The 467,888-nt window shown below is 38.2% G+C and overlaps 5 protein-coding genes across 12 annotated transcripts; 2 read left to right on the plus strand and 3 right to left on the minus strand.

Moving 5' to 3' along the window:
* The first annotated feature begins 62,301 nt into the window (after positions 1-62,301).
* Positions 62,302-107,482, plus strand: SLC39A10 (solute carrier family 39 member 10). 3 transcript variants are annotated; one of them, XM_076342255.1, is made up of 10 exons: positions 62,302-62,387; positions 80,686-81,756; positions 82,821-83,022; positions 88,688-88,740; positions 89,793-90,011; positions 91,407-91,527; positions 93,470-93,838; positions 95,679-95,759; positions 97,596-97,786; positions 102,947-107,482. In XM_076342255.1, the coding sequence occupies exons 2-10, from the start codon at positions 80,695-80,697 to the stop codon at positions 103,103-103,105; spliced, it is 2,457 nt and encodes an 818-aa protein (XP_076198370.1). In that variant the 5' UTR covers positions 62,302-62,387; positions 80,686-80,694; the 3' UTR covers positions 103,106-107,482. The 3 variants fall into 3 exon arrangements, with proteins under 3 accessions (XP_076198370.1, XP_076198371.1, XP_076198369.1); XM_076342256.1 differs by having other exon boundaries at positions 62,303-62,387; positions 88,571-88,740; XM_076342254.1 differs by lacking the exon at positions 62,302-62,387 and adding an exon at positions 78,686-78,716 and having other exon boundaries at positions 88,571-88,740.
* DNAH7 (dynein axonemal heavy chain 7) lies at positions 106,373-241,726 on the minus strand. Its single transcript, XM_076342253.1, has 64 exons — positions 241,712-241,726; positions 237,495-237,560; positions 236,918-237,026; positions 236,656-236,809; positions 236,213-236,306; positions 234,783-234,963; positions 233,832-233,907; positions 231,379-231,504; positions 229,713-229,832; positions 227,939-228,122; positions 225,934-226,113; positions 224,331-224,606; positions 223,223-223,350; positions 222,963-223,041; positions 217,948-218,172; positions 216,467-216,613; positions 215,172-215,857; positions 212,596-212,782; positions 207,075-207,268; positions 205,667-205,865; positions 204,034-204,174; positions 200,676-200,888; positions 199,638-199,747; positions 199,028-199,196; positions 197,622-197,724; positions 197,393-197,520; positions 196,001-196,213; positions 194,812-194,910; positions 191,137-191,385; positions 188,174-188,323; positions 186,921-187,103; positions 185,988-186,164; positions 185,547-185,678; positions 184,664-184,888; positions 183,022-183,219; positions 178,022-178,177; positions 174,726-174,894; positions 171,999-172,125; positions 170,900-171,119; positions 168,809-169,681; positions 167,714-167,943; positions 166,300-166,630; positions 161,316-161,662; positions 158,952-159,132; positions 157,473-157,658; positions 155,154-155,317; positions 148,188-148,342; positions 147,075-147,265; positions 143,644-143,777; positions 142,604-142,939; positions 129,794-129,920; positions 126,277-126,471; positions 123,136-123,228; positions 117,612-117,788; positions 116,408-116,569; positions 115,830-116,030; positions 115,168-115,329; positions 113,559-113,744; positions 112,715-112,852; positions 111,741-111,971; positions 110,560-110,712; positions 108,465-108,642; positions 106,977-107,080; positions 106,373-106,579 (listed from the first exon to the last, which is right to left on the minus strand). Exons 1-64 carry the CDS (start codon positions 241,724-241,726, stop codon positions 106,373-106,375), a joined length of 12,030 nt encoding a protein of 4,009 aa, XP_076198368.1.
* On the plus strand, positions 118,840-122,292 carry LOC143162228 (baculoviral IAP repeat-containing protein 5.1-like). The gene is made up of 4 exons (XM_076342257.1): positions 118,840-118,977; positions 120,070-120,179; positions 120,510-120,624; positions 122,104-122,292. Exons 1-4 carry the CDS (start codon positions 118,840-118,842, stop codon positions 122,290-122,292), a joined length of 552 nt encoding a protein of 183 aa, XP_076198372.1.
* Positions 241,727-250,476: 8,750 nt separating the features above from the next.
* STK17B (serine/threonine kinase 17b) lies at positions 250,477-268,193 on the minus strand. 3 transcript variants are annotated; one of them, XM_076342262.1, is made up of 8 exons: positions 268,078-268,193; positions 265,116-265,266; positions 261,137-261,349; positions 257,828-257,972; positions 257,463-257,589; positions 256,525-256,573; positions 254,950-255,129; positions 250,477-251,604 (listed from the first exon to the last, which is right to left on the minus strand). In XM_076342262.1, the coding sequence occupies exons 2-8, from the start codon at positions 265,235-265,237 to the stop codon at positions 251,322-251,324; spliced, it is 1,119 nt and encodes a 372-aa protein (XP_076198377.1). In that variant the 5' UTR covers positions 265,238-265,266; positions 268,078-268,193; the 3' UTR covers positions 250,477-251,321. The 3 variants fall into 3 exon arrangements, with proteins under 3 accessions (XP_076198377.1, XP_076198378.1, XP_076198379.1); XM_076342263.1 differs by lacking the exon at positions 268,078-268,193 and adding an exon at positions 267,578-267,776; XM_076342264.1 differs by lacking the exon at positions 268,078-268,193 and adding an exon at positions 267,067-267,106.
* A 3,776-nt stretch (positions 268,194-271,969) lies between these two features.
* Positions 271,970-447,644, minus strand: HECW2 (HECT, C2 and WW domain containing E3 ubiquitin protein ligase 2). 4 transcript variants are annotated; one of them, XM_076342260.1, is made up of 29 exons: positions 447,573-447,644; positions 395,838-396,178; positions 363,280-363,387; positions 348,456-348,550; positions 344,389-344,464; positions 342,371-342,540; positions 339,641-339,783; positions 336,016-336,116; positions 333,140-334,477; positions 331,679-331,774; positions 327,439-327,589; positions 326,967-327,070; positions 323,229-323,353; positions 321,594-321,779; positions 316,679-316,750; positions 313,757-313,859; positions 312,632-312,728; positions 308,384-308,467; positions 305,186-305,295; positions 301,095-301,215; positions 298,935-299,048; positions 295,107-295,259; positions 292,934-293,032; positions 291,003-291,132; positions 290,254-290,400; positions 289,449-289,563; positions 288,600-288,685; positions 287,059-287,171; positions 271,970-281,584 (listed from the first exon to the last, which is right to left on the minus strand). In XM_076342260.1, the coding sequence occupies exons 2-29, from the start codon at positions 396,127-396,129 to the stop codon at positions 281,473-281,475; spliced, it is 4,641 nt and encodes a 1,546-aa protein (XP_076198375.1). In that variant the 5' UTR covers positions 396,130-396,178; positions 447,573-447,644; the 3' UTR covers positions 271,970-281,472. The 4 variants fall into 4 exon arrangements, with proteins under 4 accessions (XP_076198375.1, XP_076198373.1, XP_076198374.1 ...); XM_076342258.1 differs by having other exon boundaries at positions 316,679-316,813; XM_076342259.1 differs by lacking the exon at positions 447,573-447,644 and adding an exon at positions 442,779-442,825 and having other exon boundaries at positions 316,679-316,813.
* Positions 447,645-467,888: the final 20,244 nt, after the last annotated feature.

Below are 467,888 nucleotides of genomic sequence, written 5' to 3' on the forward strand. Positions count from 1 at the left end.
TCGGATATGAGAATGAATGCAAGTCCCAACACAGGTTTCAGGCACTAGAGAGTGCAGATTATAAAGATTCATCTAATGGTTGAAAAATTTCACAAACAAAAGAGTCATTTTTACACAGGAATATGCTCTGAATGTTAAACACTTAATGCATGCCCCTTGGAAGTCAGTGGAGCACTTGGATCCCCTCTTACCTTGTAAGATTTTATTAATAAAAATCTAGTCAGTTTGCATGATTTGTAGCCTCCTATTTGATCTTTCTAGTTCAGAATGTTCTTCAGCATCCTCAGTGGAACATAAGCAGAAGAGTTATATATGTGTACTTCTAGATGCCTACGAGGATTTTTCCCTTTTGTTATGATCCACCAAACTGGAGTGGGATTCAATTAATAAAATATACTCTTAATTCCAACTGGCCTATAATATGATAAGTCAGAATATCAGAGCCACTGGTGTAAATGCAAACATCTCAAAACTTGAATGTATGGTTACAAGTAATTCATTGGTTTGTATAATTTTAACCAAAATAAATTAAATTTGTGGGGGCAATTTCATAAGATTTTTCCAAGCAGACTGTAAGAAAAAAACTAACCTGGTTTCTGCTGCTGAAGTAGCAAAAGGAGTAAAAGCAACATTTACCAAACAGGAAGCAAACCTGAGGGAAGAAGGCTCATTTTCAAACCTTGAAACTTGGATCTATGTACCAAAGTAAACTGAGGACACAGTACTGTTAGCCGCTGGTGAATTCTCTTCACTTTAAGAAGTCTGGAGATCAAATAACAATAAAAATCCATGGGTGATGGGACAGCCTTTGTTTCAGATGGTTTTGCAGGAGAACAAACACAAGTCCTATGGTACTGAGTTCAATCTCAACTCACACTGTAATCAACACTCCTGTACTTAGTGCCCAGGCAGACCCTCACTGACAAGGAGAGGTTCCTACATGCACAGGCACCGACATGTCAGCAGATCACAGGTATAATCACTGCGTCTTCGGCAGGGGGAGGAAAGAACTGTGAGAAAAAAACTTGAGGCCAAAAACTGCCTAGAGCCTAAACACTGGCAATGACTTCACTTTTCTATTTAGGACAGAAAGGAAGGTAGGAAGTCCTATTATGTGCAGGGAAGGAAAAAAGTCCTTGAGGCTCATTGGTGAAGTCTATGAATTGAAAAGTACTAATTTAACACATGGGTAGTAAGTGGAATGATGGCATATCTTCAAATGATTTCATAAATTAAAAGGTATTTCACATTCTTAAGGGAACATTTTTGTTGGTTATAAAGAAATTAAGAAAACTGAAAACCTCTGAGTAATACATTGTAATTGGATTCACAGGTTATCACTGAACGCTTGTGTTAAATGAGGAAAATAACATCTACAAAGGTTTTGAGCTTAAAATGAAAACTGTAGCAAGGCATTCTCAAAGACAGTTTAGTTCTTGGCAGCTCTTCTAAGAACACATTGACTGATCTCTGCCCACATAAAAGAAGAGCCTATACTTAGTGCCTTCAATAAATTGAAGGTTTGGATATTCCAAGAGGGTGTGGAGAATATGGGGAAAATGTAGATTTTTAAAATAGATTTTTAAAAAATGCCAGGTATTTCCTTCTGTACAGCTACTGTGCTCAATACAGTGAAAGTTGGGTGAAATGCACTGCATGTGGAATAGAAGTCAGACTAGGTGAGCCCTTCTGACCTTAAAACAGAGATACAACTTAACTGAGTTTTATGGGACTCACTAACATAAGCATCTAGCCAAAACAAGTTTTGTGAGAGTATTCTTTGCATTATAGTTATGTATTTAATGAGACTTCATACTTTTACTGTAAATTAGTATCTGTATCAAATTACTTTCTTTACGAGGTTGTTTCCCATCTGCTTCTTGTTCCTTTTTGCTTCATATTTCTCTTCCTTCATCTCCTTTTCTCCAATTGCTTGTCCTTTTCCACTTTACTGTCCCCAGCTACTTACTTACTATCAGTTTTTACTTGCATATCACAATTCATTTCTCTTCCTGTTTCTTTCCATCATCATCATGAGAAAATAGATACTGATCATGTGGCATTTTGCTGCTTTTCCTGCATTACTAAACATATTTTACAGCTGGGAGATTGGCACAGCTAATAAATAATTTGCTGGTTTGCTAGTGTACCTTTAAAATATGTGTCTGCTAAAAACAGAACAGAGATCTTCTGTGTTACTGGACAAAGCCCTAACTTAAAGAATATTTTTCTTATTTTTTACAAAACTGAAAGAACCTTTATTACAATTATAAACATAGCATACTCTTTCAGAGATATACGTACCATTTCACCAGCGAGAAATCTGATAGAACAGTTTTGGCAGGCCTTTCTCTCATTCCCCACCTCTGCTTTCGAGAGGCAGCCATGTTAGATACTCTGCCAGTGTTCAAGTATGTTATGTTAGGGAGTGTTTCGATTGTATAGAGCTCAATGATTGTGATGATGGTATGGTTGAGTGTCTATGGGTAAGGATGAGGGGGAAGGCCAACGAGGCAGATATCCTGCTGGGAGTCTGTTATAGACCACCCAACCAGGATGAAGGGGCGGATGAAGCGTTCTATAAGCGGCTGGCAGAAGTCTCTCAATCGCTAGCCCTTGTTCTCGTGGGGGACTTCAACTTCCCGGATGTCTGCTGGAAATACAACACGGCAGAGAGGAAGCAGTCTAGGAGGTTCCTGGAGTGTGTGGAAGACAACTTCCTGACACAGCTGGTAAGTGAGCCTACCAGGGGAGGTGCCTCGCTCGACCTGCTGTTTACTAACAGAGAAGGACTGGTGGGAGATGTGGTGGTCGGAGGCCGTCTTGGGCTTAGCGACCATGAAATGATAGAATTCTCGCTTCTTGGTGAAGTAAGGAGGGGGGGCAGCAAAACCACAACCATGGACTTCCGGAGGGCGGACTTTGGCCTGTTCAGGACATTGGTTGAGAGAGTCTCTTGGGAGACGGTCCTGAAGGGCAAAGGGGTCCAGGAAGGCTGGACGATCTTCAAGAAGGAAGTTTTAAAGGCGCAGGAGCAGGCTGTCCCTGTACGCCGTAAGAAGAACGGGTGGGGAAGACGACCGGCCTGGCTCAACGGGGAGCTCTTGCTGGGACTCAGGAAAAAAAGGAGAGTTTACCGCTTGTGGAAGAAGGGGCAGGCGACTCAAGAAGAGTACAGGGATCTCGTTAGGTCGTGCAGAGAGGAAATGAGAAAGGCAAAAGCCCAGCTAGAACGCAATCTGGCCACTGTCGCTAAAGACAACAAAAAAAGTTTTTACAAATATATTAATGACAAGAAGAGAGCCAAGGAAAATCTCCATCCTTTATTGGATGCAGGGGGGAACATTGTCACCAAGGATGAGGAAAAGGCTGAGGTACTCAATGCCTTCTTTGCCTCAGTCTTTAACAGGCAGACCAGTTATCCTCAGGGTACTCAGCCCCCTGAGCTGGAAGACAGGGACAGCGAGCAGGATGAACCCCCCGTAATCCAAGAGGAAGCAGTCAATGACCTGCTACGCCACCTGGATGCTCACAAGTCTATGGGGCCGGATGGGATCCACCCGAGAGTGCTGAGGGAGCTGGCGGAGGTGCTCACCAAGCCACTATCCATCATTTATCAGCGGTCCTGTTTAACGGGGGAAGTCCCGGACGACTGGAGGCTTGCCAATGTGACGCCCATCTACAAGAAGGGCCGGAAGGAGGATCCGGGGAACTACAGGCCTGTCAGCCTGACCTCGGTGCCGGGGAAGATTATGGAGCGGTTCATCTTGAGGGCGCTCACAAGGCATGAGCGGGACAACCAGGGGATCTGGACTAGCCAGCACGGATTCATGAAAGGCAGGTCCTGCCTGACCAACCTGATCTCCTTCTATGACCAGGTGACCCGCCTAGTGGATGAGGGAAAGGCTGTGGATGTGGTCTACCTGGACTTCAGTAAGGCCTTTGACACTGTCTCCCACAGCATTCTCTTAGAGAAGCTGGCGGCTCACGGCTTAGACAGGTGGACTCTGCGCTGGGTCAAAAACTGGCTGGACGGCCGGGCCCAGAGAGTTGTGGTGAATGGAGTCAAATCCAGTTGGCGGCCGGTCACGAGCGGTGTTCCCCAGGGCTCAGTACTGGGGCCGGTCTTGTTTAATATCTTTATTGATGATCTGGATGAGGGGATCGAGTGCACCTTCAGTAAGTTTGCAGACAACACCAAGTTGGGCGGGAGCGTTGATCTGCTCGAGGGTAGGAAGGCTCTGCAGAGGGACCTGGACAGGCTGGATCGATGGGCCCAGACCAATTGTATGAGATTCAACAAGGCCAAGTGCCGGGTCCTGCACTTGGGTCACAACAACCCCATGCAGCGGTACAGGCTTGGGGAAGTGTGGCTGGAAAGCTGCCCAGCAGAGAAGGACCTGGGGGTGTTGGTCGACAGCCAGCTGAATATGAGCCGGCAGTGTGCCCAGGCGGCCAAGAAGGCCAATGGCATCCTGGCCTGTATCAGAAATAGTGTGGCCAGCAGGAGTAGGGAAGTGATCGTGCCCCTGTACTTGGCACTGGTGAGGCCGCACCTTGAATACTGTGTTCAGTTTTGGGCCCCTCACTACAAGAAGGACGTTGAGGTGCTGGAGCGTGTCCAGAGAAGGGCAACGAGGCTGGTGAGGGGTCTGGAGAACAAGTCTTATGAGGAGCGGCTGAGGGAACTGGGGTTGTTTAGCCTGGAGAAAAGGAGGCTGAGGGGAGACCTCATCGCTCTCTACAACTACCTGAAAGGAGGTTGTAGCGAGGTGGGTGTTGGTCTCTTCTCCCAAGTAACAAGCGATAGGACGAGAGGAAACAGCCTCAAGTTGCGCCAGGGGAGGTTTAGATTGGATGTAAGGAAAAATTTCTTTACTGAAAGAGTGGTTAAACATTGGAACAGGCTGCCTAGGGAAGTGGTGGAGTCCCCATCCCTGGAGGTATTTAAAAGACGAGTAGATGAGGCACTTAGGGACATGGTTTAGTGGACATGGTGGTGTTGGGTTGACGGTTGGACTCGATGATCTTAGAGGTCTTTTCCAACCTCAATGATTCTATGATTCTATGATTCTAAGTTAGTCAGTAAGCACGTTGGCACCACTGCCATTAAATGGAAGTTCTTTTACAAAACTACACTTCTAAATCCACTCCCACCTTTTTTCATACATCAGTTAAGTTTCATTTCTGTGGTTTTGTCCTCTGCGTTAACTTGTCATGCCATGCCCCAAATTATATGTTGAACTGGCTTCCAGTGCACTCTCTACAGAGGTTGCGGAAGACACAGAAGTGTCTCACAGAACTCACTGATCACGCTGTGATTTATTATGAAATAATGAAGAAACTGATTGGCATTAGTTTCAAAGCTTTTAATCGGGCCCTTGGAGAATGGATGAAATTGGATTGTATGATATTATAAGCTAGCAGGTTTAAAGAATTCTTTAACTTTGGGTGGTATTACAAAAGACCCTGAAGATATTTAGTTTAAAAAAAAAAAAATCAAACAGCCATTCCCCTATTTGGGAAGTCAAGAAGAGCAAGGCAACCGTTTTACAAAGCTGAACTATTACGCTTCTAGCCAGCTTCCTCATCTATTTTGTAGTGAATTAAATAATTGTTTATACGTGTGACATTTTCACTACAGGATTAAATTCATAATTATTCATTGTACAGCAATTCAAAGTAGAAACACTCATTGAAAATATGAAGGCTCTAATCAAAACTATTTATAAATAATGGGTACTAAAGTAATTTTTCTGTATCAAGAATTTACCACTGGGAAAAAGGAAACTCTTTAAGTTTTTTATAACAACACAATTAACTAGTTAATCAAATAATAATTAATTTGCTTCTTCTGTAACTTTTATTGCTGAGAATTAAAGTGCATGGATATTAAGCAGGGTCTTGTTTCATGGCAGTCACATTTTATAGTGCATGAGAAACTGTCTTGTCTTTAATTTAAACTTTCATGGCATCTAACTTTTCACTTGAGCCTGCACAGGATCAGCACTATTTTTTTGTATGCCTCTATGAAATTACAAAAAGAAAGCCATTTTAAGTTGTAAATGAGCATTTATTTGTCTTAAAGCAAATGGTTGAGGGTACACCTTGTTCATTAGCACAATTACTGACCTAGCCAGAATTAAATGAAGTCTGCATTTAAACTAATATGCTGTAAACAGCAATGAAAAACGGCACCTAAACAGCAATTTAAATGCATCCATTTTGGTGGAATGAGTATTTTAAAAGAGAGATTTAGTTCATATTAGAAATAATTTCCTGCCCAGCTCAGCATCTTTATATTATCTCCTGTGCTTATTTACTTTTCATATCATTACCACTGTTGCTTTGCCAGATCTTTTTTTTTAATGATAACATCAGTTTCTCTCAGCCAAGAATCTTATTTTCCATAATTGCTTCTCATATTAGAGCTTTTTGGAAATTAATGGCCATTTGGCACTAGTTGTTGAGGTGATGCTGAGGACTTTCTAGACATCCAGAACTATCACTTCCAGAAGAGAGAGTGGGAAGCAGTCCCACTGCCAAATGTAGGTTCCTAATTCAGCTGGTGATGCTGACCAACACTAAGCCAGCAAGTCCATTCAGGGTACCTCTGAATTCAGTGGAGGTAGAAAGGTTCTGTTCGCTATTGTCCTCTGTGTGTAATTTAGGCATTCTTTCTCTCTGGTGAGACACTTTTGTGCTGCTCATTAGGGTTGATTCTCAATTTTATTTTTTTTATATCCAGATGATGACTCTCTGAAAAATTAGATTTCTTGTAAAAAGTAAAGGATAGTGTTAGAATTATATAATGCAGAGAGTAAATCAGGATTTCCCAGAATGGTATTCATAACGTTTTTGCACTAACTGACTCTTCAGAAAAGGGATCAGTTTAAGGCCAAATAAGGTAAGAAATAGTGATTTTACATTTGTATAACTGTTGTACTCAATACTGCCTTTTCTCATACTCTGAACAGGCAGAATTCAGTGATGAATGCAATCACTTTTTTTAGAAGTTTAGCTTAACTTGTCATTTACTTTGTGTAAGATGGAAAAATGGTCTCTTCATAGTCGGGATGGGACTGATGAGAGTTATACAACTGCCACAAGAGTAATTGCAGATTCAGAAATGAAAAGACATTGTAGATGTGGAAAGTAATCCTACCATCTTCTCAGAGCTGTGCAAGGCTCAGAGTAGCCCTGAAGGTGGACTGGAACACTATATTCATTGTACCTATTTATCCATCTCCTCTCCTGACCCTCCCCAGATCTCCTCCACCTAGAAATTTCCATGAAGGCTGTAGTAGGTATCTGTGCTAGTTTTGGCTGGGATAGAGTTAATTTTCTTCATAGTAGCTAGTATGGGGCTATGTTTTGGATTTGTGCTGGAAACACTGTTGATAATACAGGGATGTTTTCGTTACTGCTGAGCAGTGCTGACACAGAGTCAAGGCCTTTTCTGCTTCTCACACCACCCCACCAGCGAGTAGGCTGGGGGTGCACAAGAAGCTGGGAGGGGACACGGCCGGGACAGCTGACCCCAACTGATCAAAGGGATATTCCATACCATATGACATCATGCTCAGCATATAAAGCTGGGGGAAGCAGAAGGAAGGGGGGGACATTTGGAGTGATGGCGTTTGTCTTCCCAAGTAACTGTTACGCATGATGGAGCCCTGCTTTCCTGGAGATGGCTGAACACCTGCCTGCCGAGGGGAAGCAGTGAATTAATTCCTTATTTTGCTTTGCTCGCGTGCGTGGCTTTACCTATTAAACTGTCTTTATCTCTACTCGCGAGTTTTCTCACTTTTACCCTTCCGATTCTCTCCCCCATCCCACCGGGGGGGAGTGAGCAAGCGGCTGTGTGGTGCTTAGCTGCTGGCTGGGGTTAAACCACAACAGTATCTTATCTGTTCTCCTCTGAATGAGATGCCAACAGGCAAGTTGAAGCAACTGAACTAATATGACCAAATATCATTTAATTTTGTTCAAGCAATGGCTTGAACTCAATTCTGTGCTCAGTTACATCTGTATAAAGCCAGAAAAGTTCCACTTACAAGAATCTGACTGAATGCAGAATTTTATTTATTATTTTTTATATCAAGTTAGGAGAAAATGGCACAAATGTGAAGTTTGAAATCAGTGTCTCCCAACAATCCTTTTCCCACAGTGTTTCCTTACAAACTTACAAAATCAGTATTTATACCCTATTGGGTATAAACTGGAGTCTGGGAACACTGAAGACTTCTGGAATAAAAGATGGTGAGGAAGGTTCAGCAACTATTTAGAAGCCCTCAGAAACAACACCTACTGAATCAAAATATTATTTTGTTATAGTACTGATATGTATGGGACACCAACTGGGATATGCACCAGTTCATCCTCAGATTCAAACCTCCCTTGAACCCACATTGTGACTGTATACTCATGGTCAAATGCATCCTGTAGGCAAGCTTGAGTACCTGCTGCTAAAAATCCACCTGTTGCAGCATAGTTTGATGGACACGCTGCTCATCATATATTCTTTCTTACAACATCCACTGGCCAGTATCAGAAAGAGAAAATATCCCTTCCTGGAGAAGAACTTGGCATCATGTGCTGCAGGGCAGATGAGGGTTCTGGGCAGCTTCAGTTCAGGCTGCTGTTATAGCAATGTAGAGTTGAGGTCCTGAAAAACAGCTGCTGTACATCTAGTATCAAGGATGTGCAGACTCGTGTTTGGTCCCTGTAATCAATGAAAATGTAGTCTGGATAGTTCTAAAAATAGCCAAGTATGTGTGGGAATACTGAGACATTAAAACTACCTTTCTTAAATTAATATGAAAACAAACTTATATTAGCATAAGATCAATCAGATCAAAATCTAACCCAGAGATTCTTTCTAGGAATTGCACTTCATGTTTAGGTCTGCTGATCTATGCTACAGAAATTGCGTAACTGTATTTTGGGACTTTATCAGGTGATCCAAATTTCCTCACAGCTCAGGTGTTGATTCTGTAAAGTTATTCACATACTTTAGACATCTTGATGAGAAGCCCAAATGCAGAGGCTAGTGTTCTTAGGCTGTCTATAAATGTTGGAGGAGAGTGGGGGCTATAACAGGACATTGTTCAAAATAATATCTAAATTAGGTTCCAATGGAGCAGCATGAATATTCCCTCTTCCTTTGTGCCTCCGAAAATTGTAATTTAGATGGCACAGTCCAATACTTAGGGAGGGCAAAGGCAGACTTATGTTATCCCTCAACTTTCAGGGGTGCTCTAGGTACTAAAATGGCACTCCAAATATAGTAGCATAGGCCTAGAGCCATTTATACCAACCTTACGCTTTTGCACAGGTGGAATCCTGTCCTGGCCCATTCAGTCCTGAAATCTTTCTGAAGTTTATGTTCTGGAGTTAGTGATCTGAAACAGCGCAACAGCTTCAGAGTGGTTCAAGGCAGGAACCTCCAGGAGCACAGTCTCACTGCAGAGAACCTGGTAGGGAACTCCCACAGGCTATAAATGATCCTTGTTCCTTTGGCAAACAAAAGTGAAGGTCCAACCAGCTCAGCCACAGAACAGCTCTGCTGTTCATAGTTTGGGGAACAGGAAAATGCTCCACTGACAGCATTTTATAACCTTTGACAAGACAAATCTCTACAGTCTCGGTCCTGCTAGTTGCTTCATGTGGTAGACTCCTTGCTAGACTGCACTGCAAAGTTGGTGCTTGGAAAGACAGGGCACTTGCCCTGAAGAACCCTTTGGAGTGTCAGTGACAATGCTTTTGTAAGCCTGTCTCATTTTATCCAGCATTAAGAAAGGGTCTAATATATTTCATGGCACTGTGTGGCTTAATTGCTTGTGTCTTTTTTTCCTCTGACTCTTTCAGAACGAAGAATGCTATTTCCATACATCCTCACAGGCTATACGCCGTTAATGATCATCCAGGCCACAGCTGTATATTTATTTCTGTGCATGATTTCACACTGTCTCTCTGAAGTCTTTATTTTTAAAGTCATTCAGTCTTCTCTTGAAAATGTGAGTAAGAGGCCAGCTAATTTGTTCCCAAAGATAATCAAATTCTGCAAGAAGTGTCTGTGCTGTTTTTTTATACACTAGTCTTGCCTCTAAGGATAGAAGTACTTTTTAAATCCAAGTGTTAAAGCAAGTCAAAGGCAGGAGGGTGAATCAACTAGGCATTTACATTAGGATGAGGTAACTCAATGCTTTCGTACTGCAGGATAGCTATTTCATGATCTTTTGCTTGCAAAGGGAAACAGCAGTTCTGATTAAACACTATTTTATCCGTGTTCTTTGTAAGCATAACTCAGTGAAGATGACGGTATGATATGGCTGAGTTTTGAAGGTTTGTGCTTAAAAGACATATATCTTTAAGGCTAGTGCCTTACGTGGATTCTCTCCTAATTAAGAACACCTGTAGAGGCCTGACCAGACCCTGTGGTTCGGCAGCAAAACTGCCGAAGGGCTCTGAAAAGGCAGAAACTTTGTGTTGTCTTTTAGCCTAAATTATAACAGGGTTCAAGCCTGTGCCAAGCAGAGTAAAGCTATATAATTTATGAGCTACGAGGGCAGCTTGGGGCCTCTTTGAGGTGATTTTTATCAGTGCAGTAGCATAAACAGTTCTTCTTTATTTGAACATTAGGAACAAGGAGCACTGGAAGGCCTGCCGTATAAAGGGGATCTAGCCTGTGCTAGTATCTATGTAGCCCACGGATATTCAGGTAAGTGTGTTTGCATTCCTCTTCTTTTTTGAGCAATGGCTGAGGAAGAGGTTATGCTGAGCTCTTCTGCAGCGTGTTAAGAGACTGAGCATGGGCTGTATGCTGCATGGCTATATGAGGTGCAGTTTGAAGGCAACGATTTCTTTTTTGCTGTTAAAGTTTTAAGCCTGTTAGAGAGGATCTCTTCTACTTTGTTTGATTCATTGTCTGCCTTTGTTTTGGAAGGCTCAGTTGTGCCAAACCTCACCAGTGGTGTAATGGGACTACCCACGGTAATACAAACTGTACTCAGCTGTAATGATGGGTTTCAGCCCTTGCTTTGTGTTTTGAAGAAGTCTTATTCCTATGCACAAGCAGGTGTTATTTAAGGACTGGTCCCTGAGTAAGTGGAAAACTATTAGATATAAGCAGAACATATAAAGAATTCTTTTATTTGTTTGCTCTATATTATTAATATAGTTGTATATAAACCATAAAAGATGGTTTGTAATAAACTCAAAATGACTGTATAGAACAGAACTCAACATATTGTATTTTTTTCTGTCAGGGTTTGAGGGGCTTTGGGAGACTTAAATAATAAGCTATTACTGCAGCTGCATGTTCTTTTCAGCAAATACTAGGCAAGAGGTGAGAATAGCCTAAAAATATCGGCTAACTGGAAACAGAACTAAGGCAACGTCCAGGTGATCCACCTCCAGAAACAACAGATAGGCTCCAAGAGCATCTGGCCTCTGTTTCTGTCTCAGTTTTTTGTGGTGCAGGGGGTTTGGGGGGTTTCTTGTTCTTTTTTAAACTGTCATTTTGACTCTAATTGTTATAGGAAAAGGGACGCCTTGAAAATCTTAGTGCTTGTTGTTCTTGCATTTATTTCTAGTAGCTTTTGCTCTTTCATTTGCATTTCCTGCAAATGAAGTTTACAGTACAGTGAAAACGTCAAAGTCTTGTGTTGTTCAAAAGTGCATCTTCAAGTACATATAGTTAAAAGGCATGTACTTTTATCTGAACAACAGGGTAATCTTGAGAAATCTTTCTTGATACTAGCTGTTACTGGGATATTGATTTTCCTTGAGCATCCTGTTCTAAAAATTTACTTCTGGCCTAGCTTCTTCATGTAGTCACATAAAATGTGTGGCACATCCACCACTATGAGGCATGAGTTCAATGTTTTTTCCCCAATGCTTGCTTTGGGAGGAGAAGGGAAAATCTATTCTGAAGTAATAGATCCTGGGCTTTACTCAGTGCTTTCCTTGTTCGAGGTTTTCCAATTTGTTGTGCATCTGATGAAGCAAAGCAATGGAACCAGTTCTCAGACAGTGTAAGCACAGTGTCGCAGTGTATCGATGGGCTGTTAAGACACATAGATGCATAGCCGCGTTTACAGGCTGTGTTTCTTGAAAAGAGGCTACCTTGATGTATTATTCCTCCCTCTGTAATGAGTCTCTGTTGCTGTCCGTTTCCCCCATCACTTCCATCCTCTCCTTCTTGACACTAGAAAGTCAAGAACTTACTTTGCTGTCTCTTTGCAGATGGGTAAGAACAGTACCACTGACAGGTAGGTCTAGACCTGTAAGTGGGGTTACATGCTTTACTTGAGTCCCCATACTCAATACTTGAATTCTAAAATGTATGTTGAATTCGAGACTTCCTAAAGGTGTACTTATAGTCCATAACATCTTTATCTAGCAAATGTAAGAATGATCTGTTCTGTGTTGTTTGCAAGATCAATACATGCAGATATACTGGAGCCCCAGAAAAGTCGGAGGAAACCCACCTTATTGAAGTAGGAAGTGGCTCCTTATTCTTGCTACAATAAATAAAGGCTGCATGTTAATTTTGACAGAGCTTGGTTTAGGTGATTTTATAAAAGGCCACTTTGCCAGCTGCTGCTGTTCTGTATTGTAGTAGTCAACTTGTATCAGTCAGAGCTTTCCGGTCATGTCAATACTGCCCCAGAAAAGTCTGACTATGCCATTTCGGTTAGGAATAGAATTCAGGGAAATTACTAGACCTTGAAACAGCCCTGAAGATCTCCTAACAAGTTTTGGCTAAGACTCTATGGGAGGTCTGTTTAACCAGGGTATAGATCAAATATTCTTTATGACAACACTTTGGGATATCAACATTGCTAATGTATATAGATGTGAAAACCTACTGAAACTTCTGAAAGTCCACCAAAAAACACATTATTTCAGTGTAAGAAACCAGTTTTCAAGCAATGTAAATAAGCACAATTCCACTAATTGCAGTCTAGTGCTGGGGATCTACATTCTAGCTTCAGTGGTGCACAAGCAAGGGTCAGCTAGAGCAGGTTGCCCAGGACCATGTCTTGGATGGCTTTTGAGTATCTCCACAGATGGAAACTCCACAACCTCTCTGGACAACCTGCTCCGCTGTTTGACCACACTCACATTTTTAAAAATAAATAAATAAATAAAGTGTTCCCTTGTGTTCAGATTTAATTTCCTATTTTTTTAATTTGTGCCCATTGTCCTGTCACTGGGCACCACTGTAATGAAGCTGGTTCTGTTCTCTTTACAGCCTGTTAGCAGTAACTTCACTGAGAAAGACAGTTGTAAGGGAGATGATTAAGGCAAGGTGTTCTGTGTGCTGTTCTGTTTTGTCTGGCAGTTTCCCCAAGGTCCAAAGCAGCATCTGATTCAGTAAAGAAGACCCACTGAGTCCCTCTGCTGTAGTCCCCACCAAAGACAGAGGTTTGAAATACCCACATATTAAAGATGGTCTTCCATACTTCAGTAACTTGAAAGCTGTAAAACTTCGTTTCCTGAACTGACTTAGAGTCACCACGTTCCAAGCATGAGCTGTCTTTCAATTTCATGTTGATTCTCTCAGTGTTTGTCAGTTTAAATCCTTAGAAAGTTTGCAGTTCTGCCTGAATTCATTAGATAAGGGAAATGGGTCATCTAAATCTCTGCAAACTTTGGCTGCCACAGAGATTCCCTATTGCATATCTCCAGCAAGAATAAAATGTAAAATGACCTTAAAAGCCTTTGTTGGTTTTGGTTCCTGATGGTTACTGCTGGTAAACAGCTGCAATAGTTGGTGTCTTAATTTAAATTGAAAAAAAAAAGAAACCTCTTTGAAGTTGCTCTATTTTTTATTTTCTCTGTAATGTTACGTGCTGACTGCTGCAGAGGAAGGGGTGGGGAGACAGATTTCAGGCTCAGCTTGCCAGTTGCAGCAGAAGGGGACTTGTTATTTAAAAGCTTTTTCTTGATGAAAAGCTGGAGCCCTGCCCTCATTAAGCATTGTCAGTTGGCATAACTTAGTTATGTGCTGCCCAGTTATGCCCCATAAGTCTGGGATAAGAAGCACTCCTTGACAAATGATTAAGAGGGAGACTCTTAGAAATGTTTTACAACATTATGTAAGCATTGAGTCAGTCTGTAGGTTGTCCTTGGACTTGAAACAACCAGGGCCACAGTTCCAGCCCAAACATGAGCTTAGTGCTCTCATCTTGGAGTTCTTCAAAATTTTAAGCCATTATGGTCTATGACTAACTCTGCAGCTTAGATTGGCACAGTCTCAAAGGAAGGTATTTCCCTGCATCTGGAAAAAAGTGGACACAGTCAATGGCCTTTTAAAGCATACTGCAAGAAAACTATACAACAGCTAGAGGCATCATGTTTAGGTCGTTTAATTTCTTCAGCATCATTATCCTTTTAATAGGTGTGTGCAAGTACCATAATTGTCCTTTCAGAAATCCAGTAGAAGCCTAAATGCTTGACTAGTTCAGGCCAATGACTTCTATGGGATCTGTACTGTTCTCTGTTGTATATTTAATGCAATGGGTTTGTTCTGTAAACAGAAGATCAAGGTCAGATTTCTCTTGTAGGATCTGAGCATCAGGAAAGTTAAAGTAGTTTTTGATTAAAAACTTTTAATATGTGAAGTATCCTGCCTAATGCTGATAGGGTTGTTCATAGTGTTTGTATAAAGTTATGCTATTATTCAACCACAACACCCTCAAAATGAGAGTCTATAAAAAACATATGGGGCTAGTTTCACTGAGTGGTTATGCAGGTTGTAACATCCACTATGGCTCACACTTCACTTTTGTTGTACCTTTCTGCTCATTGTGAGTCTGTTTAGCTTTGATCCAGAAAGCAAAATGAGCATTTGAAAATTTTTTTCTCTTCTGTTTGTTATTTATCAAAAGCAGTTTGGAAGCTTCCTTCTCCCCTGTTCCCCAAGACTAGATCTGAGATGGATATTCTGCTTTGTTTGAAAGGAGGAACAGAAAGTTTTGCCTTAGAACAATTTAACACTATATCAGACATGCTTTGTCCCTAAAATAAGGTGTGCAAGTTAGAATAGTTGAGGTGGTCACCTTGTTTATCACTGTGAACAAGCACAGAATGCTGGCCAGATGAACCAGGCAGTATTCTCCTTAGATATTTGAAGGTATGTTGCTAGCTGTGGTGGATTTTTCTGTAATACCTCACAGGATGCCTCCTAGAAATAGAAGAATATGGAATCTGATTCTTCTATTTTTTTCCTATGCTGTCCATGTTTTGCCACGTGACAGATAACAGCAGTTTGTATATAGATTCTGTTGCTTTGTATAGGTTTTCATTAACCAGGCAAATCTGCTGGTCAGATTCCAGGCTATGTATGGGTCAGGAATATTTCATACTCATCATGTTGTCTAATGTCTGTCTAGACATTGTCTGTTTCGGGATTTTTTTTTCATATCATTGCTTACCTGACAATTGTGGTGGTCCTAGTACCTGACTGAGAAGCACGTAGCTATTGCTTCTTCTCAGCTTATTTTCTGTATTATTTGCATTTAAGACTCAGTGCTGCTGAGAATTGAGTTGATCATAACTAAGATAGCTATCTACTGATATCTACCAAAATGTTGTGAGGATTTTGCACTCCAACAAAGCCTCTTTAAAAGGCTATTTGTGCTTAAAGTCAGGTTACTGTGTGAAACAGTTCTTGTCATAGGAATGGACAGTGGAAGCCTGCCAAAATCCTTCACTTCATTCAAAAGCTTCTGTTGGAGATCCTCTGTCTTGATTTGGTGCTGGGGGCACTGTGTGTATCCTGTTGGGATCGCTGTGACTCTTCTCCAGATCAGACAGAATAAGTAGCTCACCAAACTGAACAAGCAAGCTCAGAAACACTATAGGAGACCTCCCACCAGAATATGTACTATAGGGAATATGCATTCTGTAATGTGAATGGCCAGCACTTAAATGAGAAGGTGATATCTGTCTTAAGGTAAGTGCAGTGTGTTGGTGAGTACAGAGGTAAGCCCACCCTGGAACAAAGCAGTGCATGGTGGGGTAGCTGCTGAAAGACTGCTGATAGCAGACATCAGGAATGTGTCTTCACGCAGACAAAATCCCTGCAAGTTAAAATAGTGCCGTGACCTAAAAGGCCAAGAAGTCATGCTGAAAAAATACGAATCTGGAAATCATCAACTTGAATCAGTCTACGCTTTGAGGCAGGAAGGGCAGCAGGCTTGGGAAATCTGAGCGTTGTGCGCTTTGCGCTCCTTGTGCTGTAAGGCCTTCAGGGAAGGGAATAACTTTCTGTGATGGTGAAAGATGATCTGGAGCCTTCCTATAATGACGTTGTTCTTGGCTAGTTGAGCAGCTGGCCACAATCACAGCAATACTGCACTAGTAGGAGTCTTGAAGATCAGGAAGTGGCAGCGCAGTTACCAGACAGGCACAGTGTGTCTTCTGTTGAACTTCTGTACCCTGTTTAATACTTAAGAAAATGAGAGGAAATATAGCAGTGCTTTTTAACTAAGAGAATTTTAGATGGCTAAAGGAAAAAATCCTGCTGCTAAAACAGGTTTTACAGTAGTGAAGCATCATCAGGAAGGTGCACAAAATCAGGGCAGGCTGCCAGAACAGAGCAATGCCTGGTGTTGACGCTGCTGCTGACTGGGCAGCTGCCTCTGTAAGGCAAAGGGAAATCTGTAAGAAATCAGTGGATGGCTGGGATTATACATATTCCTAGCATCAAAACCTGAGGAAAGAGGGCAGGAAATATTTGGAGAGAGGCAAACCCATTTTGCATGGAAACAGCATGTTTGAAGAGCAAGCCTAAAATGGGTGTTGTCAGGCATGGACTACACAACATGAGGAGGCATAGTTTCATATAGCACTGTATAGTTTTGGGTTTTCTTCAAAAGAAAACAATAGACAGCTGTCTCCTGGGTAACTGTTAAGGGGAGAGGAAAATGGTGCCACAGGGACTAAAAAGAAGCAAATCCAAAGTGTGGATTCTGGCTGGGCACATTAAACTCACAGTAAGCCAGAAATAAAATACAGCTTAGGTTGGCAACCTCATTTAGGGGACAGGGATTACTGTACTGTTATAACTGACTTCAAGTGCAGCTTGGTTGATTGTAATGAAAGGACTAGGAAAACTGGGGAAAACTAATTGTATTCTCTGTAAGACTTCTGTCATACTCCAGACAAATATTTCAATTTTGTTTAAAAATCTATGGATTCCTTCCCTCCTTTACTTAGGCATTTCTTGTATAAAGCTGCTACAACCCTTTCTCGTTATCAGTGTAAAAGTCTAACCCTGCGAACTTGCTAGAAAATTGCTTTACCCACTTCCCCTTTCAGCTAAACCATAAAATTCCATGTGCATGAAGTAGCTTGTGTGTTTTACAGGATCAGAGCCACACCATGCTAGTAACTTTTAATCTCACAAACTCTTTGGTACTGCCATGGTCTGTCTTCCTTGGACATTTCCATTGATGAGCATTGCTTATTCACAGTAAGCATCAGCACAGTTCAGCTGGAGCTGCTCTAGTTTTGATCCATTATGCAAACAGAAATGTCAGCGTACTTCCCTAAATGTTAGCTTTTTATTTATGATTTCTTTTTAATCTGTGCTAATTTGGGGGCTACTTGGCAATAATACATAGCTTGAAAAAGAGCATTAGTGACTCAAATGTTGTTGCCAGGTTTCTGTGGTTTACTTTTGCCCATACCAAGCATTAAGCAATTAATCTCAAGGTCTTAGGCATGGCAAAACAAAACAACCTCTCAGATGTGGCTTACTGTCAGTTTGAGAAAACTTTCATTGGCAATGAGGAATTTGAAAGAAAGAAGAACAGAATATTTATAAACAATAACTGTATGACAAAATGCTTCTGTAAGCAGAGACTAAACTTGGCACTTGCAAGATTTTTACCTGTTTTCCGAGTATTCTGAAGCACAGGCAAACTGTTTGATAGGTCAAAATAAAGATCTTGTATGAGTTGTTTACACTTCTTATGCATACGTTTTTATAACATCTTCCTGAAAACTACATGATTTTTTTTTCCTTTAAAATATTTTTCTCCATTTGAGAAGGCTTGATAGACATGCCTCAGGTGAAAAGTTTGTCTTTGAAATTGGTGCCGGGTATTGTACAAATGAATTAAATTGCCTACAGCAAATGTTGAGTGAACAGTGGGTATACAGCATATGGCTATCCACACTTAATCAAAGTGACTTTTCCTTTAGTGGGTAGAGGTAGCCATACAGCACCTACAATGCTGGGAACGTTGGATGAGCCATATCACGATGCATAACTAAAACCGTGTATTGACTGGGGTTTTTTTGTGCTGCTAAATGGGAGAAACTCACTGGAAAACAATAGCGAAAGACCACAAGAATTTTTTTGGTTTTTGTTGCTCTGCACCATCTTAATGTGTTGCATATTTTTAATTATGTAAGCCAGAATAACACAGCTACAGAACCGTGTTCAAAGTGATGGATGACACAGGACAGTAACTACTTGCATATCTGGAGCAGGCATGAACTTTCCAGCACTGCTGCATGACTTGCCTAGCTTGTTTAAAACCAGGCTAAACTGTGGGACTCAATAGTTCCCAGGTCCACTAGCAAACTGTGCGCTGTGCTGAGCTCTGATACTGAGGATGCAAATGTGCATGCGTGCTGAGGAATGAGTAAAAAGCTTTTTAAAATACTCGTTCTGACAAGCCTCTGAACTGCTTACTGCTGGCTAAAGTGAGCGGTTGGACTGGAGCCTGGCTGCACATGAATGCCTGGCACACGGGATGCATCACCTCTCATCTGAGACACATAAAGCAAGGGTTGAGGATCACTCCCATGCAGTCAGGTTCCAGCCTCAGCTATGAATCGCTGCCCCACAGCTGCAGTGTGTGCCAGCTGCCTGTGCCCTGGTCTGGCAGCACAGCAAACAGCTCAGCTGTGACCACAGGTAAACTGGATTGGAGCACATCAGACTGTCCCCATGGCAAGCAGCAGACGCTGCAGCCTCTGCCTTTCAGCTGAAAGTTGTGCTTCTTCAGCAGTGGTTAAAGACAAGGGCAGGCACTCAGGAAACAACTTCATCTCTTCCATGTTTGCTGCTGAAATAAGTCTTTTCAGCCTTCATTTTGGGTGCTCTTAGGCTTCCTCCCCTTCTTCAGTGAAATCCCAGAACTCTGCCTGAGACGGTGCTGAAGCATGAAGTGTGAATGCTACAAATCTTCATGAGCCAAATTGCATCAGCCTCAAGTGGGTTTTTCTAATGGGTCAAGATGACCAAGAGCATGTAGAAGCCCACAGATAGACTGGCCAATGAGCAGTGCAAAATACCAAGGCTGGGTGGCCAGACAACAGCTCTGGAAAAGCACTTCTCTCTGCTTGATGTCATGCTTTGCTGAAACCCAGGATGAACTCTGTGTGTGTGTAGGTGACAACAAATAAAACAAAGGTTATTTAAACCACCAAATTACTTGAAGCAAAGATTTTTATGATACAGGTTGCTTAGAAAATATAGCTGTGCCTTCAACATAAGTACAAACCAGCCCTAACATTTCTCCATCCCATCTGTCTAGGCATATATTCTGACTTCATGAGGGATTGGAAGGGTTACTTGCTTTTGGGTTGGGTTTTTCTTCTGAGAAATGAGTGGGAGTTAAGGAAAATGTTTGAACAATACACTGTTGTTACTGGAAAGCTTCTTAATAATGATAGTGCAGAGAAAGCTTAACAGAGTGTTAGCAGAAGTGTAAAAGGAAGCCAGGTAAAAATGGCTTTTGCAGAGAAGGTAGTGAACGTTTTTGGATTGCCTGTCATGAGACATGCTTTCAAGTTCTTGTATGGGGAAATCTAAGAGACTGAGAGGAAACAACCATTTGCCAAATACTTTCAGTATTTCTAAGAGGTGTGCAGAAGGAACATAATCTCTGCTACAGCTTTTGCAAGCTTCATTACAATGCAAAGTTAAGGACCTAAAATAACCAAGGTTTGTAGGATTATATTGTCTCATTTTCCCCTGGCAGCTTTGGAGATGTTGGCCACTTTCAACCAAATTTGAGAGGAAAGTTTTTAAAGATAGTGAAGTTCACCCAAGTTTTATGAGAGCCATTGTATGAGCAGGGAAGAGAGTTCCTATAGCTAGTGCTAGAGAAGTTGCCCATGGATATGTTAAGTGTTGCCCATGTTGATCCTGGTAAGATTTGAGACAAGCTGCAGGGTCTTCTCCCAATAAGCATGGTGTGGCACAAGAAACATGGGGAAGTAGAGTAGGAGAAGCTAAGGGTGTGGGTTTGAGGGCAAGAGTATGGCTTCTGTTTTTCTAACAGAATTGTTCTGTGCTGCTAATGAAGTAATTTTAAACCAGCTTCTCATAACAGCTCACTAATGTACCCTGCCAATGCTGTAAATGCTCCAATTAACACTCTGGAAGTTGTGAGGATTCAGGATGTCACGAAGGGGAATTCCTGGCTGGAGACAAGCCTTCTCTCCAAAAAGCAAGGAACATACTTGGTCTGCTGGGGAAAGAGCTGTTCTCTCTTCCTAACTGCTCTGCTACTATTTAACAAAGCAGAAATCCCACTTTCTTCCTCCTGTATGAAGCAATGGACCCTGCTTTCTTACAGTCTGTCTGCGCCACCACTTTCCTACTTAATACACACAACCCAAACAAAGCTTAGCTATGTTGTTCCCCAAAACCCCTTCCCCAATCTTTGTTACCTATTATCATCATCCCATTCATTTTAAATAGTTGGTCTCTATAGTTACCTCTTCTCTTTATCCCCTTAGCGATCCTATCTATCCTACACTTGTAAGCCCATTTCCAGTTCTCATGAGCCCTTGGAGTCCTTTATTCCTCTCCATGTACCTGTTTACAAGCTTTTGAGAGCCTAGCTGTCACTCTAAGACTAAAGACTGAATCCAAAATTAACTAAATATAGCTGTTCCACAGGGAAGCACCTTTACTGATAAGGCCATCAAATTACAGGAAAAAATAGAGGTGTAGAACACAAGTCCTGTACAGCCAAAAGCAATTAGTAGTATTCAAACAATGGCTAAACCAGCTGGGTAACAAAACAAGGTTCAATATAGCCAGGAAAAAAAACAATGCAGCAAACTAACTAAGTAGTGCTGTTCAGGCAGCCTTGTCTTGCCTCCTACCTAGGTCACTGAGATGTAGTCTGGGCTTTTGCCTGCTGCCCAAAAGGCATGATTATCATGGGGGCTCCCTCAAGGAAGAAGGCCAGCACTGTGGATGTTGTACTAGCAAACCTATGATGATGGTGGGTATCTGCTACAGGTGGGACAGGAAGGATAGCTACTTCAGGAGTGAGCAGAAACTCAGACATTTTCCAAAAGACTAGGCTGTTCCTTTCTCTCAACTCTGACTCTCTGTGTACCCTCAAGATGAGACACCACAGGGTCATGGGCTGGAAGGAGGGCTTGAGGTAGTCAACAAATGGCAGTTTCCATATGAGGAATCTGGCTGTATAGGTAACAAGTATATCAACCCTTGAGAGGAGTGCAGTCACAGTAATGTAGATTGGCAGGGACCTCTGGAGATCACCTTGTCATCAACACTGGGTCCAATCAGCCATGGCTTTGTCTATGCAAGTCCTTAAAATCAACTCAGGCATGGAGATTCTGCAGCCTCTTCGGATAACTTCTTCTAGTGCTGCACAACTACCTTCTTTGTGAATCTTGTCCTAATATCCAGTTTTAATCTCCCAATCTGCAATTTGTGACCATTGCCATTTGTCATATCATCTGCCACTACTGTGAGTAGGTATTTCGGGGGGGGGGGGGGGGGGGGGGGGAGCTATTATTTTCCACATGGAAGGCAAAGAATGAACTTGTATGTGTACACTGTGGACCACTAGGAAGTAAGAACTAGAGTGAATAACATGCCACATCAAATTCACCACTAGTTGTGCCCATAATGTGCATATACCTAGGAATCCCACCACTCTCCTCCACCTGAATTCTTGATTTAAAACTGGGATCCTGTGATGAAGTAAACTCCACAGATTCACCCTGTTTAATGGCGTTTGCCAGGGAGCAGGAGGAGGACAGTAAATGAAGAGCCAGCTTTATTTCTATAGCTGCCATTTTAAAGCAATATGGAAATGATAGCTGAAGTGACAGCCCTACAATGACGTTGGTGAGTTGTAGTGGAGAAGCTGTGGAAGGCCAATCATCAGAAAATAGACTGTAATAGAGATGCTAGGTAAGGACAATAAGCTGCAAGATGCTATGAAGTCCATGGTTAAAATACTGGCTTGGGATAGGAGGGATTAAATTAGCTAACGTGTGTTTAATTTTAAATGTAGGCACTCATTTGCATATTGCTGAGGTTAGGATAAGATTTAGAAAACAAAAATCTGTACAACCCATTGTGCTGTTCTCTCTTTGTTAGCCTGCAGAGCTAGAAGGAGGGCTAGGGTTGGAAGGTATATACAGTTTGCATTCATCTTGCTGAGTGTAGAGGTCACTCATATATTTATAAGTCATTAACATCAGGGAAATAAGATTTTCCATACAAAAAAAAAAAAGGAGCAGGGGAGCTTGCAGACTCGTTTCCTACACAATTTTGCATGGGACCTAGCTAGTACAAGGGCTAGCTTGTTCACAATCAAATAGCTTATCTATTCTTGCAGACCCTTCCTTGACTTTCATTTCATTTGATTCCTCTTCAAAATACTTTCTGGCCTTCTGCCTTAAAACTGAAAATCTCTTTCCTCCTCTTCCTGAATGACCATAGAAAGACAATCTTCGAGAGTTTAGGAAAAACTGTCAGGCTGCTTCTGCTTTCAGTGCCTGCCCTGGTCCAACATTAACTTCACTAGGAATGTCCGTCTTTTCCTCTTGAGTTAGGGATACACCTTCTAGTCTGAAGAATTATGAATAGACCCAATCAGTGCTAGGAATTATAAGAAACCTGGGCATAATCAGCAAGTGTAAACTTATACCACTGTCTATCAAAAGCTTATAACTTGGCCAAACTTGGATGGATTTTTTTTTTCTTGGAAAAGCACAGGAGCCCTCCCTGACATGTGTTCCTCTCATTCTCTCATTCCATTTTCATACGTATAATCTGCTGCATGAGGCATAGGGAAAAAAAATTGTTACCATAATTCTTGGTAAATTGTTAGAATTGACAGAGCTTTCCACACACACTTTAAAAAAAAAAAAAAAAAAAAAAAAAAAAACCACAAAAAACACCAACCCACCCAAACTCATCCATGCACTGGGCATGGAATATTTAAGCCCAAACGGCTGAAATCTTGCAAAATTATAAGCAATTGTAAATACATCTTGTGAGAAAGACGTCATGAACAGCATATTAATACGTATTTATGTTACAAGCTTTGCCATTAACCAGTTCAGATTATGCTTTATCTGTTGTGTTCACTTACCTGTTATGAGACTGGTTAAGTGAGAAAGACAAATGAGACTTGATTCTTGGAGGGTTTAAATCTTAACATCTGAAGTGCAGGATGCTTTTGAAAAGTGATTAGTACATATTGGAAAACATTCTAAAACACTATCTGTTTTTTTCTGTAAGTTCACATCAAATGTGATCAATCTTATGAAATAGTAATAATGTTTTCTTTTAAGTGTTAAGCTTGAACTCAGTCTCAGAGTTGAAAGCCAAGATAGATTCCTTCATTCTGGTTCATCTTCAATAATAAAATATATGTAGGTCAAACAAGATTTTCATTGACAATTGCATAACCTTATAGAGTTTCTGCTGGCTGAAAATAAGCAATTATCCTCCCAGCCTCCATGTTTTCGGTGTTTCTTAGTCAAGAACAAGTAAAAAGCAAGTCTTCAGCATATTCTTGGCTGGACCTGTAGAGCTGACAAGATAAAAATAGCAAAATCCTTGCATTAGTAAAGGAAGCTATTAGTCTACCAGGATACAGAATTCATCAAATGCATGAGCTGAATATAAAGGTGAAAGAAAGTAAGATGGTGTACCGGATACTCCGAAATATGGTATTGCTATTGGTCAGCATTGGAAATGCCTACCCCAAATGGTGCAAAGGTAGTGGAGATGGTGAACAACTAGGCATTAGTAAGGTATAATCTCTTCATGTTTTCGAAGTGATAACATAGAGGCAAAGACCAGGAACTCAACTGGAGGTAACGTACTGGCTATATTTTTCTCTGTAGGTAAATCAATAAACAACTGGATTTTTCCTAATAAACTCTCCAAAGGTAATCCCACTGGCCTGCATAACTACACTGTGCATAGTAACAGTAAGACTCAAGAGGGTCAATGTGCCTTGTCTAGATTTCAAGCCTCCAGTTATGATTTGTGTTGCTCAAAGAACATGGCTTCTTATACAGTCTGTCCGATCAAGAGATTACAAAAACTCTAACCATTATTGTTTAGGAAGTAAACTTTCATCTGCAGAAATGAAAACAGGATGTAGACTAGCACACATTCTGCAGCACAAAATGTGCTTACAGTAAAGGTCCCCTGTGGGACTGTACACGGCTTTGGGCTAGAGGAAGCTTGATAGATGGAGCAGTTAGTTTCCCTTTCTCTTGCCAGTTTCTCTGTAGGGGGGCAAAGCTTTGAGCAGTTATATGCCATATCAGATGCAGTGGGGAGGAAAGGAGATGTGGAAGAGATGTTTATTGTAAGAACTGAGTGTAGCTATGTTTGTTCATCTCTAGCAGTACGCTATCTCCATGTGCTGTATTCAAATATTTATTAACATTACCACTGAGCCACAGATGTTCGGTTTAAAATTGATGTAAGGAAATTAGGGGCTGGAGTCAAAAAGCTTCCAATTCACAAGTTTTAGGAAAATAAATAAGGGATAGTGGAGAATGAAGACAGAACTAGGCCAGTACAAAATAGAGTACAGAAATCTCAGCACACAAGCAACACTCCAGGAATCTCATGCAGAGCAGGAAATTACCTTAAAGCTCTTAGGGCTCTCTCTGCTCCAGTGAAGTAATGGAAATGGACATGGGAGAAGTATTTGGCCTCTTTGACCTACAGGTGGTTTGAGCCTTGCTATTATTTCAGCTAGTGATGATCTAGTGACATGAAGCTTGCAGAAGATGTAGTAACATAATTATGGTTCAGGGAGAAAACAGACTTCTGTAACAGAAAGATAATTAAATTCTTAAGGGGTCGCAGTTGATGGTCAAATAAAGGACAGAGAGCAAAACACAAGACAGGTAAAGGAGAGAGCAGACTTAGAAGTGTCCTGATGAAGGGAAAGGCAGTGCTTTAGGTTGTCATTGGAGAATCTAAGTGAGTAAACACACCAGTGAAAGAAATCTCATCAGTGCCCCACTGAAGAAGCAAAAGCTTTAATCAGAGCCTGAAACAACTACAAGAATTGGAGCAGTCAGACGGGAAGGGTTGGCATATGTGAAATCTTGAATTGTTCCCTCATTTTCCACCCTCCTTAGTCAGATTGCTTTTCTTCTGGTTTTGCTTGCCCTCTCTCCCCTTCCCAGTGAAATTCCTCTGTGGTCACAAACGATTAGTCAAGTTTACTTAGTATCAGTTTTCTCATGATCTGATCTTCTTTTAATCTTGCAGCTGAGAAATATTAACATGGTGCGATCTCAAACATGTTTAAAAAAAAAAAAACAAACAAAAAAACAACAACGCACATGCAGACTATCCTATCTCACGTTAGTTCTGCTTGGTCCAAACCAAAATATTCAGCACTGGATAGTGGCCTGATCTGAACACTGGTGTGTTCAATTTGCTTTTGATTCATTCTCAATGTAACTGACAGTAGAACCAGCTTCTCTCTATTGATGCATTTTTATATCATTAGCATCTAGACAGGCTAGCTCAGACCCCTGCTTTTCTAAATACTATGCCCTACACAAAGCAAGACTGTAAAACCTTTGCAATACTAAGATTAAGGATAATCAACCCTTAAATAACAGTCTGTTGGGGAGGAGGCTGCTAGTTGAAAATCTGAAATAAGTGAAAGCAAGTCTTTGTTCACAGACTGGCTGAACTGTGGTTTCAGCACACAGTAAAATTACAATATTTTACAAATAGCTGCCTGCCAAATGAATCACGGTAATAGTCTACATGGACACTCTTTATCTGTCCCCGTAGTGAGGTAATGCAGCTTAGACAGAGTTTGCATGAAAAAATGTACTGTGTCTTTGGCAGTAATCCGCTTCAATGTAGAAACACTGATAGTATCAAGGAAGCTGAACAGACAATGAATCATTTTATTGCCTCTTCAATATAAAACTCAAAAGAGAGCAGAGAGTCTTAGAGCATCAGGGAAATAAATTCTGGTGGTCTTTTTGACTAAAACACAAGACAAATATTGTGGCAGCACCCCCAAGAGCAAGGTCTGAAGCTTCCGGAGATATGGTATGAATTTTAGGATCAGAAGATGTGTACAGTGAAAACTGAAAGTCATCTTTTAAGTTGAAAACTCTTAACTAGGTGAAGTTCATTTCACTGCTTCTCTCTCTGGTGAACAAGGAACATACTGTTTTACACTCCGTGTGACAAATTTGGGGCCTTTAAAGGAATGGAGTATGCAAGGGACTGGGTAGTGAAAATCCAGCATGCTTAGTTGGGGAACAGATGGGTAAAAACTTGAGTCCATAGCCTTTGAAGACTTCCATGTATGCTTATTTTATGCACATAAATCGTCTTTTTTATTTCACTGGAGTACCTCATACGTAAAGCTAAATAAGTCTGTGTGTGCAAGTAAAATGCCTTCTGCTGATCCTGCAGGGACTGACTGTCTCTGTTGTAGAGCAGAACTTCTTGCAAGCCTGTATTACTGCATTTAAACCTCTGTGTGTATGTGCATTTTTATGTGACAGTGTTGCGTCCCCGTAAGCATTCCAAAGCATTAACCCATTTCTGAGAACGCTTTATTACTGACCCAATGGTAAGCACACAGAAACGTGGAGAAATGAGCTGCTGATCTACAGGTTAAAAGCTTTAATAAACAGGAATTTTCACAGTCAAGTTGCAATAAATATTGTGGGTCTTCACTAACAGCCGATTGATCTTACTCTGGTGTGAAGCCTAACTCTAGCGTATTTTATCAGTATCATGAGCTATTATCAACAGTAATTCTTGTTAGAGTTGCACTGAAAAAGGTGAATAAACTCTAGTAATTGGGTCTTTACTTGAAATGTAAACATATGATGTAACAGATTGCTGGAACAGATTATATATTAAAATGAAACTGAATTGTGTTACTTCTTTAGAACATTAACTGAGGTTAATAAATGCTGTATGAAGAAAAAGAAATTCCCCAGAATTCCACTGTCAGCAATTTAAAATGCATCCATCACTAATCGTTTGTGACAAGCGTACAAACAACTAACCCCAGTTGGAACAGATCTAGAAGATGGGTTCTTGATTGTGTTGGCAGGTATCTAACATTGGTTTTAAACTGAATTCTGAGCCCATCTCCCTGGTGTTGCCATGCTATTATAAAAGTAAGGACAATTATTATATCAAACTTACAGAGCATTTGTCATCCTCTAGATGTTAAAGAATTTTAGCAAGTGATGTGTTAGTTTATGACTTCAGGATGAACAAGGTATGAACTTGAAAAGAAAAAAATTTAAAAGTACCTTCTAGCCTTTTGATTCCGAAGGACTTAAAGCAAGGAAACAATAACAACAAAAACAATCACATTCTGTTTTGTCATTTAGTCATGTCTAGTGCCAATAGCCATTACCATTCCTTCAGCCTTTCTGTTCATATTCCCAGGTGTGCTAATCATTAATTAAGCCAAACATGCTGGCTGTATTTAGAACCTCTGTAGGAATAATTCAACCCTTAATAGAGATACTTAATCATATCTTCGTTCTTGAAACCAGTCTGTCTGCTGGAAATGGCATTGGTAACCAGACCTTGCTCTTCCTTTTTGTTCTTTATCTATTTATATATAAATAGTTTTGGCTTGCTTTTTGAGTATTGATACTTTATGGACATCGGTTGAAAAGTAAAAGTAATTTTAAATGTCAGGCAGAAAAATTTAATTCAAGGAACTGAATTTGCAAACTTAAATAGTGCTGGACTGGAGGGGTTGTTTGGGTTTTGTCTGCTTTTTTGTTGTTGTAAGTATTAAAATGCCGCATAATGTTTGGGGTTTTTTTCTATTTCACAGGTAATGTTTTACTGAGAAAACTTAAGAGATCCAGTAGCTTACAAAAGCATAATGCCCAACTGTATTTAGAATTGCTTGTATCTGTACAACAAAGTGGGAAACTCAAAGGGGCTAGTTTTTAAATTAACTACCTGAGCCATGTGATCTAGCAAAGCTTCCAAAGAATGAAAAGTATGTTTAATCTGGTAATGACTTGTTTGATCTCTTACTACCAAAGCAACATAATCGGCGTTGATTTCTCAAGAGTTTCTCTCTCAAATCCACTTAACTTTATTCTCAGTAACCTGGAAAAATTCTCCCTTACACATCTAAAGCAAAAATTTAAGGCTGAGATTTTTCAAGTCCAGTGAAGCCCAGGTGACTGATGCCTACTGAATTCTAGTGGAAACAAAATGGACTTTCACAAGATACTCAGCCCAATGTGTTGTTTTCCAGCTGTTTCATTTAAAGACGCATCTGACTTTACTGTGGCTGTAACTGCCATGACAGAAAGCTCTGATGTTTAAAATAGATCTCAACAATCTAGTTATTCTCAGTGTTGCATCTTCCTGCCACCTTGATGTTCCTTTCTCCCCTGTCTCCCCATCTGCTGCAACCTCTGGAAAAGAGCCAGAAGGACATATGCAAAGGACTGGCACCTCTAGCCTATGGCCTATCTCCATGCAAGTCAGCATAATTCGGCTCTTCTCAAGCTATAGTGAACTTGGCAGGGAGCAATTGTACAGGCACACACTTCTTCTCATGCTGTACCATACTTCTATCTAGGCCTGCTGAGGTTTGGGGTTTTTTGGTTTGGGTTGGGGGTTTTTTTGCCATATGAGAAACTTGCAGCCAGCACTCAGCTTGGCAGTCAGGGATGAGTTATCATTGGTACTGCAGTGTGTCCTGCAGAGAATGGATAACCATGGTTAGTCAGTGTTTGAACACCTCATTCATGTCATTAATTCACTAAAGAACTGTGGGGGGAGGAGGTTTCCTTTGTACTCTTTATGCAGCCTCTGTTTCCAAAGCTACTGTGTATTATAACTGCTAGTGGCTGTGGTGGTGCCTTCTGCATCATAACTTATTCTACCAGTGAGGGGAACTCATTCTTAGTTATTCTATGGTGGAGTTTTTGGGGGTTTGGTTTTCTTTTTTTTTTTTTTTTCCCTTAGTGCTGCTGGCTTGCTCTCAGTTTCATTTATGGCCTGTAATTAGCTGTATATTTTCAACAGCTTTATATGGGCCTATAGTTAGCTTGGACTCTTTTAGCATCATAATTCAAAGTATTCCGTCCTTTGCTCTCCTACTAGTTTCTTCCAAATGAGTTCATATATATGTCATTTGATAATTATATTGTGTAAAGCGGGCAATATAGCTACTCACAGCTGCTTCTAGATTCTTCATTGAAAAATTATTTATTCTTTGTAGTTTTGGGGTTGTGGTTTGGAGGTTTTGAGTTGGTTTTTTGTTTGGGTTTTTCTGGTTTTTGTTTTAATGATCCTGCTAATCTGCTGTTGTTAAATCCAGATGATGCTGGCACGTGTTACAACCTTTGAATGTTAGTGAAGCTATTTCTGTGTTCTTATTTTACTTCCTTTCAGTTCAACATCACTAAAAGCTTGTAGTTTTCCCACTTATGATCAAAAGAATGTAAAAACTCTTAAACTCTTTCCTGCTATAAGTCCTGCTCAGGTTTGAAATATGATATGCTGCCCTCATAATAGTAGGGGTTTTTATTTGGGGAAATGAAAGTGCGGTATTCCACTTCAACCCTCGCGCGCGCGCACACACACACTCACTCTTAGTTTCCATTTCATATGCTAGTAAAGGCTAATATGAATCTGAAACATGATTTGTTGTCAAACAATGATAAAAAAGACTCTAAGTTCCTATTCTTTCCCATCTACACTAGCATACAGCCCCATTTTAGTTCCTTGTACACCTTCTTTACATGCAGCTATTAAAACGTTTGTCACGAAGATTTTGCTGTCTTTATTCTGGAGAAATAGTAGCTTAAACTCCAGGTCTCTGTAGAAATACTGGTAATGCCACAGGTTTTTCTTCATAAAAATAATACAGCAAGAGATCCCTTAGAATAGCACATTACTGGTGGAAATAAGGTGATAGAGCAATCATTTTTTTTCACATAGCTCTTTTGTGAATAGTAATAACAACTACAGCTAGACTGCAGCAACCAACATTAGGATGTGGCCCTAGACAGAGTTGGCTTCTCTTCTACAACAGAGCCTTCAGTGGCTCAGAAAATGTAGCAAGGCATGGTGGGAGCAAAAATTTTCCTACCTTTTTGACTGCATGAGATCTTGCATTTCACTCCTTTCCAGCGCACAGTGACCTCATCTGCAAAATGATGAGAGAGGATGAGAATTGTCTTCATTATCCACGTCCTTCATCAGTACTGCCTTACCATGCTGTAACCTCTGTCCTCCCTTGCATCTGTTCTCAATTGATAGAATCATTACCATTTGTAATAAAGTTCAATAATCACTGATGTAGACAGTGAACATGATACCTCTGTATATTCAGATATGTAGCTTGATCCACCTCACAGGTGACTTCCCACATGGTAAATGGTGCCCAGTTCTATGTAGAGCACTTGTCTTCAACTCATCATTTGGGGCAACTGTTTTGAATGGTAAAGCTTCCTGTATTGAAAGAAATCAAATGAATATGTGTGCATGTTTTTGTGTGTGGCTATCACTTGCTTGTTTGCTGTCTTGCCAACACATACATATGCTATATTACATGAGTTTTTATGTTTAAACATATTACATAAAATTCTCAGTTAACAATGGTCATGAGCTACAGAACTCCAGTCCATAGCTAAGATTAATACACGTCATAGCTGAAGAGTTGCTTAGATTTTGTTTGGGCCCATCTTAAATAAGTCCATGCTAATAGCAATTTTCTGCCTTTTTTCTGCTGCCACTCCCCCAAAGCATTTACAATACTTGCTTACCTTGGGGCTTGGGAGGGAAGCAGTCTTTCCAGCCAAACTGCTGTGTTAGCCTTTAATCAGTTGTCAGGAGGAGCCAAAGTTAAAACTTTTACTTTTTTCCTAGATTGATGACTTCCTGGCTTTCCTTCATTCTTTGTTTCTTGCTTATAATCCCAAACCTGTGCTTTTGGATATACTGAGCACCAAAGGTACATGGGGCTTTGGAGGCCCATGCAGCAAAGACGGTTTATCTTTTCAACTTAGGAGCTAAAGAGAACAGCAAAGGCGAATCAGGAGCCCAGCTGTTGGACTAGACTGCTTTTATCAAAATGTTTCTAGTCTATTTGTAGTGGAGAAAGTCTAAAACATATAACTTGATTAATAGATTTAAAAGCCTTGATGGATTCTCTTTCTTTGAAGCTTTTTCCAAAACTGCCTTTCCCAAAAGCACAGGATAACTTTGGAAACTGCAGACATGCTCCCTTCAAGCTTGCCAGAGCTCCATCCAGTCTGCAGCAGAGCTAGTACTTGTGCTGTTTCTATCTTTTTTTCTATTTTGGACATGCTAGAAAGAGATTGAAAGCCTAAAGAAGTGGTATCTCAGTAGAACTGTCAGCAAAAATTCCTGTGTTCCAACAGGGCTCTTCTACTACCCCTGAAACTGCCTGTGAGCATGACACTGTTTTAGCTCCAGTTGTCTCTTAGCAGCATGACAGGCATGACCTTCCTATTGACAGGCACTCAGGCTTAATATAAGAAAGGACATATTCCATAAAATAAAGATTATAGTCATAGACTTGGGGAAACAGCTTGGGGGGGGGGGGGGGGGGGGGAAGGGTTTCTAAGTGAAGGGAAGAAAATGTCTTCTCCACTAGAAGATATTTTCAATTTTACCAGGAATCACCTCTCTCTTCCTAATCATTAACCAGAGTATCTACAACTAAAATCCATTGCCTGCACCATCCTCCCTGTCCCCTACATCCAGTCACAACCAAAAGTAATGAGTAGCAGCTACTAATTCCAGTCCTACACAGCCATGTTTGCCCAGCTATGCTGCCTTCAGTTCTGGTACTGGCCTCAGGATCACTGCACTACGTTCCAGTATATAATGTAGACAAGTCCTCAAATCATCACACTGCCTTATCTTAAACAGGAGGCTTTTTCTGATTTAGGATCATTGATCGCTTTTGTTCTGAATCTCTCTTTCACAGACTGGTCCCTTTTCCTAACTTAAAAGTTGGAAATGTTGTCAAGAGTATATTCCTGCAGAGAAGGACAAGATAAGGTAACATACAATGCTACTAAATCTAGTGGCCTCCGTAAACTTCTTATGAACATATGCAGTTTGCAGTGACTGCTTTTTAATTCAGCTGATTAAAGAGCCTGCAAACAAATATGTAATGTTTAAACTGTGTATACATATGGGCGTCGATTTTAAGGACAGAAGAGAGCCTAGAAAATTCTTAAACTATACAAGCTTTTTAACTAGGCTTCACAAACTACTTTCCCTTTGGCCTCTGGCCCAGTGTAACCATATTTTGATCTCTTGGCATGAAACTGTCTCTCTGATGGTTTAATTCTTCTGTGAATAACTAACACTTCACTAGAAACTTTATTTAAGCACAGAAGAATGGATGACCTTCAAACAAATCATTTTCTAATACCTGAGAACCTGGCCAGGAATTGTACCGGAAGCGTGCGGAGCTGGGCATTGTACCACGAGCACTGTCGCTTTCTTTTATCTTGCGCCATATGTCGTCCTTAGGCCCTCTCTGATCAGTGTCACTGCAGCAAAGTATCTCTAGCTTATTCTTTGTGAGAACAAAGGGCTTCACAACCTGGTTGCAAACCAGATTGCTTCTTGCAGCCTTACAAAGTGGTTTGCCAGGTGGTAGTTTTCTTGCCAGAAAGGAGGCTAAGCTCGGCTGCTGGGTTCCTGTTGACTTCCAGACTCACCGGGAACTGGATGATGTTGAATGCCCTCAGAGTTCTGAGTAAAGCATAAAGATGCATCCTTGAATACCAAAAGTTTATTACCTACCATTACCCTTTAGCTGCTCATTGGTAAAATAGGTAAATGTCTGTAATGCTTGGGGGGAATGCCGAACAGGAAAACAAACATTTCCACGTTCATGTGAGCTGTTTCCTTGCTCACAAAAGCCTAAGTTCTAAATATGCTGTTAGCATGATCTTTTGATGCTAATGTTGCTGCTTTCCGCATAGGAGTGAATGAGGCTTTGCATTACCGTGGGGAAATATGTGTCTGGTCGGGAAAGGGAGGCAAAAGATATCAGCAGTAACGTACACAATTCAGAAGCCCCATTTCCTCCAAATCATCAATAACCTTGCAAGCTAGCAGCTTTCTCTGTCAAAAAATTAACTTTTACAGGGACAGCTACTGACTGTCAGTCAGCTCAAACCAGAGAGCTGCTGGATGAGAGGAGGTGGATATGGCATCCTCCTCTCCTTGAGAATCTGCTGAAGCCCCAGATTTCAGTGTGGTGCTGTTGCTGCTGCTGGGCATCACAATTCTGCTTTGACTCCACTCTATGCAATGAATTACTCTGGCTAATTCGCATCAAAGGAAGGGAACAAACTCAGATGCAATGCTGGTGAGTAAAGCAGCTCCAGGTATAGGCTCTGTGGAGATGACTTTGTCCTCAGAAAAGAGTCCAGATTTTAATCACACTGTGTAGGTGAGTTAAGGCCACTGTGTTCCTAATTTAGGTGATTAATATGGGCCACCGTTAGTCACCTTGGTAAGAGACTGTTCGAACAGCTTGGGATCTTACTGAACCTCAGCACTTCTGTTGGTGGGTGTCCCAGTGAAAAAACAGGGAACGCTTACAATTTTGGGATCCTTCAACACTGAGCTTCCTGGTTGTGAAATGCTGAGGTATTGCAAAAGGTGCGCTTGATAGTAAGTGTATTAATTATCAAATGCATACCCTGCAGCATGATGTTCTTTCCAATAAAACAGGTGGTAACAAAACCAGATTGCGCTGGATAGGGAGTGTTCAACAGCCCAAACTGTGGTGGTCTTCCTGCCAAAATCCAAAGGGTAACACGCCCCCTCTTGCAAAAAAAAAAAAAAAGTCAGAAAAAGGCATTAAAATGTTAATGACCATATATAATCAGAACTTTGATCTTGATTCCAAGAAAAGGTACCTCAAGCCATTAGTTGACATCTCAAAAGCAGGCACAGGCATTGGTTTAATAATGGCACAGACTAAGCTTAATGATGCTGTTGTCTGCTGGTTCTCCCATTTTGCTTAGCCTATGCCTACGTACTTAATCTACAAAATCTAAGAGACTATTTGGTTTGTACTGATAACCAAAAACCCTTATGGTTTTTAAATGCATTCTACAAAACAGATGATAACCCCCTGTTCTTCAAGAAAGGATGTTCCATGGTAGTAAGAGGCAGTATGGTTAAATTAGAGTGAATTCTTGTTCTCAGCCCAGTTTGATACTTCATTAAATAATGCCTGTCAAACTTGGGTCCCTGAATTCCTATTGTGAGTATAAAATCAGCAAATGATAAACAGGAGGCCATTGTTTTTAGTGAATATTTAGCATTCTATAAATAAGCTTGGAAGTACTTGAGTGTACCTTGCAGAAGTCATATCTGAAAACTGAGACCATATGTAAGAAGCTGCAGAATATGAAACCAAATAAATCTAAATACTTACTGCTGTATTGTATAGAACTGCTGTCTGCTACCAGAAGCGAGGAGAGGGGAGGTGGGAACAAGGATCCCTTGAAAAAATTTGCTCAAGCTCCTTGGGGGGGGGGGGGGGAGGTTTTGTGCACAAGCTAGGATTTTGCTGAGGAGTACAATTCTGGTGAAGAACACAGAATGGCAGAGCAGAGGGATGGAGGGAAAGGGCAGAGAGGTCCATGGCCTTCTGAACAACAGAGATCATGATCTAGAAGGAAGCATGGGCAGACAGCCCCTCCCATGTGAGCTACTAACAATAAAAGAGCTGAGAGGGTGGCTTTGTGTGTGTGTGTACAGCGTTTGTGACGCTCCGGTCCTTTTAGCTCTACTGCCTTTGAGCACTGACCTACTGGATGCCCAGCAGTGCAGACCACTGGATCTCCACGTATCCAGAGAAAGGAGTTTAGTACTAGAGCAACTTTATACTGACCAGCACAGTAAGACAGATCGGTTGTGCAGCAATGTGCTATAAATGTGCTGTGCAGCATGTGTGTAGTAAATCCAATACATGGTCTAACAGATTTTCAGCAGGCAGATGACTTGCATGTGCACAGTACACCCATCAGGCTTACTGCAACCTGTACCTGAGAGGCTCAGTCATGGAGGACTCAGTTCAGCCAGACTGAATCAAGTACACAACCTAGTTCAAGTACCTCTAGCCAGAAGTGTTGGTGAAGGCCAAAAAGGGAATGAATGCAAAGTGAGACCCGCTTCTTTTCAAAGAAAGCTCAGAAGAGAAGAGGGAAGAATGGTGGAAGTAGAAGGAACACTTTGGTTTTATAAATATGAATAGCTGTCACCAGCTAAGCCATCCCTGTAGCAAGCATAGAGCTCATGGGAATTGGTGGAAAAAAAAAAAAAAGGCAGGTATTACCATATTCAAAGATCATGATCCCGCTCAAGTTAATGAAAGCTGAATGGCTCAAACTGCATCTGAAGAGTGAAAGTTTAAATGCCATCATAGCTATATTTAAGATCTTGTCCCAGATCATATAATCACATGATTAACCAACTAATTCTGGCAATCCAAAACAGTAACTTGCATAGAAGAGCCATTCAACTTTTTTATTCCATGCATGCCAAATACATTCCATCTTCTACAGTCAAATATGCTGTGGGGTTTTTGTATGTGTATTTTGGTGTTTAGGAGGGGGTTTTTTAAGTCTTTCCTAAGAAAATGTAAGATCAAGCTCTAGGCGCTCCAATCTCCTGTAGTTTTCACCATTCTAAAACTAAGGCAAATTGCTAGTGCTTTTATGAGTTAATTTTCTTCATCCTTCTTTGTTTTGGTCATAGGGCCTGTCCTACTGATTTTTACAAGGTACATGCTGTGTTCCTGCTGATTCATTCCCTTTGGAAAAAAAAATGTAGCACGTGTCCACCTGCTCCTTACCTATGGGATGCATCTTGAGTGATTAATTGGAGGTGTCTTTCAGCCATCTCTCCCCTTGCTTTCTAAGAAAATCTGAAATGAGCATGCCAAAGTTTGCTTTCAAATAAGGAAGTTAATGGATAGCTCTGTTTGGGGGTGTGGGGTTTTTATCATTTTGGTGACATGTTACGTGTCAAATTCTAAATGTTCCAAAACTGGCCTCCATGAGAACAAATTAATTCTCTTGTTATTTCATACGGGGGGGGGGAATAGTGAAACTGGAGATTCTCTGGCCATCCTTCAGACAGCTAAAAAATGGCTTTCAGGGCTGTAGTTTTAGGGTATGTGGGTTTTTTGTTAAACAACTTCTCCAGAACTCCTCTCAGCTGGCAAATGCAAGGTGAATTATCAGGGCAACTGAATGACAACAAGGAAGGGAAAGATTCAACAGGAGCAAATTGAGGCATTGAAATGATTCGCATTACAGTAAAAGTCAAGTAGAATTCAGGCCTTAAGTAACAGTTCTGATGTTGATGTAAAGGGTTCTTTGTGCAGCTGCTGTTTTTCTTCCTAAGTATTTTGAAATATATCTACATCTTAAGTCTGTTTTGTGTTGTATTTCAGAAAAAGGGTTCTATTCAAGGGAGATCTAAAAAAGTATAAAATCAGGCCACTACTGCTGTTTCTTATGTAAGAGGCAACTCAGGCATTCCTTTGCTATAATCTACCCTCATTACATAGTGATGTTCTCCCTAATCACTCTGGCCATTTTAGGTGTAGCATGAACAGATGTGTCTATTTTTATTTCCCCTGCACTCACATCTCTCTGTTTCTTTCTTATCAGCAAATTATCTATTCATTGATCCTATCTCATTGTTTTATATTTATCTGCATTAAAATGTGTGTCACTCATTACCTCAGGGGTTAATAAATTAAAGTCTCCTGCATCTAGCAGTTTTATTCTTTCTGGTTATTGCGTCACCTAGAAATAAAATTCTTTCGTTTATAGCTGATACTTGAATTTCTATCCCTTAACTATTTCTTAGTTTAATCAGTCAATTTTTGCAATTAGATTGTGCTGAAGTCCCATGAGTTTGATAGAATAATTGCAATTAGAATATTCTTCTCCTTCCAAACTTGAGGGACCTAGAAATTGGAAAACCCGCTTTTTTTTTTTTGTGCAAGAACGAAAAAGTTTCTGACCCTCTTCTAAAAAGAGCTTTGAACATTATTTAGATAGAAAACTCACAGGTTTATAAGCCTGAGCTGTATCAGCCTTACCCTGTAATAAAAGTCCAGCACCTAGAAGGAAGTTCATATTTAAATGTGAATTTCTAGTGAGCTACTTGTTATTGTTTTCTGTCCTAGGAGTCTACTTGAGAGAAAATCCTTGAGCAGTCCTGCTAACTGCTCTGCAGTCATAATGTTTTTTTTACTTCTCAGAGTACTAAAATATACTGTATGTAGGTATGTTTACATTAATTTTTCACATAATTTTAAAAATCTTAGCATACATAATAAACTTCTTGTAATAACATAATTTAATGTTTTGCTGTGAACATCTTATACAGAGAATGCTTTAGTGCAAAAATGAAAGGTAAATTTGATTATCTAAATTAGGTGTTGATAATTAATGCTGATCTGTCATCTTTGCCTAATAGGTATGTAATAAGCCTTCCGAAAACAGTTGCATCAGATTTCTGGCACTTTATCCAGCTAGGGGAACCAAATGCTACTATTATCTGACTCTGTAATCATACGATTAAACTCCAAAGCCCACTGATGCTTCTAGAAGGACTTGGATAGGCAAGTCTCTCACACATAGTACTGAGACCTTCCTGGATGGAGGAACATCCTTTCCTATGTGCCTCTCTTCTGCAAACAGGATATGTCCCCTTTTGCCAGCTGCAGCTACTGTTCCTCCAGACTGACATGCTGCCCAGTGGGTGCACCACTTTCCACCGGCTGCAGCTACTTTGACAGGTGTAGAGGTGGAGGGGGGATTGTTTATTCCTGGTGTGAAGAAAGTGCTTCTTGGTGCTTGACTGGTGAGGCTTCTGGGGATAATGCGAATTTGATGGTGAAAACAACTTGAAACTAGATTAGGAACATCTGAAAACAGACTTTAAAATGTGGCACAGAATAGCCTGACTTTAGTTCCCAACCATGTCGCTTTTCAAGTTAGTATATAACTCTATCCCAGTTGAACAATTAATATTTAGCACTCAAATATGGTTTTGTAATGGGAAGAGTTTAATTTGTTTCAGTTACCTGTACAAATAACTCTAATCTACAGATCAGTTGCTCTGGTTTGAATAATGGGCATGTTTAACACAGCAAAACATATGTGTCTAAACTTAGCTTGCAATGTTGAAGCAACTTATTAAGACAGACAGATATTTGACATATCTTAGATATGTACAGCTGATTACTAAAGTTTATCATACTAATTCTATTTAGTTAAATGTGCAGTTTTTCCAGCAGAAACACAGAGAATATTAGTATCGTGTCTGAACAAACTACCTGTAATTACTTCCTGTCAAAACTGACGTAAAAGCAACGGGAAACAAGTTAACTCTCTTAATTCTTTGATATTTGATGTTCTATTGTCTGATGCAAGGGGGAAAAAAAAGGAAATCATTTACTACTACCATAATCTTACTTCTGTAGCGCAGAAATTACTTCACAATTACGTAACCATGTCCTTTGCATGCTTTGGTGTCTTTTGTTTGTAAATCATCTCAAGGGAATCCACAAAGCTACTACCGGCAGTCACAGAGGCAGGAATTTTACATGGTTTTCATGACAAGCACTTTCCCAAAAGTGCCCTGTTTCATGGTCAGTTCCTGGTAGCAGTCTCATTTGATAAACATCCTCCACGTGTTTTGGACCTCCTTGTCTATAAAATGTTACCCCAGTAGTCTTCTGTGGCACTCCTGTGGATAAAAGGCTTAGGGAATGCTTTACATATATTAGAGTAAAATCTCTAGTCTCTTTTCTCCCCCTGTGAAGATAGTCCACTCATCTCCAGGATAGCCAGTAAGTATAATAGGATATTTCATTTATTTCTGTTATCCTAGCTGAGCAGGCAGTATGTTACCAGACAATGAAACAGTGAAATATAATAAACTTCTACAGAATTATTAAGAAAGTTGCAGTTGCAGAGCAAGATTTCGAGTCTGCTCTCATCTCCCTAACTCTAAGTCTGTAGGTGTAAACCTGAGGGTAGAATTTGGTTACTTTATTAAACCAGGAGTTACAGGAAGTCAATTAGCTTTTCCTGTCCTGCAGACTGTTTATGAAACGTCAGGAGAAGCAAAGAGAGCGAAGTATTCCTTCAGCTTGTGAACAGAAGCAATAACCCTGGAAATTTAGGATTATATTTTTAGATTAAAATTTCTTGTGGGCATGAAACACACTCCCAGGGAGTTGGTTCACAAATGGGAACCATGATATCAGATGTAATAATGACATATTGGACCATATCTTTTATTAATTCAGAAGTGTTGCAAATCTTGCAACTTCTTCACATAGGAGGGTTGGGTATTAAAGCTCTAAACATGAAGAAGTGAAGGCAGTATGAAAGCCTGTTGCACACTAAATGCACTCAGCAGCTTGATAAATGCCTTGTAGCTGGGCTAGCAGTGTGTATCACTTACTTTGGAAGATAGGCAGTTTGATCAGTAAAGACCTGCTGGATGATCAGAAAAAAAGAGTAGACACACGGAATAAGTGAAGGATATAGCTGAATCGGGTGTGTTAAGCAGTAATGAATGGGTGAAACGTGCTGTTAATGTGATCATCAGTCTTTTAATGACACATCATAACTGTTTTCCCACCATTCGTGTATAGAGTGTTAATAGCATATGCTCAGAAGCAGCTTGAAAAGAAACAAGTAAATCACATCATTTCCTCTTGAACTGTTCTTTAGAGCTGTTTTAGACATTAAACAGACAAATAGTAATGTGAAAGTGGTAGAGCAGAAGATAACTTAGCTTTCCAAAAGGATTCACCAAATGCCTGCATTTAAAAAGGGTTATGGTAAATTTATTACGCTCTTATCACGCAATGAATGTTATATAGTGTGCTTAAAAGTGTTTTGTTTGGGGTTTTTTTAATTAAGAAATGTGTTATATAATTGAGAATTTAATACACCAGTGATGGATCATCAGTAACTAAAGCTAAGCAAGGGTTAGGGGTGCCACCTCAAGTTAGATATCAAACCTAGGGGTGGCAAAATCATGGTGTCCCCCAAAAACAATTTTTGGAGGGAAATGGTTCGGGGCACAGAAGGCGTAGCCTTCCCAAACCCATTTTTACAAAATGCTGCAGTGTTTGATTTCAGATAAGATCTGATCTTGGATAAAGTGCAAGTAAACTGAGCTATGCAGTTATATCAAATAAGACTGGCAGGTTATGTATGCATGGAAAATATCAGGTTGCATGATAAGCTGTGTGGAAAAAAGCATCAGCCTGGGTTTTGAATCGCTTGACAAGAAAGGATGTTTGGCATCACAGCAGGTTAAAAGTAGGGTTCTGGAACACCATTAGCATAATCTGTTTACTGTCTAGGCAGGTGATAATTGCTTCCGGATAGGCCTAAGGGAAATGAACATTCTGAAAACATAAAGAGGTGCTCAGTGACAAGGAGGGAGGAATTCTGGAGTTACCTGGGACCAAATGAATAGTAAGAAATCCTTCTCAGCAGGGTGGAGTGAGAAGGAAGCCTTACATCTTAATAACTCCCCAAGAAGGGTGTTGGTAGTACAAAAAAAGAAGGATTCCCAAAGCTAGGTTCCCTGTATCCCTCAGGATATAAGCTATGCAAAAGGACTGAATCTCTGAACACCTGTGTTAAGAATCGAACAGCTTATTGGCTGGATAGAAGGGAAGTAGAAGAAACTTCTGGTCTTGCGATAAGTAGATTCTGTATGGTTCCCTCTCATTTCTGTCCTGTCTGCAAATGCTTTGTATGTAATTCAGTTATCTATTTTGGATTTTGTACAAACAATCTTGCTACTTGTTCTTAAATAACCTGGATTTTAATGACTTCAAGACACCTAACTAATATCAAGGTATCCCACCCTTTACAGGCACGATAAACTTTAAACTGGGATGCTGGACCACTTTCATAATGTGCCCTCCCCACTCCCCTCCAATATCACCCTAAGGGATCCAAAGGATAACCAAGTGTACCTCCATTAATGTGCATGGACTACTGTAGAGATGACAATTCAGAGCTGTGGGTCAAAGAAACATCTTTGGATTGGCAGCATCAGCCAAGAAGCTCCTTGATACACATTAAGGTAGTGGGGCCTGTGCAACCAGTAATAATTAATGTTTCCTATCACTGAATTTTGGCAGCTTTCTGCTCAGTGTGTCAGCTGCTATGAATGGTATTCCACGACATATAGGAACATGGGTTGTATTTTAGGGAGAGGATACATTGACTTAGGCATTGAAACATTCACCACATATATTCTTTTTGAGAGTATAGTCCTAGGTGATATAGAGGCTTTCAGAAGTGTTATCAACTTGCTTAGATTGTGCCCGCGTAAATCTTTTTACACGTTTACATCTATATGATGAATATACAGGCTCCTAACCAAAACTGGTAACTAATATTGTAGCAATTCTACCTAGAATACCAAAGGTACAAATTAATCAACAATAACCTCTTTGAAAGTTATGTCTTTTGGCAACTTTCAGGGGATTCAGGAACAAAGTCATAATCAAAGAGGGGTTTAGTTTTGGGTTGGGTTTTTTTCTTTTCCTGAACTGCAACTGTACAAACTCAAATCCTAATCAAAATTGATCTTGATAAATTTTGAAGTGTCTCGCCTGTTAAAATGTCTACCTAAGGTCCCAAGTACTACTTAGTCTTTCACTTTGTCAAACTTGTTCTTTTAAGGTCACTGCACTTGTTCCGTCAACAAAACTTCCCTGTGACTTTTTCCCTAATCACTTTTGTTGTCTCTTTCTCAGTTCCCTTTTTCTTTTCATCTCATATTTGCATTTTTAAAATCTATTCATATTCATCCAATTTACACCCTCATCTTTATTCCAGAATATCCATTACCTTTAAGATTTCTTACTTGATCCAACAGACATCTTTTATTTATTTTTAGTATTTCTGATTATCATCTTCCTCCCCCATCATTTGGTCTATTCTCTTCATTATTCTCTCTAACTCATTCTATTAAGCTTCCATTTAGACGCTAATATATCATTCCAGGTGCAGCTGTGTTAAAGAAGTACTGGCCATTAAATTATTTTAAAGAAATAGGCATGAGTTGTTCTCCTTTCTTCTAAAGAAAGTTGGGCTTTGGCAAGGAGACAGAGTGGAACTGACTGTCAGAAACTCTATATTGTGTTTCCACTTGTGTATCTGTCCTGGTATGTAACTTACCGGGATTTTCTTGTGCTTCTGATTTCAACCTCCAAGCCTAGGTATTACAATGCTTGTCTTAATTCTTGCTAGCATACTTTTAATTATTTGCATTCATTTACAAGTCTTGTTCCTCAGACCAGTAGAAATTATAATGCTAATTCAGTGTGTCTAACTTCAAAGCACTAAGTGTACTTTTAGGTCCATACAGGAAATCTACTAAAAATCAAAAATAGTAAATTTCTTGAAATTTGAAGGTAGATATATTAAATAGCTTCTAGTTTTTTGCCTCTCCTTTCTCATCACTGGTTTTAAGTCACTTTTACTGCCTCTGCATAGGGCTGCAGTACCATCAGAAATGACGATGTGCTGCTTTTTTTTTTATGTCATCATTTATAATGCAGTTAATATTAAATTGAAACATCAAGTTAATGTTCATTGTCCAAAACAAGATCATCTAGATACCATTGGAAGAGAGCTCTAGAAAGTATTTTTCCTTTATGTTCCTGTTAGTTAAGGCTCAGTTTTCCATTCCAATTAGGGTAAAAAGACAGTATCTTTGAGGTTTTATGCAGGTTCAAGGGCTTGTCTACCCAGAGCTGACTTTAAGAGGAAGGCTTGAATCACTGTTTCTTCCTCTTCTTGTCTGGGGAGAAGTGGCCTATATGGAAACTCTGTCATACTTCAGGGTTACTGTCTGCCAGTATAGTATGTCTGTGAGGACAGTATTGCAAGGTCACCTTTTGCTATGTCACAAAATAAATGTGACACATGTAAGGAACATCAGACTTTCTGCATGTAAGCTGCAATAGGATGCTGGCTCAATGGATGCCACAGATTTCCAGATTTCCAATCATGGGTGAAAGAGCTTGTGCTATTGCACATAACTGCAATAACCACAGATGAGAAGGAGCTCTGAATTCTTTCACTGAGAATGGGACCAATATACCAAAGTTGTTTGTTCTCTCAAACAAGGTTCTATCTAGGAGCAGAAGACTCTCCTGGAAAGCATAAAAGTATCATTGGCCTGATGGTCTCACACTGGTAGACCTTCCATGGGATCTCCATGAATGTAATGCATGGATATTAAGAGTGTTAGAAAGTTTGCCATTGCTGAGGTAATTCTCTCTATTGCTAAAGCAACTTCTTAAACTTTTTCCCAGAGATACAACAGTGAGAGAGATCAAGGAGCAGGAATCTTAATCTAGTCAGAGCCTGAATATTGGGAAGAGGGACGTATGAATGACAAATAGCTAGAACTACTTTCCAGCAGCTTCAGGGACATTATTGTACAGTATGAAAATTGCCAAAGCTGAAGATAAGAAGAATTTCTCATAACCTGTGTCACTTCAAATTGGTTAAATGTGTCAAATGAGCTACTTTAATGTTCTCGGACACTTCTTTTCAGGCATTCTTCCAGCTTAGTAATACCTTCTGAATTTTCCCTAAAATACTGCTTCAACATATCTGCCATCCACCTTTGCAAAGGGGGAGGTGGGAGCAGAAAGCTTTTTGACGATGCCAATTCCTTCAGTGCCACTCGTCTGTTCCAGATTAGTTTCCATTTTGCCTCTCTTCAGGTTAAACCTTCTATTTTCTTCTATTAAAGCAATGAACATATCATGTGCATTTTCCACCTCTTTAACTTTGTCTGAAACTGATTTTGACCCCTTGGTTTTAATTACCCTGAGACAGTCTTGAACTACGTTTAAAAACCTTCTGTGAAGCCAACCCATGCTGTACATCTTAATTGTATTTTTCAAATTGAGGATTCTTGCCTCCAGTCTTCAGATATATTTGAATTGCATCCCAAAATAGAGGTTTGTAGTTAACACCCACGCCCTCACCCCCCAAAAAAAGTTTTTCTATAGAGCAGTATCTCCAGTTAATAAGAACCTAATTCCAGTTTAGATGTGGAGTAGCTAGTAGACCGTTACCCCTTCGATTCTCTCAGGAAAGAAGTGAGGGCAAGGCAGTGCATCTGGTTAAGAGCATTAGTTGTTCACTTTGTGCCTTTCTTCTATTACGATTTTCAAATGTGTACCCACTGTTATAACCAAATTGGGTTCACAAGAGCAATTGAATTAGCAGAATTTCAAAACTTGTGGCTTTTTATGACTGTATCTGTCTTGTCTTGGCCAAGAAGACTCATTATTATAATTCCATCTGGATAGAGGATGCTTACCACCTCCTCAACAATTTGTTCATTATTATCTCTATCAGTATGCATTCCCATACCCTTCTCCAATTTCTTATCACTGGTTGCTAGCTCTGGAGGAAAACAGCAAGAGGCAGGACTAATGGGAGAGTTAAATTTGCCCACTTTCACATACCTCCTTCAGTAAATCTGCACCCGAATAAAAGTTTTCAGTAGCCAGAAGGAAGAACAGAAGGTAAAACTTGTAGCTCAAGAGAGGCAAATCTGTGACCGACTCCTCAGATGAAGGACATCACAGGTATTCCCTGCAATGATGCTCTAAGTCCATTTCCTCTCTTACTGTAGCGGAATGTCAGACTTAATGCTACTCGATCCATACCTCTTTGGTGTAGTTATTGGCTTAACCTTAGACCTTCCTCTCTCATACAAAAGAATAAAGCACCTTGGCTTTGCATAGATGGGGTGTCGATCCTCTACAGTGAAGCACTACTCCTGTTACTGCAAGAAGCCACCTCATGCAGATAGTGGAATTAAGCTAGTCTAAAAATACAACATCAGCATCTTCTCTTTAACAGAGAAAGACAGATCACTGCTGGAATTAGAAACCTAGCTTTACTGCTCAAAAAGTTTTTTCCTTTTCCTGTATCTCATTCTGTGTCCAAAAATTCGTCCTGAAAAACTCAGACCTTTAACAGCCTGTTGTGATGACCATAATAAAAGCAAATTTTGTGCTTCTTTTTCAATGCTAAATAAATAAAATTACTATTTCTTCTATTTATTCTTGAAGTATTAGGTAAGCTATTATTAAACCAAATCACTACATTTGAAAACATTAAATCATTGTCCCCCATAAGTAAATGGAAACCATCCTGAAGAATTCACAGGACACTGAAACAGGAAAAAAAGCAGCAATTATTGTTATAGTGTGCATTTGTATATTTTGGGGAATACTGTAGGCAGTGTTCTTGTGTTTCTTAAAGTAATTATAAATACTTAAAGGGTATTTTGAAGGGGTTTTTTTTAACATTGCAATTTTAAATTTGTAAAGTCTCTTTGGTGCGTAGCTTAGAGTTGAATGTACAAATAAATGTTCTAAGTAAGGAAGTAGAAGAAAATACCACTATTAATTCTAGTTAACGTGCAACCGTTGAGAAGAATCCTAAACCAAACCAGTTACTCCCACAACAGATATCGCACTCAGGAAAGAGCGTGGTAATTTATGCTTGACAATACAAAGTTAAATGCATGTATTTTTCAGATTTATACCAGATCAATTGAGAGGCTATCACTCATTTTCACGTTATTGATCTTTAATCTATCTGGTAAAACCCCAACCTTCTAATAAAAAAAACCTGATCATATGAGAAGTGTCAATCAGTGGAGACAGAGTCTATTAACAAGCTGAATGCTGTGTACCTAACTAGGTTTGGCTGAGCTAACTGCTCTCTGAACATGTCTTCCTGTGCTTCAGCTAGAAAGCCAACCTCAGGGCACAGCTAGTTTTCTATTCCTGCTGTGCTGCCTTAATCTAGTAAACTTCCACCTCTGACCTCATTAAAATGTTTTATTTTCTTAATTACAAGATGCTTGCTCCACTCTTCTGCAAGACCATTTACCCTGATTCCATCTCTGCATTAAATGTTTTTTAGATTTGGGCATATCTAAGCATTAGTGAAACAGAATCAGAATCCATTTTGATTGTGACTAAGTGGAGAGATCTGATCCCTGGAAAAGGAGCTGTGCTAGTTTGAGCTAAAGCTAATAAGACATTCTTCTAAGTCTTCAGACATTGCTGGAATAGTGATGGCTTAGACATGGAAAAGGTGTTTGTCCAGATTAATAGTTTTTCCTATGGGAATTATTATAAACTGCCTTGAAGACATTAAGCACAGAATTACAATAGTTAGACCCAGTTCTTTTTTCACCCAAATTCAAGGGAGCGTCAGGTTTTGGTTTTTAGCTAACGTCATAACATCATGCACTGTAACTAGAAAAGTGGTACTGGGCTTTGATTCTTGGTGTCAGCAGAGTCTTTGGGTATCCAAAGTCCAAATGTTTTGGTCTTCTGTAAATGGTCATGACTTCACTTTCTATGCTGCGTAACTTGATTTAAAATACATTTTAAAGATGCCCATAAAAACTTGCAAAGGTCAGACTAAAATGGCATAGTCAGTCAAATGTGAGGCAGCTTCAAATATTCTGCAATCCAACTTTAAGTCTACTGTCATGGCTCAGGAATTCTATGAAACCAGTATCAATGGTTTCTGTTTAGTGTGCTGCACTGCTAGTTCAAGCAAGAAAACTGAGCAGCTGAAAACTAAGTAGTTATCTAACATTTTTAATCTTTAAAATTAGGAGGGAAAGGCAACCAAAAGAACTGGCTAAACAACATTGTATTTAGTCTTGCGAAGATGAATGAACAGAGCGCTACTATTCCTTTCGGCACATTCTCATGAAATCTCGGAGAACTCATTGCTGGTTCAGGCTTTGTGTATCTTGGGGGGAAAAAAAGAGGTAAAAAAAAAGGTATTACATTTGAGTTTCTAAGTAGCGTTTTGTATGTAAAAACAAAGTGACTTTTCTGGTAATAGGTACTACTCCAATTCCAGGACTACAGTGCTGGAGCTGAAATTACATGTGTTACAAATACAATTTGTCATAAATTTATATGGTGCCAGTCAGCAGCTCTAAATGTAGGTTTTGCTTCCTATAAATCTAGAACCAAGAGATTTTGGTGGGTTTGAAACTTAGCAAATTGTTAACATAAACAAAAAGTAATGATAAGAAAATTAGCTAAACTTCTACAAAAATACCCATGCTTTTGGACATATCACAATCTCCCTCTGTATTTAGTTCATATTATTATATATTATATAAAAGGCATATTATATTATACCTTTTACTTATAGTGGTATCTTGTTTGTTTATTTTACTTTGAACTTTTCGGGGAAGGGGCCTGTGCTTAATTTATTTGTAAAGAATAGGCTAGTATATGTGGCTCAATGTGTCTGGAGCCTCAGCTCCTGCCTTCTTGACAATATGTATGGTAGCAGCTTCATTCACCTTCTATCCTTGCCGATTCCAGTTAGACTTTTCCTTCAGCGGATCTACAGGAGTGGGCCCCAAAACAGCAAAGGAAAAATTTCTATGAAGTGGCAAAACAAGAAGAACTTGCTCTTAGATTTAATGTTTTAGTTAAAAATTAGATTAGATTTAGTTAAACAATGCTTTAACTAAATAGCACAGAAATAGAAAGGTTTTTCTTGACACAGAATTGTCATTATGGGTAAACTGGACTTAATAATTATAGACTAATAATATGAACACGAGCAAATGAAGGCAAAGCAAAGAGGCAATGTATTAAGGCAGACAGTACATAACTTCTGGAATATCTATGCTGCATACTTTTCTGCAACAACTTTTGACAGTTGAAAGCAATGAAACATCTTGCTGCTTACAATCAAATACACTCAGAAATTTTCTGTGATGGCTCAAAGAAACTAAAAGCTAAAACAACTTTCTTGAAGTGGTGAGAGGGAAGGGAGCCCTTCTTCATGTGCAAAGATCTCTGTGGGAAAGAAACCAAGCCATGCCATTTAATGATAGCTGTGCATTACTGCTTAATTGTAGATGCTGGTTTTATCTTTTATATTTTTTTTCTCTTCCATTGTCACTAAAAAAAAATCTCTATTGAAACTGAAACTTGAGAAACAAAACTAACTTTGAAGTTTAATCCAGAGTTTATTGAAGTGAGCATATTCATTTTAGTAGATTTTGCATCAGTCATTTGGTATACCGCTTTTCTCGTAGAGCCGCGTAATATTTGGGAGGAGTATACATATACCTCTCTGCATACTAGAAAGGCATAAATGTTACTATCAAATAGAGAAAGAAACAATGTCATTTTGGTTCATACTGAATTCAGTGTGTATGAAGCATTTAATAAAAAAGATGATTTGTTATGTTGTTATTGTGTCACATACCTGGCAGAAATCAAGAATTTTTTTTCTTTTTTTTAATGTGTATGCAATGTACCTAAAGAAATAACGTGGCTTTCAAAATGCCTGGCTTCTAGCATCTAGGACTTCTCCAGAAATGGCAGAATCTGGAAAAGATCTAAATGCTTGGTAGTCTCACAGCAGGAAACACACACACACGCACACACCCCCATTCAAACGCACACCAGCTTCATGTCCTGCCACGCTCTACCTTCCATAACAAATGCTCTTGTCCTAATTTGGTGTATGGTCACGACCACATTTTTCAGTAATGATTGGGACATGCAAAGGACATGATTCGGCAAGACCCTAAAGCATGTGCCTCACTCGTAGCACATTTATATTCCCATTGATTTGAAAAGAGCTACTAAGCAGCTCAGTCAAGGTAAATACTTGCCTGTGTAAAGCCAGCAATATGTTTTAAACTCTTGAATTGGAGCCTGATAAAGGGTAAGTACCATGTTCCTTTATAAACTTGTTTTATCATCATTTTCAGGGAAAAAATTAAACCAAGCAGACTTCCTTTAAGTTCACTAGGTGGCTACTGGAAATTATTGCTCCAGGGTAAAAGAAACCAAATAATCTTTTTTCCACGTTCTCTTGGAACTCCACCAGCCACAAGCACAATGGGGGGCGGAGGGAGGAAAATCTTACATCCCATTGTCTCCACAGGACTCACTGTTCCCTACTGAACATGAGTGTCAATTTTTCCGATGGCTTACAGATTTGTCAGATGGAAAGCATCTTTCTGCCAAAGATAATGTATATGTTTTGAGTGTATGGGTAAAGAAGAAAATTGTGTCACTCGCATGTGGCTTGCTTGGTTTTTAAGCACTTCAGTAATCATTCCTAACTTGGAGTTTGTGGCAGACTAAATTGTATTAAATCCTTTCTTCAAACATCTTGACAAAGTATTATTGCTATAGGTATCTCAAAATTATGTACAACGTTTTATACCTTTTTTTAAAGGTCAATGTTGAAAGTTCCCTAAAAAAGCTCTAGCGGTCAGCTTTTTTTTTGTGGGAGGTTTCTGGTGTCTGGTTTTGCTCCTCCTAGAACGTGACAAAGTGAAACTAAAGGACAACACTTTTTGCCTCCTCTCTGAACTTATATTAACAACGTGCTTTTTTCCGAAAACAGAAGAGAGTTTCAAGACCATACAAATATTATTGCTAAGCTTTAATCCCTTGAAAATAAAGTCAGGCTAAAGCAAACAAAGTCCATTGAGGACAAGCTGTTTTTATTAGGGCATTAACTTCAGCAGCACTGTGAAAGGCCATTCCCGTGTGTGTCACTAAGCATCAAATAGAAAAGCGTTCTCAAGCTGCTTCTTCCTGTATGATATTGAACGAAAACTGCTTTAAAACTTAAAGAATAATCTTCACAGAATTATCAGTATCTCAGGAACAGCATACGTGTATGTTCTATGTCCTCTACATCACCAGGGCATGGCTGTCTGAGAGAGATGCTATGTAATAACAGTCAGTGGTTAGAGACTTCAAAGGCCTGCAGTGAGAAGAGTGACCGGGCAGTGAAGAGAGGTAGATAGCTTAAGTTTTACAGTTGAGCTCTTATCAGCAACAGATTTGTTTCTCTTATTGATTCCTCTGTACTTGTCACTATTCAGTTACAATTCCACCTTGTCAAATGCTGTCACAAAGGAACCATCAGCACTAGTTTAAGTACTGTGTTTCCTGACCTTCAAAAAAACACCAAACCTCAAATGACAATTTGGTAAGGTCCTAATACCAACATGACTTTTCTGGAGCTGCATTGGTAATAGCAGTAGGAGGAATTGGAGGAAAGAAGAAAGAGTCAAAGAGGGAAGACTAGTTCAGAGGAGGAAATCTATTGTACAGCATCTCCTAGATTGAATATGTTTTGGATTTGTAGGATTCCAAGGCAGTGGTCTGTTGTGAACATGACTGTCCCTATCTTGCACACACCTTACCACCAGCACAGACAACCACTGCATATTTTTTTCTGGCATCACTAAAGAGAGAGACCGTTTTGGGGTGGGTTTGGGTTTTTTTTTTTTTGGGGGGGGGGGAGGGCGGGGAATGCACACACACAACTAGGAGCCTGCTGTCAAGCATTTCTCCTACTCTTCTATTACACCAAGATATTTTGGTGTCATAGACCGTACAAAAAAAAAAAAATAGTTCTGTTTCACTCACCCATGAGCCCCACCCCAGCACAGGTTATTGAAAACAGAAGTAGTATGCTGCTCTTCTCTGCTCTACCTAAAGAGTAGATGAGTTATTTACATTGGCAAATGTTTTTCACCTGCCTCACAGATTAGCTTCTGATGAAGTATACACTGTCAGAAAAGGTCATGGCAATGCTGTCCCTAGAAGGAACAGAATTGCTGGGCTGGTTTCCTGCAACTGGAAACCAGAATGTCTGTATCTTTGGGGCCTCTGCACAGATGAGACCATAAATTTGAGTCATGTTGGGAAAAAGAAGGTGGGCTCCTTTGGCTGAGATTCTTGAAAATATGAACTACTGCTTTATGAAGACTGAGTCAACTCTGAAAAGGTTTCTGTGGCCAAGTTATTTTCACTATTATCTGTCAGACTTTAGGAAAGCAGGACAAGAGAGAGCAGAGTTGTGTGTTGTCTTCATTTAGATGGCATTATAAGCCAAAATGGCTGGTGACCTTGCTGGTGGCTCCAGCCAAAGGGCTGAACATGAGCCATAGCAAGACAGAAAGCTGTGGGATACAAGGGGAAGGTAGAACTGCTCTGGGTGCAATGAATAGATAGACATGTTCTGGGGCAATTCCATCGGCCTCTGCCAAATTCTTGAAGTCTTGTTATTTCCTCGCCACTCAGCTTTCTGAACAATTGCTGATCAGGTTAGGTTAGCATGAAGACTGGCTCTGTCTTTTGCCTCCAGATCATTGACTTTTGAGATGAATGTTGTTTCTGTACTGTTTTGCAGTGCAACAGAAGTGGCATTTAAAAAAAAAAAAAAATAATGGAAAAAGTTGCAGTAATTTTGATCCACCCCATCCTCCCCTGCAAAAATCACTTTTCTCTGCATTAAGGTTCTAGATTACAATTAAAAATCTCAGCAATAACCTCCGAAAAATAGCCTTCTGCTGCTTTGCTGTTTGCAGTAACTGGGGCTTGTACACTGCACACATCTCTCTGCTCAACAGTTAACAGTTTTGTGCAGCAATTTGGAGTGTCCTCCTGTGAAAACAGCAACTCTGGTTTTAGAACTAGAGCACTACCATAATATTGTTTTTACTAGCTCAAGGTTCAATTTCAATATAATAACAAATAAAAAAACCCCTGTTCAAACAGCTCCTTAAAACTACAGTAGTTTAAAAAAGAAACTGCAGAGATAGCAACTATTCCTGTTGAGGGAAGTGACTATAGGCCATGCAGTCTCTCCCTCCTGTAAATGAGGAAGAAGAGAAAGAGCAAAATTACAAGAATCAGACACTGCTGTCCTGCATGATGAAGTTGGCACTCAACGTTGTGTAAGTGGACTGATCTGTTCTGTAATGTGTGCATGCTGCTCTCAGGAAGGGGAGGGGGTGCATGCAGTAGTTTCAGGTGCGTCATGGCTGGCAGTTCATTTTCTGATTCACTGCTGTTCAGAAGCTGCATAATCAAGTCTGGTTTTGTCTAATTAGTGATATCTGTGATACTGTTAGTATCTTCTGAGATAATGGGGCCAAAATGTGTATACCTTTATTTTAGGGTAAGAAGTGTAGATTACATTAAAACCAAAGCCCCCTTGGAAAAAAAAGCAATGAATTCCTGTCATTCTTACGCTATGAATTTGACACAGCCTGTAATATAAATAATGTTATCCCAGAATCACACTGTCCAAACTAAGTACTTTACGGCCATTTGACATAAACTTCCGTAAAACTCCATGAGCTGGTTTTGGGATGAGAATTTCCCAGAATCTGGACTCTGCTTCACATGGGAATTTGGCAATGAGCCAGTCCAGCCCAGGAACATGTGAGCCAGGGAGCCCCAAGCAGTCTCTTTTCAAGTAACCGGCTTGCCTAAAATATTCTTATTCCAAGCTTCCTTGCAAATTATTAGTAAGTATTGACTTTAGGTTTAGCTTCTATTTAGTTTAAGAAACAATGTCTTGAAGCTCCTGTGTACAGTTTCCTTCTTTTCATTCTATATATTGATTTGCCAAAGGATATTATGTTGTGCTTCAGAAACTTAGTCTCAGAATTTTAGTGAACTGGAAATTTGATAGATTACAGGCTTTCAAACTTCAGATTTCACTTGCAATTAATCCAGTGGATTTCTCTCTATTAAATTTAACATTTAATTAATAGAAAAGTAATTCTGAAAATGTGAATGAAATTACAGTGTTTACCCAGTTACAAAGACTTATACTAAACTATCTGCAAAAAATAAAGAAAGATGATTTCCTGAAGTAAGTACTGTTCAAAGTAAGGCTATGATTCAAACAGTTGTGTTAAGGTACTAGGTTTAGGTAACCACCTAAGTGGTCTGATAGCCAAAAGCTACTCGCTTCAATATATGAACAGGGTGAAGCGCCTTCATACGTGATTTTTTTTCTTCTAAGAAACAGCTAAGAAGCCTCAGCAGTAACTTATACTGAAAAACTATTCAGAAGTTATACAGATACACTCTTCACATGTTTAGAGAAGGCCACCTGTTGGAAGCAGTTCCACAAGCAGATGCATTTACTGAGAGATGGCACCATGATTAAATGAAAAAATAAATATCAGTTCACTCCCAAGACCTTGAATTTTACCCCCACCTGTCCAAAAGGCAGTAGTATTTGCTTTCTTTTTCAATTAATTTTCAGCCTTGAATTACATCACTGTATGCTTGTGGAGCATTTTGGTATGGATTCAATAATGTTAACCTGTTTTAAAGAACAGCTTTCACTGTTCAACATTTTAAATATCCTTGGAATGCACTGCTTTACCAACAAAAGGCATGAACTCAAACTCATATGTTTTTCCTGGAGAAGTCCACAAGAATTTCGCTAGAGCTATCGTGGAGGCTCAGCTGAATTTACCCTTTGTGAATAGGGGAATGAATTTTTAGTTATATTTATAAAGTGAGAGGTAAGGGATAAGAGAAGGGAAGGTTATCTGAGAGGGGTGGAAAGATGTAAATAGTGTGAGTGGAATCAAGCATTTTCAAGCATAACTTTTTTTTCTTCCCAATTTCAGCGTTCACTAAACTGGCATTAAGTTTGTCTCAGACTGGTTTGCTTCCCCTGAGTTTGACAGTCCACTAGTTATCTCAGCAATGTTAGTCCAACCCAACCATTACAGAAATGGCTTTATTTTCTCTCTGCTTGTTTACTGGCATTCCCACCCTTGAGTCTTCTCAGAGAGCTCTCAATGCTCTAATACATGCCAAATACATCACCTGACACGTCAGCAAAGACGTGTGATCATATCCCCTCTTCCACAAGCAGTCTCACTAGTCCCGTGTCGACTTGAAGAAATGCTTCAAAACTTCTCTTCAAAGGATAATGGGATTTATTCATCACTGTCTATCTGCTGCTATAGCTTGCTCTCAGTGGAGTTACTACTGCTTTGCAGTAACAGGCATCAACTGAGGTTGCTAAGTTTTGCAGCTGAAAAATAGCAATGAAAGAGGCCTCCCAGTTTCTTTGCCTCTCTTCCCAGCTTCTAGCCATGCAACATCCACATGGCCTGTCTCTCCCTGTAATTTCACTGGTATTCATCTCTGATTGTCACATTTCTTGTCATTTAGACCATATTCTATGTGTCCCTATGCTTCATCTTTTTGTGTATCAGCTGAAGTTTACTCTCTTCTTTGTAGCTGTTTATGCTTAAATTCACACTCTTGCTTGTGTCATTAAAACTGTAATTACCATCCAACTGTGCAAAGCATTTTGGGGCAGCAACATGGAAAATAAAGCTGCAGCACCTAGCAGTAATGTCAAATGGTTGTAAAGATTTGAAAACCGGGGTGTTTCCTAATGTCATTCATACTCCTCCTGGTGCCTCCTTACTTATTTTCTATAGAAATGGGGGGGGGTAACATGCTTTTACACTGTGGAATACAGGTGGAACAAATACAAAAATGTAAATTATGGGAAAAAACCCCAACAACTTCAGTACCTGCCAACATTTCAAAGCCAAGATCATGTACTTTTAACATTGATGGCACCCTGAAGGCCAGCGTCCTACTGCTCCCTCTAATTCCCAATTATCAGGCATGGAAGCATATACACAGCTAAGCTTAAGCTAACTCTTTCCCTAAGCTGTGGGCCACTCGTCAATAATTTTGAGAGCCTTTCTGTTGATTGTAGATTTTGCTACTGGTACAGTTGATTTAAAGAAAAACAAACAAAACAACAAAACACCCGTTTCATAATTTGCTTTATTTCTGCAAACGATATCTTTGTTTGTTTTCCCTGCCAGTGCATGTTCTTGTCTCCTGTCTTCTCTGTAGGTGTCGCTTTGAGGCTTCGGATCTGTGATAAAGAAGGGATGAGGCTATACAACATTCTTGCCCATTCATTCAAGCTTACGTTACTGAAGCATGTCCACAATAGCTCGTATTGGCTCCCCTTTCCACTGCTGAAATTTCATAGATGATCAGTTCCTCCTGAAGTATTCAAAACAGGTAGCCAGTAACTCAAGGATGTCTTGGCTTCTTGATTCTGCTTGCCAATAATGGAGGAATTGCAGGAGTTTAAAATTTGTCATTTCCACTTCCATGTGCAACAGAGGTGAAAGAAATGGGGAACTTCACCCCAGCTGCCTACTAAAATCCAGCTTTAGAAGAGCTACGCTTGTATTACTCAGCTAAGTCTAGGTCATATATAAAGACTGCCAGTCACCAAACTAGTGGTTAAAAATTGGCAGGGACTGACATAAGAGATACTGACCTTCATTTTCTTAGTTTAATCTGCTCATTGATTCTTTCAAATAATGTCAGGGATGGTATCATTAAATTTTTCCATTCTCTTTGAGAAGAGGGCATAAAACAAATTCCTCAGCATGTAAAAAGATTGCATTAAAGTCAATATTTCCTCTCTAGTGGGGTGGGTCAGTTTTGGAATCGATCCAGTTTGCTTTTATAAGTGTAAGCCTTTTGAGGAATTTTCAGTTTACCCCACCCAGCCAGTTAACACAGTTTTGTTTAATGTTTTGAACCCTGCCTGTCTCCAGCAAAGAATATCCCATATTTATTGATACAGAGCTCTTCTATGGATATGACCGTAAGTTCTTTGTGCTCAGCAGTCTCACCCCAGTCATGTGATGAAGGAAGCAGCTGACTGGCCATTCCCCATCATGACATTTTTACTGTGTTGTCCTAAAAAAAAAAAAAATCTCATAACCCTGTGAGATATGTCAATTAATCCAAAACCTCTGTTCTGCTTGCTTGTTATAAGAAGTGAAAGGCTGAGGAGGAAGAGGCATGACAGAGCAGTATAAACTATGCACGTGACAAATTGTACAATACAGCATACAGTCTGGGTCATATCCTTTGGTATGAAGATGAGATCTTTCTGCAACCAGTGCATACAAGTGTTTCCAACAGGCAGGAAGGAAGGGAGAAAAATAAATAAACCCGAGTCTGCAAGAGAGGAAGGAGGCTGTGACATGCTGTCCTTGCTTTCTAATACCTTCCATTTTGAATCTTATCCCAGCCCTGCTACCAGCAAATCTCATGTGTCTCAGATCCAATGAAAGGGCTTTTGGCTGCTTTAGACAGTAGGACTGGCAAGTTGTGTTTAAAACAAATAATAACAAAACAAAGGGAGACTCATTTAATAAAGTAACGTTTGCCCAGCAAGAGTTTTCCTGTGGATAAGCTATACTAGTGTTTGCTAGCTTTGCAAAATTAACCAAAGGTCTACAAGTCATATTGGCTTTTTTCCATATTGCAGAAAAAAGCTTTGTGTGAAACAAATACTTCAGTTTTTGCTGCAGCATCATGCCCTTTTGCTTATGTCCTTTGATGTTTATGTAACCTTAAGTGCAGAGCCAATGAAAAAGGTTATAATTTTTTTTTTCACTAAAAATGTCAGCTTGTGTTTAAAAACAAAACCAAAAAGCCTAGCCCTTTCGCACAAAGAGACCAACTCAAAAACTTCTGAAACAAAGATCTTTAAAACATGTATCTTGTTTTGGCAAGTTTAAAAAAAAATCTTGAGCTTCTGTTTACACTAATTTCCTGTCAATATTTACATTAGTACCATATTTAAAATTATGCAGACTGTGTCATTGACATCAATACTTTTGCTTCAAAACCTACACGTATGCCCATGGAAACATTCAAGGTCAGGTTGGACGGGGCTCTGAGCAACCTGATCTAGTTGAAGATATCCCTGCCCACGGCAGGGGGGTTGGACTAGATGGCCTTTAGAGGTTCCTTCCAACCCAAACTATTCTATGATTCTGTGATATATACTGTCCGAACAGGGGAGTATGTACATATTGTTGTAAGAGAAGGGCAAGAATTGTTCTAAAAAAAAAAAAAACCAAACAAAAACCTAAAAGCTCAGATGGATTTCCCTTTTTGTCCCATCTTATGCGTAAAGAAACTTTCAAATTATACTTTCTAGTTGGTGCAAAACTAGCCGGATCTACTTTGAATTATCATTGGAATTTATACAGTTAAAACCAATTAGAACTAACTAAGCAAATCTGCCAAACAAAGGCTTAAACAAGATCACCCAGTTTAGCACGAATGTGAAAAAAGCATGTATAGTCTCTACTAAAAGTACCGGGTTTATATACGGCCTTGCAGTTAAATAAACTTGGGCTTTAAATTCATTGTAAACAAGCCAAGTAGTCCTGAGGCAGCAAAATCCCCCAGAGGACATCACTGCCTATTTCCAAGCATGAGCTTTAATCACAGAATCACTACTCGTTTGTAGTGATACTTAAGTTCACACTAATGCTTAAACACCTTCATTTATGTCCTTGCCATAAGCAAAGTTTTTGCTGCTTCAGCACCCGATCTCAGTGCCCTCTTATATAGCCTGGGAATGAGTACATATCAAACCGCTATACCAGATAGTGAAGGTATAAGTAAATCTGTACGATACAACTAACTACATATGGTTATATAGTAAGTATGTCAGTAAATTCAAAGCAGAAGAGACAACTGTCAACAGGTCATATTTTGAGATCCTGATTAGGAAATTATGTAATGAAGAAAGAAAATGTCTTCTAGATGATTTCCTGGTATTTCACTTCAGCAGCTCTTGTTAGTGCATTTCTGAGCAAAGCCTCCTGTAGTAAAGCTCTTTCACTCCTAAGGAATTTGGTAAAATCGCTCTGCTTGGCAAGTTGGCATCGACAATAGCTGTGCCCTGTTAGCCATTCTCTACCTCCTCGAGGTTAATTCTGCCATTTGCAGTCTCCATAAAGCTCTTTAGCGACCTGAGTAATACTTGTTGGCCATTGTCAAATAAGAAATGGCATTTCTGACTTTGATTCAGGCTCTTAGAATGAATGAAAGGCAAGGACAGAAGCTAGAAAAATGTTTTAAAGAACAGGAAAGAAAATATACATGTAACACACACACCACAAACCCAGCTATGTTGGCATTCAAACTGCACTAAATTCTGATTAAATCTTTGGACAAGATGATTTCAAATAAAGGAGGAAGTTGATTTTTCAAGCTATCATCTTGGCTTTTTCTTGAGACATCAATATTTCAAAAGTAAGGAAATTAAGTTGGTTCTTCAACCAAAAAAATTTAATTTGTCAGAGACTTTGCTCTAGGGGGTAAATTATTAGTGAGGAAAAACTTGCTTCTAAACAAACTACTTTTGTGTATACGTACATATGTCAACGTTCTATCCCTCACATGCAATTGGGTTGTTACAAGGGAGGACAGGAAGAGAAATCAGCGTATAGATCTGTTAAACTCTGTCCAATCTCACACGTCTTCTCTTCAGGCCTGCATCTCACAACTGAAGCATGACACTATATCCTGTCTCTTCCTTTATCATCTTCTGTGCCAACACAGCTAGCTGACCTAAACGGGGGTCTGCTGACCAGATGCATCAGGTCCACAGGGTACTAGAAAGAGGTCATAGCACTGTACTAAAACTGGAGCTGTGCCTCTAGACAGGGCCCCATCTTGAGACCGAGCCCTGCTAGAAGCCACAATCTGCTTTTGCAGCATTATACCCCAAGCCCTTCTGTATTACTTGATAGGATATATTCCCTTCCTGCAGCCCAATGTACGAGTGTGTAGCGTGCAGTGTTACTCAAAAAGTAAGTGCCGGGGGGGGGGGGGGAGGGGGGGAGAAGATAGTTCTGTTCTAAAAGTATAGTTACATATCATTCTGTCTGAAGCTTGAAAAGTCAATCTGGATTTGTTGTGTACATTTGTGTTATCTCAAGCTATCAGCACTCTTGCAGTGCTGGCTACCCTGCTCTGTTGTACCAGTTTCCCTGCAGCATAGAAAGTTGTTCCATATGCTTTACAGAGAAGCATACGTCTCAGCTGCATGCTTTCCATAGTAATGCCTGATTTAATAGTTTTTGTTCTGGGTTTCTGAAGCTGAGGTATAGAAACTCGTACTTTCTTAAGTATTGATGTGCAGGCAGTTCTTGTACTAAAATACGTGGTTAAAAGTACGGAGAAGTAGCATAACTGCAAGATACAATGTACAACTATAGGGAAAATACTCTAGATGCAAACAAGCTTTTCAATGTATCAAGAGAAAGCCATCAGCAGACTAACTGGGAAGGTTATAGCCTCACTCAAAATAAAAATGAGACTCTTAACAGGAAAGGATACTCTATCTCATAGTGCTGGCAGGCCTGCTAATGGTCCCTTCTGGCTTTAAAAGACACAGATATATGTTAGAGCATGTAACAGCTGGAGAGGAGGACTTCTGCATAGAGAAGCAACTAATCCAGAGATTTTTTTAATTGGTATACCTTGTTTGGGTGAATCTCTGGAAAGCAGCTATGTAGTGTCAGTACCTCCACGATAAGGCAAAGTTGCCTTCAGAAAAGCTTCCTTACCCACCTAAATTTTCTGTTTTCTAAATACAGTAAAACTAGTACAAAATCAATCAATCCTGAAATTTTAAAGGACCTTTCTGTATTAAACATCTTAATTTCAATGCATCTATTGTAGTGCTCTTACTGGAGTTCTTGATTTTTTTTTTAATAAGATCTTTACATTATTTGAATTTTACGCAGGAAAGCTAACAAACCCCATATGCTCTATTTTATTACTGTGTACAATTCACTCAGAATAAACTCTGAAGGAAGATGATACAAAACTTTACATTTTTTACATTCTTTGCACTCAGTAGTTTTCTTTCGAGACCAAACAGCAACACAAATCAGTCACGCCTAGTGATCAACGGTGGGTATTGTGGTAGGTGTCTCAGGACCAATGTCAAAATCAGATCTGTATTTTATTTGCTGTACAAAAATTCTGAGAGATAAAGGACCTGCTTTGAGGCAGAAATCATTCAAATTGTACAAATGATCTGGTGCACCAGTTCGGTATAGGACCTCATAACCACTTTAACAGTCTCTAAACTTGACCTGAGCAGAGGTTGTCAAATTTTTGGACTAATATGGTTTGTATTCTAGTTATTGATTCGGTAAGATATTTGGAAAAAATGAGGGAGGGAATACAGATGTTATTTTTTCCCCTCAAAATAAATACTAAAGAGAGAAAAAGGTGTTGGAGGAGATTTGAAATTAGAAAGTCTGTCACCGGGACATGAAAATGATGGAGGGAAAAAAAAAAAAAGAGTAATTGGAAAAGTTCAGTAATGATTCAGCATCACATACCAAAAGATTAGTGTAGCATAACACACAAAGCTGATGCAGTCTTAGGTCCAGAACTGTTTGATAGGTCTACATGTCTTTTTCTTTATCAGTTTGTTACATTATCTGCATTATAATGAATATTCATCTTACCTAGAAAAGTTTACTCTGGTTTTCTTTTGCACTGTGACTTTAGTTTTATGCTTACGTGTTTTTTGGAGTCTTACAGATATCAACTTTCTTTTGTTTCTAAACAAACACATTTTTAGTATTTTCAACTGGTTTTGTTTTCTAGGGATATGTCACCAAGCAAAAATTCACATAATGACTTTGGGAGGCTATCGGGGTCAATAACCATGGCTTGGATTGAGATAGACTATGGATAGGATTGGATTCTGGCTCTGCCAGGCCAGTCTTAGGGTAGTGCTGGTGTGAATCATCTAGTTTAACAAAGGGACAAGTTTAGAAAGGATTAGGTGAATTAGTTCAATTCAGTAATATGAAAGTCTAAAAGAAAAATGCATGCCTCCATAACAAATAGGGGGGAGGTTGGTTTGCTTGTAGATTGAAGCCTGCTGTGGAAACATCGGTTATTTTTGGAGGAAATTGTGGTGAAAATTGTATGCAAATTTCTCAGAAAAATGAAACGAACTAAAACTTATTTGAAATGTTCCTACAACTGCAATTCAGTTAGAACATACTTTCTAGAAATAACCATTACAAAATAAGTTGGTTTATTTTAAAATAGTATTTGATGTGAAGGGGTCCTATATATTGTAGATCATATGTTATAAACCAAGATGTCTACTGATCCTCTGTTGTTCTAGTAAAGACTTTAATTTACATAAGGTATTACCTTCTTCCTGGTTTTTTGTTTGTTTTTTTTTTTTTGTAGTTCTATAGCTGTTGTGTAGGAATCAAATGTATCGTGATGAGCAGCCTGACCTCGAAGAGCGACCATGTTTATCATCGAGATAAACAGGTTTTGCTTTTATTTCATGAGTAAGCCTGACAGGATTTTCTAGAGTTAAACGGGCGGTAATATGCATCTCGTTCTCGGAAAGGTATCCCCGTACGAAAGCCAAGCTCTATCCATGAAATACCCCTTTATTCTTGAGACCCTTTCTCCCCATGCCATCGGGAGCCTAGACAGCACCGCGCCTGCGGCCGCGAAGGCCCGGCCCCGACTCCAGCGGCAGGCCCGGCTCTGCGCCGAGCGGCCGGCTTTGCGCCGAGCGGCCGACTATGCGCCGCCAGGGCAGTGGCCAAGGCCGCTCTCCGCCCGCGAGGCCAACGGCGCCGCCGCCCGCCCTCCCGCCGGGACGGCGGGCGGCGGCTCCGCTTCCCCTCCCCGCGCCTCCCGCCCGGGGATCGCAAGGCTCTTGGCCGGGGGCTCGCCCGGGCCCCGCGGCCGTTGTGCGACAGCCGACATCGCGGCAGCGTTTGACGCGAGCCCTCGCCAGAGCGAATGGCGCAGGCGGCACAGCTACCACCGGCGCTGCCCAAAGCCGGGGATCCGCCGCCCTCCTGCCCCGGGGCTGCGTCCCACTTCCCGCCCAGCCCCAATCGGCTTGAGTGATGAGCGCAAGCCGCCGCAGGGAGGGGGCGGGGGGGGGCGGCATACACTCGCTACGCCATTTTCGTAGTCTGTGGTGGAGCAAGGGAGGAGGGAGAGAAGCGGCGGGGGGGGTGGGGGGGAGAGGGGAGGAAATGGCTCCGCATTGGGTAAAGCGGGCTGCGGGGACGCGTGTGTAGTCCGATCCGCATGGTGCGTAGGGGTGAGTGTGGAGAGCGCGCCGGGGCTTGGCGTAGCCGTGGTTGGTGAATAGCGTATCGGCGGCGGCGGCAGGAGCTGCAGGAGGAGGAGGAGGAGGCGCCGCGGCGGTTTGGTACCGAGCGGAGAGGGAGATGCACACGGCACTCGAGTGAGGTAGCTATAAAACCCCATTTGTTTACATTCCCTCCCCCACAACCGGCCGGCGCTGCGGTGAGGGTGGCGGCCGGCCCCGGGCTGGCGGGGGGGGGTGGGGTGGGTGGGGGACCGACAGGGGTTGCGGACGAGGAGAAGGAGCCGGTGACGATCGGCAGTAACGGACACCACCTTCCCCGGGATGTGGAGCGGCATGCGGGGAACACGGCGGCGCGGCTGCCGCCGGGCCTGGGGCTGCGCGGGTGTGGGCGAGGGGGGTCGGGGGGGTGGCGGTTTGGGGGGCCGTGTGCGGCCCCCCCCCCGCCCCCGAGGCAGCGGAGCACGAGGCGCCGCCGCGGCCCTGGCGCATCCCCCCCACCTCCTTTCTTCCTCCTGCTCTTGAGTCGACCATGCGGCAGGTAAATCCTCCCCGCCCCCCCTCTCCTTTAACGAGGGGACTGGGACGTGGCGGCGGCTACGGGGCTGTAACTGCCCTGGCCGTTTTGGGCGGAGAGAGAAAAGAGGGGGGGGCGGCAGGATGCGGCGGTTGGTTGGGGGGCGGGGGGCGCCGCGGGCTCCCGCTGCGACCTGCGAGCGCGCGTGGCCAGCGCGGCGGGCGGCCCGGCCCGCTGCAGGGTGGGCTCTGTCCGGGGCGGCTTCTGTCGCCTCCCGGGTCCGGTTCGCACGTAGCGCTCCTTCGTGTCTGCTCTTCCATTTTCTTCTCGCACCCTTCCTGTTCCGAGTGCGGTTTGGGAGTGCCCCATCCCCGCGGAGCCGTCTCTGCGCGGCCACGTGGAGGCCCCGAGTGTCGGTAGAAGGTGCTGTCCCTTCCCGTTTCGCGCAGGGTGCTGCAAAGAAAGAATCGCGTACAGGGGGTGTGCGGGAGGGGGTGAGCTTCGGTGGTGTGTCTGTGAAGGACTCTCCTAGTATTTTGCCATTTTTCTTCGGGGGCAATATGGTGATGGCGGATGATGAACAAGACACACGATTGAATCTTGCTTTGGCTTGAAGTCCCTAGTTAGCGTTAACAGCTGCAGAAATAGCACTCGGGCTGTAACCGGCACATAACCTTAAACACAGGTAAGAGAGGGTCAGGAGATTTTGTCGCTGCTGTAGGATACCTTACACAGAAATAATGAGTGAAAGGAATTGATTTACTGTTCTCAACTATTTCTACTGCTTATGCTGCATCCTTTGGAAACATATACTTAACCTTGAAACTTTGGAATAAAATTGCTCTTTAAAATCTTTAGTTATCTTTGTCTTTTTTGGGGGGCTTCTGTGGAAGTGTTCATACCTGCTAGCTCTTAAATTCTTGCCTCTGAGCAAGAGTTGCCCGAGTTAGAAATAATTCTGGTTTCTAGCACTCTAAACTCTATATGTTTTTAAATAACAATCACAATTTTTTTTTATTAAGATGTCATGTCGTAATACTGAGGGAACCTGTGATATGTGAAGCCTGATACAGCATTGAGAAATGCACACTGGAAGGCCTGGTTGGTTTTCAGAAATGTGGAAGCAATTGCCATCTAGTTAGCAAAAGTAATTCCTGGGGTGTTCCAACTGGTATGTTCTAGTGTCCCTTTGGATAGTAGTAACTGATACAATGACAGAAAACTATTTCTGTACAAAACAGGTGTCCTATTAGGTTTTAAAAATTCTATTTGAACAGAGAATGCACTCCGGTTTTCCTTCACTTAAGAATGTGCTTTCCATTAGATGTGTAGGGTATTCTGTGTGGGCTGGTGAGGCATGCTAATCAACTCCAAGAATTAGACTTACTAATGGTTACTTCTGAGGCTATTATTCTGGTATGATAATGTAAAAAAAAAAAAAGGTGAAAAAGTTCTGTGGTTCCCAAGAACATTGAGTCCAGTGTGGTTCTAGACCTTCCTAACTAGATTCTTGTTCTAAAACAACTGTTAAAGTAGAATTGGTGGTATTGTCCTGCAGCGCTTCTTTTTAAACTGCTTTCAACACTTACATACTTTTGAGGAAAAAAGTATGCAGCCATGCAATCTGTTTCTAAAAGCAAATAGGGTGTGTATATAGACTGTGAATTAATTGTGTATGTTTTATGAGATTAATGGTGGGAGTTCCATATGGGAATGTGCCTTAGTGTCCACAGAAGGTGGACATAGGAAGATTGTACACAACTGCCTATCTGGAATAGGCAACATGAAAGGAGATTCTGCCTACGTAAATTTCTCCAAAACAATGAGGTTTGTTTTAATTAATATCCCTTGCTTTCATGTAGGTCTTTGTACTTTCCAGGTTGGCTTAAATAAAAACCAGGTACTAAGTTTGGAGTATGTATCCAAACAGTCATAAAATGTGCAATTATAGAAAAGCTGTGGTTTAAAATGGCACAAATACACTCACAGGCTTAGCTGTCTTGACATTTGTTTCTCCCATTACAAAAAAAAATAATCCAGTGAAATTGGATCATCAGGGTAATTCAGGCGTGTTCCAGACATCTTACCTTATGTGAAAAAGCACGGATCCTGGTGCTGACCTTCGTCCACTAGAGTGCTTGGAAAATACTCCCTTTTAATTAGTGACCTCAGACTAAGATTTATGTGACATTGTAACAATATCCATCTTGTAGAGTTGTATTGTGAAAAGTCAGCAGGAGAGTATTGAGTGCATATGGTACTTAGGCCTTAAATGTTAATAAACCATTCCTTTTGAATATTCAGCAGGAAACCTTAGTAAGATACATACTTTTTGTGTAGTTTGACTTACACAAGTAAGATAAATGTATACACATGGGAAAATGAATATATCCAACCTGGCATAGATTTTCTTTGAGTTCTTCACTAAGTAAGTCAAGCAACTGTAATTTAGATACTACATTCATAATAAATTTTCCGCAAAGCAGTGGCTGATTCAAGTAGGAAGAAACTTTAAGTAGTACCCAGATCACATGGACTTCAAGCTTGGGTGTATATAGACCCAAAGGAAGTATGTTTGGACTTGTTTGCTTTGGCTGTCCAGTTTTAATGTCGTTTGATCATGATTGTGCCTATTGTACTGGCTTTGTTATGCCTCTTTCTGTCACAGTTTTTACAGAAGTGGAAGTTTATTTGAACATATGATGGGCACTTGATAAATCAGTGATAAGATAAAACAGTCTGGATTTGGAAAGTTAAGTGTTTTCATAAGGTGGAATTACTGAATTAAAATTACACAAGCTACTTAAAAGCTAAGCTCCATGAAAGTTTTCCTGTAAGTTAAGATTCAGTCCTTAACTGTGGTGAAACTTAGTGGAAAGATTGTGGCATCTTTACAAACCGTTCTACAGAATCAGGGATGGACAGGCGTAACTGCGTGTGTCAACAATGAAAATGATACCAGAACAAGAAAACCTCATTCCATTTTCTTCACAGTTTGACTATCAACTGTCAGAACGTTTGCTATTTTATAGCATGTTATTTTATAGCGTGTTTTCAGAATTGTCAAATGAACGTATCCTGACTTTTTTCTTAACACATTTAAAAATGTCAGTAGAAGTTTCAAAGAAGGAAAGCGTAATCGCAGTCTTCTGTTCCTTGTGTAGGTATGCTTTTCACAGAATTGAGCTTTAGGTGCCCAGAGAGTTCTGTGAATACTAAGAATTCATGCCTTTCGGGAAGCAATTTCTGTTTTCCTAATGTGAAGAAAATCAGTTTAAGTTCCTGTTTTTCTATGAGAGTCCAACTTAATTTCAAGAGCAATTATTTAAAACAATTTTATCATATGAAAAGTATTCATCTTTGGGGGTGGGCTACTGAAGTTATCTTAAATGAGAACTAGTAATTTTAGCTTGCTGATAAAGGCCTGAAGTAACACCTAATGCAGAAAGAATTTAGATTGGGTTTAGGTCATTCTTAAATTGCAACTGAGATATTATTTGAAATATACCTAATAAAGCCTGGTAAGGAAATGTGTACCAATTGGGCAAAGCTAATAAAAACAAATGCTTTTTTTTAAGTTTCAAAAACTGAAATGCTGGAAACCATGTCCTGCCTACATTGTAATCTCCTAAAGGAAAGAAAGGTATGCACTGCATCAGTCCAGCTATTCATATTTTATGTACTATTGCATCAGTGCCATTTCTCCGTTTTTTTTGATGTAATAGAAAGTAAAGAGGAGTAAAGAAGTTAAAAAATAATTGTTTGAAGTCACTTGTGTTTTGTTACCTCTTGTGATAATCCAAATCCTGTACAGGTTTTAATACTCAAAAAGCTGGAAGCCAGCATGAACAACTGGGAAGATGATGGTTTCCTGATGTCGGTCTCAAAAGCTTATGAGAAGAAGGGATGCTGAAATTATATGTGGAGTGTGGTACCGATGCGGGGGGACACGGTTCATTACACTGGAAATGTTTTCATCTTCTGGGTATCAGGAGAGTATTGTGCTGCCTCATCTTCTCCCTTCCCGTTTTCCAACTTCTTTGTTGCTGCAGAGGAGGAATGACTCAGCTGTTGTCTTTTCTCTCTCAGCTGCTGATGACCTAGGAGCTTCATTCTCATCTGGCTATCACCTTTTCTATAGCTTGCTGCTTTCCAAAGCAGTAGGATGAGAGTGAAGAAAATCTGGTTTTACTAACGCAGAATTAGACTGCTACTAAAACAGATGGACCTATTACAGAATTTACACTGCATTGTCCATTGGGGAGCCTGAATGTAGGTATATTTATTTGTCTGTTACTGCTGCTCTATGAACAACGTGAACAGAGTAAGAAATATTCCTGAACAGATCTTGGAACATCAGCAAAATGAACCTAGCAAGCTGTGGATCAGTTTGCTTGTGTTTGTTAGAAATTTTTGGCAGCAAAAATTAATAAAATTAATCTCCACGTTTGTTTTTTGGGGGTTTTGTTTTTTGTTTTGCGTGTTTGGTTCTTGTTGGTTTTTTTTTTTTTTTGAAGAGCAGTCCTAAGAGAAATCGCGTTTTCACTTGTGAGGAGTATATCTAGTCTTACGATGAAGTTTGCTGTAGAAACCTCCCCCTCTTTTTCTTCTGTGTTGACAGTCACATCATCTCAGTATTAAATAAAGTATCAAGTATGTACAAAATGTGGAATATTAACTAGGGAGGAGTTAGAGCTCTATAGCTTCTGAACTGTTAAGAGGTACAGAAGATTGTATTCTGTAAGCATTCAGTTTGGTGCTTAAGTGACAAAGAGGCTTTTGTAGTCATTGATATTAGGTAGCTAAATCGATCTAGAATAGATAAAATCTGCATCATACTGGAAGTTAATGAATAACTATGATCATGTCTGAAACTCATTAATCAAGTGAAGTCTTGTAAAAGTTCCTGTGGTTAGTCTTTTTGTTAGATAAAATGCGTATGTGAGAGAAAAATTAAATTTAATTCAGATTAAAAATGTAGAAAGGAAGTTTTATGCAAGATTGCAGGATTTGCATAAAATTAGAAATGTACTCCTCAACAAAGACTTTGTGCAGTGTTTCTGCATGTAGGTTATAAAAGCTTTAGAAATAGTTTCCAGTCACAGTTCCTAGTAAAGACCACTATAATAAAACGTGAATTCCAGATAGGTGCTGTCGTACAGTTTATATATAAAGATAGATATCTCAAGATTACCTGACTTGTACCACATTCATAAAATGATCTTTGTACATTTTTATTACAGCTGCATTTTTATTACTGCAGTGTGATGATTATTAATAGACAAAAATAATACCTTGAATTTTGAAGGATAACTGTAAATGGTAATTGATTTACAGCTGGTGATTGGATATCTATAAATAGTTCCTCTTTTAACCAAGCTAATTGCTGATGATAGCATGCAGCCATACTTTGGTTGGTGTATCAAAGCAAAACAAAGGAAAAATATATGTAATCTCCAAGGTAGACTCCTCGAATAGGTGTTACTCAATGTGATTCTTGATGTGGATTTTTTTTGAGTGTATTTGTATCTTTGTTAATATTGATTTGCATTTGAAGTGGGACTGAGTAGCACTGTACCCCAGGATGACTGGTTCTAAGGTCGTTCACGATAGTAACCATATGTCATTTGTACAACTGAAAGCTGAATTTAACTCACCTTGCAAAGTAACTTATAATACCACAACTGAGTGTTTCCTATAAGGGGGAATAGCGGGCAGGTATGCATCTAAGTCTGACTAAGTCTTATTTTGCCACTGTAGGCACTACTTCATTCAGTCCAGAAGAGCTTCTTTACCGTCAAGTGGAATATCATACTGTTATGTTTTAACTGATGATTATATTACTTCTCAAGGCTCTATGCAATTTCTGTAATCCATTCCTGTAAAGAAAGACCTCTTTCCATCAGGGCTCCGCTACCTTGATAAGTACTCTCACTCCATGAAATGCAAACATCATCATTTAGGCCGTATTTATTGGCTACTTCTTTCTGCAGAACATAAAAGCATTTTATTTATTGCTGACCTAAATGTCTGCTTATAGAAGACAATATCTCAGCCTAAAAGTACAATTCTAAATTGTACTAGCTTACATTAAAACTTAAGAAATAAGCTACTTGGCTGTAGTCCAAATAATGTGGTAGTCTTGCATGGCTACGTTTTTATGCTAAATAAAATATTTCCATTTATTTGATGTCTGATAAGATACGTAAACAGAACAGACTTTCTGTCATTCCTGTTCTGAACTGCATATTGAGGCAACTGTCTAGCAGAGGTATTGTATTATATTAACAGTGCTTGAATTGTCCAGTTGCTCTGAAGACTTATACCATATATTCAGTAAATATACAGTAGTTGCAGCAGGATGTATGTACAAAATTTACCTTTTTATTGTAATATTCCCATAGCTAATTTCTTAATGCTTGTAATATATTCTAGACTTTTATTTTGTTTGCATGTTATTGAAGAAAAACAGCCTGAATTGCCTTCCATGCTAAAACTTATTTTTTTACACAGTTACTGTCTTTGTACTACAGGTAAGAGATTTAGTTTTGCAAAGTGTGTAGTCTCAATTTATGCATCTGCATCTTGCAGAGTAAGGTACAGAGTCCCAGCAGAAGTTCATTTTTAGTGGCTCTGGGCAAAAATTCTCATGCTGGCTTTTGATAATTATGTACGTTCAATAGTAGGGAGAGGAATGTGAGGGTTTTATGCTGACTCTTAAAAAAGAATGGATTAGGATGAGATGCTTTAATAAGAATGCAGCAACTATAGCAAATGATTATTACTTCTGTTTTCTACATATCAAACATTGTGGTTCAGATTAATTTCAGTAAACAGTTATGCTAGGCGATGTAAAAATACTTTCACTGTCTTTGAAGACCATACTTTGTATTCCCCATAGAAACTGCTGTTTTGTCAGTGCTAAGTGGGTGCATTTGTCTAATGAAAGAGTGTATTATTACGGTACTGTTTAGCCTTTGATGCATAGGAACACCTCTCATAGTTTAATTGTGGTATAGTTTAAGCCAAAAACCCCTTAAAATATGTGGATTTAATATTTTAATGTTCTTTTTGTTAATTGGACTATGGACAAATCAAAGTGGTGTTTTGGAATAAGACAAGGTACTGTTGAGTTCTTAAAATAGTAATAAAATTGAAAAAGGCAAATTGTCATTTTAGGGAAAATTCTGAGTTTCTACAAGTAAATTCATTTACTGGAATTTTCTCTCTTACTGTAGCTTAATTGTTAACAATAAATTCAGAATGTGGACATGAAAGGCGAAGGTTTAATTACATTTTATAAACAAAATATTCTCAAGATTGAAACACTGAGAGGAGTACATTGTTCTTCAAATAAAAGGAATGTATTATAACTACGAAAAAATACTTTTTTTCCTGAATTTTTGCCCATATCTTATCAAATATGTCATGCAGTAGTTCCAAGCAGTGATTGAATAATAGTGAAATACTGAAATGATACCTCATGTGCTCTGCTGTTTTCTGTTCTGTACATGCAGTTATGGTTTGCTTTGGTTTTACTTTTCTTGACAATAAGCAAGGTGTGATCCTTAACATTTCTACCTCACAGTCCTATTACCAGTAATATACTTTTTAAATATTACACTTAACATTATAACAGTTAAAGCTGAATACTAGAAAGTACATGTAGTTTAATCAGAAATTTATAAATAGCGAACTTAGCTTATGAGACAGGAAAATATTTTTTTGTATTTTTGCTTATTTGTTGTGCTTTGCTTTGAGGATACAGTTATGTTGGCCAAAGATAAGATACATTGTTAGCCTTGTCCAATTTCTAAAAAAAGGTATTTCAACCTTTCTTATTCAGGCATCAGGTTATGAGATTTCCCCCTATATTGAAAACTTCTCTGATCAGGGACTGTGGTATAGCATGAGCCTAGATATGGATGCCAAATACAGGTTTGAGTGTCAAATAGCCAACCTATTTATTGAAGTATTTCAACTTCTTAACCTGGCAATGAGGTGGCCTGCTAGGAGATGGCATGTTATTCTAGTGACTAGATATCATAAAAACTTCAATGACTATGAAGAGGATCAGAGGATTCACAAGAAACTGTTGTGCATCTAGAAATAAAAGTAAAGCCTCAGACTCTTTTAACAGCATACAAATGTTTAGGTATCTTCAGCTGTGGTCCACGGGAATCAAAAGTTTGTCTGTTCTCAGGATTAAACTCTCATACTGTTTTATGTTTAATGATATTTTAAACTGAGCTATTTTAGATGTTAAAATACATTTGGAGGTGTAGATGGACTGTAACTGTCTTGATTCTTAACCGGTTCTTCCAGTAGATTTTTATTTTGCTGATGTGTATCAGTTTGATAGATTTCTGTCAGTTTACCCTGGTGGTTTAAGCCATCTTCTACCACAAGTCTGTTTTGTAGTCTGTTAATTAGTTAAACATGTAATTTGAAACACAGTAGTTTTAATTGGCTTGATTTTGTAGAAAAGATGTGCAACCCTGATCACATAATGCATTTACTTTGGATAGCTTTAATATGATCACAGTCAAGTATTTTGTAATATGACTATGATGTGCTCAGCAGACTCTGGAAGGGGGTGATGTACTGTCAATTACAGTAGCAAAAGAGGAGGGAAGGAGGGAGGATATTTTTAACAGAAAATGTTCACTCCACTATCCATGGAATAATAAAGCTTTTGTTACAGAAACTCATGTTTACATTCTGTGAATCTTAAATAGTTTTGAAGTTGAACCTGTGAAATAATGGTCACAACCAACTATTGACCTTTTGATTTTAGAGGTAGAGTCCAGTTTTCATTTGGTTTCAGCTAGCACTGGCAAAGAGCATAAAACATCTTTCACAGGGAAATTTGATAACCCATAATTTCTTTCTTTTTTTTTTTTTTAAACTCTTTCTTGGACCATAGTATGACAGTAGAAACAATTTTAAATTTTAATACTGGAAGAAATCACAAGAAGTTGGTTCACTTGCTTATTAACTAAAATTGACAGGTTTCAGGTAATTGGGAGGATGTATCAAAGTAGTAGGTTCCTGATAAAAAGTGTTCTTTCTTTACAGAAATGGGTTATAGAAATTACATAGAGCCTTGAGAAGTAATAGAATCATGTAAAATGAATAAAGCCCCAATAGCAAGGGAAAACAATGAAGATGAAAGATGTCAGTGATCCAAGGAGTGATATAGGAAACATTAATGTCCTAGTGATCCCACTGAGAAGGATTGTGACCACAATAGTACTGAATCAAATCAGCAGTTAGTCCAGAAAATCCTTATAATTACAAGTATAATGAAAGGCAGAAGACATGGTGACGCTCAAGGAAAATTATAGGGGAGCATCCATATTTCAGGAGAGGTACTAGAAGAAGAATGTCACAAATTGTAGTTACTGTAAAAGCCAGGAACTGATATTAGATCAAATTATAATGCTACACAACATAGTCTAGGTTAGATACATCTAACTGTAATGTAGTTTTAGAAAAACTGGTAGCGCAGTCTCACTTTCCATAGTGTCTGTCCTTGCTTGTCTGTGTTGCTATTAGAATGTACCTGCACTTGCAAGGTGGTGGACACAGGGAAGTACATATACATAATGGTATTTTTAAGATTTCAGTTTTAGCCCATCAGTATTTTTAATTTGATTGGCTAAGGAGACATCTCTGCTTACATTTTAGATTAAGGCTCTAAGGATTCTGCTTCCTTTCCCCTTTTCTGTCTCTTAATCTTGCAGTAAGAGTAATATTGGGTATTAAATACTGTATTTTTATTCATTTGCCTCAAAGTTGTGTCCCTTCAAAGTTGCTTTAACACCTTGTTAAGAAAGGTTAGTGAGTGATTTTTGAAGCCAGTCAGTATTTGTATCAGTTTGAATGGTTGCCTCGATGATCACACAGACCTGTAATGGGTAGCCATGTAGATCTTTTAACAATAATCTTGGCTAAAATAAATGAGAGCTAGGCAAAGTCATGACTTCTGTTGAGGTCTTACTTGGAATGTGATGGACGTTACGCATTTTGGTTTAGCTGGGCATTTTCTTGGTGGATCTGCCCGTTGAAATGTGTATGACTATTTTATGTCACACGTCAGACTGGTTAAGTGTTACTTCTGAATCTGCCAAGATGTCTTTAGAACACTTTTGTCTCCCACAATTATTGAACAAAGACAGCTTTGGGAGCCCACTAACTGAAGATGTGAGTGGTTCCAGCAGTTGCCTATTTCCCAAATTTCCTTTACGCCCATAGGAAAAGAAGGCTGTGTTCTTGCCTAAGAAGAGTAGTAGTTCTCTTTGTTTGTACTCTGACAGAATGAATTTGCTAAGAAGAATTTGAATGGCATGTTGACAGAGGGCCTTACAAAAGTCTGTGATGGTCGTTCATTAATTAAATCTCCTATTTAAAAATACAGATTTGAATCAATGGTATATGTTGTCAAGTAAAAGACTTGCAACCTCTAAATTCTAGAAATGGCCTTTAATAATCATAATCCGCCAGGCGCTAATTTGGCATAGCACATGTAAAAGAAACATGCCTTAGTCCCATTTTTTAATGGGCGTTTATACTGGATCGCTTTTGTAAAAATTTTTTTTTTTTTTTTAAAGTGAGAGAAGTCATTGGCTTAATAGTAGACATGCATAATTCCTTTTTGGATTGTAGCTGTGATAGAGGGGTTTATATTGTAATAGTGTAGGAATTAAACACATATCAAAGACATGCCTTTAATGCCTTTTAACATACTGCAAGTATTTTAACATAGCGCAAGGATGAAATAGGTATAGTGATTTAAGTTATAGGAAGAATAAAAATGCTGCAACTGGTTTTAACACTTTATTGCAAACATTATTATATTCTGTGTTGAAGGGAAAGTGGGAGAAATTATTCTGAAATGGCTTTCAATAGGAAATTTGTCTACTGCTGTTTTTTCAATGTTATTTGAGTACATTTTGAGGTGGCCAGTTGTTCTATTTGTGCTATAGCCAAAATACTCTGTTAGGCTGCAGATCAACCAAATCTGTAAGCTGGTGTTGCTATCAAAAGCAAGGTTGCTCTTTTTCGTGTGGAAAAGAGTGGTGTTTGTGCAGCTGCACAGTAAACCAGATAGGAAAAGTAATCTGTCTTGAAAATAATCTTTTTTTCTTTTTCTAGGCTATTTTTCAGCAGAATCTAGTTGTACAGCTGCACAGTGAACAGATCAGCAAACAAATGTGCTGGTCTACAAAAATGGTTTTGTGGGAATGGGAATGAATGAATGAAGCAGTGGGGGAGGGCAGGAGCGCTGCTTTAAGTGCAACACCATCTTAAAATATTTGTTGAACTTCAGCCTTAGTTCTAACAAAAACATTTGCTTACTTTAAGTAGAAAAAAAAAAATAAAATGCAGGTGTAATTGGTTCATCTTTTCAAGTATTTCATTCTTACAAGCACTGGTATCTTAATAGGACCTAATTGAACAGTAGAATATTGGCACAAAATCATAACAGCTCCCTTATAAATTTTGTGCATTAATACATGTTTTATGGACTACATACAGTTTATATATGAAAGACTGAAAATTAATTCTTGGTAAGCAGGACTAATACTTACAGAACTTCCAACTGTTTTGATGTTTTTATATTTTGAGCTCCGACAAAGATCCTATACTCAACAATTTCTTAGAAAGAACTGTCCTTTTGAAGAAGGCTGCCCATTTTTTTCCCCGTTCAAAATAAAATAAATGCCCCTTTCTGGATAACTGAGCAAGTAGATTGCTACCGTATTAGTTTAGGATAATTTTCTAGTATGCTTGGGATTTGGCATTTCAAATACTTCACATTTCAGATTTTTAAAAAGTTTTCATGGTGTGTTCAGTTATGCATAAATGCTTTCTGTACTATTTAAGTCTTATCTGGTATTAACTTAGCAAATATGGCTTGGATCAATTAGTTAATGGTCTGTTCTTACAAAGTGCCCCTCCTACTGGGCTGTAGATCTTCAAATGAATGAGTTTTACTTAAATCCACAAACCTGTTTCACTGAAATTGAAGAGGGAAGAAAATACAGGAGATGGGTGAGAACTAAAGTTAGAAATTGTTAATTGTAACTTTTTAGATCTGTAGCGTGTTTTGCTACTTGTATATCCAGGAGCTAATGTCAGCTTAAGACTGATAAAACAAAATGAGATTATTATTTAATTAAATGCTTTTATGGCTTTCTTAAAGTGTCTTTCAGTAACAGCAATATATTAATTTCACATTAATAATTTTTTAAAAATAATTTAGCTTAAAAATGTGTGCTAGATTACTAAGACTTCATATATTCTGGCATTTGTTAAAAACTTGAAATTTAAGAAATAAAGAGTAGGTTCATTTGGATTTTCAGATTCCAGCCTTGTTTTTGAACTAAATATTAGTATGAAATATTGCACAGTGGCTGGAGTGGAAGTGGTGGGGGGCTGCAGGCATCTCTCCTGCATGTACTTTGGCGTAAATACCTGCAATATAAGAAAGAATTTTAATTTTCAGGAATTGTAAGAAAAACTGTCTTTATATAGTCGGTAGCTTTATTTCAAGAAATATTTCTCTCTTTTTAAAAAAATTGCCATTTCTCATAGAGCTATTACTCTGAGCAGTTCTGAATGACATGAATGACGTAAGTGCTTAACTTTTCAGTGCTGAACAGAGAGACTACCTTAGTTTGGTAAGAATATTGCTTTGTCTTTTAACACCTTTTGGCTTTCTCAGTTCTCTCTTAGCTGAAGCATGTGTTTGGTATTTTTGTTTGGTGTGAAAATTCTGGTTGCCCATGAAGTCTTGCTAAGGCACTTTAGTCATTGTGGCATTCAAGCTGAGTAATGACTTAGAGGAGTCAAAGATATTTTTTGAAGATCTCTTCTGCAGATAGAAAAAAAAGGGCAGAACATTCTTCAGAGAAAGCAAGGAAAGAAAGTTGAACAAAAAGGGAGAGAAACTAAAGTAACTTGGGAAAGGGAGAAATCCAGTGCATTTATGTTACAAGTATTTCAGGTTATTAAAATTGTTGGGAGCAGACAGGAAAAAGGATGGGGGAAGAAAGTTGGGCACTTAAAATATTCTAGTCAGCATTGTACACTGAGAAAAAATGCTGTAGTATGTGGGTTGCAAAAACTAAAATGATAGATGTGACTTTCAATTGAGTTTGAATTTTGTATGACTACATTATTTGAATCAAAGTTTCTTGTTTTAAGTAAAGCCTAACTATTGAACTAGTTTTCTAGTTTCAGTGAAGCAGTTGGTGATAAACAAACAAAAATGTCCCCCAAAATCATGCTCATATTCCAGTCTTCTCGAAAATAAAGTGCTATAAAAGAAGAACAGTTGAAATAGTAGGCATTGTGGAGAAGTTTCAGGAATCCATGGGAAATTGAATGAAAAATGCTGTTAAAAAAACTCAAAAAACAAAAAAACCCCCCACAACTTTCATCAAAGGTGCATTTAGTTTAATAGATGAAACACCATAGGCAGATGATGGTTTAGCATAGATACTGTGAGTTTTCCATGCAGAAAAGATAACTCTCTTTACTTTGACCTCAAGCCTCTGAATTAAAAACCTTGTCTATGGATATGCAATGAGTACTGCATTTAGTATGAATGATTTGCTTGCGTTGATGAATGAAGAGGGGAGTGGATGCACTTGGCAGCACTGTGTGCATTTTCTGAAATGTCAGTTGGTGTGGCAGAACTATTTACCTTATCCACTGTAAATTTACACGTTTGTTCTAACTTTGCAGCTTGCCTTAGGGTGGGGTTGTCCCACTGCCTGAGCGCGTCCTGAAAGACTTGTCTTGTTCTCGTTTGCAGTTCAAGGAAACATAGTAGGTGCTGTTATTTCCAGCTCCAGCCTGTGGGTGTTGTAGTTTCTTCCCCAACACATAGCTAGGAGATACTTTCCCTCGTGTCTCTCCCCCTTTTGGGTGCCAGACCATCACTGAGCTATGGAGGGAAGGAGGGGAGGCAGCAGGGAATCAAATGAGTGAATAAAATAAGGCAAAGGCTGACAGCAGTAATAGCCGGAATCTTTTTCAGCTTTGGTGTAGCCTTGTCCTCAGGCTTCCCTTCCATATTCTTTTGAAGGGATTTGAGAGTATTGATGTTCTTATATTGAGATCAGATATATAAAATCCTGTGCCACTGAAATGTATAGAATTTGGCCTTCAGCTTTCTGGTATTTTACACGTACGAATACTGCCTGACAGGTTAAAGATGACAGCTATTTATAATTGCCTAGAGAATAATGAAGCTTGTTTAAAAAAGAAACAAATTAATAATCAACTCTTAATAGTTGTTCTCTTTGAGACTTTCTATGATGGGTACGTTTGTTTTTTGTAAGCATCTTTGTTCTGTAACAAGAATTGCAATAGAAGATACAGAAGATGATAGAAGATTAAAAATACTGTGCTAGGGTTATTTCTATTTTAATTGAAAATAGTGAGACATCTAATTGATTTTGAAATTGGTTTGATAATGCTCAGCTCTTGTATTTCAGCAAGGAATCATGATCATAGGTTACAAATTATTTTAACCATTAGGGCGTGGAGAAGAGGTACCATTCAAAGCTAAACACCACAATTAGGGATGCATGACTGAAGTTTCAAAGTAATGTATTAGTAGTATTGTATGAGGCAGTCACATGAAAAAGATCATGAGGTTGTGAAAAGGATTATGAACATGCTTTAGTCATGAATTTCCCGGTAGAGATATTTTAGTCTGGATCGTGCTTGTTTAAATTAGGATAATTTGACTTTGCTTGTTCTGGTTTTATTACAATTATGTGGCAAAGGGGGAGAAAAGGTGTCTTACCTACAAAAGTAGTATCCTTTGAGTAACTGAATTTTACTTAAACTTGAGATGCTGTTTTCAGTACTGAGAAACTGAAGTTAAAAAGATACTGAACAACTTGCTATAGCATTACAGTATACTGCCTGTACATACCTGCTGCTGCCGTCTTCTCTGCAAACATATATATAAAGTTTGTCTTTCTCCCAGGGCTTTCATTTGTCTTCCATGTACCTTAACTGCTTATTCCAGATCCTGAACCTGCTCTTCACATTAAGTAACATTCAACATTGTAAATCCTCAGTTGATGAAAATCAGCATATTCCTATAGAAGTGTGGAGCTCTGTTGATCTGTCACCAGCCATACTCCTGATCCAGTACCTTTACTTACTGCCAGAATGTTTCTGCTTTCTGGGATGATGTAAATCTCAGAGCCCAGGTTCTCAGCCCGTGTGAGAAGGAGCATATGTTCTGTATTTAAAGGTTATGGAATGAGTTTCCAGGCAATCATACAGTCCAGTGGCTCTTAGATAAAGATTTGCAACCTGTTTCTTTCTACTCCACCAGTAATGACTCTGTACTTACCTGTTTCCTCAAAGGAGAATGGAAGAAGCTTCTGGAAGGTGCTTTGAGATGCTTTTAATGTGTCTGTACTAATCCCAGTGGTGTATTTATAAGAACATTAAGGATGCCTTAAATAGAGTCCGTGAGTGAAAAAGGCTATATGAAAATAATATCTCAGTAAATTTTGGGGATGAACTCATCATACTAAATTACTTGAAAAGGTTTGTCACAGCCCTTAAATCAGTAACTGGAATGTAGGTGATTGAACTGGAAACAAACTGCGGTCATTCCAGACTGATGATTGAACAGTTGTTTATAAAAATAAAACAGTAGTATACAATGATTACCCATTGACCTATCTGATGTCCCTGGAATCAATTTTGATGCAGATGCCTCCATTTGACAGATACTCTTCTGACCTTACATCTGTAACTGGGTCGGTATTACAGAAGAGACTTCTGCTTTTTTTTAATCTTGCAAGCGTTTGAAGCTCCAGTGAAAAGTGAATTTTCATTTTTTGTATTTCTACAGGTTAACAGGAAAAACTTTTTCCCCAGTCTTCTCTGTTAACTCATTTATTTGATATATAAAGTAAGTAAAAGGTAGCCCTTTCCTTTTTTTCCTCTGATTCCTTTTCTCTGTCAACCTGTTGCAATTATAGGAGCTTCCAAGAGGATTTTTTTTTTTTTTTTTTTGGTGCAATAATGTGGTTGCAAGTGCTTAAGCACAGAACATCAAGCTAATATTTTAGGAAATTAAAATGGGCTTTAAATGTTTGTGGTTTGCTGCAAAGCACTTTCTTGACTGATTTCAGGAAGCACATTTTAGTTAGCAGCTGGGGTGGGCCTGAGAAGGACAACTAAATTTACCATTTCTTGTCTGAAAGTAGAGTTTTAGGATGCGTTGACCATGTCGCTTGCATCTTTGTGAATGTAGGGTCAGTCGCAGCTCTAGTCAAGGTGCGCGTAAGGAGCTAAAACTGCTTTCAGTGTAAAAAGAGATGAAAGCATACTTGACCTGTTTTCCTATTACTTTACATCCTTGCATTTGCTGCAGTGTTTTGGTAGCATCTGAGCATACAGAAAGCAGGGTGGATGGAGCTCTGTCCTTATCCTTTCCCTCAGCCCTCATTTCCTTCTCGGTCATATTCTAAATTTAAGTAGTTATGTGTAAAAGCCCTATTTCTGTACTTGGTTCCTTTTTCTATTTTAATCAACTCTGTTAAACTTCAAAATAGTCGTTCAACTGTTCAGATTGATTGGGAAGCTCCATGCTCCTTTCTTCTTCTTGTCTGCTCCTTTGCTGATAGGAAGACTTGATTATCTATCTACTACATGTATCTAGCAGAACTGTAGTAAATGTTACACTTTTTATTTGGCTTGGTACCGAACAGAAAAAAATAAGTGTTGCTAGAAAACCCTGGCAGTGTTTAAATGATTATTTTTTTAAAAAAAATGTGTTTTAAAGGTTATTGTCTACCCAAACTAAGTCTCTAGAAAATAGAAGTCATAAAGTACAGTTCTTGGCTTATCTTTAGCTTTCTAGTTTGATAACATTTTTACATAAACTTGGATTTTTTTTTTCTTAAAAGTTTATAAGAATTATTCCAGTTTTATATATGCTTTTGCTAGCAGATGTAAACAAAATAAAGCTGTCATATTTTGTAAAATAGTGAATTTATTTCAACTCTGAACACAAGATAGGCTTCTGCAGTGTCTTCTTCATTACCTGATATTGAATAGTAAGTTTCTTACATTTAATACTAAATTGAAAACCACATTGTCTAGATGATATAATTTCTAAAAATCAGTACTAACTACTTTGAGCTAGTATGTCAGCATTAACAGTATTCTTTGAGTTGCATAAACTGACATTTTCCATATAACCTTATTTTTAAATTAACGTCCACATAGATCTTTGAAATCAGTAAACTCATGTAAATAAAAAGTACTAAAAATATGAACATTTAAGCGATATATTGAAGTTGGTTAATGACAACTTATTTTTAAATCACTAATTACCAATCGAAATAGGGAATTGTGCAGTGTGTGTGTTTAGTGGAGGTACTTTAGCAGCACATAAGAGAACAAATGATGTGTGGGTTTTCAACTGTATTATCTGCCTGTCATCCCCATGAGTAAGAAAATACAGTATTATTGTTTTAAAATAATTTTTATTCTATTGTAACTTGTGTTTTAACAAGATTTTTCAATGTTATAGGTTATCATAAGCATAGATGCCTCTGAAAATATACACAAAAAATGTTCTGTTATGACTGACACTAAATGCTGATCTTTTTCTTGTAACTGCCTCCTGTAAGTATGGTATGTAAGACTGCATCTCTAAAATACACAGAGCCTATCTTACTGTTGGATAAGAGAAGTACATTAATACAATTTCTGCAGTAAAAATACTGCAATTGTTATTCTGTTAATGCCAGTGTCTAAAAAAGATTTGTGAGTCATTCAAGTGGTACAAATAAGTACCAGACTGATACTCGTGTAGTACATATGTTGAGGTTGCTTTTACACCTAAGTGCTTCCCCTTGTGTTTCTTGTAGGAAACAGAGATGAAGGTACACATGCACACAAAATTTTGCATCATTTGTTTGCTGACATTTATCTTTCATCAGTGCAATCATTGCCATGAAGATGGACATGACCATGATCCTGAAAAGGAACGTGTACACTACCATAATGACTATCAGATCTCAAATGCATCCTACTTCCAGAATGCAGGAACAGAATCTATGCCGAGTAAATTTTCAACGTTGGAAGCTGAAAATGAACAAAAATACTACATTGAAAAGATTTTTGATCGTTACGGTGAAAATGGAAGATTATCTTTTTTTGGCCTGGAAAAACTGTTAATAAGCCTTGGTTTAGGAGAGGTAAAAGTAGTGATGATAAATCACGATGATATTGGCCATGATCATGTTTCTCACTTATATGCTTTAGAAGTACAGGAAGGAAAGCATTCTCATTCTCATAATCATCCTCATAGCCACTCAGATTCAGAAAACCAAACCACGATTGGTATGGCTGCAAAGAGAAATCATAAATGTGACCCTGAGAGAGACACAGTAGTGCCATCAGTAAAAGATGATGGCAAACACATTCATGACCAGAGTCGCCATCACCATCACCACCACCCTCGTCTACATCATCATGACCATAATGGTACACATCATTCTCGTAATGATTCAGTTAGTCACAGTGAACATGGAGAACAGAACCATGAACCTTCAACAGAGACAAACACAACTCAGGATCAGCCAGAAAGAAAACAGCGGAAACAGAAGAAGAAGCAAAAGAAGATCAGTGAGACTTCAGGAGATGCTACACGGGATTATGCCCCAGATCGTGATCCAGGTGATCAGTATGAGCACAATCGTGTTCATAAACATGATCACGTACATGATGCATCTCACTTGCATGTACACCATCATGAACACAGTAGTGATCGTTCTACTAGTCCTGGACATCAAGATTCCAGTTTAGGTAATGAGGATGGACACCACCATACCAGCAAGCGAGAGGCACCTCATAAGCAGATTAGTGTAAGAAAGCATGCTATTTTTTCAACACGTAGTCATAAGGATCATAATGAAGATGAACGTGATCGTGAAGAGGTGAGTATGAAATGGAGAACCGGTAAGTTCACTTTCGCTGTTGTTACATAATAATTGAAGGTGCGTACCCACAAATAACACAGAAGCACGTTTGCGACCATTGCATAATACAGGTAGCAGAGTGAAAGCGCTGAAGATCACTGACACAGTTTTGAGTTTACTTTATGGGTTTTCATTTCTGTCTGCCCATCACCCATCTCTGAGAGATCTATCTTCTTGCCTATATATCTGTATAAAGACATACTTAAAGCTTTCTGAGATACCCTGCTTACAGATGGTTTTTTTTTCCTTTCCAATATTCATGAATACTTCACACACACACCCCTTTTTTGGACTTCTTTCTAAATCTAAGATCGTTAACGTTTTTGGAAACTGCACTGAGACTCTTTCCTAAAAGAAACAGCTGCATCTTTTCAACACGCTTCTAATTTCTTTGTCCTGAGAGATTGTGAAGCAATGTATATGTAGCTTCTGTAGCACCACGCTCAGTGTAAGCTCTTCCATTTCTCCCTTCAGCATCCGTTATTTCTGCCAGGACCATAAATATACTTTCCCTTCCCCCCTACAGTTAACTAAAGAAGCAGGACATTTTGACATCATGGTTTTAAACTAGAAGTCAGGATAGGAAAGGATGGAGTGAGTGCAGAGTTTGAACTTTTAAACTGAATTAAAAAGTGAAACTCCAAACAGAAGGTTGGTGGTAAAGAGCAGTGTTAGAAAACCTATTTTGGATTTATGTTCTTCCACTCCTTTCCTGTTGCTCTTTCTTCATTGCTTGTACTGTGTAATGGTAAAGAATATGGAAACTCATTTTCATTGACGTTTATCAAAAATTATACAGGTGTTTGGAGACTGAGTTTGTAGTGCAGATATTTTTACTGTTTCTTTCCCCTCATAAACCACTTAGGTCAGCTTAGACGTGTTTTAGCACTGGTGGAATGTTGTGGCCAGAGTCTCTACTTTCTGTTTGTGTTCTCAAATTATATGCTAAATTTTCCATAATTGTAGTTTTTTAATGAAATAGTTGCTTTCATATTTAATTTGTTTGTATAATTTGCTTGCAGTGCTTAAATGTTACCCAGCTGCTACGGTACTATGGTCTGGAAACCAGCTCTCCAATATCTCCTGAATTGTTTGTATACATGTGTCCTGCTTTGCTATACCAGATTGAGAGAAGGCTTTGTATTGTACATTATGATGAGCTTGAAGATTTTATGAAAAGTAAAAATGCATCAATTGAGAATAAAGATAAAACAGGTGCATCAGGTAGGTGTGTAACATCTAAAGCCTTCAAAACTATTTTGCATTGCAAATATTAACTCCAGAGTTTGAAACATTATACAACTTAGCATTGACTGTAGAGTAAAGGAATGTTTGAAATTTAACATATTTACTAGAAGAAATTTGAAACAGCATGCTCCTTTAAGTCAGGAGACATAGCATCCTGTTTGGTGGTATAATAGCTTCTCCTAAGTAACAGCGGCTCAGGGAGGCATACCTTTCCTTCTTGTACCTTTTTATGCTTTTTCATTATTTTCACATTTTATTTTATGTTTGCTTATTTTTATTTCTTTTTTTGCCTTCTATCATTGAGGCCTAACATTCTATCATTGGGCCTATGGCCCAGGCTTTTTGGCCTGGATTCTTCCCACATATCTTTAGACGTTGAACTCTTCTTGTAGTAGGAATATAGGCAAGGTACAGAATCTTTGGAGACAGAAGGACCTCTAGGGATGAGCAAGTCCACCCACAGTTTGGATTATTTCCATCATTTAAAATGTTATTTCTTTTTCTCTTAGTGTGACTGAGGTGGTCCGTATGTTTATCTCAAAGTCGGAAAGTTGCAGTGTTACTTTGGCACAAATTTTCTTAATAAATTTGACTTGGATGTATTCACTCAGGAATAGAGAACAGCACCTTCATCACAGTTCGTTCACTGGAAAATATGATTTCAGGTGTTACCGTTTTTATATTCTAGCAGTGATGCAAATTTGTAGAATAGACATCCAGAATTTTTTGTGAACTTAAGCATGATACAAGAGCATTTAAAGTGCCATTTCTGACAGCAGTTCCCTTTTTGGACTTCCAACGTCAGTTATTCTATACTATTCCTCTCTTAAGCATATGAGAAGTACTCAATCAAAATCCTCTGTTGCAGGTTTTTTTTGTGTGTGTGCCTTGAGTAAAAATCAGTAGACTTTTTTTTTCTTTTTACCATAGTTCTAGGCTAAAAATATTTTTGCTATTGTTACAGCAGTTACTTTAAGGGCAGCATCCATTGTTGTGATTTCATAACTGAGTATACTTTTAAAATACATGTTTACTACTGCTGTCTTTCATAAATTATAATGGAACTGTTGACAGATGTTTAGCTGTGGTGAAATATTAAAAGTGTAAAAAATCTTGGCTACGATGTCCATGTTTTGAAAATAAAAATATTGGTAATTGCGAATATTGATTAGTATGTCGATGCTTATTAGCATCGTTAGAAATAAAGCCTGAAGTAACTACATTCTCATATATATTAATAACTGTTGGTAGGAATGCATTGCTGGTAATCTTAACAATGCTGGAGTCATTAAAATAATTAACTTGTTATACATAAATCTCCTATAGTGACACAGCTACTATCTTGTTAACTCTTCAAAGATTGCTGTAAACCAAATATACTGTGTGTTTTATATGGCAGCAAATTGTGGGGTAGTCTCATTGTAGTAAGAGTTGACCCCTGCCTTATTACCAGGAGGATTTGTGGAGTAGCTGTAAGCATTTTCTGCCAATTAAAATGTTGAAACCACGTACAAAACTGTCATGTTTCACGTGCTTTGAACCAGTTTAATTAGAAAGTTTCTACAGATGAGTGCTTCTTTTTAAAAGAATGCATTTCTTTCTCTGTAATGAGTAAGGGAGTTGATGAATAACTCAGCTTGAAGACCTTTAAGATTTTAAGAGACTTAATTTGCAAAATTAGTGAAGCTTATCATGAACATTTAACATGTTTTACGGCATCTGATATCACATTTGCCAGTTAATTGTAAAAAAATTGGGTTTTAACTTACTGATTTGGCTCTGAAAACAAACAGTAGCCTCTAAAACAGGTCGACTTGATGAGATAATGATAAATCATTCTTCGTAACAATTTCCTGTATATTCTTGTGTTAACTACAGTGAGACTTCAGTTGATGTAATAATCATTTTCCCTTCTTAAGTAAGGAAGTGAATCACAAAATAACAAATCTTAACTGGTATATGGGGATTGTGGGAGGTGTAGGACGAATGTTAGTCATAGAGTAACTTAACCTGCAAGTTGTAGGATTCTACTAAAATGAAAATGTGTGCTTACCCGAGCTAATGTAAACGTTTTTAGATAGAAATATTTGCTAAAGTTAGGAGGATACAGACATTTTTAAACACTAGCTTTCTGTGGTTTTCTTTAGTTTTAATTAAAGCTTTCAAAAAAACTTAATAGACCAGTGCTGCTTCTGTTCATTGATACTGACCTGTAAGGTTTCCATTAGTTATGATAATGCCATTTTCTAAAGCAAAGTAATTTAATTAACTGATGACCAAAAACGTATGAAGCCATGTTGGGTTTTCTTCCTGTAATTTACAGATAGTTCTGTAACATCTTCTAGTTGAGAATTTGCAAGGGCTTATACATACAACTGAGCTTTCGCAGTGTACCTATTGGAAGAGGTGGCATTGGTATCGTTGAGGTCTCCTAAACAACTTAACTTAAAAGGAAAGGTGCACCCTGCTATGAATCAAGCTAATAGAAGTGATACAAGTAAACAGTGAGCGATTTTTTTTAAAGATGGAGATCAGTTAGAGCTGTCGATTAAAAGTATTTCAGATCAGATGTATCTTGTAAATCTGCCTGTGCAGATGCCAGTGTTCCCTGGAGCTTACGTTCCCTGAACCCAGGAAGGCTTTGCTTCAGTGGAGTCTTTCTGTTAGCTTGCTTTCTTGTTCAAGCTTGCAGATAGCTAACTATTCGCAGCCTTCCAAGGAGTCTACCTTACTACCCTTTTAGTCTGTTTTAATTTACAGATAGCTGTCCAAATCCGGTGCAAGCAGCTGTCTTTTGTTTGCTACCCACTGTTTGAACAGAGGTCCCTTACTGAAGAAATCGTTCAGTCACCTCCCTCTTGTTTTTCTCCACAGAAATATTTTATAAGCCAGTGCATAACAACTTCACCTCACTGACCAAGCTTTATACAGTATTCCTAGGAGTGTTATACACTGAGATCTTTTATAACTTAAGAGCTCTTGCAGTGTTCATAATATTGCGTATTAGTTCCACTTCCATAATATTTTAGTGTTTTGAACACTACAGTTGAATGAAATCCTTCAACAAAATTTTGTGTCAGAATTTTGTCATAAGTCTTCCTTAGTAGTCCTTTTTATATGAGGAGTGTTTGTACATATATGTAACTGTGGGGTCATGCACAGCTTTTGTATATATTTTTTATCTTTGACTTGACAGCAACATTTTGCTGATAATTTTGGTTCCGTAGCATTTTTTAAGGGTTTAAACAGAAACAGAAGCTGATGACCAAGATCTGAGAGATGCACAGATTCCATATTCTAATTCTCATGTGCCTCACTGTAATCATGGTCCCATGTTTAGATACTGTATCATTCATAAGAGTACGTAAGCCCTTCAGAGATACGTTTGCCAAATCTATGCTATGATACGTGAAACTTAAACCAGTTTGCGTAATCTCCTTTCCATTTTTCCCCATGTAAGGCTGTTGGTCATTTAACCTGGCACTTAACGTCATAATGTCTGTGTCCAGATTGGAGATCCAATGTCCTGCCAAACGGCTGTGTAATTCTTATTTGGGCTACTTGTGCATGCACGCGTGATTCGTATTGAATTACAAGTCCATGTATGCTGTTTCTTTCAGCAGAGCCTGTTAATCCTGAGTACATGATTGAAGTGCTCTGGGGATGAATCAAGGCTATGTAGTGGCAGTATTTTGGTCAGCAGGGTCTTGCTTCCACTCTAGACCTATTTTTGTATTTCCATTTTCCAATTTCTGTTTTTTAGTTCCTCATCTGATGGCAGTCTGCCTTTTCACCGACTCTCTGTTTTCCTCTCGGTATCAATGTGCATTTCGGTGTACGCTGCATACTTTCTAAAGCTTTTTCCAATCAGTTTCTCCTGGTGGGTGTGCTCTGGAACCCTTTGCATTTGAATTGGATTGCTTCCTTTTCTGCACTGTTGTGGAATGACAGCTACAGACATCGTAAGAATGACTATCCCAAAATAAAATGTAAAACAGCAGATGATGTAAGTTTTGGTGTTGAACCAGACCAGGCCTGCATTAGCCGCAGTTCTAGTGGCAAAGTCTTGTCAAATCTGACCTGTAGCATTTTTGGTACAGATAGAATTCTTGGGACATTTGACTGCTAAATGATAAAATCCATTGAGCAGCTACAACATATTCATTCCTCCTCTCTTTTCTTCTCCCCCCATCCCCCCCGTTTCCCAGGATGGTTTCCCCCACTTGATAAAAAAATGAGTGGACCTTCACAGATGTAAGGAAAGTCAGATCATGCACCAAAGTATGGAGATGCTAATGATTTTAAATCAGGAGTTGTTAACTTTCATTAAAGTTGGCAAACTGTGTAGACATTTTTGATTAAGAATGAAGCTAGGAAAAAACCTGGAAAAACCTGAAGCATTTAGGCTAAAACTTAAAATAAATAAAAGTTCAGATTGAGGAAATCATGTTCATAAAAGATCTCAGCCCAAACAGTTAATGTTTGTAAAATAGGAGCACCGACTATTCCTGTCTTTGGGACCGTGAACCTTTTGAACTGTATTGTTGGAATTAAACAGTTTTTACTTACTGTTCTTTGAAGTTTCTGTGATGCGAAGAAACAAGAGAAGTGATAGAGAAGCAGAGAGAGAGGAAAAAAAACCCAACAGTTTTTAATTCTTAGCCTGACTGATGACTTAACAAAGTAGAAGAAAAAAAATATTTTATTAGGGCGAGATGCTGACTGCAAGAGCCATGCTTCTTTCCTTATAGGATCTGTTTCTTGTGTAATTCCTCTTTTCCCATGTCATGTAGAAATTTGCACGTTTTCCCTAATTAACAGGATTATGTTGAGTGTACCATATCCCATTATCACCTTTTCTTCTAATGACAGCAACAGAGGTTCTCAGAAAAAAATATATGCTGCTTTTTGTTGGTAACAAGTTGCTTTCAGCTCTTCAAGTTCTTATTACAGCATTTGATTTTAAAGTTCCTCTGTCAAAGGTTGAGTCTTACTTACTTCTCATAAATAAAAATGCATGTTTCAAAGCACCAGGTGAAGAGCATGGTGCCTAACTGAACATGTTCCTCCTAACAGAGGAGGAGAGAGATTGATTCCAGTTAAATTTTGCATCAGAATCATGTTAAAAACAAATGTTAAATATGAATTAGTGCTCGTAGAGCCCTAGTAAGTTAAGTAGCGGAGATGTTTTTGTTCCAACAGGAAATCTTTTGCTTTTTGTGTTTCATTAAGGGCTATGGAGCTAAGCCTGGAACTTACAATCAGGAAGAACGCTGGGCTTTTTTTAGCTGATTCTTCTGATGTCTTTCACTATATTGTACTGTACTGTCAATAAGCCTGTGTATTTTTTGCTGTGGAATTCAGTACTGCCTTCATATTTTTCAGCACCTTTTGAATGAACAATCACACAATTTAGGTTAAAGGAAAGTCACCTTCTTAAGAGATAGTTGAAAGTCATTAATCAGTCTTAAAAGTTTTACAAGTATTGTTCTGATAACCTTTCTGTATTCGTTTCTTCCCACAGCCTGGTTTTGTGGTATCATCTCTATCACCGTCATTAGCCTGCTTTCCTTGCTAGGTGTGATCTTGATTCCCATCATTAACCAATGGTGCTTCAAATTTCTTCTAACTTTCTTGGTAGCTCTGGCTGTAGGAACAATGAGTGGAGATGCACTACTCCATCTGTTGCCACATGTAAGCATTGTTTCCTTACCTTTTATTCTTAATTGTAACTGTATATAGAATTTTCAAAGAATTGCTTGACAAGTATCAACAAATAAATGTTCACTGATGCAGAGGTAGATTGACTTGACTATGAGGGACATCCTGAAACAATGTTTGAGACTTTCTGTTAACAAAAAGAAAGGAAATGTGTGTTTCTTGAAAGGGGGGGAGGGGGGAGAAAAAAAGTAGTTGTGTATTCATAGTTTAACTTCTGTCACAGTATTTTAAAATACCTAATGAGACCAACAAGAGTATTTTAAATTTAGCAGTATTACTGTCTCTTGTCTGCCGATACTTGTGTATCAGTACCACCTAAAAGTATTTTGGGGGATTAACCTTCCTGGTTACTAGTTTTTGGGGAGAAAGTAACCTCTGACTTACTGAATCAAGAAATTGTCCGAGTTCCTGGGAAGGTAAGCAGTTTTTAATTTGTGACGGTATACTGTAATTCTTAGAAGGGGAAATGTTTTCTAAAATTTTGTTACCGTAATTCTTTTAGCAAAAAGAGTAATGTTTACATGTTTTCTTTGTGTAAATTTTAACACAAATTTTTGGTCATGTATTTTTTTTGCAAGTTTATATTTCAGATCAGAATTAAGTCTGTAATTGACTGTCATAGTTAAAAAAAAATCATGAGGTTTGGTCGCTAATGGGAGTGTAGGAATGGTAATTCCTTGTGACATTTCTGAGTGTTAGTCTCATTATCTTTAGCATTGTGACAGAAAAAAGGTGAAGCTAGATTATATCCCCCTCTCCCCTAAAAATTTCCCAGAGAGATATTTTTTTATTGATTAGGGCAATGAATAGTCTAATGAAAAATTTCAATGGTAAAATGTGTTTGTATTAAAAAAAAAAAAAAAACCAAACCAAAAAAAACAACCAAACAACGCACAACCCAACTTTTAAAGTCTTTTTATGCTGCTTTTCTGGCAAGGTTACATGTTTTGTCATCTGAGCTCGGAGCTGTTTCAGTCTCCTGATTGCACCAGTTCATGCTGTGTTACTGTTTTCTCTCCTAATAGTCACATGGAGGCCACAACCACAGTCACCACCATGGCCAGGGTCATGTTCATGAACACAAGCGGTCTCATCGACATGCCCACGGACATGGAGTACGGACTGAAGGCTTTCTAGAAGAAAATGATCCAGTGCTGAAAGGTCTTGTGGCACTTGGAGGCATTTATGTTTTGTTCATCATTGAACATTGTATAAGAATGTACAAGCATTACAATAAACAAAAGGTACGCACTAAAATTGCATGCTATTTTAAAATGTTACCTGAACTTATCTTCCGAGTGTTGAGGAATTGTCTGTGTGATGATGCATTATTCTGTGAACATGAACAAGTGCTGCTAATCTGCATTCTGTTTGATTTTATGTGAGGAAACCCTTTTCTAAAAGAGGTTGCTTTTCTTAACAAGGTAGTTTGGGAAGACAAAGTAGAAATTTGATGGGGGAGGTTGCAGCTTTTTGGCCAGGTATATTTGGAGGTAGATCTAGGTAGAAGAGATTACAGCTCTTTCTCTAAAGCGCCATGATCTTTTTGCAAAAATATGAAAGGCAGTATGTGAGAAAGAATTGGAAATAGAGCCAGACAATTGTCAATTTACAAGAAATTTAACTGTATACTATTAGCTAACGATGCTAGTGTAACAGAGGTATTCAGTTTTCCACATGAGAAAATGCCAAAATTTGCAGACCTCCTGCTTTCTAGAAATTGCCAATCAAATTTTAACTTGTTTCCCTGAAAATGATTGGATTTTTAGGGCTGGGAGCATGCTGTATTCATGATGGTGGTATGAAAAGAGAGCGAGTACCTCGGGGGGAGTATGACAGTGGGTAGAAATTCAAGCCACCAAAGAGCCATATTCTTTCAACAGTCATTATAAATACACTTTTTACTTCTGTCTCCATCATTCAACTTCGAGGAGAAAATGATTTTGGTGAAACTATTAATTGCTTCTCCCAAAATGAGTGGGAAAAATAAGAAGTTCTCCGTTTCATGTCAGACTTGCTGCCTCAGCTGGACAGGCAGCACAAGATTTTCCGTGTTGGAGGAGGCATTTCTTAGATCTCCTGATAAAGAGAGAGAAGCTGTCACATTGAGCATCTCTTCTTTGAGATTAATTAAATAATTTAAATCCCCTAGGCTGCTTTGGCCAATCTATGATCTCTGTTGTATGGGCTGCAGACGGGAAAGTAGCAAGCTTTTCTCTGAAGGAACATACAAGGAAGTTATAGGAGTATAAAACTTCAAAGTTGAACAAAACAGAGGAGCTGTTCTTGCTGCATGCTTGCTTTCTTGAGCCAATATAACTCTTCTACATACATGCGTTTCTGGGCTGTTAGAGCAATCCTTGTCATAATGTGCTCTGTTACTGAAGTGAAGTATTGTCTGTGTGTGTGTGTTTGTGAGTGAGTGATATTCTGTGGTAGGTAGCTAAGAATTTCCACTGGGATAGATATCGTTGCTGAGCCTTACAAAGATTAATATTCTGTAGTCACATACTTCCGTTAGGCATATTAAGAGAGAGTAACTTAGTCTATTTTGAAGAGATTTTTTGACAACATTTCAGTTTCTTTTATTTCCATCAATGTCCTTTTACAAACCAGATGTTACCTGTTTCCTGTTGCAGAGTAAGCAGAAATGGTGCAAGAAAAAACAGACTGAAGAATCACCAATTGGAAGGAAACTTTCTGATCACAAATTAAATAATAGACCAGATGCTGACTGGCTTCAGCTCAAACCCCTTGCAGGTAGTTTCAGAATTTTCTGATTACGAGATTCAAAGTATTGGCATGTAACCTATGGCATGTAGCATGTAACCTCTTGTACAGTTTTGCTGCTATTATGCAAATCATGGTTAATAAGACTTAATAGGCTTTCCCTATTAAATCTTTTTTTATTTTCTTTTCCTTAGATCTGAGAGCACTCTGAACACTTCCTAATGTGCCATACAAATGGTTCTCAGACTTCTGAAGCAGTCAGGTTTTGGGTGGCTGTGGTTCTTTGGGGTTTTTTTTATTTGTTTGGTTTGGGGGTGTTTTTTTTGGTTAAGTTGTGCCTGACTAGCTCAGCCCTGGCAAGAATTAGATCAAAAATGAACACACACAACCTGAAAGGGGATATCTGTTACACTTTGAAGATTCCAGCCTCTGACCCATTATAGTTTGGCTGAAAAGGCTAAACAAAATTAATTTCTTTTCATGAATACCACCAAGTATCCTGAATGTTCCTCAGGTATCCAAAACAACTTTCACGTACTGTTCCTTCATGACAGTCTGAATGCTCATGCACTATGTACCCAGAAGGAATGCCATAGCACCCTTCTTGAAGGGGTGAGGGAAGGGCTTTGCTTTATAAACTTCCCTTTTTGTTGGCTGCATGGCTGCTGAATTCATTTGTTGATGAAGAATCCATAGCCTATATTTAGACAAAGGCAATTCTGTTAATTTGAATGGTTTGTAGAAGGGAGAGTTAGGACTGTAGCCTTCTCCACTCAAACAACTTAAAATGGGATGTGGGACACTGACATGTAACATAGAAAGACTTTCAGTTGTGAGGATGGTGGTACATATATTTGAAATGTCTTCATTTCCTTTTAATGGGCGATCAGAGGAATTTTGCTTGTGATAACATGGAGTACGCACTGGTTTTGTAACACTGTTCCTCTGAAAGCGCACTCTTCTGATCAGTAACTCATTCATGCTACAGGCACTGGAAGCTTATGCTGAATTTGAATTTTGAACTGGAGTGCCACTATCACTGACCTGAATGGCCATTCCATTTCTTTTTAAACAGCCTCCAAATGATGTTTAAGAGCCTGTTTATCTAGAACTCATTGTCTGCTGCTTAGGTACTCTGTGCCTGTTTTTTTAATTCTGCTTACTGTTTGCTTATTTTTGACTCTGAAATATTTTTGTTGAATTATTGTGAGTTAGTAACTTCATTGTCCAGAACTGCTTTTTTTCCACAACTGGTTTTGTTTCCTGGAGCATAGATTGCCAGTTTCATTTATTTATTAATACTTAGAAATATTAGTAGACTTACAATTCATGCACGTATGCCTTCTGCATTGTTTTCACTTTGTATTTCTTTGTAGAAATGGCTTTGATTGCTAGCAGGCTAATGAGCTACGTTGAAGGAGCTCACTGTATGACACAAGTGTCTGACACAAAAATGCATGCAATACAGAAACTATTTAAAGATCTGTTGTATCAGTGGCAGATCCTGGTATGCTTCAGTGAAGGCTAAGTTGTGACCTGTGTGGGCATGCATAGAGGGTGGCCAGTTAAGGTTTCCTGAACCATTCAGGTTCCATCTACAGCATATAAGACATTATTATCATTCTGGCAACTTTCCTTTTCCAATGTTGAACCATAAACTTCGTCAGTAGCAAAATTACAGATACAAGCCTAGGATGGGCTAAAACTGACTTTGTGTGCTATGGATACAGTGCTGTTGCCTTGTAGTGGAGACTTCTATATGCTGTACATGCAAATTCGCAAAAAAACGGGGCAGTGAGAAATACGGTTTTTTGGCTGAATGTTGACAACAAAGTTACTAGATTGGGATGCATTAAAATACTTTTTTTGCTTTTGCAAAGCAGTTAAATTCTTAGCTCAGTGATGCAGTAGTTGCTGGTAGTATTTTAAATAAAAACTAATGCAGTGTCTCTCCCAACTGGCTTCAATGTAGGAGCAGACGACTCAGTTTTATCCGAAGACCGACTCAATGAAACTGAACTAACTGATTTAGATGGCCAGCTGGAGTCCCCTCCCAAAAACTTCTTGTCCGTAGAAGAGGACAATAACATGCACCATCCTCACAATGATGTCTCACATGCAGCTCAAGAGCATGATCTTCATGATTCGGAGTATGACGGCCATGGCGAAGATAAAATGATAGCTAGAAAACACAGTCACCACTGGCATCACAAACATTCCCATCATTCCCATGGCCACTGTCATTCTGGAAAAGACCTGAAAGATACTGGGATAGCTAATATTGCTTGGATGGTAATTATGGGAGATGGCATTCACAACTTTAGTGATGGCTTAGCAATCGGTAAGCAAAAGCACTGAGTATTTCTCAACAGTTTCTTCTTACCTTTGGTAACTTTGGTAATATTTTACTTATCAGTGATCACAGGTAAGGCTTCCAGTTAGCTCCTGTGGTTACTGGCATTGTTTGATCTCCTTCAGAGCAGAAATTAAAAGGCCATCAATTGTAATAGTCTTCCCTTTGTTAATATTCTGTGACTATTTCCACCAAGATTACTGTATCGATATTAGCGACAGTAGCAATCTCTGCCAAATAAGGATAGGTGCGGACAAATCTCTGTATGAAAAGTGGAGCACATGTAATGCACATTTGTTGTTTGGGTCTTAGTATTTGCCTTCGAATAATAAATAAGTTCCTTTCAGTCTTATTTATAATGATATTTATGTATAATAATAATACTATTTCTACTATTAATACATAGAATTATACAGTACTTGTAAATAATAAATGTACTATGAGTCAGGTTACTGAAATAATAATTTTAAAAAAGTACTACTAAGGATAACTTAATTTGTTTGAGCAAAGTATTGTTTTGGCTTATGGTCAGTATAGATTTATTTCTAGCCAAATGTAGAAGAAATTGAAGTACCAAACAGATTTTATTAGATTTAATAAATCAACTTTGATTCACATAAACCTCTAAATGTGATTTGAACTGTAAAACACATTAATTTGAATATATGTCATACAAGTCAAAATGATGGTGAGAGTACTGAAGTTGCGTACTTTTAATTTTTTACTAAGGTAGCTACTAAGAGTACACAGGGTTCTGATCTACTAGCAGAAGGAACGTACCCATTTTGAAGGATGGGGGAGGAGCTACTTATTAGGGTCTGGAGTTAACAATGGAATCTACTACAGTTTCTCCACTTTCTCCAAACAATTTCTAAAGAAACTAAACTCCATAAAAATTAACTTTTTGCTTCATTTTCACGTTAAACAGGTAAGGCATTTAGACAGTGGCTTCTAAGGCCAAAAAGGACCACTGCGCCATCTGTTGAGAGCTTCACTGTACTGAAACTCCATTTCTAAATATTCCTGTGTCAAGCCCAAACAGCTGATTCCTTGGTAAAATGTCGATTTTAGAAAAGCATGTTCATCTCTTTAATATACCAAGTTATGAGGCATCCAGAGGAAAGTTAAATTTCCTCTGTCTTCAGATTGTGTCTTCTCCTTCTACTTTATTTTGCCTGTTTTGACTGCTCACCACAGGCTCTTCTTTTACCTTTCTCTGCTACAGTACAGAAATCTAATAGCAGTTTTCTCATCTCAGAATTATTTAAGGTATGAACTTAAAGTTGATTGAATCAAATTAGCTTACACAAAAGTTGCTGAAAGAGGTTCATGCCAATGTTTTTCTCATTATTATTTTCCAGATCTGGCTTATTAATGTTGCTGATATGCACTCTACAAATAAGCATAAAGGAAATAATAGAGAGGTTATGGGTTAAATACTAGTTTGGATTTCCAACCTGGAAAGGAGAGAGCTAGACTGTTGCTCATGTGCATTCTTAACTGTCCTGATGTACTTAAAAGTTCCTAAAAATGTAAAAGTGGTGCTATTTTTTAGCTTGTTGCCTTTATGTGTCTGTTTTGCTCAGTTGTGTTCTCCTCTCCTAGGATTTGTCTTTCAGATAAACAGAGTAATAAAGTATGCAGTGGTAACGCACATCCAGGATACTTCCAGTATTTTCAGTTTATATACAGACAGGGGACAGACACAATTTAAAAATACGAGAGCGTGCATTCTAACAGAAGGGTGTCATCTCTGGAAAGTCTGTTGATAAAATTTTCTGACTTGAAAACAGTAAAATATCATTTGAACCTTTTTTTTTTCCCCTAGGAGCAGCTTTTAGTGCTGGACTGACAGGAGGAATTAGTACATCTATAGCAGTATTTTGTCATGAGCTACCCCATGAATTAGGTAACTAATTATATGAACTCAATGTGTTCAGTCTCTTCATCTGTACAAAATACCTATCTGAAAGCTGTTGTGATACTCATCCTGATAAGCATAATGCAATGGAGATGCTGCAAGGGTGACCAGAACTTCAGAGAGTAATGGAGCAATATTGTTTCAGAGTACATAATGAGAATATTAATACAGGATTATTTTGGCGGGTATCTAGTTACAGCAGTTCTGTAAGCTTTTTTTAACATGTTTTAAAAATGTTCTTAGGAGCATACGGTTTACGTTTTGGTGTTATACCTCTGCATTTTATAGAGTGTTTCACACTACCTGTGTGATGTTGTTGCACACAAAGTTAAGTAAAGTTACGTAAGTAAACATAAGTTTACGTAAGTAGAATTCTTTGTGGAGATCTTCAGAAGATGCTTTGTACCGATTGTTGCTGAGTCCAGTAGGTGTGGATGACTATTTAGGGTAAAGCCTGTAGGCATTGTTGCCAGTGCCATTGATTCTTTTCCCCAGTTGAAGCATTTCTTCTTGGGGTTAGCTAACCATGATGAAACCTGTTGTTTTCCTGTGAGCCGTAAGGCACATTGCATGAAATTTTAGTGCACCCTAAGACTTAGAGAAGAGCAGCTAGAGAGAGGAGGAGTCATCTTTTTTGCCAGTAATGTGAAATTGTGCTAGATTAAACTGTGTATGTACTCACAGCTTGCTTACTTGATGAGCTGCTAGCTCTGAATGATCAAAAGTAAGGTAAAACAAGTACTTCAAAAACCCTTAGAGGTGATGAGTGAAAGCATTTTATATAGGCAGATACTAAGTATAAGGTAAGTAATGGGCACAGATGGGAAATAATAGAGCAGATGTTCATGGTTTGACAATGGTGCTATACGATCGTTAGTTAAGTGAAGCTGCTGCAGTAAATAAAGGATTGCAATATATATTGGTGTGCTTATAACTTGCTAGGTTAATGTGATTAAATTAATCTTGTTTAAGAAGTGAGTAGTTCACTGTACATATTTTTTGTTTTGATTCTAGGTTTTGATTCTAGATCGAGCGATTAATTTCTAGCATATCTGACATGAGTATATTAATTACCCTCATGACTGCATATCATCTTTCACTCCTCATGTTCACAAGAGTTCAGTTTGAAGGGAATAAAACTATATCAGAGCTGATCACAAGACGAAAATTTAGATCTTTATAGAACATGTACCTCTATCGGCAATTTTAGCAGAGCTGTCCTGAATTCAAACTAAAACAGGTTAACCTGGCATGTCTTAAACTAGCAAACTGATTTAGCATGGATGTGAAGTCATTCTTTCTGAATGTAACTCTTCCTTTTCCTAGTGCTATATTTCTCAAATTCATTGTCACCTTCTGTGGGGACTAATGCCTCATTATCCTCCTCTTGAATTTGCAGAATGAGGTGTATATAGCTAGGAGGAATTTTCACAGGTACTGATCAAAACTAAGCCTCTGTTTTTATGTGCCGTGAAGAACTTCAGTGAAGCAAAGGCAAGTCTGTATGCACAGACTCCTCTGTGGGAGGACCAGATCTAGACTCCTCCATTTACCTTTAACCATTAATCACTATTACCTTTGTGATAATCAGCGTGATGAATAGGCACCTTTAAATCATATTTTAATCAAGGGATTGCTGCACATAAATACAGTTCTTATAAGAGTTGTCATATCCTGTTGCCCAGTCTTCCTTTGAGCCTCTGTAGCAGCATTTTTACTTTGGGAATGCCTTGGATCGGTGAGATAGTAAATGTAGGCTAATTTATCTACGTACTCTCCTGAGAAGCATTGATACTAAACCCCTCTGTTCTGTCTCCATTTTAGGTGACTTTGCTGTGCTTCTTAAAGCAGGTATGACAGTAAAGCAAGCTATTGTGTACAACCTCCTGTCTGCCATGATGGCTTACATAGGGATGCTGATAGGCACAGCGGTGGGACAGTATGCTAATAACATCACCTTGTGGATCTTTGCAATCACTGCAGGCATGTTCCTCTATGTGGCATTGGTTGACATGGTAAGATTGTTATGATTCTGTGTCATTTTTGCATTCCATGCATAAAACCTAGGACTTGAAATGGCACCTACGACAGAACTTTTTTGTTACAACACATAAAATATCTGTAGATATTATTATATTATATCACTATTATATATAATAGTATAATAATATTGTAATATTATATTATTGATATTATATAATATTAATATTATAATACTGTCTGTAGACAGTAGATGGCTGTTTCTGTTCTATGATTTTTTTTAAAATGTTGCAGATACTTTGAGAGTTGTAGTGAAGTTTTACAGTTGCTTGCCTGTTTGGGTTTCTGCTACCAAAGTCTGCCAGCGACTCCTGTTAAAATACAAAAACTACAGGGGGGCTGGGAAAGACACTCACACTTCCCACTAATGAAAATAGGATGATTCTCTGTTTTGTGGATGGGGCATTAGATGCTGGAGTTCGATCCAGTATTTAGAATTGTTCTTCACTAAAATTTAATCTTCATATATTTGATTCTGGAAAGCTTAGTCTGAACCCTTAGCATGAACAGCTGGTAATACATACCTCTTGTCGTGATTAGCTTTTTAAAAAATCATCTGGTGGAAGAATGCTGCTGCTTCAAGGACTTAGCTATAGGTACATTATATTTAGTGTGGGTACACCATAGATCCAGATCCTTCAGGCAGTAATGCACTTGTGCACATGGTATCAGTCCATATTCAATCCTGGTTTCTCTCCTAAGCAGCTTCGGAGCTGCATTTAAATATGCCAATTTTCCCACTTCTTGTCTTTCCCAAGGCCAGTGATGATGAAATCAGTTTTCACGTCTGGGGTATTTTGTAATGCTCTTTCTGCTTTAATATACGGAGAAAAAGATGCGTCACTTCCCTGGATTTTAAGGACAGATCTCGTATTGTATTAAATTATTAACCAATTAAACTAGAAACTCCAACCTAGTTAAAGCTTTAATTCACAAGGGTTCAGACAGCTTTTAGTGGAGTGGCTCCCTGGATTTCCATTGCTTCATTCACAAACTACTCTTTCCTAGCACAGGCATCTAAAGCAGAGGCAAGTTTCTTCACAGCTCTTATTTTTCTCCTCAAATAGACTAAGTAGCCATCTACCTATTCTCAGTAGATTGCTACTTGGATCGCCTGGTGTGGCTACATACTGCTTATAGAAAAATACTTAAATGTAACTGGAGTTCTGGCTTTGAGTGATGTTCCAGTAGAGATTTTGTTTAACCTCATGGCATCTCTGTAGAGGGTTGGGTTTACTGGAATGAGGACCAGCCTCTTTCAGTTTTCAGTTGTGGGTAAAATGGAACATTTTACTGTTCTGAAGTATTTTAAACCATGCATTTTCTTCAACTTTCCAAATTTCTTCAAAGATTTTGTTACCATATCTGGTAGCCCTGTTAGCCTACACTGCTAGTTCTGCTCTCCTGCATACATTTGTGCTGACTATCCTGTTTTCAAACCGCATTTTTTAGCAGCTTCCTCAAAAGTTAACTGGTGCAGGAATGAAACGTGGTATTTGACTCTCACTGGCTGACTTGTCAAAGCAGGCAGGCATCTGTCAGTTACTTTAAGCCACAGACACAGACTTCAGGTTTCAGCAATTCTCATTGAAACGGTATCACATCTTTGTCAGATCACTGTCTATGAGGCTGTCGGATGTCTGCTCTGGTGTGGGCTGACTATTATTTCCCTGGTGCTAACTAAAGCAGCTGACATTATAAAGATCCCTCTCCCCTTTGCTGCTGTGGCCAGTAGTTGCCAGTTCCTAGCTGTGGCTGCTGAGTCTGGTTTCTCAGCCTCCGTGGTATCATTGAAGCACTAGTGAAGACCGCTGAAAGCAAGGGTTCAGTTTCTGCTGAATTTCCTGATTATCAGCAGAAGCTGTCTTGGCCATTCTGCCCTCTAGCAAATTTACCTCTGCAGTTACTTCTGTGTTCAACACTACTGCCACATTGGTGCTTAAGAAACTTAGTGTCAGTGGGGCTTCCAGCTTGCTTCTGGGTGGCATCCTCCACATCTGAGAACTTTCTCTTAAACTCAGCTTTGGTTCTGAAGATCCCATGTTAGTCGCATTGGTAGTCATCAAATGGGGGCTTGAGCATGGGTCAAGGCAGGACACAGTGGCGGAGGCTGCTCCTGTGACCTTCAGTCCTGCTTGCCATTAGGTCTCTTATGACTAGGACTCATGGAAGCCAAGTGTTGGCCATCGCACCATGGGATATTTCACTTTGTTACGGAGGACTTTAATTTGTAAATATACTCCATTATATCTATTAGGTTAAGTAAGTTCTTTTCAGGACTTGCGAAATAGAGTGTCTGTCGTTGAGAGTGATCCTTCATGCAACTTCAGATGTTCTACAGTAGCCTATAAATACTGAAATATCACTTGCTTATAAGTCCTGTGGCTGATATTTATTTCATGTACTTCTTTTGACTGAAGACATCATGTATAAAGGAAAGCAGTATTTTCATTCTTTCATTCCTTGTCCTTTTCCTCAGTCATCGTAGTCACAACCAAAGTCAAAGCCCAATGGTCTGACTAAACAGCAGCAGGAACGGTTCTGCAAGATACGCTTGAAACGGCATCAGTTTTTTGTCTTGATGTTTCCATAATCTGCCTCCCTATTAAAGGCCTTATTTTCTTCTTATCTGACGCTTAATAAGAACAGATTTTGATCCCTCCCTAGCTTGACAGAGGTTCACATAAAGGCAGTTTTCTATCCATTCCTTACACCAGCCCATTGAGAACCAACCTTTTGGTATTTTTGCATCCAATTGTCCTGAAGTTTGTCTAATTACATGTTTTCTAATGGTAAAGATACTTTTCTCCAGTAGAACCTAAACTCAGGCCTTTCTAAATCCTTCAGGCTTTCCATGATTCTCATGACATTTCATTTGTTGATAACTATCAGAAGAATAATCGTAATCTCCTCCTTCCTGACACTGCTGTTTTGGTTTGAATGGGTACACTGAATTTTCCTATATTCCTTCCCAGTCCGACTTGAATTATATCTTACTGGAAAATAAATTTATCTGTTGTATTTTTCATTCCTTATATCTCTAGGGCTGAAACTGTAAGCTTTCAACTTCAAGAGGGTGTTGAGTTTTTTTTCTATTGACAGGACCAGATTCTTTACATGGTCCCTGAAATTGGTCACATCAATAGCAAATAAAGCAAACAGTTTAGTAATCTTCAGACATGCTGTCAAAGTAGATGATAACCGGCAGTGTTAAAGCCCATTATAGTAATGCTAAGGTGAAGCCTTTTTTTCATCCAGAGCATGTTCCACCAGATCTCAAAAACCATCTGTGGCTTCCCTGAAAAATTTCTTCATGCCTGCCAAGCTGCTATCTGAAGTTTTCTTTATACCTCCTTTAGCTACTGCACCATTGCAGAGACATCAGAGTTGAAGCAGTACTGTGTAGAGCAGCTGGGCAGTACCTATTCAAATGAGGTACTTCAAGGAGATTTGCCTCCAGGTAAATGTGAATATGCAAGAGGTTCCTACAGTACTAATATATGTGTGGACTGTATCTCAAAGATGGAAGGAGGGGTTTTAGCCAGTAACAAATTCTTGCAGTGCACAGCCTCCTTCCACCTTCCTCCTTCCCTCTTGGAGTCTTTCCAGGACCCTTTCTACAGTGGGATTCTGCAGCTGAGGGAGAGCAAAGTGGCACTGGCCTCCTCTGCCTGCATACTCAGGCTCTGAGTACAAGAAAGAGGAGCATGAGCATGCCTCTTCAGATATGGCGACAGTAAAAAAATAAATAAGTATTTTGAAGACGGTGGGGAGTGTGCCCATCGTACTGGTTACCATTAAATAACCTTTTTTTTTTTTCTCTATCTTAAAGGGGTCTTTTACTTGCTGTTCAGTTCCACAGTTTTGGTGATACATGACAGCTGTCACTATCCATAGCTAAGACTTCTACTCATGATACTCATCCTTTTCATGTCCGTGAGCAGAAACCTTGGAATTTATGGAGACAGAGCACTGTGCTCTTCCTAGTTTTGAAACAGATGCCATTTATTCTTAATGACTTAACAGTACTTTGTAATTTGGTGTAGTGCTTGTGGTTAAGCTGCCTGGTCTATTGCATAGGTGATGAACATTTTTCACACCAGTATATTTTTTATATTTAAATACTCAGTGGGTCAAATTAATTGTTATCTTTATGTATCTTTTGGAAATACAGTAATACAAGACCAGATGGGTAATATATTTGGGTTTTTTAGCAGATTTGATGCTGATAATTTGTCATTGTCTGTAATGCGATATTCAGGTACTTGAAATAACCAGAACTATTCTAGCCTATCTAATGAAAAGCAATAAATAGAGATTTGTGCTGTGTACTACCTGAAGTTTCCATTTTGTTCTGTTTTTTTCTGTACTAAGTGTGTCTTGAAGGAATTCCTTCATTTACCTCATGCTTTCTTGAATTAATTTCTTTGTAAAACATTTTAAGTTATTTCTCTTCTGTATGGGTGGCTTTGTAAGACACTTCATAAGATTTATTTTTACATCTTCCAAGTCCACTGTTATTTGTTGCTTTTGTCAGTACTATTTGACTTTCCTTCACAGGTGAGGAATATAAGGCATATCCAGAGCTTTCAGAATTTTTTATAGCTTCACATAGAATTTCTCTGAATTACTTGTAGCTATTATTCCCATATTTAAAAGGGAAATGTATGTGAATATGTGTAAGCATATAACATGATGAATGACTAAGTTAATCAGCAAAGTCATTATAAAGGGTATATTTATAGCAATGTAATTACTGTAGCAATAGTCAAAGCTTTTCATTATGTTTATCTGAGCATGATTTAATTTTAATTGAGTAAAAACTCGAAAGAGCAGAACTCGAAGAATGCTGGGCTGGTCCTTATCTTGAGGAACTTCAAGTAGATGTACGATCTAGTAAAAGCTGAAGGAAAAAAAAAGTCGAAAGGAAAGGCATTTTTAGTTTGTTTTGTAAATATGTGATGTGATCATGTTTTTATCAAATGTAGTGGTTAGGTAGAGTTTTAGTTGTCCTAGTATATTGTTTTTATAACTGAATCCTGGAGTGTTTATTCTTGACAATATCGTCTTGTAAGCTTGCCCGTGTATAAATAGAATAGAGGTGAAATAACTTTCTAAATTGTTTTTCCTTTTAGCTTCCAGAAATGCTTCATGGAGATGGAGATAATGAAGAGCATGGTTATTGTCCCGTGGGGCAGTTCATTCTTCAGAATCTAGGCCTGCTTCTTGGATTTGCCATCATGCTGGTGATTGCCCTCTATGAAGATAAAATTGTGCTTGACATCCAGTTTTGACCTAATTCTGGTAATCACTGTGGTTACAATAATGTTACTGTATGGCTTTGAGTCTGCACTGTTTCACTGTATGCACATTGCTCAGAGAAAAAGCAGTGGCTTGCACTACTTACACACATACAGTATATTCATTTCTGTGTAGATTAACTTCTGCTTTTTTTCTAATTCAAGTCAGATGAGATTACTCAATGCATCTTCTAAATTCAAGTGATCGACAATTAGGAAATACTAAATATGAGAAATAAATGCCAAGTTCAGTGTACTATGTAGGAAGCACTGCTTGCTTAAGAAAGAACAAGTACAGTGAATGATCTACGCATTCGGGAAAATACCATTTCATTAGTACATTTGAACAGAACCCAGAAAATGTTACAGCTGAAATTCATACCTCTGCAAGGAACCTGAGTAAGCTTTTAGTGCCACGTAAGTCTTAAGTAGCGCGTATATATATATATCTATATATATGTATAGATATATATAGATAGATGGATGTGCATGCATATATATATATGTGCGCGTGTGTATATATATATATTCATTCTGTGCTGATTCTTCTGCATAGTGGTGACTTGAAGTATTAAATCTTAAAACAGCACATGACTGGAAACCACTGTGCTGGTTTAAATTTTAAAAAAGAAACTCGAAACCTAAACACTGTTTAAATTCTTAGAGTATGTGTTAAGCTGCACTCCATCGTTATAAACTTCATGTGTAAGAAGGCAGGCTGTTGCAATATACGCTGCAAAGTGCTATGTTCTGTCGAGGATCAGTTTGACGATGTTTTCCTGACTAAGATTTATTTGATGTTTGTTCCTTGATATTAGTAGGAAAATGCAAAATGCAGTAGAATTAGTGTTAGCTTGGGGAAATCCCTGGTGTTGGAGTTATTGAGCTATTTCTGGTTCTTTTTTACAGATGCTAAACATGTATTGTGTGCCACTTGCAGCATAAACTACTGAAGAATTGTGGCTGTGAATTTGTGCAAACTCTTTTAACAGAGAATCTATATGGGAATTTCTCCATTTTTTTAACAATTATTTTGGAATGTTTTCTCCTCTTCATGTTAAAACAATCCAAAGTGCAAGATGCTAGTTATGAACCTGGGCACAAAGGTTAAATTATGCTCTGTGTATGTAGTACTGGTAGGTTATTTACAATACTGTAATATCAGATCAAAATCTGTTTCTACAATGCCTTGATACCAGACATTGTAGCACCAGCCATTTCTGGCAGTAGAGAATATGTAAGAAGATTTCTACTTCCAGCATAAAGGAGTTCATTTCTATGATATTTTTTTACAATTTTGGTATTTAAATTAGATTATTAAAAAGCAGATGTGATAGATGCGTGGTATGTGTAATTGGGAAGGATAGACGGAAAATTTGGGCCTTAACTTGCTGGGATCAGCTGTCCTAGATCGCATTGTGCCGATATGCTTATATTGCCAGACATGAGTTAGTTCTTCTTGTACCCATCTCCTTAAAAAAATTGTGAGTTTGCGAGGAGTGCAAGTTGATTCTGTAGTACTAGTCCTAAGCATGGTAGTAGCCTTTTTTAAAACATACAGTTTGTCTTCTTTTATGTGTATGGCAGGTAAAAGCTGTATTTTGACTATGTGCCGTAAGTTTTGTTTCGGTCTGCTTGGTGCCAGTGTAGCTGCTAAAAACACTGATCCTAACGCCTTTAATGAGAGCCAGTTGGTATCATCTTCATTCCATTTCAAATTAATGTGTTTCCTGTGGCCCTTTACTTTTTGAGGCTTCATTGGTCAATTCAGTTTTTACTGAGAGCAGCTCATGTATTTTAAAGATACCGGTTGGTTCTTGCCAGTATTTCTTCCTAATGCAGTATCAAGAAACAGTATTAAGGGTCCATTTCAAAGGGCGCAGTTTCTTCAGTGAAGAAGCCAAAAGCCCAGAGTTCGGGCATGCAGCCATTTGATGCTCTGAACTCAGGTTTTCTTTTTTCTTCTTTAAACGTGTTTACTGTTGGACCCTAATTAGCACACTGTTGTTAGCTTCAGATTACTGAATTTCTGCAGTGTAAAGACCCTGACATTTTTTCATAGTGCCCATGTTAGGTCACTGAGTACCATTTTCAAAGAGACTTAACTCGCTGGATACCTTCTGAGGATCTAAGCTTAAACAACCTATGTTTCTTATGTATTAAACTGACCTTTAATTTTCCTTTTCTGTTGTACTCGATAGAATTAAGGGGGTCATTATGTGATTGAACTGATACTTTGTCAAATCATTTTTTTAAAGTTTATTTCTTTTAATTCTTTTCAAATGAAGATTTCTATATTTCAGGTAGTATATTTACTTTTGTATTAGTTGGAATATGGTTATAGCTTAATACACTGCCTCTATAGGAAAATAGTTAACTTCCTTCCAAGACCATCTTCAGACAAGGGAAAAACATGGTCCTTGAAGGTAGGTACTGTATTTTTCATTAAATATGGGTTGTTTCCTTTTATTTTCTAGTATTTATTACAAGTTATGAAGAACAGTGTAACAGCTGTGACTTCTTCTGTATGTTTCCACCAGTATTGAATTCCAAATGATTCTAATGTACGCTTTTGAGTCATGTTACAGACAATCTGAATTCCACTACATTTCTCCTTGGCTTCAACATTCCATTCTGCTTGAATCCAGAGTCTCATTTAACTTGTATTTGTTGGAGGGCGTAAATGTTACTTGTATATTACAATGCTGTCACTGTGTGACATCCCATATGAATTTTGATGTAGATCACATTGCACTCAATTCGCTGTGATTATGCTTAGAAAATATTGTAGTTGCTAGATGCAGTGTGATTTTTTTTTTTAAATTTTTTTTTTCTTTCCCCTCCCATTAACAATTGAGTCTGTTTTAAAATGTGATTATGGTCCTATAAGATAACTTGCTGAGCTATCAGTCTTTTTGTTATAACTAAATCATTTTTTAAAATTTTATAAAGCTGGAAATGATCAAATGCTGTTTTGTTCATTGTCAACAGTGTTGTGTTCATTTTATGTATGTTCCTTATAAATAAGGAGCCTTCAGAAAATAAAATTATTCAAGGAGCAGATATTTTTGTTGGCTTTTATAAGGTTTTATTGTGCACCTTTGTATTTTAGTACTTTGTTTCAAATCTCATGAAAGGCACAAACACAACATTGTAAACAAACTCATTTTGATTTCTCTTTTTATGTGGCACTTCAGGACTGGCGCACGTCTCTTATAAGTGATCTGGAAAATGCACCTACCTCTGTAAATTGTGATAGGTTTATGAGTTAAGCTGACATAATAATGCCACACCCCGTCTGATCCAATGTTCTTGCGGTTTGTCTGAAGGGAGAGTCATTGCGATGACAAAGTTGGTGGAATGGCCTGTAGTTGACAGGATCCCTCTTCTCTCGCTGGTCTTGTACACTGGGGCCAGGTAACTTGGTCGCTGTGGAATGTCTGCTCTCTTACACGGCTTTAGCCATATCTGCAGTAAAGAATAAAATAATCCTTTTCATCTCAGTTAAAATAAGAAGTAGGGAAACAGTCTTGGCTTGGCCAAAGTATTTTGACGTTGTTGGGGTTTTGTTTGCTTTTTCACAGGTAGCCCTGAAAACCTGTTTCTTGTTTCCTCTTTCTTATCAGATTGCTTCCTGGCCCAAAATATGCAACACCAAACTTTTCCTGTCACTGTCATTATTAGCAAAGGATTCTTAGCTCCTCTCAGGCACTTAATTTCTATTTCAACACAAGCATTTCAATTCAATTTTTTTTTTTTTTAAAGCATTACCCTGTTTCTTCAAGACTAGAACTTAAGAATATTAATTCTACAGTATTTGTTGGTATACAATACTATAAAATGTCACCAAACGAAAGATACTGACCACAGGTACTGTATCATAGAGGATTTTTGGATGAGATTCTCCTAGCTTCTTAGTTTGCCTGTTCCAGCGTGCTCCATCCAAGAACAATCCCTGAATGTAGACCCCTGAATTAGTTGGAAAAGATACCATATTAAGCAAAACCTGAAAATGTCTTCTAGCTGAGAGCAGCAGCTAGTGCAACGCACTTCGCTGTCAGTTGATTGTGTGGGACTTTTTGTCAGTGTTACGTGTTCCAAGTGATGATGAAATAACTTTCAGTATAACAATCTTATACTGTATTACAATTTATTATGATTACAATTCCATAAAGATTTATAAAGTTACAATGTCTAGTGATATCATAATGTATCCTGCCTTTTTGAGTGACAGCGGTTAAAAATTATTCCAAAGTACAGGATGCTATTTTTACAGTTGTCATTATTATAGAGTTTTCTGTATGTACTACATATTGTCAGTTTTAATGTTTCCAGACTTGGAGATTTGATCATATAAAGAGTCTTTCACTACTTAGTCTTCACGTTGTTTCATTGCTTATGTTTCAAATTGCCACTTGCTTATACCTTTCTGAAGCGGTTCATTAAAGGAGTAAAGTAGGAAAAAAAAAAATCTTTACATGTTTAAAAAACATAAATATCGTTATTTTGACATCATAATGACATGACAGAATGACAGCTGTCATTCCATCAGCTCTCCAGAAGAAAACAGTAAATTACAGCAACATCTGTTTTTCACCAAACTTGCACCTTCTTGCTCTGTAGACTGAACCTGCCCCAACAGAAAATGACTTGAAACTGACTGGATGTGGCTCTCCCAGGCAACCTGCCGAGCCCTTCTTTTACACAACTTCCAGTCAAACTGATCCTCAGAAAAGTATTAAAAAGAGCATTAAGAACAGTTCAGTTTAATCTGTCCTTTTTTCTGAGGAAGGGCAAGCTAACAAATGTATCTGCAGCTGGAACCTAAGGTAAGTAATACATTATTAACGTGGTTTGATAAAAAATAGGGCTTTTCACCCCTTAGAGCAGTCCCCTATTGGACATTGTGATCACATCCATAAGATATTTTTCTAGGGATAGTTAACGTAGCATACCCAAATTCTCTACTAAATGTTTGGTTCTCCTTGGCTTAGGAAAATACGCGTCTTCAGACATATATGCTAATGGAGTGAAATAAAGGGGGGGAAAAAAAAGGCAAGCTAGATACCACTTGAAAGTTTGATCTGTTGTGGGAAGTTTGGGGTAAGGAGTGTCCTCTGGTGGTGGTGTTTTATATCTGCATGCTAATCCAGGAGGTGAACTAATCTCAGCAGTTCTTAAGGACTTAAATAGTATTTTGCCTCTTCACTTCTTGTGCATCTCATGGGGAGCAGTGCAGTTGTGTATGTTTTCCAGCTGAATTCATTAACTTAATTGCATAACTGAGTCTTCAAATTAACGTTAACTTCTGAATACATCAGCAAAGACAGATAATTGTCATGCATTTACTTACCATCTTCAGGAGCAATTTCATATTCCTTATCTTCCAGCACTTCATAGTCAAATTCTAGGAGGTCTATTGGAATGGTGTATTTTCTGGCATAGTTCTGCTGGGCACCTGTTAAGAATGCTTGAGTGAAGAAGAATCCTGAAATCCAGAAGACTGGTGGAGTTCCATTTTCATACCACAGCTGCAGCAGCAAAAGAGAGAGGAGGAGAAAAGAAAAAAACTGCTTCTTTTTTTTTTTTTTTTTTTTTTTTTTTTTTTTGTATTTAGGAAAGCAATTATCTTCTAGAATAATAGCAGAAGTAATTTCTCCCTTTGTGAATCCAGGATTGTCTTTTTCTTTTCTGAAAGCAGTGGAACTTTGGATGGCTGCCATGTCTTTTTAAACAACTTGTTTAAAATGTCACTAGCTTCTGTTTTAAAACAAACAAACAAAAACCCTCAAACAAACAAAAAACACACACAAAAAAACCCAAAAGCTGCTGCCTGGAAATACTCAGCTTTTGTGAATGACTTAGTCTGAATAAGTCTGTTAAACATGCATCATCCTTGTAAGTTCATCAAAGGAGCGTTCAGTTCTCCTCCTCTCCCTCATTATTGAAGGCTGTTCAGCATTCACCTTTGTTTCTCTGTGCAACTGACAGGTTTTTGCAGGCTGTTTTCTCTTTGAAGGGGTTGTATTTCTCTTCCAGGGCCAAAGTCACATGTTGTAAGTGTGTAGAGCAAGCTGAATATGACAATGGATGATTTCCTCATGAGGAGGATATGTGGCCTAATTAAACTTCTTTTTTGATTAGGGGGAGGTGGGGAGGGTGCTTTTTTGTTATGGGTTTTTTGTTTGGTTGGTGGTTTTTTGGTGGTTTGTTTTTTTTTTTAATAGCTTACACTGTGGAGACCTCTGTATAAAAATCATTTTTAAAAAGGCAAAAATTCATTGGATTTGGTTGTAATATACGTGGGGTCTGTTGCAATGGTGAATATTTACTGCATGCAAGAAAACCTTTTTCTCATTGTTGCAAACATCAGTTCTGAATAATGTCTGGAAAAAATTTGCTACAATTAGCTGCTGCAGAGAATTACAATGAAGACAAGTAAGCTAGTTGTCTCTACTAGTAAGTAGTTTTCCTCCCAAGAAATAAAAAGTCATCCTCATAGCTATTGGCAGTTTTCTGTTTGTACAAGTTTAATTTCTGTCCTGGATTCTGTTCAAGAAATGACACTTTTGTTCTTCACACATACTGCTGTCAGGCTTGCTACCAACGAAAGTGGAAGTTACTGAGGTGCGTTGGCTGGGTGATGTGTGTCCAAAAACATAAAATAGAGGTTCTCTGGAAATGCAGATTTTGTGAATATCCTTCTAGACCTGAAACTGGATGCTTCTTTTGGTTTTTTAAATTTTTTTTTTATTTACTTACGATTTTTGTTCCTAGATCTTTTGTCTGTCTTGGGACCTGTTCTTACAACAGGTATGGATGGAGTAGGCAACCTGCTGTGAGATGGGTTTTCTTCAGTTGATTGAGATAACTAAGCCACAGAATAGTGCTGAGACTCTAGATAGTACTCATTTAAAGTCAGTTTTGGGAATCTGCACTCTTACAGGTGAAGGAACCTCACTGATTGTCCCTAACTCGCCCAGCTTTCTTCTCCAGCACTCTACTGAAAGCTTGGTATTTGACTTTAACATAAGATTTTGCGTTAAAATGTTTTACTAATTAAGTTTGCTCGCTGGAAAAGAAACTCAACAGTATTTTCCTAAGTTCTATTTTAATTAACTTTATTACCACGACTAGATCTGTATGCAGTTTAAGAGGCCCTTAGTAAATTCACTTCAGAAGGCCAATTCTGTCATACAGTGTTACTGATGTACTGCAGCTCTCTTTGTGAGGTGTAGGGTATGTGGCAAAATGTAGTGCTTCATTAGATGCTGTGATGAGCAAATTGCTATACGAAACAGATGCACAAATGAACTGAACTTTACCTGTCAGTTATTCAGCGCAAGCAATTCGTGTGTGTATGTTCGCTTGTGGAGATGTCACCTGACATCAACAGACAAAAATAATAAGCGGCATTGAACAAATCTGCGTAAATGGGGTGTGCTCACCTGTAAGAACTTCAGTCTATTAAGGAAGTCAGTCACATAGCTGCCCAGAGGCTTGAGGCTTGGGTAAGACTTCCTCATCCATAGTCCTGGAATTTTGCCTTTCAGAATGCTGTTTACCACTTCTTCCAGTTCAGCAGACATCACTACTAGTCCCTAAAAGAAATTTTGGAAAGGAAGATGTCAAAATACTTTGCCTAACAGGCTTGCTTTAACAACTAAAAATCAACATAGCGCTCTGTCCAACAGATGTTATGAACTTCCAGCTAAGTCAGACAGGAGTAACAGTGAAAACAACAATAATGGACATAATGGATTTCATGAAAAGTTACTGTGGTCTTCTGTCTGATCCGGTAGAGTCACTAGATTGGTCAGGGAAAAGGTCCATAGCCTCTTTTGGACAACACTGGCCAGACTGGAAAATTCTCCCTTCCTCAGAAGCATGGTCTTCCCAGAGCACTTCTGAGTTTTACTAACTGTAAATGCTCTTTTTTATTATTATTTAAATTTTCATCAAAACTCTGCGACATTGTTGCAAGTGCCTTATTCTAAAGTGGCAGACTTTTCAGCTTGTAATTTGGCTTCAGTGGGGAGAGGAGTGGTGTTTGTGGGGGGTTTGTTTGTTTGTTTGTGTTTTAAATGCCTTGTCAGCCTTAGGCTATAGTAGGATAAATAAAGATTACCCAAACTGACGTTTTCCTGCTTTTTTCTGTATTTTGCTCAGCTGTAGCTTTTGATGCCTACTGAGAACAAACATTGACTTTAGACTGTGATAGCTCAACTGGAATCCTCACTGGCAGTAATTTGCTACGTGAGGTGTTGAGGAGATCTGCTTTCATCTGTAAGAAATTGTGTGAGGTGCTTCAGTCTTTCATGCCAGTGAGGCAGAAAAACAGATATGAACCTAGTTACTGCTTGTCTTATTTGCTAGCAAATCTGTAGTTAAAAGCTCTCTGTTTTGGTTTCTCTACAGTAGGCACAATAGTACTTTTATATTCCATTGTACCCCTATCAGAGTACAGATTTAAGATACAGATCAATAAATCGGTTTGGAATCCAGATTCTTTAAAGCGTTTGACTGACTGTCCTGAATCAGGCTTCAGGGTCAGTTCTCTAAGGTACTTGCATTAATGGCTCACAGATTGAGTCTAGGTATATGCTTTTAAAGGTTATCTTCAGCTCACCTTTATTGCTTTCTGGATGTTTACACAGGAGTCCCGTATTGTCTGCAATAACTTGTTAAAGCGTCCCATCTCTTGGACAAGCACAGTATTCATGCTTTGAGTATAAGTGGTTGGATATCTTCTCATTGCTGCTTCAATGTCAAAATTTGGAGGAAGTTTGCTCAGGATGTCACCTGTGACTTCATGAACAACTTCATCAGTGGATTTTGCACCACCACCAGATGCCCGAGACTAGAGAGAGCCAAAAATTTGGATTTATTTTGAGAAAAAGAAAGAGGACTTAGGAGAGTGAGTAGTTAAAATGCAGGAAAATAGAGCTGTTAGAAAGGCATTGTTTAAAAGATCATTACAGTTCCACCCTCTTCCCCTGTGACTGAAATTAATTTGTTTCAGAATTTCCTATATTATTGTGCAATAAGTTAATAGCTTAGAACTAAAAAAATCTGGTTTCCTACAGATTTGTGTCCTCATTTTTTTTTGCTGAAATCCTGCTTCCACTGTAAACCAATCTTCCTCCCCCCATCTCTGATGTACCTGTCAGTGCCATTAGCTGGCCAGGTGCTGCCAAATGGCACAGAGCAGTGCCAAGTTCTGTCTCGCTGTCCCTCCATGTCCCTCTTGCTCCCTATATTCAGCTCTTCCATTTTCCTCATGAAGCTTACAGAAACTATAGTATCCCTAGATTGTACCTGGCTTACAAACTAGACTAAAACTGGCCAAGAAGTTGAAAATTGTTAAAAGCTGGGGAGAGTAGAAGATAGCAAACTGATTGTACGATCACAGAAGCTATGTTTCCTTAGGAAGACAGTCAGGAAAATACAAAACCAAAAAAGCCTTAAAAGATTCTTAAGTGGAACAGTGATTTCACCAGAATGGAGATACAACGCAATAAGGTACAGTAAAAACTGGAAAAAAAATCTGAACATAGTCATATGTAGAAAGTTATGGTAAGACGGTGTGTGACTTTCACATACCTGTGTGAGAAGAATGTTATCAAATAACAGTTGCGTTTCTGACTGATCCTTGGTAATATCAGCATTTGCATTCATTCCAAATATCTCTGGGGAAGGATTCAGTGGAAGTGTCTTTGTATATTCAATATAGCTTTGGTACTGAAAAAAGGAAAAAAAAAATAGGCTTAAAAGGAGATGCAGAAACAGCCAAACAGCCCATGACAGGCTGCAAGCTGTGTCTCAAAACTACTACAAACTTTCCTAGTGTAATGAATACAGTGTGTAAACTAAGATACAAAAGGAAATACAGGGGCTGACTGTGCCTCACAAATTCCTGTGGTCCATCCTCCTACCCTGAAATCAGGATTGGCTTTCCTTAAATAATTTCTGATAAAATTTCTGACAGCTGTTGGAAATTCTCTTACAAAGTAAGAGCATTTCTGGGCCCACTGCTTGCCAAGTGTCTGAAGGCATTTTGCTGATGTGTAACATTACTCTCCTGTGTGATAAATTAAGCTGATTACTATGTCCTTTCTACCTCCAGCAGATACGATCATCTAATTCTCTTATGCCTATTTTATAATGCTTTTAACTTTATCAGGCTGGGTTTCTCCCTTATTGTCCCCTACGTGTGCTGACGCACACAGAGCAAAGTCAATTTAGTTGGTAGTAATTGGGGTGGGGTTTTTTACATAATTTCTGTTCTTAGAAGTCACTGAAACAAATCCTAATAGAATGTGAGATTAAGCCACAAAAGTGAGCAGTGACAGCAGTAAGCACTGAGGCACATATCAATGTGAATAAAGATAGATGTATTTTTTTAAAAAATAAGCTGTTGGTAATGCCATTGTTCTGGGATACTTACATCTCCTTCAGGAGGAACAAAATAGAGGCCACTTGCATCAAATTTATAATCTACGTTTGTAATGATTTCTGAGGAAAAGAACATGTTTAGAACACTACGGAGCGTACGCCGATCCCAGTCATCAGTGACTCTGCCACCATAATTACATTCTCCAGTCATATAGCGAAGAGCATCATATGGTACCTCCTGAAAAAAAGCAAGATGATGATCTGAACTGCAGCCTAGCACTTCTCTGGACAGCCATATTGGTATCACTGTAATTTATTTGGAAGTCATCCAGAATTCTCACTGGAAAGTTTAAAAGTTGTTATTTACTTCTGCTAGTTCATGCTTGTACCATTGATCTCCTGATCTTCAAATACTTCAGTAATCATCCATCAAGTCACCCAGCATTGCTTCTTTTGAAGAACAATAGCACCAAAAATTTCCATAGTAATGCAGCTAGAACTCCGCAAGTACAAGTTTATGGAAAACTTCTCCAAAATTATCTCTACTTGTTTGGCTATACATACTTCTAAAATAAATGTATGCTTTCACAGGGCTATAGCTGTGCTCATAGATTTTATTTATTTTTTTTTTAGAAAATAAATGTGCTTAAAGTCTTGAGGTTGGGAGAAGCTGGACTCCTTTTAGGTGCATAAAAGGAACAAATTATGAGTGATAAGAGATAAATTATTTACAGGAAGTCAGGGCAAGAGTGGGTGATACACTGAAACTGGAGTAAAGCAAACTACTCGAAAGAAGTACCAAGAAATCAGTTTACTACGTACAAGTTGTTATCTTTCAGGAAAAAAAAACGCTTCCCTCCCTGCTAGGCACTACATTTGCTCATAAGCTTTGGTCATATAATGGGAAGACATCCCCCTCAGCCCCTGGCCCTTCACTCTCCCACAGGAAAAGAACACGCCTTCATGAAGTTGCTTTCTCATGCTGTATCACCTATTAACCACATTGCTAGCCAAAAAGACCCCAGGCTGACAGTGGTTTGAAAGTAACACCCCTTCCTGCTCCCAGCCATACAGATTCTGGCTATAGCGGGTTGCTTTTAGGAAGCTGCAACATAAAGAAGTGTCATGTATTGCTAGCAAATTCCAGAGAGGCTTCTATGAAACACTACCTAGCTCTGCAAACAGGGAAGGAAACGTCATCTGCCAAATTTACACAAATAGATCAAGGTTGTTATTAATCTGCAACAGTCCAGGGTCTAGTATTATCCCTATCATTGAGTAAATCACAGTTAGCAATTAAGCGTTTTAGTATGATATTTTACAGCTTGCAGTAACATCGCCAAGAGCTGAATCCACAGCTCCTGCCTAGAGACAGGATAAGAGTAAGGCAACTGTATGGAACAAACACCGCTCTGTTTTGCATGGCAGAACTTCTAAATTGTAATTTGAAAGTTTCCCACATTAGTTACGTACTGATCATGGTACACTAACCACTTCTTAAAATGAATGTGGTTAGCACTACCGCAAGTAGACTTTGGTTTCTAATTCACTGCCCCCACTAAACTGTTGCCATGGCAGCACTCAGCCTGCATTGGTAAATGCACTAACAGTCCTAGAAAGTGCAAGCAAGGACCAGTGACCACTGTGAGAGGTTGCTGTACCTCGTACTGGTTGAGGAAGATGTGCAGCTGCTGCACACTGATGCGCAGGTCGGTCTCATTGAACTCGTATGGAATGTTCCAACCCAACGGCCCAAAATTCCGCCTTTCTTGCACCAGCGCATGGAAGAAGCAGAGGCCATACAGCAATGTCTTGAACTCGGCCTTAAAACCAAATGCAACACCATTAATAATTTATGGCTGGTTTAAATAATTTCATTTTTTCTCACGTCCTGCACAGCAGTGCTGTCGTTGAGTCACTCAAAACCCAGCATCTCCTGCTCTGGTAACACACTGTTTATGAGTCAGGGGGTAGCTTTTTCTTGACATACAAAGGCCTTCAGCAGGAAGTCATCAAATTGTCATAAGCATGAGTTCTAAATATTCTCTTAAACCAGTGTGAACCCTCAAAGCAATTTCCTTTTTAAAGCTATATATCTATGTATATGTAATTAATATACATGACACGTACAACTATGTGTATGAGACCATGTACCTATGAATTTTTTTTTTTACACTTTTGTATTATAAAACATTGTTCACACAATATTTCTGCCTTTTTTTTTTTTCTCATTATCAAGATAGATTTCCCCCCCGAGCATACATACACAGTCATCAGGGTCTGCTTTAACTGATTTACAAAGTTACAATACAATGTTACTAACAGGTTTTCTGCAGCTGTTGAAAAAGTCAGAATCAGATATTGGATCCATCAGGTACGAACGAATTATATTGGCCCGTAAACCTTTTGGTGCTTCATTAGTCATCTTCACTCCATTCTGAAGTACAGACACGGGGAACGTGGCAGATGGGTAACTGGTGAGCCAAATTCGGAAATCTGGATGTGTTGTATCAGGGTTTAGCTCCTACAATAAACACATATAAAAACAGGCAATTGAAAGCAATACACACTAGTACCTCTTTGGAAACCTATAGCTGGTTCAAGAGTAAAATTCCTTAGCATACTGCTTTTCTGCAGCAATAGACACATGATGAAAGCCCTTGGCCAGAAGAGACTGTTGTAGTGGCTGGGATTTACCATTCCAGGAATGGCTCAGACGCACCAAGTTTGTGAGCAGTTTATTCCAGCAGGCAGAAGGAAAAAGACAGAATCAATATGTGATTATTACCCTTATATAATGGGAATCATCAAGAAGTATGCTACGCTGGCTTTTCAGTTGCCTGTATGGATCAGACATGCCTTCAAAAGTATTTCTAAGAAGAAGGTAATACTTATTTTTACCTCACAGACTTTTTCCAGTATTGGCATCCATGAACTTGCTAGATGGCAATTTTGCAGAACTATCCATGTTCCTTCCTTTACTGCCTTCTCTATCATTTTCATGGCTATTGGGCCTTGGCCTTGACCAAGTGACAGAGAACTAAGCTTTGTACCACCATATCCCTGCATATAGAAAGCATATTATAAGTAAGAATAATATTGCATAAATACACTAAACCTGCTGGTATGAGAGTTCACATCTATATGTATTCTTGAAATATTGAATGTACAGTATATTTTAAAATACAGTTTAAATCTTTTTCATGTCATTCCAGTTGACTAAAATGTCTTATCTATCTTCCAGTGAAAAGCTCCAACTACACATCTATTTTATCCGGAACTGTAAAATTCTGACACTTTCAAAATACTCCTGAAAACAGTATGCTCTTTAAGGATGTAAACAACCTAACTATAAAATGCAGGATACATTTGCAGTTTGGTCGTTGGAGACTTGAAGTATGTATGTCTGTCATTCTCAACAGCACAGAATTCTGACAGAATAATAGTCAGGAAATGCAAGAAATACATCTTACCAGAAAACAGCAACTTTCTAGTATTACAACAATACTCTTCTACATGAGAACTGATTTAGACTGTTGGGAATTTTTTGTTTTAAATGCCATAATAATGACAGTCAAAGCCAACAAAAATCCATATTAGAATTCTGAGGTGTAAATGCCACCCAAGATCCTAAGGTCCTATATTACTACAGTGGTTTTTAATTAAGATATTACACATAATGCTTATTAGAAAAAAAATACCATTTTCAGGTAAGATTCCTTACAATGAACGTTTAAACCATTATGGTTTTGTTCCATTTTTCCATTTTCCATTTGAGATTACATGAACTAATTAGTTAAATAGATCATGACATCACAACATTACAAAATATGCCAAAACTATTTAACATACAATTTCTTATAAACAATAGACAAATTATTCATTCCTAAAAACAATCCACTTGCATTAATTAGTGCTTTGTGTTAAAGAGAACCATGAGATCAATTTTAACGTGTTTTTGGGCAGTTAAAAACAGGTTTTTGAGCTTACTTCGGCATTTCAACTTTTACTTAAAGTTCCTTGCTTCATACAAATGTACACACGTGCGCGCGTGCACACACACAAGCATCAACTATATTAAAAAAGTCTGGAGGTATTAAAATACCTGATCATCAGCAAACTTAAGAAGGGCTGCCATGGGGTCGGCACCAGGAGAAAGTATAAATATCAGTGGTGCACAAGAATGACTATCAGAAAATGCTTTTGACAAATCAAATGGAGGTGGCTCAATAAATGGACGGCCCAGGTTGCGAATGATAAACTCCTGCACCATTGGTATTATCTGGAAAAAAAAAGGAAAAATAGAATCAAAATGTCCTATTTTTGTGTAAGCATTAACACATATTACTCTAAACTACTTAATATAAATTTCAAGGACAGTATTCCTGCATATAAAATTAGATACAAGTACAGTCCCAGAGAAATCAATGATTTAGCATGTGTAAATCTAGGCAAAAAAGATGCTCTAAGAGGGTTGAAACTGGAAGTCCTATGCAAATGATCCTTAATCTCATTTTTGTCACCACATCTGGACAGACTAATGTGCTGGTATAGGAAGCAGGATTTTTGTCTGGACTTACTCCATCTGTATTATGGAGAGGATTTCAATTTTCAAGTCTCATAATGCAACACCTTTCAAAGGTGTTAAGATCTTGGCTTAGAAAACTGCTGTGTACAGCAGTCTTGTACACACTGGTGTTTATGAAGTTAACCGGTCTCTACCAAAATGAGAGACAATTTATAAAATGACAGCTTAATGCTTTGATCCTGTAAACCCTAACAGATATAATTAGTTCATACGCCACCATTCATTCTATCTCTGGACACACTCTAGAATATTTTATAATAACCACCTCCCCTTTAAAGAAATGCAACAGTATTTGCAAACATGATACTAAGAGTTAATCTCTGAACACGAAATTCAAGAAACACTAAAGGTTTCAAATAGCAATGTTAATTCAACCACTTTGGTCACAATCAGTATATTTTTAAAAAATTTGTTTGTAAAATTGCTGTATTCGTAACTAGAGTTTTTAACTTGCATTCTTGACATTTCAATTATAAAATCTGTAATTTTCATACTGCATTAGCATAGGTGCTTTCAGTTAATACATATATAGTGTGACCAAGTACGCAGAATGTAACATGGGAAAAAAAGTTCCAGTAGCTTCATTTCTCTTGATTGTCCTGCTCATAAACTCACCTGTGTTTTTACTTACTTTAAAACTTACCCTTTGCACCTTTACAGGTGCAATGTGTCACCAATTAGTATAATGCTTTAAATTTGAGAGCAGGAGAGAGGCTCTGGGCTATACTAATTGCAGGCTTTATAGATGGAGATACTCTTGAAAGAGCTTGGTTTGGCTTCCAAGCTCTTGAGTGATTTTAAGGATATGTATGAATACGAGAACCGTTTAAAAACCTTCACAAACTGGCCTTTTATAGAGAACTGCAAGTGCACTCCAGAGAATGTAAGTCTGAAAACAGATATTTTGACTGCGCCTTATTTTTTATATACCATGCCTGAATGTGAAGCCATTGTTAAGTATATTCATGTTCAAGAAGAGTTGTAAGCTTCCACTAAGCCTGAAGAAGATGAAAAGTTGAATACTCCAACTTTCCTCTGTTCCCTGCTCAGAAATACTGTAGTAGGATGACTGGCTTCTGCATGTTCGGTTCACTAGTCTAGCTACGGAATTGAATATAGTTACTTTTCTTGTTTTCGTTTTTTTTGTTCTTATCACTTGAAAGTTAATTTCTTGTATTATGTAGTCTTTTTGATTGCAAATTTTCACTCATAAAAAGGAAGCCTACATTAGAAGAAACAAGTACACATCCAGCAGGAAGGATGAAGTAGCAGAATGATCACTACTTAAAATTCAGAAATTGAAATTAATTAAATTTTAGAAAACTTAATGTTTATGTCCCTGCAGGCTTTGACTTGAGCATTAAAAAAAATCCACCTGACTTCTACTTTGGCACACACATGAAACTTCCAGGCTGGATCTCAGATGAGTCATATTGCAAGAGTTATCTGAGAAGGTGTGAAGTTTGATAACTGAAACAAACTTACTTAATTTTTAGTGTTCTGACCAGATATGATTCTAAAGTGACAGGAAAACATAGAAGTTAAAGATGTAGCATTTTACTCACATAATTTATATTTAAAGGTTCTCTGTGTCCATGGTCTTATGCTATGTTTTTTCTCTGAAAGTATTCTTTAAAGTCCTGGCTATGGCAGATCTCATGCACTGCTACTGAAATGCCTGTGTAGCATGGCATCTACTAGATGTTACCTGGTAGAACAAAGCTACTCCAGTAGCCTGCAGATACCACAGCTATGCAGAAATCGTTCACTACTTGTAGCCTATTCCTTGTTCCTTTACTAGTTGCTTATTTACCTGCTTGCAGTCCTCACACTTAAAACCTATTTTTCAGCCTGATCTGTGCTGATAGACATTGTGGGAAAAGGCATTATTTGCAAGCTCTTGGAAACAGTTTGCTGATGTGAACACGAGCAGTGTGTTGGATGAGGCTCTAAACTTCTAAACTGTCACCTGCAGATGGCAAAGGCGGGCTTTGTCCACTGTCCAAATGCAAATGAACCAGATGTGGCAAAATGTTTCTTTTGCTTGATAGAACTGGAGGGCTGGGAACCAAATGATGACCCATGGTAAGCACAGATGTAACAACATTCTTGAAGTATTCCTCCAAACTTCTTTGACAACATCCCCTTACCCATTATAAAATTACCAATTTCTCTGTAACAGTCCACAAAACCGAAGCCTACTGAAAGTTTATCTTACCCAGTAACCTTGAAATAGTTCAACTAGCTTTTATCTCAGATCCACTAAAATCTATTTCATATGTTTTCTGTATGATACTTTTTCTACTGATAGACAGTAGAAGTACTGAAGAGACCTGTCTGTTCAGATTTCTTCATCTCTCAAAATCTAACTTTCATGGTTTTAATATCTGTTCTTATTCTGGGTTTATGCTGCAGGGAGGAACACACCAAACGTCACAGCTGTGGCTTTTTATCCCTTACTAAGCACTTTGATGACCTGACAATGGAGGAGTACTACATGCTGGAGATGGCACGGCTGAGAAACTTCCTTGTAAGTGTTAACCAAATAATCTTAATATAAGATTCAAAGCTAGAATGAAAACAAGAACTTCCATCTCCAAGATTTCCAAGCATCGGCAAGGAGTGATGGCGTAAGGATAGAATGTGACTTATTCTGAAGTAATGATTTACATGCATTATTGGCTAAGAAATCTGCACCTAAACACTTCTCAATGTAGTCTATTGTCTAGCTTTTGAAGGAAAACCTGTTTCCTTTAGAAATGTTTTTTCAACAACTCATTACAGCAGAAAAAATATATCGGGTACAATAATCAATCAATCCAGGAAGCTCTACAATGAGCAGCTCCATCTTTCTCAGGAGGGATGAACAAAGCATGTGAAAAGACAAAATTTGACCAGATCATTGCTTTACAGTATGTCCAGTTTTACACGTAAATCAGTCTAATTAAGCTTTCAAACTTTAAAGCCCATTTCAAATGTTTTACAGTCATCCAGTTTTACTCCTCCCCACTACTGGCATTTCATGCATGCCACTGCATTGACATATACAGAAGCACACAAAACTGAGCTGCTTCAACTAATCGATCAAGATCAGCGGATCTTTGATATATGACCCCTAATCCTATGGATAGTAAAAATCAAGTGAATCAAGTTCCCCGATGAGGGCACAGTAAAGGTTCTGCATCTTACTTCCTGGCAGGTTTGCACAAATGAGATCTTTGCCTTGCTGATAATGTTCCGTATTGAAAATATACCTGGTGACTGTCAAGGTTAAGTATTTAAGTTCCCTATACAACAGACTCAAATACATGAAAATAGGATCACATGCCGCAGTGGGAGCAATCTGATATCTTAAAAGGTGGACTAAGAGTGAGAAGATGATGTTGTTATCTAACCTGAACAGTGAATGATTTAGAGCAGTGTTCCAAGGTACAAAAGGGGTCTCAGCCATAATATTACTTTATTTCTAAGTACAGCATACAGAAAACTTGAAACAGCAGCTTCAAGTGGGGACACTTTGCCCTCAAGATTACTGTCTCCAATAGCTTGGAGGGCTATGCACTAGGGCTGATCCAGAGCATGCTGCCATCCTGAAGCACCAATATCCTAATGCATCCTGAGAAGCAATATCATGCCTCTTCACACAGAAGAAAATCAAACTGATGTCTCCCTCCCTGATGTGATTTAAAATGCAGCTAAACAGTAGGTTCACAATTTCATTTAAAAGAAAAAGTATACTAGACATAACCAAAAGCGGTCATTGAACTGAGCCTTACTGGCAAGGCTGGTGGAGGAGTTTCTGAATCAAATGGGGGTATGCATATGAAATATCTGCCAAACTGCTCTGCACCATTCAGACAGCAGTATTGCTGACCATAGCCAAAAGTAGACTTCCAAGCTAGAATTAGTGGCAGATCAGTGGGGTTTTGAGGATCTAAGTTTTGAATGTAGTTGAACTAGACAGTTAAATTGCTCAATTGAAAGTCTCAATCCTTTGCTTTGTTTTAAGTGCAAAACTGGCAGAAGCATAATAAACTCTTTTGAAGAAGAAGTCACCGCAACTAGGCAGCGTCTTGTGGATAACTTTGTCTCCAAGCATCAGTATACACTACCGCCGCCAGTGCCTCTCCATGCTGATCCATCTGCCCAACACTCTGAAAGCTCATACTGCCAGTCAGAAAAAATCCAGGAGAAGTGAAGTGTAAAGTCTGACTCTAAAAGTTTCTCTTCTTTATATGGTACAAACTTTCATATTTTTATGTGAGTACTAATATAAAGCTAAACAGTTGCGTGAGGAAGTGTAGACAATTCCTTTCATAGGCTCTCTGGAACAGAGGTCATAACTGTTTATACTAACTCCCATCTTTCACAATGTGCTCTGTCATTATGGCTAGGTGTGGACTAATAGTAGTCCCACTAACCTGTGAATATATGAAAAATGTCTAAGCAAATATTTATTCTGGTTTTTAGTAGGTTGACTTTTTTGGAATAAAGATTCACAACTGCGACCACCTATTGTGATCTGTGCCACATTCAAGCCTTACAGCTAGACAGACTCAAATCAGAACAGTTCTGCTTCAAAACACTTTCCATAGAACAAAATGGATCTGTGTGTCTACAATAATTGCTACCTTTAAGCACCTACACTATCTACACTCCTGCTTACCAATCAATTATCTTCCTAGGTCAGACAAAATTTACCATAGATAGCGACGTCCATCAAAAAAGTTACATAAGCAAAAATAGCAGGTGTACTGAAAAAGGAAAGTCACAAGGTTTGTAAGACAGTCTCAAGGAGGAAGAGCTCTGGGGATTTTGGTGTGTGCACTGAAACTTAACAAAAGCTAAAGGCCTACCCTTCTGGTGTAAAAAGGTTTTTCATTACAATTTCAAACTTGCTGGTTTTTTGAAATCTCATTCAGTCCTATTTTCCTTTATGATAGACTGTTGTAGACAACACAGTTGAAATGCATACTTGCAAATAATTTTGGTTTCTAAGATGGACAGGCCTTTTTGAATAAGGTGAAAGTTTTGTACATACTTTGTCAGGTCTCAGGCAGCGAATGATAAGCATCCTTTGGAACTCCCCCAATTTCTCTTGCCACTCTGCAGGAAAATCCTCATGCTGGGGATCCTAAAAACATATGTATTTCAACATTCTTTAAAGCATTTGTGAATTACCTATAGTGAGAGTAAATTATCTTTTTACTTGACACATCAATCCATGATGTATTTTCTTTAATCTACAGAAATGGGGTTGACATGCTTAAAGCTTTTTTAAAAAAATAATGTTAAATATATGTTTATCAAAGAAGCTTCTCTTATGGCAGAGAAGTTAGAGTAATTTTTAAGTGCTTAAAAGATGATAACCCAAAGTTCTTCTCTAGAAAGTGGGGAAGGAATGAGGTGGAGGAAACCTGAAAATGCACTTTACCTCCCTCTTTCTGTTAGAACTGAATTATGGTGTCAGTCTTCAATATTACAATGTTATTACAGTGATAGCCATATAATCAATGACAATCACATTACAGTATTACATGATAACTATGAGTTAGGTTGCATCTGAATGCAGGAAATGAGTGCAGGAAAACAAGAATCAGAAAATTCACCAGAGAACTTCGTTTGTAAATGGCCTATGAATAATCCAGCTATTATGTTGTTATTGCAGTTATCAGGTTGGGAACAGCAGTTGTCGTGTGGCATGTTAACTTCTTATTAGACTGAAGTACAGTGCCAGCTAGGTATGCCTTTCTGGAAACTGGTATTACAGCTCTGCTGGTGAGCCTCTTAGGCTTGCCTGTAGAGGGTTGGGCACAGAGGTATGCAGACAGACCTGAACAGACTGCATTCTGAGCAACTTTAATTTAGTAAATCAAATCACAGTGGAGATCATGTTCTGCTAAGAATCTGGAGCCTGGCTCCCTCCTTCCCCAACTTCTAGGCACTTAGTTTCAGATCAGAATCCAGAATGCTGCATTATTTTTATATTAATATATGGGAAAAATAGGTACCTCAGAATGACATATATAACGGCTGTTGAAGAGTTTAGCTAAAAATTTGTAGAAAACAGTGAATTGGGAAACACTGAGGAATGAAGGTTGCACTGAAGACTCCATTGAGTTGTGCCACTGTGCTGAAAACTCTTCACTTCTCCATGAGAAGAGATGCATCAGTAGCTTTGAGATTAAGTCAGCCAGCTAGAGGAGAACTGAGTTTCAGTCCCTACTCCAAAGTATGCAATACAACTTAAGATAAAATACATGGAATCCTTGAACGGGGGACTTGAAGTCAGGTCTCCCCTACTTTTGGAAGCAACCTGATCTACAACTGTAGGAGGAGAAAAGTGTATCTCAAACTCCTTTGAAAAACATTCATATTCAGTGTATGGTTGCTGATGACAAAGTGGCTCAAGCAACACTGATTTGGTGCCCTCTCTTTAACACACGTATACATGCATGAAAATGCCCTTTATTTAAATTTGTGTATCACTAACAAGACGAGAAAAAGCTGGTTGCATATTACTGGGGATAAACTATACTGGTGATAAAATACAGCTATCAAAAAGGACTCTTCCCTAAGACCCATTAACTAGCACTTTTGAAAATTCCAGTGCACTCACATGAAAGTACTAGTATTAAAGCTAGGTAGGTAATGAAAATGTTTTCACATAACAAGTAAGAGGCATAGCAACTCTTCTATATCAGGGCAGTGATAGATAATGCCATTCCTTTTGATCTAGCACTCGAGGTTCTGTAACTGAATGTTCCTGGCTTCAGTGTTACTGTTTATTAGATTCTTTATCAGTTAACTGATGACCTGATTGTATAGATCTCATTTTATTGAAAGCCACTTAAATGAAGGAATTTCTATTTATTTCAGTCTGGCTGCGTGAATGCACATATAGCTATCCCAGACATCTTGAACCTTTACTTCTGAAAGTCAGCACCTTTCATTTATATTAGGTGTTGCTTTAAAAAGCTATGATCCCAAAGTGCGTAACAAAGTAGTCCCCTCCCTCAGTCTCTTTTTCAAATGCCATCATTTCTCTGTTCATTTTCCAAGTGACTATTTCCCAAAGAAGAACTAAAACCCTGAACTTGCTGTATCTTTTTGTAAATGCCCAAGGAAAGCTTTATCTCTACTATTTGCCTGTTTCCTGCAATCTGGACAACTGAAGGAGCTGCAGCTGCTTAGTTTCTTTAACGTCTCTCATCATACACTTATGAGCATTTACAGCCCAAAATCAATTCTTTTCCTCTCTACATACTTCAAGTCCATTTTTTAAATAGAAGGAATTTCTAAATCCTTGACATTTACAATGAATAAAACACACAATTAATCTTTTTGAAACGAGTGTAAGAAGTCCCGGGTCATTTGACTGAACATGGGTGATAAATTTTCATCATTTAAGTTAACAGTGAGAAAAGTGGTTCAATGGACTAGCACAAATGGACAGTATTATATGAACATGGAAGTGGTTATGGTCAGATATGGTGCAAGTAGGAAAAAAGGATAACTTTTTTAATCATTTGTTCAGGAGGTATGTGTATGATGACCACTTTGCGTATCAAAAAGCAGAAGTGGGGAGTATGATAAAATAAAAAAAGGAGTTAATAGTAAGATTAAAGATGAAGCAAGTGCCCAAATGTGGAGTAAAATTCATCTAAAGAGCTTAGATTTTAAGGAAACTGTGATGAAGTTAGATAAAGACAAAGTAAGTCATTAATGCATATATCAGGTCACTGTGAGAATAAGGAATCACAGGTCTCCCGAATCACATTCTAGTTTCTCTACATGGCAATAATTGCTTTTTTACACTTATCCAGGAAAGCAGCATGCTACATAATAGCATGAAAAGGCATCCTCAAAGCATGGTAAACAAACATATAAACTGACAAGGGACAGTGGTTGCCTTAAGTTCAGCAAATTTCACTATCACCTTACCACTCCGGGTTTTGTTGCCTTTTTTCCCATCCAAATTCAATTCAAAGCATGACTTGCTATTCAGAAGCCACCTGACAAATTGGCAATAATCTACTACTATACACCATTTGCTTAAATATTTACATTCATATATGTAAGAACATACCATGTAAAATGACAGCACTTTCTTTTCCCTGAATAAATATTTTCAATGTGTTAATTAGCTTATGAATGCAAGCAATCAGGAATCTTAACATACCAAGCTGTCATATATCAATTTCCATCCATCCTTCAGTCGCGTAAAATCCTTACGAATGTTCGTGAAGCACGGCAAATCTTCTAGTCGGCAAATTTCGTCCCATGATTTTGGAGGAAGCCAGGTACATGGATTAGAAAAGGGATTGTCCAAACCTATGCCTCCAGTCAACAGAAATTTCCACTCATTCTCATTAATCTACAATGAAAAACAGTATTCTTAGGACTAAATAAATAAAATCTAATGGCTTTAGTACATTATGTAGGAAATCGATACATTTATCTGCTTGGTAGCGTGCCATGGGACAAAGCCCTGGAGGGAAGAGGGGCCCAAGAAAGCTGGCTAATAGTCAAGGATCACCTCCTCCAAGCTCAGGAGCGATGCATCCCAAGAGGAAGTCAGGCAAAAACGCCAGGAGGCCTGCATGGATGAACAAGGAGCTCCTGGACAAACTCAAAGACAAAAAGGAAGCCTACAGAGGGTGGAAGCAAGGACAGGTAGCCTGGGAGGAATACAGAGAAATTGTCTGAGCAGCCAGGGATCAGGTTAGGAAAGCTAAAGCCCTGATAGAATTAAATCTGGCCAGGAACGTCAAGGGCAACAAGAAAAGATTCTATAGGTACGTCGGGGATAAAAGGAAGACGAGGGAAAATGTGAGCCCTCTCTGGAATGAAACGGGAGACCTGGTTACCCGGGACACGGAGAAGGCAGAGGTACTCAATGACTTTTTTGCCTCGGTCTTCACCGGCAAGTGCTCGAGCCTCACCGCCCAAGCTGCAGAAGGCAAAGGCGGGGACTGGGAGAATGAAGAGCCGCCCATGGGAGAAGATCAGGTTCAAGACCATCTAAGGCACCTGAAGGTGCACAAGTCCATGGGACCTGATGAGATCCATCCATGGGTCCTGAAGGAACTGGCGGATGAAGTTGCTAAGCCACTATCCATCGTATTTGAGAAGTTGTGGCAGTCCGGTGAAGTTCCCACTGACTGAAAAAGGGGAAACGTAACCCCCATTTTTAAAAAGGGAAAAAAGGAAGACCACCCGGGGAACTCCAGGCCAGTCAGTCTCACCTCTGTGCCTGGGAAGATCACGGAACAGATCCTCCTGGAAGCTATGCTAAGGCACATGGAGGACAGGGAGGTGATTTGAGACAGCCAGCATGGCTTCACCAAGGGCAAGTCCTGCCTGACTAACCTCGTGGCCTTCTATGATGGAGTGACTACATCAGTGGACATAGGAAGGGCTACAGATGTCGTCTATCTGGACCTCTGTAAGGCCTTTGACACGGTCCCCCACAACATCCTTCTCTCTACACTGGAGAGGTATGGATTTGATGGGTGGACTGTCCGGTGGGTGAGGAATTGGTTAGATGGTCGCATCCAGAGGGTAGTGGTCAACGGCTCAATGTCCAGATGGAAATTGGTGATGAGTGGTGTCCCGCAGGGGTCCGTATTGGGACCGGTACTGTTTAATATCTTCATCCATGACCCAGACAGTGGGATCGAGTGCACCCTCAGCAAGTTTGCAGATGACACCAAGCTGAGTGGTGCGGTCGACACGCCAGAGGGACAGGATGCCATCCAGAGGGACCTGGACAAGCTGGAGAAGTGGGCCCGTGTGAACCTCATGAGGTTTAACAAGGCCAAGTGCAAGGTCCTGCACCTGGGTCAGGGCAACCCCCGGTATCAATACAGGCTGGGGGATGAAGGGATTGGGAGCAGCCCTGCCGAGAAGGACTTAGGGGTACTGGTGGATGAAAAGCTGGACATGAGCCAGCAACGTGCACTCGCAGCCCAGAAAGCCAATCGTATCCTGGGCTGCATCCAAAGAAGCGTGGCCAGCAGGTCGAGGGAGGTGATTCTGCCCCTCTACTCTGCTCTGGTGAGACCCCACCTGGAGTACTGCGTCCAGCTCTGGAGCCCTCAGCATAAGAAAGACACAGACCTGTTGGAGGGGGTCCAGAAGAGGGCCACAAAAATGATCAGGGGGATGGAACACCTCTCCTATGAAGAAAGGCTGAGAGTGTTGGGGTTGTTCAGCCTAGACAAGAGAAGGCTTTGGGGAGACCTTATTGCAGCCTACCAGTACTTAAAGGGGGCTTATAAAAAAGATGGTGGCAAACTTTTTATCAGGGCCTGTTGTGGCAGGACAAGGGGGAATAGCTTTAAACTATTAAAAGGGGGGGGAGATTGAGACTAGATATAAGGAAGAAATTTTTTACGCTGAGGGTGGTGAAACACTGGCACAGGTTGCCCAGAGAGGTGGTGGATGCCCCATCCCTGGAAACATTCAAGGCCAGGTTGGACGGGGCTCTGAGCAACCTGATCTAGTTGAAGATGTCCCTGCTCACAGCAGGGGGGTTGGACTAGATGGCCTTTAGAGGTCCCTTCCAACCCAAACTATTCTATGATTCTATGATCTGAATTCTTGCATTAGTTGAAAAAGCTTCTATACAACTACTAAAAGCTTATTTCCAAAGTATTCAGTGTCTGGTTTTCAGTTAAACATGAATTTAAGGAATCAAAAAAACTAAGGTATGAGCCAATTTAAAGGTTCATCTGCACCCCTAACTTGGGGAATTAACAAAGTTAACTGATTAGATTTTTAGACCCGTTCTTCAAATCCCAAAATGTTGAAGGAAAAAAGTACTGGACATATTTCAGGGAACCATGCATTTTGCAACTTTTCCCTATAATGCAAGTCTAAATATGAAAAAGAAATATCAGCCTATTACATGTATCATTCTTTTCTCAATACTCCTTTATCTTAAAATTTCTTTGATCGCTTGAATTTGTAAATTGAAGTCCCTATGAATGGGAGAACACTGTCCCATGATTATTACCATCAGCTCTTGAAAGAATTCACTTCTATGTATCCCCCAATATAAAAATTTCAAAAGTTTCTAAAATTTTAAATGTTTCCATATTACACTGAAAGAAACAACTCCAAACAACCCTAAGTACTGTTTTGCAGATGATATGGTTAAAATGCGTGTATTTCATTATGAATTTAAAAATTACTGTAAATAAATATTTTGTAAAGAATTACTAGAAATTACTAGAATTCAGTTGGTACAAGTGTTTGATTTTCAGGAATTCTATGCAAAAATAAACACATTTAGCACCTTAAGTGAAAAAGATGAGTGGTTTCTTAAATCAATGGTTACAATTCATTTTGATACGCTCTTAGAATTTGGAATACATTACAGTAAAATTTTGCAAAGTGTAAGAATAACATAGGCTGGGCTTTGGTTTCAGTAATGTTTAGAAAAACTGTTATCATCTAGCTCAGTTTTGCCATACCTGTTTGTTATATATTTATTTTATTCTAGAGAGTCTTTTCTAATGCTTACAATTGCTTATTAAAATGAAAATAAACAACAAAATTGAGGCTTAAATAATATAATTATATATAAACTTATTTTTCTATTCTTATCCTTTATGTTCCTATTACTGATAGTTTGTATATGCAGTTTAATATATATCATATCAAAGTGCAAATTATTTTTAATTATTACTGACCAATTTTTCATACTTCAGGAGATTTGCAGTCAGACAAAAAGAGAAGAGCAGCTTGTCCTTTTCAAAGAGGGAGCGACAGACATTGACGTAAAGTGAGTAAGTAAAATGATCCTTGAGAATCTTCAACCTACAGGTGTTGGAAAAAGAACAACCTTCCATTAATAGCACTCTAAAGAGTGTGCACTCTGGAAACTCATTGCAAACCATTTAGATCTCCTATGTGCTAATAAACTCTCTGGTCAATTACGCCAAAGCAATCATTAAATACATGTACCGTTTTGTGAGCAAAATAACATAAAAAACATTTAAGTGCAATTACATCTTAGTAACATATGATTTTCAGAGGAAGTGAGAGGTCCCTTTTGGGAGGGGCAGAAAAGAGCAGCAATTTCAAAATTCATTACGAATATAAATACCAGGGTCAAAATCAAAACAGTCCATCTTTAAAGGTTATCTGAAATATGTTTCCCATTCTACAGAGTATTTTCCTTAATACACTATAATACAAATATATTTAAAACTTTGTGATTTATTATCAATAATTTCCTTTAAATACAATGCAAGGAGGCTATCTATTGTTTTATAAAGGTTTAAGTTTGAATACCTTGAATATCTAGTCAAAATAAGGAAAAGTCCATTCGGATAGTTAGAAATGCAGTGTCTGAATTTGCACAACTACTTCAAATATTTCTTTCAAGGTAGTAACAAAGATGTGGAGAGGTGCTATGGCTTTTTTTCAGCTACCTAAGTAAGTCACCAATCCCTTGGCAGGGAGCTACTTGGAGGGTATTCCTGCAGTCCAGACATGGTGATCATTCAGAAACCTAACTGTGATCTATTATAAATGAAAAGTGGAAAGCTTTTGAAAGAAGATGAAGATGGAGAGCAAACTATGTTGTTTGATCTGTGTCTCCTTTTCAGTCTTGTGTTTCAATCTATTTTTGTTTTCTTCCATTCAGCTAAGAAGAAATAGACTATTTTTAATAATATTAATGTAATAGACTGTTCTGGTTTCGGCTGGGATAGAGTTAATTTTCTTCCTAGTAGCTGGCATAGTGCTGTGTTTTGGATTTAGCATGAGAATAATGTTGATAACACACTGATTGTTTTAGTTGTTGCTAAGTAGTGCTTACACTAGTCAAGAACTTTTCAGCTTCTCATGCCCTGCCAGCGAGAAGCTGGGAGGGGGCACAGCCAGGACAGCTGACCCAAACTGGCCAAAGGGATATTCCATACCATGTGACGTCATGCTCAGTGTATAAACTGGGGGGAGTTAGCCAGGGGGCGGTGACCGCTGCTCAGGGACTGGCTGGGCATCAGTCAGTGGGTGGTGAGCAATTGCATTGTGCATCACTTATTTTGTATATTCTTTTATCATTACTATTATTATTAATTTTCCCTTCCTTTTCTGTCCTATTAAACTGTCTTTATCTCAACCCACTAATTTTACTTTTTTTTTTCCCCAATTCTCTCCCCCATCCCAATGGGGGGGGCGAGTGAGCGAACGGCTGCGTGGTGTTTAGCTGCCTGCCGGGTTAAACCACAACAGTCCTTTTGGTGTCCAACATGGGGCACAAAGGGTGGAGATAACAACAGACCTGACCAAAGCATGTTAAGGCAAATTTGTTATACGCATCCATCACATTGGTTTAACAGTTGCTGGTCACAATGGTGATTAATTTACCCTCACAGTTGTCGTGTCTGCTCTCGAAGTTGTGTTATATAACACCTTACTTGCTGTACATGTTCCTTGTTGTGCTGTCTATCACCTCTGGGAGCTGGATCAAGGATATCATTTTGCTGCACTGTGTACCACTACTGGTTTATGATGTGATAAAATTATTGGTCATGAGACTAATTTTTGTATTTGTGCTTTTGTATTGTACTCAGCATTGCTGTCATCTCCGTACCTCGGGAGCCACTTTTTGCAAACTATTAATAATTACACCTTTTACTTTTCTCCTCGGGGAACCAATCTATGAGGGAGACAGGGAGGCACACTTTCCCCTGTTCCTTCACCTTCCCTTTCTCCTTCAGGCTAGTTACAACAGCTCTTGAGAATCTTCAATATCCTTGGGATGTTCAAACCAGCATGTTTCTATTGCTATGTCTCCTGAATGGTGTTCAGGTCTTGTTTAAGGTTAAACAATTATTTAAGAATACCATCCAGAGATCAACCCCGGCGACAGGCACTGTGGCTACTCCAACCTCCAGGACAGGCACTGCAGCTACTCCAACCCTGGCAACAGGCACAACAACTACTCCAGCCCCCATGGACAGGCACTGCAGCTACTCAAATCCCGGTGACAGGCACTGCGGCTGAACCAGAGAATCAACCTGTGCTGGTATCAGTCGCCCCTATACACAAGAAGAAATACAGAAGAAAATCAAGTCATTTAGTAAGGGATGAAGATGAACCAGGGCCATCACAAGAACAGGAGGAGGAGGAAGAGGCAGAACCCATAAATGAGATGGCAACCACCCAATCCCTATCCCTGAGTGAGCTGCGAGATATGCAAAAAGATTTCAGTTGTCGTCCAGGTGAGCATGTTGTCACCTGGCTGCTCCAATGCTGGGACAATGGGGCCAGTAGCCTGGAATTAGAGGGTAGGGAAGCCAAGCAGCTGGGATCCCTTTCCAGGGAAGGAGGCATTGACAAAGCGATTGGAAAAGGGGAACAAGCCCTCAGCCTCTGGAGACAACTCCTTTCAAGTATGAAGGAAAGGTATCCCTTCAAGGAAGATGTTATATGTCACCCAGGCAAATGGACCACCATGGAAAGAAGTATCCAGTACCTGAGGGAATTAGCCATGCTGGAGGTGATTTATGGTGACCTAAACAATGAGCAGTTATCCAAAGATCCAGATGAAGTCAAGTGCACACGACCCATGTGGCAGAAGTTTGTACGGAGCGCACCATCACCATATGCCAACTCATTGGCAGTAATGACTTGGAAAGACGGAGAGGAACAAACGGTGGATGAATTGGCTGGCCAACTCCAGCAATACAAAGAAAGTCTCTCTTCCTCCCTACAGGCCTGCATCTCGGCTGTGGAGAAACTGCCAGACATGTTAGTCGAGAAACTGTCCCAGGAGTTCCAGTGATTCAAAGAGGGTATGTCCTACACTGCACCTGTACAGACCAGTATCTCAGCCATTAGGAGTAAGCGTCCCTCTGCTCAAGAGAGAAGATATAGTGGATACACACCACGGGCCACCCTGTGGTTTTACCTACATGACCACGGAGAGGACACGAGGAAGTGGGATGGAAAATCTACCTCAGCCCTAGAGGCACAGGTACGTGAGTTCCAAGGAAAAACAATCACAAAAGGGGGTTCTTCCAGGAAAATTGCTGCTCCAGTTTCCAGCAGGCAGTTCCCCAGACAAAGTAGAAGGGCCGATCTTACTTCTGATCTTAATGAAGAGACTTCTGACTCGTATTTACAGGAAATGAGTAATGGATGCTATGATCAGGACTAGAGGGGCCCTGCCCCCAGCCAGGTGGAGGAAAGGGACAACCGGGTTTACTGGACTGTGTGGATTCGGTGGCCTGGCACATAGGACCCACAGGAGTATAAGGCTCTAGTGGACACCGGTGCACAGTGTACCCTAATGCCATCAAGCTATACAGGGGCAGAACCCATCTGTATTTCTGGAGTGACGGGGGATCCCAACAGCTAACTGTATTGGAAGCTGAAGTGAGTCTAACTGGGAATGGGTGGCAGAAGCACCCCATTGTGACTGGCCAGGAGGCTCCGTGCATCCTTGGCATAGACTACCTCAGGAGAGGGTATTTCAAGGACCCAAAAGGGTACTGGTGGGCTTTTGGTATAGCTGCCTTGGAGATGGAGGAAATTAAACAGCTGTCTACCTTGCCTGGTCTCTCGGAGGACCCTTCTGTTGTGGGCTTGCTGAGGGTCGAAGACCAACAGGTGCCAATTGCCACCACAACGGTGCACCGGCAGCAATATCACACCAACCAAGACTCCCTGATGCCCATCCATGAGCTGATTTGTCGACTGGAGAGCCAAGGAGTGATCAGCAAGACTCGCTCACCCTTTAACAGTCCCATATGGCCAGTGCGGAAGTCTAATGGAGAGTGGAGACTAACAGTAGACTATCGTAGCCTGAATGAAGTCATGTCACTGCTGAGTGCTGCCGTGCCAGACATGCTAGAACTTCAATATGAACTGGAGTCAAAGGCAGCCAAGTGGTATGCCACAGTTGATATTGCTAATGCGTTTTTCTCAATCCCTTTGGCAGCGGAGTGCAGGCCACAGTTTGCTTTCACTTGGAGGGGCGTCCAGTACACCTGGAATCAACTGCCCCAGGGGTGGAAACACAGCCCCACCATTTGCCATGGACTGATCCAGACTGCACTGTAACAGGGTGAAGCTCCAGAACACCTGCAATGACCTTGATGACATCATCATGTGGGGCAACACAGCAGAAGCAGCTTTTGAGAAAGGGAAGAAAATAGGCCAAATCCTTCTGAAGGCCGGTTTTGCCATAAAACAAAGTAAGGTCAAGGGACCTGCACAGGAGATCCAGTTTTTAGGAATAAAATGGCAAGATGGACGTCGTCAGATCCCAATGGATGTGGTCAACAAAATAACAGCCATGTCTCCACCAACTAGCAAAAAGGAAACACAAGCTTTCTTAGGTGTTGTGGGTTTTTGGAGAATGCATATTCCAAATTACAGTCTGATCGTAAACCCTCTCTATCAAGTGACCCGAAAGAAGAACGATTTCAAATGGGGCCCTGAACAACAACAAGCCTTTGAACAAATTAAAGAGGAGATAGTTCATGCAGTAGCCCCTGGGCCAGTCCGGGCAGGACAAGATGTAAAAAATGTGCTCTACACCGCAGCCGGCGAGAACGGCCCTACCTGGAGCCTCTGGCAGAAAGCACCAGGGGAGACTTGAGGTCGACCCCTAGGGTTTTGGAGTCGGGGATACAGAGGATCCGAGGCCCACTATACTCTAACTGAGAAAGAGATATTGGCATCATATGAAGGGGTTCAAGCTGCTTCAGAAGTCATTGGTACTGAAGCACAGCTCCTCCTGGCACCCCGACTGCCGGTGCTGGGCTGGATGTTCAAAGGGAGGATCCACTGTACACATCATGCAACTGATGCTACGTGGAGTAAGTGGGTTGCACTGATCACATAACGGGCTCGAAGAGGAAACCCCAGTCACCCAGTAATCTTGGAAGTGATCATGGACTGGCCAGAAGGCAAAGATTTTGGAATATTGCCAGAGGAGGAGGTGATGCGTGCTGAAGAGGCCCCACTGTATAATAAACTACCAGAAAATGAGAAACAATATGCCCTGTCCACTGAGGGGTCCTGTCGTCTTGTGGGAAAGCATCAGAGATGGAAAGCTGCTGTATAGAGTCCTATACGACAAGTTGCAGAAACTGCTGAAGGAGAAGGTGAATCGAGTCAGTTTGCAGAGGTGAAAGCTAGCTTTAGATATTATTGCTGAATGAGAAACGTCGCCAGTGCTCTATCTCTGTACTGACTCATGGATGGTTGCAAATGCCCTGTGGGGGTGGTTGCAGCAATGGAAGCAGAACAACTGGCAGCGCAGAGGCAAACCCATCTGGGCTGCCACATTGTGGCAAGATATTGCTGCCCAGGTAGAGAACCTGGTTGTAAAAGTCCGTCACGTAGATGCTCACGTACCCAAGAGTCGGGCCACTGAAGAACATCAAAACAACCAGCAGGTAGATCAGGGTGCTAAGATTGAAGTGGCTCAGGTGGATCTGGACTGGCAACATAGGGGTGAATTATTTATAGCTCAGTGGGCCCATGACACCTCAGGCCATCAAGGAAGAGATGCAACATATAGATGGGCTTGTGATCGAGGGGTGGACTTGGCCATGGACACTATTGCACAGGTTATCCATGAATGTGAAACATGCGCTGCAATCAAGCAAGCCAAGCAGTTAAAGCCTCTCTGGTATGGAGGACGATGGCTGAAATATAAATATGGGGAAGCCTGGCAGATCGATTATATCACACTCCCACAAACCCACCAAGGCAAGCGCTATGTACTCACCTTGGTAGAAGCAACCACCAGATGGCTGGAAACATATCCTGTGCCCCTTGCCACCGCCCAGAACACTATCCTGGGCCTTGAAAAACAAGTCTTATGGTGATATGGCACCCCAGAAAGAACTGAGTCAGTCAATGGGACTCATTTCTGAAACAACCTCATAGACACCTGGGCCAAAGAGCACGGCATTGAGTGGGTGTATCACATCCCCTATCATGCACCAGCCTCTGGGAAAATCGAACAATGCAATGGACTGTTAGAAAACTGAGAGCAATGGGTGGTGGGACATTCAAACACTGGGACACACATTTAGCAAAAGCCACCTGGTTAGTCAACACTAGAGGATCTGCCAATTGAGGTGACCCTGCCCAATCAAAACTTTTACATACTTTTACGTAGGAGGGGATAAAGTCCCTGTAGTGCACATAAAAATGTGCTGGGGAAGACAGTCTGGGTTATTCCTGCCTCGGGCAATGGCAAACCCATCCATGGGATTGCTTTTCCTCAAAGACCTGGGTGCACTCAGTGGGTGATGCGGGAGGATGGGGAAGACCGATGTGTACCTCAAGGGGATTTGATTTTGGGTGAGAATAGTCAATGAATTAAATTGTATTATGTTAATTGCTATATAACACTATATATCATCACTTCTGTGGTGGCTATATATATGCCATATCAACAGTATTAGAGTAAGAATCACCTAGATTAATGAAGAATGAACTTTGATGAAACCGAGCAAAGCACAGCGACGATGGGACCAAAACTGGCTTCAGCGTGCAACAATACAACACCACACACCACCTCTCCTGCCCTGAAGGACTGTTATGACAGATGGAGCCCAAAGTCATGGACTAACTGAACTCAACGAACATTTTAGAGGGATGGCCCATAGACTAAGGGAATGATATCTGTGTGTATATATCAAAAGATAGGAAAAATGGTGGTGATTAATTGGAATGTATTGGAAAGTGTGAGGACCTGGGCATGATGTAGATGGTCTAGAATAAGGGATGGATACTATCCTGGTTTTGGCTGGGATAGAATTAATTTTCTTCCTAGTAGCTGGCATAGTGCTGTGTTTTAGATTTAGTATGAGAAAAATGTTGATAACACACCGATGTTTTAGTTGTTGCTAAGTAGTGCTTACACTAATCAAGGACTTTTCAGCTTCTCATGCCCTGCCAGCGAGAAGCTGGGAGGGGGCACAGCCAGGACAGCTGACCCAAACTGGCCAAAGGGATATTCCATACCATGTGACGTCATGCTCAGTGTATAAACTGGGGGGAGTTGGCCGGGGGGCAGTGACCGCTGCTCAGGGACTGGCTGAGCATTGGTCAGCAAGTGGTGAGCAATCGCATTGTGCATCACTTATTTTGTATATTCTTTTATCATTATTATTATTTTCCCTTCCTTTTCTATCCTATTAAACTGTCTTTATCTCAACCCACAAATTTTACTTTTTTTTTTTCTCCACGATTCTCTCCCCCATCCCAATTGGGTGGGGAGGAGTGAGCGAAGGGCTGTGTGGTGTTTAGCTGCCTGCCAAGTTAAACCACAACATATATAAATGCTCCTGGTTTTTTATTAGCATTTTAAGTCTTTTCAAAATTACTGATTCCTCATCAGTTAAATGGATATACATACAATTTATACACAAAATACTGACACAAAGATGGCCATGGGACAAAATGTAAACTTTTTTCACGTTACAGAAGTAACATGGTTTGCATGAGAAAAGAATGGTTAAAAAAAAACTCTCAGCACAGAGCCTGTAGTAAAAAACATCTGACTAGTGAAGACAGCCCAAGACAAACAGTCTTATGTGAATTATTAATTCACAGAGAATTTTCTGTGAGTCTGTCTTCCTCTGCCTTCACTGGGCAAAATTATCAAAATGGGCTTACACCAATCATTCCCTGGGAATGCATACCATCAGCTGGGATTCAGGTCCTGTCTCTTTATATTTCTGCTGACAGAAAGGTTCTGAATCAAAATGAGATTATTTTATTCATTGCTTACTTTAATTTAGGTACAGGCATACAGAGTTTTTTTGAGATATGAGAGAGTAAGATTTAAAGTCAAAGAGCTAAGTTTATAGAACACAGATTGCCTTACTGGTAAAAAGGCTACCTTGACTGTAGTTTCAAATATGATACCAAAATACTAAGCTCTGATTTAAATGATTAGTAGCAATATCTTTGATAAAGCAGTTATGCCAGACTTAGATTGCCCAGACCTTGACTAAATTCTAATGAAAAAATAACCTTCATAACCAGTATGCCACTAAACTGAACACTACACATTAAACTACGCACTAAGTACTACGTTACCAGGTACTACAACTTACTTGTACTTAAATAAAATATGGACAGTAATGGATAATTCAGAAATTGCCATTTGCAATATTAACTAGAAAAATCTTCTATACACACATTGGGAGAGTAGTTTCCCTCTCCCACCTGTTGTTCATGTGATGAACAGGCAAGTAGCTAAGTAACAGAAACAATGCTCCGTGATTTGAAGATCAAATAAAGCCACTGAAGTAGAATTTAGTAACTGGTGTGATAGAACACTGAAAAACTTTCTTTAAACAGTCTCTGTGTAGATAATTCACTTCAAGGGTGAATATCCATTGAATAATCCTAATATGATCATAACAATCCAGAAGCAATCAAAAGGGACTTCAGGGCACTGGGGCGACTGGTTGAAGGATCAGGAGCACAAGTAGTGTTTTCCTCAATCCCTACAGTGGCAGGGAAGAATACTGAAAGGAACAGGAAAACACACCTGATCAACACGTGGCTCAGGGGCTGGTGCCATCAGTGGAATTTTGGCTTTTTTGATCATGGGGAGGTTTACACAGCACCGGGCCTGCTGGCAACAGATTGAGTTCAGCTGTCTCACAGGGGGAAAAGGATCATTGCTCATTAATTGGTGGGGCTCATTGAGAGGGCTTTAAACTAGGTTCAAAGGGGGAAGGGGATAAAACCAGGCTCACTAGAGATGAGCCTAGGGGTGGCATGCTAATGCCGGGGGCGAAATCGATAGCCCAACTGAAGTGCATCTACACCAATGCACGCAGCATAGGCAGCAAACAGGAGGAGCTAGAAGCCATTGTGCAGCGGAAGAGATATGACTTGGTCGCCATCACAGAAACATGGTGGGGTGACTCTCACGATTGGAGTGCTACAATGGATGGCTATAGACTCTTCAGAAGGGACAGGCGAGGAAGGAAAGGCAGTGGGGTGGCTCTGTATGTTAAGGAGTGTTTCAATCATCTAGAGCTCAACGATTGCGATGTAGCGATAGGATGAGAGGAAATGGCCTCAAGTTGCGCCAGGGAAGGTTTAGATTGGATGTAAGGAAAAATTTCTTACTGAAAGAGTGGTTAAACATTGGAACAGGCTGCCCAGGGAAGTGGTTGAGTCCCCATCCCTGGAGGTATTTAAAAGACGAGTAGATGAGGCACTTAGGGACATGGTTTAGCGGACATGGTGGTGTTGGGTTGACGGTTGGACTCGATGATCTTAGAGGTCTTTTCCAACCTCAATGATTCTATGATTCTATGATACGGTTGAGTGTTTATGGGTAAGGATGAGGCGGGGAAGGCCAACAAGGCAGATATCCTGCTGGGAGTCTGTTATAGACCACCCAACCAGGATGAAGGGGCAGATGAAGCGTTCTACAAGTGGCTGGCAGAAGTCTCACAATCACTAGTCCTCCACTTGTTCTTGTGGGGGACTTCAACTTCCCAGACGTCTGCTGGAAATACAACACGGCAGAGAGGAAACAGTCTAGGAGGTTCCTGGAGTGTGTGGAAGACAGCTTCCTGACAGAGCTGGTAAGTGAGCCTACCAGGGGAGGTGCCTCGCTCAACCTGCTGTTCACAAACAGAGAAGGACTGGTGGGAGATGTGGTGGTTGGAGGCCGTCTTGGGCTTAGTGACCATGAAATGGTAGAATTCTCGATTCTCGGTGAAGTAAGGAGGGGGGGCAGCAAAACCGCAACCATGGACTTCCGGAGGGCGGACTTTGGCCTGTTCAGGACGTTGGTTGAGAGAGTCCCTTGGGAGACGGTCCTGAAGGGCAAAAGCGGTCCAGGAAGGCTGGACATTCTTCAAGAAGGAAGTTTTAAAGGCGCAGGAGCAGGCTGTCCCCATACGCCATAAGAAGAACGGGCGGGGAAGACAACTGGCCTGGCTGAACGGGAAGCTCTTGCTGGGACTCAGGAAAAAAAGGAGAGTTTACCGCTTGTGGAAGAAGGGGCAGGCGACTCAAGAAGAGTACAGGGATCTCGTTAGGTCATGCAGAGAGGAAATGAGAAAGGCAAAAGCCCAGCTAGAACGCAATCTGGCCGCTGTCGTTAGAGACAACAAAAAATGTTTTTACAAATATATTAATGACAAAGAGAGCCAAGGAGAATCTCCATCCTTTATTGGATGCAGGGGGGAACATTGTCACCAAGGATGAGGAAAAGGCTGAGGTACTTAATGCCTTCTTTGCCTCAGTCTTTAACAGGCAGACCAGTTATCCTCAGGGTAGTCAGCCCCCTGAGCTGGAAGACAGGGACGGGGAGCAGGGTAAATCCCCCATAATCCAAGAGGAAGCAGTTAACAACCTGCTACGCCACCTGGACACTCACAAGTCTATGGGCCCAGATGGGATCCACTCAAGAGTGCTGAGGGAGCTGGCGGAGGAGCTTGCCAAGCCACTCTCCATCATTTATCAGCAGTCCTGGTTAATGGGGGAGGTCCTGGACAACTGGAGGCTTGCCAATGTGACACCCATCTACAAGAAGGGCCGGAAGGAGGATCCGGGGAACTACAGGCCCGTCAGCCTGACCTCAGTGCCGGGGAAGATTATGGAGCGGTTCATCTTGAGGGCGCTCACAAGGCATGTGCGGGACAACCAGGGGTTCAGGCCCAGCCAGCACAGGTTCATGAGAGGCAGGTCCTGCTTGACCAACCTGATCTCCTTCTATGACCAGGTGACCCGCCTAGTGGATGAGGGAAAGGCTGTGGATGTGGTCTACCTGGACTTCAGTAAGGCCTTTGAAGACAGCCTTCAGAAGGCTGTCTCCCACAGCATTCTCCTAGAGAAGCTGGCGGCTCATGGCTTAGACAGGTGTACTCTTTGCTGGGTAAAAAACTGGCTGGATGGCCGGGCCCAGAGAGTTGTGGTGAATGGAGTTCAATCCAGTTGGCGGCCGGTCACAAGCGGTGCTCCCCAGGGCTCAGTTTTGGGGCCAGTCTTGTTCAGTATCTTTATCAATGATCTGGATGAGGGGATCGAGTGCACCCTCAGTAAGTTTGCAGATGACACCAAGTTGGGCGGGAGCATTGATCTGCTCGAGGGTAGGAAGGCTCTGCAGAGGGACCTGGACAGGCTGGATCGATGGGCCCAGGCCAACTGTATGAGGTTCAACAAGGCCAAGGGCCAGGTCCTGCACTTTGGCCACAACAACCCCATGCAACGCTACAGGCTTGGGGAAGAGGGGCTGGAAAGCTGCCTGGGGGTGCTGGTTGACAGCTAGCTGAACATGAGCCGGCAGTGTGCCCAGGCGGCCAAGAAGGCCAATGGCATCCTGGCCTGTATCAGAAATAGTGTGGCCAGCAGGAGGAGGGAAGGGATCGTGCCCCTGTACTCGGCACTGGTGAGGCCGCACCTCGAATACTGTGTTCAGTTTTGTGCCCCTCACTACAAGAAGGACGTTGAGGTGTTAAGAGCATGTCCAGAGAAGGGCAACGAAGCTGGTGAGGGGTCTGGAGAACAAGTCTTATGAGGAGCGGCTGAGGGAACTCGGGTCATTTAGCCTGGAGAAAAGGAGGCTGAGGGGAGACCTCATCACGCTCTACAACTACCTGAAAGGAGGTTGTAGCGAGGTGGGGGTCGGTCTCTTCTCCCAAGTAACAAGCAATAGGACGAGAGGAAATGGCCTCAAGTTGCGCCAGGGGAGGTTTAGATTGGACGTGAGGAAAAATGTCTTTACTGAAAGAGTGGTTAAACATTGGAACAGGCTGCCCAGGGAAGTGGTTGAGTCACCATCCTTGGAAGTATTTAAAAGACGTGTAGATGAGGCACTTAGGGACATGGTTTAGTGGGCATGGTGGTGTTCGGTTGACAGTTGGACTTGATGATCTTAGAGGTCTTTTCCAACCTTAAAGATTCTATGATTCTATGATAATAGTGAGGTCCATAACATGTAAAATAAATTCAGATCATTAAAGATTGCACAGTTTCTCCTGTTCTTATGAACAAACTGGAAGAAGGAGGGACACCATAAGTATAAAACAATAATCAAACTGAATTTAAAAAATGGTTGGGTTAATAATTACTGCGTTGCACACTCTACAGCCAAGAGCCCCAGCCACAAGACTTCACTCTGTCTCACCAGTTGTGTGAAAAAGTTTCTTGTCTGTTTCTTGAAGACCTACGAAGTCACTACATGAAATGAAATATAAAATCAAAGCAAGTGGGCCATTTTTATCTAAGTGACACTTTGTAATTTCACACACAACTTGAGGTAGCAATTACTGAATAGAAATAGTGGAATATGTTGCACTTGTAATATATTGTACCATTTTGTTTCTATGAATAAATTATTTTCCAGAAAAGTATCTGACATATAGACGTACAAAAAAATATTTCAAAATGCAATGCCTGAGACAACACACTTTGGAGAAATGATAGTAACATTTCTGGAGTAACTATGAATACATCACCAATTAGAAATGGTGAATTATCACTCTTACCTTGTTTGTAAAACTTCTGATTGCTCCGAATTATCTACAGACATGATGAAAAGGTTAATAAACCACATGAGAGAATACTGGTACATTGGATCAATGTTGGCTAGATCAGCAATAGAAAAAAACAAGATTGACGAATGGATAGCTATAGGACGATAGCCCATACGAGTAGCATCAATCTTCTTTTCTGTCTCTTCAGCTACAGCTTGCTTTTCAGAAATCTCATTAGCCAGAACTTTGGAAGAAGACAATATCTTGATAGCAGTTTCATCCTCCAAAATATTTCCTTCTGAGGCTGAAAGAACTTCTAAAATCTTGTCTTCTATTTCTTTTAGCTGCCTAAAATAATATACAAGGTTTTTCACATATGAAAATTACAGCTGTTTTCTGTTAGTTTCTATAAAATAAGACAATGTGTAGATTCTACTCTTGGTATGCAACTTACGTAACAACATCTTTTTTTCTTATTAAACATTCCCTTAAATTTCTGAAAAATTTATCTACTTTCAGGCTAAAAAATGGATAGCAAAGGGAGGAAGTGACAAACCACTTTGAATACTGCACATTTCATGCTTTGACCCATGGGGGAAGGTGCCCTTTGCCACGTATCATCAGTGCAAATCTAGCACACAATGAAAACATTTCTAAAACACAACCATTAATATCTAATAAAAATTTGTGAGGACAGCAAATCATATACCAACATCACGGACGGGATGCATAAAAACACAGGACAGGATCAAGAGTTACATTGTGCAATTACACAACCTGCAATTCAGATCTCTAACATTTTCTAATAATCCCAGAAATAGGAAACCATATCAAAAGAAGAAAGGCACAACCAGTAAGAACATGAGTAAAAGCATACATCCAAATCAGCCTAAAAAACAAATAGAAGCCTAAGTTTGAGATCTCAAAAATAGTAGTCTTGAATTTCCTGTTAAATCAAACCAAAAAAAGGTCTCTGAAATGTATTTTCCATGATTCTATTTCCTTAAACTGCAGTCTGCTTCTATCCCTGGCAAGGGAAGTTATCTTGATACCTTTTATTCTCAGCCCCTTGAAGGATGAGGGCTTGTTTTTCTTCTTCAAGATCTGGCCTTTCTCTTGCAACTACAATTCCAAGAAGCTGATCCTGCATTCCTTCTGAAGTTATCATGAAGTTCAATAATGTTACCTGTTAGAAGAAATATTTTTTTTGAAAGATAGTACAGTTATGGCCAGATGCAATTAAAGTGCTTCTTCATTTACAAGATGAGGTTTGTATAATATCATGTAATACGCTCAACCAAACTTTGAGAGTAAATGAATTGCAGCTGAGGGTTTATGTGTTGGAAAGCTAACTCCAGGGTTAACCCAAAAAGTTAACCATAAAAGGGATGTGACAAGAATGTATAGAATTTCATTCTTTTCCTCAAAATTACACTGAAACTTTGAATATCAGTGCTTTAAGTGATTGGTCCATATAACATGAACGAACACTTTTACACACGAGAGGGATCTACCCATTGATACCTGTATGCATCAAGCAAGCAGCCTTCACAGAGAAAGGAGCAAAACATTTCTACGAATGCAAGATTCAACTTAATGTACAGATTTTGTAAATAAATTTGGTATTGTTTGTTTTCCAGAATTGTTCCACCTGAACATCAGGTGGAACAAATGGGATGCTGGCACAGTATTTTGTGAAAATATAGATAAAGACCAGGTAGATTACATTTTATGGTGTTTAGAAATTTTTCATCCATAAAATTTTTGCTGTTTTCATAAAGTAAGTGGTAACATACACACAGGAGTTGTACTTCAAACTATTATTGCCTCTGCCACATATGTTTTCTCTCTTTAATGGATTTGTTCACATGCAATTTGCGATGTTAGTATTACAGGGATATTTGTATCCTAGAATTAGGATAGCATCATGTTCTCTTTTTCATGAGAAAATAAATGACTGGAAAAAAAAAAAAATATTGTTTAAAAGAATTCCCATCCCATGACATATTTATAATGGATCCAGAAAAACTCACATGCTCTTGTGAAGAAGTGGCAAAAAGGTACAATATTTTACATGAGAAAGGGAAGGAATACACTACCAGCAGAAGGCTAGAAAATAGTTTGATGCATGTAGTTTAAAACCAAGAAAATAATCTACTTAGCAATCATCAAGACCGATGAAAGTATTGGTTTTAATTAATTAACTATGTAATAGTGACTACAGATTGTCTTTGGGCTTTTTTGGTGGGTACAGATACCATTGATTTCTGTTTCAAAAGAACATTCGCCTTGAACATAGTGATCAGTTAGAATATGCAATACCTGTGAAGTTAATTTGTCTTGATCTGTTTCTGCCACTAATAATATCTGAAAGTTGTCCAAATATCTGAGGCTTTTTTTCATGAGTTTTGCTTGTAAAGTTAAGAGGGGTAGTATTTTAACTTTCTTAAAATACATCACTAATAGTTTTTTGTTATAGTAAGCCTCAACTGAAAAAAATTTAGGAGCACAGATAGCATATCGCACTGTTTTTGGAATTTTGAGAGGAGGTTCAGTTCTATATGACACTAAGAATAAATAAGATCTTCACAAGCATCATGGCCTATTTCTTCCTCACCTTATGTAACAATTTTAGTAACAGGAAATATAAGAGGGACCTAATGTTTCAAAACTTCAAGAGTCTTCTATAGGCTCCATTTCCCTTCTTCAAAGTAAAAGACTAGCTACAAACAGCATTGAGAGTTAGCTTTCAATCAGAGCTGCCATGCTCTGAAAGGTTGGCTGGTTCAGACATAGGAACCTCTGAGGTCTAAGCGCAAACTGCCGTCTACATCCTACATTTCTCCTTGGTCCCTGAGGGACAGAATGATATTTTTTATAGACATGAATAAGTCACTTTTCCCTCAACAGTGCTGAAAATGATCTGATTTTTTAGTGGGTTTTACTACATTTAATTAATAATGTTAGAAACAGAAAAAAGCTACTCCAAATGGCTAATAACTGCAAATACATATCTATGCAGTGTAAATACATGTAAATCCATGACCTATGTCTCTTTGCAGACTTCACTATGTACGTCACATGAGAATTCAGTACAATCTTTTTCTGTGAAATATGGTAACTATTTCAGTAACCATTTTCCCTGGACTCATTTCATTAGCTAGCTCCTGAATAATCCTCAGGACAAATTCACCAATAGATGTTGCAATTAGCGTCAGACCAAGATATTTAGAGATCACTTTTCTGCATCCTGCTCCCTGTATGTGAGCCACCTTAGTCAGCTAGCTCAGCAGTGTGTGGTGTAGCTTGGAGTATACCCAAGCATGTCATGAAGCAACTGCTCCTCATTAGAACAATTAACAACTTATGTCTGACTGCATGGAACCCAACTAGAGAAGATTAATCTTTAGAAACTTTATATTCTAAGGCGGGGGGGGGGAGAGGCAGGCACGGAAAGAAGACTGTATTGACTGTTGATTGGCAACTAGGAGATTTTAATTGTTAAGTAAACTTTTCCTAGGAAATAACCTTCATATAGCTTTTAAATGTATATGTACTCTAAGAGTAAATCTTTTGGATGTTCTCTTCCTTTCATACTTCATCTTTTTTTCTGAACATGCAGCTAATTACCTTCTTTGATAAAAGATCAATGCCTAGGTGATTTGATGTGCATTGAAGTGAACAGAAGTTTTTCCCTTTCATTAATTTTTGTCCATTTTTCCTGCATCAGAACTCCTTCATTGTTAAAACAACTTACTGTTCCATTTTACTGAATACCATAATAGTTTAAAAACTTTTGATTTCAAGGTTTTGTGTTTCAGTATAGTCTATGTTTAACCAAAGTGTAAATTTGCAATACTTTTCTATAAACAGTTCTTCAAAAGTAATAATAAATAAAAGGGGGAATATATCTCCCAAGCAACTTCAAAAAGACTAAAACACCAATTTTATTCTTTAAAGAAGGAAACCACCTTTTTTTGTCCTAACATAGAAAAATAAGAACAGCTATAGTTATCAAATATATGAATCTGTAAATACATTTTCTATCTGTTATAAAAAAGGCACAATGCCAGGAATTGCTCAGACTCCTGTCCCTAACTATACTACAGATAAAAATCGTGAATATGAAAGCCTAAAGTAGAGTTTGCATGTGAGGTGACTTTTATATTAAGTCCTTGTAAATACTTTTATAATAAAAGGTGACTAAATAGCATCAGGAGATACAGACTGGGAAAGGTGATAAAATTAATTAATTAAGTAAATTCCTGACAGTATAAAAGAATGACAATATTGCAAGGTGAAGTATTAGATATGAGAAATGTCAACACTTCTAAGATGATACCAGTCTTCCAGCGGTGTAAAAAAATCCCAATGTTGGCAGGGGAGGAGGAATAAACGAATGCCAGAAATTCTTCCCCGGTTTTAGCCAAGGAATCATTTTAAAATTAAAACAGAGTTGCACGTTCACTTTCAAAATTCTCACCTTAACAGATGTTTCAGGAAGATAATGTGGATTTCTCAGCTTAGTTGTTATATAAAAGCGGAATTCAGGAGCATACTCGATAGTGGAGTCTCCAAGGCAAATGCAAATACTCCCTGACTGCTTAAATGTCTGTTTGAGCAAAAGCGGCTCTAGGATAGGATCAAGTTCTTCTCCAACATTCTCCAGTAGCACTTCAAAATAACATAAGAATTAGTAGGACTTCCTTGGTATTTATATTACTGATTGACTGTTGTTTACAAAACTTATGTATAATGTGTATTTACAGTGTGCAAACAATAACAATACTAATCGAGCAATATCTAGAGATAAGGTTAATGTTTCTTAGAGTATTCAGCTGATTGAAAAATGAATCAAAGAAATGTACCTTTAATTTCTTTTTCTAATATTATATCAATTTGCAAAAAAAGCAACTAAAATGCTATCACTATTACTGCTGCCAATAGCTTAGAACAGCAGTTTAAGGCTACCATTTTTAAAAAGGGAAATAACAAATTAAATGCCACATGCCACAGAAATAATTTTGGGTAACTAAGACTGCTTCAATTTTCACTGTTAAGCATATGAGATTGTCAAAATCAAGAAAGAAGTAATGGAGAATAAACAATCCATTTCTTTACTTGTAGTTCAGTTAGCCATTGAAAAATAGCTGGAGTTGTAACTATATGTTTCATTAATTTATTTCTATTTGAGGGTAATAAGACTACTTGCAATAAAGACACTACAGAGAATACAAGAATCATTAATGATCACAGCCTAGCAATCTGGTATTTATACTCTTGAAAAGCCAAATAAAAACAATGTTACTTTTTAGAAATAAAATTATTGTAACATGAAAACAAAGAAATGGCAAATCTCAAAGCAATTAGAAGATACAAATTAAACTAAGTATTATAATTATATTGTGCTAAGAAGTATCTTATAACCTGGGGTGAGGACTTACTATAGTACTAATTTGATTCAAAACGAGAAAAAAATTTCTCCACTTTCCTTAACTATGAGAACATTCGATACTCACTGGAGTTTCATTTTTTAGCTAATTGTGCCCCCTCCAGGTTCTTCTGTAATTTACATTTCCATTAGTCATTAACCTACCAGGACTGCCAAACTGAATGCAATTTTCCAGTGTTGTAACAAATTGAGGGTCGCTGAGTTTGATTATATGCAAACTATTGGCTTTTTCCATGTTCTTTATCCATTTATTTGCTTGACCCTGAGGATCTATCATCAGCGGCCATCTTCTTGCATTACTGAAGGGAAAAATACAAACTTTCAAAATTGAAATATAAGCTCTTCAAAGGTTTACCTCAAAGTACTTCTTAAGGCAATTTATTCCCTTTTGTCATTAAAACAAAAATGCATCAGTATGAAATTGTAGTAGGCACATACTCAGGTATAATCCTTGATTAATTTAACAGGAGATAGATGAATCTTGAAGTTCTTTCTTTACAAAAAATAATTTTCCTCTTTCAAATAAAGTACTTAGAATAAGACTTCTTACTTCCTAGAAAGTTCAAGCGCATTTAATTTTAGAACACTTTCAAAATAAAAAGATTACTCTAAGTTTTGAAATTTTGAACAGTTTTAGTACAGTCATATGCATAAGTGAGCATTTTCAAGTGAAAACGGATGGAATTTTCCACTAAAGAGACACTTTAGAGTTAATATAAAGGGAAATATATAAGCAGATTCAAGGTTATCTACCTTTTAATCCCTAATCCTTAATAGACACAAAGAACTTCCGGATTTTATTTTTGGCAGACTTAGTAACTACTTCAAAGATTTTTTACAGTATTCTCTAGTACATGTAGTTACATTACCAAGATATCTAAGACTAGTGACACCTTTTAATGGTCAATTACAATTACAGCAATAATCACCTAAATTAGAAACCATCTAAGCAGGCAGAAGTGAGAATTTCAAAATAAACGTAGTCCTAAAAATTTGGATCAAGGGGCCCAGTCAGATCCCAGTTGGTTAGGAGATATAATATAGTTTACTACTGGAAGGAAAAAAGCAGCAATACCTTTTTTTCCAGATTCAGCATAAAAAGAAATCTTTCAGACTACTTCTATGGCCTCTATCATTATTACAAGTTAGCTTACGCACAATTACACTGGCACATTATTTATCATTAATAATTTTTTTAAAATTGAACCTGTCTCTCTTCAAAAATTCTGATTCACAGATAAAACTTGCAATGTAAATGTGTCTGCATTGTATTCTTCTTTTCCTTAAAAATACTAAGATGAAATGTATGCAATTAAGTAAAAAATCTCATTTTTGTGTGATCTTCAATTATATCTTTTCTTAGAAAGAGTCGTGTTTTATGAAAGGTTTCCATAAATTGTCAACAGAAAGTGATAAGCCTTGAATTAGAAAAAGGTACAGAGCAAGTGGTTGTAGGTAAGAGTATAAGTTGTAAAAGACAATGCTCAGACAAACTTAGTTCAATGTAATCCAAGTTATTGCAGGCTTATTAGTTTCAAAACTGCTGGCAGGCAAAACTGTGTAACACATTATAAACCTTGATCTTCTTTCAAGAGAGTAATTTTAAAACAGTTTCTCAGTTTAAGAGAGAAAAAGCTTTTATATTCTCTGTTAAAATCTCTATTCCACAAACTTCTTATTAAGGACTAAGCGTAGTTGTAAGGCCTATTTATACATGTGTAAATATAACAACACACAATAACACACATGTAACCCTTAATTCAAGGGTTCAGCTATCTGTGACTCAGATGCAGTTCTGTGAAGCGCAGCTGTGCGACTCTGGATTATCGTTACTGAATTTTTTTTTTTTTTTAAGCTGTGAAAGACTAGATAAGCAAAACTATGTAAGATATAAAAAGTGAAAACAAAGCAGAAAGGGAAGTTGGTTGCTTGGGAATAGTAACTCACAAGTAGTTATGGAACTTTGGAAAGAAGAAAAAAGCAGAGACTGGTTTTTATTTTTTTGGCAACTGATGTCGGATCTGGCAGCTCAGCAAGATCAAGAACCAGTCCTTTCCAAGACACAACAGAGGCCAACATTTCCCCACCTCAGTGCTAGCCTTCTGGCTAGCACAAACTTATAAACTGTTCTTGATGCAGTTATGAGCGAACTGATCATTAGCTTAGTAGTGTTAGTCCTAACTATCATGTACGTGTATTAGTGAAAAAATAAGTCTGTATTCAGAACTCATGACTGATCCTCTTGCAGAATCTCTGCACAGTAAAAAGTGCCCAAATAAATGTGATCCTTTAGAAGAAGGAATAAATATGGAGGTAAAGGAGCACAAGCACCTTAGGTTCTTTGGACTGAAAATTGAGACTGTGGAAGCAAGATAGCAGAAGTTTAGGAGTGAAAGTTTTGAAAGAGAAATGTACCATGTGTGGCAGTAGCTTGAGATTGTACAAGGGATGCTACAGAGGTTCCTTCTGTGTTATGGATCACAAATTGGACTTGGGAGTGACCATTCACCAGCTGAAGGAGGATGGCTTTTTTCCCCTTGTAGAATGATTTAGGAAAATGGGTCATCTGGAGGGGACCCTGTCCAGCCTGCCCATAAAGTAAGAAAGCTTTCACGGGTAAAATGCATTGAGATTCAGGAAATGCATTTGTAATCCACCAGGACAGTGTGATACCTAAGCAGACATTAAGAAAGTTAAAATGCGGGCTTTGTAAAGTTACAAGTATTTCTGAATAATTTGATAAACACAGATAAGGACAAATTTGGTAACACAGTAGGTCTAGAGAAGCAAACAGGATTTGAAATCTGAACATCTGTCAGATGAGGCAGTAGCATCAGCAGTATTAGAAGACAATCTCACTGTAGGTAACAGTGTTCACCAATGGATCCAAAGTGTACTGAAAGAATTGCTGAGCTCCCAAATTGCTAGGTGGTTCAGTTGCTTGTGAGAACCCAAAGGGAAACCCAAGGGATATATGGCCAGGTGATTTTAAGAGTAAGATGATACAAGGTGATACAGCAGTTGCAAACTGTAAACTGAACACAGTAAACTTACATGTTAAGCACATTCTAAAACAGACAATATTTGTGTAATTTGCTCATAATAATTTTGCTTGTTCTTATTTTAAAACAGGAATTTAAGATTTGAGAAAACCCCAGCCAAAACCTACAGTATATATTTCTTTCCCTAATTACTTCAAAGTTTCATTCACATATTATTTTCAGCATATCCCATTTCAGATTTACTGTGTAAGAGACATGAAATACTTAAGACTGAATAACTAAAGAGTGGTTCTTTAATAACAACCAAACACACATAGCTTTCATCAACGATAAAATCCTTCTTCATTGACGGGAATGCATAAGCAGTCACTGTGTATGTTTGCAAATTATCCTTGAATAGCTCTCTAATTCTGCTTTTTAAAAAAACTGTCGTTATAAAAAGCTTGAGTTGCATTTTATATGGTTCCTGGGGTCCTAATATAAAATTCATCTAGCCATAAACTCTTAACTACAGGCATAATATGTATCATCAATTTGAGGTAGATTCTATCTCACATTTCAAAATTAAAAGCTATCATTATTTAGTTTTAAAATGCTAATCATCTTTCCATTAGTACAAAGAGAATTTTGATCAAAGCTTTATAAAAGTGAAGTGTTAGGATGTACTGTAGAAGTGCTGAATTCATTAACATTTGTCAACTGTTTAGCCTGAGGGATTGGATTATTAACACAGTAATTGCTTAAAAAAAAAGTTACATATACAATCATAATCCCAGCATATACCCTCTGACTTCAATAAGTAGGTTTGCTTCCAGAAGTACAATCAATGCCAATTTTTAAAGTCAAATGAAAGTACATTGAGGTTCTTCAGCTAGTGCATTATTTTTGCCTTATCTGTTTAATTTTGGACTTTGTCACCTATTCAGTTTCCAAAGCTGAAGTATTATCCACACATCTATGCTTCCAAAGGTTAACCCTATAATATACAATTTCAGTTATGTGTGAAAACCTAACATTCACTCTACAGTAAAAGTAGTATTCATTCACCAGTGCTATACAACATTAGACTCCTCAAACAGTAAGAAGAATTTTCACGTAAACAGTAGCAAAAATTAAAGATTTATATTAGTAAGTTTCTGCAGTAGCATACTGTAAAAAAGATGCATAAATGTCAGGTACGTGTTAATAGACTTGACAACCATTAACCTGGCTATGGAAAAGAATTGTAAGAATTATTTATTCATTATACAGAAAAGAGATGTGCTGGTTTTGGCTGGGGTAGAGTTCATTTTCTTCATAGTAGCTAGTATGGGGCTATGTTTTGGATTTGTGCTGGAAACAGTGTTGATAACACAGGGATGTTTTCATTACTGCTGAGCAGTGCTGACACAGAGTCAAGGCCTTTTCTGCTTCTCACACCACCCCACCAGCGAGTAGGTTGGGGGTGCACAAGAAGCTGGGAGGGGACACAGCCAGGACAGCTGACCCCAACTGACCAAAGGGATTTTCTATTCCATACCATATGACGTCATGCTCAGCATATAAAGCCGGGGGAAGAAGGAGGAAGGGGGGGACGTTCGGAATGATGGCATTTGTCTTCCCCAAGTAACCGTTACGCGTGATGGAGGCCTGCTTTCCTGGAGATGGCTGAACACCTGCCTGCCAATGGGAAGTCATGAATGAAATCTTTGTTTCGCTTTGCTTGCATGCGCGGCTTTTGCTTTACCTATTAAACTGTCTTTATCTCAACCCACGAGTTTTCTCACTTTACTCTTCTGATTCTCTCCCCCATCCCACCGGAGGGGAGTGAGCGAGCGGCTGTGTGGTACTTAGTTGTTGACTGGGGTTAAACCACCACAAGAGAACCAACAGACATGAAGTAAATGGGTAGCAATCACAAACAGAAAAGCAGTTAAAGCAAGATTGTTCCACAGTCAATTCAGCTTCAGCTGTGCTAAGAACAAAACCTAAAAGCTAAGTCAGTAGCAACGCATTAGCAAGCATACTGGACAGAACCGAGAGGTTCTTTATTTACAGTCATAACAAACACCAGTCCAAATGAAAATCATAACTGTTTATGCAAGGTCACAAAGCTTAGCCTATTGTAAGCACCCAGCTCTGTATTTAACAAAACTGTCAGTGCCGTACGTATCTCAGTCATCAGCAGGCACATTAATCTAAAGCTAATCACTAGTGAGCTGTAGATATTTCTAGATATTAAAACATTAACATGGTTAGTTCCCATGCTACACATTGTCATACAAAGCACTGATGTTTGCACTGATTGTGACATTGATATATATCAGATGAACTCTGCCCAGACAAGCGTAATTCTAGTGACTGATGCGAGACACAGATGTGCATGTATTACAATACTTCATAAGAATGTAGAATCATCTTAAAAGTGAAAGGCAATAATATTAGATTTAGAGTTCATGGGATCCATATTTTCTTTCTATGAGGAATTTTGAGATTTCAGAATTTGTTTCCCTTTTCAAATAAGAAGGAGTATATCTTTAAATATGCAGAATTTAAAAAATGTTTTAGATCAAACAATGTATCATTAGATAAAGTCAAAGTATTTTATTTGGATGTAGCTTAAGATAATTACAAAAGGGAAAATTTTTTTTTAAAAAAAGGTATTTCAAAATGAAAAATAAATCCTTCTTCCCTTATCAGAACTTTCTTCAACTTGTGATAGTATTGTCATACTAACCACATTACAACAGGAAGCTACAATTGCAGCTTCCAAGCTTTTAACTATAAATAGTATTTAGTAAATTCCAGCATTTCAAAGATGTAATAAAGTCTCCGCTGTGAATTAATATTTTAATAGTTTTTTTTTTTAAAGTTCTTGGAGGACTGGACTGGGTGCAAAGAAGACTTTGTGGGACTCTATTCATAATGCCTACTAAAGAAGTCCCTACGCTAGCCCAAAAAACAAAGCTCTCTCAGCTTTTGTCTAGGAATATGCCAGGTTGTTCTGCTCCAGGAGGGATCCTAGGAATGACTAGTCTGTATGAAGTATTGACAGTTAGGGGAATGAGGCCCTGAAGAAAACAGACTCCAAATTGTCAGTACAGATACACCTTTTCACCTTTCATCCAATATCTAAAACTATTCACATGGATAAGGAAGACCCATATCTAACTCCCAACCACCTGACGTGATGTGAAAGCACACCTTTCTGAAATCAGAGGTTACTGCAGGAAAGGCCTATCTCACCTTTTCTTGTTGAAGCGGTTTAGCAGTACAGAGAATAAAAGGCAAGAAACAGAGGAAGAAACTGGCAAGAGCTGGTTAGGATCATCCTCTGTAAGAAAGGAGACTAGAAATTCTCTCCATTCTAACTTTTTTCACCTCCCTCACTGCCTTCAGTAGAAGATATACATGGGCCTTTTTTTGTTGTTTTGTTACTGTGCCCTAGCAAAATAAAGATTCAGCTCATCAGTGTACAAACCAACACTTCCAAAATGTCACTAAATACGTTACAAGCCTGGATGTTAAAATCTTCTACCAGTTGGCAACATAAACTGGGAAATTGTTTATAGACAAGTAATCAAGATATTAGCTATAGTATTTCCAGTGCCATCTTAGGGAAAAAGTGTGTGACCCTCATAGAAAGATTAGCAAAATAATCTTCAGTAGCTCTGCAGAAACACCTGATGCCAGCATGTTTCTTTAAACATTTCTTTAAAGAGCTTTAGCTTTTTAAAGGAGAATTACTTCCATATCTACTGATTATACTGCTACAAGAATAGTATTCAACATTCTGTTCCTGCAGCATTTGAAGATGTCTTAAACTGAGTCCAGTGTGCAGCATGTTTGTAAAAAAAAAAAAAAAAAAAAGGAGGGGGAGGAAGGTATCATTATAGCAATCCATAGGAGTTAAAAAGGCGGGGAGTGAATTTACAAATTTAAAAACTTTACATTATAAAAAGTATTATTAGTATTTCTTATAAACATCAACATTACAGTCATTTTATAACTCTGGTTGTTAAACTGGATATACAGTAGAAAACTGTCTATAAAAATAATAACTGAAAAGCATGTTGAAAGAAGCTATTTAATGAAAGTTATTCATTGTAATTTTTATTTTTTTACTTACGAGATAATGATGCCATTATCAATAGAAAACATGTCAGTAGGTAGTCCAGCAATATTCCAAGCTCTGATTTCCACTGGTTCTCCCAGGGTATTTGTTAAGGAAAAATCATCAGAACAAGGAATGTCTTTTGTTTTACATAGCAATGCCCACTCTTTAGTTTGCATCTAGATAAGAAGAAAACAAATATTAACTAAAGTTCTGTCTATTCACAAAATTTTCAAACTATTAAAAAATGCATTTTTCAACCCATTTCCCATAAGTTGCTACATACAAGATCACTATATCTTCAAATGGAAAGAAACTCATGCTTCTGTATAAAATGTCTAAAAATGTCTCTAAAAATGCCTTTGTATATGATTTCTATATATGAAATATAAGTTTATTTGGTCAGAGCCTTGGTACGATTTTATTTACCATTTCAGCAGTAGTCTTCTATACTATAAAATGAGCGTAGAACAAACACACATATTCTAACTAAAAAAATGATTAAAATCTTCATTATTTAACTCTCAGGACAAGCATAATGAGCACTTGTCAGGACTTAACCAACCTTAACAACCTTACAATCATTTAGAGTTGCTTTTCACTATTCTTTGTATTTAACGCACTACAGTTGTGCAAACTATACATGTTTGTATAGTGCATAATAATAATAAAGACACACAACTTTAAATATGTAAGCCAAAAAGCGTATTCCACTAGGAAGAATGCTTCCAAAGAAGGAAAATATATGGAAGTAGCATGTTCATGTGAAAGGCACAATCTTGTATGAAAGCTATGTATAAGGTCAAAGTAGCATGCTGTAGTATTCTAAACTAAAAATTAGCTGGCAAAACCTCAAGCAACAAAACTCAGAAATGCAGTGTTAAAGGAAATGGTCTAAGTGCTAGAGACATTCACAGAGGTGGAGAATGAAGGATTCATCAATTTGTGTAAAACAAGGTTGATATTCCAAAAGATACTGTAACTTTTTCTCTTATGAAAACCGCAGGGGAACAAAAAAAAAAAAAACACCACACATAGCAGCAAATGAAGAACTGCACAAAAGTGATTATGCTATCCAACAATTTCTGAAAGAGACACCTAACTAATACGTGTCTGCACAATCATGAGAGTAAGAATAAGCAACCAGGGGATCCATACCTACTGTTGCACAGAGAAAGAAACTATACAGTCAGAGAGAATGAAATCACACTAAACTTTCCAGATGAAACCACTACGTATTCACTTTTAGTGAATAATCACGCAGATGTCTCTGCCTTTTATGAATATCATCTGCACCTATATCTACACTTGCCTGGAATAAGGTTCAGCACCCCTTAAGATGTTTCACCAAAAGTACTCCTACCTACTCAGACACAATATTATAGACAATGCAGGTTTTAAGCATAAAAGAGAACACTCTCTCAAATTTATGTAATTTGGAATTGTAAAAACTGCTGACTATTTATTTACACTATAAATACACCATAAACTCTCACTCTATAAAGTTTTAAAATAGTAACATCACAACATGGACATTATGAAGAAAACAATAGTTTGAAACAACAGTACAAAATTTTCTAAAGAAAAATGGACAAAGTAAGTATATTGAAGGAAAGGAGGAAATAAGGATTATATCCAAATTCTATGTTCAAATGAGGTACATGGATTTTTTTTTCTCTCAATTTTTAGCAATTTTTGATACCCTGGACCTGATTTTTGAAAGAAATGGACATTAATTTCTTCAGCTGAATTCAGTGGCAGGTTTTGGTGTTCGAAAACTTTCAAAGTCAGGCTAATTTTAACATCCAAAAATTGTTGTATCTAAAATCAGCTGCCACGTCAAAATCTTTTTGTATTCAGAATTTCAGTTTATTTCACTAAGAGTTACAGGCACAAATCTGCTATGTTATTGAGCTACTGTATCTTTTGTCTCTTTTTGTACAGAATCACTCCACTTTCAGAACTTGCTTAACTGTGCTGCTGCTGAAATAGAAGCTAATTCTGTTTTCTTTGAAGTTAAGGAGAATTTAGCCATTGAATGGAATAGGAGTAACCAGAGCCATGAGGTATAAAGTTACTGGCAATTGCTTTAGAGAAGAAAAGCAACCAAAAGATTCCATGCTTTACACAGCAGTAAGTACTTTACAGTAGAATGAAGGAAGAATTTCCCCCAAGAGTCTTACAAACAAAACTCAAAATCCTATAATACAGTTTCAGTTCCACTTATGAATTCTATTAAAACATAATTTACAAATATAAACTTTATATTACAAGAAAAATTAATAAAATTTAGATTATTACAAAACTTGGGGACAAAATCACTGTACATATTACTTGTCTGTAGCTGGATGTAAAGGCTCCTAGATAAGCTACAATTCCCGATGAAATAAGTATATCTCCAGTCAAATTGATGTACTGCCTTCCCAGCTCCAAAGCAGTCTCATGCCAGCGAGTTTTCTCACCCCCAAGGCCACCAATCAATTGTTCTGCTCGCTGTAATTTTTTGCTGCATAAGTCAACCTCAGAATAAAAAAAAAAAAATTGCTGATTATGTTATATGATCACTTTAAAAACATTTTACAAATATTAAAAAGCATTCAATAATTATTTTCCTGTGCAGATGTTTTCTTAAGTAACTTATAACTCTAAACAAATAGAAAGAAAACACCTTCTTATTATAATGGAAATGTTTAAAGAACAAAAACAATCTCAGTACCAGCACAGTAAAGTCTATTCAGTTACATTTTCATCCAAATAAAGGAAGACCACCAGTATAAAACATGGAATTCAAAATAGCTCTGCATGTGATATGGAAAATATTAATAGTCAAGGAAATGATCTACATGTCATAGGAGAAACAAAAACACCTTAAAAAGAGCAGTCTCATAAAAGTAGATACATTTTTTTTCTGCAAAAAAAAATCCTTATGAATACATAATCTGCATTTCTGTGTCAGTTTTTAACTAAGCCATCTTTTCAGGCACGTTTATAATCTAACAAAAAATAAGATTTAACAGGAATTTAATCCAGCTCTGTTAGAATTCTTTACTGTCTAGTAGAGACACATTTCAGCCACAGGATAGGAGGAAAATTATGCCAACTCTTGCTACTGTTACAATCCTTTCTCTCTTCTGGTAACCATAGCAGCCAATTTACACCACAGTAACAAACTGCTTGTGTAGTTTATCCCTCCCTTCTACTTCCAAACCGTATCAGGATGCAGAAGAAACACACAAAGAGCTGAGTTTAACTACAGACAGGAATTAAGACTCCATTTCAAATTCCGATACTATTCTTGTAAAAAAAAAAAGCTCAAGATGATGTACTGCAAATTAAAAAAAAAAAAAAAATACCATCTTCTAATGTTGCCTATTTCTGCACACATAACAGCTATTTAGCAGTCAGGAACAGAGTTTACCAAAACCATTCTCAAAATTGCATTAGCACAGAAGGCATAAATAAACTTTCAAAACTTCAAATGTACTGACTTGCAAGTTAGTGGATGAATCAAACTCTTGGTACAATCACTGAAAATTTATCTCCTCACAAGAAAGCAGATATGAGTGAGGACATAGGGGAGGGATATCAGTTCATAAATTCATAACATCTACATTTTCTATTACTTTAAAGCATTTATTCCCCATGCTTTGCCCATTTATAACTTCAAGACCATTACACCAAAATAAAAAGATGGTTATCTAAAAGTACGACTTGTTTGGCATATTGGCAGTTAAAAGGAAAAATACCATTTGACAAAGAAGCAAATTTTAAATAACTTCGGTAGAACAATAGTTCAACTTTTGCATCATATACCTGATTTTCTAAGTCAGCCTTCTCCTGTTTCTTGGATTCCAGTGTCTGTTGGAGTACAGCCAATTTATCTTGAACATCCCTCAGGTCTGCTTGTTTCTTTCTGAGACCATCCATAGCAATTTTTAATTTTCCTTCAGCTTGATTCAACTTTAGCTTTTTGGGTGCAACATTTTTTGTCACTCTAAATAAAGTCAAAGAATAAATTAAACATCCGAAAGATACACCCTCACTGCAGTGTTACTATTAAAAAAAATGAACATAGGAAAGAAGGGAAACCTCAGCAACTCAGTAGCTCATGCAATATTCCATTTCATAATTTGATATCTGAAGACAATTGGGTTTTACTTCATCACTTATTTCTGTGCTGATACTGACCGATTTATGCAGTTTCTGCAAATTTTTCTGTAATAACAGGTAACAATTAAAAGCAAAAAGAGTTATGCTTCCAAACTGTATGCCCCATTTGATCACAATTTAGAATCCATTATGGATTTGTGCCATTAGAAACACACAGATCATAGAATCATTGAGGTTGGAAAAGACCTCTAAGATCATCGAGTCCAACCGTCGACCCAACACCACCATGTCCACTAAACCATGTCCCTAAGTGCCTCATCTACTCGTCTTTTGAATACCTCCAGGGATGGGGACTCAACCACTTCCCTGGGCAGCCTGTTCCAATGTTTAACCACTCTTTCAGTAAAGACATTTTTCCTCACGTCCAATCTAAACCTCCCCTGGCGCAACTTGAGGCCATTTCCTCTCGTCCTATCGCTTGTTACTTGGGAGAAGAGACCGACCCCCACCTCGCTACAACCTCCTTTCAGGTAGTTGTAGAGCGTGATGAGGTCTCCCCTCAGCCTCCTTTCCTCCAGGCTAAACAACCCCAGTTCCCTCAGCCGCTCCTCATAAGACTTGTTCTCCAGACCCCTCACCAGCCTCGTTGCCCTTCTCTGGACACGCTCTTAATACCTCAACATCCTTCTTGTAGTGAGGGGCCCAAAACTGAACACAGTATTCGAGGTGCGGCCTCACCAGGGCCGAGTACAGGGGCACGATCACTTCCCTACTCCTGCTGGCCACACTAGTTCTGATACAGGCCAGGATGCCATTGGCCTTCTTGGCCGCCTGGGCACACTGCCGGCTCATGTTCAGCCAGCTGTCAACCAGCACCCCCAGGTCCTTTTCCGCCAGGCAGCTTTCCAGCCCCTCTTCCCCAAGCCTGTAGCGTTGCATGGGGTTGTTGTGGCCAAAGTGCAGGGCCTGGCCCTTGGCCTTGTTGAATCTCATACAGTTGGCCTCATTGTTGCACAAAATAGAGGCATTATTGAAATGTCTTTGAAGTTTCTGACAGTCATATCAAGCCCGAAGGATATTTTTTGTTACACATTGTATCTGATACACTGAAAAAGTATGCTTGTTTTTTATATATATATAATCATATATATTAAGTAACAGTCACTGATACTGTACGCACACATACAGCCAACTGTGTACACAAAATAAAAGAGAAAATTAACACCTTTTCACATCCAAGGATCCATTTTCTAGTTTTGAGTATTTCAATCTTTTGCACAGATATTTTTGTGAGGAGAATATTGGAAGTAACATATAACTGAAAACATATTGTTTATCTTTCCAAAAACAACAAGCAAGAAAATATGCTGGAATGCTCCTATGCTCAACTGAAACAGTATTTCACAAGTATTAGCTTCATAATTAATGAACCCCCTCTCCTACTGGTGTAAGTTGCAATCTCCTTTAAAGTTCACCTTTTTAGTTAATTTTCTCTCTAACAAATTGGCATTTGTAATATTAACAGTTGTTCTCAAATTGACAACTCTATGAAGTATGCATTTACTAATCTTTTAGTCAAGTAACAAAATACCCTCTCAAATGAAGGCATGCACTACTTACCATGACTCAACTTTCAAAGTGCAAATTGACCTTAGTCACCCCGTGCTGATTTACTGTTAAATGTGACTTCCAGATGTTTCAAATCAGGAAATATCATAAAAAACAAGCATACTTTTTCAGTGTATCAGATACAATGTGTAACAAAAAATATCCTTTGGGCTTGATATGACTGTCAGAAACTTCAAAGACATTTCAATAATGCCTCTATTTTGTGCAACAATCTAAAAGGAAGTTAGCTTTATTTGCTAACTGAACATATTGTTGCTCCCATGCCTTCTTAGAAAAATTCAGAACTGAAAATCAGGCTCTACACCTTAACATCAGGTATCTTACATGAATGAATCTTTATGACTGCTTGTTTGCACAAGTTTCCCACTAGGAAGAAGTAATTTCACATCTCTAATCAAATTTATTTTAACCTTTTTTTTTATTTTTATACATACTTACGTATCATAAAACTCCATAGCTATGACCCATTTGCACAGACCCTCTGCTGCTGTGGAAGCATTTCGAATCTTGTCTGGTACAAACTCAGGATTTGTAAGATACTGTTTTCTTATGATAGCCATGTAAGCTGGGGGAATGTTATCTTTGTCATATTCATGAAGAGACTGAAGAAATCTTATGTCACCCAGAAGTCTCTTAGCAGGACCCCAGAAATCCTCAATTTTTTTTCCAGAACCTGTTGGGTCTGGAATCCGATCTGCTTTGATGCCTTTAAGGATGCATACAGCTTCCATTACAAGCTTGACACCAGCAGGAGGACTCTTCATGGACTTAACCACTGTAATATCCTTAAAATAATAATTAAAAAAAAAAAACAAACCACAACTTCAGAGCTCTGAACATAGGTGGATTAATTCTTCTATTACAATAGAAATAATAACCCTTTTTATGTCAAGATAGTATTTTTCCATATACGTTTGCTATTCTCACACTTGATAATTTTAAATACACTATGATCTGAAGTTCATAGCACAAGCCTGCATAGTCCATACATATATATCTCGTTTTCTTTTTGCAAAATTTTTATTTCTTTTTTTTTTTTCCATTCTTTCTAGTCCTTTCTTTAAGGTGCTATGCAGGTTAAACTAACACTGACATCTATACAAAAATACCTGAAATTTAGTTAACAATCAGTTTAGAGAAGACAAATTCTTATCTGTAATTCATTTTTAGTTGTACTTTTTCTGCTCCTAATTCAGTAGTGGGCATTGCACCTCAGTTATGGAGTTCAGATGTTCCAGCTCCACCCTTCAGTTCAGGCTCTAATACAATAATTCCAAGCTTACAAGATCATATCAGCAGTGGATTAGTATATTTAAGATACCATAAGGTAAAAGCGGCCTTCAACCCAGAACTAAAGATCTATGTTCTCCTAGTACAGAAAATAAATCAATTAGTATTCTGGTCAGTTATTAAATTCCCAGAGTGAGCTGAATGAGGGAAGAGGCAGCTAAAAAGAAGAAAACTGTTGGGTAAAAAGTACTGACATTATAAGAAATAGCAGGAAATGAATAAGCAAAGTTTTAACCGCAAATACAGAATAATAATATAAAAGAATGAAACATTTCTACACATATATGTACAACTAATTAAGCAAGAGGTTTGTAAACTAAAGATTTATGGAAAATAATCTCTCTCACTCTTCCCAAAGAATAACTCTGCATGGTAATTCAAACGTTCTTTCCAAGACCTTTTCTCAGAGAATACATACTCCAATAAATTAAAGGATTTCTAGATTCTCATGCTTATTTTCCCAATTATTGTTAGATTTTGAGAGCTTGCCCATGGTTTCTTTGAGGTCTAAAACCTTGGTAATTTGGATAGAAAGGGGTATCTTTTGAGTTCTGGGAATGTTCATTTGTGCCACAAAAAACAGAGAAACATTAAGACTGGATGGGGGGGGGGGGGGGGGGGGGAATATATAATTATTTCCTTGAAACTGTGAACTACGGTTCCTGGAGCTACAAGCTTTTAAAAAAGAAAAAAACAACAAAACAAAAAAACTCAACCAAAAACTGCAACTACGCAAGTGTTCAGGAGAGGGAAACAAGAGCAGGTAAATAAAGCCAGGGAATTTCAATGAGGCAGCCCGAAAACTGGCTGATGGGATCTCCAGAGAAGGAAGTTCTTGGGGAGGAAGAACAATCAAAGTTAGCCAGCCATTCCAGGGAACAAAATTAAGGACAAATACAAATTAAATTAATACAACCAAGGGTTGTAAGCAGAGTAGGAGACTATTTTAAAGGCTAAACTCAAATGCAGCTGCAATTAAAAGCAATATGAAGTGTAACAAGAAAAATTCTATAACTACAGTAAGAAAAGTACTGGCTAGGAACTTAGTGAAAAGGGTGAGATACAAGTAAATGACGTAGACAGTCAAAATGTTAATGCTCTTTGCATCTGATGTCTCTAAAAGGTTAACTGTGAGTACGTGACTAGCACAATTGATAACGGTCAAAACACAGCAAGGATTTGACCAAGGTCACACAGGTCCAGACCTATGCAATGTTTTCATTACTGAAATGAATGATGGAAAAGAGAGTGAGTTTATTAAATTTCCAACTGATAGAAAGTTGAGAGTAAATGCAAATACATTGGAGTAGAGAACAGGAAAAATTATTTTGATAAATTGCAGAAATGGAAAAGTATAGTAGAACTACTACAAAAAGAAAAAAAAAGAAAGGGAAAGCAATGATTATGTAATAGTGATTTTCAGGAAATGATACAGCTGTTAGCATGAAAGACAAACTACACATGTCAATAATCCTCCACTACTCTACACAACATTCAGCAAAACTACAGCTGAAATACTGTATTGAACTTTGGGCAATGCACATGAAGTGAATGTACGGAGAAGGTCCAGAAAGAATAACCAGAAAAGCTGATTTGATTTATGAGAAAAGACCAAAAGAATAGTGATTACTTAGCTTACAGAAAAGAAAACTGGAAGTGGTGAGGATCAATGAGTACAGTCTTTAACTGCATAAGAGATAAAGAACCATGTCTACAGGGAGCAGGACGGAAAACAATGTTAAGTTGTAATGAGTAAGATTAACGGTAAACACCAGGAAAATCTTCTTAATGATAAATGTGTAAAGTGGAACAGATTACAAGTGGAAGATGACGACTTCCAGAGGTCCCTTCCTAGTTCTAAATTTCAGTGTCTTCCTATGTATATTGCTACAAAACTTTGATGTCAACAGCAAAATAATACTTAAAATTGTTATACTTTTTCTAATCCTTGCTGAACAATGAGCCACATGAGGTACACAGTTCCTTTTGACTGTAGATACTCATTTCAGCAGTATTGGATTATGTATAGGTCTGTTTCTCAAAACAAAGCACTTAATCTGCACATTTATGTACATGGATTTATGGACACAATTTGCAACGTGTGTCCTGCTCTGCTTTCCATCAGTGGTGACCAGGGTGAAGAGTGAATCAAAACCAAGAGTCCTGTACAAGTACTCTAAACTCTCCTACACACAGATTTTTCTTGTGTTGATCATGCTATTTAACTATGTTTTGAGAAAAAAAAACTCTTTTCCTTTGGAAGTTCCTACTCTTTTTTTTTTCCTCTTGTATTATAATGCTCCCTGCTACTAAGCATTGACAGCAGCTGAATCATAGAATCATTGAGGTTGGAAGAGACCTCTAAGATCATCGAGTCCAACCGTCAACCCAACACCATCATGCCCACTAAACCATGTCCCTAAGCGCCGCATCTACACGTCTTTTAAATACCTCCAGGGATGGGGACTCAACCACTTCCCTGGGCAGCCTGTTCCAATGTTTAACCACTCTTTCAGTAAAGACATTTTTCCTCACGTCCAATCTAAACCTCCCCTGGCGCAACTTGAGGCCATTTCCTCTCGTCCTATCACTTGTTACTTCGGAGAAAAGACCAACACCCACCTCACTACAACCTCCTTTCAGGTAGTTGTAGAGCGTGATGAGGTCTCCCCTCAGCCTCCTTTCCTCCAGGCTAAACGACCCGAGTTCCCCTCAGCCGCTCCTCATAAGACTTGTTCTCCAGACCCCTCACCAGCCTCGTTGCCCTTCTCTGGACACGCTCTTAATACCTCAACATCCTTCTTGTAGTGAGGGGCCCAAAACTGAACACAGTATTCGAGGTGCGGCCTCACCAGGGCCGAGTACAGGGGCACGATCACTTCCCTACTCCTGCTGGCCACACTAGTTCTGATACAGGCCAGGATGCCATTGGCCTTCTTGGCCACCTGGGCACACTGCCGGCTCATGTTCAGCTAGCTGTCGACCAACACCCCCAGGTCCTTTTCCGCCAGGCAGCTTTCCAGCCACTCTTCCCCAAGCCTGTAGCGCTGCATGGGGTTGTTGTGGCCGAAGTGCAGGACCCAGCACTTGGCCTTGTTGAATCTCATACAGTTGGCCTCGGCCCATCAATCCAGTTCCTTGTCCTCAGTCCAGTTTTGCTTATTTCTGAACTTCTGTGTTTGACCTGGAGCCTCTAAGCCTGATCAGTCCAATTCCAGGGGGTTTTGTGTTCTGGTTTTTAAACTATAGGACACAAGACACATTCACAAAATTGTCTAAGCAGGGAAAGGTCCTTACAAATCACAGAACTGACCATACATCCATCAGTCGTGTTATCACCTGCTGAAGTATTACTTCATTAGCTTTCAAAGCCTGATTCTTGCCTTGTTATTCACAAGTATAATGCAATTGCCTTGACGTGACTAAGTAGCCATCTACCGTTTTCACAAAGCATGCCAATGATCTGATAATACCAGAATCTAAAACTTTTGATACCAAGCAATAGCTTTAAAAAACAAACCATCTGCTTTTCATCTAAGAAGGTTTCCTTGAAAGTTTTTTAAAATCTTGTTTTCAGCAACAATAGCTGGAGCACATAGCCCATCCTCACTCTTACAATCTTGGAGACTTCCTTTCATCCCACCGTGAGCAAAACATTATCCAGACAAAGAAAACCTGAATATCCATAAAACCAAGGGCGGCTGCCTCCACTGTCATACTCTTGCGAAGAGTGGTCCCTTAACATGGGGAGACATAGAATTTCAACCTCAATTTCTAGACTCTGAAAGACTGGATATAAAAAGATTAGATGACAGGATGGCAGGTTCTGAACAAGAAAGTAAAAAGCATACGTTTTCTAACTTCTCAATTGTTGAGTCAAAATATTTTTATAACTATGAATTTTGAAACGCCCAGAATATTTGATCTTGTAGTCCATAAAAATTCAGCATTACAGCTTTTTCACTAGAAAATAAAGAGAGTACCATTTTGCTTTTTAAAACTGAAAGATTTCAAGAAGTTTCTAAATTATAAAACTGTGTAAGTATAATGTAAAATCTGAAAAGGCAGATATTCCATGCTTTTGTATATCTGAATAACTTTCCAGTGCGTAAATATGCATTGTTAGCCATACCTGCGCAGTGAGAGTGTCAAGGGCAGCCAGAGCACTTTCTAAACAAGGCATGGCTTGTGCTAAGTCAGCATCACATTCATCTTTGATGGCTTTTGCAGCCATAGTCTGCTCATTTGCCACTGCTTCATCAGCTTTCACGACTTTTTCTGTTTTGGCTACTTCCAAAGATTCTTTTTGAATAACAACCATCATCTCATCAACCTGCTTGCTAGCTTCCCGTAACTGAGGTTGCAGAGCCTCCAGCTCAGACTGCATCAACGCTACTTGAGATGCAGCAGAGTTCAGTTTCTCCAAGCCAACTTCGTATCTTCTTTTCATTTTCATCACCTTACTGAAAATAAATAGTATTTTATTATAAAGATATTTTATCAGCACTTGATCACTTCATTCATTGGGATCCATTCCCCAAATTTCTCACTACTCTGAATAATCAAATGCTCTGCCAATCTTGTTTTATTTGCTCAACAAATAGTAAATAGCAGGGATTACTTGAGCCATAGTCTTTAACTATTCTATCATGTATACTCAGAGACTGGGATGTAGATAAATAAGTGATTACTTATAGGTAAATAAGTGATTGTTAAGCTTCTGCCTCTTTGTTGGCAGGAGCTACAAAATCAAGATGGCACAGTATTAGCAGACAAGAAAAGGAGAGGGCAGAGATGGGGATACGCTCATGCAAATCATTAGTTGAGGTCAGGTTGAAATAGGATTAATATAATTGGGATAATAATTTTAGCAGCAGAATGTGAATGGCTCTAGGGAGAGTCAACAGTGTCAGAATCAAGAAATTCCAAAGGCATTGGATCACTACATTCAAAACTGTATTCCTTTATTCCTGGAATTTCTTGCTGCATGCATTGTTTCACACAGCCTGTTGATTAAATTAAGCACTTATCTTAGTGCTTAATGATAGTGTCTTATCAATGAGACAGAAAGAAAAAGGAACTTTCCCTCACCAGCCATGAGAATAGAACAGATGTGCACATGCATACAGAGGTCCTTTCTGCACAGGCACAGCACAGCTGAACCCTGCTAGCAAGCCAATGGCACCTAGCAACTTGGAAGCTGGTTTCCCAGATGTCATCTTCCCTACATCCTCCAGAGAACCACAGAGTAAGCAGCCTGCATTAATTACTCTGGTAGCATAATATACATAATCAACATATAGCAACATCACCAGGGATGTTAGAAGTGGTCTAATGCAAGGATATTTTGAGAGCATCAAGTCAGACCTTTTGTCCAATAAGCAAGTACGTGTCCTAAGAGTACATTTTATCCATCTACCATTCTGTCAATTTAAATTAACTAAAAACAATTCACTTGCTTTATTCAGATTAGCTATGAGAGATAGAAAATAATATTTTTGGTGAACTTGGGTTCCTCTAGAAAAGGTCACATTATAAATCCTTACATGCGTTTCTTTTCAAGTAGACTTTTAAAAGTGGAGATCAATTCCAAGTATGAAGTAGGTGTAACATAGTTGTGTCTTTGAAGCTCTGCATGGTATAAGTCAGATAAAACAATGGTAGACGTATGAAAGCTTTTACACATATCAATACACCCACTTCGAGTTTCTTTCGACATTTCAACATCTTCCAAGAAGCGAGAGGCAACAGCTTCTAATGCATCTTCAGGCCATGTCTAAAACAAATTAATAAACACTTTTCTCTTATTCAGTAGTTCACACTCATAAATCTCAAAACATTTTTCAAAAAAGTATCTTTACCCCATTTCATAGATAAAGAGACTGAGGCACAGAGAAATTACTTCATGACAAAAAGATCATCAAATAGGACAATAACAGAACTGGAAAGAATCAAACTACTTAGGGATTCAGCTCAAGCCCACCATCTTTTTTCATCCAGTAGAAATACTATTACTAAAAGGACAATTTTGCATTTTCACAGTATGTCCATATATGTGTAACTGTGTCTGCTCTTTCTCTTCAAAATAACCTTTAAAGATACAGTACTACATATTAAAACAATGAAATTTAAATTCCTCAGATTCTTTATATGATTACATTCTACACCTTAAATATTCTGTCTAAGGTCTTTTTCACATAACAGTCAGATAGAATATAGTTTTATTGCAGAGCAGTGGGGAAAAAATCTGGTGTTCTGCATCAAAAGATGTCTGTATTTTTGACAGGTATTTCAGTTTCAAACTTTTTGGGCACCCTTGATTCTGGTAGTCCTGGTAATAGAAGAAAACACTACATATTTAAATCTATAATGTCTACAGTACTATGTTCATTCAGTTATACTTTTCTATCACAATCAGACAGTTTTTTCCTGATGATTTTGCATTCAGCCTATACTGGCCTTTATTACAGTCATAGCGGTTCTAATGGTCTAAACAATTTAAAACATGACGCTAGGAAAATTCAAGATATTTTTCACTGCTAACTTGACCAAAGAAAATTACTTGCTACAAAAAGGGTTGAAGTCATGTTTCTATTGCATTTCCATTAGAATAACAAGCCCAACAAAAGTTTTGGTTTTACCTGAAACCAGTCTAGTGTGCAGCAGCTGACAAGAGCTGGAAACTTACGAAGGCGATTACGGAAAGCATCTCCAATGGGACTCATTGCCAGTACTATATGAAGCTGATCTCGACAGCGATCAACAAACTTGTTAAAAAGAGCTATAGGACTGCCATCTGTCTGTTTTGTCCTGTCCCATTGGCGATCTACTTGACGCATTTTTTCACAAATTTCTTGTTTCTCATCTACTGCAAAGAGGTTTGGCACTTCACCTGCATTTAGTAAGTTGTTAACGTCTTCTAAGAATGACTCCTTTTTAATCTGCGTATCTGTGAACAAGAAAACTCCCTGCATTTCCCCTTCAGTAGATTGTCTTAGTATGGCTTTTAAGTCTTTATGCCACTCATTGATACCATAACTTTTAGTTATTTCAACCTGAAAAAGGTTGTATTCAGCCATATGGGCTGCTAATCGAGTAAGAGACTGTCGACCACTACCTCCAACACCAACAAGGAGGGCATGGCTGCGAGGCTGTTTCAGAATACGGGAAATTCTACAAATATGTTCTATAGCAAATCGGAACAAGACAAGCTGCATTGGCTTTTTGCTCATGTTATTAAACTCTTCAAGGTGACTCTCTACAACTAATCTCAATTGATCGACATCACTAATCTCCCTGTATTTAGTGTCCTCTCTTTTAGGGTCATGAAAATCACAAAACATTAAGCTATGTAAGTCATCTTCTTCCACTCTGCCATCATTGTTGAAGTCCAGATTCTGGAAAAGTTCATCAAAGTCTTCATGTAAGTAATTTTTCACTACTTCTTGGATAAATCCAACAAGCCAAGCCCGGTCAGGATTATCCACCAAGCGATCATAATACACTCTAAGAACCTGTATAATAAAAATTTAATTCTTTTAATAGTTGCTTCTGCTCTTGAATTTATACTTCTTTTAAACAAGATAAAACAAATACAATTCTGAAAAAGGCTTCAAAATATAAACTCTTAAACTTCACTACACGGAAAAAAACAAAATAGATATTTAGAATTAATTTGAACAATTGAGCCCAGTAATATTACTTCTGAATTAAAGTGAAAATTCATACAGAAATACATACACACACACATATATATATTTATAAACATTATTACATAAATGCATAAAAGGCTGCTGCAAAGAGGAAGGGAACAAGTTGGTCTTTCCAGTACAGCTAGATAGGACAAGTTATGGGTTTGTATTTCAAGAAAGACTACAGATGGCTATTAGAAAATGTTTTTAATGAAAAAGATAGTGAAGAACATTAATAGATTGCCTGGAAGTCTGAACATCCTTCATCCTTAGAGACTTGTAAGAATTTTTTAGAAAAAACACTTCAAAAGTTACTGTTGTTCCTTTCTTTATGTGATCCTGCTTTGGGGAAGGATGACGGACTAGATGATCACTGAAGATCTCTTCCATGGTCACTTTATGCTGATGTAATTCTATGAACTATAGCCAAATATTTAAAAAGCAACAATTATCAATGACCTTGCTTTCTCTTAATCCAGGAAAAAAAACAAAGAGCAGATATCACCTATATGGGGCTTTTTCCTCTTGTTTTTAAAAGGGATGTTTCACCTGAGCTCTTTCAGTGTGTCTGTCCTACTATGACTGAAAGAGAGGAAGCATTTGCTGAAGACAGTAAGCTTAAGAATTTCTTCTAAAGGAAGCCCAGAAACAAAAAAAAAAGTAAGGACCAAACTTTAAATCACTTAAAATTTCCAGTGACCCAGGACTATCTGCTGTTCTTCTCACTGTTGATTTGGTTTTTTTGGAGGAAGGAGAGAAGAAATGGAAAGGACTGTGCAGGCATTCAAAGCAGCAAACAGAGACTACACAATCACGTGAAAGTGAAGGTATCAACAATCAACTTGTCTACTAAGATATGATTCATACTTTGAAAAAGTCTGATTTCCTCTGCCCATACAGTATACAAAATCCTTTCTCATGAGTTGATACCAGTTTACAGCTATTAGCCAATGGAGATGGCATTACAAAAAGATAAATACACAAATCCACATCTTTTTCTTATTTATAATAAATATAATTTCTTAGTATTAGGCAATTTACCTCATGAACCCAGAGACGTTTTATCATTCCTGCAGATTCTGTTGTTTCAGGCCTTGACAGGCAAACACCTTGAATAACACGTGAAAAGTCACGGAGATTGAACAAATAGTGAGATTTGGCTGGGGTAGGAAGCAGATTCTTCCTAGCTTCTTTAAACATACGCATGGTTCCATTAATAATTTGCGGAGTCAGTTCTACATATTGTGATGGAAAGCTGTAACTGACAAGTTATAAAAGGTGGTAAGAATAGAATGAATCTCATAATTCCATCATACTAGCATGTGAATTAATAAATAATATTGTATATGTACACTGATTTACTTATAAGTTTGTGCCAATTTTTAAGTTCTGTGATTATACTTCCTCACAGGCAGTTTTACAAATCTTAGTTCTCTCACTGGATTAACAGATTAACTCCACAAATCAAATCTAGTAACTGTGGAACATGCTGACAAATTTGGCTATGCTAGACAGATAATTATACACTTTTCCCCCCTCATTTTTATGACTAACAGCAACAATAGGGAAGTCAGGTCAAATAGCCCTTGCTGTCTTCTGGGACCTCTCTCCCTCAAAGGGTCAGAAGCTGTCAAATCACAAACTTGGTCTGGAAACAGGATGTGAGCATCTTTTGGGGCTTAGCTGTCAGAATGGATAGACAATGGAAGTTGAAGTCCATTCCTAATAATGGCATTAAAAATTATGCAGTGATGAAAGGCCAAAGAAAGAGTAAGCCTTCTCAAACCACAGGAAATGTAAGAGCAATTTCCAGTTCTATTCTATGAATAATGACTAACCAAATTCTATTCTTATTTATTACACATCAAAAAATACTGTATTACAGAAATATCTCAAATAACTGAATTAGTCTCAGCTAATCTAAACCTCTGGTAGAGACTTCAGAACAAGAATTTTACCACTGGAGTATTTTAAGATGAGCCCTACTTCTGTGGAGTAATGAATAACTCAAAAGGCACAGGATATAAAAGATGATGATTTCTTTTCAAGAGCAGTGTCCTACAAACGTATCTTGAAGACTTCCTAGTACCATAATGTAAACACTGACTTTGATTTTTCCCAATATATAGAGGTCACTTACCATACTGTTAGATGCCAGTCTAATATTCTAGAAAAAATTGTGTACATGGATTCATCATCAAACTCATTAATAGTAACTGTATTGAAGTGTCGCAAGAATCGTGATGTTACTGGATTTCGACCACCACCTAAATATTAGAAAGCATTAATACTACAACTAACAGAAAAATTAAAACAAAACAGTAAAAGCCTAGCAATTTTTTTTTCTCATATTCATCTTTGATTCACCTAGCAGGCTCACAGTGAAAAGTACCACATCTTGTCATAAACCTAATGAAAGCAACACGCAGTTCAGTGTCAATCTGTTCTCCTGTAACCAATAGTCTGTAAAATACAGATTGAAATCATCAAGTTATAGATAGATTTGACACTATTTTAACTATGCTTCTGTTATAAAAGAAAACTTTTATAATAAAACTCCAAACCCATGTTTTTGATTTTCAAAGCATCCCAACGAAAGAAGCCTCTACAAGTAATGCTGTATATTTTATTCAATTTAGATTTTTATCCCAGTTCTAGAGTTAGTAGTTTTTATGACTAGACTGTGATTTGGACAATGAAGCTATGTATGGAAATAAGGGAACGTAAACCAGAAATTTATTGGATACTTGCTCCTTCCTTTGGAATTCAGGGTTAAGCTGCTGCACAGTGTGTTCAACCTTCTTATAGCAGCAAATCAGAAAAAAGTAGCTGAAAAGCAGGCAATCTACCATCCCTAATATCAGGAGCATAGCTAAGGGCAACCAAATTAGCATGGTAAGTTCTTTTAAAACACATGACTTTGTAGCTCAGGCATCACCCTGCACTAATGAAACTAAAAGACTCCTGGCCTGGAGCTGTCTCACATTCAGCCACCTAAGACTGCAAGCAGAACTAATGATTCTCTGTATTTAACTCTGTATGCATTACTAGTACCTGCTGAGGAATCTCAGTATTTTATGCTAAATAGGTCAGTCATTCATCCTACTTCCTTCTACCCCAACCAAGGTCATCTCTCGGACACAGCAGTTCACAAAGCTTCTTGAAGTTTACATGTGCACTGATGGCAAAATTACACAAGCTATTGGGATACCAATATGAGTTTTACCCAAAAGATAATCCTTTCCTAATATAAATTTTAAACCGAACTTTAACAAAATAGCTTTAAATGTTCTTTAAATAGCTTTATATTGCTTCAATAGCACTACATACACATACAGATTTCAGATTTTCATTTCTTCTCAGGAGGAGAAAAAAAAAAAAAAAACAGGCTGGAAAGGAGAATATAATTTTGTGAGTTCTGGAAGTAGCTCCCTGTACAAAGCTACTAAAATAAATTCTTCAGCCTGAAGCTGAATTGTGATATTTGACACAAATAGTTAGGACCGTAACTTGTATATTTGATCAGTCCATTTTTCACCATTCAACCAGAAGAGTACTGGAACAAAATTAGCTACAAACTTCTCCTGGGAAAGGAAAATTTGACCCAATTTCAGAGCAGTTGAAAGTAATTTCTACACTGTCACCCTGGAACAGGAACATAGCATGAAGGGATGCTTTAGCATCTCCAAGCACCTCCAAGATTTGGCTATTTCTGATGTAAAAAAAAAACAAAACACCACCACCACCACACCACCCCCCCAAAAAAAAGACCTGTACAATTCAGTTATGCCAGAACACAGTACAAGTCATGACTTCACCTAAGCTTTAGGAAAAATGAAGATATCAAATTTTAAAATTCTTTCACAGTTTGCTTCTGCTCAGTTATTCCACAGACTGATACTTAGATCAAGTGCTTTGAACTGTGGATGAACACTGCCTCTAATTTAAAATGACCGCCAGAAGCAGTTTTGCTTCTTTAGGAAACCAGATAGGTGTAACAGCAGTGGACCCCTATCCCATGGGCATGCATCACCGTCCCAAACACAAAAGTAGTATCAGTGGAGAAGGTTCACTGGCACGTTCCTGTGTGTGTTTGTGTGTGTAAACAACTCTACAAAAGAAAGGAGGAAAGTGCAGGGAGGCTGAAGCAGAAAAAAGAAAGAAAGCACCAATCATAGCGTGATTAAACACTGTAAATGTGCTCAGCTATGACAAACTTTTTAGGTGGTAAAAACCTAAATTTTAGAGACAGGGCCGTGAATAATTCTGTGAAAAGAAATTCTGTTACGTGATTCCTGCTGTAGTGAAGGAAATAGGTTGTATAGCTTCTTTAAAAGCAAACACAACAGCATCAAAGAAACATTAATTCTTCATTTTAACTGATAAAATACGCCAGGGTCATTTTTTTTTTAACTAAATAGCTCATGTAGTCAACGTGTACACAGGCGATCAGAAATATAATGACCTCTTTACATCATATACTTTACTTTTTTTTTTTGGCCAAATAAAGTAAGGTTTATCTGCTTAAGAACATCACTTAGTGCTATTTAGAAAAGTTTTGAAGAAGAATAAAATTGACTGAAGGCCAATGGAGGGTCTCATTAGACCAAAGGGATTTCATAAATACTTTGTAGACACATTCTTGGCTTCCTGAAAAGCAGTATTTCCTCCTGGCAAGCTTGTGTAGTCTCTCTGCTGCTCCTCAACCACTCTACTATGATTGCTGTTCATCTTTCCTGCAAGGAAAGGGTTCCTTGAGTTCTATCTCTAGCCATAAAGACCTAAATTGTAAAAACTATGCATCAATAAGCATTCAGCCTTTGGAAACCAAAGAAACAGGAAAAAGCATGTAAGACACATCTCTTACCTGGTGGTCCCATTGCACACACAATCTGAACATCTACAAGTTTAATCACTGAGCAGTCTTTAAGGTCATACCAATTCCAGTGATCTAACCACTGCCGTAGTAATTCAACAGGCGGTTGAGCACCATAGACCTCTCGTGCTGGCATATTAACATCATCTACAAATACAACCTGAAAAGAAAAACAAAGGATTTTGCATTTATTTATTTTACTGAATATATGCCACCATTGCGCTTGATTCTGGAAACACTGCACATCAATTCACCTCCATTAAAATCAGTGGGAGTAATACACATAAATACACGTTTTTGAAAAGCAGCCCTAAGCTCTTAATGGCTGAGTTAAATAAAAATCAGACTTACTGTGCCACTCTAAAGCCATTACAAAACATACCTATAGAGGAGAGAAAAACTGTGTTTCTCCTCTTATTTCTGAGTGTATTTAATGAAAGATGGTAAACTAATACTTGCTATTTAAACCTTACTGTACTACTTACATTACTTTTCCTGGAAAAAAGATGGAGTCAAGAAGACCCACAAAAACCCCAAACTTCAGCGAGGCTACGGTTCTGTTTTTAAATCTATTAAACATTACACCTTTCTTTGCCCTGCTGTTCCTAAAGTATAGGTCACTGCTGATCAGGAAACATCTTCACACAACTAAACTAATGCAACTGATGCAAGTTCTAGAAACACATTTATGTGTTTTATCCCCCTTCTCATTCTCTAACTGATACAGAGTAGGAATTTGGTCAAAAGAGAGAGGTTAAATCATGGGCCTTGTATCTTATTTAGCACTGCGATTTGGGCAAGATACTGAAATGGTTTGAAGTGTTCTTGGCTAATATAGATCAAGACAAAATTTATCCCTTCTAAGTATCTTTACATTTTTAAGACTGGGCTAAAATACATCTTAAAATAATAGCTTGGAGGGGGAGGCAGGGGAAGACCTTAAAACACATTAACTTTAAATGGTACTTCCTTAAGGAACTTCTAACATTAACATATTTTGCTCTTGATAACAAGCATTTATTAAATAATAGCTAGGAAAAACTGAAAATAGAAAAAAAACAAGGCTGCAAATACAAAAAGTCTATAGGCACCCTAAAAGTACTAGTATTAAATCATACACATCTATCACTACATTTTAAATATAATAATTTTTAAAATTTCCTTAAAAGCTAAGTTTTTCCTTAATTTTTCAGTCTCATTGCAACTCCTTGCAAAAGGATTTGCTCAGTGCAGAAAAAAAAAAAAAAGAGGTCTACTCCAATATTCTTCTCAAGCTTCTGAGTACTCAGAGTTCCATTGATCTTGAAGGGTTTGGCAGGCATCAGTGATAACAACATAAAAGATTCAAATCTCCTTTAATGCTTCCAAAACAAGTGAATTATCCAGGTTAGAAGGAACCTTGGAGTTCATCTAGTCCAACCTCATGCTCAAAGCTGATTTCTGAACACTGATTTCATACCAGCTTCCTCAGGACTTTACCTAGTCAGGTCTTGAAAACCTTCACAGAGATGCCATTAGCCTCTCTGGGCTGGGTTCCTTTGCCCAGAGGAAATTTGCCTCTGCAAATTGCTTTTTCCTTATATCCAGTCAGAACCTCTCTTGTTTCTATTTACAAGCATTTGCTCTCATTCTTCTGTTGTGCACCCTGATGAAGAGCATGGCTTCGTCTTCTTAACAACTTTTTCATAGGTACTGGGAAGCTGCTTTTGGTCCTCCTAAAGCCTTCTCTTCTCTGGGTTGAAAAAGCCGAGTTCCCTCTGTTTATCCTCAACAGGGCTTGTGCCCCAGTCCCCTGGCGATGTTGGTGGCCCTCTGCTCAATCTCACAGACTCACATAATTGTTTAGGTTGGAAGAGACCTCTTGAGATCATCTAGTCCAACCCTCCTACCTAAGCAAGGTCAGCTACAGCAGGCTGACCAACACCATGTTCAATCAGGTTTTGATTATCTCCACAGATGGAGACTCTACAACCTCTGTGGGCAACTTGTTCCATTGTTTGAACAACTTCACAATAAAAAAGTCTTTTCTTGTGTTCAGATGGAATCTTACGTATTTCAATTTGTGCCCATTGCCTCTTGACCTGTCAGTGGGCACTACAGAGAACAGTCTGCTCCCTCTTATTCATCCTCTCTCATCAGGTATTTATACGCATTGATAAGATCCCTGCTGAGCCACTTTATCTTCTCCAGGTTGAACAGTCTGAGCTCTCTCAGCCTCTCCTCATATGAAAGATGCTCCAGTCCTTTAATTATCTTTGTGGCCCTGCACTGGACTCACTCCAGTAAATCCACGTCTTTCTTGTACTGGGGAGCCCAGAACTGTCCAAAGCACTTGAGATGTGGCTTCACCAGTGCTGAGTAGAGCAGAAGTATTGCCTCCAGCACAACCATCTGGTGTATCAGCCACTCTTTCCAGTTTTCTATCATCTGCGAACTTGCTAAGGGTGCACTCTGTCCCAGCATACATGTTCTTAATGAAGAGGTTAAACAGTATTGGCCCAAGTATCAACCCCTGGGGTACACCACTAGTGACTTAATCTGCTTGAATTATCAAAATTCTTCCTGTACTGGAGGGTCCAAAACTTAATACAGGATTCCATTTTAATAAGCACTGAGTAAAAAGGAATAATCACTTCCCTTGGACTGGCAGTCTGCATCCACTCCTACCTTATCTTTTCCCTTTATCCAAAGGATCAAGGAGAATACCACCTTGGTTCCTATATACTTTTCCTTTGCCCCCAGAGGTCTGTAACCCCTTTTGATATATTCCACGTCTCTCTTCACAGTTCACTGATGCCCATGTAGATGAGCAACAAGAGGTAATAATCTGAGGGCTGAACAAGCTTCTGTAATTTCTCCACAACATACGAGATCCAGGCCTTGAACAAGTGACAAACCCTACATGATCTCACTTTGAGATTTCTATAAAACTGAAACCACAATACTGTCAAGAGCTATACTGTCAGCAACAAGCTTACCCATACAGAACTCTTATCTCAAGGATAGTATCACAAAATATAGAGGGGGAAGTATGACAATGCTGTTCACAGTTATTCATATCATATATCACATTTTCTTCTCTTAATTAAAACAGGATGCATATTATTGGGAGAAGGGACAAAGAGGAGAAACATGAGGATCGAAATTAGAAGAATTAGAACTCTGACAGTTTATTTCAAATTGAGCATCCTTTTATTGGTATCAGCTGTGATCAGTTGAGAAAATAATGCATTTACATATCGGTTTGCATTTAAACACTTATTTACATACAGAAATATATCAGTTACCATTCTTTTCCCAAGAGGAGGTCCAAAAATTCCTCTTCTCCTTTTGTCCAGCTTAGACATTATAATATTCTGAGTCTGAGCTGCTGTAGTTTGTGCTGAAAAGTTGATGCGCAGTGGCTTGTAAACGTCTTTATTCAAATTATTTAAAAGAAAATTCTGGAAGGATTATGAAGAGGAGAAAGTTAAACTACATACACAGATAAACAAATTGTAAAGCACTTTAGCAAATAGCAATCAGATAGACATTTTTGTACCATTTTTATTTCATTTAAAATTATAAAGTAGTAATTTCTAATAATCATATTTCATCAGATAAACTGATATTCTTGAACAATTCAAAACATAATAAACTGAATTTGTCAGAGAAAAATTTCTACCTCCAATATAGACATTTTCACATTTTCTCAAAAAAAAAATCTACCTATTGCATTATATAAATTCAGCATGTTAATATTTTGCACACAAAATACTTCATAGTACTAATTAGAGTTGATATATATTGCCTGTACTAATCCACACCCAAATTTGCAAAAGTATCCACAGGTCCAAGTATTTATGCCTGGTTTTGAAGAGTTTCCAGGAATATTTCCTTTGAAGGGCATAGCAAGAATATCTAAAGATAAGCTTTACCATCAACATTGGTAGTATTTTATAATGCTAACTACCTTCCAAAGTCCCTTACATTAGCTGCAATTTAACCTCTGGGGGAAATCTGGATCAAAGTCAGCATTTCAAGTAAGACTGAATGGGACTTATTTCCTACCCACATGTAAGTAAAACCACAGCGGGAAGATACCCTTCCATCCTTCCAGCAGTTGCTACAGAGCATTATCGCATATAAAGTAATGTCTCTAATGACTAGTCTAATCTCTGCCAACAGCTGTTGGGACTTTCCAGATCATACAGTCTTTTCAGCAGAAAGAATGTTTAATCTCTATCCTTGAAGGAAAAACCTGAGCTGCTGCACAAAAACGTAACAATGACAACTCATGGAAACTACAGAGCGATGTGACTCAATGGCCATATTTCTTTTATTCTTTTGATCAGTTCTGAACTCCCAAGAAATACCACATTCTTAACTATCACCCCAGAAATGAACTGGGCAGTAGAAATTAGTCATATTCTTCATTATAAACAAATGTTTTATTTATGCTTTATTATATTTCTGACATCAATATTTCAGGAAGAGTCTTTTATTAACAGATCTCCTTCCAGTCTTAATATTTATTTTCTTAATATTTATTTTCTTCAAAATTATTTCAGAAAAGTAACTTAAAAACAAAACTAAGTTAAATAATCCTTAGTCAGTAACTTCACAGTTAATTTTTACCACACTACACGAAGAAAAGATAACAGATTCAAGACCATGAAGCCAAATTTATTTTACCTGCTTACATAACTTTCACGTTTTGCTCCCGCTGCAAAACAATTGAGTGTACACAGGCTTCATGCTGATTGCACTGGAACAATCAACAGAAGCAAAATCCTCTACAAAAAGACATACTTGAGGAAGAAAGAACAAATAAAATCAATTTTGTGCTGCTCAGAGGAACGGCTTCTTCCTTCTCTCTTATAATTTACTTAGAAAACCTCATTAGCTAAAAATGCAATAATGGCTTTGCCATATCTCCACTCACATATCCCCCTTTTTGCCTCAAAAGTATACTTTCCCACAGATCTAGATAGAACCCAGTGAAAAATGCTGAATTTGGAGATTTCTGTAAGTGAACCTCAACAGCATGAACATTCTATTGGCACAATTCCATTGCCTGTCAGGCTTTAATAGTCTCCCAGAAAGATTGATGGTATCAGGATTTAACCCATAGTACCCATCAGATCTGTCTGAAGAATTAAAATTTATCTAAAATTTTTAATCTAGACCATTAGAATAGTTTTCTATATTACCCATATTGTTATTTTAATAACCACATGACAAAATCAAAATGAACAAACCATCACTTGGTGATTGAAGATGAAAAAAAGGAAATACTCTATGCCAAAATAACGATGACTCAATTGTTTCAAAAAGGTAATAAAGTCTGCTTTCAATTATAAAGTCTGACTTATCCCTTTAGACAGAAAACATAATATTTGTAGACATAGAAAAAATAAAAAAACAGTAATCTTGATCTCTTATTCTAATACTTGAAGTTACAATGCTTTTTACAAGATTGTTATTTCCTTTGATTAGAATTTCACAAGCTCTGAGAAATATTGTATTTGGCTGTACTAAGTCATTGCTTACACTATATGTTTTTATTACTTACTATCAGGTGTTTTGATTATCATTAGGCACACTCAGAACTAAGTATATCTTGCCTCTTTCATTATAAAAATGCACACTGGTAACTTAAAACAGCTGTCGATTTGTTTTCTCTTCAGTGCTCAGTGCTCATCTTATTTATTGAACAGAATTCAAATCATATTCAAAGACAAAATTAATAATTTTCTAACAAGCTTTTCTATGGTACACACCAATACAAACATATGAAAAGGTAATGGGCAAAATATTATCCAGTTAGATATCTAACTTAAAATATCAAGTTGTTGTTATCTGAAGAACAGCACTTCTGCAAATCAGAATCCATGGATTCAAATCAGCCCTCCAGAAAATCATAGAATCATTAAGGTTGGAAGAGACCTCTAAGATCATCGAGTCCAACCGTCAACCCAACACCACCATGCCCACTAAACCATGTCCCTAAGTGCCTCATCTACACGTCTTTTAAATACGTCCAGGGATGGTGACTCAACCACTTCCCTGGGCAGCCTGTTCCAATGTTTAACCACTCTTTCAGTGAAAAAATTTTTCCTCATGTCCAATCTAAACCTCCCCTGGCGCATGAGGAACACAAAATAATTGAGGAACACAATAATTGCCTGTGAAAAGTTTGACTTACATGACTTGTCTACTGTTACAGAGGGCTTCTGTCACTGACAGGGACAGAATCCATCCCCCAGAGCTGCTGTTTTCCTGAATTTACTGCAAGTTTTTGAAGCTCTGCAAGTGGAGCAGAGGTTCTATATAAAAGTCTTTTCTTTTTTTAAAAAAAATTTAAATAGACTAATACCTATAGTGTTAAGACTGGAATCCTACAGGGCGGGAAAAAGTGTATGATCATGCAATTCAAGAGTTTATCATAATGAATGCACAAGAGATGTCAAATTATTGCATAAGGTAGAACTTGTTAGCTTCTGAACTCTCTATTTTACTACCTTAGAATCACAGAATCATAGAAACATTGAGGTTGGAAAAGACCTCTAAGATCATCGAGTCCAACCGTCGACCCAACACCACCATGCCCACTAAACCATGTCCCTAAGCGCCTCATCTACATGTCTTTTAAATACGTCCAGGGATGGGGACTCAACCACTTCCCTGGGCAGCCTGTTCCAATGTTTCACCACTCTTTCAGTAAAGAAATTTTTCCTCACATCCAATCTAAACCTCCCCTGGTGCAACTTGAAGCCATTTCCTCTCATCCTATCACTAGTTACTTGGGAAGAGAGACTGACACCCACCTCGCTACAACCTCCTTTCAGGTAGTTGTAGAGCGTGATAAGGTCTCCTCTGAGCCTCCTTTTCTCCAGGCTAAATGACCCCATTTCCCTCAGCCGCTCCTCGTAAGACTTGTTCTCCAGACCCCTCACCAGCCTCGTTGCCCTTCTCTGGACACGCTCTTAACACCTCAACGTCCTTCTTGTAGTGAGGGGCCCAAAACTGAACACAGTATTTGAGGCGCGGCCTTACCAGTGCTGAGTACAGGGGCACGATCACTTCCCTACTCCTGCTGGCCACACTATTTCTGATACAGTCAGAAATAATTAATAGTCTTTTTAATGTATTGTGTGTGTCAAATATAGAAATATGCAATACAATATTAGTCTAGATAAGAGAGCTGATTTGAGATACCAATGTATAACATAACTTCTTTAAATATTAAACAATTGTTGACATTGCTACTTCCTAGAAAATGAAAGACTCACGTTGAAACTACTGTTTATATACTAAAAATATCCTTTTTTTTTTTCTTCCTACAGGAAGATTATATGAAGCTTAAAAATCCTAAAACTAGATCAAGTATTAGTATTTTACCAAGATTTTGTTTCAGAAATAACAGAAATTGTGTACTGCCAAAAGCTAAAGCCAAATTAGATTATCGTTATTATTTGTGCTGTGTTTTCATTGTCTCTCAAAGACAAGGATAAGATGGGCAAAGAATATTTGGCATTCTATAAAACAGGGCACACAATTGTTTTAAAATGTATTTGTCCTGAAAAGGGCAGCTGCTTTTCATTGTAATGACCAGATATAGCTAACTGATTATCTGAAGAAAACTGCCTGGGAAGATCTTGACTAGCCAATTCCCCTTCCCACAGTACTCTTTTTCTATAAATAATTCTTTGGTAATACTGCTATTAATTTTTTGCCTTCATATTTCTTTCAGTGACAAAATTCTTGTTCTTCCCTGTTTTCCAATGCATGGAATTGCCATAGTAGCATCTGACTAGAAAAGGCTATCTACTAAACTTTTCCACAATAACAGCAGCACACATTTTTGCTGCTTCTAACTAGGACATATAAATTTCTTTTCTTGTTGTTTTGAGCAATCCTGACTGGATATCTTATTAAATGGTTTAGTCTTTTGTGCATCAGTGTCTGTGTGGACTATCCCAAGTATATCTATAATCACAATGCAAAGTAAATCAATTCAGGAACCAAACTGAATAGTCCTGTTTGGGTTCTATTAGCAGCTTATTCCAGTGGATATCTGGGTGCTTCTTAAGAATTTAGTCTGGAAGTGCAGAGAAGAAAAAGAAAACAAAACCCCAAAACCACCACCTTTTGCTAGGCAACTGTATTTTTAGTTGCCCATAATTTCATTTCATAATATCCAACAATTCATGTCTCATTTTCCTTTTTAAAAAAGAGTTATCAAATTATTCCTCATCTTACCCCTTTTATAACTATGTCTAATGTCAGTATTAAAAGTACTTACAGTAATATAGGTACTTTTTCCAGTTCCTGTTGGCCCCACAAATATAGAAGGTTTTTGATGTACCGTCAACAATTCCATCAATGCCACGTATCGAACAGTATCCAGAGTCGGTACAATTATTTCATTAAACATCATATCTTGAGGTATAGGAGGAGCTGATTTGAGTGTTTCCACCCAGGGTTCCCAAATTCCTGCTCCCTATTTTAATTTATATGAAAGTCATATATTTATAATAAACAGGAAAAAACAGCATAGAACCAATGGAAATAGAAAAATCAAAGTTCTGTGACTTAACAGATGGGGTGATCAACCAATTTTTAAAAGGATTAAAAAAATAATTTCATAGGTTTGTTTCAGAATGCAGTGCTTTCAATTGAGAGTACTTAAAAAGAAACATAACACCTGTGCCTGAAGCATGCAACTACTGAAAGACAAGGCCTTTATCTTACCTTTTATATCTGTACACATATTTTATATATATATGCAATGGAAAAATACATGTATTTACATAGACCTCATATACAGTATATAAATACATAATGAAATAGGAAATTACTGTATAAATTTAATCACTAAAACTAAAAAAAAGCATAGTCAGACTTTCTTTTTTCACAGACTCTCATTCATCATAAATACTTCCAAACTATGGAATTTGAAGGCAGATTAATTTTAGTGCTGAAGCTCCACAGCAAAGCTTTCTCTTGTAGATCACCATACTAGAGGAGTCTTAAAAGATGTCAAAACTCTCCAGCAGTAAATTAATATAAGGAGATTTTTAAAAATTCTAAATAGCCCTGAAGCGACTGTATGTTCCATCCTATCCCAAAAAATTTGTCTTCAGATAAAAATCATATGGAATTCCTAGAGATTGCTGTCTCCTGAAGTCTTTCTTAGAGGAGGCATATTTCCACCTCTGAGCACAAAACCCCGTTTACTAGAAGAACATGTTTTTATGGATTATGATCAGAAGACATAAAGCCTTTACTGCTGATTGAAATCTCAGCTACTTTCCTTGGAAAGATGCAAGAATCATGCATGAGCCAAAATCTAGACAAAAGTAATTCTCATTGTACTGCAACAGGACTTCACAGGAATGACAAACTCAAAAAAAAAAAAGGTACATTTATTTTATCTTGGAGTCTCTGGAACATACTAGATCCAGTGTGTGAAGTTTTCTTCTCCACCGGGAAAGATGCATCATAGGTTCACATGTTAATCCCAGGAAAAGGGGCAGAGAAGAAGAGGCACAGAAGTAGCCTACTGCAGTAATGAAAGAATTATGGCCTAAAGTATATCAAGTGCTTCCTCAATCTAAGAAAAGGGCTGAAACCCAAAATAAAATAATCTTGCAAGAAATCAAGAATAAAAAAATAACAGAAAAAAATAACTGGTTGAGATTTTCTGCAAACTTGTTCTACCATACCAGGCAATTATTCTGGTAGTCAAAAAGAGAGGCTTTGGTACTGCAAGTCCCAGTCAGAACACTAGACCATCACTAGCTTGCAAGGATGGATGTCTGGCCTATTCAGGGATAAAAGAAGCAGGCAGTAGAAGCAAATTCACAATAACAATACACACTTTGTAGCATTCATAAAAGATTACTTCAAAATGGAAGTCCACATCTTCATTTTACAATCCTCACCTTTTTGACAAACCGATAATCATAAATTGTTCCTTCTCTTGGAAACGGGACTGTGAAAGCTTTTGAAGGCTGTTGATCAATACTGCTCAACAATTTATATTGTTCTTTTGTCTCCTCACTAATTGGTCCATTAAGCATTTCTCGCACAACTTTGTCAAATTTCAGTCGATCATCTTCCTTACAGCTAGCTCCTACAGACCATATCAGTGAAAACAAAAAAATACCCTAGAGTTGGAAAAAACCAAAATGGAACTTCAGTACCTGCATATTACAAAGTTCTTATTCACTGAAGTCAAAGAAATCTTTGCCACAAATCACAATAGAACTACACTGGACCAACTTGATTTTATGTATATAGTATGGAACCATGCTGCTGGTAAAATAGAATACCATTTATGTTGACTATCAGCATCCAATGCACCTTTGCTGTGCAGCAAAATGCCTGACCTGCTCAGTGCAGAGCCGTTATTTTGAGAGAGTTCAAGCGTAGACTGCTTTTTATTCCAGAACAATTTAAATTATCTTTCTGTTATGCAAAGGCCTATCTCATACAAGCGATGGCTATGTCTGTTAACAGGACTTTCCTTGAATTGTAATCCTTAGATAGCATTGATCTAACTAGTAATAAACTGAGATACCAGAAACTAAAGAATCATATAAAATTTTGGCTAGTTAGTATAATATTCATTAAATTTATATCAAGAGATCAAACACATCAGACTTAACTACGTATGAATTATAAAAAAGGTAACAGTATTTTCCTCAATGGACATTACAAAATATGTATTCTAATGACGAAATACAGGTTTTATTGCTTGTGAAGTCTGTTTCACTGAAGCCTGGTTTGGAATTCCCTATTCTGTATGTTAAACAAACTGCCTACCTCAAGCCAAGACAAAATGTCATGGTCATTCATAGCTTTAACTTTGGCTTCATCAGCAAATTCATCCATCATGCAGTCCATCAGATTCATTAGTGATTGAATTAAGTTGGTATCTGAAGTGGGAGAAAGTTCCTGAAAAGAAAGAAGAAATACTCTCAGTTGCAGGTGTGTTTTACTCACTGTAAAAAGACTGCTAGATAGTGGGGTCTTTTTTCTCACTGTGAAGATAAAAAAATACTGCAGGATAAACGTGTCTAAAATACATTCAGAAGCAAGTTGAACAATACACACAGAAACCTTGCTCACAGCCTTCATCGTAGCAGCTGTTTTTAAAAATTAATAAATATAATGTGGTCCAAGTAAAACAACTTGTTCCTTTGGCACTTGGAAGTGAAAATAATTCATACACTCTTAGTTTCTCAGAAAAGTTCTTTATCCTACCTTTGTGTATTTCCTAATAAACTCAAGACAGAGCGGAACCATTCTGTCAAACAGGTCTATTATAAATTCTTTATGCATAGAGCCGATTCCTGAATGCATTGTATTTAGCCAAGACATCATTAATGGTCTCCAGCCTAACATATGGGGCTCCATATAGACCATACCACACCTTGAAACCTAAAAATAAACAGGTGCATGTTATCTTATGTGATCTCCAAAGTTTTTTTCCTATCTACAAGAACTTAAAATAACAGTCACTGTTATAACACACAGGTTCTGGGATTATTAGAAACTGGTACAAAGTGTGCAGTGGGATTCTGCGAGCCCTGGGACAGAAGAGTTTCAAACCTTACTTTATTATCACAAAAGATAATAAACTGACTACTAGAGTGCCTAACACTTAATTTTTAATGAAGTTTTCTACTATTTGTAATTAAAAATTCCTTCCCAGTATGACTATGCAGATATTTTGTTCTGTTTATATTATTATCTGAACCTCTATTCATATTCAAGAGAAAATTTTTGCATTCCACAAAGTGCCATTAGAAAAAAATAGGTGTGATAGATATAGACAGGTACCAGAAACGCAGTGATTGTTGGTTTTACCAGAATTTGTCTGGGAAATTAAAGATTTGCACATGAATTATTTCATTTTTCTTGTCAGGCACTTGCAAGGGCCAGACTCTAAACAGTTACAGGGTCTTCTGTATATGCAATTTACATTACATATGTAAACATGTCATTTTTCACATCATATTGTAAGACTATGAAAAATTTAAACAAGAAAAACAATGTTCTCTACTTTAAACATATATCAATGAAATAACAAACTCATAATTACTACTCTCAGTTAAGTATATTTTTTAAAAATTAGAATATATATCACAATAATGAAAAACATTTGTAATCAGTCTTTCAAAGACAGGTACTTACAGTAGCAGGAGAAGCAACTTCTAAATCCATTGGTTCAAAAATAAGGTTCATTTGCTGTGACATTTTGATGATCTCTCCACTCATAAGGCATAACTTTTTATTATCGTCAAGCACAGTATTCATATTCTCAATCCATACTGCATCCACTGGTCCATCAAAAACCAGCCATTTCCTATCTGGAGTCTGGTTTGCAGAAAATATTTTTAATCAAATATTTGCAATTTGTTTTATTATGTTTACTGTAAAATAAATATTTTAGATCTAAAGTTATTTTCCACAAAAAATAACTGAAAATACTTGGAGTACAGAGTTGTGTTCACAAGCAGTTTCTGAAATCACAATCTACATTCACAATTTAGTTTTATAACTTTAAAGCATATACTGTAGTTAACTATAGAAGGTTAATATCTTTGACTGGTTTCTTTCAGTTATACTTGCAATGCAGTACGTTGCTTCTGTCAAACTGCAACAAATTCAAATACTTTGACATATGACAGAGTGAGACCGTTAATACAAGTTACTACTCATCAGTAATACCTACTGCACACTTACCATGGAAGTCAATACGACTAATTTAAGGAATATGGTAATATCTAAATGTAATATGTCTGGCTTTTTACAATATAAGCAAATAGTCATAGGTATTAATCATATTTCTTATAGGAAAATACAAAGCAGTGGTGCAGTTCTGCAAATGTTATTAGAGATGGTGAATTTTGCACTGATCAACTTCAATATACTATTAGTTTATTTAAGCTTATAGGGGCAAAGAGTCTAATACTGCAATCACTAGCAAAAAGTAAAGTGTCTGTCAGGTAGATACACCTTTTATTATACTCAGTGAAAATATTTCAATGGACTTCAATGGAAGGTCAGCCATAAGCCACACTAAGATAGCAGTTTCTTCCAAAATAAACATCAAAATGCCTGTATACATAAACAGCACAGATCTGGGCCATAATTAGACAAGATATGGTAGAAAGATAAATAAATGAATATTTAATAACATACGCAAACAAACAAACCCTTTTATCTTCACATAAGGACTTCTGAAACACAAATCTTAATTCACCAGCATCCAAAAAGTACTTTGCACGGAGCATGCTACAACCAAGCCAAACTGCAGTCTCTGCATTCAAATGATTAAGCATACGAATCCTACAATGGTTGTGCAAACAATATGGAATTAAAAACTAAAACGTATAAATGGAAAAGTCATTTCCCAAAATGCTCTAAGCCTTTTAAGCACTTACTGGGGAAGAAGCAAATGCTCTGAAACTCACTGCTAGGATGCCATCTGACCATTCATGTGACACTGGATCAAATTGTCCATAGAGCTGACCCATTGTTATGGATTTGGGATTTAAAACAGTGATCTGAACTTTGTTTTCTTCCATCAGCCCCTGAACACACAAAAGTAATAAAATCTGTTAACACCAAACATGCAATTTATTATGCTATTTGTTTTATTTTGAATTTTACAGTTATGTATTATTAAATCGTCATAAAAATTTCATCAGTTTACAGCAGGAAAGACATTACACATATTACATTTTAAAGATGGTTTACAAGTGTCTAAAGACAATTATCCCAACTTTATCATATGTAGTTGGAAGTCTAATTTTAATACTGAACAGTGGCTTGATAAATGAAAACGGAATTCTTTGTTTTTAGTTTTTAATGTTAGTGAACTGGAAATTAGGCAGTCAATCAAGAGACGCAAGTTCTATTCTTACACTTACAGGAATTACAACAGGCCAAGCCCTTTCGTCTCTCTATCCCATTTTTCCCATGTTGAAGGAATAAATATGACTGCCTTGGTAAATTTCTGAGATTGATGTCAAAATGACATTACAAAGTTGGTTTGGATTTTGGGGTTGTTTTTTTTTTTTTTTTTACATAAACCATGTAAAGATACCTAATTTTACTTTTTGATTAAAATTCAGTTGATTCTTTCTTCTTTCCTTGTGACAAAATATGACATTTAATACTGCACACAACAGAGATCAGGTGGCTGAAAACCACTGTTCTATAGGAATGAGCTACAAGCAAAAGTGACAAACTGCAAACACTCATTTGAACACCTACTTACTACAGCCTTAAAATATAAGAAACCTGTATCCCTGATTCAAGAAAAGAACCTCTTTCCTTCCAAAAGCAGGCCTATTGTTTATGAACTTGAACTGAGAAATCAGGAGTTTGGCATCATTTCATGCCTGTTCTGACTTCCTCCCACAGATACACATAATCTTTCTTTGATTCCCTTCATGAATATTCAGAGGGAAATGCAATATTTAAAGAAAGGGGAAAATGGATAACATCTTCTTGGAAAGAGTTATAAGCTATGTGAACAGCAAACACACAAGCATGACAAAAATACAATTTAAAAAAAAAAAAAACAAAAAACTGAGTACAGCAACGTTGTCACAGTTGCCCAGCTAAAAAATTAAAATAGTTGCAATGACAAAAATTTAGATTTACAATCTTCAAGATTTGCAAGTACATTACAATTTTCTTTTATATTATTTCTGTTAGCAGCTTCTTACCTCATTCATCACAAATCTCTCCTTCTCCTCTTACTCATCACAATGCCCCCCAGTTACAAAATTCTGATATAGTCCCAATACAGCTGCTAGAGTTCCCAGAACTAAACACGAATCGGTTCAGATCACGGAGAAGATTTTCTTCAAGATAGTAAAAATCCTCCAAAAAAGCAATTGTTATCATAATCAAAATGAAGTTGTGTTGATTAGTTTGATACCAGGGTTTTTTTTTTTGGGGGGGAGCTCCAGTAGGTCTGATGGCCATTAAATTAATGATTAGAGTTGACTGAGAAACTGAGGTAACAGGAAGAAAATCATTAGATAAAAATTTCTTACTCTACCACATAACTTTTTTCCTTAACAAAAAAGGGAAGGAGTGGACAATGATTCACTGAATTAAAAGGAAAAGCAGAAAGTTAAATATTGTTTTACCAGAGCCACAGGCAGGAACAGAATTTCTCCTACATACCTAAAGCAAAAGCTTCACAATTTAATCTATAATATAGGAAGCAAATAAGTAACAGTTTTTAATAAAAGATCGTAAGAGTAGAGTTCTGTCTGATAGCAATACCAATGTAAAAGTCTAGCCAGTCTAGTCTTGCTGATATCTGCACAAAAATACAAGGTGCCTGCCTGAAGATCACCATTAAGGAAATGAAACAATTTTGCTAAGGTGGTTGGTTGCATGTTTCCAGTCAGCCAGCCTGAAGAAATTCAGTGTCCTGAAGATCACTTATGCTTCATGGTTATTACTATTTTTCTCTGGAGGTGCCTGGAGTTCACTGAGTGGGCCAGTCACCTCTCAAGTCTCAAATCCTAAACACTTCATTTCAGAAACAGCTAAAAAAGTGCCTTGTACTGGGTTTACATTCCATCCTAGCAGATCAGACTAGACTGAATCTAGAGGTCCTCAGAGCACAGAATATGAAAGACAGTAACTATGATTAGATTACTCTGCAAAAGCCTCCACAGCCCAAGTGGCAGGATTCCAGCGATCCCATATGAAACATAAATATTTTGATGGCTTGAATTTGAGCAAGATTTGGTATGGCTATACTACTGGACCACTTCAACGTTCCACAGGTAACAATTATTACCCACTTCTCCTATATCAGGTAAGAAGTTATTTAGCAGAACAGATCTTGGATTTGTTTCAGATCCAAAATTTGTCTGAAAAATTGAAATACCCTGGTTTCAAAAATAATCAAAATTTGAGACTATTTAGTTTCTGGGTTTACATGGGTTTATTATATTCTTATCAGAAAATCTTCAAAACTTTGTATAAGTTTATGAAGCAGATCCATTGTTTGGTGTAGTTCTAAACTGAATAATCTCTGTTAAAAGAGAGTTCAGTAGCTCTCGTGAATAAGTTGGAAATCTGGTATAAAGCTTTTACAAGGAACAGTTTATCATAAAATTTCAAGTAGCTAACTCATTCCTTGTCCAATCCAATGAAAGAATTTAGAGAAAATGCCATGTATAGAAATGCATGAAATGTGTATATCCTATCTCATGTAAGTTTGGAAGTACAGCTTCTCAATCAAATTCTTTAGCTTTTCCTTATACTTTTAAGTTCCTTGAAGTGAATTCTGTATTCAGTATAAATACTAAAATACGTGTATAAAATTTGTTTGAAAATAGTTTTCACCAGATTTATAAAAATGTTTAGATACCTTCTCACATATGTCTCCCAATGCTCCTGCCAGAACTCGATATGCACATGTTTTTCCCCCAAAAGGCTCTCCAACTATCATAAAGCCATGACGCACAATCATCATCTCGTATATCTGCAGGATCTTCATAGTAAATACATCAGTCATTTGCAAATTCATAGCATCACAGTTTGTTTTGATGGCTTCCAATAGGTCACTGTAGTCTGGTTTTGGTAGCTTCATACCAGGAAACAAATCAGAAGTAATACCCTATCCAAACAATTGGAAAGTACACTTATTTTCACAGTAATTTGGTTTGAAACTCATGCAATCAACCCTTTGTTAACACTAGGTAGACTAATATCTATTTTGACTAAAATAAAATAATTATGAATTTCACATGTCACCCTTGTCTGAGCCAAAATTCTGACTTTGTAATTTTTATTGATATTTATTTCATGTAACTTTTTCATGTTTACCTGGGCACATGGAGAAGGGATTAACTTTTTAAGCATATTCTTTCCTGATAAACATTAGCTTTTATTAAACTAGTTTATAAAACTTGCGGTTAGGAAATGGAGAAAGCTTTTAACTTTTTTCCTCAATAACTGAAAAATAATTAACTGAAATCTAAATTTAAAAGCAAAGATACTGCGGTTCTGCTTACAACAAAACAAGAAAGATACAGAATAAACTGAAGACATAACAAATGAGAAAAAGAATATCTCGGCTATCATTTCAATTAGAACTGCAGTATCAACTCGGAAAGCAAAGATTACTGAAAAAAACATTCAAAATAAAACATATCCTTTAGAAATGACAGTGACAGCAATTATTGGTGAACTTAGAATTGCATTATTTTAACATTTTTCCTGTTACTATGTATGTTGGTTTCCTTCTACTGTGTGCCTTGGTTTTCATTTAGCACTGTTAGATTCCACTGTTAACATGTTAATGAGCATATCACATCCTGACTTTAAAGTGTTTGTTTTATTAAAGTGAATTAAAATACATGTTTAATGTTCTGTGCTACCAGGGACAAGTTTTACAATGACTATGACAAAACCAGGGCTTTTCCAATTAAAATAATCATATTTCCCAAGAAGAAATATCAAGCTGTGTACAAGGTGAGCAGCTTTTCTTATCTGAAACACAACTGATGTGAAATTTCCATTGGTCATTCATCTCCTGCACTTTTTCTCCACACTCTCTGTTAAAGAATTAAAGATTCATACACTTGTGCTAGAGTGTGGTCTTTCTCTGCTTGCTACTATTTTATAACTAAGATGAGTGAGAAAAAAAAAAAATCTATTAATCATTTCCTTCTTACAAAATAGATGACATAAATACGGGGAAATGGAGGAATACCATATTAAAAGAAATCATTTAGTATCACAGAATAAGTTGTACTGCTGGGCAAAAGTGTCTTCTCCACAACAGAGCAGGATCAATTTTATAAACAAACCCATTAATAGGGCACAGAGACTTTATGATAGGCAATATACTACAGGATAGTATTAAAGGAAAATCTTTTTTTAAGTGTTAAAAATCAAGATTCAAAAATCTGGACAGACTATAATTTAAAACAGTCAAGCAGAGTTTTGAGCGAAACAAGATAGAGAAAGCATGTATCATTTGCATGTTCCTACATAAACACAGAAGAGTTACTGTGTATCTGACTACACTGGAGACCTGAACAATGAAGGCAAAACCAGCAAAATGTAAATTAATGAGGGAGGACGTGGGTGTTTCCCCATTTCTCTCAAGAGTGATATAAAAAATGGGAGAAGACATTAATATTTCTCATAATAAAAATGGAAATAATTCTTAAATTTTAAAATCACATTTAAAATTTTAAATTACATTACTACTGCTGAACTTAAATCTTTTTATAATTCTTTCTGTATCTGATAAGAATGTCAAACAAAGCTACTTTATTCCAGAACTAACAGAATTAAACTATTACAGTTCCCACATACTCTAGGCCTAACTTACTGTTGACTCTTAAATCTGTCCCACAATGGATAATTAATTACTAATGACATTGTGGCATCATGCTCATTTGTCAGTGTTTTTCCTTGTAACATGCACCTGTTCTGTACTGACATAATCATCTACTTTAATTGTGTTTCTTAGCCTTCTTTTGCTGTTTACAAGTCGATAATGTGATACTTCCTAGCTTCCACTTATAAATTTTTTCCTGTTTCTGGGATATGTCAACAAGCAAAGTATTAGTATGTGCAAGGCTATTTCATCTCTAAAGCAACATACATTTGTTATTCTATGAAAGAGAAAAAGTATAGTATTACTTCATAAATATACTTAATTAATTTTAATTTAGTTAATTAATTAGTTAATTTCTGTATACTAAATTCTTAACATTGCTATTCTTATTCTTAAAGACTGAAACTTAGAGAAACAAATAGAGAAGTTGCTTCAATTTTCCCAGACAACTTCTCTAAATTTATCTCCACTACTTCAAAACGTATGAAAACATGAAATCCCCCTTCATACTCATTACTTGTTTTCAGGAACAAGTGTGTAATTTAGGCAGAATTTTAATTAGATTAGAGTAACAGTGTCCAGAGACATATGTTCAGTTTCTAATTCATTATGTTTTCATTTAACTTTGGTCAAGGCCATTACCTTTTCTGTGCATCGGATTTCTAAGGCTTTTTCTTAAAATTCCTAAAGGAAAGAGCTTCCATATTACCTTCATGCCTTCATGGATGTTTTCTTACAGAAACTACCTCATTTTATTGCATTATAAAATTACACAAAAATAAGTATTATGTACTGAAAATACAATTGCAACTAATATGACTGCTAAAACATACCTATTACTATCCAAAACAACTCGTAAGAGTTTTTGATGTTGTGAGTGTATAATTGCACACAAATTCCCATGGCTGTATATGAAGAAACATTTTTTTTTCCACATAAGATCTTTCAACTAAAGTTTAAAAGGTACACACGGAGGACAATGTTTTCACAGTTTCCAAACATCTACATACACCAGCCCAGATCCTTTCTTTTTCTAACAGGACACAAAGCTCACAGCTACCAAAGAAGATTGCAAACTTTTCCTAATGAAGTTGACAGCTCACGTTTGTGTTGGGCATGTCTGGTTCAATCAGAGGTATATTAAACACACATATTCTGCAGTAACAGGTTAGAAGTCTGTCCTGGTTTGGCACAAATTAGAACACAGACTGACTGTGTTAGTGCATCCTGTAAATCAGGGGAGCAAGTAACAGAGCATGTTCTCCAGCTCAGTTCCATACTGATCAACTCAGGACTAGAACGAACGTGGGCCATTTAGTCTATCTACTGTTTTGCACATTTTAAATGAAGATCCAAATTTTCTCTTATAAAAAGGAGAGTATTAATACCTACCTATTTCATAAGAATACTTACAAGGTACTCTGAAATCTTGAATACACTATATAAAAAAAGTATGTTACCATTTCAAGTGGTAGACTTGGCAGAAACTTTCATTGGTCTAAACTATCAAAACCCCAATGCTCGCTATATTTGCTAGGAAGGAACAGTTAAGCCTAAGTTTTAAAATAATTACAGGCTAGATTAAAAAAGTCTTTGGTCCACCTCTCTGATAAACCTGTTATATATAATATTTTTATCCATTAGTATTTTTAGCGAGCTCTTCACATTACTAAAAATCTTTATGTTTTCTACCTCAAAAAGTGGTAAATCATGAGACAAGAATTTAGGCAGGTTGACATCAGTAATGGATCTAAGGAGCAAAATTTCTTCATCTTCCAATGGATATTTCAGCTAAAAAATATAAAAAATAATGTTAATTTTTATAGTTTCAAAAAAACAGATGTTTAACTTGTCTGTTTTACTGAACAGTTCCTGTTGTGCATCTATGTAATTATTTTGGCAGGTTCAGGTCCACCGATAACAACGTATGTTCTGGATGTATGTTTATACATTCATATCAAGGTGTTTGCACCTTGGTAAGTTTCTGTAGTCAGGCCAATTTCACTTTAGTTTATGTCCAGTGATGGGTGTTACTATAAATTTGGTATGACATTTTTTCCTAAACCATTGATTTTTTGCTTTCTAAGATGTATTCCTTTTTCTTCCCGAGAAGGATAATTTTCCCTACTTTGACATAACACTTCTGCCTTCAGCAAAGTGGAAATTTTAAAAGCTTGCATATAGATCTCTCTCCCAGGTTATAAAAAAAAAAAAAAAATTAAAAAAATGTGCCTTTTAGCCACAATACATAGCTCAGTTACTGATTTCAGGTTTTGTAGGGTTTTTTTGTAATAGTAGGACTATAGGTTGAAAAAAAATTGGAATAGAAGAGAATTATAAGTTATACTAGTCTACCTAAATAAAAATAACTGAATTAATAAAACAGCTTAGTTTCTTAGTAAAATGTATTTGTTCATCCACAATGCAAGCCAAAACAAAATACTACATCCTACACCTTTTTTCTTAAAGATAAAAGAGTGATCAAAGTCACACGTGGCAGGTATTAGCTAGCGTGTTACTGGAAAGTATTCACATACTATGGCAAAAGCATCTGAACCTGGTGAGAAAAGCAGAGCAAAGCAGTGGCCAATATGCCAAACAACTCAGTAAATTTGCATTTAACTAGAATTCTTGAAAGATAATCAGCACACTTAATAGGCCTGTCATTCAGTGACAAGTGGTGTGGTGAATGGCCCGGTAGCTTTCTCTCTTGACTTTCCTCAGCTTATGCCCTAATACAAACCCTTTTCATTTTCACAGGTATCACAGGATGAAATTGTAAACAGCTACTTGCCATTATGTAGAATAGTGTACCTTCTGTTACAAAACGGACACATTACTAAGTTATCCAATAACAAAGAAAATTCAAAAAATCATTTACCTTCAGGTTGCCAGCAGCAGTGAGTACTGACTTCACAGCTCTCATTCCATAATCATAATGGTGCTGAGAAGACAACTGCTCTGAACACAGACGATACGTAGCTACAATCTTTACAGATAAAGGTCGAGCAGTAACAAAACCACAAGAATACAGAACAATCTCTGCAATCATGGCATAATCAGGAACCATCATAGCTACTGTTCTAAAGAGAGCCTATTAAACATATATATAAAAAATCACATCAGAAAAAAATTATACCACGTTATTATATACAACTTTTTTCTACAATTACATAAAATACTATTTTTCTTCATTATTTCATTAATACAGTGACAGCCAATTAAATTTAACTATCATGATTATGACTACAATATATTTAATAGTTTTCCATAAACACTTAGAAATATTTTCCATTGTGACAATTCATGGTTGTAGGTCGTCTTTGTCCAAGATTAACAACAAAAACACATAAAACACCACAAGCTCTAGAAGGAATAGGGGAGTGCAATACAACTACCACAAATAAGTTGATGCTGTCAGACTCGTACTAGCATTGTCTAGCTGCAGCCTATGCTTCAATTTTACCATTGTTCTACCAAACAAGCATCAGAATACTTTCAAACAGACAAAACTTTCACTACTTTTCATGTTCTACCAGAAAGTTTTTTAAACTATCCTCTTTCATCTATACAAGTAGTATTTTTGAATTTTTTATTCATACTATGTGTTAGTGAGTAAACTTCCCAGACAGTTCTGGGAAATATTTACAAAGACTGTACTTTTCTATGTTTTTATTAATTTGTCAATATATTTGCTCAGATTTCCTTTTCTTTCTATGGACACAGGACAAATGTATTTAAAGGGTAAGAAACGATGTAGCACTCTGATAACAATCACTCAATAATAAACTTAAACAGAATAGAAATCTCTTACATTAAAAACACCACAAGTCCCTTCAGATCAAACCAGATCAATTTGTCAGAAAAAACAGAAATTAATAAAAAACCCACATTTTTATTCAATATTAAGATATTATTCACTGCTTGTACACTATAAAGTGTTCCTTTTAATTTTTGAACTTTCAGGTGCTTAGCCAAGAAACACAAAGTTGTGGGGTTTTTGTTAAACTTTCATTTTTTTTATCCTGTCAGTCAGACCTTGAACCACTTCCTGACATTTTAAAATTTAGTTTATTCCCATTCTTCAGTCTCATTATCCTTTTTAATTTCTTCTTCTTCTGAGAGAAAATGATTTTTACACTAGTGTAATAAAAACCAGAAGGTAACCAATATTAAATATTCATAATAAATTCTATATTTGACAAAAAGTGATTTCTTTTTTTACTTTCTCTATTAGCTATTAAAAGTAATAAAATGACAAGTGTTATAATACCTTAAGATTATCAGGAAGCTCTGAACGCCCAGCATAACCAGGATTCATGGTAATGAAGACAGCACATGTAGGGTTCAGTTTTAGTTCAGTTCCTTCAAATACTATTAAATCAGATCCTGAATTAATGCCTATGGAGAAATAAAAACTAATGTCATTGCTGGGCAGGTTTTGTTGCATCTTTATTCTTTGTCATATGTAAGTGAAAGGTATGATTAAAATAACAGGTTACCTCTTTGGATAGTAAAAATCTGCTGAGCAACCACAGAGAGTACTTCCAAATCAATCCTGTTGAATTCATCAAAGCAAGCCCATGCCCCACAAGACAACAAACCCTGGAAGAGACAGAAATATGACTAATTAATAGGTCACTACTTATTTTGGACATGCTGATCAAAATAATTCTGCAATAAGAGAAACTTTTAATGTGCAAAGAAAGGACTTCTATCCATGATCCAGAGCACTAACTTCTAAACAAAATCACTCCAGACAGAATTTGTTTCAAAAAGAATTACAGAAATTTAAAACCTAAGTTTGTTTGTAAAAAAAAAAAAAAAAAAAAAAATCAAAAAACTTGTACAAACTAATCCAAAATCCTAATTCTTCTGTCATATGCAAAGTGCCTATCAAATACACACATTTTGCATGTTTTACATTTATAGTCAGTATTTTCCAACTGAACAAGAGGGAAGATTTCAGCACTAAACAAGCCTCCAAAAAACCTACTCTTCTTTTGCATCTATGCTAACAGGATTCACAGTGAAAAAAGGCAATATAAGGACTTCTGCAAGGCTAAAATTAACCATTTGCTTACGGCATCTTACGGCATATCACGTTACCTAAGGTGCAATTAAAGAATGATTCTTTTTTCCTATAGTTCTGGTTAATTCATAGGTCTTTTCTGAGCTATGCTCCCCAAATGCTACTGTACCATCTCTGCAGCACTTGTAGTCTTTTGATGACACCTCATGCTTTGTTAACAGTAATTCTAAAATTCCCATTTAAGACACAGAATTTTGCTTTCATCATTCTAAATAAAAGCTCTTAATTTAGCTTATTTTGGTGAACTACCATCATGTTGAAATTTGAAGACAAATTGCATTGCTACCTCTGACTCAGAAGGTAAGAATAATGCCAGGGAGGAAAGCATACTTGCTCTATTTTTGTACCATTCCAGCCCAAACCAGGACACTGGGCTATAAGACACACGTGTCCATTCAGGATAGATTTTCATAATACAGAGCTGTCTACTCAGGCTAATATCGAAATGAATATATGCTTGATATGTATAATATAATGACTCTTACCAGCTTATTTAGAGTTTAGATTAAACCTCAAGTCCCCTAAAATTTGCAATCAGCTATTAAAAATGTACTCATTGAAATGGCATCTATGTTGCCTATTTAAAGCAAATAAAATCATTATGGAATATCTCATTTTCAAAGCACAGAAAAAACATTTTGATATCTCGGTTGGATTCTTACTTATGGTAAGACCTATCTGCACAATACTAGCATTATATAGCAGCCTGGAAGTGGAGAAGGATACATTTACAATACCTTAAGACCACTTCAAGTGCCAAAATAATTGAAGGGCTTTAATGTAATTGAGAATACGATCCTCAAGATTTATCCAAACCTTAAAAAATTTTCCTAATGCAAGGTAGTCCAATCCATCAGAACAATTGAAAACCACACACTGTTTAGCTACAGCCTTTGCTAAATCTTTTGTAGTTTCTGTTTTTCCAGTTCCAGCAGGACCTTCAGGGGCACCTCCAAGATGTAGGTGTAACGCACCAAATAGGGTTCTGAAAATAAAATGATAGAACAAAAAATAAATTGTACAAAGTTTTATGCTATTTTTCCAGCTGGTCTAACTTTCACCAGAAACTTTTAAAAATTTGTTTCATGTCTGCATTTTCCTACGAAGGTACAGTTTACTTGCTTCTGGTCATGTAGGAAGTTTACTAGAAGTTCACAGCAGAGAATAGTTTACTTTCCACTTTCTAAATCTAAATCCTCTTGTAATTTATCACTAATTATAGTGTCACAAATTTATCACAAATTTAAATTAAAATATTCATACAGCACCAATTCTATTCCACCAAAAGAAATGTATCCTGTTCTAATTATGCCTATTAGAACATGAAAAATACAATTCTGGAGTCATCTATTCTCAGGACTAATTAAAATATCTCAACTAAATAAATTCTTGCTAATACAGTACATTTAGTAACTTGCAGTTTTACCTGTAGCATCTGTCTGTAAGTGGAGTAATAACCAGCCTAGGGGTATTGCCAAGATATTCATATCCATACCTCAGTCCAGCATTGATCATCTTTGTTTGTAGATGCCCTTCCTAAGAAACAAGGCATTAATTTTATAGATTAAATAAATAATTTTTAAAAACCCCACACCCACAACTCAACACTATTTCTCTAGTTCCTAAACAGGCCTGATGCTGTTAGAGACAACTACATGGCAAACTACTGATTGCTCTAAGACACTACTTTCAACGTGACTCAAACAAAAAAAAAAAAAATTGCCAATTAATAGATACTAAAGTATCGACACAAAAAGACCATTTTTTACATTAACTGTTATATAGAAAAAGATCCTACTAACCATATTGCAGAATAAAATTGTCTTGTGTGGCTACTTAGAAAGTTAACGGAATTTCTAAAAGGTAAACAGAAGTAATCATGAACGATAGCCGTAGTTGTGGTCAATCTGATGACTCTGATACGGCAATGTATGATCCCTACATATACATTTTTTTTAATTTCACATGCAATGTCTTCTGTATTACAAGAACTCTTGTCCTGATGAATGTAAAATATTGTATCCTACCACTATCCAGTATAAACATTATTTTGCCAACAAATGTAATGCACAAATAAAATAATATTGGCAAGTCAGATTAAAACCTCTAACTGGAAATTGTCATCCCTATAGCATTCTCTATCCTGCAGAACCAGAAAATCAAAATACAGTCTCTGGGTGAACAAATTTTGTCTGTAACATGCAAACCCCCCTCCCCCCACATACAAATTCAGCAAATATACTGAGACTCAGCAGTGATGAAAAAAGTAATTTTAATTAAAAACTGTTGTGTCTGGCTACTGGCCATTCTAGTTAGCAATCCATAAAATGATTGGTTATAGGTATTCTCTTATCAGCAGAAATTCTCATAGTAGTGTAACCATTCTCTGTGTCAGCAAGCAAGCAGAAATTGAAAAGCTGTGAACAGAAATTAGCTTCTAATAGGATTGAGAGGTATCACTTACCTCCCAGTAGTACCTAAGCTGACTTAACCATTCAAAGTCACTCTCATCTTTGACTTTCTTGCTTACTAGAGATGCAAGAACATCCCTAGCATGAACATCAAGTACAACAAGTGCTCCTAGAGTCACTCGATTCTGCTTAGACAGCTTTCCTCGCACCAAGGTGACAATGTCCTCAATCTGTCTATTATTCTGTTCCAGAAAATCCTCTAGCGCCTGCAAAAATTTTTAAAAGTTAAGAAGTTGCATGTCTAGTCTAAGGCACGATTATTTTTTCTTATATTACTTTTATTTCTCTGCATTAAAAAGTTCCTTCTCACTATAATAGTAGTACAATGTCCTTCATTCACTGGTAGTTCAATAGAGGGTTGGGTTTTTTTTCCCCCCTACTTTTATAGAACCATATGTGAAACATCAGTGATACATACTGGGAAACAAAACAGCATACACTATTTTCTTCCTGGAACACAGGAAATAATCCTTATTTTTTTATATATTTCACATTAAGAAAAGGAAAATGCCACACGTGTTTTAAAGATCTACTTACATGTATATAATACACTTTCTGTGGTTAAGGGACACTATCACACTAGAAAAACACCTTTATGTCCTACAATAGTTAGAAACAGTAACACATCTATAATTCAAAAAAGTTAACAAGAAAATGTATTTTTCTGCAATCTTTCAGTTTACTGACTTTTGGTTATAGTCTGTGTTCAGTTAGCTTAATCATTTCTTTTACACAGTAATTGATAGTTTCTTTCATGCTAATAAGTTGCTGGTAAACAGGAAAGGTCTGATTAAGGAAAGCATTTGTATCATGACAGTACTTAGATGTGATGAAGTGCCTTACTGAATTGAAATACAAAAGTGGGAATTAACCTTAGTAATACATTCACCACAAAGCATGTTTCTATAGAGGAATGGCTTCTATTTGTCTGGAGAAAAAAAACTTATCTAGGCCTGGTTTAGATTTTTCTCCCTCCTAGCCTGCTGTTCATCTCCAAACACACTGGCACTGGTAACCCTCAATAGATTATGATGATTTTGAGATCTCTCATCTCAGCTAGTTATTTTCCAGACATTAAGTTTGGATAATCATCTGCTTAGTATGACTTATTTTTATTTATGAGAATAAAGCAGTAAACACAGAGTTCAAAAGCAGTTCAATTTCTACAGTGTTGTATTAGAAGTTCTGACCAGGACAAAATCTGAAATATTTCATTCAAGTCAGAGATAATAACCCACTTGCTTACCACCAAGATTTCTTCAGCAAATGTGAGATATCAGTTGAGGCACAGAATATGTCCTCAACTCCCATATCAGTAACATTCCTTGGTGCTATCCTTCTGACCATATGACTGTAATTCACTGAGAATGCACATGGTCCACAAGACGATGCTCTCAAAATTTATGAAACACCTTTGTTTTTATACAGCATCTTAGTTCATTATTTGGTTTTAATAAGAAATTTGCACCTTTGATTTATGTACACAGTTATTTGTTGGAAACAATTAACTCAAGAATGTTTGAAAAGGAGCATGTGTGTGTATGCATGTGCATGTATGTGTGAACACATATTTAATATTAATGAGTGACTTAAATGATATTGGCATCCTGTCCCAGAAAACACTGAGGTGTTTCAGGCAGAATGCAGTACTTGGCCCTCTCACGTGGTCACTGATTGTCTGTCATGTTTCTTATGCTTTAGTATACAACATAGGAATGACAAAGGGAAAGAATATTGAAGGCTGTAAGACAGAGTTCTTCTCCCTGCCACAGATTTGTGACAGATTGTCAGGAGATACAAATGCCTCTGCACCACTTCACTACATACAAACCCTTTTCCACAGCAGAACAAAGATTCTTGGGCTGAAGCCAGATGAGCAGAATTCCCACTACAACAGAATTTGAGTGAAAGCTACAGAAAGGACAGGTTTCCCTACCTGCCCACCTACAGAAAAGGCTTGATACAGACCAGAACAAGAGCTTTTGTCTACTCTCAGAATTCTGTAACAAACATTCCCAAAAGCAAATTAATTTCTCTCTTGCTTAACTTCCTTTTTTATTCACTAACAACATTAACCACAGACTCATTAAGGTGAGGTTGGCTGGCTTTTTTTTTTTTTTTTTTTAATCTAAAATCTCTAAGATTAGAATTCCTGTCTCTCTTTCCTGAAAGTCTTTCACCAATTGAGGATAAATGGTGTAGAGTATGTAGAAGCATTATTTCTTTCCCCAGGAAACTGAGGATCTCCTTTATTACTGGGAAAAGAAAATATTTTCAAATCTTTTTCAAATCTTCTGATCTTTTGCAAGATTTACTCCTTGTATTAGTCCTCTTCTTCCTTTAATTCCCTCTTCCAAGACACTCAGAAGCTTCTTTTTCTTGCATGTCGGAAGTGCAGCTGCTCAAAAAAGCCACTATTACCAGGAGCCATTGCTTCAACTTGTGAATAAGCAGAAAGTGTTACACAGCCTTAAAATACTGCTCCATATTTGGATTAAAGATTAGATTTAGCTTTGTGTTTGTGGTACAGCTCAGCTATATATGGATGGGGAGAATCTAAAAATACAATACTGTAGAAGTTCTTTCAATTGATACCATGTCATTGGAAAAAAATAGGAATGAAAAGAAGAGAGTATCATGAAGTATCACGAAGTTATAACTTTATGTGTAAGTGAAAAACTTGATGTTTCTTTCTGTCCAAACACCAGAGAATGAAAATCCAGTTGCCTTATCTGATGGTGGCAATTCTGGAACACTTCCAAATACAACAGGTGAGAGCATTAAGCCTTAGTGATAAACAGAAGAAAGGTTCTACAGAACACATATCCTGAATCTTAATTCAATGCCTTAAGGACCTTTATTCCCACTAGCATTAGCTAATAGATTATAAATTCTGTATCAGTCAGGCATATATATTCAATATTTGACAAGGGTGAGGATGGTATATATCTTCTAATGCTAGTCCTAGCCCATCTTCAAAAAAAGCACTAAACGTTAATGAAATTAAGTTAGACTTCTGAACCAGAGACAAACTGGTCTATGGACCAGTTATGCTGGTCCATACCACCTGAATACACCACTGGGCTGCTTTCACAGAAACGCGTAATCTACATGTTGAGCTAAATAGACTGCACTCTGACATAGTGCAGAAGCATTGGTGCTTATATCCAAAAGGAAATATTAACTTCAAAGTCTTCAAGGATCACATTTCAGGTAGATCTTTAAAGTAGATACTCAAAAGATTAAGTATTATATTGAACACCTATTCATCCAAAAACATTATTACGAAAGGTCTGAGTTACTACTGAATTATATCAATTTGACATAAATTTAAATTTAAAATATTCTTACCATTTGGCCATTTCTAATAGACATCTGTACTTGCATTGTCCAGAAAGTTTGGGATACACAAAGAACTGTTTGTCCAGGCCACTCTCTTACCCAATTAACACGTGGAGTTTTCGGATAAGCTTCAAGTGCATCCCCAATGACCTAGAGAGGAAAAAGCACACTCTAACTACATGTGAAAACAGGTAATGTTCAGCTTTAGAATTAATTTAGGCTAGGTTGTATTACTGAGAATAAAAAATAAATCAGGGTCTAGATTGAGCCTCAAATTCAACTCTATAATACTGACATCCTGCAAGCAGATCTCTCAAAGCTCAAAAAAACCCAAAATGTCATAATATGAACGAAATGATCACACAAAATTTCTGAGAACTGATTTCACAACACATTCTAAAATGATTCTTGCCATCAGATACTTAAAATTTTCTAGCTCCATCTACAATGAAACTAGAAAATAAGTACAAATATAATTTAGTTAGAAGTAACATCCCAAACTGAAAGTTTTTTCATCTATTCATTCTAGTAAAAACCCAGAGCTTTTAATTTTGCAGATCATAATATTTAAACTTATACCTAAACTTATACCTAACTTCAAGTGTATTTTCTAATAATAGAATGACTAACCCGGTTCTAGCGCCACTCAACGATAATCTCAATGAAATCAAAACTTGCACTGGAAAAAAAACTTCCAGTCTATACCAACAGGTTGTTTTCCTGCCATTAACAAAACCCAAGCAAGAATAAAGTCTTATTATCAAAAACTCCTCAATAAATTTAGATGGCCTCTCAGACAAGCAGGGTAAACTACCTGAGTGAAAATCTGCCATTTGTTTTGCAGTTCCAAGCCTCTTTGCTTTTAACAATTTATACACACAACAGCATCAATTAAAAAAAAAATACATCTATGAGGGAAAAATGTGTCTGTATTGACATTAAAACTATGTAAATGCTATCTGGTTTAGATCATTATAAAAGTAGTCAAGGCTAAATGCAGACAAATGGTGCTTAACCATTTCTTATTCACGCAGCTCAGTTTGTCCATGTCTGATATGCACCAAATGCATTGGGTTATTCAGTTTCTTCTGTACTGATATGCCACTACAATAATTAAACTGTTGTACTGTAAGACAGTGTCAGGGAAAGCATGTGTGCATTTAGTTACCTCACTTGACATTGAAAAGGGCCACGAAAAAGAAGATGACAGAGATGGTTAATAAATATACGACACACTGATGAGACGCTGTAAAGGCTAGAATGATACAATGTGAAAAGAAGAGTGAAGGGTCTTGATTAAGGTAGTCATAAATTAAGAGGAACATTAAAAAAACCCATGGGCAATCTTTCAGTTTAAACTTGTCCCTTAATACGACATCAAGCATAGAACAATCTCTGGCAAAAGAATCCTTGGCGCAAACGTTTTTGACTACACTATTTAAAGAATTTTAGAGAATTTTACAACCAGAAATTGACACCAGAACTAAAAAAAAGACATAACCTTTACAGACTAAATTCATTGTTTTAATGTTCATGCTAGGTGCAAAGAATAAAAAGTGATTCCAGTATATGTCAGTGTTTACTGAAGAAATCAATGCTGAATGACATTAGCCTAGAAAATTAAGAGGTTAGGACTTGTTACCTTGTGGACAGACTTCAGCATAGCCGTCTCAAGTTCAACCAGCCATTTTTCAACTTGACCTCTAGCTTCTGATGTCGAGATTGTCTCTATGAGTTCCACAGTCTCTCCTTCACTACTTTTAATGTGTGTAATATCTAATACATCAGTAAATTCCACTCTTGCAATTCCTTCAAAACACTTTTTCAAGTGAGGTTGCACTCTAGAAAACAAAACTAGTATTAAACAGCTTCCGACTATGTTTTTCTTGCCAATACTACCAAAGATGATCTATTTTTTTTTTAAAAAAATATGAATAATTTACTTAAAAGATCATTTTAAGTTTGTTAAAAAAAGTTTATCCTCAACAATAATTCTTGTGTACTACCCCCCTGCAAGATGCCTACCACAGTATTTTTTGAAGATCAGTTTAAATATGTAAAATATTACTTATAGTCTGTAATACATAAACTAGTAAGGATAAACAAGTATTCTTTCTTTAACTGTTAATCCACCTACAGTACATAAAATTCCATTATTTATGCCTTCCCACCAAACTATAGTAAACATTAAGAAATACTTGGTTGCTTTACTCAAATAACCTTAACACAATAGCTTGTAAAAAATAAAAAAAAAAACCCTTTAAGATTTTTTTTCCTCACAAGATCTCTTGCCCTCTTCGTTGCACTGTATGAATATTTCTCTGTGACTGAGCTGGCATTTTATTATTTATTTTCATTCTTATTTTTGCATGACCTTGCACTGCATTCACTGCATGCTATCAAGTCTGCATATTGGGAATCAAACCCCAGTTCCGCTGCTTATAGCAAAGGCTATATTGCTTAACAAGATCGCTTCTGCACAAATCTTTGTAGAGTTAATTCCACTCAACATAAGAAGGACTTATAATTCCTTCAGTATAAGAAGGACTTATACTGAGTTATAATTTTTGCAGTTTAACCCTGAATGAGGTTGGGGAGTAGAAATCCCAGAGAGAGTTGAAACATGGCAAAAAACTTCTCAAATACTTTAATTAGGACTGCCCCTAAAAATGTAAAACTCAAATCAGCGGTATGCAGGTTCCATCTGATAATTCAGTTTTCTACTGGGAAAGATCAGGTATGTTAACTTCACCATGAATTACTATATGGACTTCTGATTCTTCTGAAAACCAGTGTATGGACTTCTGATTCTTCTGAAAACCAGCGTATGGAAGGGTTACTAGTTTAGAAAACGCAACTGAGTTTAATTACCCATATTAAAAATTACTCTGTGTTCACCTATCAGAAAATCTAACCAAGTAGATACTTATACCATAACTGTCAGTGAGAAGAGAAAAAAAACCCCACAGTTCTGGGCTCAGAGAAACAATGTGACAAGACTATCTGCATGCACTGCGAGTCAAAAGTACATCTATTAAATATTACCATACCGGGTAGGATCTTTGGTCTCTGAAAGAATCTCAAGGAGTTCATCATTAGATAAAAAAAAGAATCTGGGGAAAAACAAGCGCTTCTTCTCTAGGTATTCATTAAGTCCCTTGAGAATTAGCTCCAGAAATTCATTGCACTTCCTCAGTTTTTCCAACATCTTGTCTATTATTACTACTGTCAGCACATGTTTGTCCTGGAAAAGAAATTATTCCAGATAAAAATGTTAATGCCTTCTCAAGTAAATCACCACACAGCACTGCAGGAAGTCTTAAGCAAATGAATCTTTATTTCAAATTCTGCTTTACTCAAACCACTGTCAGGGTTACAATTTACTAACCTTCTTCATTGCCAGGGTTCACTGGAAAAGTAGTTAGGCAGTTGCTATTAAAATAAATTTTTCAAAACATGAACTATTATTTTTGAAAATAATTTTCAAAACAGGATCAATTCATCAAACAGCACAACACCCATCATTCTGTTGGAGCAACATCAATTTACACTGGCTATTCAATTGGATTATGTAATTAAGCAGCATGAACAACTGAAACATCTTGATGGATTTTTAAAAGTGTACATTTATGACAACAATGCAGTCACACATTTTAAGTGGTAATCATCTATCAGTGTTCAATGCAAAAAAAATTATCTTTTCTTCCATATAAAATATATAAATATATACATGAGATTATAAGTATTAAGATGGCAAAGTTGTATGTAGGAAACACTGACACTTCAGTACCAACACTAACTAGTAATGTGATCTGAAAAAAGGTATTCTCTGATCCTTATACGTTTAACTAACTAAATACATGTTTAAAGATTTTTGCTAGCAAAACATGAAAAGTTATATTTGCTTTAAGAATATAAAAAAAAATTATATTTTTACTTCTTTTTATAATGGTACCTGAATAACACCTGTCAAGATACACTACTGGATAAACACTGGGTTTCTTATATTTATACACTGTGTAGATGAAAAATATATATTAAGACATACAGTGCTTTCCAAATTCTTTCTAGTGCTTTCTAGTGCTTTCCAAATTAACCTCTCAAATTAAATGCATATAAATGCTTAGAAAAGCTACTGCATAAGATGAAAGTTATCTCAATTAATAAAAATACCAAAAGATTTTGCAAACCTAAAGGTTGCCAAGCTAAGAAGCTTTAAAGAAATATAGTTGTCTGAACATCAGGTTCTAGCATTTAATATGCCTTATGACCAATTTATAGCCTAATCATCATTACATTTTTTTAATCTTGCTCACCAAGTATGGGGTTTGGGGAGCAAAACAAGAGAGACATTGAAAAGTAGGAAATTATGCAGATTTATGACTGAGGAAGTCAAACCAAGCAAATGCTTCTACTGAGTTCCAGTATGGTCTTGGGTTCATCTGTGACTGAATTTATTCTAGTTCAGTTCTAGTTCTGGCTTGTGCCAGTACATTAACTGACTTGTTAACTGTGAACTGATTCAAACCCGTTCATGTTGCAATACATAATGTTCTATAATGACAAAATCCTGGCCAGGAAATGGAGAGTGATAAATCCCAATCCCCTGTTCCACCTCCCAAAATCTGGGAACACAGCTTCTGCCATAGCTTCTCCTTTACCACCTAAATCAGACTGCATTTCCCTGGAATTTGAATGGGGCCAGAATGACCACAGGTGAGATGGAAACAGAGCTAACTAGAAATGTTATTCAACCCTTAGGTCCCCTCTGCTCTGCCCAGTGAGTCTGCACTTGTAATCACACGGCACTGAACACATTTCCAGGATTAAAATTAAAAAAGACACAGATATATCCAACCATAAGAAACACCAAAGAGATTGGCAGGGAGAATTTCAGACTAGTCCATCTGCTGAGGGCTTGTAAGAACTGCTGACAATAACAACAAAGAATACTCCCAACAATGGACAGCAGAAATCAAAGATGTACCCAGACTATTTCCACTAGGAACAATTTTGTCAGAGCCCATTACAAATACAGAATGTCCCACTCAGAAAAGTCCCTGATAGGGTTTGCAGAACAACAGAGTCTCACAGAGCAGAAGCATGGTTGACTCATGTTGCAAGGGACAGATGAGGAGAGACAGGCTAGACTGCTGTGCAAAGCCCAGAAGGTGCAAAAGATATCTGTAAGAAACAAACCCCTCACAGGATGACAACGCAGATTTGACCCAGTAACCTGACTGTTCAGCTTCAGTTTGGAGAATTTAATAATAAATTCCAAGTTAGTTTCAGTTCAAAAATTTGTAACATTTTGAAATTATTTGCAATGTGCATTCAGCTTTCATTCAATTCCCTGCTCATGTTACACATATACTTCCAATCTACTGAAAAAAAAACCCAGAATTGTATGTTTATCTAATTGATCTTCATGGGGATGCACCTCCCTAGTACAATAATCATAGTGTTCCTTTGTACATGAAATACATTTACCCTCTGTTACTTGCCTCTTGCATCATACCAAACCAGAACAAACTCAGTAACTACATATACTTTCAATCTATACATAGACAATTAAGCTGTCAGCATACAAACATAGTTCATAATTGGTTTTATAAAACAGTTTTTAATGCACAAACAACCATATAACTATATGTTGTCAACAGAAAGAGGTTTTGTTCCCTTTCTTAGCATATTTATCATCAGCAAATAGAGTAAGTGCAACTGGTAAAGCAAATCAGAGCTGTGTTGCCAGTTTTATAAATGGGATTGCTTCCTGCTTGTTTTTGGGGGTTTTTTTTGAGAAAAAGTCAGGAAAAAGAATAATTTATGCTTCAACATAGATTTCCTATTTACAGTTCTGCTAAGGCATGAAGGAAAAAAAGGGAATGCCATCATTCTCAGTCATTCAAAACACCAGTGTAACTTATTTTGTCAGTGACACTGTCAGTGTCAACTAGGGGAAAAAACTGTATCAAGAAAATAGTATAAATCAAATGTATAAAAATACTTTGAATACCTTGTTAAAACACCATCACTAACTTTAGTTTCTAAATATAATTTTTAACATATCACAGGTTGTAGCCTGGGATTTTTTTTTTCTTGCCTTTATTTTTTTGCTTTCCTCCCCACAAAGACAGAAAAGCTTCCATATCCTAGATTTTTTTTTCTAAATTTATGGGAAGTGGAAATTAAACCACTAAGTAATTTAACCCTCATTAATGTGCATTGCTTAAATTAGATATTTAAAATGAAGGAATAATATATGATTATTCAAGTTTGTGATGAAAAGCTAAGCAAATAAAGGAATTTTATAATGCAATGGCATATAAATGCAAAAAAGCACGAACAGACTCAAGTTAGCTTTATGCTTTAAGAAAGACCATTCTTATAGACTGGGGAAGAGCATTCTTTTAAGCCATGAAACTCAAACATTGCATTTGCAGAAACAGAGTGCCATCTTCTGGAAAATAATGCCTACTTGTTTAGCCAAAATCAACTTTAGATTGTTAAACTTCTATTCTGCCGTTTACACTCTCCTGTACAAACAAAAGATGATTCTTTTTTCTGCCAGTGATAACACATATCACATTCAAAAAATACTTTGTATTTGATTAGCACTGAATATCTGAATTAGAAGATTTTATCAAAACAGATCATTCAGCACACAACGTTCAGAAATACAATACTCAACAAAATTCTGAAATTCATGCCCTTTTTTATTTTTACCCAATTTCTTCCCCAAAATGAATACTATTGATTTTATAGCTCTATGGGATAAATTCCTGATTTTCTTCTAAATCAGAAGAAAAACAGAGAAAGAAGGCAGGAGGAGTGTAAGACAGAAGGAGAGAGAGAGAGAGAGAGGGAGAAAGGGAGGGAGAGAAAGGGAAGGAGAAAGAATAAAAAGATAATAAAAAATTAAAATTAACTTTACTTTTAAGTGATCAAGCTGAATTGCCAGGAAATGAAGCAAATGCTTCTTTTTGTACATTACACATTTTGTGTATTCCTACATTAAGACCATCTCTGCAATGTGAAAAGAGCTTAGACCAAAAGCTTTTAGACTGAGTGAAGATTTTAGCATTTGTCCTGATGACATAATGGATCTCTGAAAGTTCTGCAAAGGCATGAGACAGATGAAAACAAAGCTTCTAATTTTTTCCTTCAAATGACAACCTTATATCCCTACCCTGGAAAACTGTAGACCTCATAAATCTTCTCAAGTCTGTTGAATAGTTTAGTAAATCCAGTTTAAAAAATATTGAAAATGCTACATCCTACTAGAAATGTCCTTGATATTAGGGAACTTTTTCAGAATGAATGCAGTTTTCTCCAACCATTATGAGAATCATTAGAATTACATAACAGGATTAGCAGAATTACTAGGTTATTCCCTGAGGAACAGAATTTGTGTAGAGCATGCATTCAGACCATTGATCATGTAACTGCTGAAGAATCAGCTGTGCCGGTTTCAGATGTTACCTCTTCCCTTACTAGTACCACCTCTTTGCTAGAACCTATTGCCCTCTCAGCAGAGTCAGCAGAAGAGATTGTAGGAGTGTTCTTCATCCAGTTAGGCTGGCAAATATAGCCAATCTAACCCAATCCAAGGCTGAGAACATCTAACTACTGAAGCAGAGAGCATTCATATAATCTCATCAATTGATCCTAATAATAGTGCTAACTTCTGGAAAGGGTCAAAGACAAAGCAGATTGGCAAGACTGTAACACTTTGAACTGCCAGACGTGTGCAGTGATGGTGTCTGACAACTGCCTTAGGTACTGATGTATAGTAGATCAGAACAGTACTTTTGAAGCAAGTTAAATATCTAAACAGTTTGAAGTTATAGAGGTGTCTCTACCATTCAATATGCAAATAAACAGCATTTTTCAAAAGGAACAATCAGTGTCAAATTTCACTGATTCATGTCAATTGACGTACGGTGCCAGGATCATCATTGCTATGTTACTTTGTTTTGTATGCTGCTTAATTTTACTCACCAGAATGGCACGTGGCCTATGAGAAGAGGTTGGGAGAGCTGGACCTGTTCAGCTTCGTGAAGTGGAAATTAAGGTAGAATTTAACTGTAGCCAGGAACTACGTGAAGGGCAATTGAAAAAAAAAAAAACAAAGCCAACTTCTCAGCAGTGACAGTTGAGCAACAAGGGGCAACAACTACAAATCTTTGCTTGGGAGGTTCAGCTTGGACATCGGGAAAAAATTATTCACTAGGAAGGTACTACAACACTGAAGTCTCTGGAGGTAACCTGCAAGAAATCTCTGTCCTTGGAGATTTTTGAAATTTGTCTAAACAAAGCTGTGGCTGACCTGATGTAGTCTTGGCAAAAGTTCTACTTTTAGAAAGAAGTTAGACTAACTGAACTCCAGTGGCCCCTCCCAATCAATGCTTCTATGAATCTATGTGAAACAGTTCTGCAAAATAATTTTTAAAAGAATCTAAGAAAGGGGGCTAAGATGAAACAGAACAGATTACTGTGTTATCAGAAGCAATTTTTGGTTTTGGTACATACTACAAATTCACTCTGTATTCTTAAGACAGCAGTACTTACCTGAAAAACTGATTTCATTACGTCTTTCCATGTCTTAACCACAGTACTGAACTGTCTACTTTCCTCAGGCATCTGAGCCATGATGTCAGGAGAACTGAAAATTGGCTCCAAATAAAGCCAAGTAGCCTGAACCTTCAGCCATTCATCCAGGATCTCCTGTACCAACAATAGCTTTCCTTCCCATTCCCTATAAAATAGCATTAGTTCAAATGCTTAATTGACGCTTCCAGTAAAACATTTCCAGCAGACTGCTAAGATTTTTTTGGCGATTTGCATGTTCAGCAGCAAGTGCAATAGGTATAAGTTTTAAGATTTCAGCAGAATATTATATCCACCTAGCCTGATTTCCTGCATAACAAAGTCCACATTAATTTCTGCATCTGGATCATCTGTAAGGTTGATTGTAGGATTTCATGAAGTAGGTTAATCCAATAAACAGACTAACAGTATCAGGGAATAAACATAGCACACACTTTAGCATGTGATAGTATCTGTGGACAAATTCACTTCAATTGAGTATGTAATCTGGTTTCTGGCATACACCAAAACCCAGACTATTACTTCTAGCTGTTTGCTAGGCTGAGATGGCAAAAGACAGACATTAAAGTAACCTAAACTACTAAACCAAAAATATGTAGACATTGTCTTAAAAAGACATGTGGTCTTAATTAAAAGATTTCAAGTACTAGAGTAAATAATCCAATGGTTAAGTCACATTTTATTTCTGACTTCAAATTCCAAATGTGGATGTTGAACACATTTGTCCGATAGATTAAAGAGTCTTTCAATACTACTGCAACACCACTATGGATACACAATATTATAATTCAATAGATATTCAGTCTTTCCTTTTGATAGCCAAAAATTCAAGATCCTTTAGTCTATCATTTTTTTTAAGTCTCCTCAATTTTTCTGCATAATTTTAAAATTAACAACACCATCTGACACTTCTTACTATCTCACCAATATCAGACAGATATTATCAGTTCTCTAATGTCATTGTTATTTCTAGTTCACTGACATAAGCAATTTGCAAAAAAATATATAAAAATAAAATGCTAGTTATAATCCTATAACAAGTGCATATATTCTTCTTTCCTGTATAAAACCAGTGAGTATCATTTTTAACAACTCTCATACCACTGGACAGTATAGATAGAATTATTATAAAAAGTGCATGCTGTTAAAATATATATTGTATAAATGAACAATAGCAATAATTTTCTCAATGAGACACTCATACATGGGCTGCACTGAGTTCTGTAAAATAATGCGTGTGAAACCATACTTAACTTCTTTCTTCCTTCATTTACCTGCCACAGATTCTAAACAACAGACCGCTTCGCTTGCATGTACCTTCTCCTCTACCCAAAGTCCCTCTTTTATCTTTCAGGTATTCGTATTTCATCTCCAGTGATTTTGCTTCTACCAAGAGGTAGAGAAAAATGCAGCTTTCCAAGAGGAAAGTTAGGCAGGTCAGTTAATTTGCTTACACCAAAAATACACAAAAATTAAGATGAGGAATTTGGAATAATCCCTGGCAGCAATCCAGAATTCTACATGCTTTGTTGGGTTATTGAGAAAGCAACCATTGTGTGATCACAACACCTTGTATTATTACAAATGCTGTCAGTCACCAAAAAACTCTGATGAAATTACCATGGTGTGCTTACTCTTTTTAAATAAGCAAAACCTACCATTTTACATTAATAAGGAAGGAACTCTTATACTACAGTACAGTAGTAATTACAGAATTAATACTTATTGGAATGTACATGTATGTATATGTACTTATGTATTCATATTTATTGAATATGTGCTGAAATCTGAAATAGCATTTTTGCAGGTTCATGGGAATTTGGAGGTACCTATATAGCTAGATAATTATAGCCAAACTTTAGATGGAAGATTTTTGTTTTTCCACAATACGGCTATGTTTGGGGGATTTAAGAAGTAAGTAAAGTATTTATTGAGGAAAAAGACAAAATCAGATTAAAATCTATGCTCAAAGATAGAAGTACAGAATTTTTAACATGCAATGCTAAGTTTTGGAATTTAATTTTCTGCATTAGGAAAAAAAAATCTTTCATCACTTCCCTGAAATTTGTCTTGTTTTCATTTTCTTAATCTCCCTTATAGAAGCCCTAACATTTTTAATTGTTGAAGAGCTAAAAGATTCAGTAGCTTTATAATTTAGGTAGAAAGTTTAGACTATATTCTCTTAGTCTACAACGTTTCCATCTATACCTCAGATATGTTTTATCTGGTAAAACAAACGCAATGTTATGATGCATCTGGTGCTTTAAGTACCAGAGCACATTAAAAATGTTTAACAACCTCTCCAATGCATTAGCACTTCCCATTTCCTTAATTAAAAGTAAAAGTCAGCTTTATGGGATTAAATAGTGTGTAGCTGACATGGGACAAAAGCTTTAGCCCTTTAAAATGTGATTAATTCACTGCTTAAGCAGAATAAACAAAAGCATTTGAAGTCCCTATGCTTTAGATTAAGCAGGAAAGATTTCTTATTTGGTAACATTACTTGGTGACTTTCTATTAGAAAAAAAAAATATTACCTTATTCTCTTTTCATAATGCTTAATGAATGGAGATCCTCTCATAGTCTGAGTTTTGACAATGTGGTCATCCAATAACATCTGAATATCATCTACAGATGACAAAATATGGGTTCCTGTTTCTCTATAGGCAAGAAGAGTGAATTCCATTTGATCCCATTCAGAAATCATTTTCGTTAAAGCTTTCTCAAGTGAATGTTCTTTGCTGGCTGTTTCACTGATGGTCTCAAACTTTTCTAGGAATGGTTCTAGATGCAAGTTAATATATGACAAGACATTTGAGTCTTCAGAAGGAGACAGTGGTAAACCAGCAATTTTTGACATCTCTTCCCAGTGCCTTTCTTGCAAACCAGGATTGCAAATCACCTGGATTAGAGGAATGTGGCATCTGAATCCCTCTACTTTTGATTTAACCTGTCTTGTTATTGCTAATGCATTTGGAGAATTGTGGAAGGCTTTTTCTAGTTTATACAGTCCATGCCAGTAGTTTCCTACATCTACCTCTACTTTGTCTGGATTGACTTCTGTAAATGATCCCTCTGTCCAGTCTTTGTGTTTTCTGTTGAATTCAACAGTCATATCATAGAGACAAAGATATGGAGCAAGAGTATTCCGGATGTTTTTATGCTGAGGGTACTGAGATACTGGCCATCCAAAGGACTCTTCTTCTGAATTAAACTGATCAATCTGTTGAGACATAAATGAGGTCTGAAATACAAAGAAAGTTGTCCATGATACCGCATCCTTACCACAGGGATTAGGGAGGTTTTCTGGTGTCTTCAACAAGCTTCAAATTAAGTTTTGAGTTACTAAACCAGTCTATTATGTAATTGCTGCCATTGACTGCAGTTAAAGCAATCTTTAACAGTAACAGCTCAGCATTCATGCTAGTCAATAGAGGAATATAGTTAAAGGTTTAAAATGGTACCTGGGCATTCCTCTATAACTTGCAGCACCATGGAGGCTTTAACAGACAGGAAGTAATAATGAGCATCAGGAATTGCACTTCCAAGAACATAATAGTATAATTTCTATGCAAACCTACATAAACTTAATCCACTCTTTCACTATGCAAAGTGCTGCTGTATTAACTCAAGACTACATAGTAACAAATCACTGTGCCCAGTAAATCTGCAGTTTAAATTGCAAATCACGTAAAAATATTTCATAGCTGAATTAAGAATTATTTTGCCACACCTCAGTAACTGCATTACTAAGCAAACTGTTGATTCTCATAACACAAATAATAAGATTTACAATTTATACTATTGGACTAGTTTAGACTATAATCTGTACCTTATCAGCAGCAAGATCCAATTTTATATTTAATGCTTGAGCTTTCTTCAAATACCTGTTGACTTCCTGAATATCTCCAAATGTGCTAAGTTCTTCAACCTGCTTAGAATAGCTTTTCAGTTCCTCAACAAATTGTTCACAGCGTATCTAATTAAACATCAAGCAAGCATACAATCATTTTAAAAAATCACAATAAATTTCTGTAAAAAGAAGGAATAACTATTCTGATTTGCTATAGTAGAACACTTTATACTTGCAGAAAATCCAAGACATCCAACATATTTGCACATGAGTATCTATTCCAACCAAATTACAGAATTCGCCCTGAATTTTACTTTACCTGCAGCGACTTATTGGGTTAACTGACAGACGCGACTTTGGGTTCTATGTCATAGGATATAGTTGGACACAGAAATTTCTGCTTTCTGTGATGGACATAGTCAGTGGGCTAATAATAGAAAGCTAAATTCAAATTCCTAGTGTATCTCAAATTAAAATAGAATAACAGGATTAATCAAATGACAAAGCTAAACAGTTTCACAAGACAGAGGTGTCTCTTGTCTTAAAGCCACACAGTTCAAGGATAGCTTTTTCCTCATATATACAACTCCACAACACATATTTCACATTGAGTATCAATAGTGGTCAATGTCTGAAACCAAGCATCAAATTATACAAAGCAATAACATGTTCCAAGATAACAGAGTTTATGCTGCACGTTTATTTATAACACAGTAACACTTACCAGCTACTTCTTTAAACGTACTGCATAAACATAGAAGCTCACTATCTCAAAATATGTATGATCTAAGACAAAATTATGATGAGACTAAGGAGCACCAGAAAACCAAAACAGACAGCTATAGAGGCAGTAACTGTAACAGATCAGCAGCCTAGTAATTAGCAATCTTTGTGGAGAGACCCCATCGCTTAGATAATATAACAAACTGTACTATAAAAGCCTAGTAAATATATTGAAAAATTCTATCAGAGATAAAATACATGTAAAGTATAAAACTACCTTATTTGACATTATCCTGACAGCAAGATCACACTTACAAATTAATGGGGGTTTATTTTTGAGCTATCATAGAAATTTCATATACTGCCATTGACTCCAAAGGGACTGCTCATGTGCATAAATCAAGCCACGTACATGTCTTTAAAGGATCTATCTGAATTTTACTATCTCACATACAGACAACTTTCATCAACATCACTGGAAGTTCTGTAACCAAAGAGCTTTCAGACTGCAAAATGTGAGATGTGGCTTGTCTTGCAGTACTCGCGGATATGTGAAAAGCAAGTGAGTGGAAAGCAGGTAAAAATTAGTTAATATCAAGAATAATATAAAAACATAGTTCAAACTTCTTTTTAAATGCACAGGAAAATAAAAGAGGTTATTCCATCCATTATTTCATATCCTATATGCCATTCAAAATTAGTAGCTCAAAGATTTTTAAAATAGTGTCATTACAAACCTTAAGACCATCTTGAAATTGATCTGTTTTTTCTTTAATTATCTTTCTGTGCTCTTCAAAGATATCTGGCATTCGTGCATACCACTGAAAAACATTACTGTTCAGTCGAATGTCTGCTGGTGAAAAGTTGACACATTCTATCAGGAAAGCAACACAATTTAGAGCATCCACTAATTTCTGCCTCAATTCAAGCATGTCACGTGTTTCCACTTTCTGCATACAGGCCTGGGGAATAGAAATTAAAAGGGAAGACACTTTTTATATAATTTAATGCCAAAATAATGACTGAAGTAGTTAATATTTAACTTTAAAAGCTTATTTTTTACAAGGAAAATTAAATAAAATTAGAAATACGTGATCTGAAAAGGTGTTTATTTGGAATGGCATGGTATTAGCCATTTTTACAGCATATAATTTGTTAATACGACTATCTTACTAGCTATTTTATTGACTAAAACTCAAAAGAATAGGTGAAGCTGTATGTACACAGGTTTGGACTAACGGAAGCCAATCCAGACAGCCTGTTGCAGGTTTGGGAAAGAAAGCATGGTGCTACCGAGGAAAAATTAGTAAGAGAACTACAAGAGAAAAGAAGGACGGTTCAGAAAGGGAAGCACTGGATGGCCCAATGTAAGATTAGGTCTTCCCTAGCCGTAAGAATATAAGGAATATAGACAGCCACTGTACTGCTCATTGTGATTAAAATAAAAATTACGTTGCTCTTTCAGATCTCAAGAGTTGGCAGTAAACTGCGTTGATACATGTAGCATTCTGTATGGTACTCTTAACAGAACAGCAACACAGCCCAGTTTAAACAATAATCCATAATGAAGCACTGTGAAAGCCTCTTAACAAGAAAAGAGCTGTATTAGTAAAAACGTTGGCCAATTAGACAGATAAATAGTATACCAGTATATGTAAATATTACTTGATATCCATCAATTGAAGATACAGAAAAATTTAATATGATGATACAACGTGATATCACTGGAAACATTTTTAGGTAGGGATAAATTGTCCAGTAAATCTACACTTCTGCTCTTTTAAGAGCAGCTTCTATGCTTCATAATATACCCATTGCTATGGATCTAGAGAACATTTGGCTATTAAAAGAATACCCCAAACAAACACTGATACATCTTTTCAGCAATGAGACAGAAGAACTATTAGAAGGGGTTTGATGCTGGTATAATACTACATGCTACACATGATAACATGCAATTTGTTTGTTCTCCAACACAAAATTATAGCATAACATGTATGCATTTTAAAGGCACCATGTTCTCAGATAGCACATAGTTCAACTTCTATATATTTTCCTTTTTACTTGGAAAAAAATACTCCAGTTATATCCTACATTAAACTTCACTGTAGCAAAAGTACAAATCACTCAGATCCAAATTCAGCCAACCACTCAGGCACCCAATTTATTTTAAGCACACACCTATATTCCACACATTTAATATTGGGCACATACATCAGAACTTTGCTGAACAGCAAGACACTAAGACACGTTACATTTCAAGTGTGAATGTAAGTGCTTTGCTGAACTGGAGCCTGAATACATCAAAGAAACAGCAGGGTTTTGATTACAGAAGTGGTATTTGTAAGTGAGGAGATGGGATTTTACAGTTACCGAATGCAAACCCTACATCTGCTAAATTTTAAATGATCATTCAACAAAGGATATAAAGGCAAAATTACTTCATACAACTTGCCAATGAGTGCTTTTTAAAGTTTTCTTGTGAAGAATTAAATACATATTAAAGTTCCCTACATCTCAGGTTTCAACTCTTTGATTAGTTGAGGATATTAGGAATGGATATTGAGTCTTCCACATCTTGATTGCTTGAATTTAATTCAGGAGAACCAAGAGGTATTCGCTGTTTGACTACACTATCTGTTCAGAAGCCTGAAGAACATGCAGTCTAAATTTAATTCTACTGGCATGTTGCCCACACTACAGAAATTACTTGTTATCTGCTTACATTAGGCTAGATGGGGATAGAAATAAAACCATGCACTTATTCCAAGGCATTATATACAAATGCTTTGCTTCGTGAAAATTGGTGACAAAACTTCCAGGTAATATCTATATTACTAACTAAATACCTATATTACCAAAAGGCTCAATCAGCATCCCAGCCAGCCACAGTGCTTGCTAGCATGCTCTTCTACAGCAGTGGTCTCCAAACTTTATCACACATCCTTATCAGTAAGAAATTTTTGAGCACACGCCCCCAATATATGTATATTTATTTATAGATTATACACACATACTACTGTACTAACATGTTATGTACAACACAATAAAACATGCACAAAAATAGAAATTAAAAAAGGATTAAATGAAGATGAAATAAACAATATTTTAAATTTTATTTATTAATTTTACAGAAACCTTTTTGCTTCCACTAATAATATTATTATAATTATTTTTAGTGAGAGCAATGTGATTGAATATGCTTCATTAATCTTGATTTAATACTTTGAGATTCAGAGATTCAAAGATCTGGTTCTAAGTTCATTTTATTTCAATACTTCATTTTAATGGCTGTCATAGCTTAAAAAAAAAAAAACTCAAAGATACATAGATCCAAATGGAAGAATTGCATCATTGGCTGCGCTTAATAAATCATGATCCCATCCACCAATTATGCAAAGGTGTTTGTTGAAATTCATCTAGTAAATTTCCATCTTCCCTGATGTCACTCAGTTGTTCTTGCAAACTAACTGGAAGGTCTTGCATTTTTGCATTTTTTAACAAGTGAGTTCAAAACCCACTGAAATATTTTGTAAGATTTTTAAACAGGTTAGAAAACCCTGTTTCCAAGTTTTTAAAGTGTACAAATATGAGAGTTTTTATAGGGGGGGATATACAGTTTTCAGCAACAAAATCACATAACAATGGAAACGTTTCCAAACATCCATTTTCAAAATGCTCTCTCCATAGCACGATTTTCTTCTGAAAAGCAGTTAATTTCTCACTCATTCTTAAAGATGTCACCTTTACCTTGAAGGACAGATTAAGTGTCGTTATTTTACCAAAAATATCTGCTAGGTAGCATACTACTGACAGCCACTTGTCATCACGGAAAAGGTCAGCAAAATTAGGAACGCTTGTCCTTTTGCAAAAGAAAAACGCATAACTCATTTTTAAGCTTGACAACTCTTTTAAAGGAATTTGCCACAAGATAACTAGCAAACCTCTGCATGGTACAAAAGATTTTCATGGTCACATCCCATCTCAATACAAACTATTATGAAGATTCTACTATTCAAAGATCCTGTTTTACAAAATTAACCACATTGATAACATCCTGTAGAACTTTATTTTGCTGCCATAGCATGTTCATGAATGATGCAGTGAATGAATTTCATGTGTGGTGCTATCTCCGTAACCTTATCCTGGAATCCTTTTTTTATTCTGGTCAAAGAAGCCAATCCCATCAGTGGTTACACTTGAACAGTTTTTCCATAAAGCACTGCTTTTATTGAAGAAATCATTTACTGTTGAGAATATATTTTCTCCAATACATCTTTTCTTTAGTGGCTCAGAAAAAGGTAGTTCTTCATGTATTTCATTATTGAAACAGAATCTGGCAAATACCATCAGCCAGCTGTGTAACAAATCTCCCACACTGTATGATTTGTTCTAATACTTGTTTCTACAAATCTTCAGCAATGTTTTCCATGCACCTTCCAACAGTATTTGCTGACAAAGAAATGCATTTTAGTTTGTCACCATACTGTTTTTCATTTATTATTTCAGCCATTTTTACCATAGCAGGAAGAACAAGTGTTTCCCCAACGGTATGTGGCTTTTTCTCTTTCAATATTAAATAAGAGGCGGCTTCTGAGTCTTCTAAGCATGGATCATCACATTTTGTAGAGTACTGGACTGAGTATCACATGACCTGAAACTTCACTGAAAAAACTGTAGAGGTTTCTCTTCGTGATCTGGATGCTTAGTTTTTAAATGTCTTGCTAAGTGTGATGGTTTCATACCATGATTAACTAATCTCAAGGCACAATAGACATTTCAGGCAAGGTTCATCATTAACGATAGTGGATGTAAATTCATATTTCTAATAGTCTTTCTGATAATTTTGAATCTTTTTGGCCAACTTGTCAAATCTGATTAGACCATCATTATTTTTACCTCGTAACGTAGACAACGAAGAGCTTGTACTACAAGTGTCAGCTCTGCCATTTTCTTGTCGATCACTTGTGCTTGCATTATTAGTATTATCTTCAATCTGCAGTTTCTTTGAGGGAATCTTTTTAAGCCACTTGCCCATTTTGTGAGGGTTAGGTTAGTTAAAATTAGGTAACATAATCCGTAAATCTACTTAACTGGGCACACAAACTGCAATACATAGTAATACACCGAAAGCAAGTGAACAAGTGAGTGTCACTGTGAATCCCTCCGCATTGTGGAACACCCACTCTTTCCTCAGGACACCTCACATGTATAGGTGACACAGGACCCTCTGACATACAGACTGAGGGCACCAGTGTCTATCTGTACATTAAATATTGGTAAAGCTTAATTTCCTTCTCACTTTTTTTAGATAAAAAATAAATACTATTTCCTTCACGTACTCCAATGGATCGTCTTGTGCATCCTCTGGGCTGCACAGCCCCCACTTTGGAGGCAGCTACCCTACAGGGTTTTGGTCCATGCCAACTGGCATTCTCACCAGTAGTACCACTGTACAGGGAGTGACAGCAGAAAAAAAGGACTGTTCCAAATAGGCAGTCTGGTTGCAGCCATAACTTTTTGGTGGGGAAGAGTTTAGCTGTATGTGTAAGAGCCAGGCTATGACATTTAGCCTCGCGGCCAAAGACAACCTGTCCTTTTCTATTTTGTAATACAGATACAGCACCAGTGACTTTAACAAGGCCAGAATCACACCCGTAAAGGGGGCAACTTGCATATACTACTGCTTAAGGCCAAAGCAATAGTGCTGGTAGCTACTTCTTGCTTGGACTCATAAAAAAGAAGAGAGTACCTTAAGTTCCATTAGTTCCTGTGTATTAGACGGAGTAGTAAGGGCTTTTTCTGATATTCTCTCAAACTCATCACATAGTCTGAAAAATACATAAAATAAGCAGTTTGGCATATGTGTTTTGTTTTGATCATCCTTGGACAAAATCACATACATTTATAACTACAAAAATGAGATCAACATATCCTTTAAGGCTTAAAAAAATTCAACAGTGGAAACAAAATTAAGTACATTTCAATACACATTTTCAGTTTGAGAGTTACCTTGCATTTATGTCTTGATGATCTTTGAACATTTTGGAAATAACTTTTTCACAAATATTATCTGCTCGTTTTACCAAAGCACTTATTAATTCATCACAGTGCAATTCAAACATTCCTAGACGGAGATACTGCAATACAAATATAACAGTTGTCAGAACATTGAATAGCTTTTACCTATTTTCTCTCACTGTCCTAAGCAGAATGTCAGGGATCTCACCTGGGAATTTAGTTAAATCATAAAATGCTTTTAAAACTTCCAAGTGAAGAAGGGAAAGAAAAAGCTATAGTTGCAAGTAACTGTTCTTCTGTATCTGCATGTCGAACTTCATATAAATCTTATTTCTAGTCCTTTTTACCTTGACAAATAAGCTACTTCCTCAAAAAGGAAGGGCATCTACTGTCTGTAACAGTGAATGTTGTCTGGTGAAATTACAGAGTTTGAGAAACATCTAAAATGTAGTAATCTTGCTTTACTGTTGGAGACAGGTGACATTCCTTAGGATTAAAAAAGGACTCTGCCTCCCCGTGAGTCTTCGAATCCAATGCTTTCTTTGACTAATGGGCAAGTGAGCTTGACTTCCACACACAGAAGCCCTCATGACAGGCCTGTAAGTATTAGTTTCTTCAGAACTGAGGTTTGAACTGAATGCTAGGAGAGAAACAATTTAAGGAAACCCGCTTTAGCCTTCTGAGTTCTTTTTCAGAATGGACGGACAAAGAATTCTTACCACAGAATATCCTTACAGGGACTAAAAAAGCGGTTCATGTTAAGGATTCTCTCTCTGCCTTAGATGCTTGGAAGGAATTTGGAGTTAGCTGGACCCACACTTTCTCTTGCGCCTTCACATCTAAGAGAAGCATACTCTGAATGCCTTCAGAAGTCCCAAAACAATTTCTAGCAAAAATAACTAAGTTTCACTTAAGTACGGCAGCTACACCCCAGAAATGCTAACTCCTGAAAAGCTCTCCCTTTTTCTGAAAAAAAAAAAATTTTATTTCACTTTAATTATCTCACAGCTAATTATCAACTTTGACTGATAAAATTCTTAGTACAAAATCAACATTAAAATCATATCCATATCTCTTTATGAATATTATTATAATTTACCTTCCTAGAAGTATATTTTACTTCCTTAGAAACTTTCTGGTACTTTATAATTTCCCTTTTCATTTCTTCAAAAGTATGTTCCTCTGTCAGGAATTGATCAATATCTTGTTCAGCTTGTTTGTTTATCAGGAAGCTGTATTTATCATACAGCTTGAGATGTTCCACAGGTGCAGCACTCTGTTTGATGATTTCTTCTCTGACCCTTTTCTTATGTTCATCCAAGATCTCATCTAGGATAACAGGCTTCAAGACAGCTGATGAGGACTCACCTTTTGGCTTTGAAAAAAACCACACAAAAAACCAAACGCATTTTCAAATTACAGTTATGTCTGTAGCTCAGTTATGCCATGGAAGATAAACAGCATAGAAAAATCAAGTAAATATTACTTTAAAATCTTTCTAATTAAAGTCTGATTACAAACCTAATTTTGTATATACAGCTATTTGCATTGTACTCCCAATTATTTTTTAATCCTGGCTTATGGATGTTTGCCTCTAACATGTAAGAAATCAGAGCTGCTTCATTCAGAAACTCAGAAGTCCACATACTTATCCACCCAAAACAATCCTATCAACAATTTTAAATTTAATCTACATGGATTTTCTTTCCTGAACCACAGGCACAACTTCAATTTTGCTATCAACTGATGAATCTGTAACATTAGAAACATGGAAAACACTTTCCTGCAACCCCCCAAATGATCTAAAGCCTTGCTCTTGTGCATTTAGACATGCTTGAGATGCTTCTTTTAATTTGCCTTTTCACAGGTTATTGATTAGTGCTTTTATAAAGCATAGCATACTACTCAGGTTTCTGCTTGGTCACGTGTTCAAGCATATTAACAAAAATATTGAGGGTTGGCATCTTTATTTAAAATTCAAGTTGGTGCTAAACAGAAAGGGCAACAGAATGTCCAAATTACATTCCTTCAGGAAAAAAGAAATGTTTGCCTCCCACAGCTCTCTGGGAAATGATCAAGAAGCACCACAGGGCATTACTTTCACTCTCTCCATATTAAAAACTAAGACTGCTACACTGAAAGTTACATGCAAATCTAAACCAAGTAGGTACTTTTTTTTTTTTTTAATTATTTCACAAAATGTTTTTTACTTAACCTGGATTGTTTCCTGTTTGACCTAATGTTTTAATATGGTTGAATGCATAAAACAACTAAAATATAGACTGCTTAAAAATGATGGTTTAGATTTTTTTTTAAAGGATAGTCTACTCAAAAGACTCTATATTTAAAAAAACAGTACCCTTTCCAGTATCAAAATAGAAGGTGTTTTCCAGAAACTGCAGAAATGTGTTTAAAATTTAAATGCATCAATTTTGTTTGTAGTACATTTGTAGTTGCTGCTGCAGAAAATAACTCATACAGGAAACTAGGCGATTCTTGACTTTTTATTTGCTTAGAGAACAGTGATTGGGCCTTTTATTAATAAAACTAAGATGATTTCAAAGTGTTCCAAATATTCTCAAAGAGTGTTATACTATTACTATGTGAGTTCTGACAATAAGGCTATTCATTAAAATACTAGGAACTAAACGTAGCAACAATATAATGATAAAACAAAACCCATGAGGATTGTAATTTCTTACCCACTTAGAAAATAATTTGGTCTCAACTCTTGGTATATCACTGACAGCTTGAATCATAACAGTATAAACATTCAGTAATATATCCTCGTAGTCATTAAAGTCAGGGTCAAATTTAATACCGTCATTCTCAAGGATTAGCCTCAGGATGAAACCTGGGTGTTTGTAGGCTCGGACTGATTTCTAATTAAAAAAAAAAAAAAAAAAAAAAGGAAAGTAAAATATTAGTTAACCTAACTCGGCAGGAAAAGTCAAAGGATCATTAAGAATTACTCCAGTATATGCATTTTAAATTGTCAGGACTTTAATTGCAAATGACATGCCATAACCCTAACAAAAATACTTGTGCAAGTAGGACGTACGTCTCTGATAAAATTCACATAAACTGATGTTCATTAAGATGAAATATAATGTTATTTTTAGTAGGCGCAAGAGGCATCCTCTATACATCAGCCAACAACTTTCATAAAGCTGTTTGCATAGACTGAGGCAGAGCAGCTTTACAGTAGTAGCCCTCACAAGTGTAGCAATATATGAATTATTATGTGTAACAACAGTACATGTATTCATCATCTGGAGCAGTCACTATGAATCTACTAACCTTAAAAAAAAGAAAAAAGTGTTACATCAATTTTATTTGCTAAACAAGAATCTGATCCACAAAAACTAATGAGTATCATGAGGGTTATATTTGCAGTATGGATTCCCATGTATTCCAGTATGAAAATTTGTATATGCTTTTGTCCTTGGTGGCATAATTTGATTTTTCATCATATCTTTAATCTGGATCAGACATCTCTTAACTTTCCCACATCTGCTAACATATTCTAACTACACTAAAATTTAATTAGGAAACATGAGGAAGCATTTTATCACTACTACGTAGCATAGGATCACCATTAGGAAGGTTAAGATTAGAAAATACGTACCTATTACTAATAATAACTGAAAATAGTACTGTAGACATCAAAGCTCACTTAGCTCAGAATTATACAAAGCAATTACAGAGAATCATAGAATCATAGAATCATTGAGGTTGGAAAAGACCTCTAAGATCATCGAGTCCAACCGTCAACCCAACACCACCATGCCCACTAAACCATGTCCCTAAGCGCCTCATCTACACGTCTTTTAAATACCTCCAGGGATGGGGACTCCACCACTTCCCTGGGCAGCCTGTTCCAATGTTTCACCACTCTTTCAGTAAAGAAATTTTTCCTTACATCCAATCTAAACCTCCCCTGCCGCAACTTGAGGCCATTTCCTCTCGTCCTATCGCTTGTTACTTCGGAGAAAAGACCAACACCCACCTCGCTACAACCTCCTTTCAGGTAGTTGTAGAGGAGTAGGAATGAAAAATATATACTCTGCTTCCACAACATGATTCCTTACTTCCTTACATGCTCTGCATGTTTTTTCATCAATATTAGCTGGAGCCAGAGTTCTGTGGATATTTGATGGTAAGGCTGTATTAACAATAAGCTGAACAAAGATCCAGTTGCACTCCAAGACATCAAATATCAACAAGAAATATTTACCTCTACAACAAACATTATGTGAGTGCAAAAGAGAAACTCCTTCCTTCTTACTTTATTTCTTTCCCCAAGAACTATTCTGCCAAAGCATGTAGTAGACACCTACTAATAGCAGAGGGAAGATAAGACTTCTTCACAGATGGGTATTATGGAGAGAGCGCACTAGTGCAAGATGCAAACGGCCTTTATATTTATGAATTTCTACTGTATGTCTAACTGACTGCAGTGTGTTCTTGAGGATACCAGATTTAAAATACGCTGATATTTCCCTTCTTAGATGACAAAAAAAAATTCTTAACTCTACTTAATAAATAATGCATTCCTAAAATATTATTCCTTTTTCTCCAGAAATCACCTGCCACCAGAGTTCATACTTTTTTTCTTTTTTTCGAAAGAAGCAAAATAAACAGGAAACAAATTGTATGTACATGGATAAACAAATGCTGCTAGTGTGCATATGAAAGACTACTTACTGCAGGTTGAACAATTAGATCTGTAAAGTCTTGAATTGAACGTAAAAGTAAATGTTGAAGTTCACGAGTCATTAAAGTGGCAGCACAACCGAAGAAAGACTCTAATTTAGTGATGCTGGCATTTCTGGGTACGTGTTTTTGTTTACTACCTTGGTAAAAGATTTTCTGCACTTCTGGAAACCACCTTAAAAGAATACAATATTTTTAAGTTTTTCAAATGACTAGCATTAATAAATCTGTGGTTTTAAGTTAATTGCTATAAATGGTTATATTACATGCAGTCAAAAGATGTTGCAGTATACTTGGAAAACTATAGTTTAACTTAAGTAGTTAAGGTCATATGGTAGTATCTTTGAATTCCAAGGAATTGTGTCTCTGAAAATGTTACCTGTTATTATGGAACCATATTTAAAATATAAGATATTATGATACACAAATTTGCTATCTTGCTTTGGTCTCCTATTTCTCAGGCCAGAAAGGCTTCACAGGCAGCACACTTAAGTCCCAGAGGTTGTACAGTTTGTTATGCATCCTTGTAACCTCAGTAGATGTTAAGATGTGAAAGCAATACAAAGGGAATTCTGCCCAGTTACCCTTAACCAAAATGAAATTGGCTCTGGCATTGCTGGGAAATAGGAAGGAAGAAAGTACAGAAGCATGCAGCCTTCAGTTAAGAGCAGAAAGGTATCTTCAGGGTCAGGAAGAAATACATCTGGAAATGGTAAAGGTAATACATAACAGAATCATAAACAAGTACAGAAATAAAAACCTTCAAGGTTAATGGCATAAAAAAACAAGTATTTGAGACTATAGTAGTCTCGACAGTTGTTTTATTTAATTAAAACCTGAAATAGTATATATTTAAAAATTAAAACCTTAAATAGTAAAATATTTTACTAAAATAGTAAAAATGCAGAAATACGTAACTGCAGCAATCAAGCATTATTGGTTAAAGAAAGATCAGATGCATACAAACAATACCGTTTGGCCACAAATATCTAAAAAAGACCTAGCAATTTTGATGCTTTATTTGAAAACTTAACTGCAGCATACTGAGGGTGCTACCAAGAAAATTGCCTTTCTTCTTTTAAAATATCTCGGGCTGAATATACAAAAATCATGACATCCAAACACTTTACTTTTGAAAATCTTAGTCATAATCTCTAAAGTCAACGGGTATCATTAATATAACATTTTTCAGATGACTCTGCTCTCAGAAACAGCTACAAAACTGAGAATATACAAACTGAAATTCCAAAATCATCAACAGATATTCTACAGAGATACTATTACTGATGTGATACTAGGTTAATCTTCCTATCAATGAGACACTTCCTTTGTGTGAAGTAGGGATGGGGCAAGTCTTATTAAGTAAGTTATATCACAGCTTATATTCTAAAATGTCATAAACTATTGATAGTAGTAACATTGTATTTTCTCATTTATCCAGCACAAATAAGTCCACAAAATAAAAGCTTTTGTCATAACAGACTAAAACACGTATTATTAATGTCCCTCTAAGTGAGCAAAATACATCACACCAAAATTCAGAATAAGAAAACTGCACAAATCATGGTAACATGCTCAATATTTACACAGCAGTTTTCGTTCATAGGCCTCAAAGCACTCCATAAAACAGCATCTCTTTCTTTAGTATGTATTATTAAAATGGATCATTCCTTCTCTCTCCAGAAATTCAGAGTTTCAAAAACAGCTGAAGAAAAAGTTAAATATTTCCCTGTAACTTAAAAAATATGGATACACTGGATCATACTTCTTAGATAGAATCACTTTGGATTTTCCAATTTCCTTCATGACTTTATTCTGGAAAAATGAGAGTTCCTCAGCTTTTTGTTTACTGTGAAATATTTCTGTATCAAGAAGGCGTAAATTTCTGAAACAGAATAGAACATAATAATAATTTAGGAGCATATTCACTGTATCTTGTTTTTTATCCTTTTGTTTCCATAAAACTTTTTTCATATTTTACATTTCAAACATAAAGGGGTTTTAAACATATTTTAAACACTTAAAAATAATGTTATTTTCAGAAATTAGCTTCTATTGCTTCAGAACAACCAAATATAAGCACTGCAGTACTGTCTGTATGCATGGTCTTAAACTGAAGTAGTAATTACTACATTTGAGCATATTAATAACTATTTTCAGAATCAGAGTTTGTGTGTATGTTATTCATTATATATAGGAACAAACATTAAAAATTCTGAATACATTAAATAGCATTCCTTTCTAGGACTGGATGGATTTTTACAAATCAATGTAAAAATAAATAAATAAATAACCATCTAAACCTAGCTTCAAAATCATTTTCAGTTTTTATATTTTTAAAAGACATTGTCTGAATTTTGTCTCCTACTTAGCAAATACAACAAAAATTTAAAAAAAAAAAAACCAAACACAGAACAAACAAACAAAAAACCCACACCAAACCAAACCACTCCTTGCAACTTGTTACAGCACTTGGCCTGGACAGGCCAGTTCATTCTCTTTTGTATCACCAGTCAAGAAACAAGTGAGCAGCTTGGTCTACTCTGGGAAGCAGAAAATAATAGCCCATCTAATGCCTTTTTCCCCTGTTAATCAGATAAGAGGAAAAAACATAAGTGCCCTGCCAGGCAAGACAGCACTTCTCTTCATGGGAGACAAGACTGTTTTGAATATTCCTGACCTGAGAAAGACCGAAAAAAGAGTGTCAAATTTAAATAGAGATTAAGGGACTATACTAAAAGAAAGAAAGACTATTTAAAAAATGGAAGTCATATCCAAAAATAAATTATTTTTCAAACATGTCAGAAGCAGGAAGCTTGCCAAAGCCTGTAAGATAACAAAGAGAAAATAAAATTTTTTTTAAAAAAAAGAGGGCTTAGAGAAGATAAAATCATAGCAGCTCCATTCTGGAGCCTTTCTGTATAAGGAACATGGTGTCTCAAAACAAAGTGTCAGTGGAACAGGCTGTAGAAAAAAAACCAAACCAAATAACAAAATCACAAATTTCCAGGTCCAGATGGCATTTCACCCAAGCTCTAAAGAAAATCAAGTACAAAACAGCTAAACTATTCAACTTTCACGTGTAGCTTCTTGCTTAAAACTGCCTAGATACCAAAGGAAATGAAGAAGGCAAAGCATTCCATGTGATTTCTGGGGAAGTACAGATAAGAAAGATTGACCTCTACAGAAGAAAAGTTGGCAGAAACTCTTCAAAGCATAAAGTTAGAGGGAACACAGACAAATATATTTGGGATAATGGTTTTTGAACAAAGCCATCATATCCATGATCAGTGTTCAGATGTATATATTGTAGCAGTCCCAAATTCAATAGGGCAACTTGGAAATCTTAAGATGTTACTATCCATTATTTCCCTATATAGATTCTGAAATCATTGAGCAGCTGAAACCTAAGAGATACAGATAACACTTACTTAAATGAGGTCTCCCATAAGTTCAGAACAGCAAGCATCGAAGGATTTATTGCATGCAAATTTTCTTTCAGGTAACTGCACGCTGACAAGAAAGACTTGTTCCAAGGTTTTGGCACTACTTCTATTCTAAAAAAAAAAACCAAAACAACAAAACCACAAACACAAGAAACAGTAAGATGAATGTAGCTGCGCTAAGAACCGAAATATTTATACATTTTCTTTAAGATAATTGTTTGCATCCGAGAAAGCACAGAATTCAGGAGGTAAATCTATCTTTCTGCTCATTATTCAGATATTAAAAAAAAGTCTTCAAATATTGACCACTGTCTAAAAAAAAAGAAATAATGAGAGAAATATTGGCCAAATCCTAAGATATCTGTAACCTGTTCATGGACCCTTATATTTAGCATGTACTAAAATCATTATATGTATATATTTAGTCAATTAATATGCAATTTTCTATGATATGTAATATCTATGTTTATGCTCATCACATCAAATCTGTAAAAACTCACAAATTGAGAGCCTTTTCGTAAACTCGGTTGGTCTGCTTTCAAATTTTTAAAAACATTAAGCTATTCTGGTGGGGGTTTTTTATATACTCATAACCTTTTTTGCTTTAAAAACTGTTGTCATTTTCTACAGGCAGTCTGGTTTTACTATTAAAATATTAAGCATTGCAACTTAAGAAGTATATACTGCAACTTTTAGGTTACAAGGGAAAAGCAAAAATACTCCTGACAAATTTGTCACGTATTTGCAATACTTTTGTTCCCATTTTCATAATGAACTCCTATCAAAAAAAGTAATTTCTGATATAAAATAAAACTTATATCCATTTCTCAGTGAATCTGTACTCTGTAGGAGACAAAAAAAGTAGCTACAGGAAGTTAAGTTAAAAAACTTCAAGTTTTTCCACATCTATCTTACATATTTCTTTATAAGACAGTTTCATATTTCAAATACTGTTAATGGAATAAAACTGTTTTACCAACGATTATTCTACTAGGAGAATTTTGTACTTTTGGGTTTGCATGTAAGCGTGTGACATAAGTTCATATACAAACTACTGTGATGTCCTACACAGTTCCTAGGAGATATGGAAGATCAATAAAGAATCAGATGTAGGATGGCCTCTTACCCAGGGGATACAATAACAACAATAAATTCATAGAATCATTAAGGTTGGAAGAGACCTCTAAGATCATCGAGTCCAACCGTCAACCCAACACCACCATGTCCACTAAACCATGTCCCTAAGCGCCTCATCTACATGTCTTTTAAATACTTCCAGGGATGGGGACTCAACCACTTCCCTGGGCAGCCTGTTCCAATGTTTAACCACTCTTTCAGTAAAGAAATTTTTCCTCATGTCCAATCTAAACCTCCCCTGGCACAACCTGAAGCCATTTCCTCTCGTCCTAATTCATCACATATTATTTGTCTTTTTAAGATGCAAATTGCTTAAGTAACATCTGTCACAGCCACCCCTTCTATTATATTCTGACGCCTACCGTTTGATATTTAAAAGCATCTACCTCAAACCACAGACCAGAAATTATTCACAACAAAACCTTTTCTGTTTTTAAAATTACTCAGTAATGCTACCCCCAGTACAGAGCCTGGTTGATATCAGTGGAAATGTTCTGTTTCTGCAGCATTTGTAAGATTTCATTCCTCTACAAGACAAATTTATTTTACCAGTTTTTGCCTATAAGTATGAAAAAGGTACCTCTTCAGTTTCACATCTCAGGAAGAATTAAAGTATGTTCTAGGACAGTTGATACTAGGTAGGCTGATCCACACTGGACAGATGTATGATCCTGGGAGCAGCACTATACTTGCTTTCAGTAGACTGCAGTCTTTTCAAGGCAAGTGTGAATGGAACGGAGATAGGCCATTACTCTAAACAAAGGCCACATCTATCCCCTCCAGTATGGAGGTTGCTACATACTGAAAAACCCAGCCAGAAAAGCTAGGCATCTATCACTGTTTATACTACATATTGCTGAATTGTTCTGAGGAACAAAACAGTCTCTATTTATTACATTCTTAAACCTGTATGTATTGAGCCAAACTGTCACAATCTGTAAATAAGACAGAGCTTCAGTGAAATCTGTCCAGATCATGACGTGGTCCCATTGATTACAATGCAGTTTATACAAAAGCATTTGGCCTGCTATATCCCATTTTCAAATGCTGTGGGATTAATTGTGAGACTTCTTACCAGTTAAGCACTGCTAAACAAAAGTAATTCCAAACAACCTTTCAAGGTAGACACATATTTTCCAGGGTTTTTCCAAAGAAGCTCTATAATCATTATTTGAATTTACATAACTAATAACTATGTCTTAGTTACAGCTCACACTACCACTATTAAGACTGTTCCTGATACATGCTATTCTACCCTACCATTCTCTAGTCAGTGTTTTTAAATAAATATATTTTCTTACTCTGCACGATGAGGTAGAAGAAAATCTTTCTTCTTGTCTTCATCTTTTTCCCTGGTGTCTCTTAAAACAAAGTCAACTGAAAAAGTATAACAAAAAAAAGAAAAGAAAAGCCAAAATAAGCTTAGCAAAGGAATAGCATCATAGAATCATTTAGGTTGGAAAAGACCTTTAAGATCATCAAGTCCAACCGTTAACCTAACACTGCCAAGTCCCACTAAACCATGTCCCTAAGTGCCTCATCTACATGTCTTTTAAATACTTCCAGGGATGGGGACTCAACCACTCCCCTGGGCAGCCTCTTCCAACGCTTGACAACCCTTTCAGTGAAGACATTTTTCCTCATGTCCAATCTAAACCTTCCCTGGTGCAACTTGAGGCCATTTCCTCTTGTCCTATTGCTTGTTACTTGGGAGAAGAGACCGACACCCACCTCGCTACAACCTCCTTTCAGGTAGTTGTAGAGAGTGATGAGGTCTCCCCTGAGCCTCCTTTTCTCCAGGCTAAACAACCCCAGTTCCCTCAGCCGCTCCTCATAGAACTTGCGCTCTAGAACCTTCACCAGCTTCGTTGCTCTTCTTTGGACACACTCCAGCACCTCAGTGTCTCAACCAAAATGTCCAAATGCGCAACTTATTGAGATGAACAGTTTTATCTAGCTATACATGAAAAGGGATTTAGGAGAAAGCTATACTATTAAATAGGGATTTATAAAATAATGGTTTTAAAACGTGTTGAAAGATCAAAAATACTGAATAATATTAGCTTTGATCATTACAAGGACAAGAAAACCTGAGTATTCTCTGTATTAAAATGTGTTTCTAACATTCAGGAGAGCACTTTTATATAACTCTTCCACAACAGTAGCTCTCAGCAGTGAACAGCACTCAACAATGAATGCTTCTGAATATTAGCAACTTAGGAGAAAATGCAAGTAAACTCCTAGAAATCTACCTATAGCCTTTTTTACACTCAGAAGATAGTCTTCTTTCATTTCATCAGTCAGCGAACGTATACTTTGATCAAGTACTTTCAGATGTTGTGGAATTAAAGCTAAGATGTGGTCTAGCCATGATTCATCCATTGGGGCCACATTTGCTGTATCAATTCCATGGTGAATGTAATAGTAGTATTTCTGCAGGACAAAAGAACAAGATGCATCAGTTAAGTCCAGCACTAGAAAGGCATTGCTACTACTAATTTAGCTAGAGATATGGACTTATTTCGTAAAAATAAATGTAATTAGTACTAAGTACTGATTTATGTTGTAAATTACATATACATCACCAAATCTGATGTAAATATCTTCATTAGCCTGCCAAACACTAGTCAGTAGAATAACGATAAAAAGCTATTGAGATAGAAAAACAGGGTATAGTGGCATAAGCTTCATTCCATTTCTCTGGTAAGAGCTAAATAACAAAAATTTCATTGAACAATGGACATAACTCATAGAAATCTGGCTTTTGTTTTGATTTTGCTGTTACAATTCTACAGTTCTGGGGAGATGCCTCTCCTTTGCACTGTCCCAGTACCAATCTTTTCCTTAAATAGATTTTCAATATATATTCATCTATCTCATCATTCCAGTGCTGCCATTATTATCCATTAGCTCTGGGGCTGGACCATATATTCAAGAAGAAAGCCATGCATTCTGCAGAGTTTTGTGTGGATATGCAACATACAGCTAATGCATTGCGCAGAATATGAATGTATAACCACAATTAAGTACCTCTGCTTGTATGCCAGCATTTAAACAGGCCTGTGAAATCTGATTAACAAAACCTCAGAGCATTAAAGGAAACATAGATGAAGAAATGTATCAGCCCAAATTCAAAGAAATGCAGAATGGAATATCAGCTGGAAGATTACCAATGTCAGGAAGTAACACATAAATTTATTTCAATCAATTTATTCCAAAATGAACTGAATCTATTTTAAATATAAATAAATCACAAAATTGCGTATACAATTGTGTCAAACAAGGTATCTTAAACCAGAATGAGAATGAAGAACATCCTAGCCCTTAGATGAGGGTAACCCAAAGAGAATTGTCTTGTGGATACTACCTGCTCAGACAAAGCAGTGCACCCTCCCTTACAAGTTATTCTCACCTTCAGCAAGTGTAGAAAAGATTCATTTATTACTTCCTGACATTGGTTACCCTGCAGTTACTATTCCATTCTGCAATTCTTTGAATCATCCATACATTCCTAATGCTCCATTCTCAACAGTAACACTATACATAACATATTGTATGAAACTAATAGTGGAAGAATACGTCACTGTCAGTCATCTCTCATTGTGTCCACCATCTTGTCAATATTTACAATAAATGACTGGCACTTTTTAATTTAATACTCTAGAAAACAGTCTTTAGCTACCAAAATATCTTTCTCTATTGGTGTAGAAGAATCTGCTCGTGGAGGCTGGGTTCCATCAAGGGATGGAAGCTGTTCTTCAGTAAGGTCTTGCTGTCTGAGACAAAAACACAAAGAGTATGCATCACATTCTTCAGATACATTTTACTGGCATAAGTAATATATAGCCATCCTACATGTCAGTTGTGAACAAACAAAACAAGAAAAGGTAACTGCCAAAACTTTACAGTGAGCACAAGACATTCTGATTCAAAAAGAACACTGAAGCGTGTGACCAAGTTTGTATTTTATCTGCTAAGGTTCAGCTTTTAAAACTGGTGGTATAGTTCATGCTCATATACATACTTGCAATTTGCAAAAGTCAAAATTTTAAAATAATTTAATTTAAAAATTTGGTTCATCTATCAAAAAGGAAAAATACATTATTCAAAGATAAGGAAACTCACAATATAATGTTAACAAGAGCACTTCTGAAACTTTCATGGTTTTTTTTCAGATGACTGCTGCTCTGCAATGTAGAGGTTGATGGTCCAGCACCTGCTTCATTATCTCTAGAATCCTGTATCTTGTGTCTCTTGCATCTCACCTTCAAATAACCTCCTTGCAGAAAATACATTTTGAAATTATTTTTTTTTAAAAGTTCAAATGTGTCACACGTTTATGTTTATGAGAGGTTTGCTTTAGTAGTACTAAAAATGTTAACTTTACCAGGTGAATACTCATTTTTTACAGTAAACTCATCTGACTCGTCATCTTTCTGTTCTTTGCTTAGATGGAATGAAGGACAAGTCTGCTGCCACAGTGGTTTAGACCTTGCCTGGAATAAATATTTTATATTTTAATTTTACACTTGTTGTAGGTGCCACTAACACACACTTCAAGACTTCTTAAATATAGTAAATCAAAGAAACTGCAGCCTAATATACAGCAGGAATAAGGCAGCATACAAATCATACAATAAACTACTACTTATATGTTGCCCTCAAATTCTAAATATCCAGACCATTAGAGATAAGCATGTTAAACGTATATGTAATATTTGTAAACTCTCTAGTTTTATACTATTACTTAAATATTTTCAAACTTGTTCAAATACTCCGCTTTCAATGTTTTCCAAATATTGAAATATAAACAATGCTCCACATACAGATATAATATACATACATAGTGCAGAGAAAGAATATACACCTCAGCATATATTTGAATGAGAACCATGGTCTTTACATAACCATGCTGTGACACATACTTGAAAATGAAAGCTTATAAAAAAAGCCAACAAAACTACCTGAGACAACTGTGGTAGTAAGTTCACTGCTCTCTTTGCCAACTTCCCTTTGCCACTTGGACTGGGCTTGAAAAAAAAAAGGAAAATCACAACTAGACATTTAAATTAGTAGTAATATTAGACTTCCAGGAATACTTAAACTTATAATCTAGCTATCATTCCATTTTTCTCTCTTATATAATGTTTTTTACACATACAATTTCATATCACTTCCCCTTTTCTTCCTAGAGTGTTTCCATGTAGAATTCAACTTTCTCAAATGCCTTTGAAAAATCACAGCTGTGAAAAATTATTTTTAAGCTGGGAAGCATTTATGTTACCTTTTTGCCATACACTAAAGCATTACAAGATACCATGAAATAATACAAATAAAAAATTAATTTTTTGATTCCTGTTCTTCAGTTAACATTTTTTAAAACACAAAATAGTCCTTTTTTTCTAATCCATAAACTTGCATTTAAGAGTGTCCAGTATTCTCTGCTTTTCCACAACATCGATCCCTCAGCATCAGACATCAAAGCTGCCTGTCCAAAAGCACCCTCTGACTGTGCCCAGGACTCTGGCTAGCACATTTTAGCAAGGTACAGCACCTTCCTATAAACAAACAAGACAATCTAGTTGTAAAATTATTTAAAATTGGCTCTAACACAACTGCCTTTGGCTATTCTTCTATTTCTCCTCTGTTTCACACCACCAGCATACCCCTGGCACTGCCCACACAGCCTGTTTCCGTGCAGCTGCACTTGCAGTAATATTGCATGTCTATGCTACAGCTGTCCTCTTTCTGCTTTGTGTCTTACGCAAAGGCTGTAAGGGAGGAAAGACACAAAGCACAGAAAGTTTGTGTAGACATACCCGAGCTACCCTTAAACAAGTCAGGTTGGCTATCATTTGCAATACAGTTGCTGTGGTGTAGAACTCACACAAGTTTTAGGCACTATTTACATGAATTTTGCAGTCAAGGATAAACTCTGGCAATTCCCAAGTGAGCCAAAAATCAAATCAGGCTCCAAAGAAAACCTCCTATGAAATACAGGAATTTGACAGTGATAAAATATGTATAGACATACATTATCAGTTGTTAGCAATCTCTTCACAAACTAATCTGTGGTCCAACTTGTGAAAGGGGAGCAAACTCATTCCAGCTCTAGGGAGTTCTTCCCCTGAACACGATGGGGAGAAACTCCTTGACTGCCACTAGCTGCAAGAGGGAGTCATACAACAAAATATTTTAAGTATCTTGTTTCAAAATCAGCAGCACTATTCTTTTAAGGAACAAAAGATCCATCCTCCCCCTTCCTCTCCCCAAATGAGATTAAACACATCTGGCTTCCCCTTGAATAGAGATCAAAATGCCTGGTGAATTAAAGTATTCTAAACACCAAGCAGGCCAATGCTGGTATTTTTAATCTAGCTTTTTGGCAATCACAGAAAAGGTGACTGAAGACTTCACCACAATAACCACATATCTCTTTCAGTTCCTCATTTAATGCTCTCTCCAGTCTATCTTCCAGTTAGGCATGGTCCATGTGCAAGATTTTTCACACCTCGAAATTCTAACACCCGTAACGGTCTCATAGTCTGCAGTGACAAGATGATGAACTTCTTTCAGCATAAATGAGGGAAAAGCAGTATTATAACCAATACAGAAATATTTACATGACAAGCCTGCTTTTTGTCTGGTAATTGGAGTGGTGCAACTCTACTGAGAAAATATGAAGCCATTTATTTCCCTGTAGACTAACACATTCAATTGCAAAAAGATTCTTACCACAGACCGTGTAACAACTACCAGTCTTTTCTAATACTAGCATGAATACATCTCCTAACAGTGTATCCGTACTGCATTATGAAACTACTGCTTACCAAGCCAATAAGCCTATAGGATGCTGTGTAGCCTATGGACAGAGTTTGGACTGGTTTGCACACAGCTCTATACGAACATGCTATGATAGAATCATAGAAAAAATTAGGCTGAAAAGGGCCTCTGATTATCTACTATCCTTCTCAAAGCAGTACTAACTACAAAAAGTTAGGTCAGATTGCACAGGCCCTTGTCCAGTTGAGATTTGAAGTTCTCTAAAGCCTGTGCCTCTCTGGGCAACCTTCTTCCCTGCTTTATCACCTCACTGTGAAAAATATCATCCTTATGCCTAGTCAGAATTTCCCTCCCTGCAACTGGAGAGCATTGCCTCTCCTCCTGCTGCTGTACAGCACCAAGAGGAATCTGGCACCGTTTTCTGTCTAGTTCAGGCACTGGAAAATAGTAACTACATGCCTCCGCCACCTTCTCTTCTCCAAGCTGAACACACACGGTTCCCTCAGACTCTCCTCATACAGCAAGTGCTCCAGCCCCCTAACCATCTCACTGGTGATCTGATGGACTCTGGTTTGTCAACAGCTTTACAGCTGCTGGACCGGAGCTGGCTCAGGCAAAGTTACCTTAGGTGGTTCTGAACTTTGAGTATAGACACGCTCTTTGTTCTCCGTGTCTTGTGTAATGAGACTGAAATATAAAGCTCATTGTTTCTCTAGCCCAGATTCTAAAGCAGATGGTGAATGCTATCTACTACCCTCTGAAGGGAATAGATGGGAAAAAAATCCTTTAATATAAGAGAAAATGGTTTTGAATTCCTGGAAGAGTATTATCTATTTCTCTCAGTGACAAGGTCCACAGTCTTAATTCCTAGATTCCTGGTTAGGAACAAATAACAGAAACCTGGGTATTTTTACAAATAATAGGGCTACAAAAATTACTATACCTTATCTTCATATACAACGTTACACAGTTTTGTTTAGATTTTCTTTTGTTGAAAAACATAGAATTCAGCACCACAACTTATACCACTGAGCTGCTGGTACCGATAAACTCAGTGTTGAAATTAGTTCCACTGAAGACAGTGCCAATAGTTTAAAATATTATACTGCAAACTTACTACTGGCAATAAGACGTACTAAAAAGAGAGTCCTGGACAGTGAGGACTATCTCAGATAGTTATGAGCAGCCAACTCACACCCTCTAATAGGCACCTCAAGAAGAAACACACCCGAAGAAAAATTGGTGAACTTTTAATTCACTGAAGGAAGTTACTGAATTATTTCACTTAAAATATCTCACACGTTTCATTAGAGGAAAACAAATCTGAATGAGGACATCAAAACCAAAACAGACTGAAAGAACAGGATTGACTTACTAACAGGAGAACAACATGATTGAAGTCTGAAGTCAGACTCTTCCTTATAATTACATTAACCAACTACAACCCAATCAGGCCACTAGAGAAATAATACAAATTAGTATCTGTTAATGCCCAGTGATTTAAAACCACATTCATAGCTAAAAGCTTCTATTGGCATTTGTCTTTAGCATTTAAGCTTCCTGCAATTCTGGAAATAAACTGAATTAATTAAAATCTCTTCATGCTTCATGTTTAAAAAACAAAACAAAGAACCCAAACAAACAAACAAATGGGGAGGGGGCTTATGACATAACATTTTGTACCAAGCTAAAGACTGAAATTCGTTTCTGTGGTTTACAATGGGATACCTTTAGGAGAGAGTTACTCCCTCTGAAAACACTACAGGAACAGCAGCCCAAGCCAAAAACGTCTGTTTAAATTTGCACTGCTAAAGTAATTAAAGGAAATCTGGGCAGCTGCAAGGACTACGTTGCTTCCAAAAACCTGATTTAGGGAGTTGATGGCACAGACACCACAGTTTAATTTTTCTGGAGGGTGTCAGTCACAACCAGCCTGCAGCTAATGGGACAGTGTACTGAAGTCTTTCTCTACGAACACGGCTGCCCCACCAGGCCTCCGCTTACAGAGTGCAAGGATTGAATTAAGTGTCGGGGATAAAAAACGTAATTTCAGAAGCTTAATTCAAGCTTGTTATTTAAGGTTTAAAAGAAAAACACCACTTTTCAGATCAGAACAAGCTCCCCTCCGGTAGCCAGGTACACCCGAGCGTTCTGCTCTCTGCCCCGTGAACGGCAAGCGCTGCCCAGACACTTCTCCTCAGCCAGCCCGCTGCTCCCCGGCACCCAGTCCTGCCCCACAGCCCCCCACCAAGGCGAGGGCCGCCGCGAGACCCTCGGCCCCCACCTGCCAGAGCCGGGGCAGATGCTGTCCGCTCCAGGCTGAAGGAGGTGGAGCGGCCGGGCAGAGCTCGGCCCCGGGGCCGTCCGGCTCCCGCTGTGCCCCCTCAGTCCCCAGTACCTGCTCGGTGCCCATGTCTGTGCGGGCGAGGCAGCGCCGCTGTGTTGGGGCGACGCCGTTACCTAGCAGCGCCGAGCGCGAGCGCCGCCGTTGGCCGCCGCCGCCCCGGCCGCGCGGACAGCGAATCCCAACGGCCAGGCGCGGGGGCCAGAGCTGGCAGCGCCCGCCGCACGCTACCGTCACTCTTGGCCTTCGACAGCAAAAGACGGTATAGCTAATTACAGCTGCTTCGTTATTCTTCCAACCGGTAACGCGTTATCTAAGCAGCAGAAAACCTACAGTCTTGGCGGAAGCCTAACCCGGAATCTGCTGCAGGGAAGAACGAGAGAGAAACGTCCAGTACTTGAAGCCAAGTAACAGCTTGCTTTCTGCCGTCACGGTAGCAAACAAAGCCACAGCTGCACTTGGTGAAGTACCCTGAAGTTTCAGCACGGCTACCTGCTCGGCTGTTACCGATTGAAGACATGCAATTTACTAGCTGATAAACAACAGAGAGTGGACTACACCTGTGGTGGTTGTTTTTAAGCTACTGCAATGTATTTGCAGCTACGGCAAGCTGAATTTCAGCTTTACTGTTATTTCACTGAGATTGTCTTCCAGTAGAAAATGCTTGATACCCTTCTGAGGCCTGCCAAGTTCAGGAAAATAAGGATAGTTAAAATTGCTTTGAGTAGCACGTACCATGCACTGCTGTTTAGGCAGGCATTCCTTCTTACCTTGTAAACTAACTGACACGTATCTGTAAGTGAATGCAGCTGCTTGTCTTTAGGCAAAGCACTGAGACGTGTGCTCCCAGTAAACGTGCAAAAGAACTCAGCTGTGCTTGCAAAATCATTCTTAAGCTCTAATGGCTGGACTGGGGTGACTAAACCACAACAGCAACCAAAGATTTTTCAGGTGCCATGTCATGCATCAGCCCATCTTGTGCGCAATAAAGTATTTAAACAACCTGCCACCACCCCTCCTAAGTCAGTAAATTAAAGAATACAAGAAAATATAAATAAAAATCTCTTTCCGTTTCATTGGCAGTCAATGGGTGTTCCCTGCATTATGAATCTGATGCTTTGACCAATCTAAATAAAATATGGGTATGGTCGGTATGACTTCCAACACTTTGCTGTGACCAGGTTTGGATTTCAATGGGATCTGAAACAGCTGTTGCCACGTTAGGTAGTTTGTGAATTTTAAATGAGAGGGTTTTTTATGTTTTCACAGTAGCAACACATAAAAGGTAGTGCTACAGTTTACAGAGAAGTTAGCCTGCTGGAAAATCCCTATAAATGAGCTCTGATTCAGGCCTGTAACCAACCTTGTGAACTGTACACAGGGCATTGTAATAGTCTATATATCGAGTTTTAAACATAACAGCCCCTTTGTTAAAATACCACAGGCAAAGAACCAGTGGGGTATTTTTGCTTTGTCCAGCTGTAGAAAGTTCAACACCACTTGGAATTCCCAGTGCATTTTCTAAAACAGTACCAAAGCCTGGTTTTGATTTTGAAATGAGAAATACCTTCATACGCAACGTATCTTAGGGAGATTCAAACAAGCTGTACGCTGTACTGGCTATAAATATGTAACAGTCTAGCTGGACAACATGCAAAGGGAAATCCTTGCTATTTCTCTTTAATACTGAGTCATTCAACTATTAGAAACTATATCTACACAAGGCAGTAGCACGTTCAGTGCACATCGCCATACACTGTTGGGCATTGCAATTCCTTTTGCTAGAAAGTGACATTTTGTTTTTTCATTATCTGATTAGGAAACTGGAAATAGCATACCTGCTTGTACTCTTCAAAGGAGGAAAGACACAGTTAGGTTGCTAATACTAGGAACATCATAGAGAAAATCAGTTCTTGTGCCTATAGTATTTTTCATTATCAGAAGAACTTTCTTCTTACGGAGAACTAAGAACTTCTATGTTGCTGTTTATTTTTTTCCCTTTTTCCCCACATTTCATTCTTCTCCTGCAGTGACCAGTTAAACACAATTTATTTACATAAATGCAATACCAGCTGATTTTAATCAGCTTTTCCAAGGCCATAGAAGGACACAGCAGAAAAAATGGTTTACAACTCAGTTTCTTGCCTTCCTGTGTTTGGTTAATGTCTCACTTTCATCTGAAATCCCATAGTCATACCTAACAAAACAATCTAAATCTAACTTCAGAGATAAAAATAAGATCAAAAGAATAAGATGGTGAAAGGATGAAAAGAAGGGAGTACACACAAATATAAAGTGAATACTCCTCAGCATCTGTTTAGAACTGTACTAAAAGCAATTTAAAAAATGGAGCAGACTATTAAAAAAAAAAATCCATCATTACCAGCCAAAGTCAACAGAACGTAGGCATTCAGCATCATACAATTCCTATATTATGTAATAAAAGGTTTAGCAAAGATTGGAGCGTCAGTGCAACAAAAAAGGATCAGTGTCACAGTAAAATTAAATACAGGAAGGAAAAAAGGCCATAGGTAACATTTTTATCACTAAGTTTTAATTTTCTGAAAGATTCAATGACACGGGGTTTTTATTCCACCTTGATGCCTCAGTTAAATTCTGGAGTGCCAGTAATGAAGAATACATTTTTTTCACCCTTCAAACAGAGGCAAAAGTATTAAATGGTAGGTAACAATGTGGTTTACTCCATGGAATTAACAAATCTTAAGCCAAAATACTATGTACAGTGAAGTATTTTACTGACCAGATGTTTTGTTTTTAATGTGAAAAAAGTGTTCCTTTAATTTTTAACCAAAGTACTTACTGGCATGCTTTATATGTTTTGATTAGAGCAAATAAACAATGGTTGAAAGTATAACAAATGTAATAACTCCTGTGTGTACAAAAATTCTCACATTTGGGTATTGCTTTAAAAATAATTTCAGGAAGGGGTTTTTTCTTCCCCAGAGGTTTCAGATGACAAACTGAAAAACATTAACTAGCATGAAAATGGAACAAGATGTTTGAACGCAATGGAATCACAGTTTCTTAAATGCCTACAACTCATCTCTCAAAGTTGTATTCCTAAATCATTCCAGAGGTTAACGGCAATCTGAACTGCACAATAAGAGTACATACTGGAACTTATTCCCACATAATACCTTTTCTTGTACTCCACTTCGTAAAAAATCCCTTTTGTCTCTATTTTTTTTTCTTAAATATACATGTGTATATATATTTTCAAGTTCTCTCACATTTACCTTTCATGGACTCACTATAGTTGTATATAAAACAAGTAATCAATCTCACATTGTAAAGACCTTTAATGAAGCAAGCAAAGCTTTCTCATAGAGGCTTCTAATAGTGGGGAAATTGATAATGAATGATAATTGATAATGATTTCTGTAAAGGAAAAGTTTTAGTCATCAAAATTCAAGTTTAAGGGTTTTAAATCGAGTTGATACTTGAACTCTGTTACGTTCATAGGCAGGACTTGAATTTTGGACAGCACTTAAAATGCAATTAGACCTGATAATTATTTTAAAAAGAAAATGAATTTAACACACCAACTCACCATGAATGGTGAGACTTTAGGGAAGTTTTAAGTGGGGGGGGAAAAAAAGCATACATTTTTCAGTCAAAAAATTTTTAAAGACAAAAAGATGTCTATATGTTTTCCTTGTATACCTTATTTTTGCCATACAACAACAACTAACATACAACTAACAACATGGAAGCACAAATATAAGTAGTGGTTTTGTAAGTGAGAAGTAATTCCTATTAAATACTAGAAAATTTCCCCCATTTGAAAAAGATTTTTTTTTTTTAAACTTTACGATCCTTACTAAGTCAGGTCTTGCTATGCATATGTCTTGAGTATGGAATAATTAATGCACAAAAATCAAATTGAAGACAGGACTAAAATAGTATTTTCTTCCCTAAAAGAAGAGCGATAATTATTTACATACAGTTTGTAAAAATAATTCTCAGAAATACGCTGTGCTATAAGAAGCATGTGTTTAGTCAGATGAGTCTTCTGCTCATACCACAATGGAACTACTGGCTATCAAGGAAAGATCACTTTGCAAATTGTTTTAGAACAGCCACCATAGTAACAGTGCAGGTGTACAACACAATCCTACAGTTACTGGAACACAGAGAAGATTTTTTAAAGACAGCAAAGAGATCTGGGGTCAACTGTGTCAACAGAAACAAAGCAAGTTACAGGCCAGAACTTGTATGCCTATTTCATCTTCACAGCCACTCTGAAAGAACACTAGAATGAGCTTGAGCACCTATCAGTGCCAGTTTAAAAAAGAAAAAGGAGTCTTTATTTACTATCAAGAATATCATAACAAAGGAAATACAAATGCTTTGTGGTCAATGTAGGTATGCTGACTTACTGACTCTGGATGCAAATGTGTTTGTCACAGGAACTCTCTGTTCACACTCTTCTCAAAGGTGAAGCCTTCATTTCGCTGGAAGGCAACAGTTCTGTCACAGGTGTTACTGGGTCAAAAATCATCCTTTATCTTCCTGTTGCGTTGTGAAAGCAGCAAAAACTAGCACTGTCGCATGAAATGATTGAGTCTTTGAATACTTTATGTAGTAGTCTAGCTCTTATTTATTAGAGCTAACACTACACAGGCTAACCAGATAAGAATTTTTATGTCATAATTCATGTACCTGCTTTTAATTAAGAAATTTCCTTATACTCTCATGCACTGGTAGGTGACTCGGCAGTTCAGCTTTGTAATGTTACCATTGATTTGGTAGACTTTCTACACACTGACTCATTCTGTATCTTGTTCACTTCTCCCAGCGCTGAGTGGGCCAAGCAGTATTTTCAAGTCTGTCAGCCACCAGGTTCTTAAGGCACTGGATGATTGGTTTCTGAAACAAACACACATTAATTGCATGCTTTTATCTTGCCCCAGTTTTACAGTATATTTTTCCAAGCGTAGCTTCCCTTACTTGGCAAGAATACAAGCACAACTGTCCTGGTAAGAAGATGGTCAGCTATTATCTAGACGATGCATTTTTCTAATATGTTTCCTTCCTTAGAAGGCCTTTTGAAAAGACACAAATTTCAAGCTGTCTCAAATCACTACTAGTGTTAAACAGAATAGTTTGTTTTCTAGATGCCTTAAAAAAAATAAAAAAGAAAAAAAGGCAGCATTCCTAAGAACCTTCGATGCAGGAAGTGTAAATATTCAGGTAACGTCTGAACTTAATGCTGCAAGCAACAACAAACTAAGCACATGAATACACTATTTCTTTCACTAAAAAGAAAGCTCATTTGTGCATTTCTAACAATGAGAAAGCTTTCATTTCCTCAATGAAATGCGCCTTTGTAGGAAGCGTTGTCCAGGCCACAACGGGTTACCACCTCTCTTGAGTGTAATTCCTTTTCTAAAGGAAAATTGTAACTTTTTTAAAATTCAGCCATCTATTTGTAAATGAAACAAATGTACAATTAGTGCCCTAGGAGACTAATACGTGTAACAAACATTCCATTTAAGTTTCCTTACATGGTCATTCACCAAAAGCTATTAGAACTTAACATAACAAAGAACTTAACTATAGAACTTAACAAAAGGTATCACCTCAGTAAATACTGCAAGACATAACTAGACCATTACTAGACCATAGAAACATAAACTTTTTATGTATAAAAAACAGGCATACATAAAAGAGTTCCAGGAAGTTAGCTGGTAAGTTCATGATTCATCAGGAGTAGTCAGCATGGATTCACCATGGGGAAGTCATGCTTGAGCAACTTGATAAACTTCTGTGGTGAAATGACTGGCCAGTAGACGAGAGGAGACAGTGGACATTGCCTACCTAGACTTCAGCAAGGCTTTTGACACTGTCTCCTGTAAGATCCTCATAGACAAGCTCTTGATGTATGGGCTGGATGAGCAGACAGTGAGATGGACTGAAAACTGGCTGAACGGCCAGTCCCAGGGGGTGGTGATCAGTGGAACAAAGTCTAGTTAGAGGTCAGTAACAAGCAGTGTACCACAGGGGTCAATACTGGGTCCACTCCTGTTTAACATCTTCATTACTGATCTGGATGACAGGGCAGAGCATAACCTCAGCAAGGATGCAGATGACACAAAACTGGGAGGAATGGCTGATGTACCAGAGGGTCATGCTGCCATCCATAGGGACCTCTGCAAGCTGGAGAATTGGGCTGACAGGAACCTCATGAAGTTCAACAGGGGGAAGTGCAAAGCTCTGCACCTGTGGAGGAACAATCCCATACACTGGTATGTGCTGGAGCCACATAGCTGGAAAACACCTTTGCAGAAAAGGACCTGGGGTCCTGATGAACACCAAGTTCAACATGAGCCAGCACTGTGCCCTTGCCACAAAGAAGGCTAATGGTATCATGGGCTGCATTAGGCAAAGTATCAATAGCAGGTTGATGGAGGTGATCCTTCCCTTCTACTAAGCACGGGAGTAGTGTGTCCAGTTCTGGGCTTCTCAGTATGTGAGACACATAGACATACCTGAGAGTCCAACAAAGGGCCACAAATATGATTAAGGGACTGGAACATCTCTCCTATGAGGAAAGGCTGAGGCAGCTGGGACTGTTCAGCCTAGAGAAGAAAAGGCTCAGGGGCAATCTTATCAACATATAAATATCTGAAGGAAGATGGAGCCAGGCTCTTGTCAGTGGTGCCCAGCGACAGGACAAGAGGGAATGGGCATAGACTGAAACACAGGAGGTTCCGTCTGAACGTAAGAACATACTTTTTTTACTGTGAGGATGACTGAGCACTAGAACAGGTTGCCAGAGGTGGAGTCTCCTTCCTTGGAGATACTCAAAAGCCATCTGGACATAGTCCTGGCCAACCAGGTCTAGGTGGCCCTGCTTGAGCAGGGGGGTTGGGCGACATGACGTCCAGAGGTCCCTTCCAACCTCAACCATTCTCTGATTCTGTGAAGAAATGAAAACACAGAAGTTTTGAAAAAAAGGCAAAGTTTATTTAATTTTTTTTTTATATAAAAAGGTAATGAACTGCATAGAAATATGACTTCAGTCATCTTAAAATGTCACTCATCACTCATTTACACTTGGTAATTCCCAGTAATATGGCAGGAGGCAAGATGGGCTAACAATTGTCTACAATGTATGTATTTACATTCAATTGAAGTTATGCATGCACAATAATATTTTTAAATAAATCAGATGCACTGATCCAAACAAAATCTGATTCAAGGTATATTTTAACTTTACATAAAGTACAAATAAAGTCTTTAAAACTTAAAAGTTCCTTGGATAAAACCAATTTTCAAATTTAAAGATAAGTTAGCTCCAAAAGTAATAAGAAATGTAAACATCAGATACCATGATAAAAATCTTAAGGAATAACAACTTTGTCATAAAGTGCTGGCATACGCCTTCAGCTTTATTTTCCAGATGTTAAAAATAGAATACTAACATACAAAGACTTTCACAAGCTTCCCAGTTGCAATTTCAGTTCAGTAATATTTTTGCAGAATTCTAAAATTTAACAACTTTATAAACATTCTTTTCTATCTTTATCCATTACAGCTTTTTGACATTTTCTTCTTTATCTTAAGTGAACTTTAACTTCTGAGTATGTATAGTTAGTATTTTTAATTTACCCAGTTCAAATTAGACTCCATGCTGGCAGAAAAAACAAAAGGCTAGATAAGACTCCAACTGGGAAAAGCCGATGACTTTGAAAAGTAAGGGTATAAGGTACCTGAACACAATCCAACAACTGCCTCCAGCAAAGTCATTTTATAATTATATGTATTATCAGTATCACTGAAAAAAGTTAATTGAGAATTAACACATAGAGGAGACTCAGTGTGGTTCATTTATACCTAGGCATCTGAGCTTCATCCATGCTGAATACATCCCTTACTTCATTTCACATGAGATTAAGTCTTGGAAAACTTTTACTTCTTCTGACAAAGATAAGACTATCTTTCAGCTTACATGCCTTACACCTCAGTCGACTTCTCACTTGTCGACATGAGTGTCACCCAAAATAAAGACAACCGTCCTGAATTTCCCCATGCATTATGGTGATACCTTATATTGAAATCTATTTGTTAAAAAAAAAAAAAAAACTGTTCGTTCCTTGTGCCAAGAAAGATAAAATACAACCTTTTACCACTCATTATGTTCACCTCTCAATCACATGTTGTTCCAAAACCTCAATCTGCCTAACTATTGACAAGTCCACAGGCACACTTGAAAAAGATTATCAGATTGTAATATTTTATTATACAAAACAAACCAAATCCAAATCAAAGACGATTAAGTCTAAGCTCTGAGGAGTGGAAAATCCCAAAAGTAATTTAAAGTGCCATTTACTTTCAAAATATTACACAAAGAGACTTCCAGCCTCAGTGTTAAGATTAGGGTTTTATCTTGTCAGTATTCGTTTCAGGCTGTTAAGGCATGACTGATATTTGCTCTAAGTCAAAACCTGACATAGGCATTATTTCCTCAGAGCCTAGAAACAGGAAGTGGAAGGAGTGTAACTTAAAAAAATAACAAACCCACTAAACAAACCAAATTTAAAGGCTTAGAACAATTATTAGGTAGTTTGCCTTTAAATACTAACACACTGCAGTCCATTTCTCAGAGCGGGCATGAAGCTAAGTTATTATGGATAACAATAATTGACAGAAAGATGCACTGCACTTCTACATTAGAGGGGCATAATGAAAAGCTTTTAATTGCAGCTTCACCGGCAAACATGGTTATTTTCAATTTACTCAGTTATTACTTTTAACTCAAAAAGGCTTTCTGTTTGGGGGGGTGGTTGGTGTGTTTTGGGTTTGTTTTTTGGTTTTTTGTTTTTTTTTTTTTTTAAGATGAGGAATAGGTCAATCCAGGTAGACGATACTATTTCAGAGGTTTTATGATGGCAAACTAACAAGTGTATCAAATACTTACATCAGCATGGGACCCTCATCTTCTTCAAATATAACTTACTGATAAGAAGCAAAGGACCACTAGCACAAGGACTGACAATCTACCCGTTTTCTATTCAAGCATTCCAGAGATCCAACACAGGAAAAACACACAGAGTATGCATTATAATCCCTAAGTGGACCAGATGTATAAGGCAGAAACATTTCCTTAACTACTAATGATCCTACAGAGAAGGCAGTTTTCCAGATGGCCCCAACAGATGTATCATATTCCCAAAACATGCCAACTTTAGCTTCCATTTAAAGTAGTGAGAATGGCCACAAACAAGCCCAGTAAGACAGCTAGATTCAGTTTCCCTACTTAGACCAATTTCTTATTAGGGCTAGTCATAAAAGTGTGTATGTATTCAGCCACTGTTTGGCAAAGCTTGAGTTTAAACAAACTCATTTTCAGCTTTTCGTTTGTTCACTCTGGCATCATTTTTGGACTAAAACTTGAAAAGTGCAAAAATATTTAATTATATCTTCTTAGAAAAAATAATTCATTTTATTGGTGCAACAACCCCAATTTCTCAGGAGTTAAATCCATTGCCAGCAATGGATAGAAAACGAAGCACCAGCATAAAAGAATCAAAGTGCATTTCCAGTATGCCAATGCTGCACGAATTGGCAAGCCATACTCTTATATTCGCCACTGGAATAGATTATGCTAAATTCATTTCATAAAAGTCTATATTACACATTAACATATGAAGTCTGTCATGAAGTCTTGGGGATACTGCAATGAATCATCAAAACGGAAACGTTTGGAGACTGTACTGATGTCCTCTGGAATGTTTTCTTTGTCTTCCTTGTTGCTACAGGTACCATTACAAGTGGATTTTATATTCCGCTCTTCTGAGCATTTTGTTGTGTGTCCTGGCATCAGAGAAGAGCAACAAGTTTCTTCAGGGCTACACAAAAGTACGAACTCCCCTTGCTGCAACCACAAATGAGAAAGACAGGCCTCTGCTGTGGGTCTTTCCCTTTGAAAGAGAAAAGGGTAAAGTTGCTTAAGTTAATTTCAGAAATAATAAAAATGTAATTAAAACAGCTCTGACACATGCTAAGAAATCTTAAGCAGAACTGACACTAAAGAGTTCATCTTGCTAGTTTTCCACCACTACCACTGCTGCTAAAAAACACATTAGACCCTATTATAATTAAGGGTTAAGTGTTGGCAACATGCATCTAAATTTTAGTTGACAGTTTCCCCTACTGCTGAGTGTCAGAACTGGTAAGCTTTTCATCAGAACAAGGAACAGCTATTTCTCAGCCGATATTCATAGTGCTACTATGGAAATCCAGCCAGCACGGATTCATGAGAGGCAGGTCCTGCTTGACCAACCTGATCTCCTTCTATGACCAGGTGACCCGCCTAGTGGATGAGGGAAAGGCTGTGGAAGTGGTCTACCTGGACTTCAGCAAGGCCTTTGATACTGTCTCCCACAGCATTCTCCTAGAGAAGCTGGCAGCTCATGGCTTACCCAGTGAAGAGTACACCTGTCTAAAAAACTGGCTGGACGGCCGGGCCCAGAGAGTTGTGGTGAATGGAGTTACATCCAGTTGGCAGCCGGTCACGAGCGGTGCTCCCCAGGGCTCAGTTTTGGGGCCGGTCTTGTCCAATATCTTTATCAATGATCTGGATGAGGGGATCGAGTGCACCCTCAGTAAGTTTGCAGATGACACCAAGTTGGGCGGGAGTGTTGATCTGCTCGAGGGTAGGAAGGCTCTGCAGAGGGACCTGGACAGGCTGGATCGATGGGCCGAGGCCAACTGTATGAGATTCAACAAGGCCAAGGGCCAGGCCCTGCACTTTGGCCACAACAACCCATGCAACGCTACAGGCTTGGGGAAGAGTGGCTGGAAAGCTGCCTGGCGGAAAAGGACCTGGGGGTGCTGGTCGACAGCTGGCTGAACATGAGCCGGCAGTGTGCCCAGGTGGCCAAGGCGGCCAATGGCATCCTGGCCTGTATCAGAAATAGTGTGGCCAGCAGGAGGAGGGAAGTGATCGTGCCCCTGTACTCGGCACTGGTGAGGCCGCACCTCGAATACTGTGTTCAGTTTTGGGCCCCTCACTACAAGAAGGACGTTGAGGTGCTGGAGCGTGTCCAGAGAAGGGCAACGAGGCTGGTGAGGGGTCTGGAGAACAAGTCTTATGAGGAGCGGCTGAGGGAACTGGGGTTGTTTAGCCTGGAGGAAAGGAGGCTGAGGGGAGACCTCATCACACTCTACAACTACCTGAAAGGAGGTTGTAGCGAGGTGGGGGTCGGTCTCTTCTCCCAAGTAACAAGCGATAAGACGAGAGGAAATGGCCTTAAGTTGCGCCAGGGGAGGTTTAGATTGCACATGAGGAAAAATGTCTTTACTGAAAGAGTGGTTAAACATTGGAACAGGCTGCCCAGGGAAGTGGTGGAGTCCTCATCCCTGGACGTATTTAAAAGACATGTAGATGAGGCGCTTAGGGACATGGTTTAGTGGGCATGGTGGTGCTGGGTTGATGGTTGGACTCGATGATCTTAGAGGTCTTTTCCCACCTAAATGATTCTATGATTCCTTTGGAACGTTTTCAACACTGTGCGCATATATATATGTGTGTGCGTGTGCACATGCTTATACTTTTGAAGTCCTATGTTTTATACAGACAACTGTAAATAGGGAGGCTAATGAATATTCAGTCATCAGGTTTTCAAGGATGGCCAAATAACATGATGCCGTCAACTCTATCTGACATTTTGCAGTGTTTTACTCTTGCAATTCATCATAAAACTGGTGTAAACCCTTCCAAAATGTAGTTACTACCAAATAAAATACAGACTTACAAAATTGTTCCTTTGGATAACCTAGTATAGTGCTACTACAGTTTTCATCATGTTCTGCATTGTTAAGTTCCACAGAACTTGCTGGAAATGCAATAGAGCCCACTACTTGTCCTTAACTCTACCAGAACATGTGAATATTTTTGGTCAGAGAACTGTAACTTTACAGAGTTGACTATCTGAAGACAGATTTTTCCTCTTAAGATTCAAGAATATATAGTCATCAAGAATTGGAATGGGGAAAAAAAAAAAGGTTATTGAGAATATAATGAAGACTCCGAGATGCCCAGAAGCAAGAAAGCGAGTAGTAACTGTGACAGAATGTCAAACATCTTGCAGGTCCACACTAACATTTATCAAAGCAGGCTCTTCATAATTGCTTCCCTCATGATACTATGGGTTTTGTGAGTTATTCCAGATATTGACAAACCCTCTATGTAAGATGCCAAAATAGAAAGGACTGGTCATCCTTGATCCTGTCCAGACATGAGTTTATATGGAGTCCTTATTTCATTGAAGTAGGCACTCCATGGATATGATCTCCCATCATCCCCTCCTATCAAAGATTCTCTTTTGCAACCAAACAACAGGGTCACTCCTGCTTGCTGCAGGCTCTCTGAAGAAGACAGAGACTACTGTCTCACCACAAGTGACAATGTGTAGCACTGTAATTGATAATACCTGACCATGCCTAGTAGAACATGACTAACTGACTTTACTAAATATTATTCCCCCTTACATACCTTTTAGGGTGTTTTTCTTTTTTTTTTTCCCCTGCATTTGCTGGTGCAACAGTTAAAAAATATCCAGATTTAACACTATACAGCAAGCACGGACACAGTTTACGTCTATAATTCTCCCACTCTCAAAAATTATCTTCTCAAAGTTCAGCTACTTTGAAAGGCCTTGATTAGAGTCTGAACTCCCAAAGAATGCAAAGTTATGGAAATGTGCCTTACAAACAAAAGGAAGTTTGTACTTTTGATTGAGAACATTTTTTTAAAAGACTAAACATGGCAAAGCACTATATATTTCTGAATAATATACTCAGTCACAAGATGCCCAAGTTTTTATGTAAAATTAAAGTAGAAAGATACATTAAAGATAAGTCAGGAAACAAGAAAGCACTGCATCAAAAGATTGCATTTTGTCTCTCCAAATTGTGCAATAAAAGGTTAAATTATAGACAAGAACGTGACCTTTTAGAATATATTTCATCCATTTGTTAATAATCTGTCCTCTGAATGAAAATATAAAGAAACTCAAAATACAAAACTCAAAGCACAAGCCTGACTACAATAATAGCCAGACAGTGAACCAAAGACCCTTTTCATACATTATGGAAAAGCATAAATCTGCACTTTTAAATATCCAGCTGATAATACCAATGCATTGTGAAATGTCTGACTGATCATATCAGTGCTATTAAGCTCCCAAATTAACATTCACTTTTTCTAGGTGCTCCACAAACATAAAATATAAGATTCTTGCCTGGAGGAGTTTGTTACTTACTCTGGATTTTTTATGAGAAGTTTTTGAATGAAGTCTTTGGCAGGCTGTGAAACTGATGAAAATGTTTCTTCTGAATAATCCACGTTAACTTGAGATATATTAAGGTAAGTTTCTTGATTATCAGCTCCCACAAATGGAGATTCTTGTGTCAGCAGCATGTATGAAATTACACCTATGTTCCTGAGATAAGAACACAATGTATAATCCTACTAGGATACCCAAACAATATATCCCCCATATTTATAGTGCTGCAGATCAAACCTCCTGATGTATGCCACACTCAAAGAATTAGAAACATCATGCGACATCTCACTTTTATGCGATTCAAGCATGTATGCACATGCATACACAAGGAAAGCTATGTATATATCTCAATGAAGGGGTTTTTGAAAATTGCTTACTTTCAACATACCCTTTTCTTCCCACTGAGATTGTTAGGAAAAGGAAATATCACTTTTACACAGCCCATTCTTGGACATATGGCAATTCTGGATGATAGAACTGCAAAAAGACAGACTTTCTAATTTGCATGTAAATAAAAACCATCTTTCACTACAATTCTGGATGAAGTATCAAAGACAGATTTAGTCAACCTTTCTGTACAATTGACATGTGTTACAATATCCTCTTGCTGAGATGTTTTTCCCTAAGAACGTGAACGTGAGTACCACACATCATGTGATTTATTATAAGTCTTAGATGGTTTCTTGATGCGTAATAAAAATGGTTTTGTGATCTGATAGATCAAACCTTAGTACTTATTAGTGTGGAAACATGCAGATGCTCTGTTTGTCATTCTGAGTAGAGCGCCAATAGTTTGGTTTTATGTCTTCCCACAAAAGCAAGCAAATAATAAGTGGTTAAAACACATTTACAAACAGATTTAATCACTATTACAAGTTGACAATTTCAAAGGAGTAATTAGATCATAGCAACTTTAAAAACTGAATTTTAATTATTTAGATCCTTAAGAAGAGCATATGAATATTTTATGTTTTTAAAGAAACATCCCAAAGCTAGCCTTTACACTAACACAGCTCATGAAATTAATAGGGTACAAAGGTATACTTAATAAAGTTTTGGATTAGTTTAAGGTACTTGTCTCATTTTTTTTATGACTCATTCTGCAGATACTGCTCTAAAGATAAGAAGTAGAAAGTTAAAATACTTATCATTTGTGTAATAAAATTATTTAATGATACAAAAGTAAGGAGGGAGGAGTATCCAAGAGTAGTTAATACCTGAAGCATGTCATCCAAGAGTAACTAATACCTAAAGTATGCTATCCAATCATTGTTATTGTTCCCTTAGAACAAATACCTATACTCTGCATGCTCAGAAGCCACCTGCATTCCCTACTAGGTGTGCAACAGAGCCATATACAGTAATTGCTGTAAGCCCCAAATTATATCCTGAGGGCTCCTTCCCGTCCCAACTCTCCCTCCTTTGGTCAGCACACCAACAGAAAGGTATTCTTGGAAGCCAGATAAAACTGCATCAGAGCCTGGATTTGGCCCCTAGATTGTTAAGTGGTCACGCCTACCTCAATGAAATGAATTAACATATAGAACCTACCACATATCTGTAGCTGTGGTAATAGGATCATAGTTTAAGATTTCTGGAGCTAGAGAAAGAGATGGGGAGAAGAAAAACACTTTAATAGATAGACTATTCAAGTGGCCTTGAATCATACACTAAATTTCTGGCAGTTTTTTGTCAACCATTATTATGAGACTAAACATGCAGTTTTAATAATCAAGTTTATTATTTTCAAGCCACAAGGGTGGAAAAAAAGCTATTTCCACTTGATTAAGACACACCTATGCTTAACTGGTTCACACTAAAATGGCACTGAAGTCTATTCTATCCAAGTCCCAAGATATTTTCTGATCAGATGCATTCACATAAAAGATTCTTCTAAGAGGTTTTTAAGTATATAGCTTTTTAAGGGGAATGCATAAAGCCTTTGGCATGTTAACACTGCAAAGCCAGATGACCAAGCCAATTTTAGGATCAGTGGCTGTTAGCATACACTAGATAGCAAGTTATTCACTACAGATTGAAGTGCTCTTAAAATTGAGTCGTCGGATCCTTAAGGAAACCTGCCCCCTCAGAGAGGGCCAAGTGCTAATGGCAATCATTCCCTTTCTGAGGAATATTTTAATCTTATTAAATCATCGTAGTAAACAGCATTCCTAATTCAAAGAACATTTCTTTAATGTTGTATTTCAACTCTAATCAAAAGAATTTAACAGCCAAAATTTCTTGTTGATTTAACAGTCTGCATCACAGCAAATGCTATGGCATGAAATTAGAGGTGCACTTATTGATATAATTTGGGATTTTTTTGGTGCAAATATTTGCTGACTACTCTAAAAAAAGAACACCTCAAAACATGTTGCCTTTTCCTGTTGTTTTCTCCAGTAATGATGGACAAGTTGATAAGCACATTACATGAACTGTTTGTTTTCTCAAAACCACACATCAGAAATTGTGAAGCAACTCTTCCATACCTAGATACTCTGTTGTTCCCATGATCTGCCGCAGTTCACTAGAATTCTCAAGTTTCCGAGACATACCAAAATCTACAATTTTTACATCACCAAGAGGATTGATGCTGCTCAGCAAAATATTTTGAGGCTAGAATACAAAAGATTTAATTCTCAATTAATAAAATACAAGCTGCAAAAAACCCCAATGTACGAAATGACATTTCAGTTTCTATTATGCAATACTTATTGCTAAACTTTATTTTTAAAAATTATTTAATCTAATACACTGCTTTTTCTCCTCATCTTTGTTATGTATTTAACAAATGACTATCATAATATTAAATTGAACATAAAGTACTAAATTAAAAAGTCTGCTGCAGCCTCACCTTTAAATCAAGATGAACAATATTGTTTTCATGCAAGCAGCAAAGTCCTTCAAGTATTTGTCTTATAAGTCTTATAATATCCCTTTCACCAATTCTGTCATCCAGATCTGGGACACACAAGTCAAATATTTCTCCTCCAGCAGCACTGAAACACATTCAAGAACACTTACATATTAAGTTTGAATTTTCAAACCTAAGTGAGGAAAAATTTTATATTTAGTGCCTATTTATATAGTATATATTCATTTATCATATTCATATTCTCAGGCTAGAAATTTTTTTTTTTTTTTAAACACACACACACTTGTGCCAAGACACATCATATAAGTGCTTAGAAAAGGAAAAAAAAAATCTGATGATGCTTTTTCTTTCCCCATAGCTGGCAACAGCAGCTGAGACAGCAAAACAGAACTTTGTGGCTGAAAACCTCATAATGCTTTGGTACCCTCAAGCATGCTTTCCTGTAAGCGAGTGTGAAGATGCCTTCAGGAAGATGAATTCTGTCATCATTCCCCAACAGAAGCAGCTCTTCTCTTCAAGTCAAATTTAAATTGTTTTCCATTAGACCAGTTCCATAAATAATTCAAAGCAAGAAAGCCCAGCAATATTCCTATTCTCTGAATTCGGGAGTAAAAATCATCATTTTTTACATGATGTGGCTGTGGTGTACATGTAGGAACTCCAATGCAATGAACTGCTAGAGTTGCTGAAGACTATTTCTGGAGTGGGAGGAAACTGCATGCTTGCCACCCTAGGTCCTGCCATTCTGATGGAAGACTGAAAATCAGGTATTTTTATCAGAGAGGTACCAGGAAGAAAATCTAGCACGCTGCTGCTGCTTAAATATACAGTTGCCTAGTCAGTTAATGAGCAGTATCTTCCAGAACTCTAGTAGACACAGAATATTCAGAAATACAAGGACTCAGCTCTGTCACTTTGAAATCTACCATTTCCACACTAACAACAAAGATGAGATTGACAAGCTCCATGTTTTCACACAGCACCTCAAGTATGTTTTCCTCAGAAAAAAGCTGTTGTTTACTTATAGAAAACCCTACTATTAGTACAGCATAAAGGAAGCATGGAAATAACAGTGTTCCATGTGGTTTATTAGTTATATTTCTACACTTTGCCACAGTGTCAGCTGTTTCCTTTCATGCTGGGTTTGAAATCATTATTCAGCCTGCTCTGCCTGCCTGAAGTTTCTCTCTCCTAAGGATAAAGGGCTACCTCAAAACTACAGAACAGTAAACCTGAATTTCATCATTAGCAAAATGGTAGAGTCTATAAAAAAACCTTAGATAATGGACAACATAGATAAACACAGTCACTAACCTGCTGCAGCTATGTGGGGTATCAGTAATGCCTCCCCTAGTTGCCTTTATGACAAAATGTAGACGAGGGGAAGAGCAGCGGATGTCATTTACTTCAACTTTAGCAAGATTTTCAACACTATCTCCCATAGTATTCTTGTATCCAAGTTACTACATTATGGTCTGGATGGGTGGACAACCAGATGAGTAAAGAGCTAAACAGCTCCGCTGAAAAGTATTTGGAAGTCCTCATAGACAGTGAGCATCCATTTCTCTCCTTTATTTAGAAAAATGTGTGCTTACACAAACTGGTTCCTACTACTACATCTTCCAAAGAACCCCACCAATACAATCCGACAGCAGCAAGGACCACATGTAGGAGGGAAAATACAGCTAAATGGGAAATGCTTATAACTATTTTATGAGTAAAAGACTCATTTCTTGCAATTCTTTTAAAGTACTGCTTCAGAGTTCTGATAATGAGAAACAAACAAAAAAAAAATCTGTGTATTCTGCTACAGAAGGACATAATTTGGAAGCGTAATCAGCCCTCTACTTATCCCAATAGAACTAGGAACACTTACTGCAAGACTTCTGAACACTACTACAAAGTACACTGTTAACACCAATGTAGCATAAGGAAGTTGTTCTTGATAAGAAGTTCAAAACTTGTCATCTGGACTTTGTCTTTACTTCTACATTATTTATTATTTTAGTCTTCTCAGAAGAACAAATAATATGTTAGGTATCATGTAGTTCCAGGGGAAAAAAAAAGCATTTTTTATACATACATAGCTACATTCTTTGGAAAATTGAAGGACTTTATCATGGTGTGTGCAGACCACCATTAACAGCTCTTCAAATACTTTGTACATGAAACTTAAATCCTACCTAGAGAGAGACTTTCTGAATTAATTTCACAAACTGCATTTTTGTTCCTTACATTCCAAACATTTACACATATAGCAAATATGACAGATAATTCAAATTAGATTCCCAAATCAGACTCGTTTTCAGAGCTTATGAGAAGCCACAAGGGCATCTAAAAAGATATGGGAATTTTGGAGGAAACAGCTCCAAAAGCCAAACAGCTTTAAAACAACAAAAACACTAAATTTCTAGCTCAGAACCCGCAAATGAATTGCAAGTTTTCAGTCACCAAAAAGTGTCAAGCAGTGACTGAAGTTCATAGAACACGGACATGCTCAGCTTCTCTGAAATCTGTGTACTTGGTATCAGTGGCTACTTTTTTTTTTTATTATTTAAGATGCATCAAAGCACTACGCACTTTCTATGGGATTCAAGGACATTCTCTCCAGCCAGCTTGCATGAAAGATTCTTTAAAGGAAAAAAAAATTACACCCTAGAATTTGTATTCAGGTTTTATATTAGATTAGCCTGACCTGAAAATTGATCAGAGCTTTTTTTTACAAAAATCCAACTAGCAGAAGAAATAATCTGTTCAAATTAAACAGGCAAGTTTTAATCAAAATTATCCTCCTGAGATATTTAAAGGCACAAAAAATATTTCAATTTGAAATTGAGTGAAATTGTCTACAAAACTGAGTTATGCAGTGAGAAGAAAGAAGAATCTCTTTTTATTATTTGATAGCTTTTTGTAAAAAAAAAAAAAATATGTATTTCAGTCCATTTTTAAAAAATTTTGAGTACAGAACTACTACAGGTTTCGGTGTATCTTGTTTTATGCCTTATTCCATATTGTTTGACATAACTCATTAGCTGCGGATATAACAAAACACGTACAAAACCAAAGATTCAAATTAACAGCAAGTGATTCAGGTCTTGCATTTACATGAAAATAAATCATACCAAAACAGTCCCTAAGAGCTTATAAAGTATATCATAATGATATACTAGCATAATGTACATAGTGTACTGTCATAATTCTTCTGGGTGTTCAGGCAACTCATGCAAAAAATGAGTATATTAACAGATTTGTAACTACAAATGTGGAACGCGATGAAGGCATACTTACTATTCCAACACTAAGATGATTTCATTTGCTGTTTCATAGACTTCATGGAGATTAACTATGCGAGGATTAGATTTCATTAATTCAAGCACGGCAATTTCATGAAGAATCTCTGCTTTGCAGTCTTGACCTCTTCTTCTTTTCTTTAAAAATTTAGCCGCGTACTCTTGGCCTGTGGATTTAGCTATACATTTTCTAACTACAGCACATCTTCCTCTAAAAAATAAAAGGGAAAACATTAAGACCTAAGACATAAAAAGTATGTAAATTGCCATTAGAAATAAAAAGGCATGGCAAATAATTGGAAACTAAAAAAATAAATAAATTATACGGGGAATGCCATGTTTGGCCTGTTCTTACGCTATTCCCTGAACATTCACTTTCAGCCACTGTAGGAGAGAGGATACTAAGCTAGATGAAGCTTTGGCGAGACCCAATACAATTCCCTTTACACAGACTAGCTAAGCATTAAGAGTATCAGATTATATGGATGTTCTCACTGTAGGATCACAGGATCGTAGAATAACTCAGGTTGGAAGGGGCTTCTGGAGGTCTCCAGCAAAACCTCCTGCTTAAGGCACAGCCAGCTACGAGATCCTACCAGGCTGCTCAGGGCTTTGTTCAGGTTGGCAATATTATATTAAAAAAAAACCTCAACCACATTATAGCACCTACAGGATACAGTAATAAACAAAGCAAAACTCTGAAATGTAGAGAACGAATACAAAAAATAAAGCATATTTGTATGCTGGGGTAGGGAGGAAGATCTTCAGTGCAGAAAATTTTAGAGTCATAAAGAGAATTCCCCTCCACAAATCATGTAGTACTGCTAAAAAAGAAAAAACAGGTATATGCAAAATGTTTAAAAACATCTTAACAGAAAGACACCCACTACTTAGCATTCTCTTTCTCAATTACATTTAGACAAAGTGTGCTGATTTATTTCCTAGCCAACTGTTTAGGTATGGAAACAGAAATGTATTTTGGCAAAGAAATGTTTTTAAAAGAAAACCACATACCGTAGTTAAAACACCAAGCTGACCTTTTAAAAAATTAGGGGGAAAAAAAAAATGCATTTTTTAAGCCAAGTTATAAACTCCTGAAAAAACAAAGTTTTATAATCACAAGTTTTGCATTCCCAGAAATGCCTAGTTGCATACTTGCAAAGTGTTTTCAAATAATACAAGAAACATTATTTAAAACAAACAACTTGAAGGGCTAAGACAGATTGTGTAAAGTTCTAAAAACAGTTATAGAACTGTGTACAAAGAACAATATCTACACTTATGTCTGAAAAAACGCCTTTCCACACATGCTTTTTGTTACCACAGCATACTAAGAACAAACTTGATGAAGAAGCTCAGTACGAGATATCTGACCTGCGCTTTTTCAACTAAATTAGCTTCTTTAGTAGAAAAGACTATGTTGCCCTGCAGGCTTTGCCTGTCTTCTGATGCAAAAAGCCCAATGCCTAAAAGGAACATCTCTTTTTTGAAAAAAATCTAGACTTCAGTATTTAATCAAAAAGGTCTGAGCATCTCATAAAAAAATTCAGATTTCCATTTGCAAATAACCATATTAAATACAGTTTGTACAAATCTGACTAAATTATTAAACATGTAAAGTTGACCTTTAATCATACTGTTATCGCTTATTTAGAAATAAATTCAACAAAATAGCTTGTCATCATTTATTTCAACATCAATTAGTTGTAGGATTTTTTTTGTCCTTTTCTTAAAGCACTAAATTTAGAAAGGTAAGAGTGCAAAACTCAAGAGAAAAATTAATTTAAGAGGTGAAAGTTATTTACAGTCTGAAAGATGCACACTCTTCATTTTAGCAACTATTTGTAAGTCTGAAATGACCAAGTCATTTCCCAATTGTTAAACCAGCTTATTATTGCAGAGCATTTGAAGTTATTGAGCTGAATTTTGTAATACACCAAAGTTTAAGATACTCCCCCACAGCTTACATTCTCGTTTTAACATCACATCACCCTGTCAACCACAAAAGTTTCTCTAAAATTAAAAAAGGGGAACTGTTTGAGTTTAATGAGAACAGCAAGATCTTCCCTGGTAGTTTTTGCACATCTTCCTCCTAGTCTCTGCGGGTATAACAGGCTTTGAGGGTCAGCAGTATCTCCAGAGAGATGATGTAAAAATTTCCACTTGTTTATACTGTATTTGTAGTGTGCCAGTTATTAAGACAAAATTATTAAGACACAAAATTGTTTTCGAGCAGTGGAATTTCCCCAGAAATGCAAAAAAAGTCAGATCTGAAGTGTTGCACTGAAGCAAGCAAAGTGGTTCCCACTCCTTGTTGCCTGCAAAGCAACTGCTTAACCATCAATCACGCTTTACAGCTCAGTTTCACGAGATAAAAACCAATTTCAAGTTGTTTTCATATCCCAAGTTATAAACCACAGAAATTCAACTACTTCAAAAGAAGCCAAGCCATCCACACACTGGGGACAAAACTACTTAACCCACTAAACAGAATCTGCCTGCTTCGTGAGTCAGTGTCTTAAATACCAAAGGACCTAAAAGATAAGGGTGTGGGAGGAAGAAATGGGACTTGGGAAGCTTAAGCAGAGAAGAACAAAAGAACCATTTACTAAGTAACCTGAAGAGGAAGAAGAAAATTGCAAGTGAAAAGAAAAGCATATTAAATCTTTTAGAGAAGCTACAAAGAAAGGTGGATTTTACATCACTTAAAGTGTTCTAAACACTTAAAACATTAAAAACAATGCATACACACACTATTAGGCCAGGAAAACTCAAAAATATGTTTGGAAAACATTACTCTGCTTCTGTTTCTTTGCATTTTGGCACTTATTTTGTTATGCCTGGTTTTGCATGTACAGAAAGTATTAAAGACTCTGTTTTGGAATCCACACAAAATCTATACTTCTGTTTGCTTTGGACATCATTTCACAGCTATGTGTAATCTGAAAATCCAGCATTTTAAGAATAGTGGCATTCTAGAGGATGGTGCATATAAAACTGCTTCTGTAGAGCCTAGAATTCAAAACTAGAGCTGACAAAGAAGTAAGAAAAGAGGAAAGTTATGGGCTGCAAGGTGCACTTTTTATAAAAGTGTACCAGATAAAGCACATGCTAGGGGAAAAAAAAAAAAGAGAACAATGAAGGCTAAAGAGCTTACAAAATCACATGTAGAAGAGCATCTTTGCTGACAAAACAATTTACAGGTGCAAAGGATCACTATGTAGCACAGCAAGGCACAACAACTGTAAAACTGACCCATGCCACTTCTGTTCAAGGAGCTTGGAAACATGACCATGGCAGCAGGTTTGCATGGCTTTACACCCAATTCCCTGAAAATATTCAGGGTATGAATTAACCCAATGATTTCAAACAAGCATTAACTCAGATATCTGAAACAGTATCATAAATACCAAGGGTTTTTTTTTTTCTTCTTTTATTTCCTATGTTACTGTTGCAAACATGAGCAAGGGAAGCAGGCTGCAAAACTACTCTGAAACAGCAGGTTGTTAAAAACTTAGACTAACTGCTTGAGGGTGGGAGGGGGAGAGAAAAAGGTCTTTGTTTTCTGGACTTCAAAAAACTCAACCAAACAACCGGAACAACCAACTCAAAATCCCCATTCTTTGTGTTGCAGCATTACCCTATGTCATCTCTTCTTTAGTTTATGTACCTGGAATGTGATGTGTGACTAGACAGGGGAAATGGAAGAAAAGGAACATAATCCCAGATCTACATGCCTATGAAAACAGGCTAAATCTCTCTGACATGGAAAAGGCTAGCAACTTATGTCTCACTGTACCTTTTCCTGGTCCCTAGAGAATCTGTTGGATACTGCAAAGAAGGGAGTGGGGAAGGGGAGAGGCATACTTCATTCCCCATCTACTACCATAAAAGTTTGCCAGAAAAGGTCTATCATTGTACAGAAAATTCCCTCACAGCAGAAATTCCTCTTCCTAAAATAAACAGAATAATCTTACCTTCCTAGCTCTTTTGATTCAAGCATATAAAAATTGTGGAAATTGTCTGTCTTGATTTGTGTCTGCAGAGATGTGGCTAACAAGCCAGAAAGGCTTTTATTCTCCAACTTTCTCCTCGACATAGTCAGGAACAGGTCTCTCTACCAGTCACCTGTTAAAGCAAAATAATTAAGAGTTTTGGAAATCCCATAATTACAGTGCAGGAAAGTATACAAATATTAGAATTTAGATCTATCAGACTAGAATAGCCTTAAGTTTGTTCAATAGTGTCCTGAAAACAACACATTTAATCGGTGTAAAAATAAAACCTGAAAGGAATACTAATCAAGACATGCTAAGAAAATTAATTTAAAGACTTTTTTTTTTTTAAATAATTTTAACATTTGAGATAAAGTTTTTTTTTTTCCCCTGGAGCATATCCATAAAATATTAGGGATAAACTTCATTCTAGTAAAAATGCTAATAACTACTTATCTATTAATGATATGTACTTTTTTTTTTTTTTTAAGCTTTCTGAAAATAAGCTTTAACTCTTCTTTGGATTCTGGGCAAGTTCCAGCAATTCCCTTAAGTTTACACTTTTAACTGGTATTCCTGGAGGACTTAACTGAAACTCCTTCCTGTTTGTTGTCTGCAACACAGCAGTAATAGCTAACCACAGGAGAAAAAAAAAAAAAAAAAAGTTTTTTTTCCAGTGGGAAGATTCACATTTCTTATTAAACTCACTCATAGCTCATCTAAGTTTAATGCTAGATTGTCAGAAAGCAGCATGAATGGACAGCATCCTCTTTGCAAGTTCAGATCATTTACAACCAAATGATGTAGTAATCCTGATTAAATTACCTTAATAAACCAGTAGAACGGCACATTATGAAGATACACCCACCCACATTATCTCTACTACTATTAAAAAAAAAAAAAACCCAAACAGTAAAAATACTGGGTTTTGGCATTCACATTTATAGGCCTGAAGCATCTCTTCAGGTGAAATGCAAAAGCAAAGCAGAAAAAGGTTACTGAAGGATAACAGAAGTCTTAATTGATGGTTTATTTTGAGTTAAAGCATAGATTTACCTTTATTAGTGAAAGGAAAAAAAAAATCACAAGGCAAATTACAGTTCAGATACAGTTAAACTTAGAAAAATACACTTTCAGTTTTCAAATGACAGAAGTATACTATCAGAAACTTCTGGGGGAGCACTTGAACTAGTTATGATTCAAGCATAATCCAGTACCTATCAAACATTGTTCAGATTACCAGTTCTTGGAACATGGATATTCATATTGGAACTATTTTGGATTTAAATCATGATTCATGCTTTAGCAGGAAAAAAAATACTACATAGTTTAAGAATATCTTCAAAGTAGCGTTTGATAAGCATGAAATAACTTCTTAAAAAATTATCAAGGGGTCACAATACAATCTAACATACAAGTCTTTGAATCACCTTGTTTGTAACACACACGCATTCCTTTTTCCGCAATTATATGACAGCTTATCATTTAAGAGACTGATTCAGATGTCTGAAATTTCACATGACTCTCCTTAGAGCTGTACTCACTAAATATAGTGTAACAGTTAAAGTTATCTTGTTACTGCAGTACTTCAGCACAAAAAGATTTATTTATATTAGACAATTGACCTAATTGATTAAGAGCTTACTATTACCAAATTTATTCTGTAAGCTTTCATTTTATAACATTCTTAAAGAGTTATTATTAAGGAGAACTTTTGTCTTATGTTGAATTAACTTTCTCTGGTAAGAAACCACATCCCTTCTTTTTAGCTTGGCATCATCAAGAACAGAGAAAAACGTATTCATAGCAGGCAGAACTCACAAACAGGCACATAATTTACTCAGGAGAATGAGATCCAATTTCAAATCCAATTAGCTATGAAAACAGGAACAAGTTCTAATACATTAACTATTTCCAAAATTAAAAGCAATACCTGTGTTGTTACACATTGCACCAAAATCCCTGCGTAACAGACATTAGAAGTATGCATCTCTCAGAAATTTGCAAGCTTCCCATTAAAGAGAAAACTTCCCACTAAACTATCTTTAACTAGGCGAAAAGTCACTTCATTTAACTGTTTCCAAGAAAAGTCAAGTCCCTGCTCCGGGCTGGGAAGACGTTCAGCCTCAGCAGAGAAGGACCACGGACGAGCAGCACCAGGACACTACGCGACACTGCAGGGCCCGCATGTCCCTCGGTAGCGACGGGTGGCAAGCACCCAGCGCCCTGCCGGGGCCGGCGGCAACCTGCGCGGCCGGCAGCGTCCCCCTCCGCTCACCGCCAAGCCCCGGGAGACGTCCCCGCGGAAGAGCCGGCTGCCCCCGCACGCCTCCTCACCTCAGCCGCGCTTTAGCCTTTCGGCGATGACCTGCCCCACTCTGCAGCCAACGCGAAGGCAACGTTAGGTGCACACGAGCGACAGCGAGGCGGAGAAAAGTACTCACGGTCAGCCCAGGCTCCCCTTTCCGAGCGAACGAGGAGGGGCAGCGGCGGATCCGCATCCCGCACTCTCGTCCCCTCGCTCCACACCCGGGCCGGCCTTCCCCCCGTGACCGAGCCCCCGTCCAGAGAGGACTGAAGGGTACGAAACACTCCCTTCGCCTCCGCCCTCCCTTGCTCCCTGTGCCACCGCAACGAGACCCCGCGGGGGCTGCCCGCTCCCGAGTGCGCTGAAACCCGGTCGGGGCGGGCCGCTGGCGTCAGGGCGGGACCCGGCCCAGGATGTTCGCGGTACGCCCCAACTCTCCTCACAGGCACCCCCGCGCCCCGGGGTGCTACCGCCAGCGCTCCCCGGGTCGGGGAGACGCGCGCCGGCGAGCTCCGACACCGGGCGGGGGAGGCAGTACGACGCTCTCACCGCCCACCTAGCGCCCCACCGGATCCGCCCGCCCTCATCCGCGGCAACTGAGGCCAGGAGCTGCAACCCCAACTCGGACACGCTCACCTCTCTCCGCCAGAGTCCCAGAAAGCTCCTCACGGGCCAGTGGTCGCCGCAACGGCCCGCACGCGCTGCAGGCCAGCCCGCGCACCACCAACCGCCGCGCCCGCACAGTCGGCGTTTGAAAAGCGCAGCCCGGTAGATGTGGCTGCCCCGGCAGCGCCCGCCCGGCCCGCCCACTTCGGCCGCGGGAAGCCAATCCGCGCCCGGCGGGGCGAGCCGTCTGCCCGGCGATTGGTGGGGCGCCCTCCGACCGGGGAGCGCCCCCGCCCGGCTGCCCTCGCCCCTCGAAGGCAGCTGGGCTGGGGCGGGGGTGGCGCGGGGCCGCTGCCGGCGGCGACTGGGGCGGCCGGTGCCGCCTGCCCGAGCCGCCGCCTCGCCCAGCTCCTTCGTGAGAACCGAGGGGGCGCCGCCGGCGCGGCCGGGACGCGCTCCTGCTCTTCCTTCTCCTCCCGCGGTGGTGGGAGCCGCGGCCTTGCCTGGCCCCGCTGAGGCGGACCGGCCGCCTCCCCCCCGCCCGGGGTGCTGGGCCCGGCGGGGCAGGGCCGGCCGGTTGTTTGGGAGCCGGTGAGGGACGGGAGCGGGGCCGTGCGCCGCCAGCTGACGGCCCGCCCGAGTCCGGGGCAACTGCAGGAGAGCCATTTTGTTTCGCCGCCTCACGGAGCCCAGGGCAAGGAGAGCCGCCGGTTCGGGCGAGAGGCACCCATAGTATCTCCTAGTCAAAGGGCTGTACTAAACACTTTAATAAGGCTTATCGGTGTGTGTGCTGCATCCAGGAGTACTCGAACGAAGGAGAAAGGTGCACTAGGTGCGATGGCGTAAAGGTCAGCCGCACAAAGCCATCCACGCATGCCGCTGGTGCCAGAGAGGCCACGGGGAGATGTGCGAAGTCTGCAGCGTTTTCTTTCTTTCCTGGTCTAGCATAGCTGGGGATCTGACAAAGAAACCCACAACCACAATAACAAAACTTGCGTGCACTTACCGGCAGTGACTGCACACGGTTATGCTTCTTACATTGCATTTATGACGCAGTTTGCGAAGTCTTGGGGGACCATGTTACTGGCTAGGTCCAGTGAAAAACACAAATGGGTATACCAGTTCTCACTGACATTTGCATATGCATGTTTAAACAGGAACAGAACCTACTTTTTATTACTTTTCTACAAGTACACATCTCACACAGAGCCTGTTTGACAATCTCTTTCATGCACGTAAGCGGCAACTGGGTCTTCAGACCCTCTTGCTTTAAGGAGTCCAAAGGAAAAAAAAAGTTAAAAGACTAACTTGTGGTTTCAAAGACCCTTTTTGAGGCTATCAAATAGCCTAAAGCATGCTTTAGGAAATCAGTTGAAATTAGAAAGTTCTAAAATAGCTGCAATTCGTTTGCCAAATTGATTTCCTCTGTGAAGCAATCCAACCAGCTGCCCTAGAAATTTGCAAACACCCATTTTATAATAGATTTGCCATAAAGGCAGTAATGGTAATGTAGCATACGAGTTTAAGAGTTACAAGTTTAAATTTCAGCAGTGCACCATTAGTTACTGGGTTAATTTTGTTTATGCCATGGCATTGCCAGTGAAATGGGTAATTGCTATGTGCATGGTGAGTACAGTACCTAAGTCATGCTGTCACAGCAATGCTTACATTAAGATTAGCTAAAGTAGTATAAATGAAGATGAGAGACGCAGTTTGAGAAAACTGAAAGCATTCTTGAAGACTTCGGAATATGTTATACCATGCAGCTGGCACAATAAGATATAACAACTAAGAACAAGAGCTGCTTTTCAAGTGTTAACTCCTGCTCGCTTGACCCTCCGTCTAGATTTTTAGCATTTTGAGCTGTGGATATTTTTGACAAAAAGTTCAAAATCTTTACTCTCTCCCACAGAGTTCCACCATCTCTGCAGAGTTCCAGACCGTACCCTTTCTTCATTATAACATGATTTCAAATACATCTGCCAAATAAAAATACAACGTGTAGAAAACATTGGTTTTGTTGAGAAGCGTTCTTTGTGCAGTATGAAAAGCAAGCAGCATTCCGAACATACCGAATGATCCACAGGAGTAAAATTAAATGCTGACTACAATTAAGATGTTTTAGGTTATTATAGCACGTGGTGCCAAAAAGTAAATGACAGTGCTTATGTTTGTCTCCTTAGCTGCTTGTGTGTCTCTACCGATCCTTTTCAAGGCCAGGATTTGCTCTACTCTCCCTTTAAGTTCTGAAAACCAAACACGTACTAAAAATGCTTCATGACATGCGTGTTATTGTAGTCTTGGTTATCTGTTTATATAATGCCATAGAAACATGTATGGCACTTGGAGAAGGGTATAATTGGCAGGACTCCACCCTGAGGACTTTGGAATTTACTTAGATACATCACCGCAGAGAATGACAAACAAAGGGTGGAGAAGGGGGAATGGTAGGCTGAAGGTCACAACAGTACAGGATCATAAACTGTGCTTATTACTAATGCATGCACCTGGTCATTAATTGCTATTTTTTAATTGTCCCAAAGGTGTTAGCTTCATAATTCCCATTCTTAACAATAATTTCTTCTCTTGCTTTCCTTAATTATCTATCCGTTACAAAGCTGGCTTTTTACAGTCTTTAGAGGCTTTCATGAAAAGAACTATTTCTTCTTGATCAGTTATCCATTTGGCAAGGCTGCGATGTACAGCTCACCTATGTAGAGCCATAGGTGTTTTATGAAGCTAACCTTGTCGAAAAAGCTCAGTTCATTCAAGAAGTGCCGATTTCAACTCAAACCTGTCACGGGGTTGATGTAGTTTGGACTGAATAGACAGCAACCTACCCTTCTCAGCAGATAACTCTGTTGCTAGAGTGGGGGACAAGGGGACAACATTAAGAGCCGCGTAGATGGAAGCTGAGAATGTCTGAGCCGCCTTCTCCAACTCATTTGTGGTGACTTCTCTGACAAGAAATTGACAAAGCAAGAGCCTGATCTGTAGCACCAAAAAAGCCTCAAAAAACATAAGGCAAATGAGTCTCTTTGTGGCATCACCATTCCACAGGGCAGTACATCCTTAAGTAACATGACAACGCATGTAAAACAAAGCCTTACCTGAGCATCTTCAGTGTCAGTTCAAAAGTCTGAACCCTCAGAATCCCTCAGAATCAGCGTGTCATCTCCTGCCATACCTGCAAAGGTCAGTTCTGGAAATGACCTAATCATTGAATACAGATACCCGCCTCATCCAAAAAGAATTGCCATGTTTTTTATTTAATACAGGTAATTTAAAAAAAATCTGACTTTTTTTGCCCATGCCAAAATCTCTGCAAGAATCTCACCACATTTGAGCATAGGAAGCAAGTAACAAAAGGCAATCCTCACTGCAATGGGCAAATAGTCTCTGTATTTCTCTCAGTCCCTGCTTACCAGAATTGCCGCAGTGTCACCCAGCACGAGCTTTATACAAACTCCAGTCTTTATACTGAGGGAAAAATGAGCAATTGCTCAATACACGGCGTCAGTTATCAGTGATCTGGATGAAACTGGCTTTTGAGTCTAACATCGAGAACTACGACAGAGAACTGAGTCTGAAAGGGCTCGAGTCTCAAAGCCCCTTCTCTTCCCACAGCAGCTCCCCTTCAATGCTTTAGGTTAGCTTGCATTGCATTTCTGCTAGCAGCAAGATAACACAGAATTACTTTCTAGAAGAAGATTTATAGTAATAGAAATATCACTTCAATATTAAATTCTACAAAGAGTTTACGTAACACACAGGAGAAGTGACAACCTGCCATTTAAACATTCTAGAGCAAAGGTCTCCTTGGACTGTGTCTTGGTGGGCAGAACCCTCGCCTAAGTGCTGAATAAAGACCAGTATCTCTTACTGGAACTAGTATAATCTGTTACAAAAGTAGGAGGAAATCTTTTGTGGGGGCCACCGACTTTTATTAAAGACAGAAAAATACATTTTTCCCTGAAGATATTTCCCTGTGAAAATACAGTGCTTTTCTGAGTTACAGCCACTGTCGCTGCCAGTTCTGATGCTCCATTCAAAAGCAGAGACTCTTTCACGAAGCCTGGGCCTCTCCAACATGTTGACTGTAGTATCTGGTGCTTTGTTCGCTTAATTTGTGATAGTCTTTGTTTCATATGTAGTTCTCGTTCACATTATGTTGCATATGGCTGCAGAATCCTTACTTTCTCTGCTTCCAAAATTACGATTTGTAACACACGAGACTCCATAGCCCACCAGAAGTCACTTCGAAAAGGTGATGTAAGAAAGAGTATCTTGTGGTTTCTCTAAAGGTTTTAAAATGCTGCAAAGGACATAGAATGATCTAGAGATAAGAGGTGCTCATTTAAAAAATGATGTTACGATATATTCAGAGGCACAATAAAAGAGTTGATTTCCAAAGTGGATTTTGTAAGAAGATTTATTTTAATTAAGTGATGTAATGATGAAACATGGTCTTAAACAAAATAGAGATCAGTATGAAAATAAAATTATACACTGAAAAATCATTTCCCCAAATGTTTTTGAATAACAGGAAATATAACACAACAGTCCTGTATTCAACTGAGTAGATAATTATGCAAATCTGTGAGCAGTCAAACATTAATAGTACATTCCTTGAAGCCAGGCACAACAAAACACATTGTGTGCCCCTGTAATACACTCAATGCATTTTGTATCTGCGCTCTCTGCCTCAAAGAAAAAAAGTGAAATGTAATGCAATGTAAATGGAGAAAAGGACATACACCATCTTAATGCTTGAAGCACATATTCCCCATTTAGTGTTTTGTGAAAGACATATACCAAATTGAGATGAAACTTAAATTGGCTTGTAGAAAGATAGAAAAACTTGGTATTGTATTTGATATACAGTCTTGTGAACACTTAACTAAAAAGTATGTCAAGGATTAAAAAATACACCACGTGTTCTACTTAAAGCTTAGAAATAAATACGCACTCTGTATTCTCGGTGCCTGAAATTCTTTAAAAACAAAGAACTTGGTATAAAATTATATCAAGTAATTGTCAAAAATGAGGGAGATGCACTTATGTATCTGTTAGATTCTGGATGCCTGCATCCCCACTACAAAAACTTGTAAAACTATATGTGCTTTCAAACATGCTGAATAACCCGAACTGTAGCCTAGGAAGGGCAAGAATATTGACTGACTTGAGGGTACCAGTATTCCACACCACATCCCTCAGTACCTTCTTTCTCTAAAGTTTTCCCCTTCCATACTGTACTAGCCCTTACAAGTACAAATGTTCAGCCACTTACACAAAAAGCAGCCTTGCTGATCAGGATTCATGGATGCCCTCAAGACTATGTCATGCCAAGGAAAAACAGAGTACAAAGAAAAAGCATCCTCCCAAGATGATTTATGTACTTAGTAGTATTACAATTCTTCCTCCCTGCAATGCTGATAATAAACAGCCGCCTCCTGAGTGTTGCAGACTCATTGCAGAAAAATGTCCTGCTGTATGGAACTATTGAACCATTATGGTCCAAAGTACTAGTTATCTTCTAGTTTAGGACTTAAAGTTTATATAAAACTCTTACCACCTCAGTTACCATGTTGAAGAAGAAAACTTGCAAGGAATTATTCTTTTGACTCTTACACTAACTTATCCAATAGTCTTGGCTTTCAGGTAAAGAACCAGGTCAGCTTTTAGGTAGAGAACCAGATGCTGAAATCTTCCTACCCTCTTACACAGTATTTTTTCTGCTAATGTCATTAGAGAGCGTGAATGGCAGCAAGACTCACATCAGCTTGGCCAAAGCTAACTAGATCATCGAGAATATTTTTATTACCTTAAATAAGCTTTAGAAATGTCCTGTCAATCCCAGAATGGCAAAACACTCTTTATGGAAAGGCATGGTTCTTATGCAACCATAACACAAATCCCAACCATCTAAAATAAATATCTACATTTTCACATATTTAAATGTTAGGGCATTGGCCCATCACATTTAAAATGAACGTGACCTTTGGTAGTGGTGATTTAACTTCTTATCAGATACTATTTCTCTTGCCAAATGCAGCTAGTAATAAACACAATAATTATTTGTACAAATAATAAGTGTAAAGAGGACTTCCAAACACCACCCTTATTTTATTTAGAAGCCTTCATTTTCCTGAGAGTAGTCCAAATAAAAAAAAAACAAAACCCAAACCAATAAAACAAGAAAAACCAACACAGAAGTAAGTTTTTTGATTGTGTACTTTAGATTTTCAAAACTTAATCATTAGGCAAAATATGTCTTGCAGTGGCAGTAACACTAATGTATTTCAGGATGAATAGACATTTTCCTGGGTATATTATCATAGTCTAATTTTCAAGCAAAAAGTATCCCCTTTTGTATACCCAGGGGCCAGCACGGCTCACTGTCCTGCTCCCTATTTGCAAAGAGTAGTCCTTTTTCTGTCTCCACCCTTTCAGTCTTGTCTTCTCTCTAGCACTATTCCATGGTTGCATTTTGTATGCTTTATCTGCTGTGTGGAACTGCCATATCTTATCATTACAGCACCTACAATTACATTCCTTCCTTAGCATTATTTATGAAGCTTCTGAGATTTACTTGCTTATTCATACAGTAATCTATTTTAAAATTACTCAGCCCCCATGTCTGACTGCAGTCAGCAGGGCAATCAAATATGATGTCTCAGCAAAATCTTCTTTTATTGTCCTGATTTATACTGCTAGATGAGTATTTCTAACTAAAAATTGTAATTCTCATTTAAAATGAGAGGTGCCAAATAGTCAATGGAGTATGTCAGGAGCTGCTTGTATTGCAATTAACAGGCAGTGCAGATATGAACGAGCTTTTGGAAGAAACCAGTTCAACCGTGACAAAGCCACCATCTGTGGAAGGCACAGTCCTCACTAAGGTAATAAATCAACTGCTGCCGTGATTTCTGGGTCAGCGCTCACCTGCCTCACCGCAAGAGCTACTCACCCTTCCAGCCAACGGCCTGAAGCAGCCCATGGGGGCTGAAAAATTCTGGTGATAGGAAACATTGCAAGAAAAATCCCCTGCCTCGTTACTAATTTTGCAAAACCAAAATCAAAGAACATTTTACCCTTGGATACCTAATCAACTGTTTTCCAAAAAACTTTTATGACTATTTTTCTTAAACTGCTCACAATCTAGATGTCAGAGTAACTATGATCCTGTCGACCCTCTGGACTGAAGGGAGCTGCTTTTGTTGCAAGGGAGAGCAGTTTAATTCTTGATGAAAAAATAAACAAACCCACAATCTTACTCTGATACTATAGCTACAGTCAGCATAGGTGGTCAGCAATTGTCTCTGGGTGATTGTAGGATTATGTGCAATTAAAAGGGAGAGGACGGCTGGCCTTTGGAAAGCAGCCCAGAATAAGGGAGACCAGAGTCCTGTGAACTTTTGTAGGTCTATACATTTAAAAGCTGGTTACATTGATGTCAGCACAAAACGGTGCTAAATTAGTGGAACGATACACATCCTGAGTGCTTAGCAAAAGCCCTCTAAGTAGACAAGGCTTTTTCTAGTAGGGGCTGAGTGAGAAATTTCTGAAAGCTCTCAAAAAGAAACAACTGAAAAACAAAACAATTTTCATTATTCAGAAGTTTTTTAAAGGGAGGAAGGATTCAAAGAAGCCTAGCTCTGCTCCCTTTTGCATTCACCAAAACTTTAAGAGATCTGTCAGAATACATCTGTAGTTAAATTATTATTATTATTATTCTGCAATGCAATCTGACTGCATTTGGTACATAAAGGAAACAAGTTCAAAATTCCAATTATTGATTTAGAAGGGGGCTAATCAATGAGTGTAGTGATTATTTCACATAGTCCTCAGGAGATATTTTAATTGCATTTTGAATACATACAGATACTACAATGGATTATAACCATTCCAGAGGAGTCCTTGACTGTCATCCTTTTACCTGCAGTCAGGAGGAGCCTTTCTAAAGTGCGACCAGAAGATCATTATAGCGTCATTGATATTAAATAGAACTCTCAAATTAATCTTGAGTTTACCTTAAAATACCTACGGCATAACACGGCTCTGAGCAAAAGCCTATGAAATAGAGCCCTAAATGAAGTTTCAACCTGAACAATGCCTTTCTTTACAGTAAAATTATTTTAGAAAATACTAGAAATGTTTGAATAAAAAACTTTTCATAGCAATGAACATTCTAAATAGTAGTAGTCTAGTGCTGAAACTAGTCAGTCTGAAACTGAACAGAAGCACTATGAAGCTCGTGGTCTGTTTGAAAGAGATGCAAAACATAAACCAACACACATGGTGAAAACTGTGTGTTTATATGGTCAGCTTTATAATTTTGCATACTGCTAACAAAAATGGGTTGTAAAAAGGTTTTTAGCCTTACTGGCTTTACAGTAAAGTTCTTCTTTTCCCCTACTATTTACCCAATGTATATTTATTTTTCCAGCAAACAAGCAATTTCAAGTTCAACCCCCTAAACTCTTTTTTATTGTAAAATATTTAGGCAAAAAGTTAGACTAGTCCAACAGCAGCCACTGTGGTTGCGCTAATAAAATTGTAAAGGATTTTTTACTTGCAATTGGTGAGCTAGTCAGCCCGTAACATTTCCGCAGTTCTGTTTCGTACTGCATAACTGAGCCAAAATGCAAACAGTTTAAGAAGCCAGGTTTGAGTAATTATTCTGAAATTTTGCTTGGAGTTCAGTTTGCTTGCCCAGGGAGGAAAGGATAAGAAGGGGAAACAGCAGTGGTTGAGTATTAATACTGTAAGGTTAATGTTGAAGCTAAGTCTGTAATCTTACAACTGGAGACCAAACTTATTGCTCAATTCCCATTAGTGCTAACAGGAATAAATTACCCCTCCACGTAAAAACAATGGCAAGAAAAACATAACTACTAGTATAATTTAATACAACTAATTTTCATTTGCTGAAAAGAATTAACTTGCTTCAAGCTATGGGAAATGAACTTATACAGACTATTCAAACACAGCTGCTGCAAATTCCCCTTTTGTGAATAGGAGTTCCCTCAGACCAGAGACAGCGTGCTTGCAAGTATCTCCATAAACCTCTGCAGCTACAACTGCAGTAATCCAGTAAACTTCTGCAATTAATACTGCTGAGATTACATTCAGCAACCAGATGATACCATTCCGAATGCTTCAGAAGGAAGCTTTTTTTGGTTTTATACTTTTAAAAGGATTAAAAATACATAAGAAACCACAAAACTCTTTTCTTTCCTATAATTTTAAACTGAGCAAACTACCAGTCTGGTGCTCTGCCAGTTTAACTCATGCCAGAAACTTTGTCTGATGTCCTGCCAGCATGCTGCTGCCCACATTTTCAGTTTCCCCAAAGATTACATATATTCACCATACACTGTATGACCCGAGGTTAACCGCTTCAATGTGGAGTTTGCGTGGTGCCCAGCAGGCCTGTGTACGCAGATGGGTTCCACCTTAGATACTCTCTAAGCCATATTAACACCTTTTTATGGTAGGTTCACTACAAGGATAATGAAAATTATGTTTAAAAGCAAAAAGGGCAATTATTTGATTAATACTAAGGAAAACCAGCAGGCGGGGTGGGGGGAAGGGTTTGCTTCTGTTCAGCAGGATTGTGTGTTAAATTGGATTTTATTTTGGATTGAAAGGAGGCTCTCCTGTGTTACCCTGCAAGGTGCTGCTGACGGTGTGACAGAGGTAGCAGATGGCTGTCTCCTGCCTGCTGTGGGTGTAAACACTGCTACCCTAACTGCTGCTGGTTTGCAGATTTTGAACAGGTAACTGCTTGCTACAGTAGGTGCCGCATTGCATAATTCCATTGATGGCAAGCTTTTCCGGGGTATTTAGGAGTGTTATGGTTAAACTGACTGCTGGCAGTGCCAGGTGAGCAAAGCACACCTCTGCTTGGCTGGGATGCTGGGAGCTGGGAAGAGGTGGGCTTGGCCCTGGGGTGCCGGGGACAGAGGCCACTGGCACGCGCTGTGCTGCCAGGGGACCTGCTAGCTGCTTTTTGGCTAGCAACGTGTGGCTCCGCTTCCCGGCAGAGCAGGGAACATGGGCATCTCACTGTAACTCTTGTGGGCACCTCCCCAGCCAGACTCTGTCTGATAGAGATGCTGCACGTTAAGTTAGTACAAGCTGTCATCACACTGTAGCTGAAGGGAATCTTTTGTCTGCTTCAGGTTGGCTGGCTTTTTTTCCCTCCCTAAATGCAAAGCTCCTTAGCACCGTCTGGAAAAGGTCTGAGGAGATACAGAGCTTTCAGAAAGGCTTCTCAGTCTTTCTCTATCTGGACCCTCACGCTTGCCACAGCATGTCATAAGCAAAAGCTCCATGGTCGCCTGTTGCAGTCATCTGCAGGACATGAAAGTTAGCTTTCACTTGGGACACGTTTAACGGGAATGGCTTCCCACACCAAAGGGAGAATATTCCAAGCAGTAGCCAGGAGACCAGGGTATCTGAGAAAGCTCAGGCTTCCTTTCCTATACTCCCCTCCCTGCTAATCTCTTCAGAGCAGCACCATCGCTTATATCATCACAAACAGCCAGCCAAGTGCTCGAGGCACCATAGGTAGCCATATCTCAGTAGCTAACTCCTCATCACTTTCAAATAGCGTTTTCCTTGAGTCCCCCAGGTGATACTGGCAGCAAAGCAGGAAGCAGCAGCTTCTCCTCAGTCTCTCTTGGTCTTAATGCTACAGGGATTCTGGATTTTTTAAGTTTTTTTTTTAACTGACAACTGCCCCACTGGTTACCCTGTCACATCGTTACAGAATGCCAGATCATCATGACTGATTTCAATTATTTATATATGCATAAATACAGAACAAATGTGTGCAGTAGATATATTTAAATAAAAAAAATGACAAGATGCCTTTATTGTTTTTGATTTGTACAAAAGCATAACTTAAAAGGCAGACTAGTATAAACTTACTTTGTGCCAAATATTTAAACTGTTCATTCCAAAGAGTTTCTGGTTCAAAACTTGTAGATACAGTTTCCACCTGGGAAATCTCCTTTTTAGACCACAGATAACACAGTATTGTAAAATCAGAATTCTGCAGTCCTTCAACCAATCAAAAGCTGCATTCTGCTTCGAGTGCCAGAGTTTTAGCTACTCAGTGAATGGATCATATGAAACGTGAGCCATGCTGGAGTGACCTGATCAAAAGTCAGTTTGCCTACTGCTCATTCATGTACTGAAAAAAAAGATGTGCATTAGGATCTGTGACATGCAATCTTGGCAAAGACTGATAAATATACGTGTAAAAATAGGGTGACATGTTTGGATTTTTCTTTGCTACTTCATACCAGCCAGAAGTAGTGTAAGAAAACCTATGTTACTTAAGCGAGTCCCAGATGTCATGCAGAAAGCTCAGTTATTCCTGAAATAAATGCTTTCACTCTGATTTTGCAAGTGGGTTTTCCTTTGCGCAGGTAACATTTTCTCAGTAAGCCTGAAGGGTTTTCTCAGTCTTTGCTGCCATGACCACGGCTGCACTTGCCTTCCAACTTGGAGGGTGGAGTGGCAGTCTTTGCTGACAACATCTCCACAGACATTCACCTCCATTGGAAAAAAAATCCCACAAGAAGAAGCAGGATACCTCCCTGGGATGCCTTTTCAAGAGACTCCGAAGTGAGAATGTTACTTCAAAAGCTACTTTTCCCACAGAACAGGGCTTGCTGTGCTTCGGCGCTATCAAGAGGGCTCGTGCAAAGCTGGATTCACGTTCTTGTCATCCAGTATCCAAGTGCAACTTCCTGGAATTTTAAAGTGTGGTGGATGCACTGCGTGACAGCAGCTGTACAAGAAACGGCACGCAGCTGCCCAAGTGTTCCACAAGACCATCTGGAGGAAAGTACCAAAAATAGATGCGAGCAAGCCTCGTGTATTTCAGCAAAATTAAGCATAAAGAAATTGGTGTCCATGCAGTGCTTAATATGCCATAAAAACCTCTTTCAAATAACATTTGATAAGCAAACTATTTATCAGTGAAAATGCAAGCTTAGACACTATGAACAGTTTACATCTTGTAGGTGTTCACTGATACGGGACAGTGGCATTATGACCAGTGGCTCACCTTGAAGTAGGTTACTCATGGGTTTCCAAATGAGCTAGTGTTTTATGGTGCTGTACAAATAAAAGGTTGTGGGGAGTATATGAAATACCAGTATTAAACTCCACTGCATTAAGTTATCCAATGCATGAAAAATGACTCGGATGCATTTAAAATAAATGCATATTACAGTATCACGTATAGTATTATAAAATTATTACTTATGTGCACAGTCCTGATATCTATAGACATGGCACCGTGAAGAAAGCCTGGTTCCTAAGCATTTTTACAGATACTTTATAGTGATGTAGTTTGCTGTCAGTCAGATCACAATGTCCCTTCAACTTTGGTACATTCAGTGCAAAGTATTTTTGGGAGTTTTTTTACTCTTATAAAAATAAAAGGCATTTTTTTCCCTTGAGAGTGCTTAAAGAATAAACACTAGCAGAATGTCTGTTCAAGCATGGAAAGTGACAAAAACAGAAATAGCGTTTTAGTTTGCTTGTTTCCTGTTCATACTCTAAGAAACATAATATAATGAACCTATAAAAATAAACGGAAGTCACTGTGTTAGGGTTTTTTTCCTGATATGCTGTGATAAATTGCTAGTTTCTTCTTAAAATAGTTTCCATGCAGTATAAAGCATAAAATCAGTCTTATTAAGTTCCTTCTAACAGCTCATCTTTTGTCATACACACCACTGGCAAACACATTTCCACAAACCTCCTTAATGCAAGCCATTGTTGTTAGATCCTTTGTTGCTGACTTTCCTTCCAATTCACTTCTGCCCCAGGAACTTGAGCTCTATGGTGCACACCATGCAGGCACTCATAATCTTAGGTAAAGAAAGTACTGGATATGCTATTATAACATATGGCATAAAGTAATGTACCTTCATGAATTTAAAAAAAAAAAAAATCTATTGTATGATGTTTTGATAATTTACTGGGTAGGTAAAGGGCTGAATGATTTCACATTTTGACTTGAATTTTCTGTTCAACAACTTTGACGAAATCCAGTTTTCGGGTGCATGTCAGTTTTGCAGTAGCCAGGTTGATCACAACATGGAATCACGTTTCTTGTTTCCTCAGAACAGAAACTTAAGAAGTTTGGCCGTCCTGAAAAACCATGGATTGCAAGACTCGGTTTTCCCTGCACATCAGGCACACTCTAGTTTCACTGTAGAGAATTCTGCCACTACCACAATGCTTTTTAATTGCTTCATAAGCTCTTTCATGGAACCTCATTACTTGAATTGCATCGTGAAACAATTTTCCTCTAGGAAATCCAATACAAACGTTCATTCACTCCTTGAGAAGACAGATCCACAAAAGTCCAATGAGCTGGGCACTGTGGTTTGTGTATCACTCAAGTCCAAAAGTACTTGTCTCTTCAACTGCTGTCAACAGTTTTTCATATAACATAGAGAATGATGGATACGGGGGAAGGTCCAGACGATTGAAACAAGTGTGAGCCCTGAGGGGGAAAAAAAAGAGGGGATGAAGAAGTACATTATTTTAAAAGTTCAAAAGAACACACAGACTGGTATGTGCTTGCGTAGAGATGGGCAGATAGTATTCTTTCAGAAGACTTTGTTCTGTCAAATGATGTTTGCCAATTGAACAGGTAGTGACGTTTAATCTACTTTTTTCTAATTAAAATAAGCCAGTCAGAAGCATTTATGAAGGTCTTTAGAAACACACTGACAGCCCAAAAGGCGTGGGATAAATTTTATCCATTAATGTGCATGAGAAAAGAATAATATAACATGGTACAATTCAAATAGCCTGTTCTGAAACCTTGGCTTTAAATGTATCTTCTGAGAAGTAGTATTTTTCCTGTACTGATGATACTTGAATACTGTATTTGTAATCATAAACAAGATATTTCAGTACATTGAATATGCATAAGATATTAGATTTGATCACATATTAAAAAATACTCAAGATATACAGGAAACAATCCCACAGTAATAAAGGACAGACAAATTAGATGCTCTTCCTTCTACATTTCCTTGGCATATGGATCATGTTCTTGGGAAGTTACTGCTTGTGCTGATTTACACTATGTACATATCTGGCCCTGCAAGCCAACAACCTTTAGAATAATACTTTTTGTAATTACAGAAAACTATGCATGTACCTCTAGCATACCATCCTGCTTTCTTAAGAGGACAACCAGGTGGTTTATTTCTCAGTTTCCAAAGTCCATCTACTTCAGTTTTTTGACACACTTGGAACTGTCTCTCAAAACCTCTTTCAGGGAATGAAAAGGGAGATAATAGAAGTTTCTCCTCTTAGCAGAATAACGGATATCATTGCCTGACCTCAGGGCAGGCTAAGGATAATACTTTCTAAAACACTATTGTGCATGAGCCTGCTCTAGTGAATAGCATAACGATTAATGTGATGGGTTCTTGAGGAAGAAATGACATGAAGAAAAGCTGGAAGAGACATCTTTTCTGCTCCGAAGCTTTGTACTAAAGCCTCACTTTAGACTGATTTTAGAGGATTAAAACCTTTTTGTATTTTGGCAGGTCTCTGTTTACAAAGACTTTATTCTTTTGTAATAAAACACATCACCAAGTTATTTAAATACAATCCAGCTGAGAAACAAACTTTTCCAGCAGTGACCTGCCCTTCATCAGTATGACCCATATTAGGCGTAAGTGTATAATGTCAATGGAAGGACTGAAAAAGCTCCCTGCTCGCAGCAAATGCAACTCATTTAACCTAATCACTCCCAGAAATCTGAGTGTCTACCACAGACCTGTACTGAGCTTTCTCTGAGCCAGAAAGTGCTGCCTTCCATGGGAGCAAATTTATTAATTGCCGTTTTAAGTGGCTCTCAGCTCCCGACTATGGGGATGGAACATGAAGCGAAGTGGGTTAATCTTGTTTGTTAAAAACATGAGTCCATTACAAGCCCTTACTGAAGGTGAAACACTCAGTTACAAGCCTTATAGTGTCATAAAAATATCAGGCTGAAGAAATGTATACACAGTACAGAAGGTCACACTATTATTATAAACACAGTCCAAACATCAAATATGCAGTCACTTAAAAAAGCATTGAATTTTGCATCCTCCCCAAATACAGTACGCTTAGAAGCATATTGCTAGTACATGCGGTATAGCAAAGAGGGCATTTCCCCACCCTGTATTCCAGGGGCCTGGTTAAATTGCTCCACCCTTCCAGCCCTCTAAGGCTCCTGGAGGAAAGCTTGCTTTGTACTCCTCGTTTGCCTTTCCAAAAACCTTACAAAGTAATATCTGTGATATAGATTAAATTATTATTGCATTCCCTGCACTTTTTTTTTTTTTTTAAAAAGAAGAAAGAAAAAGACATTTCCCTTTTGAAAAAAGACAGATTTAGACCCAGCAGCAAATGGGCAACTGGAACTCAGTGATCCCTTGAGTTCAGTGTGGAGTGTGTCTTAGGCAATTAGCAGTCTAACCACATGCTTCTGCTGCACGGGGCTGACAGCCGCTCATTAGAACTATGGATCATGCTGTGTGGGCCATAAAACCACAAATTATAAAAGACATAGTATATAATTAGCAAGGGATTCATTACAAACTGGTTTAATAGTACACCAGCATGTTGTTTACATTTATTAAGAGCACTGAGTTCTATCTTAATTTTGAGGGCAATTTTGAAAATGCAGTCACCTACTTTGGAAAACCAAGTCATTAAAAAAGACAAAAACTTAAGATCTTTGTCTTCTGAGGGAATGCATGACTTTCTCACCCTAGCAAGCAACTTCGTAAGTCTTCGAGAAGAAAGGTTTGTTGGTTTTTTTTTTTCCTCTGGACAGTATTTTCCCATTCCAACATTTCAAACCACATGGGTACTAACTGTTCATCTTCCTGGACTCACATTTTATGACAACATGAAAAACCATCTTGGTTCCTGAAGTCTAGATTCCCAATTAATCTCCCCTTCATTTTGATTACAGTAGTAAAATAGAGTGACTTAGGGTTAAAATCCAGCAGTCGGACATAAATACTGTTTGCATGTGAATCATCACATGCACATATATATAACGTACAGCAATGAGCCTGGAACCAATTTCTCAGCATGTAAGTGAATTGAAAGAGTAACAGTCCCTCCACCGATTTAGCGTAATCTACAACACAGTGCGAAAGAAGGAAGTAGAAGTGGCATCGGGGATAGCAATAGTTAAAGTAATGATGATCTTTTCAGGGCCCTTTATGTGCTAATGACTTACTAGTGTAAAAGACAGTGATACAAGCTAGGCAACCTAACATGCACCTCACAGAAATATCACTATTTTGATTAGTGATATTTTGATCAGCAGAAGTGATTACACAGCAGTCAGAACAGTGGGAACTAGGTAGACATCTAGTAAATACTTTTATGTTTATATTCACAGCTGCTTAGACCACAATCTCATCCCTAAGTATATTAGTTGCCTTCTGTGTCTCAAAATCAGGAAGAAGAGATGGGAATGGGTATTTCTGTGTGTTTTCAGCAGTGCAATATTTTTTTTTAGAAACAGAGGAAGAAACATAAAATCCACTGACTTGTTGAGTCCTAGCTTTTGCCACCCTCACACCAAGTATTATCAAATTTCACAAGCACTCCCACTGAAATCAAAAGGGCAATTTGCAAAGTATAACACTGCTATGAGTGAGTGACAGTGCCTTAACACAAATGCTTTAGTTATCTGGGAATCAGTAAGAGTCACAGAGTCCTAGGGCAGCATTCTCAGCAGATGCAGCAATGTGTTTACACATGTAGGTCTTGTTTGGAAATCTCTTGAAAGTTTGCTACTCGGGGTCGTTGTTAACGATGTCTTACCTTCAAGCCAGTACTACTTGGTGTTTGCACAGTAAGTCTTTGAAGCTGGTGAGACACAGGCTGAAGCTACACTGCATGCAGGAACTAGATATGTAAAAATGCAAATACTCCTCTCTGCTTAGGGCTTAGCCTATTTAAGCATAAACATGGAAGATCATTTATTTTTTTATGAGATCAAGGTTCCACGTATGAATGCCAGGAATTGCCAGCTCATGACAACTGTAGGTGTTTGTCATATGCAGTTGTTTATTTTAACAAAACAAGCATGTTAGTTTATTTAAATTCTCACACTTGTATGTTAAAAACTATCCACAGAGACAAAAATCAAATGTTTCCTAAGCAAGGGAATCATAAATGAAACTTCAAGGGCATGATACATTCTCCTAAATGTGAAGAGTTGGCATTTCCCCTACACTTGCTGAACACCTTATGGTAGCTAAGATTCTCAACATGTTTCTCCATATTGCACTAGATGAAGAAGTTTTATTCTGCAGTTTATTACAACCAGGGCTCTATAACATTTTCAGAGGAAATTCTGAGCATCCTGTTCAGGCATGTCCTGACCTTTTCCACACTGCAAGCTGTGCTTGTTAGCACCAGGAATTCCAGTATTAGAGACTGTATGGAAAAACTCCCACAATCTCTTTTAACTTGAACTCACAAAGAAATCTTACATTTTGAAGTTGGAAATAATTTAAAAAAAATCAAAGCTTTTGCTTTTTAAACAGAATCAAAGCTAGTCCGTAGGTCAATCATAATCAAACTGTAAAGTGGACTTATCGGGCAACAAGGTATTACTAGGCCCCCAAAAGATATTAGAGTATTTGATCTGAAATAGCAATTTCCAGGATTTGCTTATCTTTAATCCTCAGTTGCCTGGCTCTTGTTTGTACTGTAAACTGGGAAGATGGCTTTGTTTAAAGATCACCTGCGGTGTCTGTGGATTTTACAGTGCCACTTCTGCGTCTTTGACTTTCTCAGGGCGGTTCAAATGGCAGCCTGCAGGCAGGAGCCGACCCAAGAGACATCTCTGCATCTGACTTTATGCTGGAGGAAAAAGCTAAGTGTTGTTGGTCAAAGAAACTGTGTGTCTGACAGCCGCCCTGTGTCTAAAAAGAGACTTTGAATGCAACTTATTCCTGAGGAATCTTGTTTAAGAGGAATGGGCTAGAATTAGGGTTGAATTTCCTCCATGATGACCCTAGCCGAAGACTACTACCACAGGCTATAAGCAGCATACTAAACCTGAGATCTGATTAAGTGGAGTTAGTCCACCCACACTCCGCACACTAATCTGTATTTCTAACCACTGTTAACCCATTCTAGAGGCTACAGAATTATAGAACTGGATGAAAGGAAATCTCCTAGAAACGTATCAGCCCGATCACAATATAGAAAAGGCTAGATCCTGCCTTGTACAACTCAACTCCTGCTTTCGTATCTTGGACTCTCATGCTCTTTCTTTACCCTTTTCACATATTTCAGTTGACCCTACTTGTACTCTTTGAACTCTTCACCTTCTCTTGTCCCTGTGCTGCCTCTTAAGTCAAATGAGAGGTACCTCAAACCCCTCCTCAAAATACACCTCTTTTGCAGTTCGTAACTTGCCTCCTCCATATTTTTTAACACTCTTGACATCAGACAAAGCATAAAAATTACATGACTAAACTATACTGTAAAGGCTGTGTGTGTCTAATCCAAAAAGTCTGGTATTAGCTTTCACTCAGAGTCACAAGTGCTATTTAATTTTAATTCATATTAATCTTTGCTTCTAAGTGATGAACTGCATTGTTCAGGAAGTAAATACTGCACATGTAATCAAAATATAACAAAATCAAATTCAGAAGTAGTTATCATTCTAATATAAGTTTCTATGAAAAAAGCATTACAATACGGATGTCAGCCACAGTTACACTGCCTTGTCCATCTTACGAGAAAAAAAAATTGCATTCAAAGAAAAACGGATGCATCAGACACTGGAACAACGGTGAAGTAAATTTTCATGTAAGGCATAGTATATTTGCATATTCAGTTAAAACTTGTTTATGTTTCTCAAACAGCTTATCTATAATCCCAGTAACTGATAATTCTAAAGTATCTCTAGCATTAATACACACACAGTTGTACCTTGGAAGAGCAGTGATCTTCCCCCACTTCTCTACACAAAATCTTCTCGGACCATTGCTGCCCCGTAGAGAGGCAAATCCTTCATAAGGTATGCTGGATGTGCCTGTAACAAACTGCCAGTGCAAACAAAACATCACGGATATTGGAAACACAGATGATGCGGGTTAGAAATTTATTTATATCAGCATACCCACTGAAGTCCAAATGCTTATGTAAAAGCATTTGCAAAGTACAGAAACTTGTGAGGTGCAAGTAATAAATGCTACTTTAAATGGAGGCTAAGGGAAAAGAGACCATTTCCTGATAGGGCTCTAGAAAAGTCAACTTGCCAGATTAATTTCTTTCAAAGGTTTCTCTTTGAAAGAGTAATTATGCTACATAAATACTGGAGAATAAAACACTACTAATATCAAGTTACTTAAACTTAGGCCTAAGTGAGTTTTTCCCTACTGTTTTTATTCTGTGTTAAGAGGAACTAATAGAAAAGTAATCATATATGATAATGGCTTCGTGTTAAGCCTTTTCGGCCATGTGGATTTCAATATCTTTATAAACCATTATTAAATACTATAAGGAAAGGACTAAATTCTGAAGGTTAGGTAGAATCCCACTGCCATTTGCTGAAATGCTGTCTATTGAGCAGATTTAGTTAGAACCTGTCATGTCAAACATGGTTTTTGACAGATCAGAGGCTACTTAATTTTTAATGCTCTGGATATGATAAAAACTTTTGCCTAACAGATGTGACAGGAACATATAAGCAGACATCTCTGCCTCTCCATCAAATGAGATGTCCTGCACTGCTTTTTACAGACCTTTTTTTAAGTACTTAAACATATAAAAAAAAGAAAATCCTTGATCGATACTCATACAAGGTAACTCAATGATCAGATGCAAATTCTGAATTGTTAAAAACAGTGGATTTCATAACAGATCAAGAACATGGTATGGTTTGAGGTGGGGGTTTGTCTGGTTTTTTACAGCTATGATAGAGATAATCTGAATTTTAAAAAAATTAACTCAATAGTAAACCCACATGTATAAATATTCCTCTGTTGAGAGGTTTTCATCCTTCATCAGCAGGATGACTGGATTCTGCAGGCTGACTTAGTGAAAATGGAATTGGACTGATTTTCGGGTTTTCATCATTATTTTCTAATTTGAGGCACTTTAACTTCCATCTAAGCTTTCTCCTTCCTAAGCTGTACAAATATTATTAAAATTTCTACCTAATGATATAACCAATTACACAGTTTTCCTTTTCTAGCTTTAATAGTCTTAATGTACTTTTAATCAAACAATAGTAAAGCATTATTGGCATCAGATACTGTATCTTAAATGTATTTTTAACTTAGAAATCTATAAAAATAGCTGTGAGCTTCAGTCACTTAAAACTATTACAGTTAGTCTCTGAGGATTGCCAGGTTATTTGCACTAGTCAGCATCACCATCATTTTTGGATGTCATAAACCTGGATGGGACTAGTTTGGCATCTAATTTTAACGATGCACTATTTCTACACAGATCAGCTGATTTCTTACCTGTAAAAGTCTTAGTCGTTGTTCATTGTTGAACCTTTCCACAGCAGCCCAGAACCACCGAATGACAATGTGATTGTCATGATAACCTGTTAAAACAAGAAGAGCCTTTATACCTTTAAGTGCTACAAAAGTGGTTGAGAGAACAGTTAATAAGTTTTTCCTAGTTTGGCCCTCGTCACAATAATGCCATATTTCTTTATCCAATTGCAGCAAAGGACAGGAGGTGAGAGAAAAATACTCCTAAAATGCTTAAAAATCTTAAAGGCAGAGAATCGCTTTACTATGACAAAAAGGAGTGAAATCTCTTTTGCAAGCATTTCTTCCATTAATCAATCACTAACAGGAATGCCAGTTCTTGAAATATTCCAATGCTGTGCTTTTTATGTATCTAAAGCTACAAATGATGCTGCAAGGATCTCTCAAAGTAGTTCCCAAATCTTCCATTGTTTTCAAATTATCTCAACTGCCAGCCTGCAGTCACTGGGATTACTTCTAATTTCCTGTCGTCTCTGAGAGTGGAAAAGAGGCAGATCCTACTAAGAACGGTGACCATTTCCGTTTGTCTCCAGTGTCTGGGTGGTACTCTACTAGTGTGCAGGTGAACACAGTACTTTCGGTGGAGAAGACTGCTCTGTAAGCTATCCAGCCAAAAACAGCAAGGGAAGAGCTGCATGGGGAAGCAATGAAGCAAACTCAAATGGACAAATTACCTTCTCCTAACGAAACTTAACCACAGAAGTTCAGAAGATACTAAAGATCTATCTCATGGGATGGTTCTTTAGTGTCTCAGAAACTGGGTAATTCCAGGCCCCCCAACACTGTCAGTGAACAATTCAAAATTAAGATTACCTCCTCTATACTCTGTATTATTTCTCCAATCACTCAAGTCAATTTCTGCTGTTCCAGCTATAACCAGTTCCAGTTCTCTGGCATCAAATACAGACACGAGCCTCGCGTCAACCACCTGTGAAAGGAAATAAAATGCATAGCAACATTTCTTCATTTATTGATTTTTGCCTCCCCATAAAAGGCTTGTCTGCTGCTAAGACATTTATCGTGTAACATGTCTCTCACAAATTGAAAGAATTAAGGTTTTTTTTCTTTTTAAAGGCAAATAAATGGACTTCTTTTTCTTACACTGCGGTTCCATTCAGTTTCATTAGAGGATCACAGTGATTGGGAGAGAATTTTATTGGCAAATAATATTGAATTATTTCAGGACAAATTAAGTTCAATACATTCAATTTAATTGTCCATGTTAAAACAGGTAAGAGAGAAATACCTTGAAATACATTCAGTCTACTGTGTTACACTGAGTACGGCATGCGCACAAAAACCCTCAAAGGCCCAGTGAAGAAACAGATGGGTCACTTCAGCAAGCATTCACTGCTAATCATACAAATAGTGATCAATAGTATTTTCCAGTTTAAAGAAGATATATAACCACAGTGTTTAAGTCAATGACTAACAATAATTTCTTTTTAACCACCCCACTCCCCCCACCCCCCCCCCACCCCCCCGAATATCTGTAAGGGCACTTCTGATTATATATGTATCTGCTTTTTGGGACTCTGTATTTGGGAAATGTATATGAGGAGAAAAATATTTTGGGAGGATAAAGGAAGAAAGTAAATTTCAATTTGGAGTTTTTCACCTCATAGAAACCACGAACTAGACTTTCTGTTTGTTGTACAACTCCTCTCTCAATTCTCCATTTGACCATTCTTTCTATATATTCTTTCTTGTTCTTTTCAGTGACTGGGATATTGGCACCTCCTGGCTTTAATTCCCGTTCTGTGATCTTAGGAAAAAAATGACCGAGTGACAACACAGTATTATAAAGGCAAAAGAAAGAATTGTAATAATTTAAACTTTTAAGTTGAATTAATTCCTCAAAAGCACTAGCCAAGACTGACTTTAGCAAACTGGAATATGTGAAATAAGAGACCATACAACAAATCTTTTTTTGGATAAAATCGTATTTTAAATCCCATTTAGTCTGAAGAATCTTCGTATTTAGTATGAAGAATAAGCTGAGAAGAAGAAACAATCTTTACAGCGACTAAAGTAGTGAAGTCTTCTAAATAATACCATAACAAAGGTGTTATGATATGTTTGAATGCTAACTCTGCGACAATTAAATTCAGGTAAACTACCTCCAGCAGAGCAATCCAAAATTTTGATATTTCAGATAGTCTCCAGAAAATCTCCTTAACCAGAAGACATGTTTGACTGGTTACAAATAATAATTCCTCCTTAGATTTCAACATTGTTTTCATCAACTGGAATTTTATAAAAAGTTGTTCAAATCAGCAGGGAATGATAATCATTCTTCTGTCCAAATAAATGTTTATCTAGCATAGCAGAATACACAAAGGAAAGTAAATTAAGAATCTTGCACACCTGCCCAAAAACTTCTTCATTTACAGTAAATGTGAGATCTAGGATATCATGTATATCGTTGTCTTTCATCCACTGCAAACTCTGGTGAAACTCCTCATCGAGATATTCCAGGTCACTCAGGTCACAGAGTCTAACATAAACAAGAAGAAAACACAGAAATACAGGTGATGGCAGTAGTGTGTGCTCAGTAACTAAACTCAGACAGGACAGTCCTGAAAAACAGACTGAGAATGGGAGCCAAGAGAAAAATCAGTAGAATAAAGAAGACGCTACTTCAAATCTCTGTTTATTTGCCTAGTAATAGCAGTTACTGTATAACACAAAATAGTTTTGTTAATATACAAAACTCAAGAATTTATTAATTTGAAGACACATTGCTTTTTAAGCTTATGGTGAGTCTGCCCCATGTTTCCTGTGACGAATATTTTGGAATTATGAAAATACATACATTGAAGAGACAAAAAATTCAAATCATAAAAGAAACGGTACGTTTTTATAACAAGCAACTACTATCCTTTTTGCTTATGTGACTACACTGCCACCTCTCTCGTCTCTTCGTTGTGCAAAGAAGTCTGTTCAGATACCCCGCTTACCACAGAAATATCTTTTTACCTTTTGCCATATCTCCCCTTACCTGGTCCTTCTTTTACAAATCCAACCTGTAAGCCAATGGCCCCTTGCTGTCTTTAACAGTTACTACTCCAAGCTTTGAACATGTCAGCTGTTAATAATATTTAATGCCGTGGTGGCAATTTCTGCCATTCTTCTTAACTCCTTAAATCCTGCTCTGTGAAATAGGACACTGGGGCTATTCATTAAGTAAGGTGCTTTTCAGCTGCAGGGTTCCCTGCCTGCTTCTATTCTTGGGTCCGTATAAAGTCAGAAGAAAGCCCTGTACTTTTAGTTGGACGCTCAAGTGTAGTTTAAGTGACATCCTGCAGTAAAAGCCCATACATCAAAGTTGATGAATTGGGCACAATGTCCCATCTGCAGAGGTAGTCTGGATGGCACATCAGTTCTGAGGAAAAGGAAGGTCCAGGGCTTAGATGGGCAAGTTGCATGAATTAGGCTGTGTACAAAGGTGGCCGCCCCATCATTTTTCATTTTAATGTTCAGAGAACCACCAAGTTAAATAATTAATTTAATTTGGCAGTTACACAGTATTAGTATTAAAGTCCATCTGGGGTAAGTCCTCACTCTTATTAAAATGATGCTGTTAGCATTTAGGTACTTTTAAAATATATGTGCAATAGGAATGGACGCATTACTCCACACTACTAGAATGTATGATGTTTTATACAAAAAATATCCTTCCAGACTTCTCAAAATCAGCTTTCAAATGGAGGACAAAAAGTGAAGCACCTTAAGTTCATCAGGTGTTAAATTCCAGACATGCTGCGCAAGTGCAGCTCTCATTGTTTCAGCCAGAACAGGAGGAGTAGTTCTAAAAATGAAGTATAAAGTATATCAAAGCAAAGCTCCTCAGAATGGAGATTGCCATCCATCAGTCTACCTCTGAGAACGGGTCTTGCGGTCTAAGTTACAAAGTGATTCATATCCTATCCTATGAGTCATTACAAGACAAATGAAGAACTCTATTAATATCTGGAATAAGACCACAGCATTTCATTGTACAACTTCAAATGTAAGATTTTTTTGTAGAAGAAAGCTGATAACGTGGCTAAAACAAAACATGGGGTTTTCATACTGATCAGAAACAACATTCTGAGTTATTAGGTAAATGGCTAATAACCATGAGTGAAAACAAGTGAACTTTTTTTAAAAAGTCCTGGATTGAAATTAAATGATTAAATTATAAACAATGGCCTGTCTTCTTTGACAATAAAACATCGTAATTTATCCATACACAAATTGGCATCAGCCGTGGGGAAGCAACCAAACAAAAAAGCATACAGAACAATTCTACTCACATTCGGAGGAGGGCTTTATAAAAGGGTCGTGTAAAAAAGGCATCTAGCAAATATTGATGTATCAGAGCAAGACCAAGAATTCGACCACTAAACCTGAACCTGGAAGAGAAAGAGTTACAATTGTTACACTGAAACTTTGTGGTTTGTACACTGCTCTGTCATCAAAACTTACGTATATTTCCATATATATCAATCAGATAGCTATGTCTAAATTGTGGTATTTTTGGTTTTTTCTTGTGTTTCTTTTACATTCTCAGCAAGGCACAGAAAAAATGCAAGCCTGCAGGGTGTGGAAAATCCCTCAGATACCTAAGTTGCAACTTCTCAAAAATGTCAAATCTGTATTAACCCAATCAATCCCTGCCAGACTAGCCTTTTTACAAAAGCATATCTTCCAAAATGATAGCCACTCTTTATTTTCTTTACACACCCTATATAGGATTAACTCGTTTTCATGTTACTGGGAGGCCAAGGGTTCTTCTACTCTTTCCCAGCCTGACAGTTCTTGCTGTCTGTCTTTTCTGCTTACAGTGGCTCCTTGCTCCCTCTTCTGACTGGTGATTACAGAGTTCTCCATATATTTTCACAAACAGTAGCTGGAAGCTTTTTTATGTATCGCAGTGCTCACCAGCCCTATGTCAATGGGATCTAAAGGATCTCCTTCTCTCCCCTCTCTCTTTCTTCCCCTATTATGTTCATTTTGTCAGGCGTGTAAGGAGGGTTTGGGGGGAGGGAGGGAATTTGAGAGATTTGAGATCAGATGGCAGCAACTCTGAAATAGTAGGGTTTTGCAAATAGTAGGGAATATTTGCAAATATTCCCATGTGAATAAAGATCCATTGTGAAAAATCCTCCACATTTCTGGAACTAGATTTAAGTCTAGTGTTCTTTTTCAAAGAAAATAACGTTTCTTAAACTTTCTGCTTATGCATCCTCAGCAACATTTTTATTGGAAAGATTAGGGCTTTATTATACCTGCCTGTACACAGGGTTTGCAAGATGAGGATTTGACAGTCAGAGCCTTCTCCTTCCATGCATAACTGCTTGTCACAGCTGCATTTTCTGAATTCCCCCTGAGGCTGTACAAAAGCAGTGCTGTCACTGGCACCAGCACTCCCAGAAAGAGAGGGGGTCATGCCTCCCTCACCCCCAAGGTCTCTGGTTCGGCACTGCAGAAGCCAGGGATGAATACAAAATGTTGGCAGAAGCTGCACAGCATGTAAGGTTTTTTTCTCCCGTTTTTGCTAGACTGTTCTGCTTTTCCAGTACAGCATATGCCATTTATTGTTGCAGTAGTTGAACAGGTAGGTTGCTTCAACTAACTGAACTGGATGCAGCCACCCATTTAATTTTCTATTAATTTTTAAAACTAGTAATGAGATTCCTTTCTGATATTCATTCTTCATAACTGGCTTCCAATAAATAAGAACTCAGTACATTATCTGTCCTACACAGATGAGTAGTTGTCATTCCACTATTACTGTAATCTAACTACCTACACAACAGAATTCTCTGTTAATAGTCACAGCACAGCTTTACAGACTTACGGTGATGCCATGGCTTAAATCAACTGATGGGGATTTAAACTGGCTTATAAACGCGAAAATGGGATTATGTAAAAATCCTTGATAACTATTTTAGAAGTATGTGTGTATGCACAGACTTTGCTTAAGAGCTATGTAATCAGCAGTCTTCCTCCCGCCCCAATTAAGATACCTCCATACATTTCCTTCCAATAGATATGTTGGGTTTTTTCCCACTCAGGAGACCTTGGTACTCTTTAGGAAGACTCAAACAAATTACATACAGTAACACCTGTTTGAAATCTCCCTTAATTTCCTTAGCTGACAAAAAGCCAACGTTTCATTCTTTTTTTTTCCATGCACAAGAGGCTAATATTGCTTTAATGAAATGACTGCTAATGTACAAGAAACGCAGAGAGTTGTGTTGTGAGACAATCCCACGGTACACATTCCAAGTTGCAGTTTTGCTGACCTTGTGAGAAATAAGATCATTTAAAACCACAAGAGAAAACAAAATCAGGAAAGTCTACAGAAATGCAATTCTTTTGCTGCTGGTTAAAAAGATCAGATTCTGTGTTATATGTCTGATAAATATAAGTGGGAACAACAGAAAACATATCTGAAAAACAAAAAGAAAAAAAGTATCTTACCACTCATGGTGATTGTCTACAAAAGCAGACATGGGACTTATTTGTACTGTATAGGTATCGTTGGCTGAATATTCAAACAAACCATAATACGGATTGAAGAGCTCTCTAGACACCAGGAAAAAAAACTCTCTTGAAGGCCCACTGTAGTCCAACCTTTAAAGAGAAACTTGACATTACTATAAAGTGTTCATCGCGTGCAAAGAAACACTTTCTTGAATCTACATTCCTTACACCGTATTTTAATTAAAATTTCGTAAGATTTTAACCAGAGCCCTTATCCTGCAGATTGCTTAATGCCAAGGTATGTGAAGTCCTTGCGGGGCTATTCTGAAATGGCTTGGAGGACTGGAATGAAGTGCTGTATGCGGGCTGCTCTCATCAAAAATTTTGTCTCCAGCTGTAATGGCCTCTTTGCCACAGGAATATAACCAAATAATTGGGGGCGGGGGGGAGGAGGAAACATGAAAAGAGCCAACATGAGACCTATCTGCATCTGACAAATTAAGAATGAAAATGAGCGACGCTCATATTTTGTCCTTGCAGACTTGCAACAATAGGACAATTTGAAGGACAATATTTCTGTTTTCCCTAGCAATATACTCTGAGATTACTTCAGTGATTTATCTTTCTTGGTCTAAATTTTCTTGTCTGTCTTCCAAACTTGAGTGTATTTAAATGTCTTTTGGAGAGTGCATTTCCTTTGGGGTTTTTTTGCTATTTTAAGATTCCAGTACTAATGAACAAGGAATCTAAATAACCTCTTCTTCCTGAATCATAAACAAACTCATTGCTGACAAAGCACTGAGACTGAATTTTGACATTATGCTGCAGGTCACCAGTGAAATGAGTTAAGTATGAAGTTAGTGCTCTGGTAGAGTTGGAAAACAGAAAACTAGGGATTTTCCTGTGGGGAACAGAGATTATTATAATTCCAACAAATAGATATAAAGATACATCTTCTATAGATTGAAGATTTCATACTTGACTCTTAAGAAGGTCTTGCTTTAGTACTAAGACAACGCACAGACAGAAGTATTGCAGAGAAGGTCAGCTTTCACAGAGGACTTCTGCTACTTATGTTTTGGCTCATGAACTTTTACAGAAGATAAACGTAGACGAGAGTTGTTTTTGAGGATGAAGTTGTCAGGAAAGTAAAGGGTAGGTACCATTATCAAGCTGAGGACAAAGCCTCTTTCCTCTGTTCAATGAAAAACATTTTCCCTTCAGTCATTTGGAAACACTTAGCTTCTGTTAAGCTTCAGAAGTGAAGTACTGAAACAGATCCTTACCCTGGCAAGAAGGGCAGATTCCATCTTCAAATTGCAGAAAAAAAACCAAAATGGTTTGATATCATGGACAACTGTTGGATCTTAATCTTGGCACAAATACCAGGATCAAGTAAAGGGTCATCTGGAAGACTCTTGCAAACTTCTGGGATAATCAGACTCGCTATGAAATCTTAAGATAGAATAGAAACTTTGTGCTTGACTACCAGCCATTTCATACAGCTCCTTTTGTACGCAGAGTTACTGTGAGTCATGTTAAATAAATCAATCATGAGAGTCCTGCACTGCCAGTCAGATTTATCCCACAATTAAAGGCTTGGCACAAGGGTGAGAAAACTTCATACAAGAGGTATGCAACCACACAACAGCTGCAACTGTGGGGCATTTGGGTATTCAGGAGTAGAGTAATATGTTGTTGGCAACATGACTCATGTCTCCTAGGAAGCACCATTAATACTTCAGATTTACCACTCTTAAATGCAAAGCAGCTTCTGCTAATAGTTAATATATCTTAGGGAAAATAACTTTAAGGAATCATACTCTTTGTATCAAAATTTTCTTCATTTATCACCACATGAAGCATGAATGTAAAAACATTAAACTAGCATCACAGTTGCATGACTGTAGAAATTGAAAGTTCAAGGAAGATACCAAACATCATGAGACATGATAAAAATCATATGAACAGCAGTAACTATGTCTGAGTTGCCCCACTTACTAATTTATACACCAATAAATCAATAGTTAATAAAATGTTTTAATTTGTGAGGATTTCATTACCCATTATTTTAAGACTTACACCTCTTTACTGAGAGGAAAAGAAATGCAACAGCCAACTCTCACTTAAAAACTTCATAAAGGAAAAGGAGGAGCAAATAGGAAACAATTAACTTTCAGTATTCCTCCTCTCCATCGTCCTCCTCTCCTCCACCCTGACCTGTCTTTCTACACCTAGCCAAATGAATAGTTTGATGTGATACATATCCTTGCACCATCTCTGATGAAACAATACTGTTTGCACACATCCTTTCTTCATTCAAAACACAGATTTGTAAATAGAGAATTGACGTCATTTTAATTTGACTTTGCTCTTAATTAACTCGTTCTTTTCCATTAAGAAAACAGTCTTGTGTAAAGCTGGATATAATAGGAACAGGATGTGTCACCCCCATTTCCAGGTCACTCTTCAACTTGCTGTACTGAGTGATGAAATGCGAAAGCCTGATGTCTGATGAAAGGAGACAGTCTATCTGGATCAATCTCTCTCTCACGTATGATTTTCAAATTTTCCTTTTCATTTTTAAATCTGAGTTGAGGTTGTAGCTGCGAAAGTAAAGGCTGGTAGGGCTGTGTAAGACAGGCCTTGTTCCTGCATCCCCACCCTGCTCTGTCAATATAGTGTAATCTCATCCTGCACCAGCCTTGTCATTCCAGTTCTGAGTTTTTCCTCAGACAGCATGGTGATATTATTTATATGAACAAGTCCGCACTTGGCTCTCAGGTGTCAACATTTTTTATTTTAAGACTTCAGTGAGTCCTTATTAACACTAAGCACTTCAGGGTGAACTTTAAACAAACAACAGGATTTAGGGGTTTTCAAAGACAGATCAATTTTATCTAATCTTGTATGAGATGTTTCTATTGCAACTTAGCTGTTTTAAAGACTCACACATCGCATGGCAATAATGCACACTACAGCATCCCAAGAGCTGGGTGCTGCAGTTTCCTAAGTATCCAGGAATAAAATTTTGAATGTATTTACAAATACATTCATGAAATATATCCATAAAAATATTTGTGCCTAAGGCAGTAGGCTTTAAGATCTGACAAAGGGGGCACAAATCAAGAGACGAAAGAGGCAAATAGTACATTAAATAGTACATTGTTCCAGTTTCACTTGCAAAGAAAATCTAACCACATCTTGCTTTGCAATGCACATCTCGCAACCCGTAACATGTTAGACTTTCATCAGACACAGACCGAGCACTCTCTGAAGTGACTTTGAAATGTCAGGAATATTTGCATTTATTTGACAACTAGCAGCAGCCTAGTTGCTTTTATTTGTGACACAGGCCCTGGCCTGGAGAGGCAATGAGGCTTTCAGCTCCCATTGCCTCAGACAGGAGTTGAATTAAGGATTAAACCTCTAGGCTATTCTTGAAGCACCCTCCCTCCAACAAATGGCAGCTGTCTTTTAACAAGCGCTGGAGATACAGTGTCGGCACGGACAGAAAAGAAATATGAACAACACGAGAAAATTGTTTGTTTTTTCTTTGCTTTCCCAGCAACATTCTGGGAAAGCAACCAACCAACTATTGTGAAAATTCACATAAACACACGCATTACTTCTGCAAAGGCAGGATATTACATTTCACAAGGCCTAAAAAGTCATCTTGAACAGCTGTATGTTCTAGGCTTATGTATGTGGCATTTCCTGACTGCTAGCCTTCCTCTTTTCACTCTAGACCACAAGAAGTTTGGTGAAACAGCAGCTGCAAGACACACAGTTTTGAGATCACATTTACTTCCCTGTTCTACTCACCCTTCTTCCCCAACAAACGTGACATAGAGTTTATTTCTCTGCAGGTCTTTTCTCGAGTAGCCCATGATCTGGTTAAAGGCATCTTCTAGCAAGTGATCTCTCCTGATGATTAACCTGAAGAGCAAAATAATTTTGAAACAGCAATTTGTGAACATGAACCACAGTTGGAACCATCTATTTACACTGCAAGGTAACAAGGTGACATCATAGAAATACACATTTCTGCTGGGTAATTTGATCCAGATCAGGCAGCTTCTGTCTGTTAGTCTGTCTCCCTCAAGGACCTACTTTAGATTTCAAGAAAATGTCTCTCGTACAAAGAAGTGTAGTTTTATTTTTTCTACCCTGTTTCTTCCTTAAATTTAAGGCTTCGATGGGAAAGGTCCTGAAGTGGGCATTTTCATTACGTTTAAAATCCTTTTTTAAGGCTGAGCCTCTAAATCAGTCTTACTGTAAGCAAGAATCTAACATTTTATGTAAACATCAATCTCTTAACAAGGAAAAAGATAAAACCATGGGAAAGTCACTGAATGGTAACTCCAGAATCACACATCCCTACGTTATCTCCAGCGTAAGTATGACAGGACAAAAAGTCTAGAAGGAATGGCAACTGTCTGCCCAAAACCAGACTGAAGCATCACATGTGAAAGCATAATGTACCTTTTAAGAGAAAAATTATGAAAGCGAGGAAGTGTCATAAAGATCTAAAATAAGAGGTGAAAGAATCCTCCTTACTTAAACATTTTATCTTCTGCCAAAAAACTGTGTTTAATTAGTTTCCTGAAACTTAGCTTGCTTTATATTCAAATACTGCCTTATGTGTGCGTTTGATCAGTCAGTCAGACCGAAGCTGGAAGCTGCTGCCCATGGAGAGGCAGCTTACCCTGCCACACAGCCTCTTGCAAAGCCCTTTCTGGCCTTACTGCTCGTGCAGAGATCAGTCAGTGATTGCGCTGTGCTATCCTGCAGAGGACACGGAAGTGGAGAGGCCAGGAACCGGCAAGGCACCTGGGCAACAAGAGGACCCAGGCAGTATGCAAGTTGTGCTGGGGCCCTGGTTTGAAAAAAAAGCAGGTCAGTGTGTGCCTGGGAAGGGAACCCAGAGAAAACTTCTGTTCAAAAATCAGGCTGTTGTTCTGTTTCAAACTCCATGGTGTGATGGCAAATAGGTCAGGAAAAAAAGGTGCAAGAAATGTAATGGATCTTACATGTAGCACGTGCCACCCTCTTCTACCAGCTATTTGCCCAAGCATTCATGACAAAACTTGCGTAGATTAATCTTAAGTGTTTATGATTTCATTACATTATAGGCAGACAATGTCCAACCCCTGCCTCTTAAGACTGTCTAAACAATACCATTTTAATCCCATTTCAGTTGTGGAAAACTTTTAACATGCTCGCAGAAATGAAGTCTTAGCTCTGCACAAATTCCTGCAAAACGTGAGAAGTGACTGGCTATGGGAAATTAAAAAAAACCAAACAACCAAAAACAACAAACAAAAAGCCTACCCCCCTATTCTAACATAAGAAATGGTTAAAAAAAAGCTCTGGTGCCTCATGGCTACTATGAGAGTATCAAACTATGAGAGTTTGATAGCTGGCACAAGAATTGGTAATTTACAAAATTATGAAAGTAATCATGATGATCCTTAACATAACAGTATGTAATCACACGATTACCAAATAAATGAAGGAGGGAAGACCTCACTCCAAGCACTCTAGCATTCAGAGTGCTGAAGGAAAAATATTAGCAGTTTTTTAAGGTGATCCTTGGAATTTAATAACATTTAATTATATGAGTCCTCTTTACTGAAGAGGACTGTGATATCAATACAGGCAATGATGTACGAAAGATAAGCATATCTAATTTTTTCAGTGGAAGACGACATGAGAAAATATAACTGTTTATATCATAGCAATTGCTATAATGGAAGAATTCAGATGCCTCCTGTTCTGCATGCCTCTTCCCAAAGAGCTTTTTGTCATTGCTATGAATCACATGCTGGCACTAAGTCTTTTACGACAGGCTTTGTATTTCCAGAAGTGCAAGGGTAACCATAAACATCTGCATTCCTTCTAATGGGAAGAAGCTTGTAGACGTGCAAGGCAAGACCATCTGCCTGAGAAACAAATCCAGTTTCATGAAATTCTTCAACATACTTCAATTTCCCTGGGCCTTGTCCATATCCTTTTGTCTCCAGCTTCCTGTAAAAGTTCCTCAGCTTGGCTTCAAAGTCTCTTTTGTAAGGAGCTGGAGCTCGGGCATTGGCACGCTGAGTACCTGCAGGAAGCAATAAGCAAAGAATGAGCTGTAGTGACATGAACTGATTAATGTCTCATCCTCTACTGAAAAGACTCCTTAATAGCAAAAGGCATGGTATGTGTTTGGTTTAGTCACCTTTATAAAGAGTAAGAGCTGCATATCTTCAAATCTGCTCTGCATCCAAGACTTTTTGGTTGCTCATTTCCAATAGTATCATCTTTCTAAAGTAAGTCTTAGAACAAATCCAGGTCAATGCAAAAGATGGATTAAAAAAATAGCACAATCAACTGGAAAGACTTAACTTTTGTTTGTCAAGTACACTTTATGTCTAACCTCTAAAATAGCTCATGCAATAAATGTTCTCCTCTGTTCTGGTTTTAATATTATCAGGAAAAACAAGAATTCAGAAATGAAGCATAAACAGACTGTACTCTGCTGTGCCCCTGTTGAATACATCAAACTGAAGAAGGAAGACTTTTGGAAATTCCCTAGTAGAAGTTTTTCCTTGGGGAAGTATAAGGAAGAAAAATATTGGAAGAATGGAAAGACTACCAAATTTAAGTTTGTGGAACTTTTCACATGTGACTACAGGAACATACACGGTAGTCATCTAAGTGAATTTATTTTTGAAAAATTGTTTTTGAGGGTCAATTTCTTAAAAGCAGGAGAGGCGAGACCTGTGTGCCAAAAAAAAGGCATACCCCCACATCTGCATGTACCAGTCTAGTATATACAAATTAGCTGTTTAGTTTGATCTATTCTGAATATTACAACCATTAGAACTTCCATTGCCTCCCTGGATAAATTACTTCAGTTGATTTGATTGCAAGAAAGTGTGTCAAAGAGACAGTTAACCCCAGCCCTTTTACTTTCATCTTCTCACCCCTACTTTTTATAACGTTAAATTCCTCCCCTACGTGGGTGTATAGACATCCCCCCAAAAAAACCCAGAGTGTTTAAAATGTCTCATTCCCTACAGTATACATAGGTTGCCAACTACTTATCTGCAACTGGTGGTCATCTAAAAGGCCCATAATGCACTGGAAGTACAAATGAACAGTTTAGAAGCATGTATATGTAGATGTCTTCTAAGTGACAATCAGTTCCTTACGTGAGTTTTCTTTTGGCTGCCTGGATGAAACTAAGCCAATACAGAAACATTTTTTGCTACTATGGGTGAAGGCATGAGAAGGTAATGTTTCAGGCGATGAAAGAGAGAACGTGTATCCGTTCAGCCTGTGGGCAGAGACCAGGGGAAAAGGGAGCAGCTTGCTTAGCCACAAAGCATACGCGTCTGACGGAAAAGGCGACGAGCACGTCCTGCGGAAGTGGCTGCTAGAAAAAGCTGCAGAGTCGATCTCTCTGCAGAGATCAGAGAGACAACGAGCGAGATCAGTATTAACCCTGAATGCCATTTACAGGTCATTAAAAGACCTGTCTGACCAGAAAGACACTTGCCACTTGTTCTAGGCTTAGAGTGATGTGTGGGAGGAATAGAGAGTGTCAGAGCTCCAACGGGAACATGCAGGACCCCTCTGGAAAAACAAATCATGGTCATTGATTAATCTATAGTGGTTATCCTCTTTTACTGAGAGCACCAAGGGCTTCTAATGATACACTCAGCTGAATTCTCTAGGAAACTTACAGAAACTTGAAACTGTAAACAGCCTTTTAATTATTGGCCTTTTCTCCCTACTTTGTTTATTTCGCTGTGGGTCAAAGTAGGTACAAAAACATAGTCACTAAAAAAACGCAACAAAAGCATACTTTAATCTTAACCCCTGAAGGAAGTTTTTGCTAAGAGATACCGCAGAGTATAAATCTGGTAACACATTACTTCGGGGTTCAGAAATCAGCAGTATATTATTCTGTCAGCCCATGACAAGTCCTCATTGCAAGTCAGATGCATATGCCAAGAAATTCCTGGGCAATTATAGTGATTACTTCCGCTTTGAGAACAAAAGATGTTAATGGAAGAGCTAAAAAACGCCAGTGATGTGATAATCATATTTGATTTTCAGAGAGGTTATATTCTAAAACAGATATAAAGAGTAGCTTCGTGACTATTCATCTTTCCCAAAAGAGAAAGTGCAACTGATTGTGACTGATCTGAACAATGGATCCTTAACACGCAACCTCGTGCAGTGCAGCACAGCCAGTTTAGCTGATGAAAAAACACAGAGCCTCCATAGAAATGATGGGCTATTTACAATTTCTCATCAAAAAAGTCATTTGTACACCAACACAAACGTGCATACTCGCAGACTGACAGGGACATTCAATGGTCTCTCTATCTTTTTCTATGACACAGAATAGAGATTACAATTTTAAAGAGAATGGGACTAAAACCATCACTGTTCATCCTTTACTGTGTGCTACTTCTTTGAGGAATAGATGAGAATATCACGTGTTAGAGACTGAATGCATTTTGAAATTACTTTGTTGGAGTGAAGTCCTGCCCAGCATGCTTTGGTGCATGTAGTAATAATGAAGAAATTGTAACTCTGAAAGTCAAAACTGTTTTTCCTCATAAAAGACTGCCAGGTTTGCAGTTGGAAATAAGATGCATACATGCAGATTTCATTCTTCCTTTCTTTTCAACAAGGGGCAACAGTTATATCTAAACCATGTATGTCTCCAAAATAGCAATACATGTGAATGTTACATTTTGCTGCTTTGCAGAATGCCATAAGGACATCTTTGGACAGTTTCTTTGAATAGGTCCTACAGAGGTCCTATGTCCAGTAGAAGGAAAAGCTACCGCTCTAGGACATGTTTATGAATGGTTTTAATCTGGTTTCTTGAAAAGGCAAAGCTTTTTGTGATTATGTACTGGGAAATGCCCATAAAAATCCCAGTACTTTTTCTGATAAAATTTTCTTATTGTGTGGAACTACCTAGAGTTGCTTACATCCCAAAGGTTCTCTATTTATCTGTATTTTTGTTCTCAAGTTTGTTAAAATCCCCTTAAGTCATTTCTGATTTACTGCAGTAATTTCATTTTACTTACCTATTAACTTCTTGAGAAAACTAATAGTGACATCTATAAACTTCAAATTGCTGTACTTAGCCTTCAGAGGTCAAATGGAACTTGTCATATTTGAAATAATTTAGTTCTGATCTACAACTTAGTTAATATGTAAAATAGCAATTTCATTCCATTCTGATGTGTATTTCCAGACAGCTGCAATATGCTATCTTTTGAACTCATGTTAAGGGACAACAATCTGGCTTTACATAAAATTGTCACTCATTGCCCCACAGCCCCATTAACACTGGCATTTTAATGTACAGTTATTAGATCTCATATTTTTCATTTTCTAGGCATCAGGATCCCAGCACGAACAGTCACTTAGTTGTTTCACATCAGTGAAAAACAAGTTTGCACGTTTTACAAGTCAGAACAAAATCACAACCTCTGAAGTTGTAATACACCAATCTTTTCTACCAGCAAAACATCTTGTAAGCCCAAGGCAAAGGTGCAAGTTTGACAGTCAAATGCAATCACACTTGTTGACTTTGCTCAAAAATAGGACTAAATCTTTGTTGTTGCTTGAGCAAGAGAACTTGGATCTTCAGAAAGGTGGAAAGTCATTACATGCAGCCTGATGTAAACTAAATTATGGGACTGGCTCTACTGCAGTATCTTACAGATACCATTATAATGAAAGTACTGCAGCGGCAAGCTCACTGACCACTCAGAAGATGCTTCAGCTCATGTAACTTTACCTATCTGAAAGCTGGGAACTGCAAAGTGGAATAGGTTATAGTTTCCAAATAGTAGGTTCTTGGCTTTAGGCTGCCATGAATTTCAATTTGGAAAACCAACAAAACTACAGTTGAACAATTTTTCTATTGTTTTTGTTCTCCGACTTCTAGGAAGGCAGCAGGAGCATGCTACTGACTTTACTGATCTGGAACTGGTCCTTATCAAGTATGAGAAATGGTTTCGTACAGCCCCTGCAGAGGCTGTGCCTGAGCAGCTTACCTGGAGAATTCTGAGGCGAAGACACCGGCGAGCCTCTTGGGGATTGGCAATAACTAGGATGAAGTAAGGCATGTGGCGGCACATATGACATTATCTCCTCCTCAAACAAGCTGATAAAAAGGAGCAAATAAGAAATAACATGTTTATTTGAATGAATGCCATTTTCACTTTCTAGGAATAAATCTCTAGTTACCATCTCTAGTTACTAGCCTGCTTTCCTTCCACTATGCACACTTTAGAGTGCTACAAAATATTTTATTGCCATTCCCTCAATCAGACCTTGAAAGTTACTAGAAAACAGTAATCACTACGTTTGTGGGACATCCCTATACATAATGTGGTATTTGTTTGCAAGGTTAAAATATAGTTAATCAGCCTTTAAAATTTGCTTTTTAAAACAAACAAAGAAACAAACAAAAAAACCAAACTTGTGTTCCCAGTACAAAGGGGTCAACAACCTTAGTCACACTTTCCTGGAAAAAGATCTGCAATACTGCACAAAGACCAGGAATACAGACAAACATTCTAGGCCCTCGGGATTAAAAATCACATCTGAACTTGTTGAGTGTATTGAATAGTAAGCTTGTTGGCAGAACAAGTTACTTCCTTATTTTATCTTTAATACTAACACTGTTGCTGAAACACTTCTAGTCTGTTCAGGTTGAGTTATTTCATGCCTCATCTGTTCTTGCTACATAACTCTTAAGAGAAAAACAATAAACATTTGGCAGCCTAATGACTGCATCTGTGTACAGAGAGTCTGTATATATATTAAAATTTCAGTCTTTTCCCAAAATTGACATAAGCAAATCCAAAAAGAGATGCAATATCTAGTATCAGAATGGATCTGATATCAAAGCCTATGTTGGATGTTAAACACAACACAGATAAGAATAAACTGTTGAGATCCTATGTAAAATTTATTTTCAAAAATTGAGCTACAGAAAGAATCACAAGCCAATCTTTTACTGTAGAGCTCAACCAATGAAAGCAATATTCAAATAAAAGATGTTTCTTACTAAGTTTTTTCACCAAACAAATACTTAGAAAATTTTTTTGCATGAGGTCTTTTTCTGGGACAGGTATTTTCTGGCAGTTCTTTTTACATTCATGACCAAGCGTTGTTTTCCTCCCAAGTTACATTTTGATGCTGAAAATGTGACAAAATATAAACCACTGCATCAACCTTGGATTAAATTAAGAGTTAAGATGATGATTTGTGTTGTATTCCAAACAACATGTTTGGAAGAAGAAACTGAAAAATATTTTCTGCTTAACACCTGAAGCATAATATAATGCCATTCTTAAGAGTATTTTTAAAAATGTGATGCGCTGTACCTCCTTCAGTCCCTAAACACATAGGGGTTGGTTTGTTGGTTTTCAGTTAGCTGCAACTTCATATTTACTGTAGCATATGAAAAAGTGTGCAGTGTTACCAAGCAGTAAAAATATCAGAAATAGTGGTTCCACCCAGTTATTCCTAGATCTCAAGAGTGCTTTACAGAACAACTGTATCATTCCCTCCCAGCTGAAGAAACAGAGGCATGGAAATGGGCAGTCTTCCCCAAGGTCATCCAACCAGCCAAGCTAGATACAGAACCCAGGTGTCCTGAGCCCCAGGAAGATTGAGTCATCATGATTAGAGTGCAGTGTTTTCAGGGTTTCACAGACAAGGGTCATGATGACACCCTGCTAGAAGATACTGTTAAAAGTAAAAATCCACCAAGACTAAATTATGGTAAAAAAAGAAATTTCATCATCTCAGTACACCACTGTTTTAACTTAGCCCACCTTCGATTTTACACCAGTATTTACTCACAATACCTCAGTCTAGTCTTGAGGTATAACATCCAACGTTTTAAGAAACTAATGGATGCATAGATAATATTTTATCAATAATATGTTCTCAGGGCAACGTTACTATTAGATTATTAATAAAATGGGAAGAAAATCCTCAAGCAATGCTTTTCAGTTAGATTTTTTTTTTTGGCGGGGAGGAAGTAGATTAAGAGAAATCTGAAGAATATGATAAAGTTATTCTATGGAGATACTGGCTACTACTTTTCTCTTAAAAATTAGTTATACTGATTATTGCTTTTCTACAAATGAAAGATTGCAATCAAAATTTTGAATTTGCTTTACTTCCACTGTAAGAATTATTTGCAGTCTTTGCTGTTAACAGAACACTAGAGGAAATCAAACCCAGTCAAAGAGCAATGATAAAACCATTCATGCAATCTTTATTTAAAAACAAATAGCTGAAGCCGGATTTTTTTGTGTAAACCTGTGTCATTTTCATGTGTTATATATCAAAACAAAAATCTTAAAAGGTTTTTTAAGAAACAATATTCTTATTTTAAAAAAGCTTCAGCATGGCTTTAAAATGAGATTTTTCTTACAGCTGTAATTAATTCAGAGATTTAGGGACCAGAAAGGATTATCATTATGCAACCTGACCTCAAAATACTACTACTAATGCCAATCCTATTTCACTAGATTCAATTTTAAATGTACTCGTTAATTTCTTGATGTGCTTTTACAATGGATGAGAATACAACATGAAGATACAAGGGTTTAATTCTAGCGAAAAATCTGCCTGATTTTTTGAGTTAATTGCTTAAATGAAAAATATTAAAGAAGCAGCTTCCCATTTCTTGAACTCTGTAACAGTATTTCCTTTATTAACGAGGACAATGCTTGACAGCATAGTGAAGAGGCAGCAAGACATTAAGGAATAAAAACACATCTCAAGTATGAACGTTCACAAATACGGACTTCCCAAACCACAGAACTAAACAGATGCATTCTTAAAGCAGTAGAAGGCACATTCTTGCAGAGAGATCTAAACTGTACCACCTATCTAAACGTCAGAGCTGGATGCAACACGACAACAAAAGGTGGTCTGGGCAAACCCATATAAATCACAAGCCCAGTGCTCTTGCACTCGCCCTTCTTCAGACAGAATATCACATTCCATCACTCCTATGAGAAAATGTGACTTCCAACTACCATCTAGAAACCAAACATGATGAAAATAAAAAAATCTGACCCTTGAGTTGTAGCTCTCCCAGCTGCAAGTCCAAGTACTGAAGGGGAAATGATTAGGTCACTAAATCAGCACACACTACACTCACGGAAAGGCTCCTCAGCAGCTGCCACAGCATATTCCATATGCGCATCGAAAGCAGCAGTGCCTACCTGAGTAACATGACAAGGTCTGCATCACTGGATAAACGCACCAACCCAGGTGTTCCCTCTGTCCGGATGAACTGGATCTTCTCCCTGCGTAAGCAAAAAAAGACTTCCAAAATATCTTTTGCAAGTAAGGCACTAATGTACACCACAGCAACAAGAAAAAGTACAGGGTATATCATAAAAACCTCCAGGTTATGCTTCTGTGTTTCAGAAACCATTTTCTTCCCTGCCACACCACGTCCATGTGAGCAGCAAACTATTACAACCAAAAAGCTAATTTGTTCTGAGGAGTGATTCTCCTGTTGCCCTCATCTCTTCAATGCTCAGGCTGCTTCAGGTAGTACAGCCATTCAATCAGTAAAAATAATATCAATCCTTCAAGTTCGCACTAGCTGTGTCCCTGAATTCAAAGTAGGAGGCTGAGCCCTGCAGGAGGACACTACTATTCTGAAAGTGAACTGTTTAAAGAGGCACTGTCTTTTTGAACCTTTGTACAAATGCATGCCATACATTACAATGCACACTTGTGATTTTAAAAGTGGGGTTTTTGTAGCACACTGCATTTAAGAGATATCCCAGAAAAACCCTTGTGCTATTTCTCCCCCTCTGTCTCACCCAAGCACACACCCTTCCTCCCAGACCCGGTTTGGTCACTATTGTGGAATCTATGCATCCTAAACTCTAAGCATAGTAACACAGAGATTTTTAGGATCTATATTGAATATAATTCCTTGGTTGATTCCTGTTCTTTTTCTCTGTAGAGTTTTTTCCTGCATTCTGAAATGAAAGTACATCCCTTTTATTTTCTCTCTGTCAGTACAAGGTATATGATGGTACAGTAGAGATAAATTCTAATTTGGCTTTACTCTTCAGGAGGAAAAGAAAACAAAAACCAAACCCGTGTAGTAAAACCTGTCCCAATTCCAAAGGAGAAAAACCCCAAACAAACAGAAAAGTAAAGAACTCCACATAAGAACAGCAGCATTGGCTCAGCTCAGAGGTCCATCTACCCCACTGTCCTATTACCAACAGCGACAAGAAGGTCAAAAACAATCCGTGCAATTGACAGTGTAACAAGGCTGCTGGCAGCTGCACACGGTTTAAGCCGCAATAGGAATTTCTGGAACACATCATTTCATGCACAGCACTTTCAACAAAAGGATCAAACCAAATTTCTTGCTATCTGTCTCTAAAATCACGGTGCATAAAGACCTTCTCAAGCAGTGGACCTAACATACGTTCCCTGGTAACTTGCACTACATTTACAGCATATTCAAGGGTGAAAAAGGGGCACAGCCAGGCTGTGCCACGAGCCCCCCAGTCCCTGCTTGCCAGGGGGGAAGTTGTGGCTGTAGCAGGAGTGTGTAATTCAGTGTTTCTCTATGAAGAGAGATACTGAAAGTCAAGCACCTGCTTCGTCAACACTGTGGTTGCAGCCAGTCAAGACTCGAGTTCAGCCTGGAAGCCCCATAGTTCCACTAGCACAGCACCGAGACAAAGCCAACATGCACTGCCCACCTGCATGGCCCTAGAGTGCCCAGGGCAGGGACGTCTGGACACTTCCAGAGCCTAGTCCAATTTACATCAGTGCCGAAATGGCAAGATTTGAGGAAATAAATGGTGGATTACAAAATACATCTTAGCATTTAGTTGGCAGCAACACCAGGAGCCAGAAGGATGTTTTCTGGGTTAACTACCATACGCAGCCCTCCAAATGAATGCAATCCATGACTTCTTGGGGTTGCCAATGACAGTTGTGATTTCAATGATAGTTTTTAAAATATATGCCTTTTACCTTCTGTTAAGATGTAAATTACGTTTAATGTATAATAGGTGCCTTTGCCTGAAGCCTTTTACATTATTTAACAGCCTCTCAGTTTTATCTGTGGTGGCTTGCAATGAGATTTGATCCTGGCTACATGCTTAATAATAGTACGATAAATACAATGTCCTCACTCCACCATAAAACCTCTGAACAACAATTTTCTACCTGTATACAATTTCACTGTATATTTTAATAGACCCTCAACTTCTTATCACATCTCTTCGTTCTTTTTAGGAATGAGAAATTATTTTAGACAGAAAATGTGAGAGATCTTTTCAAATTATCTGTCCTCTTCCACTGGCCAAACACTGATTTTCCTCCTCACCAATGTAATAATTATAATAGTAATCATCATCATCATTCTACTTCAATTGCACTGAGGTCCTCAAAGAAACAGATTACAGACAGCTGTACTGATCACTAAAAAAAGTGACACAAAGAATTCATAGTGTGGGATTTCACTTAGATCTTAATTCATCAAGTGTTACAACAATGTCATTGGAGTTGCGTAGTCTCACTATGTGTCAAATAGACATGGATTCCAATAACTTGCTAAATCAGGGTCTTAAAAGACTAACTAGGAAAAATGAAACTGGGATCTTTATAAAAATGTAAGAAATGTTAAAGCATCAGCTCTAGAAGAATATAGGAGAGGTATAATGGAAGATACTTTACCTTAATCAAATATACTAACTTCAAAGACTAAGACTAGAATGAAACCATTTGGCTTAACAGAACAGCTTCTCTGACCCATCCTACTTAATGTAAAATAAAACTATATTCATTAAAATTCTCAATCATTCTGCTAAAGCAGCTAAGGTAGACATAGATCTTCAGTCTATTTACAAAGTAAGCATACAGAAGGATATACAGTCTCAAGTAAATGAGGAGTTACAGAAACCAGTATCTTTTGTCCTTTGATCTTCCATTTTTAATCTGAAAACCATTTTTTCTTGAGAAGGGCTCAGCTTGTGGAAAATTATGTTTCTGTAATCAGGAAGCAAGGTTCAGCAAGAAGCAGAATCTGATAATACCAAGAAGTCTTTTGAACAGTCTGAACTCTAAATTATCAAAAAAACCACAAAACATGAAGAAAATGACACTCTGATTGCTATCAGAGTAAAGGAAGCCAAGCACCCTGGGGAAAGGAAAAAGGAATAATAGAACTACTAATAATTAGAAATTGTTTGTATACTCTTTCCCAACAGATTAGTTTGCTCCCATTTCAAACCAAGCCCGGTGCAACAAACTTGCCTATAGTGATACAGGTGCAACATAGGAACTATTTTGACAGGCTGAGAAGTGTACATTTTTTTTTTCCGTCCTTTTCTCTGTATTTTCTAGAGAATGTGTATTCTGCTACTAGGTCATTTCAGGTTTGTCAGCCAGGACTTATTTAGAGGGTAAAACAAATCTTTAACATAGAACTCATCACAAAACTTGTTAGAACACGATGCTTTGGGAAACTGCAAAACAGGGCAGCTTGTTGGATTTTGAGAACTTGCAGGACATGGAGGAAAAGGGATCAATAATAACGCTATGAGAACGGGAAAAAAAAAAAGAAAAGAAAATCAGTGCTGGCTGCGGCGCCAGCCAGTGTAGATAGGCATCTGGAACACAGAGTGCTGCACTGGCAGCTCTCTGCACAGGACAGACCGCAACCATCAAACCAGCGTTTTTTAAATTTAGTGTCCAAGGAAGAATAGATAGTCATGTGAACCTTAGTCACTAATATCCAAGTTGTTAGTTATTCCCTCTTTTACACTCAAGTACATGAACTAAAGTGTCTTTGTGCGGGATACACTTTAAGAGGGATCTTGCCACTTTCTGAATTTCACTTTTTATCATTCCTATTCTAACCATACGAGGCAGTTATAACAACCATATAACAATCAAAGATCATCTTTCATCAGATCTTGTTGGACTACGCAAAAACCTGTAGATACCCGTTTTTTAAATTTTGGAGAAACACTAAAAATTCTGATTGATATAAGATTACCTCCAAGGTCACTAGGTCAGGACAGCCTTTCTGTAAATGCACATTGAGAAGGTAAGGACAAAACCAAATGCCATTCTGCCTCACAGTCCCAGCTGTACACATACTCAAATGAATGGGCATATTTGCCCTGCCATCCAGCTGTCTTGGCACATTTTGAAGACATCAGCAAATCTCTTACGCCAGTTGTTCCAAACATTTTATTGTAGGTACCTTTATTTGGTAATAACACATTACCTCTGTTCTCGTAAACCTTATTTCAGGGAGTTACATAGAAATACAATGAAGAACTATTCCCACACACAGAATGTGTTTGAATAGGCCAGGACTACAATCTGCTATGTTCCACTGCTAATTTTAATGAAAGAAACTAATTCTAAGTAACATTTTGTATTGAAATGGGACTAGCAGACTTCACTAAGTTTATTACCTGAGTGAATGATTTCTGGTAAGATCTGGTTGACGCTCTTGTAGAATTTCAAAGATATTGGGCTGCCGCAAAAACGCAACAATCTTGTCATTGTAAGCTGAAAACATCAACAAAAATACCATGCTGAAACAAGGAGATACTGAAAGACAGGACTGCATTCCTTGTGAGTTTTGAACAATAATGACAGCAGACTTCATCTTCACAGTTTTAAGTTTAGCAGTATTGTGTTAATACTTTTTCATGTAAGGCTACCCATTCTACTATCATTTAGGGAACACGCTTCTCGATTATGAACCAAATCTGATTGTGACACGTCCTTCCTACTGTTAACAGCTGTAATTTTGTTAGCAATTTCTATTATATTTTATCACCCACACTCTTAGCTAAGGTTGAACTAGAATATTCATTGCTAGAATAAAATTGCAGGGACCTTGGTTTTCACTGCACTGAAATCCATTCTCTAATATTAAACAGTCATTGGAAAACACCCATATCAAATCCTCACTGACTGCTGAGCCTGCAGTGTATGCACACCATGTCCATGGCAAGGGGAAGGATTTAAATTAGCAGACACTTTCAAGTAAACATGCCACAATACAAAGAACCAGTTATAGTCAATGGGATTAATTTATCTTGATTTAGCACAATGTGACAGCTGTTAGATTCAATAAGCTAAATTCTGTTCTTGGTAGCACAGAAGTCGGTAACTTTGTGTGTATGTAACTGAGAACAGAAGTTAAGCTAATGACTAATTCCAACCTGATTAACACTTTCTGGAATCTTGCCAGAATAGATGCTCAGAAGTTGTACAAAAATCACTGGGAATACATGGAGTCCAGTTAGGACACAACTTGTCTCACTGGCTTCAACTCTTCCTATCACCGCGTAGAGTAAGTGAGCTAGGAAGGTAGAAGTTTTACACTGGTTATTTGGTTCTGCATAGACACTTTCCAGTATTATTCCTGCAGGTTGCAACTGAACAATTGGGAAATGCTGATGGACAGAAGTAATCATAACAAATGATAACTTCCACCCACCCCACCCAAATGAAAAACCCAGCAGTGCATACTGACACAACACACACAGTCATGGAGAACTCTGAAAAGAGGCTGTGTGCTGACATACCCACTGGAACCACGTCCTGGTACTGAGCTCTGCTGACTGTATTAAATGTGCTGGACGGTCTTGGCAAAACCGGCGGTCCCGAATGACGGGAGTCCTCTCCAACCTGAAAATGTGCAAGTAGCCACAATGAGTGTCTCTATGCTAGCATATGTACTCAGGTACTTAAAAGTGAGAACTCATTTGGCTTAAAATTAAGCATGTACGTAAATGCTTTGCTTGATCACTGTCCTCAGTATCCACTGCAGCAGGAATCAGCTGTGTTGTATGACAGTTATTAGTAAAACATTATTTAGTATACTGTGCCTATTAATATGAAGAATCAAAACTGACTGAAAGTTTATTGCTATTTTTAAATAATAGTCCCATTCTGAAAAGGGACTAAAAAATTCAAACTGGGATTCCTTCAGAGGGTATTTTGTACTTCATGGACGTCTTTATCCATATCGAATTCTGCTCCTTCATTAGCACCTCTTTTACCTCTGTGCATGACTGGAATTTCCCTAAATTTGAACTGGAAACAAGTTTGTGGCTGAAGCAGGAGGATAAAGAAGCGAGTTCACATTCAGGCAAGGCAAACAAGTCCAAAACTGGTAAAAATATGTTTTCTACAATCATTCAGTAAAACTGTTCTGATTTTTTTGTGTTCACTTTCTGGGAGTAAAAAATGTTGCATATGAACATTTTTTAGGGTAGAACCACAATATAAAATTCTTCCTGGTAGCATTTGTGATGTCAGGGCAACTTCTGAAATTTTCTGTGTGCTGAGGCTTCAGTCATTTCTACAGTGTCAGTATTTTGTATTTTATCTATATAAAACATTTCATCCAACCTCTTTTTCATCCTGCTGGACCTTTATGTTTACTTCTCAGTTCCTGTGCATACATGTAATGGTTAGCATTTGAACTACACTTCCAAGCTTCAAAGATCTCTAAAACATCTAACTGCAAAAGATCAAATAATTATAAAGGGTGTTTTTAAATCCAGTCTCTGAAATCACAAAGAAGCAAAAGTCCTGAGATATCTCCCAAGAACTGTGTGCTCTCTCAGAAAAATGAAAAATTATTTCCTGTAGGCTGGTAAAAGAATGCCATTATTATTAGCTCCAGCTTCACGCTGCAGTTCAGCTTTAGCTGAAGAAGCATTCCTTACACTAGTTAATGTTTGCTTTAGAGCATCTCCTTGTAAAAACTGGGTCAAGTGGCTTCAAAACATCAAAGTTCGTGGCAAGGAAAATCCAAAGAAAGTATTTTGAGAATTTCTTTCATTAAGTATTCATCTTTTGCAATAACATATAGTTCCTTGATGCAATGGTTTAAAAGTAGGAAAAACAGCAGCAAATATGCAATACTGAAGTCATAACCACAAAAGAAAAAGTGGTGCTCAGATTCATACATATGCATGTAAATGAACATCATTACATCATTAATCCCAGAATGGGAATACTATATTGAATTGCTATGTCGGAGATTCCTACCTGCAATTACACTTCTCTTCAATTCAAGTTACAATTGTAACAATATCAAGGAAATACTTCTAAAGTACATGTAGAAACATGGTTTAAGGAGTTTCATGTATCTAGAGGGAGTGGGAAATTTTGACAGGTAATCAGCACTGTGTATATGCAATATATATGACGACTTCCTGTAGGATAAACTACACTTATGTTGCAGTATTGACAACTTCAGCAGCACGGTTGACATGAATCTCTCTGTTTTAAGTGCAGAGCTTCTGCACACTGCTTAAAGAAAGATAATTTCAGTGCGTATTTGGTAAAGTTAAGAAAAAAAAATATTTCTGCTCTGTTATAAATCAATCACAACAGAAATACTTGCTTTACCCTACCGAAGATCTAAATAGCTATAGGAAGACACTTCTAGCTTCCTTGCCTGCTGTAAGACATCATTGCCTACATCACATCACCAAATTGACGGAAAATGCTATTTAAAACCATTTGTAAAATATACCTTACATTGGGGGTGGGGGGTGGAAAGTATCGTGGGTGACTAAACCATGTTCACACAGGATATGACAAGCTATGCAGCCAGTGGTATATGGTATGGCACTCACTTGCTGCCGCTCAGCGGAAGCCCTGTTAGAGAAGTGGCAGAGAAGATTCATGCCTGCTCTGAAAAAGACCTCCGGCAGAACTTCATCTGCCACAAGACTGAGCTATAAAAAGGATAAATCAGAGCATTTCTCTTGCCATTCTAAATTGTATTATCTTTAATTCCTGGCATGGAATAGCCCTCCTCTGAAAAGACAACTTATAGCCAACAGTACGGTGGTTAAATAAAGTACAACTGAAGTCTAAGTCTTTGTACATACACTTGCTCACAAGTAAAAAGAAGTTACAACAATATGGAGACTGCCGGTGAAAATGGTCCACGGTGACATATCAACAAAATAGTTTTCCATGCATTTCTGTTTAGAAAGTAGAGATGAAATATATATGCAAATGCATATAACAGTCTGATAAGCCTATATATGGTAAGATTTTTTTATTCTTATTCGGGAAGTTGCACATCTAGATGTATATACACACATGCACTTTTCCCCCCCCTTATTTGCAGAGTTATATCAGCATACTTGGAAGACACCATGGAAGACAACAATACGTATTTTGACAGTGAAAGACAGGATACAGATACTGGTAATCTGTAATCAGATGCTCTCCTGAGGTTAAATGGGGTTACTGCAAATTAAAAGCAAGAGAAACTCACATCTGGTATTTTTCCTCTGAATTCGTACATTTCAAAAGCAACAATGGCTAGCAAATAAAATAATAAATATTTACGGAGGAGTACCATACGCTTACAGAAGAATCATGCTCCCCACAACATGGAATTATGAACAGAGCAATGTGAAAGAGGATGATCCTAAAAACCTGGTGGTTCCTGAAGAGAAGGGGCAGATCCAACTTACCTCACCAGCACTGTGGCTGCGTTGTCTAGTCAAGTGCTGCCGGTGGACTAATGCACTAGTGGGCCTGCTACTCTGCAAGGGAAGCCGCGGGTCAATGAACGTGGTAGTGCGGGAATTGTGGTCAACAAAGAAAGCCTAGAGAAGGAGAACGAATTTTTTAATACGTCCAAGGTTAATGTCTATTCAGGATCTAGGTTTCATTCGCTGATGTGAGGCTTTGGAAAATCTTCCTCACATTACTGTGGCTTACATTTCCCTTCGGCAGAAGAGGGATAACAGGTTTCTATCTCACTGAAGGGATGAATTCTTCAATGCCTTACTTTCATGTCTATAAAGCCCTTTGAAATTCTCATCTGACAAGCATGAGAAGTAGGAAGCTTTATTACGATTGTCAAGAGGAGAAGACTTAAATGTTTAATAAAAGTAATCCTGGTGTATTCTCCCTTTCATTTCCTTATAAGCATCTTAATGACAAAAAGATGTCATTAAGTGGCAAACCATTCCCTTTTGTGAACTATTTACCATATAATTATGAACACAATTGGGTGTATGTATGTCAAGTGTATGATTGCATCCTGTGATGAACTATGATTACAGGCCAACAGGCATTTCTGCCATCCTCCTGATAAAACTATTCTAAGTTCGCTAAACCTTTAAAAAAATTAAAAAAAAAAAAAAAAAAAGAAAGAAAAGAAAGGTCAATCAGGGACACAAAGATGATGGCAACAAAAACATTTAAACCAGGCAACCAGTGAGAACTACCACATATTGGCCAGTCAGCCATTTGCTGAAAGCAAGGTCACAGGAGCATGTATCCTGGAAAATGAAAACCTCCTACAATTCTGTCCAATTTGAACCAAAAAAGTTTCTAAGCCCTGAAATTTAAACTTCTTACAGTGTTAGTGTTGCACTTGGAAACCAGCACTGTTCTATTTCAACACACTGGTTTTTTTCAGTCACAATGCTGGAAACACATGGAAGTGGCAAAAAATTATCCTGGTTTTGAGCAGGAGAGTTACAAGAAAGTGACATCTGGTTTGAGGAATCGAAGAATCTGGACCAGCAGAGAGGTGGTCGGGGACTGCGGGAGCCATTTCTGTGTTTGGATACCAGTGAGGTACTTCGACCACAGTTTCATAAACAATTCAGTCCTGCGGTGTCAGCAAAAGAAACATTCTCATCTTCCCCCATCCTGACCACTTGTTTCATCCCTTGCACACCCTTCCTGCCTTGTGCTGGCACACGTGTTTGTGTAGCCACACAGTGAAGCCAGCTGGGGAGCTGGTCCAGGCTAAAATTACTCTCTTTTTGTCCCTCTCCCTGCTGGTTCCTGTAACCTCAGTCAGCCCACCAGGGATGAGGGGAGAGCAGAACTGGCTCTTTTGGCAGCGATGCCAGCTTATAGTATTCATGACATCATTGTTTCAGACTGCTTGGTACAGCCAGACCAGAGAAAATGCAATTCTTCAGACTGCTATGAAGGTAGGTAGACAAACCAGTGTGTCATTCTATACAGCAACTAAATACCATTATGGACTGTGGTGGGAGAAAATGTTCATACTTCCATTTCCCAAGGAAGGAGAAGCATATGGAGGGACCCCAAAGTTGCAAAACCTTAGAAACGCTCCAGAAGAGGGCAGCAAGCCTCCTACAGCCCTAACAGTGATCGCCTGTACCTGTAACCTGTGCCTACAAGCAAGGAATCACATTATCTGAACAATAAGGAAGAACTCTGTTTTGATCATCTGACACAGTTACAGATACGCAAGTGAAACTGACTGTTCCACACTTCAAAAACTATAAAGGGTATTCAATAAATGCAATTTTAATTGCAACGTTTGAACATGATGCAGGACTTGTTCACCTTGACAAATAATGATGTCACCTGCAGCGCAAGTATGCAGATTAGACAATATGAAACCAGAAAGCCATTCTGAAATTTCAGTTCTGAGCCTGGAAAATGACGGGAAGAGGCTGCTGGAACATATCCAGGCTTTCTGAAAATTTTGTTCCTGATTGATAGGTTTATTTTACTTATTAGCAAGTGGTTGGTATAGTTGTTTTTTTTTTTAATGTCCCTATATCTACTATTTTATCTAGTCTGGTCTATGTGTATTTATAAGATGTGAAGCACTTTCATCAAAGCAAAGGTTGATTTCATTAATTCAACATTATACTGTAAAATCACTTAGGAAAAAATGGTACTGATTCAATACAGGAGAAAGTATGACCTAGAGTTGCACTACACAGTTCTTTGAGTTAATGCAGCAATCTAATATTGCATGTAGTGTTCTTTAGCATTACATTTAAATAAACAACTCAGTTTAAACATTAAGTTAAAGACAATCATGTCTTATTAAATAGGAATGCTTGCAGGCCAACTAGTAGCAGCCTACTTTAAAATAAAGCATAAATTACTACTTTGAAGCTTCGGTGAAGTTAATCATTGGAGCTTCCAAGGCTTTGGGCTAATCTGGACATTGGCACACAGCTCAAAATACAGTGTGGCTCACAGCCTCCGTTCAAAAAAATTCCTCTCATAACTCCTGTCTAGCTATAATCCATAAATCTATGATGCTTGAAGAGACTTACATAAGATGGGTAGTGCCAAAACTACATTTAGCCCATTAAACATGGATAGTTGCCCAAGTTATCTTTCCAGTTGAAGTCTATGAAGCTTGCTAAAATACCTTTTCTTCCTATTGAAGACATTAGTAATAAATTACAATGGATTCTTTCATTGTTGAAAGAAAAAAAAATAAATGGCCTACAATAACTTATTATGTACTTGCACATCTTGCAGAGATCTAATTAAAAAGTATACACATTTGCATCTGGCTTTAAAATATGAACATGTGCTTACACGTAGTGCACAAATGCACTGGGGTGCTTATCCGTATATACACGTCCGTATGCACATGTATGTAGCAATACAGAATTTCAAAGTTATCAGACTGAGTTCAGCTCAGGGACCTATCTAGCCTACATGATGCTACCTCCTTTTCCAATGGTCTTCTGCCTCCCTGCGGTCAGTGACTGATGAAGGTTCATCTGTAATGCCAATCAGAAACTATATTCCAGTTACACCAGACCTTTTAGGAAGAACTGCATGCCAAATGGATTTTATCTTCTGTAGGGGATACACAGAAGAGTCAAAGAGTAGTGGGCAACTGGGCTTTGCTGTGCAGCTTTGAAGGGAGTTCAGAGGTAGGCAGTCCCCAGCTGACCTTGGAAGACAGCCTGCAAAGAGGACAACCAACCAGGACCGCACTGACATTGGGGAGTAAAAACTGTACTACTCAGCACTGCATAAGGGTCAGAACGATCACTGTGCTTTGTGAGCAGGAGCACCAAGCCTCTTACTAGAGGCTATTACTACTAATACTTGGAAAAAATTAAGGAAAACCTCGTCTCAGGAGGAAAGAGTAGCCAGGGAAAGGAAATAAAATTATATATTGTGGCATGGCTAATTTCTACTTGCTTCTCTTTAGCTTTATGCTTTAATAAATGCAGGTCCAGTTTTGGTTTGGTCTCATTAAGCACTGGTCTCACCATATACTGGCCATCATCTCTCTCGAGTGCTGAACAGGCTTTTCTGCTGGCCACGAGTGCTACTTGTGACAAAGGCAATTCAACATAATGAAAATGAACAATACTGAGCCTAATTCAAAGTGAAGAAATCCCAGTGGGGATTTATTCAGTGCTGCTTCTTGTGGATTAATGTTGTGGTAGCATCACTGTTACCAAATACCACACCAGAAATCCAAAGGTCTAATTCTCTCTATGGAGTGCCTATCAAAGTCAATTGAAAACTGCTGTATTCTTCAGGAGAAAACTGGCCTCTGAAGAACTGAACAGAAAAAGAATGACTTAAAACTGAAGAGAGCGAGGGAGGCAAAGAACAAAGTTAGTATAATTGCACATTCCTAATTGTGTTTCTAATGAAAAAACACAGTGCTTTCCAGAGTTAATAAATCCAAGAAGAAAACAACCGTCAAGCACTTTTTCTACCCTTCAGTTTAGAATCTGCCTGTAATCTTTTCAAGCATCAAGATTGTTATTCATATGGACACTCACAGCTAACCGTACCAAGACTGATAAACGTAGAACTGAGAAGCTTAATATGCCTATAGTCCCAATTAGGACTTCCCACACAAACTGATAGCCTTATCACTTCCTCACATGCTAATCACAGTCTATTTTTAACCCTCCCATCTTCTGCAAAGAAAATAATATGCTAGATAGTAAGGATACACTAGTTTAAAGTTACATTAAAATTACATTACTACTATAAAAATGTGTCTGTTCTTGGATTTTAAAATATTTTGTTAGAAATTGAAAAGTGATACCTGTTTTGAAAAGCAGTAAGACTTGCAACTATTCAAGATCCCTATTAATGAAACTTACTACACACAATTTATTTCCTGTTAACCAACACATAACCAATAGAGTGGTCATCCCCAGAGCTATCCCAGTCTTAAGTCCATCCATTTTATCTCAGAAACTGATGAACACTGGACCTACTTAGCATTTGGGTAGAGGACTCACCTAGGAAAATGGTTAGCTATTAAAGAAGAAAGCGTAAATAATGCACGCTAACAAATTCCACTCAAGACTTTGAGGTTGAAGGAGGGAAATAAAATAAAAAGCCCTAAGGAAAAGCTTGACAGTTCAACAAGAAAAAAGCTAATACAAATGAGATACATTTGTATCTAATACTAAATAGCTAATAAATAGCTAATATCGATGAGAAATTCCAATCTTCTTTTGGTAAAAGCAGGAGGAAAGGATGCGCACCTTTTGCATTTGGAGAACTACGTGCACTTATGCTCTTGTTAAGAGCAACCAACCCAGTCCTGACATCACAACATCCAAGATCAAGCACTCAGCAGAGCCGCATGTTCATTACAGTTACCTTGCCCTGATGGTCATGTTTCATTTCCCAACCTCTCGGCAGCTCCAGCTGTTTGTTAGCAAACATGTTGAGGAAGCCCACCAAATCACGATTGTGCTGGTAGCGCTCAAAATGGTGGGTGTCCCGCCGGACTTTGGTGATCATGTGCTTCAAACACGTGTTATTTGTAAACATGCGGTAGGCACTCTGAAAAATAAATAACAAAAGGAAATACTTTTAAAAGATAAAATTTCTTCTTACTACAAAAGACAACATTTCCACTGTAAATAAATGATCTAATCATCTATAAAGCCTTCAAAATTATCTCCAGCTAAGCCACAACAGTATGGAAAAAAGATGGTCCTCTTTCTGAGGTTTTGGGATAAGCGTTTGGTGTTTCTTATTTTGCTTGATATACACAAAACTTTATAACTGACTCACTTTAGCAGTGTGAAATATTTTACAGATTCCATTTATCACACTTGTCCCTGGAACTGTGAAGAATCTTGTAACATTAAAATTGCTTTAAAGTAGAGATTTCATAGTCTCTAATTTCTGGAACAATGAGTCAAATGCAGCCATAGAATACAGCAATAAAGCTGGTAAGTTTTTCTGCAGGACAGAGATACATAAGCTTGTAGAACTTATCACAAATCTACATAAATATTGTTTCCATCTATTGATTTTTTCAAAAATACCCTATCATTGCATGTCCATCTGTAATTTATGTAATAAAATTAAAGTAAGAGAGTAAAAGGAGAGCACTGAGGAACAGCGAAAACTTCAAATAAAAGGGGAAAATAAACAGTAAACGCCCTTCCCTCCAAAAAACCCCAGCCAACCAGAAATGAGGTCTTTCTCTCGGCATTAGAAGCCAAGACATAGGCCCTCCAATTGCACTGTGCTGCTACCTAAATCACTCTGTGCCCCTACACCTCAACTCCCTGGCCAGAGGTCTTATCTACCTCCGTCCTATCTCATATATTCAAGATAAAGCTATGCAAGCTAAGCAGAATTATTCAGATACAGACAAGCATACATATATATCAAAATCAAACTAACACTGACCAGTAATTTAAGAAACAATAATTAACAAGTGTGCTTGCAGACAACAAATTATTCATTCCGTTACTTCTCTTTACACTATACATCCCGTTACACAAAGGAAAAGAAACTTTGAAAAAACCACTATATAAGAAGCAGCACTGAAGAACAGGCAAAATAGGAAAGGAAAATACATATTAAGATGCTTTTTTGTTCAGTGTGACTTCTAATATATTTTGATACAAAGCAGGCAATCTGGCAGCAAAGTGGTCTTAAAAAATAAGCATCATTTTCATTCTCAGAATTGTCTTTCACCCTCTGCAAAGCACAGTAAAAAAGCTACTGCTTCGGTAAACAAATTAGTTTTGTATCATAAGAAAGATGAAGAATTGAATGAAAAGTAAGAACTGTAGAAGCTATGATGCCAATCAGGACAACTCTGATAGCCCACCAATTGCAAGCAATGATGATGAGTGTTTGAATTTATCCACCCTCCCTACGTACTACCAATACCTTAGAATCAAACACTGAGTAGTATTCTTTGTATGCAAGACAACTGTATTTATAAGCACGTATTTATGAAAGTCTTTCAGCTGTAGACGCTATACTCACAGGGTTAGAATGCAGCACTGTAAAGAACTCTGGGCTGATAAGGAATTTCACAGGGGGAGACTGGAGCAATAAAGTAAGTCTGGATCTGGAGGTAGAGTGAGGCAGCACATTCTCTCTTCGAAAATCTAACAGCAAAGTGAATGACAAAGACTTCCAGTAATAATCATTACCAAAACATCACTGCAAGCAACTATATCAATTTGAATTGCACCAGAAAAGCACTAAGTATACAATTATTTCAGATTTATTAAGTAGTCTTCACATAAGTGTACCTGAATTTCTTCTAACATAGCACTGAAGTTCCTGAAAATATCGCAATTTTAGTTTAGTACCTTTTACTTGTTGTTTTTGGTGAACAACCATTAAAAAAAAAATCACGTCCAATTATTTGGGTTACCAAACATGCGGCTGTGTATAAGACGCAAGAAGGTCCCGGTGGTGCACCTACATTGCTATACTGTAGCTGTATGCAGATAAGTTATTTTTTAAATGCTAACTAATGGATATAAAAGTCATTGTACAGTTAAAAATGTTTCATCCCTCCTTTAAAAAACAAAACACCACAATAACTTACTGTCATTAACACAGCCCCAACCCTGGTACAGTATTTAAGCAGCTTATGTAAGTAACAAACAGGTTGCCAAGGAAGTACCTTTCAAGTTTCAACTTTCAGTAAACACTTGGGTCTTCTCCTAGCAACTGTAGAAGTGCACTGATTTTTCAACATACCAGGAACTGAAAATATATTATGAGTGGTATTTGCTACGATGTTAAAACCGTTCCCCCCCAATTATCTTTGAAAATCAACGGACATTTGGATACATAGTTTAACGTAAATGAAAAATTGCAAATTCACATGGGGTCTACAGTGATTTTACTCTAAAATGCATGCCATCTTCTACATTTCACAGTTTCTTTCTTTCACATATTGCAGTACTTGCACACTTCCCCATCAAATGAACATTAATCATGTAGAACACAGCTAGCATGGATATAAAAGAACAATAACCCACAGGCAGAAAAAGGAGAAGACAGGCAGTGAATGAGACTCTGAACTGAAGGAAAAGTAAGAAAAAATTTAAAAAGAGGAGGAAAAGAACAGAGACAGAGTAAAATTCTAAATATGGATGGGTAAACATTATGGAAAAAGGGGAATGGGGAAAAGAAAGATGTTCATTCTAAGCATTAGAGGAAACCAGAAAATGGAAGGGTAATAAGTAAAGGAAAAGTAAATGAACAAGAAGATTTTTAGAGACACTTCTTAAACAATAGACACCAAGCCCTCCCACATGAGCCGTGTCTATGGAGCAACAGCAGCGTAGCATAAAGACCCCTGAAGCTATGCCTGAATACTGGGGCTGGGAGTGTCCTCCAGGCATGCACTGCAGTTCCACGTCGACTCTGTATTGGTACAAAACTTGGGAGTACACCAGTCACTCCTCACACCCTGGAAGATGCTGTGACATGCTGCAGATAGGTCCCCTGTCATAGTCTAGGTAATCTGGAAACCAGAATGTGTCACCAAGTGGGTTTTTCTTGCAGTTTAGAGGCCTATGAATTTGATTTATGAAAAACTTATTCAGCTGAACTTGCTGATTAGGGTTTAGCCTGAATTTGCTTTAAACTGATTTGTTTGCAGCACAACAAACCATCTAGCTGCACATGCACATGGATAGAAAAGGAAAAGGCTAAGGCAGAAGTAAAAAAAAAAAAATTATATATATATATATATATATATATATATATATATATATATATAAAGGGAGCACTTGGCTAAATCACAAGTTCTACAACAACCTGAAACTCAAGAAAAGGTGGCATTGCTTGGGTATTAGATTAATTTAGGAAAGAGTATTATAAGAGAATATCAAGAGCATCTAGAGACAAAGCCAAAGCACACAGTAACACACAACTACACAAGGGACTGGATGGGTAACTAACTTTATAAATGCATTAATAAATTAGTAGTAGGAAGATGACCAAGGATAGAACCACTTAGCGAGAAGAAAAGCTAGTAAAGATGCTTAGAGCTCATTAAAAAAGATCCTTCCTTCTGTCTTCATTCAAGAAGTTAACACCGACCAGACAACTAGAAGAACTAAAAACAAGAGAGAAGAGAACTTTCTTCTTAGGCTAGAATAGGTAAAGAGCAGGTTAAAGACTGTGGTACAAATCAGAGATTTTCAAACCGATGAAGTGTACTTTAACACACTTAGGAAATTAGGTGAAGCAATCTCTGGGACATTGGTGATTATTTCAGAGCTCTGAAAGAGTTCTCAGAAGAAAAGGGATAAATATTATATCAATTTTTAAGAATAGGTAAAAAAAGGATGAAGGAAACTATAGATGAGTTGACATATTTTCTATTCTCAGACACATGAACTAATTGTCAAACTACTTAAAGCAATGAGAAGACAGCAAGGTGGAGAAACACGAATAACCAGGATTTCTGAAGAATGAATCATAGCAAACTAACGAAGTTATTTTCTACTACTTGAGTGGTGTAAAGGCCACATATTTTGATGTTAATAAGGCCTTTAATACTGTTTACATGATACTCTCAGAATCATGTTGGGCAAGAAAGTTACCTGAAACAGATGAAACCACCTGGAGAGGGGTATGCAGCAGTTTGCAAAAATGTACTGAAGAGCAGTTATGATTTATGTCAAACAAAAAGAGTACACCAAGTGATGTTTCACTGAGATCTGTCTGGGTCTGGTCCTATTCATTATTTCTATTCATGACTGGATAGGGAGGACAGAATTTGCTCCAACTAGGAGATGCTGCAGTACTTGGACAGCAGGATGGACAGGATTCAAAACCATAGTGACACATTAGAAAAGTGCAAAGACCTGTGTGCAAGTAGGGATAATCAACTGCACAAACACCAGATGAAAAACACATCTGTGCCAGAGATCTGCACACAAGGCTCTGGACCTGATTTTAGCAGATCAAAGACTGAACACTGGTGGTTAGTGTCAAACTATCAGAAAAATAGTAATAATTATGCAGGAATGTACAAGGAGTGTTGTACATAAGACACGTGACATTTCCACAGTGTCTTCAGTACAGCAGAGTCATAGCTTTATTTAATTTTCTGAAGTATTCCTCAGGAGCTGCAGACCAACTGAAGACAATCCTGAGTAGGCCAACAAAATAATTGGAGACCTAAAAACACAAGCCACGAGGAAAGACTAGGAAGTAACGGATTTAAGAATATGTTATAAGAGAAACAATATGAGTAGACTGTCTGAAAAAGTTATAGAATGTCCATCAACTGGAGAACATGTTATAAGAATACATGAGATAGCATTTGCCAAGTATGGTTTAGGTACAGCTCATCCTATCTATCTTCAGCATGGAGATGAAACCAATGACTGCTCAAAGTCCTTTCTAGTCCTATATTCTACCATTTCAAAATGAAGTAGCAGATTCAAAATATTTGTAACCCAGACCACAGAATTTTATACTTTTTCACTGCAAATGTCCTGCCAATATTTTTACCCAGTCAAGTACTGACAGAACAATGCTCTGAATCTGACATTCATCTCTTTAGCGTATTGAACAGGCTGAGCCATAATCTTCTAAAAACTAGACAGCAATGAATGGTTTAATTTTCACCCAGACTTTCAGGGGCAGAAGTTAGGTTTTGCCTTATGTCACTCTCATTAAATCATCTATGAGATGAGTGCTCTCTTTAGAAGGGGGGGGGGGGGGATTCTTTTTTATTTTTTTAACCTGCATTAGAATGGTGAAAGTCAGTTTCCTCTCCAGCTCCATCCACGGCATTCGTATGCTCTTCAGGCCTGTCATTAGTCATTGTTCTTCGGATGCTCTGGTACCTAGGGTTAGAAAATTGGACTTTATATATAGTATATAGTAACTGTGATCCAATTCTGGCTCCAAGGGAGCTTGCCCGTCTTTTATGCCATGTAGGTTAATATACACTGACCTCTAATTTCTGCATTAATAGCCTTTTGAATTTCTGAAAACCATTATCAGATTTTTTTTTAGCCACATAGCTTATGAGCACAGGTGGAATACAAAAGCCCTAGAAGCCCACATGCAAATTAAAAGGGACAGCCACATAAAAATAAATAGATATGGCCAGCTGCGGTACCAACTGTGACCCTGCCTTCATACTCAGTCTTACAATGGTGAATGCAGTTTTGCAAGCACACAATTCACAAACAACAAGGGTAATTCTTACCGGCGATTCAGCTGTTCCATTTGCTGTATGGAATTTGACCTCTGGAGAATCTGTGGGGCTGGGGGGGCTGTGGGTCGCTGCCATGTTGTTGTCCTGTTCACGTGGTCCACATAAAAAATCCGTCCATGGCTGTCAATTCGAGCCTCCCAGTCTAAGTAGCAATAAAATATGGTGAACTATGGAGGGCTTGGGGCTTATTTATTTCTTTATTTTAGCGCCGTCACTTTTGTAATTGAATCTATTGTACCAAGTTTCTATTTCTCTTTTACAGGATGACTTCAGCAGAACTTTCTTACTGAAGGGTTAAGAGACATGGCTTTTCCCTATTTTATCCCATAATCAAATTCCCCACTATAGTTAAGGTTCTGTGGAATCCATATCTAATAATTTCTATTCCTTTCTCTATATCCCACTAATCAGTAATTGTCCCAGGGGAAGAAAAAAAAAAAGCATCAAGATACTTAGTCTAATTCTCTTGGACCGAAGTAATTCAAGATCCTATCTCTGAGGGTTATTTCAAGTGCAAAAGGCCAATGGATAAATACCAGAAACCTTTGAAAGCTTGACACCCATCATTGTTTTTCCCCAGTTAGTAGTAACAGTAATAAAACAGATCCCAGTGCTCTTCCTGGATTTACATGTACCTATGTTAAAGGTAAGCAGACCTGCCAGAGAAGATGGACTATTGTAACAATCAAACTCCTTCCTACATTAAATGCATGTTCCAGAATTGCCAATTCTGCAAATATCATAGCAAATGCAACTTCTTGTGCAAGCGGTAACTATAATGCTGTCCACTGGTTTTACAACACAAGCTACAGACAATGTTAGAAGTCTAGACCGTGGAGACACACCAGGAGAGAAGAGATGAAGGCGCTGGGACCTCTCCCCAACCACATCTGGCTTCTCAGTGCTCAGCAGAAACCAGGTGCATCACAACACCTAGGCCTTCGTTCATAAGCTTTTTGGGTCAGAAACACTGTCTGCCTAATAATTGGTTATAAAATGAGCAAGATACCAAGACACTGATCATGGCTGGGGGCCACGTAATAATAAAAAAAAATTAAGATATTTTATATACAGAAACAGACGTGCCTGATTCTTGGGCACTAGCAACTGCAGAAAACGTGCAAACCATTTAGCATGTCAGTTGAAAAACAGTCTTTGAGAGCTCAGAAGGTTTCTAGAAGAGACTTTTTATATCGCAAGTCTAGGTGGAAACATCAGTCACTGCAGTAACATTTTAAAAAAACCACTGGCAAGCAACCAATCCTAAATGACTGCTGCTCCGCGAGGAAAGAGGGCATAAAAATGTCTTGACAGCAGAGAAGAACTAGATTCTACTGTAAAGTATTTAACACTGACAGCCTTAAAACCTCGAGCTTTGCTACTGTATGCTTACTATGACTTCTGTCAACTCTTGGAGGCAGCCAAGTGGCTCGCTGCATTACACCGTAGGGCCTGAGCTGACTCACGAAGAGGGAGGAAAGGCAGATTTTGAGATAAACTCATTGTGTCATCTCTGCACGACAGCTGTGTATTTTAGCTGGCCACAATGCAAATTACTCTTCTATCGTTATGATGCACAATCAAAATAGCCTATTAGCTAAAGCATTTCCAGTGTGAACAAGAGCTATGTAGGAAAGTAAGCTCTGAGGAAGAAAAGAAAAAGCAGCGCAATAGGATAGGAATAAAGAGAACCATTTAAGGAACAAGTTTCAATTCCAGGAGAAAAAATTCAAAATTTTGTATTATACCGTAAATTTAAAATACAAGTTTAAAAATAAACAAAATTACATCAATGCAAAGCTTATGGCGTAATCACTGTATTTGCTATTCAAAATATAACACATTTGAAAGTTATTAAAAAATTTCATTTGTATCTCAAAAAAAGCAAACTGAAACATTTCAACATTCTCTGAAAAACGTTTCCATTTTTTAAAAAGAAAAAAAAAATGACTGAAACAGATGTTCCTGTGCAAAGGTCTGATTTCAAAAAAGTAGTATCTTCTGATGAAATAAAAAGACTCAAAATTTTTAACCGGAGTTTGTAAACAAAACAAAACAGGGGAGTATTCCGGGAAGGACAGAACTATTCATTGGGAAAAAAACCCCAAAACAAAACAGTTTAAATATGTGAATTTATTATTCTGCTTAAATGTTAAACCCTAAGCCACTGTATAATAGTTGAGATTTTTCTTGTGGTGATTATATGTCCAATTCTGACACACAGTCACCATTTCTGTAATGTGGTCTTGCAGAAGGAAAGTATTTTTGCCTGCATTCAATTTTAAATACACAAGTTTAAACACCTGGGCAATGGCTTCTAAAGTAAAGCACCTGCGTCAGTGTTGTGATGGACAAGGACATCTTCCATTAGTCAAATCAGTTAGTCAAATGTGTTACATATAACTTAGCTTGCTGAATTGCAAAACTGTAATTCATCAAGGTTGTATGGTCAAGATTATTTGTTGATTTTTCCCTAGGAATGTAGGAGTTGGAGCATAATGTTGCATGTTATAAGCAGAAATATTAGATGAATATTTTAATTCTTTCTTTTGTTCTTCAACTTAACCTACACACAACTGAAAGAAATACACCTATTTTTCTTTCTTAGTTTCAGATTCTGGTGAAACAACAAATAGAATACAACCCAAATTACAAAGAAATTACAGTTTATAACTCAAAATCGTATTCTAAATGTTTTCTCTAATTTTCCACTATTAAAATATTAAAACTGTTACGTATCCAAAAGCAGAGCTTTGGAGAGAAAAACTGAATCTAGGCAACAATTAGCATTTCCGATTTTATTCACATTAGCAAATGAATGTTCTATGTAAAGATTGTATTGGGCTTTGATTGTAAAGGGGCGATGTGTATATGCATGCCCATGCATGACTGTGTAAAATCCCAGCAAATGTCAGAAATGTTAGAATACCACACAGCCAAACCTTTTCCATTAACATTCCAATAGTTTTTCCAAGGAGTTATTGTAGTGTATAGTTTGCTTCTGAAACACAAAAAGCAATCTATGTATAAACCATGACACTAGAAAAGCTATCTCATTTCTCATTTATTACACTGATTTCTGAGTATTTCCCGCAATGTTCTGTCTTTTTCAGTATGAAAAGTGATAAAAATGCAACTGAACTATATGTCTCCCAGACACAATTTTGTAAAAAAATAATACTGGTTTATTGAGATGGAAGTTAATTAACTTTAGGATCTGCACACAGGACTAATTTGTTATATGCACTGATTTTAACAGAAGCAGCAGGGAGCAAAATCTTCTCATCACCCTGGCTTTGTATCTGTGTTCTGCTATCAGGCTCCTTCCAGTTACCCTCTCCAATTACAGAGCACACGCAGTCCCATTCCATACTGTGAAACAAGGATCTAGTCATTTTACACTAAATATCTGAACTTCTGACTCCTTTAAAGTAATAGAGCTTTGCCACAGACTTCAGTGGGTCTGAATTTAAGTTTTTTGCTTTTTTGTTTTAAAGCAAATGTTTGCCTGTTAGCTGTGTAGCTTTTTCTTGGTCCTTTCTCCTTTCTTTAAATATCTAATACTGAATAGATTTCCACTGCCCCCAGTTTAAGCAAGTGAATCGGTCCAACAATTGGGAGCAATGTATTTTTCATATGCATTAGAGAAATTACAATTAATCTGTCAATTTAGGCTCATCTAACTGTTGCTTAATACCCAGGTTTATTTTAATTCAAAAAGTCTTCACACTGCCTCAAAAAATGCAAGGAAAACACAGACACCTTTCATGTAATCTGCAGAGATTAAAGATGTCATATATTTCTTTGTAAATCATCACCATACAAGAAGTATTCAGAGATTTCAGAGTACTTGACATCTTTCCCTCCAAGTGCCTCATATAGCGTATCACCTCACCTCCCTCCCCATGTGCACTGCATACTCAAAAGGCAGCACCGTGCCTTCCTACTTCCCCGCAAATGTCACTTAGCAAAGGAAATTAACTCAATCCCTGCCGAAACCAGGACAATAAGTCTGTATATACCAGGTATAATTATCATAACACATTCTGGAAGCTATCAGGCTGAGCACAATGCCTTTTACAAAACAGCACTAGACTTCATCATCATCACTTCACACTTCAAATTTCTCAGCTGTTCATTCTCAGTTCTCACTTTAAAGAAGAAATGGAATGAGATCTCAGTAATGAGATCCAGGCAGTCTATCCCCCAATTAAAGTATGAAGAACCTCACTTGGTGGCAGAGCCTCATCCACTCTCTGGTACCGGCTAACATCCTGACGTACCGAAGGCAGCGACCTCAAGGGCTGATGGCCATTGGGTTGAGAACCTGAAATCAAAATGCCCACAAATTATTTTTCAGTCAATGTGGGGAAGCCCTAGAGTTGCCTCTAAAGTGAACAAGACATGCTAAAGCTTCTGCAGGACTACGATATTTTAGGATATATCTAATAGTCATCTACTTTGGGGGGCAAAACAAGTTATGTCGACAGTTCTGGGTAAGTGATTTCTCTGTGATGCGCTGCAGTCCTGGTCCTGAAAATGTCACCTCTTGGGATGTGCCGCACCCACCCGTGACCAATGGAATCCAGGGCACAGAAACTACAGCATGTGCCAGAGCCATATCCCAGCAAGGGACAAGGACAAAGCTCAACCTGGCCACCACAGAAACCTGCTGTAAGAGTGGGAGGTGAAACTGTCCATTGACCTTCCTTGCTGCAGCCACACTGATCTGCAGAACACAGTGCAACCTGACAACCTAATAAAGAGAGTCTCAAATGTCTGGAAAATTATGCAAAAGAACATACTGGCAGTATTTGAAATAAATACCAAAATTATTCTTTCCAAATCAAAGAGCTGTTTATGAAGAGACTAACAGATCCCAAAACTTTTGAAATGTTATGAAAAAGACACACTCAGAAATCCAGTTTGAATGCACCCACTTGATTAGATCCACTTCAATCCCTGAAGAAATTGCATGGATAATCCATTGTGAAATGTGCTTGGAAACAATCCATTAGGGACACATTTCTACTTTCAGTGATTTTAGTGAGACACAAAATTCTCAACTGTTAAAGTAATTTTACAATTGGTAAGAGTTTCAGTGTTAACTTGAGTAACACATTCCTCTCCTCCCATGGCTCCAGCTGCGCTAGGATGTGTCTACACAGATAAGGGACTGGCAAAGGGAAGATAAACAGCCTGAAGTGTGACTAAAAAACAATTCTTCCCCCCCCCCTTTCTTTTGATTACCCTTGTGTTTTATTGCTAATATATGCGTACATTTTCTTCCCCCTATAAACACGCCAAAGAAAACACCCAAATATAAATTCTAGTTTGCATGTCATAGTTTTGGGCTTATTTCCCCCCCATTACCATTTTGATTAGCAAGCAGGGTAATATTGTGGAACTCTTTCCTCCTCTTCATCTTCCTTCTCATTACTCTCTCAAGCATTAAAATATATCCAGTTTCAAAATAAACATGTCTTGGATATTTCAGTTTTGATTTTTTGTTAAATCAAAAACCCCAAGAGTCTCTTGAAGAAGGGAATAAATCTCAAAGGAACAAAAAAAAAAATCTTGAAAGATAATGAAATTGAGAAGTGAAGATCTTTATTTTCAGATGTTAATTTTTTAAATAATTTTTACTGGCTGCAGAAAGGTCACTTCAGAAAGTGCCTCCTGCAGTTATTACCTCCAGTAGCTCCTTCAACCTGTGCTGTGGCACCCTCACAAGCTGCTTGGGCTCCTTCAGTTTCTTCATCCTGAGACTGGCTATCGGCAGCTGCCACCTGCAGGCTGCTTCTTCTTTGCCAGATTTCTTCTGCTTCCTCTTGGTCTTGTAATTCACCTGCCTCAGCCTCCTGTACTTCCTCCTGAGGTAATTGTACCGCAGGTAGAGAACCAGAAGTACTTGCAGAGTCTTGTGCTTCAGCATCTGGCTCAATTCTAGCCGCACTGGTGGCACTCGCTCCCTCTTCCTCCTCCTGAGAAGAAAAGGCTGGAGTCTCAGGAAACCTGGCACTTTCAAAAGAACACCGCATTTCAACTGAGGAACGTCGCACAGTTGCGCTTTCGTTGCAAGAGCTGTCTGCCCCTTCCACATCACTCTCCCCTTCTGGCCGGGTACTAGCCTCACTGACACTTTCCGTGCGAGCAGGATCGCTCTGCTCAGTTTCTGATGACATCTGGGAAGGTTCAGACCCTTGATCAATGGATTCCATTTCACTAACGCCCCTTCTGCTCCCAGCAGCGGCATCAGCAGCTCCTGTGTCCGCACTGGTAGGAGGCTGCTCTGCCTCCTGAGCGGCACACGACTCACTGCCAGCCTGGTCTGCTGGCGCTTCACTTTGAGAACCTTGCAGGCTTTCACCTCCTTCTAACTGTGACGGTGGAAGCTCTGGGAGAGTCTCTTGCTGGTCATCAGTTGATGGGAATGGAGCTTCAGAGGCTGAAACGTTTTCATTCTCTGAAGGCCCTTGCATTACCTGATCTGATGAGTAACTTAAACCATTTCTTTCAACATTTCTTGTAGCACCATTAAACATTACTAAACCACCATCGTCTTCCAAGGAAGACGGAAAACCCAGGTCTTGATGTAGCTCATGCTCCTCTTCATCTGAGTCAATGTGAAGCATAGCATTAAGTCTTGTGTCAGTAGGGAAGCTACTCCTCAGTTTTGGGGAGGCTCCACGTGGACGCTCACCACAAGCAGATGTCCCAGGTCTGGGATGATTATTGTGTTCTATTGCATCCAGATAGTCATTTAGTGAGTCCTGGCGACCTCTGGTAGGTGATGATCTTGAAGCACCGGAGGTCAACTCATCCTGGTCCGTTTCCAGAGTTGTACTAGTCCTTAAAGGGTGTCTCAGGATTGCTTCTCCAGAAGATTCCTCGAGGACTGGACCATTGGAACACACTGTGGATGTATCATGATGTCCTGCTGGCATGTCCTCATCATCGGAAGGGCTCCCCAAGTCTCCATTTACAGAGTTCACTCCTAGCAAAGTGCCAACTGTTTCTGGTGAAGCATCTGCAGAGACACAAAGACTGAATGTGAAACACAATGCAGGAACAGACAGTTCATTCTACTTTATCTGCATCACAGAAGATCACAGAAGTGATATAAAAATACACATCTTTCAAGATGTTTGCTTATTTCAATCAGACAACTAAGGGAAGAAAATACAATTAAAACAATAGAGGCATTTACAGCATTATAACAGCAATTACAGAATTTTCCCTGTATAAGTCTATACTGTTTTGTAGGATATAGAAAATTTAGGGGGTGTGAAGTATGACTTTAAAGGACGCCCATTTTGCTTTCAAAAGACAGAGCACTGCCAAGCATCTTGTCAAACTGTCAGTAAAACCAGCCTCACAACCAAAGAACCAGTTTTCTACAGCATCTCCCTCATGTCCAAAAGTAGGATTTACACAAAGCCAGTCACTGACACCAGTTGTCATTACACCCTTAGCAGCACGTAAACCGGCATCTGAGATCACATGAGGAATCACAAATTGTGTACAGATACCAACTTATATACACAACATTTATTCTGAGTTAATTTATAGGACTTTTCTACTTTAAAGAATGGGAATCTACCTAGGTAAAGTTCATGAGATATTAGGTATGCTATGGTAATACATATAAAAGGGAAATGAAAATAAGCCATCTCATTTGAGAGAGAAGATGGTAACTCTCCACATGGGAATTAAACAAACACAGAGTTGAATAATCCAGATGTAAGCATTTGTAAACATCTGCAAAAAACTTAGCAGTGAAGTCTGTGGACTAGAGTGCCTGGCAACAAACAGGACTGAAGACAAGCATTTTTTTTTAACAGTGACAGAGCAAAAATAATAATGAGATACAGCACTACATGGCTACGAAAAAAGGCAAGATGGTTGTATCAAGTTAAAAGATATAGCAGTATCTCACTACCAAAGAGATTATACCAAGTCTAATGAAGGAGAATCTAAGATCATAAACATGTAAATAGACACATATGATGTGATAAACATGTAACTGTACCAGCCATGTTCTGCTAGTTGCCTTCAGAACAGGAAAAAGGTGAAATAAAATTGCCTAATGGAAGCACGTATTCTCATAACCGTAACAGATATTCTTGATTCTAAGCAGGACAGAGTCCTGTAAAAGGGGAACAGGACACAATATACACTAGCAGGGGAGGAGAGCACAGGTGGAATCTTACTTGCAACTGCTTATCTTAGCCAAAGGTGTTACAGAGTGAAGATGTTACCGAGTGAAGAGAGAAAGTGAATTTGATTACCCAATCTATCCCATAAAATGAGACTCATAAGCAGATTCATTTAAAATCTATCTAACAAAATAGGAAAACAATATAACAAGCGTTGGTGTTTCAGAATTACTGTCTCCAAAGCAGTACGTGACATATCTAAACTTTGAATCCCAATAGAAAAATCTGTAATAGAGACACTGTACACAAATGAGAAAGTATATTATCACAGAAAATCCTAGAAATAGAAATACATAGAAACTCTCTCCATACAACTATCTGGAGATCCAGATCACTGACAAATTCTCACCTTCATGAACAGAAGATGTGATTTCCACTTTGAATTGGAGATACCCACTTACATGATCAGCTGGGAGCCTTCTGCCAAGATTATAGCTGAGAACCTGGTCTCTGCAAAACCAAAGATATTGGGGTTTTTTTTACAACTTAGCTGGTTTTATTTTTCCAGTATTTTGTGTCAGGGGCTTTCATCAGATAAGAGTCAGTATGATAGAATGTAGTTTTTATTAGAATCTTAAAATCAGCCACATACTCTGACTTGTATGGAAAAGCACGAACACCAACGATGGCGTAAAATACCTTTAGTTAACAGATTAAAACAACCTAACAAACTACGTTTGATCATTTCCAAGCACAGATTGTGCCCCTGCAATTCTTATACATCCCTAATCTCTTCTTAAGTCCTAAAGAAATCAAACTGCAAAGGATCCCCTTTCCCCTAACCTCCTCTTTTCCCCAACCCAAAATATGTTTTATAATTAACAAAACCTTTCATTTTTTAAAACCTTCTGCCCCCTTGTGGTTTTTATTATATACAAAATTCCCAGACAGTTTCTTCACATTTTAGTTCTCATTCAACAAAGCACTTCTGCATTCCTATTTAGAAAAGCTATTAATGCTCGGATTTAACTTCAAATACGTTCTTAAGGGTTATTGAATTCAGTGGGACTCAGACTTGATTAAGCACTTGCATCAGCTTGAGACTTAGGATCAGATCCTAGGCTATACGTTCTTATTAGGCACAGCCAGAATTCACAGCCCCAGCCCCCCTCAGCACAGCTGGGACAGCTGACGGGCAAGGAGGGGGCTGCTGAAGACCTCCATAGGAAATTACTGCTATTTACGCAAATAAATTTATACTGGTATAAACACCTCTCCTTTACTGGGAGCACTCCTACTGCAATATGAGTGACAGACTAAAACGAATGCAAGGTCATTACTGAAATAAGCTGCAGCAGTTTGCATCCAAACATTAACTTTTAGCAAAAAAAGTCCTGGGTGGACAACGTAAGGCAAAGCAGCCTCCCCACGTTGCTCTATGGGCCACATTACATCAAGTAATTATAGCAGTGTCTCCAGGATCTGTCACAGATTCATTGCTCTGTACTCCAATTACAATTCTCAACTAGACTTGGGGTGTCCTCAGAAGATTGCCATTTGGGATTTCCACAGTTTTTACATAAGGTTTATATTACCCTAGGCCGTTTGAGATTAGAGAAAACCATGACGTGAAAAACGTCTGCTCTGTATTCAGTTGAATTAATACTAGATGGTTCTCATGCTCATTTATCCTATTTTCCATGAAATTTAAAGCCACTTGGCCATTTTGTTATGCAAACTTGTGAGCTATGCTGACAGCTAAAAGTGGGGCAGAATTTTAGCACAGTCTGCCTAAAAATGGCTGGTTCTGGACTTCACCTTTTCATTCATTAATACTGATCATTAATACAGTGAAGGGCAAGTTAAGCATATGGCGTACTGTAAGTCCTTGGACTTTGTTCATGTAATTTTTCAAGTTCACATGTTAACCCAGTAGAGGATTTCAATTGTCCTTGACATCACCAAAATGAAAAAGAAGAAAGTGAAGATGTTTTACTTGCTTGACCAAAAACGAAATAAAAGAGAATTAGTGGTTGGTTGTATGTTTGGTACATTTCTACTTCACGTCTGTATTAACCACTCCTTTCCTTTGCAAAACTTCTGGTGAAATGTTGTCTGTCTTTACAATGTCTAGGAAAAAGGAATTCTGACAACTGATTAGCATGCAAAAAACTGTAAATGGACAAATAAATTACAGGTGAAGAGGCAAAAATATCTGCAAGAGTCGTTTAATGTCAGTTCTAGCAGCAGTATGGCAAAACCAAACTGATTACTTACCTATATTCTTGCTACATATTTATTATACAGCCCTTCCTTTCCTAAAAGGATTTGATATATCAAATATACAGAACTGAAGTATGGAGAAGAAAACAGGAAATGTCTTCCAGAATACCAGTTTGAAAAAGCAACAAGAACTGATGAACACAGCAAATGGGCAATTTACAGAACTCACAGCACTAGGAATCCCGGAGCAGAAAAACACTTTGGGGTTTAGCATGGAAAAGAACACCCTGAACTAGGTTTTGAAACCAGTCTGTATCACGGTGCTATTTTTGAGTGTCTTGCAGTGTGCAAATTTATTAGAAAAAGCTGCTTGCTCAACTTATCACAATTTGTTGAAACTCAAAGATGAAGCATTTCTTAGAAAAGTTAAATTGTATGTACACCCAAACTGCTCTTGGATACCACTACAAAACAAATGGGCAGGCTTTTTTTTTTTTAAATAAGTTTTGTATTAGAAGACATCATCAAAATTTTAAGCTACTCTTAAACTTTATTCTTACTTTACTTACCAGGGTAACCACCACTTTGGAAACTTAAAGCTGAAAACTGTTTTAAAATTGAACTTTATTTTCTCAATTTATACAACTTGTTACTTTGATGGACTATCTGTGAAAAAGGAGGCCGGTCATTTATACCCTGCTTTCTGTGCAAAAACGTGATGATACTGCCATGCCCTTAAACTTTCAGGGATGAACATAGGTGTTTTATTTCACACCACCGTTCCTCATGGGCCTCATCCAGTGGCCTTTTAAAGTTAATGGAGACACACTAACTTTAGCAGACTTTGAGTTAGGTCCTATACAAAACACACTTGAATAATTCAGTTCCTCCCACTGTCTTTCAAGGAATTATTTTTTCTAATTTGTCAAATATAGCATATATATGTAAAAAGGTATTAACAAAATAATATACTCTACAATTACTGCTCTATCTTAAATGTAAAATTATATTTTTGCGCACACTGCTGCATCTCTTGCAGACCTCCAGCCATTTGCTTCACACCTGCAATGTATCACAGTGCCTAACTACCAAGTCTCAGGCTCTTCTCAGTGCATACAGTTGCATGAAGGCCTCTTTGGATCATTCACTTCACTATGCTATGGTCCCCTCCAGTAACCATCATGAAGTATAAAACATCTTAAAAGTTTTGAAGTGACTTGCATCTCTATACCATAACAGTTAGCTATCAAAAAATGAACAGAAATTTTTTAAACTAGCACAACAGGTGAATTTTGAGTCCCATCAGTGCGCTATTCACAGCAAGAGGCAATTTTAATTGCGTAGTACCACTAGCACCCTGAAAAATAAGGAGTCACACAGCCTTGCAGTTCTGGCCAATTAGCTGAACAGGTATTAAATCTCTGATTATTAAACTGACAATTAAAAATACTTGAACTGTAAAAGAAGTGAGACAATAAAATGTGACTCTTCAAAAAAATTTGCACACAATCATGTAGTATTGTGATAATGCCTTGCTTCTTTACTAGCTAGCCAGAAGGTAACGTTTTTTGTGAGGGTAACATTTTTTGTGTAAAGAAATTAAGCTGAAAACACACACATACACACACACGTACATGCATTCAGAACAGGGTTAGAAACACTGACATCTTCCAGTCAGGCAATAAGGCTATTAAAATTCCTACTAAATTTCTTACTACAGACGCAGTAGAAATTTCCTGCTCTGCGCCAGTATCCTAGATGCGGAGTCTCCCTGATCAACGGAAGTTAGCATTAAGAATGTATTAATTTACCCAATTGCATGTCTCTCCAATAGTCTCTGAACTGGTATGGTTAACTTCCCAAGAAAGCGCTTGATGATCGGACGACTCTTGGCAAATTTGTCTTTAACCTCAATTTCCAGGACATCTGTTAGAAGTGCAACAAAAGAATGTTTCTGGAAGGAAAGAACATATTTGAAACCATATCAATACACCTTTATTCAGAAAGTATGTACATAATTACTACTAGCATGCAGTGAACTCCGAAAGCAATGATGGATGACAGTAGTTTCCATATTGCGAAATAATGTCAACATCATTTATTAAGCACTGTATGTCTGCATATGTAACTAGCCTCTCAGGAAACCCATACCGTTTAACTGTTCCTTGAAAATAATTGCTCAGTAAGAAACTGCACTGGATAAAAGCACTTTCATGGTCTACATCAGAAAGGAGAAAGCAATGTATCCTAGTGCTTGCTTTGATTTGGATAGTAGAAAGCAAAAAGAGAAGGAATCCTTGCTGTGATCGATCAGGTTATAGACAAGCAGGCAGGTCAATGCAGGAGGGAGGAGGAAAGTGTCTCACTCTAGGCTGTGCTCAGTGAACTAGCCTTCCAACACCACGCTTTGCATTCATTTTTTGTATGCATGACAGCAAGTCAAGAGGGCAATATGTATACAGTGCTCCTGAAAACACTGTAACTAAAGGAGGAGAATTTTCTATAGATTTTTGCCCCAAAGTTCACAAATCTTCTCAGCAAGCTCCAACAGAACCTTTTTCTGCACCTGGGGCCTTTAAACAACATGGTGCTAATTTATAAAAGATTTCTTCATGTCTGGTAAGATCATTCTTCCACCTTTCCCTACCAGGGAACACTATCACAGTTACTCTCTTCAGCCTAACGTCAATTTTCATGCAGTTTATGAATACTTCATATTTGAGATCTGTGCTGCTCTGTCAAGTCTGCCTGAAGATGGCCAAAAGATTCAAAAGTGGTACAGGGCAAATATATGAGCAGGCATGTTGGCAGACACACACACATACACACAGTGTGACAACAAACTCCCTTAGGAAAGCAAGCTTAGGAACCAAAGATTTTTATTTTTCCTCTAGATTTTAAGATATTTCAAATAAACAAACAAAAAAGTATGGTATAACCTACTCAGAAAAGCCGAGGTCATCTGGTTATACTTTTACTATCTGCCATCCTTAAGACCTCTGAGCAAATTGCAACCTGAGTACAATGCCTAATACGCGTCTGGCTAGATAGCTAAAGATGTATTGAACAAGGAACAAAAGAAGGAACAAACTCTTCAGTTCAGCTGTAGACGTCATCTAAATATATTCAAAACCAGCAATTAAATTGGGTCAGGAATAAAAACACTCTCCCATGCTGGGCAACTGTTGGAGCTGGGATCCTGTGATAAACAGAACCTAAACATTTGACGCTCTCAGTTTGCTATAAAATTGCAAATTATTTTGCAGAAAGGAGTAGATGTAAAACAGGATCAATTCTGCACCACTAGGACAGCATATGTAATGGGATCATAAGCTGCTGTCGTCAGAGCATTGCTACAGGGAAGATAACAGCAGTTAAAGCAAGCTGATAGAATGCGTGCACCAGTGAACATTATCGCTTTTCTAGTAAGCTTCAAAACCAAGGAGAACTGGAGGAGAAAAAAGGGGAAAAATAAGACTAGATTTTCTTTCTACCTACTGGATAGATGAATGGACAGACAGAAAGATGAAGAATCGATTTAGAGATTAGAACTCTGATTTTTTTTAAGATTTTAAGACTTCCACTCATCTACAGTCTTTCCCTCAACCAAGCACCCCAGAGCAGTGCTAATACAGGCCCTGCTCTGTTCTGCTTTACTGCTTGTTTGGTTTGATTATGATTTGTGGGAACATTTTCCAAAGCCCACTCAATTTTCCAGTCTTACTAAAGAACACATTAACATTCATCAAACACAGTATGGGCATCTGCTCATTAGAAAACAGGCACAGATCAAGAACACTGCTCACCGGTCCTGAAAGGGTTATGGACTTGTGTCAGTATTTTCACCTTGTTTCCTACATAAACATTTATCTTCAAAGGCACAGCCTGGCTCTTCTGTGCTCGAAGAGAGCTGTGGGACTGAGTTCCTTCTCTGAGACCTGCACAGCTTACCCAATATAAACACATCTGGAAAACTGGCTTCTGCCAAACTGCCATTTTTCCCCCCTTGCTGAGTGGTGCTGTAATGCCTCCCTGGGCTTTCCTTCCTACAGCAGTGCATACAGAGGCTGCACCAAAGAGCATCCCCTCTGCCTGACAAACTGAAAGCTTGCCACCTGCTATGCACAATGAGAATATCATTTGCAAATGAACAGTTGTTGCAATCACTGAGCATAAATGCTCGCTTATTGCACCTTTTCTTAAAGAGTCTTCTCACAACATATAATCCATTTTAATTAATTAATTTTTGCAATTTCAAGAAATCTACAGGGCTGTTGAACGAGTTTAACTCTTGTTAGCAGAGAAGGGAATGAAAACCTCTCAGCAGTGCAGCTTAAATACACAGCTTAAATAAGCAGATGATAGCTGTTTCTATCCAACAACAGGGTTCCCAAAATTACTACAATTTCTGTGTCAGTTTAAATAACTAGCTACAAAATAAGCTCACAGCCTTCAGAGAGCAACGACTAATGCACAGAGAGAAAATACAAGCCTGGTACACTGCATCAGCTGGCAGACAGCTCTCAAAAGGGATACATTACCTCTCTGTGCCAAACAGGATTAGTTGTGTTACTGATGATAGTCGACCTTCTTTCCTGGCCATGATGAGCAAATGTAGGAAATGTACTTTTCTTGCCTGGCTGAATGGACATCTTTAGATAAGGATCAGGGTTGAAGAACATGCCTTTTTTAAGTCCAACTGCTCTAATATCTATAAAGCAAAACAAGAAGGAAGGAAAAAGCAACTGAGTAAATTAAAGCTAGTTAACAAAGTAGCGCATTCCTATATTACCCAGGAAATCAATTCACCATAAACTACCAAATAAAGCAACTTAAAATTACTCATATGTTAACTGGATCCAGTGTACAGAAGACAGTTAAAGCAGGAAGTCAAGTGTTTTCCCAAGAGAATATGGGGAGGAAAGGTATCAACATCCTCATTTACATTTCAGCCTCCTGTCATTTGTAAAACAAAAAGCATGAACTTGTAACTCACAAATGTTTTTCTCGCTATGTAAGGTACTTCCACTCTTAAAAAGAAAAACCAAAAACCACAAAAAGCCATCACACAGTACTTGCTGTGTTTCTGGGTAAGGGGCTAAGACAAAAAAAAACGTACGGGAGGTAATGTAGTGAACTCACACTTTCCCAAAGCTGAGACTTTGATAAACATAACTTCAAATACTAATTATCAAGGTTGTTCTGGACTATGATGCACAGTTTCTCCCAACTTAGAAGTAGATAACCTGTCTCACATAAAAGGGGGCAAAGTTTTCGAAAATGCTTCTTTCTTCCTAGGGAAACCTCAGTACTGCAGCCCTTGCAACAATAAATAACAATTTCCTCAGGTGCATATTCTCATGCCTAAGGACTTTAACGATAGCACAAACTTCAACAAGAACAAAAAGAAAGAGGTATTTTTTTTATATAATATCAGATTTTAAACTTAACTGTAAAATATTTCTCTGTTTAGGTTTGCTGAAGCAAAGATTTTTGTGTCTTTCTCCATTATGCACTCCAATATGCTGCATGCAGTCTTCGTGACACTAACGCAACTGGCACACATATACTTAGATGAGCAGTTTATACATGCACGCAAAGTTCACTGCACTAAAATGAAATGCCACGCCTGTGGATTCAGTAAAAAAAAAAGTCCTACCCAATGTTCAAAATTAAGCCGCACAGTAGAAATACCAGGAAATAAAGGGTAATTGCCTTTAAAAGCAACAACTTTGCATGTGCAAATGAGCAACCAAAAAATGTTCTGGGAAATACCTTACAGACCTATCAGTCAATACACCTTTCAAAATGAATTTAGGGGACTCCTCAGGCTGACTCACAACCTTCTATTAAACACAATAGGTTTTCAGAATTCACAAACCAATTATTTTTATAGTACTCTATGTGAGTCTATACAACCTATCAGCTCTATCCCAGATAACTGCTCCAAGACCATTTAAAAAAGTGGGGGTTTTTTCTGCTCTAACCCTACAATCTCTAAATGTTTTCATTGCCTTTTCAAGATGCAGAAGCAAATTTTTTCTGTCTTTGCTCAAGCTGAATATGCTTTAGTCTCACACGAGACTTCCCATGGAATAAAGTGCTAATCAGAACAAATGAAGCTGGTAGGCTGTGTACCCTTACAGCTATTTTGCTATAGTGACAGAATAGCTGTTACAAGTAAAGATTTTTTTCCTTTCTAAACCACCATTTGCAGCTATTGCTTTTTTACTACTTCAAAGTGATGGAACCAGCTTGTATTTTATTTAGAGGCTAAGTTTTCCACTCTTCAATCTGAGAGGAACTGTCCCTTGTGCAAACTGGAAATCTCTCCAAATTTTCATGCTGGGATCCATCAAATCCATTTCTTTCACTTCTGGAGATTCAGGATTCTGGCTTGTTTTCAACAAACAGAAGTTCTAAAGAAATGACATCTTTCAAGCCACTAGAGTGTGCTCCTACAGAGGCTAATGAAGAAAAGTGTTCTATCTTAGAAGTTATTTAAAACAGCAATTTTTTGTAACAGTAATTTATGAAACACAGTAGTGTTGGTTTTTACCTGATAGGGTAAAGCTGACTAACTTCCGAGAGTGCTGGGCCCCAGAAGCACCTTCATCTGTGCCTTCTACTCCCATCTGAAGAGAAGGAAAAAAATGAAATATACCACAGAAGTTTTCATTTGCTTTGTACATGCCTGAGGACGATAATGCAATTGTAAGGTAGTATGCAGGGGAAGAATCTGACCAACTACTGCCTATTACCATGGACAGGCAAAGCTACAGCATTTGTTTCTAGGAAAGTATCTATTATTTATGCCACGCAGTGCTAATACACCAGTCCTTGGAATCTTCCAAACAGAACATATATAGGCTAATAAGAGTGTAGACACATATTAATCGGAGAAAAGGAGACTGTATTTTCTTACAGGTTTCCCTTTTGTAAAATAAAATCAACAGTAGAGATTGGTAATACATACCAAAGCACCGAGCTGGCCAGTGACAGCATGTGCAACTTTTGTCACTTTCCACAAATAGATAATTTACTGTGCAACAAAAACAAGCAAAAAGATCAAAAAGAGACTAACAAAAGCCTTCAGACCTATGAACAAAAGCTCCTTTTAAACAGAAAAATGCATCAGAGATCTAAATATTAATGTGGTCTAAAAGCTTATGCTTTACAGATTTTTCAGGTTTGGTTTCCCCTGAAATCTCTTGGTAGCTAAAGTAGTACTTCAAAATTAAAAGTTTCTCATGTATTAATGTCTTATTAATGTCTAGCTCTTTCAACTAGCAGAAGAATTCATCTTTCAAGACAGAGATGTGCATCCAGCTGAACGAAGCTATCTTTAAAGTCAAATGTTTCTCCAGGTAGGCACTGCACTCACTCCCAGACAGAAGAGGTGACACAGGCTGATGAAAAAGCTTCAGCCAAACATGGCACTGGGGATTAATACTAGTGATAGAACAGGAAGTCATCTGATCTACTGAACGATTGAAAAAAATAAGCTGAATAAAAACCCGCACACCTATGTGTGTAGATGAAGTACGTAAAGCCGTTTTGAGCAGCTGAAGAGTTGTTTGAAGGCTGAACTAGAAGTTATCAGATTGATAAATGAGTTCTGGAGCCGTGGTAGCCGCGAGGAACCCACTTTGCATTAACCAAAAATGTAATCATTCCTTTTTATATTGCTTTAAGCTATTTAATATCATTAGCTTTCAAATACTTCCCATGATGATCAGCAAGCACATTGGAATTTCAACAGAATTAGCAAACACGAAACTTCTCCTGTTGCAAAACTCTAATACTTTGTATGTAACAAGCAGTCAAAGTAAGTGGTAAAGAAACAGCAATGACGTTGATGCCATATGTCCCCACAGGCCTCAGCGGTCTTGTGAGGGAACACACCGTGCCAGCAAGCACCACTGCTCACCAACCAGCCCATTCTCTTCCCTTCACTGCTGGATTCACGATGTACCTCCGTTCTCAGGGCAAGACGTTTCTCAGAGTGCTTGAAACTATCACTTTCCCACCCAGCATGACATCATTACACCAATGACTTAATAAGGAGGCATAAGTGGTGACAGCTGGTAGTAAAATTATGAGGGCATCAAAAGCAATGGGTTAATTCCAGCCGGATCAGAGTCCCCTCGTCTGTGGACACATTCCCTGGAAGCAGCAAGAGGTGCATCCCCCTGGGATGGTGACACCATCCAGGCAGGGCCAGAGGAACGCTATGTATTTCATTGTACTCTTTTGGGCTTATTTTAACATGCATTGTTTTCTTGTTAAAAACGTTATTCATCAACAAAAAGGCCTTTCTCATTCTATACCTATTTTTCTGCTACATCACTGACTCTGTTTGAATAATATTGTTTACATAGCTAATCATTACTTCATTTTATAGAAAACAGGATTTGCCCACAATTCAGCTATAATAAAATTCATTGTAACAGTATTCGCTAGCACTTCCATGGTTTCGCAAAAACACCCTTTTACTGTTCCATTATGACCTGAACGACTCAATTTCTCTCTGCCAAGTACAAAATTTCATCCCAGCATACATGCTTAGATTTTTGCACTACAAAGGCTATCTCATCCGGTGTAACGCGGTGTTTCTCAATGCTAGATCAGCCCTTGCATTTCCACTGGTTCAAATGAGCTCACCAGAATGTTAGTTGCTTATCCAAAAATAAGATGGACTGAAATGCCTGGTGTGGTATGCCATCAGCATGAGGAAAACCAGAAACATGTCTCCCACCAAACCACGTAATGCGAAAACACAGAATGATCCAAGTAAGCAGGTAACTTATTGCAGCTTAAAAAAAGAGGGTGGGCACGCCGTGACTCTTACCACTTCCACAACCAGCATTTCTGTAGCAATAGACACAACCAGTGCCAAGAGAACAAAGTACTCTCTACGACACAGTGCTTAAGCACAACACCAAAACCATGAAAATGGTGTGAGGTATTAACATATAATAATAGGTATACTTATGTATAACTAACTCAATATGATATTTTTAGGAAGTCTCATCCTAGCTGTCATATGACATTCTCATCAGGGAAACTAACAGCTCACTATTACTGGAAGTCTGTATTGTTAGCGCACACAAAAACGTTTATATAAAATTATACCTTCTAGCAGCAGTGTAAATTCTGCAGAATACCCAGGACCCTGTGCTACCTTTCAAAGGAAAGAAATTTAAATAGTGACAGCTGGTTAACCCCTCAAGATTGACCAATGACTCTGAAAGACAGGTCTTCAGGTAGCTCTCAAGTAAATAAATGCATACTCAAAGACAGAAGTTCAGATGTCCTTTCGTGCAATGATTCTCAAAAATATCGGTGGCTTGTATGGTAAGGTCAAGAAAACACACAAGTTCAAATGTTTTCTCCATCCAATATAATCATTCTGCTTCTCAGTAACAATATAGTGCAGCACATAGCCCATTTTAAGGGTTACTTTGAGATGCATTTTTTTTCTTTGTTCAAAGTCAGGCTACCTTATGGTCTGTAGTTTATAAATTGATATTAACGACAGTGGCTGTCAAGCTCATTAACTGTAACACATTTACATGTTTCTGTAAAACATCAAGAATTCATATGCCTGCTGCGAAACAATATTATTCATGGTCAGATCTGACAAAGATCTGACAATTAAATGATGCTATCATCTAGGCCTGTAATTCTAAGAAAAAGAAGAAAACATTTGGTATAATGAGATATAAAGTCTAGTATAGCACATACAATTATCATATAGCCATAACATGCACTTGTATATAATATACAACGCTGAAAAAGCGCAGGATCAGAATAAAAGCTATTAGTCTGAATAACTTGTGCTCTACAGTATCTTCAACATTGCTGTTGTCAAGACAATATCCTGACATACATGATCTTAAATATTTGTCAGCTAATATCAACGAATCAAATGCACTGTGAAACTCCATGTCAACTGAAGAGCTAGCCTATTAGATAAATTACTTCCATCAGAAGCACCTGGATACAAGTTTGGAAGGCTCTTATTCCAATACGTATTTAAACAACTAAAAAAAACTCCTCTAAAACTTTTAGTATTTCAATAGAACAAGTCTCATAATGAAAGCATAGTAAGGCAGCAATAATACTTAATAGTCAGAGAATTATCTAAGTTTCAGTGGTATATGAACACAAAAAAGTCAGTAATTTTTGCAAGAGCAGTTTTGTCCAGTCTCATTTTTATACTAATTATTGCTATCTCAGCAACAATTTCATTTTTAATATTAAAAAATAATAAGAAATTGAGACTTTTAATAAGGATTCAGTTTGAGTTAGATAACCAGTATGAAAAATTTCTACTATGATGTTAAAATTACAGCAAACTGTAAGCCGCGAAATTGAAAGCAAGCAAAATCAAGTTCTTAGCATAAAAGATTTCAGCTAGGCTTTGTGATTTTAATGGTATTTTACCATGAAAAATACAAAACCAAGAAAAGCATTTCCCAATTTTAATGATTTTTGTCAGGCAATATAGTTTTTTGCAAAAATCGCAGTTAATGGTAAAACTAGGAGACATATCAATAGGTTTGTCTGGCAGTTAGTATTATCATCTTATAAAAATACAATTAACAAATAGGCTAAACTTACCATCACAGCAGGGTTTTTCACAGTGATACATGGAGTAGTAGCTCGGAGGGCTCCACTAACACCATGGTAGTATTTAAAACAGATCTTTATTTCAGCTGGAAAACAAAACAAAACAAAAATCGTATTAAACCCTTCATGACTGATCCTAGGGAAAAGAGAGACAACGAAAAGGAACACGTGCATACAAGGAGTCATAGTTCACTTCTGTTCACGGAGTCCGAGTTTAGGCAGTTCCCTGATATGTCTTCATTGTAACATCACACAATAACTGTAACTGAAATATATTTTCTCTCAACCTGCAGAAAATTGGAAACCTGTCTCAAAGAAAGTCTGAATGAAGTTTTTAGCTAAAGAGCTGGTAAATACTGCCTTTTTTTTTTTTAAATTGTTAATTTTAACTATATTTCTACTCAGTCAGTAAAAAACCAACAGCTCATTTTTTCCAGCTCTTACAGCGATATGTCCACGGTCACTATTGGGTAAGTATTCACAAGCCACAATTCACACAAAGCCACTTCTGTATGGTTTTTTTATGGGTCCAGAGGGAAGGAAATGAGATTGGTATTGGTCTCTGAAGACAAGTTCATTTCAGCATAATAGGGTTAATGTGAATTATTATTTTTCAGCAGATTTGTAAGTTGCAAATGAAATAACAACTACACGTTTTATTCTTAAATTATTTAATCATTTGAAAATGGGACCTCTCTCTACAGCCTTACACACAGAGGTGGTACTAAAGGTATTATATCTTGCTGATCTATGAAATAGTTAAAGCAACTGCTTTTTTTTGCTTCTCAAATGGAAAGTAACACATTTTGATGAATGCTTTAACATATATTATGCTGACATGATGATTTAAACAGTGGCATCCTTTTTAGGCAGTTTGGGGATTTTTTCATATGGAAGCAATAATTCTCAAATGAACTACTTACCCCTATAGTAATTGTGATAGAAGGGAGAACAGCACAGGTGAACATGTGCTAAGTGCCCCGAGCCCTTCAGCAGCAGCGGCGGCTAGGCGACACGCCTTGCACTTCTTTTTCCTAACCTTAGGCAAGTGTACAGAGAACAGAAAGGCTATAAGTGTCCCACCACCCTCTCACAGCCAAAAACAGGATTGCAGAGAATCAGGGTAGAGAATCAGGATATATTTTCCTGGATTATAACACAACTCTATTTTCTGTAAGATAACTGTGCTTTTTGTTCTGAGTTGATTCTTACAAGATGGAGGAGAAAAGAAATCATTAGATCATCCATTCTGATCTTTATTGTGCTCTTTGCTGCCCCTTCTCCCCTTCACAAAATGAATGTTGACTCATGGACTCCAGAACTATACACAGTACCACAGCATCACCCTCACCAAAGCTCAATGGGGGGGCAGGGTTGGGGTGATCATTCCTGTGGTCCTACAAGACGCTCCTCTGCTTATATATCCAAGACATGCATTACAGCTCCTCGTCACAGGTTACATAGCAAGTTGATGTTGAGGTGCAGGACACATGGCCTACATGCCTTTCATTCTGAAGTCAACAATATCAAAATTAATTTTATTTGTCTGTTTTTATTTAGCCTAGCTTGCTAAATCATCCTATATGGATCTTCAATTGCTTTTATCTATTCCATTAATTCTCATATCATCCACAGATGAAATCAATAGGAACCCTGGATTTCAAACCACTGATGAAAATGTTTAAAAGCACTGTATCTTTTATTAACTCCTGCAGAGCCTCACTAATAAGATTTCGCTCTTTGTGTAACCTGTCAAACCTTTTACTATCGTTTAGTATCCAAAAATACCCTTGATGCTGGTAAAGTAAGAGAATAAATAGACACTACTTGAGGATGAGACAAAATACTGTAAAATGCAAGCTCTTAAAGTTTTGATTCTGCATTAGCCCTAACAGGTGTTCTGGCATTCTGGTAGGAGTGGAGATGCAAGTATGGCTGATCATGGTGGAAAGCTATTAAGATGCTGTTCAATGTACTCTTGAAAGCTCATTCTATATGAGTAGGATCCACCATTCAATGACCTGTCTTCAGAAATACTTCAACAGGAAATTAAGAATAGAGCATCTGGGTATCTCCCCTTTGTGTGTTGGGACCTTCTGTTACCTAACAGGGGAAAAAAAAAAGGTAACTTACCTAATTCTGCAGCTTATATTTCTGCTACTACGTCAGTATAATCAGCTATGAAAAAGAGTTACCGAGACATTTGCTACTAGGATGATTCTTGTCAGACTCTGGAGGAAGTTGCATGACACATACATGAAGGAAGCTTGAAGCACTTTATTTTGGAACACATGGTGAATGTTGGACCATGTTTCTGGTCCCACTGAATAAAGTTTTGTTTGCTAAATTGCATTTACTGCAAACAAGAGTAGTATGTTTAACCGAAGCCTGACCTCCACTGTTGTTCCTCTGCATTCTTCCAACCCAGCAGAACAGCTATAATTATGGCTGCCCTTGATCCTGTGGGATTTTTCCCTATCTGGAACAATCTCTCTGTTTTCCTTCTCCATTGGGATAACTCTTCTGCGTGAGGTTGATGAGGGTTTACTTCTGGGCATAGAAAAGGCCACAGGCAGGCAGAAATGGCTACAGGCAGGAAGAAATTACAGCGGCCAGTTCAGACAGACCAGAGGATGTGCATGAAAGTTTTGGCAGTTCAATTCCTCTGACTTGGTTTAACAGTATGTCAGTAGTTCTAAAATACAAAACTGCAATGTTTTGTATATGGTTTTGAGACATACTTCAGCTCTCAAGGAATCATGCTGTATTTCATTACTGCGAGACAAAATACCCACTTATTCCTACTCAGAAGGATCAGAAATCCATCCTGCAACCCTGCTCAGCCAAAAAGGATTATTTATTTATTTTTAAATTTGCTGCAGTTATAGGTCAACATTTATTTACTATCTTCCTCCCAGAACAAAGAGGAGGCACCTCAGAACTACCCTTCAAAGGAAAGCGTCTGGCTGATGGTGCCTCCAGGGAGTTAGGAGGTGGAGGAGCTGCTGGTCCCACTTCCTCCTCCTTACAGCGGAGTTCACACACAGTCAAAACATGCTCTATTTACCACAAGGCTTTACAGCAAAGTTCAAAATGTAAACAGGATTTCTAATGACCTACAAAGGTTTATCAGACCTAAAACTTATGGGTCAGAACCTGCAGGCTCTTCCTAAACCGAGCAATTCTGTTGACCTACCAACAATACTTATATCCAAATGGACACACAAGAATTTCTAGCTCACATAAAATTGACTTTCAGCACTTGCAAAAGTTAACAGGATTTATACCAAGTGCTGGACTCTCCACATTGTAAAATATATATATTAAGTAACCAGGACTCAAGTCTCGAGTATCTCTTAATCACACTGGGAACGTATTATGAAAGCATGGTAAGACAACGAACTATTTCCCCAAGACTTCTACTTTCCAGCTACATTGCTCAGCTTTATTGCGATCCAAACTTTATGTTTTCAGAGAGTTTCTGGAGCTGCTGTTTATTCAGTCTGTTGTCACTGACTACCTTCTCTCAATTCATCACTTCAGAAAAGAACCTAGCGATGGAAAGGTTATCAGCTGCTGCTTCTATCCACAGACAGTCCATAACATGATGGTGGACAGAAGTTTGTTATATATTCTTACTACACTGACATGTACATTCCCCGAAAGGCTGAAATGCAATGCTACGAGCTTTGGATCCTCAGATTTCTTTCTCTCAATGACTTCTACGAGCATACAGTACTTTTCAATACCTGTATGTGGCTGGTGATAGAAGAAAACAATGTTTGATTCGAGAAATAGATCTGACGATCCCTTTCATAGAAACTACATTAAAAAAAATAATCTTCAGGACTAATTCCTAGAAATAATTAGAAAAAGCAGAGCACTTAAAAACACAGTGTGGAAACTTTTTCTCCCACTTCCCAACAGAAGCAGCATTGATTTGGTTTGGGCTTTATACAGCACTACACACAGGAACAGCAGACCTGGTGTCAGCATTGTGTTGACGGGATTAACACAAGAGAAGCTGTGCTTGAAATTTAGCACGAAATTGTAAAATGGGCTACCCATCACAAGCATGCAGACATTGCCAAAGTGAATATGGGTTTGCGAGACTGGATCTTGTATATAGCAAGAACACAATCCCTTCATAGGACCAGAGACAGCTAAGTAATTTTTTTCATGGCTAATAATGGTAGAAACTGCAGTTAATACTTAACAGTACAAGAAATCTTAAGAGGAACCCTGTCAATTCAAAACGCTGAGGATCTAGCTTTTTGACATTTCTTGTACTGTGTTATCAGAAAAAATGTTGATTAGAATATTTTTTTCTTGATGACTGATGGATTCCTGAGCTCCAGATATATTAGAAAATAGGTATCTGTGGCTGTTCCTGATAGAACACATCTCAGCCTACTACCTATAAATAAGGCCCCATAAATACACAGACCTCTTCAGAAACAGTAAGTTCAATTATCTGTAAACAGGACTTTAATATTTAGGGAGTTGAGTTCAATACCCTATAAATACACAGGCTTCCTCTGAACTGTTCCGTACTACAAACTGCACAATAGCACGTGTCACCTACAGAGTTTTCCCAGTTTCTTTCACTCCTCCCACCACTTTGCTTTCATGTGTTTCCTTCAGGGGAAAACTTGCACTTCTCATTTTTTTTTCCTGCTGCTTCTTCCCTCAACAAGCTTGCTTTGTATGTGATCTGTAATGAAAAAGTTAGTAACAGTAAATCCAGCAAGGGAAAGAGATCTGTACCTGACCACAGGACTATTTGCTGTCTCTTTAAAGAAAAACATGACATTTCAGAACAAAAACTATTTTCATTCATGAGGGAAAAAAAATAACTGTACCTAGCTCTGTGTTCTTGACACCACACACGCCCCATTATCACTGACATTCCTCCAGACATCATACAAATCACCAGAAGTTCCCTCTTCATTTAGAAATAAGACAAAAATGGAATTGGGGTATCTATGATTCTTTAAAAATTATCACACAGCCATATAAAAAGTGATATATATGTTAATTAATCTGAACACTCTGTAAAACCATAATCCCCTTCTTTAAAAGCCACTAGCTGTTATCATTTTATAACCATAGTTTATAGCTCAGGTCTGTTACATAAAAATGCTGGAATTAACAAAGGTTTCTGAGACTCAAACATTGACACTTGAATTTCAGCAGAACTGCATGAAATTACAGTGTTGTACTTCACTCTATGGACGATACACTCTTGCCTCTTAAATAATAAAGAGATCAGCTTACACCAAGTAATAGCTTGCTTTTAAAACGTCACTAATTCCCCGAAGTCCCCCACTTTCACTACCTTTTTACTGCCTTTAATACTTTAACTTTGCCCATCAAAAAATTGCTTTAGGACAGAAAGATACTCAGAATACATAAACTTTGAATACATAAACACATGAACATAATTCTAGAAGAATGCATTCTTTCCAGGAGACTGATAATTCAGGGAAACAAATGCGTTTGCTGTAAGAACAGTTTGCTCCAGGTAATACCCCAGTCAAATGAAATGCCTATATTAGAGATGGAATCACCCCACGCTACATTGAGAAGGGATGGGCAGAGGCACCTCCAAAAGACAACTCAAATCCTAGCTGGGTTATAGCAGCCTGTGGAGGTAAACAGTGCTCCCGGTTAACTGCATGGAAACTGCACAGCAGCTAATACTTCCTGGACACCGCAGCTAGATGCCAGAAGTTAACTTGGGCTCAATCCATGGCTCCCTGCAGATATAAACACATGCCCTCCAACATTCAATGAGGAAAAAGCTGACATCACAAACTCATCTGAAAAACACGAGAGCATGTTCTGTGAAACTTATTTAAGAAAACTTTGTCACTAGAACAAATTCATTCATTCACATTCAGGCTTTACAAAGCTGTAAAGGGAGATGCAATGCAGGGAAAAGGCACTGGGTTAAACCCTAATTTTTCCCAGCTGAACCCAAACACCTCATAGACAACTGCAGAAATTTAGCAATGCTCTGCACTGTCCTGCTATTTCCTTAGCACAACAGTTCAGTGAACACAACCTTTTTGTTTGGACATTTAGCATTCTATTCTCTGCATCACTTTAACGATGTACCTTTTCGATTACTTCCCACTGGGAACAGCACAGCGTAGCAAACAACACAGCAGAACACAAGTTCCAAAGCGGCTGCCTCTGGGTACTTGCCATCTCCCTCAGCAGGTATATCGTAGAATTTATTTTACAGAAGGAATGATAAAAAAAAAAACTAGAAAGTGACTTAAACAGACTTACAGAAAGCTTTTTAGATAAACTAGGATCAATAACAGAAAGTGCTTGTGTCCCAGTGGTCTCTCTTCATCTAACCTGCTTCAAAGGAAACTACTTGGACAAATGGTTGTTCAGATAACAGAGCCTACCTATCCCTGCCAGCCGCGCTCACTTTGCTGTCACTCTGGGACATTCTTATTTACAGTCATGAGCATTGCCTATTATATTGCAGTTTGACAAAGCATTTAATTATAATCTAACCTTCAAAACAAAACATTGGGGATATTATGTGCTTAAGGAAGTCAACAAGGCTTGCCACAAATGTAAAAAATACAAGACCTGATCCTGTTTCAGTTATTTGTGATACTCAAAAATAGCTGTTAAGAGACAACAGATATAAATAGCAGAAGAATAATAGAAGTATTTCTAACTCTGTGTATGTGTTTATAAATAGGATAGGGACAATAACCATGACAGACAGACCACTGAAAGGGCGCTGGTTGCAGGGTGCTACATAGATGAGTGTTCCAGGCTCAGAACAATTCCATGTGAGAAAACCATGACCTTCACAGGATTTAATTTAAATGGCCAAGAAATATGAAGACTGGATACAAGTAATGAATTATGTTGATAGAACATTCATTAACATTGACCATTTTGGTCAAAACCACTAAAAATACTAAACTGTGCTCATATCTCTAGTAACAACTCTTTGCTACAGCAGCCCTTAAAAGCTAAAAGCACATCAAGTTCAATTATTAAACGGATTATTTTTTTTCCTTCAATATATATTAGCTTTTTTAACAAAAAAGGGAGCTGGGAGTCTGTTCTGCTAGCTACAGAGTATGGCAGTTTCAGTTTCAATACACTGTTTTTGCAAAAGTTATAATTTCATGGAAATAGGGACCGAATACAGAGAACTCCACACAAAACCTCACTTGTAACATGATACCAGTGTAATGCAAACACATATATTACCACGTTTTCTGAATATATCTCATAGTCTACTCATGCCACAAACCCGAGATTTTAAGTACAGAACAGACAGCATCTGTGCAGTCACTGCATCCGAGTATCGCAGTGTGGCACCAGAAGTAATTTAACCACAAACATCCCAAGGGTGATTTGGAAATGATTGATGTGACAAGACTGGCAGTCTCTGGATGAATCCCAACAGCTGCCACTATGGATTACTGTTCAAGACATAAAGCCACAGCATCAGTAAAGAAAAAATATGCAAATCAATATATTTCTATTCTATTCACAGTATCAACTGTTATAAATAACAACAAAGACATTATACTACAGATAAAGTAGGTGAAGGTGTTTCTTGTGGATACTGTAATTAATACTCATGGGACCAAGGCTATAACTTATAAATACAAGTCCAATCCAGTCTCAAAGGAGGCTCTTGGCCTATGCCTTGTTAACGAACCAGGCAGGACCACGGTAGGGACTCAAGTACGAGCATACGACCATCCATACTGCTGAACAGTGACCGTGCATCCTTGACACAGGGGGAAGGGTTGGCTGCATGGGCACAAGCCATGCTGTGTCACTTGCTCCCCACAGCAGAAAATAGCTCCTGGCCTGTTTTACCTACTAGAACATGTACAGCTTTTAACTTCTGGGGACTTTGCACATGGAAGTGCATAAGCACCAGTCACCTGTTGCGTGACAGTGACTGCACTATGCTGAATCTCCCTCCTATGGCACCTCCGACATGATCTGTCCTTCCCCATACTGCAGGAAACTGACTTAGAAGCCACAGTTTATAAATGAGCCACAGCTTTTATCAACTAGTCTTCATAAACTCAAGCGTCCTTGCACATGCTTTTTCTATCACCAGCCTTTCCATGGATCATTTCACTCCATCCTTCTGCTAGCGCTGTTCTCCATAAGGAATACCATCCTCTCTGTTCCACCATGATGCCCCAAAGGGAGCCCCTGCCATCCCAAGCTCACAGACTGCTACACCCAGAGAAACACTCCACCATCTAATATCACTCCTGGGTTAATTGCAGCCTCCCTTGCACCAGAGACTAAAGGTCCTGATGTACTTAAGGACCTAAACAGTCTGATGTCATGCTAAATACCAGATGACCATGCGAAATGCGAAAGCATTAAGTTGTGTTGCACCTTCACGCTATTGCCACTTGTTCCAAATAATACTCCTTGAACTTGTTCTTTCCTTTTACAGGAGAAGGATGAAAACTGTTTGTAGAGCTGCGGCCACATTTGGCAATCCTTCTGTAGTTTACACAGCAAACAACTTGAGAGAGCCGTCTAGTGAATCATTGTTTTCCTTCCCCCACATTTTAGCAAGCCTCTGAGCCGGATGTTTTAAAGCCATCTCTACTACGTGAGTAAGGAAACACCATCTCAGGCACACTGATGCTCAAATTCACCTTCTTGAATCTCTAAAATGACAGAATTCCCTTTTGCGCTTACATGGCACTTTTGCTCTTTCCCCAGGGAAAAGAAAGAGGAGCACCTGCCACTGTACTGATTGGCTCTGCAGTTCAGAGCCACTCACTTTGTCTCGAGGTAACAGCTTAAGGACAGCAGCTCTTTGTGACAGAGCTGGACTTTGTACTTTGCAAGTATTTTCTTTCTCCTTTGCATACTCTTCCCCCCTTCCCCTTCCTCAGTCACTCCCCTCAGAGGCTGCTTATAATTCTGGAATACATTAAGTTCATTTCTCATTATTTCACTGTTGATTCCTTTGATTCTCCCTTCTCAGGGTAGAGTCTACAGAATTTTTTCTGTTGATTTTTGTCTAAAGCAAGTCAGAGTTTTCTTTTATCATCCTTGTTTTGCTAATTTTGGATGCTTTGGGGGGAATTAATGTGTGTTTTTAGTATGAAGATGATGAGACTCTCCCTGCCCTTCTTTCAGCAGGTTGCTTGATCTGAATAGAGCAGATGGCAAATTATGCCTTTACATGTTACTTGCTTGGGAAATAGGAGATGCTGAATCCATAGGGAGGAATTTTAAGAGGAATAAATTGAATGACTGGAAAATTGAGTTACAAGACTGTGGATATACAGTAATGTGCAATTCAGAAAAATGCTTATCCAAGGCCTACCTTTAAACATAAGCATAAATTCCACAGACCTCAGTGAAACTACTAATAACTTTACAATTATGCTCATGGAAAAATAGCTTCCCAAATTAAGGCTTAAGATGCTTTTCTTAAAAGACACAAATCTGAGGATTGCAGAAGGAATCTGAGGCCCAATCCAGCTGACTCCCACTGATTAACATTAATGTAATTAAAATGGAAATACTCCTTCTGCATGAGATTCATTTGCATATGGTTTGTTAGAGATGCTATCATCCTCTGCACTTCGTCCTACAGAGATGTTACATTACTGGTGAAAAGATATGTAATGTCCCTAAGCTCTGACACTGCTAGGGAAAAAACATAACCAAAGTCTTTGGGATAACACGCACGCTGACTGATCTCAACTCATCACTCAGCATTAGTAACTTCCGTTCCTTTTCTTGCCAAAAAGACAGAGAACTTCAGGCCAGTTTTGACTGTAAATCCTAAAGGATTATTGTTGTTATTTAGCATAACTCTGTTAACAAGCATCATCAGTCCTCATGGCCAGAGCTGGTTCAAGGCTTCTCAGGCTTGCAGCAAACATCCCCCTCCTCTCCTTATGTAGAGCAGGAAGCCTGCCAGTCATATAGGTATAGCAGTATGTAGGCAGTGGCAATTAAGCACTGTCTGTGCTCCAAACATGAAACAACTCCGAGCCAGAAAACCCTGTAGTAACATAAGCCCAGCTCTAACTCAGTTATACACCTGACTTACCATCAGCCTGCTGGAGCTTCTACACGTCAGAGCACAAGCAATAGCTAGAGGACTGGGTCAACAGCAATGTCATCGAGTTCAAGAGAGACTTGCAAGTCCCTGCACCAGGCATGGAACAACCCCGTGCATCACTATGGCCTCTGAACAGATGGGTAAAGCTGCAGCCCTGCTGAAAAGGAACTGGGCTCAGGATGGACACCAGGTTGAATACGAGCCAGCATGTGCTCTCATCGCAAATACGACAAACCACCTCACAGACTACATGAGAAGGTGTGTGGCCAGCAGATAGATGGAAGTTACTGTTCCCCTCTACTTGGTACTGGTGGGGACACACCTGGAATACTGTGCCTAGTTTTGGGCCCCTAAGTTCAAGAGCATGGAGAAAATGGAGAGGGGACAGCAGAGGGCTACAAAAATGGTTGGGGTGGAGAAAACGTGACCTATGAGAAGAGGCTGAAGGAGCTGACCTTGTTTAGTCTGGTGAAGAGGAGGTGAAGGCAAGACAAATATTATAAATTCAACTCTCTCCAGTTCTATCAGAAGATTTAAAAAAGCGGCAATGCCCCCAAATTTAAGCTTTGGCCAATCAGATTGGATGCCAGAGAAATCTATTTAACCAGAGCAATACTGCAGCACTGGAAAAGGTTATCTACAGCATCTGTGAAATCTCTGTCCTTGAAGGTTTTCAAGACTGTGCTTTACAAACCACAGCTGACCAGGTCAAGTGTTGGTCCCACTCAGAGCAGGAGGTTGGATGCAACCAGCATTCCTATGCTGTGATTAGTCTCCAGCTGAGTTTAGATTGACCCATTTACACATTTTGTCCATGCTGGTCCCCCAGACATTGCTGCCTCTTATTAGAGCTGCTGCTTCAAAAATTCAGGGACATTTCTGCTGAATCTGGGACTGTTCTCCAATTGCTCCTTTCATTCCTAGAGAATCATACAATAGTTTGGGTTGGAAGGGACCTTTAAAGGTCATCTAGTCCAACCCCCCTGCTGTGAGCAGGGACATCTTCAACTAGATCAGGTTGCTCAGAGCCCCGTCCAACCTGACCTTGAATGTTTCCAGGGATGGGGCATCCACCACCTCTCTGGGCAACCTCTTCCAGTGTTTCACCACCCTCAGCGTAAAAAATTTCTTCCTCATATCCAGTCTAAACCTACCCTCTTTTACTTTAAAACCATTATCCCTTGTCCTATCGCAACTGGCCCTACTAAAAAGTTTGTCCCCATCTTTCTTATAAGCCCCCTTGAAGTACTGTATGGCCACAATAAGGTCTTCCCGGAGCCTTCTCTTCTCTAGGCTGAACAACCCCAACACTCTCAGCCTTTCTTCATAGGAGAGGTGTTCCATCCCCCTGATCATTTTTGTGGCCCTCTTCTGGACCCCCTCCAACAGGTCCGTGTCTTTCTTATGCTGAGGGCTCCAGAGCTGGATGCAGTACTCCAGGTGGGGTCTCACCAGAGCAGAGTAGAGGGGCAGAATCACCTCCCTCGACCTGCTGGCCACGCTTCTTTGGATGCAGCCCAGGATACGATTGGCTTTCTGGGCTGCGAGTGCACGTTGCTGGCTCATGTCCAGCTTTTCATCCACCAGTACCCCCAAGTCCTTCTCGGCAGGGCTGCTCTCAATCCCTTCATCCCCCAGCCTGTATTGATACCGGGGGTTGCCCTGACCCAGGTGCAGGACCTTGCACTTGGCCTTGTTAAACCTCATGAGGTCCACACGGGCCCACTTCTCCAGCTTGTCCAGGTCCCTCTGGATGGCATCCCATCCCTCTGGCATGTCAACTGCACCACTCAGCTTGGTGTCATCTGCAAACCTCCTGAGGGTGCACTCAATCCCACTTCTATGTCATTGATGAAGATATTAAACAGTACCGGTCCCAATATGGCCCCCTGCGGGACGCCACTCATCACCAATTTCCATCTGGACATCAAGTCGTTGACTACTACCCTCTGGATGCAACCATCCAACCAATTCCTTATCCACCAAACAATCCACCCATCAAATCCATATCACTCCAGTTTAGAGAGAAGCATGTTTTGGGGGACTGTGTCAAAGACCTTACATTAAGTCCAGACAGACGACATCCGTGGCTCTTCCCTTGTCCACTGATGTAGTCCCTCCATCATAGAAGGCCACTAGGTTGGTCAGGCAGGACTTGCCCTTGGTGAAGCCATGCTGGCTGTCTCGAATCACCTCCCTGTCCTGGCAGTGAAGCTCTGGCAATGAAGCATGGTCAAGTTGCTAATGGTCTGCTGCATGTCATTACTGTGAGAGGTAAATATGACAAACCCCTAATACCACGACCTGTATCTGATACAGTCTGCCTCCTAGCAAAGATATTTCTAAACATAAGAAATCTACAACTGTAGAGTTCTTTCCAAAATTTGGAAAATAACGGCAGATTAAAGCATCAGAGATACCTTAACTTCAATAATCAGGCACATATTTACTGGGGATGTTAGCCTCTCCATTTGCCATCTCTTGCTCCCTTGCTATGACAGTGGCATCACATGCAGTGCTACACTGAGAGTACAAATGGTATCAGCACTGTGGCAGGAGAAAGAGGCTAACAGGGGAGCTAAGTTCGTCTCCATGGCTGGCACAGGCTGGGCAGTGTCAGTGTCTGCAAAGCATGGTGAGAACCCTCACAGCACAGCTCTTCCCACACCCGCCCTGGTGCTGCACCACAGAGGCCCTAACACTGTGGTTATATCTGAACTGCACACAGCCACCTGCTGTGTTTGCCTGAGCCGTGATTTAGTGATCTGAGGAATAAAAAAGAAAGGGGGGGGGGGGGGGGGGGAAGAGCAGCTGCCTGTAGTTGCATCAGAGTTGCTTCACCCCCTATAAGCTAAAAGAAAAAGCCTTGCTGAGCAAACATGGTCACATATCTGTGGAGCCTTCTAGTTTAAAAAGTGGAATCAGAAATTCAGTTCACTGTTTCAGTGCAATTTTTGGCCTCTCACTACACAAGTGTCACTGGAGACATTTATCTGCCATACTATGTGCTATAGCAACATATGCTCATAAACATTCCTTTTTACAGTTCTGAGCTGCAGCATAATTGCTTGTCTCTTGTTCATTGTATGGCAGCAGAACTGTTCATTAGTAAAGCTAACCACAACCAAAGACCATATATCCTGCACTCTTTATACGAGGTGGTTGCAAAGTGCAGTTAGTTGTGAAGTGCAAAGTCAGTTGCAGCTGATTTTAAGTCAAAACCACAAGTACTTGAAGCATTAGCCTAGGTTACTCACATGAACTAAAAATGTTGTTCAAGAGCCTCATCTCCATACATTATAGAGCAACACATAACCAGCTAAAAGATACAAACATCCTTGAAGTCAAACTGCCCATATTGGCAACAATACTCATAGAATATATGTACAAGAAAGATGAGGCAATGAATTCTTCTAACATACATTTTAATCTGCTTTAATATACCACTGCCTTTGGCACCAGGAAAGTTAATTATCTTGATTTTTATTATTTTCTTGATCTTATCTTCAGTTCAATCATTTTTTCCTGTAATGAACTCCTGAAATTGAATTTAATTTTATCCTATTAAAGCTTTTTTTGTGTGTGTGTATTAAAGAAATGTGCTGCGTAATGCATAGGGTAACTTGGCAAGATTCAATGATGAGTTCTAGAAATAAGAGGTTTTAATAATTATTTATAGTACAGGGTATACAACACCTCTTGAAATACATGTGTTGCTGTTGTATCAGTTAATTAGAAGAAAAATTTCTGCCAAGACCTACAGTTAGCAGCACTGCAGTACAGTGAAGTAACAGAGTGGGAGTATTTTTTATTTCTTTTAATTTATGAAGGAAGAGTCATTGCTGTGAGGCTAAACAAGTGGTAGAGCAGCTCACAGCTCTTTTGGGACTGATTGCCACTTTGATACTTGGCATATGAGAGTTTCCAGCAAGCTCAGACACAACATCCTAGGATTAGAACATCAATTTCTTTAGGGGATCATATACTTTAGATGGTAAGATAGCACCTTTTCATCAAAAGGCAAAAAACAAAGGTGGTAATAATAATAGCACACAGCGGAGTGGCTTAGCTTCCTATAAATCCTGGTCGCCTAAGGGAGCGGCCTAGCTCCTCGATTTGAAGCTTGGCTACCAATACTCATTACGGAGTTCAACTGAAGACTTTTTCTTTCAGTCACGTAAAGACTCTCAATATTTCAAAACTGCCTAGTGGATTTCCCAGCACAACAAAACTTCAGCTGAGAAATCCTGATGCTACTGGACAGGATGCTGGCACTTCCTAGAGACAAATCTAACCTTCATACTAACCAACATTAGCAAGCACTACTAGCTTATTACCTTTTCCTTTGTGTGCATTTACCATTAACTGGTAAATTGTCCAGCTGAAATTTTAAACTTTTTGGGAAGGGACTTAATCTTTCAATGCGTATATACTATACGACATTGCACAAGGCGATTTCTTCCTCCTTTAAACTAAAGCATGCTGTCTAAGAACATTCCTAGAATACGAATGTAAATCTAAGCTCAACTCCATTTTTATAATGTCCAGCAAACGCACTGGAAAATACTGCCCCTTAGAGCAATACAATCAATTCCTTTAGTTTATCAGAGGGATTGATGAAACAGATATCAAATACCATCTTCTTGACCTGCCTTGACACAAAGGCATGCTTGCCTTTGGATATGCACTGGATAAGTAAGTACTCACATTCCATAAAATAGGGGCCAGGTTCAATTCGCCATACAATTTGTCCTTTTTGCGTGCCAGTCACTCCCCGATTTTTGGAATCCCAGAAATTGGCTGGAGAGTTCTCATCTGAAAGAGGAAAGAAAAAAAAAAATTGTCATGTAGTATTTATAATAGTAGTTTTCTTGGTTTTCTGTTTCAAGAGGCCCAGATACAAAAAGTTACTTGTGTTAAAAAAAATTAAAAAAAAAAAATCAAACTGGCAAAAGATAAATGGCTTCTCTTTTACGGTTGATAGTTAGGTCAATTTATGCAGAGTGAGCAGACATACACACCGCCAAAGTAAATATATGGTTTCCTCTAAGAAGTGACCTGCCAAGGTAAAAAGTATTTAATGCCAAAACTTCCCTAACTCAACAGAGAGGCTATTGGGAGTGTATAGCTGATTGCAAGTTCATCACAGAGTTACCACACTGTTTTATACAGCAGTCCTGCTCTGCGATGTGAAAATCTAGCTGGGAAGTACAGAATTGCAACTAGAGGTATCAAGACTTACTTCAGTTTTTAATATATCCTATGTTTTAGACACTAGAGAGAATATTTTTATACATACACCAAAAAAGTCTGACACTTTCAATTTCCTGACACGTACAGTATTATTCCTTACCACTGAAGTCGAGCCAGAGGCTCAAAGCACAGAACTGTCACTTAGTAAGCCAGAGATACAAATGAGAGATTCAGCAAAATACATTCAAAAGAGGAGAACTGAGAGGCAAACAGTAAGTATCTGCAGATCAGTTTAGCAATATCAGTATTTTCCCCTCCCGAACTAAGGTTTTTATCATAACAGTAATGAACACAGGTCTTGGTGTTTGTTTTTTATTTACCTGCCTGTATTCAGGCATCCAGAACGCTGTATGAATGAAGGAAAACCAGAGTGAGAAGCTGTTTGAAAGGGCACGAAGGTTAGTTACGATGACCCAGAGGAAGCTGACATAAATCCAGCTTAACTTCTTTCGTACAGAAGTTCTTCGGAAGTATGCATCGTAACATTTTACAAGTGCATTTAGGCAGCTGTTTCTTAATTAGACAATTATACCTGCGACCTGAAATACAACATCCTAATTCTTTCCAGTGGTACTTGATATCCCTTAGTCTTAATTTTTTTTTTTTTTAATCCTGTTTTATCACATACATTTGAATGCATTCTGCAATCTTAAAAAGACTTCACTAAGAACTTAGCCCACTGTGGCTTTGTTTATGAAGCTCCTATCCATTCAAGCATGTTTTCATTGTACTTTGGTAGAAACTCCTGCACAAATAAGATTACAGAATTCTCACCTACATTTTAGAAATCCATATGCTACTTATGAAAGAATAATACACAATGCAACTTTGTTACTTCTATCTTAAAAATATAAACTTACACTAAAGCTTCTCTTTCTCCTTTTCATTCTGACTGTTTATCTCGGCGTATGCACGATAACTCTACTGAATCATGATTCGTGCAGTCTGTACATTCACATCCCAAACTGACATGCAAAGCATTACCAGACACATGCTGGACTTCTGTGATTGCTCAAGAGTAAGTTACACAATCTGGAAGAGCTCTGGAGAGTCAAGAGGCAACCATGGCAAGCCACTGACATTTTTATGCCTCCAGGCATGGGTGACTTTGAGAATTTTTAGAAAGCTGTGGTCTGAACACCTCAACATCACGACGAGTCCAGAATAGTTTCGTAATTATCTCAATGACAACGAGAAGGGAGAGGAGGGTTCTCCTAATGCCTGTGATCCTCCAGCATATAATACCCTCAGGCTTAACTTTTCGTGTGGAATCAACATGATAGTACATAAACTGCATACACCATAAAGTCAGGCACAGAGACAGTAAAAACTTAAAACATGTATAATTATTCTTCATTACAGCAAAAAACTTTCAGAGTAAACAAAGCTGTATCTCACCCATGTGTTTCTTTTTTTTCAAAGCTATATAAAGAGGAACTCTGAAAGTCCAGCCTGTAAATCATCCCATGGGCCTCAGAAAAAAAAGTCTCTGTATTTGGCTTGCAATTACACTTTAACCGAAACAATACACTGTTGACTTATTTATTTACTTTTTTATTTTTTAATGTGCCTTCCTAACCCAAGGCCCCACTATTATCTTCCAAAGACAGAACTCTGGGAAGCCATGAGATAGAGCTTAACTTCCAGCGAATCTATACTAGTGCCTACTTTGGTCCACCATACCAACTTGGTTATCCAAACCATCGCTACTAAATCACTGATACTCTGCCCATGCTATGATTGCAACAGAAGGTGGTGGAGACGAGGGATGAAAAATGCTGACAGACCACTGCCTGTCAGCAATTGACTCAATTACAGAATTTATGTTGGACAGCTTTGATTTTCTTCTGAAACAGCTGATTTTTTTTCTACTTTTATGATGTTATTCACATAGGCGAAAAAAATAACATTACTAATGCATATGGAAAAATAACTTCAAACCTCAGTTCATGGATTTTAAAAAAAGAAACTGAACAGCAAATAAAAATCAAATAGCATGAAAACATTAAAGTACACAATATTGGTGAAATTTACTTATCAACACTGCAATAAAAAAGTTAAACAGTGATAGTCTCAGTAATAGTCAGCTGTGCAAAAAAAAAAAAAGTGTTTGAGAGCTGTTGTGGTTTAACCCGGCAGGCAGCTAAACACCACACAGCCCTTCGCTTACTCCCCACACCCCAGTGGGATGGGGGAGAGAATAAAAAAATAAAATAATAATTAAAAAAAAAGTAAAATTCATGGGTTGAGATAAAGACAGTTTAATAGGATAGAAAAGGAAGGGAAAATAATAATAATGATAAAAGAATATACAAAATAAGTGATGCACAATGCAATTGCTCACCACCCACCGACCGATGCCCAGCCAGTCCCTGAGCAGCGGTCACCGCCCCCCGGCCAACTCCCCCCAGTTTATACACTGAGCATGACGTCACATGGTATGGAATAGCCCTTTGGCCAGTTTGGGTCAGCTGTCCTGGCTGTGCCCCCTCCCAGCTTCTCGCTGGCAGGGCATGAGAAACTGAAAAATTCTTGACTAGTGTAAGCACTACTTAGCAACAACTAAAACATCAGTGTGTTATCAACACTATTCTCCTACTAAATCCAAAACACAGCACTATGCCAGCTACTAGGAAGAAAATTAACTCTATCCCAGCCAAAACCAGGACAAGAGCACAAAAAGCAGTGTCAGAATTACCACTACCTCATCTCTCTTCTTCCCCATAACATATATATGTATGTACATGTGTATATACACACACACTATATACACATATATATATTCCATAGGGAACTTCAATTTTAAGAAGTTCTAGTCCCCTTTTAGCTGATAATTGTTGCTGTTTATGAAACTGGCAGCTGTTCCAGAATCTGGGCCAAAGAGTAGACATAAATATCCCTTCCCAGAACATAAAATACGCAACAAAATACTGTCTTACTGCATTGGTATCTTGTCCAGTGAGTCTATACTGCTGAAAGAAATAAAAAATGCAAGATGCACAGTATCTTTCTATCTTCAGTAATTCTTAGACACCAAATATTACAGGAAGTAACATTTCTCAGAGCTGCAACCCCTGCACAAATCAGCGTACGCGAGATATGTCCTAAAATGAATAGTGGGTAGTAATAAATATATCACTGTGTGGAACTTCACACTGACTAGCGCTCCTTGAAATCACTGTAAAGCAAACGTGTTCTGAGTAATAACGCTTTCTTTATTTAACTGCTAAGCAATCAGCCAAACCTGGTATTAAGAACTGAACTAATTTTTTTTCCACTTTCAGGCTTCATCATCTTACAACACCCTTTAAGGTAAGTTAGATACCAACGCAGCTGTAATACCCACAGCTTGTGCTCTCCTTGTCAGCATTGTAGTTCTCCACCTGTGCCCACAGCTCTGCCCTGATGTGACAGTGCATAGGATGCAGCTCCCTCTGGCATGTGTCAATTCGGTATGGCTATCTCATGTGAAAAGCAATACAGAAGTACTGGATAGATGGATGAACAGTGCAATGAAAGAAGAAGGTATCATTTTTACAGAATGAGTTTTCACAATAAGATTATACCCATGAAAGAGTTAAGAGCCATGAGAAGTTCCAGTATGCCCGTGCCTTTTCCGTACTGGGAGCCCAGAACTGGGACACAGCACTCAGATGTGTCTCACCAGTGCTGAGTAGAGGGGAAGGACCACATCCTTCAACCTGCTGACTAAGGCTCTTCCTAATGCAGCCCAGGATACCTGTGGATGGCCGGGGCACACTGCTGGCTTTTGTTTGACTTGTTGTCCACCAGGACCTCCAGGTCTTTTTCTGCAAAGCTGCGTTCCAGACGGTCAGCCCCCAGCTTGTCCTGGTGTCAGGAGTTACTCCTCCCCAGGGGCAGGACTTGGTATTTCCCTTTGAAATTCATGACATTCCTGTTTGCCCATTTCTTCAGCCTGTTGAGGTTCCTCTGAATGGCTGCACAACCATCTGGTTTATCAACTGCTACTCCCAGTTTTGCATGAAGACGTTACGGAAGACAGCGCTGAAAGCCCTGCTAAGCCAGTATCTGACATCAGGGGTCAGGAGGCTTCCGTGGAGTTCACGTTTTGTTCTTTGTGTCTTACCGCTTTCACTATTTCTGTCTTAGGAAAAAGAATAAGCTACCTGAAATCCATCACCTTGCAGAGTCATCTTGCATAGCTTAAACCAACAAATAAATAAATAAGATACAGTCTTTTATAAGACAGTTAAAAAGCACGAACTGCTACCGATTAATATGTGAAACAAGCCTGACAGTGCCAGTGCACAGACTGGTCATATGCAAACCAATGCTCATCTTCTGGTCCCAGTTTCTGTGGTCAGTAGTGTTAGGTTATGTGATAAAAGGCTTGCCTCCATGAATACGAAGGATTTTCATTCTTCAAATACAAAAGCATTATAGAAGTCCCAAACTCCTAGTGTGGAAACATCACAGATTGCTTACTGAATAGGAAAAAATTTAAAAGTTCCCTATAGCAATCTGAGAGCTTCAAACTTTTGCATACTGATCTCTTTTCTGTAACACATTTATAAAGATGCTTATATGCAGAGCTCAGGGAGAAGGTGATGCTTAACAGATTCCGAATGTCACTGAATGGTTTTAATTATACACAATTTTACAATTTTCATCTTTCGCTACCATATATGGGTATTCTAATTCACAGCTTTTGAAAAATCTGTGCAGCTTATCTGAGAAAAGATCAATCATGCCAGAAACACCACTGTATCCCTGCATAATTCTGTTATCCTCATTTGGGATTTACATCCCAATCTCCATTTTTTCATCCCCTTCTGGAAGATGTTTTATGCAAAATCTTTTGCAGTGCTTGTATTGTTTATTCTTAATTTAAAATTTTAAATTAAGTTCAGATTGTCAAAATGCTGACTTCCTTAGCATTTTAGGTTGATTTTAATAAATTCTTGGGCACTGAAGATGATGTGTGTGATGCATCCAATTGTTAAGAGGAGTGTTTGTACTCAGCCCTGGGAAACTTACAAAGCAACATCTAACTGTTATTTCTCTTGTCAGGAGTTCTCTTAGAGTACGTATCAGAGGAGCTGGAAGGCTGGTAGATAGCAAGGCTACGTATAGTTTTGTCTCAAGCTGATATTCATCAATCTGTCATCAGTTTCTCTCATAAGCATACTATTAAGAATGATCATCCTCTATGTATTTTACTCTGTCATTTCACTCAGTCTTTAGAAGTAACAGGTTTGTAGTTAATCTGCATCGGAGGATATTTCTGAACTTAATTTTGAGCCAACCATCAGGAAATCTCTAGAATGGCATTTCCAATGTAAAAAAGAAATCTGATTTACATGCATTTTACTGCATGACTTCCAAAACCTCAGTCCTGGTGCCAGTAAGTGCACCCTGCTTTTTTGTGTGAGCCCAGACTTCCAAGCAGTAAAACAGACTGTCATCAAAATGTAAGATTAGTAAGAACATTCCAAAGAGTACTTACTGTGGATTTTGAGCAACTGACTGGGAAAGTTTGTAACACTAAATTTTGTGCAGTATTTTCACTTCGGTAACCTCTAATAATTTTAATTCTAGAAATACTTAAAAAAACCCCAAAACCCACAACCAAAAAATCTGTGGGTAATCATTAAAGAAGTAGCACAAAGTTTAGTGAACTAACGAACTAAATCAATTTCTCCTTTATATCCAAAATATGCTTAAAAGCAATTGAAAACTGCATCAGGACACAATTAAAGGAGAAGACAAATTTTATCACCTGAGGCCTCACTGCTTTTCTGGAAAGCCAGTAAGTAAATTAACAATTTCAAGGCAGAGCTTCCATTGCAAGCATTATTATAATAAATCACATTATGTCAACCCATTTAAAATACACTACATATCAGTTACTACTGTACAAACAAATATTAACCCACTACGTACAGCTTACGTTCTGTGATCTTCAGAATTCCCCATCTCAGTCTGTGAACAGTTCACAGGCTGTCTGGTGGAACCAAAACATTTCTCACGGAAGACAGCACTAGCGTATGCAGTACATTCCTGAAATTAAAGATCAACACTTAGTTGCACCTTCTAGCCTTACCTGGCCATTCCAAAGGATGTTTGTGGATCTTAAACTGCATTCCTCCATCTGAGCCCAATTAACAAACTGAAGAATAAAAAAGCTGAACGTTTTACAGGACAGATCCTGAAAACAGCATCCCTGTTCCCAATCACAAACGGTATTTTCTACGAAAGTTGCCTTCTGGACCCAGCCTGTGCAGCTCAAGTTTGGAGGCTTTAGCTCTGTATTAGCACTGTTGCATAATCTCAGCTCCACGAGGCACGTCTGTCCTCTCCCTTCCTCTTGTCATTTGAAGGAAAGGGTTTTAGAAGGATGTTCTCAAACTCCCTGGCAGTTTCTAGCAGTTATACACAATCTTCTGCCTCTTCTCCTTTAATCAAGGGTTTATCGAGGTTCAAACAGCCCATGCTAAAACATATGAAGTATTATGTCCTTCAAGCTCAGCTATTTGCGGCCACTCCCCTCCAAAGGGTACAGGATGCCGAAGCCCCATCCTCCCTCCACTTCCTTCCTCGCCTTGTCCAAGGGAGGATTCCGAGGCACGGCCACGGCCCCGCAGCGTGGGGCGGGCTGATGTGAACAGGAGGATCATCAAATCCTAGAAATGACGGCAAGGCAGCCACAGCAATGAGCACGGCAGGATCTCACTGGAATTGCTGGCTTTTGTTTACTCAGTATTTCGCTCTCCCGCATGACTTCCCCACGAATCCAGTTACTTTAGAGAAGACGAGACTGCTCCATGACATTTGGCTGGGATGAAGCTGCCTTTAACCCAGGATAACTCTGCACTGGGCACTCCTGAGCAGGACGATAAGCAGGTGGCAGAGAGCTGCTATTACTACCTCTCCTCTTTCCAGGTTGGTAAATGCCACCTCAGCGCAGGGGCTCAGACAAGGCTCCATTTTGCTGATCAGATGCTCTGACTGCTCACAAGCCTCCTGGTGGATGCTGGCAGCTGACCTACAACTCCTTCAACTTACAGCAAGGACCCAAACTGTGCTAAAGCGGTCCTGGTACCACAAGAACAAAAAGGGTACTTAAAGGTATCTTTGCAATCTGGTCCATGGTCTGCAGATCGAGTCCTTCGCAGCGCACATTTCATGAAATTGTACGCTTGGGGAGCACTAGGTTCAAGCTCTCAAAGCAAATCTTGGTTTTCCTAGTAATAATCAGATAACAAAAGACAGGGGAAAAAAAATAACTCTTACAGGAATATTTATTCATACTCAGCTTGAAGACTTGCCAAAAAATGCTTCCAGTCAAAGAAAATAAGATGGACTTTTTGCTACCAAGAACTGAAGCTACTGTATTACTTTATATTTGCATGAGCACCTCTAGGAATTGTATTTTCAAAGGACAGGAGGGGAAAGAACACCAGAACTGGACTACTGTAAGAGAAAATTAAAACACTGCTGTGTACTAAATGGCTGGAAACTGTCCTCCCTTGAATGCCAACAGAGCAACCGTCCAAAAAGTTGAGAACAACAAAATTCTTGGACAGTCTTAAAAGCTGCCTAAGCAGCTACTAGATCCTACTACATGCTATCACAGATCTCTTTATTCTTCGTGCCACTTTGGAAAACTTGGACAGTAACGAAAATATAAGACACAAATTTTCAGCTGAGAAAAGCAGGGGCAGAAAAGTAAGAGGCGGAGAAAGGTACAACAGATGCTCTTACAGCCTCACACAGGAGAGCGTGTTTGGGCTCTACATGAAGGTGATGGTGCACTGCCAGAGGCTGCAGGGTGACACTCTGAACTCCAACCTAGACACAAATATCAGCCTCCTGGTGACACAGTCCTGCTGTATTAGCAGTGAAGGATCATAATCATCTATAGTCAGATATTTGACCCAGGGTCAAAAAAGCGAGGAGGTATTTGCCACATATATTATGTTGCTGGCATTTATTGCACTCTATTACTTTACACAGCAAGAGCAATTATTCATTTTTCTACCTGTGACTGCAGGATGGTCAGAAAGCAGCTGTATTTCTCTAACACTTCACTCCTACTTCAGCTGAGGAAACAGAACAAAGGTAGAAGCCATACCATACACCCCATCCAAACACTGAACAATGAAACCTTTTTGCTATTGAAACTTAAATTAACAGAGTGGCAAGATCCTTGCTCTCATTTTCATACACAGCCTTTATTCTTACACTGGCCGTAAGATGGACTATTTCCTTCTTTTTCAAGAATTCTACTACTACATTTTGTTTCCTTCTATACATGTGCTAACACTTCAACGTGGGGATCAGAGCATCTCCATGTGCCCTCACACAACGTGATATTTCAAGGCACAGCAGCAGCTCAAAGGATTAGTTAACTAGAATGCAGGACATAAAGGTATTGCAAAAAAAATACAAGTACTTTTTTCAGACATATGACACAGTACAATGGCAGGAATAAAGTGGAATTCCACTTCTCTGTATTCAAAGTAAAGACATCATTTAAATTCAAAGCATTCAAAGACAAAAATAAATCCTCTCACCCATCTCACTGGCAAAAATTCAAAAGCGTAACAATGGGAAGGAAATGACCTCAAGTTTAACCTCTTTCCTGAAAATCTTATTAATCCTCCGCCATAAGATGATGTGAATTTCATTCCCATCTACACTTCAGGTTTCACATGTGTGCCAGCCCCACGGCTCAAGCACTCTGTGCAGCATGGGTCACCAACCAGCTGATAAGGCTCACCTGGAAGCCAGATGCTACACAACACACATACACAATGCTTGGGTGTTTCTGCAACACACCACAAGAGACCGGATACTATGAGAAAGGCATAATGTTAGACAAAAAAAATTAAGCTAGAGAACAACACAATAAACTCTGACATATGGTACAGCATGCCCTTAGACATAAAGACCATTAGATACTTCATCATATTGCAGAAAAGTCCCTACATCTTTGCAAAATGTTAATAAATCACCTACCATTTAGTTCACTGAGGTCCAGCTGGCTTTATGTGGGTGTAAATATAGCATGGGGGATGCTTCCACCTCCTCCTGAAGGAAGCATCACACAGCTGAGGGAAGAGCTGCACCACCTCTCACATCAACTCACAATTGTCTCAGCTGCTGATGGTTTGGGCAAAGGGACATCTGCAGGAGGTGGAGACAGCCTGTTCCTCAGGGGCAAAGCCAAAATCAGGGGCCACCAGGCAGGGAACAGTTTGGAAATCCAGATTTAGGCCACCAATGGTTCCTGAAGTTGGACTACACTTATAATCTAACATATTAAACTAACTCAGTGGTCTATCATATTATAAAGATTAGAGAATAGGAGGACAGCAAAGATGCAAGCAATATACTGAGGAAAAGAGGAGCCCGTCTCTCTCCTGTAGCATCACCCTTGACACTTTCAGAAATCTTCCCCCCCCCCCTTTTTTATTTTAAGCACTTCGCTGTGTCTCACACCTTCTTAAAACTCCAATACAAACCTATCTTCACAACCATCATTCCTTCCCAGTGTGCTCCTCTCTGTGACATCCAGTTCCCCACCATATCCCCAAACACACCCCAACACTCCCACAACCTTGTAGCCTAAAGGTGATTATCTCCTGCTTTTTATGGTAGCAAGTCCAAGAAAAACAAAAAAACCCTCTGTCTACAAGTATCCTAAAGGCCTGTTATTCTGGGACAGGACTGTTTAGCAAATCTAGAAACACAAGCCATTTTTCCTAATTAACCGTAAAAGGTCATTTGGGGGGTAAATATCATCAGAGCTAAATTTTAAACAAACAAACAAAAAAAGGCTGTATCTAAGCTTTTCTGTGTCATATTTAATCTGCCAGTCTCAGTTTATTGTGGAATGTTTTTCATCATTTTCCTTCTTGACTGCAACCTTATATGGTGTCAGATAAGCACTTGTTTGCTGGCAGTGCATGAGCTGCTGAGCTTGCTTGTGCTGCACACAGAAGAGGACTGCAGCTTCCCAAGAATAAAGGGCATGCACTTTTATCTGTGACCATGTTCCCATCACAAGTCTGTGCCAGAAAAACTAGAAAATATAACAAAGTATTCCTGCTGTAGAAGACATGACACCAGCGGAGCTGTGCTTTTGTCAACATAGCCTATCCTGCCCCCGGATAAATTCTGCTTGTAAATAAACATTACCAACAAAAGCACAATTTTGCTAGCACAGCTGCACTTACAGAGAGAGCTTTCTCTGGTGTGGCTGTCTTGGTACAAATCATATGTAATCTCACAGCCAGCGGAAAGTGAGGGGTCATTTATTTCATGGCCTTCATGCTGGGTTTTTTATGGACCAGCAGCATCTGGTCACGTATGCAGATACCCAATGCAGAAAGGTACCAGAGAAACTGAGGGTTTTGCTTTGTGGGGTTTTTTTTTCTGGTCAAACATTTCTGAAATGGAAACAGTGGAAATCACTTCAGGAAGTGCCAGATGGTTATGGCAGCCCTGTCAAGTCTACCATTGGCGTCAGCAACCCCATTCCTCTCCCTCCTTCATAGCCCCAAAACGTACTTGGAACAACTCCTCCTCTGCTATAAGATCATTATTATAATTCAGTCTGCTTCTGCTCTCCAACAACAGTATGTATTTTAATTATCTGAGAACTGGAATATTCAGGCTAGTTAAAGTTTGGACAGCACTGAGTGGCCCATAATATATAGGAAATTAGACTGAATGATGTAATGATCTCTTCTGGGTTTAATTTTGGTAAAATTTATGCTCATCTGAGAACCATTACTAGCTCGTAAGCTAATCTTAAGTACGCTTTATTCCACATGTAATTCTCCTGTAACTGACTTACCCTTCAAAAAGAGGTTTTTCTTGTGGAACTGTCAGCAAACACAATTGCCATAACTGAGAGACCTTAAAATAGAGTCAAGATGACTGTCTGCTATTTTTTCCTTTTTTTTATGCTTGCAAATCTAAAAATAAAACACCATTTTGAATCATTATGAAACATACATCTGCCCTTTAAACATCATACACATCACTGAAATGCACATGTGTAAAGAGCACAACAGGCTAGAAGAGATCTTTAAAATATACGCATGTTATTTTGAAACTGTTGCAAGTGTCTTTTGTTCTATTTATATTTATGAAATTTTAAAATCAGATACCAGCAAACAAGTACTTGGCAATTGTCCACCAAAACTTACTGAAACATTAGGCTTGAGTACTCACCTTTTTCTCCAGCTTACATTTTGCAATATGCCTCATGTTGGCTACCCATGAAGCAGAGTAAATTTATTACCAGCATATTTGCTATTACTGATCTGTAGGTTTGCACAGAATGTTTTCTAGTTTCCTTCTTTCCTTTTATGTCCATCCTTCTGCTCCCTTTTCCTTATTCCTCCAGCCGCTCATACTATCAAAAGAAACTATCCCACTTTAGATGGTATTTACAGTAGTACTGGTACATTATTATCAGACACCCTATCAGTGGTAAGATGGGTACCCTAAGAAGTATCTAAGGCAAGTATCAAGCCCGTTACTACCTGTGTAATAAACTACAAAACCTCCTGCCCTAATTAACAGGAGCCATCCCAGCCCTAATTATCAGTAACCATCCTATTTCCCATGCCCTACAACTTAATAATGACATGTGAGTATTTTAAAAATTCACATAAATTTTGCAAACAGTTTTTGACAAGTATTGTGCTAATTTCCTTCTTTCACCCTCTTGTCCTAAAACTGAGATTATGATATACTGTAAGAAACTATAATTTATTAACAAAGTTTTCAGGTTAATAAATTTATCAAGTAAAAAAACCTTACCTGACAGATGATCCTTAAAACTGCTGGAAAGTCAGAACTAGTTATTGATCACAGTAATCAGCAATAATTTTAAAAGCACCATTCTAACTTACTCAAGTGACACAAATTCCTCATTTCTGCGATTATCTTCTACAAAAACTGACCTGAATTCACTGGTGCATTATTCACTTGATGTGCTTTTTGCATTATCCACTTGATGTGCTTTTTTTCCATTCATATTTTAACAGACATATTACTGGCAGAAATATTTATATTTTAGCAAGTGTTAGAAAATATTCATACATCACAAAGGATGAACTCAATCACTTCAGATCAGGAACTGTCACCTACTGTATGTGCAACACCTTGACTGACAAGACCTTTCAAGCACTGCAGAGATACAGAGAAACACCAGCCAGTCATGAAGAGGTACACCTGAAAAGTAACTTCACGATCTTCACTCACCAAAATAAAGGAACTCATCAGCACAAGAGCTGTGTCACTCAGCAAGAGCTTGCACTTCTAATCCTCAATTCATGTCACAACTTTCAATGAAAGAGCTGCAGGCCCAAGTAGATTCATTAGGTATATATAATAATTCTGAATAAATTCGGAAAAATCTTTATTTGTATATATGCAAATTTCAAGCAAACAAAAAGGCTAAGTTTAGTAAATATATTTCTTTTCTAGAACTGACAAGTAATATGCAACTCAGAAGAAAGTACAAGAGATAAAAGGTATGTGTTTCTTCTTAAACCCCTGTAAGGGCACCAAGTATCCTAATGAGATGAAATCTCATTTGTGGGGAGCTCTCAGGCATGTAATGGGAAGGAGGCGCTCCCTTGCCAGATGGCATGTTCTGCTGATGGCCATGAAGAAGAATGAGTGTAACCACGAAAACGACTTAAGTGTTTTAGCTGCCCACATATGCATACCCTCCACCAGTTATGGCAAGTGGCTTTTTGTGCAGGTGAAAGTTTCAACCAGAATCACTGAAGGTTTCCGTAAGATTTTTATTAAAAAAAGATGAATTCATCATTAGCAAGGGTGTAAAACTCAAAGCACAAAACATTCTGAGCCACAGAGCCAGCATCACCCAAAGAGCTGACCCAGCCTTTGCACACGATGATCCATCAGCCGCTTTTATGACCAACTAGTTGGGTGGTTTTATTTTGCTTTTGATAGTAAATACCACCTTCAGGTTTCCCAAAGCTCTGCTTTCTTTCCTGGAATGAACCAGCACGGAGCAAAGTCAGTGCCAGACACACTCTCCAAGGGCCCTGTGGAGGTTCATTTAACCACTGAATCAGTCCTGCATTTTCAGCCCTTGTTTTACTTGGTGTTTATTTAGCTTTTTTGTGTGTGTGTGAAAGTTTTATTTATTGCTAGGGACGAAGGGCTAAAACAAGAAGCCCTAGATGCAGTATACCCACAGACCAGATAAAATGCTAGAAAAAGGAGTTTTCCCACATACAGCAGCTGACATCTAGGGATCCAGGAGGTTAGTTTGGGTTTTGTCTTCTCAAATGGTTGATGGTTTGAACCCTGGAACTATTGCCATAGCACAAATATCTCTGGATTTCCAGCAACATGGCATCCTTCAACACTGGGTGGAGACAACTGATTCATCACTGAAAAGAAAGGAAAGGAAAGACTGCATCCGGATTCCTCAGCTTTGCTTTTGATTGCACTTGATTATTGCTTGCAGTTTCTGACGGTGTCTGATCAATATTCTTTTTAATCTGTTCCAGCCCTTTGACAGTCACAGTATCAGCTGGCATCTCATTCTCAGTGTTCGAGTCCATTCCCATGTCTAATACAGAAACATTTCTAAAAATGTTTTTTTCCTTGCCAGTTCCAAGTGATTTCTCACTGCCTTTTAGAAATCCTTCTAGTTTCCAGAAGTTGTCAACAAAATATGTCTTTGCAGCACATATCTCTTGAGGATCTTGTGGGATTTAATATTCCCTTAGCAGCTGTTATTTTTTAAGCTTATCTTCAATATTATGAGCTGTTTAAGCAGGAATGCAAACTAGTCTATTGTTGTCATCTGACAGTAATAGGTTTCTTAGGGAATTTATTAGAAAGTCAGAGAGCTGGCTGCTTTGGAAAAATATTTGTATTTAATCAATACACTTTTGTCATACTTTAACTTTGCAGTAATCTAAACCAAATGTAAAACCCACTAACAAAAAGAGGAAACAGCCCAAGAATACAGGTTCTAACCCGAGGCAGAAACAGGCATCAATGCTTCCTTCTTGTGCCTCTATTAAAGAGTGAGCCCATTAACTATGATATTGTTGATACTTCTGCATAAGCAATTGCTCCTTTCCTTTCTATAAACCACATAACCTCTAGCTTAAGTAAACAGTAATGTCCTCCTATTTTATTTAGATACATTTGCTAAGACATCCAAATGGCTGATAAGTAATGCTGTGGAAAACCTACAGATAGAGAGGAATAACAGGTCAGCATAAAGAGAGCACATCCATGCAAGCAGTGCACTAAGGAAGCCTATTAAAGGAATATGCTGAATCACTATCCTTCACTACCTTTGTCACCATTAACACTGATTTTCCTGGCCAGCTACACTTTCCACCTCCCCCTCAGTGCCTCATGATGGCAAGATCTAATGCAGATTCCTCATCTTGTAGATTTTCCATTGCTGAAAAGCTCTTCCAGGCTCTTTACAGTCTCTTCACCTGAAATGAGTTTATTCCAAAAACTTTGTTCTGAACTGGAATAAAAGTAGACCTAAACATTATATTATTTCAAAAATTATTAATGAGGCCACTGCTGCTATTTGACTTCAAATGTGCTGAGATGCTTTACTGTTGCGAGAAGTATTTCATACTCCTAGCTTTGACCAGATTCCTCCTTCTACCTACCTCCTGTTTTTGATGTAAGGATTCAGGATTCACTTTAGATTTGATATGGCTATCAATAATTAGCAGAATGAATACATTATATAGGATAGTCTGAGTTCATTATGGAGCCCAGCAAAGCTATAAGAAGTGAAACATCATCTCTGAGTATTTACTACTAATGTTGCACCTGAAAGAAAATATTTTAAACGTTCCCAAAGACATGTATTATTCCCTTATTGGTAGATTACAACAGTCAGCACTACTCAATATGGTAGCATATATCCAAGAAGCAGGCAAGCAATATACAAAAACAACAAAAAAGAAACCTATGGCTTTAAAAGTATATAAAAATGCTTTCTTAAACAAAAGATTTCAGATTGGTAATATTACACCTAACTATGCACAATTTCATACCGTGAGCTCTGATCCTGGAAGCTCCGTTAATACAGTTTGTGAACTGAGTCCCTGGGGCATAATATTCAGATGAGCTGTGGTTTCTGCATTTTTGTATAATTTTATATTGTGTGTCATTGATTACTTGCAAACATAGACTATCCCATTTTGGGATCTGGCACTAGCATGCTGACATTGCAGAATTTAACAGCACAATTAAGGAAACACTGTAGACACCACGAGAAGGGTTTTTTGGATGAGCATATGACTGAAGCCTGACCCAGTTCACTCTTCAGAAGCACATCATGATTTTTTCAGTCATTTCCACCAAACAATACAGTGGGTTATACGTTGTATTAATATTCAAGCAGACACAGGATAACCCAGAAATAGTTCAGGAGCGCAGCACATTCTAAATTTGCACACACACTTTCAAAGACGCTATTTTTGCAAGGTATACAGGCACAGGAAATCTAATTTGTTCACTTCTGTCTCGGTGCCTGCATACTTGTACTGTCCCTGACCTGATTCAGGTTCCCTTGGACTGCAACCTGGGGCTTGTTTACTTGACAAAAATTTACAAGTTTTTGCCAGTTCTTTGCTGAAGAGACCAAACCCATTTTGTCACAACGTGCCGGCAGTTTGTCATGATGGCTGTAGCCACCTACATTTGCTGATTTTCTCTACCACACTCTGTATACCATCCCCTATGCCTCAACATGGAGCTGCTAGCAGGTACGTATGCTGACCTGCAAATCAATCTTGTGTCAAGCACTGTTTTTCTTTCCCACATTCCTGCCAAATACATTACAATCAATAATTTCTTCAGATTCTTCAACAGGGACACTTCTACTAATGCAGGTTTTTTTGGTTTTGTTTTTTTTTTAAATAAACCATGACTATTCTGCCCTTTTGCTTGCCCTTGCTAAGAGGAACGCAGCACCTGTTCCCTCCCCACGTGGTCGCAGAGCCCCAACCTTGCCACCTCCACAAGAACTGGGAATGATTAACTAAAAAATTAACTACAAAATTAAGTAGCTGGATTTTATACCAGGAAAGTATAGAGGGTTGGAAGTATTTATAAGGACTTGGAAAGAAACTATAACAGATATACCACATGATACTCCTTTGTAAATATCCCACAAATAGAGGGGAAAAAAGCCATCACTATCCTAAATCCTCAACACTGTGAGAACTGGGACTGCTTTACAACTGCTCATGATCATAGTTGTTCTTTGGGGTTTTTGGTTGGTTGGTTCCACCACCCCCTTGCCATTTCACCTTCTTCAGTATAACTAAGAAATACCTGTGCTCCTCCTTCAGAAAATATTTCAGCTGCATTGAACACCAGGACAAAACTGCTGTTGGACTTGTAGCTGCAACTCCCAATACATACTGATACTTCACTCCTAAAGGTCACATTAAAAAGCTTATAAATCAAAGTATCAAACTACTGTGGCCAACATTTATGCTCCAACGAGAGAAATGTAGCAAGTCAATTGTTCATGACTGCAAGTCACGGACAAACACAGACGACAACTAGAAAACCAGAGGCAGAGACCTGCACCACCTCCCGACTCCCTCCCTTTGCAGGGTGGGGTGCAGAGGGGGGAACTTTTAGACAGAGCATCGCAGCTGGATTTTTATTTCCTACCTGCATTTATCCTACCCTCGTTGTTTTGAGACACTTTACATACCAACAGGGTCAACTCCTTTGCGGTTACTCTGCGCTTTCTTCTCTCCGTTGTGAACTGCATGTATTCAGATTTTTCTGGAGTGCCTAAAAAACCTACAGTGTATGTCATCTGGAGATGCGGTATTTATTGCTTGCATCAGGGACTTTCTGTGTAATACACTAAAGCAGGGCAAGCTGGCTAATTACTGCTGCATCCAAGTTCAAAGTTCAGATCCAGATGTCAAACTTCTTAAAAATTCAGGATCATATGGTTTTACTTTTAGTTTGGCTCATCAGAGAGAAAAATCCCAAATCATGACCTTTGATGCTGGCTTCCTCGTTTCTGTCCCTGAGTTGCTGTGTAATTCTTGGGAAGTAAAGAAAATCTCAAAGCCTTGCCTACCTACATTACTAAAATGGTGACCTCTTACTTATTTTTAAACTAACTATGTAGGATTCCAGTCAGTTGCCAGCGCAGTGACTCAGCAAAGCCCCGTGCAGAGAAACTCCCTGCTGGGACTCTTGCAGCCCCAAAGGGAGAGAGGCCAGGTCGTGGGCCTTTCCTCACAGAACAAACGCACCTGCTTTAGGCAACTGCAGGACACGCAGGACGCCATCAGAAAGGGCTCCCGGAAGTCAGAATGCAGATCGTTTGCGAGTGATGAAATAAGGAGAGAAGCACATTGCCTATGCAGCCTCCAGATTTCAGGATGCTGTTTTAAGAAAGCCTGGTAGTCCTCGACTCAGCATCTTTACATTACTCCTCTTAATTTACAATCAAGTTCAGTGACGTCCTTAATGTTGCATTAGAGATCTGCTGTCACTTCACAATCCGCACCTCTCGCACGCTGATACCCGGGAGTCTGAAAACACGCCCAACATTTCTAACAGCAAGGCTCAGGTGCTCTTTTGGAATATTTTCTCCCAAATCCATTTGGAACATAGAGTATATATAACAGATTTTCAGAGAATTATCTATAAATTAGTATCCATAGAACTATCAAGGGCATCTATGATTTCAAACGCAGTATCCTCTATTCAGTAAGCAATTTATTTCAGGAGGTTGACTCATTTCCTTAAAGCTTTTTCAGCTATCTGTTGTGACTGAAAAAATTCAAAAAATTTAGAAGTACTCAAGGAAATGAGCCAACACATCCTGGAAGAAATTCATCCAATACACACACAATAAGATAAGTCAACCTTAGATTTCTAAAGAAATGAACAGGAAGAAGTTCTAAAAGAACCTGAAATATTTTCTGTGAAATACAATGTTTGTTTCCCATCATCGTAATTCTCCTTATGTCCACTTTAAAAGCAATGTGCTATGGCTAATCAGGAAGGTAAAGTGGGTTTTGGGTTTTTTTTTTTCCCCTGCAGAGACAAAAAACCTTCCCTGAAATAGTTTAGTGAATCTCCCCAATATTTAAATTAAAAATATTGCTGCCATTATGCCTCATGAGAACTTTATTTCAGATCCCTGGTGCTTACCCCCAGGGGCATAGGGTCCATGGTCAAACTATACATCCCAAGACGAAGCCTTTTCAGTGAGATGCGTAAGGCACCACAGAACCCCCTCAGCACAGAGCTCTGGGGACACTGGCTACCTGGAGGTCATCACCCAGCGGCAAGGAAACAAGAAGTCCCTACCTTCAAGGGTCTCCAGCAATGTAATCAAGTGTACTGTCTTGGAAAAGTGCAACTCTGAAAACAAAAGCAAAGAACCAGAAACTTTTTTACAGCCTTTCCAAGAACCACTCATCCTAAGGGTTTCATGTTTCTGAATATCTGAAATCACGACAGGAACAAATGAAAAATCTATTTGCCAAACAAAAAAGATTTCATGAAATAGTAGTTATTACAAATTGCTTTTGCCCTTCTCTGGATTCTCACATACTTGTGAAGCATGAAGAGTGCGACTCAAGTATTTTGAGTATTCTCAGTCATTAAGTGAAAAAAGGCAGTTTTTCATTAAAACTTTTCTATGCCATTGTATATCAGACATGAATTTAGCAGCATGACAATGCTGAACAGATGCCTTTGGCTAGACGTTTACCAAGTGACGACGTATGCACACATGCTGGGCTGGCAAAGGTGCTAAACCTCTTCTTTCACTTGGGAGGCTCACTCCATATGCACATACAGCTTTTGGAAATGTAGCATGGTCCAGACGTGGTAGTGAATCTCCCAGAACACATTAGCATCAGCAGCCAGTTCTGAGAGGCTCTCTCATCAATGCCACCCCACTCTTGGAGAAGTGATCAACTGCGGCTCTCACAATGGAGGGAAACTGCACCCTGAGTTTGCGGCACAAAATCATTCTTCAGACAGATTCAATCAAGACAATAAAATCTCTGTGCCTCCTTCTCATTTTCTCCATTTGTCTTGACAGTCTTTACAGTTTGGATCAGTGTCTGTTCAGTCTTTCCAGCTGATTGCCTTGGACTTCGTTTTTCTATTTGATGACTTCTCTGTATCGGAATATCCCTTGATCACTGTATGTAATTTGTCATCTTTACCTGGTCAGGCAAACAAAAAGGTTTCCAAACCTCAGCATGCCCCTTTGCAATCCACCAATTCCTTCATCATACGCAAGTTCTTAATATGCCAGTCCCAACATCCAGAAATATTTCATTGTTTTAAAGCTGTTATCTTATACAGAAAAGCTGAGATCCAACTGCTCTTCTAATGACATAGTTTCACATTGCAGCTAATAGTTACAACCACCAGATGAGTAGATGGCCCGCAGAGGCACGGCCTCATGGTTCCTCCTGGCATGCTCCACTGGACAAAGCAGTCCGTTAGCTGCACAATGTCAGATCAGCAAGTATCCAAAGGAAAACTGTAACCAAATTAGATGCAACCCAAAGCTACACTGAAAGTCACTGGGTTTTTTGGAGGGAGGAGGTGTTAGTTTTCTCTAGGGCAAGGCAGATTCAACTTCTTGATCATCTTAATGATTTTTCCCACTCAGACTCCCCCTCACCTTAACACAAGAAATACCGTATAAAAACACAAGGAGAAGTACAAAGGCAGAAAGACAGACTGAGTGAAAAGGTATATACAGACTCCCCAAACCAACAGAAGAAAAACTAAAAAGTGTGTGGAGCTGGGGGGGGGGGCGGGCATAATAAAATAATCATTTCATCATTTCCTACTTCAAATTAACTTGTTTGTTTGCTCACAGTACCCAGAATGTCATAAACCTAAATTTTGACATATTTCCACAGAACCTTCCATGAAAAGAAACGGGGTGGAAGGAGAAGTGGGATTTGCAGAAAAACAAAAAACCCCACACTCAATTCAAGCCAATGTACCCCCCCAAAAAAAAACAAACCAACAAACAAAAACAAAGACTTTTTTCAGATTATGTAGCTTATTAGCAAAAAGTTAATTTTCAGAATGAAATTGCTCAACCTTTGTCTGAGCAAAAAGAGAGTTGGAGTAATGCTAAGTGGTAATTCAGATCCTTGAACAGTGAGCAAGTGGAACCTCTAAAGAGTGAGTTTGTCCTGCTTTATTATTTTGAAATCAAATACTTTTAACAGGCTCTTCTCATCTTTAAAGAATCACAACACTCTAGGTTTAGCCAAATGCAGTTTTTAAGATTAATGTACTTCATATCCAACTACCTTCAATTTGTTCACAGTAATTGGAGTTTCTGGTGAGTACGTATCTACAAGATTACCAAGACTTCAGTAAATATTCTTGAGTACCAAATGACCTACCTCAACGTAATTGGTGGTTCATGCCCTAGGAAAACGGAAGACTGTTTTCCATTGGAAATTAAAATGGTATTTTATGATGAAGTCTTGATGAACTACGTCTAACTGCACAGCAGTCCTAAGTAAAAAAGACATTATCCAAGCAATAGTATCTTACTAATCTATTCTTCATTACCTCTCATGCAGTAGATGCAGAAGAGTGAAAAAGGAGGTTGGAAGATTGCCCAGGATCTTTGCAATCTACTTCAGCAGAAGAGAATTTAGAATTTTCAGGATAAGTTAACTCCAGAGTAATGCACTGACAGTATAAACAGAGTTTTCCCGTAATAACCAGAAAAACTGCTAATCTGTCTTCAGCACCATCGTATCATATTCAGAGTAATGGAATGACTTTTTTTCCCCATACGTTGCCTAGATCTTCCTCTTCACACATATGCTTCATCAGTTTTGTAATGAGATGATTTCTTCAGGGTTAAGATTTACCTTTTAAACAAAAAGGATACCGAAATAGTTACTTCTGGTCTAAAATCTTTAAGCTCAGGTCATGAAGATGAGAGCAGAGGAAGCCAAACACTGCTTATGACAAGTACTAAATGGGTCTGCAGATAAAACTGAATGAGACCAAAGCTAAAAGAAACACAAAGGTCATGTTGCAATTCTTTAGAAGCAGTATCATTTTATCCGTGCCAAAAATCAAAGCCAATTATATTAAAATCACCACTAGAAGTCAAAAAAGGACATAAATGTCTTGCTTATTTAACTTTTTAGCATGAAATCTCAGAAGTAAAAAGCTTCCTCTCTTGCAGTGTTAACATGCAACAGCAAAAAAGGACCACAAAACTGTGTAGGCTAATGAAGGCAAAGAAGCTTTATTAATTTGTGTAAATATCTTGAAAGCACTTACAGATAACAACATTTCCATTATTTCTTTTAAATTCCTAGCAGTAATTCCCTGGGACTCTGCAAGCAAAGAACAGAACCTAGAATTAAATACAACTAGAAGCAAAGGCTCACCAACTCAGCTACTCCCAGCAATGCAAGTAAACCCAGAGCATACATAAGTAATTACAAAACGCGCAATCAGACTTGCACTCCTATTACAGCAGCCTACAAATCGCATCCCATCACACCCTCTCTGCTGAGGTCACTGCTGCACATTGCAGCTGAGCAGGTGCAGTGGCGAATTACTGCCAAAGAGACAGTCTCTCTCACTCCAGGTTACACACTCCTGCAGGTTCCCTGCAGCTACCCCTGCTGCTCTCCCTCATCCCATTTGAGATGCTAAGTCAGTATAGAGCTGTTTGTACTCTGGGGAGAGTAAATTCTCTGCCAGCTGAGCTCTGCTCAGCCAATGGGCAGTAAATAGTAGCACCGAAGACAGTAATCTACACTAATCTGAAAGGCGATAATTTTTATTTACTTGCTTGAGCAGGAGAGAGGGACTGTACTCAATTAAGTGTGCTGTAATCAGGACTGCTTTTCAAAAATCTTAATCTTATGTGCTAATGACTCAGAACATCTAGCCAAATGGACAACAAAAGCCATAAAGCTATTCACATCATTTGGTGAAATGCCACTGATGTCAGGTGGGTTGTCTTTGATTTTACTTGCCGAAAATAGATCACGGGTGTGGGGTTTTTTTAAAGGAAACTGGACAACGCGCTTTTATCCTATTGCTCAAATAATTTACAAGTTAAAGAATACATCAAAGAAGGTGTCGTTGCCTGTACATTAAGTACTACCCCATCAATAACTCCCAAAATCTTATTCATTGTTGACTTTGGTAGATTGTTGCATCCTTATTCAGAGATGCATTAATGTTGAAAAGTTTGTCAAACTGAATTTTCCCTCTCCCTGCAGGCTACCATCTGCTGAACTGTCATGCATGAAACTCTATATAGAAATTAAACTACAGTGAACGTAGAAAAGATGGGTTTTTTTTTCTTTTTTATGAGGTCATTACTGGATATTTATCTCAATGACAACAGTATGTGCCTGCTATTGCACTATAATGTTTTTCTATGCATATTTCACCTTATAAAGCCAAACCCATTTAGGCTTAACTGGCTTCATATGCAAGAAAGCGCTTCCACATTTGATGGCAAAGATAAAACATTGATTAAGGTCCTGATCTTGCAAGTCACCAAATGCCTTCAAGTCTTAGCCCTCTTCACTGATGACACCTAGTAGGTCCAAGCTTTCAGGTTTAATCTGTCAAAAATTATCCTCAAGTGAGACTCCACTCATCTGAACCACATTTATGTCCATCAGATAAAGTTTAAATTCTCAAGGAAGGAAGCATTTCATAGAGCATGAGAGTTCATACCATATCCGATAATGAAAACTTCTAATGGAACTGAATAGCAATGATCAGAGAATTATTGTCAGGGAAAACCAGAAACTGAATTTCTAATCATACTTCCTGTAAGAAAACTAGAAACTGGTGACCTGTACCCATCAAACCTTCTTCTCTGTACAGTTAAAGAGGGCTTGATGTTAACAGTGACATGCAAGAAGAGATCAAGCTGAAATTAAATTCTTAAATATGTCCTTTAAGAATAAACATCCTTTGTCCATTTCCCTTACGATCTGATTATATAGCCACATAACTATGCAAGTTATTTTGAATATATTATATAAATTTTCAAAATAAGCTCCTTTACATTCACTTAGTAGTTTACAGTACTCATCTTGCTTCTTCCAGGCAAAGTAACAAATCTTTGTTGTATCTTCTCCTCTTCTCCTTACTACAGTACCGGGGAACGACTATGTTATTTTTACGGAAATTGTAGGTTCATTTTTTACGTTACCGCACATGGGGATAAAGGATTAATTTATTCCCAAGGTCAGGGCAGGAATGACAAAGGCAATGAATCTACTAATTTTTATAAACTTTCAAGGACTACTGACACATTAGTGATGGAATGAGTGATAGTGACTCGAAATACAAATGAAGACTTTGACATTAACTCCAAATGACTGCTAGACAAAGGAGGCAGATCTCGTGAAGAGAGTTTGACCAGGCCTTGAAACAAAGCTCTGAAGCACGGGATTTGCTTGCCTGGGAATTGGCTCCCCACCAGAATGAGAGCAACGGAGTCCTGGATGCTCCTGGGCAAAGAGACAAGAAATGCTGCCAATGCAGACGTTTGTAAGCTTTGTTTCTCCCAAGGAGTAAACGCCAGCTAAGCATAGCCAGTTTAACGGCACTCTTGTTGCATCTTCACGCCACATCAGTACCTCTCTTATGCCAAACTGGCAAATTGTACAAGGGCTGGGTACCGCTCAGGCCCAGCTGAAAGTTTTTCCGTACCAGAGGAGCTCTAAGATGGTCAGGTCTTTTTTGTTCCTCAAATAACATAAGTTACAAGACACATCTTGATGAGCTTTGCTAGGAAACGAGGCCTATCAAGATCAGTATTGGCACCTTCAGTAACCTCCTCCACTTATAATTTCAGAACCTGTGTATCCAATATCAGCATATATTAAAAGGTTATGTTAAACTTATACACCAATAAAGCGTTAGATTCAGTCCTAGTATGCGTTTCTCATCTTTTTAAGTGCCACTGGTTTTAACTACATCGGTCACGTCCTTAACATACTGTATGTCCTGGTTTCGGCAGGGATAGAGTTAATTTTCTTCCTAGTAGCTGGTACAGTGCTGTGTTTTAGATTTAGGGTGAGAACAATGTTGATAACACACCGATGTTTTAGTTGTTGCTAGGTAGTGCTTACACTAGTCAAGGACTTTTCAGCTTCCCATGCTCTACCGACTGAGAAGGCTGGAGGTGCACGGGGGCTAGGAGGGGGCACAGCCAGGACAGCTGACCCCAACTGGCCAAAGGGATATTCCATACCATATGACGTCATGCTCAGCATATAAAGCTGGGGGAAGAAGGAGGAAGGGGGGGATATTTGGAGTGATGGCGTTTGTCTTCCCAAGTAACCGTTACGTGTGATGGAGCCCTGCTTTCCTGGGGATGGCTGAACACCTGCCTGCCGAGGGGAAGTAGTGAATGAATTCCTTGGTTTGCTTTGCTTGCGTGCACGGCTTTTGCTTTACCTAGTAAACTGCCTTTACCTCAACCCACGAGTTTTCTCACTTTTACCCTTCCAATTCTCTCCCCCATCCCACTGGGGGGGAGTGAGCGAGCAGCTGTGTGGTGCTTAGTTGCCGGTCTGAGGTTAAACCACAACACTGTATTTAACACTCAGCTTGTAACACTTCTCCATTAATTCAGATTCTTATAGTCATTGATAAATCTGTGCAGATGAAGGAGCCAAGAACTTCATAAAAAATTTATAGGATGAATTCCAGCACTGTGCATAATGCAAAACTAATCCATAATCTATTACTTACATGAAACAAATTAATAGATTAATTAATGTAACTACTTTTTCAATCCAGTTGTCAGTGATTTGGAGTAACTGTTTTTCCCAAATTATTTTGGAAATGCTGTGTGGCATGTTGATTTGATGACAGAAAACAGGTCAGCAAATGTCTTTAAAAAAAAAAAAATCAAAATGAAAGTCAACCTCCTTCAAACAAATAAAAAAACCCAAGCTAACACAAGGCAGTTTTATGGTAAAAGAGAATATTATGAATTCAAAAGTGTACATTGTTTTCCATTATCCAGTGTTTGTATTTGCCATCTTCCCACCTGCTGGAACAGTCACTTACATAAAAAAGGCAGGGTGGGGAGAACACTGCTTTCTATCCAAAGGATTGTAAGTGTAGTCATGCCAAAACCTCTTGCAGTGGAAAGATACTGACAATACAGCTGAAAGTGTCCTCCCTGCAGTTACGTTTGTCTAGTTTTCAGGTCAGGGGTATCTCAAAAACTTAAAAAACAAAATTAACTGAAAAGTTTGGATGTTCTGGCAACACTTTCTCTGTCACAGCTTGAACTTATTCCAGACATAAATATCATCCTACAAGATTCTAGGTTTTGTTTTTATTTTTTAGCAGGGAGGTAATTCTTTTCTTCTTAAAACAAATAATGAGTGTATTTTAATGTAGTGAGTATATCTTTTAAGGTATCTGCTGCATGCGATGAAAATACATAGAGAAAGCATCTTCTATTCATGTCTTCTAACTTTTGCAGTAAAGAGAAGGTATTATGCTGTCCATACACTGATTTTTGAGCAAAATTTACTAGCTCACAACTGAGGAGGAGAAAGTACCAAATCCCATGTTGGGGAAAAAGTAGCTCTGCATGTGGGTCAGGATCTAGGAAGAAAGGAAAGAATAAGATTGAAATGCAGTACCTGGTGGGAAAGCTTCTGAAGACCCTTGGTTTGTTACAGATTTTTTTTTGTTGGTTGTTGTGGTTTGTTTTTTTTTTTTAAATCACTGTAAGCCTCACCGCATTTGATTTTAGGATACAATTCCTATATTAGACTGCCTTCACTTTTCATTAGCCCACTCAAGAGGTGGCCTTTCCCTAAATACTACTAAGTCACCAGTAAATGAGGTACTTCAAGGCAGCTTTTTCCACATACTTTTGCTTATCACAAGTATCAACATTCAGACAGACACTGACTAGCGCCAAGCCCAGATGCAGGCCAACATTAATTGAAGTTCTCTCCTGTAATCCTACTTATTGTCGACTATGAACTTTGCTTTGTTCTACATATTATTTAAGCATAGGTCCCCAGTGGGAGTTTTACCGACATCTCAACATGCACAGGTATGGCTCTTCCAGAGCTTCAGAGTCATAGCTAGTCCTTTTGTTTATTTTTTGAAGAGAACAAGACCTAGTGCTTAGATATTCAGATGATGTCATTAAAAAAAAATTAAATCCCCAGTGGTTGATGACAAAGGGCACAATGCCAGCCTCTTGGAAGCCTATGCCAAAGACTCTACCATGGAGCCAGCCGGGTAAAGACCCACTCTTCTATATGGAAAGTCGAGCCCATGGTTTGCAGACTTTAGCTGCAGCCAAAATGAGGAGTAACCACAAATTAATACTGTTATGCCTAGTAACTAGTCAATAGACATTAACAGTACTGCTCAGATTTTAAGGTACAGAAGAGTACTCATGTTGCTAAAACAGGAAGGAAAAAAATCAAGTGAATAATCAGGCTTTTCTGGAAGATAATAAAGTTATTACTTTATATGTTTTCTATAATGGAGACCAGAGAAATCTTTTGGGAATAAAGTAACTTAACATTTTATAATCTCTGTCTAATGTAAGCCACTATTTTAAGTGTATTAAAGGAAGTTTATGTGAAAGCTTTTTTCCTTTTTAATCTTTTCTGACCTGAAATGGAAAGGCTCCAAACTCCATTACCCTAAGAGGCTTAGTATAAACCTAGATACTATCTAAATTGCCCTATATAACTCTGCATCAGTTTTTTCTGTTTTGTTTTTATAATGCTATTGTGAATCCACACAGTAGGTATAACAAAAAGCCAAGCAGCCTGTGAAAAGCAGCTGATGGAAATAAATATAATGACCTTTGATAGCCAGCATTTTAAATGTGCTAAGGATCTCTAGAATAAGGGCATGCATCTCATAACTAGGACTCCGTAAATTAGGACAAAAATAGGCCAACCTGGGCAATTTGGCCATGGGAGTTAATCTATTTAAACCAAAAGTAGGGTTTGCTTCTCTCTCCTGACTTTTTAGTCTTTATTTTGTACTTTCTGATTTCTTTAAATATGAGACTTCATGGCAGCCCATAAAACTCATCAAGATTCCACTTCCCTCAGCATGCCACGAGCAGTGGAGAGTCCACCTGCTCATCTTCTTGAACAGTTCTCACTTCCCAAGGAAGTCCCGGTACCCTGCTGCTACAATAACACAGTGGCAAGAAAACTGGGATATCTCATAGTCTCTTCAAACTGAATATCCATTTCTCTTTTTTGATTGCAACTGGGTCCAATACTTTGCACAGCCTTACTCACTAAAGGAATCCAGAGCCTGACCACTCCTGCCATCGCAAGATTCAGATTCCTCTTAATTAGAGGAAAAAATTTCTGTAAAACTCCAGTAACTTAAATATTGCTTGGAACAAACATTTTTAAAGCATGCACGGACAGAGCAAAAGCTGGGTCAGTACTGGACAAGAAAACTTCATGGGTCTAACAGGATGCAAAATGTGTTTGTTAAATTCTGTAGTCTTCTACCACTTCAAAAAATGAAGAAGGTTTTCAGTCTAAATCCTAGTTTAGCTCTTTAAAAAATAAATACATTTTAAAAATTGAGAGAATGGACGTCTTCCTTCCTTCTCATTAGGACAGAAAGACTGAAAATTTCTCTTTACTCTTTAGAGTAAGCACAGGTATAATACCTCTACTAAAAAGCTCCCTCTCTGAATTTCATCATGCCTCGTCACTTTCAAGTGACGATCCTCATAACTGGTCCCGAAGAAGAAATGAGAAGCCCATCCTAGGCAAAGCTTAAAGTTGAATTCAAAATTATAAACCTGCATTTCAGATTTGACAATTTCACATTTCATGCAACACTGCCTGATTTACCTAAAGAAGAGCTCAGACTCAGAAATAACATTTCTCCCTTGCACACAGTCTCACTGGGACACCTTTCTGTGCTTTCATAGATGTGTTATCTACATTCTCCACACATCTCATGCCTCTGGAGCTAGAAAGCTGCTTCAAGAAAACTTGATGGACAAAACTGTTCAAGAAGTGCTACTGATACTTTAAAGAGTTCAGACTGTACAAAACCAGAAATAGTCAGGAAAAAGGATGTTTGCCTTCACAGAATATGCGTGTCCCTCACATACACTTTTCTTCTGGTAATCCTTAGGCATACACTGGAAAAGAAGATGACCCTCTGTAAAAAGCAGTCCCTCAACAAGCAAACAGATCACATTTTGGCTGCACGAAGTGATGAAACAGAGGAAGATACAAGTATGGTACTAAAACCAGCAAACTTGCACATGTATCTAAAAACATTCCTTAAAATACGAAATTCTAGAAAAACTGAGCATGAATTTAGCTATGTAGAGCTATGTAGAATTTTTCATAGTTAAGTTCAACTTCTTGCATTTAAAAACAAAAGATCAAAAGTTACTGCAGAGGAGTATCCCGAGGACTTTATAGTGAATGAATGTTTAAAAAAATACGCAGTCTTTTCTACAAAGTCTTTATTCATTTATGACTCTCCCCCCGCTTTTTAAAGAAAAAACAAACAAGCAAAAAAAAAAAATCCCACCAAAAACAAAAGTCTGGAAAAAATCCACATGCACTTTAAAAAAAAAAAATAATAAAATCAGTCCTTCAGATTAAGATCATTCTGTGTTTCTCCCCTTAGGCTTTTCTCTGTTTAAAAAGATAACATCTATTTTCATAACCATTTAGCAGGCCAAACATTTCACTGAAGTTGTATTGCACTTAGAAAAAGCTCCATCTACTATTCCCTAGTGTAAGCCAATCATCTGCAAACCACCTAGGAGTAAAGGCAGTGACTGATTACTGACAGTCTTGTGACCAACTGCACAAACCAATCTCTGGGTGAATGTGTACAGTGATTTGTAGTCAGTCTCTTAAAAAGAAAGGGGTCTAATAAGTTTGGTGGGATTCCTAGCGAGCCACTGCAATTTTAACCATGCAGTAAAACCGCACTAAGCAGCACAGAAGTAACTGCTTTCTCATGATAGAAAACTAATGAGAGCACGTTAATTGAATGAAGAGGGAAGGCGGTTACCCAGTGTGTCATTTTCAATTCCTTTTATAACGGATGTATTCTATGAAATTAATTTGAAGTGAAAATTTACCTGGATTGCTTCAGACCTTTCACCAGATCACTCTGTGCTAATGCCCGAGCTCAGAATGATACTTATCTTTAGAATTTCACCTTCTCTTCATTTACAGAATTAACAACCCCTTTTTCCCCCCACAAACACAGTGATCTAGCTTTCATGACAGTTAATTGTACAACCAACATAAAAAAAACCCCACAGGACCGTGCTTTTGGTTATGCAATGTGCTTTTTAAAGTAAGAGCAAAATATTTGCCTTTTTCTGTTCCTAGCTCCTTGAAAAATGGTGCTTTACTAGAAGACGTGGGGGGACATCGGCAGTACAGCACTAGGCTGGCACAGCCCTAGTGCTGTCTTGTGTTAGTGACCACACACAATTTCCACTGCCTTCAGGAGGCAATGCCAGAGGAGAGCGACTTTGTAAGTGAAATGGTTTTCATTTTAAAGAAAGAACAGGATAGATAACCTCAAGCAACTATGTTGAATATTAATAACGTGTTTGAGAAGGGAGCTTTTGTTTTTAAATGTATTCACCCACAAACATCCCTCTCCTGAGAAAGTAACTGTCCTCGACTTTCAAAGGAGTAAGTGGGGACTGGAGGTACTTCACAACAATTATTACAAAGGACTGAAAATCCTGGATTATACCCTGTGGGATTTAACTTACCTTAGCTATGTCTATAAAGTTTTATTATTTTTTATTTTTAAAAGATGCTAGATACTTGAAAGAGTTCATCAAAAAACCTAAATCAAAGATAGACAGGCATGCCTATCAGGCTGAATATATCCCTTCCTCTCTGTTGTAAAAAATGTGCAATTTCATCATACAGAATGATGAAACCACAAGTCTTAACAAGAAAGACTCTGCGCTCAGATCTATTTTAAATCAGGAACAAAACTCTCACCAGCACTCATGGATCTCAAGTGGCAGCAGAGACAAAAGCTCAATGTGAATAAGTTCCTGGACTTTTCATCATTTAAAAAGAAAACAGGAAACACAACATGTATCTCAAACACTCTGGTATTACACAGTAGCGTGATGGGGGTTTTAGGCCCAAGAAGGTGTAAATTTGGCTGTTCCTTATAGGATTCTTACTCTGTGGTAACTTAACATTGTTTTGTACTTTAGGGGCTCAACAGACTGAAAGTAGAAATATTTTTAATCATGAAAGTAGGGTAAAAGTCACTTAGAGCCTACAATAAGAACCAAGAAGAACTTTATGGAAGGATGCTATACTTCAGCATCTTGAATACCAATCCTGAAGTGCTGTGAACCATGAAAAAAACAACAGGAAGGGGTGTCAAACCTTTATTCAGACGAAGCTCTCAATGTATTTAAATTAGAATGTTTAAGCTCCATTTAGCAGTCTGTGCATTTTAACCACACTTAAGGCTGCTAATGCCGTCGGGAAGATTCATGTCTGTTTATTATGGAGACACTTCATTTAGGTGGCTTAAATGTTAGCACATATCCACAGTTCATCCCAGGAGAGACTGAAGCTCATGCAGCAACTCCAATACAGCTTTTATAACCAGGTTAAGCACTGGAACAGCACAAGTCCAGTCCAGTTTGTGGAGCTGCAGTAATGTTGGGGAAAAAATATCAGACAAAAAAAGAGTAAGAACTGGAAACAGCATCTCCACAGCATGTAACAAAGTGATGCACAGACTGAACATCTTGGGAAAAGCTGGCACAGCAAGTATCTCTCCAAAATCCTACTGAGACCGATTTCATTGCACTAAGCTTAATCCCAGCACAGACAAAATTCCAGTGGTCAGACCTGTTTCTACCAGCTTCTGCTATACTTGCTTTTGGCCGGCTGAACTGACAGTTCCTTTCTACATTAGTAATTACATTCAGAGAAGCAGTGCAATCTTGAAATGAATCAACCGATCAGTCCCACTTACTGACCACTGGTTAAATTCAAAGAGTAATTTTAATGCATGTGAACTGGATTCCTTGAGAAGATGACTAAACCCCATGTGCCACTACAGCTACCCGCTAGCTACGCTCCAGTTCCTAGTGGGGACATAAAGATTGTCCTTTGGACAGTTCCAAACCACACACGCAGCAGGGATGTCTGCATCTAGGGACCTGACTAAAAGTAATACAATGGAAAATCCCAACTCAAATATGCTGCTGATGCTAGGGTCTCAAGCCCCAACTGCTTTGACCTACTGATCCGCTCCTTTTGAGCCACATTATTTGCTAATGCACACACTGCCCACATGCCCTTGCATGCCAGCCTAGAGCTCTTTCCAGCTCCCTCCTATGAAATATCCTGAACAGCACAGAAAAAGCACAAAAAGAATCTCTTTACAGGATTTCCTTCTACAAGAATTCTTCATAAACAGAAATTCTCACTCCTTCAGAATTGATACAATTTCAATTCTACAAAATCAGACACATACAAAATACCTTTTGACAAATGTTAAGAATTTACTTGTCCAAAAAACTGTATAAACATTGGACAGTAAGCATGTCAAGTTACATGATGAATATGGTACTCCAAATTTTCCAGTCTGTAAGCCAGCCACCAGCAAAGGTGAAAACAGAAAACTGTATGCACGTTTGTTGTTTCAGAAGAATGCATTTCATTTCCTAGCAGGTCATTGTGGAATCAGATCTACATTAATTAGAGTCATGTTTTTACATAGTTCACTGCACTAAGAAAAGCAAAGAGAAATCCAAAGTAATTCTCTGCGATCTTATCTCAACTTTATCTTTCAATTAATCATGTAGTGTGCCAGAACACATATCAGAAAAGGAAATATGAAGTGGAAAAAGAGCAACAAACACACAGAAGTACTACAACATGGTTCTGACTTACCTATGTGATAAAGTCCTATCCAGTCAGTTGGGTCTACTTCTTCCTTAATATCCCAGAAAATGATGAGGTTCTGAGATTGCCCCAAGGTGTATTCGTACATACTGGCTGTCAGACTAGACCTGCTATCCGAGGTCACTAAATCAGTGTCACTGTTGGCACGCTGCAAGTTCATGTTCTCAGCCATGGTGCCCTGAGATGCCAAACTCTGCAGATTCTCTGGGCTCAGAGTATACCGTAGCTGTGGGTTGCGACGTCGCACAAAAAGCAGATGTTCTCGGGCTGAACTGGCCATCTCTCCTCCGCTTTTGTCAAGTTACGTGAAGAAGTTGTTGTTCAGAGATCTATAATGAAGAAGGAAAAAAGAAAGGAAAAAGAAAGTGTTAAAAGTGAGATAGCAGGTTACTCAGTCAAATATTAAATGCAGAGGCATTAGTGCAAAAATGTTCCTACAGAAGCCAAAAATGGACTGAGTAAAATCTTTTACTTCATTGCTCTACCACTGCAGCCACCTCAGTGTCTGTATATTCAAAAAAAAAAAAAAAAAATAGCATGAATCACTTGTGACAAAATTCAGAGTTAACCACACACCATGAAATAACATTTATAAGCCAGAAAGCAGCAGAAAGCAAAACATCCAAGACCATCTATCAAGCAAGAACAGCCACAGTAACAAAGCTAATTTAAGTCTGGCAGTAGCCTAAAGAGTGAAGAGATAATGAACTCATCTTCCACCAAAGAAATCACAGCAGTATATGATGTACTTTCACTTGGATATGTTAGTTTCCAACAATATTCTCTATGCACTGTATGTTCAGAATCAGTAAAGTGTTGAAGATATTAATAAGGTTGGACATATTTCAGTAGAAATATGGTATCACAGATTTATGCTACTATAAAATCATTTTGTAAGGATTATATTTTTTTAAGATACAAAGCATAGCTTCTGAGATCCTCTACACCATACAAAAACATGTCAGACCATTGACTGCGGTACTTTAGACTAAGGATATATATTCAATTAGCCCATGTCAGTTTACCCGTGCAGTCAGATTTTGTTGTTCTTTTCCATACATCAGAAAACAGAGGCCCTACAAATTCAACAGCTTTCCTCTAGCCCTGAGGAGACACTAGAAGGTCTTCACTGAAATGGACATGCCAATATCATCACACCATACCTTCAGAAGCAAAACTTGCATCTCATTACCCATAGCTACTAAAAGTACCGCCATTTGAAAATAAGCCCTCACATAACTCACAATTTGAGATAAATCATCCGAAAGGAAAGACAAGAACAGCAAAATATTAAAACAGAGGCAACAGCTTATAGGAGGATAGAACTGGCGATGGGGAACCTCTTGCCATAGAAGGAATATGAAAATTTCCTTATCTAAGCTACGTGACTTCGACCAAAGCTGTTTGCCTTTTTCAAAAGCCATAGTTTATATGAACTCATTGTTTCTTTATTTTACAGAGGGAATAAAATAGTCTTCATCTGGCAGAACCATTTGCTTTCAGAAGAAACTGAATTTTCTGGTAATGTGTTTTTCAGCCAAAACTGTGAAAATGATCTTCTGTACTATATTCACCTGGAATAGGAACCACCTATTTCCTCCAAAGCCAAACCAAACCAAAGCAGTCCTCCTGCCCAGTAGTAATTCCAAGAGCTCACCAGGAAGAAATTGGGTCCTGGGCTCCTTACACTCTTCATACAATTTGAGAATAGTATTTCAACATTTCTGACCAGATTGCAACTTAACCAGTGACAACATCAATTATTCCACTATAGTATCTTCTGTGAGGAATGTATACTGCAGGAAATATCTCCTTATTTTTATACAGACAAATAACCACATATAAGAAAAATGTGTGCATGTACACGTATAAAAAAGCAAATAAGAGGTACCTGTGTATTATTCTTGGGCTTTCTTCTTGGTGTCACAGCTTTCAGCTATCATACGCAGATAATATTTGTTCTCTTAAAATAACCCAAGCATTGTCAGACAGTGCTGAGTGTCACCTGCTATAATGTTCCTTGTTTCAAGGAAGGAAGCGTGTAATGCAGAATTAGGTAGAGCCCACGAGAAGCAAATGGATTGGTTGGCCACTTCCATAGTATTATAACTGTAATTAGACCTCCAGTACACTACTGCTATCAATCAAATTTCTGACAACTGGTTTATTAAACAGAAACCTCTGCCTCTAGAGGGCAAAAGACATTTAATTATTAAAAAGAAAAAACAAGTAAAGCACTTGGAGATCCCAAGATTGTGACTAAGAAAAATTCTTTAAAAAAAAAACCATTTTCATATTTTGAGGGTTTTCTTTTCCTATTCATTCCTCTTTCCCCACATGATGAATCTTCAAGAACTGCCTCTTCCCTTCAATTTCCTATCACTCATCTTCAATTTTCTTTTTAATAACATTTCAGTGTATGCACTCTTCCAGTTTATCACAAATCCTTCTGCTATTTTTTAGCTTTTCTTCAATAGGAGATGTTTTGAAATATTAAGAACTAACAAAGGGGAAAAATAAAGTTCAGTTCACCCAGTTGTATGCAATTCATCACACACTGTACATGGTCCAGCATCAAATATTGCAGAAAAGGAAAGAAACAAAAATTCAGTTCAATAATTCTACATATACAGAAGTGACATGGAGATTACCATATTTACTTCACAAAGTACACGACACAGTCTTTCCTGAATGAGCAATGTTTTGGCTGCACACACAAAACATTTTATTTTTGGTGCTGGACGTCAGTGGGGTTCAGTAACTCCTTCTCTGTCATGTTCCCACACACTCTGTATCTGACAGCAGTGTCAGTGACGAAAAGGAAACTTTGGTGTAAAGGGCCTTCTTAAATGAGCGTCAGGGAAGTTATTATCTTGTTTCTCTATGCGGAGCATTATTCAATAGATCTGAAAATCCTGGGTGACTTTTGAGACCAGGAGGGTAAATAAGAAATAGCCACCGACTTCCCTACAAGCCAGTGAAACACGCAGGGATCAGCCAGTCACTGCAATCCCCTGCCTTTTTTTTGTCACCCTTCTTTTTTACTTCGTGATCTGGGCAACAGCACACACTAACAGTAAGTCTTAAATGTCACAGTGAAAGAGCTGTACCCCCCAGGCAGGAGGAGCCCCGATTTGCACCTGAGCCTGCCTGCCACAGCAAGCACGTACACCTGACTGGGTACCACCGCCCTCCACACTAGGAGATCGGGCAAGATTAATTAACAGACTGACAGCGCGCTATCAAGTTAATCTTCTGTCCCACAACTAGAGATTTATGTAATTTTGAACTATTGTATACAGTGGTTTTACAGCAAAGTAAGTGTCATGCAGGAGGATTACAAGTTAAAGTTTTAATAGGAGGGATGAAAAAATTTCGTTCAGCTGCACAATAGTACACTGTACCCGGGGCAGCACTGGCATTTGTCGGAACATACTGAAAATTTATATGTGGCAGACGAACACACTCATCCATGTTTAAGGACCCGTAAGAACTAACTTGTACTAGCTAGGACTATCCCACAGTTTGAGAGATGAGAACAGCCTGAGAAAAATGTTAACTCCTTCGCAACAGTCCATTTTCTTAAGTCCTAATTGTTATCGCTCTGGTGAATCACAGACATCATTACAGTTTCTGAAAGTAAAGTATACCACAAATCTAAATGCTGGGTAACTTCTCTGATCCTACTCATAAATCCAAGTGTCTTAAAGTCATGATTTAAACAATGATACCAACAAATCACATAACTTAAAGCAATTGAAATCAATTTGCAACGAACAAGTTAGGAGCTCATTTACATGCAAGTTTATTATGGAAAAAATACCTCCAAAAATTCAGGACTCATAAGCTTCTAGAGTATTTTCTAAATTCAGTGAAATAGGTTGTAAAGGGGCCCTAGTGTCGTGTTAGACAGTACTCTGCTACGTAGCATCTCACAGTAAGCTGGGAGGTTAATTAAGGAGATTTGTAAAGAGAGAAATATGACACTCATATTGTAAAAGGGGAAAAGGTGATTGCCATAAAACTCAAACCATAAGGAGTGATGGAAGGGAAAAAAGAGCCACTACTTTAATTATTTGCAGTCTGAAAATTCAGTCTGACGATGGGATGAAAACCTTACACAGTGCCTTCCTGCCTACAAAAGGAATTGCTTATCTCACATTTGGTTAAGAATTCCCGATGCCTGTCATTAATAATCTAACTAACAGTACACTAACTCATACATCCTACAAGAGACTGAAAATAAGAATTATCCTCCCACCTTCAATTCCTGCTAAGTGCCACTGAAACAGCATTTGCATCCAGACTATACTGTAAAGACAATACCCACAATTAGCTGTGTGCACCTGCCCTGCCATGAAGGTTTAGCTAATCAGGCTGAATGCGATCAGAGCAGCGATTTCACTAAGTATCAGACCAAGCTGGCAAGGCATATTGTTTCGTGAAGGCAAGCTGAAATGTGGAAACTGAATCAAAAGCGTAGGGAAAATATAGGCATTTGCGAAATCAGCAGATACGAACTTTAGCAAAGTATTTTAGTTGAAAATTGAAACCTGTACCAAAGCTGCTTATCCGTATCACAGCGTTTTCTTCAATACTTGACAAGAAGCTTAGAGAGAAATAGGACTGATTTCCTCTTAATCTCTACGTGGCACAAGTTCAGGATTATTTCTATCTACATATACTCCTCAATTACTAATCATAGAGGGACCAGAATTGGGAGAAAGTTCCACTTAATATACAAAATACGGATAGGAAAAATCCCCTTGCCCAACCTTCTTCACTAAAGGAGACTGAAAAGAAACGTCAAACCATTTCTGACATGCAGTCAAACACTCAACAGTTTAAAAAAATACATGAATGAAAGTCCGGGAGTTCCAGCACAGGAATAACCAAAAAAATCCCACCCCATCATGCAAAACAAACTAAAGTTCACATGCTGCCTTGTTTATCTTACTTGTAACAGTGATTCACTTCTTGTTTACGTAGTGATCTTTTATGTGGTTTACAGGTCTTGCTAACAGCCTTTTCCCACAGCATTTACTGTAAACCAACTCTATAGGGCTGGCCCTGAGAGCACAACCGGTTACCCACTGGACAAGATTTGCACTCTAAGTGGGTGGCTGAGGGTGCCGCTGGGGAAGCGACGAAAACACATTTCACTGGGGGATTGGCTTCACGTCACCGCACTGCAATGTCACGTCACCTGCAAGAGGTGCGAGGTGAGGAGGTGGGCAGGGCAGCAGCCCGCCGGCCAAAGCTCGGCAGGGAGAGCCCTCGGGGAACGCTCTGCACCTGAGCGTCTCCATCACTGTACATCAGATGGGCAGGAAGAACCGTCCAGCCCAACTGGCCCCCAAATTTTCCCCCCATTCATAGAATCATTTAGGTTGGAAAAGACCATTAAGATCATCAAGTCCAGCCATTAACCTAGCACTGCCAAGCCCACCACTAAACCATGTCCCTAAGCACCACATCCACACATCTTTTAAATACCTCCAGGGATGGTGACTCAACCACTTCCCTGGGCAGCCTGTTCCAATGCTTGACAACCCTTTCGGTGAAGACATTTTTCCTGATATCCAATCTAAACCTCCCCTGGGGTAACTTGAGGCTGTTTCCAATTGTCCTATCCCTTGTTACTTGGGAGAAGAGACCGACACCCACCTCGCTACAACCTCCTTTCAGGTAGCTGTAGAGAGCGATAAGGTCTCCCCTCAGCCTCCTCTTCTCCAGGCTAAAGAACCCCAGTTCCCTCAGCCACTCCTCATAGGACTTGCGGTCTAGACCCTTCACCAGCTTCGTTGCTCTTCTTTGGACACATTCACATGATGCTTGGTATTCTCTCTCAAATGCCACTCCCATGCTGAGATAAGCAATCCACATAATTATACAGGGAGAAGAACACATTAAGAATATGATGAACAGAAAACATGCTGGTTTCCCAGTTATACACTGTGTGACATTGCTTTGTTCAGTACAAAGATTTATAAATGCTACAGTAAAGTAAAGGGCTCAAACTGACCAGCTCTGAGCTCTAAGTGGCTGAGAAAAGAAAATACTTCCTGAATAAATTCAGAATTTGCGGATTTTTCTCCCCACAGAACTCAAAACTAGCCTGTTTTCTGGGATAAAGTATGACTACAGTCCATTTGCAGCTATCCATATGCTGGCTTCAAACTTGCTAGAAATTCTGGCCAAAGCAGAATAGTCAGAATTCACTGTCAGCTGCAAAACTTGTCCAAGAAGCTGGGTGATGGTTAACCATATGGTTAACTCATACACTTAACCAGTCTGCACTTATCCTGCTCTCAGTACTAAAGAGCTTTCAAGCTCCTTCAGAGCTGCGGTGTGCCTCTGCCAGCAGGACAGAGGGGCCCCTCCCGGTAAAATTCACCAGCTACTTACTCTGCGAGATCATCATAACTGATTTTGCCGGAGACAAAGAGATTAACTCAATAGCTCTTTAAATTTTCTTCCAGGCTTATATTCTAGTATTTCTATGACTACTTGGAGGCACAGATTTGGTCTATTAAAAAAAAAAAAAAACCCAATAATAAAATCAGATAAAGCTGACATGAAGCATTCTTTTCTATACAGACAGTAATAAGAGAAAAGCTTCATCTTTCTGCCCAGACGTCCGTTTCTTGTTATTCCTCCCGGAATATTTCCAAGAATTTCTACTCATTGAGTTTCCTGCGATCCTCATAATGGAATTTCTGTCAGAAGGTTATTTTACTGTCCGATTATTAGGATTTTTCTCCATTCGCTAACATTTTATCAGATTCGAGCTAAGCTATCACGTTTGGTTGCTTCCTATTCAGCCACCTAGATAAAGATGAATGTAAAAACTGTCACAGTTTTCAAGAGCCAAGAAAAATCAGCTATTTGGGATCTCTATTTTTCTCCACTGTTTACCAAGTAGAGGCTAATAAGGCCTCTTTACTTACATGAACATGACCATGGCTATATCCTAAGTCTTTAGAATGATTCAGTATATGAATTAATCAACTTGTATCATGTAGTAGAAATTTAATACTTTTCCAGTAGATCATGAAGTTCAGTATTTCAAAAATATAACCACCATTATACTACATAATTGCACAGTTCTGAGCATCAACATCAGGCAGAAAACTGATGAGATCCTTCAGCTAAAATATAATCATAATCGTTCAATATTGACTGTTACCTAGAATGCCTGAGTGCTCCTTAGGTCTGCATGTTTTAAATAATACATTATGCAGGTAGATGATATGAACAAGTCCAGTGATGGATATCTTGGGAGGAAAAAAAGTGATCATTCTAAACCTAGAGAATTTGTGATTTAATTAAAAGCAAAAGAGAGATGTCAAACTTGAAAAATCACATCATTACACCTCTGACACCATTTTTCTTTTTAATTACAAGGATACTGAGGGTATCTCAGAGATTAGAAGGGAAAGATGTCTCTTTTCGCCAGTTCTTCTAATTTGCACACTTGATAGTAAATTTGTATTCACTGCTTTTCCTTGAATAGCCAGTTCTGGATACTTCTTTCATTTGGGGTACTCTTGAAAAGATATTAAAAATTACAGGAAACTACCATCATAACTGACACAGGACTTAGATATAGTTTAAGTACTTAAATGTTCTCTACTTTCTTGTTAACTAGAGTAAAATTCAAATTTACTTTAATTCAAGCTTAAGTTAATTGGATAGTAACTATCTTGAAATATAAATTGTTCTATCCGGAAGTGCAAAGAGACAAGTTAAATTCAGAAACACTTTATTTTCCTGCTGATCTGCTTACTTTCTCCTCTAACAAAGCCCCCTAGACTTTCATGATCGGATAATTACTGGATACTCTTAGAAACAGCTTAGCCCGAAGCAACGATGATGAAAGAATTTAATAAACTTGCTAGTTTCCAGAAACAAACCTATATGCGCAGGATCGTTTAACCAGATTTCCTTTTTAACCAAGAAAATTGCCAAGAAAGTCAACTGAAGCATCTTGAAAGATGCAGCATTTTGTAAATCCTCTCTTAAGAGAAATGTTTTCACTTCTCCATTCAAACCATCTCCATGGGAGTGCCAGATTAAATTACGTGCCCTACACCAGGCAGGCGGCTGTGCTAGGTAGCTGGCCTCCTCAGTGAAGGGTCAGAGGCTCCTCCAAAAAGCAATTCAGAGTACCAAAATCACTCCCTCTCTTGATCTGTGGAGGAAGTTGGAGTAACCCGAGACTGAGCAAAAGAGGACAGAATTTTGTCTAGATGCCCTTTTCTTTTGTTGCCCTGCTCTGAGCCATGCCCAAACCACTGACAAAACAACAAAAAAGTAAGCTGTGCTGAGAATACCCTGCCTTCGGTCTGCTAACTCATCCTCTGAACTCGCTGCTGGGAAATCACAACTAGCACCGGAATTTAATTCTGGAAACTGTATTCAGATGTTTTAAGGTAAAGCTAAAAATTACTGTGCTGAAATTTCACAGGGATGTTGCCATACAGGAGAGGGAGGGGAAAAAAGGAAAGAGAGAGAAAATGCGCACGCATACTAGTCTCCTTTGGACTTGAATCTGGTGACTCAGCTCAGATGTTAAACATCAGCTCAGATTACAAAACCACCGTATAATTTAGACCGGCTGAAAATATTCCCTAAGGGCAAAAGCATATAGTTCAGCATAAATACATGTTTTTTAAAAACAGTCTATGCAGCACATTATTTGGCCAGAGAATAGCTCCGTTAATTCAGAGCGTAACAGAATATCTATTTTAGATCTTTTCAATGCACTTTTGTACCATTCATTTGTAAAGTCAGTCCTATACACTTTTGTATCTAACTGGAAACAAATGTCACTCTCATATTATCATATTACCTTAGCTGTTTGAGTAAGGCTTACATCTTCCAATCCACCAACTGCGACTCCCCTACAACAGGCAGAAGTTACTGCTCAAGCCTATTATGAAGACCAGCAGTCTGAAGGGTTCTGCGTATTTTTGACAGGTCTACGCACCCTGCCCAGTATCCCATCAGGTACTGCTGTGCTTTCAGTAAAACTTACCATATTAATTCTCACACAAAAGCTTCAGCATGGAGCTAGCTGGTACACAGAAGATCTGGCCACTGGTCAAAAGAGTAAAAGGTCACAAATACGTATCCAGAGACTAGTGCACACATACATATACACACATACATATAGCTTGGCATGCCTACAGTTATACCAGTTTTAGAGTGTACTTACTGACACACTGCGTTGTCAGTGTAGACGATGTTCCGTGTCCCTGCACTGCTATCCCCACAGCTAAGATGGAGTAAGCAAGCCCTAAAACATTTCAAGCTAACTCAGCCAGGTGAACTACAGTGTTCAACACCAACAGCTTGGATAATGTATCTGAATTTGCACTGAAGAGATTATGGAGGGTTCATACAATCCTTTCTGCAGCGGCTGCCAGGCTGAGAGATCTGGCTGGCCTGCAGATGTGTCTTAGTATTGCTCTGCAAATAGACAAGAGGATATCTATGGCCTAAAACTCATCCCTGTTTTTCACTGGAAGTAGCAATATAAGAACTGCACATAAATTTAAGTGAAATGTACCAGATAAACTGTTATCCTCTAGACTATTCACATGAAGAAACAAAACTTGACTGGAAATTTTAGCACAATTTCATAGCCAAGAGGCTATGCTCCGTATGTATTATACAGCCCCTCAACCTCCTCCTCGAGTGGCAACTACCTTAACCAAGCTCATTTATTTCAGTAATCTTACCTGTAGCACCATCCCTCAAAGAGCTGAGTTCACAAATGAGACAGAGAACGGAGGTATAAACATGTAGCCATTAAACCCAGCGTACCATGAAACTATGGCCTTGGATAATTCACAATACAATATTATTCTATATAAACTTTAAAATCAGAATCCCCACTGCCAGCAATTTGATCTTCAGTGTTCATGACAGTGATATATCTGCTGCTAGTTGCTGTAGATTGGTTGTCCTGAAGAATTTCCCTCAAAGTACTGATGCAGTTGCTCTCAGTTTACCCTTTTGATGTCAGGTCACACAATCCATCTAAAATATAACCCCCTTCAAATGCCTATACCAGAAAGACAGAATATAACCTCTGTGAGAACCTACTTTGTCACAGGATGGGAAAATGTGAATTTAAACTGTAATATATGCTCATACTTACATATGTGAAAGCCTGCAAGAACATATTAATAACAAGAAAAATGGGTAGCCCATTTAACTCTCTTGAAACTCCCTCCTGTCTTTGGACTTCCAGAACATCAGCAGCACCAGCCCAGAGTTCCCCAACTGTATGTCTTCTTCCCAGGCTTTTTCACAAGGGACAGTAAAGACCAAAATACAGAACTTTTACAGAAAAGAACAATTTAGTATTTGTCTGCCCAGGAAAGTAAATAAAAGTGTAACCAGAAGAAAGAGTACAATGCCAAAAAGCCTGACAAAGAGCAAAGAAAAGATGTGTTCCTTTGAAAAAAGAAAGGAAAACTGCCAGGCCAAAAAAGCCACAAATCAAAAAGCCATTTATAAAATAATGCACTTGACAGAAGAAGTAGTACAATTATTTACTACTTACTATCAGAGTAGTTCTGTAGTTTCATTCCAAGTCTCTGCAATCCGTACCAATGCAGATACTATTCAATGAGTGTCACATCCATAAATGACAGCTGTATTTGAGCGATACTCAGATCCTGATTTAAGTATTTATTTGGCAGTTATTAAAAGCTAGTATATATATACTATGCAAATAGCAATTATATAAATTTATTTTTATTCAATTTTAAACTGGAAATCCATTCTATACTGATAGAAATCCCTGGAATATACAATGAATATGAATGAGCATTCATTGTTCCACCCATCCAAGTCCAAATCCAACACAATCATTCCCATTATCAAGTCTGTACAAGCTCAGTTTTCTACCATGTAAAATTGATTTCACTCACTGAAATGGTATCAAACCACCACAGAACAGGTACATATCTCACACAGATTCCCACGTTATCAGGAAACACAGGAATGCTCTGTTCCTCTCAAAGCAGCACACCGCTTCAATTCATCATGCTATTTATTCATTTTTGTCACAAAGGGGATATTACCAACTTGAAAAACAGCATTTCTTTGTGTAAAACATATATTCACTGACTTCAAATTCAAGAATTCCATAACTGAAACATGCTAGCAGACTAAAGAATTAAAAAAAGTGCCCACTGGTCTGTAGATAAGTAATTGCCCTGACTCCCCATTTTTTAAAAGTTCTAGCCTGGTAAAACTGACTGGGAAGTGGGGGTGGAAGATGTCTAAAAAAGACTCAGTTGGTCTCCTTAAAGAACAAAGTAAAATTAAAACCAAAACCAACCCAAAGCTTTGTGTACCTAAGTCATATAAATAAACTACAGATACAATCAGTAGATCAGGAAAACAGGAAACAATTATTTTTAAAAACTGACAAATTTTGCTGGAATGAATTTAACTGTCCATCAGTACACATTCAAATTTCCATCCTCCTGCCCCTTTTACCCTTCTGGTATTTCAATTAGGAACATTTTACCAGTTATAATCTCCCCCCAAAAAAGACTGCATTTCCATAAAGATTTGAGGAGACACTTTGGCCGAAATAAAATGTCAGAACACTTCTGCTTGCCTACAGTTTAACGGAGCTTTTTGCCTGATAATATACTAAGCAATCAGCTACCAAAGATGTCCCTGAAACTAGCAGGAGTAGTAGAAGAACTGTTAGGCCAGCTCAAAGGCAATGCCTTTTGCTTGCTGATGGTGCAAGGTATGTCGTTAAGAAGGTGCCATTAGCAAAAACATTTCAATACTACCATATTTTGCGTAACAGTATTCCTAGATTCACTAGGAATTTCTTTTAATCAGCTTTTCTTCAATTCCCTGTCTTCATAACACTTCAAAACACGTAAGAACTTGTAGCTAAAAGGTAAAAATTAAGCCACATACTCATATATGCTTTTTTGAGCAGAACTTACAGCATTACTACAGTAACTAACACACTGCTAAAATGCAGTGCTGATTACGTTCAGTATATTAAATTACAAATATTGCAGAGAATCAAATAACTATGAATGTAATCTTTGCAGAAACTAGCAATGTTACACCCTAAAGATTTCCTCCTCCAGAAAACTTACCAGCTCTACACTCTTTTAAACCATTTCCTTATAACCTGCAAAAAAAAGCCCAGAATAAGAAAAAAACAGCTATTTGTCTGCATTCTGTTTGTATTGTTTGCCTGTATTACACACAATTGCTCACCTTCAGCTTCAATAAAACCAAGTAGAAAGTCAATAGGGCTGTATACCAAGGTATGGTATACAGATGATGATACTGCCCTCTGCACTTACAGGATACCTCACTTCTAATACTCAACACACTTCGGCTCTAAAACAAACCAGTTCTGTTGGTTGTGTTTACAAACCAGAAAATAACAGCACACAAACATTTCCAAGTCTAACAATTTGTTTTAAAGAAATGCAAATTGCAATTTTATATCCTACTTCAGATTTTCCCCAGAAATATAATTTAGCTCAGAATTTCATGCTTGAGCACTACTACAAAATTCTTATGCACCAACTGCTTTACTATTTTTTTGAAAACACTACTTAAATAATTTTAAGCAACCATTTTAGCTGGATAATTCCAGAAACAGAGTACTTCATTATAGTAAAAAGTCAGATTGGTATCTCGTTACTCTCTTCTGGATAAATGCTCTTCTACAACTATGTGAGTCAGATGAATTAATTTATATCAAAAGGTTATTAACAGAAGATGCCTGCATTTGTTATGGTGTAGCAAGAACATCAGTAGGACACTTAGACATACTCTACACCATACAAAGTCCCTGTCTGCTTAATGCTAAACAGCTGCAGTGCAATCGCTGAAGCTGTCAGAGGTGAGGACCACAGCTCTGCAGAAACAGAGTCTATTTCAGGGAACAGGCTCAAAGCACAGAGACACTAAATTTCAACGAGAGAACTAGAAGGGAAAAGGGAAATGGACAGAAAAAGCTTTCTCTATTTAACAGTTTAATGACTTACAGTTTACAACCTGTAATCACACTCAAGCGAAGAGAAGAATATTTAAGAGCCCTAAGGAACACCACTATGACAAAAACGATACTCCTGCGGTAACTCGCATACACCACCATCACCTGCAGGCATACCCAATACTCATTTGTCTGTGTCTGGTCTGTGTTCTCTATATGAGAAAATTATTTGAGCTAGAATGCAGACCGCTAGGGAGTTAGAAATATCAAAGCTATTACCGCCTATGCTTCCTTGCCTTGCGAGTACACATTACAATTCATTATTTAGTTCAGTGATCTCATACTGTAATTTTTTTCTTGCAGGATTACTACTGTATTTGCTGCTTTCCTCAGTTTCTGCACTAAATGAAGCAGAAATCCTTCAGAATCTAAATGAACAATTAATGAAAAGACAACAATACAAAGTGGGCTATATAAAGATGAGACCTATTATGAATTAATACTTTTACTATTAAATATGCATGAGTTTTTAATAAGTAGAGCTAAAAATAGAGACATGTATCTCAGGATTTCTCCAGGCTGTACAATTTTCATTCATCTTCATCCTGCAAAGAAATGGGCCATTGCTAAAAGGACCCTCACTGTGCATTTTTACATTGTTGTCATTGGCTCTAATTCATCATTGCACAAAAAAAAACCCAAAACAAAACAAGTCTCTGGGATCCGGGCATAAAGGATTCTGAAGACCTCCACCCTATGCCATAAGGTCTGAAGGAATCTGCAGCAAACTCTGTGGGTTTTCATAGTCTGCTCACCCATCTACCAACAGGCACACGTCTCTCAGCAGCCTAGTCCCCATCCCCAATTTGTATGTTTAGAAAGAATCCATTTGAAAGAAGACTCCTGCATCAGATAACGAACAGCAGCAGATGTAATCACTAGACTTAAATAAAACTGAAATAACTATTTAAATCTTTGCTTTTTAATCTTAATATTTCATTTTAAAAATACACATATTCTCCTCATCCCTTCATCATCCCACCAAGGAAAGAAGTCTAAAATTAAGCCAAATGCAACAAATCCAAATACTCTGTTTGGATTTTAACATTCATTTCTAACATCATGTCATGTTACAGATATAAATGAACAACAGGTTTTAATAAAGACTGCACTGCTTCTGGCTGAGAGTGAGTGCATTCTGGAACGCAGCATGATTCTATATAAATCCACCCCAGGGCGTAGGTGCTACAGCACCAGGAAACGGAAGAAGATTGAAATCAGTGTTTATAAATACAGCCAAGAAATCTTAGCACACATACCACCAAATATATAAACAGAAGTTAAGACAATCTCATCTGGAGGCCTAAATTTCCTACACTTATTTATGTTGAGGAATTTTTAATTTTTTTTTTTTTAAGACGTTTTGTTTTGTGCACTCATGCTTTTAAAACAACCTTGGTGTATTTAAATCAAAGCATGCATAATGAGTTAGCAGTTGCTAATGCTGTGTGGCAAAAGGAAACAAAAAACCCCAGAAATCGTAGCACACTGCATTCTAGTATCATCTTAAATTACCCTGAAATCTGTATTATAAAAATAATTCTGGTTTGATTTTTCTCTATTTGTCAATATAAAACAACAAAAAGTAATTTAATCCATGTCAGATGTATTCCTAATTAAAAAAAAAAAGCAAACCACTACCTTACAGCAGAGCTAACATTCAGTCTTTTATGGATAAGTATGCAGTTTTAAATAACAGTTTATCAAAACAAAAATATATGTATCACCTATTACCATTTTTACCTTTTTTCTGGGGTTCAGTACAAAAGGTGCAATAACATGACAGGGATTTTCACTGGAATATCTGACAATTTAGAATTTGAGGTTTTCATAGACATACATACATAGACATACAACTACTAATTCAGAGTAAAACTGATATGACTTTCTGGAAGCTCAAAATATTACGGGAAAAGCACGGTTTTCTTCCCCCCCCTAGAGCTTCATCCTAGTAAACACTCAAGATTTATGTCTGGTTTTCCTATGGCACATTATAGTCACAGTGATCAGAGACACAGATTTTTTTCAGATGTTTCAGAAACAATCAGTCTTTTACCACAGCTGTAAAAATACACAGAACCAGGAAAAAACCCACAACATTGACTTCTTTCATTATTTTGGTGCCTTTACTATTCACAGGTGCATTTTGGGCTTCAAACAAACATCCCCTCCCCTGACCATCCAGGGTTTTGGGAAGGGGGGCGAGGGGAGATGGGTGGGTTTGTTTGGTTTTTTTTTTTAAATTGCCAAGTTTAGGATTTTTCATCTGGTACAATATTAGGCCCATCTGTTGTTCTTTTTTCTGTTCTCATCCAGAATATGTTGTCTCTCAATATCCGATTTCTCTACAATGGCAGGATGAGATTCTTTCCTAACCCTCCTACCACCCTTAAGCCCTTCTGAGTGCCTCGAAAGGAGTGTGTCGCAGCATGATCCACCAACAACTTATCTTCTCCAACACAGTTCAGCCTTAAAAATCCGGTTTGGCCTAGAGCAGCCATCTCTCTGTCTCTGTGCACCCTCTGAATACCAAGTTTTAACAATACGGTTATTAATCTTGCACCAAGCACAAGAATTCCTCCCATCCCTACCCTCTGGGCCCTAGCTTGCAGGGACAGCCATGACAGCAGGAAAGGCAACCAACCATAAATTCAAGGTAAAGTATGGTATGGTGGAAAATGGCATCCACTTCCAAAAGGTGAAAGATATCTAAAGCTCCATCTAGACATATCATGTAAGAGAAGCATTCACCACTTTGGTATATACAGGGAAAGTTTTCTTAATGCTCAATGGGGCGCTCCCCTCCCAGTTTTCCTGTGTGTTTCCCATCGGTAACTGAGAACAGCGTAACAAAGTAATAGTTATATTGCTCTACTCCTCTGAAAAGTATTCCAGTATTTCGTACCTTCTCACATCATAAAAATGAACAGGAAAAGATACAGCTAGATATACTTGTGAAAATCAGGAACTCTACCAGGGACATCGACTTTGACTTTAGCTGACAATTTGGGTAGTGATGACAACAGCTACAGCATGGTGACAAAAGAGGAAGAAGGAACTTCCTTTCTGGATACCATTTTGCAGATCTTGGGCAGAACCTGGCCCCAGAGAAGGTAAAGTCAGATTCATCTAAGAATGATTAATTAAAAAATTATTTTTATTATCGTTCAGTATTGCCTGTGCAAATCTCCTACCTCTTAATATCCAAAGAATAGTACGAAATGCCTTGGTTTAACCTAGAAAAAAACCTGACTGAAAATAGCTATATACAACTTGATCAAAACCCAATGACATAAAAGAAAAAAAAGAAAGAAAAGTGCGGGGGGGAACCCTATCCTGGTTGGTTGGGTTTTCTTCCTGTTAATGGAAATGTCCCTGCGTTTTCCCACATTCGGAAGTTAACTTCACAGGGTGACCTTCCCAAAAAGTAAGATGCAATGCAGCTTTCTGGTTAGATAATGCCACTGCCTCTGTGTCAGGCCTCCACTCGTGCCAAATTCTCACAGCCAACCTCTGTTGTAGGTTATTACTAAGCAGAATTAAAGAGAAATCACTAGAAACAAATACCTGCATACTGATTGGACTTCATAGTTTGTCAAAACTACAACGTCATTATTTTAAGACATATGAATGAAGTCTCCTATCAACACTGCTGGTTAGCTGGCAGTTTTCTATGTAGTTTGAGACTGCTTTGATTTCTTTTTTTTTAATTGTTTGTCTAATAAATGATGTGACCATATGATTACAGTAAAATTACTAATTATTACCACTAAATTGTTTTCTCCCTATGATGTAATTACAGTACCTTAATAATAAAAAACGTCAGGTTTAGGCAACCACCCTTCCATCAGGTTCCAGAGCAGCAAGTTTAAGTGTGTTTCCTAAACAGCAGTAGCAGCCCAATCAAGCGGAGGATGTTGTCGTACTTCACTAACAATCCTACACCACCCTGTAATGTATACACAAACCTCAGATTAAAATACAAACAAATCTTACAGCTACCAACATCAAAAACTCAGGAAGGATGCTGGAACTGCAAAAGAATACCAGTTATTAGACAAAGCAGTGATACAATAGAAAAAAACCTTTTTAAAAGAATGCTGCTAGAACCCAGAAGCTGAACATTTCAGAAAGTCACAAACACCATCAGAAGCAGCAATTAGCTATTCTTGCCGTCATAACCATGTCCGGTGTCAACACAGGTCTGCTGCTGAAGTGCTGTAGCTTTATAGACACCGAGGAATCAGATCATTCATTCATTCAAAAAGCTGCACTGGAAGCCTTTTGTAACACCCTGCAAGACTCCAATACAAATCAGTGATGCCAACTGCAGTTGGGAAAGCAGAGACTGCTGAAAACGGCTCAGCAAGCCTCCAGTACTAATGTAACGTAGACCGTATTAGTTAACTTCAGATTAATATCCCTACCGGACATGGCAAAAGTTTGGAATCCAAGTGTCATAACACTGAGTCACCAGCTTGTGATCAGCAGAAGAGATTCACTGGAAATTCAGAGGTTTCCACTAGTACTGACTGTAGGAAACAAAGCAGACTATTTTTAAAGTCACCAATACAAACATAATTACTTCAAATCCGTTTCTCCTTGGTCACAGAGGAACACATATACCAGCATTGCTGACATCCCATCAGATGCTATATCTTGTTTAGAACAAAAATAGACCTTCAATTATAAAACATGCTATTCTCAAACACACTTATTTTCTAATATTTCTTATCAGTAAAGAAAAAATTGCTTTATAATTGCATCCAACCTAACACAGAGGTAAAAGTAGTCCCTGCTGCAGCTGACCAGAAGTCATGATCAACTCTGAGCAGATATACACATAACATACACTCATGCCAACCGCTTTCCATGAAAATAACTTTCTGAAACTTATTACTTTGCTTCCTGGCATTTTCTAGAAAATTAGCACCAAAAGCGCTGGGTTAGCAAAACCAATCTGTACTGCAGTGGATTGGCAGTGTAAATTTGGATCATCACTGTAATTGTGCATCTTCCTTAATACCTTACCTTAGAGCTACAGTTCCTGAAGCAAATGGTAATAAAAGACCTAGCAAAGGTACACTTAGAGTGCCAGAGCACGCCTGTGGCATTTAAGTGTTAAGATACGCAAACCAATCCTTCTGATGCAAGGGAAAAACCCTAGGATAATATGCCTGCAAAGCAAACTGGCAAATACTTATTTTATAATAAAGACAAAGGTTTGGCACAAGTAACAATCAGCAATTTGAAAACTGAAGTATTGCATGACCACAAAAGATTAAGTGTTAAAATGTGCTTTCCTCGCTATGAATTCCAGTGACGTAGCTAACCTCTCAGGTCCTGAACTACATCCGGCGGCAGCCAGAGGCTGCACATGCCTGTTGTATGTCAAGATGAGATGTACTCAGGCTGGAACCGTCCTCATCACTTGCAGAGTGCGGGACATCAATGCGAGGGGAAGCCAGTGCTGATCTACTGGAGTTCAGCTCTGACCAGCAGATGTACAGGGAGCACAGGTTACAGGAAAGCAAATCGACAGGCTGTTAAAAAGTGTTAACAGCACACTTAGCGGTTGGGCAGACCATTTTGCAGAGGGAGAGGCATGGTAATTAAAAGATCAGAAAATACTGCCACAGATCCATCAGGGAACTTTCTAGCGGGTCAGAAAATTTAATTGTTCCCATTATATGTCATGTCACTGGCCTTTCACAGCTAACCAGAATCCGTAATTCTGTCATTTCACTCTTCAAATAGTCCCACTTGTTCTCTTGTGTGCACAGAGAATGCAGGCAGTCTCCTGGACCCAGCGGCTGAGAGGCACCTGGGTTTCATGCTCTAACACCACACTCAGAAAAGCTTACAAAGGCTCACAGAGTATGTTATGCGCACCACATTTAAACCAGTATCCACCTAAGAAATGTATGGTGGGTTTTTTTGTTGGTTTGTTTGTGTTTCTTTTCTTTGTTAAATCAGGCAAGACTACTGGAAATTCTTTTAAGCCACCAGGACAGTACCTTCTGCTACCTACAGGCTACTGGCACAATTTAATTAAGAATGCATGATACAATAGGCACTGAAATTCCTGGAGATTATAGAATGCTGCAGAGGGTGTCAAAAGGTGTCATAAGGCCAGGCAACAGAAATAAAGTGATTTAAGCGTATGAGACCAGAAAAACAACTCCTGAAAAATACGTGACTCCTTAATACTAAAAAGTATATCTGGATACTGTCTACATTTAATGAGCAATAACCAAACAGATCCAAACATAACACGTGCTTTTACAGCTGTCTTACAATCTACATACAGACTGAGGAACCTTTTCTGTGTTAAGGCACAAATTTGTCTTCCAGTTGTATTTGGTGGGGCACACAGTAAAACGCAGTTTAATGTTACCCAGCGACAGTGTGGCCAGTGAAACATCATCCCTGCAGTTCCAACTGCGGCCAGAGGATATTTCCCCCCAACATTCAGTGGATGAACTCAAGCACGCATGCAAACATATGCTGACCAGGTAAAGGCTAGCTCCATTCCTGCTGAAATTAACGGGAGCCTCTCTGCCACGTTGGAGTGCTTGGGATCAGGACCAGACTGAAAGGCTGATGCAGCACTAGGGTAAAGCCTAAAATGCAACGTGCCTTAGGTCTTTCAAATAAAATAACATTCTCATGACAAAAAGCTCTAACAAAATTGAGATCTCATTTTTCTTAATCACAGAATGAAACAAGCTCAGAAATACATTTAATGTAGCAGATATTATTTTACTCACTTAATTTTTCAATTTGAATATGTTATTTCCTATAAGCACCACTAAGCCTAACCTCCTAACAGGCATAAAAGCCATAGCTAAGATGGCCACTTCTCCTTACCTAGAATTCATAATGATCCCATTATTAATCCATCGTCATGGTTCAGATATGACTAAACTCTTCTATTATTAATAGATCGACAGTGGAATATTCAGCTTCACACAATCAACTATCTCATGGGCATTAAACAGTTGCTCTGTGGGGAGTTTTTTGGTGGGTTGTTTTTTTAAAGCATTACCGTTTCAAATTAGTCAACACAATGGTGTAGACACCCTGCATTTCATAATATGCCATTATTTTTGTTAAAGAAAACAGAAGTAGGTGAGATACTGGAAATACAAAATCTATTTTACATCTAACATCAACCCCACATAAAATTAATAGATACGTTTTTCTAAGATAATTTAAATTCTTATGAGGCAGGTTTTAAGATCTATGCTAGGGAGCAGGAAGGCGATCAAAATGGAGTGGTGAAGAGCCAGGAACTGGTCAGAGGCAATCTGAATGTGCATAATGAAATTTCTTAAGTAATGAGAGTCCCAGGACTGAATCTCTGGTCTCAATGCTATTCTGTTAAATAAATATGAAAACCACAGAAACGACTGTTACTTTTAAAGCAGATTTTTCATTACTTCCTGGGTTAGAGGTTCTTCCTCCTCCATTTGCTTCAAGATCCCTTATCAGAATGTGTCAACATCATCTTAACCGTCCCTGAAACACCTTTCAAAGTATGATATGCTAAGAAAAGCGTTTAAACCCTCCCAACACATTCAATTGAGAATTGCTATTTAAAGCTCTCCTCGCTTCTCCTTCACAGCATCCCTGACAGCTTCTCTAATTGGTACCTGATAGGCGTTAGTACTGTATTGCCATTAACTATGTGATTATTTAAAATTACTTTCAAAATATTTATGAAAAAAGACTGAAGAGCATTGTCAGAGTTCATACTGTTGATCTTGTTACCAATTACTTATTTTTAATACATACCACTAGGATCTAAGATTTGAAAGACTGAATGACAAAGCACTATGCACAAGCCACGCTGCCAGGAACAGTTATCCAGAGCCATGTTTTATTTAAGAGAAAAACTGTCACACTCCAATAAACAGAGGATTTTATTAGCAAGCTGTTCGCTAATCCGTACAATTTATATGTAGTCAATGAATTAAACTGATAAAACTACCTTGAAATGCATAATTATTTAGAGAAGCAGAGTATTCCTAATGACTTACTAAATACAGTACATTTACAAAAGTAGACTTTGAAATTAAAAATTAACAAGCTATTAATAGGATGAGACAGCTTGTGACTCATTGTCTAACAAAGGAAACATGTCAGGGAACAAAAAAAAAAAAAAAAAAGAAAAAATCAGTAGACTCCAAGTGTGACGTTTTAAAGCTATATGCACAAGCAATTTACTTTAGTTACTAAACACAACAGGGTGACATGTTCTCCAGGGGGACAAAATCAACTACGAGAAGCGAATATGCCAACCAGGAAAACATGGCCAACATTCAGTAAAAAGCAGTCATGTCAGAAGATAAGTCATGTCCTAAAAACCAAAGGAAAGAGGGGGAAGCTCTCTTGCACGTCATAAATAAAAAGATCTCTTTGCTAAAACTTTTTCATTAAGCTTTTTGCTACCACTTTTTGTGTTTTCCTGAAATTTTTATCCTCAAATTTTTATCCTCAGAAACCTTTGCAGATTTCATTTGATCTAGTCCCACGTCTGCAAACCAGAAACAGTAACAGAAGAAAATGTGCATGCTTTGATTGTCAAGATGTACTTTGAAAAAAGCACAAATCTTGCTGCCTGCCCTTATTTTCACCATTCTCTTTTGCCTCATGGAAGATTTTAATCTGCACCTTGCAGGATGTAGAAGTACAATAGTTCGAAACTAAGCATTTGAATAGAGAGACTGAAGTTTATTTCGGCAATGACTCTCTAAGATTACAACAATGCCAAAGTTCTCTTTAAATTAAATACTTAAACTGCACTGCTCTCAAATACTGTGGTGCTTTTGATAAAGCCCAATTTATTTATTAGGGGAAACCCACTCTTTTTAGAACAGTTTCTTACCAACCAATAACTTTTCTTCAACCCTTCTTGTGAGAAAAGCTTAAACTAAAGTAAGGGGCTGATGTTCCAGCCTCTGTTGGACAAGGAGCTGGTTCCAGCCCAACGGCATCAGCATTTTGCCCAAATTCTTATTCTCACATTGCATTTATGAGTTTAAATTATACAACTACAGTCACTAAACACACTCATAATTTGGTATGCTTTTGGCATTCTCTTTATTTCCTTCTTTTCCTAAAGATAACAGTCTTAACTCTTTTTATACACTTTTTAGGAACTGTATTTTTCCATGCCTCTAGTTACAAAAAGTTATTACAGTGATCAAGTGCATGTTCCTAAAGTCCTTTGATGCCCTATAAAGGGAATATGTAAGTTTGAGGCTAATCACACGACCCTTCCAGCACTCAAAGATACCACATCTCACCGCAGTGAAATAAGTAAAAGGAAGATTTGTTTTATCATAGATCTCTTACATATATGACCTTTTCCCATACAAAGAAAAGTGTACCATCTTATTTATCCCAAAGAATTCACTTTGATAAAATTATTTGTGACGTTTCTGATAGACCAGTTCAGTGCCAGCAAAGTTGGCCAAAAATAATGGAAAACTAGTCCAAATTGCCTAATTTGGAAAGACTGCCAAACTATCCCCAGTAAGCGGCTGACATTCTCTCTTTTCGTGTCAAAATATTTGTAAGTTTTTCCCCAACAATAACTACACTGATTTTTTTAAAGCTGTAGTGAATATTTGTGAAGCACTGCATTGATTCATACGCAGTGCATCTTTCATTCTGAGCAGACCCTTATTTTTTGAAGAACAGAAATGAAAAACATTAGTAAAACATACATCAAAAAACCAAGCCCTATGTGGAGTATCAGCACTCTCTGCCTCCCACCCAGACTGTCTCCGCTTTCCTTTCTTCTGCTCCCCTTTTTGGCAGACTGTTTTCTGTTAACACAGACATTGGATGGAGAACCCTTCTCAGCACTGCTTTCTCGGTGCAGTGGCACCAGCTTTCAGCCAACTCCCCAGAGGAGGGCTAGAACATCCTTCTGCTCTTTTTTTTCACCCCCTCCATCAAACCCAACCAGATGCACTGCCACCTGTCTGCCACCTTTCTAAGAAAGGGACCCAAAGTCCCACAAGGGACCTCAGTGCTGCTGCCTCACAACTGATCACCGCTCTCAGAGAACTACTCTTCTGTTCCATACCTAAACTATAACGGAGGCTTACAGTCAAACCCACGGGGTGGCAACTAAACGTGCCAAATGGCACGTTTGTAACTTTTCTTCATATTACAGCCCGTCTCTGCCACCTTCGTCTACTACCATCATTCTGAGTTACTTAAGCACATTTCTGTGGTTCTCCCAATAGAGCCTCCTAACACAACCCAACTTGGCCGACTAATACTATAAATAAGCAAAGCAAAACTGGCACCTCTAAATGCAATTGTTAAAAAAACCTGTCCAATACAAGCCAGGGTTCAATACAAATACAATACTTTGAAATATTACTAATGCATTGAGCTCTGAATTCCTGAGATTTTATGTTCATGAAAAAGCTTTACAAAGCGAATTTATATTCTTTCAACATAATTTTGGAGTAATATGAAGAAACAGAATCTAGAGTATGACTTTTAATTACACATGATGCACCTCACCATATCTCATCACCGTCACTGGGAAAATAAAAACTTTACTGCTTTCTTCCATGCTGACACTGCGATTGCAAAGAAAGGTTGTGGTTAAATGTATACAGCCAGCTCCAATGACTTTTACTGCTGTTTTTTATTAGTGGTAAAACAATTTCCCAGCAATCTTCTTCCCTTCAGAATTAAAACCACAACACTTAGACGTGAGGGTTTTCTCCTCCCAAAATCTCTCCAGTGATAATTCATACTTGGTGTTCCCTCAGTGGCATGGGAAAGCAGCAAAAGATAAATCCACAAAGAGAGAGAGCAAGAGCTTCCAGTCTAGAGGAATATAAGTACATTTTCTCCTTTTAAAAGCATTTATCAAACTGGCAATTCCAAGTTAGCACTCCTGAGTGAAGCTGAACATGTATCAGTCTTTTCCTCTGAAAGACCATGTCTGAAGGCCACCAGTTCCTTCCACTTCTCTCTTTTCTTGCTTGAGAATAACTAACTATTCTGTTCTGGCTTTCTGTGAATGAGAAAAATAAACAAACTTTCACACAGCTTCAGGGTCATAAGTACCAAATCTGTAGCTACAGAAAAAAAAAACCACCTTTCCAATTAATGCAAGAAAAAAACCTTGGATTATAATGTTCTCCACACTTCTCAGAAGGACTGGTATAAGGCCATTATCTCAGGCTACCTGCTCCAGGGAGAAGGAAAACACATTCTGTAAAGTCACCATCAGAAAGACTGCCTTACTCCTGCTCTGTCTGAAGTCCCTCTGCTATGCAGGACCCAATCCTTCCACAGCACAGAACTAGGGGTCTGCAATTAGATTTAATAAATATCAGACTTAAAAGCCTAACTCTATCGCTAACTCATCGCCAAGGGAAAGGACTCTTATGATGTTTCTCTCGGCAGAAACACAACCTACCTCACTGCCACTGAAAGCAGCAGCTGCAGAAGGAACTGTCTCTTCTGACCCACTACCCACAAACTGAGCTTACTTTTGATTTTGGAAGTTGTAAATTGAAGGAAATAAATAGGAAAAAATAGGATTATTCAGGAACTGAAAAGAAAGCAAAATTAAGAGAAGTCTACTTAGGGGTTTGGGGTGGCTTTGTTTTCCTTTTTAAGCCAAAAATTTCAGAACACAGAGGAGTTACATGTAAGCATTCTTTGGGGGAAATAATGTTTTGGAATCTTTATTTTGGCTTACTACTAAATGTTAGCCACATACCACTTAATAATTTAATTGAAATTGGCTCTAAGTAAAGCACAAAACTGACAGGTAGTACCACAGATTGAATTACCACTTCTACTTGTTAGCAGAAGCCTGCAGAATTTAGTTAGTCTCATGCTAAATATTACTTGATAAAAACACTGGTTTAAACCAGGGGGGAGAGAAAAAAAAAAAAAGAAAACAAATCTTAGCTACTTTTACTACACAGCTCACTGTACCTGTGTGATTATCCTTCAGAAACACTCTTAAATAATTTTTATTAGTGAAATTACTGTAACACTTTTTTTCCCTTTTTAAAAACCTGAAAATTATGCAGACACAGTATTCTCAAGGAGTAAATGAACTGATTTTACCTCAGACAAACTACTACTTAGAAATAAATAATTTTTTATAACCTCCTCAAAATATTTATTGTGAATTCACACAGATCTTCTCAATGTAGTTCAAATCCTGCTATATTGTAGCTGGGATTTAAAAGGACTCCTTTCTACTTTTGGTAAATGCATAATCTAATGAACTCGATCTCTCTAATCTAAGAGAAGAACTAAACCTAATCAGCAAGAAGAAATCAACATTAATTTAATTTTATCCTGCATCAAGGCATCTATGGGTGGTAGGAGAGAGAAGCATTATGTATAGCAGTCATTTGCCTCTTATGTCAAGTGTCTTTTTTTGTCTTAGTCCTTTCTCAGTAATGAATCTGACTTTATAGAAACATTAGTTTCCTAAAATTATTTAAGGACGACAGGAGAAAGAGGAAGGCATTAAAACACTTATCAATTCATTAATTCATCACTGATTGGAATTGGAAATCAGTATTTCCATCAAGTGTATCAACAGAGTTGATATTTTCTTTTTCTTTAGGTGACTTACAGCATCATCCATTATTGGGTTAGAACATATATCTATTAGTTTCAAACATGACACAAACATAGGTATATAATGTAAATGGTCATAATATATGATTACATAAATGCTAGAATGAAAGCAGTTTTGCTATTGCCTATGCTGTCCCTCTGGACATTCACAGTGTGTATCAGGTGTTTTCCAAAAATCAAATACAGTCAGAGCACTTGCTCATGAAGATGTTTAGTCTGAAGGGACTATGATCCACTGGTGGAGCATGAAAAACCACATGGGAGTTTCTGGTAGCTGCAGATACTTTCCAAAGCCGCAAACCTCACCAGAATTCGGTCAAAATAATGCTGGTGCTACTGGAGGAAACTACCTGCAACAGGAGATGAAGGTCCTAGACCAGAAAATGGTGTAAAAAAGCGTTACCAGAAACCTCCTACTCTTCAGCAGCATTGGGATATTGAAAACCGCAAGTTAGGAATACCTGGGAATCAAGCATGCAGTACAGATCATAAGACAGCTCATAAATCACAATGTAATACAAATGACAGAGGCCACAAGCTAGGCTTTTCACAGCATATTGGTTCGAATCCCATCAGGCATCTCTTTTCCAGCACTTGTGCCTAACAACTGGTAGTCGCTTCATTTAAGGAAACTACTGCAGTACTAAAGTGATACTAAGGACTTAAGCAAGACATAAAAAGCTTCGGGCTTTCACTGTTGTTCCAAGATACTGCAGTAATGAATCTCTGTTTCTTCATTTCATATTGGGACTAACTAGTATGGTAACACCTTCGTTAGTTATTTTCTGATAAACATTTGAGAATGAGGATTACAGTACCTCATTTACCGCACACCATATTGTTTGCCTCTGTATGTACTACTACAAAGGCAAGTTACTTGAAAACCTACCTTCAAAGAGCTAAACTCAGTTACTATTTTTTTTACATCATTGTACAGTTAAGACCAAGATGTTGACTAGGCTGTCAAATCTAGACTAAAACACTATTTCTACAGTTCAGTAAATGCTGTTTATGCTCACACTAGCCAGTGAAATCATGCTAGATTGCAAAGGATGGATGCTCTCTGTAGTCAGAATGAATTTCACATAGGAACGTATCTCAGGTCACAGTAAGATACCAAGATAATAACAAGTATACTATGAAATTTGTTTTCACAACAGGTTAGCAGAATAAATGATAAGGTGAAGTTACACAATGCATTTTTGAAAAATACAAACTTTCATTAATACAAGGATATCAGTAAGTCACAACTACAGTAGCAAACCAACCAAAGAATAAAAGATTGAAGCTGCTTTCACAAAGCTGCAGATTTCAAGACGTTTCAAATAGGATGTGGCACAGATAGTAAAACCCAGGTGTGTTTAAACTCCATAAAAACCACATATTCCAGTTTCCCTCCAGGAAGCTTTCCTCATAAGATGTTCTGCTAGTTCCTTTCAGGCTGCACTACTTCCCTGTATTAGCCCCCACTTCTCCTCTCTCCTGCAGTACCCCGTGCCCCGAGGCTGCCAGAGCTGTTCCTTTCCCCTAACCTTGGCTGCTGAACTACGCAGCATCAGGTGCATTCAGGAGGGAATGCTTGACTCCAGCATCCTTTACTCTCTCCTATTTATAGTCACACTTCTAAAAGGTATTTCCTGAGCATCGAAAAAAGAATCAGCGTGACCTTAAAGTTGTTTTATGCATGGGTATCTACTGCAACGAGCAAAAAGCCATCCTTACTCAACATTGCTCTTAAATTATGCAGCTTTTACTGCTGTGGATAGTAAATAATTCGTAAGTTTAGCATCAGGGAATTGGAAATGAATTATTAGCTGCAGTGTGCTCTGATACACCATAACAATGTGTGAGCAAAACTGTTATGAAAATATTGATACGTTTTTCTATTTAAATACTATACACTGAGTGAATAGTCCAGAAAAGACTCAGCCCGCCTGTAACCAAGGCAACAGGAGCTGCCATGCAGCTCGGTTCTACTATGTCTCAGTTCTGGATTCTCAGTTTTTCTGTTGTAAAATGGAAAGGATGCCTGTGTTGCGTAGGCACATACACACACGCTTACATATTATATATAATTATAAAAAATGTGTGCGTAAACACATACATATACACACACATATAAGTATATGAATGGAAATTACCAGGGTTGAAGTTATTTTTTAAATCTCAAATTCAAAAGCTTAACTAAATAAAAAATTAAGATGTTTTGTATTTGCAAGTAGAGGGCCTTCCTCCAGTGAAGCTCATCTACCAAAAAGACATGGATCCATGTTTACTAATGTATTTATGATGTTAAATTATACAATCCTTATGCAGCACTTGGACAAAACTCATGCCAAGTGCCCAAATTCAGTAGGACATGGGTACAGACTCCTAGATATTTTATATAAATAAAACTCACTGATGCGTGGATGAAGAAAGGAGCTCATAACAGCAATTTGTTAGAGTTGAGCCTCCAAAATAATAGCGTTTAGGAGAATCTTTCATATAACTGTCATTTCTCCCACACAAAGATTATTTTTTAGGTTCATAAATATATTTGTGGAGAACAAAGTGTTTGTTCCTTTTGAAGAGGGACATGCCTTCACCCTAAATTACCCATACATTTATCAGATTTGATATATCGTATCTATTTTTTCCAGGATTAAATGGAAAACCATTTTCATTGAGTGTCTAATACGTAAATACTTTTGATAGCTGCTACTTCACTCTTCTAACGTCATCTTTAGGAAGTTTTACTGGCGTAGTGGGAATTATATTAAAACACTTCTTATCACGCTTCATTTCTGTGTAACACAGACACACTTCAACTTTTACCACATGCTAATAATCATTTTGTGGAAGACCTCCACAAGATGTTGCAACATCTATCTGATCCATTTATTTATGAAGCCTGCAACACTATAATATTCCAGAGACACCTACAGATTAGACATTTACCACCAGTGAATCATCACAGTACCTGCACTGAATGGCAATGAACAAAAACCACACATGAAAACAGACTAATACCATGGACAGATCGCCACCATGGAAGAAAAAGATCCTCAAAATTACAGGCATCCCTTGAACGTGTAAAAACGGAGCAAAAAACAATACAATACAAAAGTAATCTGTTTCCATGCAAGTCACAAAAATATGTTGGAATGAGAGATGTCTGAATAAAATGAATTTAATTCAAAATGTTCAAAATCAAAAGGTGAAACTGAGGAACTCTGCTGACAAGCAAGAAAAACTGATAACAATAGTTACAGGCTAACACTATTGCAATATAGTAACAATCCTTGACCTTGCATAGTATTCTTTTATTTAATATATTATATTCTATAGTTCATCTCCCCCTTCATTTCCTGTAGGTTTTTCTTTGTGCTTCTTTTGCTGGTACTTTTCTAAGGCCTCTAACAACATGAAACACTACGGAATTATGAAATTATTACTATAATTCTATGATTGTCAGGTTTTTGTTTTCCTTCATATATTAAAAATCCAAATCTATAAAGACAAAATATTACACTCGCCAACATCACCTATATCAACACAATAAAATTCATAATTTAAAATCAGATTTATAATATTGTAAAACCTGGATTTAGAGGAGCCCTGTATATGCAAAATCACAGCATACAATAGTATCATACCCTGAAAGCAAATTAAAAGGTGTTACTTGTGTGACATTCATGATTACTGATGAACTCTCAATGAAGAAAACTAGAATCTTTATGGACTGATCTAAGTAGATTAAGTATATATAATATACAGTAACTTCCCATTCACCTTGAAAATTATTTTTATATAAAATTTGTAAGAACACTTCTTAGCCATATTCTGATAATATGTATGCTGGCATAAACCAAGGTTAGCTTAACTGATTTTCCAAGGAGCTATGCCAGTTTATACATGATAAGGACCTGGTACTTTACCTTTTACCTTTGTGAGAATGACCTGTTTTCTAGTGCTTGGATATGCCATAGTTTACTGCAGGTCAGAATTCATATCTAGAGCTGCTCAGCATGATGTCCACAAAACAATGGGAGTCACGAAGAAACTGTCAGGTTTTGTTTGAGAAATGACTCCTGCTCTCCATTGACATTCTTTCCACAGTATACCTGCACTCTCAAACCACTGACATGGAAACCTCACTTGTGAAATCCTAAACTGTTTAGACTCAAAAAACAAAGTGCGCATATACTACACAAGTGGATTAGACTTCTTCAGCACTAGTTAAAGTCATCAAGCTTTCAGAAGTGCAATTTTTTATAGCATAATCTCTTTATTTTTCCATGTTTGCAAAGGTAAACTTACTTGTTTATACAGAACTGTCATGACAGACTTTGCTCTTTGTGTGTCTCAAGCTTCATTTGTTGTAACAATGGTAAAAATGTAGGAAAGAATCCAACCCTCAAGTTTTGATTTCTGTTCTGATTGCAAAGCTATTCCAAAATTTGCTAACCCACATACATTCTGAAAGTGGCACAATTACCACAGAACTGTGGGATTGCACACAAGCCTTCACTTAGCCTGCAGCCAGAAAAAACAGGGAAAACATCCCTTACTTTGACATCCCTTACGGTGACAGAAGTATGATGGCAGCAGCCTGGGCAGTGGGAGCAAACTTAAAAAAAAAAAAAAATTAAATAAAAAACCCAACCATGTTCTCTAACAGGTAGAAGTCAAAACCTGGATGCCCAGGATGTTTTGGATGCTTGGGAAGAGAGAGTCTGCACTACAAAATAATCCCTGTCAAACAAAATCATTATTGACTGGAAACATCCATAAGCATCAACTTTGAGAAGCTTCTTATTTGGATTTCCTCATGGAAGGCTACACTCAATTTAGATTGGTCTATCCAACTTTAACGGACTTGGGGGGGGGGGGGGGGGGGAAATCATTCTGACACTTCAGAGATAAAACAGCGAAGCTCCAGGTACCCTCCAAGCATCTGCCCGGGGGTATTCATGTGTCAAGATACTGAGCAAGGTCCCCAAAGCAGGGATCAAGCAAGGTGCTCTGCCTGGACAGAGAGAGAAACAATTCCTGCCCTGAAGAAGGTAAACAAAATGGAATTAAAAGAGAGAGAAAATAAATCTCAAAACGAGAAGCAGCTGGCAGATCAACAGCACAGCAAAATCTCAAAACAATGTCCAATTTGCTAGAGCCTGCGTTTTAGAAAGCACTGGGCTCTCAGGAAGTCAGTGGGAACTTATGTATATTGATCCAAGGTAGGATTTGACATCTTTTCTCCACAGGTCTGCCAGAGCAGAGCCCTACGTATGCCTGAAGAATGGCTCTAACTATCCTGCTCTGAACTGACAGTGTTCAGCTAAAAATGCAGAAAGGCCAACCTTGCCCTCTTACCACTGCACGAGCACTTTTTTTCGTCTTGAACTGCTTAGCAGCTCCCTAGTGTTCAGTAAGCTTAGGAAAGGCCAAGAGCATCTTAGAATCTGAGGAAATGTTTATTTTTGTAAAAACTTTAAAAGTTATGTCTTGTAGAATCCATTCATATCCTCTTCCTCCCTTCTGCCTTCTACCATTCTATTTTTCTAGATTGAGGACCTATCCCCTTATTTTCTTGTATCTTCTCCCTATAACAAAAAATATTACACGATACGCTGAAGTACTGTCTCCTTATTTAATACATCAGCCATGCAATACTAAACGCCAGTTGTGCAGCCCGTTTACATAAAAGAGGATGCGTGAAGATTCACGAATAAGGCCACCCTGGAGACAGAAGTGCTAGGCTAGTCATACATATTGCATAAACCAGCCTCTGTTGCCTTTCCTAAATTTTATTTGTGGAAGGCTTATTCTTCTGCATCCTTAATAGAATCACAGCACAATCCAGGTTGGGAGGGACTTGAGGAGGTAATTCTTGCCTAGTTAGGCAGGATGAAACTCATTCCCATGAAGAAGACAGGCATATATTTTCAAGATTTTTAATCCTGTAGCTTCTTATTTGTTAAAGAATTAATAACAACTCTCTTAAAAGCTTACCCAGTATTGCAAAGGAATACACTCTTTCACCAAGAAGCACCCATGCTACTATAAGCATCATACAACCAGTACTCCACAAAACAAATGCCTCTTATCCTAGCAAACAATGAAACTGGGATTATTTATGTTGATGGCAAGGATGCCCCACAAATTGCAGTGGTGCAGGATCTGTGCAGTACAGTGAAGGGGTTATGCCAGCAGTGAGAGAATGCACAGACTTCCAGAACAGAAAACTTGGGACTTAAAATTTCACTGCTTGGATCAGGGAACAAAACTTTAATGGGAAATGATCCAGGAATTATCCACGTATAGGAAGAAAAGGGGGTTGGTCAGCGAGCAGTGGGTACCCAAATTAAGATGTATATAGTTAAAGCTGAAATTCGGATTGGAAGGAATGTAGAAAATGGTAGACAAGAGTCAGCCAGCAAATTTGGATTCAGAATACAGTATTCTCAGCTCCGCAAACCAGTATTTAAGTCCTTTCCTCAGGATAAAGGGTACTGTTCTAGGTCAAGCTCTAATTCACTATATGTTGTATAGACTCTGAAGCTGTGCTTGCAAGACTACCATTATCCACTAGCCTCAACAAATGCTGAAGTAAAAAGCTGAGAAATCAGAGCAATGCCACAGAATTGCAAACATCTACAAAATCAAAAACCAGTATCAAATAAAAGTTAATATAACATGCAGCGAGGGTTAATATAGATTTTCATTCAATGAAAGGAAGCAGATAGAAAATGAAGAGAGATCTGGACAGAAACAATTATCTGATATCTCGGTGATAAAAGAAGCAGAAGTCATCTTTTCTGAAGGATTAGAAGCCACATCACTGGCAGCAGCAAAAGCCAAACCCAACACAAGTAATGTTTTTGATTCACTGTCTGGTCTTGTTACTGAAACTCTCATGAATTTACTATGAACTACAATCAGGAGCATATAGTTAAACATCATTCCTCACCGGGGGGAGGGGGGGGGGGGGGACGACACAAAAAAGAAAACACATGCAGGTCTTTTCCGCAGTTTTCAGGCCTGAAAAGACCCCAATATTTAGTTAATCCATGTCGGTGATCATTAATCCCAGATTCAGAATCCTCCAGTAGGAACAACTACGCAGCAAAACCAGTTTTACTGGGAGTTTTAAAAGAGATAGGTCACCTCCCCTCCCTTCATGCAAGTATATTTTCTTACACAACAGTTCAAAGCTAATCAGGGTTTCAGTTTATCTTTACAATGATACGGAATATATTCATTAGTCTGATATCTCCCAACATCGTAATTTCAAGAAATTAACTCAATTGCCAATTCCTGGAGCATGCCCTTTTTATGAGACTAATGAATTATCCAAAACTTCTGTTAATCCTTAGACACTGGTCCTGAATTTCTCCACGCAAGAAAAGAAACCTGACAAACCAGGAGTGATGCCAGAAGAAAGTAAAAGAAACTCTGACACATTGATTATACAGCTCATTAGTGTAAAGCTATACACATTTCACTTAACCTTTAAAAATCACTGAATTTTTAAGCCTAGTTAAATGTTTCTAGAGCTTAAACCTGAGTTAAATCTCACATTCATCTGCATTTCATTGTAATACTTATACACAATTTGAGTCAAAATTCCTCCTAGACCAAAGCTTTACGTTTATTTAATAATACACATTCATATTCTTTACTACATATATCCTATTTGCAATATAGCTATGGTATTATCTTCAACCTGAAAGCCAATTTGCATTTCACTGAAAACAAAGCAGTAAGAGACAAAGATGACTTTCTCTGAACTGAATTAGCTGATACAGTACTTTGAAGGACATCCATTTTCCCTATTGGATGGCCAATTAGTAAAAAATAGAAAATTCACAAGACTTACAAACACCAAGGACTCCTCCCATTCAAGAAAAACCATTGCTTTCAGCTAACAAAGCTTCCTTGAGCTACACGTCCATCAAATTTCCTGATACCTTTGGAATTTCCTAAAAACATGGAGCCTCTTATTTTGCATAGTATATACAAATACAGTACCAGTATAAAATACAAAGTTAATACTATTAACAGTGTTTGCTTCTACTGCTCCACTACTGTCTCTGAGGCAAATATATCCAACAGACAGCCTGCCTTCACCCTGTGATGTGGCGTGTCTTGGAGCAAGGGAGAAGCTTGCCAGTTCCATGGCCTGCCTTCCCAACACACTCACTTTCCACTCATTAACCAGCTCTACACCAAACATATGCATACTTGTTGACTTGAACTAAAATGAGCTTAGGATATATTTAACAAATCAGCAAAGAACTCTTAATTTCAGCAGTGCTGCACTACCATACTATTTACACAACAAAACCACACAGAAAAAAAAGAAAGGCTTTTTCTTCCCTTCAGTGTTGTGTAATTTTTGTTTTCTTAGGGTGACGCAGCATTAACACAAGACACCTAACATGAGTGAAGACAGCATGAATTCATTTAAGCACTGGGGATCCAGTACTCGGCACTGGTGAGGCCGCACCTCAAATACTGCGTTCAGTTTTGGGCCCCTCACTACAAGAAGGACATCGAGGTGCTGGAGTGTGTCCAGAGAAGGGCAACAGAGCTGGTGAAGGGTCTAGAGCACAAGTCTGATGTGGAGCGGCTGAGGGAACTCGGCTTGTTCAGCCTGGAGAAGAGGAGGCTCAGGGGAGACCTCTACAGCTACCTGAAAGGAGGTTGTAGTGAGGTGGGTGTCGGTCTCTTCTCCCAAGTAATAAGGGATAGGACAATTGAAAACAGCCTCAAGTTACCCCAGGGGAGGTTTAGATTGGATATCAGGAAAAATGTCTTCACTGAAAGGGTTGTCAAGCATTGGAACAGGCTGCCCAGGGAAGTGGTTGAGTCCCCATCCCCGGAGGTATTTAAAAGACGTGTAGATGTGGCGCTTAGGGACGTGGTTTAGTGGTGGACTTGGCAGTGCTAGGTTAACGGTTGGACTTGATGATCTTAATGGTCTTTTCCAACCTAAATGATTCTATGATTCTACAGGGTTACAGCATCAACTGGTGTGCCAATAATCACATAGGCCAAGGAAAAGCAGGTATGTGAGAGGCTGGTGGTTGTGTGGACATCATCACCAATATCACCTTACAGTCAAAATCAAAGAAAAGAAAAATTCAAACTGATGAGATCCAAGTCAGGCAGTTTCATCTAAAATGAGGAAACTTTGGCAGACTTTGTTTCCACTCGTTCTTTAGCTGCTACTGGCTTGCTTCCAGATATCATCAGCCGAGTTGCATTTTTTTCAAATGAAAAAAAAGTTACATCAAGGGGATCAGAGCTAATAATAACTGGCAAAAGCTAAACGGACACAAAAGGAAAGCTAGTAGAAGGAATGACACGGAAAATAGAGGAATGCAGTAAATAAATTTTAAAACATGGGAAAAAGACACATGACAACACTTGAAAACTGTACAAAGGCCATACACAGGTCCTGATCCTGGAAGACGTAGCAACTGCCACACAATTAGCTTCTGACAACAGAATTCAGTCTAATTAATCTGCCTCCCTGCATGGCACAGGCTGGAGAATTCTCCCATCAAATCCTGCATCTCACCTCCCCAGAAGCTGTGTATTAACTCATCCAACAAGACTAGAAAGAGTTTTGATCTGTACTCAGCAGAAGAATACCCAGTCTTCCTGACCAGGCAAGACATCCGAGATTCTTCCAGTGTCAATGGAAGACCAGATTCTGCATCTCCTCTCTGTCCCTTGGACTTGTATGTGTGCACCAAAATCTGTACACACACATTACTGGGTTACGTGCCCTCCCCCAACACTTCTGAAAAGGGTATTTTGCCAGACAGCATGTGCACATGCACACCTCCTGATTCGTTCTGAAGTTGAGCCAAGAAATAGGGAACAGGCCACAACTGTCCAAATTATTCATGCAGCATATTTTCTGGCACAGCTGTAGAGCACACAGAGAGTGGGCTGCAGGCCGGATGAATGGTTCTGGTAGTAGCAACCTTCAATCACCATTTTCCTATTGCTATTCTTAGCCCTTCCTCTGTTACCTTACAAGTCCTTAAATTTAAAGGATTACAACATTGCAGCTCTTTTTGTGCAAGCAGACTCTGTGCATCCATAAGGAATGTAACGGAAATTTGCACAAAAGTGGTCCCAAAATTAGAGCTTAAATCAACACTGGATCCAGATGTAAATGGCAAGTCAGTAATGTTGGAGGGGAAAAAGTGTTTAAACATTTTTATATACTGGATATGAGATTTCTTCTGTTTTTCTTAATGGAACATGTGGATTAATATCCTAAATACTAATTCTAAGAAGCATCATTCCCAGTGTCTCAGCCAAGCTATAAGTTTGTATTAACACCTTCCTGTTTTATGGTAATTGCTTTAAAGGCAGCCACTGAAAATTGCAATGCAGTGCTTGGCCAAGATCCACACTGGCACCACTGGCCACGCCAGGCACCGTTTCACGTGTTGTGAAGGACTTCAAGGACCTGGGAAAGGACCTAAAGGTCTACTCAAATTTTCTCAGACAATTTTTCTGTCTCTGAAGAGGGAAATGTTTCATAAACGTCATCTTATTTGCTTTACCTCCTACGTTCTTATCATTCGCCATTTATTTTCCTCTCCCATCTACTTTTTCCATTTTTGAAGTCTTAGGGAGCCCTGTCTATGTCAGCTAAATGAAGACTGAGAGGTCATTTGATCACCAGACATAAGCACTTGCTCACTGAGGAGATCTGGTAGCAAGACCTTTTCAACCTTGCTGATACTAACGCAATAGGATCCAGCAGCTAACAATTAAAGCTAGATCAATTCAACCTTGAAACAGTCTGCAATTTCCTAGCAGTGACTGCAGCTGAACCTTGGAACAGTTTACTGGGAAAGATGGAGGGCAAAAACACAAAGCTTTACCATCAGGCAGAACCTGTGTCACATGATATGTTTGTAAAGTGAAGGCTTTAATTTATCTCTGGAAGAATTTATATAAAGGTTGTGAAATGAACAGCATTTATTTCTAGAGTCTGCATCTCTTGATCTACAAATATTTTTCTTTACTCGTTCTTTGTAAGCCACAGGGAGAAGAAGGTACCTTTTAATACCCAAACCACATTCCTTAGAAAAACGTTCCCAGATGACCTGCAGAATGCTTTAAACAAACATATAAATAAACACGGATCACTTGACTGAAGTAAAGCAGATCACCAAATCTGATGTAGGAACAGATTATTTCATCCAGTTAGACTGTTAGATCTTTCTTTTGCATTTTTGCGTGTGTTTTGGCTAGGGAGCAGGGAGTGGAATAAAGGATTATTTTGCTTTTCTCTGTTACATGGGTTGTCTGATGACATCACGCTTAACAAATAGGCCCTGAGCATTACTGACCACACTGTTTCTTCTAGTTTCTAACTACACAGCTATTCAGTCTAATGCCACTGTGGTCAGTATATTACCTGCCTGAAACCAAATTGACACTGCTTTACTGATTTGCAGATCAGGCTAAAGCCCCAGTAATCCCATTAGACCCCAAATACTACAAAATCACAAAAAAGAGCATTCACCTGCATTTCACTTATCTTCAGAGTTACACATAAGGCATGAGTCAATCAAAAATTGCACATGTAATACGAATAAAGCTTAACCTGGACAAAATATTAGCATTTAAACACAGTGATCTACAGCAAACAACAAGAAAATAACAGGTAGAATAATATTCTGAGTAATAACACACTAAACATATTTGTGTTTGTCTTCAAAAGCAATTTCAAAGATGGGAAGCTCTAGTATTCATTTCATCCATAAACTCATATTTCTCCATTGCAACAGGAAATTCTCCATCTTTTTTGATCTAAAACCTTTTCTCCAGGGTAAAAAAAAAAAAATCCTTATAAGAACCTGCTTTTAAAAGATAATCTAGGGATTCTATTTTGTAAAAATAGAGCTGATTTTCAAAAGAGGAAGGAGTCTGACTTAAATTTCTCAACATCTGGAACTGCAGCCCTCCCCCAGGCATCTGATTAAGCATCTATGGAAATTAAGCAGGCACTTCAGCATTCTGCCAAACTGGACTGAAAAACATGCTTCAATACTTGAATTATTTGGGATTTCACCTTCAAAACAGTTCAGGTCTTAAATATACTCCACTATAAAACACAGTCAGGTTTCTTGCTTAGCGTTCAAATTTGGTCCACAATTCTTCGGCAACTTTTTTCAGGACAAGGACAGTATCTTCTTTCCTTCTGGACAGAGTTTGCCATAATGCCACCAATTTTCAGTCCCACATTTCTACCACAGAAGTAACTACGTTTTTTGAAGGCTGATAAAGTACATGACACATTTTTTAATAAAAAATATTATGCAGAACCCCAGTCCTGCACTAAGCCTCTGGCTGCAAGGTCCATAAGAAAATGAGGGGAAAAGTCTGAGAGATATGGTTCAAAATTAAGTGTGCAATACCCTCCCATGTCTGATACCTTTCTGTCAGAATCACACATTAAATTTAACTTTTGCTTTGCAGTTTCTCTCATGCCTGAAGATCAATTATATCAGAAATATATTTTAAAACTGTTTAAGATTGCTTTCATTTCACGAAACAAAGTTCAGCTACGTAGCCCTACAAGTCTGGGTACTTGAATTAAAACCAATTTTTTCCTGAAAAGTGCATCAAAGCCAGAGTCGGAATGCCTATGGTGTTTATTACACCATTTCTTTTTCCTTTCTTAAAGGAAAATTATTTTACATAAATTCCCTCTTACAATTTCTTGTAATGCACTGCATTTATACAGGTTAACTTGCCTTCCACCTTACAACACTTTTACAGTCATATACTGCTGGTTTGTACAACTAGTGATGGATACACATCCAACACATAGCTTACAATTTCCCAGAGTCTTTTCCAGACAAAATAATTACGGCTAAATATTTAATTGCATTTTGACATGCATATTTTTTTCTCCTCCTCTTCCCATAGAGTCGAGCTTTCTTCTGAACGTGCTAATAACAGTGAAAATAAGCTGTTAATTGGCAACTGAGTATGACTGTAGAGCAACACAGTGTTAAGTACCAAGCTATACCAAATATTTACAATGAAACTGTGACTTGTGCCTTTGATTTTGCAAAAGTGGCTCATCTCCCATGAAACTGCTTGTTTGCCTCCACAGATTTCCAAAAGAAAGGGTATTCTAATTTTACTAACTGATCTCCTTGTTATGAATTATACATCTGGTATGTTATTTTGCAGGGCAAAACATAGCTGCAGCTCAGTAGGCATTACTCAATGCTAAATTCTCATCAAGTACAACAGAAATTCAAGAGCATGGCCTACAATTTTGTGCCTCAAATGAGACAACCGCAGTCAAAGGACAACATATGAATTCAGGGACCAGAAGAACGGAGGACACTGATAGAAGTTAATGACTGGAAATCCTTATACAGCTGCTTTTTAAATTCTTTGCTGTGAGCAACCAACTCCAACAAGACCATTAGTTAGGAAAACCAAAAGGATCAAAATTCAGAATTTTAGACATAAACACATTTCAGTAGGATCAGTTATGACAGTGAAGTTAGCCTATGTGGAGTTTCTAAGTGTTGATGCTAATCATAACATTCAAAGCTAAAAAAGCAAATGAGAGTACAAAAGGTTTCTGGACATCATAATGTCTCCTTAGTATTTTGGTATCAATAAGTGCCAGAGGAATTATTTTTTCCAGTAATTCAAACAAATATAATTGCCTGTGTCAAGGAGTTTCAAGAGCAGATGCAATTAAAGCACCACTGTCCTAAAAGAAACAGAAAAGGGTTTTCATCATTCAGGAATCTTAGAAGCACCACTAACATGCAGCAACTATTTCTGCCACACTTATGTCTGCATAGGTACGTATAAATCACTTACATTTACTTATTACTCACACTCCTGGCTTCTGATAAAATTACTTTTCAAAGCCTAATAAAGCATCATGGATCACTTCCAGACTGATGCTTCAAAATTACTGTATGCAGAAAACACTGTAAAAATGTTACAAATTTGTTCTCAGCTCAGAAATGGCTCTAACAATTTCACGATTTTGCTAAAAAAAATCTTAACCTAAAATTAGTACTCTGTGTGTGGGCATACCACTGTATTTTTAATTTTTTGAAGAGACTAAAAAAAATTCTGTGTACTAACCTTAATCTTTTATGGCTAAGTTCTATTAAAAAAACCAGTAAAACTCACTCCAACTTATCAAAAAAAAAAAGCATACCCGCAGCAAATGAGTTTGCAAATTGATCCCAATCACTCCTTGCTCCATTTGCCTTGTTGCATATTTTGGAAGAGAGCATCCCTCTCTTCCATTAAGGAAAAGAGGAAAAAAAAACCTCAAGTAAATGTTCCTCCTCACTGCCAATGCACCAGAGCTGTTGGAGGTGAAAGCAAAAGCTAGTATGTGCCACCCTTTCCTGACACATGGGAGAAAATTTGACAGCAAGGTCTTTCAGTCTCTCAGATGCAGTATCTTTAAGAAGAGTTAGAGCACTGGCAGAGTTCAGCAACTGATAAAAAGGTGACCCAAGGCAGCTGCTACAGACCAGGCAGAGGGGAGAGGGAGCTGAATCCTAATCACATCCCCTATTTTCTGGACACAACCCTCCTTTCAATTCACATTTTGCCAGTCTCATGGTTGGCCAGCACTGTTGTCTCCAGAGCTGTCCCCAACAGCTAGAATACGTCCTTTTAAAAAAAACATTTTTTCTATTACCCTATGCAAGGGTAATCAAACTTCATCGCACTCTCCAGGCTCCCAACCTTACTAAACCAGGAAGGACAAGAACGAAAAGGATGACCAAGACCATGAGAATGAATGTGTATGCAGAGAACTGCAGAAATTCAAAATTACTGGAGGTCTGGGGAGGGATGAGTGTGGTGAGAGAACTGCAGAGATGCCTGAAGACAAAACTAATGGGGGGGGGGAAGGGGGGAATCAGTGAAGGAAGGAAATCAGAAGAGAAAGTGCTTTGGGACATATAGGATAAGATAGGAAAACTTCAAAGAAAGGAATCAAAAGAATAATTTAAAGATAATGGATACATGACATTTCAGGATATATATTCTTAAAACTCAAATTGTTCTTGTTCTGTGGTTAAATTGATTAAAGTTCTGTGGTTTTGTAATTAAAAAGCCACATTAAACACACACTAATGATAATTAGGGGGAAAAGAATCTCACGATCTGATATTACATAAAATCACTTGGACTCTTACAATAAGCAAGTTGAATTTAAAATAATCAATTCCATAATGGTTGAACTATCACTCAAGAATTGCAGGGTAAGTCAGGCATAACTCTTTATAGAACATTATTTCTATGAAAGTATGATACTTCTGAAGCTTGATAGTGTTTTGGAGATGCGTTACTTTCCTAAGTTTCAACAGCAAACAGAAGGATGTATGCTCTAGTTTTTGGGTTTCATACCATCACCAAGACCAATATTACAGTGTTTGTAAATCAAAAGCAATAGTGAAGTCCTTAACAGATTTAATGGAGGTTGTCACATTTAAGAAACAAAAGCACTGTTTAGGGTATCATTTTTTATTACATGCTTTTTGAAAGCGAGATAAGGGCGGCAAGAGGAAGCTTTTCACATTTAGACATCACTTGTCACAAAAGGGCTTTCTCAAAACTAGAAGTCTGGAAGCATTTGTAGGAGTTCAAATTTCACTGATCTGATGTGGAAGACTGTTCCATACCTGAATCCTTACAAGAGCATTTTATCCCCAGTTCTTTCAGCGTTAATCCTGGGCTTTGCTAACTGCATTGTGCCAGAACGGCACACCTATGGGATAATTCACAGTCTGACTCATTCTTTCCACCGCAAATGCCTATACAAAATTTTTCCTGCACAGTCCGAGAGGAGCAGTGCTATAAACACTTGTAACTCTTTATTCCTTGGGTTCTTTCTGTGTGTTGTGGTTTAACCCAGCAGGCAGCTAAACACCACACAGCCATTCGCTCGCTCCTCCCCACCCCCAGTGGGATGGGAGAGAATCGGGGGGGGGGGGGGGGGGGGGGGGGGGAGTAAAATTCGTGGGTTGAGATAAAGATAGTTTAATAGGACAGAAAAGGAAGGGAAAATAATAATGATAAAAGAATATACAAAATAAGTGATGCACAATGCAAGTGCTCACCACCCACTGACCGATGCCCAGCCAGTCCCTGAGCAGCGGTCACCGCTCCCCGGCCAACTCCCCCCAGTTTATACACTGAGCATGACGTCACATGGTATGGAATAGCCCTTTGGCCAGTTTGGGTCAGCTGTCCTGGCTGTGCCCCCTCCCAGCTTCTCGCTGGCAGGGCATGAGAAGCTGAAAAGTTCTTGACTAGTGTAAGCACTACTTAGCAACAACTAAAACATCGGTGTGTTATCAACATTATTCTCATCCTAAATCCAAAACACAGCACTATGCCAGCTACTAGGAAGGAAATTAACTCTATCCCAGCCAAAACCAGGACACCGTGTATGAATAATGGATAAATACTTAAATCTACTCTATATTTCTTTCAAAAAAAAAAAAGCAGTTTGCACTCTTACACATTCAGTTCCTGCTAACTGTACAATAGGTGATATTCTGTTCACCTCAGTAAGATTTCTAGCCACGCTATTTAATACAAACTATAAACAAGTAAAATATCACCTGCAGATGAAAACGTGGCTGTAGCACCTAACTACAGCTTGGAATATTCACGCTCTAGAGATCACGTATGGACTATTTTTAATTCCAGGTAACTAACAACAAGAAGAACTGAACTTTTAAGTGAAGAGCTACAAAAATGCAAAGTATGATTACCTACATTTACATTTTAATGACATAAAATGTCTTCAATCAAGTTCAGTTAGACTGAACTATCTAAGGTTTTACAAAGATGAGAGAGTACGTGCAGTAATACAGGTACCCAGTGAGTAACTTGGAAAGTAGGATATTCATATGAGAAAACTTTTTCCCCATATACAGGGAATGTGAATGTATCACGCAATACTTCTGCTATTCTTCTGTAGTAAACTACATTTCACCAAGTTTTTAAACTAGTTTCTTAGTACATTGCACAGATCGAAGAAAAAAAACGATCAGATACACCAATCAAAGCAGATTACATTCTGTTAATCCACTTAACAACTTAAACTGTACTTGGCCTGATTTAAGAAGTGTAAATCACAGTAGCCCACTTAAGCGTTATGCCCATTTACATTAGCTGGAATCAGGCCTACAAGTGTTTCCTTTTTCAGTAAACCTCAGTTAAGTTTGAAAACATTCAAAAAATAACAATAGTATTACACACAAGACCAGCTTCCCGTATTCAAATCGTTAAGTACAGAACTCAGTTGAGAAGACTCATTTTTTCTCCACAGGATGCAAAACTTCCCTTAGTTTCTCCTCCCTTAGAAGACACAATTTCTAGGCTTCAACAGTCTGCACTGGACTTAGGTTGTCAATCTGAAAGTAAAAGACTTCATTACCGGTTTCCCAAGAAGTAATGAATGAGGTTTACATTTAAAATGTATTCTGGATAGAGGAGGAACAAAAGGATAAGCCAACCACGACAGCAAGAAGACACACAATCAGAATCTGTTGTGATACTGTATGGATCCTAATCATCCTGCCCCCACCGCAGTCAAGACTGCAGGGGCAGGGAGGGACTTCACAACCGTTTCTGTACTAACAAGGAATGATTATGATATTGATTTTTCGTGGGGCTGCTTACACGAGTAAACATTAATCAATTTATGTTAGGGTTGCAAACTAAGATCAAAATAATTATTTGACAAGTAAGGCTTGCAGCTGACTTACAGCCTACATCACAAGTCACGAAGCTATTTTCGTGAATATTCAGTAGAAAGCTAAATCCTTTACTCTTTCAACACTGCTTTTTGTTTTCCAAATGACACACAATCAGCTAAGACACTAAGTCAGCACGTTTTTCCTTTGGAAATGAAATCCGGATATACGACGTGTTCCAGGCTTCTCTTATTTCTGAGGCGTTTGGAAGACTGAACTCCTTGTCATCTATACTTACAAAGATTGTTTCTATTCTGTTTAAAAATGTTTCACATGTGGTTAATCAAGGCATATGTTAGTTAACAAAGTCTTTGTTTAATATACAGATAGCCAACACTGTCTTACGCATTAACAAAGGGATGTCATTAATTTAAAAATCACATTAATCTGTCAGAAAAGTTTGCATGTATTAGAGCCTCACCAAAAAAACTGAAACTACACAGAAGAAAAATTTGAGGAAAAGTATTTCTATTTTTCCAGATTGAGTACTTGAGAGTTTGTCAATGCTTGTGGTTTGTTCCTCCACAGCAGTCTCCCATTTGCTTGGGTGATTTTTATCAAAGCATTGGAAAGAAAAGCACTTACATGGTGACAATAGCAACACAAACCTTGGAAAGGAGACAGAGTGATATGCACAAGACCTGAGGCTTAAATTTTCTTCTATGAACAGATTTAAAATGGACTGTCACTTAAAAAAAAAAAACAGCACTGTAGGAATGACCAATTTACAGTACGAAAAAAAGCCATAAGATTAAAACAGACTTGTTTTGTGCCAACACATGGTAGTTCTTCCATTAAAATAAAAAGAAAAATTAAATACATGCATTAGTCCTCCTTATAGTGACTTTATTTACCCGACCCACTTATAATCAAGAAGTGTAACAGACATTAAATTTATCGACAGAAGCAAGAAACAAAACTTGTTAGCTTTTTTTTTCCCTTAATAAAAGGCTGTCTCCACACAGCTAACTGACAACTGATGAAGCTTACGGCAAGAGGTGTTGAACGTACTTTTTGTACCTATAGTACCTCAAACTCTTTACAAACTGAGATAAGCATGAGCAAGCTTTAAAAGAGGCTTGCATAAGCAAGCTTTAAAAACCTCCTAACTTCATGTTCGTAAAGCCTTGGCAGTTAATTGTTTCAGTTAGTGATTTATCCTATCATGATGAGACAAACATGTCTTAAGTTCAACATAAGTCAAAACCAGACTTCTTTGTAGTGTATCTAAGCCAAAGCCTTTTACCTATTAACTTACCTTAGCTAGAAATTCAGTACTTAAGTCTATGCCTTTGCACACAGTCAGTATCAGTATCAGTATTGAGGAAATGAAACAACTTAACATAAAAGCAAAGATTTCTTCCAAAACAGTGAGTCAGTTTCTAAAAGACACAGGATCTCACTGGAAATTACTATTTTCAAGACTACATGGCAAAATTAACACAACACCCACATCAATACAGTAAACAAACGAAAAACACCCACCCAAAGTCAATTAAGGAAATCAAGGGTAAAATTTTAAACCAGCGATTAGTCCACCTCTTAGAACGTCGAGTCTGACAATTTGACTTTATTTACCCATTTATTATAAAGGTATGCATAAGTCAACTCTAGAAAAATCAGCCTTCCGTAATTCACAATATTCAGTATGTTTCACACAATGTCTAAGGAGGAAAAAAAAAACCCTACATCTTTGGTATCAGGAACAAAAACACATCTAAACTGTTCAGTGTAACTAAACATGTGACACTGAAACTAAGGCAAGAAGTGGAAATTGTTGGAATTCTGTGGAACATTAAGGAGCGTGACAATTGACAGTTGCTGAGCAGCAGCACCGTGGTGTTTAGGGTGGCTCTTTACATTAACCAATAGTTTCATAATGAAAAATATCAACCTGTCACACTTAACAGCCCAACACAACACATACTTACCCAGGTTCAGAGCAAGTTCATAATACACACTTACTCAGGTTAACAGAATGTGTTTATAAACATTGAGCTAGGTCTAAGTTATATTTTGCTGGAAGTTATTTCATTCTAAGAAGGTCAAAACACCTTTTAGGAAATGAAGCAGAGAAATGGTGTCATATCCACACACTCAGAGATTATTAGGTGAACATTTGAGACAAACACCATGTAAGACAACCATGAACCCTGACATTCTAGTTCTGATACTTTGCTACACATGCTTACAAGACCCTAACAGCATTTTGGGAAAATCTGGACATCACGCAACATGGCATTATTCAAAACATAAGAAGCTAGTTGTTACATGAAATAATGTGTGTGGGGGTTTTTTTTATACAGACACACAAATATGAAACAACAATATGCAGTAAACTTTCTTAAGTGTTGCTTTCTCATAAATGACAGTGGCTCCTTGCTTTTCTCTAGGTAAACAGCATGCAATTGGAGCTTCTTCTTATCCAAAAACACGCAACAGCATCTTTATGGCTACATCTGCACTCGTATGCAGAACAGGCCAGGAAACAGATGCTGAAGCCATGTAGTACAGCACACATGCTAAATGCTCCTCTCTCACAAAATGGGGCTGTCTTATCCATAATCCATTTTGGGATAGTCCCTGGTCCATGGCTTTCCCAGAGCTGTGCCTCGTTTGGGCTGCTGACACTGGCCAAAAGCATGCCAAGGACCCCATTAACAATTAAACAGTGCCACAACCCTGGGACAGCATTCAAGTTCAGGCTCTAAGCCCGCTCAGGCAGCAGGTACAGCCATAGTCTTACTGACCCCAATGAAAGTTTTCCAAGTCTCAGAGAGCCCACCACAGTTACATTCGTAATTTTCCTATGCAATACAAGTATTTGGGAAATTATTTCCTTGACAACAATATTTATGTTCATGAAGACAATGTAGACATTTTTATTAGAGCAATGACTCAAGAAGCATAAATCATGTTTTTTATGTAGCTATGGCTACATTTTAAAGAGATGATAAATCTACCATCTCTACTCTTTGTTATTTCTAGTGGGAGAAATAACTCTTATCAAACTGTCAGCTCAAAACAGATTCAAATCGGTAATCTAGCAGAAGAATAACAAGATCAACGAATCAGATTAGCTGTTTTTAAAATGCATCTTAAACAAAGAAAACACGCAGCTTACCAAGCACACCTTTTGAAGCTGAAATGTAGCCTAGCACTATGAAGCTCACATGTTCTTGAGAGAGCAAAGTTAAGGAATCACACAAAGATGGGCATATGCCTTTTTGTGACAATCAGGATCCAAAGAGAGTTGCTGGTTTTGTAATTTTTTATTGCTATTTTGCCAATACTCAGCATCTGTAATATCCAATTTAGTGAAGCCCTTGATATGGGGCACCCAGTGAATGATCACTTTTGAGCGTTCTTTCAGCAGGATCCTCAAAGACCTCACTGCTTCCCACCAGGCTGCAGCTGATCCAATCCGCTCACCGTAAGGTGCTGTGGCTTCAGCTGCCACATTCATTCCTGGCAAACTCTTCTTTCTTACTGTGGTTAGTCTATCCGACAAGGATCAGTCAATGTTTTCTTTTTTTAAAGATGCTGCTCATCATTCCTGGAAGAAAATGAATTTTACTGTTGCATGCTTTGGGCTCATCTGATTACAATACTAGCCTTCAGGGAATTTTTAAACTAATGACATTGTATTTGTCAAGCACAGAAACTTTTAATCTGATTTTTCAGGTGGATCCCAGCCAATGGATCCTGGCCACCACAGCACTTAACAAAACACATTTGACTGTCCTCCATGCAGTATTTAGGTGGGCTTATTATCGAAATGTTAATTTTTGTTACCTAATATCTTTCTCTGGTGGTCAATACAAGGCATATAGGCATATTGACAATGTTATTAAAGATTTTATGACTAAAAGTCCACAAGTCAAATTATATGGGTGTATATACAGCTTCACAAATGAACAGAGGCACGCACCTTAAGAAATCTGAACCAAAACACTATCTGAACTACTCCCCAGTTTGTCTGCTGATCTCATGATTTGTTGTACACCAGCATCAAGAAACACCAGCTCGACAGTAGTTAATTTTTTTTTATTTCAACATCCTGTTCTTTATTTTCAAGATTTTTTTCATTTCCAGTGTTAATACAAAGAACAAAACCCCAAACTATTAACTGTCACAATGACTCCTTAACCCCCCCAAAAGCGCAGAAGACCCATTAGTCATCCACTTTTGGGTACCTCCTTAATTCTAAAGGACAAATAGTGCACTATTTCAACCATTAAGTTTGGCTTGACTGTATGCTGGATTTGCATTTCAATTTCAAATTCATTTCAATTATTACTGCTTCTCCAGAACACAAGCTGCAATTGTGCCACATAGAAAGGTTGATGACTACACTTCAAAGAAAAGATCCTCTTTCAAAATTTTCTTTTCATCTTTCAAAACTATCTTTCAAACGTAATTATTATCTATTTTTTTCAAAACTGCATACTTCAGGGCAAATTTACTAAACAAATTACGAAATACAAGTATTATTGTCCATTAAGCAACTGGTATCAGCACATCAGTCCTCCTCAATCATAAAAAAATACAGTTGTGACATAAAACTGTGTAAATGTAACATATCACAAAATACTGGCACAATCAAGATAGTAGTCATAACTGTCTGCATCCAAACCAGGTTTAGCCTCAGTCACTTTTAATTTTCTCCCCAGTACTACAGGGTATCGTGAGAAGAAGGAACAGCTCTCCACAAATAAGACAGAGATATGAAGGCTATGACTAGCTATTTGCCTTGAAATCTAAATTCATACATCCTGTCAGCAGAACTTGGAAACCTAACACCAACATTATCAAAACAAATAATAGGATTCCTAGGTGTTGGAAGGGATGACTAGAACACGTACACTTGTAACGTGAGTGACTACATCTCAAACTAACAGTCCAGGGCTTGTACTTCCTATGAGAATTCACAATCTGACTGCAGTCTTTTAACACAACTACTCAGAAGTCTTATCAAGGTACTCAGAAGACAGCATGCAACTACTGTGCTACTTTCACCAAGCATGCAATCAATTTTAAGAAAAGACACAGGTTTCAAGCACTGATGTCTACATTTTTGTATAAAATATTAAAAAAAGAAGTGTTACTTGAACTTTTCTACAAGTACTAGTGTTTTAGGATCACATCCTACTTGGCATCTCATCCCATGAAAAGGTGCCTTTGTAACACGTGTCCATGCTACACAAAGCTTTATCACCATTGTCGATCTTACTGCCAGAGAAACGGGCATTTTCAACCTTTTCCTCAGTATCACTGATATTCCAACTGATCACAAACAAGCTGCTGCGGAGGACCATCACAGAGGTCTATATAAACCGTGCATAGTTTACTTCAATTTCAATGGAAGTGACATGGAACTATTCTTAGATGCTAAACTCAAATATCAAAATAATTTGTAACAACCCCTCATCTTGCAGAGGGCCCTGATATGATTAGATAAACACCTCATATACCACCATTAGCTTCAAAGTGCCAAAACACAGGCTCACAAGGTTGCAAGAGTACACCTCCTTTCCTTTCAGGTTGAAGGACTTCCATACAAAACATTCAATTCGGTTCCATCTGTTGGGCAATGAAATTAATACTCTTCCTTCTGGTGAGTGAGTAACTTCACTCCAGCCTCTCCCCCTTTGTAATATAACCAAAAGATCAGCAACAGACAATGTGATGACAAAGGCTATGACGATGCTATGCATGATGACAGCAGGATCAAACAAAATTAGGCCCGGCTACTCAGAGCATCCCATACTATGAAAGGCAGCATTGTTGGATATGGTCTCAGACAAGGGGTTTTGAACAACGCTACTTGATTTTAAGCACATATTTACATCTCATTTTGAATGATTAAGTAACATTACCCAAATAGGTGTTTTGTCACCATCTCCCTTGTATTGGTACACGTTAGCCAATGGAGTAAATGCAATAGCCTAAGCATCCTGTTTCTGTCTGACTAAAGGAGAGTTTTTGAAAAAACAAAATGCTGAGTTGGATTAATAAAGAAAAAGTGGAAAGGGAATTACACTTAATTATTCAAGAATGTAATCTGCAGATTGAGTCCCATACGCAGAAAGCCCCCTTATTTTGCAGCACAACAGAGCTTTAGGTGCAGTTTAAAGAATGTTGGCACATAAACAAAAAAGTTAATTTTTTTTCAGTTAGGCATTGCTATTTAATCTTATAAAGGGGGCAACACAAAATTCATTCCATTTCTTCTCAGGAAATCTGACAAAACAGTACATTGTTTCCCACTGTACTATCATAGGGCTTCTTAAAGGCCCTGAATTCTACCAGTTTTGAAAAAGCACTGGAAGTGTAAAACAAATAGAAATGCCCACTAGCTAAACTGACTTTAAAAATAAATAGCAAGATAGTAAATAGGTCTTTAAGGAATGCAGAGGGTCCTTGCGGAGACTGGCAAATGCTCCAAGCCAAACCAATTCCATAGTGCCAACAAGACTGAAAGATATGCCACGAGTTTGCACTGGCATCACCAGAAGGCTGTTTATAAAGACAGATGAATGGAAGGAGGGCTTTTCAACTACAATTCTGTGAAGTTAAACTACTGCTAAGCATAACTTTTAAAATGGTCTCCAGTCAACCATATGAGCTCCACGAAATCTCAGAGCCCATTTTGAAGTGGTATGTTTAAATTCCAGCATAAGATATAAATAAGGATAGAAAGATAGATACACACACGCGGACTAGCATCTAACATCCAGTGTGGTATCTCCAGCTGACATGAAAGCATCCACATTTTTGGAAATTTAGAGCCTTAACAGCAGCGGTAATTGAAAGGCAGCATTAGGTTTGTTCCTTTCATATGCTAATGACATCATACCTTATGGCCCAATGCTGCAACCACACACTATCATCTTATAAGGAAAATTTTTCCAAAGGAGTCTAAGAACTAGGCAAACTGCTCACCTGCATATAGGAAGAAGTTTTTTTAATCCATCCATGACATAGATTTCTTTCTGTGCCTTAGTGCCGTGAATAACTGCTACTGAAATATTTATAATGGTTTGACTTACTTTTTTAAAAAAAGTAATAAAATAATGTAATTGTTGGGGGAAGAAGAAAAAAAAAAATCTACAAAAGAAATTTTTGAGCACACAGGAAGCAGCCCTGGACATTTATGAAGTGAAGCAAGGTAAGGCCCCTGCTAGAATTTCGGGTAGAGGAGGGATTCAGGGCTGAATCTCTTACAAACATTCCAATGCAATGTAGTGTAGCGCAAAGACTCCCTCACGCAGCATCCCAGAAAGAAAAAAAAAAACAAAATGTTATAAATACTTCCTCCATGCTCCTGACATATATCCAGCAACAAAATAAGAGATAATAAATTATGTAACTATTACTGTCTACATACACCACACTCCCTGTATTTTGATATCATACAGCCCAAAAAAGAGGGTTTTTTTAAATACCCTCATGGTTTGTTGTGACGTGCACAGAAAAGGTTAAGAGAAAAAAACAAGTGTAAAAAAAAAAAAAAAAGATCTCCACATCAACAAACAATCCACAGAATGGCGAGAACGTGAATATAAGCCTATTTTTCCCCCCCACTGTCATTGTGCTAGATTTCATGCACACAAGAATAGAAATACACATTAAACCCCACTGTTTTGAAAACAACATGCTTGAAATCTGCAGTAATCTTTCTTCCCCACCATGGACACTGCCATATAAAATCTGGAGAATAGCCTTATGCATAAATATATAAATATACTAAATGGCGAGGGAAAAAAGAGCAGAGGAAATAAACGCGGCGCACGAAGTGCTGAGTGCATTCTCCGGGCAGGAAACGAGTTATAATTAAATGGCCCAAAAGCGATTAAAATAAAGCCAAGGAGAACCCTGCGGGGCTCCACGGCAGCCCGCCGCCCGAGCCTCCCGCATGACGGGGCAGGCAAGGCAGGCGCTAGGGCAAGGGAGCAGAGCACGGCGCAGGGACGGCGGGCGCCCCGGGCCGCACGGCGCCGGGCCCGCCCCGGGGGTACCACGGGCGGGGGCCGGGGGGGCCACACCTGCCGCGGCACCGGCGCCGCTCGCAGAAAGCCCCCCGCCGGCCCCGCCGCGGCCCGGTCCTCCCAGGGTGCCGTCGCCCGCGGCTGCCCCTCGGGCTCAGCCACGTCCCTCGCCCTCGCGGGCGGCTCGCCGCCGGCACCGGACGGCCCCGCGGCCGCTGCGGCGGCGCCCACTCACCTCGCAGAGGCGCGCACTGCGGCTCCGCGCCCCGCGGCGGGCTCCGGGGGAGGGCGGCTCCCGCGCCGCGCCGCTGCAGAACCGGGCGGCAGCCGGAGTCACCCCGTCCTTGCGGCAAGCGGCTCCCGCCGGTGCCGGCGGCGGCCCCTCCGCGCCCACGGCGGGGCGAGCGCCTCCCCGCGCAGGGGCGCCCGCGCCGCCCCCCGCCCCCGCGCCGCCTCAGCGGCAGGGCTGGGCCCCCCGCCCCTTCGCCGGCCTCCGCCTCCGCGCCGGCATCCTCCCCTCAATCAGCGACAGGCACGGCAGTACGGCGCTGGGGGCGGCCGGGCCGGGGCCGAGGCCGCAGCCCCGCGGGCCTGGGCGGCGCCGGGGGCGGGTAGCTCTCCGCGGGCAGCCGCTAACAAAGCCGCCCGCCGCAACCCCCGGCGAAAGCGGGAAGGGGGATGCGGCCGCCCCGCCGGCGGAGGGGGCTATGGGGATTGCGGGGATCCCGCCCGTCCCGCGCCAGGCCGCGGCTCGGCGGCCGCCCGGGCCCCGCCGCCCAGCGCGCTGCGGGGGATCCCGGTCCCCACCGAGATCCGCCCGGCGAGCCCCGGCCCGCGCACCCAAAATAGATAAATCCGGTCAGGCTGGTGAGAAGGCTTCCCCGTGCGGATCCGGGGGGAGATGGTCCTGCGGCTGCTACATTTTAATCGCTCTTTATGAGAAAGCGCCACTGAAATGGTGCTTTGAAATGCCACTTTCTTTTTTTAATTCACAGACAGTTATTAGCACCGACAGTTATCAGTGTCATCAACGTGAATATGAGCCAGCCTTTATCATTTTCTCAGTGCCAATTATCCTGTCTATTTGAAAGCAGTTAGGTGCAATTAGCTCTACATTTCCTACTTTTTCGGCAATTTTACTTGTGCTTTGTCCATCACAATGAATTCAGGAACGTTTTCATAGGAAAATGTGGTTACAAAAAATGTAAATGAAATGAAAACTTAAAATTCAGTAATTATCAGAGGACCAGTGATGTGAAACACTGCAGAATCACAGCCCAACAAAAACACGGTAATGCCAACGACAGAAAAAATGGACACATTAGACTTACTCTTCCAGATCCTGGTTATTATTACGAGACAACACCTCATGCTTTGTTTTCTGAGTCACATGAAGGCAAAATCTTCCTACAAGCAAGGAGCACATCAGTCCTAACTACTTTGTATCCTACATCTGTTTCCTAATTATATATATCTACCAATATATGAGTTTCTGTAGACACTGTTTCTTCAGAATAACCAGCTGGCAACTATATTAAATTAGTGTTTGTCAAAATACAAGGTAAAATTTTATAGCTTATAGCGTATTCTCAAAGTCCTGGGCTTGAAATCCTTCCTGTATTGAAGCCCATGGCACTTTTGTCTTGGGCTTCAATAGAAGGAGGGAATTTGCTGTTCAGCCCTTCTGTACGATACTAGGCAAGCTGTTCCAGATATGAGCGTATGTGGCTGTATTCCAAAGTAGGTCAAGCTATGAAAGTCATTAACACTCTTCCATCTATCTGAAGCTTTAAAACTTTGTTTCGGATCTTTTCTGTGAATTGCACATGTATTGGCACCTACCATGTAGTTTAAACATGCTTAGTGTGCAAATGATCGGGGTGCAACTGATTAGTCTTACACAAATTTTCCCTGACTGCTTATACAGAGAGTACTGCTCTGATGTATCATTGCAATAAATGTGGATTTACATTAAAGGCTCAGATTTGGATGATCATATATAGGTTAGTGCTGATTTGGGCATTCTTAGATACATCTCTCTCTTCAGCAGTACCTTGACTTGGCATTGGTAATATAATGCCTATTTTACTTTCTGAAACAAGATGAAAAGAGAAAAAAGGATGTGTAATGCCAAGAGTTTCATAACATTTATAATTATTTGTGCTTTGTTTTTGGTTATCATGACATTTGTATGACGATAAGATGAGAAACTGAGAAGATGAAAACCGTTAGCTAATGAATTATTCTCAGTGGATTTGCAAGCTGTAAAAGCCCTTTGACGGTGTGACACAAGTGCAGACTGTCTTTAAGTTAAGACTTCTCATCTGTCAAATTAAAAAACTACATAAATCATACACTGGATTTCCATGTTTCTCTCCTTCAAAATAGATTTTGAGAATGTTCTTGCACCCATGCTAGAAAAATCCCATTTCCACTGAGCAAAAATGTTAATTCATATGAATCTTTAAATCCCCTTGACTTCCCCCCAAACATAAATGGCAGCGATCACAACAATAGTAAAATATAAAGCATTTGTAGAAATTCAGCACTAATGCTTTCCGGTAATTATAAACCTGTTGATTTCTATGCTTATATTTCTGATATACTCACATTATATATGATGCTACATGCATAGTTCTTTATTAACAGTTCCTGTGTCTTTGGTATGATTTAGGATTCTTTTCTATTTTCCCCAGATGTGACTCTGGCTGTAACTGAGTAGAGTTGGGTGCACACTAGAAAATAAACACATTTCATAGAGGAATTGCTACTTCTGTCTCGATGGGTGCTTACACACCTACAGACACTATGCTAATAAGGAACAGGCTAACTTTTCAGAGCCATGCACTGAGGCAACGGGTAGTTAACCTTCAACAGACTCAAAAAATAGAGAAAACCAGCCTGCTTTTCTGGAGCAAACAGCTTTCTTTTCTCCTCTTTCCAACTCTATTGCTTCCCCCCCCCCCCCCCCCCCGCATCCATCTCATCTCTCCTTTGCCAAAAAGTTAATACGAAAGAAACCAGTGTGACAGAAACTCATACAAAATCAGCTTTGCCCAAGTGGGTATTCCTACTGTCTTTGCTAGGGCTCTAGTAACATTCTGTAACGGAGATGTGCAGTGCACAATGCGTGGCAGCACCTTTCCGGACTGAAAAATATCTTTTTAAAGTTAAGTTACAATGTACCTGAGGCAAAGCTATTATTGGGTGAAAATTGGAAAAATTATATTACTCTCACCTGGAGATTAGGACCTAAAAATAGCTGAAGTAGTACTAGAATACTAAAACTTCCAAAGAATGTTTGTGTTATGTTCTTGGAAAAGGTTTCATGGGAGAAAAAAACAGTTTTCAGTCATCCCCAGAAATTATTTAGTAAAAAAACTGCAAAATGCTATGAACTGTAAAAATATTTTACCATGAAAATAAATTAGACATCCAAAATTTCTAATTAATGCCCTTAAAGTTCTGTATATGATGAGAACCTATGACATACTGACATAAGGATGCACCCTCTATAAAAGGGATTTTCAGCTGCTCTAACTTAGGACATTGGTAACAATAAAAGAGGACATATTCTTAGTATAATTCATTAGACATTAATATTAAAAAGCAAATACATTTTGCTTGGCAGTATTACTTAATTCCCACATGAATACTTAAGAGACGAGTATAGAAAAAGCAAAATATAACTTTTCAGCAAACAGTAAATAAAGAAAATAAAGCAATATTCCAGTACTTCCCATCTCCTTTCTCTTCCTTTTGGTTATCATTTAGAGCAAACAAAGAAGGACTTGCGAATCATTACTGAAGGTCATCATCTAGCACCGTGTGATCAGCAGGAGAGTGTATGAACAACAATGCCCTTTGAGAGGGCATCCAATACAACAGCTGGAAGTCCTAAAAGACAAGAAATGCTGTTCTATATTATATGATGATTTCCCAGCAATTCAGTTCTCTGCACAACAACGGGCCAAGCTGAATACCCAAAATAAGAGTGACCATTAAAAAGCCAAATATAAAAAGGCTAAAAGGATCAACTGGAAGAACATTCACGTGGGATGGAAATGTAATGTTTCATAAGACTTCTGGGCAAATTACTGTGCAGCAGGTGAAAGTATTAATTGAAAGACTCACCCTAGGTGCCAAAATCTGCAGGACATATTCTCTGCCCTGTCCTGCCTCTTTTGTGCTGCCCAAAAGACTTAATGAGAGTGAGAACCATCTGCAGCTCCCCAGCTGGGGATTTTTGTGATAGAAAAGACTCCCTGAGTGACTGTGGAGCTGTCCACCCCATCGGAGGCCACATGCCCCTGCAATCTGAGCCGAGAGAGCAGAGGGCACAGTGAGGGAAAGCACGCCTGGGGTTTGCTGCTCCAGCCGCCTGCAGCTGGTCCATGGGCCCTCAGGAGCTGTTGCCATCTGGTACTATCTGGTGCCAGGGCAGGCATTTATCCAGCCAGAGAGTCAAGGGGCTTCACAGCAGCTCTCCACCCTTCTGGTGTACAGAGAAGAGACCCACTGCACCGGGCCATCTGGGCTAATCTGGTTAGAGCTCAAATCTGCAGACCCTAATCTGGCAAAACTCCCATGGATATCTCTGAGCGCTTACCTGAGTTGCCCTTCTGGTCTTGGGCCTAGAGGAACATTAATACATAAAGCAAATAAACACATGGCCAAGTTTTGATTTAGAAAAATTTAAACCATTAATAAGAAGTATATTAATTGCAAATATTAAAGCAATCTCCTACCAATAACGTTTTATGAAATTATGGAAATAGTTCTTGGGTACAGAAACTAAATCTGCTGCAGTTCCTAATGCTTCCAGATAGTTACTGAAATGTGCATAAAGACCACTGAATTGGGGTTAAAGTTATGATGATAAAAGCAATTGTCAGTTTCTGTTGGTACTTGCAGAGATTTAATTTTAGAACTGTACCCTTAGGCAAGTAATATAGGATTGGATCCATACACACTGCATCCAAAGTCATACTGAAATGTCACGGTAAAACACACTTTCACGATCTTGCTATTTGACTTATAAATGTGTCAGTCAAATCTGCAGAGAAAGCCTACAGTATATGTAGGCTGTATTGAGGTAGTATGTTACAGTATCAACGGGTCATGCTTTTGTAAAATCAGGAAGCTTCCATAACTGAAGAAAATGAACTCATTGTTCTTTTGGAATATTCTTGGTGAAGCAAGTAAAAGCAGTCTGTGGGGAAACAGTCCAACATCATGCTGAGAAGACAAATGATAGCAAGATTGTGAAGGTATCAAGACATTAGTGAGGCTGAAAAGAGGATGACAAATCTGTATTAGAACCCTGGAGAATTTAAAGATCTGTACTGACAGTACTGGAACAATTCCTGGTTTTCCCCAGTGAAGGGAGAACAGAAAAGGCTCAGGCAGGTGGCACAGAACTGCCACATCACTAATATCACTAGGATTCAAACCCCAGAGTATTTATCTGGTGCCTCTCTTCACGTTAGTTTACACCTCTCTAGACAGTAACAATGGTTATTTGAATCACACATTTGGTCAATAATTTGACCAAAATCCTCAAATGGTCTCTTTAGGAGTCTTACTGCTTCCCACAACAGCAACAATTACCATGTAGATGCATTTAGTAAGCAAATACAGCAGATATTAAGAGAGTGAGCTGTACTACCAATGAATTTTCTTTAAATGATTTGAAGAAAGCAGTAATTTCTTTGGCAACCAGGCAGCAGGTTACCCTAGTGACATTAATTCCTTCTGCATCCTACATAGGATTGAATGTAGAATTAGCAGAGCTAGAAAATGCCCCTGCAGCTGTGGCAGAAATAATATACTTCTCACTGTAAGTGGAAGCTTCTCTTCAGGAGACCCTTGTGCTTCACTGCTCTTTATTAAACAGGGTAACACAAATATACATTCACTAACAGGCTTGATCAGCAATGGAAACTCATCTTATCATGACCTGAGAGAGAACTGTCAAACACTTGAGCCACATTTATCCTGAACAGAACAAATAAACATTAATGCTAGAAAAATAAAGCCACTCTGAAAGCCTGAAGAATCAACGAAGAAGCTTTTTGCCTGTGCCTAATCCAGCTAAACCTTCTTAAAGTCCCATTCAAAATAGATGCTTGACATGATTTCCATCCACAATGGCCTTCTTACCCATTATATCCTCTTCCATTTATGAAAGGACTACATGTTTATATTTAAGAATCCACAGAGTCGTCTGAAGTGCAGATACTGAGACTGTTATTTTGGCTAAGATTTCAATTCAGAATGGTGAAAATTACTATGGCTTTACCTTCCACAACTCTTTTGCCAATTTCATAGAGAGAAGATTTTCTTTCAGTGGCTGAATAATATACAAATGATGGTGATCTTAAAGCCAGTGTTCAGTCAGTTTTCTGTGTGGAAGTGTCACCATAACCGTATCCAGTACCATTACAAAGATAACTGCAAAATCCTAACAGCCGTGAATATAATCTCACTCCCTGTTAAGGCTCAAAGCAAAAGGAAGAGCTTGTATTTTGATATTTTTACCTTATTCTTACTGCAAGGTATTATACAACTTCAATGTTAATTTTCACCTGGCATTTATTCCTTGGCATCACATGGAAAGACAGCAGTGGCAAACCATTAGTTCGTAACAACGGCAACATACATTCCATGAAAATATAAATCTAACTTATTCTATTTTTTTAATATAGTGTAAGCTATCTGACCACCCTGAAATGTTGCAGCCTATGCATTCCTAATATATATTCATTTAACAGTAGCCCACTGGGCAGCTCTACTGTGCGAGTCAACACTTTTGTCATAAATCAAACATTCAGAAAACAACCACAGGAGTAGCAAGAGGCCTGTAGGTGTACCTCTCTCTTAGAAAGTTTACAAAAAATACAATATAAATAACTTTTTTTAACATGTTCCTCTGCCTTATAATAGGTTTTACAAAACTCAAAATTCTTTCTCAGATTTCCAACATCTGTTGTATGTATTACAAAAAAATAAAGCAAACAAAAAAATAATTTTTTGAGGCTTATAGATTCTGAATACCCAGAGCTGGTGATGTGGTGGTGTAGCAACCAGTATGACCAAGAACGTGGACCTCAGCTGAACAACACATAAAAATAAGGGCTCCAAACTAAAACCGCAGTGAGGCATATTAACATGCCACAAAGTGCTTGTGCATTAAGCATGCACTTAAATTCAAAAACAAATTTAACTGCTTAACTGAAGAGGGACAAATTTAAACATGCACTTCGAGTTAAGCCAAACATCAACAGGCAAAAACATCACATGTATCTGTGAAAAACAATCCCATTCAAAGTTTAAAAACTGCTCAGGAGAAGAGCGCAATGACACATACAGAAGAAAAGATAGTAGCAAAGAACATTAGAGGAAGCAGCAATATTAGAAATCTTCACACTGACAAAAAACAACAAACAAATATTTGGGTTTACAGAGTAAATAAAAATACAGTACAGAGTGTAGGAAATAATGAGGCCCAAATAAGAACTCCAGAGTGATCAACAGTACAGCTAACTGCTGAGCCTTGTACCCAAATCACTATCTGCCTGTGCTACCTGTGGAAAAGAAGAGTGGTGGTGTATACTGCTGAATATGCAGTAACTCGTGTTCATGTAATCCGCGTACTGGAGACTAAACCTGAGGCCTTGTAGGTGCTTTGGAAGAGCAGAGCCAAGAAGAACAGGAATTCTTGAGACAAAAATTAAAAACTCAAAGATAAGCAAAAATAATTAGAGTAAGACCAGCCCAGAGTATGGCTGCACAAACTCTCTAAAAACTGAAGAACAGAGAAAATAAATCTCTGCAAGTATTTACAGTTTTAAATATTCTGATACACAGATGACACATTGCAAGGATATCTGGAGTGCAGTTTGAATAGATCAAAGTCACTCTTATCCTGGCATATTTGGATCAGAAATACCTGTCAGGTTTCAGCTAAGCTCACATCACTATATTAGGCAAACATTTAAATCCCATGCAAGATTTTGGGCTGGTATGTGATTTCAGAGCAGGAATCCAAACTACCGCATTGCAATTATTCCAGGAGTACCGAGACCACATACAAGCGTTTCGCTCACTGACGAATGTGGTTTTGTTTTTATAGCAACATTACTAAGTTGAGGTAGGCAGCATGCTGTTCTACATTTGTGGCCCTGCCTACTTTGCTTTATACAAAACCTAAAACGTCGTCTGTCTTCTTTATTCTACAGTAGAATTCGCAGGGTGTATCATTCTCGCCACATCAACACCCCTCTGTTGTTTTTGGTTGATAGGTGCAAGCCTTAGTTTTGTGTTTTGCTACAACAGTTGATTTACAAGGCAACTTTAGAGACTTCACTCACACTCCATTTATCCAAACTTTGTTTGTAATAAGTCCCACTTTCTAATGTCTGAAGCAAAGTACCGAACCGTGTATTATGAAACTTGGATTTACACATTGACAGGCTGAAAGTACAGACATAACAACACAGCCCGTGTACTACACAATAACAGGTACCTAGATTTCCATAGTGAGGTTTTTGCCTGATGATGGACTGATGGCATCACGCGCTTGCAACCTGTAGGAGCTATTCTCCATTGCCTAGTATCTTGTATGAAATGCTACCTCCCATTTTTTAGTGAAGTCTGAATGTGTTGTACAGATCGTAACTATAGATTTTTAAAGCAAGACTGCATAGAGCGCTATCATTAGTCTACAAAGAATAATCCTGCAATGACAGAGTGCAGTCTACACATGCAAAAATTTATCTCACCCTAAGGACTCTAGTTCAGGGAACAAAGATGCCATTACTTGACAACAGATACTGGAGACTTTTGATCATGTGAGTTAGGCTATGTAAGTGATCTGGTTATTATGTGACCAGGTTACTGCAAGGTGAGTATTCTGCAAGGTGAGTATTTGTACCTGGATTTTACCAGTGAATAGAAAAAGGACTTAAATTCTGAAAAGTCTGTTCTAATCAGATTTGCATATCACACTTAATTCTAAGATAATGCATCTTATTAAACAGGAGTGGAATTAATTTCCTAGTGAAAAGCTGAATGCAGCAGGAAAAAAAAGGAAATAAATGTTACTTAGTTTAGCCTTGATGGCTAATTCATGGTACTCTCCTACACTATTATCAAAGGTGTCTGCATAACTTCAGTAAAGTGCTATAATATGTTATTGCAGAAAACATAATCTCCACACAATATTCCTATGAATAATGAATGCTATTTAGGCATCAAGCTACCGCTTTCACATGAAGTTGTAACATTACTTCCACAAAGGCAGGTATGACATTCTGAGAAAAACAAAATATTCCAGGTAATATAACTATTTAAAAACCATTATGATTACAACTTGGTATATTTTGAAGAATATAATTAGTGTATATTTGTTAAACCTCTTAATTTGCCTCAAATTACACATGATTTGGAGAAGCTTGCTTGAAGCTAGTATTTATTTCAGGTATTAGGTCTATTTTTTTCTGAGAAGTGCTAGGTTGACACATGAACAGAAAGTGGCAGGAAAAGAAATACTGTTTCTCCCACAGCAAGCACACTAATGTAAAGCTTAAAAACGAAGCAGCAACAGCACATTTTTGCTTAGACCTTTGAACTGCACCATATGGTTGATGCTCAATTAAGCAAAGATTTATCAGTCCCTGATTGGAATGTGTCCAGGACTCGTTATTTTCTCCAATCTTTGAACCAGAGGACTAGAACTGAACATATAATTTTCTGGACTCACACAAGATACCATACACTTTCAAATCTTGGAATGAAATGAGGAAAATTTAATGTATATATTCTTGGGTATGCATTTCTAGATTTTAGAATTAAAATATACCAGTGCTATAAAAGCTACAAAAAGGCAGTTTCATGTTACAGCTTTAGCCAAGTTAATATCTCACCACCATCAAAAAGGTGAGGTCCAAATCTCTACCAATTCACCTCAAGCAGTCCCATCACTTATTTTACATCTGCTTTAGCAACCACCAAATTGCACGGCAAAGAATATTCTATTCACTGAAATAACAGACTACCAACCCAGTAAAAGTGTGTATTTCAGTGCTGAGTTAGCATATTGAATGGGTTCACCATGCAACCCAAGTGGCACAAGATCTGGTATGACAGAGAGGTGATCCCACGATTGGGAAGAGACAGCAAGGGAGAAGGGAATGAGACAACTTCTGTTTGAAAGCACAGTGCTGTTATTTGGCTTCTAATCTAAACATTAACTCTTTTCTACTCCCTGGACAGGTTGCTTCTCCTTTTAGCTGTATGCTTTGTAAGTTCATTTACATCACACCCAAGTACAGCACTAAATTCATGAACAACAGACAAGTCCATGATTTCAAGTCTAGAAGTGCTGAGTGGAATAAGAAATAAGAACTTCAGAATGAATCCAGTAGGAATTTTATCCAAGTGAGTATTGGAGAGGATATCAGGATCTGGAACACAAAATGTTGTGACTGCATAGGAGAAGATGTAACTTTTTCATTCAAGATTGTATATTTCATTTATTTGATAATGGACTCAAACAGATACAGTATTAGACTGAAGTAGGTCATGAATTTTTTCCCATCAGATTACTTGAGGCAATAGAAATGTAACAAGAAAGTTATTTACAGTGAAAATCCTAAACCAAAATTTGGCAATAATGAAGTCAGTCAAACATAAAGCTTTTATGTTAAATTGGAAAAGCTTAATTTTAAATTCCATGTAAGACACTATGGTTAAATTCTGCTTTTATAGACAGATGGTAGGGTTTTTTCTTTGCTTGTTTATTATAAACATACTGGAGTGCACCTATTCAGTTCACTGAAAAAACCCAAAAACATAATTTGCAATATTTTAATCCATGAGGCTTAATTCCTTTTCAATCGCCATTTGAATGTAGCAACAGATTTCACTGTCACTATTGCTACAAAGGGATTAAACTTTCCCGGTTCATTTTGCATACTGGGAAAAAAATGTAATTGAAGAGTTCAATCGGTTTTGTTTGAAGGTTTTTGTTTATTTGCTTTTCCTTTTCATAAGTGTCACCTCATCACTGCAATTCATATTTTCATAAATGTTGGAATATAGCTGCTTCTACTATAATAAAAACATAAAACATTTCTGTAGTCCTGTTATTCCATGTCACCAGTTTACTGAAACCTCATGGAATAGTAAATAACTTCTAACATAGCAAGTGTAATGTGGGAATGGAGAATACTACTTAAAACCAACTTCAACTGTATATTTACTAGCAGCACTATACAAAAAAGTATGTTTACAGCATTTAGGTGTTCACATAGTTTACAGAATAATACTGGTGCATTGTAAATGATGGCTATTCTACTTCCATGACCTTTCCCAATGTGCTCCATTAAACTCTGATCAGGGAAGATGCTATTTCTTGATTTGACAGATTAATGCAAACTTTATTACCTTAACAGAGGGGCTCAACAAAAACCTGACTGCTGCTCTGGCATTAAGTGTTTTCACCATTATTATTTTACACATACAGTATAGTTCAATAAAGAAGCTTCACTTTACTTTGGCAAAACATAGCCTTTCTACACTGATAAGACACTGTAGGAAACTGCTAGACACATTCTTAGCTAGGTGTATATCAAGGGACAAACGGAGATATTAAGTGATTTAGCTGGAGTTATTCACAAAAGAGCACCTTAGCTGGAACCCAAGAATTCTGGTATCAGATTCTCAACTAGCATACATTGATATGAAATATCTGACATTATATGAGCACTTGGCCACCAAGTTCTAGTTTTCCATTCTACAGCACAAAGCTACATTCTTTCTACAGTCTGTTTGGACTGTGTATGTTCAGAGCTTTCCTAATTTTTTTCAAATTTATTGGAAAGGATGGGAAGGAATAGAGAGAGGTCATCCAGTATACTGCTTCCAATCCTTTTTTAAAATCTGAGGACCAGATGGTACTTCGGGAAAAAAATTCTATGGAAAATGTTGTATTCTTTTTTTGGTGGGAAGGCATGTGATAAATATTTAGCATTTAGGCAAAAGAAGTTGTACTAAATTAAAATGTTACCATATGTACCATCTTCATTTAAAATATTAATTAGAAAAATCATAATAATATGACCTAATTCCTGACTTTGCTTGTCAAAAGTCAATGACACATAGCTGTTAACTCACACAAAAATGTATTTGTATGAGGTTTTATTTTGCTTTTTGTAACTGCAACTATTTACACACGATGAGGCCATTATCTCTTGTTTAGGATACCACCAGGGTCTGTGGACCAGGGATTTACTCATATAGGTCTAGTCCGTCCTTCTGCCCTAAGGTAGAATGAATTATGACTGAACCGTTTCTGAGATACTTTACACAGAACACCAGAACAAATGATCAGAACACTGTCTTTGGCCACAAATTTTATAAAGAGTAGTGATTACCTTGAAAATGCATAGTGAGATTATAGCTTATTATACACTTTCGGTGTACATAGTTATGAATTCTGATTACAAAATATAATGGACAAATATCTGTCCTATTAAACTCAGCTAGTAAGTGCTACTTCAGTAAAAGCCAACATTTCATCCAGCCTTACTTTCTATGATTCAGTAATTTTGACCATACAGGTAAGAATCTGTGCTCATTGCATCCTGCAGCCTATCAGTTACTGAAAGATATTCCAACTCTGTAATATTTTTTTAAATGGTCTGACATTGCCCTGTTGAATGCAATTGTGCATTCTTTCCATAATCACATGAATCTTTGTAAATGGCAGGAAAAGTCACTTACAAAGTCTCCAGTGCTAGAGTACTTATCTGTGTTTTTAAAAAAAATCAGGAGAAAACCATCAAATTCTGAATGGTGTGAGCAGGCTGTCAAAGATCAATGTTAGCAGAAGAATTTTAATGTTCTCTTTAAATACATAGTATTTATTAACCAATACTTTTTTTGAGCAGGAACCAGGATGTTGTCTGCAGTTTGACATAGAGAGTTAAGAACATAAAATCTGTCAGCATTTAAGGAAACAAGGTCTCAAGGGAGAAATAGTGTTTTATAAAGTAGTATTTAGGGCAATTGCATTTTAACAGAATTAAATACTACACCATTGGAAATACAGAAAACCCTACATTGTTTGTAAATGCAGTTAAGCCTTTTAATTAGACTATCACGTTTTCATAAGTACATCAACAAAAATGACAGCCAGTAGAGAAAGAGAAAAATAACACAATTAATATTAGAATATTGCTTAGGTAGATTAACTAACTTCAGGACATTCAAAACAGTAAGTAGAGTGATATATTTTGCTGAATGTATTAAGTTGCAAATATAAATTAAACTCTGCTACTCAAGATAACTAAACATGTTAGCTGCATTAAAATCTGTTACTGATGAAAGTTGTTTTAAGAGGTAACAGACCAGATTCTCTGGTGTGGAACTGGTATTTTGCACTGCACTGCAGTGTACTCCATTAGACCCACAAGGATCCCAGCGTAAAATGGATGCTAACAGTGTAGGTTATGCCCCTCTCCTTTTTCCCTGCTGCTGGCATAAATCCAGGCTCAAATCCCCCAGTCCTGTGGTTCAGTCCCCACAGCACCACCCTAACTTTCAAGCAGGTAAACGACACTTTCCCTCCTACTGATGAATGAATTCTGTACAAAGTGGACACAAGAATTTGAAGTGAAAAAAGGCAAGCTATATTCTCCTTTTGTGCATGCATCTGGTTTACAGCATGTGTCTGTCTACAACTCCCAGGATTTGGGTCACGCTCACCAAAGCTATGCAGCAGTCTCTGGTTATTCACACAAAAATAGCACAGCACTTCAAAGAATGCACAATGCAGGTTTCGTATATAATAAGGCAAAATCCCTCCCAAAAATATATGCTGACTTTTGATTATATTCGAAAAGAAAATGTTCCTTGTAAAGACTGCATAAACAATTCCTGAACTCAAATATAAAATGTTAACTAAAAAGTAATGTATCCTGTGTGATGCCTTTGTTTTCTATGCATGTCTGGTTTAAATTTGAGGCTAGTTATCTTACTATCTGATGGGGTTCTCCTGCTTTGTTTTTTACTTGTTCTGAAGGAGAAGTCATTCTTCCAGTAACAAATTGAAAACACAACAGTCATTTACCTCTTCTATCATGTCAGTGTCTTACCCTTAGAGACTTTTGCACTTCAAAAATAGGCCAGCAGATACGTTAAGCTTCTGTGTCACTGGCATTAAGGCAAGAGGCAAACCCTTACTCAGAATTTAATTCTATTTTATAAAAAGCACTTAAATGGGATTTACCGTTGTCAATTTTTGAATTTAAAAATAGGAAAAAATATTACTAAGAGCATTGCTATTGATTTAACAACTGAAACTTGTGGTATTACATATTGGGATTGGAGATTTTCAGCCAGGTAGACAGAACATAATAGGAAGTCATAATATGGAAAACAAGCTATTATAAATCTTTTTGCATTCTTACAATGTTTTTCTTAGATTAAAAATCAACATTTCCACTGCCAGCTCCTAAAGTATGAGAAAAGACAGAACTCTGCAAAGAACTGAATTTTTCTTTCATTTTCACAGAATTTATGCAATTGTTTCATGCTTTGTTGAATTACGCAGATGTAAATAAGGAATGTTGCTGTTTGTAGGAGTACTACTGACAATCTGTTTAAAATTGATTCAAACACCTAGCAGAATTCACTGTACTCTGCTTACACAAAATACTGCTTCTCAGCAGGAGTGTGGGTCACTGTTCTATAACCTAAGCGTACCAAATGTTCTGGTATGATTTCATTTGATTTCAGTGAAAGAGGTGCAAAGAGTGACAATTGAAATAATGACAAACATTTCTGTCATTGCAGAACTATCATGTTTGACTGTTCTAAATGTCATTTAGACTTGTCATGTATCTTTAAATCTGTTGAAATTTATGCATTACCTTGTCATGTACAATGACACTTCGATTACACTTGAATTCTGTATTCTTTTAGTTCAGTGCCTGAAAAGGGGGTATTTGTCTCTGAAAGGTAAAAAGGAAAGAATGTCTAGTGCCACATTAGGTTTTTTTAAACCGCTGAAGATACGGAGCTGGTGTGATAAGCTGATATGAACTAATTAAGCTAGAAGCCGATTCTGCTCCCATATCCCAGAGTGAAACAGGAATGATATCAAAGAGTAGTCATTATTTCTTGTCATTCTAATTTCTTAGTACTGTACACAGAAGTTAAAAATGATAAATCATTGCACTTTGGCTAATAACTACTTGCTGAAGTAAACCTGAGTGCCATAAAAACATTATTTAAAGCAATGGGACTTTTACTTACTCCTAAAGGAGCAGACGCCATCTCATATTTTGCAGACTTCTCAGAGAAGAGTTGGACAGCAAATCAACACATTTTCCAGATATTGATTGTCCCTTGGTCTACTGCTCTATAGCCTGTTTCCTGATTTCCAAAAGTGAGAGTTCTGATTCAGAATCAATATAACACTTAAATTGCCATATTATTGGACCCTTCTTCAAGTGAATTAATAGAAAACAGATAAAATGCCAATTCTTTTACAAGTGTTCCACACTTCTTGTATATGCATTTACACACCATAAATATTATCTATTGGAATATTCATTAAGAAGAAGTTTGGGGAGAATGTTATTTATTCTGTCCACAAAGTTGCGCAGAAAAGACTGACAAACAGTTTTGCATCCTCTCCTTTCTAGAGAATATTATGAACCTTCACAGCCAGAACATCGTAGTTGATGTATATAGCACGTTCATTTTTTAATTACTGAAATTGTAAGATATTGAAAGGAAAACCAAAGCAAGAGAAACATGAGTCTTATTTTTGCAACATTTTAACTAGAGACTTCTTGTGTGCCTACAAAGTAAAGACAGAATACAGCTGCAGAACTTGTATTTATATTTCAAATGTCTCTGACTGTTCTGGACTACAGGTACTGGGGTTTACTGTAAAGATAAACTACATGTGAGAATCAATCACATCTATATTTATACACATCCAAAGTTCAGGACTTTTTTTGTTTAAAGCTTTTAGTCTGGGCTCAACAGCACACAAAAAAAACGGTATTCTAGGAGAAAGCAATAGGATGGAAAAGTACCTAGTAACTCTGTGTATCCTATAAAAAGTGGGAAGACTTAGTTAAATAACAACTTAGGTACAAATTTATTACTATATTTTCTGCATATATGTATATACACATACATATGCAGACAGAATCATCTCCTTACATGTTTCTTATTAAAGACATTAGTCTTCATACAAAATCTGATGCTTTTAGTTTATTTGGTCCTGGTGTCTATGTCCTTGAACTCATAATTCTCAGTGTGACATCATCATCAGTCATTCTAAAGATGCTAATGGTATTACAGACTACCTCAGACAGGAAAACAAACAGAAGAAATTTAAATTAATCATACCAATCTGAATTCTGTTTTCATAAAACTGATCTTAATAACAAGAAAATGATTCAAGGAAGAGGAATGAAACACTGGTAATCACCTAACGTTTATTTTCCTCATGATACATGCAAATCATCTCTTGGACATCGCAAATGGAATTTGGTTGCTTACAGAAGGGTGTCTAGTGCCACTTTAGACAACCTCAACTATCCCAGCTGGCTTCCCTTGGCCCTTGGCTTGGGACCCCCTTACATTTTGCATGACATCTGTTAGCCCTGTGAGAATATCTTCAGTGGCCTGCAATATCTAAACTGGCACTAGACTTCTTTGTTTAGGCACCTGAAACCCTAATCCCTTTTGCACTGGTCTGCACCATATGAAATAAATCAGAGTATTAATTTTACACTGCTGTAAAAATGACAAGGTAAGTAGGAAACTGAAAAACAAAAATGGTCTTCTGCTGATTAATATTTTAATAAAATAGCATCTTCAATGAAACATTAACTTTATGTTCACTGGTTTATGTAAACATTCTTATACCATACTTGCAAAAAAGATTAATTTCTGTCAGCAGTACTGATTAAACACTTGAGAGTTGGATATCTAAGGATTCTGCTATTGTCTACCTGCATTGCTGACTACTACCCCTCCTTGTCTGAGATAAAGCTGTCAAACTACAAAAAAGGGGAGGAGGGGAAAAGGACAGCAGGTCAGAGGCAAGTAAGCATTGAGAGATAAAAACAGAACATTATTCTTTATCTGGTATACAAAATAAGGATTATCAATACCAGCAGCATAAGGAGGAAAAAATATGTTATATAGAATACTTATAATGCTATATTATTATGAAATATATCTAATAACGTACTTACTGTAAGACTCTATAGCAGCTAATAACGCTAAGCTAGGGATGATCTTTTCATGATACTCTACTCAAAAGCTGGTCTCCAGCTTTCCTAAAGATCTGATGAGTTGCTACAAAGAACAGATGGATGCAAACAGGCTGGGCAGCACAAAGTACAGAGTTATTACCAGTAAACCATCACACTGGTAGAAATATACTGATAACCTGAATTCTCACCAAGTTTTGCAGACGTAACAGTGTAGGAGAGTTTTAAGGATGGATCAAAGAACAGTGCTGTCGTGGTTTAACCTTAGTTGGCAACTGAGCACCACACAGCTGCTCGCTCACTCCCCCCCCTACAGTGGGATGGGGGAGAGAATCAGAAGAGTAAAAGTGAGAAAACTTGTGGGTTGAGATAAAAACAGTTTAATAATCGAAATAAAATAAAATAAAAATACTACTACTAATAATAATAGTAATAATAATAAGAATATACAAAGCAAGCAATGCACAATGCAATTGCTCACCATCCACCAACCAATGCCCAGCCAGTCCCCGAGCAGCGGCCCCCCCGGCCAGCTTTCCCCAGTTTATATACTGGGCATGACATCACATGGTATGGAATATCCTTTTGGCCAGTTTGGGTCAGCTGTCCTGGCTGTGCCCCCTCCCAGCTTCTTGTGCACCTCCAGCCTTCTCAGTCGGTAGAGCATGGGAAGCTGAAAAGTCCTTGACTAGTGTAAGCACTACTTAGCAACAACTAAAACATCGGTGTGTTATCAACATTATTCTCCTACTAAATCCAAAACACAGCACTATACCAGTTATTAGGAAGAAAATTAACTCTATCGCAGCCAAAACCAGGACAAGTGCTTTCAGCCTATTTATGTTGATACCCTTCTAAGTGTGCAGGCAATGAGAGTAAAAAAAACCCCGCAGATGTGCTTGTTTGAGAATTAAATTAAAGCATGTTGGAGTCTGGCAGCGTGGGCCAAGCAAACTCAGGAGCTGGTACCTCATTAATGATAAAACATACCAGGCAGGATGAAGTAAAATCAAGGGTTCTGAAGAGGAAACTTTCAGCTAACAATTTCTACAGCTTGTATCTGATGCAATAGAAAAGGGCAATTTAGAAGAAGGGGACAAACTAGTCTAAGCAACACTCAAGGAAAGCAGACTTACAGCAGTGATAGAACAGAGTTGAGGCTCTTACTCCTACAAAGTACCTTCCTTGGCAGAATGCTAACGTGGACGCACAAACTGATCCAATTGAGCAGATTTGATTTATCCCACCTCTCAATTCAAACTTGCAAGTTCCACCTACTGCTGCAGCATTCTCTCATCCCATGCAAGGAACTCAAAATAGAGATCTTTGTACTAGTGTTTGCTCTCTGATTTACCTTCGTACCAAGGTGTTCTGCATAAGTAAGTAACTGAGTGAGATGAAAAGAATTCTAAAGACAAGCACTGCAGAAGTGCTGGCAGCTCAGACTCCACCTTGAACAAAGACTTCAGTCCTACCGCAAAACAGTAGAAGGAATTCAAGAAAGATCAACAAAACTATGAAGAAGGAAAGTATTTTACATATGCTGGAATAAAACCTTATTAACTAATGACAGTTGTAGCGCATAATTATCTACAAATACATGGGAAATCTAAGAAGAAATGAAAAGAAATTATCAGAATATTAAAAAGGCTGTAACTAAAAGAAATGTCATTACAGGAAAGGAAAACGTAACAGCACCTTTAAGCAGTGAGCTCTATTGGAATATGGAAAAACTTCCCAGGGAAAGCTCCATTCCCTGAAAAATTTGAAACCAGACTGAAATGCTGATTTGAGATAATATACAAAAATAAACTGCAGCCATAAAACTGCTGAAATAATAAAAACATTATATGAATTATCTGATTTTTTAATATATATAATTTACATGAAAGTTTTACTGAGATATGTGAGCTGCTGTACACGTCACACAAAGCACAGGTGTTTTGGTAAGAAACAAAAGTACACCTGTGTTCTTAACCACAAACCAAAACGTTCTTCTCCCATTTTAGCTTGGAACTTTGTGCAGCAATGATGATTCCACCAGGCATATATGTAGGTGGCAAACTATGGAGGAAATGATACTGATTTGAAGAAAAAATTAGGTGGTCTGTCATCATAATGCACTTGCCTGCCCCATCTCCTATTGCCATATAAACGATATTAAAAATAAAAGAAAATACCATTTTCAGGTTATTTTGAAGATGCCTGTGAAACTGTTGGGCAGGGTATTTGGAGCAGAAAAGGACATAAAATTGTTTAACTTCAGCTTTCAACACTCAGTTCTTTGATCACAGTCGTCTTCTTAAAAGTTTCCCATGGAAAACGCTACACACAGTTTGATGTATACGTTTTACTCCTACATTTTTTATATGAAGTTACTTTTATTGAACTATACACCAACTTCTGAAAGTAAAATAAAGTACGTGAATAATAAGCTCAGATCAATCAGTTCTTTTAATGCGAACTAAATTAAGAATAGCGTTTGATGTTTGTTTCAAAATTTATACAGTGCCTTCAGAATTAACTATCTTTCTGTCAAATATTGTTACCCTACCTCAGCTCATGAAAGGATCTCTGAAATATAGTTTCCATTTGACCTACATATCAGTTGCTCTTTTATGTTCTCACTTCCTATACATACTACTCTACTGCATAAACTAGGCATCCCTACATTGCCATTGTTTCAATATCCTCTGATTAAAGAACAGCCTAAGTACACCACCAGTAGTTATCGAGAAACTATACAATAAAAACAATGTTACTTTTAATATTCAGTGTTATTTATGCATCTCTTCCTTAGGTGAGAAGCCTAATTTATCATTTTTAATCTCCTTTTTCCCTAGTGATCTTTATATTCCCTCACATCTCACGTTTCTTCACAAGCCTCCTGGCAACATCCCCCAGGCAAAGGCTTCCTGGAGCAAATTCTCAAGTGGAGCAATGACATCTTTACATCAGCTGAGGATCTTTTTATTACATACACATTATTGATCAAATGCAGTGTTGGCCTGTCTGCAGTGTCACTCTCTTTGCTCAGAAAAGTGGCAACTCTTCCTCCAAAATAAAAGTCATGCCAAAAGAGCCTTAAATCAAAACAATTATATTCATCAACAGAACGCAAAATTTTCAGCATTAATTGATAGCCAGCAGCTGCAGTTGCACAAATTATAAAATGCGTAGTCACCATGTTTAGATGTTCCAATAAATATATTTCCTCTCTGCTGCCATCTACAGATAGATTTCAAATT

This window comes from Aptenodytes patagonicus, chromosome 6, assembly GCF_965638725.1.
Source record: "Aptenodytes patagonicus chromosome 6, bAptPat1.pri.cur, whole genome shotgun sequence".
In the NCBI taxonomy this organism is placed as follows: domain Eukaryota; kingdom Metazoa; phylum Chordata; class Aves; order Sphenisciformes; family Spheniscidae; genus Aptenodytes; species Aptenodytes patagonicus.

Bases quoted from the DNA above. Each gene is read 5' to 3' on its own strand.
- HECW2 (XM_076342258.1), bottom strand. From the start codon at position 396,129: ATGGCCAGTTCAGCCCGAGAACATCTGCTTTTTGTGCGACGTCGCAAC. The intron at 342,541-344,388 runs GTAAAAACCAAC...TTTGCTTTATAG, and splicing joins AGTCAGCTTTACCCTATCAG to ATATTAGAGCAGTTGGACTT. The intron at 331,775-333,139 runs GTAATAACTGCA...TTTTGATTTCAG, and splicing joins GGTTGAAGGAGCTACTGGAG to GTTCTCAACCCAATGGCCAT.
- SLC39A10 (XM_076342256.1), top strand. From the start codon at position 80,695: ATGAAGGTACACATGCACACAAAATTTTGCATCATTTGTTTGCTGACA. The intron at 83,023-88,570 runs GTAGGTGTGTAA...TTCTTCCCACAG, and splicing joins AGATAAAACAGGTGCATCAG to CCTGGTTTTGTGGTATCATC. The intron at 97,787-102,946 runs GTAAGATTGTTA...TTTTCCTTTTAG, and splicing joins ATGTGGCATTGGTTGACATG to CTTCCAGAAATGCTTCATGG.
- LOC143162228 (XM_076342257.1), top strand. From the start codon at position 118,840: ATGGAGATACTCTTGAAAGAGCTTGGTTTGGCTTCCAAGCTCTTGAGT. The intron at 118,978-120,069 runs GTAAGTCTGAAA...TGTCACCTGCAG, and splicing joins GCAAGTGCACTCCAGAGAAT to ATGGCAAAGGCGGGCTTTGT. The intron at 120,625-122,103 runs GTAAGTGTTAAC...CTTTGTTTTAAG, and splicing joins CACGGCTGAGAAACTTCCTT to TGCAAAACTGGCAGAAGCAT.
- DNAH7 (XM_076342253.1), bottom strand. The intron at 223,351-224,330 runs GTAAATTATAAT...TTTGTATTGCAG, and splicing joins TAAAATATACTTCTAGGAAG to TATCTCCGTCTAGGAATGTT. The intron at 161,663-166,299 runs GTATGGCTAACA...TATTATTTTAAG, and splicing joins TTGACACTCTCACTGCGCAG to GATATTACAGTGGTTAAGTC.
- STK17B (XM_076342262.1), bottom strand. From the start codon at position 265,237: ATGTCGAGGAGAAAGTTGGAGAATAAAAGCCTTTCTGGCTTGTTAGCC. The intron at 257,973-261,136 runs GTAAGTATGCCT...AATGTGTTTCAG, and splicing joins ATCATCTTAGTGTTGGAATA to TGCTGCTGGAGGAGAAATAT. The intron at 255,130-256,524 runs GTAGGTTCTATA...TTCTTATCTCAG, and splicing joins ACCACAGCTACAGATATGTG to GAACATAGGTGTAATTTCAT.